Source organism: Helianthus annuus, chromosome 2 (genome assembly GCF_002127325.2).
Source record: "Helianthus annuus cultivar XRQ/B chromosome 2, HanXRQr2.0-SUNRISE, whole genome shotgun sequence".
Lineage (NCBI taxonomy): Eukaryota > Viridiplantae > Streptophyta > Magnoliopsida > Asterales > Asteraceae > Helianthus > Helianthus annuus.
In genome coordinates, this window is record NC_035434.2 from 102,536,857 (window position 1) to 103,113,572 (window position 576,716).

At 39.0% G+C, this 576,716-nt stretch overlaps 3 protein-coding genes across 3 annotated transcripts; 2 read left to right on the forward strand and 1 right to left on the reverse strand.

Moving 5' to 3' along the window:
• Positions 1-108,757: 108,757 nt before the first annotated feature.
• On the reverse strand, positions 108,758-111,683 carry LOC110919056 (ethylene-responsive transcription factor ERF110). Its single transcript, XM_022163335.2, has 2 exons — positions 110,918-111,683; positions 108,758-110,478 (listed from the first exon to the last, which is right to left on the reverse strand). Exons 1-2 carry the CDS (start codon positions 111,324-111,326, stop codon positions 109,715-109,717), a joined length of 1,173 nt encoding a protein of 390 aa, XP_022019027.1. The 5' UTR covers positions 111,327-111,683; the 3' UTR covers positions 108,758-109,714.
• A 116,065-nt stretch (positions 111,684-227,748) lies between these two features.
• Positions 227,749-228,528, forward strand: LOC110893807. The gene has a single exon (XM_022140942.1). It carries the CDS (start codon positions 227,749-227,751, stop codon positions 228,526-228,528), a length of 780 nt encoding a protein of 259 aa, XP_021996634.1.
• Positions 228,529-409,986: 181,458 nt separating this feature from the next.
• Positions 409,987-412,494, forward strand: LOC110893797. The gene is made up of 7 exons (XM_022140932.1): positions 409,987-410,640; positions 410,688-411,176; positions 411,281-411,478; positions 411,656-411,682; positions 411,913-412,051; positions 412,145-412,242; positions 412,336-412,494. Exons 1-7 carry the CDS (start codon positions 409,987-409,989, stop codon positions 412,492-412,494), a joined length of 1,764 nt encoding a protein of 587 aa, XP_021996624.1.
• The last annotated feature ends 164,222 nt before the right edge of the window (positions 412,495-576,716 follow it).

The following is a 576,716-nucleotide window of genomic DNA, read 5'->3' on the forward strand; positions in this document are numbered from 1 at the left end:
CAGCTTGGAAGCTTCGATGTTATTGTGGGAATGGATTGGTTATCTAAGCATCGCGCAGAGATAGTATGTTCTGAGAAGATTGTTCGTATACCGCTGTCGACAGGCGAGATCCTACAAGTTCGTGGTGAGAAGCCTGCCGGTAGTCTCAAACTCATGTCTTGTTTTAAAGCACGGAAGTATCTGCGAAAGCACTATGTGGCTTTCTTAGCACATGTTACAGCAGATAAAGGCAAGGGTAAGTCTATTTCAGATATTCCTGTCGTTCGGGATTATTCCGAAGTATTCCCTGAAGACTTACCTGGTCTACCTCCAGCACGCCAAGTCGAGTTCCGTATTGATCTCGTACCTGGTGCAAATCCCGTTGCCAGAGCTCCATATCGTCTTGCACCGTCCGAGATGCAAGAGTTGTCTAAACAGCTGCAGGAACTCTCCGACAAAGGTTTTATCCGTCCTAGCTTTTCACCTTGGGTGCTCCCGTTCTCTTTGTAAAGAAGAAGGATGGATCTTTTAGGATGTGTATCGATTATCGTGAGCTTAACAAGCTTACCATAAAAAATCGATATCCCCTACCTCGCATTGATGATCTCTTCGATCAATTGCAAGGTGCTTCATACTTTTCAAAGATTGATCTACGATCTGGATATCATCAGCTCCGTGTGCATGAAGAAGATATTCCAAAGACAGCGTTCCGTACTCGTTATGGACATTATGAGTTCACAGTCATGCCATTCGGTTTGACTAATGCTCCTGCTGTTTTCATGGACTTGATGAATAGGGTCTGCAAACCTTACTTGGATAAGTTCATCATTGTTTTCATTGACGACATTTTGATATATTCTAAGACGCGAGCTGATCATGAGCAACATCTCCGTCTTACTTTGGAACTCCTAAAGAAAGAGCAACTTTTCGCCAAATTCTCCAAGTGTGAATTTTGGCTTAAAGAAGTTCAATTCTTAGGACATATTGTCAACGAACAAGGTATTCATGTAGATCCCTCCAAGATCAGTGCGATTAAGGATTGGGATACACCTACTACTCCTACTGAAGTTCGTTCTTTTCTTGGTCTAGCGGGTTATTACCGCCACTTCATAGAAAATTTCTCGAAGATTGCAGTTCCTCTAACTGCTCTAACTCAGAAGAACAAGCCATTTGATTGGGGAGTCAAACAAGAGGAAGCGTTTCAGACCTTGAAACAAAAGCTTTGCGACGCACCTGTCCTAACATTGCCTGAGGGCAATGATGATTTCGTCGTTTATTGTGACGCATCTAAATTAGGTCTCGGCTGCGTCCTAATGCAAAGAAACAAAGTCATAGCATACGCATCAAGGCAGTTGAAGATACATGAGAGGAACTACACCACTCATGATCTTGAGTTGGGTGCAGTTGTCTTCGCTCTCAAAATCTGGAGACACTATTTGTACGGTACAAAATGTGTGGTTTTCACTGACCACAAAAGTCTTCAGCATATCTTCAATCAGAAAGAACTTAACATGAGGCAAAGACGTTGGGTTGAACTTCTAAACGACTACGACTGCGAGATTCGCTACTATCCTGGTAAGGCGAATGTCGTAGCCGATGCATTGAGTCGCAAGGAACGTATTAAGCTTCATTGTGTACGTGTCCAATCTGTTATTCAAACCGATATCCAAGCCCGTATTTCTCAGGCTCAACAAGCTTGTGTTTCACAAGGTTTAATGGATAAGGAATTCCCTTATCACATAACACCTGCTCTTGAACTGAAAGACAATGGATCGTACTATTTCATGGACCGTTTGTGGGTCCCAAGCCAAGATGATCTTCGTACCTTGCTTATGGATGAAGCCCATAAGTCTCGTTATTCCATTCATCCTGGCTCAGATAAGATGTATAAGGATCTTCGTATTCAGTATTGGTGGCCTGGTATGAAGAAAGACATTGCCTTATATGTATCCAAATGCCTTACTTGTCTTAAGGTTAAGGCTGAACATCAGCGTCCTTCCGGATTATTGGAGCAACCAGAGATCCCAGTTTGGAAATGGGAAAACATTACTATGGACCTCATTACTAAACTTCCGCGCACAAAGAAAGGTCACGATGCCATCTGGGTAGTCGTGGATCGTCTTACAAAGTCAGCGCATTTCTTACCAATCCGTGAGGATTTTTCGGCTGACAAACTTGCTCAAATCTACGTAGATGAAATTGTAGCTCGACATGGTGTTCCTTTGAGCATCATTTCTGACAGAGATGCTCGTTTCACTTCTCATTTTTGGAGAACCATGCAATCTGCTATGGGGTCCCAACTTAATTTGAGCACAGCTTATCATCCGCAAACGGATGGTCAATCTGAAAGAACAATCCAGACACTGGAGGATATGCTCAGAGCTTGTGTGATCGACTTTGGTGGTAGTTGGGATTCACATCTTCCGTTGATTGAATTCTCCTACAACAACAGTTATCACTCCAGCATCAACATGGCTCCTTTCGAGGCTCTCTATGGTCGAAAATGTCGTTCACCAGTCTGCTGGAATGAGATTGGCGAGGCTCAACTTACTAGACCTGCCCTCATTTTGGAGACAACAGAAAAGGTGAAGAAAGTTCGTGATAACCTTCAGACAGCTAGAAGCCGTCAGAAGAATTACGCTGACCTAAAACGCAAACCCTTGGATTTTCAATTCGGTGATCGTGTATTACTTAAGGTCTCACCTTGGAAAGGTGTGATCAGATTTGGAAAGAAAGGAAAACTTGCACCTAGATACGTTGGACCATTCAGGATCGTCGAAAGAATCGGTAAGGTAGCCTACAGACTTGAGTTACCTCCTGAACTTGGAAATGTTCATCCAACCTTTCACGTGTCCAATCTCAAGAGGTGTTTAGCTGATGAAAACCTCCACATACCGCTTGACGAAATTCGTGTTGATAAAACACTGAAGTTTGTTGAGAAACCGGTAGAAATCATGGAACGTGAAGTCAAGTGGCTTAAACGCAAGCGCATTCCTTTGGTCAAGGTTCGTTGGGAATCTAAGCGTGGACCCGAATTTACTTGGGAACGTGAAGATCAAATGAAAGCAAAATATCCGCATATTTTTCAATCAGTTTCCTCTAAATAAATTTCGGGACGAAATTTCCACAAGTAGGGGAGACTGTAACATTTGTGCCTGTAATCATCATGAACAGTTCAATTATCAATAAAATAATGTTATTTGGTCCCAATGTTTGTTTCATTGTGTTTTACATTTTTCGTGTTTTGACTTTTATTCAATTTCAAACTCTACATCGCTTTCTGGAAAGTTATACGTTAACTAGTGCGTAAACGTACTCAGTTTAATGCGACAAATACTCCGGAACATCAACATATACTCAACGTACCTTAAATAACCTTTACATAACTTAGAAATAAGTTTTGAAGGCTTTGGTATAGCAAAAACAAATTAATTCGCTTACAGGGACTAAACTTGACAAACTGCGAAAGTATGCCAATTTGAACTGTAACGGACATTCTGGAACATGTCCATAAGTTAAACATACCATAAATATCCTTTACATAGCTTAGAAATAGGCTTTGAGAGGTTTGGTATGCTAAAACAAACTTTTGGATCATTCAGGGACTAAAAGTGTCAAAAAGTGCATAAGTTTGCACTTTTGCGCATAACTTACGTTCTGAATACATCCGGACATCCAAAAATTTATGTAAGCATCCTTATATTATGCCTTAGTGTTTGGCATGAGAAAAATCCATTCGTCGCGTCATTTGGATCGTCTTTCACGCTTATGCGCATTCCGTCGTAATTAAGCGAACATCGCGATCGTACGGCCAAACGAACCGACATCCGACATATTTTTGGGCATGTTTCATGTCCACAATGTTTAGGCATCATTTTAGGGCCTTAAAGATGGCTTTACAGGTCTTAGAAGGGCTGGAAATAGCTTAAACACGCAACAGGGACCAAATGTGTAAATTCTGCAAGTGGTGCAGATCAGAGAGGGCCAGGCGGCCCGCGTGAGTTTTGCCCAAATATGAGGCGGGCCGCGTGGGGATGTCTGACAGAAAGATTTTGCATTTAATGCAGAATCTGGCCTTTCGTTCGATCAAAGGGCGATGCCTTTTCATCCAATGAAGAGCCATGGGCCAAGTTCACTGAACTTATCCACTGGACACATGTACGCACGTGATCAAGGCTCGATATTCGATAAAACGATCCTAACGGCTCCACTTTTCCTATAAATACCCCCCCCCCTTTTGTGTAAAAATCACAAAAATCAGATCCTAAAGCTCTAAGTTGAAACCATTGTTTCATACCTGAGCTATTTGGTCTTGATTTGCACTCGGGGACCCTCCGTAAGTCTTCTTTCGCTCTTTTATTCGCTTTTCGAGTCCGAAAGTCAACGTTTTGTTGACTTTCTGCGTTGACCAGCTTATGGTCGATGCGAAGTTCATGGAACTTCATAACGTGAGCGTGATCACGATGGTCATGGTCCGTAGTGACCATACCTACTGATTACCCCGTTATCTAGGCTTAGTGACGAGTCGTAGTTTCGGCCAAAATGCGCATTCTTGCGTGTTTTGTAACCAAACTACTCGTGGGCATCAAAGCCGTTTGTTTTGATGCCAAACCTGTTTTCAAACTTAGTTAAGCATGTTCTAACATGCTTAGCTCGTCACTTTTAGTTTAGTGCTTATATAGGGTCGTAAGGTAAGCGATCTAAACCATCGCTTATGCTTTCGAACCCGACCCATTTGGTCGGTCATTAGGACCTGACCAAACACATTAGGTGACCATAGCTATAACCTTCCGAGGTTATACCTTGTGGTCACGATGTTAGGCGTTCCAGACGCGTTCTACGCGAGCGACGCGTTAGGGTAGCGTAAGCTACCTAAACGGGTCGTGATGGACCGTAAGCACTTAGGTTAAGTTTCATTTTAGTATGTAGGCTTTGTTAAACCATATTACACGAGTCTCCATACTCGTTTGGTTTTCGAACCCGCGTACTATCCGATCCTTCCGATTTGGTCCGGTATATTAACATAAGCTACCTATTAGGTGCCGTTGATATTCCGTGATCTTTAGCATTATCTGGTTATTATACAAGGAACTCAAAGCAATCTCAGGTGAGTACATAGAACCCCATCTTTTACTGTTTTCCAAACTGTTTTGGGGTGAAACACATGTGCCTATCTGTTACATTCATGCTTTCTATGTTTTCACATCATATGCCTGCTATGTTGTTAGTACATTATAGTACACGATTTCATTACATTTCATGCTATGTATGCCCATTGTGTGCGTACTTAGTACATTGATTTACATTACATTTCTGTTGCATATGTTTACTCAGCATATGGACACATTGATTTACATGAACATTTCAGTTGCATATGTTTACTCAGCATATGGACACATTGATTTACATGAACATTTCTGCTTCGTATGTTTACTCAGCATACTTAGTACAATTGTTTACATCACATGCCTTCATTTTGTTATGACATTTGGTTTGTTTAACATGGGACAATACATTCATTAACATTAGCTACGCCGTTCGTTAGTAGGTAGTGGTACCATAGGAATTGACAACTCCCATTCCTGAAGTCCTGGGTTTGATAGGACTGGAAGGAATGACCGAATTCGATATACATAACTTAGATAAACCTTTAATTTGTTTAAGGGTTTATCGCCACAGTCTCAAGGCTTGGATGTATGCATAGTTTACAATACCACATAAATGTTAATATCAATAGAGCATGCATTTCCCGCAGAACATAACGCTGATTTAAACCACGTTTTACTTCAACGACTTGTTTTGTGCATATGGTTTAAGTTGATACATTTCGCTTACCATACATGATACATTTTGGGATTTCACATTACATGATTTACATTGAACATAAACACGTCGACATTGACATATACGTTTGGTGGTTTACATTTGAACATAAACATTTGACATGGTTTACAATAACACTTGACATTTGGTTTACACATGAACAATTTACATGGTGGATTGGTTTGGGTAAATGATTTAAGTAACGTGGCGTATGTAATATGATACAAACATGGTGGATACGCCGCTGGTACTTCCTATATATAAATGTTTGTATAATGTTACATATCGTGGCGTTATCTAAGTCATTTCAGTTTAGACACATTACATTTTACATAAATAACATATTCTTCACAAGACATTATTTTCACAAACAACTTATCTTATTCAACTCATTTTACTTGGTTATTCGTTTAACCTTGCACTTATCTATACATATCGTTTGATGTTATCGTTTTTCAAATGGTTTACAAAGCAAAACAAATTACAAGGTTCATGACTGACTGTTATTAAACATTTCTTTAAGCTCAAGTCATGAATCCCATTTTCACAAAAACTATGTATCTCACAGGCATTTTTATGCTGACGTACCTACTTTCACATGTGTTTTCAGGAGCTATTCCATAGGACGATGATCATGATTCTAGGGCGGACCTGTGCCTTAGAGCCTAAAAATGAAGTTTGAACTAGTTTAATTATGTTTTGATTTCCGTACTCTCTTTCCAAGACAATGTAACACCTTTGTTTATAAATAAAATACAACTTGTATGCCATGGTTATGAAACAATATTAATTCTGTTCACAACACTCCCCGGCGTTTCCGCCGCGGTTGCATGTTATACGCGGCCGGGGTGTGACACCCTAAGTTTATCAACTTTCCTAACGGTCACGCGTTGCCGCCAACGATTTCCGATCCAAGCAATCTTCCCTAAAGTTTCGAGAACATGTCCTGGACCTGTGATTAGGTTGTCACCCACCTTAATCCAACAAGGAGATTAGTGTTACTGTCCATGCAATGCTTCAAACAGACTAAGTCCATCACCCACGTCCTCTGACCGCTTGTCATACGGTGATATGTAATGCTCGTGTCTAGACGGGGGCCAAGGGTTTTATGTAATACCTGTCATAAACCATGTATAGTTCAAAATCAAACAGAAGTTGGCACCTCGTGCCTAAAAACAGCCCATCACAGGTAGTTACTCAGAGGATGCGAAGACTTGACAATCTTCCTTGTTTGCAAGAAAGTGTACTGATTACATGAGACAATCAACAAGCACCCAAGTGATGTTATTTCCGTTCTGAGTTTCAGGTAGTCCAGTGACAAAATTCGTGGCAGTCTGTTCCCATTTCCATATGGGTGTTTCTGGTTGCTGATACTCCACCTTGACTTTTCCACAAACAAAACATGAAAACTAAAAATGCTGAAAAAAATAATAAAAATAAGACAGATAGACAAGATGAATCACTTGGATCCGACCTGCCTTTAATGTAACCTTTGATGATGTGACAACTCGTATAAATCCCTGTTACGTTTCGCATACTTTGTAATTTCATGTACGATATATGATTTGAATGTGGTGTTTGATTAGTTTCTTTGAATGGATGTGAGCTTGGTAATGTGCAATGTGAATTATGTGAAACCGAAATCCGAAACCGAAATATTATGTTACGCTATTCTGCGAAACGAAACATTGTAATATACTACTTTGAGAAACGAAACATCTTCATTAATTATTTCATGAAACTCATGAAGCCGCTACTTTACAAACCCAAACCGAACCGACCCTTCAGCCCAAGAGCAAACAAACCCAACCCATCATCCTATCCCTTGTGCGACACAAGCCCAACCCGCCACCCCTTCCCTTCTCGACCCACAAGACCAAACACCCCTTTATTTGATAAATACGTTCATTACTTGAAAAAAAAAATAAAAACCAAACCCTACCCCCCCCCCTTGTGTGTGCGACGGCAGGAAGGCACCCCCATCGTGACATCTCCCTCTCGCTAGCTACTCACCCTCGTCTATCTCTCTAAGGTTAGTTGAATTATCATGATTGTTCGGTTTGAAATCGTTATACATGTGGTTGCGTTTGTGTTTGTTCTTGATAACTTTGATGTTTATGATGTTAAACTATAGTTTAGAGTTCATGAAAATCAAGTATAATGAATTGTATTACTACTTATCATATGTATGGGTTCATTAGGGTTTTGATTCTTGAGATAATGTGAAGTATCTAGGCTACGTTTTTGTTATAATTATGATATCTTATATCTAGGGTTGTGTGATTCTTGATGTACTAAAGTGATAATTGATGGTTAATCACTGTTAGTTGTTATTAGGAAGTGTTGTGATCATTTACATGCGGTTTTGGTGTCGTTTAAAATGAAAAACAGAATGCTGATTAACGAAAACAACCAACTTCGGTTTGCTGTAAAAGGGTTGTTCTGTATCGAAAAATGGATTTTCTAAAGTCTAAATCATACGTTTTTGAAAAACGCCTCAATTGGCGCTTGAATCACATTTTTCTTAGGTTGTTTGCTATTTTTAAAGCCCTGTTTTATACAGTAGCAAAAGCTGCGTTTTTTTTGCAGAAAATACGTGTTATGCTTTTTTTGTTATAACTTGTAATCTGGATAGAGTTAGGCTGCGATTTTTGTACAATAGCTGGGCACAGATGTTGTCGTAAATCTGCAACTAGAATTTCACCGAGCGGGCTGACGATGAATTTTTCCGTGGACTGTAGTCAGAAAGTGACGAATCTGACTGCAACCCAATAAATGATTTTTATTAAATAATCGGTATTGAACTAGGTCTTGAGATATTTACATAAGGTGACGTGGACCGTTTGGAATGTTCTGTAGATTATTTAGAATTTTTTGAATAAGATAACTATTTTATAAAAGTACATGAAAACAGCCCATTTTTAGACGTAAAAGCTGAAACGTTATAAGTTGTTATTTGCATATCTTAAGGTTGTTTATGCTATCTGATAATGATCCAATTTGTTTAATGTCAACGAAAGTGTACGTGGAGTATTGTGTGCTAGATCATGAGTAGTTATATATGGAATTTGTATTGTGCATAAATTGTCAAAGTGAGTGCATGGTACGTGTTAGATACGTGTAGGAGCTGTGTGCCTAACTTGAACACATTAATAAACTAAATTGTACTTGTAATAGGACGTGATTGACCTATCGTGACTCCTAACCATTTTTAGAGACCAACCGAGCAGTCGATGGTGAGTTCACACTTTTCATCATTGCATGGGATTCCCGGTGGTTTGGGAATGGGTTAAATAACAACAATCCCCCTTGGGTGGGATGCAACTTGCGTATTCTCCTTAGGTAGAATACGTACCTTCACCCTCCTTGGGAAGGGTGACAACCCTTACAATACATGTCTTAAGCTTGCTAGACAACAACTCTATCTTAAATCCCTCATTTTATATTGACTTAATCGCCGGGCCAATGGCGAACGGGTTATTAGTTAAATAGCGCTATTAGGTTTGACAAGCCTCACACCGTGCCGCAGAGGACGGGCGTGGACTAATATACTTGGGCAGTTAGTCAATGATGATAGACAATGACGCAGGGCACTCAACATAACTTCAGTAGTAGTCGATATGGTAATGGGTCTAGTCGTTTAAAACAGTGGGGTAGCTCCCCATGGCATGTTTTTATAAAGAACAAGAAACTGAATAACTTTTGGGTTTTTGGAACAACGTTAAAATGAACAACCAACTGTGAACTCGCCAACTCTTTGTTGACACCCTACTGCACGCTTTGCAGGTCTTTAGGTATATGGATGGAGCTTGCATGAGGAGTGGACGTTGTGGCAAGGAACCAACTGCTGGGTTCCTCACATTAAGCTTTATGCTTTTAAATTAATGATGGGTTTTAGACTTTATGCTTCCGCTACTCTTAAACTTGGTTTTGGACTTTGGTTTTGTGAACAGTAAACCTTTTGTTTGCGATGATTTTGCTTTAGTTTACTTAATGGTTAGTATGATTGGTGGTATGATCCTGGTCAGTCACACGTCTCGCGGTAATACTTCGCTTGTGGATTTTGGGCTTGTGGATTTTGGGGGTGTGACAGTATGAGGCTGTGACAACTCGAGTTTCCAAGGTTTCTCCTTTATACATTACTTGTTCCATACTGTGTTTTGAAATTCGTTGCGTCGTAAATTGTTCGTGCTTGATTAATGCCTGGTGAATGGTATGATTTGTTTATTTTGGGAATTTGTAAATTTGTTTAAGTGTTTGTGTGTTAAACTAAATGCATGCATGTTTGTGTCACTTAACCCCCTCACGAAAACACCCCATGGCGAAAACATCGGAGTGTTTTCGTCACCCACTCCATGGCGAAAACATGGGAGTGTTTTCGTCACCTACTCCATGGCGAAAACATGGGAGTGTTTTCTTCAACTGGCAGGCCGGCGAAATCGAATGGGCCTTTGGCCCAGTAGCGATCAGTTATAATGTTTTGTTCCCAACCTTTACGTGAAAGTTTCAATCGGCAAAACCCTAACCACCTCTCACCTTCTCTCTCCCTATCCCTTGTGCGACGGCAGCCTTGAAACCCTCGAAGCCTCTTACATCGACTGGTTCATTGTTCCTCCTGTTTGGGTTAGTGATCAACTATTGATAATTATTTGATTAAAATCATTATGGATTATTTGTTTGGTATCATGTATTAACTATTATTGTGAAGTGTTTATGATCATATGATTGGATAATTATTGATGAACAAGTGGTTAGATCTTCGTGATGTTGAATGTTTCTGGTTAATCTTTGTGGTTAAGTGATCGTATATAGTCTGTTGAGAATGATAGATTGTTAGTATTGTCATGATTATATTCTAATGATGCTAATCGTATGATAGAAATGATGATAATCATGTAACTGTTAGTATGTAATTAGGGTTCCGGTATTACGAAACTATTGTTGATGAAAACCCCTAGCTGGAAAAATCACTGCCCTGACGAAAACCCAGGGCCGACGAACTCCCCTTCGACGAAGTCCCTTGTTGATGAAATCCCCTGTTTTCGTCGTGACCAATGTTCGTCGTGGCCCAATGTCGACGAAATCCCAATGTTCGTCGTGAATGCTTATAGGGAAACAGTAAGTTGATATGTTTTAGGATATCGCATGTATGTTATTCATTGTTTATATTACCTTATTAATAATTCTTTATATTATGTTAGCTACTGTTAATGATGCTTACTTATAGGTGGATAACATGATTTAGTTTTTCACATAGTACACTTAACTGATATACTTGGTTATGGAACTTACATGTAAACTTGGGTTCTTGTATGGGTTGATTAATTGGTTATGTGTTACTTGATAATAATTGCCCAAGCACACCTTGTGATGTTAGATTGCATGTGAGTCTTTATGAACATAAACTGATTGTGTATACGTGCATACTATAGGCTTTGACTGAATTGTTTGTGCACAAGTAGTTAAGCATACCGAGCAAACCGAGGTGAGTTCACACTTTCTACAAGGCATGGGATTCCCAGGGGTTGGGAAAGGGTAAAGGATTTGAACTGAAACTGCGTGATCTCCTGGTTTGGAACACGTACACACCCTCTTTATTGAAGGGTGACAACACGTACTAAGAACTTAATCGGAACCTGTATAGTCTCCTGGTTTGGGGATTACGTACACACCCCCTTTATTGAAGGGTGACAACAATGATGCTAGACCAAAAACTCTATCATGAAGTCCCTCATTTTGATATCAACTTAATCGCCGGGCCAATGGCAAGCAGGTCATTAGTTAGATAGCACTATTTAGGTTTGACAAGCCTCACACCGTGCCGCAGAGGACGGGCGTGAACTAATGGATCTGGGTACTAGTCAATGATGATAGACATTGACATCAGGGCACCAACTTACTTTAGTCAGTGGTCGATATGGTAAACGGGTCTAGTGGATCACATGGGGAAGCCCCCACTGATTATGGATATGGATTGGGAAATAAAGATACTGGTTATGGTTTGGGAAAGAAGGAACTGGTTAATCATATTTTCAACTATGGGGTAACCCCTACGGAAAGTAAGCCAGCTAAAGACAAACTATGTTTTCGGAAACAACTTAAAACGAACACCCAACTGTGAACTAACTCAACCTTGTTGTTGATTCGTTGTTACATGCCTTGCAGGCCTCTAGGTGCATATTGTTGGAACTTGCTATTTGGGAAGCTGGAGTGGTCATTGGTCGAGATACATGGAAACACAATACAAGACAAATGGCTTTTACATGTGGCTTATAAATACTAAACGAATGAATTATGCTTCCGCTGTTTATAACGTTGTAACACTTAAGGTCAATAAATGAAAGTTTTATTTAATTATATTACGCGAAGTTCAATGTGATTGGTGGCTTGGATCCTGGTATGTCACACGCCCCGCGGTAATTCCGCATGTGGTATTTTGGGGGTGTGATAGAGGCCGCTAAGACAACTCTTGTCTATGCATTGATATGTTTAGCCTCATCTATGCCAACTTTTTACTTTCGAGACAACTGGAGCACGTGATGAGAAAAGAAAAAGTAATAGTCGTCCTAAAAGAGATACTTGTGGAAGGGCTAGATGTGTCAACGAAACCCTTGCATCTTGGAAGGATAAGTTAGACATCAAGTTTGGTGATGTGGCTCCAAACACTAATGATTCACTTTACGTTCCATGTGTAGCTTGTGATAGGATGGCATAGACTATTGATTTTTAATTATGGGTTAATTTTAATAAATACCAAATAGGGTTGTAAGAGCCAATTTTAGTATATATTTTAGTTGTACATCTTGATGAACCCTTTCATCTCTCAGGACAAGTAGTTTTAAATAACCTAATAAAACAAAGTTTGTCGCGACTTATTTAACCAATTTTAAGTTAACAGATATCTGTTAGGTTAAAAGTTTTTGAAAACTAAATTTACTTTAATTTCCAAAACTTAATTGGTTATTGTTTGTTTTATAACAAAATTTTAACAAGTTGTAAAATCAGTTTAGAACTTGTTTTAATGTGATTATTTAATATTTTAAAATCATGTTGGTATTTAGGTTGGTTATGTTATCAGAAATTATGAGATAAAAAGCAACCGCAATAGCAAGATAAATATGCAAATCTATATGGCCAAAAATTGTTCAATCTTGCTGTTGATACACAATGTCTGCTGCGTATGTCATCGAGTCGTGTCGAATATGTAGTTGGACAAAATGTTAGATTTCATGTTTTGTGTTTGTAATGTACATTCGTACGGATGTAGTCAGAACTACACGGATGAGCACATCCCTACGAAGTTAACCTAGGTCCGCACGAAGGTAGACTAGTGTAGTATAAATAGTCGTGATGACCTAGTGTTTGGTAGATTTTGCTGAACTGACGGTGAAGCTCTGTCGGATTGTCTTCTCGATTGTAACTGTTGACCAATTAATGAAAACATTGAAAAATTAACTAATCTTGTTATGTCGGCTAATCAAAATGGACTCCGCACATATTGACTAGGTTATAGATATTACTTGATCTTAACATCTATGGAAAACGGTCCTCACAAGTGGTATCAGAGCTTGGAGGCTAATATCTGAGACATTCTACAAGATTCAGACATTGAAGACTTCTTTCCACACATTTTCTACTTATTTTTTCATTTCTCGCACTTTCAACCGTCAAAATGACTGATTTTTTTGAGGGTTATAAAAAACATATTTCTAACAAAGGCTCTGTAAATTCAGCTTAAAATTCTATCAGAATCATGTTAAAATTGGCCAAAAAAAAAATGAGAAAATCTGAATTTTTCCACTCGTACAAAGAAACTACGTCCGCATGGAAGTAAATTCGTCCATCTGAAAAGCCTACATTTGTACGAAAGTAAACAAATTTGTTTGCTTTTGAGTTAGTTCGAACAAATCTGCTACATCTGCTCCAAAGGAATCTTTTCAATCAGTTTTCTGTACATTCGGATGAACTACTCTTTTGCACCAATGTTTGTTACATCCGTACGAAACTACTTTCATAGTGGAGAATGAGTTTTACAATGCGTTTGCCATGACTCCAACGATTGTGGTTCAGAATTTCAATTTGGACAGCGAAATGGGAACTATGACCAAGCCACCGAAGTTAATGAGTATGGATGATTATAAAAGCTGGCATGGATGATTTGAAAACTGGGTACATGGCAACTATCTGCATTGTTGGTATTCGATAGAAGAAGAATATACCGTTCCCACCCCGGAGAATGGTCAAAAGATTAGCCTAACCCAGATCACTCAAGTAGAGAAAGAAAAGTTCGTGAGAGGGAAAAATATGTTGAATCTTCTTCAACAAGCGAAAAAGGAAGACACTATCACGTTACTTCAACATCAGGGTACTGCACTGTCCATTTGGATTTCTTTGAAATTGAAGTATAGAAGGAGTTTGTCTATGAAGAAAAGCAAGAAAGCTTTGCTAAAGAAAGAATTCGACAACCTTGTATGGAGAGTCATTAAAGGAACTTGTTGAAAGATATTGCCATCTTGTTGTTGAGATGAAAAGATGGAAAATTGAAAAAGAAAATGAAGAATGGGTGGATAAGTTGGCAGATGCCCTACCACCAGGTGAATGGTCAACGTTGTAACGCCTTGCTTTTTCGCACTTTGCCGAATTAGAAAACTTGTCGTATATTTCTACTTTCGGAAATCCGTCTCCTTTGTAATCGTAATTCATTTCAAGCCGTTGTAAATCCGAGATTTCGATTGTAGTAAAAAATGATCTTTTATATGAAATTCTTGTTGTTTATACTTAATGCATACTTAGGAAGATTAACACGCAAACAACTACCATGTGTTCGTGATTCTTAAATAAACATTTGGTCACATTTTGCAAGATGCAAATTCATGTTCTTTACGCTTATGTGATACCTCAAGTCACATGTCGTACATACTTGTTATATTGGTTTGTTACACATACTTATGCATAACATATTTTTTTACTCTTACTTTAATTCATGTTTAATATACCTTTAGGCATTGATACATGTTCAATACACCCTAGACATTGTAGGACATATTAACCATATATAAAATACATCTTATTTATACATTTTACACCATTTAAACAACAAAAAAACTTTAAAAAAGCTGCCAAACAGCCCTTGAAATTCATCCATATGTTGCTGAATTATTCCTCTTTTTTATTGCTTAAACTCTCACCTACTTGTATTAAATGCCAAACCAACTTAACCCTAATCCTTCCCCCTATAAATACCACTTATAACCAGCCTCACTAACACTTTTGCAACACTAAAACACTCTCAAACTCTCTCCAAATTGCAGCTGATTCTAGAAGTTCGAGCAGATTGATACCTTCACACCAAAGTGAGCATAACTCACTCATTTCTTAATGTTTTTTCTTGATTCTTTTTCCTACTTACTTGGATTAACCTTAGGAACATTTCCATTGGTTTTCCATGGAAACTAGGGCCTGGAACGTCGCCTAGAAGGCTCCAAAGTTGACTGCAACTTTCTGTTTTGAATCAAACTTTGTTAAAACTTGCTTAAACTTGAGTTATCTCGTCTCAAACCTATGTCCTTATGTTCATAACCACATCTACGGTTAGTTAGGCTTAAAAACAAGGTTGAGAAATGTAAAATCTGAGGTGTAAACCTCACAAACTTTCTATTTTGTTTAAGGGTTTAACCCACAATTGATGTTCAAGCCTAAAGCTTGATGATTTTGTGATTTAGGATTAGCTTGGGCTATTCTACTTGAAAATACACACATTGCTTGATATTTTCTCATAGATTAGTTGTTCGTATTCTATTGTTTCTTGTAAGTTCATGACCCTCCTTGAATGTTTATAACATCAAGTGTAGTGGTGAACATTTAGAGGTACCTAAATGGAAGACTTGTTCTTCCTACCTCCTACATGAATTCTATGATACATAAGAGATTCCTAAATGGAGGATTCATCCTCCTACCTCATGCTTCACATATTTGACATATTAACATATTACATAATCTATATATATATTACTTAAGTAATCAGCCTTCGATGATGATATAATGGTCACTTGTCAAGGTGTTTGGTTACATCATCTAAACACTATGTGTTAAAAGATGATTACTTTCATATGATTACTTTTCATACGTTTAATTTCATGTCCACAAACTCCAAATCCTTAGACCATATGTAGACACCTCTTAAACTCCTAATCGAACACATTCAACTTGCTAGTCTCAACAAATTCGTCACATTGGATAATCGGAAGAATTAACAATATTGTGAGTATACTTGACCCATTTTACCGTTTTCACACTTTTGGGTGTAACTTGTTTTTATGTACAAAACACACTTGGTATACATATCTTTAGGCAAATACATAAACAAACAATCCAATACATGCTTACTATTTGTTATGCTTGATTCGTGTTTTCGGGGTGAATCTTATGTGATGAACTTGTCATTAGCTTCGTACAAGCCTCCAATTAACATGTATAGCGCAATAGGAGTAACGCACCACCCGTGAACGAGAGGTCATGTTAGGTTTATTCATTCATACTTGCGTAAACAGAGGGTTGACTTGTAAATCGCGTGCCAGTTTATACGCTAATCTTGATAACTAGGTTTTGCATGTGGATTGTTCCTTATCATTTTTATACTTATAAACTACGCACCAAACTTGTATACTCGCCAATACTTTTGTATTGAACTACACTTTTAAAACATGTTGCAGGTTTAACGATGTTGTTTGTAATGCATGGAATCTAGTAGGATGCTTAGATACAAATTGTTTATCGTTTGTCAAAATCCTTACTTATGCAAATTTCAAAGTGCATTGTTTATTCAAATGCATTCCTTATCCTACAATCTATTTTCACATAACTCACATACACGAAATTCTTAATCATACCTTAAAACGTTTTATTACCCAAATTTTCAAAACCTTACGAAATGCTACCTATCAACTAAATCGGTCTAATAAATCTCTTGCCTAGAAATTTCATACTCGACGTAATCATTAAAACACACTCACATGATATCATTATACTAAAGATTTTCATCCTCAATCGAAAATCGAACCAACCTATCTCACATTCCTATGAAATTTTATAGTTTTATAGGATCGTTTTACTAAAACTATTTTCAAAGTTCATAAACTATTTTGCAAAAACATTTTCAACAATCACTAAGTTCATTATGCTAAATTTATTTTCTAAGGATCAATGTTTCACAAGTGTTAGATTCTATATGCCCAAGACACATATTAAATTGATGTGGCTAGTACGTTATTATCCAAGTCAAGTCATACCCAAATACAAGCTAGACAAACACTTATAATATTTATTTATGATATGATCAAACAAGTAAATATTAACACTTGCAATATTTAGAAATTGGTTTTCTAAATAATTGCACTTGACAAATTAATAAATTATATGGATAATTTATTTTGAGAGAATATTTTATTTTGTTATTTAATGGGTTAAATAACATAATAAAAATAGCATAAGTCTTATAACATATGATGTTATATTTTATAAAAGTTATAATATATATATATATATATATATATATATATATGTGTGTGAGACTTATATTATTTAAAAGAAAAATTGAATTTTTTTAAATAAATAAAGTGGGCCGCCCCCCTCTTCCCAAGACTAGGATGGTCCAATCAAATTGCATGCATTTGCATGGGTCTTGATTGGGTGGTCTTCCCAAGCAATTTTGGTCTAATCAAGTTACATGCAATTGTCATAACTAGATGGCACATGATTGGGCAAATTGGGTGGCCATGTTCTCTCTCATTCTTTTAAGACAAGTTGTTGCAAGAACTAAAGGATGGATGATCATTTTTTAAAAATTATGAACTTGAAAATACTAGAGATTTCTCTCTAGAAATAGGCCAACATATGGTGGATTTTGATTTTTCAAGTTTGTAATTTCTAGTGCAAGAACTCTATAAAATTGTCTCTCATATTTTCGGCCAAGGTGGTGGTTTTATGAGGGATTTTCAAGTGAGTTTATAAGTGTAGAAATCCTAGCTAAAAATAAGGTGTTTGTTGGAAGGCTTGGGGTATACAAGCTTGAGGTCTTCTACACTTGAAGGCAACCATTCAAGAAGCATCATCTTCTTCATATCCTCTACTCCTTGGAAGGTAGTATTCTAAACACTCTATGGTTGTGTTTTATTTTTGATAGCATGCATGTTCGTATATGGATCCGGGATTGGGTTTTACATATAAAATGGGTTTTATATCTTGTAAGTAACATTTTTTTAAATAATATTTTCCGCTGCGTTTTTATTTTATATGGATAAAATACTTTGATAAACATGTGAAAAACCCAACAATGGCATCTAGAGCCGCTTATATGAGTGCATGCTTCATAGGATATGAAATTTTTGGGTTTCGGGTTTGGTTAAACCCTATGGCCGAAATTTTATATATGGTTCTCCTTTTTTTTCAATATTATTTTCTTACATGCATAAAAATATCTTGAAAAAATATGTCATTTGGATGATTGTTTGTTTGGACAAAAACCCACTTTTTCGGTTTTTTCATTCTTGACCGAAAAGTAGGTTGTAAAAAGGAAACCATTTTTGCTTCTTGAATTTTATATATATTTGGATATATATTTTGGTGTTCATAACCTAGCCATGACCTTATGTGAATATATGTTGAATGATTGTGTTGTGTTTTATTTTATTTTTATTTCAATGGGTTGTAATAATTATTATCTTTGTTCTTCCATTTGTAAAATATGTAATTTATTTATTTTCATTTGGTATGTAAAATAAATAGATTAGGTGCATTTTATTTTTTACTAGAAAAATGTATTAGGATACCTTTTGTAAAAGAAGATGCACACAAAAATGCGTTTTTGGTTTTGGCTAATATGGGGCCTAAAGGACTTTATAGTTCTTAACGGGATTTTAGCCCAATAACCAAAACACATATTTGAAGTCCAAAGGAGTTTGGACCTGAATATAAAAGACATTTGGAAGCTCAAAGAATGTGAAGAAATCACAACACAAGAAGAAGACTTGAAGCATTTGGATGCGGGATCAAGTGGGAGTTCAACGACACATTATTTGTGTCAATATTCAACCTTTAGGAAGGACCTTTTGACACACTTGTTTCGGCTAACAAGTGTGGTCAAAATAGTTGGCTATGGTTATGCACCTATTGATATGTTTGTTGTGCTTGTGTGGTTGCTTATTTTATTGTTTGGATGATATTTGGATATGCATGCTTAACAAACTAATAATCAACAACAAGCTTAAAATTGGTTCTTTTAAATCATTAAAATTGGTTAATAAAAGGTTATTAAAAATTAATGATTTTATAATAAAATGAGTTTTATCAAATAGAACCTTGAAAATTTGTTTTCACAAAAAGTACCAAGGATTTGAATGCATGCAAATATATGGTACATAAAGTTTTCTAAACTAGAATTTTGAAAACTCAAAATCCCTTTTATAAGACAAGTTAAACACCATCCTTTTATACAACACTCGAATTACTTGGGAACTCTTTTGTGAGATAAAGGTCACCTAACCACATCTGAGGGAACTTGTATATTTGAGGTGGGTTTACCATGTTTGTGGGATAAAGGTCACCTAGCCACTTATATGTGTAAACTCACATGTGTGTGTAAGTTGGACGACTTGATTTGGAAACCATGAACTTAGGGTCACCGAAGCATGGTGAACAAAAGGTGTTGATGGGATTAAACATGCCAACTAAACATAAAGATGTTTAACTGATCCCATATGGCTAGAAGTTGCAAAGGGTTGCAATTGTCAAACGTTGACTACCTTGTTAATTTAAATATTCGGATAAAGGTCACCTAACCAATATTTAAATGTAACGTTGGATTCTAGATTTTAATTATTAATTGTCTATGAGACATAAAAGGGTATTAATGATTAAAATATAATAATATCGAAAATACTAAAATTGAACTTTGTAAAAAATTTGTAGATGGCCGCTAACACTATTACCCAAACCGTCCGTAACCTATCACTGAAAACGATCCTAATCCCGATGAACATCTTATGGAAGATAAGGATGCCTATAACGATTGGATTAATTATATCGAGGATACTTGCCAACCTCTTGCTTCATGTTAGGAATTAATTTTCCCGAGATTCAAAAGGATTTTGAACATCATGAACATACGACATGATTACCCAATTGTAGGAAATGTTCCTAAGGGAAGAACGCTTCAAAACGGTTCGAGCGCTTCATGCATGTCGAAGGGAGAAAACCCAATCGGTCTCATCCTATGTCTTTAAGATGAAAAGCCACATTGATCGCCTCGAAAGGCTCAATATGGGTAAAATGGTTTTATCCATTCTAACGATCAATGAGGGTAGCAACAAAGAAAGGGCATCACCCTGACACCAAAGCAAATGGTAACGGGAAATTCAAAGGGAAAAAGAAAAGAAAGACTAAAGCAAAACCACCGAAACCAAAATATAAGAAGGCAAAGGTTGCCACGAACGATCCATACTTTGAGTATGGTGAGATAGGACATTTAAATAGGAATTGTCCAACCTATCTCAAAGAGTTAAAACAAAGCAGAATGCAGGGCAAACCTCAGGCACAATCTTTATGATGCATATTGACCTTGATGTTATTTCTTCTAACACATGGGTATTAGATACCGGATGTGGAACTTATGTTTGCAATTTGTTGCAAAAAGGTTCAAAAGAAATAAGCATTACAAGAAAGGAGACTATGTTTTAAACTTCCAAATGGTTTGTTAATAGTTTTAAAAATGTTTTGAATGCTCCTAGTTTGACTAGGAACATTATTCAAGTTTCCCTTATAAGACAATATGGTTCTGATTTAAAGTTTGTAAACAATGACATTTATATTTCGATGAATGACAAGTTTTACTTTAAACCTATGCCTTCAAATGGTATTTATGAATTGGTTCATAATAATGCATCATTTGATAGTTCAATGTACCAATCAATCACCAAGAAACTCAAAATGGATTTGAGTGAGACCTATCTTTGGCATTATCTCCTTGGTCATATAAACAGAAATCGCATGCAAACACTTCAAAAGAATGGTCTTTTGGAAACAAATGAAATTGGTTCATTTGATACATGTGAATCTAGTTTACGAAATAATATGACCAAGAAACCCTTTAGTGGTACCAACTAAAGGGCAAAAGATTCATTAGGTATCATACATTTGGATGTATGTGATCCTTTTAAGCCAATGACTAGGAATGGTGAAAGATACTTCGTTACCTTTTACCAACGACTATAGTAGTTATGGTTATGTGTACTTGCTGAGACACAAAGTTGAAGTTTTGAAATGTTCAAAGCCTTCAAAAGGTAAAATACTAAATTAACTCAATCAAAGTTCTTCATTCCGATAGAGGAGGAATCGAACTCTATTTGGATACGGTTCGATCTATGATGGCTAGGAGCGCATTATCTCTATCATTTTGGGGTTACGCTTTTGCTCTCCGCGACCCGTATGGCTCAAACCAAGAAAGTGGATAAGACACCTTTTGAAATATGGCATGGAAGGGCTCCATCATTATCATATTTGAAGGTATGAGGTGGTGAAGCTTATGTTGAGCTATACACCTCAAACAATTAGAAATACAATCCACTAAGTGTATTTTTGTAGGATATCCTAAAGATGGTATAGGATATTAATTCTATGATCCAACAGAGCAAAAGGTATTTGTTGCTCGAAAAAGGCTGAGTTCTTGGAAGCTAAGTTCCTTATGGAAGGAATTAGTAGAACAGTGGAACTTGATGAGGATCGAGAACCACAAGCCAATACACGTTTGGTTGATACTAGCATTCAACAAGAGGTTGTTGAAAACGATCAAGTGGTTGATCATTACACACAAAACGTTCGCAGATCTGGGAAAATTAGTAGTCCACCTGAAAGATATGGATTTTTCATGGATGGAGGCTACGTGGTAGATTCAGGTGAACCTACCACATACCATGATGCAATGTCAGAATCCGATTTTGACAAATGGCTTGAAGCCATGAATGTAGAGATGCAATCCATGTATGACAACCAAATTTGGGAATTGGTTGTACTACCACTTAACTCCAAAGTGGTTGGAAGTAAGTGAGGTTTTCAGGAAGAAAAACCGATATGCATGGTAACTTGGATACTTATAAAGCGAGACTTATAGTAATAGGTTTCTATCAAACTCAAGGGGTTGATTATGACGAAACCCTTTTCGCCTGTGGCGATGCTAAAGTCAATAAGGATATTATTTGCCATAGCTGCATAATATGATTATGAGATTTTGCAAACGGATGTCAAAACGGCTTTCCTTAATAGATAACTTGAGGAAGATGTCTATATAGTTCAGCCTGAAAGTTTTGTCGATCCAAAACATCCTGACAAAGTATGCAAGTTAAAGAAATCAATCTATGGATTGAAACAAGCATCTAGAAGTTGGAATCATCATTTTGATGAAGAAATTGAGAATTTTGGATTCATCAAGAACGTTGATGAAGCTTGTGTGTATAAGAAAGCTAGTGGAAGCATTATCACTTTCTTAATATTATATGTCGATGACATTCGACTATTTGGAAATGATATTCCAACCATGGAAGGTGTAAAAACATAGCTTGGAAGTTGTTTTTCCAATAAAGGATCTTGATGAAGCCACCTACATTTTGGGAATAAAGATCTATAGGGATAGATCAAGGCGCTTGATAGGTTTAAACCAAAGTGCATACATTGATAAAGTCTTGAAAAGGTTCAAGATAGAGAACTCTATGAAAGGTTTGGTACCTATTCAAAGAGAGGACAATATTGAGTGCGTCTCAATGTCCAAGCTCAAAGGATGAGCAAGAAAGAATGAAAGGAATCCCATATGGGACAGCTATAGGATTCATTATGTATGTAATGATATGCACTAGACCGGATATGTCATGCGCTTTAAGCATGACGAGAAGATACCAATGAGTAACGGTCATTGGGTGACTGCTAAAAATATATTGAAATACCTTAGAAGGACGAAGGATATAATTCTAATATATGGATCTGGTGAAGAAGAACTCGTTGTGGAGGGTTATAGGGATGCAAGTTTCGGAATTCGTTGTAAAGGGTTACAAGGATACGAGTTTCCAAACTGATCGAGATAGTTCTCGATCACAATTAGGGTAGCATTGTCCACTACAGAATCAGAATACATCGCCGCTTCATTGATTGAAATAATTCATATGGATCTGCCACTTGAATTATTGCCGATCTAGGGGTAGTCCCTACCATTCAGGACCCCTAGAAATCTTTGTCATAACGATGGTGTGATTGCTCAAATCAAGGAACCTCGTACACATCAAAAGACTAGGAACATTAAGCGGAGTTTCAACTACATAAGGGATGAAGTTGAAAAGGGGAAAAGATATGTATTCGTAAAGTTCACACTGATCAAAATATTGCGGATCCACTCACGAAGTTCCTTGAACGGCCAAAGCATGAGAGGGTTATATTTGTGCCTTAGGACTTCGATATTCTAGTGATTGGATTTGATCGATTTTGTATTTGGATATTGGAACAATTGTTTTTATAACTCTTTATGGTATATTGAGTTATGTTCCATTTTAGCATGTTTAAATCCATGAATAAGTTACTTATTCTAAATGTCCATAGTCGATCATACTTGTGGGAACAAATATGAATGTAAGACTATTATGAACTTGGATTGGTGGATATTCATTAGGTATGAATATAGAGCAAAGTGTTGCTGCCAAGGTCCATAGATATTTGTGGGATACAAATATTGGACTGACTCGCTCTCAAATATTACTGCATGGAATCATTTGTGATTGATCATAAGTAAATTTGATTAAAGGAGAATATCATAGTATCCTCTGACCTGAGATACATATTGGGTCTTGACATTCACTGAGTATTATACCTTGACCTAGTTCTTCGCTGTCAGTAATATGACAGTACATAAGGCTAAGCTCAGGTGTGGTACAAGGTGATTGTGAGAGACGTATGTAGTCAAGAAGGGATTTGTTCCTCTTATTCGTTGAGAGTAAGATGTCTAAGGCCTGCTAAAGTTAAATCAACAGAGAGTGATCACTCTATGTCTCTGAATTTAACATGACATCTGCAACGAAAGGATAAATGATAGATTCACCTAAATCATTTCAAGTAAGGGACTTGAAGGGGATGATGTTATTGAATGGGAAATATAGTCATACGTATTAGGGGTAGTAAACTGTAGTTAGGTGGTCTTTACTACTTGCATCAATTTTCTATGTATCTTGTGCAAGTGGGAGATTGTTAGATTCTGTATGCCCAAGACACATATTAAATTGATGTGGCTAGTACGTTATGATCCAAGTCGAGTCATACCCAAATACAAGCTAGACAAACACTTATAATATTTATTTATGATATGATCAAACAAGTAAATATTAACACTTACAATATTTAGAAATTGGTTTTCTAAATAATTGCACTTGACAAACTAATAAATGTAGGATCGTATTCTGACCCGAACGAGTCTATCAGAGGAGTTTTGATCAGTTCAGGTGCGGAAAACAAGTAACCAACGTAGAAACAGCTAGAAATCCACTTAAATCACACTTTTGATTGATATAACAGCTTGTACAGTCAAATCTCACATCGGCAGCACCTCGGTATGGAAATCAAGAAGTCGTTACAAATGATTTCGTTCATGGGCTATATATAGTGTCTAGATTTCGCTCATAGTGACATCAGACCATAAAAGCGAAATCAGACAATGTGATTTCCCACATAGTGACATGATGTCCATTGGAGAGAAATCAGCATCCTGATTTCCCACATAGTGACATAACTCTGATTTCCCACGAAATGGCATGTCCATTTATGTGAAATCAACTTTCTGATTTCCCACGAAGTGACATGTCCATATGTGTGAAATCAACTTTCTTGGGAAATCATCAGTACTAATCTATATTCCCGTACAATGTGCCCTGAACTATCATACTAAGACTAAGACTCGATACAAGACAAAGTTGACAGATGCATGCACTAACAGACTCCCCCTCAGATGTTGGCGACTCTTAAGTGTCGAGTCTTCGCATCTTCAGTCTTGATCTGTCTCTGGGCTTCACTCTTTCAATCTTTCCTTGCAGATCTTCAGACTCTTCCTTGCAATATGCTGACACTTTCTCTAAATCATAAGCTTGTCAGAATCAAATGACCTGGCTTTTCAAACTTTCTTTTAGCTTAGAATCATCACCAAGCTCAAACTTAAACCTGCATAAACTCTACCTCACAACAAATTTCTCTCACTTACATTTTTCAAAAAATAAAAACTTGCACTAACTCAGACTCTTCTTCAAAACTCAAATAAAATGATTTTTCGTATCAATCTGATGAACCACTTGAAGGCTTGATAAAAAATAATCAGTTTTAAAACAAACTCCCCCTCAAATTATACTCATCATGTTTAGCACTCAGAATTTTGAAAATCAGCTTTTCAATATATGTTGTCAAAAATCTTTTTGGATTTTTTTAAACTTTATGCTAAAACACACTGAAAATCTTTTTGGATTTTAACATAAAAAAATGTAATGCAGTAAAGAAATATTTACAAACAATATTTTTGTGAGTTCGTGTAAGAGGATCATATCAGTTTTTGAGACAAGTCACCAACACCGTTAAGCTTTATTTCATTTTAAGTTTTAAACAATTCACTTAGATTGTCAGTATACTGGTCCACTTAAATTTTCACACAAATTTCAATTGTTTCGAGATACGATATTAATGTCTTAAACACTTGAACTTATTCGTGTGTCCCACTACTTGAATATACTCCCGTATCCATATTCCAATATTCAGTCTTACAGGTGAGTATACCATAGATGATATCTGTAAAGGGGTTAAATTGCGAGGGCCGTGAGAGCTCAGGCCGATACTTCCGTATACGTAGAGAGATGAGGGCTTCGACTTTTGGTGTGTCCCCTTTAGAGGATCTTTTATTTCAACAGCAGCGACTATCAATTTTATTGTTTCATTAGCTTGCTGAGGGCGAGCTTAGATTTCAAAGCATATGCAGAAAGCATTATCCAGGGACTAGGTCAGTATTTCCATACAGCCGAAGTCCCGGGATAATACCCTAGATATCACTGAGCATAAAGACCTAGTATCTCAGAATAAGGGACCTTTCAAACAAGATTTCAGGGGTTACCTATATATCCAAGAAGTTGTTACCCACAGAATAAGCAAGTTTGAATTTTTAGGCTTATACCTCGTCACAATCTACTAAATGTGCAAAAACCTACTGGCATATCCGCAGTGAGATTGTTTATCACATTTTAACTTTCCAATTCTTTAGCATGTTGTGACAGTCCACTGATGTACTATCACTTCCTCTTTTATACAACAAAACTCATTTTTGAATTTATCATGTTTTTGGCTTTTTCAAATTTTCTAATGTTTTTGGATTTTCTGAAATTTTCTACTCCCCCTAAAATGCAAACACATTAAAGAAATTTGAAAACAAACTGTAAAGAAACATGACAACCGACATCGAATCGCATCAATTCGCCATTCACCAGGCATAAACAATCTATACTCCCTCTTTCACAAACACATTAAGGAAATTTGAAAACAAACTGTACAAAAACATTAAGATTTCAAAACACTTAAGTTTGTTTCAATCAAAATGATTTTCCCGGAAAATGAGTTTGTTTTTTTTACCACTTGTAGGCACTTGTAGGTTAACCACATGTTAAAATTTAGGGATATGGTTCATAATCTTGTTCATTGTGTTATCATGTGTAATAAATCAAGTACAAATTAATGTCCCTGATTTACCGTTTTGCAATTAAGCAACCTCTGTACCACTTGTAAGAATATTCAACCAATACCAATTGTAGGAATGTCACATCTACATAAACCATTTTACCAATCAGAATGCCGATTCCTGCTTCGCACTTACCAACCTGGAAGCTCCGGCGTAGTCCTTTATTCTGTAACAATTTTAACAATTTCAAACATTTTCAAAACAACCTTATTAACCATGAAAGATGTCGATTCCTGATCCACGATTACAAACTTGGGATCTCCGGTAAGTCAGGATTTTACTCAAAGAAAATGTCCACCCAAGCCTGACAAGTCTTGGGTGATTTCAATTCAGATTTTGTTGGGGTGTAAGTTTCTTTCTTTTTAGCGTAAAAGTCTTTTACCCCTTTCACCTTCCCATCGACCATCTTTCCAAAAATCTTCTTTACTTTCCCATTAAATGCTTTCTCAACATCAAAATTATCCTTTTCAGAATAACCCTAATTTGAGATTTCAGTCCTTAATGGTGGAAAGTTCTCATCATCCATTGAAGGAACTGAGTTTTCATCACTCTCATCAAACTGTGGCTCCTCTGATTTTGTGGAATCAGATTCATTGCCAGATTTTACATCAGATTTCTTAACAACCCATTTTTGGTTGTCAAGTTTCACACTTCGCCTGTAAAATCTCTTTGAACACTCACCAACTTCAAATGTTGAATTTTTGAAAACTTTAAATTTTTCAGTTGGTGGTTCGGTTTTATCAACAATAACTTCTTTCAGTTTTCCAGAAACTCCCTGTTTTGTCTTGGTTGATTTAGGACAATTCCATGCAATGTGTCCAACTTCATTGCATCTAAAACAGGTTCTAGTTTCTGTTCTCTGAACTTCATTCTTCTTTTTCTCAGCAAGGAATTCTTGATTTGATTGTCTCCAGAATGAGCTCTTCTTTTCCTCTTCAGCAGATGGACCTGAAACAAATTTTGTATTTTTAGAAAATTTTTCATTTGTATAGTTTTCAGGTGGAATAAAACCTAATCCTTTCTTTTTGAAATTACACTTATGGTTTCATTTCTTTTGAAAATCTGAACTATAACTGTAATTCTTTTTCTTGTTTATCCGCTGTTGAACTCTTGAAGTGTATTTTTTAGGTTTTTCCAGTACGATTCAAATCTTTTATTTCAGAAATATTAATTTCTGTTATTTTAAAAACCTTCTTAATCATGTCAAAACGAACACTTCTTATTGGAAACTCTTTATCAAAATATAATTTGTCAGAATCATTCAAAGTATATACAACTTCAAATGTTTCATCATTCAAATTAGATTTTGACAATAAAAACTCTTTACTGTAAACTCGTTTTTCCGATGATTTTGAACTCTTTTCGGATAAGCTCGAACACCCAACAGACTGACACGAACTTTCGGACTCGGACTTTGACTCTGACTCCTCATCCTTATCCAACACCTGATCGACCACTCGTTTTATCAGTTCTGACTCATGATCTGTGTCGGACGCTGTGAACGTGACGTCAATATTGTCCGATAAAACATCGGTTATCTCGGATTCTAACTTAATATGGACTGCCTGTTCTAGTTCTTCCTCGTTAGGTTTTCTAGGCGAGTACCCTTCCCAAATCGGAGGCGGACACTTATTATAACAGACACCCTGTTTCTTACCAGTATCCTTTTTCTTCTTTGTCTTTGTTTCTTCACCTTTAAATGCTTCAAATCCTTCAACTGTTGGATAAATTCTATCGATTATGTAGTCACAACTTGTGTAACTTCGCAGCAATCTTCTGATTCTTTCATTCTCAGCTGCTTCACTATCCAACACTTTCTTCCACTTTGCACATTCTTCTATGTACAAGTTGATCTCTTTCTGCTTTGTCATCATGGTAGCATTCATCATCTTCAAAGCTTTCTCTCTTTCAGAGTTAGTCTTCTCTAGACTATTCACATTTCTGTTCAATACATCATACGACTTTTTCAAATTCTTTACATCAAACAACAACTGTTCTTTCAACTTTTCTAACTCACTAAACCTCTCATCTTTTTCTGTACATTGTTTACAAGACTCTAAACAAGTAAGACAGGGTTTTGTGACTTCAACAATCTTCTCGACTTCAACTATCTTTTCAACTTCCACAATCTTCTCAATCACTTTGACTTCTTTCAATTCTTTTGCAGCTTTCCTTTCTCTCAGTTTCTTCAATTTTTCTGCAAAATAAAATTCAAAAGTGTCAGAAGATAAATACGTTTTTCCAAGATTTATCTGTTCCATCTCTTCATCATCACTTGTTTCTGATGAACTGTTTTCAGATGAAACAGATCCTTCATCTTCACTTTTCTCTTCATCAGATAACACTTCTATCCATTCCTTCAACATTTCTGGCTTTCGCATAATCTGAGAAATAAAAGCATGAACATTTGAATCAGCTGGGATGTATTTGTCCTAGCTAAATCCTTCAGCCATTTTCTCATCATCTTGATCAACGATGCCAAAATAAGCTTTCCTGTTTGCATCCTCTATCATTTTTCCATGTGCCGTTTGAGGATCCTTTTGTTGATGCGGTTGATGAGTGATTTGCTGATAAATTGACTTCCTATAATAATCATCTTTCCCAGAAGACTCCTTTGCTCCTCTCGGCTCCTGATTCTTGCACTCTCTTTTAAAGTGACCTTTCTCCCTGCAACGAAAACAAACAACTTTAGATTTATCAAATCCTAGATTAGAAAGATTTGCATCCAAGAAATCACTTCTTCCTGTAATCAGTCTAAACTTTTCTGCTCTTCTTAAAACACTCGCTAAAGCCCATTTAATATCCATCAGTTCCAGCTCCTCTGCATCAATTTGGTCATAATCTTCTTTTGTTATCATGGGATTGCCAATTTTTCTGGCAATCAACCCTTCATAAGACTCTAATGCAGTGACCAATAACCCCATATGATTCTTTACAACTTCTTCAGAATAATTTTGTCCATTTTGAAGATGTAAAGCTACATTACACTGAATCAGATGACCATTTCCAGCAGATGCACTTTGAACACTTGGAGGATTCACATTTGAAAATCCACTAGTGTTGACTGAGCTTGGACTAGATGTTCCTGATGAGTTCCCTGCACTAAAAGTTGTTTGAATTTTTGGACTCGCTTCAACTGTTTAAACATTTCCTTTATAGTACAGTTTAATATCTTGTTGATGACTTGAACTGTTCATTCTTGCAATTTTCTGCTGCTCAAGATCCTGTGCTTCCAGCTTCTCAATAAACTGTGCAATTGATAACCTACTAAACTATCCGAAATTCTTCAGTATCATCGGATATGTACCCCATTCCTTTTGTGGTAACACGTCAGCAAGCTTTTCAACCCATTCTGCTGGAGTTTTTGTAATCTTCAACTGTGACATGGTGCGTACAAGATGAAAATATCTCTCAATAAGAGTCTTTGTTGTTTCACCCGGCATGCACGTAAACAATTCAAACTCCTTTTTCAACAAAGCTTCTTTACTTTGTAACATTTCAGTACTTCCTTCAAATTTCTTTTTAAGAGATTCCCAGATAGAATAAGCACTTTCATCATGTTGAAGCAACACAAATATATCCTCTTTAACAGCTTGTTGTAACAAATTGATCATCATTTTTTCTGCTTTATAACTCTCTCTCTCTCTCTTGCTCAGTGAACTCTGAAATGATTTTACCAACTCCAACTGAATTCTGTGGCCTCTCATATTGAGTTTCAATACTTTCCCAAGCCTTTAAATGGTTCGCCTGAACCCAATTCTCGAACCGTTTCTTCCATCCATGATATCTTCAATTCCCATAAGTTTCGGGGGTTTTTGCATTGTTCCGTTTCATTCTCCATGGTCATGGTCTTAGTAATGTCAGATGGATTAGTCGGGGTTGTAGCAAACGTGTTGTAGAACTCAGTATCCATTTTTCAATGCACGTTGTTCAAACACAGGCACTTTGGAGCGAAATCTGATGGACTTTGGGGCGAAATTAGGGTTTGTGGCACCCTGGAGCGAAATCAGGTGTACCTTGGAGCGAAATTATGGTTTTGTTGTATCCTGGAGCGAAATCAGATGTACCTTGGAGCGAAATTAGGGTTTTGTTGTACCCTGGAGCGAAATCAGGTGTACTTTGTGGTGAAATCAGGGTTTTGTTGCACCCTGGAGCGAAATCAAGTGTTCCTTGGGGCGAAATCAGGGTTTTGTTGCACCCTGGAGCGAAATCAAGTGGACCTAGGAGCGAAATCAGGTGGACCTAGGAGTGAAATCAGGGTTTTAGGTGTACTTTGAAGCGAAATTAGGTGATTTTTGGGGCGAAATCAAGAGTTGTCCTTTCGAGCGAAATTAACTCGGGGGGCATTTTGGTCCATTTTTAGTCCGAGTTTAGGTGTGAAACTTTCAGGGGTTTATCTATGATCAATTTCCTACAACTTGTAAAAAATTGAGCAAGTTTTGACCGTAAAATCTCATTCTGTTGATGAAAGAAGGTGTAGAAGTAAGAAATTTAGATGAAATTTAGCTAATCTCTGCAGAACTCTTCCTCCTGAAGCTCTGATACCACTTGTAGGATCGTATGCTGACCCGAACGAGTCTATCAGAGGAGTTTTGATCAGTTAAAGGTGCGGAAAACAAGTAACCAACGTAGAAACAGGTAGAAATCCACTTAAATCACACTTTTGATTGATATAACAGCTTGTACAGTCAAATCTCACACCGGCAGCACCTCGGTATGGAAATCAAGAAGTCGTTACAAATGATTTCGTTCATGGGCTATATAATGTGTCTAGATTTCGCTCATAGTGACATCAGACCTTAAAAGCGAAATCAGACAATGTGATTTCCCACATAGTGACATGATGTCCATTGGAGCGAAATCAGCATCCTGATTTCCCACATAGTGACATAACTCTGATTTCCCACGAAATGGCATATCCATATATGTGAAATCAACTTTCTGATTTCCCACGAAGTGACATGTCCATATGTGTGAAATCAACTTTCTTGGGAAATCACCACAACTACTCTATATTCCCGTACAATGTGCCCTGGTCAAACATACTAAGACTAAGACTCGATACAAGACGAAGTCGACAAATGCATGCACAAACAATAAATTATATGGATAATTTATTTTGAGAGAATATTTTATTTTGTTATTTAATGGGTTAAATAACATAATAAAAATAGCATAAGTCTTATAACATATGATGTTATATTTTATAAAAGTTATAAAATATATATATGTGAGACTTATATTATTTAAAAGAAGAATTGAATTTTTTTAAATAAATAAAGTGGGCCGCCCCCTCTTCCCAAGACTAGGATGGTCCAATCAAATTGCATGCATTTGCATGGGCCTTGATTGGGTGGTCTTCCCAAGCAATTTTGGTCTAATCAAGTTACATGCAATTGTCATAACTAGATGGCACATGATTGGGCAAATTGGGTGGCCATGTTCTCTCTCATTCTTTTAAGACAAGTTGTTGCAAGAACTAAAGGATGGATGATCATTTTTTAAAAGTTATGAACTTGAAAATACTAGAGATTTCTCTCTAGAAATCGGCCAACATATGGTGGATTTAGATTTTTCAAGTTTGTAATTTCTAGTGCAAGAACTCTCTAAAATTGTCTCTCATATTTTCGGCCAAGGTGGTGGTTTTATGAGGGATTTTCAAGTGAGTTTATAAGTGTAGAAATCCTAGCTAAAAATAAGGTGTTTGTTGGAAGGCTTGGGGTATACAAGCTTGAGGTCTTCTACACTTGAAGGCAACCATTCAAGAAGCATCATCTTCTTCATATCCTCTACTCCTTGGAAGGTAGTATTCTAAACACTCTATGGTTGTGTTTTATTTTTGATAGCATGCATGTTCGTATATGGATCCGGGATTGGGTTTTACATATAAAATGGGTTTTATATCTTGTAAGTAACATTTTTTTAAATAATATTTTCCGCTGCGTTTTTATTTTATATGGATAAAATACTTTGATAAACATGTGAAAAACCCAATGCAAGAACCTCCAAAATTCAAAATTTCTTGTTTTAATACAAATGATGCAAACTTATATTTTAAAAAAACCCTTTCATACACCGCTCAATATGTTATTTAAATTCAAAACACGTGGGCAAGAAGACTTCATAGGAACCGAAAATTTTTCAACTTCCGTAAATTCTTTTAAGACAAGAGTTGCATTTCCGTTCTTTTACCAAGTACATCTCACATAATTAATTGATGCTTTACATACTTTTGACATTCACAAACTAGATTCTACATTACAAGCCAAACTCAATCTACTTTGGATTTAATAAACTCAACGTTTTGCTCAAACAACTATACATGCATATCATCGTACACGTTTTAATCGTTAACTCACAACAGTTTCACTGAAACCGTTCGTTTTTACATACTCAACCTTTTGATCATTTTTTTATATGATTAAATTCGTTATGTTTCAATTAATATTATATACGCAATCATTATTATACTTACACTCATACTCATACTCATGCTCATAACGATACGTTTTATGCTTATACTTATATTCATATTCATACCCATACGTTTTATGTTCATACTTTTACTCACATGTGTATTCATACTTAAACTTATACTTATGCTCATACTTTTATTCATACTCATAATTCATATATTCGTACCTGTGCGCGAGCAAAACCCGAGGGATTCGCTTACGTTGGTCTCATACATACTAAAACGTAAATATACATTCTTATACGTAGTCATTTTTATTTTCAAATTATGTATACCCTGATTCATACACAACTAGTACAAGCTATGCAGATCATGCGACGATCAATATAATCACGGGTGCACACGGGATTATAGTGATATGTGTATGAGGACCATAGAGTGTACTACTGTGTATGGTAAGACACGGAACGTAACATGATGCGAATAACGAAACGGACATAACGTGGTTAAAACATGGTGGATACGCCACTAGTACTTCCTATATATAAGTGTTTTCAACGTGTTACCAAACTTTCGTAAAACGTCCCATGAGAAATTCGATGTTTTTGTAGACCTTTTATACCTAATACAAACTTTAACAACTCACAAACACATTATATCCAATTATCCATGACGAGACCTTATTCTCAACACTCATTATCACATTTTATCCAACCTTCAAACCATTCGTGTACTCGCATTCACATACTAGATCGTTCGTTCACTCTCATACCTCCATTGTTCCTAGTTATTCTTTGGTTTTTATACAAACCTCGTTTACAAGAAATTGGTTTAAACGCTCGAAACCTAAAATACTTTTGCTTTTAAAGCTTTCTTACAACCTGCGAAGCGACCACACTTTTCACAAAAATGCATAGCATTTTATATGAAACTTTTATTTCTTAGATTGCATATTTTAAAATACCTCTCCATTTGGATTATTTAAACTTGTTTATGTGACAACTCGAATTTCCAAGATTCCTATTTTGCATTTATTGCACGTTCATTTATTGTTTAGTTGTTTATTTGCACAATTGATTGCTATGGAATTGTATACGTTTTGATTCAATGAAGTGTATTGTGTGTTTGTGCATGGTTATGTGTTAATTGTGATAGACTTGTCAAATGCATAAACTTGGTGGTGAAACTGTGAAACTGTTTGAGATGGTGTACTATTGTAAAATATTATAATTAAGGGTGTGTGGAGTTATTAGTGAAACTTATATGATACTTAACCCTAATCCTTCACTAAACCTCACACAAGAAACCAAAGCACGTACTTCACATTCTCTGGCAATCATCACCATCATCATTGGCAAGATATTCATCACACTTGATTCCTCTCTTTCTCTAGAATCATTCAAGGTAATTGCTTATTGATTATTGTAATACTTGTAAACCCTAATTGATTGCTTGATTATTACCAATTCTTGATTCTTGTAATTCTTGGTAAAACCCTAGTTCTTCATATGATACTCTCTGTGATTATTGATTGGATTCTGATGATAATGATATTGAATGTTAATCGATTGCCTGGTGATTAAGAATACATGATTGATGTGATAACTGAATTGATGCTAGACAGATTCAATGCGATTAGGATTTTCTCTGTCATGAAGTGTGAAAACGTAACTGATTGAATAATAGAACGTAACTGTTACAATTGTGATTGCTTGTAGTCTGAGTTTTATGAAATGCATTAAGGATCTGAATTTTATATGATGTTCATGATAGTCTGAGTTTTGTATGAAGATGTGTCCGATCTTTTGTTGCACATGAATGTTGTCTGAGTTTTATAAAGAAAGCATAAAGGTCCGAATTTTTGACAAGTTATCATGCCATCCGAGTTTCATGAATGCTAAAAGGGTCCGACTTTTGAAACCCTTATAGTCCGAGTTTTGTATAGTTGTTATGTATCCGAGTTTTGCTTGTAACATTGTCTGAGTTTCCATATGTTGAAGAGTCCGAGTTTTTGTAATGATGACTAAGGGTCCGAGTTTTGGCCCATACCTTAGTTCGACTTTTATGAAGCATGATCATGTCCGACCTTTAACCCTTGGAAGGGTGGTCCGACTTTTAAAACAAAGATTAAGGGGTCCGAGTTTTCTTTGCAAAGTGGAGAGGGGTTGTCCGACTTTTAACCCCTTGTCACTTGGTCCGACTTTTGACCCCCACCCCCACATATCCGAGTTTTAATCCCTTGTCTCATGATCCGACTTTTAAACAGGGGAAGCCCCCCCCCCCCCCCCCTTCATCTTTGTCCGAGCTTTTGTATGTTAGGGTTTTATCTGAGTTTTGATTGCCTGTTAAAGGATTAACTGGGTAGGATGTAACTGTGTTACATTTATTAGATATGTACAATTCATGCCAATTGATTAGTCTGGTAAACCGTAAAGGGGTGTTATTGATAAACTACGTTAGATTGTAAATTAAGTTGAACATGTTAACTCCGTTGACTGTAAAGATGATTAACTCAGTAGACGTGTAACATTGCTAGTGTGTAAATCCTGTTAAGTTTGTTAACTTGGTGAAGTATGTTAACTACATGTTCTTTCTATCGAGCATGAATTGTATGAAGACGGTAATTGGTTGTAATGCCTGTTGTTAACTGTTACACACACTTTGTGATGAACTTTGCATGCGAAACCTTACAACATGTACTGACTGTGGACACATGCATACTATAGGACGTGATTGATTATTCGTGAGTAACGGACTTAAACACTAATTAACCCTAGAAGCAATAACATACCGAGCAAATCGAGGTGAGTTCACACTCTTACTAAGGCATGGGATTCCCAAGGGCTTGGGAATGGGATTGAAGGAATGAGATTGACTAGATTCGTACATACACTGTTACTAGACTACCATACCATCGTCCTCGGTTGTGCAGGACACATACGTAAAACCTACGTATACTTATGCTACTCACTGTCCTCAGGTTGCGAAGGACACTCACGTAAAACCTACGTGAACTTATACTCACTACTGCCTCGGTTGTGTCAGGCACTTACATAAAACCTACGTAAACCCCCGCGTACCCCTATCCTCGGTTGTGAAGGATACTTACGTAAAACCTACGTAAACTTGTACGTATTACTGTTCTCGGGATATGTAGAACACTTATGGTTACGAATAGTCTAGTGGTTATACAACATGGGAAGCCCCCACCAATAGAACGTACTATCGGCCCAGTAGAGCCACATGTTACCAACGAACTTAATATTACGCACTTACTTTCTGTGAACTCGCTCAACTAGTTGTTGATCCTCTGTTACATGCCTTGCAGGTCGTTAGATACATGGAGCTTGCATAGGGAGGAGCTGGTCGTTGTGGGCTTGGATCGTGATTGTCTTGTTAAACACTTATGACATTTGATACTTTATTATGATGGGTTTCATTTATTCGCTTCCGCTAAACTGTGATAACATACTTATGTTTTGGAACACCTTTCATATAGATTTGGTTTGGTTTAATGGCAATTACTTTTACTATATATATTGTTCTATATGATTGGTGGCTTGATCCTGGTCAGTCACGCTCCCAAGCGGTGATACTCCGCAGGTGGATTTTGGGGGTGTGACAGAATGGTATCAGAGCCATTGGTTATAGAGAACTTGGTTTTAATACGGAGAAAACGTTTTTATTAAAACCAGACTATAACCAGAACAGTTCTCAACGATCCACAACGACGCTTCGCTCCACGTGCAAGACACATCATCCTAGGTAATAAGGTTTATGTTTATTGCCTACTTGCTAGAATTGCATAGAACTTTGCTCGTAGTATGTTTACATTACTTTGCTCACTACTTGTTATTGCTTGAGAACACCTATGTGCTTACACTCTTCTGTCATCGCACTACTCGCGAACCATTCTCACTTACACTACTTTTACTATGAAGAACAATGGCTGGATGCATTAACATGACTCAAGCCCAGTTGACGGCTCTTATCAATGAACAAGTTGCTGCGGCACTTGCAGCTGCAAACGCAGGAGGTATACCCTGCAGTCGTAACTCATTCTAGGATCTTTAGATCCTACATTCCTAAACCAACTCTTATGTTTAACCTCATTCTGTTCTTACACATTAGGTCAACACGCTCATCAGCCTGTTTGTACTTTCAAGAACTTCATGGATTGTCGTCCTAGCACGTTCAGTGGCACGGAGGGAGCGGTTGGACTCCTCCACTGGTTCGAAAAGCTCGAGTCTGTGTTCGAGATGTGTGAATGCCCTGAGGCTCGCAGGGTGAAATACGCCACTGGTACATTGGAAGGAATCGCGTTAACTTGGTGGAACGCGCAAGTGCAGATCTTAGGGTTGGCAGCTGCTAACGCCACCCCTTGGAATGATTTCAAGGAACTGATCAAGAGGGAATACTGCACTCTGGAAGACATTAATAAGCTGGAAGATGAACTTTATCATTTGAAAATGACTGGGTTAGAAATTGAAGCTTATACCAAAAGGTCAAATGAGCTGGCCGTGCTATGTCCAACTATGGTGGACCCTCCAGTTAAGCGTATTGAGTTGTATCTCAAGGGTTTGGCGCCAGAAATTCAGAGCCATGTGACATCGGCTAATCTTGATAACATCCAAGCTATTCAACGCCTCGCTCATCGCATCACAGATCAGGCAGTGGATCAGAATAGGCTGCCTAAACGTATCAGCGCTACTGCTTCCGCTACTACTTCTGCTACACTTGCTACTCCTAGTGACAACAAGAGAAAATGGGATGGGGATTCCAGTAAGGGATCAGCTTCAGTTCAGTCACAGGTTCAGCAGCGAAAGACTGACAGTTATCAGAGTCCCAGTCAGCACTCTTCAGGTAGCCACAGGCAGGGCGGATATCGAGGGAACCTCCCAAAGTGTAATAACTGCAACAGACACCACAGTGGCCAGTGTAACAAGGGTCGCTATCAAAGATGCCTCAAGATGGGTCATGAGGCCAAGGATTGTAGAAGCCCTCGGCCTGCGAACCAGAATCAGCAGCAGCCATAAGCACAGCAGAATCAGCAACAGGGCAACAAGGGGTGTTTTCATTGCGGCGCAGAAGGGCACTTCAAAAGGCACTGCCCTCAGCTAAACAGGAACCAGAACAACAACAACAATCAGGGAAATGGCAACAACAACAACAATGGTGGGAACAACAACGGCAATGAAGCAAGGGGTCGTGCATTTGTGTTGGGGCAGGGTGATGCCAGAAATGATCCCAACGTAGTTATGGGTAAGTTTCTTCTCGACGATATTTATGTTACTGTTTTGTTTGATTCGGGTGCGGATACGAGTTATATGTCTTTGAAAATGAGTAAATTGTTAAAACGTACACCAACACCCCTAAACACCAAACATGTCGTAGAACTAGCAAATGGTAAAAGTGTAGAAGCCAGGCATGTAGTTCAGGGTTGTTATCTTATCCTCGCTGGTCAAGCTTTCACCATCGATCTCATTCCTATAGTTCTGGGTAGTTTTGACATCGTCGTTGGTATGGATTGGTTATCCAAGCAGCAGGCAGAGATTCTCTCTAAAGAGAAGATCATTCTGTTGGTGCACTACATCTGTTGATTACGTCTAGATGTCTAGGATCAGGTCTTACATTGTATTGTATAGATTAGGGCGTGTTTTACAAGAAAACTGGAGAGTTTAGACGGTTTAAAGTCTTGGACCGCTTATTCGGACATGCCGAATAAGAGGTCCACAACCTAAACTCTGGAACCCCTTTTACGGACATTCTTGGACCGCTTATTCGTCACGTCCGTAAAAGAGGTCCAAGAATCCTATAAATACCGTATGAGAGGCCCCCAAATGTAACTTTAGAAATTCCATACCGAGGTGCTGCCGGTGTGAGATTCATGTGTAATCAGTGTCAAATCAATCAGAAAAGCATATTAAAGAGATTTCTAGCTGTTTCTACATCAGGTACTTATTTTCCGCACCTGTATCTGATCGAATTCCTCTGATTGACTCGTTCGGGTCAGATTCCGATCCTACAAGTGGTATCAGAGCTTCAGGAGGAGGAGTTCTATTGAAATTTGCTGGATTTCGTCACATTTTCTTCTTCTACACCTTCTTTCTTACGTCAGACCAAGATTTCATGGTCCGTTTTGGCTGATTTTTGGATATGTTGTGCGCCTTTACCTGATCTAAAACCCTACCAAGTTTCAGATCGAAACTCCTAGCCGTTTGGGAGAAATCGAGATTTTTAGGTTCGTTTTTCCGTCAAACTGTCAGTACCGCTTTTACGGCATCTTGCATGAACCGCTCATACTGACCATATTTGGGCTCGCTTATTTGGTAAATTGACTTGGACCGCTCCAAATGAATTGTTCTGGCTCGCTCTTTTGAACAATACGAACCGCTTATGTGTCAAAGTTCAGGACCGCTCTTAAGATTTTTTGGACCGCTCATATTACACTTATGAATCGCTTTTATGGTCACATGATGAATCGCTCATAAATCAAATCTTGAACCGCTCATTGGGTAAAATTGTGGTTCGCTCATTATACTTCACCAGGATCGCTCTTAGGGTAACATCTGAATCGCTTATTGGTCAATAAGTTCTGGTTCGCTCATAAAAACAATCGTGGTCCAATGAAACATGTCTAAAAGAAAGTGTCGTCCACTTTATAAAATTGGTTAAATGATAAACTGACAAAATTATCACAGACTAGTGATCGATTCATGTGCTAAATTGTAAGGTCAAATTAGAGGTATTGGTTTTCTCAATGCTACATGCATTTGTCAGTATATTAAAAGCATCACTTGATTACACATAAAAATAAACGGTCAAATGAGAAGTCACATGTTAAAAAGTTGTCGGTTTTTTTTTATTTCACACATTAAAATTGACAGACATACCAACTCAATTCCACCGACCCACTAAATTTTTGGTCCAATCATAGGATTCAAAAAGTCCAATTAAGGCCCACTAACCAGCCGTCATATTCCAGTCGATATATGTGATTTGAAATTGTTGTCATCGTTTGAAAGTTCAGCAGTTCATTTAGTGTGGTTGAGTCGCTTGAAAAGATTCAATTCGGTTGATAGAAATCATTTCACTCAGAAGCTAGTTCTAGTTCGTACAGTTTGGAATTCAAAAGTTTCAAAGGCTCAGTTCATGTGAAAGTTTGTCAGCTTGTACGAAAAAAGTGTTAAGTCATCTGTGTTTGATCCGAGTCATAGCTGTTCGATCAAGTGTGTCAACCGTCAATCTTGCACAGAATATTCATCGGTTCGAGTATCAGTATTATACTGTTAATTGACAAATTTTTAAACTGATTGTGTTGTGTTTGTTTGTTTTACATCAGGAATTTCAAGATCATCAGGTATTTTCCGAAATATCATCTGACTCTTGAAACATGAGTTCTGAATTCTTCAACGCATTTGCTACACCGAGTACTCCAGCCGCGATTGCTCAAGCCATGAATCTTGAAAATGAGACGGGAACCACCCAGAAACCCCCGAAACTTATGAGTATTGAAGAATACTACGGGTGGAAAGATCGTTTTGAAAACTGGGTTCAGGCAAATCATCTCAGATCGTGGGAATGCATTTTGAAGAAGTATTCGTTACCGAGAACAGAGATGAATGTTGTAAAAGAAATATCCGAATTCTCAGATCAAGAACGTGCAATGTACAGAGCAGAGAAAATGATGATCAGTTTATTACAGCAAGCAATCAAAGAAGATATTTTCATCTTGCTACAACACGACAAAACAGCTAAATCGATTTGGGATGCTCTTCAGGTCAAGTTCGAGGGTAGTGCGAGCATGGTTAAAAGCAAAAAGGCTTTGCTTAACAAAGAGTTTGATCTTTTTAGCAGTCTACCAGGAGAAGATACTAAGAAGCTGATTGAGAGATACTGTCACTTAGTGAGATCATTAACAATGATTGGTGTCGATAAAGGTCGTGAAGAATATGTTGATAAGTTGGCTGATGCGTTACCTCAAAAAGAGTGGGGAACATATTTAATGATCTTGAAAAATACGGGCGTTTATGATGGACTGACAATTGGGCAGTTTATTGAAAAATTAGAAGCCCAGAATCTTGAACAGCAAAAGATCGCTAGGATGAACAATCCTAGTGGTCAACAGGATGTTAAAATATACTATAAAGGAAGTGTTCCAGTTACTGAATCTGAAAGAAGTCCGAAAATACAAACTGCATTCAGTGCTGGAGATTCATCAGAAAAAGCTGATCAGGGTTCAAACAAGAGCAGCAGTGGATTTTCATCATTTCCGAGTGTGAATCCGAAAGATACTAACACAAGTTTTCAGTCTCAAAGTACAAAAACCGGAAATGGATATATAATTCAGTGCAACATAGCTCTCAATCTTCCAGAAGGTCAAAGATTTTCTGAAGACACTGCTAAAGATCACATGGCACTTCTGGGTTCTGTTTTGTTATCCTATGAAGGTCTTGTAGCCGGTCGAATCGGAAATCCTATGCTCACCAAAGAGGATTACGATCAGATAGACGCCGAAGAGATGGAACTTATGAGAAATTCAAAACCATTACCGGAATAAATGACTTTCTTGATGCACATGTGTCTACTTTAGGTTTTGATAAATCTAAAGTTACGTGTTTTCGTTGCAGGGAGAAAGGCCATTTCAAGCGGGAATGCAAAGGAAGAGAGGCTAGCGGAGCACAAAATCCATTTGGGAAAGATGACTACTACCGCAAAGCTATCTATCAGCAAGTCGGTCGATCCCAAGAACCTCAAACAGCTCACGGAGGAAAGATAGAAGATCCGAAAAGAGCATGTTTGGTAGATTTCAGCTGGAGTGATTTCATATCATCTGAAGCCACAGCCGCACGCATTGTTGATCAAGATGATGAGAAACTACCAGAAGGTTTTAGTTGGGATATGTTTGTTGATGAGAATGGAGATTATAAAGCTTTCATTGCAAAGATCGTCCGAGAGCCAAATTTGTTTGCTACTTGGATGAGATTTATTGGAGAGAATGTATCAAGTGGAGATGAAAAATCTGTGTCATCTGATGAAAGTTCAGATGGTGTTGATGATAAAATTTCTGAAAGATCTGGAGAAATTTCAACAAATTCAGATGAAAATGTTGAATATGCAGTTAGTTCTGATGAGAGTGTTCAGAATGAGATTGGTTCAGAAAAGGCTGTTGTTTTTGATAAATCACCAACTGTTTCTGATTTATCTGATAATGAGTCTGAAAAATCTGTTCACTTTGATCAATCACCAGTTCACAACAGCAGTGATGATGAGGGAGAAAAACTTATAAATGTTGCTAAAACTCATCTTTCTCCTAAAAGTTTTCATGTTTATTTTGCAGATTGCATGGAGAAACTGAAGGAAAAACGAGCTGCTAAAGAACAACAAACTGAATCTGAAGGCGATGAAACTGAATCTGAAGGCGATGTTCAAAATACTGAGAATGTTGCTGAGAAGATTACTGAGGTTGTTATTGAAGTAGAGAAGGTGGTTGAAGTGGAAAAGGTGATTGAAGTTGTTAAAACAATCGAAGTTGAGAAGATTATTGAAGTCATCAAACCGTGCGAGAAGTGCTTGGAAGATTGCAAGAACTGTGCAGCTAAAGACGACATCATATCTGAGTATGAAAAGAAGAAGGAGCAGTTATTGTTCAACCTCAATTATGTGAAGGAATCGTACGACGTGTTGAACAGAACAGTAACTGGTCTTCAAACAACAAACTCAGAGAGAGAACAAGCGCTTACCATGATGAATGCTACTTTGATGTCGAAACAAAAGGCAATAAATTTTTACATTGAAGAGAGTGCCAAATGGAAGCAGGAGTTGGAAATCGAAAAGATAGAGAATGAGAGAATTAGGAGGTTGTTGTTAAGCTACACTACTTCTGATTATCTTATTGATCGTGTTTATCCAACTGTTGCAGGTTTAGAAGTTTTTCAAGATGAGAAGCAAAAGAAGAAGAATGACTGTGGTAAGAAAACGACTGTTAGCTATAACAAGTGTCCACCTCCAATTTGGGATGGGTATTCTCCTAGGAAACCAAATGAGGAGCAATTGGAGAAAGCAGTCAATATTCAGTTAAAAACCGACACAACTGACGTTTTACCAGACAATATTGATGTCACGTTTACCTCGTCTGATACTGATCATGAGTCTGAGTTAATTAAAAAGGTGGTCGATCAGGTGTTGGATACTGATGAGGAGTCCGAGTCGAAATCTGAGTCTGAAGGGTCAAAGTCGTCAGTCAAAAGTTCAAATTCGTCGGTTAAACGGTCTTATAGTTTAGAATTTTTGCTTTCACAGTCAAATTTGAATGATGAATCATTCGAAGTTGTTTATACTTTGAAAGGTTCGGACAAAGTATATTACAATAAAGAGATCCCTATAATGAGTATTAAAACGGAACTAATAAACAAAACTTTCAAACTAACAGAAATCAATATTTTAGAATTAAAAGGTTTGAAAAGTTTTGAAAAACCTAAAAAATATACTTCTAGAGTTCAGCAACGTTTAAATAAGAAAAAGGGCAACAATTCTGGTTCTGGTTTTCAAAAGAAACCTAACCAAAATCGTAGCTACAAAAAGAAAGGTCTTGGTTTTATTCCACCAGAAAACCATAAAAATGATAAAAATTCTAAAACAAAAACTGAATTTGTGTCAGGTGGAAGTTCGGATGAAGAACAGAAGAAACCGTTCTGGAAACAGTCAAACCAGGAGTTTCTTGCTGAAAGAAAGAGAAATGGAGCTGAAGTGTTTTATCAAAGAGAGACTCGTACCTGTTACAGATGCAATGAAGTCGGTCACATTGCATGGAACTGTACACGGAATGCCAAAGCAAAACAGGGAGTGTCTCAGAAGTTGAAAGAGAAAGTTGTTGATGTTGAACCACCGACTGAAAAACTTAGAATGTTTGAGAATTCAAAATTCGAGGTTGGTGAATGTTCACAAAAGAACAAGTATGAGAAGAAAGGAAAAGACAACCAGGTGTGGGTTGCGAAGAAAGATGATGTGATTGTTGGCGATGAATCTGGTTCCACAAAGCCAGAAGAGCCACAGGTTGAGAAAAAGATTTTAGTGAATGATGAGGAGTTTCCATCATTGAAGTTTGAGGAAGTAAAGAAGAAAGTGGGAAAAACTGAGATTTCGAATCAGTTCTACAAAGAAAAGAATGATTTTGATGTCGAAAAAACATTCAATGGGAATGTTAAAAAGATATTTGGAAAAATGTTGAGTGGAAGAGCAAAGGGGGTCAAAGATTTTTACGCTACGAAAAAGGCTACATACAACCCGACTGCTCAGGAGTTGAAATCCATCAAGTCTGAAAAGACTTGGATGGATGTTTGTTTTCCATGATAGTCTTAGGACTACGCCGGAGATCCCAAGTTTTTATCGTGGATCATGAATCGGCATTTTTCTAGTATTTGATAAGTTTGAATGATTGTGTTTAATGCTTGAATGTTTTGTTTACAGGTTGAAGGACTACGCCGGAGCTTCCAGGTGGGTAATTGCGAAGCAGGAATCGGCATTTTGATTGAAAAATGGTAATGTAGAGGTCACATTCCTACAAGTGGTAACCATTGTATCTACAAGTGGTAATCTTGATCCCACAAGTGGTAATTGTGGTTAAATTTTGAGATGCTTGGATACTTTGAAGTGTTTACATTTACAAGTGGTACAGAAGGTTCTTAGAGGCAAATGGTAAATCAGGGACATTAATTTGTACTTGATTTACTATTCATGACAAAAGATAGACAAGATGATGAACCACATCCCCGTTTTTAAGATTGATAAACCTACAAGTGGTTGTTATCAACACATATTCATTTTCTGGAAAAATTATTTTGATTAAAACAAACTTAAGTGTTTTGAATTCTAAATGAGAAAATGATTTGTGATAGGGGGAGTTCAGATTGTTTATGCCTAGTGAATGGCGATTTGATGTGATTCAGTGTCAGTTGTCAAGTTTCTGTATAGTTTGTTTTACTTTTTATGTTTCTAGTAGGTAAAAATTTAGAAGTTTTCAAATTTTCTTTAAAATGTGTTTGCATTTTAGGGGGAGTAGGGAAATTTCAGAAAATCCAAAAACATTTGAAAATTTGAAAAAGCCAAAAACATGATAAAATTCAAAAATGAGTTTTGTTGCGAAAAAGAGGAAATGATAGTACATCAGTGGACTATCACGGCACGCTAAAGAAATGAAAAGTTAAAAAGTGTTAAACAATCTTACTGCGGATGTGTCAGTAGATTTTCGCACATTTAGTAAATTGAAACGAGATATAAACCTAAATCAAACTTGCTTAATTCGTGGGTAACTATTCTTGAATATATGGGTAACCCCCGAAATCTTGTTTGAAAGGTCCCGTATTCTGAGATACTAGGTCTTTATACTCAGTGATATCTGGGGTATTATCCCGGGACTTCTGCTGTATGGAAGTACTGACCTAGTCCCCGGATAATACTTTCTGCAAATGCTTGAAAAAGCGCCGCCCTCAGCATGCTGATGAAACAATAAAATTGATAGTCGCTGCTGTTGAAATGCAAAAAGATCCTCTAAAGGGGACCCACCAAAAGTCGAGCCGTCATCTCTCTGCTGAACGGAAGTTCTGACCTGAGCTCTCACGGTTTCGCATTTAACCCCTTTACAGATATCATCTGTGGTATACTCACCTGTAAGACTGAATATTTGGGATCTGGATACGGGAGTATATTCAAGTGGAGTGATACACAATTAAGTTTAAGTCTCTAAAACATTAATATCGTATCTCGAATCGATTGAAATTTGTGTTGAAAATTTAAGTGGACAAACATACTGACAATCTAAGTAAATTGTTTAAACCTAAAAATGAAATCAAGCTTAACGGTCTTGGTGATTTGTCTCACAAACTGATATGATCCTCTTGCACGAACTCACAAAAATATTGTGTGTAAATAGTTTATTTCTGCATTTTATTTTCTCACCTTGAAAAAATCCAAAAAGATTTTGTGTGTGTTTTAGCATAATTTTGAAAAAAGTCAAAAAGATTTTCGACAACTGATATTGGAAAACTGATTTTCAAAAAATTCCGTGTGCTAAACATGATGAACAGAATTTGAGGGGGAGTGTTTGTGTAAATCTAACTGTTTTCGTTAAATCTAGCCTTCTTCAAGTGGTTTATCATAGTTTGTTTTGAGGGGGAGTAATATGTTAGTGCAGAGATGTGTGATATGTAATAAAATTAGAGAATTTATTTCTGGGTTAAGATTTTGCAGGTAACCAGGTTTCGATACTGATAGAAGAAAACCAAGTTTCGATCCTGGAAATCAATTCTGAAAATCTGTGAAGAGCAGACAAAGATCCTGAAGATAATGCCAGTAAATCGAGAGGGGGAGTCTGAAGATAGAGAGAAAGAGAAAGCCCAGAGAGTGATCTAGATTAAAGATGTGAAGATATAACTTTGAAGTCAAGGTGTGTTAGCGAGTCCATCAACATCTGAGGGGGAGTCTGTTGGTGCACTACATCTGTTGATTACGTCTAGATGTCTAGGATCAGGTCTTACATTGTATTGTATAGATTAGGGCATGTTTTACAAGAAAACTGGAGAGTTTAGACGGTTTAAAGTCTTGGACCGCTTATTCGGACATGCCGAATAAGAGGTCCACAACCTAAACTCTGGAACCCCTTTTACGGACATTCTTGGACCGCTTATTCGTCACGTCCGTAAAAGAGGTCCAAGAATCCTATAAATACCGTATGAGAGGCCCCCAAATGTAACTTTAGAAATTCCATACCGAGGTGCTGCCGGTGTGAGATTCATGTGTAATCAGTGTCAAATCAATCAGAAAAGCATATTAAAGAGATTTCTAGCTGTTTCTACATCAGGTACTTGTTTTCCGCACCTGTATCTGATCGAATTCCTCTGATTGACTCGTTCGGGTCAGATTCCGATCCTACACATTCGCATTCCTCGTTCGGGTAAGGAACCTCTCGAAGTTCAAGGCGACAAGAGTGGTGCTGTGGTTGGCATCATCTCTTTCTTGAAGGCTCAGAAATGTTTAAGAAAGGGTCATACGGCTATCTTGGCACTAGTTACTGATGCAGCGACGAAAGAGAAAAGAATAGAGGATATTCCAGTTGTACGTGATTTTCCTCAAGTGTTTCCTGTAGATTTACCTGGTCTACCGCCTCATCGTCAAGTCGAGTTTCAAGTCGAGCTAGCTCTAGGAGCAGCACCTATAGCTCGCGCACCGTATCGTTTAGCTCCAACTGAACTGGAAGAACTGTCAAAGCAACTACAAGAGCTCTTGGATAAGGGCTTCATTCGTCCAAGCTCTTCGCCTTGGGGAGCTCCAGTACTATTCGTGAAAAAGAAGGATGGCACTTTCAGGTTGTGCATCGATTACCGCGAACTGAACAAGGTCACAGTGAAGAACCTGTTGGTGCACTACATCTGTTGATTGCGTCTAGGTGTCTAGGATCAGGTCTTACATTGTCACACCCCCAAAAATCCACCTGCGGAGTATCACCGCTTGGGAGCGTGACTGACCAGGATCAAGCCACCAATCATACAGAACATTGTATAAAGTAAAAGTAATCACATTATAATCCAAACCATTTCCATATGAAAGGTGTTTCCAAAACATAAGTAAGTTAACATTGTTTAGCGGAAGCGTATTATTGTAAAACCCATAGCAAATAAGTATCAGACATCAAAAGTGTTTAACAAGGTGATCACGATCCAAGCCCCACAACGACCAGCTCCTCCGTGTGCAAGCTCCAAGTACCTAACGATCTGCAAGGCATGTAACAGAATGATCAACAAACTAGTTGAGCGAGTTCACATAAAGGAAATGCGTAATAGTAAGTTCATTTGTAATAGGTGGCTCTACTGGGCCGTTTGTATATTTTACTGTGGTGGTGTTCCACGTTTTCCTGTGGTGGTGTTCCACGTTTTCCTGTGGTGGTGTTCCACGTTTTCCTGTGGTGGTGTTCCACGTTACTGTGTGGTGGTGTTCCACGTTTTCCTGTGGTGGTGTTCCACGTTTTCCTGTGGTGGTGTTCCACGTTTTCCTGTGGTGGTGTTCCACGTTACTGTGTGGTGGTGTTCCACGTTTTCCTGTGGTGGTGTTCCACGTTTTCCTGTGGTGGTGTTCCACGTTTTCCTGTGGTGGTGTTCCACGTTACTGTGTGGTGGTGTTCCACGTTGTATAACCACTAGACTACTCGTAACTATAGGTATCCTTCACAACCGAGGATAGTAAAGTGGTAGTCTAGGCATAGTGTCAATAATGTATCTAATCAACCTTTCAATCCCATTCCCAACACCCCGGGAACCCCATGCCTTGGTAAGAGTGTGAACTCACCTTGGTTTGCTCGGTATGCTAAATAAGTACACGCGCTCACAGTTAATCAATCACGTCCTATTGTATACACGTATAGCAAATCAGTTCATGGTCGGAATATTACGCATGCAATTAATTGTTCACACAGCAGTTAGTTTGCATATCAGCACAACACGTAGTATTACACAAACATGTTCATCACCAAGCATGGCATGTCAATTAATTCAACATATGTTCAATTGTTCAAGACATTATGCAAAACCCTAGTATCTTTCGATCACAATTATCCTAATTATCTATCGAGTCCAACACTTAACTTTCGGACCGAAATGCTTTGTTTCGAACCATTGTTATCTTTCGACCAAAACCATCTTTCGGTCAAGGGTATGGTTCGGTCAATGCTATCTGTCGGTCAAACATCTGTCGGTCAATCTATCCTTCGGTCACTAACGCTATGGTTCGAAGGATAGGTATCTTTCGGTCCAACAATGGTTCGATCAATAAGTATCCTTCGGCGAATAACAGTTACGTTGATCCGATTAACCATTAACACAATTTTCACAAATCTGTTAACATCAACAAGATCAAACAAGCATGCATCTCATGTTTATCAAGAACCCTAATCTTGAAACAAGGTCATTCAAACTATTCGATTAACACACATAAGCCGATTACATAAGCGTGTCCGATTACAATATCTTAAATCACAAGTTATCATCGAATCGTACCACCAATCATCCATTAAACAACATAAATTTCCTATCCGATCGATCACCCTGACTGGATTAACTAACCGATTAACAACACGATTCGAAATCATGACATCATTTAACCATAATCACAACATATCCAATGTGCATACAAATTCGATTAATACCCATACGCAATCATCATACAAATCAGTTAATATACAACCAGCCTATTTACATACGATTTGATAATTCCAGAAATCATGTATTGTGGACACTAACCGGGGTAGAAAATAAGAGAATCGATCAGCAAAAATCTTCGTATGAGTTGTGGTTGCCGTCACAGATCAAAAGTGTTCTAGGGTTTTTCTTAGAATAATAACTATCAGTTTACATGCATCCTTATATATACGTATCACAGTAATGGGCCAAGCCCAACAGAACAACTGGGCCGAAACATATCGAAGGATATGTTTCGTGATCCTTCGGACCGAAACAAGGTCGAAGGATATGTTTCGGAGTCTTCGAGTCGAAGGTTATCCTTCGAGGTCCTTCAAGTCCTTCGACTGTATTTTATCTTTCGGACAAAATGTTATTATGATATTTATGATAATAACAATAATAATAATTCTAATATTATTATCTATCACAGCAAATAATCACATATAGGCAAAAATGACAATACATTTCAGTAACACACAATTCGTACAATTTAAGTCTACAATCCAAACAACTAAACAGTCAAAGTCAATGCGCATTTAATGTGAAGGTGAAAGTCAAAAACTCGAGTTGTCACATTATCCCCAACTTAAAAGAAATTTCGTCCCGAAATTTGGTACGCACTTACTGAGGAAGCTAGGTATCGTTCACTGGTTTTCCTGGGGTGTCACATCATCCCCCCGTTGATTTGGAATTTCGTCCCGAAATTCAGTAGTAGTAGCTTCAGCCTCAGTAGTGGTTGTATTGGTTTCGAATAACTGGGGTACTTTTCTGTCATCTAATCCTCGCGTTCCCAGGTGTACTCTGGGCCACGTCGGGAGTTCCAACGAACTCGAACAAGAGGGATTCTCTTGTGTTTGAGGACCTTCACATCCCGGTCCGTGATTTCAAGTGGTTCCTCGACGAACTGCAACCGCTCGTCGATAGTGAGTTCCTTAAAAGGAACTATGAGGGTCTCATCTGACAGACACTTCTTCAGATTCGACACGTGGAATACGTTGTGAACTGCACCGAGTTCAGCTGGTAGGTTCAACTTGTAGGCTACCTTGCCAATCTTTTCTGTAATTTCGAATGGTCCGACGTACCGCGGATTTAGTTTGCCCCGTTTGCCAAAACGTACCACACCCTTCCAGGGTGAAACTTTCAATAAAACCCGGTCCCCGACCTCAAATTCCAATGGCTTTCTACGTTTGTCCGCGTAGGCTTTCTGACGGTCGCGTGCTGCCGCCATGCGTTGTCGTATCTGTGCAATCTTTTCTGTGGCGTCCACTACAATCTCTGGACCCGTAATTTGACTATCCCCCACCTCTGCCCAACAGAGAGGTGACCGGCATTTACGTCCTTACAATGCCTCAAATGGAGCGGCTTGAATGCTGGTATGGTAACTGTTATTGTACGAGAACTCCACCAAAGGGAGATGCTTTTCCCAGCCGTTGCCGAAATCAATGACACATGCCCGAAGCATGTCTTCAAGTGTTTGGATCGTACGCTCAGACTGTCCATCCGTCTGAGGGTGATAGGTTGTGCTCATGTCTAGCCGTGAGCCAAAAGATTTATGCATTGCTTGCCATAGTTCCGACGTGAATCGTGCATCGCGATCCGAAATGATAGAATTTGACACTCCGTGCCTTGAAACAACTTCTTTCATGTAGATGTCTGCTAGGGTAGAAAACTTATCCGTTTCTTTGATTGCCAAGAAGTGAGCAGACTTTGTGAGTCGATCAACTATGACCCATATTGTATCGTTTCCATGCTGAGATCTGGGTAAACCCGTGACGAAATCCATGGAAATTTCTTCCCATTTCCATTGAGGTATCTTAGGCTGCTGAAGTAAGCCAGCTGGTTTCTGATATTCAACCTTGACTCTCGCACCGGTCAAGCATTTTCCACGTACGTAGCGATGTGGGCCTTCATGCTAGGCCAGCAATAAGTAGTTCTGATGTAGTGATACATCTTGTCCGACCCTAGATGTACCGAGTAGCGAGACTTGTGAGCTTCATCCGTTACAAGTTCGCGTAGACCGTCGTAAAGTGGGACCCAAATACGCCCCGTTAGATGGTAGGCGCCGTCTGCCTTCTGTTCCATCTGTTGTCGTGAGTCGCGTAAGGCTTCAGCCTTGACGTTTTCAGGCTTCAGTGCTTCTATCTGAGCAGCTCGTATCTGTGCTGGAGGACTAGACTGAATCGTAAGCTGTAGCGCTCGCACGCGCTTAGGTAGAGTGTCCTTCCGACTGAGGGCGTCTGCCACAACATTGACTTTGTCTGGATGGTACATGACGGCGTATTCGTAGTCGCTAAGTAGTTCAACCCATCTTCGTTGACGCATGTTCAAATCCTTCTGCTTAAGGATATGCTCGAGACTCCTGTGATCGGTGTAAATCGTGCACTTGGTACCGTACAGGTAGTGTCGCCATATCTTAAACGCGAAAACAACAGCTCCCAGCTCTAAATCGTGCGTCGTATAGTTCCGTTCATGAACCTTGAGTTGCCGAGAAGCGTAGGCTATCACTTTATCACGTTGCATCAACACACATCCAAGACCCTGGATGGATGCATCACAGTATACCACGAAGTCATCTGTGCCCTCTGGCAATGAGAGAATAGGTGCGCTGCAGAGCCTATCCTTTAAGTACTGAAAAGCGGTTTCCTGAGAATCTCCCCAACGGTAGGTGACACCTTCCTGTGTCAGCATTGTAAGCGGCTGCGCGATCTTGAAGAAGTCTTTGATAAATCACCTGTAGTAACCCGCCAAACCCAAGAATTGGCGTATCTCTGTTGGTGTACGCGGTGCTGGTCTGTTCCTGATCGAATCTATCTTGGATGGATCGACATGGATCGCATCCCTGTTCACTACATGGCCTAAGGAGTGGACTTCACGTATCCAGAAGTCGCATTTAGAAAACTTGGCGTACGTTTGCTCCTTCCGAAAAGTTCCAAGATAAGACGTAAGTGTTGCTCATGTTCTTCCTGACTCTTGGAGTAGATCAGAATGTCGTTGATGGAGTCAAGAACAATTTGCCTAGGTAGAGTTTGCACACTCTGTTCGTAATGTCCATAAATACGGCGGGTATGTTTAATAATATCAAACCATTTACCATACCCAACATAAAATATAATAAGTAAAATGATTCATAAAACCCAAAACATTTGATGTTCAAACCAAACTTTGTTCGAATAGCGGAAACATAATAATGAAAAACCCAAAAAGAAGTCATAAGTTCAATTAGCGTTCATTGCGTCTCCTCCTCCTAACATGAAAACTCGACCTCTTGCCTCGTTGCCATTGTTATTGTTGTTTCCCCCGTTGTTGTCGTTGTTCCCGTTGCCCTGGTTATTGTTGTGGTTCTGATTCTGGTTCAACTGAGGACAATCGCGTTTGTAGTGTCCTTCTGCCCCACACTGGAAACATCCCCGGTTTCCACGCTGTGGTTGCTGCTGCTGGTTCTGTGGAGCTGGCGGTGGGAGTTGCTGGTTCTGATTTGCAGGCCGTGGACTCCTACAGTCTTTGGCCTCATGACCCATCTTGAGGCATCTTTGACAACGAACCTTATTACACTGGCCACTGTGATGTTTGTTGCAGGTGTTACACTTTGGAAGGTTTCCTCGATACCCTCCTTGTTTATGGCTGCTAGAGGAGTGCTGACTTGGACTCTGGTAGCTGTCCGTCTTTCGCTGCTGAGACTGCACCTGCACTGAAACTGACCCCTTGCTAGAATCCCCCTCCCATTTTCTTTTACTTTCACTGGGAGTAGCAAGCGTAGTAGAAGCAGTAGCGGTAGTGGTAGCACTGATACGCTTTGGCAGTTTGCCCTGGTCTACTGCCTGATCTGTGATGCGGTGTGCAAGGCGCTGAATTTCCTGGATGTTGTTGAGGTTAGCCGACGTCACGTGGCTCTGGATTTCTGGCGCCAAACCCTTGAGATACAACTCAATGCGCTTGTATGGTGGGTCTACCATGGTTGGACACAGCACAGCCAACTCATTCGACCTCTTGGTGTAAGCTTCGATTTCTGAACCCACCATCTTCAAATTGTACAACTCATCCTCCAACTTGTGGATGTCTTCTCTTGTGCAATATTCCCTCTTAATCAGTTCTTTGAATTCATTCCAGGGTGTGGCGTTAGCAGCCGCCAACCCTAAGATCTGTACTTGCGCATTCCACCAGGTGAGCGCAATCCCTTCAAGAGTGCCAGTGGCGAACTTCACCCTGCGAGCCTCAGGGCATTCACACATTTCAAAAACCGACTCGAGCTTTTCAAACCAGTGGAGGAGTCCAACTGCCCCCTCCGTGCCACTGAACGAGCTAGGACGACAGTCCATGAAATTCTTGAATGTGCACCCAGGTTGTTGCTGAGCGGGTTGACCTATTGTGTACGAATAGGGCAAAGTTAAGTACGAGAATTAATGTAGGATCTAAAGATCCTAGTGCCTATACTGCAGGGTATACTACCTGCTTGGGCGGCTGCAACTGCCGCAGCAACGAGAGCCTCTAGCTGGGCTTGAGTCATGGTAATTCGTGCGGCCATTGATCTTCAAATCAAAGGCAACGTAAGTAAGAAAAAGGGTTCGCGAGTAGTGCGATGACAGAAGAGTGTAGGCACGTAAGTGTTCTCAAGCAATAACAAGTTGTGAGCAAGGTAATGTAAGCATACTACGAGCAAAGTTCTATGCAAATTCTAGCATGTAGGCAATAAACATAAACCTTATTACCTAGGAAGTTGAGTCTTGCACGTGGAGCGAAGCGTCGTTGTGGATCGTTGAGAGCACTGTTCTGGTTATAGTCTGGTTTTAATAAAAACGTTTTCCCCTTATTAAAACCAAGTTCTCTATAACCAATGGCTCTGATACCAATCTGTCACACCCCCAAAAATCCACCTGCGGAGTATCACCGCTTGGGAGCGTGACTGACCAGGATCAAGCCACCAATCATACAGAACATTGTATAAAGTAAAAGTAATCACATTATAATCCAAACCATTTCCATATGAAAGGTGTTTCCAAAACATAAGTAAGTTAACATTGTTTAGCGGAAGCGTATTATTGTAAAACCCATAGCAAATAAGTATCAGACATCAAAAGTGTTTAACAAGGTGATCACGATCCAAGCCCCACAACGACCAGCTCCTCCGTGTGCAAGCTCCAAGTACCTAACGATCTGCAAGGCATGTAACAGAATGATCAACAAACTAGTTGAGCGAGTTCACATAAAGGAAATGCGTAATAGTAAGTTCATTTGTAATAGGTGGCTCTACTGGGCCGTTTGTATATTTTACTGTGGTGGTGTTCCACGTTTTCCTGTGGTGGTGTTCCACGTTTTCCTGTGGTGGTGTTCCACGTTTTCCTGTGGTGGTGTTCCACGTTACTGTGTGGTGGTGTTCCACGTTTTCCTGTGGTGGTGTTCCACGTTTTCCTGTGGTGGTGTTCCACGTTTTCCTGTGGTGGTGTTCCACGTTACTGTGTGGTGGTGTTCCACGTTTTCCTGTGGTGGTGTTCCACGTTTTCCTGTGGTGGTGTTCCACGTTTTCCTGTGGTGGTGTTCCACGTTACTGTGTGGTGGTGTTCCACGTTGTATAACCACTAGACTACTCGTAACTATAGGTATCCTTCACAACCGAGGATAGTAAAGTGGTAGTCTAGGCATAGTGTCAATAATGTATCTAATCAACCTTTCAATCCCATTCCCAACACCCCGGGAACCCCATGCCTTGGTAAGAGTGTGAACTCACCTTGGTTTGCTCGGTATGCTAAATAAGTACACGCGCTCACAGTTAATCAATCACGTCCTATTGTATACACGTATAGCAAATCAGTTCATGGTCGGAATATTACGCATGCAATTAATTGTTCACACAGCAGTTAGTTTGCATATCAGCACAACACGTAGTATTACACAAACATGTTCATCACCAAGCATGGCATGTCAATTAATTCAACATATGTTCAATTGTTCAAGACATTATGCAAAACCCTAGTATCTTTCGATCACAATTATCCTAATTATCTATCGAGTCCAACACTTAACTTTCGGACCGAAATGCTTTGTTTCGAACCATTGTTATCTTTCGACCAAAACCATCTTTCGGTCAAGGGTATGGTTCGGTCAATGCTATCTGTCGGTCAAACATCTGTCGGTCAATCTATCCTTCGGTCACTAACGCTATGGTTCGAAGGATAGGTATCTTTCGGTCCAACAATGGTTCGATCAATAAGTATCCTTCGGCGAATAACAGTTACGTTGATCCGATTAACCATTAACACAATTTTCACAAATCTGTTAACATCAACAAGATCAAACAAGCATGCATCTCATGTTTATCAAGAACCCTAATCTTGAAACAAGGTCATTCAAACTATTCGATTAACACACATAAGCCGATTACATAAGCGTGTCCGATTACAATATCTTAAATCACAAGTTATCATCGAATCGTACCACCAATCATCCATTAAACAACATAAATTTCCTATCCGATCGATCACCCTGACTGGATTAACTAACCGATTAACAACACGATTCGAAATCATGACATCATTTAACCATAATCACAACATATCCAATGTGCATACAAATTCGATTAATACCCATACGCAATCATCATACAAATCAGTTAATATACAACCAGCCTATTTACATACGATTTGATAATTCCAGAAATCATGTATTGTGGACACTAACCGGGGTAGAAAATAAGAGAATCGATCAGCAAAAATCTTCGTATGAGTTGTGGTTGCCGTCACAGATCAAAAGTGTTCTAGGGTTTTTCTTAGAATAATAACTATCAGTTTACATGCATCCTTATATATACGTATCACAGTAATGGGCCAAGCCCAACAGAACAACTGGGCCGAAACATATCGAAGGATATGTTTCGTGATCCTTCGGACCGAAACAAGGTCGAAGGATATGTTTCGGAGTCTTCGAGTCGAAGGTTATCCTTCGAGGTCCTTCAAGTCCTTCGACTGTATTTTATCTTTCGGACAAAATGTTATTATGATATTTATGATAATAACAATAATAATAATTCTAATATTATTATCTATCACAGCAAATAATCACATATAGGCAAAAATGACAATACATTTCAGTAACACACAATTCGTACAATTTAAGTCTACAATCCAAACAACTAAACAGTCAAAGTCAATGCGCATTTAATGTGAAGGTGAAAGTCAAAAACTCGAGTTGTCACATACATCGTATTGTATAGCATAGGGCACGAAATACGAGAAAACAGGAGTCTGTATAGGTGTTATATGCTAGGACCGCTCTTATGGACATAGGGTGTTAGGACCGCTTATTTGTCAGGTATGGATCGCTTTTGTGAACATGTCTGGTCCGCTCTTATGGACATGTGTCACATGAGCGGACCCAAACCACTATATATAGGTGTCTTTAGGGCGATCCATATAACGTGTATGTGAAATTCCACGCCGAAGCTCTGCCGGTGTGACGATTGAACTGTAAAACGTTTGATATCAATAAAACAAACAGTTAGAAAGGAGAACAAGCTACTTCTACTTGTATTTCTTATTATTTCGCATCTGAAACGCAAGAGATAACCTTTGAACGACTCGTTCGGGTCAGCAATCGATCCTACAAGTGGTATCAGAGCTTGGGAGGAGGTTTTCTGCAGATTGTAGCTGTTTTTCATCGTTTCTTCTCACTTCTTCATCTTATTTTCTTATTTCCGGAAGATTTCACGGTCGAAATTTGTTCAATTTTTCACAGATTGTGCGCAATAGTATCGAGATAAACCCTGGAAAGTTTGAAGCCAAAATTCGAAGTTTTTATGGGTCAAATCATGTTCGTAATGTGGATCGCTCGAAATGACATCAACGTGAACCGCTCTTAGATCACCTTTTGGAACACTCATTCGTACAAATTTGATTCTGGTTCGCTCCAAATTAGTATCTTGGACCGCTCATTCGAACAATTTTGAACCGCTCGAGTGTACATTCTTGGACCGCTCCAAAGACATCTTGGATCGCTCATTTGGATCATCTTGGACCACTCTTAAAACATTTATTTCTCTGGATCGCTCATTCGAACAACTTAGGTCCGCTCGAACGATCTTTAAGTTTGGACCGCTCCAAAGGACATTTCTGGTTCGCTGTTCTGTCATCTTCATTGAAAAACGTGTTAAGATAGTATGGATTCCGAGTTTTACAACGCGTTTGCTACGTCGACTACTCCAGCCGCAATTGCTCAAGCAATGAATTTGGAAAATGAGACGGGAACAACTCAAAAGCCCCCTAGATTGATGAGCATTGAGGAATATTATGGGTGGAAGGATCGGTTTGAAAACTGGGTTCAAGCAAACCATCTCAGATCATGGGAATGCATATTAAAGAAGTATACTTTGCCTCGAACAGAGTTGCAAGTTATTAAAGAGATATCCGAGTTTACTGATCAAGAACGAGCAATGTATAGAGCCGAGAAAATGATGATCAGTTTGTTGCAGCAGGCGATAAAGGAAGATATATTCATCTTGTTACAGGACGACAAAACTGCTAAATCGATATGGGATGCTCTTAAAGTTAAATTCGAGGGAAGCGAAAACATGATCAAGAGCAAGAAAGCACTGTTAAAGAAAGAATTCGATCTGTTTAGTAGTTTGCCGGGAGAGGATACTAAAAAGCTAATCGAGAGATATTGTCATCTAGTGCGTTCACTGTCTATGTTAGGAGTTGAGAAAGGTCGTGAGGAATGGGTGGATAAATTGGCTGACGCGTTACCTCAGAAAGAGTGGGGAACGTATTTGATGATTTTAAAGAATACTGGTGTGTATGATGGGTTAACTATTTCACAGTTCATTGAGAAAATTGAGAGTCAGGATCTTGAACAGCAAAAGATCGCGAGGATGAATAGTCCGAGTGGTCAACAGGATGTTAAGATGTACTACCGGGGTAGTGTTCCAGTTACTGAATTTGAAAGAAGTCCGAAGATACAAACTGCATTCAGTGCTGGTGATTCATCTGAAAAAGCTGATCAGGGTTCGAACAAGAGTAGCAGCGGGTTTTCATCGTTTCCAAGTGTGAATCCGAAAGAGACTAACACGAGTTTTCAGTCTCAGAGTACAAAAACAGGAAATGGATATGTGATTCAGTGCAACATAGCTCTTAACCTTCAAGAAGGCAAAAGTTTCTCTGAAGACACTGCGAAAGACCACATGGCACTTTTAGGTTCAGTTCTGTTATCCTATGAAGGTCTTGTTGCTGGTCGGATCGGAAATCCTATGCTCACCAAAGAGGATTACGATCAAATAGATGCCGAAGAAATGGAACTAATGGATATCAAATGGTGTCTTGCGAGTGTTCTTCGTCGAGCTGAGAAATTCAAAACCATTACCGGGAGAAATGACTTTCTAGATGCTCATGTATCTACTTTAGGTTTTGATAAATCTAAAGTTACTTGTTTTCGATGCAGGGATAAAGGCCATTTCAAGCGGGAGTGCAAAGGAAGAGAAGCTAGCGGAGCACAAAATCCATTCGGGAAAGATGACTACTATCGCAAAGCTATCTATCAGCAAGTCGGCCAGTCCCAAGAACCTCAAACAGCTCATGGGAGAAAGATTGAAGATCCCAAGAGAGCATGTTTGGTAGATTTCAGCTGGAGTGATTACATATCATCTGAAGTCAAAGCAGCACGTATTATCGATCAAGATGATGAGAAACTACCAGAAGGTTTCAGTTGGGATATGTTTGTGGATAAGAAGGGAGAGTTTAAAGCTTTCATTGCCAAGATTGTCCGAGAGCCAGATTTGTTTGCTACTTGGATGAAATCTATTGGAGAGATTGTGAAAAGTGAAGATGAAAAGTCTATGTCATCTGATGAAAGTTCAGACAGTACTGATAAACTTTCAGAACATTCTGGGGGTGTTTCAGAAAGTTCAGATGAAGATTTACAGGGCTCAGATGAAGATATACAGAGTTTTGATGAAAATGTACAAAATGAAAATGTTCCAGAAAAGAATGTTGTTTTTGATAAAACACCGACTGATTCTGATGTATCTGATGGTGATTCTGATAAGTCTGTAAAATTTGATCAATCACCAGATCACAGTAGCAGTGATGATGAGGAAGAAAAACATATAAATATTGCAAAAATTCATCTATCTCCTGAATGTTTTCATTTCTATTTTGCAGAAAGAATGGAGAAACTGAAGGAGAAACGAGCTGCTAAAGAACAACAAGCTGAATCTGAAGGTGATATTCAAAACGCTGAGAATGTTGCTGAGAAGATTAATGAGGTTGTGAAAGAAGAAGAAAAGGTGATTGAAGTTGTTAAAACAATTGAAGTTGAGAAGATTGTTGAAGTTGTCAAGCCGTGTGAGAAGTGCTTGGAAGCTTGCAAGGATTGTGCAGCTAAAGACGACATCATAGCTAAGTATGAGAAGAAGAAGGAGCAGTTACTTTTCAATCTCAACTATGTGAAAGAATCTTACGATGTTTTGAATAAAACAGTAACGGGTCTTCAAAAGACAAACTCAGAGAGAGAACAAGCACTGACGATGTTGAATGCAGTTTTAATGACAAAACAAAAAGCAATAAATTTCTACATAGAAGAGAGTGCTAAGTGGAAGCAAGAGTTGGAGACGGAAAAGATAGAGAATGAGAGAATTAGACGTTTATTGCAAAGTTATTCTAGTTCTGATTATCTCATTGATCGTATTTGCCCAACTGTTGCAGGTATGGAAACTTTCAAAGATGAGAAGCTAAAAGACAAGAAAGACTGTGGTAAGAAATCGACTGTTAGTTACAACAAATGTCCGCCTTCGATTTGGGATGGTTATTCACCTAGAAGACCAAATGAGGAGCAATTGGAAAAAGCAGTCAATATAAAGCTTAAAACCGACACAACTGACGTTTTACCAGATAACATAGATATCACGTATACCTCATCCGATACTGATCATGAGTCTGTTCTAATCAAAAAGGTGGTCGATCAAGTGTTGGATACTGATGAGGAGTCTGAGTTGAAATCTGGGTCTGGAAAGTCAAAGTCGTTAGTCAACAGTCAAAATTCGTCGGAAAAACGGTCTTATAGTAAAGAATTTTTATTGTCAAAGGCAAAGTTGAATGATGAAACATTCGAAGTTGTGTATACTTTGAATGGTTCGGACAAATTATATCACAATAAGGAGTTCCCAATAATGAGTATTAAAACGGAACTAATAAACAAAACTTTCAAACTTATAGAGGTGAATATTCCAGAATTAAAAGTTTTGAAAAGTTTTGAAAAATCTAAAAAATATACTTCTAGAGTTCAGCAACGTTTAAACAAGAAAAAAGGTTATAACTCTGGTCCTGGTTTTCCAAAGAAACCTAATCAGAATCGTAGCTACAAAAAGAAAGGTCTTGGTTTTATTCCACCAGAAAATGATAAAAATATGAAAAATTCTAAAACAAAATCTGAATTTGTGTCAGGTGGAAGTGCTGAGGAGGAACAGCAGAAACCGTTCTGGAGACAGTCTAATAAAGAGTTTCTTGCTGAGAAAAAGAAGAATGGAGCTGATATATGTTATCTAAGAGAGACTAGAACCTGTTATAGATGCAATGAAGCTGGTCACATTGCATGGAATTGCTCAAAAAGTGCACAATCAAAACAGGGAGTTTCTCAGAAGTTGAAAGAGAAAGTTGTTGATATTGACACACCAACCAATGGATCTAAATTTTTTGAAAATTCAAAATTTGAGGTTGGCGAGTGTTCGGAAAAGAATTTTTACTAAAAGAAAGGAAAAGACAACCAGGTATGGGTGGCGAAGAAAGGTGAAGTGAATGTCGGCGATGAATCTGGTTCCACAAAGCCAGAAGAGCCACAGGTGAAGAAGAAGATTTCAGTGAATGATGAGGAATTTCCATCATTGAAGTTTGAGAAAGTAAAGAAGAAAGTGGGAAAAACTGAGATTTCTGATCAGTTTTATAAAGAAAAGAATGAATTTGATGTCGAGAAAACATTCAACGGGAATGTTAAAAAGATTTTTGGGAAAATGTTGAGTGGGAAAGCTAAGGGGGTAACAGATTTTTATGCAACTAAAAAGGCAACATACAACCCTACAGCTCAGGAACTAAAAGCCATCAAGTCTGAAAAGACTTGGTTGGAAGTTTGTTTTCCATGATAGTCTTAGGACTATGCCGGAGATCCCAAGTTTATATCGTGGATCAGGAATCGGCATATTTTTAGTGTTTGAAAAGTTTGTTTGAAAGATTTTGAATAGTGTTTGAATGTTTTGCAGGTTGAAGGACTACGCCGGAGCTTCCAGATTGGTAATTGCGAAGCAGGAATCGGCATCCTGACTGGTAAAATGGTGATGTAGAAGTAACATTCCTACAAGTGGTAACCTTGATCTTACAAGTGGTATTTGTGGTTAAATTTTGAGATGTTTGTATACTTTGAAGTAATTACATTTACAAGTGGTACAGAAGGTTCTTAAATGAAAATGGTAAATCAGGGACATTAAATTGTACTTGATTTACTATTTATGGCAAAAGATAGACAAGATGATGAACCACATCCCCGTTTTTAAAAGATAAGACCTACAAGTGGTTGTTATCAACACAAATTCATTTTCCGGAAAAGTCATTTCGATTAAAACAAACTTAAGTGTTTTGAAATCTAAATGAGAAAATGATTTGTGATAGGGGGAGTTCAGATTGTTTATGCTAAGTGAATGGCGATTTGAGGTGATTCGATATCAGTTGTCAAGTTTCTGTACAGTTTGTATTGTTTTCTATGTTTTTCAAGTGGGTCAAAAGTCTTTTTATTTTTCAAATTTCCTTTTAAATGTGTTTACATTTTAGGGGGAGTAAGAAATTTCAGAAAATCCAAAAACATTTGAAATTTGAAAAAGCCAAAAATATGATAAGATTGAAAAAACAAGTTTTGTTGTGAAAAAGAGGAAATGATAGTACATCAGTGGACTATCACGGCACGCTAAAGAAATGTAAAGTTAAAATATGATAAACAATCTTACTGTGGATATGTCAGTAGATTTTCGCACATTTAGTAAATTGAAACGAGATATAAACCTAAATTCAAACTTGCTTGATTCGTGGGTAACTATTCTAGAATATATGGGTAACCCCCGAAATCTTGTTTGAAAGGTCCCATATTCTGAGATACTAGGTCTTTATGCTCAGTGATATCTGGGGTATTATCACGGGACTTCTGCTGTATGGAAGTACTGACCTAGTCCCCGGATAATACTTTCTGCAAATGCTTGAAAAAGCGCCGCCCTCAGCAATCTGATTAAACAATAAAATTGATAGTCATTGCTGTTGTAAATCAAAAGATCCTCTAAAGGGGACCCACCAAAAGTTGAGCCGTCATCTCTCTGCTGAACGGAAGTTCTGACCTGAGCTCTCACGGTTTCGCACCTAACCCCTTTACATATATCAGTTGTGGTATACTCACCTGTAAGACTGAATATTTGGGATCTGGATACGGGAGTATATTCAAGTGGAGTGATACACAATTAAGTTTAAGTCTCTAAAACATTAATATCGTATCTCGAATCGATTGAAATTTGTGTTGAGAATTTAAGAGGACAAACATACTGACAATCTAGGTAAATTGTTTAAAGCTTAAAATGAAATCAAGCTTAACGGTGTTGATGATTTGTCTCATAAACTGATATGATCCTCTTGCACAAACTCACAAAAATATTGATTGTAAATATTACATTTCTATATGTTTGTATTTTCAAGTGGTGTCAGATAATATCTCTCAGAAAATCCAAAAAAAATTTGTGTGTGTTTTAGCATATTTTTTGAAAAAAGTCAAAAAGATTTTCGACAACTGATGTTGAAAAACTGATTTTCAAAATTCCGAGTGCTAAACATGATGAACAGCATTTGAGGGGGAGTGTTTGTGTAAATCTAACTGTTTTTTGTTAATTCTAACCTTCTTCAAGTGGTTCATCATAGATTGTTGAGAGAGAGTCATGTGTTGGTGCACAGGTTTTGATATGTGATGAAACTAGAAAATTTATTTCTGGGTTAAGAATGTGCAGGTAACCAGGTTTTGATTTTTAAAGATTTCTGTTGAAAGAGAGCCTAGTTTCAATCCTGGAAATCAATTCTGAAAGAATGAGTAGAGTCAGATTCTGATCCTGAAGATCACGTCTGTTGTTGATGCTGATGAACTTAAGGAATCAAGAGATCTGATCAAGGTAATTAGAGTGTTTTTAGAGCCAGGTTATTCGATTCCGAAAGCCTGTGAAGATCAGACAACGATCCTGAAGATGTTACTGAAGAACGAAGAAATACCAGTAAATCGAGAGGGGGAGTCTGAAGATAGAGATAAAGAGAAAACCCAGAGACTGATTAAGACTGAAGATGTGAAGACACGGAGACAGTGCTTGATAGTCGACTCCATCAACATCTGAGGGGGAGTCTGTTGGTGCACTACATCTATTGATTGCGTCTAGGTGTCTAGGATCAAGTCTTACATCGTATTGTATAGCATAGGGCACGAAATACGAGAAAACAGGAGTCTGTATAGGTGTTATATGCTAGGACCGCTCTTATGGACATAGGGTGTTAGGACCGCTTATTTGTCAGGTGTGGATCGCTTTTGTGAACATGTCTGGTCCGCTCTTATGGACATGTGTCACATGAGCGGACCCAAACCACTATATATAGGTGTCTTTAGGGCGATCCATATAACGTGTATGTGAAATTCCACGCCGACGCTCTGCCGGTGTGACAATTGAACTGTAAAACGTTTGATATCAATAAAACAAGCAGTTAGAAAGGAGAACAAGCTACTTCTACTTGTATTTCTTATTATTCCGCATCTGAAACGCAAGAGATAACCTCTGAACGACTCGTTCGGGTCAGCAATCGATCCTACAGAACCGCTATCCTCTTCCACACATTGACGACTTATTCGACCAGTTGCAAGGGTTGAGTTACTACTCCAAGATTGATCTAAGGTCTGGTTATCATCAGCTGAGAGTCCGCAAGGAGGACGTCTCCAAGACAGCATTCAGAACTCGCTACGGTCACTACGAGTTTCTAGTCATGCCATTCGGGCTTACGAACGCGCCTACAGTTTTCATGGATCTTATGAACAGGGTGTGCAAACCTTATCTTGACAAGTTCGTCATTGTCTTCATCGACGACATTCTGATCTACTCCAAGAGTCAGGAGGAACACGAGGAACACGAGCAGCACTTACGACTTATCTTGGAACTCCTTCGGAAGGAACAACTGTACGCCAAGTTTTTAAAATGCGACTTCTGGCTTCGTGAAATCCACTTCTTAGGCCATGTGGTGAACAGGGATGGGATTCATGTCGATCCATCCAAGGTAGATTCGATCAGGAACTGGCCTGCACCGCGTACACCAATGGAAATACGCCAATTCTTGGGTTTGGCGGGGTATTACAGACGGTTCATCAAAGACTTCTCCAAGATCGCACAGCCGCTTACAATGCTGACACAGAAAGGTGTTACCTATCGCTGGGGTAATACACAAGAAACGGCTTTTCAGTACCTGAAGGATAGGCTATGCAGCGCACCTATTCTCTCATTGCCAGAGGGCACGGATGATTTTGTGGTCTATTGTGACGCATCGATACAGGGGCTTGGTTGTGTATTGATGCAGCGGGATAAAGTTATTGCCTACGCTTCTCGCCAACTCAAAGTTCATGAACGGAACTACACGACGCACGATTTAGAGCTGGGAGCTGTTGTTTTGCGCTTAAGATATGGCGACATTACCTGTACGGTACCAAGTGTACTATTTACACCGATCACAGGAGTCTCGAGCATATCTTCAAGCAGAAGGAATTGAACATGCATCAACGACGATGGGTCGAGCTGCTTAATGATTACGAATGCGCCATCAAGTACCATCCAGGCAAGGCCAATGTGGTGTCAGAAACCAGCGGGCCTACTTCAGCAACCCAAGATACCGCAATGGAAATAGGAAGAAATTTCCATGGATTTTGTTACAGGCCTACCCAGATCCCAGCGTGGGAATGATACCATATGGGTGATCGTGGATCGACTCACCAAGTCTGCACACTTCCTGGCTATAAAGGAAACGGATAAGTTCTCCACTCTCGCAGACGTTTACCTTAAAGAAGTTGTTTCGAGGCACGGGGTGCCCACCTCCATCATTTCGGATCGGGATGCACGATTCACGTCAGAGCTATGGCAAGCGATGCACAAATCTTTTGGCTCACGATTAGACATGAGCACAGCATATCATCCTCAGACGGATGGGCAGTCTGAGCGAACGATCCAGATTCTTGAAGACATGCTTCGGGCATGTGTTATTGATTTCGGCAACGGCTGGGAAAAGCATCTCCCTTTGGTGGAGTTTTCGTATAATAACAGTTATCACACCAGCATACAAGCCGCTCCATTCGAGGCATTGTACGGACGTAAATGCCGGTCACCTCTCTGTTGGGCAGAGGTGGGGGATAGTCAGATCACGGGTCCAGAGATTGTAGTGGACGCCACGGAAAAGATTGCACAGATACGACAACGCATGGCGGCAGCACGCGACCGTCAGAAAGCCTACGCGGACAAGCGTAGGAAGCCTTTGGAATTTCAGGACGGTGACCGGGTTTTACTTAAAGTCTCACCCTGGAAGGGTGTGGTTCGTTTTGGCAAAAGGGGCAAACTAAATCCGCGGTATGTCGGACCGTTCGAGATCATTGAGAAAATAGGCAAAGTGGCCTACAAGCTAAACCTACCAGCTGAACTCGGTGCAGTTCACAATGTATTTCACGTGTCGAATCTGAAGAAGTGCCTGTCAGATGAGACCCTCATAGTTCCTTTTAAGGAACTCACTATCGACGAGCGGTTGCAGTTCGTCGAGGAACCAGTTGAAATCACGGACCGGGATGTTAAGGTCCTCAAACACAAGAGAATCCCTCTTGTCCGAGTTCGTTGGAACTCCAAACGTGGCCCAGAGTACACCTGGGAACGCGAAGACCAGATGACAGAAAAGTACCCCCAGTTATTCGGAACCAATGCAACCACTACTGAGGCTGAAGCTACTACTACTGAATTTCGGGACGAAATTCCAAATCAACGGGGGGATGATGTGACACCCCAGGAAAACCAGTAAACGATACAACTTACCTAGCTTCCTCAGTAACCGCATGCTAAATTTCGGGACGAAATTTCTTTTAAGTTGGGGATAATGTGACAACTCGAATTTCCAAGATTCCTATTTCGCATTTATTGCACGTTCATTTATTGTTTAGTTGTTTATTTGCACAATTGATTGCTATGGAATTGTATACGTTTTGATTCAATGAAGTGTATTGTGTGTTTGTGCATGGTTATGTGTTAATTGTGATAGACTTGTCAAATGCATAAACTTGGTGGTGAAACTGTGAAACTGTTTGAGATGGTGTACTATTGTAAAATATTATAATTAAGGGTGTGTGGAGTTATTAGTGAAACTTATATGATACTTAACCCTAATCCTTCACTAAACCTCACACAAGAAACCAAAGCACGTACTTCACATTCTCTTGCAATCATCACCATCATCATTGGCAAGATATTCATCACACTTGATTCCTCTCTTTCTCTAGAATCATTCAAGGTAATTGCTTATTGTTTATTGTAATACTTGTAAACCCTAATTGATTGCTTGATTATTACCAATTCTTGATTCTTGTAATTCTTGGTAAAACCCTAGTTCTTCATATGATACTCTCTGTGATTATTGATTGGATTCTGATGATAATGATATTGAATGTTAATCGATTGCCTGGTGATTAAGAATACATGATTGATGTGATAACTGAATTGATGCTAGACAGATTCAATGCGATTAGGGTTTTCTCCGTCATGAAGTGTGAATACGTAACTGATTGAATAATAGAACGTAATTGTTATAATTGTGATTGCTTGTAGTCTGAGTTTTATGAAATGCATTAAGGATCCGAATTTTATATGATGTTCATGATAGTCTGAGTTTTGTATGAAGATGTGTCCGATCTTTTGTTGCACATGAATGTTGTCTGAGTTTTATAAAGAAAGCATAAAGGTCCGAATTTTTGACAAGTTATCATGCCGTCCGAGTTTCATGAATGCTAAAAGGGTCCGACTTTTGAAACCCTTATAGTCCGAGTTTTGTATAGTTGTTATGTATCCGAGTTTTGCTTGTAACATTGTCTGAGTTTCCATATGTTGAAGAGTCCGAGTTTTTGCAATGATGACTAAGGGTCCAAGTTTTGGCCCATACCCTTGTCCGACTTTTATGAAGCATGATCATGTCCGACCTTTAACCCTTGGAAGGGTGGTCTGACTTTTAAAACAAAGCTTAAGGGGTCCGAGTTTTCTTTGCAAAGTGGAGAGGGGTTGTCCGACTTTTAACCCCTTGTCACTTGGTCCGACTTTTGACCCCCACCCCCACATATCCGAGTTTTAATCCCTTGTCTCATGATCCGACTTTTAAACAGGGGAAGCCCCCCCCCCTTCATCTTTGTCCGAGCTTTTGTATGTTAGGGTTTTATCTGAGTTTTGATTGCCTGTTAAGGGATTAACTGGGTAGGATGTAACTGTGTTACATTTATTAGATATGTACAATTCATGCCAATTGATTAGTCTGGTAAACCGTAAAGGGGTGTTATTGATAAACTACGTTAGATTGTAAATTACGCTGAACATGTTAACTCCGTTATGACTGTAAAGATGATTAACTCAGTAGACGTGTAACATTGCTAGTGTGTAAATCCTGTTAAGTGTGTTAACTTGGTGAAGTATGTTAACTACATGTTCTTTCTATCGAGCATGAATTGTATGAAGACGGTAATTGGTTGTAATGCCTGCTGTTAACTGTTACACACACTTTGTGATGAACTTTGCATGCGAAACCTTACAACATGTACTGACTGTGGACACATGCATACTATAGGACGTGATTGATTATTCGTGAGTAACGGACTTAAACACTAATTAACCCTAGAAGCAATAACATACCGAGCAAATCGAGGTGAGTTCACACTCTTACTAAGGCATGGGATTCCCAAGGGCTTGGGAATGGGATTGAAGGAATGAGATTGACTAGATTCGTACATACACTGTTACTAGACTACCATACCATCCTCCTCGGTTGTGCAGGACACATACGTAAAACCTACGTATACTTATGCTACTCACTGTCCTCAGGTTGCGAAGGACACTCACGTAAAACCTATGTGAACTTATACTCACTACTGCCTCGGTTGTGTAAGGCACTTACGTAAAACCTACGTAAACCCCCGCGTACCCCTATCCTCGGTTGTGAAGGATACTTACATAAAACCTACGTAAACTTGTACGTATTACTGTTCTCGGGATATGTAGAACACTTATGGTTACGAATAGTCTAGTGGTTATACAACATGGGAAGCCCCCACCAATAGAACGTACTATCGGCCCAGTGGAGCCACATGTTACCAACGAACTTAATATTACGCACTTACTTTCTGTGAACTCGCTCCACTAGTTGTTGATCCTCTGTTACATGCCTTGCAGGTCGTTAGATACATGGAGCTTGCACAGGGAGGAGCTAGTCGTTGTGGGCTTGGATCGTGATTGTCTTGTTAAACACTTATGACATTTGATACTTTATTATGATGGGTTTCATTTATTCGCTTCCGCTAAACTGTGATAACATACTTATGTTTTGGAACACCTTTCATATGGATTTGGTTTGGTTTAATGGCAATTACTTTTACTATATATATTGTTCTATATGATTGGTGGCTTGATCCTGGTCAATCACGCTCCCAAGCGGTGATACTCCGCAGGTGGATTTTGGGGGTGTGACAGTTTAAGCCCACTTTACCTATACGCACATACACGTTTTACTTATGATTAATGTCTCAAAACTTATTTTGAACAAACTCTTTTCACACCCCTATCCCTTCGTTCCTCAACGATTTTATATATCCTTCCCAACACGTCTCAAACTTCAAAATCTCAATTTTAGTCAATCATTATTTTTAACCAAAATGCATTTTTTAAAGTCTTCCTCTTGAATAAATTTTTATGGGACGAAATTTCCTAAAGGAGGGGACGTAATTTTGGGACGAAATTCTCCTTTGTAATCGTAATTCATTCCAAGCCATTGTTAATCCGAGACTTTGATTGTAGTAAAAGAAATTGATCTTTTATATGAAATTCATGTTGTTTATACTTAATGCATACTTACGAAGATTAACTCTCAAACAACTACCATGTGGTTTGTTACACATACTTATGCATAACATATTTTTTTTTACTCTTACTTTAATTCATGTTTAATATACCTTTAGGCCTTGATACATGTTTAATACACAATAGACATTGTAGGACATGTTAACCATATAAAAAATACATGTTATTTATACATTTTACATCATTTAAACAATAAAAAAAATATAAAAGCTGCCAAACAACCCTTGCAATTCAGCCATACGTTGTTGAATTATTCCTTTTTTTATTGCTTAAACTCTCACCTACTTGTATTAAATGCCACCCCAACTTAACTATAATCCTTCCCCCTATACATACCACTTATAACCAGCCTCCCTCCCACTTTTGCAACACTAAAACACTTTCAAACTCTCTCCAAATCGCAGCTGATTCCAGAAGTTCAAGCAGATTGATACGTTCACACAAAAGTGAGCATAACTCACTCATTTCTTAACGTTTTTGCTTGATTCTTTTTCCTTCTTACTTGGATTAACCTTAGGAATGTTTCCATTGGTTTTCCATGGAAAACCAGGACTGGAACGTCGCCTAGAAGGCTCCAAAGTTGACTGCAACTTTCTATTTTGAATCAAACTTTGTTAAAACTTGCTTAAACTTGAGTTATCTCATCTCAAACCTATGTCCTTATGCTTATAACCACATCTATGGTTAGTTAGGCTTAAAAACAAGGTTGAGACATGTAAAATCAGAGGTGTAAACCTCACAAACTTTCTATTTTGTTTAAGGGTTTAACCCACAAGTGATGTTCAAGCCTAAAGCTTGATGATTGTGTGATTTAGGATTAGCTTGGGCTATTCTACTTGAAAATCCACACGTTGCTTGATGTTTTCTCATAGATTAGTTGTTCATATTCTATTGTTTCTTGTAAGTTCATGACTCTCCTTGAATGTTCATAACATCAAGTGTAGTGGTGAACATTTAGAGGTACCTAAATGGAAGACTTGTTCTTCCTACTTCCTACATGAATTCTATGATACATAAGCGGTTCCTTAATGGAGGATTCATCCTCCTACCTAATGCTTGACATATTTGACATATTAACATATTACATAATGTATATATATTACTTAAGTAATCAACCTTCGATGATTATATAATGGTCACTTGTCAAGTTGTTTGGTTACATCATCTAAACACTATCTATTAAAAGATGATTACTTTCATATGATTACTTTTCATACGTTTAATTTCATGTCCACGGACTCCAAATCCTTAGACCATATGTAGACATCTCTTAAACTCCTAATCGAACACATTCAACTTGCTAGTCTCAACAAATTCGTCACATTGGATAATTGGAAGAATTAGCAATATTGTGAGTATACTTGACCCATTTTACCATTTTCACACTTTTGGGTGTAACATGTTTTTATACACAAAACACACTTGGTATACATATTCTTATGCAAATACATAAACAAACAATCCAATACATGCTTACTATTTCTTATGCTTGATTCTTGTTTTCTGGGTGATTCTTATGTGATGATCTTGTCATTAGCTTCGTACAAGCCCCCAGTTAACATGTATAGCGCTATAGGAGTAACGCACCACCCGTGAACGAGAGGTCATGTTAGGTTTATTCATTCATACTTGCGTAAACAGAGGGTTGACTTGTAAATCGCATGCCAGTTTATACGTTAATCTTGATAACTAGGTTTGCCATGTGGATTGTTCCTTATCATTTTTATACTTATAAACTACGCACCAAACTTGTATACTCGGCGATACTTTTGTATTGAACTACACTTTTAACGATGATGTTGGTGATGCATGGAATTTAGTAGGATCCTTAGATACACACTTACAAGGGCAGTGGTTTGTCGAACATTCAGAGCCCAAAGATCCAAACAGCTTTTAGCACAGAAACATCATCTGCTACTTCATCTAGTAATTCAAGGAATTCAAGCAGCGTTGGTGGTTTTTCATCTTACCCAAGTTTTGAGCTGAACAATCCGATGCAAAGTCCTCAATCCACGCAAAGCTCAAACAACTACACAAGCTAGAATAATTCAAATCCACATGTCATCCAGTGTAACATTGCTATTAATCTGCAAAACACACAAGGTTTTAATGAAACGACCGCAAAGGAGCACATGACGTTTCTTGCTTCTGTCCTTGAATCATATAAGAGTCTGATAACCGGAAGGATTGGGAGTTCTAATATGACCAAAGAAGATTATGCTAAGATTAATCCTAAAGAGTTGGAACTGATCGACATCAAATGGTGTATGGGGAGTGTGGTTCGTAGAGCACAACGATTCATGGAAATTACTGGAAGAATAGTCTTGGAGGGCCAGACTGGAAGTTAGGGTTCGATAAATCTAAACTGACATGCTTTAAAGGCCACTTCAAGTGGGAATGCACTAATAGAGAATTCAATAACAGCAGTAATCCTTTTGGTGGAGATTACTACAAAAAGGCGATCTATCACAAGAACTCTCAACATCCGCCTAACATATCAAGACCAATTCTGATTGAGGATGGTTCATCGAAGTCAAAAGATAAGGCGTTGGTCGTAACTCAGGAAGATGAAGGATTCAACTGGAATGATTATATTCCCATGACCGACACCCTTGCTCTACTGGCTGAAATTGTTGACATGGGTGAACCAGAACAGAGTGTGGAGGATGTGTTAGTTGAAGAAGTTACTGATGAAGGTTATGCTGAGGCTACTTCTGATAAAAATCTAGAAGATGAAGATTATTATGATTCTGAAGCATCAGAGTTGGATCCTAGAAAATCTAATATACCCACAAAAGAGGTTATTAATAATGCATTCAAGTCTATTATGCCTCCTGATGTATTTAACTCTTTTGCAGGTTTCTTCGGCGAAGAGGGAAACCGTAGTGACCTACATTTTGATGAAAAGGAAAGAGCCTGTAGAAGAGATCATAGATGTGTCGAAGGAAATGAAAGTTGAAAACTTGTCTGAGATTGCTAAAAAAGCCATGATGGCTCAATTGAAATAGGTAGTAAAAACCTTTGAAGATGAATATAAAGTTGAGTCAGTGATAAAAGAGGTTAAAAGTGAAAAAAACACAAACACAATTTCAATGCACGAAATGCATAGAACCGTGCAAATCATGCATCGAAAAAGATGAGAAAAATAAAGAGTTGAAAAAGCACACAGATAATCTGTCGAGTAACTTAAATCGTATGAAGGAACCATATGATAAACTTAACAAATCAATCAACCAAATTCGTGTTTCAAATAATGAAAATGATGCAAAGATTTCTATGCTCAAACACACTATTATGGATAAACAAATGGCAATTAATAATCATATCGACACGATTGCAAAGTTAAAACAAGAGCTATAAACCGCTAACATAGAAACTGAAAGGGTTGATAAAAAGTTGATCAGTTATTCTGCAGCATCCTATGTATTGGATCACATACTTCCCAAACCGATAGGAAAAGACGAATCAGGGGAAGATGTGTATGGCTATCATAACCAAGGTGTGGGTTATCACCGACTTCCACCCCAATGTGGAATAGTTATTCTAAAAAGAAACTAGATGGCGTGGAAAAGGTGTTGAATTTAAAACTGAAAACTGAACAGAAAGACCAGCTGCCTGATAATCTCGATGTGACCTATACCAAATCTGAATCAGAGTGTGAATCGGGAGTGGTAAAGGGTGTTGTTGAGGATGCTTTAGAAAGTGACAACGATAAAACTGAATTTGAAACCGTAAAAACAAATTTTGGTAAAAAAGAGTTCGAGTTCACAATCTGAAAGTGGCGTAAGTTTTTAAAAAAATTACATGCCTAAATCGGGATATAGTTCGAGTGATGATCCAAATGTTATCATATATAAAATGTGTGGATCTGCCAAACTATATTCTGATTCAGAATGTGAATATGAATAAGTAGGCCTCTAAACGAACCGAACGTTCGTGAACTTGTTCGGCGGGAAGTTCATTTATGTTCGTTTATTTAATAAACGAACGAACACAAATAAAAAATTATGTTCGTTTAATTAAATAAACGAACATGAACACTCCTTGTGTTCGTTCATTTATGTTCGTGAACGTTCGTTTATGTTCGTTCATTTATGTTCGATAACGTTCGTGTATGTTCGTTTATTTACGTCTGTTTATGTTCATTTAAATTTTAGTAAATACTTAGTATTTATATAAAAAACTACTTAATTATAGTATCTGTAAACCTTAATTTAGATGTGTTTTTGGATTGAAAAACTGCTATATTAGACTTGTTTGTTTATGTTCACTAATGTTAAATTGTGTTTGTTTATATTTGTTCAATTACGTTCATTTGTGTTCGTTTATGTTTTTTCAATCATGTTAATTTATGTTTGTTTATGTTTATTCAAATATGTTCAGTTATTTTTTTTGTTTATGCTCATTTGTGTTCGTTTATGTTCGTGAACTGTTCATTTAGGCTTTAAACGAACAAACATAAACGAACACGAACATGCCCGATTTCTTAATAAACGAACACGAACAAAAAAATGTGTTCGATTATGTCTTCGTGTTTGGTTAAAGTTAAATGAACGAACACGAACATGCCGATGTTCGTGTTAGTTTGGTTCCTTTACAGGCCTATAAATAAGGTCGAAAAGGGTTTTCAAATAGGTTGAGGTCGAGCTGTCTGAAGTTGATAATTTGTCAAGTAATCAAGATTTTCGAACTTTCAAAAGGAAAAATCTTACTATTCTAAACCAAGAAGTTCCTACTTTAACTATCAACAGAAAATTACTACTATGGGAGGAACGGTTCGGGATATGGTAAGAAAAATTACAACAAGTATGGAAAATCTAAATTTGTAAAGAAAATGACTTTCGCTGAAAACAAGGTTAGAAAGGGAAAAGGAAAGTCAATTTAGCAAACAATACAATGAAGAGTTCTTTGAAGAGAATAGACAACGAGAATAGGTTGAAGGATCTACTATTGTAACAGACAGTAGAACATGCTTTAGGTGCAACCAAGTTGGACATATTGCTAATCGATGTCCACAAAAGCCTAAAGTTGTCATGTTGTCAAGAAAACTTCCGAATATTTGAAACAAAAATCACCAATCTTTGTTCCAACAAAAATTTTGAAAAGAAACAATGAATCTGCATAAGAGGTGAAACCAGCGAACATTAACGTTTCAAGTGTCAAAACTGGTGAAACTTCAACTTCAACTTCAAATGAACAAAAAGATTCTAAATTTTATGCTAAGAAAACATTTTTGAAAAAACAAACATGGGTGATCAAGAAAAAGGAATCTTCTAAAGAGATTAAAAAGTCTGATTCAATAGTGAATGTCAAGAAAGTTGAACAGAAATGTGAAAGTGTGTGTGAAAACAATATTGCTAACCCACCCAAGACCAGAAAGGCTTGGGTCTCTCTCTTCAAGTAATTATTTGAGTGCATGTGCAGGGGCTTCCAAGATCCATCATATCGAAGTGGATTATGGATAGCAGAGCATCCGTGCACATGACGGGGATGTTACCACTCCTATATGATATCAAATCCATAAGAGGAGGCTACGTCGGGTTTGTTGGCAATCAGGGAGGTCGAATAGTAGGTGAAGGAACATTAACCAACGGGGTGGTCTTGTTTGAGAAAGTCAACCACATTACTGAGTTGGAGAATAATCTGCTTAGTATCTCTTAGATTTTTGACAAGAAGTTTATGACGCAATTCACAGACAAAGAATGTTTGATTCTGAAGCCAGGGTTCAAAATACCTGAACAACAGATTCTAATGCGCGTTCCTCACGAGAATGATGTCTATGTGTTAGACATGAGCGTTGCCACTACACCAACGAAAATAGAACAATGTTTTTGGTACACAACCAGCTAGTGGATTGTGTCAACATGAAGAACTTTCACTTGAATGATGACTGCATCAACTGCAAGAAAGGAAAGCAATCAAGGAAGTCGCATCCAAGAAAGCTTCTAAATTCGATAAAGCTTCGACTAGAAAGGCTTCGTATGGATCTCTTCGGACCAGTAAACGTAAAAAGTATTTCAGGGGATCTGTACTGCCTGGTTGTAACCGATGACTATTCGAGGTTCTCTTGGGTGATGTTCCTAGAGAGTAAAGACGAAACGTTTGAAAGTCTGATGATTTTGTTCAAAAAGCTAGAAAATCTGTACCATTTGCCAATCAGACGTATTCGAAGCGATAATGGGACAGAATTCAGGAATAATAAGATGTTAGAGTACTGCAACGAGAAAAGAATTATGCATGAGTTTAGCGCACCGTATACTCCGCAACAAAACGATGTAGCAAAAAGAAAGAATAGAACTTTGATAGAGACTACACGCACCATGCTCGCTGATTCAAAACTGCCTGTAAGTTTCTAGAACGAAGTCATGGCATCTGCGTGTTACACATTAAATAGAGTTCTGACAGTCAAGTTGCATAAGAAGACATGTTTTGATTTGCTAAACCAATAAAAACCGAATCTAAAATGGTTGGAACCATTTGGGTCGCCATGTATAGTAATTTACCTAGACGGAAAATTTGGGGCTTTTAGAAGGGTTCTTTGTGGGGGTATGCTAGCCCGCTAAAGAGAGTCTATCTTCCTAGCATCAACCGGGTAATTCAAGCTAAACATGTAGATTGTCAAAGATACACATCTCCGACATAGAAACCGAGAGATCCTTGGCTGTTTGATCATGAAGGTCTCTGGAATTCGTTCGACTTGCTAAATGAACCATCAGAGGAGGAACTTGCTATGCTCTACCAGCATCAACAATCTTTTTCACAAGATCAAGTTCCAAAACCAATCGTTGTGACAAAGACAGACGTTGGTACACATGATGTTGAAGCTGGTCCATGTACTCAACATCCTGAATCACAGATTACTGGAACAAATGAACCCGAAGCGAACCAGAAATGAATGAACCAGCTCCTAGTTTTAATTTGTCTGATGACTCTGAATCTGAAGCTGAACCGACATACGACGAAGATAGATCTACTTCTGATGAAGGTGAATTTTAGCTTGATAGTCTACCTGGCAATCAAAATGAAGGAATAAGTGCTCATAATGAAACTTCTGCTGTAAACCAAGATGTCCAACAAAATGTTACAAACCTACAACAAGAAGTGAGCGTATCCAAGGAAGTAATGCCTAGAACGTTGTCTTACCATCCACTAGACTTCATTATTGGAGAATTACAAAGTGGTGTTAAAACCCGACATCACTTCAATCAGGGTTTCAGTTGTTTCTATTCGAAAGTGGCTCCGTTGCAAAATAGGTTCTCATTTAAAAGTTTTATTTTGCAGGTAGAACCGAAAACATATAAGGAAGCACTGACGGAGGAAAGCTGGGTAAATGCCGTGCAAGAAGAAGTCTTACAATTTGAAAAGTAGGGTGTGTGGAAACTAGTCGATTTTCCTGAAGATCACAAAAAGATAAACACAAAATGGGTCTTCAAGTCCAAAAAGGATGATCGCGGTGTGATTTTACGCAATAAAGCTCGACTCGTTGTTCAAGGTTTTTGTCAACAAGAGGGAATATATTTTACCGAAGTCTATGCTCCCGCAGCTAGATTAGAAGTGATTTGAATATTTTTGGTGTTTGAATCTTGGAAAGGATTTAAAGTCTATCTGTTATATGTAAAGTCTACCTTCTTGTACGGAAAGGTGAAGGAGGAGGTATACGTCAGCCAACCACTAGGGTTCGTCGATCTGATTCATAAAGACAAAGTATACTTGCTCGATAAGGCATTGTATGGTTTACATCAGGCCCCGAGAGCCTGGTATGAAACGCTTTCACAGCATCTCTCGACAACGGTTTTATCAGAGGCATAGTAGACAGCACTCTCTTCATGCGAGAAGTAGACGGTCACATCCTAATTGTACAAATTTACGTTGATGATATCATATTCGGTTCAAAAAACGATGCATTGTGCAAAGAGTTTGAAAGATTCATGAAGAAAAAGTTTAAAATGAGTTCTATGGGGGAAAATGAAGTTCTTTCTCGGACTTCAAGTAGACCAATTGCCTGACGGGATATTCATCCATCAGACAAAGTATGTGAACTATGTTTTAGAGAAATTCAAGATGTCTGACGCATCCCCGATGTCTACCCCATTAGCTCAGAATCACAGCATTGGACCAGATCCAACCGGAGAGAAGATTGATGAAACTCTCTACCGTTCGATGATTGGCTCTTTAATGTATTTGACAGCATCACGACCGGATACCATGTATCCAACATGCCTCTACGCATGCTACCAGTCGAGTCCTAGAGTATCTCACTTAATGATCGTCAAGAGGATCCTTCGATACCTTAAGGGTTGTCCAAGCACCGGCTTGTGGTACCCTCGCACTGACGACTTCGACCTAGTAGGCTACTCAGACTTTGACTATGGGTGATGCAAAATCAATGCTAAATCTACAACTGTTGATTGCCAGTTCTTTGGCACGCGTTTGGTAATGAGGCATTGTAAGAAGCAAACCACAGTCACTCTCTCGACTTGTGAGGAAAAATACGTTTCTTATTCCAGTTTTTGTTCACAAATCCTTTGGATACAACAACAGATGAGAGACTATGGATTGTAGTTTCTTAACACGCCAATATACATAGAAAACGAGGCTGCGATTAACATAACTAAAAATCTGGTTCAACACTCTAAAACAAAGCATATCGAGATACGACATCACTTTATCCGTGACTGCTACGAGAAAAAATTGATTCGTATTGAGAAAATGTACACTGATGAACAAAAGCTAATTTTTATACTAAATCGTTTGATAGAACAAAGTTTCAATATCTTTTGAAATTAAACGGGATGAAAGATTTGTCATAAGGGGGAACAAAGATTGTGAAGCTTAGATGGATGGCGATTTGAAGTAATCCTCATTGGTTTGTCAAGTTTTTGTTTTCAAGTTCTTTCTTTAGAACCAAAAATCCTAAAATATGTTTTTGATTTTAGTGGGAGAAATATGTTGTGAAAAATACAAAAACATATAAAATTTGAAAAGTACAAAAAACATAGAAAAAGACAAAAATCGAGTTTTCGTGTAAAAAAAGAGGAAATGATACTACATTAGTGGACTATCACAACATGCTAAAGAAATGAAGTGTTAAAAAGTTTTTAAACGGTCTCACTGATGATGTGCCAGTAGACTTCGGACATTTAGTAAAAAAAATTTGAGATATAAACATAACGAAACTTCTTAATTAGTGTTTTAACATCTCTTTGATATATGATCTTAGTAAACCGAAATTTCATTTGAGAGATTGCCGGATTATGAGATACTAAGTCTTTATAACTAGTTGATATCTAGGGTATTATGCAAGTTCTTCTGATTTTGCATCAGCAATGGCCTAGAACTTGTAGAATACTTTGCTTTAAAAACCCTAAACTGTATCAAAATTGAAAGTATCGAAAGATCTGACAAATGCAGTCAAAACATTCCAAGATATGGAACACCACTTTTAAGTCGAGCCTTCATCTCTTTGTACGTACGGTGGTACTAAGCTAAGCTCTCAACGCCTCACATAACCCAATTACAGATATCAATTAGGTGTATTCACCTGTAAGATGAAATCTAGGGAATCTTGATACGGGAGTATATTCTGAGGTGGGGAACACTATTAAGTCATGTTCTAAGACAACTAATTACTGTATCTTGAAACAATTGAACTTTGTATAGAGGTTTATGTTAGGATCGGAGGCTCTCATGATTGTATTTTTTTGTATAATTTGTACATTCAGAGAATATGAAATAATGTAAAGTGCAGCGGAAATGAATACAAACTTTGTAAACACAATCAAAGAAGAGAATAGTTTGATAAATAAATGCTTCATATTAAGTCAAATGATTGAATTACAAAGCAAACGATTACAAGCATGCTTACAATACTAAACTCCCCCTCAGCCTGATGCTCCAAGGTTGGTTGCACAAGATGAAAGGATTAGACATGAGAGGAAGAACTTGCTTAGTTAATCAAATGTAACAGTATAGAGTACTGTTACATTTATAGGCAGTCCAATCCACTGGGTATCTCAGCTGACGTCACCATGAAAGTGACATCTAACAAACTAACAAACCCTATCTACTGATCTATATAACTACTGCTTTACTAACTACTGATGTTGCATTACATTACACAAGATGAATAAAACTGCTGCTGCATCCTTCCACTACTGTGAACCCAGCAGTACTTGTCATGATCAGCAGTGCTTGACTCAAGGCAGTAGATTGGGCAGCAGGGCTTTAGTCTTCATCAGTTTTTTTGATCAGATCAGCAGTTTCCAGTGTCAACAGTTATTGATAAAGGTAGTACTCTGAAGTATATCAGATGTTGGAGTCACAATCAAGGGGAAAGCTTATAGTAAACAGCTGCTTATTGTGAATCCATTTCTGTGATCTGGTTTTGGCTTTCATTATCTGTTCCTCTGGTAGGGTTCAATCCCAACAATCTCCCCCTGGAACAGATAATGCCAAAACCCTTCATTATTCAGGATTTTTTATTTCTCATCAAAACTTCCCTAGCTTGTCTTTTAAATTCTTCTTCAAAGGCCTTGGAACTTGAGTCATCCTCATCCCTGCACAGTGAAAGCTCAAGGAGATCCTGCAAATCTTCAACACTAAGGCCTAGTGCTTCTTTCCTTGATATATACTTCACTTCACCATTGGATCTGACCAAGGTCAATACGTGGGTCTTTTGATCAGACATCCACTTTAGTACTTTTAATCCTAATGGGTTTATTGGGAGATACTTATTTCCTGATGAGTTTGGAAATGTTGGCCTTGTGAAAAGCTGTAAGCTATCAGACATTTGTTTGAGGGCCTTCTCAATGACATCATTTGCTGCAGCTACATCTTCTTCAGTTTCCTTTTCAATTTGCTCTTGTCTCTTTTGTTGATTTGGCTCAATGTCTGATATTTCTGAAGTGTTTGGTGATGTAGGCTTGGTTAATACCTTTTTGAAAAGGTTTTGAAGTTTTACTGAGCTCTCTTCTTTTAGACCCATTTTCTTGATGGTTTCTATGAAGTACTCAGCTTCCTTTTCCTTTACTTCTTCACTAGACAATTGTTTTCCTTCTTCTTGGTTTGACACAAGAATAGGATTATTTGCTGATGTGAGCAGTGTTTTGAGATTTTCAATCTGTTGTTCAAGCTTTTTGTAGTCAGGCTTCTTTGAAGTGTCTGAGACAGTTATCCTTCTTTTCTTAAGCCTTTCATAAGCTTCATCAGTATGCTGCTTTGACCATTTTGCTATGGCAGTGGCAGTGTCCACCTTTGCATCCACCAGCTCCTGATTCTTTCTCTTGTACTCAGATGTTAGGTCAGCAATGAGCTTTTTGTATTTGCTCCAATTTGGAGCAGTCTTCTTCTTTCTAGGATCGTTTTTGATTCTATCAATCCTATCTGCATCATGCTTTAAAGCAACTATTGGCCATTCTTCAAACTGTTTTTCTTCAGCATGATAGAATTTTTCTTTCATGATATAAGCAAGATATTCTTTTCTTAATTTATTTCGTTGATCAGCCTTTTCTTTGCTTAGTTCTTGTGTAAAATCTTCCATCTGCTTAACTTTTGAGAGCAAGAATTTCAGTTTTTCAGAGATGGCTTCATCACTTTGACCTTCACATTCAATCTTGGCTCTTATCTTAGCCTGCCTTGCTTTAAGCTCAAGATATTCATCTATATCTTCTGGGACTATGAAGCCTATGAGTGAAGGGAATCTTCTGTTTGAAGGATCATCTTCAGTGTAAAATTGTGTCATCTCATTTTTCACAGCTTCTAGTTCCATCGGATATTTTGCAGCATTTGGATCATATTTGTCCTCATTTGCCTGAGTAATTTTTCTCTTTCTGGTGTAAAGCTTTGTGGATGAAATGGATTTTGGTTGTGATGTAGGAATGGTGAGAGCAGTGGTGGATGGTTGACTAACAGTGGTTGAAACAACTGGTGTTCCAACTGCTGTTGTCATTACAACTACTGATATGTTAGTAGATGTCTTCTGCTTTTGAGCAGGGGTTGTAATGGCAGTGGTTTGAGTGGTGATGAGTGATTGACTAACAGCAGTTGAAACAACTGGTGTTTCAACCACTGTTTTTATTACAACAGATGTTGTAACATCTGCTGTCTTCTGCTTTTTGGCAGGAGGTGATGGTGGGGTGGCTGTTTTTGATTGTGAATTTGGTTTTGGTGCTGTAATCACAGATGATGATGATGGTGTAGCAGTGGTTATGGTGGTGTGTGGTGATGTAGTGTGTGTTGATACTGCAGCTTTAGTTTGGCTATTCTTTTCTGGCTCAATGTAAATGCCATCATCAATTCCTTTCTTCTTCCACTTGATCTTCTCCCCCTTTTTGGCATTATCTAGGAAGGGTTCATTCATGAAGAGGACAGTGGGAGGAATTTTTCCAGAGGCACTTTGGATATGAGCTTTGATAGCTTTGATGTCTGCCTGAGTATCTTTGAACCTTGATTCCACCATGTTTGTCAGCTTTTGTACATGTATAGCATGCTGTTGATCAGCCATCAGTTTTTGTCTTTCCAGCAGTGGTTGGAACATGTTCCATAGCTCATTTGCAGCAGGTGCAGGTTGTGCAGGTGCTTGAGCTGGAGCAGCAGTGGATTGTGCTTTTTGAGCTTTTAATAGCTGTTGCACCATATCCTTTATCTCAGAAACTGAGTTTTACAGATTTTCAACTCTCCCCGTCAATTCCTGATATTTTAAATCATCACCCGAGTTACTGGGATCATCTGAATCCCCACCAGCAGTGGTTTTACCAATGTATGACTTAGGAACTGAATCCCAAAATTCATTCATTGATGCCCCTTGTTCTTGGTACTGGGGACTTCTTCCTTCAGCACTTGTTAACCTTGTAAAGGTACCAGTGGGCATAACAAACTCACTGGTGGTTCTCAGAGGTGCTATTGAAGAAACTGCCTTCAAGGGAGTCTTATGAATGTAACCACTGTCCAAATCTAAACCAGTGGGTTCAACATTTGTAGTGGCTGCTCCACTTGAACTACTGACAGGAATTACTTGTAACTCCTGCACTGTAACCTCCTCCGTTGTTGCTGGGATAGCAGAGATATCAGCATCAAACCCAGTCACTTGTGGGAGTATACTCTCAATGGTAGGTGTTTGAGAGGAACTGGTTTGTGTCTGAGTGATACCAACTGCATGCAACAAAGGTATAATGGATGGTGGTAATGTGGGGGTGAAGGTAAGGGAGTTGAAAGAGACATGTCCTTGGGATCAGGACTGTGGAAGATGGATCCGAGTGGGTCCAGAGCTTCATATTGTGGGGTCCCTGTGTTTACAACCTGATCCTTTTGTGAGGAGGCAGGAGGAGTTTGAGGCAAGGGTGGAGATCTTTCTTCCATCTGTTGTGAGGAAGTAGCAGCAGTGGTTATTAGTGACATTTGTGTTGTCACTGGCAGTGACTTTGGGATCTCATCTTCCAGAGGTGCCTTTGTTTTGGGTTTGGGGGGCTTTCTGGATGTTTTCTTTTTTGTCTTTTTGGTGGTGGCAGGTGTGGGTTTCAAAACAGTGGGTGTGCTGTTTTGATCACCTGGAGCAGTGGGCTCAGCAGCCGATACCTGATGAGCAGTTTCATCTGTTAAATTCTGCTCAGGTACCTCTGCTTTTGTTTTTATAGGTGCCAACATTCTAGAGAATGTTTCAGGCGTTAAACCATTTATTTTAAACTAAGTACCTTGTTTGGGCAATTCAGCATCTCCTTTTTCAAATTTTTGTTCAAAATAATAGCTTAGAAACCTTGGGAAGAGTAAAAATGCTTTGCTATCAACGTTTTTTACCAAATCATCAAAAATCTCGTGGGAATAATTAAAATTTTCATTATTTAAAATAGCATATCCCATGCATTGAATCTTTGATGGTATTTCGTTAAAAGCAGTTGTTTTATTAGAAACACACATCAAAAGAGTGTGAAATAAAAACCTGGGTGCAGAGGGATAATAACCTTTTTGTAAGGTATCTCTTTTCGATTAGTCTGCATACCATCTATTCACGAAATCATTTTTCAACTCGGTTTTAGAGAATGAAGTTTTACCTTTCAGATCATCGAGTTTAAAGACTTCTGAAATGGATTGTGGAGAAATTTGAATCTTTTTACCCTGTATTGAGGAGTTGATGGCTGTGATAGTGTCTCCTTGTTTTTCAAGGGTAGCATTGTTCCAGAACTCTCTCTGGGTTTGTAGATAAATGGGAGCGTCTGCTGTCAACAAAGTTTTGTACTTTGACGCAGATAAAGTGTCAATGATGGAGTCGAAGGTATTGGTTGTTGTGGGTTTTGTGAGTATACCCAAATAGTTGTGAGGGGATTTGTAGTGAATTTCTCTGGTTTCAGCGGCCATTTGACTGGCGTCTGTGGGAGCAGAGGAAGAAGATGATTTTGATTTTGATTTCGATTTTGATTTCGTCATTTTTGATGAAGAAGATCGAAGAATGTTTTGGAGTTATGAGTGGGAAACTGCTTTGTGAAAAGAATGTTTGGAATTCAATTCGACAATGAAACCCTGTTTGGGGTTTTAATCAGGGTTTTATTTAGGAAAAAAGTAATACTGACGTGGCAGCGGTTATAATGATCTGACGACTAAAAAACTAACCACGTGTCAACCCCTGATGAAAGAGTAAATAATGGAGGACAGTTGTTTTGAGAGCCACTGATGGATCAACCATCAGTAGTTACAACGGTAACAAATGAAACAGTGGATGATTTTTCCTATCAGTGGATAGCATATCAGTGGATAGAATACTGATGTTATACAGCAGTACTTTATTAAGAAATTAAAGGAGCAGGGGTTTACTTTCAGCAGTGGACAGACTTTAGAAAGCAGATGTTTGAGGCACAACAGTAGTTAAGGAAAAACAGTGGTAGAAAACAAAATGAAGACCATTAGTATAACAACTGTTAGTGCAGTAGTGTTTGAACTTTTGACAGATAAAATTTGAGCATCTGCTTGTTCAGATGTGGGGATTGATTTGTCTTGTGTAAACTCAATGTCATGTCCAACATCTGTTATTCTGCAGAAATTCTATACTCAACAATTTACATTTTGGATGCAAATTATGAAGATTAATTTGTCAGCAGTTTTTCTAGGAGATTATGTTCTAGGTTTACCACATGTTCACTATTTCCAGACAGTGGTTTAGCATCCCAGATGTTAAAAACTTCTTTTCTAAGGCAACTCATTTTGTGTCTAATTATTTGAACTAGAACATGAGTGTCTCAATAGTTTTAAAATCAATTTGCAATCAAGTTTTCTGTGATAAACAAACTTGAGCTTAATGTGATCTTGACATGTACACCATTTCCTTTTGATCAGCTTTAGGAATAGTAATTTCACACAAAAATAAGGAAATTACATCCTGACCAGAGATGAACTTTTTACTATCAAAAATGAGTAAAAGTACAAAATATATTACATAAAAAAATAATATATCTGGTTTTATCTGAGAAAAACACCTTTAAAAAAATAAAGGTTATTTTGGAAAAAAAAATCAAAAAGATCTGGTAACTTTCCAAATAAGCTCATGATCACATCATTCTCAAGTTATATGACCACTGTTTAGGATCATTTTCTTGTCAATTGATTGTAAATTCTTCTATTAAGGTCAATCACTGGAGATACCTTTGTTACCTGAACTTTTCCTGAATTAATGAATGCACACAGTTGCGTGATGACCATTGTTTACCCAACTTTGGACTCATAAGTGTTTTATGTTTATACTCTTTTCTTTTGGCTTCAAAAGTTTTGAGATAAACATACTTTTGAGTTTTGTTCATTTTCTTCTTCCCTTTTTACCCTTCCCATTCATAAGTACAGAAATACTCACTGGGAGATTTTATTGAGGAAAAGCTTAATCCAGAATCATTTTGTAGTAATGTTTTGAGAGATCTGGCCATATTTGTACATGTTTTATTACCAATTCTCACAATACGTATGATTTGGACTGTTTAGACCCCTGATTTTCTTAATGTGTTTTGACAGGGTTGATTTGGTCCTTTTGAGGATTCTCAATCTGCCTTTTAACACATAAGATTTCGTGACTAAAGTTTTATTTCCCTTTTTCTACGTTAGCAAAACACTAATGTTTCTATGAACATAGGTTTCGTTAATCTGAGGTTTATACATTAGTATAAAATATGATGAAATCATCACTAATTTCATATCAACAGTTGAGATCAATTTTGAAATGAAGATAGTCATACCATAGTTACCAGACGTGTTTTCAGATCTGAAAACTATGGGTGATTTGTGCATGACATCACTTGTTGTTTGAAATTTGTGAATCTTAAGACATCTTGGTTGTTTTACAGAGCTTTAGAATAGTCACTTTGAACATGATTTCTTATTGCTCTGTTTTTCAACTAACTACGACCAACCTTAGTATCAATGAATTGTGAGCTGAACTGTTATGTCAAATTGATTGTTAGATCGAATTTGACTGTCCTTGCTCTGATACCAATTGTTAGGATCGGAGGCTCTCATGATTGTGTTTGTTTGTATAATTTGTACATTCAGAGAATATGAAATAATGTAAAGTGCAGCGGAAATGAATACAAACTTTGTAAACACAATCAAAGAAGAGAATAGTTTGATAAACAAATGCTTCATATTAAGTCAAATGATTGAATTACAAAGCAAATGATTACAAGCATGCTTACAATACTAAACTCCCCCTCAGCCTGATGCTCCAAGGTTGGTTGCACAAGATGAAAGGATTAGACATGAGAAGAAGAACTTGCTCAGTCAATCAAATGTAACAGTACAAAGTACTGGTACATTTATAGGCAGTCCAATCCACTGGGCATCTCAGCTGGCGTCACCATGAAAGTGACATCTAACAAACTAACGAACCCTATCTACTGATCTATATAACTACTGCTTTACTAACTACTGATGTTGCATTACATTACACAAGATGAATAAAATTGCTGCTGCATCTTTCCACTGCTGTGAACCCAGCAGTACTTGTCATGATCAGCAGTGCTTGACTCAAGGCAGTAGATTGGGCAGCAGGGCTTTAGTCTTCATCAGTTTTTTTGATCAGATCAGCAGTTTCCAGTGTCAACAGTTGTTGATAAAGGTAGTACTTTGGAGTATATCAGATGTTGGAGTCACAGTCAAAGGGAAAGGTTATAGTAAACAGCTGCTTATTGTGAATCCATTTTTGTGATCCGGTTTTGGCTTTCATTATCTGTTCCTCTGGTAGGGTTCAATCCCGACGGTTTAAGAGGACAAACATATTCACAATCTAAGTGAACTTGTTTAAGACTTAAAGTTTAATCAGATCAACGGTGTTGATTATAAGTCTCAAAAACTGGTATGATCCTCTTACACAAACTTGGAAAAATATGTTTGTAAATATGTTTGTAAGTTGTTATTTCATTTCAGAAAACCAAAAAGATTTTCAGTGTGTTTTAGCATAAACTTTGGAAAATTCAAAAAGATTTTATTTCATCTAATTTTCGACTACCAATGATGGAATGCTGATTATCAAAATCCAAAGTTGCTGAACAGAATCTGAAGAAGAACGGGTTGGGATCTAATCTAGAATGAGAAAATGTTTTGAAAAGAATACAAGTTCATTAGTTTGAACTTAACATTGACAGAAAAACATCAGTTTGTTCATAAAGTGTTCAACCAAGGTCATTAACTTGGACTTGGTAGAAAATCAGGTAACCAGGGTCGTTAACCTGGACTTGGTTAACTGAATGGGTTGTTAAAACTAGAAAATGTTGGAAATTTTGAATTTCATGCGAATGAATACATCCGCACGAAGGTACTTTTCGCATGATTGTAAACATTCGTTTGAAAATATCTATATTCGCACGAAAGTAGTTACCTTCGCACAGATGTAGTACAGTGGCACTATATATAGTTCCTTCACAGGAAGGAACTTCATTCGTTCCAAAAGCATCTTCTGCACAAAAAGACTGTTAAGAGAAAAATTGTGATTAAGTGTCCAAACTCTGCCCAAATCTAACCCTGGGGTGTTGATTAACACAACACTCACAATGGGAAAGGTTGACTTGACATAATACATGAACAAATTGGACAATTTTGAAGATTTGGACATAAAAATGAGAAAAACCTTAGATCTAGGATGTTTGAATGGACAAAATATAAAATTGAACTTGTATTAATGCTTATCAGCGTTTTCTGGACCTAATAAAATCATTAATTTGAACAAAACTTGTCAAAATATTCAAAATTTAAAATTAGGGTCAAGAGTGTTTGGAACGGATGAACCACATCTGCACGGAGGTAATTCATTTGCCCAAAAAAGGTTACCTTCGCACGGAAGTAACAAGTCCGTTCCAAATGGGTACATCAGGTCGAAGTTTGTGTTTATGAATAATTGGTACATCTGTCCTAAATGATTCATCTGCACCAAATTGTTTCAAGTTTTGAAAAAAAATTAAGCGTTGGATTTTGATGTTCTTTCAGCCAAAAGCGACCAATTTTGATCCCAGGCAAAGTATTTGTTGTGTGCTTAATGAAAATCTATCAAAGATGGAACCATTCAAGCCTATATTACCATTTTTTGATCGTGCTTGGATAAGGAAGGTTGTCACTTATCAGCATAAAGCGTATAGATCACATGTTGAAAGATTCTGGAAGCATTCCAAATTCGTTGCAGATCCACAGGCTATTCATTCTGTTGCTATGGTCAAAAATGAAGACAATGAGGTCGTTATTACTGAGGATCTTATTCGAAGGTGGTTAGCATTTGGTGATAGAACTGAAGATCCAACTGGATACCCTGAAAGAATGGTGAAAGGGTGTTTCTTTCGTATGGGTTATACAGGGCATGTTAACGAAGCAACTTTTGCTAAGGCTAATATTTCTCGCTCGTACAAGTTTTTTATGCATTCAGTGATTCATGCTCTAGGGGGCAGGAAGGGAGGCTAGGATGTTGTTGTAGACTATATAATGTGTATGATCATTGCACTTACGTTAAATCTTCCATATAATTTTTCAAAGCTCATATTCGAACAGATGAAAGGGAACTTGGTACCGGGAAGATTTATGCAGTATCCAAGGTTCTTACAGATGCTGCTGGATGATCTTATTCCAAATCTTGTTTAAGATGAATCTGATTTGCTGCCATTGTAGCATATGACAAATCTGTCATTGGATCGTATTCAATAATACAAAAATCAAGCAGATGAAGACATTCCAAAATTGAAAAAGTTGATTGGTTCTCTTGGTGATAAAGATTATGTTGCACCACCTAAAGGAAAACGGAGAATAGACGAGAGTAATTCTGATAACAAAGAGAAAAAATTAGAAGGTTTCGAACCTAAGAGAAGTAAGTGGTTTGAGAAAGAGAACACAAAGAAAAGAAGGACAAAGAAGCAGACAAAACGTAAAATAACTCCACAGACGATGCTTCGCGATGAAAGTGAAGATGATGTGAGTTCTGCCATATCTGATAGAGAAAGAGCTGAGAAAAATACTGATGATACTGCTAAAATAACACATGATATAGAGAGAGAAGCATTTGAAGAATAATCAGGTGGTGAAGTAGGTGGTGAAACAGCAGAAAGAGAAGAAATAAATGTTTTCAATGTAAAGAAATATCACAAGTCACGTGATTTGAGAGTAAGGGCTGAGAAAAAGACTAGTAAAAGGAAGAAAAAGTCAACAGATAGTGAAGATGAACCATATGAGACTAACATGGATGAAACAACACCAGTAAAGAAAGGTGCTTAGAGACAAAAGAGTAAAGTTAGAAAGATGCTTAGAGACAAAAGAGTAAAGTTAGAAAGATGCTTAGAGACAAAAGAGTAAAGTTGGTTCTAATGTGAAGAAGATTGGTTCACCATTGACTAAGAAGGCTAGAAAGAGAATTGAAGAGCCTGTGATTGAGAAAATAACTATTGGAGCTGGACCAGAAGTTACTGACAAGAGTGCACCATCTGTGGAAGTTGAAGTTGAACATGTTATTCACAACAAGTTCCTACAACACCAATTCCACCAATCTCTCCACAACCTCGACTACAAACTTAAGCACAACCACAATATTCACAACGGAAACAATCTCATCCAACTGGTCTGTCTTTCAGAGATACTGGTTATCTATTTTATGATGATCTTCAATTTCCAAATATTGATACGTTGAATTTGGATTTTCTCAATGATCCTAATGATAAAATGATTAAGTAATTGGAAGGCGATGTAAAGAAATTGGAAAGTGAAGCAAAGCATATGGAAGCTATTATAGCAAGTCTTGTTTCTGAGAACGAACGATTACGAAAGAGATCTAGTGATTTGGAAGCCGAGAAAAAGTTGAAAGATTGAAAGCTTGAAATTCTGTACAAGGTGTTAGAAAAAAAAATGGGGATTGATTTTGAAGCATAATTCAATCAGATTGAGATAGAAGAGGCTGAAGTTAGAAATGCTGAAAGAGCACGAAAAGCTGTCGCAGAATCAGAGGTTGCTAGTACTGATAAAGGCAAAGGAAACTTGCACAAATTTTTTTTGGACTGAAGTGTCATTTTCCACCAAACTACAGGGACGAAAATGGCAGTTAACTCATAAATTATAGTCAACTAATTAAGCGAGTTAATCAATAAAACACAACGGAAAGATAATCGAGTGATCAACAATAAACGAAACCTGACAGGATCCGGTTACATACAGATACGAGCACAGTGGTAAGATTATGTAACTAATGATGAGAAAGACATACCTCAATTAATAACTAACTGGTTGAGACATCGTGGTTCAACAAACGCGTGCTAGTGACACGAACTGACGGAACGCGGGTATAGCCCTGGGTAGCGGCGACAATGTAGGTGGCCGATGGCGGTGGTTGCGAGGGTTTTAGAGTTGTAAAAATATCTAACCCATAATTCAACCCCACGCATCCATTTATATAGAGTATAGAGATGCATGCATGCTTGCCAAGTGGCGGACATGCATGCACAAGTTGGACAGGTGGCAAGAAGACCATGCATACGAGATAAGTGGCGATGCAAGAGTGCATAGGCGACAAGTGGTGAGATGAGCATGCATGTCTGACAAGTGGTGATGCAAGTGTGCATGCGCGACAAGTGACGAAGCAAGTGTGCATGCGGGACAAGTGGCGAGGTGAGTGTACCTGTATCACCTGCTCCATGTATCCGTCTCTTAGTTAATCCCCGCAACAAGTTTATGAATTAAGATAAACAATTATATTGATATTAATTATATAAACCTGCTCACGGTCATAAATATAATTTTGATCCGCTTCGCACATAATTCGTAATTACCAGTTAAGTGGATTTTAGTTCGTTGACCACGGTGTAATTCTTACGAGTCATAACTTGGTCGGCCACGTTAATTAATCGAATAGGTCTATTTGTTTTTCAAAAGAAGTGTGATTGATTTGAGAGCGTATTGTTCTTCTATTTTGATCTAAAAATGAATGATGGTGTTTGCAAGAGTCTACAAACGGCTGGCCCATTGTAGTATCCTTCCATGATTAGCGATAGATTACTGATGAAGTCTAAGATACCAACGCTTTTGAGCCTTGCCACTTGTTTATGGGTTTTCTTTTTTACACATATCAACATTGGGTTATAAAAAGTTATTTTGGGACTTTGTATATATGTGTAAGAGTACTTGTACACTATATGTCGTAACAGTTCTAGCAATGTGTTGATAGGTAAGGCTTAGTTACACAAAGAGTAGAAGAAACATGACGGACTATTTTTCACTTTTTGTCTTGGATAAAGCCTAGTAGATGTCAATCTAAGAATTTTGCCTTGGACATTATGTAACTAGAAGCCCACCCACCGACGCCCCACCTTTAGGATACTTAATCGGTAGACCACCACAAATATTTTAACATATGTGGTCTACCATACATTACTTGTGTCACATAAAAGGATGACACCACAGTCGTATCTTAATTCCGAGACTACCTTCCAACATTGGTGGTTTCCACCAGAGAGGATCTAAAATGGGATGTTTGGACAGGGGACGAAAAAAAAAAACAGTTTTAGTTATAGGTGTTTAACAGAAAAGAAGAGACCCATTTTGGTTACCATGATGTCACGCATATTGCCATTTATGGTATGTTTGCCTTGCTCTTATAGAGAATTTAAGACGACATTAGAGACCGAATTCCCGCTGCCAATGGCCATTTACTTAAAAATGACTAGAAAATCAAGGCATAAATCTTATCTTCAAATTGCTGACGGATTACAAATGGATCTTCTTTCGCAAACGAGCTTCATTGACAAACGACTGTAAATTCTGGGTTAATCTTATTCGAAATCTCATCTTTATATCAGTGACTAACTGATTATGGACCCACAAAAGGCGACATGATCCTGACTTACCTGCGGTGGTTTCCCGTCGAACATCCGTTGGTTATAAGGGGCTTTTTCTCATATTATGATACCCGCTAGTAATCTATTGATAACCGGCAATGAATTACCGACAGTTTGTTTAATTTTAGTTTTCATTTGTGTTTTGATGTAACTTAACAAGTTTTCTGGTTATATCAATTGTTTGTTAAATGAAAATATATATATATATTTGTGTTTTGCTTTTCCTAATTACGTTGGTATTTTGTCAGTGTGTATTGTCGGATGTCACGTGTCCATAAGGGCCAACAATAATACTCATTCTTCTAGCGGATTTGATCTAAATTATTATATATTTAACTCTCCATTCGCCAATGAGGTAGTGATGGAGTGGTTATGGAAAGACTTGGTGTTCCTTGTGACCCAGGTTTGACTCCAACTCTCCCCCATTATTTTTTGCGGCATCCAAGTGAAGGGCGAATACGGGTGGCGCCGGTTCGTCTTGGATGGGAGGCGAGGTTTTACCGATTATTCCACTGTCGTGCCTTCGGGCAGGTGGAGGTTGGGTTTCCGCGCATCTAGGAGAGCCAAGGAGTTGACGGCGGTCGAGTAGTCGACCTTGGCCATATCATCCGGTGTCACGATGGTTGACACGTCGTCCTTACAGTTAGAAAAAAATAACTCTCCATTCCACATTTGTTATTTCATTTAAGTAAACATCATTTCTGACATAAAGCTATGGTCATTTTTTGCACATTCCATTTGGCAAGATGGACATGGAAGACTTTGATACATTGATGATTCTTTTGATATCTTTAGCGGTTGAGGTTGACTTCTACTTTTTTACTTAAAAGATCATCGAAGTTTGGTGGCAGGCGAATGGATAGTAACATGATGAGAATTTTCCAAGATTTGATTTATTAAACTTTTATTGACCATTTCCTGCATGTTGTTGTCTCAAACACAATCTCTAATTTAATATTATGATGACATTCACATCATCACATATCACCATCTCTAGATCCTAAACCCTTTAAATTATTATACAACCCTTGGATTTTATTTTCAATCACGATTACTTTTCAGAATCTCTAAATTTAATATAGAACTTGATAGATTGGCATGCCACCTATGAATATATCAACATTGCATAAAAAATAATTAGTATTTTTAGATTAAACTACTGAGTTTCACACGTGAGATGCTTTGTAAAAAATATAGCATAAAATAAAAAAAATTATCTATAGCAATATTAGATGATTTGATTACATATCTGAACTCCTGTGTAATCATAAGATAAAATGTAAGATTAAATATATTATTATTGTAATATTTAAGCTCGTAGCCATTATAATCATTTATATTATATAGATTAAAATATATTAATAACCTCTTAGTAATTAGTTGGTAAGTGTTGATGGACCATATTACCCTTATTAACTAATTGGGTTTCCTCTTGGGTGTATATATAAGGAGATTATTAAAGAGTTTAAGGGTTACACAATTACACAAACCTAATAACCATCTAACATCAATCGGCTCTCTCTCCATAACCGAAACTTCCCCTTGTTTCAGTTTCATGACCATCATAATCTTACACCCTAAGGAGGAACCAGATCATACTGACAAGAATGTCAAACTCAATGGCTGCATCTCTGACTGGATTCTCTGCTGGACTGTCTGTTGTAACAGGTATGTTATTCATGTTTTCCATTATGTTTAAACACAACTGATCAACATGTGGTAGCAGAGCATATGTTGATAAATCAGTTCTCTTTTCATGTCCATTATTCTGGAGTTGAAATCTGGAAAACAGAATTTTTTGAAAGTCTTATAACAGCCGGTTTCGAGTCCCTCTATAATGTCCCGACCTACTGTTTTCGGAAAAGAATGTTTAACAATTGACTCAAGATCATAATGGGTAAAACTTGTTCTAAAATCCGTTTAAAGCCATTAAAATTCAGGTTTCGGATCCCAAAATTATGTTTTAAATTTTTTAGGGTTTATCACATGTTCTTAGGAAAATTCGAAAATTCCTTAAGTTTTGGAATGTAATTTGGATTTGTGGGTTTTTTTACTGTTTTGATCTGAATTATATCTCTTAAAACTTCGAAAACTGTTAAAAGATAATCAAGTTATAATTTTCGAAGTCTTTTGATAAGTTTAGATCAACACTAAAATAGGAAACACTATCCCACAATCCCTAAAATTTTAAGTTTTCAGTTATTTTTCACATTAACAGCTATTGATAGTAGGTTTCTTAACGAGTCGAAAGCATAAGATTCTGACTCGAAACCATAAGATTGCCACTCGAAATCATAAAATTTTCAGTCTTCATGACTCGAGACCAAGATTTCGACTCGAAATCATAAAGGTTTTAATCTTCATAACTTGAGACCAAGGTTCCGACTCGAAATCTCACTAAAATACGAGGACATCTGAGATTGCGACTGAGATTGCGACTCTTAACCAGGTGGTTGCGGCTCGAAACCTCATTATGGAGTTGAAATCTCATAAATATTCATTACTCAAAACCTCGAGATTTCGACTGAGGTTTCAACTAACATTAGTGACTTGTAACCAGGTGGTTGCGACTCGCAACCAGGTGATTGCGACTCAAAACCTTAATAAAACCTCATAATGATTCATTATTGAGTCGAAACCTTAACTCAAGACCTCACTCGAAACCTCATTACTTTATTAGATTGTTAATGTGAACTAAAAATTTGGCTCGGGGCTCCACACTAACATGTGGTTTGCTATTAAATTCTTGGTTTTGTAAACACTTAATTACTTAATCAGAATCATATAATTTTTCACAAAAACAAAATAGCTTAACTTGAATGAGCTTCTGATGTATCATTTCTGTCCAAAGCTGATTTGATGCATCTATTTATTTTTTAAGTATTATAAAAGCTATGTTGAGTATGCATTACAAACGTGAAATGTCTTAATTTATGGCCAAAGCTGATTTAATTCATTTATGTCTAGCATACTTAACGAGTGCATAACTAGAGTGATTGTCTCATTTCACGATTACTTTGCACACATACTTGAATGATTACACTTCTGGCCGAAGCTGATTTGTCTTCGTTTAAGTAGAATTTTAACTAAGTCAATTATTTTGATGTTAGTAATACACAATATCACAGCTTCATAATTAAAATGGTCATTATTTATGCCTGCATTAGTATAACAGGCCCTTAGATCACATTAGGACTTCTTGATTAGTATCATAATTCGCTCATCTTATTTCCACTATCAGCACCCAATTGCGGAATTCCACCTTTGACTGGTGATAACTTTCCTGCATGGAAGGATGCCCTCATGCTTACGCTTGGATTGCAGGACTTCGATTATGCTCTAAGAGAGAATAAGTGTAACACCCATTCTTATAAATCAAGGGTTAACGTATATTTTGCGAAAATAATCATGTAATTAATGATTACATATACATCGGAAATACGGTTTGTTAAAAACTTTTACAATTTAAGTGATATACATAATGTGATTTAACTCGCCGTTTAGAATAACGACCAAACAACATTGCGGAAGCTTTGTTTAACGTGTGTTCGGTTCTTGCTCGATGCTCGATCTTCATCCGGGACTTTCGACATTCACCTATGATCAAAACCAACTTAAAGGTCAGTTTTGATAATTAAACAACTAATACAACGAGAAAATAAGGAATTTCCAACATTTACATCTGGATCCCAAAACAATAACACAATTCTGACCTCCACCGTAACTTACGGTGGCACCGTAAGTTACGGTGGCCCCTGTGTTAACATTTCCCTACCGTACTTCAGTAGTCTAGCACCGTAACTAAATCAGCTCCACCGTAACTTACGGTGGCACCATAAGTTACGGTGGCCCCTGCATCATTCCTGTCCTTTTTGCCGTTATTGACACGAAAACTTTCGTATCTTTCAATTCGCTTGACCGTTTAACCTACCGTTTCTTCCTACATGTTTATAATTTGATTCTCCATCATATGGAGTTAAAATCCTACATCCAACATAAGAAATTTTGAGATTTCTAAGCCTTCGACTCGTTACCTTTTTACCGAAATTTTAACCCGTTTATACATTTTTATCAAGCAAATGTATTTATTTGATTCCTATATATCATACACTTCTTCAAATTAATGTTACCTACTATATTAGGTTCTAATCATAGATTTATTACACAAATTAAACCCGTTTTCGCTCGTATGCTTATTTTGACCCGTTAAGGGTATTTTAGCACTTTAAAACTTGAACTCGCTTTCATTCATTTCTTGCATCTTATTCCTATATTTCTTATCAAGTTATCTTCCACCACATTTCTTTGTGTGTTGGATTTAATATGGATATCTATATGTTCCGAGTTTCTACCCCTCGGATTATCATTATACGGCAAAGACTCATATAAAGTCTTTCGACCCAAGGATTTACATCCTTCACTACCTATACTCATTCTAAGCATATATTTACTCATAAAACTTATTTCTGAACCAACTTTGTGGGCCGTTTGTTCAAATTAGGTTACAAGGGCAATTTGGTCAATTTTCATCCTTCCTTTACTACAAGGACCTTTAAATACTTGTTTGTAAACTCATGTGCTTCTAAAACACCATAAACATAATTCAACTTATTCGGTTTACCTAAAGATAACCGAATATCTATACTTTAACCTTGTCTAACTCTTATAGAACTTCAAATTCTACGAGATGAGTTGTGTTATTATACATACCTGGCTCGGATCAATATATTGACCCGTTTCAATACCTTGCCTTAGTGGATGTTAAGTAATAGCGCTGTAAACATCCAAATGATATTCATTCCTATAATCATATAACTCAACGAACCATTAGTCAATATTGTCAAAGGGTGATAATTTCACCTTTTGACCCGTTTATCTACTTAGTGATCTTCGTCACTTTGACTAAATACCAATTTCATCTATTATGATAATTTAAAGTCTAGTAGCAAAAATACGTAATCGAGCGTATCGTAACGAAACCGTAGTTACGTACCTTTTAAGCATCCTTTCCAAACGCGTATTTCCACCGGCTTGTCCATTTGACGATCCGGATTCCTCGCCTAAAGAGTTCAAATCGAAATCCTTTTAGAACCCTTTTTCAATCATGTATCGAATAATTCGCTAAATCGTTACAATCATGCGTTTTAACTTTAAATTTCAGTTTCTAAGCCTTCTTTGAGGCATTTTCACAAACACCTTAAGGGCATAATTTCTCAAAGCTTATAATCATGTTCATGGCTTGTTATTTAGCCAATATTAGCATCTACTAAGCATGCTCATATCACTTTTTCCACATTATCAATATCTGAATTTACTTCCTAGAATTCAAATTATACTAGAAAAACAATCAAATTCTACTGTTTTACATGCTCCTACAAAACCCACTTATCACCTTCAATGGTGATTATGGAATTTACTAGAATTAAGCAAAATTTCAACAAGTAATTAACTAGGGTTTGTCCCTAGTCACTATGTCTTTCAAAACAACTAACATGCAACATCAATTCTTGAATTCCATGAATTCACTCAGAGATTTGGGTGAAGATTTTGCATTGAAATTACATACCTTATGATCCCTTTTTAGAGGAGATCACAATTTCATGCTTGGAAATCGATTTGGAACTGATTTGAAGCCCCAATTTAATCAATTTGCACAAGTTAGGGTTTGGTGGGGAAGCTCCTGTTCGCCCCTGATGTTTTGATCGTCCAGACACACTTCTTTTAGTGTGTTCGGTGTTTAAACCTTGTTTTTATTATTATTAGTTTTAGTTTTAACACCTTTAGTCCCTCCATTATCATTAAGTTATTTATTTAAGGTGTTTTAACCTTCTAGTAAGTAATTTACAAGTCTCATGACTAACTGGGTTATTTTGTCCTAGTTAGTTTGTCCTTGTTTATTTAAAACTTTATAATTTTAATATAAAGTTTTATATTTTCCTAGTTATAAGGTTTTAACCCACTAGTATGTCACTACAAGACTTCTCTTCTAACTAGGTTATTATTATTCCTAGTTAACTTATTGGATTCCGGGAGTTATAACCTGTCTCTTAGTATTAACCGGGTTTGATTACCAAACCCGTTTTCGGGGTGTTACAAGTCTACCCCCCTTAAAGAGGTTTCGTCCTCGAAACCTTTCTTACATAGTTCATCGAGTTCTAAACTCAATGCGTTTGACCTGAGTAATCTTTTAACCATTACTCATACATTAACCAATTGTTAGTATTACCAGAAAAATTATGGTAATATCTTTTTGGTTACATAACATCTACGTACCTCATACGACGTAATGTAACTTGAAATAACATAATTCCATTATTTCTACTAGTTAGTTAACTTAGCGATATCCATCGCTTTTATATATTATCGAACTCTTTGTGAATCCGTTACCTTGACCCGTTTAAAGGTCTTTAGTGAAATCTTTCTCTTTTAGCAACTATTTCTTTTGTTTCCAAATTCATTTATTCGGTTTAGTTGTTCCGAATCCTCCGCTTACGAGCAAACCAAATTTCTCAATTTGAATTGCTGACCTTCACCGGTCTCACTAACTAGACTTATTAGTCCAGTTACTTTTTACCGCTCGCTTGGTTATAATGCGATTCTACTTCACATTACATTTCTTAACCGGGATCGTGTCGCATCATGTTTAATTTATATATATCTACCTTTCATTTTCGAAAAGATCACTTTTCGAATATATCGTCTTGCGCCTATCAGCGTCAAGACTTGAATCTTTCATGCTTACTATTCAACTTCCTATCAAAATTTATATTTGTAAAAATGTTATTTCTTACTAAAACTGAATTTTAGTCTAACGTTTTTCTCTTTAACTATGTCAATTACTCATATCAAGGAAATTGACAACTCATAATTTATTGTTTTCCGTTCTCGTTTTACGCGGGGAATCGTAACAAGTTCCCTCACCTTACTCAATTGACCCGTAGGTTCCTTCACTTAACCTCGTAGGCTATTTCCTTAAGCTTTTATCTCTTTAAGACGAGGCCTTTATGATCCCTTTGCTTCAATTCATGACCCGTGGGTTATTTTGGCCCCGTAGACCTTTACACTAATTAATATCCCGTAGTTTATGATGATCCCGTAGATCATCTTTTATTCTAGTCTTTATTCAATTGTCTATTTATACATATATAGCTTTAAAGCATCCTTTGTTATGTTTGGAATCATTTAATTTTGCTTTTGAACTTTAGTTGACCTTGACCGTAGTCTAAGGTTTCATTTGTTTACTTTTGAACTATCTTTTCCGACTTTACGACTTCTAACGTCATTTACACGTCGGTTTGTCCTACGCTTACCGTTACCCAGTTCATACTTATACTCCTTTACAACCGATTACTCGGGTCCTTCTATCTATTTTTTTTAGCTTTCCGGTTTCACCGGTTTGCGTTTTCGTATTATATTAAGCGTTATTCCTTAATTGACTCGTTTGACTCATTTTGGGTGAATTTTCATCACTTATGAATGTCAAACTTCATTCTTTATTTGACCCGTCCAACTGTGAAATGGTTGAACGTAATTACCAAAATTTATGTTTACGAAAATTCTTGTCATCTTTTAGTCACATGACTCATATTCCGAGTCTTTTGACTTTCTATTTCGCGTTCCTGTTCCTCAGTCTACGCATGCGTTTAAATCCTTACCCACCAACTGGGTGTTTTATCAAAGTCGTTATTATTGCAACCCTTACGGTATGCATTATGACTTCGTTTCACTTTTATATTCCCACTTTGTTCTCAAATTTTGGTGTTTTACAAAATCGGCCCGTTAAGAGTCATATTTGCATTATCCGGGTTCGAGTGTAAGCACACCCCTCCCAATTGCATACCTTAATCGTTTTACATTAATCTTTGTCCCTTCACTCGGGCTCATCATCCTAATGTAATACGCCCCCGTCACCCGACTGTGCGTTTACATTATTATCAAATATTTTGCTCATTTGATTCATTTGGGTACTTTTTAAGTTAGTCCCATTCACCCTGCCCTTACTACATCGGATGTAAATGTGTCCGCTATAAGAAGTTAGTGGTATCATATGCCACTACTTACTTGGCCAGAGTAAGCGATTAACACATGACACGCATGACCTTTTTATAGTTTTCACATCACGCCCCATGTATGTAATGCCTCTATTTGTTTCTCTTGGAAACAATATCCCGAATACATTTTCTATTCGGGTTTTTCCAAGTTTTTAATCTACATATGCAACCTTCAATTTCTACATATTTGTTGCATATTACTATTTGTGCATTTATATTTAAATGTGCACCTGGTAATGCTTGCCCTAACGGGCTTCTCTTCCCATTAGCCTTATTCGCGACCGCCACGCGATTTAGGTCCTTGAGGAGCATACACTTTGGACCGTTCCTCTGTCAAATCTGTGATTTGTTAAACTCTCGTTATCTTCATATGCGAGTGTCCTTCAACTAAAACATATACAACAGTTAGTAATTTCGACATTAAGGGATGCCTGTATTATAATACAAGGCTTTTCTACTATACGCATCAACGCGTGTAATTTCGTTGACTATATCTATTCTATATCATTTTTATTGGTGTGACGTGTATTACACGATAACCATATGTGTTGTTCTCAACACTTTAATCATACTAAACCATTGATATACATGTACTTACTGGATTTGCGATCAAGCCTCGAACCGAACACCAATCTTTATTAAGAGCATAAGGTTTAAGTCCAAGCATAGTTTTCCCACCCTACTTGAATCTCTTAAACCAAGGCTCTGATACCAACTTGTAACACCCGTTCTTATAAATCAAGGTTTAACGTATATTTTGCGAAAATAATCATGTAATTAATGATTACATATACATCAGAAATACGGTTTGTTAAAAACTTTTACAATTTAAGTGATATACATAATGTGATTTAACTCGCCGTTTAGAATAACGACCAAACAACGTTGCGGAAGCTTTGTTTAACGTGTGTTCGGTTCTTGCTCGATGCTCGATCTTCATCCGGGACTTTCAACATTCACCTATGATCAAAATCAACTTAAAGGTCAGTTTTGATAATTAAATAACTAATACAATGAGAAAATTAGGAAAGTCCAACATTTACATCTGGATCCCAAAACAATAACTCAATTCTGACCTCCACCGTAACTTACGGTGGCACCGTAAGTTACGGTGGCCCCTGTGTTAACATTTCCCTACCCTACATCAGTAGTCTAGCACCGTAACCAAATCAGCTCCACCTTAACTTACGGTGGCACCGTAAGTTACGGTGGCCCCTGCATCATTCCTTTCCTTTTTGCCGTTATTGACACGAAAACTTTCGTATCTTTCAATCCGCTTGTCCGTTTAACCTACCGTTTCTTCCTACGTGTTTATAATTTGATTCTCCATCATATGGAGTTAAAATCCTACATCCAACATAAGAAATTTTGAGATTTCTAAGCCTTCGACTCGTTACCTTTTTACCGAAATTTTAACCCGTTTATACATTTTTATCAAGCAAACGTATTTATTTGATTCCTATATATCATACACTTCTTCAAATTAATGTTACCTACTATATTAGGTTCTAATCATAGATTTATTACACAAATTAAACCCGTTTTCGCTCGTATGCTTATTTTGACCCGTTAAGGGTATTTTAGCACTTTAAAACTTGAACTCGCTTTCATTCATTTCTTGCATCTTATTCCTACATTTCTTATCAAGTTATCTTCCACCACATTTCTATGTGTGTTGGATTTAATATGGATATCTATATGTTCCGAGTTTCTACCCCTCGGATTATCATTATACGGCAAAGACTCATATAAAGTCTTTCGACCCAAGGATTTACATCATTCACTACCTATACTCATTCTAAGCATATAGTTACTCATAAAATTATTTTTGAACCACCTTTATGGGTTGTTCGTTCAAATTAGCTTACAAGGGCAATTTGGTCAATTTTCATCCTTCCTTTACTACAAGGACGTTTAAATACTTGTTTGTAAACTCATGTGCTTCTAAAACACCATAAACGTAATTCAACTTATTCGGTTTACCTAAAGATAACCGAATATCTATACTTTAACCTTGTCTAACTCTTATAGAACTTCAAATTCTACGAGATGAGTTGTGTTATTATACATACCTGGCTCGGATCAATATATTGACCCGTTTCAATACCTTGCCTTAGTGGATGTTAAGTGATAGCGCTGTAAACATCCAAATGATATTCATTCCTATAATCATATAACTCAACGAACCATTAGTCGATATTGTCAAAGGGTGATAATTTCACCTTTTGACCCGTTTATCTACTTAGTGATCTTCTTCACTTTGACTAAATACCAATTTCATCTATTATGATAATTTAAAGTCTATTAGCAAAAATACGTAATCGAGCGTATCGTAACGAAACCGTAGTTACGTACCTTTTAAGCATCCTTTCCAAACGCGTATTTCCACCGGCTTGTCCATTTGACGATCCGGATTCCTCGTCTAAAGAGTTCAATTCGAAATCCTTTTAGAACCCTTTTTCAATCATGTATCGCATAATTCGCTAAATCGTTACAATCATGCGTTTTAACTTTAAATTTCAGTTTCTAAGCCTTCTTTGAGGCATTTTCACAAACACCTTAAGGGCATAATTTCTCAAAGCTTATAATCATATTCATGGCTTGTTATTTAGCCAATATTAGCATCTACTAAGCATGCTCATATCACTTTTTCCACATTATCAATATCTGAATTTACTTCCTAGAATTCAAATTATACTAGAAAAACAATCAAATTCTAGTGTTTTACATGCTCCTACAAAACCCACTTATCACCTTCAATGGTGATTATGGAATTTACTAAAATTAAGCAAAATTTCAACAAGTAATTAACTAGGGTTTGTCCCTAGTCACTATGTCTTTCAAAACAACTAACATGCAACATCAATTCTTGAATTCCATGAATTCACTCAGAGATTTGGGTGAAGATTTTGCATTGAAATTACATACCTTATGATCCCTTTTTAGAGGAGATCACAATTTCATGCTTGGAAATCGATTTGGAACTGATTTGAAGCCCCAATTTGATCAATTTGCACAAGTTAGGGTTTGGTGGGGAAGCTCCTGTTCGGCCCTGATGTTTTGATCGTCCAGACACACTTCTTTTAGTGTGTTTGGTGTTTAAACCTTGTTTTTATTATTATTAGTTTTAGTTTTAACACCTTTAGTCCCTCCATTATCATTAAGTTATTTATTTAAGGTGTTTTAACCTTCTAGTAAGTAATTTACAAGTCTCATGACTAACTGGGTTATTTTGTCCTAGTTAGTTTTTCCTTGTTTATTTAAAAATTTATAATTTTAATATAAAGTTTTATATTTTCCTAGTTATAAGGTTTTAACCCACTAGTATGTCACTACAAGACTTCTCTTCTAACTAGGTTATTATTATTCCTAGTTAACTTATTGGATTCCGGGAGTTATAACCCGTCTCTTAGTATTAACCGGGTTTGATTACCAAACCCGTTTTCGGGGTGTTACAATAAGCCAGCGGACCTTACTCCTCAAAGTACTGCTGCTAAGCAGATAGTTCATAAAAAATGGACTAGGTGTAACCGCATGTCTCTCAAGTTTATGAAGCAGTCCATACACAATGCAATTAGAGGAGCTATTCCTGATTCTGAAGATGCGAAAACGTACCTGGCTTCTGTGGAGGCAAAATTCAAGGGGACATCTAAAGCACACGCTAGTACTCTTATTCTCAAGCTGGTGACAACTAAGTATGATGGGAGGAGCGGCATTCGCGAACACATCATGATGATGCATGACATGGCCAATAAGCTGAAAGGGCTAGAGATGGAAATCAGTGATGGTTTTCTTGTTCACTTCATCATTACTTCGCTTCCTTTGTCCTATGAAGCATTCAAGATCAATTACAACACTCAGAAGGATAAATGGACGATGAGTGAGCTGATCGCTATGTGCGTGTAGGAGGAAGAGCGTACGAAGATGGATCGCACTACTAATGTTGCAAACTTCACCACCTCCAACTCTAAGAAGAGGAAGAACAATTACCAAAGAAAGGATGCTTCCAAGGTCCAAAGGCCCAATCCTAATACAAGTGCATCTTCTAGCTCTAAGAACTCCTTAGGAAAACCCTACTTCAAGTTTTGTAAGAAGACATGACATAAGAAAAAGGAATGCCCTGACTTCAAGGAGTGGCTGGCTAAGAAAGGTAATGATTTTTTCATGATACTTGATTCCTTTAATTTAAATGTTCCTACTAATTCTTGGTGGTTTGATTCTGGTTCTATGGTTCATGTAACCAACTCTACTCAGGGATTCCTTTCCAACTGGAAGCTGGGAAGAAACCAATGAACACTTAAAGTTGGGGATGATCGGGAATTAGAAGTGAAGGCCATAGGAACATTACAATTATTTTTGAAAACTGGTTTATGTATTAAACTTTATGATACCTTATATGTTCCTGAGGTACCTCGGAACCTTGTATCAGGACCAAAGTTAGTCATGGACAGTTTTGTTGTTTCCCATGGTCATCGCAAACTCTCTGTTCTCTATGATTCCGTTGTTTATGGTACTGGCATTCTGGATGGTGGTCTCTATAGATTAGAACTAGATGATGATTTTTCCAAATCTTTGTTGTCATATAATATTAATGAATCAATCACATAGATGAAACAAAATCGAGACTTAGAGACTTCATCCATGTTGTGGCATCAACGTTTAGGCCACATCTTAAGAGAATGATTAAATCGTCTCGTAAAGGATGAAGTCTTACCTCCTCTCGATTTCACTAATTTTAGAACATGTGTCAAATGTCTTAAAGGAAAAATGATATTAGCGAATAAGAAAGGCACCACTAGGGCCTCTAATTTATTAGAACTCCTTCATACTGACATTAGTGGTCCTTACCAAATCGCTGGCATAACTGGACATACTTTATTTATCAATTTCATTAATGATTATTCTTGTTACATGTACTTGTATCTGATTAAGGAAAAATCTGAATCTCTTACAACTTTTAAAGATTATAAAGCTGAAGTTGAAAAGCAATTAGATCGTCAGATTAAAGTTGTGAGATCAGATAGAGGCGGTGAATATTCTGGAAGACATACTGATGTGGGTCAAGCTCCTAGTCCATTTTATGAGTTTTGTAAAGGCCATTGGATTGTAAACCAATACACCATGCCTGGTACACCTCAGCAAAACGGTGTCACTGAACGAAGAAACTGTACCCTTATGAACATGGTGCGCAGTATGTTAGCTAACACTAATTTACCATTATTCCTCTGACTGAAGCGTTAAAAGCAGCTGTTCATATACTCAATAGAGTTCCTTCTAAGTCTGTCCCTAAAACTCCTTGTGAACTTTGGACAGGAAGGAAACCGAGTCTTAAATATATGAAAGTATGGGGCTGCATTGCTGAAGCAAAACATTATAATCCTTTCCTAAGGAAACTTGACCCTAGAACAGTTACTTGTTTCTTTATCGGGTATCCTGATCATTCAAAGGGTAATCATTTCTATTGTCATTCCCATGCCACCCGTATTGTTGAAACCAAGCGTGTTGCGTTCCTTGAGGATTTCAAGGTCAGTGGGAGCAGTACCAACCCTTACAAAGAATTGCAAGAAGTACAAGACGCGGGGGGAGAGACTCGTCGCTTACCATTACTCTGTTTACTCCTCTTGTACCCAATGCAACAACTGCAGCTGAAGCTACTGCACCAATTCCATCTCCACAATTAGAACCCATTATACCTTATAACGAAGGCACATTAAACGCTCAAAACCAAGACAACGCTGAACCCGATAATCAACTCAGGAGGTCATCTAGGCAGAGAAGACCTACTATTGGGATGATTATGTTACCTACCTGACTGAAATGGATGCTGGAAAGCTCAATGATCCTATCTCTTATAATGAAGCCATTAGCAGTGATCAGTCTTTTGAATGGAACAAAGCAATGATTGATGAGCTTGAATCCGTGAAGAAAAATGACGTCTGGGATTTGGTAGAATTACCCAACGGTGTCAAACCCGTAGGATGTAAATGGGTGTTCAAAACAAAATTGGATCCAAATGTGAACGTTGAACGCTACAAAGAGAGATTGGTTGCAAAGGGCTACACTCAGAAAGAGGGAATTGACTATCAAGAGACGTTTTCACCTGTCTCTCGTAAAGATTCATTAAGGATCGGTATGGCTCTAGTAGCTCATTTTTATTTAGAGCTGCATCAGATGGACGTCAAAACCACTTTCCTTAAAGGAGACTTTTCCTTAACGGAGACTTAGATGAAGATGTTTACATGAAACAACCTGAAGGCTTTAAACCTGAAGGTCAGGTATCTCAAGTTTGATGAAGTTATGAAGAGACAACGTTTTATGAAGAATCAAGTGGATCAATGCACATACCTCAAGATGAGTGGGAGTAACTTTACTATACTTGTCTTTTACGTAGATGATATTCTATTGGCAAGTAATAGTTTAGACATGTTGCATGAGTCGAATCGGTTACTCTCGTATAACTTTGACATGAAGGATCTCGGAGATGCTTCTTACGTTATTGGCATCGAAATTCATCGAGATAGACACAAAGGGATCTTAGGATTGTCTTAAAATACTTACATAGATCTTGTCCTTACACGTTACAACATACAACAGTGCAAACCCTCCGTCGCTTCAGTAGTTAAGGGAGATGTTTTCAGTTCATTCTAGTGTCCGACAACAGAGGTAGAAAGGGTGCAAATGAGCCAGATACCTTACCCTTCAGTAGTCGGGAGCCTGATGTATGCTCAAGTCTGTACTCGCCCAGATATCGCTTATATTGCTGGATTGCTAGGCCGTTATCAGACTATTCCTGGCCTAGATCACTGGAAAGTAGCTAAGAAGGTCCTTAGATATCTACAAGGGACAAAAGACTATAAACTGACTTATAGAAGAAATGATCATTTAGAAGTGGTAGGTTATTCTAATTCTGACTTTGCTAAATGCAAAGATGACAAGAAATCCACTTCGGGCTACATTTTATGTTAGCAGGCGAACCTATCTCATGGATGAATCATAAACAACAGTTAACCACAACTTCCACAATGATGGCAGAATACATTGCTGTTTATAATGCAACCTGTCATGGAATGTTGCTCAGAAATCTGATTACTGGACTCAAAATCGTTAATTCCATTTTTAGACCATTGAAGCTTTACTGTGATAACTCAACTGCCGTTAGTTTTTCAAACAGTAACAGTTCGACTGGAGCTGGTTTATATCTCGATACAAAATATTTGTTCGTACGTGAACGAGTTGAGGAAAATAATCTTTGTATTGAATATATTAGTACTAAAGATATGCTTGCGGATCCAATGACTAAAGGTCTCCCACCTAAAGCTTTCGAAGAACATGTGTCGAATATGGGACTTACTAAAGACCTTATTTAATGGCATATTGTACTAGCTTATGTTTTAGTTAATGAAATTTCATCAGTTTGATTTTGTATGTCTCTGATATATGTTCTACCAGTGTAATGACATATAGACAAATATAAATACAAATCAGACGCTAAAGGGCGTATGCGTATTTTGATCATAACTGTTAAGTTTTAAATTGAGGCTATAGTATGACTAATGGGGGTCCTGAGTCGAATGATGATTCAACGGTTGTATTTCTCTACTATAGTTCTTGGTTTAAAGCTAAAATGAGTGTTAACTCCTGGTCAGGCTTACCTAATACTCATGATACATGATTACTCGGCTATGTGGGAGAATGTAAGATTAAATATATTATTATTGTAATATTTAATCTTGTAGCCATTATAATCATTTATATTATATAGATCAAAATATATTAATAACCTATTAATAATTAGTTGGTAATTGTTGATGAACCATATTACCCTTATTAACTAATTGAGTTTCCTCTTGGGTGTATATATAAAGAGATTATTAGAGTTTAAGGGTTACACAATTACACAAACCTAATAACCATCTAACATCAATCGGCTCTCTCTCCATAACCGAAACCTCCCCTTGTTTCGGTTTCATCACGATCATAATCTTACACCCTAAGTAGGAACCAGATCATCCTGACAAGAATGTCGAACTCAATGCTGCATCTCTGACTGGATTCTCTGCTGCCTGTCTGCTGTAACAGATATGTTATTCATGTTTTCTATTATGTTTAAACAGAACTGATCAACAAAAACCAAAAAAATAAAGTCGTAATATAGCTAAAAGAAGATTAACACATATCTTATATCAATAAAAAACCGTAAAAATGAATACCGATACCAATATTGTCTAGTTGGTATCGGTTCGTTTCGTTACGGTCCCGATATTTGGTATAGTTTACGATATCATAAAGTATTTTATGTTAAATACAACTGCATTTTCAACAAAATTTATATCGCCGTGTTGAGAAAAATATATTAAACACAATAACGCATTTAAGTTAGCAAATGCAAGTTCTTAGAAAAAATGAAACTAGAAAATAAATAAAAGAGTAAAAGTGTACATCATTTATAGCATAATGAAAGGAATTGGAAATGTATAAAAGAACTAAAAGAGGGCGTGTTCACAGTGGGGCTTGAATTTCAAGTCCTTTTATTGGTATTATCCGACATGTGACTTCTAGTAAGCAAATGAGTTTAAAGTTAAAAAGAGGTGTAGTGAGGGCCTAAACCTCAAGCCTACTTCTAATGATTAGATATTATAACTGAATTAAATAAAAAATAGAACTTTCAAAAACACTCTATTGGTCATTCACTTTTGATCAGACGTTTTTTGGAAACGCCCCAACCCAAATTGCCCAAACAAAACATATTTATAATGAAAAATTCATCGATAAATATCCAACAAATCGCCTATACTACACTACTAGAAAACAACCTTTAGTAATATAATTCGTAGATATAATTAACCAACAGATTTTATAAAAGAAAAACAAATCCTAATTGTCGTTTGATACATTACCGCAAGAACATCACCAACAGATTAGGACGGATCTCTCGGTAAGTGAAAGTTATCCATTTTGTAATAACGATAAGTAACTAAAATCTAAACTGCATGTCAATTTATACCAAACTGAAACTATTGAAACCATCGAAACACAAGAAAGGACACACGCTCATACCGAACTCAACCTAAATTCCAAATAAAATCCTTATTTGTTGTATTCTCAAGATTATTGGTTTCGATTTACATATACTTTAACATAATGCAAATAAACAAAATAAACCTCAACCAAACAAAAGAAAGTAAATAAAAAAGGAGTTAAATACTATTTTAGTCCGTGTGGTTTGTGCCATTTTGTCAGTTTAGTATAAAGATTTCATTTTTCGCCTGTGGATCCAAAAAGGTTTTATCGTTGCCATTTTATTCCACTAGGTTAACTTCATCCATTTTTTCTGTTAACGAGAAGGGCAATTCAGTTATTTTATATGTAATTCTGTGAACTAAAATGGCAATTCGGCCATATAAAATTGCCGAATTGCCTTTCTCGTTAACAGAAATAATAGATGAAGTTAACACAGTGGACTAAATTGGCAACGATGAAACCTTTTTGAACCCACAGGTGAAAATAAAACATTTAGACTAAACGGGCAAAATCGAGCAAACCATAGGGAATAAAATAACATTTAACTCTAAAAAAACCATGACAAAATAAATATAAACTATGGTTAATTGAATACATATAAATTTTAAGATAGAAAACCATGTTTTGTACATATTTTATGGCCTGTTGCCCATTGTTTAAATAGAAAAGTAAGCTAATATCCTTTCACAAATTCTCATAATATTCTTAAAAATACACCTGACAATATATATATTTTTTTAATACGAAAATTGTCAAATGCTTTAAAAATAATATTTCTCAAGAATTTGTGAGAAAAGACTATGGTACAAATTCCAAATCGGTATGTACAACTGGGACCCATAAAATATGTATAATCTGTAATACCATGCAAAAAAAAAAAAAAAAAAAAAGGAAAAAAAAAACAAATTAATCAATTTGGAGGAGGAGGTCGGAACTGATCGGAGTCCGGCCATGTTGACGGTACAAACGGGAAATCAGTTTGATCGTCTCGAGTTTGGCCACCCGGCTGCCGGAAATCCAAATAACCCGACGGCTGGTTCGGAAAAAACAGGGGATAGTTGGTTGTAGATGAAGATGAAGATATATTTGATGCTTGTGTATTTAATGATCCCATTGTAGATGTATTGAACATTTGAGGTAATAAGTTATGTTGCTGTTGCGGTTGCGGTTGACGGAAATCCATATTGCTTTGTAGTAACTGAGAGTATTGCCAGTAATCATGGGCTGTGGTGGCATCCGGGAGCTGAAACCGGTGGGGTGGCATTGGTGGTTGTTGGCGGATGCTGAATTGTGTCGTTGGAGGGTTCGAGATCACGAGTTGGGTAGTTGGCCGAATTTGTTGTTGTGGTAATAATCTGACGTTTTCGGGGAAATTCAGTTTTGCTCGGTTTCCTCGGAATCTAAGAGCGGCTTCATCGTATGCACGGGCCGCAGCCTCTGCTGTGTCGAATGTGCCTAACCATACGCGAGCCGCTTTATGCGGATCGCGTATCTCCGCGGCCCATTTGCCCCATGGTCGTTGTCTTACTCCTCTGTATTTTCTTGCTCTTATTTCCCCTGTTTGTTCGGGTTGATTTGCTTCGACAGCCGGATTACGCCCTGTTGTGGTGGAGGCGGCAGCGGCACCTTCGGCCACTGTGGTGCTCGGCGGTATGGATGTTGGCTCTTCTTTAACTGTTGAATGAAAATAATCTATGTAAGAAATAAATTGATAGATGCATGCATAATGTGATTGAAATATAATTAGTTAATTAATTCATATTTCCACCTTTTCACACTTTTTTTTTCAAAGTAATGTTTTAACACATTTAAAATGAGTTTTTAAAAATACCTGAGTAAATAAATATATTATTTGAAGTAGGAGAACTTAACAAGCTTTTAATGTGATATAACTTTATGAAAATAACAAAATATAAAAAAAAATAATTAATGATTTACAAAGACGATGACTAAATTAGCATAAATGCGTTGCTAAATGCAACGCATTCATCTACTTAATAAAGTAGAATGACGTGATTATTAGGTATGCTTTCAAAAGAAAAAAAAATATAAACGGGTATGTTTAGCGTCAACCTTTCTAAAAATTAAATAGCAAAAATTGAATAAGACCAACCTCTAGAAGATGACGACTCTCCACCTCTAAAATCAGCAAGACCACCATAAAATCCCTGATGAAATTGTTCCGGAAATTGATTAACACTTTCTTCTTGATGATCACGAACCCTTTTTTGTCCGGCCAAAGAGCCCGAACTCGAAGACGAATAAGCGGAAGACGGCGAATCCAAACCTCTAAAAGAGGGTGAAACATTAAAACCACCACTGCCACCACCACCGTGTCCAGAAACAACATGAGTCAAAGCACTAACCATAGCAGACAACTCCCCAGACATACTATACTCGGTCGAAAACATATCCGGTGGCGATTGTGGTGGCGGCGATCCCCCTTCCCCTTCATCCGTCACGCGATCAAAACTGGCATAATCGCCCGAATCCCTCGAGTTCGCCACCTTTATAAAGCACATATACTATCAAACAACTTCAAATTTCGCTATCTTCAGCGGACCCTTTATATGGTTGCTATCAAACAAACGATTGAAATAACAAAATTCTTCTTTATAGCACGTAAGCAGACGCCAATGCTACAGTGTCCTCCGTACGACCACCACCGCCACCTTTTCTAAGCAAGCAAAAACCCTTTTGTGTTTGAGTTTCTTTACCTAACATTAACATATAAAAAACAAATAAAAATATTCAAGAATTTATTCCGATCACACCATGAGTTCTTTAAATGTGTTCCAAACTGGTTTACTCTCGATCGTCAACTTCAAGGGACAAATGTCGGTCGTGAAAGAGTGGGTTCTAGAGAGAGAAGCAGAGAGTTTTAGAAAGAGAAAATAAGAAGATCATCTTTGAATTGTGTTCCTTTTTTAACTTTTTGTGAGCATATTTAAAAAGAATTGGATCTTACCGACATAAAATTTAGATTGATGACTTCAAAGGTAGGAATTAGGAAGGAAGGTAAGAATAGCAAACAAATAATAATTATCATAAACATGTACATCGCTAAAAATATACACGTGTTACATGGTTCAACCATAAATTCACATATATACATGTGTATTTTGATTTGTCATTTAGAGATAAAGTTTGTATATTTTCATCAAAATCTATGTTATAAGATTTATTTATGTATACAGTATATTTACCCGTTTGACTCAAAGATCCAAAATTTTAAATAAAACAAAACGAAATCGTTAATACTATTTTTATAAAATTTTATCGAAATAGTTATTTTGTGGAAACCACATAAAGGAAATTATTAATGTACTCCAAATTTTATTGAATTAAGTTTTCTCTAATAAATTTTGTTCTGAGCCTTTTTTAAAATTTTTAAATAAAACGAAATGAAATCGTTAATACTATTTTTATAAAATTTCACCGAAATAGTTATTTTGTGGAAACCACATAGAGGAAATTATTAATGTACTCCAAATTTTGTTGAAACTTGAATTATGTTAATAATCAAGTATATTTAGTTATCGTAAACGACATAAACACATGCATGAATCAATATCTTTGTCGGGATATAATTACACACTCTGACTGTCTGAGAAGGTTAAAGACTAGATATTTATTTATTTATTCTAAATTTTATGTTAATGTGATCAGCAAGTTCAGTGAATATAATTGTACACTTCGACTAACCGAGAGTATGAATACTAGATTTTTCTCTTTTAACTTTTGTTCTTTCACTTTTATCAAATTCTAAAGACACATTTATGTTTATTTTTTTATATCAACATTACAATATAAATTTTTTTTTGAAAATAAAATTGTATTCAAAATAACTTTTTTTGGGTATGGAAAACGGCTTGAGTCGGTAATTTCAGCGGAATATAACTATGCACTTTGACTATCTGATAATGAAAAAAACCAGATATTTATGTTTTGTATTTTACGTTTATGTGATTGGTAACTTTGGTAAAATATAATTATGTAAAACCCAAACACTCATACGGCCAAAACAACACTTGCAACAACAACTAAAATGGGTAAATTTTTAGCACTTTTCAAACGCTACTTACAAAATTTCTAAAGAAACCAAGTTTAACATTCCCAAGTTAAAAATACATAGTTGTACTAACAAACTACCATAACTTGCATACAAAACAAGAGTTTAAAAAAAGCATTTAACACAAACTAGACTTTGACCGTAAAAGTTTACTACAAAAGTTTTGACACGTTTGGCCTTTAGTCATATCGGAAGCGCTTGAGAGCGGTGTGTTCATTCCAAGCTCGCAGTGAACCTACTTGGATGATTTACCTACAACCATAATCATACAAATTAATCACCACAATGAGGATAAACATGGATTCAAAACCTGCTTATTCAACATGGAAATCATACTTTTCAAATCTTTCATACTTGTGAACATATCACAACCTAATTCTCATTCCACCCAAATTTCCTTCTTTTCATTCTAAAAACCCTTTCTAAACATTCTTGGTGTCAAAATTATTTAACCATTCATACCCAATTCCATGTCTTGGTTTTTCTTTCATACAGCCATTTTTTATCCATTTGGCCCATTTCAATGGGTCAACTTCATACATACCTTTAGTTTACCAACTAAAACTGTGTATTCCACCTAAACCTTAACTTGATTAACACTACCAACAACTATTAAACGAACTTGTAAGATAAAAGAAACTTACTCGATCTTGCGTTCCTTGTTGCCTTAAGTCCCATGTTGTTTGGTGTAGAGGTGGAAGATGATGAGAGTGAGGATGTGTTGTTTTGGGAGGGAGAGCTTGCTGGAGAGTTAGAGGGTTTACCAGAGTATGAAGAAGTATTAGAGCTTGGTACTATAGGTGATCTAGATTATTTAGAGGCCCTACTAGAAGATGGACCGACGAGGGTGATCGAACCTACACCAGATGAAAAAATCCAGTGCGGGGATCAACCTGTGAAAGTGGAAGAGGAATCACATGACAGCTGGCCAGTTGTATTTATAATAAAGACAACTAAATAACTGAGACCACGTGAGAAGGCAAAGAAAAGAGCACATGGGAACTGGAACTGGTTGCGGTTCAAAAGATGGTCTATAGAAGAGCAACGGAAGTCTTTGTAGTTCAGATACAACCAATCTTCTCACTACATGCCACACATCATATTTGGTCTAGGTAAGTATAAATGTAGGTGGTCTGACCCGTTTCAGTTTTTTAAAAAATTTTATAATTCCACTAATGAACTTTTAACTGTTTATGAGGATAGGGTGGAATTGAACGGGTTAGATAGGGTCCAAGTCAAAGAAAAATCTACCGGTTAACTTTTAGTGTGGGGAGGTTTCGTAGAGTTGTATATGTGTAAATTATTTATTTGTTTGTAGTTTTTCGGTTTTTGTTTTTGTTTTTGAGTCATTTTTCAGGGATTAGTAATCAATTTGGAGTGGAGAACATGAAGAAACAAAGTTCTAAGTGAAGTCCAACGAAAATTGTGCTTAAAATGGGTTCTAAACGAATTTTGTTTGAATCAAGCAAAGATTCTAAGGCATGTGAACCAAAAAAATAAGAAACTTTCTATAAAAACCAGCTTGCGTCGCGTGAGAGGTACATGGTTACGTTAGGCCTGTAAGTCAATGCCTGTCAAATGTCCTCCTCATGCTACACGAGGCGAAGAGAAGGATCCTGCCACGCGACGTGACAGGGTGCCTGGTGAGCCCAGTTTGTTCGTTTGTCAGGTCTGATCAATTCTTCGAACCCGGAACATTTGCGATGTGTGTTTCCTTGTGTATTGAGTCGTACTTTATGTACCATGAGTCTAAGTTAGTAGTTTTGAGTCGGTATTGCTTGGGTTTTCCTTATTTGCTTTGTTTATGCAGGTTTGATTATTTATGTCTATACTCAATCTCCATTCGAATGGGAGTTTTCGAGGCGATATATTTATGCAACCCAAGTTACCTGTCAACGATTGCAAATGGAATGCTATACGATCGTTCGTTGGATTAAAGACAAGCCCAACTGCCACTATTGTTCATCCGAACCAGCTAAGTCTTTTCCAACCCTCTTTGTATATTAGTTTTAGATTTTTTTCTCTTATTTCTTTTTAGTTGGTTTCCATCCACATTGAAGACAATGTGTGATTTAAGTGTGGGGATGGAATTGAGTTTTCTTAGGTTAGTTTGAGTTGAAATTTGAAGAATAAAAAATAAAAAATGAGAAAATTTCCCTGATTTTAAGGTTTGCAATATAAAATATGAAAAATGATAGGTAAAGTCAGGTGTTTGGTTTTAAAATATTATATATATATATATATATATATATATATATATATATTAGAACATAATTGGTTGAAAATATGTCTGACTTGGGATTTGTGGGTAGGCCCAGCCGGTAGATAGGTTTCCATAGAGCTAATACACTTAGATAATGTTAGCATACCTTGTGTGTTCTCATATAAGAGAAATAGGGAAACCAAAACCGCCAATAATAGTATAAAAAATATCATTATAAGTTAAAACCGTTAGAGTATTTTATCAAAAGAAAAGTCTAGTGCTCATTGTTCATTTGAAAAAAACGAGCTAAAAAGTTAAGGAAACAAGCACACGGGAGAATGCTTGGGCTTAGTGAAGCATTCTCATTGAATGGTAATGGATATTTAAGAATATGAGATGATAGAGAGTTGAATTATGAAGATGTAGGCAAAAACGGTGAAGAAAATGGAGTTGAAACGAAGAAGTTATGATGAAACCATTTTCGTGTTACTGATGCACGTCGCGTCACGCGAGAGCAAGGCCATAAAGCCCTCACGTGACGCGAGGGAAGGCCTGATCAGCGCGAATTACGTAAGTTTAACCCTATTTTAAGGCCACAATTAACCCTAATACGAATAGGACTTAACACAGACGAATTTTAGATGTTCCATAGGTGATATTGGGTGGAAAGAAGGTGCCGGGATCGATTTTGACATTGTGGGTTCGTGATTTTCACTCTAGCAAACAGTTGGTTCGTTATTTATCTTTAACTTTGTATTTTTGAATCGTTTGGACATGTTTTGCTTTATTTTGATGAACTTGTTACTATTTTGGATGCTGATTCTAGGCTAAATTCTTATTACTACCTAGGTTTAAGATGATTATTTGTTGATGATTGCTCTTCTTTCGGTTTTTGGTAATGAAGTTGATGGAGTAATACTTTAGTAACGTGTCTTGTTCATAAAGTCAAATGTTATGCATGCTTATTACTTATTTAAACTCTTTCATACGTTCCACTTACGTTTTTGTGATGGTCTGTCATGTATGGATCTTAGTTAGGTCGCATATTGTGTGTTTGAGATTAGTTTACGGTTAATTGTATATGTTTCCCATGGGGACTATGATTGAGGTTTTAGAGGTTTTAAGTGTTCTTCCTAGTCTAATAGTCATGAGGTGAGGATTAGTTAGGTTTGTCTTTGTCACTAGGTAGTTTAGGGTCTTATTACGTGTAAGCGGGTCTTTCTTAATTGTCTTTTGATAGTTGCTTATCTATGACGGATGAATTGTTCATAGATTACCCCTTTACACTTTAGGGTGCATTGAGATTGTCGCGCTGTGAGGTAGACTTTCTTTAGGGTACTTCAGTATTGTTGGATTCACTGTGAGGCTATTCAACTAAAGGGTGTGTTTAAAGCTTTTAGTGTTCTCTAGTTGAATCCTTGAGAAGGGTCGAGGATACTCTAGGATTTCCTATCAATTTAGTACCATAGATCCCGATTCCATCTAGTTACCAATTTCGTTAGAAAACCATGATTCATATATTGGATTCCAAACGTAGGTAGTGCTTTATCATCATCTGATAGTTCGTGTCTGTGTTAGCTTACGTTAATCTTTTAATTAAGTTCATTAGATTGTTCCTTTAATCGAGTCAGAATAGATAGTAATCGAGTCTAGTAATCGTTTTCAGTAGAGTCTCGTGGGTTCGATACTCGGTCTTACTTTAGTTGTACTGCATTGACCGGTACACTTTTCGGTTGGGTGGTTTACGTTTAAAGAGTCTTAGATTACGTTTAAAGACTTACTTTAGCTGTACTGCATTGACCGGTACACATTGATTTTCTCCAATCTCTGCCCAACATACTGGTGTTCGGCATTTCCGTCCATAGAGTACTTCAAATGGTACAGCATTGATGCTGGTATGATAGCTATTGTTGTAAGAAAATTTTATTAAGGTAAGTGGTCATCCCAATTTCCTCCGAAATCTATCACACAAGCTCTAAGCATATCCTCCATTGTTTGGATTGTCCTTCCACTTTGTCCATCTGTTTGAGGATGATAAGTTGTACTTAAATTTAATCTGGTTCCCATTGCTTTTTGGAAACTTGTCCAGAAATGAGAAGTAAAACGAGTATCTCTATCAGACAATATAGATAAAGGAATCCCATGTAATGAAACTATTTCATTCACATATAACTTAGCTAATTGTTCCATACTGAAAGTTTCTTTCATTGGTAAGAAATGCGCAGATTTAGTCAATCTGTCCACAATTACCCAAATTGTGTCATTACCTTGTCGTGTCTTGGGTAATTTGGTAACTAAATTCATTGTTATCAATTCCCATTTCCAAATTGGCATTTCCAATTGCTGAAGTAATCCTGAAGGTTTCTAATGTTCAGCTTAAACCTGTGAACAAGTTAAACAATTAGCAACATAATTTGCTATATCTTTTTTCAATCCTATCCACCAGAAGTTTTTCCTTAAATCTTGATACATCTTGTCGCTTCCAGGATGCATCGTATACTTAGATTTATGAGCTTCTTCTAGAATTTGGCTTCGTAGGTTCCCTTGGATCGATATCCAAATTCCATCTGCTCCTTTTTCTAATTCTTGAATCATTCCTTTCAAACCTTCAGCATCATCCTTGATTGTTGTTTCCTGTATCTTTTTAATTTGTTCCTTTAAATCTACTTGCAGGTTTAATATGAGAGCACGTACCCTTTTTGGCTTCCCATGGTACATTCGACTTAAGGCATCAGCTACTACATTAGCTTATCCTGCATGATACTGGATATCACAATCATAATCACTAAGGATTTCCATCCAACGTCTTTGCCTCATGTTTAATTATTTTTTCCCGAAAACATATCTTAAACTCTTATGATCTATGAAGACAATAAACTTACTACCATAAAGATAGTGTCTCCAAATCTTAAGGGCAAAAATTATTGCTCCTAACTCTAGATCATGGTTGTATAATTTTCTTCATGCTTGTTAAGTTGTTTAGAGGCATAAGCAATTACCTTTTGACGTTGCATCAACACACATCCAAATCCTAATTTAGATGCATCACAATTGACTATAAAGTCTTCAGTTCCTTCTAGTAAAGCAAGTATTGGTGCGTTCGTTAACCTTTGCTTCAAAACCTTGAATGCTTCCTCTTATTTTGGTCCCTATTCAAACTTAACTGAGTTGCAAGTTAGTTTGGTTAATGGAATGGCTATTCTAGAAAAATCTTGAATAAAGCATCTATAATATCCTACCAATCCAAGAAAACTTCTTACTTTTGTTGGTGATTCAGGGACTTCCCATTTAGTAATAGCTTCGATCTTTGTAGGGTCCACATGAATTCTTTCATGATTAACTAAGTGTCCAAGAAATTGCACTTCTTGCAACCAGAATTCACATTTTGAGAATTTAGCATAAAGCTTCTCTTTTCTCACCAATGTCAGAAGTATGTGTAAATGTTCCTCATGCTCTTCCTTACTTCTGGAGTAAATTAGTATATCATCTATAAATACAATTATGAATTTATTCAGGTATGGTTTGCATATCCTGTTCATCATCTCCATAAATGCGGCTGGGGCATTGGTTAAACCGAATGGCATGACTGTAAATTCATAATGACCGTACCTTGTTCTGAAAGTAGTTTTAGGAATGTCCTCTTCCTAACTTTCAATTGATGATATCCTGAGCGTAAACCGATCTTAGAAAAGAATCGGGCTCTTTGAAGTTGATCGAATAGATCATCGATTCTCGGTAGTGGGTACCGATTTTTAATCGTAACCTTATTCAATTCTCTGTAATCAATGCACATATGCATCGATCCATCTTTCTTCTTGACAAATAACACCGGTGCTCCCCATAGGGATGAGCTAGGTTTGTAGGATCGGTTTTGACACCGTTCGATTGCGTAACGAATGTTCGATGTGCGGAATCAATGAACGTGCGTGACCGAACACACAATAACATACTAGAACCGTGAATCTATTGAAAGATATGACGTGTACAAGCAACGAGAATCACGTAGAGAGTACTTTCTCTCTCTAGACTTTCTCTCTCTAAGATTAGATCTCCTAAATCACCAAATGAGCAAAAGTCTTACAACTTATGACATAAAGCTCCTATTTATAGCCCTTGGAATTAATGAGATTTCTCATTAATTACCAAAATGCCACCTTGCTAATTCTATCTAAATATTACAATATAAGCTTGATTTCTTCGGTTTCTCGCTACGGCTCGAATTGACGAAGGCGATACACATTAATGCACTAACAATCTCCCCCTTGGATATTGCCGCAGTCAATCTCGTAGCGTCTTGTCTTTCTCTTTTTCGAACAGAATCCCCGTGGATCTGTATTCGAGCTTCAGTTGCTCCCCTCCTTGGTAGTCTATTTCTTCAGGCTCCCCCTTTCGTCAAGCTTCCGTGCTTTTGGGATCGACGCCTGGCTTTCCGTAGCGACAGATTCAGAAACCTACACATCTCAACCTCTTGTAAGACAAAATAATTTTGACTCTAAAAGAATTCACTCAAAATTCTCAAACATATAACACACAATATTGTGATTCAAATTAATGAATCATCTAAACATTTGAGGATTATCTTCCAACTTCTCATCATCTTAACCAAACCAATTGTTCATCTTGTTTAGCCTTTGAGATTTTGAATATCAGCTTTTCAACATCAGTTGTCGAAAATCTTTTTGGATTTTTCAAAATATGAAACATAAATGCAAAAACTGAAATTAAATGCAGAAATGAAATATGTACAAACATATTTTTGTGAGTTTGCGAAAGAGAATCATATCAGATTTTAGACACATCACAAGCACCGTTAAGCTTTTAATCGTTTTAAGTTCTAAACGATTCACGCTGATTGACGATATAGTTGTCCGTTTAAACTCAATCTAAAAACTTTCGAAATGCTTACCGATACGTTAAAGTATATTAATTATGCACTAAGTTCTTATGGGCCCCACAATCTCAGCATATCCCCTCATCATGTAATACACTAACTCAAGTAATGCCTTTAAACTTTCATCAACTGTGATTAGTGCGAAAACAAAGCAGAATGTTTAAACATTAACAATCAGGTCGATACTTTCGTATACGCAGAGAAAGTCCAATGTTTAAACAAAATAAGAAAATAAAACAAATTGAAATTATTTAGGCTTTAACCACCAGGTCGATACTTCCGTATACGCAGAGGAGGTCCAAAGCTTAAACGAAACACCAAAGAAAATAAAGCAGAACGTTTAGGCAATAACATCCAGGTCGATATTCACGTATACGCAGAGGATGTCCAATGCTTAAACAAAATAAAGAAATAAAACAAGTTTAAATCTTTGCAAAATGAAATGCACAATCACAGCGATTTTTCAGCAAAGTAGTGAAAGTTCACAAACTTAACCAGTTTTATGCTTTTTGGCATTCAGCGATTACTGAGTAGGTACACAATCACGAAGGACAAAACTAAGTACTATGCTTTCAACCATGTTTCCCACTAGAACTAGGCTTTTTCATTTAAGTTTGTATCGTTATCGCAAATCTACTAGTCTAGCTGAGCCTATCGTCACATCTTTAGTGAGATCGTTTATCACATTTGACATTTCATTTCTTTAGCATGCTGTGATAGTCCACTGATTTACTATCATTTCCTCTTGTCTCAACAAAACTCGTTTTTGATTTTTTTCAATGTTTTTGACTTTTTCAAATTTTCTAATTTTTTTTAAAAATTTTTCTCCCCCTAAAATCAAAATATGTTTCAATTTTGATTTTCCGGGAAATTTTGAAAACAAACTGTACAAGAACGTGACAAACTGATATCAAATCGCTTCAATTCGCCATTCACTTGGCGTAAACAATCAGAACTCCCCCTGACAACAAACTATTTTCCCATTATGATTTCAAAACACTTAAGTTTGTTTTAATCAAAATGGTTTTTCCGGAAAATTAGTTTTGTTGATTTTCACAAACCATTTGTAGGTTAGGGGTTTACTTCATCACTTTGTTTTCCTTTAATCACTTGTCGAAAAGATAAATCAAGTACAACTTAATGTCCTTGATTAGTCTTTTGTAATTCGAAATATCACAGTTACCAACCTGTGAATTTCTCAAGAAAGATTCTGATACCTGTTCCACACTTACCAACCTGGGAACTCCGGCAAGTCAGGTTTTTCATTTAAACAGTTTCACCCAAGCCTGACGGTCCTTGGGTGCTTTTGAATTCTCGTTCAACAATGGTGGAAAATTTGCATCATCCATTGTTAAAAGCAGAATTCTCTACTTTTACCTCATCAACTGGCTCCTCTGGCTTTGATGAACAAGAATCATTGCCTGAACGTGGCTTGTCTGACTTTAAGGAGCCAGATTCATTGCCGACATGTGGCTCCTTTGTTTCCGAAGAAACAGATTCATCGCCAGAAGGTGGCTTGTCTGACTTCGACACGTCAGATTCATCGCCAACCATTTTCTCTTTCTTTTTTAACATGTCTGTCCTCAGATTTGTATCTGATGAACTTAGTTTGCTTGATTTGTTAGTCTTTGAAGAGCAAATTGGTTTATCAGAACTTTTATCTGATTTTCCTTTTGTATCCGAGGACAAAATCCTTTCGAGATACTCTCGTGCTTTCTTCCTCTTCTTCCTCAGTCTGTCTTTCTGCCCCTGAGAAAGCTTCACTTTCTTTTCTAGAACTTTAGGTTCTTGAACCTTCTGTTCTTTGGGCTTGACATTGACTGGTTTCTTTTTCATCTGCTTCTGAGATTCAGCTCTCGATCTTCTCATTGATCTCATTGAGCAATCTCTAGCAATGTGACCTCTGATTTGACAGTTATAGCATCTTCTCATCTAATAGCTCCAACTCTGGTAGTTAACAGCAATGTGTCCTTGATGACCGCATTGGTAACACACTCTGTTATCATACCAATCACCACTTTCACACCAGATGCTCAGATCATAGCATTGTTTGGCTTGGTGATATTCCTTCCTCATGTTTGCTGGATTTGGCTTTTGAGCACTGTGGTCCGACCTGCACCACTTATTGCCAACAATTTTTGAGTTTTCATTTTTCAATTTTTGCGAATTTTGATTTTGATTGGATGATCGATCTGATGAGCTTTTATTATCTTTTTTAACATTTTTCTCATTTTTAATTTTTTTGTTTCTGTTCCATTTTCTTCTTCAAAGGTTTTTGCGTAGAGCATTCTCCCTTTTCAGTCGATTGTAGAACAGTTTTCTGAAAATTTTCTTTTAATTTCAAAAATAATTTTTGTTTTTCAATTTTTTCATTTTCGTCATCAGATTTATCATCACAATCCTCAATTTTGACTTTGTCAAAGGTTATGACATTGTCACTTATTGGAACAACATTGATCGGTTCTGGACACACATATGGTGTAGAAGTCACAAAACCTTTCAACTTATTTTCTAACTCAGCAATTTTATTCCGATCACTTTCAGCTTCTTTTTCAAGCTGAATGATTTTAGCAAGATGAGAATTTATTGCAATTTGTTTTTCAAGATTATTTTTACCAAAAATATCTTTCTCATCTTCTAAAATCTTTATTTGAGTTTGAAAATCTTTCTCAATTTTTACTTTTTCATTTTCTAAATTTTGTTTTTGATTTTTCAAAACATTTTCTGATTTTTTAAGATTTTCATTTTCTAATGAAAAACTCTCTAAATCCCTCAAGAGTTTGGCATTTTCATATTTTAGATCTTCATAATTTGAACACTTCCCAGACATCATTCCAGCTTCAGCTTTCTTCTTAGTCTTGATAGCTGAAATTTCTTTAACCTGCTCCTCTACCTCTTAAACAATTTCCTCAGATTTGACTTTTACTTCATCAGTTGCTGCTTCATGATTCTTCTCTCCTGAATCGGTCTTCAATTTTCTAATCTTTTGGAACTCAAGTTCTTGAGCTTGAATTTTCTCGACGAACGTGCTCTAATTGAATCCAAAATATCCCAAGCTATTTTTCCAAGCCGACAAATATGTACCCCACTCATCACGCGGTAAAGCATTTGCCAACTTATCAACCCATGTCTCATCCATTTTCCTAATGTTCAAACGCTCCATCTCTAAATATAACTTGACATACCTTTCGATCAACTCTTCAGTTGATTCTCCCTTGATACCTGTTAAATTATCAAATTTGTTCATTGCAATATAAATCTCAGTACCCATGCTTTGGTAATGAAAAGATTCACAACAACAGATTTTCAAACACTACAAAAATTCGCATAATCTAAAACCAATTCAATCACTTTTAGTCACAAGTGGTCGACAAAATCTAGAACAAATAACATGCACACTCAATTCAAAAATTGCTGACAACTATCAAAAACTCACATGCAATATGATAATGTTTATCCTTTACATGATTGGGCCGAAATTTTTTTATATCCAAAGCTGATTGGGCCGAGAATAAGACCAATGAATGTTACTGAAATCCTCTCAACTCTTATTTAATCTTGTTGACAACTTTGTTTAATGGTTCACACGGATTAATGCATTTTCTCATGAAATGAAAATAATACACAACTAATGTTGACCAACAAACACTGACTTGTTTTAATCAAATGCACATGGACCGATTCAATGTGATTTGGCCAAGAACTTTGAATTATCCACACTCAATTCTATTTGACCTCTATGTTCACTAAATCAAGAATATCAATTGTTATGGAATTCCTGATTGGGCCGATGTCTTTATATCTCTGATTGGGCCGTCATTAACACCTATTAATTGTTTAGGTAACTTCAAACAATCTAAACGATTTTCAATCAATGCACATTCAAACTGACATTATCACATGCTTTGTAGTTTCGAGACAACTGCTTTACTTAGTCAACATAATCAAATTTTAACTGCCGACAAATTTTAATACACATCACAAACTATTGGACCGATGATCTTTAATCACGTGAACTGACACACGCAATTATGATTTCACACAAGATACGTATGTTCAAGCGAAATCACGACGTTCAAGACACTCAGGCGAAATCAGTCTTTTGCTCAGAAGAGCGAAATCAGGTAATGACCGAATAAGCGAAATCACGAAATGGCCATATGAGCGAAATCAGGGTGTCATACGAGCGAAATCAACTTTTGAAACCACAAGATCGAAATCACTGGAACACAATGAGCGAAACCTAGTTCACAAAAGCAAAACCCCTCTGATAACGTGAAATCGGAACAAAAAACTGAAATTTCTCCTAGACGGCTAGGAGTTTGAATCTGAAATTTGGTAGGATTGTAAATGAAGTATTTTCGCACAACATATCAAAAAATCAGCCGATTCGGACTGTAAAATCCCGTTCAATTTGACGAAAAACAGTGAAAAACGTGAAAGAATGAGTAGAAGATGAAGAAATGATGAAATTCGGATCTGAAAATGCTGAAAACTGGTACGAATCAATGTGTTTGATCAGTGCAATCGAGCTCCTGCTCTGATACCAATTGTAGGATCGGTTTTTATGCCGTTCGATTGCGTAACGAACGTTCGACGTGCGGAATCCGTGAACGTGCGTGACCGAACACACAATAACGTACTAGAACCGTGAATCTATTGAAAGATATGACATCTACAAGCAACGAGAATTACGTAAAGAGTACTTTCTCTCTCTAGACTTTCTCTCTCTAAGATTAGATCTCCTAAATCACCAAATGAGCAAAAGTCTTACAACTTATGAGATAAAGCTCCTATTTATAGCCCTTGGAATTAATGAGATTTCTCATTAATTACCAAAATGCCACCTTGCTAATTCTATCTAAATATTACAATATAAGCTTGATTTCTTCGGTTTCTCGCTACGGCTCGAATTGACGAAGGCGATAGACATTAATGCACTAACAAGGTTGTATAAACCTTTTTCGAGTAATCCGTCTGACTGTTTCTTCAATTCTTGCATCTCCATTGGTGCTAGACGATAGGGTTCTTTGGCAATCGGTGTCGTTCCTGGAATCAGGTGAATTCTAAATTCAACCTCGCGATCTGGCGGTAGTCCATGTAATTCTTCTGGAAAGACATATGAGAATTTAGATACTACGGGGATATCTTTTAATTCTTTTCCTTTAGTATTAATGATTACTGAAACCATATACACCAGTTCTCCTTTTCGTGAGTAGCTTGCAGCTTTCATCACAGAGATGAACTTTGTTAACCTTGTCGGCTTGTCTCCCTTAATTGTGATCCTTTCGCCAATTGGCGTGGATACTTCTACAGACTTTTGATCACACAAAATTTGTGCACGATTGGCTACCAACCAATCCATTCCTAATACCACATCGAATCCGGCTAGATTCATTGGTAAGAAGTTAGCAATAAACTTATGACTTAAAATTTCTATCTTTCCTTCCTGAAGGATTTTGCTTATTTTGATAGAATTTCCATTTGCCGTCTCCACTAGACAGTCTTGGTGAAATTTAGTTAATGGTTGATTGAGAAGTTTGCAGAAAGAATTATTTATAAAACTTTGGTTTGCACCAGAGTCAAATAATACTTTAGCATAAACATCATTAACTAAAAACGTATCGACAATCACATCAGGGATTATCTTAGCTTCTTCTGCTGTCAGTACGAATGCTCTGGCATTCTTCTTGGGTCCTTCTATTGCATTTGCTTTGTTGTCTGCTGTTGGAGCTAGTTTTGGACAATTTGGTCGGATGTGACTTGTCTCTCCTCAGTTGTAGCATATTCTTGTACTAGCTTTGGTTCTACATTCTTCTTCCTTATGTCCTGATTTCTTACAGAAGTGGCAGTGCCATGCGCATTTTCCTGAATGCTTTTTCTTACAAGACTTGCAGTAAGGTGAAGAAGATGAACCTGTTCCTTTCCCGCGATAGGAATTACCATAACATAGTTCCTGGGTAATCTTTTGAGCTAGATTCTTTTTCTGGTTTTCCTTTTCCGTACGTCCCATTCCATCTGTCAAAGTATTTGCCAGTTCCACTGCTTCTTCTATTGTTTGCGATCTAGCTGCCTTGACTATATCTCTAATTTCACTGATTAATCCCCAGATATAACGGGAGATGAATACTGGTTCTGGTGAGGCTAATGTTGGTACTATTCTAGCATATTCAAAGAATATAGTAGTATATTCTCTGCAATTTACCCCAATCATTCTATGATTTAGGAATTTATTAGCAATCTGTTCCTTTGGAGGACAAAATTTTCTTTAAACTATTTCCTTACAGTTGTTCCATTCCATATTGTAAACCATGTCACTTCCTCTTGACTGGAGAATGGTATTCCACCACTCTAATGCTTCATTCTTGAAAAGATTATTTTTTAAAACCGCTCCAGTCTTTTCCATCTAGCGTAAAGCTGAAATGTCTCCTTCATTACCTGAGAATTCTTTTGGTTTGCATAATAAGAATTCCTTGTAAGAACAACCATATGAGATGGTTCCCTTTCTTTTTGGAATTGGAGCTTTAATAAGAAGTTTGTGGTTTCCATTCACACTGTGACTTGGTTCGTCGTGAGTACGTTTACTACCGATTATGGTATTATTATTTTATGTCTTTTTATTAAGAGTATCAATAATAAATGGCATGGCATCTATGATTCCTTGAGCTACTATGTGTTCTATAGCACTCTTATCCACTTGGTTCCCGTTATCATTATGTGACAACCGGTAATTTACGGATCTTAATTACGTGATTAATAGATAATTAACGCGATAATAAATAGTGTTTACAGAGCGAATTAACTTAATTAGGCCTTTGGAGTGCCTAGGAACGTCTATCCGACTTTACAGTGCGCGAATGGTGATTTGCGGAGAAACACGCTAAACGTTAAGCGATAACGAATCGAAACCGTAAGAAACACTGACAATGCCGACAAATGTTAAATTTTTTTACGATATATTTTATTCGTAATTAAAACTTAAATACCATAGCCAAAACCGGATCCAAAAACGGTCAAATACGAATTTTCTACGAGTATTTTATACTTGTAAATTTAGTTTTCGAATTTTTCGTACTTTCAAAACATCACAGACGCATGACGATCGAAAAACGTGACTTTAACCGTGATTGACGAACAAACGCGAAAAAGCGATTACCGACACTAAATTACATCTTTTGATTTTGTAACAATAATTTACGACGTTCATGTTTGATAACGGGTCTTGTAAGAATTACGGGCCACCAAAACACGAGTATTGGGCTTGTGGGCCTTGGGCCCAAGCCCAAAGCCAACTAACTAAAATCTAGTATAAATAACTAGCAACCCTAATGTCACAACCCCAAAATCCACACGAGGAGTACCACCGCTTGGAGGCGTGATATGACCAGGATCAAGCCACCAATCATATTGAACATGTAAGTAATAAGTAATCATAAATGTAATTCAACCAAACCAATATGAAAGGTGTTCAAAACATAAGTATAATATCAACTTTTAGCGGAAGTATAAAAGTAAACTCAACATAATTATAACTATGAAATGTCATAATGTTTAACAAAACATTCACGATCCTTGTCCACAACGACCGCGCCTCCCTGTGCAAGCTCTATGTACCTAACGACATGCAAGGCATGTAACAGAGAGTCAACAACTAGTTGAGCGAGTTCACAGTGGGTTGTTTAGTAATAATGTTCATTTCGTAAACTGTTTGTTTGTTTAGTAACCCATGTATCGTTTATAATTACATCGCGGCCCTCCAGGCATGTTTGCGAAGATTAGTGGGAGTTTCCCATGTGCTGTAGACTAGTTATGTTTGTATCGCGGCCCTCCAGGCATGTGTGCGAAGTTTAGTATCAGTATCGCGGCCATTCCAGGCATGTGTGCGAAGATCAGTATTAGTTTCGCAGCCATTACAGGCATGTGTGCGAAGAGTAGTATCAGTATCACTAGTCTAGCGGTATCTATAAGTGACCTTCCCCAAATGAGGCCAGTAGTACGTAATTCCCATAACCATGTAAGTACAAGAAATCAACCAATCCCATTCCCTACCCCGGGAATCCCATGCCTTGGTAAGAGTGTGAACTCACCTTGGTTTGCTCGACAGATACACGAAAAAGGTACTTGAGTTATAGGTGGTCAACCACGTCCTAACATGGTTACCATACAAGTCAGGTTTTGGTTTCAAGTATTGCACATAGGATTACACATAGTGTAGCATGTTATGTACACGTAATGATCATGGCAAACATGTATTGACACGTTAACAGTCCTAACATGGCATTTTCATACTTGTGCGATCCGAATGATAAGCCCAATGAACAGGCGGCCCAACCTATTGTGCGATCAGCATAACTTGTGCGATCCACAATGGGTTGTGCGACTCAATCATACCCGGCCCAAATAACATAAACAGTCCAAACATATACACAGCCCAACAGTTAACCGAAAAGTAAATTGTGCGATCCAATTAGTCTTGTACGATCTGGACGACTTGTGCGATCCGGATGACTTGTGCGATTGGGATTGGGCTTTGAGGCCCAATCAACATAATAAGGTCCAACAGTATGTGTGTGGCCCAAGCCTTGTGCGGTCGGCACTGTCTTGTGCGACCCACAAGGTCTTGTGCGATCATGCATCATTAAACAGTACCTAGTTTATCATCAGTTGTACCTTAGCATATTCTAACTTGTGCGATTCACTTGTGTAATTGGGCTCTTGTGCGATTAGAGCCCTTGTGCGATCAGATCAGATCTTATGTGATCTGATCTTGTGCGATTGGTTGTAAATTCCGAATATTATGGCAATCAGTTACATAACTTTTATCTTGCAAATCAATTACAAAGTTCCCATTTATTCGATCAATCAAACACAATCAACAGTTTCAAACTTAATCAATATTCGATCAAACAAAGGTTTTTATCAAAAAATTCATATGAACCCTAATTAGTCTTTATCATGAACAACTTATCAAACCTTCAATCGTGTTTTAAAATCAATGATTCCTATTTCTAGCATACACGCACATGCTATCTTAACAAATCATTCGAACATAGATTTTAACAGCCGACTACTTGCATCCAATCGGTTCTTGGATTAACATCATGACATCCGATTCACATAAACATCATCATACGGTACATCATTGTTCATCATACATACAACCCTAATCGTTTAATCAAAACATGAAATCATAACACCATTTACAAACACATATCATGAAGCACTAACCGATCAAAAGAGCGTGCTGAGAATTGATCCGAACCAAGCTTCGATGGAGAGGGGATGTTTGCCGCCGGCTTCAAGAGAGAGGAAGAGAGTAGGGTTTTGTGTGTGTTCTTGATTAGCAAGTTATGAGAAACAACCCCCAATGATGGGTGTTTGTTTGCGTATAAGAGGAGTGGGCCGAACCCTTCCCTTGGGTTGCCCTTGATTGGGTTTCAAGTACGAAAAGGTGGAACCCAAATGGACTTGTGCGATTGGGTTGAGTGTTGTGCGATCAGTTCGAATACATAATAACACATAACATAACATACATTCATTCAATTAATAAAGTTCACATAATCACATAATGTTACACAAAGATAGGTTCGAAATACGAGTTGTCACATTATCCCCAAGTTGAAAGAAATTTCATCCCGAAATTTGGTACGTACTCACTGAGGTAGCTAGTTAAGTTGCATGGTTTTCCTGGGGTGTCACATCCTCCCCCCCGTTGATCTGAAATTTCGTCCCGAAATTCCGTGGTAGCTTCAGGCTCAGTAGTGGTTGTACTGTTTGCTAACAATTGGGGATACTTTTGCTTCATTTGGTCTTCGCGTTCCCAGGTGAACTCTGGGCCACGACGGGAGTTCCAACGAACTTGAACAAGAGGTATTCTGGTGTGCTTGAGGACCTTAACATCCCAGTCCGTGATTTCGACTGGTTCCTCGACGAATCGCAACTGTTCGTCGATAGTGAGCTCCTTCAAAGGAACTATGAGGGTCTCATCTGACAGGCACTTCTTCAGATTCGACACGTGAAAGACGTTGTGAACTGCACCGAGTTCTGCTGGTAGGTTTAGTCTGTAGGCCACTTTGCCTATTCTTTCAATAATTTCGAACGGTCCGACATACCGCGGATTGAGCTTGCCTCGTTTACCAAAACGAACTACACCCTTCCAGGGTGAGACTTTGAGCAGCACTCGATCCCCAACCTGGAACTCGAGTGGTTTCCTGCGCTTGTCAGCGTAGCTTTTCTGACGGTCACGAGCCCCCGCCATGCGTTGCCGTATCTGTGCAATTCTTTCCGTTGCGTCTACTACCATTTCTGGACCCATGATCTGACTATCACCCACCTCTGTCCAACAAAGAGGTGATCGGCATTTACGTCCGTACAATGCCTCGAATGGAGCGGTTTGAATGCTAGTATGGTAACTGTTATTGTACGAAAACTCCACTAACGGGAGATGCTTTTCCCAGCTGTTGCCGAAATCAATAACACACGCCCGAAGCATGTCTTCTAGAGTCTGGATAGTGCGCTCAGACTGCCCATCCGTCTGAGGGTGGTAAGCTGTGCTCATGTCTAATCGAGAGCCAAAAGATTTGTGCATTGCTTGCCACAGTTCTGAAGTAAATCGTGCATCTCGATCAGAGATAATGGAGGTCGGCACTCCATACCTTGAGACAACTTCCTTAAGATATACGTCTGCTAGAGTGGAGAACTTATCCGTTTCCTTAATAGCCAGGAAGTGTGCAGACTTTGTGAGTCGATCCACGATCACCCAAATGGTATCGTTCCCACGCTGAGATCTAGGTAGGCTAGTAACAAAATCCATGGAAATTTCCTCCCATTTCCATTGTGGTATCTTTGGTTGCTGAAGTAGGCCTGATGGCTTCTGGTATTCCGACTTGACCCTCGCACAAGTCAAACACTTGCCGACGTAAGTTGCTATGTGGGCCTTCATGCTAGGCCACCAATACGTAGTTCTGAGATCGTGGTACATTTTATCCGAACCTGGATGTACCGAGTAGCGAGACTTATGTGCTTCGTCCATTACAAGCTCGCGTAAGTTGCCATATAGTGGGATCTAAATACGCCCCGTTACGTAATAGGCGCCGTCTTCCTTCTGTTCTAATCGTTGCCTTGAACCGCATAGTGCTTCAGCCCTGATGTTTTCTGGTTTCAATGCTTCTACCTGAGCATCTCGTATCTGGGCAGGAAGACCAGACTGAATAGTAAGTTGTAGTGCTCTTACGCGCCTAGGCGTGGTATCCTTTCGACTGAGGGAGTCAGCCACAACATTGGCTTTGCCTGGATGGTACTTGATGGCACATTCGTAATCATTGAGTAGCTCAACCCATCGACGTTGACGCTTGTTCAATTCCTTTTGCTTGAAGATATGCTCGAGACTCCTGTGATCTGTGTAGATAGTGCACTTCATACCGTACAGGTAATGTCGCCATATCTTAAGTGCGAAAACAACAGCTCCCAGCTCTAAATCGTGCGTAGTATAGTTCCGTTCATGAACCTTGAGTTGGCGCGAAGCATAAGCAATGACCTTGTCGCGCTGCATTAACACACATCCAAGACCCTGAATGGATACGTCGCAATAAACCACGAAATCGTCCGTGCCCTCTGGCAATGAAAGAATAGGTGCGCTGCAGAGCCTGTCTTTTAGGTGCTGAAAAGCAGTTTCCTGTGTACTACCCCAACGGTAGGTGACACCCTTCTGTGTCAGTAGTTTAAGCGGCTGCGCAATTTTTAAGAAGTCTTTAATGAACCTTCTGTAATAACCTGCCAAACCCAAGAATTGGCGTATTTCCGTTGGTGTACGTGGTGCAGGCCAGTTCCTAATCGAGTCTACCTTGGATGGATCCACATGAATCCCGTCCTTGTTTACCACGTTGCCTAGAAAGTGGACTTCGCGAAGCCAGAAGTCGCATTTCGAAAACTTGGCGTATAACTGTTCTGTTCGAAGGAGCTTCAAAATAAGTCGCAAATGCTGCTCGTGTTCATCCTGACTCTTGGAGTAGATCAGGATGTCGTCAATGAAGATAATCACAAACTTGTCTAGGTAAGGTTTGCACACCCTGTTCATAAGATCTATAAAGACTACCGGTGCGTTCGTTAGCCCGAATGGCATGACAAGAAACTCGTAGTGGCCGTACGAGTTCTAAATGCTGTTTTGGAGACGTCCTCATCCCGGACTCTCAGCTGATGGTAGCCTGACCTCAGATCTATCTTTGAGTAGTAGCTCGATCCTTGTAACTGATCGAACAAATCATCAATACGTGGAAGAGGATAGCGGTTCTTCACTGTCACCTTGTTCAGTTCGCGGTAATCTATGCACATCCTGAAGGTACCGTCCTTCTTTTTCACGAATAATACTGGAGCTCCCCAAGGCGAAGAGCTAGGACGAATAAAACCCTTATCCAAGAGTTCTTGCAGTTGCTTAGACAGTTCCTCCAGCTCAGTTGGAGCTAAGCGGTATGGTGCGCGAGCTATTGGTGCTGCTCCTGGAGCTAGTTCAATCTGGAATTCGACCTGGCGATGAGGCGGTAGCCCGGGTAAATCTTCAGGAAACACCTGAGGAAAGTCGCGTACTACTGGAATGTCCTCCAATCTCTTCTCTTTCGTAGATGCGTCAGTAACAAGTGCCAAGATGGTAGTGTGGCCCTTTCGCAAACACTTCTGGGCCTTTAGGAAAGAGATGATGCCCACCACGGCACCACTCTTGTCGCCTTGAATCACGAGAGGTTCCCGACCGGAACGAGGGATACGAACAATCTTCTCTTTGCATAGGATCTCTGCTTGCAGTTGGGATAACCAATCCATACCAATGACGATGTCGAAACTACCCAGAGTTATAGGAATGAGGTCGATAGAGAAAGTCTGACCAGCGAGGATAAGATTACAACCCTGAACTATGTGTGTGGCCTCTAGACTTTTACCTTTAGCTAACTCTACGACATGCTTAGTGTTCAGAAGTGTGGGTGTACGTTTGAGCATTTGACTAACTTTCAGGGACATATAACTGGTATCCGCACCCGAATCAAACAATACAGTGACATAAAAGTCGTCGAGAAGAAACTTACTCATCACTACGTTGGGATCATTCCTGGCATCGCCCTGCCCCAGCACAAATGCACGACCCCTAGCGCCGTTGTTCCCATCATTGTTATTTCCCCCGTTGTTATTCCCATTGCCTTGATTGTTGTTGTTGTTCTGGTTTCGGTTTAGCTGGGGGCAGTGTCTCTTGAAGTGACCTTCGGCGCCACAATGAAAACATCCCTTGTTGCCCTGTTGCTGATTCTGCGGTGTCTGTTGCTGCTGCTGGTTCTGAGTTACAGGCCGTGGGCTCCTACAATCCTTGGCCTCATGACCCATCTTGAGACACCTCTGACAACGACCCTTGTTACACTGGCCGCTGTGGTGTCTGTTACAATTGTTGCACCTTGGGTGATTTCCTCGATATCCACCCTGCCTTTGACCACCAGAAGATTGTTGACCAGGGCTCTGGTAATTATCAGTCTTTCGCTGCTGAACTTGGGACTGAACTGTGGCTGAACCCTTGCTGGAATCCCCATCCCATTTCCGCTTGTTATTACTAGGAGTAGTAGGAGTAGCATAGGTGGTAGCGGTAGTAGTACTGATACGTTTAGGCAGCCTGTTCTGTTCCACCGCCTGATCTGTGAGGCGATGAGCAAGACGTTGAATGTCCTGGATATTACCAAGGTTGGCCGATGTCACATGGCTTTGAATTTCTGGTGCCAGCCCTTTGAGATACAACTCAATACGTCTAATAGGAGGGTCCACCATAGTTGGACACAGGACGGCCAGCTCGTTTGACCGTTTAGTATATGCCTCGATTTCTGACCCCGTCATCTTCAAATTAAAGAACTCCACTTCTAACTTGTGGATGTCATCACGTGAGCAGTATTCCCGTTTGATCAGTTCTTTGAAATCATTCCAAGGGGTGGCGTTAGCAGCTGCCAACCCTAAAAGTTGAACTTGCGCATTCCACCAAGTCAGCGCAATTCCTTCCAGTGTGCCAGTGGCGTACTTCACCCTGCGAGCCTCAGGGCATTCACACATCTCAAACACAGACTCGAGCTTTTCAAACAAATGGAGGAGTCCAACTGCTCCTTCAGTGCCACTGAACGTGCTAGGACGATAGTCCATGAAATTCTTGAAAGTGCAAACAGGTGGCTGAGCGTGTTGACCTATTGTGTATAAGAATAGGACAAGGTTAAACACAAGAGTTGGTTTAGGAGTGTAGGATCTAGAGATTCTAGTATGAGTTACGACTGCATGGTATACCTCCTGCTTGTGCGGCTGCAAGTGCCGCAGCAACTTGTTCGTTAATCAGAGCCGTCAACTGGGCTTGAGTCATGTTAACGCGTCCACTCATGATCTTCATATCAAAGGGAACATAAGTGAGAGAGGTTCGCGAAAAGTACGATGACAGAAGAGAGTAAGCACACAAGTGTTCTCAAGCAATAGTGGTTATGTGTATCTAAGCATACCATGAGCAAAGTTCTACGTAATCTAGCAAGTACGCAATAAAACATTACCATATTACCTAGAATGTTGGGTCTTGCACGTGGAGCGAAGCGTCGTTGTGGATCGTTGAGCACTGTACAGGTTATAGTCTGGTTTTAATAAAAACGTTTTCCCCTTTTTAAAACCAAGTTCTCTATAACCAATGGCTCTGATACCAACCTATCACACCCCCAAAATCCACACGCGAAGTACCACCGCTTGGAGGCGTGACATGACCAGGATCAAGCCACCAATCATATTGAACATGTAAGTAATAAATAATCATAAATGTAATTCAACCAAACCAATATGAAAGGTGTTCAAAACATAAGCATAATATCAACGTTTAGCGGAAGCATAAAAGTAAACTCAACATAATTATAAGTATGAAATGTCATAATGTTTAGCAAAACATTCACGATCCTTGTCCACAACGACCGCGCCTCCCTGTGCAAGCTCTATGTACCTAACGACCTGCAAGGCATGTAACAGAGAATCAACAACTAGTTGAGCGAGTTCACAGTGGGTTGTTTAGTAATAATGTTCATTTCGTAAACTGTTTGTTTGTTTAGTAACCCATGTATCGTTTATAATTACATCGCGGCCCTCCAGGCATGTTTGCGAAGATTAGTGGGAGTTTCCCATGTATTGTAGACTAGTTATGTTTGTATCGCGGCCCTCCAGGCATGTGTGCGAAGTTTAGTATCAGTATCGCGGCCATTCCAGGCATGTGTGCGAAGATCAGTATTAGTATCGTGGCCATTACAGGCGTGTGTGCGAAGAGTAGTATCAGTATCACTAGTCTAGCGGTATCTATAAGTGACCTTCCCCAAATGAGGTCAGTAGTACGTAATTCCCATAACCATGTAAGTACAAGAAACCAACCAATCCGATTCCCTACCCCGTGAATCCCATGCCTTGGTAAGAGTGTGAACTCACCTTGGTTTGCTCGGCAGATACACGAAAAGGGTACTTGAGTTATAAGTGGTCAACCACATCCTAACATGGTTACCATACAAGTTAGGTTTTGGTTTCAAGTATTGCACATAGGTTTACACATAGTCTAACAGGTTATGCACACGTAATGATCATGGCAAACACGTATTGACACGTTAACAGTCCTAACATGGCGTTTTCATACTTGTGCGATCCGAATGATAAGCCCAATGAATAGGCGGCCCAACCTATTGTGCGATCAGCATAACTTGTGCGATCCACAATGGGTTGTGCGACTCAATCATACCCGGCCCAAATGACATAAACAGTCCAAACATATACACGGCCCAACAGTTAACCGAAAAGTAAATTGTGCGATCCAATTAGTCTTGTACGATCCGGACGACTTGTGCGATCCAGATGACTTGTGCGATCCGGATGACTTGTGCGATTGGGATTGGGCTTTGAGGCCCAATCAATATAATAAGGTCCAACAGTATGTGTGTGGCCCAAGCCTTGTGCGATCGGCACTGTCTTGTGCGACCCACAAGGTCTTGTGCGATCATACATCATTAAACAGTACCTAGTGTATCATCAGTTGTACCTTAGCATATTCTAACTTGTGCGATTCACTTGTGTAATTGGGCTCTTGTGCGATCAGAGCCCTTGTGCGATCAGATAAGATCTTGTATGATCTGATCTTGTGCGATTGGTTGTAAATTCTGAATATTATGGCAATCAGTTACATAACATTTATCTTGCAAATCAATTACAAAGTTTCCATTTATTCGATCAATCAAACACAATCAACAGTTTCAAACTTAATCAATATTCGATAAAACAAGGGTTTTTATCACAAAATTCATATGAACCCTAATTAGTCTTTATCATGAACAACTTATCAAACCTTCAATCGTGTTATCAAATCAATGATTCCTATTTCTAGCATACACGCACATGCTATCTTAACAAATCATTCGAACATAGATTTTAACAGCCGACTACTTGCATCCAATCGGTTCTTGGATTAACATCATGACATCCGATTCACATAAACATCATCATACGATACATCATTGTTCATCATACATACAACCCTAATCGTTTAATCAAAACATAAAATCATAACACCATTTACGAACACATATCATGAAGCACTAACCGATCAAAAGAGTGTGATGGGAATTGATCCGAACCAAGCTTCGATGGAGATGGGATGTTTGCCGCCGGCTTCGAGAGAGAGGAAGAGAGTAGGGTTTTGTGTGTGTTCTTGATTAGCAAGTTATGAGAAACAACCCCCAATGATGGGTGTTTGTTTGCGTATAAGAGGAGTGGGCCGAACCCTTCCCTTGGGTTGCCCTGATTGGGTTTCAAGTACGAAAAGGTGGAGCCCAAATGGACTTGTGCGATCGGGTTGAGTGTTGTGCGATCGGTTCGAATACATAATAACACATAACATAACATACATTCATTCAATTAATAAAGTTCACGTAATCACATAATGTTACACAAAGATAGGTTCGAAATACGAGTTGTCACATTATCCCCAAGTTGAAAGAAATTTCGTCCCGAAATTTGGTACCTACTCACTGAGGTAGCTAGTTAAGTTGAAAGAAAACTTTAACGTAAAACGTAAAAAGTTCAACGTAAAACGTAAAACATAAAAAGTTTAACGTAAAACGTAAAAATATTAAAAAATCTGTATATATAGGGGATGGTTCAAATGAAAAACACTTTTATCCCGAAAACTCGAAAACTAACTAAAAAGCCTAAAAAACACACAATTTTTTATTATTTTTTCAAATTTTTTATTAAAAATCGCTACTTTTTTATATAAAAAAATTAAAAAAAAGTTGTGGTGCACATGTGTAATAATTCACATGTGTAGTACACATACTCATGTGTACTATTACACATGTGCTATACAATTTTTTTTTTTTTTGAGAAAAAGTTTTTTTTATATACCTAAAATAGCTAAAGTTGGTATGGAAAAAAAATTTTGGTATGTTTTTTTGGCTTTTTTAGTTAGTTTTCGAGTTTTCCTGAGTTGTGAGAATTTAGAGAACTCGATCTTCTCGTGCAAGTTTTGCCCCCATCTTTTTCACACCCATATATTAAGATGTTACAAAGACATCCGTCAAAGGAACAAAAAAAATGAAGTGGTATGGCTCCTTATAGGAGGTCTAGGGGTGTGCACGGTTCGGTTCGGTTTTTTTGGTTTCGGTTTCGGTTATTTCGGTTTTAGCAATGATTCGGTTCGGTTTTTTCGGGTTTTGAAACAAATTATGTAAGATTCAAAACTTAAAAGGATAATTCAAAGTTTAAGAATCTTTCTTAAATGTTTACATTTAAGTTAATATATTTAGTCTTTTAAATTAACTAGTGGTATAAAACGCGGTGCGTTACACCGGGATTCCCCTGCTCTACGCTTTGGGCATTTGGCCGGTATCAATCCGTTTAGTTACAGTACTAACATAAGAGGAAAAATAAATAAAAAATCGAGATATGACCAAATTAAGGAATATCAAAACGTGCTTTACATCGATTGAAAACTATTGTTCTGATAGGAAAATACTCGTTTACTCAGGACACCACGCCACGTGTTACAATACGTTAAACATCATAGGCTAAACATCATGGGCTAAACGACCTTGAAACTGATAAATAATAAACTTTGTAGGCTAGATTAGCTTTAAAACTATTATCAAGTAAAAGAAAAGAAAGAAACTAAATCATTTAAAAATCAAAATTTTCCAACGGATGTCCTACACGAAAACATGATAGAATTAAGGTGATCGAATTAGAGCCTTGCTTTGTTATAATTTGGTAAACGAACCCAAATAAAAGCAGATCATGTCTTTTATTTGGCTTTCTTAGCAATTTTCATATTGTTTTTTAAAGATTCAAAATTTTAAAATAAGAATTATTTTACTTTTAAAGTCCTAAGTCCTAACGTCACATAAATATTATACAATCAGAAGCTTGATCAAAATTAGGTGTGAGCTCATGTAGTGTTTTTCATAACAAAAATGCTCAAAGCTAGAGCAATGTACACACTAAAACATAAGGTACATGTAGCTACAACATAACTATCACAATTGCCAATTATTTCAATAAATCTAATCTTCGTAAAAAAAAAATTATCCTAGAGCTTAAAGAATGCAGATTTAAAAGATTTAAAAAATGGATACAAAGTAAAATAAAGAGTAACAGACGAAATCTTATTTGTTCATCAACTAAATTACAAATACCTAAAAAAAAAGCTCATTGATAACAGAAAACCCTTGAAACAAAACAAAAGACCTCTTTCTCTCTCAAACAAGAAGGTTTACTCTCCATTAAAAACCAACAATCACATGTGGAGAGAGATGTGTTGAAAATATCAAGAGAACGTAGGTGATTTCCTGCCCGTCGACGACAGCGGAAACCATCACATCACCGACGCCGTCTCAGATTCAGAAACCGTTTGAAGCTCAGATCTGAAACTTGTTCAGATCATCACCGTCTCTGTCAGGCCGACCCAACCGTCGCACCACCATCACAAAACTGCATGGCCGCCTCTCTAGATCTCTCTCTCCGTTTTCGGCGACGGTGGCAACAATGGTCGCCACCGCCCGATGTCAGATGTCTGCGCCGCTGCCGGTTTTACTTTCTGGTCCTACAAATCCATCGTTTGCTTGTTTTCAAACAACCACCACTATATGTAGCAGTCGCCAGCCGGTGTTGTCACGAACCCCGACCCACCCTGGACGGAATCGGGAGTCGCGAACAGCCCAGTGGTACCAGTGATTATTTTGAAAAATATTGCAGCGGAAATTTAATCAGGACCGTGAGTTAGGAAAAATATCATAGTTTAGAAACACCGGATTTTTATTTATTAAATAGATGGAATAAATCCATGTTTTACAAAGGTAGTTTTAATAAAGATAAATTTTATTACATAAAACAATATTTCTTAATTTGATTTTAATTAATAAAATAAGCCACTTCTTGATGCCTCTCAGTGTCGTATCCATCTTTTACTCCAATCTACTGTAATTACCTGATACGCGTTTTAAAAAGGTTTTGTCAGCGGAAAATACTGAGTGAATCATTCATTTTACTGAAAACGACACATTTGTTATAATTTTACAGTATTAAGAGCGATTACAATGTTTCTGATATCAAACCAACTACCCACGGTACTTTGTCACTCGACCCATTGGCCCTCTAATTGTCCAATGGTGTTTGTGATTATGGTCATATCACCCATTTGCTGCCCCAATGGTGAAGATTATCAAGTAATGTATACAAAACCCCACATACCGGCTGTAACTTGGTGATTACAAAGACTTAATCCCTGTAATTATAACTTCGAAAATAATTTGGAGTTTTGTAAAATAGTTGATAAAAAGAGAATGACTCACATTATAAGCATGCAGATTCATATGACCAAAGTTTAGTCTACAGATAATCCTTGATATATTGCAGATTTATACAGGCAGAGCTTAGCCTATTGATTTAACCTTGTAACCTAGTGCATACGAACTAGGTAGGTAACTTAATACAGCAATTACGATAACTCACGAGATTAAAACCCTCACAACGAATGACAAAGTGCAATCACTTTAACATCCATCGGATTCACAACGAATGACAAAGTATTCCCCGAATTCGGGTGGTACTAAAACATCCTGTCGGAATCACATCAAATGACAAAGGATAATACTAAAACATCCATTGGATAGTTTCAATCGATCGGACATTGAATCGTAGGAGCGATTGAGTTAATACCCGGTATCGCAGCAGCACCCCGCTATACTAATTAGTGATTTTGATAGTAAACAGAACGTAACTCAGTGTGTATTACGAGTTTTTACGTCGTTCAATCGCCCAAATTCCAGTCCCAAAGTCTGCTATTTATATACGAATTTTGAAATGCTTACGGACCGTAAGCATTTTTTTCCCTTACGGTCCGTAAGGGTTGCATTTTCACTATAGGGTAGCCACGTGTGGGTGTAGGCTTGCTGAGTCGACATTTTCATAAATTTCAATTTTGACAACGTTTTATAAGGATAATCGTTAAGTAGGGAATACCCCCCCTGAGTTTTAGGGGCCCTAATCCTGATTCTGATTGTTCTGAAATTTTTAGGGTTTGTGCAGAATCACTTGGGTGTCTCAATTAGGGTTTCCTATTGGATGAAATAATACAATAAATATTAGTTTTGATGAGGGTTGTTACATTCTCCCCACCTTAATAAAAATCTCGTCCTCGAGATTTGGTTTATGATATTTCTTTTAGACTTATGTTATATTTTAGTCAATAAAACAATATTAAGATAGATGTCACAGAATCAAAATATCTAATTTTGTGAATACGAGTTGTACCATAAGTAGGATTCAAAGATTCAACTGAATTAGTTCAAGAAATTGATGACAAACGAATGAGATGAAATGATATAATTTCTAAGGTGACTAGGTTCAATCCAAAAGATATATGATTAATAGATATTTAGAATGAATGTGAAGGACTTTTTAGAATCAATAAAAATTCTTTGTCAAAAGAAAGCTTACTTATATTGGCAACTGAGTAAGACTTTTAGAATTGACAGGTTCCAATTGAAATAAAGGCATGAAAAATGATTTGTCAAATATTAAATTATGATATGAGAAAATCAATGTGTTGACATGAGTGAATTGTAAGGATATACGGAAAGAAAATAGAGTTAGTGTATCATTGTTTAAAGTTCCAAGTTGTTTAAATTATGAAACAATGTGATAGTACACTATTAGTGACCATATTTTTTCATACTATGTCCTATAGATCGAAATATAATAAGAACAAGTTGTTTTGGCATGACCAATTTATATTATATTTGTAAAGCAAATGTAATATATATTATTTATTACACATTTTTACTATATGTAAATGGTCACTACTTTTAAATAAATATTATAGTATTTTACTATATTGTGTAAAATAACTTATATTTATTATGTAATACACATTACAAAACACTGCAATGAAGTTATTACTGTTAGGACCGGTTTCGATACCGTTCGATTGCGTAACGTACGTTCGACGTGCGGAATCCGTGAACGTATGTGATCGAACACTCAATAACGTACAAGAAAACGTGATTAGATTAAGATGACGTCGTGTACAATGCCGAGAATCACTTGGAGAGACTTTCTCTCTCTAGACTTCCTCTCTCTACAACTAGATCTCTAATTTTCCAAATGAGCTCCAAGTCTTCCAAAAGTCTTAATCTTTACAACTAAATGAGCTATTTATAGACACAAGGATTATAAGGATTTCTCCTTATTTACAAGTTTGCCACCTTGCCCTTTTTTAACTAATTGTAACCTAAAAGCTTAAAAACCTTCGGTTTCTTTGATTTCTGCTACGGAATAGATTGACGGAGGCGATAGACAGATATTGCACTAACAATTACATTACAAAATATTTTAGTATTATTATTTTGTAAAAGAATTCACTTTTATTTATAACGTTAAATGAAAGTGGTAAATAAAGGTGTAAAAATATTTATTTTATAAAAGTATTTGTGAAATATTTTGTAAATATATATAATACTTAATGGGTTGATTCAATGTGATTACTTATTTTCATTTTGAAATCATATAACGTTGTGAATGTATTTACAAATGTTGTAAATAAGTGAAAACGGGGACTATTACCATGTTCCCCTAACCCAACATAGTTGATGACTACCATATTATTCTTATGTAGTTATTTTCTTGCCAGAGCGTTACTGTACATAGTTACCACAAAACATGTGATAGACTATTATTTATATAGTTTTATTTGTCCCTCTAATTCTTATATTATTTTATGAAAATATGTCTTCTCTTTACAATACAAAGTAAAATATTTTTATATATAATTAAGATTTACTAAATAAGTATGATGACTTAATTAACTAGTCATCATCATGGCGGATATTGGTTAGTGCTGCCTTGTTTAAGCATAGGTGGCCGGTCCATGCCTAACTAAGGCTAGGCTATTTAATACTTGCCCCTGACAATAACCCTAGTATTTTAAAATAATACTAACACTATTACTATTAATAGTTTATTACTAATAATAAAACTGATATTAGTAATAATTATCTAAACATACACTTAAATGAGAGTATAATTCAAATTTTTTTTATTAAATATATATAAAAATATAAATTCTTTACCTCAATGGTTTAATAAAAATATAGTAATACTATTTTGTAAATTAGGTAATCACTTACGTAAGTTTCCATATATAATTAATTTTATATAATGTTTTTCGATTGAAGATGTTAAAGCAATAATTATCTAAAAAGGCTAGATTGATGTTGTAAGAATCATTAAGAGATACACTAAAATATGACAAAAATTTGGGTATCATTATCTTAGCGCACGATTTGTGTTAAGATGACTTATATAAATAATTAAATCCGTATATGACATATATAAATGAGATTAGTGCAAGTTTTAAATTTTTGTGAAAACGTCAGTACAAGGTGATCGTGATCAAAGAAATGATTTAATGAAGTCGAATACTAAACAAGCCTATTATGGTTCAAAACAAATGAAATGCTTGTTGGGACTATTTTGAATATGATAGCTTCCATCCATCATACGGAATCTTGAAATGAATATGTAATGTGAGCAAGTCAAATAATTTGAACTTGATTTAATAAGAAAGTTCGGACATGGTCACAATAGAAACTATGTATGTCAAAGAAAATTAAATTTTTCAAGAAATTCATTGACTCGATATCAAGGAGTTATTGTTTTGCAATAATGCGGTTCATAGTACAAAAAGCAGAATGATATTTGAGTTTGGATAAAATAACAAATCGGAATGAAGTCCTCCAGTGGTCTTCATAAATCAAATGAATCACGTGCATAATGAATAGTGCATGTGTGGATTTACTAAAAAATGAAATAGATCAATATTTGCTACTTTGAAAGAAATCCTCATGGTATGATGACTATTAGAGGAAATAGAAACACGAAAGTCAACTCTTTATATGCAGAAGTCAGAATTTTAATGAAGAAATATAAGAACTTCTATCTGAAATTTCGTGTGATAACCGTTGTTAAGTGAAATTACCAGGGAATGTCGAAAAAAATAAAATAGGGAATTTGCAAAGGTATGTGACTCCTTTTTCAGTGATAATAATTATAACTCTGATTAGACTGTGCACTGATAATTGTGAAATCTTATTACAACGTACCTTATCGAGATTCATGTCGTTTATAGAATTTACGTGGCAAAGTGCTTCTTTTTTATTAGTAATTCTTCTACTGAAGGAATTAACATTGGTGTTATCGTGACCAATTTATATTTTCCAAAGGTCTTGCTTCAAAAGTTGTGTGTGATATATTTCATCGTCTGTGTATAATTTAAATTTTATGTGTTTTCTTATGTACTAGCACAACTTTACATATTTCTTATTTGCATTAACAGTTTATGGTAACGCGTTAGAAATTCTTTTGATGGCGTTTTAAAGGGTTTCCATTGTTTATTTTATCATACGAGCTACAAGACAGATGATCAAACAAAATAATGTTTGATATCGGAAAAGAGATTCCTAATAAAGAAATCTAGACACATATGCTTGTGCTTTATTCCTAATTGACTTTTTGGAATTTCTTATAGATATACATATCTATATAATCACATATTTCACATGCTGTAATATACATACCTGTAGTAAGGTCAATGTATTTAACCGATTCATATTTCCAAAAATAAGTCAGATATGAGGTCATGATATTATTTAGGGGAAATCTTGTCACTGATTTGACATATTATTTACCCCGTCTTATCCGGTTCGCGCCGGAGGGGTAACCTTAGTATATCCGGACAAGCTGGAGAGTCTGCTACACCATACCCAGTCTTACCGGAGAAAATTTTCTATTTCCCATAAATAGTATCTTTTCAAGATTTTAAAAGTGCCTCTTTTATTAGGACTTTTATCCATAATCAAGGAAATTTGTATTTCCATAACATATTTTATTCTAGACCAGGTAATATCAATAAGCAATAATTACTATTAATTCTTGCTTATTTATCATATCTTGCAATATTCTAATTACCATTCTTATGGCATACAAAAATCCATCATAATTTATTCACATAAGTACTTAGCTTATTTTGAAGTTTATACTAAGGCATCTTTTCTTAAGTTCAAGTCTAAATGCTATAATGTGTGCTACTAGTTAATAGCAATCTCCTAACTCTTTTAGGTATTATTGTCACAACACCTAAAGACTTAAAGCAGTGGCTCTGATACCACCTTCTGTCACGACCCCCGACCCACCCTGGACGGAATCGGGAGTCGCGAACAGCCCAGTGGTACCGGTGATTATTTTGAAAAATATTGCGGCGGAAATTTATCAGGACCGTGAGTTAGGAAAAATATCACAGTTTAGAAACACCGGATTTTTATTTATTAAATAGATGGAATAAATCCATGTTTTACAAAGGTAGTTTTAATAAAGATAAATTTTATTACATAAAACAATATTTCTTAATTTGATTTTAATCAATAAAATAAGCCACTTCTTGATGCCTTTCAGTGCCGTATCCATCTTTTACTCCAATCTACTGTAATTACCTGAAACGCGTTTTAAAAAGGTTTTGTCAGCGGAAAATACTGAGTGAATCATTCAGTTTACTGAAAACGACACATTTGTTATAATTTACAGTATTAAGAACGATTACAATGTTTCTGATATCAAACCAACTACCCACGGTACTTTGTCACTCGACCCATTGGCCCTCTAATTGTCCAATGGTGTCTGTGATTATGGTCATATCACCCATTGGCTGCCCCAATGGTGAAGATTATCAAGTAATGTATACAAAACCCCACATACCGGTTGTAACTTGGTGATTACAAAGACTTAATCCCGGTAATTATAACTTTGAAAATAATTTGGAGTTTTGTAAAATAGTTGATAAAAAGAGAATGACTCACATTATAAGCATGCAGATTCATATGGCCAAAGTTTAGTCTACAGATAATCCTTGATCTATTGCAGATTTATACAGGCAGAGCTTAGCCTATTGATTTAACCTTGTAACCTAGTGCATACGAACTAGGTAGGTAACTTAATACAACAATTACGATAACTCACGAGATTAAAACCCTCACAACGAATGACAAAGTGCAATCACTTAAACATCCATCGGATTCACAACGAATGACAAAGTATTCCCCGAATTCGGGTGGTACTCAAACATCCTGTCGGAATCACATCAAATGACAAAGGATAATACTAAAACATCCATTGGATGGTTTCAATCGATCGGACATTGAATCGTAGCAGTGATTGAGTTAATACCCGGTATCACAGCAGCACCCCGCTATACTAATTAGTGATTTTGATAGTAAACAGAACGTAACTTAGTGTGTATTACGAGTTTTTACGTCGTTCAATCGCCCAAATTCCAGTCCCAAAGTCTGTTATTTATATACGAATTTTGAAATGCTTACAGACCGTAAGCATTTTTTCCCTTACAGTCATTAAGGGTTGCATTTTCACTATAGGGTGGCCACGTGTGGGTGTAGGCTTGATGAGTCGACATTTTCGTAAATTTCAATTTTGACAACGTTTTATAAGGATAATCGTTAAGTAGGGAATACCCCCCCTGAGTTTTAGGGGCCCTGATCCTGATTCTGATTGTTCTGAAATTTTTAGGGTTTGTGCAGAATCACTTGGGTGTCTCAATTAAGGTTTCCTATTGGATGAAATAATACAATAAATAATAGTTTTGATGAGGGTTGTTACAGGTGTGATGCGGAAGTCCCATTGTGGAATGTTGTTGGCGTTGTCATCGCAGGCCGAGAGCTCGCCGAAAGGGATTCGACGTCCCCTCTCTTTCTCACTCTCCCTTTCTTTCTCTCTCTCTTTCTTTCTCAAATCTGTCTTTCTATTTTCTTTTTAAAGGAGTTATATTTGAACCTTGATGTGTAAATATCATATGAAACGTGGCAATAAATTTGACAGCTGTTTGAAGACCAAGAATTCATAAAGTTGGTCAAATGACCAAGCTCCACCAAACACCCATAGATATTATTAATAGCATATTATAATGGATGGCTGTGATTAATAGCAGACAATAATGGATGGCTATGATTTGCAAAATCACTATTCATTTCCATTAGCTATTAATAGATTTAGATTAGATATTTCACATAAACCTAACAATGTAATCTATTTTAATGTTTCTCTAAAGTTTTTGTTAAGACGTTTTCTTTTAAAATACTTTGAAAACCATTTAATTTTTATATTAAACTTTGTTAGTTTTTGTAAAAATGGATAAGTTTAATGATAAATAAACATGACAATGTTCTTATTATAAATATTTAACAAACAAGAATAAAATTAATAATTCTTAGTACCATGGGTAAACACTTAAATAACTTAAACATAAAAATATATAGAGTTGGTATACTATTAAAACTTATCGGTTCGGTCTGGTTATTTTCGGTTATTGAAAATGATTATCCAAAACCGAACCGAAATTTTCGGTTATTAAAAATCTGAAAACCGAACCGTCAGTTTTTTATTCGGTTCGGTTTTTCAGTCCGGATTTTTTGGTTATTTCGGTTACGGTTCGGTTATTTCGGTTTTCTGCTCACCCCTAAGGACATCATCTTTTTACAGCATTTACTGATGATGTAAATAAAAAACTAGGTCTTTTTTAAAAAGTTGATTTTTTTTTTTGAATTTTTGGAAAAATTTTTTTTTTTGAAAAACCTTTCGTAAAGCCAAATTTTCTAAGTTCTCAGAATTCCTATAAATTTTCATTTTAACTTGACCCTATCTATATATATATGTTTGTCCAAATTTGCGAAAACACAACACATGACAAGATAAGGTGGTGGTACATAACCAAGGTATTTAAAAATTTGGGTAACATATTTTTAAGGCGACGTCTTTCACTTAACCATATTTTACATATTTTGTATAAACCAAATTTTACAAAAGAACGTGAAATAATCACATGATCATTTAAAGTCCTTCAATGGCTTGAATCAACTTGGTTGTGAGTGGTGAGAATAGTGTTTTTTAAAGAAATGAAACTAGTTTTAATAATGAGGGGAAAAGAATCATAAGTCGGCTGTGGATTTTAACCAAAAGTCGGCTAAGATGGAAGCTTATAGACTGTAGAGAGACTTGTAAAAGCCGACAAAGATTTTCTTTGTACTTTTGGGTCCTCCCAAATGTGGAGTTTTCCGAAAGGTGATCCTTTTTAGTTTTATTTTTGTCACAAAAAGAAACAAAATAGAATTAAGAGTTTTGTAAAATGTTGGTTTATACTAGAGCGTATAGTTTTGAATTGTAAAGTTTTTTTTACTTTTATTTATAGAAGACATGGATTGCATGAAAACAAAGTATTTGGCGTAAACGCTTATGTGATATGTGTAAAATGGAATACTTTGACGGAATACTTTGACAGAGACAAGTGAGTTGCAATAAACCTAATTTTTCGAAACCTTATACTTATAAAAGTAATTTTTTTAACAGGCAAATAATATTAATGGTAAGGGGATGGTTATTGTATAGGAGATCCACTTCATAGGAAGTGTATGAGACATTTAAAACAAGGATATTATAAAAAGATATAATATTTTTTACTTATAAATTCACTTCTCTTACCTTATTATTTTTAAATAGTAATAATTTTTTCATACGATAATATTATTTTAAAGAAATATTACACGTATTAACGGACATTTCATTCTCTTTAATTTGAGTACTTTATTGCTATAGTTTTCTAAATTTTTAATTTCTTAACAAGATACATGATTACACATCTAATATGCTTTGTTATAATTGATGTTATTACAGTTATGTTTATTATGTACATTCAATAATGAGAACTTAATTGTTTATGTTTTATTACATGATTAAATCTGTAATATAATATAAGGTATTACGTGATTATTATAGGTTGATTGATTAGTGTTTTGTATTACGTTTATATTTAATACATGATTAGACCTGACACATTAGGCGTTCCGTGAAATATTATGTCTTATATGTTTCGTTTTCTATTACAATTATGGTTAGTACACAATTATGTAATCACCTAGAGGGTTTTCACATAAATACTATAACGAAATCTCGTAATAGGTATTCAAAATCACGTAATCATGTAATAATACATAGTCAACTATTGTTACATAGTTACGTATTGATACATAATCACGTAACGTTTTTCAAGAATAAAATGCATATTACATAGGGTAAATTACACTTTTCGTCCTTTATGTTTTTAGCGGGTTGCAATGGATAGTTTTTAACTTTAATAATTACAATCACAGTCCTTTATTTGGAAAAACCATTACACACTACGTCCTTTGGTTCAAACCTAGTTAAAATTTTCAGTTAAAGTATAACATGTGCCTTACACATAAGGGTAGATTTGTAATTTTACTATATATTTAAAATATATCTTATTTTTATTTTCATTTTCACAACCACAGGTCACAAACCCTTATCCCATTTCTATTCTCTCTCATGTCTCTCTCCCACCCTCTTATCTCTGCAACTCCATCTCTCTATACCTTTTCCTCACCACCACCCAACTACTACCATCAGACCAAATTCACCACCCAACCACCACAATCACAGCTAACCTAACTATCATATTATTCATTTTCCCCAAATTCATTTTTTTTGAAAACTCAGTTCATGAATCCTCATCCTAACCTCTTAAACCTCTTAATTTTCATCTCAAACCCCAAATTCACTCTTTTACAAAAACCCATATCATGAATCCTCCACTTCCTAACCCCTTAAACCTTCAAAAATTCATCATAATCCAAACCCAAATTCACTCTTTTGCAAACCCAGATCTCGATTCTGATAAATCGACGCTTTTGGAGTACAAATCCTCCTATTCGGACCCTGCATGAATGTTATCAGGTTGGAATTCAAGCGGGATTGATGTGGTTGGCGTTGATGTAGACCGATGACGGTGATTCAAGCGGGTGTGGTATGTTGTGGTGAGGCCGATGATGTAGATCGACGATGGTGGCCAAGGGTTAGGGGCGGTGGGTGTGACATGGCGGTGCCCCAACTGGTGGAGCGTAAAGGAGACAGTGATGTTGATGGGACGATGATGTTGATGGGGACGGGGACGGGCACGGTGGTGGCGGTAGTCGAGTGGTGACATGGTCAGGATGTTGTGAACGGTGGTCTAGGGATAGAGTTTCCAAACTAACAGAAATCAAAATTGGGGATAATTGATAATCGAAAGTGGAGAAGGAGAAACTTCGATTGGGGATAATTGAAAGTGGCGAAAGAGGAACCAAAGTAACAGCTTCACCATCGCAAGAGAAAGAGTGTATAGGGTGGTGGGTGGTTGATGGTGGCGGTAGGTGTTAGAGAGAGGGGGAAGAGTGAGAGAGAGATGGGTGACAGAGAGAGTTCTAAAAGGGGGGGGGATATGTTTAAAAAAATAATCCTTTTTTATTTACTGTATTAGAATGAGAAAAGACAATATTGCCTTCAGGTGCAAGGCACGTGTCACATTTAACTGAAAATTTTAATGAGGTAAGGGTCAAAGGACGTATTGTGTAATGGCTTTTCCAAATAAAGGATGTGACTGTAAGTATTAAAGTTAAAGGCTATCTGAATGGTATGATCCCAGATCTCGCGTTAGGACGACTGCGAGTGACCATTACCCTTATAAAAAACCCCCACCAGCAAGAACTTATCTGTGTCCGTGCGGGCATGCGCGAACACAGATGTCGAATCCAATCTGTCAAAAAGATGGGAAAGTAAAGATAGGCATAAGCGATGCGGCCTGGCAACGCATCCTATGAATATTTCTTTACCTGGTGTATGAAAATGGGTGTACGCATAGCGATGAGGCCTCGCACCGCATTCTGTGAACGTTTTCATGAATACAAGGGATCTGGACAACAGCAACAGTAACCACAAGTGGCGATGCGGCCTGGCACCGCATCCCGCAATCTTAGCCAGAGTGAGAACGCGGAAACAACAGTATTACCGCAGGCAGCGAGGCGGCGCGGCACCGTATCCTGCCCACGAGGCAAATGGGACTGACATCACAGAACAAGTGGCACCAGTGACAGTCAACTGTCAGCCCATACGTAAGCAACAGACTGACATCGCAGTAGGACGTGGCTTCACTTCCACAGCCGACACGCCTGACACACCTGCATAAGGGCGGCGCGTCGTCAGTCTGTCAACTCAACCACGTCCTTCACTCCTCGGCTATAAATACCCATCCCAAACCAGGTTTGAGGTATCTCTTCACAACTCTCTCACTACTACTACTATCACACTTTGCTTCCCAAGAAAACTACTGATTCTCACGCCGGAGAGTGGTAACAAGGAGCACCCCCACCCCATTCTCCTTGTTACGAGTCACGGCTTGTTTCCTTGTGCAGGAGATCAACCAGCGGACGATCCAGCCAACGATCCTCGGAAAGAAGGGATTAACCCTACTTGACGAGACCAGTGAGTTAACCACTTCGGTTAACCACTGTTTCATCATTGGCGCCCACCGCTACTCTTAGCACTTTTTTCCACATTCCCTTTTCTTTCCCAAGATCATGTCTGATCGTCTAAACAACACTACTGGGGATAGCCTAAACCCTGCAAACCCAGGGCCTGCGGAGACCATTCCTCCACCCCCAAATACTGGCCATATTGGCACATCAACGCAAGGGGGTGCATCCCTTACGTTCGCACAAGATTTGTCACAGTATGCTTCTGTGATACCTCCAGGCACGGATCTCCATGCCTGGTATGACCAACAACAAGCCATGCTGGCCGCAACATACAACAGAGCTTGCGCAGAAGCGCAAGTACCTTTCGGGCCTACCCTGGCTCCACATACACCTGCTGGTCGTATTTTACAATACGATGACAGGACCCCCACGCACCCAGCCTCCCGAAATAGGCGAGAAGACCGCGGCAATCCATAGCCGTCTGGGCCCTCAGGGCGAAAACAGGCGGCAATCCACAGCCCATCGCGGCTCCTGCATCCATAGCCGGCTGGGACCTCAGTCCCACCATAAAGGATATGGCCGTACCGATCTGGACGACCATACATACTTCGGGGAGTCCCATGCTACTAGCAGTAGACCAGGAGGACGCAATTATGTTCCTCCCACTCAACCCCAGACCACATACCTCCGCGCTGCAAAGCGCCACCAGAGCCAACCCTACAGGTCAAAATCTGCGGCCGAAAACTCCAAGTTCGCCCCGGAGGTTGCCCACGCCGATGTCACCGCCACTAAATTCCCATTAAACATTGGGAAATACAATGGTTCGTCCGACCCGGACGATCACATGAACATCTTCACTGGCGCAGGGTGCAACGGCAGGTGGGACGAGCCCACCTAGTGTCATTTTTTCCCCTAGACCCTCACGGGGCTGGCGAGGGCTTGGTTCGATTCTTTGCCAGTGGGATCACTGGCCTCATTTGAGGACTTGCAAGCAAAGTTCCTCGCACATTTTAGCCAGCAGTGACGTGACGAATGTGATTCTATGGACGTCATAAACATCTGGCGCGGAGATACGAATCTCTCGAGTCGTTTGTCGTCCGTTACAACAAAGAGTGCCTGGAGATAGGCGGCGTTGCAGACCAAATGGCATGCAACCATTTCATTCGAGCCGTTAAGGACGAAGAAATGGTTATGACCATCTCCGGCAAGGAAGGCTTGCCAAAGAAATGGGAAGACGTCATGGTTGTAGTCAAGACCTACGCCCAGACTCAGCGGTCCCTCAAGCCGCATGTCAAAAAGGCACAACCCCAAGCGGAAGGCCAGTCCTCCCGCCAAGAACCCAAGCGCAACAACAAGCGCAACCGGGACACATGGAATCGCGGCAACGACCCCAAACCATATGTCCCGCGTAATAACCAGCCCAACGCAAGGGCAACAATCAACGCCCAACGTGAAAACCGGGCGTCGAAGAAGGAATCTCGGGACCGTAACTGGACCGAGATCAACCAGTCGCTAAGCGACGTCCTCCTTATGGACGCGCAATTCCTGCGACCGGCCCAACCGATGAAGTCCAAGAAGAACCAGGATCTCACACTCTATTGTGAGTATCACAAGGACTCGGGCCACACAACAAACAACTGCATCAGTCTCCGGCTAGAGATTGAGCAAGCCCTAAAGGAGGGGAAGCTGCAACATCTGTTGCCATCCGCGCAAAAGCAAACTAAGCGCATCACCCCCCACAACGAGGGCACCTCCACGGGTAAGAGGACCATGTATGTGGCCTCAACCCACATGATCAATGGAGGAAAAGGAAAGCCACGCAAGGCGGCAAGAAGACCGGACAATAACTGGAAAGACGAGCAAGTTGTCTTTCCAAAAGTCCGAGGCGGACTGCGTGATAGGCGCGCCGTCGTTATTACAGGCTACCTGGCTCACTACTGCACCGAGCGACTATTCATCGACCCGGGCAGTACATCTGACATCATATACGAGCAGTGCTTCAACCAACTCGATCAAGAGGACAAGGATCGGTTGCAACCGGTAGACTACCCTTTGGCCGGGTTTGCAGGGGAAACCGTATTCCCCCTGGGCCAAATCACTTTTCCTGTGCACCTCACCAACAGAAGGCACACACGAACGAAGGAGGTAAACTTCATGGTTTTACCTCACACCTCCAAATACGACGTGCTTCTTGGGAGGGAGTCCCAAGGCGACTTCAACATGATTACGTCCGTACCCCACTCTGCTGTCGGTTTCCCAACCGAAATGGGGGTCGCGATAATCTACGCACGCAGAGAGGTCATGTCATCGGACGACCTACGTCCGACCAAGATAGCAAGGCCTACACCCAACACCCAACCAGAAAAATGGGTTCTTAACGCAAGACACCCAGAGCAAAAGGTCACGTTGGGCCTCACCTTGTCCCACAACATCAAAGCGCGCCTGAAGCAGCTCCTCTTCAGGAACCAGGATATTTTTGCGTGGACACCCGCATACATGACAGGGGTGCCACGCGAAATTGTGCAACATTTCTTGAATACCTTGCCAGGTATCAAGCCGGTGATCCAAGGCCAACGCCACCTTGGATTCGCAAAGAACGAGGCGATGCATGAGCAGGACCAAGAACTGCTCTCCGCAGGCATCCTGCGGGAAGTCAAGTACCAGACTTGGTTATCCAACCCAGTCATGGTATAAAAACCAACCGGGGGCTGGCGCATGTGCGTCGATTATAAAGATCTCAACAAAGCTTGCCCCCAAGGATTGTTACGCACTTCTGGAGATCGACGAGAAAGTCGATAACCTCGCACCATTTCTATGGAAGTGCTTCCTCGATTCTTCCAAAGGCTATCACCAAGTACAGATGGCAATCGAGGACGAAGATAAAACGGCATTCCGCACACCTACCGGTAATTACTGTTACACAAAAATGCCGTTCGAGTTGCGCAACGCGGGCGCAACCTATCAAAAGTTGATGAACAACACTTTTCGCGGTCAAATTAGCAAAAGTGTCGAAATCTACATGGACGATCTGGTCGTCATGAGCATGGAGGAGGATACCATGCTCACCGATATTGAAAGAATGTTCCAAACTCTGTGAAGCGTCAATATGAAGCTCAATCCAGGGAAATGCTCGTTTGGAATGGAGGAAGGCAAGTTCCTTGGATTCATCGTCACCAAAGATGGATTCAAGGTGAACCCGAAAAGAGTTCAGGCGATCGAGCGCATGCCATCGCCTTCCACTGAATAGATTCTTTACCAACCATGTAGCTAAGTCTTATCCTTTCATCAAGACCCTGTGGAACTGCTTAAAAAAGGAGCAATTCCAATGGACCGCAGAGGCCGAAAACGCTTTCCGGGAGATGAAAGAGTGTTTGATATAACTCCCAACTCTAACCGCACCACGCAAGAAAGAACCACTTATCTTGTACCTATCTGCCGCAGACAACGCGGTAGGCGCGGTACTCATAGTGGAGCGGGAGGGAGTTTAAACACCCATCTACTATATCAGCAAAATGCTCAACGACCCAGAGACAAGATACTCCATCATGGAGAAGTTGGTACTGGCACTAGTGCACGCATCGAGACGGTTACGACGTTACTTTGCAAACCATGTCATCACGGTGCTAACCAACTATAGGATCGGCCCGATCCTTTCAAAACCCGACATCTCTAGGAGATTAGCAAAATGGGCAATTGAGCTGGGCGCACACACACTGAACTATAAGCCGCGCCCCACAATCAAAGGCCAGGTTCTAGCTGATTTCGTTGCCGAAGTACCGGCAAATTGCATTCAGGAATGCGAAGAAGAACAAAACCCTGCACCACCACCATCCTCCTCAGAAACCTGGGCACTATATACCGATGGGGCATCCAACGAGGATGGTGCAGGTGCGGGTCTGCGACTCGTCAGCCCCGATGGCCAAGAGCTAACCTATGCAATCCGCCTCGATTTCAAAAGCACAAATAACGAGGCAGAGTATGAGGCTCTACTGGCAGGGCTACGTCTGGCAGTCAACCTCAGTGTCCAACATTTGGAAGCACACGTCGACTCGTTATTAGTTGCAGGGCAAGTACGCGGCGACTACGCCACAAAAGGGGATATCATGATACTCTACCTCGAACAAGCCTTACAACTGAAATCAAAATTCAATTCCTTCAATATTCGCCATATCAACAGAAGTGAAAACAAACCTGCGGATGCCCTCTCAAAACTCGCATCCACCAGCTTCCAACACATGGCAAAGGAGATACGCATTGAGATTCTGCAAAATCCCTCAGTACCCCTGCGCCAAGTCAATGTCATCCAGTATGGTACAACATCCTGAATGAAACCAATCATTGCATACTTGCAATCAGGTGTTACTCCCGAAAGTAAGGCAGAGGCACGTAAGTTGCAATACAAAGCGTGTCATTATCAAATGGGAGACGGTATCTTATACCGTAAATCATACCTGGGGCCACTCCTACGATGCGTCGACCCCCAAGATGCCGCATACCTTATCAGAGAGATACACGAGTGAATATGTGGCATACACGCGGGCCCACGCATGGTGGTGTCCAAGATTATGAACGCCGGGTACTACTGGCCCGGTATGCACCTGGATGCGGTCAAAGTCTTGCGCAAGTGTTTTAAATGTCAGCGACAGGCTCCCAAAACCTTGCGCCCCAAGAACAACTTGATCCCCGTCACTACTGCATTGCCATTCCAAAAATGGGCAATCGATGTGGTGGGACCATTTCCAGGCGCACCAGGTGCGGTGAAATTTGTCATAGTGGCTGTTGATTACTTCACAAAATGGGTAGAGGCAAAACCACTCACCTCAACCACCGCTATGATAACAAGGAAATTCGTCTGGGAACATATCATCTGCCGTTTCGGTCTACCGATGTGCATCGTTACCGACAACGGCACCAACTTCGCTGCCGACGACTTTCAAGAATGGATAAAGGAACTACACATTGAAAGCATATTCTCCTCAGTGGCACATCCGCAAGGCATCAAAGCACGGTTGGGAACAGCCAGGCGTGGCTGGGTCGATGAACTCCCAAGTATCTTATGGGCCCACAGGACAAGCCCAAAAACAAGTCACGGTGAGACACCCTTCAGCCTTGTCTACGGCTCAGAAGCAGTGATCCCCGCGGAAGTAGGTCTCCCCTCACCCCGAATGTTGGCTATTGAAAAAATAGACAACAGTGAGGAGCGCAGGCTTAATTTGGACCTCCTGGAAGAAAGGCGTGAAAACGCTGCCATCAACGAGGCCAAGTACAAGACCAAGCTTGAAAAGTACTACAATTCACGCGTCCGCGTTTGTACTTTTAACCCAGGAGACTACGTCCTTCGCGATAACGAAGCATCTAACGCTGAGCGCCCAGGGAAACTTGCCCCCAAGTGGGAAGGACCCTACCTCATCCAGGAGGTCCTGGGCAAATGCGCATACAAACTACAAACGTTAGAGGGCGAAACTATCGCACGCACATGGAATGCACAACAGCTTCGACGTTGTTACATGTAAGCCATGTATTTACATTTACCATGTAACCTATCGGGCCGCAGGCCATTTGCAAATAAATAAATGAATGATTCAATGCAATATTGTTTATTTCCTTCTATTACAAATGCGTGTTCCACCTTGCGGTATTTGCAAAAACAGATTCGCAAAATCTTGATTCGCGATACCCACACAAAGTGGTGACCACACACAAATATTGTAATAGGCCAGCAAAGGCAAAACAGCAAATGTCTATCCGGCTGGATATGCACATACGGGTTTCGCAAAGCCTACACAATTCCTAAACCCTAAAGGGATAAAAACAGGAATTGACTAATGCTCATACGACAAAAGTATAGAGTATACTCAACCGCGCTTTACAGCCGGTAGAATTCTTCATACTTGCATATCACCTAGATATGCAAAAGGAAAATTTAGACTTAGTGAAATTCACAAATAACATTAACTCATACAAGTTCAAACATGCAAGTAGTAAAAACACTCGTACAACTTGAACAAAACAGTTAAAACTTTATATTCAGAAAATTTCTACACCTACGCGGTGTACAAGAGATTTACATAAAGCTTTTAACATTTACATCGAGGAAACAAAAAAGGGCACCCAGGCCAACCTAGTCCTTCTTTGTACCGCTGGGACCCGCACCACCCTTGCCATAACCAGCGGTCTCTTCCTCCTCTTCCTACTCTTCCTCATCACCATACAACAACCGCAAGCGGTCCACATAGTCTTCCGCGTCCAAGCATTTATTAACTTCCTCAAGGGCGGAAATGGACATGTCGTTGTACGCTGCAAGAGCGGCAGCAAGACGCGCTTCAGTATCCACACCATGGAACCCAGACCTTTCATCGGTAAATTTGCCTTGGGATAAAAGGTTCATATGATTGATGCATCGGTTGTAGCCAGCTTTAAAACCAGCCTCCCGCACGCGCAGCCTAATCTCCTCCACAGTAGCTGCGTTCTCAGGTGCGTCGAGGATAGAACTAACAATCTGCAAAGTACAAAAAAATAGGTTAGCAAAGGCAAACCTAAAAAGATAGCAAAGACAACGGGTACTTACATGCCCGATACCGTGATAACGCATCCAATCACGATCAACCTTTAACTGCTCAAAGGAAGAAGTCAGGCTGTCTCTAGCCTCAGTAGCCTCCCTTGCCCACACTTCAGCTTCAGCAGCGCGGGCAGTGACCTCCTCAATAATGGTCACCTGGCCCTACACTTCAGCCTTTCAACAAGGAAAACACAAGTATACAAAGATAATCAATCATACTTGTGAAACAAAGGCACAAAGTCAGAAAAAAGCAACTCATACCTGGAGGCCTTCAACAGTCTTGTTGAGGTTGGTGTGGTTAGCATTTGCCTCTTCAAGAGCCTTGGTAGCGCGGGCCTCCGCCTCCTTGGCCTCTTTGGCAACCCCCTCAGCTTCCGTCTTCTCCTTCATCAAAGCAGCGTTCGCTGCTTTGAGATTAGTGACCTCCTGACGAACATGAAACAACTTTTCATTCTGTTTTGCCCAAGATTCTTTCCAGCTCTTGCGCTCATTAGAAAGTGATTCTTTCCAACTCTTGCGCTCATCAGAAAGCAACTTGGCAAGAGTACGAACCTGTTTAAGGCCAGCAGTTGCAGCCCACTCCTCAGTCTGCTTATACTGCTCAAAAGCAGCCTTCTCCCTTTTAAGCTGCTCCGCACCCTCACGAGCAGCTTTCACCAACTCTTCCGCCTCAGCCTGCAAGCGAGCGGTTTCCTCATCCTTGCGTCCCAGCACCTTGTAGTCTTCCTTAATGGCATTCGCCATTATGGAACTCCCAACAAGCATGGACGAGAGTTGGTTGATCCGTTGCTCACGAGACAGGCCACGGGCATGAAAGACCTCAAAAGGAGTGCCCAAACCACTCAAAATATCCCGGCACGCGGAGGGATCAGCGGAAATATCATCCCCTTGTATAACATTCCAAGGGGGTCGGTGATAGTTCATACTCCGGTCTTCCGTGTAGGTGCAGAAGTAGAACTCCAATTCAGACTCTTCAGGCTGAATAGGAGGCCCTTTAAAACCCGTACCCCCAGAAGCGGAACCGGAAGCCTTCTCGGCAGCAGGAGATTTTTTCTTTTCAACATCAGCAAACTTTAGGTTCAGATCACTAGTATCCTGCGGGGAGATCAGATTATCATGGGAATCCACCGTATCAAAGATCTGAGCCGCGGTTTTCTTCTCAGTATCCCCTGCCTGCACAGAGGGCTCAGTCACCACTTTGATGGAAGGGCTCCTTGTAAATTCCTTATTAACCCCCGCATCCGCAGCCGTATCATGCGTGGGGGAAAGAGGAGCATCAAACAAAAAGAAACCTTCATCTTGCGGTTCTGCTAACAAAGCAAAAATAGCTATCAATTACAAGTTATAACAACAAAACACTTGTAAGGTTATGATTCACTTACCAGCCACAACCGCAGGCTTCGTCTGCGACACAGCAGTTGTCCGTTTCGTTTGCAACCGCAGTCGCTTCTTCTCACCGGCACCAGCAGCCTTCTCCTCCGTTTTTCTCTTCCTCTACTCATCAGCAGGCTTGGAACCCGCAGAGGACCCACCTGCAATCGCACCACCACCTGGAACACCCAAACCCTCAAGGGTGTCAGACACTACCACGTAATCGGTGTACCTGCGGAAACGAGAACAAGATATACCTGCCGCGTGCGGCACCAAAGGAGGAACAACTGCAGGTTTAGGTTTTTTCCTCTGGCGAGCCCGCACAGTTTTCTCCACATGCTTCTTGGGAGTGGCCTTCGCGCCAAACTCTCTCAAAGCCCCAAGATTACCTGCGTTAAATCATCAAACAAGCAAGTCAGAAGGTGAACTTCTTTACAAAGCCAGTAAGAAGATTATAGACAATACCTTTGCCTTGCGGCAAGGGTGCCTTCAGCCCCTCGCGATCAGGAATGTGGAGTTGCCGCGATGGTCAAGTTAAAACCTTCTTCACCGTCCGCACACCGAAGTATCTCAACCTTGCCCTTGAAGTTCGGATCAAATATCCTCCATAGGGCAGCGTCCTCTGATAGTACGCTTACAAGTCAGTAACACACAAAGAAGTAAGGAAACCGTACAAGAGTAAAAATGCTTACCACCACTCTTCTCCCGCACAATGGGCCTTGCTTTCCTATCAGGCCTGGTCAACATCATCCGCAGCACCCACAACTGCGAGTTGTCCAGCTTCTTAAACTCAATGGTCTTCAACTTTGGGAACCACTCCATTGTCTTCGCACTAGGAACCTCAATGATTTCCGCTAATATCGTCTCGTTCACATTGCGAAAAGTCATCCTGGCAACGATCGCGGCAGCCTTAACGTAAAAGAATCTGGTTTTCCACTTCGTGATACCCTTGGGAGGGGTCATCAGCTTAGGGCTACCATAACGCTGACCAAAAGAAAAGAAACCAGTATTCACTGTCAACTGGTAAAACCGCCGGAAGTTTTCAACAGTTGGCTCTATTCCGAGAGCACGAAAGGTATACTCAAAATTCCGAATCCGGATCATGCCAAACGGACTCAGTTGGGAGATATGGAGCTTGTAATACTCCAAAATCTCAGCAACAAACAAAGTCAATGGTAACCGGAGGTTACCATCACCGAAGAAATCAGCCCACATGGTGACGTAACCGGCCGGAGCATCGGCACCAGTCTCACCTTCATGTGGGTGGATAGCCTCATACTCTTGGGGCATTTGAATACTGGTCATCAGGGTATCAAACTGACCCTTTGACCACTTCAAGACTGGTAGGCCCCCGTCGGGGCCACCACCACCTTCTTCTTCCTCTTCCGCTGCCGCCGACGAAGAAGGATCTGGGTTTTCACCCTCAGCATTGTGTGGATTAGATGGTTCAGCCATCAGGGAATGTAATGAAGAAGACAGAAGAGGAGTTCACAAGAAACTCAGAAACCTCACCGGAAAATCAAACAAATGATCGGAGAAGACGAAGGACACTCTCTTTCTCTCACCGGAAATTTTTTGAAATTTTGAACAAATGAGGGGAAACCACAAACGGTTTCCCCTTATATACTCATCGAAATTAATGCGAGGCACTAACCGAATTATCAGGTTTGAAAAGGGCGAGTTATGCGACGCCACGTGTTCAGTGACGGTTCCGCTGACGGTTACCACGCGCGAGTGTCCGCCCACGCGGCTGACAAAAGAGACTTTTACACTCCTGCTACAGTGCATTTATGACCTTGAGCAGTGCAAACGTCCTTTCGTTTCAGCACATGCCAGGAAATCCTACCAACTTTCACCAACTCACACACGCGTTCAGCCACGTATGCAACAAAAAAGCGACAACATTATCCAAATATAAGCGGCATGCGGTTTCTCTGGTATACCGCACCATAACCCATACCGCATGTCGTTTTTTACATACCCCTCAAAAAAGGCAAAAATATATATCTCTACATTATGTAAAGGGGTATAACTAATATCCTCATATACCCACGAGCACACGTGGAATATGCGGAGATGACACACATGAGCCCGCACAGGTGTGTCAGATGCTCAGAACCAGCGTTGCTCTTGGACTGCGAAAACCGCTTCTCAGGATGAAGCCAACCGCACTCTTTCAAACGTCTTCAAGCTTCAAATCCCTCGTATCCGGTTCACAACCACAGAGGGTGCGCAAACAGCTTCTCGTTAGGGAAAAGGATAAGTATGATGAGCGACCGCACATCAGTAACCCTGACTCCTGATCCTTCAAGAGCCGCATCCAAGCAAAACACTCTTTTAAAGCGAGTCTTTTGTTAGCAAGCCGCAAACACTCATGAGTCACTGCGGTCACACCTCCAGCTCCACGATCGGTAGCTACGGAAGAGCCACGACTAAGTCATCACACAGATGAACAAAGCTACCTCCAGGAAAACTGAGCTGCTTCCCATTGAAGCGTGAAGGAAATTGGCTACAGAACAAATGCAGACGAGATTCCCAATCATCTAAAGGGATCTCCTTGAGCAACAAGCCAAGGAACAGTGGTAATAAGTATACTTATGACTTTGTTTACCCACTTATGAGTTGGATAGAATAAATAATGGTGGGCACAACCATGCCTATGACCATGTTTATTTGACCATTATCCAGATTCACTTTGTCCGACCAAACACGGCCAACAATGACGCAAGTACCTCAGATTGTTCGGCCAAACATGGCCAACAACGTAAAGGAACGAGGTAACCGCAAAGGACGTGCGGTTACTTGAGAGCTAATTGGAAGAACATGAACACCCCACAAAGTAGGGATCATCATTACATGTCCAATTGCTGAACATAGAGCTTGAGCAAAGGCACTTACAGCATTCCATCAGCTACCACAGAGGTTACAACTAGATTTGCGACCACAGACGTCTTTCGTCACCGTCACAAAGGTTGGTTCGAAGCCTGCTGGCATCTTCAGTCACAATCTCAGAGGTTGGTTCGACACACCAACAGGTGGCAACCAACCCTGATGACATCAGGAAAAGGTAGACCATACTACTAGATCAAAACCCTAGGCTGAGAATTTCGCATAAGATGAAACTTGCTCACCGGTACGGAAGAGACGTCACATGACTCTACCGGATCCCCGGCTTGATTTTCTAGAAGCAGGAGCCATCTACATGGCCTAGAATCTTCTCCAAACTATGAACTACCTTCTTGACACCATAGTCAGTACTCCTCCCATATGCAACTTGCATAAGGGGGCAACACTAGACTGGGGGGGACTTGAAGGGGTATGGTCCCAGATCTCGCGTCAGCACGACCGCGAGTGACCATTACCCTTATCAAAAACCCCCACCAGCAAGAACTTATCTGTGTCCGTGCAGGCATGTGCGAACACAGATGTCGAATCTGTGACAACTCGAAATCTAGAACCTTTCGTTGTGTCTTGATGTAACTTGCTTGTACATTATGTTACTAGTTAACTGATCAAACTTAATGATAAACGTGAACCTTTATGTGATATGTGCTTTATTATGTGTGCATTGTATGTATATATGTACGTGTTTTATGCGAGCCGAGAACCCAACACGAAACAACAAGGACCCGACTCGAGACCATGTGGTCTCGAGTGAACCGTAACCATTAGGCCGGTTTGGGCCTTTGGCCGGTTGGGCCATTGGGCCGAAAACCCTTAGCCGAAACCCATGAAGGGTGCAACATTTGGAGCTAATATATATACCACACCATTAGTTAAACCTTGTCATTTGTTGAAACATCACACACACACACTCTCATATCTTCTCTCTCACTAGAACTCTAGAACACAAACACACTCCTCATTCTCGGATTTGGACTTGGATCGGCTCACACACACACACGGTTGGAAGCTTCACACACACCCTCGAAACCCATCAACCGGTTAGTGTTTCTTGATGATTATGGTTGAATGCTTAGTGTTAATATGTTCATGTTGTGTTTGTATGATGAGATTATGTGATAATATGGTAGTTGATTTAGTTATGCATGATGTTTTGGAAAGAAATCGGTTCATGAATGTTCTTGTTATGTGTTGAACTATGCATAAATGCTTGATGTTGAAAATGGGTTCATTGTATGTTAAAAAGGTAAATGATGATATTGGTTGCACTTGGATTTGAATCCGAAAAGTTGGGTGTTTATACTAAACAAATCGGCTAATGAATACGTTTGTCATGATAGGATGCATGGTAGTGAATGATAGTTCATAAATTGGTTAAACAAAGGTTGAATACTTGATGAATATATGTTTGAATATTTGAAGAACACTTTGAATGATAGTTGAAGATATGAAAAACCCTTGTGATTTTGATCCATTTTGACTAATAGCCTGATTAGGAAAACTGTTAGTGGAATTCTATTGGTTGTTTCCTGATTTGGGCCTGATTACATTGTACCATTAAACTGACTACATCTGCAGCAACACGTGAACATGAAAACGACAGCTTACGACTCGCAATCACCCAGTTGCGACTCGCAACCACAGCGTGACAACTCGAGACCACACGGTTGCGACTCGCAACCATAACAGGACAAGCCGAGACCACAGGTTACGAGTCCCGTTGCGACTCGAGACCTTAGCATGATGAACCGAAACCATGGTTGCGACACCGGTTGCGACTCGCAACCATTTATGATCAAACAGCATGACTCGAGACCATGCTTGCGAGTCCGGTTGCGACTCGAGACCACACTTATGGGCCTTAGTTAATGGGCCGGCCTTGTGGACTTCTGTGTTAACTGATTAATACCTGTACTGGGCTTAGGTAGAACTTGTGGGCCAAATGTGATACTGTGCACTGTTGTTAAACTGCCATGATAGAAACTGTATGCCGTAACTGCTACTTGTACGCACACTGCTTGGTTTGAATCTGATTATAAGTGATATCCGTGTTAGGACGTAACTGACTACTTGCGACTTGATTGATCTTTCTGTGATTAACTGCCGAGCAAACCAAGGTGAGTTCACACCCTCTACAAAGCATGGGATTCCCTGGGTTGGGAACGGGGTTAAGGAACGTGGATTCCTCGTCCTCCTTGGGTGGGACGTCAGTGGTTCAGGAATGTGATTCCTCGTCCAGATGGACGGATAAACGTACTAGACTAAAACTCTATCACGAAGTCCCTCCTTTTTGTATCGACTAATCGCCGGGCCAATGGCGAGCGGGTCATTAGTTAGATAGCGCTATTTAGGTCTGACAAGCCTCACACCGTGCCGCAGAGGACGGGCGTGAACTAATGGATCTGGGGCACGTCAATGATGATAGACATTGATGTTTTCAGGGCACATAAACATGACTACAGTCAGCAGTCGATATGGTAACGAGTCTAGTGTACGCATGGGGTAGCCCCCACGGCCGAAATGCCTGATAACTAACATGGGGTAGCCCCCACGGCCGGAGTGCCGGAGTAACTGGGAATGAACATGTCACGTTTTAAACTATGGGGTAACCCCCACGGCAGGATGCCAGTTAAAGTAAACTGTTTTCGAAACAACTAAAACGAACACCCAACCGTGAACTCACTCAACTAGTTGTTGACTCGTTACTACATGCTTTGCAGGACCATAGGTACTCAGCTGGAGCTTGCATGGAGGAGGATCGTTGTGGGACACGGATTGCTGCGTACTATGTTAAACTTGAAACTTTTGAACTTATGTTGTAACTTTAAACTTATGCTTCCGCTTGCAACTTAACTTGTTTGTTTTGAAACACCAATCGTGATGGTTAAACTTTTATAACTGCTTATATGCTTGTTCAGTATGATTGGTGGCTGGATCCTGGTCAGTCACGCCTCCAAGCGGTAGTACTCCGCAGGTGGGATTTTGGGGGTGTGACAGATTGGTATCAGAGCCATTGGTTATAGTGAACTCGGTTTTAATAAAGGAGAAACATTTTTGTTAAAACCAGACTATAACCGGTTTAGTGCTCAACGGTCCACAACGACACATCGCTCCTCATGCAAGGCTCGACGTTCTAGGTAATATGATGTATGTATATTGCCTACTTGTTAGATACGTAGTACATTGCTCGTGGTATGCTTGATTAGTATAACTACTATTGTTTGAACACGTGTGTGCTTACTCTGTCCTACTATCGTACTTTCGCGAACCTCTCTTACACGTATTACTCTTATTATGAAGAACCATGTCTGGACGCGTTAACATGACACAAGCCCAGTTGACGGCTTTGATCAACGAACGAGTTGCCGCAGCGCTCGCAGCTGCACACGCAGGAGGTATATCCTGCAGTCCGAAATTGTTCTAGGATCATTTGGATCCTACTCTCGTGAACCAACCTTTGTGTTAAACTCTGTCTTTCTTTCACCTACCTTAGGTCAGTATGCTCAGGCACCGGTGTGCACTTTTAAGACCTTTATGGACTGTCGACCCACAACTTTTAGCGGCACTGAAGGAGCAGTAGGTCTCCTACACTGGTTTGAGAAACTGGAGTCTGTGTTCGAAATGTGCGAATGCCCTGAAGCGCGCAGGGTGAAGTATGCTACTGGTACTCTCGAGGGTTTGGCCCTCACGTGGTGGAATGCTCAGGTGCAGATGTTAGGGTTGGTTGCTGCCAACGCCACCCCATGGGAAAATTTCAAGGAAATGATCAGGGAGGAATACTGCAGTCGTGACGACATTCATAAGCTGGAAGATGAGTTCTACAACCTCAAGATGTCGGGGTCAGAGATTGAGGCATACACTAAGAGATCGCATGAGCTTGCCTTGTTGTGTCCTACTATGGTGGATCCTCCGTATAAGCGAATTGAACTCTATCTCAAGGGCTTGGTGCCAGAGATCCAAAGTCATGTGACTTCAGCAAACTTGACTACTATCCAGCAGGTTGTACAGTTGGCTCACCGTCTCACTGACCAAGCGGTGGAGCAGAACAAGTTACCGAAGCGTATAGGTGCTGCAACTACTTCTGGTGCTTCTAGTGGGGATAAACGGAAATGGGATGGAACTTCAAGCAGGGGTTCAACTTCGGTGCAAACTCAGTCTCAGCAGAGAAAGATGGACGATCACAAGAGCCCCAGTCAGCAATCGTCTGGTGGTCAAAGTCATGGTGGATACAAGGGGAATCACCCCAAGTGCAATCGTTGCAACCTACATCACAGTGGGCCATGCACCAGGGGCAACTGTCATCGGTGCAACAAGCCTGGTCATGTTGCAAAGGATTGCAGGAGCGCATACCCCGCCAATCAGAATCGTCAGCAACCTCAACAGAACCAGCGACAGCAGCAGGGTAACAACAAAGGGTGCTTTCAGTGTGGAGCTGAAGGCCACTTCAAGAAAGATTGTCCCCAACTGAACCAGAACAACAACAACAACAATCAGGGGAATGGTAACAATGGGAACAACAACAACAACAACGGTGCAAGGGGACGAGTGTTCGTGATTGGTCAAGGAGAAGCAAGGAATGATCCCAACGTGGTGACGGGTAAGTTCCTTCTCGACGACTTTTATGTTACAGTCTTATTTGATTCGGGTGCCGATACTAGCTATGTGTCACTAGAAGTTAGTAAGATGCTTAAGCGTATTCCTACACCCCTGAGCGACAAGCACACTGTAGAGCTAGCTAATGGTAAGAGTTTGGAAGCCTCACACGTAGTCAAGGGTTGCCAGCTTATTCTCGCTAATCAGACCTTCTCTGTTGATCTTATTCCTATTGTCTTGGGTAGTTTCGACGTTGTCATTGGGATGGATTGGTTATCCCAACACCGAGCAGAGATTCTTTGCAACGAGAAGATCGTTCGTATTCCTGGTTTTGGTAGTGAACCTCTCATGATTCATGGCGACAAGAGAAGTGCTGTTGAGAACATCATCTCTCTTCTTAAGGCCCAGAAATGCTTACGAAAGGGCCACACTGCGATTTTGGCTCTAGTTACTGATACCACAGAGAAGGAGAAGAAGCTAGAGGATTTTCCGATTGTACGCGACTATCCTGAGGTATTCCCTGAGGAATTACCTGGTCTTCCGCCCCATCGCCAAGTCGAGTTTCAGATTGATTTAGCTCCTGGAGCCGCGCCTGTAGCCCGTGCACCTTATCGTTTAGCGCCATCAGAGTTGGAAGAACTCTCCACGCAACTACAAGAACTCCTGAATAAAGGTTTTATTCGTCCTAGCTCATCGCCCTGGGGAGCTCCGGTGTTATTTGTGAAGAAGAAGGACGGTACCTTCAGAATGTGTATCGACTATCGCGAACTTAACAAGGTGACTGTGAAGAATCGTTATCCTCTACCGCGCATTGACGACTTGTTCGACCAGTTGCAGGGGTCGAGCTACTATTCAAAGATCGATCTGAGATCGGGATATCACCAGCTGAGAGTTCGAGAAGAGGATGTCTCTAAGACGGCCTTTAGGACTCGATATGGGCACTATGAGTTTCTGGTCATGCCGTTTGGGATGACGAACGCACCGGCAGTTTTTATGGATTTGATGAATCGAGTGTGCAAGCCGTACCTGGACAAGTTTGTTATAGTCTTTATCGACGACATCCTGATCTATTCTAAGAGCAAAGAGGAACACGAACAACATCTACGACTTATTCTGGAACTCCTTCGGAAGGAACAGCTTTACGCGAAATTCTCGAAATGCGACTTCTGGCTTCGAGAGGTCCATTTCCTAGGGCATGTGGTGAACAAGGATGGGATTCACGTTGATCCATCCAAAGTGGACTCTATTAAGAACTGGCCTGCGCCTCGCACACCAAAGGAAATTCGCCAATTCTTGGGATTGGCAGGTTACTACAGGAGATTCATTAAGGATTTTTCTAAGATCGCGCAGCCTCTCACCCTACTAACGCAGAAAGGCGTTGTTTATCATTGGGGAAGTGCACAAGAGTTAGCTTTTCAGCATCTAAAGGATAGACTTTGTAGTGCACCTATCCTTTCACTGCCAGAGGGCACAGAAGATTTTGTGGTTTACTGTGATGCATCAATTCAAGGTCTTGGTTGTGTATTGATGCAACGAGATAAAGTCATAGCCTACGCCTCACGACAACTCAAAGTTCACGAGAAGAACTACACTACGCATGATTTAGAGCTGGGAGCCGTTGTTTTCGCACTTAAGCTATGGCGGCATTACCTATACGGAACCAAGTGCGCCATCTACACCGACCACAGGAGTCTAGAGCACATATTCAAGCAGAAGGAACTGAATATGCGGCAGCGACGATGGGTCGAACTGCTGAATGACTACGAGTGCTCTATCAGGTATCACCCGGGCAAGGCCAATGTTGTGGCCGACGCCCTGAGTCGGAAGGACACTACGCCTAAGCGCGTAAGAGCTTTACAACTCACGATCCATTCTAGTCTACCTTCGCAGATACGAGCTGCTCAGATAGAAGCACTGAAACCAGAGAACGTTAGAGCCGAAGCCCTACGCGGGTCAAGGCAACGCTTAGAACAGAAGGAAGACGGTGCTTATTATGTAACAGGACGCATTTGGGTCCCACTCTATGGCGACTTACGAGAACTTGTGATGGATGAAGCGCACAAATCTCGCTACTCGGTACACCCTGGTTCGGATAAGATGTACCACGATATTAAAACTACGTATTGGTGGCCTAGCATGAAGGCCCACATAGCAACTTATGTCAGCAAGTGTTTGACTTGTGCGCGAGTCAAGACGGAATATCAGAAACCCTCAGGCCTACTTCAGCAACCAGAGATACCACAATGGAAATGGGAGCAAATTTCCATGGATTTCGTTACTGGCCTACCTAGATCACAGCGCGGAAACGATACTATCTGGGTGATCGTGGATCGACTTACAAAATCCGCACACTTTTTGGCAATCAAGGAGACGGATAAATTCTCCACTCTAGCGGAGATATACCTCAAGGAAGTTGTTTCGAGGCACGGGGTGCCCACCTCTATTATCTCTGATCGAGATGCACGTTTTACTTCGGAACTGTGGCAGGCAATGCACAAGTCTTTTGGCTCACGTCTTGATATGAGCACAGCGTATCACCCACAGACGGACGGGCAGTCCGAGCGCACTATTCAAACATTAGAAGACATGCTTCGCGCTTGTGTAATCGACTTTGGCAACAGCTGGGAAAGGCATCTGCCACTCGTGGAATTCTCGTATAATAACAGCTACCACACCAGCATTAAAGCTGCTCCGTTCGAGGCATTGTACGGACGTAAATGCCGGTCACCTCTTTGTTGGGCAGAGGTGGGGGATAGTCAGATCACTGGTCCAGAACATGTGGTAGACACTACTGAGCGGATTGCTCAAATACGACAACGCATGGCGGCCGCTCGTGACCGTCAGAAGGCCTACGCCGATAAGGGCAGGAAACCACTTGAGCTCCAGGTTGGGGAGCGGGTTCTACTCAAAGTTTCACCCTGGAAGGGTGTGGTTCGTTTTGGTAAACGAGGCAAACTCAACCCACGATACGTTGGACCTTTCGAAATCCTTGAGAAAATAGGCAAGGTGGCCTACAGACTGAACTTACCAGCAGAACTCGGTGCAGTTCACAACGTTTTCCATGTGTCGAATCTGAAGAAGTGTCTGTCAGATGAGACGCACGTAGTTCCTCTGAAGGAACTCACGATCGACGAACAGTTGAAATTCGTCGAAGAACCAGTCGAAATCACGGACCGGGATGTTAAGGTCCTCAAGAGCACTAGAATACCTCTTGTTCGAGTTCGTTGGAACTCACGTCGCGGCACAGAGTTTACCTGGGAGCGCGAAGATCGGATGAAACAAAAGTATCCCCAACTGTTTAAGAACAGTACAAACGCTACTGAGGCTGAAGCTACGGAATTTCGGGACGAAATTCCAGATCAACGGGGGGTGGATGTGACACCCCAGGATAACCGGGAAAACATTACAACTTGACTAGCTTCCTCAGTGAGTGCCATCAAATTTCGGGACGAAATTTCTTTCAACTTGGGGATGATGTGACAACTCGAAATCTAGAACCTTTCGTTGTGTCTTGATGTAACTTGCTTGTACATTATGTTACTAGTTAACTGATCAAACTTAATGATAAACGTGAACCTTTATGTGATATGTGCTTTATTATGTGTGCATTGTATGTATATATGTACGTGTTTTATGCGAGCCGAGAACCCAACACGAAACAACAAGGACCCGACTCGAGACCATGTGGTCTCGAGTGAACCGTAACCATTAGGCCGGTTTGGGCCTTTGGCCGGTTGGGCCATTGGGCCGAAAACCCTTAGCCGAAACCCATGAAGGGTGCAACATTTGGAGCTAATATATATACCACACCATTAGTTAAACCTTGTCATTTGTTGAAACATCACACACACACACTCTCATATCTTCTCTCTCACTAGAACTCTAGAACACAAACACACTCCTCATTCTCGGATTTGGACTTGGATCGGCTCACACACACACACGGTTGGAAGCTTCACACACACCCTCGAAACCCATCAACCGGTTAGTGTTTCTTGATGATTATGGTTGAATGCTTAGTGTTAATATGTTCATGTTGTGTTTGTATGATGAGATTATGTGATAATATGGTAGTTGATTTAGTTATGCATGATGTGTTGGAAAGAAATCGGTTCATGAATGTTCTTGTTATGTGTTGAACTATGCATAAATGCTTGATGTTGAAAATGGGTTCATTGTATGTTAAAAAGGTAAATTATGATATTGGTTGCACTTGGATTTGAATCCGAAAAGTTGGGTGTTTATACTAAACAAATCGGCTAATGAATACGTTTGTCATGATAGGATGCATGGTAGTGAATGATAGTTCATAAATTGGTTAAACAAAGGTTGAATACTTGATGAATATATGTTTGAATATTTGAAGAACACTTTGAATGATAGTTGAAGATATGAAAAACCCTTGTGATTTTGATCCATTTTGACTAATAGCCTGATTAGGAAAACTGTTAGTGGAATTCTATTGGTTGTTTCCTGATTTGGGCCTGATTACATTGTACCATTAAACTGACTACATCTGCAGCAACACGTGAACATGAAAACGACAGCTTACGACTCGCAATCACCCAGTTGCGACTCGCAACCACAGCGTGACAACTCGAGACCACGCGGTTGCGACTCGCAACCATAACAGGACAAGCCGAGACCACAGGTTACGAGTCCCGTTGCGACTCGAGACCTTAGCATGATGAACCGAAACCATGGTTGCGACACCGGTTGCGACTCGCAACCATTTATGATCAAACAGCATGACTCGAGACCATGCTTGCGAGTCCGGTTGCGACTCGAGACCACACTTATGGGCCTTAGTTAATGGGCCGGCCTTGTGGACTTCTGTGTTAACTGATTAATACCTGTACTGGGCTTAGGTAGAACTTGTGGGCCAAATGTGATACTGTGCACTGTTGTTAAACTGCCATGATAGAAACTGTATGCCGTAACTGCTACTTGTACGCACACTGCTTGGTTTGAATCTGATTATAAGTGATATCCGTGTTAGGACGTAACTGACTACTTGCGACTTGATTGATCTTTCTGTGATTAACTGCCGAGCAAACCAAGGTGAGTTCACACCCTCTACAAAGCATGGGATTCCCTGGGTTGGGAACGGGGTTAAGGAACGTGGATTCCTTGTCCTCCTTGGGTGGGACGTCAGTGGTTCAGGAATGTGATTCCTCGTCCAGATGGACGGATAAACGTACTAGACTAAAACTCTATCACGAAGTCCCTCCTTTTTGTATCGACTAATCGCCGGGCCAATGGCGAGCGGGTCATTAGTTAGATAGCGCTATTTAGGTCTGACAAGCCTCACACCGTGCCGCAGAGGACGGGCGTGAACTAATGGATCTGGGGCACGTCAATGATGATAGACATTGATGTTTTCAGGGCACATAAACATGACTACAGTCAGCAGTCGATATGGTAACGAGTCTAGTGTACGCATGGGGTAGCCCCCACGGCCGAAATGCCTGATAACTAACATGGGGTAGCCCCCACGGCCGGAGTGCCGGAGTAACTGGGAATGAACATGTCACGTTTTAAACTATGGGGTAACCCCCACGGCAGGATGCCAGTTAAAGTAAACTGTTTTCGAAACAACTAAAACGAACACCCAACCGTGAACTCACTCAACTAGTTGTTGACTCGTTACTACATGCTTTGCAGGACCATAGGTACTCAGCTGGAGCTTGCATGGAGGAGGATCGTTGTGGGACACGGATTGCTGCGTACTATGTTAAACTTGAAACTTTTGAACTTATGTTGTAACTTTAAACTTATGCTTCCGCTTGCAACTTAACTTGTTTGTTTTGAAACACCAATCGTGATGGTTAAACTTTTATAACTGCTTATATGCTTGTTCAGTATGATTGGTGGCTGGATCCTGGTCAGTCACGCCTCCAAGCGGTAGTACTCCGCAGGTGGGATTTTGGGGGTGTGACAGAATCCAATCTGTCAAAAGATGGGAAAGTAAAGATAGGCGTAAGCGATGCGGCCTGGCACCGCATCCTATGAATATCTCCTTACCTGGTGTATGAAAATAGGTGTACGCATAGCGATGCGGCCTCGCACCACATCCTGTGAACGTTTTCATCAATACAAGGGATCTGGACAACAGCAACAGACACCACAAGTGGTGATGCGGTCTGGCACCGCATCCCGCAATCTTAGCCAGAGTGAGAACGAGGAAACAACAGTAGTTACTGCAGGCAGCGAGGCGGCGCGGCACCGCATCCTGCCCACGAGGCAAGTGGGACTGATATCACAAAACAAGTGGCACCAGTGACAGTCACCTGTCAGCCCATACGTAAGCAACAGACTAACATCGCAGTAGGACGTGGCTTCACCTCCACAGCCGACAAGCCTGACAAACCTGCATAAGGGCGGCGCGTCGTCAGTCTGTCAACTCAACCACCTCCTTCACTCCTCAGCTATAAATACCCATCCCAAACCAGGTTTGAGGTATCTCTTCACAACTCTCTCACTACTACTACTATCACACTTTGCTTCCCAAGCAAACTACTGATTCTCACGCCGGAGAGTGGTAACAAGGAGCACCCCCACCCCATTCTCCTTGTTACGAGTCACGGCTTGTTTCCTTGTGCAGGAGATCAACCAGCGGACGATCCAGCCAGCGATCCTCGGAAAGAAGGGATTAACCCTACTTGATGAGACCAGTGAGTTAACCACCTCGGTTAACCACTGTTTCATCACTATCTATTGTAACCCGCTTCAAACATAAAGGACGACAACTGTAATTTACCTTATTACATAATTACTGTGACAACCGGTAATTAACGGCTTCTAATTATGCGATTAACAAACGTTTAAGTCGATAATAAATAGTGTTTAAGGCATGAATAATCGTGATTAGGCTATTGGAATGCCTAGAAACGCTTATCAGACGTTACAATGCGCATATGGTGATTTCTAGAGACATCCGCGGAACGGTAAGCGAAAACGAACTGATACCGTATAAGATACCGACAACGCCGACATACAAAGTTTGTTTTTCATATATTTTATATATAAGGATTTCGTTTTGCGAAATTTTCATGCTTTCGAACGACACAAACAGTAAACGCGAACGAAAAACACGGAAACCGTAACGCACCGACAATCAACAACGAAACGGAAGCATCGGAGATGCGCATTACCTTTAAAACTTAAGTTTTACGATATATTTGGTTTTGTAATTCAATCTTAACTACCATAGTCGAAAACGGATCGGAAAAACGGTTAAAACGACAAATAACGTGACTTTACGCGAATATTAGTAACCAGCAACCAAACGCGCAAACAACGACAACTGACTGTATCTTACGTGTTTTAATACCAAAATTTTAATTTATGACGATTTGAGAGCTCGGGTTTTTATAACGGGTCTCGTAGGAATTACGGGCCACCTAAACACGCGATGTTGGGCTTGTGGGCCTTGGGCCCAAGCCCAAAGCCCATTTGACAAACCCTATGTATAAATAGCATTGCAAAGTGACAAACCCTCATATTCTTTGAGATGTTTCAGCCGACACCTTTGTTTCCCTTCATCTTCTCATCTATAACACAAAACCCTTGTCCCCTCTACCTCTCGATTACTACCAGTAGACACAAAGAAAAAGCATAACACAACTTCATCCCCTGGAACCCCATTGCTCTCTCTCCCTCGTGATCTCTTTGTCGGCCACAGGAGTCGCCGACCGGACCATCACCGGCGCCGGTTAACCGGCCGACGACAGCCGCACCCTCACTTCACCTCTACCTCTCACACCTGGTATACACCTCCCCTCGATTGAGCAGAAATGACCACCACCACCACAGTCAGGTGGTGGTGAGCGACGGTTGAAGACAGAAGCGGAAGGGAGAGAGAGAGACGAGACGGAGAGAGAGAGAAAGGCGGTGATAGAGCAGCGCCGCCGCTCACGGCGGCGGCAGTAACAGCGACGGTGGTTGAGGCAACAGCGGTGGTTGAGGTGGAGTTCCGGTTCGGGTGGTCTCGGTCAGATCTGGGTTACATTTAAGCAGGTCAGTTTTGGATTTCGGGTTCGAGTGGAAGTGTCACAGAAATATGGTTCAGATTCGGGGGTGGGTCTCCGATGAACCTACGGTGCCGGCAACAGTGTTACAGGCAACTGAAGTGGAAGTTGACTCGGGTTCAAGTTGTTATGTTTCACTTTCGGGTCAGATTCGTGAATTAGGCCAACTATGTTTCGTATTGGTCAGATTTGGTTTGACTCGAGATGGTCAGACCTGGTCAAATAAAAATTTGGTTCAAGTCAGGTTTCGTTTCGGTTAACAATCAACTAGTGGTTGGTTCAGATTACGGCTCGGATCAGTTTTGGGTGGTTCGGGTTCGCGACACGGTCAATGTCAGTCAACGAAAGTCAACTAGTCAAACCCAGTCAACGACAGTCAACTGTCGGGTCATCTTGGTCAACAGTAGTCAGTCAAGACCCGGTAAAGTTTTAACGATACGTTAAACTTTATATATAGATTTGTTAGTTTTTTTTTTAGTTTACGCGACCGAGCTCGACCATCTTCGATTATCTATTAGTTTACATTCTCATATACTTGACGAAAAGTTTATATATATTGTGATATTGTTTTTGGTTGAGTTTTGAAAGAAAATATGACAACTTTACTTGGCGGGTTATTCCACAAACAGAGGAAACTCTGTCCGATTTTCGTAAAATCTATTATACGAAAAAAAAAATTATAATTCCTAAACGGCTTTCATCAGATGTCAAAGTATACTTTTCAAAATAAATATAAGGTGTATTATTATTTATTTTGACGACAAGTTACGATTTACCAAACAAAGTATTATGATCGATAAAAACGAGTTATAAGGAAACGAAAACGTATACTTGTATAAATAAATACAATTATTTATATATACTACAAACTTTTGATAAATCGCATAACTTCTGATGCTCATCTAAAGTAAGTATAATGTATATACTTTACTTCGAACGTCGGGAATTCCGAATATATTTTTTTTATATAACGGTTTATACTTGTTTCAAAACGCCGACTTTAAACTTTCTTACAAACTAAATATAGTTTCTTCTTGATTATTTCAAACGCCTATTATTCGGAAATCATATAAATAAATATGATTGTTTATATTTACTTCAATTATTTCGGATCCGAATATTCTTATAAAATGAATATATTTGTTATATTCGTTTCAAATGTCAAGTTTTCGAATATATATAAGTATATATGTCTATTTGTTTCCATCCTACGAAAACTACAACGGTATATTACTGAATCATATATGATGTTTCAGATACGTACAATATTTCATCTACGTATTTCTATTTGCGACAACTAACACGACTTTGTAAAAGTATTTATATTTATATATATATATATATATATATATATATATATATATATATATATATAAATATATATCCTAAATCCTTCAGAAAACTAAGTTGTTTCCACGACTTAGTATTATCCCGATTATAAACGGGATCAAATAACCATAAACTGGTTATTCTAAATCAAAATAAGAACACCTTCGTAGAGTCGTTTATTAACGACTCGGTAGAGCTCGGACACGTAGTTTAACTACGTCGTTAAACTAGAAACTGATAAGTTATTCCCTGTTAGGAATACTATAGATGCACGCTAGCTACATCACATTCGTGGAATGACACTACGGAAACACACTAAGCTAGCTTTGCACAGGAATGTCAAGGTGAGTTCATAACCCCCACTTTTTACTGATTTACATTTTTATAAAATGTTTTCGGGGGTGGAAAGACATGCAAGTTTTGCAAAATCACACATGGTTTCGATAAATGAATATCGCATATTTATAAACCATTTTGCGACAGGATTTCAACAAACTCAAATGGTTTACGAAAAGATTATGTTAAACATACCGGTTTTATAAAAACATAAGCGTTTTTCGAAACATGCATGAGTTTTAATAACACGAATGACGTGGGCAGAGGCCCAAGGACATGGGCAGAGGCCCAAGGACATGAATAACTCTCACATTATACGTTAACTAGGGTATGGTTAAGCTAGGGAATGAACTGTTAGATCAGGTGAGCGAATAGTAATCTCTCTTAAGTGCCATTAATCTTGTATAAGACCGAGGGCAAAAGTGGTAGATCTATCGGGTGTAGCGAGCCCCACTCTTGGGTCCTTGTGTGGCTCATGTAGTGCTTTTGTTGTTCTAACCGGGTGGACCGGGGGAAATCCGCTAGGGTTGAGTGCTTCCTATGTCGCCACACATATTAATGTCCTTGCAAAACATTAATGATCTGTTCATAGACGCTTACATACCAGTTTTAATACTCAGATTTTCAAATGTTTTTAAGATTCATTTGAAGTAAACTCACAAATACATGGATTTACAAACTTTGGTAACGTTTTTCAAACTATACCTAAGTAAGAGGACACGCTGATCTTGCTTACAAAGGTTCGTTTGGGCTCGGCCCATTCTCTTTCGTGCAATGCACAAAGACTCTCGTGGGCTAGACTCACAGTTTTCATATATCATGCCAAGAAAATGATTTTACTATATTTTCTCAGCAACTTTAAAACCGGTTATCAAAAAGATTTATTTTAAATCTTTTCAAAACAAATTATGAACTCGCTCAACTTTATGTTGACTTTTTCGCATGTTCTTTCTCAGGTTGCATTTTCAAAACTACGGAACGGTTGGAATAGGAGAACCCATGGAAATTCGAGTACCTAGCAGGCGTTCACTGTTTAGAAGTCTTAACCTTTTGCTTCCGCTGTGCAATGAAGATACCGGTCCAGTCACGCCAAGCTCTGATATTTCGGGGTGTGACAGATTGGTATCAGAGCATTAGGTTTCAGCGAATTAGGTTTCTGTAGAGATACCTAGGCTTTAACCTTACTTCCTCTGGGAACTTAGATTATTAAGACTTGGACACATACAGAACGCCTAGGACTGAACATGGGTTTCCAACCGTTGCCGAAAACAATGAGTCAACACTTTTGGTTTTAAACATACACAAGTGTTGTGTTGGATACACGGTACATGAAACGATTACATATAGTAAGCAAAACTTTGAGAGTTTTGGATAACATGCATTTAGGACCTTTGGAAAACTTACGCCGAAACTAATTAGAGGTCCTCACTTAGAAACTGCGACTATTAACTCGCGCAAACGCCATTATATTATGTCGTCTATGCTATCTTACTTACCAGAGCAGGTAACCTACGCGGAACGAAATGCTAGTGCGCACGAGTATACATGAAACTTAAATTATACATCAACGGATGTCGGAGCACGTCATATTCTACGCAGAACGAAATGCTAGTGAACAGGTATACATGAAACTTAAACTATACGTCAGTGGACGTCGAGGTACATCACACACGATTTTCGAGGCAAGGCCTTGGGGAAACCACAAATGGTCACGACAACAACGATGCTAATCCCGTCAGCGGGAGAACAACAACAAAAATGCGGTACTTTGCCATGTGACCCTGCAAATGACAGGAGTCACGCTAAGGTACGCTAAAACAAGATTTCACAACAGTCGATACTTAGTCCGAAGAGACTTACAATGGTTGGCGCTGCAAAAGAAGTCACACGTCTTCGCATCTCCCCTATTTCATGAATGGCAAATACGCAATGTTCGGCATTCCATGGTAATCTCATCTAGCAACCGATCATCACGTGAACTTCCAGGTAAAGTCCTTAAATTTCTTTTGTTGAAATTTCGACTTCTTGCATATAGTGAGTAGATTTTTGCATTTCTACTCCCCCTTAATGATCGTTGCACCACAAAGATTTTCTTCCATGATAGCAAACACTCAATTGTTTTATTTTTGGTGAATTCATATGTACGCATGCATTGTTTATCGCGCATGTGGTTCGTTGATTCGTGAAGACCATTGGAGGGCTTCACTCCAAATTGTCGTTTTATCAAAGCTCATATCGTTCGCTATACTTGATCTTTGCATTGTGATCTAGATGACCCGCATTGTTGCAAAGTGTTGACTTTTTGATATCGAGTCAACGAACTAGTTGAAACTCTTTTCTTTTGAATACATTACATGGTTTGTTCATTGTAACCATGTCGAAATCTCTTGTTAACACATGCATTTATCGTTGGAATGTGACTAAACCAAGTTTAATTGTTGAACTTGCTCATGATATATATTCAATTCAAGGTCTAATATGATGAATTGAAGTCATCATATTCTACATAATCCCAACAAGCACTTCATTTGCTTTGAACCATAACATGCTTGTTTGGTCTTCGACTTCATTGAGTCGTTTCTTTGATCACGATCACCTTGTGGTGGCGTCTCACATATTTGAAGCTTGCGCTAATCCCGTTTGCACACATCATGTACGGATTTAATTGCTTATTTATTTGATTATTGATATTAAATCCGTTTGTTCGATTTATTATATTAAATCAGTCTTAATGCAATTGTGTTAAGATGATGGTACACAAGTTCGTGTTAAATATTTCAGTGTACCTCTTAACGATTCTTTCAGCATCGATCGAACATTTTGTGATATTTATTGCTCTTCCATTTTCGATCGAAAAACATTATTTATTTGTTTCATTTTCAATTGAAAATCCTATGGGATTTGTTTGGAACACCCACATTTATTTCGTTCAGCCTTCATTTGATTTAAAACACGGTGATACTTGTTCGATCACCGCTATTATTGAGTTGTTTTATTCACTTTGACACCTCGTGGTGTCAGTATAAACTTGTAGCTTGGGCTAATCATGATCGAGCGTTTCATGCAATACACGGTGATACTTGTTCGGTCACCGCTATCATCGAGTTATTTCATTCACTACGACACCTTGTGGCGTCGGTATAAACTTGTAGCTTGTGCTAATCACGATCAGCCGTCTCATGCGAAGCTATATATTCTTTTCGTTTGACATATCATTTAAGTAGTCTTAATTCAACTATGTATTAAGACGATGATACACCTGTTTCTGTTGTATTTTCCTTTCGGTGTATCCTTGCAACACGTTGATTTTATTCATTCAATGGTTCGATAGCTGATAAATCATTTTCATGATTCTATTTATTTGAGTTTATTGAATCCGAGTTTCATTTATACAACCAACGCAAGTTTCCGTTGGTAGTGAACTCTATTGTTTCAAAATTGAGTTGCATATTGTGAACGTTCATTTGGAATTCTCTTGGTCGAAATTCCTCTTTTATTGACCCCGTAAACATAGTCATATTGGTGATAGTATCACAACACTTCATTCACTTGACGTCGATTTCTGGAACAAACTCAGTTGAACCATTGGGTTCTTATTGATGCAAAATGTCTTTACACTCAAGTAATCCGAATAAGTCCTGATTCGATTGTGCGGTCTTTCACTTGTTATTATTTGGACTTACCTGCGAAACGATACAACTCTCAGGAGATAACATAGTCTAAATTTCGAGGACGAAATTTCTGTAACAGGGGGAGAATGTGACAACCGGTAATTAACGGCTTCTAATTATGCGATTAACAAACGTTTAAGTCGATAATAAATAGTGTTTAAGGCATGAATAATCGTGATTAGGCTATTGGAATGCCTAGAAACGCTTCTCAGACGTTACAGTGCGCGTATGGTGATTTCTAGAGACATCCGCGGAACGGTAAGCGAAAACGAACTGATACCGTATAAGATACCGACAACGCCGACATACAAAGTTTGTTTTTCATATATTTTATATATAAGGATTTCGTTTTGCGAAATTTTCATGCTTTCGAACGACACAAACAGTAAACGCGAACGAAAAACACGGAAACCGTAACGCACCGACAATCAACAACGAAACGGAAGCATCGGAGATGCGCATTACCTTTAAAACTTAAGTTTTACGATATATTTGGTTTTGTAATTCAATCTTAACTACCATAGTCGAAAACGGATCGGAAAAACGGTTAAAACGACAAATAACGTGACTTTACGCGAATATTAGTAACCAGCAACCAAACGCGCAAACAACGACAACTGACCGTATCTTACGTGTTTTAATACCAAAATTTTAATTTATGACGATTTGAGAGCTCGGGTTTTTATAACGGGTCTCGTAGGAATTACGGGCCACCTAAACACGCGATGTTGGGCTTGTGGGCCTTGGGCCCAAGCCCAAAGCCCATTTGACAAACCCTATGTATAAATAGCATTGCAAAGTGACAAACCCTCATATTCTTTGAGATGTTTCAGCCGACACCTTTGTTTCCCTTCATCTTCTCATCTATAACACAAAACCCTTGTCCCCTCTACCTCTCGATTACTACCAGTAGACACAAAGAAAAAGCATAACACAACTTCATCCCCTGGAACCCCATTGCTCTCTCTCCCTCGTGATCTCTTTGTCGGCCATAGGAGTCGCCGACCGGACCATCACCGGCGCCGGTTAACCGGCCGACGACAGCCGCACCCTCACTTCACATCCACTTCTCACACCTGGTATACACCCCCCTCGATTGAGCAGAAATGACCACCACCACCACAGTCAGGTGGTGGTGAGCGACGGTTGAAGACAGAAGCGGAAGGGAGAGAGAGAGACGAGACGGAGAGAGAGAGAAAGGCGGTGATAGAGCAGCGCCGCCGCTCACGGCGGGGGCAGTAACGGCGACGGTGGTTGAGGCAACAGCGGTGGTTGAGGTGGAGTTCCGGTTCGGGTGGTCTCGGTCAGATCTGGGTCACATTTAAGCAGGTCAGTTTTGGATTTCGGGTTCGAGTGGAAGTGTCACAGAAATATGGTTCAGATTCGGGGGTGGGTCTCCGACGAACCTACGGTGCCGGCAACAGTGTTACAGGCAACTGAAGTGGAAGTTGACTCGGGTTCAAGTTTTTATGTTTCACTTTCGGGTCAGATTCGTGAATTAGGCCAACTATGTTTCGTATTGGTCAGATTTGGTTTGACTCGAGATGGTCAGACCTGGTCAAATAAAAATTTGGTTCAAGTCAGGTTTCGTTTCGGTTAACAATCAACTGGTGGTTGGTTCAGATTACGGCTCGGATCAGTTTTGGGTGGTTCGGGTTCGCGACACGGTCAATGTCAGTCAACGAAAGTCAACTGGTCAAACCCAGTCAACGACAGTCAACTGTCGGGTCATCTTGGTCAACAGTAGTCAGTCAAGACCCGGTAAAGTTTTAACGATACGTTAAACTTTATATATAGATTTGTTAGTTTTTTTTAGTTTACGCGACCGAGCTCGACCATCTTCGATTATCTATTAGTTTACATTCTCATATACTTGACGAAAAGTTTATATGTATTGTGATATTGTTTTTGGTTGAGTTTTGAAAGAAAATATGACAACTTTACTTGGCGGGTTATTCCACAAACAGAGGAAACTCTGTCCGATTTTCGTAAAATCTATTATACGAAAAAAAAAATTATAATTCCTAAACGGCTTTCATCAGATGTCAAAGTATACTTTTCAAAATAAATATAAGGTGTATTATTATTTATTTTGACGACAAGTTACGATTTACCAAACAAAGTATTATGATCGATAAAAACGAGTTATAAGGAAACGAAAACGTATACTTGTATAAATAAATACAATTATTTATATATACTACAAACTTTTGATAAATCGCATAACTTCTGATGCTCATCTAAAGTAAGTATAATGTATACACTTTACTTCGAACGTCGGGAATTCCGAATATATTTTTTTTATATAACGGTTTATACTTGTTTCAAAACGCCGACTTTAAACTTTCTTACAAACTAAATATAGTTTCTTCTAGATTATTTCAAACGCCTATTATTCGGAAATCATATAAATAAATATGATTGTTTATATTTACTTCAATTATTTCGGATCCGAATATTCTTATAAAATGAATATATTTGTTATATTCGTTTCAAATGTCAAGTTTTCGAATATATATAAGTATATATGTCTATTTGTTTCCATCCTACGAAAACTACAACGGTATATTACTGAATCATATACGATGTTTCGGATACGTACAATATTTCATCTACGTATTTCTATTTGCGACAACTAACACGACTTTGTAAAAGTATTTATATTTATATATATATATATATATATATATATAAATATATATCCTAAATCCTTCGGAAAACTAAGTTGTTTCCACGACTTAGTATTATCCCGATTATAAACGGGATCAAATAACCATAAACTGGTTATTCTAAATCAAAATAAGAACACCTTCGTAGAGTCGTTTATTAACGACTCGGTAGAGCTCGGACACGTAGTTTAACTACGTCGTTAAACTAGAAACTGATAAGTTATTCCCTGTTAGGAATACTATAGATGCACGCTAGCTACATCACATTCGTGGAACGACACTACGGAAACACACTAAGCTAGCTTTGCACAGGAATGTCAAGGTGAGTTCATAACCCCCACTTTTTACTGTTTTACATTTTTATAAAATGTTTTCGGGGGTGGAAAGACATGAAAGTTTGCAAAATCACACATGGTTTCGATAAATGAATATCGCATATTTATAAACCATTTTGCGACAGGATTTCAACAAACTCAAATGGTTTACGAAAAGATTATGTTAAACATACCGGTTTTATAAAAACATAAGCGTTTTTCGAAACATGCATGAGTTTTAATAACACGAATGACGTGGGCAAAGGCCCAAGGACATGGGCAGGGGCCCAAGGACATGAATAACTCTCACATTATACGTTAACTAGGGTATGGTTAAGCTAGGGAATGAACTGTTAGATCAGGTGAGCGAATAGTAATCTCTCTTAAGTGCCATTAATCTTGTATAAGACCGAGGGCAAAAGTGGTAGATCTATCGGCTGTAGCGAGCCCCACTCTTGGGTCCTTGTGTGGCTCATGTAGTGCTTTTGTTGTTCTAACCGGGTGGACCGGGGGAAATCCGCTAGGGTTGAGTGCTTCCTATGTCGCCACACATATTAATGTCCTTGCAAAACATTAATGATCTGTTCATAGACGCTTACATACCAGTTTTAATACTCAGATTTTCAAATGTTTTTAAGATTCATTTGAAGTAAAGTCACAAATACATGGATTTACAAACTTTGGTAACGTTTTTCAAACTATACCTAAGTAAGAGGACACGCTGATCTTGCTTACAAAGGTTCGTTTGGGCTCGGCCCATTCTCTCTCGTGCAATGCACAAAGACTCTCGTGGGCTAGACTCACAGTTTTCATATATCATGCCAAGAAAATGATTTTACTATATTTTCTCAGCAACTTTAAAACCGGTTATCAAAAAGATTTATTTTAAATCTTTTCAAAACAAACTATGAACTCGCTCAACTTTATGTTGACTTTTTCGCATGTTCTTTCTCAGGTTGCATTTTCAAAACTACGGAACGGTTGGAATAGGAGAACCCATGGAAATTCGAGTACCTAGCAGGCGTTCACTGTTAAGAAGTCTTAACCATTTGCTTCCGCTGTGCAATGAAGATACCGGTCCAGTCACGCCAAGCTCTGATATTTCGGGGTGTGACAATTACGTACTGGAACATAATCACGTAACGTTAACAAATCATTAACGTTATAGCTTGTAAAATATTTTTTTAAATAAGAAAACTATTGCAATAGCCTACTCAAATTAAAGAGAATGAAATCTTCATGTCACGCCCTGATATCCGGTGGGCCCGGTTGGTGGGTTTATATGTGACGATTGATAACAGTTTCAGAAATATGTAGCGAAAGATAGGATGATAAAGTAATAACATGAAAGTTCAAATCTATTAAATAAAATATATAACCATTCGATACATTGTCCCACAAGTAGAATCCGATATAAAAGCGAGATTTAGGATATCATAGGTCTTTAAGTAGTGGAGTCGCAAATTCCTAGGCTTTTTCTTTGACCAAGCAATTCCACCTTATATTCAGGGTTCGTAACCTGCGGTTTAGTCTTTTGAAAATACGTCAGCTTTCGCTGGTAAATACAATTAACTGACTCATTTTTAAAATCATTTTCATAAATAATATGATACATATTTAATAACCCATAGGTTAGTCATTTAATATTTCTTGGGATAGATTTCTGGTCACCAGTTTTACATGTTTGTCAATATAGCTGGGTACCAGAAATCTATATCGCTATGTGATGATGGTACACATCACCTTTAATCTAACAGGTCTAATGGGTCACAGGCTCACCTTGTCTACTTATTAAGTTACATACAGTAAATAAAAATTTCGGTACCAAAATAGAAGTTTAACTAACAAATTTTGTATTAAATGTACCGAAAGACTTAAAGGAATAAGTTAAGAGGTCTAAATAAGGGACATGTTAAAGAGGTTATTACCTATCAACCGATTTTGTGACACATCCCCCGATAAAAATTGATTTATAACACAGTTGATACAAAAAATACTTATTTTATTCATAACAACTCACTGTACAAGGTCTAAAAACTGAAACACATCATCTAATCAAACTAAGCCTAGTATGATATTACAAAACTTCCACCAGATTACACAATCTTGGATACGGTTCTATCCACTATTAAGAGTCTGAGGTATACTATTCCATCACACCATTACAAGCCTGTAATATAACTCACAATCATGCCTTATTAGCTGTGACACATGCTTAAAAGAAGCCAGCTATTGCTGGTGAGTTCATGAATAAACATAATTTATAAATCACATTATTACATCATGACTTTGTACTAGCCCATATTATCATAACCTAATGTCAAAACCTGACATACATCAACATACAGTTAATGTCCCTACACCACCGGTGTAGTACCTGAGAAATACCGTCACAATGGCACATATAAGGACCATAAATATTGTGTGTATGTGCGCATAGGTTATAAATATGTATACAACAGTTATGCCATATTATTACACTTTGGGACAAGCATGTTCACATATTAAAAGGCATTCGTAAACTCATCTCTTGCTAGTTGTGTAAGTGTTCATACAGTTGCTAGAATAATTGGGTACTATCTCAAGGTACTGACACAAATTACATAATCCTAAGTTAGGTAACGGTACACCTAACTAGTTTTTATCATCGTTGAATATTGGTTACGACTTCCTTGTTTAAGCATGGTTGATCAGTCCATGCCTAACTACCTGATACCCACCCCTGCTACTGCCACTGCCACTGCCACTGCCACTGCCACTGCCACTGCCACTGCCACTCCCACTCCCACTGCCACTGCCACTGCCACTGCCACTGCCACTGCCACTGCCACTGCCACTGCCACTGCCACTGCCACTGCCACTGCCACTGCCACTGCCACTGCCACTACCACTACCACTACCACTACCACTACCACTACCACTACCACTACCACTACCACTACCACTACCACTACTACTAATAATAATAATAATAATAATAATAATAATAATAATAATAATAATAATAATAATAATAATAATAATAATAATAATAATAATAATAACAATAATAATAATAATAATAATAATAATAATAATAATAATAATAATAATAATAATGCTGCTGCTGCTGCTGTTGCTGCTCCTACTACTGCTACTACTGCTACTACTACTATAATAATAATAAACTACTACCACCACCACCACCACCACCAACAATAATAACAACAACAATAATAATAATAATAATATATGTAATAACTATACATAAACTTAAACGAGAATGTAACTTAAAACTACCTACAAAAAGTTGATGTAGAGTCGTCCTGCTCGTGCTCCAAAAACGACTACTAATAACACCCAACGGGGTATTGTGGGCTCAGAATTCTCTATACTAGAGCATTTTCGTTAAAGAAACTGATATTCTAAATTCATAGTATATGCATCTATTTAAGCTAAAGAATGAGAAACTCTTCATTCATTTTCGATGTGGGACTCTAAAGTATACACATATACACCACTATTTACCCTGAATCAAACTGATTCGATGTGGGACTAAAAATACACTTAGCCTTTACTTCATTTGAATATTATGGTTTTAATTTATATTATTATAATTAATCCAGTTGTTTCACTCATTTTGCTCATACAACTTCTAAAATATAACGTTTTCTAACATTATGAATCTACTATTAAGACGAACATATTTTTCTCTACGTTTTAACCTAAGTTTCATAAAAAAATGGAGTAGGGTTAATTATAATATATTTTATTATTATTATTATTTAACGATATCTTATAACACAAAATGTCCGTCTAGCTATCTCACATTTAAATTAACCATCTTACTCGTTACTTACTCGTTCAACAATATACGAAATATAAACTTCATACATAATCTTATTGGTTCACATAACAGGATGTTAAAACTCTCCCCACTTTATAGAACTTTTGTCCGCGAAATTTAGGCAACGAGGTGCGGATATTTCTGTTTCATCCTTTTTTTTTTCCCATGTCTCCTCATGTCCTCTCCTTGCATCCCATTTAACTTGAACTAGAGGAAACTCTCTGTTTCTCAATTTCCTTGCTCGTTGATCTGAATGGGACGTTCTGGAAAGTTCAACTTGTCGTTGATCTGGACTTCCTGCCAAGGCGTCTAAAGTGAGTCGTCAGCCAGATATTTTCTTAAGTTAGACACGCAAACATGTCAAGAATTCCTTATAACTCTTCTAGTAGTTTTAACTTATATGATATCGGACCAACTCTTCCAGTCATCTCAAGTGCTCCAATATAGCGTGGACTTAGTTTCCCCCTTTTATCGAAATGAATAATTCCTTTACAGAGCGAGACCTTTAGTAATACTTTATCATCAACCTGATACTCTAAAGGTCTCCTATGTTTGTCACTATAACTTTTCAGTCTGTCTCTAGCAGCTTTCATTGTTATTTGATTTGTATAATCTTATTTGTTGTTTCTTCAATAATCTCGGGTCCAACTAATGGGTTTCTACCAGCTTCAGTCTGTTAAGTCCAACAGACTGGTGAATGACATTTCCTTCCATATAGTGCTTCAAATGGAGTGGCTTTAATACTTGAGTGGTAGTTGTTAATATAGGCAAACTCTATCAGAGGTAAATGATCTTCTCAATTTCCTCCGAAATCAAGTACACACTCTCTAAGCATATCATCTAGTGTTGTATGGTTCTTTCACTTTTTTCGTCTGTTTGCGGATGGTATGTCGTGCTTAGGTTTACATGGGTTCCTAATTCTTGTTGGAAACTCTGCCAAAATCATGGGGTGAAACGCATATCTCTGAAAGAGATAATGGAGATAGGTACCCCGTGACGGGTAACAATTTCTTTAACATAGATTCTTGCAAATTTTCCATCTTATAATCTTCTCGAATTAGCAAGAAATGGGCAGACTTAGTTAATCGATCTACTATCACCCAAATGGTATCATGCCCGTTCTTGGTTTGTGGGAGTTTTGTTATAATATCCATAATTATCATCCCCCATTTCCATTCTGGGATTTTAGGTTGTTGTAAACATCCTACAGGTTTCTAGTGCTCAGTTTTGACTTGTAAACATGTTAGACACTTATCCACATAATTGTTTATGGACTCTTTCCTTCTTGTCCACCAATACTCACTTCGACTATTTTTATACATTTTTGTACTGCCAGGATGCATGGTATATCTAGATTTGTGTGCTTCGTCCATAATTCTATCTCTTAGTCCACTTATAATATGTAAAAATTCTATTGTTATATCTTAGTATTTCATCTTCCCTTTGGTGAGAAAGATCTGCTTCCTACCATCTTTTCTTCTTTAATTTCGTCCTTGGACAATCCTTGCATTTGTGTGTCTTTAATTTGTTCCAACAAGTTCACTCTTACTTCTATCCTTGATGTACATATTCTTAAAGGTTTATTTGGTTCTTTGAGACTAAGAGCATTTGCAACTACATTCGCTTTTCCTGAATGGTAGCAAATTTCAGAATCACAATCATTCATCAATTCTATCCATCTTCTCTATCTCATATTTAACATCTTTTGCTCAAAGATATACTTGAGACTCTGGTGATCCGTATAGATTATACACTTGGCGCCATATAAATAATGTCTCCAAGTTATAAGGGCAAACACTACTGCTCTTAATTCTAAATCGTGAGTGGTGTAGTTCTTTTCATGAGTTTTTAATTGTATGGATGCATAGGCTATGACCTTGCCTAATTACATCAACATACACCCTAATCCGTAGTAGGATGCATCAGTGTAATTTACCCTTTTACTACAAGATAGACCATAACGTAAATATAACAAAATACTCAGCATTTCTTATTCAAAATACATTATATAATCTTATCCCTTCCGATCCAAACTCCCATCATCATTATAAAAATAAAATTACAATACACCACAAAGTCTTCTGTGCCCTTTGGTAAAGCAAGTATAGGAGCACTAGATAACTTCTCCTTTAAAAGGTTAAAAGACTCTTCTTGTTTGTTAGTCCAGAAAAATGAGGTACTTTTCTATGTTAAGGTTGTTAAAGGCATAACTATCTTAGAAAAGTTTTGGATAAACCTTCTGTGGTATCCTACTAATCCCAAGAATCTTCTAGTCTTATTGGGATTTCTGGGTGTTTCCCAGTTCTTAATTACATCAACTTTGATAGGATCTACTTGTATATCTTTCTCATTCACATTGTGTCCTAAAAATTTGACTTATCTAGTCCAGAATTCACATTTACTAAGCATAAAGTTTCTCTTCCTTCAGCAACTTGAGGATGGCACGAATATGTTCTTCATGTGCTTCTTTACTCTTAGCATAAATGAGGATATCATCTATAAAAATAATCATGAACTGATCCAACAAGGGTTGGCATACTTGGCTTATGAGGTCCATGAAAGCAGTTGATGCATTTGTGATGGCGAATGGCATCACTAGGAACTCATAGTGACCATGCCTTGTTCTAAAAATAGTTTTCGGTATGTCCACTTCTCTTACCTTCAGTTGATTATATCCAAATGTTAAGTCTATCTTCGAGAAGTAACTGACACCTGGTAGTTGATAAAAAGATCATCAATTCTTGATAGTGCGTATCGATTCTTTACGGTAATTTTATTTAGATCTCTATAATTGATACACATTCTCATTGAGTCGTCTTTCTTTTTGACAAAAAGGATAGGTGCTCCCCATGGTGATGTGCTCAAACATTTGAACCCTTTACTCAGTAATTCCTTGAGTTGATTTCTTAACTCTTCCATTTTAGTTGAGGTGATGCAATATAGGGCTTTGGCAATCACTAACGTCCAGAATGGCTTCTACCTCACTTAGCCATTCATGTGTATCAATAACACCTTTCTTCCCATCGAATTAAAGTGGGTTACAAGAAATGAAGGTCATGTAACTGCATTCTCTAGAGATTTATTTTTCTATAGCTTTAGTTAGTTTAATATCCTCCGTCTTCTTTTATTGTCGAGGATCCTCTCGTGGAGTTAGTGTAGATGTGGTGTTTCCCTCGGATTGCACTGGTTGTTCTGTATTCTAACATTCGCATCCCTGTGCATTGCCAAGGGTTTCTGTGACTCAGGTGGCTATCCGATAATCACGTCATCTCCTAAGTTTACGAATTCGCCATGATGAGCAGAGTCAATATGCGATCAATTGGTGGGTTAGGTTGAAGATTATTGTTAATTAAAGGTTCTGCCGACATTTTCTAAATCTCCGTGAAAACACTACTTTAAAATCTTATTTATTAGCAGGCAGTTACAATAACTATTTCTCATAGTACCCATAATACAACAAATTTTCAAATTTATCACATTGAAACAAGCATCTATTGCTTTTTTAAGTCTCTTAACGAGTAATGGGACATGATTCATGGGTAACTGTTGTTGAGGGCAATGGGTACAAAGTGGTAACAAAATAAGGGTTTATAAGCTGTAGTTATTACTATCGGTATCTTCTAATAACTCTACATCCTCAGTAAGTTCAAACTCATATTCCTCCATTATTTGTATATCAAAATCATCTAGAGCATGCTTACTTATGAAGGCAATTCCTTTGCCTCCCATGGCATCCTTATTTGCGAACTTAACTTAAGTAAGCTTGTTTTCTTAGGTTAAAGCCTAGGTATCCCTACTAAATACCTAATTCGCTAAAACCTTTGGCTTTGATACCAACTATGACACCTCACTCGATAAGGATACTTTATAACACAGTTGATAGAAAAAGTATTTATTTTAATTGATAACAACTTACTATACAGGGTCTAAAAACTAAAATACAACATCTAATCAGACCAAGCCTAGTATGATACTACAAAATTTCAACCAGATTACACAATATGGGATACACAGTTCGATCCACTATTAAGAGTCCGAGGTATGCTATTCCATCACACCATTACCAGCCTGGACTATTGTAACACCCCAAAAACGGGTTTGGTAATTAAACCAAGTTCATTGGGATGAACAGGTAAAATACTATACTTGCTAAAAGTTAACCCGATAAACATTAGGATTTAATTATGTTAGGAAACTTTTGAAAGTATTGAAGAAAAAGATGATAAATCTGATCATATACTGAAGATAAAGTCAAGAAGATCAATAACAAGGTAAATACAAGATAACAGGACAAGAGAAGAAATAAAGATATATCTTCCACAAAGATCAGAATATGATCCAAGACAAAGAAAGACGATCAGAAGAGACCATTATGATAAGTCTGATGATGAATCTGGTATTTATCATCAGAATCTGGTATCTCAACAGAATTCTGGTAAGAAGGCCATCAGAAATTTTGATAAGCCAACTTGTCTAAAGAGATAAGGCTCTGACATATTTGGTAAAAGTAGCAAGTTGACTTTTGTGGATTCAATGAATATGCCAAGAAACTACTTAATGCAGAGCAAGTGCATGAATAAACAAATGTGTATTAATGACAAAGACTCTATATAAATAGAGATGTCACCACCGGAGGTTAAATGAGTTAAGCCAATCATTCAATATATATAATAAAAACTCCATTACCCTTCATTACGAAATTCGTTGAGCATTCATTTGTAACAGTCACTAACCTCACAATCACCTTGTAAACTTTGTTTTTCCAAAGTGATATATATACTTGAAAATTCTGTAAGTTGTGTTTCTTAAAATGAGTTAAGCCAATCATTCAATATATATAATAAAAACTCCATTACCCTTCATTACGAAATTCGTTGAGCATTCATTTGTAACAGTCACTAACCTCACAATCACCTTGTAAACTTTGTTTTTCCAAAGTGATATATATACTTGAAAATTCTGTAAGTTGTGTTTCTTAAAAGTTTGATTTCTAGTTTCACTTAATATCTCCATACTTGTTGAAATCTATTGCCATAATTAGTCAAAGAGCATCTTATCTGGGATCAACAATTGGTATCAGAGCAGATTTAATAAACTATTTTCAAAAGATCATTTGCTCATTTTTTATAACAATCTTTTTAACTAAATGTGGCAAAATTCCAAAATGGAACAATGCTTTCAATATTGAATCTATGTCAGAGCCTCCGACTTTGGTCAGTGAGGAATTCCCCCAATGGAGAATCAGGATGATTAATTTCCTTAATGGACATGATCGAGCTCTACTTCAATCTATTGAGAGAGGCCCACATACACCCACTATTGAAATTCATGTTGTTCCAGCAACTGAGCACACACCTGAAATTCCTATCTCTTTTGCTCCAAAACAAGAAATACATTGGAGCAAAGAAGATAAGGATAAGGTGGAGGCTGATGAAAGGGCCAAATCACTTTTGATTATGGCACTTTCTAATGACATATTTTCCCAAGGAGATGCTTGTGCACCTACTAAGGAAATGTGGGATCAACTGGAAAATCTTTGTGAAGGAGGAGAAAGAATGGAGAGAAACAAACAAACAAACCGTGTCTCTTCTTATGAAAGATTCAAAAGTCTTCAAAATGAGAGTCTTTCTGAAACTTGCAATAGGTTCACAAAACTTTTAAATGATCTTAAAAAGTTCGGTATTGAGAAATCAAATGATGAAAGAAATGTAAAATTTCTGGATGCCTTGTCGAGAGAATGGAGAAGTCTAACAATGACTTTGGCATCAACCCTAGAACTAAGGAACATGAATTTACATGATCTTTATAGCATCCTTGCTCCAAGAGAGGAAGAAATTTACTAGAACTAGAAACCAAAAGGGAGGACCTATTACTCTTTTTTTATATCTCACAAAGAGCAAACGTTTGTGATCCACAAACCTCAAATTGTCAAGGCTAAGAAAATTCTAATACCTCAACAGATTTTTCAGCCTTTGCTGAGGAAATTACCCTTTTCAAGTGCTAGAAGAGTGACAGAGGGAGGATGGGAGGTAGATTCAAAGACAAGGTAAAGACTGAGATAGTTTGCTACAAGTGCAAACAAAAGGGATACTATGCATCAGAGTGCAAAAATAAGAAGCTTAAAGATGTAGCTTGTTATACGAAGAAGCTAGAAGAAGCCAAACGACAACAGAAGATTAGCCTTATTGCGGGAACAAATACCTGTCTGACTGATGACTCTTCTGATGAAGAAGAAATGGCTAGTTTCTGTTTAATGTCTACAATTTCTTTTGGAAGCTCCAGCTCATCAGAACACAAAGTAAGGTCAAGTAACATTGATTTGGAACATCAATTGAACAAGCTTATGAAAGATTTTGTGCTTTAACAAAATATACAAATATCAGAAAAAACAAAATCTGATGATTTGCAAAAATTACTAAATAAAGTCAAAATTGAAAATCAATTACTAATTGAAGAAAATCTAACAAAAGAAGCTAAAATTGAATTTTGTGAAAGAGAAAGAAAAGATTTATACAAGAAAACTCATGATAATGAAATCAATATAAAGGGTTTTCAACAAGCAAAAGATTTCATACACTTTATTGAAGCAACACCAAAGAACAAAGGTGAAGGATTCGGTTATGTAAAAACAATACTAGAAATCCTACCACCTTTGTGAAAGCATCTGACATCAATTCTGATAAAATAACATCAGATGTAGAATCTTGCAAATCAAGAAGTTCTAACAGTTTCTCTTTGCCATCCAAGAGCAGTTTAAAAGGAAAAAGGGATGAGGTTAAACAAAATTTTTCTGATAACTCAAAAAGAATTCATCCCAAGTTCCAAAGAAACAACAATCTTCCGTCACAATCAAATTTGTCTAAAAATGTAAACAAAAAAATTGTATGTGTGTTGAAATACTAAAGCTAATTCAACACCGTCTCTCAAAAGAAAACCATTCTGTTAATGGCTCAGCATTTAATAGAAATTCTGATGAGAATTATTCGTCTGAAGAAGAAATCTCAAGTGTATTTTCATCAGAAAAAGTACCCAACAGGGTTTGGTATCAAAAAATCTCTAACTTTACCATTTCAGGACCATCATGTGCGGTAGATCTGGTACTGCGATTCAAGAAGCTCCAAGCACATGACTGGGGATAGGAGGTTACTCAGTAATTTTTAGGGAAAACTAGGTAAATTAGTAAACTTTGGAAATGGAGTTAAGGGGAGAACTATGGGTTATAGTACCATTCAGTATGAATCTTTAACCATTGAGAAATTTGCCTATGTAGAAGATTTGAAATATAATCTACTAAGTTGTGGGCAATTCTGTGACAAAGGCTTCTAGGTAGCTTTCTTACCGGAAAAATGTTTACTAACTGGTTTAGATGACAACAAAGTTTATTTAAATGGGAAAAAAATAAGAAAATCCATCTATTACTTTGATTTTAAGGAAGAAATTGAGCATCCTCAATTATGTCTATTTTCAAGAGAAAATAAGGGTAATAGTTGGCTATGGCACAAACGACTGGCCCACTTCATTTTAAAAACTCTAAACCAATTGGCTAATAAAAATCTGGATAAAAGGCTTACCTTTTATCTCATCCAAAAAGGATAAGATATGTGAAACATGTGAGCAAGGAAAGTCAAAAAGAGGCTCACGTAAAACAATTTTGGAATCATCAATTTCTCAAAATCTAGAACTTTTACACATGGACCTTTGTGGACCTGTAAAAACAAGTTTTTCTAGGAAGATATACATTTTAGTCATTGTAGATGACTACTCCAGGTACACTTGGGTTGAGTTTCTCAGAAAGAAAAGTGAAACTCCAGATCTGATCATAAATTTCATCAGAAAAAAACAGAAAATCTGTTAAAATTACCTATTAGAAGGATCATATCTAACAATAGAACAGGATTCAAAAACTCAAAACTTGAGACTTTCCTTATAAGCAAAGGAATTTCTCATGACTTTTCTGCTCCAAGAACTCCATAATAGTATGGAGTTGTAGAAAGAAGAGATAAGACCTTGGTTAAAGGAGCAAGAACCATGCTTGCTTATGCCAAGTTGCAAATGCCTGTTTTACACAAAACAGATCTATCATTAACAAAAGACACTAGAAATCTCCCTATAACATCATCAATGAAAGGGTTCCTAACATCAAATTTGGATGTAGATGTTTTGTGTTTAATGATTTTGATAGTCTTGAAAAGTTCAACAGAAAAGCTGAAAAGGGAATCTTTCTTGTTTACTCATTGTCCTTAAAAGCTTATAGAGTTTTTCTTTTAAATTCAAGAACAATAAGAGAGAGTTTATATGTATCATTTGATGACTTATCAGAAACAATATTTTCTGATGAAATTTTACAAGATTTAAACTCATCAAACCAACAAAAAAATTCTGAGTATCTTCTTAACAAACTTGTAGAAGAATTTCTAGAACATGACTACATGCAAAATGCATCAAACAAAAACATGTCATATACTAACTCTGCAGATAAGTGAAACCTTCATTAGAAACTATACAAAATGATCAGAATTCTGGCAATTCATTTGAAAATCCAATTGTACAAAAGAATTCTGACCCTTTTTACCAAACAGAGGCCATAGAACAGGGGAAGCTTCAAATCCATCCAAAATCACAGGTTCACACAATAACATAAGATGGATCAAGGGACATTCCCAATTAGACATAATTGGGAACCCAGAAGAGGGTGTTAAGACAAGATTAGCAACGGCACATGAATGTCTACATGCTGGATTATTAAGCATAATAGAACCAAAATATGTCAAAGAAGCACTACATGACTTAGATTGGGTAAAAGCATTGCAAGAAGAGCTTGACCAATTTGAAAAGAGTCGAGTGTGGAATCTGGTACCTAGACCAACTGACAAATTTGTCATTGGATCAAAATGGGTATTCAGAAACAAATCTGATGAACAAGGCATCATAATAAGGAACAAAGTAAGACTTGTGGTAAAGGGTTATTGTCAACACGGCGACATAGATTATGATGAGACCTTTGCACTAGTTGAAAGATTTGAAGCAGTCAGAATCTTCCTTGCTTATGCTGCATCCAAAAATTTCAAGAATTATCAGATGGATGTAAAATCAGCATTTCTAAATGGAAGATTGAAGAAGAAGTATATGTGCAACAACCAGAAGGCTTTGCTGATTCTCAATTTCCAAAACATGTTTATAAACTAAACAAAGTCTTGTATGGGTTGAAGCAAGCACCAAGAGCATGGTATGAAACTCTCTCAAACTTCTTAATCAATTCAGGCATCACAAAAGGTACAATTAAGACAACACTATTTCTTAAAACTCACAAAGGGGATAGTTTGTTGGTTCAAATCTATGTTGATGACATTATATTTGGATCAACCAATGAGAAATTTTGCAAAAAGATTGAGAAATTAATGAATAGCCATTTTGAAATGAGCATGATGGGTGGGTTAAGCTTTTTTCTTGGATTATAAGTAAAACAAAAAGGTGATGGCATATTCTTGTGTCAATCAAAATATGCCAGAACTATTTTAATAAAACACTCACTTGAAAACTGCTCATCTTCAAGAACTCCCATGGCAACAGGAAACAAACTTGATTCTGGTTTTGAAGGAAAATCTGTTGATATAAAAACTTATAGGGGAATGATAGGTTCATTGTTATATTTAACAGCCAGGAGACCAGATATAATGTTTTCCTCTTGTTTTCTAGCAAGATATCAATGTAATCCTAAAGAGTCCTACTTGAAAGCTGTCAAAAGAGTTTTTAAATATCTAAAAGGCACATCAAATCTTGGATTGTGGTATCCTAAAAGTACAAATTTGGAACTAATAGCATACACAGATGCAGATCATGGAGGATGCAAACTTGACAGAAAAAGCACATCTGGTGCCTATCAGATGCTAGGTGAAAAATTAGTATGTTAGGCAAGTAAGAAACAAAACTGTGTATCCACCTCAACAGCTGAATCAGAATATGTGGCAGCAACAAGTTGTTGTTCACAAGTTTTATGGATGCAAACTCGGCTCAGATATTATGGAGTAAATCTGACAAAAATTCCAATTTTATATGATTCAATGAGTGCAATTTCAATAACATCCAATCCAGTGCATCACTCAAGAACAAAGCACATTGATGTCAGATATCACTTCATAAAAGATCACGTGGAGAAAGGTAATATTAAAATGTATTTTGTTCCAACAGAAAATCAATTTGCTGACATTTTCACTAAACCTTTAGATGAAAATAGACACAATTTTTTAATTAGAAGGTTGGCATGGTCAACATGAAATTTGAGGAAGCAATAGAAATTAATATGTCACAAAAGGAAGAAAATTATGATATACAAGCCTCTGATTAGATTTCTGGTAAGATTTCTGGTAATTCATCATAATACTCATAAACTTACCAGAAAATTTGATAAATCATTAGATTTTTGACCCAGTCAATAATATTTGATGAAACTTAATATCAATTTTTTTCCTCTCTCATTTGCATAAACATATTCCATGTGTAGTTATCATATCCTCAATCATGTAAATTTTTCTGTTTGTTCATATCTCCTTTGTTTCTTTTATTTTCTATAATTTTATTTAAACAAAAATAAAAGATTATCTCTTTAGCTTAGGGTAGTTTAAGTCACAAAGAAAAATTTCTTGGAAAACTTCAATGCATGTTAGCTTACTCTCCCATTACTCATCAATATTTATAGAGAAAGAGGTGACACCTGGGCAGTTCATGATTAAAATTTATCAGAACTCGGCCGCCTAGATCCTAACTGTAAAGAAAATTCAGAAAGAAAATCTGAGTTAGGTAGATGCCATTTATGGCAAAGCATCTTCACTTATAAATAACTACCACTTGTAGATTTTCTTCACCAGTCACTTTCATCTTTAGAAACCCTAAAAGCAAACATCTCTTCATCTTCCACAACCCAAAAATGTCTCATATCAATGCTGCTCTCTTCCCACTTCCACTTCACCCCACTCACAACCGCAAGGTCTGTATGGACCTAACCGAACAAGCATTGTCGCAACCCCCGTCCCCTTAACAAACCCAGGAACGGGCGGCCGTGACCAGTTTGGGTGGTATCTGTATTTTATCCATTTTGGCAGCGGAATTTACATCAGGACCGTAGTTAGGAAATATTTTATCAGAGTAAAATACCACATTTTAAATACATAGGAAAATCCCAAGTTTCAGGTACACACATTTTTATAGGGGTAAACCCTATTTTATTTAATAAAACATCTCTTTATTTTAGGTAACTTTATTGCCACTTTTCCAAGCCTTCAGTGCTGTCCAGCTGGCTTCTATTTGGCTTTCACATTTTGTTACCTGAAACGCGTTTAAAAACATTTTGTCAGTGGAAAATACTGGTGAGTGAATCTCAGTTTAATCAAGTTTAATAAAGACCATTGTACAGTATTGAGGTCGGTCGCGCAATTACATTTGTTTCCATCTATTCAATTACCACCCACGGTACTGTCAATCCGACTTGTGGAAATGTTACTCCTCGCAAGGTAGTAACAAATTTTGTATACAAAACCCCAACATAACGACGATAATTGTAGAATACAAATACTCAATAACTGTTTAATATATTATTAATTGTGTGAGGTTTTGTAAAAACAATTTGCAAAAAGGAGATTACCCACATTGCTGTCTTAGGTTTTCTGTAAGGGTTTCCTGGTGATGATCTATAAATTACACAAATGCACACGCGTTAGTATAATAACCCATTTTAACATTAGTAATACCCTCCCCGAGACGACATTCCAACGACTACGTCGGGCAGAACCTCGACATCCGTTATGGAACCCTAGATCAATCGGGAAGCGTATCTAATACGTATCCAGGGGTTATGATACTTACAACGGAGCAGAACTTCGTTATTTAGAGGGGTATAATGCCCGAGAATAGCTGATACTACTTAGAAATTCGAGAGAGAAAGTGTGTGTGAGCATCGGAAAATGAAAGCCAATAGCCCCTATTTATAGTTCTGGTAGACCAGCGGGTCGCGGCCCGCGACAGCCACAGCTGTCTTTCTCACGGCCCGCGAGCTAGGTGTGTAGGGCCTAGGTTTGATCCGTCACCCGGTATAGCCTCAACACGTAGGTGACACGTGGCGGCACCGGGCTGCGCCATCCGTTCCATTGCTCGCGCCCCGCGACAGACTTAGGGGAGTCTGTCGCGCCCCGCCAGAGCCAACATATTTTTGTTTTTATTTATTTTTTTATAAAAATTAAGGTATTCGGGGTCTGTTTTCGCGTATGGGGTGTATTTTAGGACATATTGGGGTATCTTAAATATATTAGAGGTGTCAAAAAATATATAGGAGGGTTGTTATAAGTATGGGCTGAGTGTAACTTCATAATCGCCATGCTGATGCAAAGCCCACTTGCCTACGCCTTAATTGCCCACATCTGGGTCCATCCAGACCTTCTACAGGAGTTTTGGCTCCATGCAAAGCTTCTCCTCCATGAAGGAAGGCTCACCAGCATCGGGAGCTAGGTGATGGGGAAGCCAATAATTCTCAATGAGGATGTCATTAGATAGGTGTTACACCTTAATGAGGACAACAATGTCATCACCTTCACAAGGCAGCAACTCAACAACACCCTGACCCAGATGGGATACAACGAGGAGAACCATGTTAGAGGCATCACCAAGTCTGGCTTTATAAAACCATGGCAATTTCTGGTCACACAGCTCGGGATATATTTCTCGAAAAAGATTATGAACTTCCATGAAGTCTCCTATAGGTTGATGGAACCCGCGCATGCTATTGTGCAAGAGGTTCCATATAATTTCTCTTATTATTTAATGAAAGATTTTACAAGCAACCTGTGGTCTAGCAAACCATTCCAGCTCTACCCTCGTTTTCTAATGAGGGTAATCATTCACCAGCTAGACTTTGGAGGTGTTCCAATCTGGTATCCCAAAGCTGAGATGTTGTTACAAGAAAGTTTTCACAACACTCTTCTTATGCGAACTACCAACAACACAGGACTTGTGACATACCTCTAGGTGTTTGCCGAGCTAATCTTTGGTGTAGATTAGTTTGTTTGTTTTGTTTGTTTTATTGTTTATTAGGTTATGGATGTATAATCTTTGATCTATACTACTTTAATAAGCATATAGGAAGGGCAAGAATGGTCATTTGCCATTGTACAACCATTTTAAGCACATTATACAACCTTTAAAGCATAAAGGTGTTGAAAAATCCTTCAACACGCGGAGTAGCTCATGGATCCTAACCAGATCGCTTTGACCCGTTTTACTCAAATGGATCCAATATAAACTTTCTTTCACTCAATCTAAACCCTAAATTCATTTAATTCTCACATCCGCCCCCATTCTTCTTCTTCTCTCTCTCTCTCTCTCACCAGACGCGGTGTCTACATGCGATGGATTTCACCGGCGATTTCACAAGATCCGCCCCCATCCTTCTTCTCAGGTACCGTCCTTTTATCGTTATCAGCATTTTTTGTGTGTTATTTGACTTAGATCTGTGAAATTTTAGGGTGTCACACCCCGGCCGCGTATAACATGCAACCGCGGTGGATAAGCCGGGGAGTGTTGGGACAGAATTAATTGTTTCATAACCATGGAAATTAAAGTTACATTTTATTTATCAACCAAGAGTGTAATATTGTCTTAAACAGGAAACAAGGAGTTCATAACATAATTTTAAACTTGTCTATCTTCATTTTTAGTCTCTAAGGCACAGGTCCGCCCTAGTGTCACCATTGTCATCCTACACGATAGCTCCTGAAAACACATGTGAAAGTAGGTACGTCAGCATAAAAATGCCTGTGAGATACATAGGTTTTGTGAAAATGGGATTCATGACTTGAGTTTAAAGGAGACGTTTAATAACAGTCAGTCATGAATCTTGTAAATTGTTTTGTTTTGTAAATCGTTTGAAAAACGATAAGTTCAAATGATACGTATAAATAAAGTGTAAGGTTAAATGTATAACCTAGTAAAAATGAATTTGTATAAGATAAGTTGTTTGTAAAAATAGTATCTTGTGAAGAATATGTTATTTGTGTAAAACGTAATATGTCTAAACAGAAATGCTTTAGATATCGCCACGGTATGTAATATCATACAAACACTTATATATAGGAAGTACCAGCGGCGTATCCACCATGTTTGTATCATATTACATATGCCACGTTACTCAAACCATTTACCCAAACCAACCACCATGTAAATTGTTCATGTATAAATCAGTTGTCAAGTTTATTGTGTAAACCATATCGTAATGTCTATGTTCAATGTAAACCACCAAGTATGTATATCAATGTCAAAGTGTTTATGTTTAATGTAGATCATGTAATGTGTACCCAAAATATATCTTGTATGGTAAGTGAGATGTATCAACTAAACCATATGTAAAATGCACAAAACAAGGTATTGAAGTAAAACATGGTTTAAATCAATGTTATGTTTTGTGGCACAATGCATGCTATACTGATACAGACATTTATGCGGTATTGTGAAAATGCATACATCCAAGCCTTGAGACTGTGGCGATAAACCCTTAAACAAATTAAAGGTTATCTAAGTTATGTATATCGAATTCGGTCATTCCTTTCATCCAAACCAACCTAGGATGTCCGGAACGGGAGTTGTCAATTCCTATGGTACCACTACCTACTAACGAATGGCGTGATCAATGTTAATGAATGTATTGTTCCATGTTAAACAAACCAAATGTCATACCAAAATGAAAGCATGTGATGTGAACAATTGTACTAAGTATGCACACCATGGGCATAAATAGCATGAAATGTAATGTGAAACAATGTACTAAGTACGAACACAATGGGCATACATAGCATGAAGTGTAATGTAAAACAATGTACTAAGTACGCACATAATGGGCATACATAGCATGAAATGTAATGTAAAACAATGTACTAAGTACGCACACAATGGGCATACATAATATGAAATGTAATGTGAAACAATGTACTAAGTACGCACACAATGGGCATACATAGCATGAAATGTGATGTAATCATGTACTATAATGTACTAACGAACATAGCAGGTATATGATGTGAAAACATGGAAAGCATGAAAGTAACAAGTAGGCACATGTGTTTCACCCCAAAATAGTTTGGAAAACAGTAAAAGAGGGGTTCAATGTACTCACCTGAGATTGCTTTGAATTCCTTGTGTAATAATCACACAATGCTAGAGATCACGGGATATCAAACGACACATAATAGGTAGCTATATTAATATACCGGACCAAAATAAGAAGGATCGGATAGTATGCGGGTTCGTAAACCAAACGAGTATGGAGACTCGTGTAATATGGTTTAACAAAGCCTACATACTAAAATGAAACCTAACCTAAGTGCTTACGACCCATTACGACCCGTTTAGGTAGCTTATGCTACCTTAGCGCGTCGCTCGCGTAGAACGCGTTTGGAACGCCTAACATCGTGGCCATAAGGTATAACCTCGGAAGGTTATAGCTATGGTCACCTAAGGTGTTTGGTCGGATCCTAATGATCGACCAAATGGGTCGGGTTCGAAAGTATAAGCGATGGTTTAGATCGCTTACCTTACGACCCTATATAAGCACTAAACTAGTGACGAGCTAAGCATGTTAGAACATGCTTAACTAAGTTTAGAAACAGGTTTGGCATCAAAACAAACGGCTTTGATGCTCACGAGTAGTTTGGTTACAAAATACGCAAGAATGCGCATTTTGGCCGAAACTACGACTCGTCACGGAGCCTAGATAACGTGGTAATCAGTAGGTATAGTCACTACGGACTATAACCATCGTGATCACGCTCACGTTATGAAGTTCCAATGAACTTCGTGTTGACCATAGGCTGGTCACACAGAAAGTCAAACAAAACGTTGACTTTCGGACTCGAAAATCGAATAAAAGAACGAAAGAACACTTACGAAGGGTCCCCGAAAGCTAAACTTGATCCTGGAGCTTAGGTATGAAGCAATGGCATCAACTTAGAGCTCTTTGATCAGTTTTGTGGGTTTTAACACAAACGGGGGGGGGGGGGTATTTATAGGAAAAGTAAAGTCGTTAGGATCATTTCTTGAATATCGTGCCACGATCTTATGCGTACACTTGTCAAGATGTTGTGGTGGCTTATAATGACCTTAACTCTACAGATTGTGAAAGGGCATTGCCCTTTGGAGTGTTTGAAAGGCCAAGTTTTACAAGAAAAACAACTTTCTGCATCTGCAGGGGCCACGCGGCCTGCGTCAGCATATAGACAAAACTCAGGCGGGCCGCCTGGGCATGTCTGATCTGCACAAACTTTCAAAAATGGCAGTTTTGGTCCCTGTTGCATGTTTAAGCCATTTCCGACACTTCTAAGTCCCGTAAACCCGACTTTAAGGCCCTAAAATGATGCCTAAACATTGTGGACATGAAACATGCTCAAAAATATGCCGGATGTTGGTTCGTTTGGCCGTACGATCTCGATGTTCGGTTAATTACGACGGAATGCGCATAAGCGCGAAAAATGATCCAAATTGCACGACGAGTGGATTTTTCTCATGCCAAGCACTAAGGCATAATATTATAATGCTTACATAAATTTTTGGATGTCCGGATGTATTCAGAACGTAAGTTATGCGCGAAAGTGCAAACTTGTGCACTTTTTGACACTTTTAGCCCCTGAATGATCCAAAAGTTTGTTTTAGCATACCAAACCCCTCAAGGCCTATTTCTAAGCTATGTAAAGGATATTTATGGTATGTTTAACTTATGGACATGTTCCGGAATGTTCGTTACAGTTCGGATTGGCATACTTTCGCAGTTTGTCAAATTTAGTCCCTGTAAGCGAATTAACTTGTTTTTGCCATACCAAGGCCTTCAAAACTTATTTCTAAGTTATGTAAAGGTTATTTAAGGTATGTTGAGTATATGTTGATGTTCCGGAGTATTTGTCGCATTAAACTGGGTACGTTTACGCACTAGTTTGCGTATAATTCTCCAGAAAGCGATGTAGAGTTTGAAATTGAACAAAAGTCAAAACATGAAAAATGTAAAACACAACCAAACAAACATTGGGATCAAATAACATTGTTTTATTGATAATTGAACTGTTCACAATGATTACATGCACAAATGTTACAGTCTCCCCTACTTGTGGAAATTTCGTCCCGAAATTTTTTTAGAGGGAACTCGTGGAAAAAGATGTGGATATTTCTGATATGTGGTTAAAAACCGGTGCTTGTAATTGTTTAATTTGATGTTTTTACACAAGTTTTAGTTTCGAATTGCCTACTCTTGATTAGATTTGTGTTTCACAGGTTTATTGGAGTTTAAGGAGCTTTTCGGGAGCTTTACAGGTCACCGGGTCGAAAACCGGAGTACCGGGATGCATCACGGATCAAGCGGGAGTGTGAGGAATGAAAAATGGGGGACTGGTGTTCAAGAGGCCGTCAGCGACGGGGTATAGCCCGTCCCGGACGGGTTCCAGATAAGCCCGTATGCCAGTTTTACCCGTAACCAGAACATTAGGCCGTCGGCCAGATTTTATCTTTTTGGGAGCCGTCGGCGACGGGGCCCTACCCGTCGGCGACGGGTTGGGAAAACATGAAACGCGAAATATGTTGGTTTAAGGGTTAAGCTCGATGGTGATTGGATATTCCTCATTCAATTCGTAAGTTACACATTTTTTGGAGATTTGAACTTAATCTTGGAGCCATCTTTCATCATCTCTTCATCTCTATTCCATCTACCATCCATCCTACAACCCGAATTCTCATTCGAATCAAAACCCTAGTTTCGTCACCATTACAATTTCTTCAACCTTCCATCCATTCAATTTCTCCACCACAAACCCTAACCATTCCTTCACCTTAAAGCTTCATGATGATCCAAGTCAAGTCTACAACATCCGGTGATCAAGTTTCTTCGATCATGCGCGGCTAATTCCTCGGAGGTTTCACCCCGGTGTAGGTTAATTGTAAGTCTAGGGTTAAAACATTGTTCTTGGATTGATTTTGTGACAAATTGCTTCTTGATTTGAAACTTATGATAATTGTCTTGCATTTGTATTGAATTCGTAAACCGTCGAGTGAAGATTAAACTTGACTTTATGAAATGTTTATGTGCAATTATGCCTTGTCTAGGTTAGAGTTTACATGTTCTTGGTAACGAAGTGCATTGTGGTCCGTTCTTTATAACGTTGATAGCTCTTGGCACCTAAGCCGTGTAACACTAAACTCGTTAATCGTTTTAGCAATTGAATCAATCTTAAAACGTGTAGGAACCCTAGGAATGCAATTACCGAACCGGGTGTGAACCTTGTTTTCTTATTTTTGTTCAAACAATCATTTCCACTTCTTGCGTTTAGTAATCGTGAGTAATTAATTTAGTTAATCATTTTAGTTATTCTAATTCACAACTTCTAATCAAACAAAAACATACAAAAACAATATAGCAAGCTTCATAAAAGTGACATTTTCTACATTTCATTCAAAGTCCATTCGCAAACCACATACTCTTCGTGGTTCGACCCCTCACTACCACTAGCTATTTGTTAAGGGTAATTAGGGTATATAAATATTATCTTTGACTGGAGCGCGACACTCCGATCAATTTCGCCTTCATTTGATCTTCACCTTCCCAAGTAAACTCGGGTCCACGTTTAGATTCCCAGCGAACCTTGACCAAAGGAATGCGCTTGCGTTTAAGCCACTTGACTTCACGTTCCATGATTTCCACCGGTTTCTCAACAAATTTTAGTGTTTTATCAACACGAATTTCGTCAAGCGGTATATGGAGGTTCTCATCAGCTAAACACCTCTTGAGATTGGACACGTGAAAGGTTGGATGAACATTTCCAAGTTCAGGAGGTAACTCAAGTCTGTAGGCTACCTTACCGATTCTTTCGACGATCTTGAATGGTCCAACGTATCTAGGTGCAAGTTTTCCTTTCTTTCCAAATCTGATCACACCTTTCCAAGGTGAGACCTTAAGTAATACACGATCACCGACTTGAAAATCCAAGGGCTTGCGTTTTAGGTCCGCGTAACTCTTTTGACGGCTTCTAGCTGTCTGAAGGTTATAACGAACTTTCTTAACCTTATCTGTTGTCTCTAAAATGAGGGTATGTCCAGTAAGCTGAGCCTCGCCGATCTCATTCCAGCAGACTGGTGAACGACATTTTCGACCATAGAGAGCCTCAAAAGGAGCCTTGTTGATGCTGGAGTGATAACTGTTGTTGTAGGAGAATTCAATCAATGGAAGATGTGAATCCCAACTACCACCAAAATCGATCACACAAGCTCTAAGCATATCCTCCAGTGTCTGGATTGTTCTTTCAGATTGGCCATCCGTTTGCAGATGATAAGCTGTGCTCAGATTAAGTTGGGACCCCATAGCAGATTGCATGGTTCTCCAAAAATGAGAAGTGAAACGAGCATCTCTGTCAGAAATGATGTTCAAAGGAACACCATGTCGAGCTACAATTTCATCCACGTAGATTTGAGCAAGTTTGTCAGCCGAAAAATCCTCACGGATTGGCAAGAAATGCGCTGATTCGGTAAGACGATCAACAACTACCCAGATGGCATCGTGACCTTTCTTTGTGCGTGGGAGTTTAGTAATGAGATCCATAGTAATGTTTTCCCATTTCCAAACTGGGATCTCTGGTTGCTCCAATAATCCGGAAGGACGCTGATGTTCAGCCTTAACCTTAAGACAAGTAAGGCATTTGGATACGTATAAGGCAATGTCTTTCTTCATACCAGGCCACCAATACTGAATACGAAGATCCTTATACATCTTATCTGAGCCAGGATGAATAGAATAACGAGACTTATGGGCTTCATCCATAAGCAGGGTATGAAGATTATCTTGGCTCGGGACCCACAAACGGTCCATGAAGTAATACGATCCATTGTCCTTTAGTTCTAGAGCAGGAGTTATGTGATAAGGAAATTCCTTATCCATTAAACCTTGTGAAACACAAGATTGTTGAGCCTGAGAAATACGGGCTTGGATATCGGTTTGAATAACAGATTGGACACGAACACAATGAAGCTTAGTACGTTCCTTGCGACTCAAAGCATCGGCTACGACATTCGCCTTACCTGGATGGTAGCGAATTTCGCAGTCATAGTCGTTTAGAAGTTCAACCCAACGTCGCTGTCTCATGTTGAGTTCTTTCTGACTGAAGATATGCTGGAGAGTTTTGTGGTCAGTGAAAACCACACATTTTGTACCGTACAAATAGTGTCTCCATATCTTAAGAGCGAAGACAACTGCACCCAACTCAAGGTCATGAGTGGTGTAGTTCTTCTCATGTATCTTCAACTGCCTTGATGCGTATGCTATGACTTTGTTTCTTTGCATCAGGACGCAGCCAAGACCTAATTTAGATTCGTCGCAATAAACGACGAAATCATCATTGCCCTCAGGCAATGTTAGGACAGGCGCGTCGCAAAGCTTTTGTTTCAAAGTCAGGAACGCTTCCTTTTGTTTGAATCCCCAATCAAATGGCTTGTTCTTCTGGGTTAGAGCAGTTAGAGGAACTGCAATCTTTGAGAAATTCTCTATGAAGCGGCGATAATAACCCGCTAGACCAAGAAAAGAACGAACTTCGGTAGGAGTAGTAGGTGTATCCCAATCCTTAATCACACTGATCTTGGAGGGATCTACATGAATACCTTGTTTGTTGACAATATGTCCTAAGAATTGAACCTCTTTAAGCCAGAATTCACACTTGGAGAATTTGGCGAAAAGTTGCTCTTTCTTTAGGAGTTCCAAAGTAAGACGGAGATGTTGCTCATGGTCGGCTCGCATCTTAGAATATATCAAGATGTCATCAATGAAAACGATGATGAACTTATCTAAATAAGGCTTGCAGACCCTATTCATCAAGTCCATGAAAGCAGCAGGAGCATTAGCAAAACCGAATGGCATGACTGCTAATATTTTGAAGTCTTGTAACATGTCGAGATCTTTAATCAAAGAATTAGAAGCTTGATATTTTTCTTTCTCGGTCTTCATAGTTTCTGGGACGGTTCGTCGGTCGCTTCGTGTTGACGAAATTATTTATAAGTAACTTAAACTATTTTTAACAACAAATACAATAAAGTTTCCTAACAGTCACCCTCTATTTGTTGTTAAAAATACAAACAATGCATTTATACTTAGAAATAACAAATAAACTTTCTGAAGATGTATCTTTCTTTTCCTCTTGGCACGTTATCATGTAGGCATTTTTTTTTTGATATTCGTTGACTGTATCTTCATTGGCATGAAAGTTTATTTGTCAAACGTCCGATTTTTTATGGATGATCATCTGAATATATTTCATTTGTCGTTATAATTCTTCACCTCGATTTATACTTCCACCTAAATGTAAGCATTATATATCTTGTATCCCTACCAGCTAGGATATAAGTATCTTCTATATCCAATATAGGATAAGTGTTTAGGCTGTCGATTGATGAGGCTTCAAAAATAACGAATCATTTAAGGCTATAACAAATGATCTTGAACCGTCGAGTTTTTTTTTTCGGATCAGAATTTCTGATGAATCTGATGAAATTTCTAATAAAACCGAAAAAATACGGTTTTTTTTTACAGAATTTCTGATATTTTCTGATCAATCTGATCACATTTCTGATAAAATAATCAGAAAATCTGATAAAAGTTTTTTTTAACAGAATTTCTGATGGAATCTGATAATTTTGATGAAATTTCTGATAAAAAAATCAGAAAATCTTAGGGTGTTTTTTTTTAATAGAAAATCTGATGACATCATCACAGTCTGGTGACATCATCATAAATTCGGGTGACATCATATCTGGTTACATCATCAGAAATGCTGATGACATCATCAGAAACCCCTTTTTTTCACCAGAAATTCTTATAAATTCATTAGAATTCACTAGAAAATCTTAGTAAACTCATTTTTTTATGAGATGAGAGGAAATAAGTAGAAAAAAAATATATTACTTACGCATATTTTTCTGGTGGAAGTCTAAGTACTTGTTCTTTTCTTTAAGGAATATTTTGTGAAAACTTTTTAAAAGATAATAATTATGAGTATATTTTCTAAAGTTTCACACAGTTTTTTTTAATCTCTTTTTATCATTATCATTCCTTTTTTTTTGAAGATTAACTAACCAGAATTTGGAGTTATTTCATTAAATAAGATACGAACAAACTTTCTTTTATCCGAAACATTCTTTTTAGATGTCAAAATTTTTCTTTCTGATAAACTAAAGTTCATTTATGGTGGTTTAATTCATTTTTTTGTGTTTTTTTTATATCCTTTTTCTACACCTCTTTTTATACAAAAAAAATACTAATAGAGATAATAATAATAATAGTAATAAAAGCAATAGTAATGAAAATAACAGAAAAAAAAATAATAGCTCTACTACATGCTTTATTTATTTATTTATTTATTTTTGGATCTGCAAAAAAATTTCTTTTTTACCTTTAACAGATCAAGAATATACGTCTCTCTTACAGGAGCAAGGGATCTTGGAAATAATTTATCCAATCTGCTCTGATACCACTTGTTGGTCCCCTACGACGGCCCTGTTAGAACGGTGCAACTTTCTTCGCTCGTTGAGACGGGTGTTTGTAAAGTATATAAATATTCAAAAGAGTAAAAAATATAGAGAGTGAGAGTGATTTATCTTCAATAATTAATTATTATTAATCAAAGAAAAAGGGGTCGATCTGAGAATAAACTCGAATCTAAATGTCACCCCCGGGCCAAACCAGGGGGTAAACTCTCATGAAAAACTCTATATGAAATATTACAATGTGAGACACACATAATTCCTACGAAGGAATTACGTATATATAGAGATTTCTATGATTCTATCTCAAATGTGATTGGTTGATATAAAGTTGGTATGTGTGCCAAAGCCTTATCTTTCTTTTTGAACCAACTTGTTTCTTTACTGTTGAAACCTTCCACTTGAAATAATATATCTTTCTTTATGAAAAGATTCCTTTTCATCAGAAAAGGTTTTCTTGTATTATTTAATTTAGAAATGCTTTTCCTTTTCTTTTCTTTTCTTTATGAAGGCTTTTTCATAAGGAAAGATATTTAATGTGTTAATAAGATATATTATCTTATTAACACAATTCTTTGACTTTATATCTTGTAAACTCCATAATGTCCTGCTAATATTTTGAAGTCTTGTAACCTGTCGAGATCTTTAATCAAAGAATTAGAAGCTTGATATTTTTCTTTCTCGGTCTTCATAGCTTCTGGGACGGTTCGTCGGTCGCTTCGTGTTGGCGGAATTATTTCTAAGTAACTTAAACTATTTTTAACAACAAATACAATAAAGTTTCCTAACACCGAGTGGCTGGCAAATTGAAGCTATTCACAACAGTTGTCAATTTATTTGTACAGTTTCTTTTCAAATTTCCTTAAATGTTTCTGAATTTTAGGGGGAGTAAGAAATTTCAGAAAATCCAAAAACATTAGAAAAATTGAAAAAGCCAAAAACATGAGAAAATAAAAAATGAGTTTTGGTGTATAAAAGAGGAAATGATAGTACATCAGTGGACTATCACAACATGCTAAAGAAATGGAAAGAAAAATGTAATAAACGGTCTCACTGATGATGTGTCAGTAGGTTTTTGCACATTTAGTAGATTGTGACGAGATATAAACCTAAATTCAAACTTGCTTATATCGTGGGGAAACATCTCTCGAATATATGGGTAACCCCCGAAATCTTGTTTGAAAGGTCCCTCTTTCTGAGATACTAGGTCTTTATACTCAGTGATATCTGGGGTATTTTCCCGGGACTTCTGATTTTGCAGAAGCAATGGCCTAGTCCCCGAAGAATACTTTACGCTTGCTTGAAATATAACCTACCCTCAGCAAAAATGATGAAACAATAAAATTGATAATCATTGTTGTTGAAGAAAAGATCCTCTAAAGGGGACACACCTAAAGTCGAGCCGTCATCTCTCTGCTGAACGGAAGTTATGACCTGAGCTCTCACGGTTTCGCATCTAACCCCTTACAGATATCATCTAGGTATACTCACCTGTAAGACTGAATATTGGGATCTGGATACGGGAGTATATTCAAGTGGTGGGACATACGAATAAGTTTAAGTTCTTAAAACATTAATCTCGTATCTCGAAACTTTTGAACTTTGTGTGAAAATTTAAAGTGGATCAGTATACTGACAATCTAGGTGAATTGTTTAGAACTTAAAATGAAATCAAGGTTAACGGTGTTGGTGATTTGTCTCATAAACTAATATGATCCTCTTACACAAACTCACAAAAATATTGTCTGTAAATATTTCTTTACCGCATTTCATATTATTCAAAAATCCAAAAAGATTTTCTGTGTGTTTTAGCATAAAATTTTGAAAAATTCACAAAGATTTTTGACAACTGATGTTGGAGAGCTAATATTCAAAATCCCAAGTGCTAAACAGGATGAACATTATTTTGGGGGGAAGATTGTGTTTAAAAGGTTTTAAAATCTATTCTTCAAGTGGTTCGTCAGAGATCTGCAAGTAGTGTCTAAGACAGTCAAATCTTTATCATAAAAAGCTTATGTTTGTGGTAGAAAATGTGCAGGTTTGAGTAAGAGCTGGGTTAGTCGATCCTGAAAAGCTTGTGATTGAAGAGAGCTAGGTTTCGATTCTGAGCAGAGTATAAGCCATGCAACGATCTTGAACTTGTGAAAGCCAGACTGCGATCCCAGTTGATTGAAAGGGGGAGTCTAAAGATACATTTGAGGGGGAGTGCATTTGTTCGAGGGGAGTCTGATGGTGCTGATAGAGAAGAGAAGAGAGAGAGATTTGAGGATGCTTTACAGTGTCAGATACTTCAAAAAGAAGCCCGAAGACTGATAAAGATTGAAGATGCAAAGACTCGACACTGAAGACTCGTCAACATTCGAGGGGGAGTTTGTTGGTGCATGCGTCTGTCGACTTCGTCTTGTATCGAGTCTTGTATAGAACTAGTTAGATCAGGGCACGAAAAACAAGAAAGTGGAAATTAGAGGTGATTCCGCTTGAAATGACACCAGGTCATTTCAAGCGAAATCAAAAATGTTCCTAATTCCGCTTGAGATTAAGATGCTGATTTCGCTTGAGACTTTTATGTTAATTCCGCTTGAAATGAACATGGTCATGTTCAAGCGAAATCTGATGCCTATATATAGGCCTTTCGAGCGAAATCAGGTAAGTTTTTCCGGTTTGTGCAACGAAGTGCTGCCGAAGTGTCGACGCCCTGTAAATCATTATGAAATCAATATAACGACAATTTAAAGTGATATTCTTGCTGAATTGACCTCAATACGTCTGTTTCCGCCTTTCGTATTGAGTAAAACTCTTCTGATCGACTCGTTCGGGTCCGCATACGATCCTACAAATATCAAATTTGGTATACAATACATCGCGAGAGAATTGATAAAAACTAACAAATAACGATTATTGCATTAAAAATTGGTCCCGTCCGTTCATATTTTGTTGTTTTCGGGTCCCAATCGAATAATGAGTTGTTTAGAACACGATAATTAACTGATGATCCGAACTGCCATTTCTTTTGGTAAAAAAAATATAAATCCAATAAACATTTGAGTTAACTTTGATGTTAAAAATGTTACAATAAAAATTGTATTTTTCAGTTTATACAATCCTTATGTTTGAGTTTACTTTGATGTTAATTTTTAACATGGTAAGAAAATTGATCTTTATATCCAATAAAAAATGTATGTTTCAGTTTAAACAATCCTTTTTTTATATTTAACCAAACTATTTTTATTTCCTTTAAAATTGATCTTTATATCCAATCAAAATTGTATTTTTCAGTTTACAAATCACTCCAAACACATATCAATTGAGAGGTACGGTGGTGGTTATCCAATTCCCGTTGAACCACTAGGATCAAAAAACCATGGACGATCATCCCGTCACCATTTAAACCTTCTTGATTCAAACCCTCTAACTTCAAACCCTGAAGTTAGAAACCCTTTTCGTCCGGTGGCAAACCCACCTTTGGTGTCAACCCCACCTCCGGTGGCAAACCCTCATCCGGTTACAAACCCTGAACATGATGATCCATTTGGTTGGACGGATGAAGAGTTGAATTGGGCGTATGACTATACCTTCGCTCAACTACAATTTGGTGGACTACAAATTGAGGAGGGACGTCATCGTCCGGTGGCAAACACTCCTATACTGCCTATGCATCCTCCACCTTCAAACCCCCCTTATTTGGAAAACCACAGTCAAACACAAGAACTACCGAGGTGGGCTGAAGGGTACGAAACTGACCCGGGGGCGGTTTACGAACCACCATTGGATGAAGAAATGGTTTGGGAACCTTAGAACAACTTTGATGATGACTGTAGTTTTTTTTTCTCGAATTAGTTTGAATCTTAATTATGTAACTTCTAATTATGTATTAGTTTAAATTTAAATTTGTTCTTAATTTTAATCATGTTTTAGTTTAAATTTAAGTTTCTGGAGTTTTTATTTTTTTAGTTAACTAACATTGAACACTTAATAGGATATGTCTGTTCATTTTTCCGTTGAAGAATTTTAATCATTGAGAAATGATAGAGCATGGTATAATATAATCTTTGTTAAGGGGGAGTTTATTTGGCATGACGTCGATGAAAAGAGATTAGTGGTTATTTTTCTTGATCAACACGTAAGAACATTATTTTAATTTACTTTGTGTTATACGAGTAAGCGTTTTTCCACCACTAAATTTCTTTTCTTTTTAGAGACAAAAAATTGTTGCGTTCGTCCCACAACATTTGATACACATATATAATGACGCGACATTGATGGGTGGTTTTTTTTCCTTGAATCATTTCCAAATTTAGAATCTCAACTATCATGAGTACCCAAAGTACCAGAATTACGTGTTAGTTTGGTCCGAGAAAAAAATTGTCATCAACGAATATACAAAGCTTTCTTCACTTATTCTTACTATTCCAAGGGTTGCTTCTTTATATCCATTAGTCCATTTCATTATAGAATTGAAGTATGACAGGAGACCTCAAAAAATTATTGTTGGTACATATAAATTCTCTATCTATATTTTTTATTAAATATATAAAAGTTTATATATGTATGTATAATATGGTGTATACGATTTGACTGATTTTGTTATAGATGTGGTTGGGAGAATAATAGAAGGCAAACGTGATCGATGTTGTTTTGAACTTTCTCTTCAAGATAAGACGTAAGTTATTATTTATTATTAACATATTACAAACATAATATTTAAATTATATGTAACAAAATATTATTATTAGAAGAACTTTAACCCAAAATCGTAATATACAGTGGTCACACAACACAAATGTTTTTGTCTGCCCTGAAGCCTTCCGATGTTATACATTCCATTCGATCCGTGCAACAAAAGTCTATCATATATGTATCACGTGTCAAGTTGGTTCATCTACCAGATAGTATGTTATGCTTTACGCATGAACATTCTAAAAATTAGTTAGATTTAATGGCTCATGTAATTTGATAAAATTTATATTTTATTTGTTTTTTCAGTTAATATTTTGAAGTCTATGGAGTTGAGTACGATTACGTACGAACCAGATATGGTCGTGGCACGGGATATTTAAATTATGGATCGTTATCCGAGTTTGTATTTAAGTTAGAAACATTCGATGTTGTTATATGTTTAGTTGTTAAATATTAAAGTCTCTCTTGGTGTTTCTTGTTTTGCTTTTTGTTTCCCTCATATTGAAGTAATTGTAGAAGTATACTTTACTTTGTCTAATCTTATAATATGTTATTACAAGTATGTTATATTACTTGATTTACAAGTAATGGTTACAACTATTTTTCACCAAACTATTATCTTCTTAGATTGGACAACTAAATAATCATTATCTGTGTTAAACGAAGGTATAACCATGGCTGACCTTCCTGTTCATACAATCGTGTTTGAGATATTAACGAGGGTGCCAGCGAAGGATGTAGGTCGTTCTAAGAGTGTATGTAAGCAATGGTATGCGTTACTGTCAACACAAGATTTCGTAAGGATACATTGTTCTCGCTCATTAGTTTCATCTAACAAGAGAGTTCTACTAATTGACGACCTAACATGCTCTGTTCATCCGATCATCTTTAAATCCAATGATTATGGGCCAAGCTCCATAGTTACATTTCCATTCCATCACCAAAATAATGATGTCGTGATACTTTCACATTTGAATGGATTGTTGTGTGTTTGCTTGAATCATACATACGAGCTGCTTCTTTGGAATCCAACAACTATTGCTTTCAAACGTTTGTGAACCCCTGATTCTCATGGATTCTATATAAATAACCTTGATGCCGTTGGTTTGTATGTTGACGCTGACGATGATTACAAGGTCTTGCATATAAAGCGTAGGAGTGGTGTACTTGGTGTCTATGTTTATTCTAGGGAAGTAGACTCTTGGAGGAATATTCCTTTCATAACAAGACAAGAGTACCTAAGCCCACATTTCAATTAGTCAGCTGGCACATTTTGTGGTGGTACTCTGTGACAACCCGTACTCTAGACTTATCTTGTGTAACGTTATATGCTCACGTGAACTATGTTACTTGAACGAATACATGATATGTTATGTGTTACACGGTTGTGTGATTTCGTGATTATATTGAATGTTGCATGTTACGTGATTTAATGTGATTGCATATGTTATTATTTGAACCGATTAGTGAAACATTTACAAGAACCCACTCGGTCCATATGGTTGGACTCGAGACCATGAGAAAACCCATGTGGGGGTTTCGGCCCACATCCCTTGTACGTACATATATACACACATTACCTCTAGGGTTTTAGTTTTACAAAACTTAGCAATCAAGAACACACACACACACACCAAACGCTCTCTCTCTCTCTCTCGATCGGAACACAAGGCAGCCGACTCTCTCAAGTCTTGAAGTTTCTTGTAATCGGATCATCCCTCGTGCACGCTCTTTAATCGGTTAGTGTCTATGGTTGGTTGTTTATACTTGTTGATGATGTTTCTTGCATGATAATCTAGGGCTATTGTATGTGATTAATGATGTTCATGTAATCGGCTCATGTATAAATCGGATAGTGTTGGTATAGCTCGAACGGATTGATAATCATATTAGCAGATTTATTTACACAAAGGCTAGGGTGCATGCTAGATAAAATCGGCTGGTTTGATAAATCCGATTGCATGTTTGTTCGATTTAATTGCTATTGTTCTTGATGATAATATGAATGTATGATGGATCGGTTGTTATGCATTGTTTGATCGGATATGTTTATGTATTGTTTTAGACAAGTGTTCTTGATATGTTTGGTATTAGGGTTTATAAGAATTAATGTTGCATTTCCCTGTTTGATCGATGAATTCTTGAATGGCAAACTGTTAGTTGATAATTGATTTTCGGAAACTGTTAACGATGATTGAATTGCCTAAATGAATTGCATAAAATCAGGAAAGTCGTTACACACACGGTTGCGACTCGGTAATGCTCGTTGCGAGTCGGAACCCCACTCGAGACCAAACAGCACAAGCCGCAATCATGGTTGCGAGTCAGATTGCGACTCGTAACCAAACCAGGATGAACCGAGACCATCTATTGCGACTCGTATCCAGCCGTTACGACTCGTAACCCCGTTGCGACTCGAGACCTGACTCGAGACCACCTAGTCTCGAAGGATATGCATCTGTCGAGATCTCCCTTGTTGCGACTCGAGATCTCTAGCCTCGAGTCGAGACCATGCACGTGCACATGATTGGACTTACACACTGACACGAGCCCAAATGATTGGGCCGGATAATTGGACTGCTTATCTGGTTGGGCTAATATTGTCATTGGGCCGGGTTATGGTTGGGCCGAACACTTGGATTGTTTATCGGATTGATGTTACGTGTACATGTTTACCATGATCCTTGCATGCTTGCAACGTGTTAGCTTATGTGATACATACGTGCAATACTTGAACCAAACCTGACTTATGTAATAACCCTGTTAGGACGTGGTTGACCACTGTTAGTTCAAGAACTCTCTTTTTCTCTTTGTGTATCTGCCGAGCAACCCAAGGTGAGTTCACACAGCCAAGGCATGGGGTTCCCAGGGTGGGAATGGGATTGGATGATTATATGTGCATACTTAGTAAATGGAACTTAATGAGATAGGCCTCAGGGTGAGGTTGGTAAATGATGAGATACAGCTAGACTAGTATACCTACTTGAACTGATCTTCGCACACACGCCAGGGGTTGGCTGCGATATTATGACTGATCTTCGCACACATGCCTTGGAAAGGCCGCGAACTATATACTAAAACTTCGCACACATGCCAGGGTGGCTGCGATACAAATATACATAGTCTAGAATACTTGAGAACTTTCCCTAATCTTCGCATACATGCCGAAAGGGCCCGCGATACGAACCAATGCTATACATGAACAATGAACGAACTAGTACGATGCATGATTAGATAAACGAACGCAATGCTTGCTATACTACTCCATTACTGAACTTACTTACTGTGAACTCGCTCAACTAGTTTGTTGATTACTTGCTGCATGCCTTGCAGGACCTTAGGTACATTATGGAGCTTGCACAGGGAGGAGCAGGTCGTTGTGGGCAAAGGATCATGAATGATGTTTCAACACTTATGTTAAATCATACATACTATTGTTTGGGTTACTTAAATGCTTCCGCTATACTTAACTACTTTATACGTTCTATATGATTGGTGGTTAGGATCCTGGTCATGTCACGCCTCCAAGCGGTAATACTCCGCGTGTGGATTTTGGGGGTGTGACAGATTGGTATCAGAGCCATTGGTTATAGGGAACTAGGTTTTAATATGGGGAAAACGTTTTATTAAAACCAGACTATAACCAGAACAGTGCTCTCAACGATCCACAACGACGCTTCGCTCCACGTGCAAGACTCGACATCCTAGGTAATAAGGTTTGTGTTTATTGCCTGTTTGCTAGAACTGCTTAGAACTTGCTCGCATTACACTTAGATACACATGATGCTATTACATGAGAATACCTACGTGCTTACACTTTTCTGTCATCGCCCTACTCGCGAACCACTCTCATTTACGTTACTTTTACCATGAAGATCATGTCTGGACGAATCAACATGACTCAAGCCCAGCTAGAGGCTCTCGTTCAAGCTCAGGTTGCTGCGGCACTTGCAGCTGCTCAAGCAGGTCAACACGCGCAGCAGCCTGTCTGCACGTTCAAGAACTTCATGGACTGTCGTCCAAACTCTTTCAGCGGCACAGAGGGGGCAGTGGGACTCCTCCACTGGTTTGAGAAGCTAGAATCCGTATTCGAAATGTGCGAGTGCCCTGAGGCTCGCAAGGTCAAGTTTGCCACCGGCACCTTGGAGGGAATAGCACTGACTTGGTGGAACGCCCAAGTTCAAATCTTAGGGTTGGCAGCTGCTAACGCCACACCCTGGAACGACTTTAAGGAACTCATTAAGAGGGAGTATTGCACGCGGGAAGACATACACAAGCTGGAAGACGAGCTGTACAATCTGAAAATGATTGGGTCAGAGATCGAAGCGTATACGAAACGGTCAAACGAGCTGGCAGTTCTGTGTCCAACTATGGTGGACCCTCCATACAAGCGCATTGAGTTGTATCTCAAGGGATTGGCGCCAGAGATTCAGAGCCACGTGACGTCGGCTAACCTTGAAAACATTCAGGAAATTCAGCGCCTCGCTCATCGCATTACTGACCAGGCAGTGGATCAGAATAAGCTGCCAAAGCGTGTCAACGCTACTGCTACAGTCACTCCAACTGCTACTTCTGCTACACCCAGCGACAACAAACGGAAATGGGATGGAGATTCCGAACAGTCTCAAGCACAGCAGCGCAGGACGAATGACTACCAGAATCCGAGTCAGCAATCATCTGGCAGTCAGGAACAGGGTGGATACAGGGGAGTACACCCACTATGTAATAAGTGTAACAAGCACCACAGTGGAAGGTGTCGCAAGGAACGTTGCCAGAGATGTTTTAAGATAGGGCACGAAGCCAAAGATTGCAGGAGCTCACGACCTGCAAACCAGAATCAGCAACTTCCACCACCAGTTCCTCAGAACCCACAGCAGCAGCAGCCACAGCGTGGAAATCGGGGATGTTTCCAGTGTGGGGCAGAAGGTCATTACAAGCGCGATTGCCCACAGTTGAACCAGAATCAGAACAACAACAATAACCAGGGCAATGGGAACAACAACAACAACAATGGCAACGAGGCAAGGGGTCGAGCTTTCATGCTAGGACAAGGAGACGCTGTTTGAACTTATAACTCGTTTTGGGATTTCCTTTGTTATGTCTCTGTTACTCAAACAAAGTTTGGTTTGAACATGAATCGTACTGGGTTTTATGGACTATTTTAATTACTATACTTTATGTTTGATATGATGGATGGTTTGATATTATTTGAACGCTCCTGCCGTATTTAAGGACCTTATGAACAGGGTGTGCAAACCCTACTTAGACAAGTTCGTCATAGTATTTGTGAAGTCCACTTCTTAGGCCGTGTAGTGAACAAGGATGGGATCCGTGTCGATCCATCCAAGGTAACCTCAACCAGAAACTGGCCTGCACCACGAACTACAGACGGTTTACCAAGGATTTCTCGAAGATTGCTCAGCCACTTACGCTACTGACACAGAAGGGTGTCACCTATTGCTGGGAGAGCCCCAGGAGACTGCTTTTCAGCGCGACAAGGTTATCACTTTCGCTTCACGTCAACTTAAGATTCATGAACGCAACTACACGACGCACGATTCAGAGCTGGGAGCTGTTGTTTTTGCGCTTAAGATATGGCGACACTACCTGTACGGTACCAGGTGCACGATTTACACCGATCACAGGAGACTCGAGCATATCCTTAAGTAGGAGGACTCGAACCATGCGTCAACGGCAATGGGTTGAACTACTTAGCAACTACGAATGCGCCATCAAGAACCATCCAGGCAAGGCCAATGTTGTGGCGGACGCCCTCAGTCGGAAGGACACTCTACCTCAGCGCTTGCGAGCGCTACAGCTCACGATCCAGACTAGTCTTCCAGCACAGATACGAACTGCTCAGATAGAAGCACAGAAGCCCGAAAACGTCAAGGCTGAATGCCTTACGCGGCTCACGACAACGATTAGGACAGAAGGCAGACGGCGCCTACTATGTAACGGGGCGTAATTGGGTCCCACTTTGTGGCGGTCTACGCGAACTTGTGATGGATGAAGCTCACAAGTCTCACTACTCAGTACATCCAGGGTCGGATAAAACGTACTACGACATCAGCACTACTTGTTGGTGGCCTAGCAGGAAGGCCCACATTGCTACATACGTCGGAAAATGCTTGACCTGTGTGAGAGTCAAGGTTGAATACCAGAAACCAACGGGCCTACTTCAACAGCCTAAGATACCTCAGTGGAAATGGGAAGAAATTTCCATGGATTTCGTTACAGGCCTACCTAGACCACAGCGTGGGAACGATACCATGTGGGTGATCGTGGATCGACTCACCAAGGCTGCACACTTCCTACCTATAAAGGAAACGGACAAGTTCTCCACTCTCGCAGACGTTTATCTTAAAGAAGTTGTCTCGAGGCACGGGGTGCCCACATCTATCATTTCGGATCGCGATGCACGATTCACGTCAGAACTTTGGCAAGCAATGCACAAACCATTCGACTCACGATTTAACATGAGCACAGTAGCATACAAGCCGCTCCATTCGAGGCATTGTACGGGCGTAAATGCCGGTCACCTCTCTGTTGGGCAGAGGTGGGGGATAGTCAGATTACGGGTCCAGAGATTGTAATGGACGCCACGGAAAAAGATTGCACAAATACGACAACGCATGGCGGCAGCACGCGACCGTCAGAAAGCCTACGCGGACAAGCGTAGAAAGCCATTGGAAATTTCAGGTCGGGGACCATTCGAAGTCATAGAACGCATAGGCAGGGTAGCCTATAGATTGAACCTACCAGCTGAACTCGGGGCAGTTCACAATGTCTTTCAGGTATCGAACTATCGACGAGCGGTTGCAGTTCGTCGGGAAACCAGTTGAAATCACGGACCGGGATGTGAAGGTCCTCAAACACAAGAGAATCCCTCTTGTTCGAGTTCGTTGGAACTCCAACGTGGCCCAGAGTACACCTGGGAACGCGAAGACAGGATGACAGAAAAGTACCCCAGTTATTCGAAACCAATACAACCACTACTGAGGCTGAAGCTACTACTTCGGAATTTCGGGACGAAATTCCAGATCAACGGGGGGAGGATGTGACACCCCAGGAAAACCAGTGAACGATTGAACTTACCTAGCTTCCTCAGTGAGTGCATACCAAATTTCGGGACGAAATTTCCAATTAGTTGGGGATAATGTGACAACCCGTACTCTAGACTTATCTTGTGTAACGTTATATGCTCACGTGAACTATGTTACTTGAACGAATACATGATATGTTATGTGTTACACGGTTGTGTGATTTCGTGATTATATTGAATGTTGCATGTTACGTGATTTAATGTGATTGCATATGTTATTATTTGAACCGATTAGTGAAACATTTACAAGAACCCACTCGGTCCATATGGTTGGACTCGAGACCATGAGAAAACCCATGTGGGGGTTTCGGCCCACATCCCTTGTACGTACATATATACACACATTACCTCTAGGGTTTTAGTTTTACAAAACTTAGCAATCAAGAACACACACACACACACCAAACGCTCTCTCTCTCTCTCTCGATCGGAACACAAGGCAGCCGACTCTCTCAAGTCTTGAAGTTTCTTGTAATCGGATCATCCCTCGTGCACGCTCTTTAATCGGTTAGTGTCTATGGTTGGTTGTTTATACTTGTTGATGATGTTTCTTGCATGATAATCTAGGGCTATTGTATGTGATTAATGATGTTCATGTAATCGGCTCATGTATAAATCGGATAGTGTTGGTATAGCTCGAACGGATTGATAATCATATTAGCAGATTTATTTACACAAAGGCTAGGGTGCATGCTAGATAAAATCGGCTGGTTTGATAAATCCGATTGCATGTTTATTCGATTTAATTGCTATTGTTCTTGATGATAATATGAATGTATGATGGATCGGTTGTTATGCATTGTTTGATCGGATATGTTTATGTATTGTTTTAGACAAGTGTTCTTGATATGTTTGGTATTAGGGTTTATAAGAATTAATGTTGCATTTCCCTGTTTGATCGATGAATTCTTGAATGGCAAACTGTTAGTTGATAATTGATTTTCGGAAACTGTTAACGATGATTGAATTGCCTAAATGAATTGCATAAAATCAGGAAAGTCGTTACACACACGGTTGCGACTCGGTAATGCTCGTTGCGAGTCGGAACCCCACTCGAGACCAAACAGCACAAGCCGCAATCATGGTTGCGAGTCAGATTGCGACTCGTAACCAAACCAGGATGAACCGAGACCATCTATTGCGACTCGTATCCAGCCGTTACGACTCGTAACCCCGTTGCGACTCGAGACCTGACTCGAGACCACCTAGTCTCGAAGGATATGCATCTGTCGAGATCTCCCTTGTTGCGACTCGAGATCTCTAGCCTCGAGTCGAGACCATGCACGTGCACATGATTGGACTTACACACTGACACGAGCCCAAATGATTGGGCCGGATAATTGGACTGCTTATCTGGTTGGGCTAATATTGTCATTGGGCCGGGTTATGGTTGGGCCGAACACTTGGATTGTTTATCGGATTGATGTTACGTGTACATGTTTACCATGATCCTTGCATGCTTGCAACGTGTTAGCTTATGTGATACATACGTGCAATACTTGAACCAAACCTGACTTATGTAATAACCCTGTTAGGACGTGGTTGACCACTGTTAGTTCAAGAACTCTCTTTTTCTCTTTGTGTATCTGCCGAGCAACCCAAGGTGAGTTCACACAGCCAAGGCATGGGGTTCCCAGGGTGGGAATGGGATTGGATGATTATATGTGCATACTTAGTAAATGGAACTTAATGAGATAGGCCTCAGGGTGAGGTTGGTAAATGATGAGATACAGCTAGACTAGTATACCTACTTGAACTGATCTTCGCACACACGCCAGGGGTTGGCTGCGATATTATGACTGATCTTCGCACACATGCCTTGGAAAGGCCGCGAACTATATACTAAAACTTCGCACACATGCCAGGGTGGCTGCGATACAAATATACATAGTCTAGAATACTTGAGAACTTTCCCTAATCTTCGCATACATGCCGAAAGGGCCCGCGATACGAACCAATGCTATACATGAACAATGAACGAACTAGTACGATGCATGATTAGATAAACGAACGCAATGCTTGCTATACTACTCCATTACTGAACTTACTTACTGTGAACTCGCTCAACTAGTTTGTTGATTACTTGCTGCATGCCTTGCAGGACCTTAGGTACATTATGGAGCTTGCACAGGGAGGAGCAGGTCGTTGTGGGCAAAGGATCATGAATGATGTTTCAACACTTATGTTAAATCATACATACTATTGTTTGGGTTACTTAAATGCTTCCGCTATACTTAACTACTTTATACGTTCTATATGATTGGTGGTTAGGATCCTGGTCATGTCACGCCTCCAAGCGGTAATACTCCGCGTGTGGATTTTGGGGGTGTGACATACTCTATATTTCACTGTTTGCGAATGTTGGCATGGAGGTACGAATGTGGTGATTTGTTTTGATGTTAATTCGGAGCAGTTCAAGGAGATAAGCTTTCCACCCATTCCTTCTATTGGAATGGTTCAAGGTGTTTTAGTGAATGTAAAAAATGAGCTTCACATATTTGCTAGCACTGGCATGTTTGAGATGACAATTGACCAATGGACGCTACAAGGGGATTACTGGATTAAGGTCTTATCATGTCCTCCGATCCCCATGATATCATTGTCATTGTGGTGCGATATAACACATTATGTGACAAATGGTAATTGGTTTATGATGACTAAATTAGGGAAGTTGTTTACAATTGAAATGGATATGAAGCCCTTCGAATGTTTTTATCCCGTTACTTGGTTTTGAGGTTTTAAGGGTGTGGTGTTTGTGGAGACCATTGTTTCACCAAGTATTTAGTTTGGCTTTCACTTAATGTTATCATTATGTATGTCAATGTTATAAGGATTTGTGTTTTTTTTCTCTAAGTCACGATATTCGGTTTAAGTCATGTATTTTAATGTTATCATTATGTATTTCAATGTTATCATTCAGTTTGTTTTTCTCTAAGTCATGTGTTTGAATGTTGTAATGATTTGAGAATTTCATCATCTATGATAACTCTCTTTTATTTAATTTGCAAGGTATTTGTCACTTTATCGATTTACAATGACTAATGGACAACCAAACCATCGTAATCATGCTTCTAGCTCGAGTGCATATACTAAAGCTGAAAAACGAAAAGAGTATCACAAAAGATACTATGCTGCACGCAAAGAAAATAACAAAGTATATAAATTTGGGAGTGGTGATGCCTCCCAAAGTGCTTCATCAATATCTTTAATGAGTAATAGGTCAACAGAAAGGACACCCTTAAAAAGTTTGCAAACTAATATTACTCAAATTACACAAACAACAAATGAGAACGCCTCAAGTGTTTCTACTATAAAACGCAAGGAGTACAATAAAGGATGTTCTAATACATGAAATGATAATGGAATGTGTATTTCAAATGGCAGTCAAGTCAACCAAACCCCGATAGATGATGTTACGCCGACAACCACATTCCCCTCTGAAATTGACGTAGTCAGGCATAGAACATCATGAGGTTTCTATTTATTTAACAATGATTTGTTTTTCGAACTTGACATCTTTTACAACCTTCATTACTTAATACAACAATTTTTTTTAGGTATTTGAATTCATCCGCGTACTTTATTACCCCAATTTGCTGAAGTAGTTGATCAACCTTCCTTCCAAGATGGGAGCGTAGAAGATGATCCTTATAATTTTGTTTACAATGGTGTACCGGGAGAGCATTGTGTTTTAAAAGAACGAGGTGCATGTCCTAATTGTGGAGCAAAACAATTTCAATTTGATTTTGATACCTTTTGTTGTATTAGTGGGAAAACTGTGTTAGCAAACTTAGAAATTCTAGAGGAATTGTACCGACTTTTCACGTCGCAAGATAAAATTGGAGATATGTTTAGGCAAAACATCCGTGCTTATAACACCGATTTTTCTTTTGCCTTAATGGGTGTGACATTGGATGATACATTGAAAAATATGAGAGACGGCGTATATACTTTTCGTGCACATAAAGGTATATATCACATAATCGACCAATTAGTTCCGAGGGATGGGACCCCTAGGTACTTGCACTTGTATTTCTACGATCCTGATACTGAGTTAGATTACAGACTCCGATGGCCAAATCTTGATCGGCGTATTACTCAGATTTTAACACGTGTTCTTTCTATAAACCCATATGTCGATACATTTAGAAGACTTGCGGAACTAGGACCTCTGGACAACTATAGAGTCACTTTGAACACTTCGGTTGAACTTGACCAAAGGGTGTACAACCGACCAACAACATCGGAGGTATATATAATATTATATTAATTGCAATTATTTAATAGTATTGCTTATTTTATTTACTTATAGTTCACAATTATATAGGTTGCTGGCATTTGGGTTGAAGGTAATGAAAATATCACTTCGTATAAATGAAGTATTATTGTGTACGGTAGGTCAGAATATAGACAAACTATTCAGCCGTACTTCAGTTGTTACGATCCATTGTCGTATCCTCTATTTTTTCCTAATGGTGAGTCGGGTTGGCATGCTAACATACTACGTCACGGAGTATCAATTAATAGGATCGCAACAATGACAACATCGAAGGAGAAATGGAAGGTACCAACAATTTGTTATCCTTTTTAAGTGAAGATCATAAAAATAGCGTAATGCGTTTTATTTTTATTAACTGTTTGTTTTTAATACATCTTCATCGTTCAGAGGCTAACACACGAAGTGGTAGAACAACCGTAGCTATGCGAGAGTACTACTGTTACAAGTTCTAGATTCGATCTACCGAAAATGTGCTTTAGTTCGGTGGTAGGCTACTACAGCAGTTTGTGGTTGATGTTTACATAAAAATTGAGACGTCACGCTTAGAATTTTGTGAGAGAAACCAGGCTAAGATTCGGGCCGAATTGTACCAAGGTATTGTGGATTGCGTCAATACTGGTGAGGTTCATGCAAACAGAGTCGGGAAAAGAATTGTGTTGCCTGCATCTTTCATCGAGGGGCCTCGCGACACGCGACGTTGGTTTCTAGATGCGATGACTTTAGTTCAAGATGACGGCAAGCCTGATGTATACCTTACAATGACATGTAATCCTAAGTGGCCTGAGATATGTGATAATTTACATGTTGGTCAAACCGCACAAGATCGTCTAGACCTTGTTTCAAGAGTGTTCCGGGCTAAATTAGAAGATCTTAAGGATCAACTCTTCAAGAAACATGTCCTCGGGGAAGTTAAGGCATACGTCTGTGTCATTGAATTTCAAAAGCTGGGTTTTCCGCACACACATTTTTTCCTAATCATGTACCCGCAACACAAGATCAATAACACGGACAATTAGGATAAGGTTGTGTGTGCTGAAATTCCTAACAAACTAAGACATCCCAGATTGCATGAGATGGTTGTCAAGCACATGATTCACGGTCCTTGCGGCAATTTACGATCAAGCAGTCCTTGTATGCAGGGTGATCCTAAAATTTGTCGTTTTCGCTATCCTATACAATTTAACGAACAGACGACACAAGGAGAAGATTCGTATCCGTTGTATCGAAGGAGAGACACCGGGATAGAAGTAGACATACGAGGATAAACACTTGATAATAGATGGGTGGTCCCATATAACCCAAGGCTTTTGATGATGTTTAACTGCCACATGAATGTTGAAGTTTGCTCAAGTATAAAATCTGTGAAATATCTTTTTAAATATGTTTATAAAGGACATGACAAACAGGTTATTCAAGTCGATCAAAGTGAGTCAGGGGTTGTTATTAATGAGATAAAAAGATTTCAAGATGCACGCTACATATCGCCCCAAGAGGCTATGTGGCGCATTTTTTCCTTCTCTCTTTCTCAAATCTTTCCTGCTGTTCTAGCCTTACAACTTTATCTCCCAAATAATTAGATGGTTATATTTAGAGATGATGACATAATGCCTAATATTGTTGATAGGGAAAGGGATAAGAGAACCATGCTAACAACATTTTTTTGAGATAAATAGAAACGATGAAACAGCAAGGGTACATTTGTATAAAGATTTTCCAAAATACTTTACGTGGAATGGAAGCACACGCCGTTGGAGTCGTCGTTTTGGTAAAAAACAAAGAGGTCGTATCGTTTTCGCTAATCCAGCCGAAGGAGAAAGGTACTACTTACGCCTACTTTTGTCAAATGTCAGAGGGCCAACTTCTTTTGAACATCTTTGCACAGTTAATGGTCAACAGTGTGAGACATTTCGGAAAGTAGCTCTTGAGTTAGTCTTAATAGAAGACGATGAATATCTATCACAATGTCTCGAAGAAGCCTCTATGTTTCAGTTTCCCAATGCTCTTAGAAGGTTATTTGCAACCATAATGATTTTTTGCCAACCTGGAGATATTTGAAAGTTATGGAATGACCACTTTGATTCACTCTCTGAAGATCATCGGTTACACTGTCAAAGTATAGAACGAGTTCAAAATATGGTTCTTACCGAAATTAGTGTCTTGGTACAATCCATGGGTAGAAAGATCAATGAATTCAACCTTCCTAAGATAACAGACGATGTTAACTTACAAGATGCAGGTTATCGTGAGTTACAAGAAGAGTATGGGATTGTTTTGGAACCTGAACACTTGAGTGCCAAAGATTCACTTAATCCGGACAAAAAAACGTGTTTGATGAGATCATGATGCATGTTGATAATGATCTTCCAGGCGTGTTCTTTATTGATGGTCCAGGTGGAACTGGAAAAAAACATTTTTGTACATTGCCTTGCTTGCTGAAATTCGGTCACGTGGTCTTATTGCTCTCGCAACAGCTTCAGCAGGTGCATCGGCTAATAATATGCCAGGAGGTAGAACGGCTCACTTGAGATTCAAGATTATTCTTAATCTTGAAAATAATTCAATGTGCAATATCAAAAAATAGAGTGGGGCCGCTAAACTGATTCGGTTTGCCAAAATAATCATATGGGATGAAGCGTCGATGGCTAAACGACAGGCGATAGAGGCAGTCGATCGTACATTCCAAGACATTATAGGTGTTAGTCTCCCATTTGGTGGGAAGATAATGGTTATGGGAGGTGACTTCAGACAGGTGTTGCCGGTTATTAAACGTGGCACTCGAGCACAGATTGTAGACTCCAGCGTACGAATGTCACCTCTTTGGTCTTTGACTAAGAAGATGCGGTTGACCATAAATATGAGAGCGCTGAAAGATCCATGGTTTTCTAAATTTCTTCTAAGAGTCGGTGATGGAACTGAAGAACCAATCGAAGGAAACTATATCCGCATACCTGATGACATGACAATTCAGTGCAACAACAGAGAAAACGCTATAAAAGAATTGATCCATGCCATCTTTCCATCAATTGAAGATAATGTATATTCTTCAGATTATATAATCTCTAGAGCAATATTGTCCACTAAAAATGAGAGTGTTGACGAGATTAATAATCAAATGATTGAAATTTTTCAAGGGGAGGAAAAAATTTATTACAGTTTTGATGAAGCTGAAGACGATCAGTGCAACTTCTATCCAGTCGAGTTCTTAAACTCGCTAAATGTTAGTGGTTTGCCGCCTCATAAGCTTCGTTTAAAAATTGGATGCCCAATAATAGTGTTACGTAATATCGATCCATCACATGGCCTGTCTAATGGCACGCGGTTGATATGTAAGGGTTTCATGCGAAATGTTATTGATGCGGAAATTGCAGTCAGTCAACATGCCGGAAAAAGAGTTTTTTTTTGCCAAGAATCCCTCTAACCATTTCTGAAGATGACATGTTCCCATTCAAGCTGAAAAGAAAACAATTTCCAATTCGACTTAGCTTTTCCATGACGATTAATAAAGCTCATGGTCAAACAATTCCGAACGTTGGTATTTATCTACCGGATTCTGTATTTTCACATGGACAACTTTATGACGCATTATCAAGAGGGATTTCAAGACAAAGTACGAAGGTGTTGGTACATCTCGTCAAAGAATTCAAACAACGCGGAGTTTACACCTCAAATGTTGTCTACCAGGAAGTGTTGCGTGATTAATTAATCGCATCCGTATCAAAACAAAGGTAAGTTAGTAGATTTTGTGCCTTATTTGCTTCCAGAAATTACCTTTTAATTACTATTTTAAAGCACCTGTAAGCGTCTAACATTTTTTTTATGTGTCGAAATCTAGTACATTAGAGGAGAAGATACAAGAAAGTCATAAGCGAACGGATGTATTGTTAAAACAGGAAGAGATACAAGAGACTCCCCGCATTTTGTTTTTTTTTTGTTTTGTCCAGCTACTTGACTGTTTTGAACTCTTCTTGTTTTTAATTACATCTACTTCCTTGTTTTGTACTCTTCTTGTAGAAGATCACGCTGAATCTACACCTAAAAAAAATTATTCGAGTATATCACCAAAGAATCGATAAACTAACAGAAAAACCAGTGCCATCATTTCACGAATAAAAAAACTAACTTAAGTACTATACAATATATCACGAGACGACGTACAAACTAACATTAAACGAGTATCCTGTTGTAAATCGCCACTCCCGCCGCATCGCACGGGTAAGTGACTAGTATATATATATATATATATATAATATATATATATATATATATATATATATATATATATATATATATATATATATATATATATATATATATATATGAATTTTTGGTTTTCAAAAGGGGAAGGAGTAGGAAATAATAACACAAAAAAGGGGTTAAACCAAAGATAAAGGAACTTAAGTTTATTAGAAAAAAATCATTTGACATTTAAAAAGTTTCTGATAAAACAAAGTCCTTTTCTGATAGATTCTGATGAAATAATTCCCAAATCTGGTAAAACATTTTTTTTTTAAAATGAAAAGCAAACAAAATCTAGTTAGTTACTCTTCAAAAAGGGATGATAATGATAAAAACAGAAAAAAATTGTGTGAAAACTAAGGGAACATTACTCTTAACTATCATCCTTCAAAAATTTTTCACAAAATATCCTTTGAAGAAAAAAACAAGGACTTCCACCAGAAGAGCATGTGTTAGTAATATCTGTTAAACTCTACTTTCCCTCTCATCTTAAAGAAAAAAAAAGAAGAACACTCTATTCAGGGGGAACATTCACTTATAATGATTTTTCGATGAAAGATAGAATCTGAAAATCATGTTTAAATACATCAGAAAATTGGACACATTTTCTTATGATGTCATCAGAAGGAATTTTAACTTTTTAAAAAGGGGGAAGGATGTATGTCAGATTCTAGAAGAATTATTCCAGGACATTTTCTATGAAAAAGGGTCCCACAGGAGGTAAAAGGTACAACATGGCCGTTAGTATTCACCAATCTCAGTTCATCTTATGATGAAAATTGGGAATTTATCAATACAAGAATTTGGGATATATCAAAAGTTCAAAAAACGGTTTGGATAAAGTGAAAACACCATTAACTTATCATTAACCAACTTAAATACTAACCAACAACCCGTGATCTTTGTCCCTAAAAAGCTTATAAATACTGAATCCAAAAGGCGGGACTCTCACCTTCAACCTTGGAACTCACAAGCCCTAAAACCCTTTCAGTTTTTGAAAAGCAAAATTCACCTCCAAAATCACTACGGCCACATCAAACATTGATGATCTCAGCATTCCAGTAGTTGAACATGAAGTTGCCTTCATCAAAGATGATGAATTTCTACCAACGAAAGATAACAATCTTTTGATGAATGTTGAGCACTCGGAATATGATGAAAAATGTCAACTCTTAGTTGAATTTCTGCTAAGATGTCCGATTTCTCAAGCCATGACAAAGACCAGAGAAGTACCAGAGAAAATTCTACAACAACTTGTTAATACATTCAAGGACACCAGAAGAGACCAAGTGACGAATCATCTTGGGGGAAATATTTCTGTTACCATCACTCCAGGAAGAATCAAGGAATGGTTGGAACTTCCCATTCTTGATGGCTACATTGAAGCTCCGAAGAAAGAGGATCTGATGAAACAATTAATACAAGAAGAGAATCACAAAAATTGGAGAATTCAAGAGGAACGAGCTACCTGCCTTTTGGCAAGTCATGATGGAAACCCTAAACAAATGTCTAACTTCAAAAATAGGGGCTGCTGATCAAATAAACCAATCAATCCTTACCATTATGTATGGACTCGTCACTAGGTTCAACATTGAATATGGAACAGAAATCTTCAATTTGATTAAGAGACCTGTTCTCACTAAGTCTGGTAAAATTACTTCTCATCTATCTTACCCCAGATTTTTGTCAATTATCGTTGTTGAGAAATTTGAATAAAGGAACATGGAATTACCTGCATTAGAAAGTATCTAAAAATCATCTATTATGAAGCCCTGGTGTGCAACACAGTGGTGGACATCTAACAGGGATGTACCAATTCTGCCTGTAAGCATGATGTGTCTAATAGCAGTAAGCTCACCATACAGGAAATTGCATGAGGAGATTCTGAATAGAGAAAAAGTATATGAAGCATCAGAAAATATAGAAGTGTTTGACAGTACCACTTCACCAGATGATAAAGATCAAGGGTCAGTGGCACCAGAAAATGATGAAACATAGGAGGTTCAACAACAAAACATCAACATTTCACCAGAACCAATGGAATTAGATGATCAAGTACAACAGAATCAAGAAACAGAAGTATATCATGAAGCAGAATCCCATATAGTAGAAATCGGTGCTCAATACAATCCTTCTTTACTTTTTGCAATAAATTCAACAGATTCTAATTTTGAAGAATCTGTTGAAGTAAGTTATAGAATGGCATTTAGAAAACTTGCTGCTATTAATGAAGAAATTACAAGATACGTCTTAACTCCAAATCAATTGGTGAGGAGGAGACTGAGACAACAACAGATAAAGATCAGGAAACTGATCAAGGAAATTTGGAAAAGGAAAATCTGTTTTTCCCATCAACTTGTGGAGAATCATTTTCAGTTATGATTCGAGGAAGTAAGGAAATCAAGGATGTGAAGGATTTCACATTCTTGGTGAAGGTACTTCTGGTTGATTTAAGGATCAACCAGAACCCTTTACAAAAGCAGTGAGTATGTCTTCTACTGGCGGGTTAGAAGAAACATCCGTTGTTCCAAATTTACCTAAAACAACACTTATTTCAAAAGAACAACTTGACCATGCTAGACAATGTTATGAAAGTGTGTGTAGACACTACAACCAAGGAAACAAGGTCACCAGTTGAAGCAAAGCTGGATATGCTTCTAGAAGAGATAAGGAGTCAGAAATCTAACATGAAAGTTTTGTCAGAACTAGTGGAAGCCATTAGAATCCAAATAGAGAAAAACACTGAATCTCTGAAAAACCTACAACAGCCACTAGAAAGTTCACCAGAAAGCAGCAGACGTCAAAAGAATGTATGAAGATATGGAGAATATAAAGTCACAGTTGAAAGAAGTTGTTGATGCAAGAGAAACAACAAATTCTGGTAAGATTCTGGAAGAAATCAACAGGTTAAGGGCAATCAACAACAGTCTGACAGATTCCCTTGAAACGTTGGTAAAAGAATGGGCAGTACAGAAAGAGCAAAACAAAGTTGAATTTGATAGGGTGCATGAAGAAGAGATGAAGAATGCTCATCTCATGAGTGATGTACAATTACTCATGAAAAGGATGCGCTACATTGTTGCCAGACTGACAAACGAAGACATTCATGAGCAAAAGACCCCCATTCGCAAAGAAGCTTCAAATCTGGAATTACCAAAGATCATCAAACCAGCACAACCAAAACCAGCCACACCAAATCAATCATGACCTACACCATTGGGGCCCCCACCACCTGTATCAAGATCTGAAATGCTGAAAAGGTATGAAGCCACACCTATTGTCATATCCGACTTAAGAATTGTTTCCCAAAAGGATAAACAATAGACACAACCAAGAAGGACTTCATCAGGAGAAACAACTTTTATTGAATCCCTAAATTTAGCAGAGAAAAGGAAGTGGCTGCAAGTTCTTTAAAGATGCCAAAAATTGTACAAAGAAAAGACTCTGAAGGAAAGACAATTCTGGTGCAAGAAATTGAAAAAGATATCATGATGTTTCCAGAATATCATCTCAAAGAGTTCTACTAGTCTGAAGAAGACAAAATAGACAGACCACTCAGTCCTATAAGCAGGGATTGGCGACTAGAGAGATTTCAAAGAGGGGCATTCACAGAGTTCGTACAAATCCAATAGTGAGAGTACTTAATGTGGATCCCCATGCCACACCAGATCGAGTGGGTGGAATTCATGAGCAAATTAAATACACCCTACTCAGAAAAGATGGCTTTGAATAGAAATCACAGATGGTGACGTAGTAGACATACTTCATCCATTGGACATAAACATGCTGATAAAGACTTATGATCAAGATAAGGGAAATACAAGATTCATCAGAAGAGCCCTTCACAGTCTGACAAAAGCTAGAGTAAAATTATTTGAATGGGTAGCTTTATCAGATTTTGATCTTTGTATCAACTTTGATTACGTGCATAGCAAGAAAGTAAATCTGCCTCCTCCAAATACATCTAGCCCAGCTGAGTTTGAAGAAGATGCCAGCACAGGTGTTATCTTTGAAAAACCAGAATTATTTGTTGTTTTCAGGGATATTGAAGAAAAGAAGGCTCTCTTCAGAGTTGTTGATATATGCAAAGACTCGAATCAGAATCTCAAATACATAAAGGAGTACATGAACAAGAAACAACAACTCAAAGCAATGGGACGTGATAAAGAGATGCTAAGGAAAGCAATAGAAGAAATCATCAATGAATGGATCACAATAAAAGGATGGTACAAAGAGTCTCACAAGATAATTGACCACAAGAAGAAGCTGAAGAATGATGATTTCTACAGAATTAACATTGCTTGATAAACAATTGCTTTATGTTATTCCTTTATTTTATTTTTTTTGAACAATATTTATGTTTTGCAAATTGAATTTCCTTTGTTTGGAACTTTCATTATGTTCGTTGTTATGAGTTAGTATTTTTCTTACAATACTTAGGGGGAAATTGTTAGGAAACTTTTGTAAGTATTGAAGAAAAAGATGATCAATCTGATCATATGTTAAAGATATGTTGGCCTATGTGATCAAACCTTGAAGAACAGATGATACTCAAAGCTAAAACTGGTTCTGAAACAGTTGATCCACAATAAGTCGTGCATGTTCTATGTTCCCTCCAATGGCAGTTCTTCTATCAGCTGATCATCCTAAAGACTGATCTTCTCAACAACTGTTCCTTTAAAAGACTGCCAGTTATAAAGACTGAGAAGACCTAACAACTGTTGATTGTCAAAGCCCTGACGAAGACTAAAGCACTGCTGATTCAAAGGCCTGATCAACCTATGAAGAAAGCACTGATCTGCAACATCAGTGCTTGGGCATCAACAGCGGATAGGAGTATCAGTGTTTTACATATCAGTGTATTCAATGTAACAGTATTTGTTTAGCATCAGTGTTTAGAGGTTGTTAGTCTGTTAGATGTCACTGTCTAGGTGACATCAGCTTAGATCTTCAGTGGTTAGATTTATACTATAAATAGAACAGTACCTGTACTGTTCTATTAGCTCTTTTGCACCTATCATCTTGCAAGAACAAACTAGTGAGCTCAGGCTGAGGGGGAGTTTAGTGTACATGCATGCATAGTTGAATCTTTGTAATTCATACAATCTTTTGACTAATGAAATCGTGTATGATGAAAACTATCTCTCTTTGATTGTGTTATAAAGTTTACTTTCATTTCCGCTGCAACTCATCTCTATTTTACCTTCTTTCATTAATCACTTGTTAAACAAACATAATCAGGACAAACTCAGATCCTAACAATTGGTATCATAGCATAGGACAGTCAAATTCGATCTAACAATCAATTTGACATAAAAGTTCAGCTCAAATCCATTGATACTAATGTTGTTCATATCAGTTAAAAAACAGAGTAAAGTGTAATCACGTATAAAAGTTAATTATTCAAAAACTTCTGTAAAACAACCAAGATGACATCACACTCACAGGACCCTCACAACACCGGAACACTATTAAAGCCACCTATGCTTGTCAGATCCGAGTACAGTATCTTGCAACGTAGGATGGGCCATGTGTTAGCTCAGCAAAACACCGGCTCCTGGAAGTCAGTTGTTGGTGCATTTGTATGTCGACTTCATCTTCGTTCGAGTCGTAGGTTAGAACTGATTGTATAGTGCACGAAAAACGAGAAAGTAGAAATTAGAGGTAATTCCGCTTGAAATGACACTAGGTCATGTTCAAGCGAAATCATATGAGCTTCTGATTCCGCTCCAAATGTTCATGTTTGATTCCGCTTGAAGTATTGTTGGTGATTCCGCTTGAACCATGTTCAAGCGAAATCAGCCTGCCTATATATAGGCCATTCAAGCGAAATCTCAGAGTTAGTCAGTTCAGTTGTGATTTCCGACAGCGAAGCTCCGTCGAAGTGTCTCCGTGTCTGTAATAGCATTCTGATCAATACAAGAGACAGTTAATAGTGAATTCAAGCTAAACAAAGACAGAATCAATGAATTCCACCTCTGATTCTGTCTGAGCACTCTTTTGATCGACTCGTTAGGTCGTTTCACGATCCTACAAGTGGTATCAGAGCTCAGGAGGAAGAGTTCTTACCGTTTAACTTGTTTTCGTTGGAAAATTCTGATTTCTACACCTTCTTTTCACAATTAATCATGTTTTCGCGGATAAAATTGGCCAATTTCCTCACATTTTGTGCGAAATTACATTTTAACAAACCCTTGAAAGTTTCAGGACAAAATTCGCAGTAAAAATGGTAAAAATGAACCTAAGAAGTGATTTCGCTCGAACGAACAGTATCTGATTCCGCTTCAAACTTGTTATCCCACTTGAAAATTTCAAGCGAAATCAGTGTTTTCGTTTGAAAGATTGCTTGTTATTCCGCTTGAGACTGTTTGTTAGTTATTTCGCTTGAATATTGGTCTGATTCCACTTGAAACCAACTGATTACGCTTTAGGTTGTTATTTCGCTTGAATTACATTGGTTGAAAACTAATTCCGCTTGAGACATTTCAAGCGAAATCAGTTGTTCTGCTTTAAAGTGTGATTCCGCTCTAAAGGGTATTCCGCTTGAAAACCCTTATTTCGCTTGAAAGTGTGTTTTGTGTAAAAAATTTGTCGGGATTGTTTGAAATATGGACAAGATGGTTGATGAAAAAGAAAATGATTATCTTGAAAGTTTAAATTGTTGGTATATGAGAACTGTGGATAGTAGTTATAGAAATGTAAACGTGGATACTTGGGTTAAAAGTTTTGATCATTTCATGTGCCAAAAAGAAGAAACGCTGGATGAGTTGGAGAGACGTTTTGAAATTTTAAGAGACAATTTGAGGAAAAATGATATTAGAATTTCAAATGAAGAATTGATATCGAAATTGGAAAAGGCATTACCTGCTAAATGGGATGAATTCTTGATTGAACTAAAAAAGAGAGATTTTTTTCAAGAACTTTATCCAAAACAGTTCTTTAATGAGGTTAATGCAGAGTATCGTAAGGAATATAGGAAAAAGAAAGAATTGATGAATGAAATGGAAAAGAATTTACAAAAATTGGAATTGAATGTACTTGCTAAAATAGATAGAAGAATTCGTGTGTGTCTTGCTACAAAGAGTATTTTGAAATATGATATTAAAAGGAAATGTTATATTGATTAAAGCATGAATCCTTTTGATTTCGTTAAACTCTTTTAGTGCAGGAGCATACAAGGTGGAAACAAAGGAAATCACAAAGAAAGAAGAATCTGTGAAGATTGGATCTTCAAATTCTGAATCAGTATGCTCTAAATATGATAAACTTGAGCTGACAATATCAAACTCTTGAAGGATGCGGAAAGTTTGACATTGGAAGTCAAAAAGTTGAAGGATGAGAAACAAGCTAATGATAAATAGATTCTTTTTTTGCAGGGAAATTGTGAGAAGCTGAAATCTGAAAATGGCAAACTGTTGAGTGATTTGAACAGTTTGACATTAGAAAACAAGGTTTTGTAAGAGAAAGAAAAAGAGTTTGAAAGCAAAAAGAAATCCTCAGAAAGTGAAGATTTCTGGATAAAGCTTGAAAACAAAAATTTGAAAGCAAATGAAACAAAATTTCAAGAACAGATAAAAGTTTTGGAAAATGAAAAGTCTGTTCTTGAAAACATGAAGATTGAAAATGAAAAGTCAATCAAGTCTCATTTTGAAAGAATATATTCAAGAGCTAAAATTAATGAGCTTGAAAAGAAATTGAATGGTTTTGTGACTTCATCATAATTTTTGAAGCATCCTTGTCCAAAACCAATCAATTCTGTTCCAATAAGTGAAAATGTCACAAATTTTGACAAAGTCAAAATTAAAGATTGTGACGAGAAATCTGATGATGAAAATGAAAAAAATTGAGAAAAAGAAATTATTTTTGAATTTAAAAGAAAAGTTTCAGAAAACAAATTTGCATTCTACAGAAAAAGGTGAATGTTCAAAGAAGAAACCTTTGGAAAAGAATGCAAATCAAAAACAAAAAGAGAAAAATTTGAAAAATGTTCAAAAAGAAAATAAAAGTTCATCAGATCAATCATCCAATCGTAAACAAAAACCACAAAAATTGAAAAATGAAAATTCAAAAATAGTTGGTAATGAGTGGTGCAGGTTTGACCACAGTGCTTCAAAGCCAAATCCAGTTTTCAGGAGGAGTGATGACTACCACAGAGTCAAACAATGCTATGATCTGAGTATTTGGTGTGAAAGTGGTAAATGGTACGATAACAGAGTGTGTTACACTTGTGGTGTTCAAGGACACATTGCAGTTAACTGCAAGGTTTGGAATTTTGAAAAGAGAAGATGCTTTAACTGCAATATCATAGGTCACATTGCCAGAGATTGCCCAATGAGATCAAAGGGAAGATCGAGGGCTGAATCTCAGAAAATGGCAAAGAAATCAGTCAGTGTCAAGCCCAAAGAACAGAAAGGTCAAGAAAAGAAAGTTAAGCTTTTACAAGGGCAGAAAGACAGACTGAGAAGAAGAGAAAGAAAGCGAGAGAGTATCTCGAAAGGATTTTGTCCTCGGATACAACTGGTAAAACAGATAAAAGTTCTGATAAATCGTCTTGCTCTCCAAAGATTGACAAATCAAGCCAAACGAATTCATCAGATACAAATCTGAGGATAGAAGAGAGAAAGAAGAAAAGGAAAGTTGTTGGCAATGAATCTGTTTCTTCGGAAACAAAGGAGCCACATGTCGGCGATGAATCTGGCCCATCAAAGTCAGACAAGCCACATTCAGGCAATGATTCTAGTTCATCAAAGCCAGAGGAGCCATCTGTTGAGGTAAAAATGGAGAATTCTGGTTTAACAATGGATGATGAAAATTTTCCACCATTGTTGAGCAAGAATTCAAAATCACCCAAGGACAGTCAGGCTTGGGTGAAACTTTTCAAATAGAAAAACCTGACTTGCCGGAGTTCCCAGGTTGGTAAGCGTGGAACATGAATCGGCATTTTTCTGGAGAAATATCACCGAAGTGGATGTTGGTATGATCATTGATATTTCAATCGACAAGTGGTTAATCAAGGACATTAAATTGTACTTGATTTTCTACAAATGGTGTTGAGGTTTAAAACTGGTAAATGATAAATCTACATGTGGATGAAGAAAACAAAGTGATGAAGTAACCCTGAACCTACAAATGATTGGTTAACAAACTAATTTTTCGGAAAAACCATTTTGATTAAAACAAACTTAAGTGTTTTGAAATCACAATGGGAAAATAGTTTGTTGTAAGGGGGAGTTCTGATTGTTTACGCCAGATAGATGGAGAATTGAAGCGATTCTCATCACGTTGTCAAGTTTGTACAGGTTGTTTCAAATTTTCCCAGAAAGTCAAAATTGAAAAATATTTTGATTTTAAGGGGAGTAAATATTTAAAAAAATTAGAAAATTTGGAAAAGTCAAAAACATTGAAAAATTCAAAAATGAGTTTTGTTGACACAAGAGGAAATGATAGTAAATCAGTAGACTATCACAGCATGCTAAAGATATGTAATGCCAAAAGTGATAAATGATCTCACTAAAGATGTGACGATAGGCTCAGCTAGACTAGTAGATTTGCGATAACGATACAAACATAAATGATAAAGCCTAGTTCTAGTGGGAAACATGATTGAAAGCATAGTACTTAGTTTTGTCCTTCTTGATTGTGTGCCTGCTCAGTAATCGCTGAATGCCAAAAAGCATAAAAACTGGTTAAGTTTGGGAGCTTTCACAACTTTGCTGAAAATGACACTGTGATTGTGTATTTCTTTTTGCAAAGACTTAAACTTGTTTTATTTCTTTATTTTCTTTAAGCTTTGGACATCCTCTACGTATACGTGAGTATCGACCTGGTTGTTAGTGCCTAAACGTTCGGCGTTATTTTCTTTGGTGTTTCGTTTAAGCTTTGGATCACCTCTGCGTTTACGTGAGTATCGAAATGTTGGTTAAAGCCTAAACAATTTCAACTTGTTTTTAGTTTTTTAATTTTGTTTAAACATTGGACTTTCTTTGCGTATACAGAAGTATCGACCTGATTGTTAATGTTTAAACATTCTGCGTTGTTTTCACACTAATCACAGTTGATCAAAGTTTAAAGGCATTGCTTGAGTTAGTGTATTACATGATGAGGGGATATGCTGAGATTGTGGGGTCCATAAGAACTTAGTGCATAATTAATATACCTTAACGTATCGGTAAACATTTCGAAAATTTTTAGATTGAGCTTAAGAGGACAAATATATCGTCAATCTATGTGAATCGTTTAAAACTTAAAGAGATTAAAAGCTTAATGGTGCTTGTGATGTGTCTCAAATCTGATATGATCCTCTTTCACAAACTCACAAAAATAGTGTTTGTACATATTTCATTTATGCATTTAAATTTCTATTTAGTCTACATATTTTGAAAAAGTCCAAAAAGATTTTTGACGACTGATGTTGATGAGCTAATTTTCAAAATCTCAACTGCTAAACAAGATGAACTGCTTTGGGAATCTGTGTGCTAAATTGAAAATTTTGTTTAGAAAAAAAATTAGATTAGTTAATCAAGGTCATTAATTTGAACTTGATGTAACTATCATGATTGAATGATTTATACCTATAAGTTTTTCTTGTTGAGTTAAGTAAAAACTTATGGTTTGTTGAGATATGTGTAGGTGAAAGAAAGGTTTCCGATCCTGTTGCTACGGAAAGCCAGGATGAAATTCAGAACCTGTAGAGAGCCTGAACAGAGAAGAAGCCAGGAATTGATCTCAAGGTGATAGCTAATTCCAGACAGCGATCCCAGCATGGTGAAAGGGGGAGTCTGACGAGGTTAGAGCCAAAGAGATAAATCCTGGAACATCTTTCAAACAGACCGATCAAGATTGAAGAATCGTCATGTTGACGACTTTCACTGAAGATTCCGTCAACATTCAAGGGGGAGTCTATTGGTGCAGTTGTCTGTCGACTTCATCTTCATTCGAGTCTTAGGTTAGAACTGATTGTATAGTGCACGAAAAACGAGAAAGTAGAAATTAGAGGTAATTCCGCTTGAAATGACACTAGGTCATGTTCAAGCGAAATCACATAAGCTTCTGATTCCGCTCCAAATGTTCATGTTTGATTCCGCTTGAAGTATTGTTGGTGATTCCGCTTGAACCGTGTTTAAGCGAAATCAGCCTGCCTATATATAGGCCATTCAAGCGAAATCTCAGAGTTAGTCAGTTCAGTTGTGATTTCCGACGGCGAAGCTCCGTCGAAGTTTCTCCGTGTCTGTAATAGCATTCTGATCAATACAAGAGACAGTTAATAGTGAATTCAAGCTAAACAAAGACAGAATCAATGAATTCCGCCTCTGATTCTGTCTGAGCACTCTTCTGATCGACTCGTTAGGTCGTTTCACGATCCTACATCAGTCATCTTTGGACCACATGTTCCAATGGTGCCTAGCACAGAAGATCCCAAGGCCCAAGTGCCTAAAATCCTTGAAAATTACTCAGATCAAGATTTTCAAAAAATTGATTAGATGCAAAGGCTTTTAGCATTGTGGCTTCAGCTCTCCCAAATGACATATATGTTGGACTGTTACACTGTAACAGTGCCAAAGAGCTGTGGGATGCACTGAAAGAGCAGTTCGGTGGAACAGAAGAGGTTATAGAAAATAACAGGGAGGTTTTGAATCAACAGTATGAAACGTCATGTCATGTCAAAGGAGAGTCTCTAACCCAACAGTTTGAAAGATTTAGCTGTCTCATTAGTGAACTTAAACTGGTTAATGTCGAATTTGCAAAGTCCACTTTAAATAGTAGGTTTCTAAGGTCATTACCAGACAAATGGGATACTATAGCTTTCGTAACTAGAAATTTTCTGGGTTTTAAAGAGCTAAGTTTGACCCAACTTCATGGTCGGCTCCTCACCTATGAGAGAGAGCTGAACCAGAAAAAGAAGTTGGAGCAATTTGGGAAGGTTGCTGATGATTGCACCTTTGGTAACACTGCACTTCTGGGTCAAGAAGAATCTGGTGGTAGTAAGGACCAGAGTTATGATCATTACATTGACATAACTGCAGGTGGAGCCTTTAACAAATCTGAGCCTTACACACCCAACTATGCTTTTACAGCATGTGGGGAAAACCAGAATTCTGACAACTTATCCTTTGAGCTCAATGACCTCCAACACTTTGATCCCACTGATCTGGAGGAAATGGACATTTTGCACCAATTTGCTTTGCTTAGTGTAAGAACTAGCAAATTTTACAAGAGAACAGGTAGAAAATTTCCAGGGTTGCATGGGGACTTAAAAGTGGGGTTGGATAAGTCCAAAATAAAGTGTTACAAGTGTAACAGGCTAGGACATTTTGCTAGAGAATCTAGGAGTCAAAACAATGGTCGAATCATTACACATCGTAGCCCTAGACCTCAAAATACACAAAACACTGTGCACTATTCCCAATATACCCCTACACCATATATGCAAAACACTGCCCATTTTGCACACCCTGTAAACACTGTTCCAGTGCAATATGTTCAAACCGTTGTTCCACAAATACAGTATGTCTAAGCCCCTGTCTCTCAGGTCTAAGTGCAACAACCTGCACCACAACATGCTGCACAAACATCTGCTCCAACAGAGGCCAGTCAGCAAAGCTTCTTTACTCAAGGCTTTGTTGATTGGAGTATCATATCTGATGATTTGAATGATGATAATTTTGCTCTATTTGCTAAGAATGATATCCCTTGTGATGAATTTTGTTTTGCAACATTAGAGTTAATTCCAGAAGGGTTGGAAATTGAAGAAGTGGAACCCAGTGCTGAAACAGTGGATGAAGTTGCTGAAGCAGTGGTTACTGCTGTTGTTGGTGAACAACTATTAGAGAAAGAACTTGAACCAATGCTGGAACCTCTAGCTGACCCATGGTGTGCTGATAAAGTGGAAAAGGATACCAGTGCTTGTGAAAATGATTGTGACTGTGCCATGATGGCTGCAGCTAAGGTATCACCTCAGGTCTTGAAAAACCTATGTTCAGACAAATGCATCATAACATTTGCTAATATTAAAGAGGTGAATGAAAACCTTAGGGATAAGATTTTGAAAGATGAGGTACAATTTGAAAAATCTGTAAAAGAATTGAGAAACAAATTGTATGAAAAAGATAATAAAATATGCAGTCTGAAACATGAACACAACATAACCAAGGTTCAACTCCAAGCTATGATAGAAAAATATCAAGCTTGTAAATCGGAGTTGGAATCCACCCAAATCACTTGTGAAAGATGGGTGGAGTCCTGCAAAGGTTATGAGCTGATGTTAGAGAAACAGATCAAAAGCAATGTAAAGTTTGGCATAGGTTTCAAGAAAAATGAACAAATTGAAAACACTGTTGTAAATGATTCTGGTTCAGTTGAGATAATATCAATAAATAAGGATGGTCAAGAAATTAAAATCACTGATAAAAATGGTAATAAAATCATTTTGGAAAGGCCAGAGGGGTCATCAACCTTTGAGGAGATTGAAAAATATCAATTCAAACCCACCTGGTCAGATGAATGTGACATCCTTGAGAATTTCAAACCAATGGATTTTTCCACAGTTGAGGGTGTTAAAGCACCTAAGGCTAAGATCATTCCTCTTAAAGACATCCCAACAGATGTTCAAAACTCTATTGCAAAGGAAGTTGAAAAGAGAAAGAAAGGAGAAAAGGTTAAAAATATGTTTTGTGACTTTTGTGAAAACAGAAACCATTCCACAAAGGATTATTTTCATTTAAAAGCTTTTGACATTAACAAAACAAGTATCATTGAGCCTGCACCAAGTTGCACCATCTATGGAAAAACCAATCATCTCACTCAAGAGTGTGTGTACCTCAAAACTTTTTAGGTTAAAAGAAAATAGAAAACTTCAAAAACACTTGAGAGTTCATCAAAATCATCCATTAAGAAACAACAACCATTTATGTCTGTCCAAATAGCTGTTACAAAACAGTTGAACAAAACATCTGCTCCCAGAGATGTGCAACTGACAGATGTGTGACAACTCGAGTTTCCAAGATTCCAATTTCGCATTTATTGCACATTCACTGTTTGTTTAATCGTTTACTTGCACAATCAATTTGCTGTGAAACTGTAACGTTTTGATTCAGTTAAGTATATTTTGTGATTGTGCATGGTTATGTGTTAATTGTGAAGGATTTGTCAAATAATGGAATGTAGGGATGAAACTGTGATTAATAACTCTTAGGGGTGCTTAGTGCTAACAGTGAAACTTAAATTATACTTAACCCTAATCCCTTTTAACTAATCATTACACAAAAACCAAAGCACGTACTTTCACTTCTCTGATCTTCTCTGGCAATCATTTGCTTCATCTTTGGCACAAGACTTTTACTTCAATCTTGGTCTTTCAATCCATCTAGAATCAATCCAAGGTAATAGTTAATCATTGTTTATTGTTAATTGGTGATTGATTGATTCATGCTAAACCCTAGTTCTTCATATGATATTTTGTGATTTTTGATTTGATTCTGAATTATTGTGATGATGATGATTAGTTGTATGCTTGATAGATTGTTCATGTAATGATTGTTGTTGTTAAGCATCGGTCGATTGATTATGATTCTGCCGTCTATATGAATGAAATTAGGGTTCCTTATTCGTATGCGTAACTGTTTCATTGTGTTGAACGTTTGCACGACTGATGCTAATCCTTGATTTCACCTTGTCCGACCTTTATGTTATGCAATATAGTCCGACCTTTGATGAACATTATATCTTGTCCGAGTTTTATGCTTTGTAACCTAGTCAGACTTTTGTGTTAGATAAGTGTTCGATATTTATGTATATATAACATGCTTGTCCGAGTTTTTATATGTCACACATGAGGTCCGGTCTTTACAAAGCTCTAAGGGGGTCCGAATTTAATTGAGAGGAGGGGTGTCCGAGTTTTAGGGTAAGGAAACCCCACCTTCTGTCCGACTTTTACACTTGTTGTCCGAGTTTTAACCCCCCAACCCTAAGTCCGACTATTGTGTTGCACATAAGAGGTCCGACTTTTTGTTAATTGACATGCTGTTCGAATTTTAACCGCTTACCCCTTGGTCCGACTTTTAACCCCCCCACACCCCATGTCCGACTTTTAAACAGGGGAAGCCCCCCCCTCACTTCTTTGTCCGAGTTTTAGGGGCATACCTTGTCCGATCTTTGAGTGTTGATAACCTGGTTCGAACTTTCAAATGCTTGTTGTTGCCTGTTAAGTTGTTTAGTGAGTAACACTATCAGTTTCTTATTTATGTGTAGCCTAATATTAATACTAGAGGGGATATTGTCTCTGTCACGTATGTTAACTGAGTTAGACTATGAATGGAACTTTGTTGAAATGTAACTCCGTCACATATGATGATCCAATTGAGCTTATTAACTTGGTTATGCATACTGGTGGATAAAAGTATTAGAATAAACTGTAAATGACACTTACATGAAACATGAATTGCACGACTTTGTTTATCTGCTTACGTGATACATGATAATGGCTTAAGTACATGTTATGACATAGATTGCATGCGTACCATTACGAACATGAACTGATTTATTACACGTGCATGCAATAGGACTTGACTGATTACTTGTGAATACATAACATAGCATATCGAGCAAACCAAGGTGAGTTCACACAGCCAAGGCATGGGATTCCCGGGTTGGGAATTGGGTTGGAAAGATTTGAATTGGATAATTACTCGTACTTACACTATTGCTAGACTATATACCATCGTCCTCAGGTTAGTCAGGACAATTACGTAAAACCTACGTAAACTAGTATCAACCACTGTCTCCCGGGTCGGGAGGACACTTACGTAAAACCTACGTAAACTCATGCCTACTACTGTCTTCCGGGTCGGAAGGACACTTACGTAAAACCTACGTAAACCCCACGCGTACCACTATCCTCGGGGAAGGGCACTCATGTAAAACCTACGTGACCTTGTACGTATTCCTGTTCTCGGATTAAGAAGAACACATGGTTACAATAGTCTAGTAAGGATAAACATGGGAAGCCCCCATTAGTAATAAATATAATCATGGGAAACCCCCACTATTAGTACATACATACGTGGGAAGCCCTCGCTAAATGAACATATGAATTACTGCTACGAACTTACTTTCTGTGAACTCCCTCAACTAGTTGTTGACTCTCTGCTGCATGCCTTGCAGGACCTTAGGTACATATGGAGCTTGCACAGGGAGGAGCAAGTCGTTGTGGACAAGGATCGTGAATGCTATGATTGAACGTTATGACATTACATACTTATTTATGATTGGGCTTTTACTTATTTGCTTCCGCTAAACGTTGAACTATTACTTATGTTTTGAACATCTTTCATATGGATGGGTTTGGTTTAATGACATTTACTTTTACTATATATGTTGTTCTATATGATTGGTGGCTTGATCCTTGTCATGTCACGCCTCCAAGCGGTGATACTCCGCGGGTGGATTTTGGGGGTGTGACAAGATGCACCACCTTCAAACCCATTCCAAAGAGGAAAAAGTCAACCTCTATACCAAAGGGTCCCACATGTTTAATTGTTTATGAGGTTTACAAAAGGCCTTCTAAACCAAAAGTGAACAGACATCTTTTTTACTTCAACATCTGACAGGAAATGGTCGACAACAGTGGTTAGAGAAAAATGTTTCAAAACTGTTCAAAACCCTGAGCTAACCACTGTCCATGTTCCTGGACTTAAGACTGATCTTGTTGTGACCCCATCCAAAGCCTTATTGGCTTTAGAGACCCTCCTGAACTAATTGTTTACTTGATGTGCAGGGAGCTTCTGCATGCTTAGATAGTTTATAGAGCACATGACTGGATGTAGAGCCCTACTTAAAGATTTCAAAAAAATGGAGGGGGGTGATATATCCTTTGGTAACAATTCTAAGGGAAAGGTGTTGGGGTCAAGAACAATTCAGATTGGGAATCTCAAGTTTGAAAATGTCAATCTTATTGATAATCTAAAGTTAACCTCCTTGTGTCTCACAAATGAGTGACTGAAATGTAGATAGTGGAGGCTCCAGGCACATGACTGGATGTAGAGCCCTACTTAAAGATTTCAAAAAAATGGAGGGGGTGATATATCCTTTGGTAACAATTCTAAGGGAAAGGTGTTGGGGTCAAGAACAATTCAGATTGGGAATCTCAAGTTTGAAAATGTCAATCTTATTGATAATCTAAAGTTAACCTCCTTGTGTCTCACAAATGACTGACTGAAATGGTGAAAAAGATTGAATTTGTCATAGCCGGGGGTAAAACACATCTTGTTGCTCAAAGGAGTGGCAATGTGTATGTAGTTGATATGTCAAAAGATAACCCAATGAGTGATTCTTATCTGTTCTCAGCTGCCTCTAACAAAGAGACAGAATTATGGCACAGAAGACTTGGGCACACAAATCTCAAGACTATCACTACACTCTCAAAACAAGGCCTTGTAAGAGGTGTTCCCCAAAAACTGTTCACTTGTTCTGAGCATTGTGTTTCATGTCTAAAAGGTAAACAACATAAAAGCTCATACAAGTCCATTGAAGAGTCCAAAACAACCAAGTGTTTGCAAATGCTGCACATGGATTTCTTTGGCCCAGTAAAAATCATGTGTTTGAAAAAGAAAAGATATTGTTTGGTTATTGTAGATAATTTTTCTAGGTTTACATGGACTTACTTTTTACATTCTAAAGATGAGACTGCAGGTATTTTGCAAGACTTTGTCAAACAGGTTGAAAAGCAATTTGACTTGCTAGTAAAAACCTTTAGAAGTGACAATGGAACAGAGTTTAGAAACAAGGAGTTGGATGATTTCTGTGTATCAAAAGGGATTATAAGGCATTACAGCATCCCAAGAACACCAGAACAAAATGGGATGGTTGAAAGGAAAAATGGAACTTTGATTGAAGCTACCAGAACAATGCTTGCAGACTCAGGTTTACCCTTAACTTTTTGGGTAGAGGCTGTAAACACTGCTTGTTATGTGCAGAACAGAGTTTTGATCAACCCCAGGCATCAAAGAACTGCCTATGAAACTCTGTTCAAAATCAAACCACTGATCTCATATTTTAAAGTCTTTGGCTGCGCATGCTTTATTTTAAACTTAAAACCCTCAATTTCAAAATTTGCAGCCAAACTAGACTGTGGTTATCATTTGGGATACTCAACCACTGCCAAGGCCTACAAAGTGTTTAACATAAAGACTAGGTGTGTGGAAGAGACTTTGAACGTAAAGTTCAATGAAGTTTCTTCACTGAAAATCCCTGCTGAATAATTTGATCTTGATAAATTTACATTTGAAGATGTGTCTGTCAAGACTAACCCTGCAGGTATTCAACAACCTCCTCCACATGATTATGGAAATGATGTTGTGATCCCACAATATAAAATTACATCCACCACCAGAGCAGCAGATGTTCAAAACAGCTGTCAAAGCTCATTCGCTCCTGCATTAACAGTTGTTGATCAAAGTAGCCCTTTAACCTTTGCCACCACATCATCCCTAACCACTGATGATAAAAACCCATCAACAGTGGATAAAAATCAACTTTGTGCCACACCAATTCCTCCTATTCCTCCACCTCCATTTCAGAAAGATGTTGGATCATCAAAGTCACCAACAGATGTTAGCTCAGATGATTCACATCTGCAGCCTTCACCTTTAAATGCCATTGTTCCATACAAGGGAGATCTGATTTTCCTTAAATCTCATCCACCAGATCAAGTTATTGGCAAAATAAATGAAGGGGTTCTTGTAACACTCCAATCGCGTAATATAACAATACGCGGCGGAAATATCGGGGAGTCACGTTACAAATTGCTCACAACTACTGGTACTAAATTGTTTCAATATCATTAACATAGTTTTATTAACAAAGAATACATGTAATTGTTCTTTTGTTTTAGAAGTCTAAGGCCCGTATGCAGTCCTATGCATTGCATGCTTGAACAGTCGAAAACCTGAAACATATGCGAAAACAGTCAGCATAAAAATGCCGGCGAATACATAGGTTTTATTAGCCAAATAAATGGCAAAATATTTGGTATTAATCTTAATTGTAAAAACTCGTGACAAAATGGGTTTGTATATGGCAATATCATATTTACTAAGTCGTTTATGCCTTATATTGAAATCTCGATTAAACCATCGTAAAAACTTGTTGATATGTTATTAGGAATCCAATCAAGGATTAATATAAATTGTTTTTAAATAAATCAAAACTTATATAAGTATTATATAAATAAAATCAATGAGTAATGATAATACTTCAGATATCTTTCTAAGAATCTAAAATATAAAAATATGGGATATTCTACAAAGATTTTGATAATCAAACATTGAAACAATTGTACACAAAATCCTAAAGTAGTCCAGATAACGCTACACGAATAATAAAATAAGAACACTTATAGATAGGAAGTACCAGCGGCGTATCCACCATGTTTTTATTTTATTACACCCGTTTCGTTATCTAAATCACAACTACCACATAAACACATAATCGTCAACTTGTTCTATATCGTAAACACGCATTAAAGTACATAATGAATCCAAACAAGGACTCCAATATCAGTACTCTAAACATCCCATATATGCCTAACTATGAAGATAGATAAATACTACAAGGATCAGGTTCTTGTAACATCGCCTAACTTAACACGCATTAAAGTACATAATGAATCCAAACAAGGACTCCAATATCAATACTCTAAACATCCCATATACGCCTAACTATGAAGATTGTAGGATCGTTAGACGACCTGATGAGTCGATCAGAAGAGTGCTAAGACTGAATCAGAGGCGGAATTCATTGATTCAGTCTTTGTTTAGCTTGATTTCACACTTTAACATCTCTTTTATTAATCTGCTAGGAGTTTACATGCTCTAGAGACAAACTAGCAGGGCTTCGCCGTTACACCACACAACTGCTACCTGGTTCCGCTTATAAGACCACCTATATATAGGCATGGGGTTTCGCTTATATGGACATGTCCATATAAGCGAACCTACATGACAGATAAGCGGAACTATGTGATGACATCCAAGCAGAACCTCTACCTATGACACATAAGCGGAACCATGTCTAAAACATGATTTCTCGATTTCCGTGCATAATACAAACAGCCCTAACCTAAGACTCGAACTAAGATGTAGTCGACAGACAACTGCACCAACAGACTCCCCCTTGAATGTTGACGGAATCTTCAGTGAGAGTCTTCAATCATGACACTCTTCACTCTTAATCGGTCTCTTCAGGAACTCTTCCTGGAATTTAGTACCCGGATCTTTCTCTGGCTCTAACTTTCATCAGACGCCCCCTATCATCATGCTGGGATCGCCGGCTGGAAATCGTTATCACCATTGAAATCAACTCCTGGCTTTATCAGTTTAAACTTCTTCTCAGGTTCTGATGTATCTCCTGGCTTTCCGTAGCAACAGGATCAGAAACCTACACAACTCAAACACTCTATCACAAACAAACACAATTGTGATTCAACTTAATGAATTAACTAATCATTTAAGAATATTCAAGAATTTTTCTCATTTAAAACCTATTCAACTTTCCAAAATTTAATTAACCATTTCAAACCAATTTAATCAGACCTCTGTTCATCATGTTTAATCTTTGAAGTTTTGAATATCAGCTCTCCAACATCAGTTGTCGAAAATCTTTTTGGATTTTCAAAATATAAATGCAAAAAGTAAATGCAGAAATGAACTATGAACAAACATATTTTTGTGGGTTCGTGCAAGAGGATCATATCAGCTGCTGACTAAACACAAGTACCGTTAAGCTAAAAATTCATTTTAAGCTTTTAAACAATTCGCATAGATTGCCGATATTCTTATCCACTTAAATTCTCACCAAATGTTCAACCTGTTTGGGATACAAATTTAGTGTTTTAAAACTTAAACCTCTACATGTGTCTCACCTCAGAATATACTCCCGTATCCAGACCCCAGTATTCAGTCTTACAGGTGAGTATACCACAGCTGATATCTGTTAAGGGGTTAAATGCGAGGGCCGTGAGAGCTCAGGTCGATACTTCCGTATACGCAGAGAGATGACGGCTTCAACTTTAAGGTGTGTCCCCTTTAGAGGATCTTTTATTTTCAACAGCAGCGACTATCAATTTTATTGTTTCATCAGCATGCTGAGGGTGAGCTTATATTTCAAAGCTTTTTGCAGAAAGTATTATCCGAGGACTAGGTCAGTACTTCCATACAGCAGAAGTCCCGGGATAATACCCCAGATATCACTGAGCATAAAGACCTAGTATCTCAGAATACGGGACCCTTCAAATAGGATTTCAGGGGTTACCTATATATCCTGGAGGTGTTCCCCTCGTAGACGCAAGTGAAATTTATGTTTATATCCCAAACTGATCTACTAATTCTTTGAAAACCTATCGGCACATCTTTAGCGAGACTGCTTAAATGCATTTTAATCACTATAAATCTTTAGCGTACTGTGCCAGTCTAGCTGATGTACTATCATTTCCCCTATTCGCACCAAAACTGATTTTTAATTTTTCAAAGTTTTTGACATTTTCAATTTTTTTAATTTTTTAAATTTTTACTCCCCCTAAGTTGACAACATGATATCGAATCACTTCAATTCGCCATCCACTTGACGTAAACAATCAGAACTCCCCCTCTCAACAAACTATTTTCCCATTATGATCTCAAAACACTTAAGTTTTTTTTAATCAAAATGGTTTTTTCCGGAAAAATTAGTTTGTTTACCAAACATTTGTAGGTTCGGGGTTACTTCATCACATTGTTTTCTTCAAACATTTGAAAGATTTATCATTTCCAGATTTACCATAAACCATATGTAGAAAATCAAGTACAATTTAATGTCCCTGATTTACCACATTTAAAGAGAAAAATCACCAGAGTAAAATTTCTCAAGAAATGTGCCGATTCATGTTCCACGCTTACCAACCTGGGAACTCCGGCAAGTCAGGTTTTTCATTTAAACAGATTCACCCAAGCCTGACGGTCCTTGGGTGATTTCGAATTCTTGTTCAACAATGGTGGAAAGTTTGCATCATCCATTGTTAAACCTGAACTCTCCTTTATTACCTCAACCAATGGCTCCTCTGGCTTTGACGAACCAGAATTATTGCCTGAGTGTGGCTTATCTGGCTTAGATGAGCCGGATTCATCGCCGACACCTTTCTTCTTCTTCTTCTTCTTCTTCTTCTTCTTCTTCTTCTTCTTCTCCTCTTTCGTCCTCAGAGTTGTATCTGATGAATTCGTCTTGCTTGGCTTTGCAATCGAGGAAGTTGATTCATCAGAACTCTTATTTTTACCAACAGATGAACCCGAGGACAAAATTTTCTCGAGATACTCTCTCGCCTTCTTCCTCTTCTTCCTCAGTCTGTCTTTCTGCCCATGTGAAAGTTTAACTTTCTTTTCTTGAATTGTCTGTTCTTGAACTTTAGGTTTTAGAACCTTCTGTTCATGGGGCTTGACTTTGACTGGAATTTTTTCCACTTTCTGAGAATTAACCCTCAATCTGTCATTCGATTTCCTTAGGCATTCTCTCGCAATGTGACCTTTGATTTGGCAGTTATAGCATCTTCTCGTCTCATAGCTCCAACCTTGGCAGTTAACAGCAATGTGTCCTTGATAACCGCATCGGTAACACACTTTGTTATCATACCGTGTACCACCTTTACACCAAACGCTCAGATCATAGCATTGTCTGGCTTGGTGATATTCCTTCCTTATGTTTGCTGGATTTGGCTTTTGAGTACTATGGTCCGACCTGCACCACTTATTACCAACAATTTTTGAGTTTTCATTTTTTACTTTTTGTAATTTTTCATTGCGATTGGATGATTGATCTGATGAACTTTTATTATCTTTTTGAACATTTTTCAAATTTTTAATTTTTTGTTTCTGTTCCACTTTCTTCTTCAAAGGTTTTTGCTTAGAGCATTCTCCCTTTTCAGTTGATTGTAGAACAGTTTTCTGAAATTTTTCTTTTAGATCATCAGATTTCTCATCACAATCATTAACTTTGACATTGTCAAAGTTTGTGACATTGTCACTTATTGGAACTGAATTGATTGGTTTTGGACAGGGAAAATTCAAACTGTCTGATGCAGTCACAAAACCTATCAATTTCTTCTCAAGTTCACCGATCTTGTTTCTTGAATTTTCAGCTTCATTTCAAGCTGAGACATTTCTTTCAAGATGAGACTTGAGTGATTTTTCATTCTCATTTTTCATGTTTTCAAGAATAGACTTTTCATTTTCTAGAACTTTTATCTGTTCTTGAAATTTTGTCTCATTAGCTTTCAGATTTTTGTTCTCCAATTTTATCCAGAAATCTTCATTTTCTGAGGATTTCTTGTTACTTTCAAGGTCTTTTTCTAACTCTTTAATTTTCTTTTGAGCATTTTCACCTTCTTTTTCAAGTTTTATAATTTTCTGAAGATGGGATTTATCATTTTTTGCTTTTCAATGTTGTTTTGACGAAAAACATTTCTCCCATCTTCAAGAATTTTCATTTGATTTTGAAATTCTTTTTCAATTCTTGATTTTTCAATTTCAAAATTTTTAATCTTCTCTTCAAAAACTTTTGCCTTTTCTTTCTCACTTTTGTTTTCAGATTTCAAACTGTTCAAACCATCCAACAGTTTGTCAGTTTCAGCTTTCAGTTTCTCACAATTTCCCTGCAACATAAGAATCTGTTTAATATCAGTTTGCTTCTCGTCTTCCAACTTCTTGACTTCCGATGTCAAACTTTCCGCATCTTTCAAGAGTTTGTCATTCTCAGTCTTGAAGCTGTCACATTTGGAGCACACTGTTTCAGAATTTGAAGTTTCATACTTCATAGATTCTTCAACCTTTTTGCACTTTTTCTTTCTCTATCTTATATGTACCTGCACCAAAGATTGTAACAAAATCAATAGGATTTTCATTATCATCAATATAACAACCTCGTTTCATATCATATATCAAATTTCTTTTTGCTGCCCAACAAACATTGATTCTTTTGTTTATTTCTTTTATCACATCTAGATTCAAATCTTCCAAATTCATTTTTATCTAATCCAACACATCTCTCTTCTTTTGATAATTTTCATAATCGTGATTTTTAAGGTTTCTAATGAATTTATTCAGAGATAATTATGAAAAAAATATAATTTTCTCTCAAATTTTTCAAGCAATCATCCCATTCAGCTGATAATCCATTAGCGAACTTTGATATCTTATCAACTTCTGTTATTAATATTTGATTTTCCTTCAAATAGTCAATCAAACGATCAAAACGTTTCTCCAAATCATCCAATTTTTCATCTTTCTTACTCAGAAAACATTCGAAACGTTTACACCAAACCTCTTTGGGCAATTTCTGATAAGAACTACTAAGATATCCTCGATACCAATCATTCAACCTTTTAAGATCATTGTTTTCCTGCTCATCAAACCTTATTGTCATTTTTCAAATAATCCCGACAAGTTTTTGTTGTTCACAAAAGCGAAACAAGTAGTGTCTGAATAAGCGAAATCAGTCAAGTCCAAATAAGCGAAACCTTATAATGGACGATTAAGCGAAATCACTTATGTTCAAACAAGCGGAACTACTTGACTGTCAACCAAGCGGAACTGATTTTTTTACAAAAGCGGAACTATCACAACTATCCCTTGAAGCGGAACCTTTCAAGCGGAACCTTTCACGCGGAACTATGGATGTTCACAAGAGCGGAACTACTGATGTTCTTTGAAGCGGAACTATCAAAATATGTCCCTTGAAGCGAAACCTCTGGATTTTGTTGACACAAATGCGAAACTATGTTACTTTTGAAGCGAAACCACCTGATTTTGTTGACGTACAAGCGGAACTAGGTGGTCATATAAGCGAGACTATACACTGTCCGAATAAGCGAAACCTAGTCCAAAGGTAGTTTGACCCATTTTTATTCCATATTTTGGTCCGAAACTTTCCAGGGTTTGTTAATGTTTAGTAATACACAATCTGTGAAATTTTGATCCAATTTTGACCAGTAAAACTCCCTGAACTGATGAAAGAAGGTGTAGAAATCAGAATTTTTGAGCGAAAACGAACTAAACGGTAAGAACTCTTCCTCCTAAGCTCTGATACCACATGTAGGATCGTTAGACGACCTGATGAGTCGATCAGAAGTGTGCTCAGACTGAATCAGAGGCGGAATTCATTGATTCAGTCTTTGTTTAGCTTCATTTCACACATTAACGTCTCTTTTATTAATCTGCTAACAGTTTACAAGCTCTGGAGACAAACTGGCAGGGCTTCGCCGTTACACCACACAACTGCTACCTGGTTCCGCTTATAAGACCACCTATATATAGGCATGGGGTTTCGCTTATATGGACATGTCCATATAAGCGAACCTACATGACAGATAAGCGGAACTATGTGATGACATCCAAGCGGAACCTCTACCTATGACACATAAGCGGAACCATGTCTAAAACATGATTTCTCGATTTCCGTGCATAATACAAACAGCCCTAACCTAAGACTCGAACTAAGATGTAGTCGACAAACAACTGCACCAACAAAGATAGATAGATACTACAGGGATCAGGTTCTTGTAACATCGTCTAACTTAACACGCATTAAAGTACATAATGAGTCCAACAAGGACTCCAATATCAGTACTCTAAACATCCTACAAGCATCAACCTATAAAGATATATAGATGCTATAAGGATTCTGGGTTCTGTCACATTGAATCGAAACAATCCTAAATCCTAATGGTGATTCGGGATAACACCACGAAGGGTAATACAAAAGCACACTTATATATAGGAAGTACCAGCGGTGTATCCACCATGTGCTTATTCTATTATCTAGTTTCGTTATCTAAATCACCAACTGTTGGACCGTTGTTTGACCCGAAAAATCAGTCAGAGTAGCTCATCCTCACATATAAAGGCAGAATCAGAATATGCAAGGTTACAACAGCTTGTCCTATTAATTTCCTTTGCTTTTATTGCTTTTCTACTGAAAATTTGACAGAGTTTCGCTCCAGCATACAAACACCACTAATGATCCGCTCTAATGAACATCCCCTATATATAGACATTACGGTTTGCTTATGTGACAGGTCAAATAAGCGGACCTGTTACAAAGTGACATAAAGGCGGACCAGCTAAGACCCTATGAGCGGACCACTATGCAACATGTACATAAAAGCGAACCTATATACAAATGTTACATATTTTACATTTTGACCCCCTGTTGACTAATCTTGACTTCAGACTTCTTGTAGATGCAGTCAACAGACATTCCGTGCATCAACAGACTCCCCCTTGGATGTTGACGTAGTCTTTATTAGTCTTCAGTTCCATAGTCTTCAGTCTTAGTCTTTTCCTCAACTCTGTCTATTCTCACAAGCATTCTTCACAGGTTTCAGGATTAACACCTGGCTCTAACTTCAACTTTCCAATAGTTGTTGATCCAGACTCCCCCTTTCACAAACTCCCCCTCTCAGTATGCTGAGATCTTGAGATATCTGGTTCAAGCTTTGACAGTTTGCCTCCGTGGAAATAATGAAGTCTCCAAACCTGTTACTCAACCAATAGTATTAAAATTCATCTTTTTCAACCAATAAAAACAAACTTAATCAGCTCTAGCAATCCACTCAAGTATTCAAGTTCAATTTAATGACCTTGATTACTCGATTAATCTACCAAGTTCAATTTAATGACCATGGTTGATCTTTTGACGAATTCAACTGATTTAGTAAAATCATTTTTAACTTTTTTCTGAAAATAACAAGTATCAAATTAATGAACTTGCTTGTGACTTTGAAAACAATCAAACTTCCAACAATGTAAGCTCTCCTCATTCTTCAGCTCAGAATCTCCTGCATCTGCTTCATCTTTCTAGAATCCGACAATCAACTTTCCACTCTGGTTTGTCTAAAATAAAGCAGAAATGTAAAATCTTTTTGGATTTTTAATGTGATCTAAACTAAGAAATGAAATACAGAAAACTTAAATTGCGGAAAGTAAACTATTTACAAGTTTATTTTTGGTGAGCATGTCAGGGAATCATATCAGCTTTTCAGACAGATTACAAGTACCGTTAAGCTACATTTCATACTCAGACTTAAACAATTCAACTCGATTATCGATATACTGATCCATCTTAAATTCTCACACAAACTTCAATCTATTCAGGATATCGTTTAAGTGTCTTAAGAACTTAGATCAATTCATGTGTCCCACCTCTTGAATATACTCCCGTATCCAGAATCCCAATATTCAGTCTTACAGGCAAGAATGCTACAATGATGTCTGTACATAAATTAGGGGTTAAATGCGAGAACTGAGGGATCTCAGGTCAGAACATCCGTTCAGCAAAGAGATATCAGCTTCGACTTTGCAGTGTGTCCCCTTTAGAGGATCTTTTCAGCTACAACATATGATTATCAATTTTATTATCTAATCAGCTGAGGGCTTTATGCTATATTTCAAGCATTTTGGATAAAGTATTAGCCAAGGACTAGGTCAGAACTACCGTTCAGCAGAAGTCCCGGAATAATACCCCAGACATCATAGAGTACAAACACCTAGTATATCAGAATACGAGACCTTTCAAACGAGATTTCAGGGGTTACCTATATATCCAAGTAGTGTTCCCCACGAATTTCACCAGTTTGAAATTTTAGGTTTATATCCCGAATAAATCTACTAAATGTGCGAAAACCTATCGACACATCATTAGTGAGACTGTTTAACTCATTTTGTCTTTCCAAATCTTTAGCATACTGTAATTGTCTAGCCGATGTACAATCATTTTCCCTATATACACAAGCTCTTTTTCAATTTTTATCATGTTTTTGAATTTTTGCATTTTTTACTGTTTTTGTATTTTTCTGAAAATAAACTATGTACAACTATCTATCTCCCCCTAAATACCAAAACACGTAAAAAACCGACAAACCATCGCAGATTGTTTCTCATCTTCATCCGCAACAGTACTCTCATCAACGCTCACAACCCCATCCGACACCGAAAGCAATTTCATACCATTAAGTTTTAACAAATATTGAAACCGATTTTTATCAAAAGCTTTGGTATGCAAATCAGCTTTTTGTTCGTCAGTGTGGATTTTCTCAATTCGTATCAACTTTTTCTCGAAGCAATCGCGAATAAAGTGATGACGAATCTCGATATGTTTAGTTTTAGCGTGATGTACTGGATTTTTAGTTATATTAATTGTGGCCTCATTATCAACAAACACAGGTGTGTTAAGAAACTGCAAACCATAGTCGCGCATCTGTTGCTGTATCCACAGGATCTGAGAGCAGCAACTGCCAGTAGAAACACACTCCGCTTCACATGTGGATAGCGCCACAGATGTTTGTTTCTTACACTGCCAGGTAACCAATCTCGGTCCAAAGAACTGGCATCCTGCAGTTGTTGATTTCGCGTTGACTTTGCAGCATCCGAAATCTGAATCGGAATACCCTTCGAGCGTAAAATCGCCTTTTCTAGGATACCATAACCCCAATGACGGAGTACCTTTCAGGTAACGTAATATCCTCTTGACAATAATCATGTGCGATGCTCTCGGGTTAGACTGAAATCTTGCTGCGAGGTACGTTGGGTACATGATGTCAGGACGTGAAGCAGTTAGATACATCAAAGAACCTATCATGGAACGGTAAAACGTTTCATCAGCCCTGTCTCCGGTGAGATCTGGGTGAATCCCATGATTAGTCGCAAGTGGGGTAGCAGCTGGAGTAGAACTTGAGATCCCAAATTTCTCTAGAATATCATGCACGTACTTCGTTTGATGAATGAAAATTCCTTCAGGAAGTTGTTCAACTTGTAAACCCAAAAAGAATTTCATCTCCCCCATTGATGACATTTCGAATTTCTGCTTCATCACCTCTTCGAAGTCTTTGCACAATTTCTCATTCGTTGACCCAAAAATTATATCGTACACATAAATTTGTACTACCAGAAGATGACCATCAACGACTTTAGTGAAGAGAGTGGCATCCACTTTTCCACGTATAAACTGGTTAGCGAGTAGGTGTTGAGACAAAGTCTCGTACCAGGCCCTCGACGCCTGATGTAAACCATACAACGCTTTGTCCAGCAAATAAACTTTGTTCTTGTGGATTGGGTCAGTAAATCCCGACGGCTGACCAACATAAACCTCCTCTTTGACCTTCCCATAAAGAAACGCTGATATAACATCTAACTGATAAACTTTGAAATTCTTCCAAGACGCAAATGCTAGGAAAATTCTGATAGCCTCTAGTCGTGCGACAGGAGCATAGACTTCGGTAAAATCAATCCCCTCCTGTTGACTAAAGCCCTGAACAACGAGTCGAGCTTTGTTCCTTACAACCACTCCCCTGTCGTCCCTCTTACATTTGAAAACCCATTTTGTATTGATTTTCCTTTGACCATCCGACAAATCAACTAACTTCCACACCCCCAACTTTTCAAACTGACTTAATTCTTCTTGCATTGCTATGACCCAAGAGTCTTCAGTAAGCGCCTCTTTGTAAGTTCTCGGTTCAACCTGCGAGATAAAACAGCTTAATGAAAATTCAGTTTGTAAAGGTGCTACTGTAGAATAAAAACATGTTAAGCCCTGGTCAATTTGACGTCTCGTGCGAAAGCCCGATTGCAATTCTCCTATTATCAACTCCTCTGGATGATAAGAAAGAGTTCGCGGCATCACTTCGCTTGGAACTTCTACATTTCCCTCCAGATTAGTAACATTCTGTTCTGCATCTTGGTCACCAACTTGGTTTGTTTGACTTGACAACTGGATCTGCTCCCCCTCAAGGTCTGAATCACCATGGTAAAAAACTGGCATATTTTCAGCTTCTTGATCATCATTCACCTCCGACTGATTACCAGGAGCAACTTTATCATCATGATCACCAGCATTACTAGGACCTGCTTCATCGTCATTTGAAGTTTCCCGAGGTCTTCTAGAATACTCCGCTGGAAACCTGAGCTGCGACTCATACTCTCGCAAAATATCCAGCTCATCAAAGAAATCTTCTTCTTCCTCTGATTCTTCTCTCATGTCAAACGAATCCCAAAGTTTGTCATAATTATAACGCTATGAATCACCAGGATTCTGTGGCGGCATAGTGTAACCTTGACATTCAACATTTGCTGCCTCAATAATCTACTTGTCGCTTGGAATGAAAACGCGTCGCAAAGGACTTGAATAACCCACAAAGATTCCCTCAACGCTCTTTGGACCAAACTTTCCTTTAGGCTCTATCACCGTACAGGGTGACCCAAACGGTTCTAGATACTTCAAATTCGGCTTGCGTTTATTGAGTAGCTCAGAACACGTCTTATTGAACTTCTTTAAAGTAAGAACTCTATTGAGAGTATAACATGCAGCAGAAACAGCTTCAGCCCATAAATTTATTGGTAACTTAGAGTCTGCAAGCATCGTTCTGGCTGTTTCTATTAGCGTCCGGTTTTTACGTTCTGCAACTCCATTCTGCTGCGGAGTGTACAGAGCACTAAACTCATGCAGTATACCTCTTTCGTCACAAAATTCTTCCATCTTACTGTTTTTGAACTCAGTACCATTATCACTACAAATTCTACAGATCGGCCTCTGATACAGATTCTCAATTCTTTTAAACAATGCCATCAAACTATCAAAAGTATCATCTTTTGATTTCAAAAACATCACCCAAGAAAATCTGGAGTAATCATCAGTCACGACCAAACAGTAGGAATCTCCTGTTATACTCTTGACATTCACTGGACTGAACAAATCCATGTGAAGTCTTTCCAAAGGTCTTGAAACTGAATTGACTTGCTTTGTAGGGTGTGACTTTTTCTTCTGTTTGCCTTTGACACAACTTATGCACTCCCCTTCCAGATGAAAACCTTTAACATGCACTCCTGTAACCAAGTCGTTATGCACTAAGTGATTCATTTTCCTTAGGTGAATATGCCCCATCTTTCGGTGCCATAACCTTGACTCTTTCTCCGTTGCCCTGGACACAAAACAATGAGCCTGACCCGTGGTTGTAGTAGCAACACTCATGTCCAACACGTACAGATCGTTGACTCTTGGTGCCCTCCTGATGATTCACTCTTCAGGTATCACAAATCCCGGTTTCAAGATCAAACATTCTTTGTCGGTGAAATGAGTAGTATACATCCTGTCACAGATCTGGGAGATACTCAGCAGGTTGTTCTCCAGCTCAGCGATGTAGTTAACTCTCTCAAACGTTATAATGCCATTTGACAATGTTCCTTCACCTATGATCCTTCCTCCTTGATTACCCGCAAAACCCACATAACCACCGTTAATGTTATTCACATCATACAGCAATGCGGTCTTCCCTGTCATATGCCTTGACGCTCCACTATCCATTATCCACCTGGATACAAGTTTTGGAAGATCCTGGACATAACAAATCATCATTTAAACAACTTCAAGAAAGATGCCGATTCATGCTTCGCTAACCAGGAAGCTCCGACAACTCAAACTGTTTAGTCAAACATTGAGTCCACCCAGGCCTCATCAGCCTTAGGTGCAACCTTGACTCTCGCAATTTGAATTTTGAAATTTTCAGCCTTGAGAGGCGGAAAATTTGCATCATAATCAACAATAATTGGCTCTTCAGCCTTTTTCTCATTAGAATTTGAAACTTTCTTCTCAACATTTGATTTAATTTTAGGTTTCCACACCTGTTGAGTTACTGCAACCCTTTTGTAAAATTTGTCATTTTTAGTTACCGACTTTTCTACGGGTTCAGTTTTTACTTTTACGTTGTCGATTTTAACGTTTTTCTTTTCAACAACTTTCTTCTCAACATACATCGGTGCTTTACCCTTCACATCAACCTTCTTTTGTTGAGTCTTCACAGCTTCAGTCTTAGGCTTCACATATGTACACTTTCGTGCAATATGACCAACCTGTTCACATCTAAAACAAGTACGAGTATCAGCTACCCGACTCGTGCCTTCAGACTGAGCCTGTGAAGCCCTTTTCTCAAAAAATTCTTTGTTTGATTTTGAAAAAATTTCTTTTTCTTCATCAGCAAGTGAACTTGAACTGTTCACAAATTTTTTCTTTTCGACAAACCTCTTTTGTGAAACATTCTTTTTCTGAAACGGTTTACCCCCCTGATAACCACCCGACCAGTTGTTTCTGTTATTATTGTAAAAACGCGGTGGATAACCAGTTTTCTTGTTGTAAACCCTGTCTTTCTTTCGACTCAGAGTATTCACTGCTGACAACTCGACTTCAACAAGTTTGAAAACATTTGTCAATTTGTTCATGTTAACATTCTCGATCGGAAACTCTAAATCCGAAAACAACTTATCCGAACCCATCATCTTGTACATGACAAGGTTTGATTCTTCATCTAAGTTGTTCTTGGACTTTTGTTTCGGAATGTATTTATCCAAGAAACACCCATCCTCCGCAGAAGTGTCACAATCCTGTTTAAGCACTTTGTCTACCACACTTTTCACCACATCATTTTGGACACTTTCGTCATTGGAAGACGTGAACATGACATCAATATTCTCCGGAAGTTGCACTACACTTCCTTCCTCAAGTTCAACCAACCCAGATTCCTTTTTAGTGTAATTGTGCAAAATAGGCGGTGGAACTTTGTGAAACCCTACACCGGTACCATCTGAAAACACATCCTCGCCAGCTTTGTTTTTCCCTATAGGTTTAGGAACAATATGCTGCAACACAAAGCTTGCGGAGCTATAACTGTTAAGTTTCAACTGAATTCGCTCATTCTCTATTTCAGCTTCTTGAACTTTAAGTTTCAATTTAACGATCTCATCCAGTTGTTTATTAATTGATTCTTCTTTTATTCTCACCACAGCTCGCAGATGTTCATTTTCTTTAAACGTTTTACCATTTCGTTCATCACTTTCTTTAATTGTAGTTTTGAGTTTTTCAATTTTTTCAGAAATTTTACGGTTTTCAAGAATTAACTTTTCATTTTCAGTTTTAACCTTTTCATGATCAATTTTATCTTTTTCCATTTGAGAAATTAACTCTTTGATCCGTTCAGTTGAAGCTCTCACAGTTTTGTCAAGACCGAGTATTTGATCCTCAACACTGCTGACCTTAGCTGTCAGGTTTTTAATTTTCTCATTGTTGAGGTACGTGACAGTACTACAGAAATTGCATTCTTTTGTGCAATTTTTGCAGTCAATGTTTCCATCAATCTTCTTACCTGACGCATTAGCTGATACATTTGGACTGACCTGATCCTTAGACTCAGAAACACAATTAGGATCTACCTCAAGTGCTTTCGCAGCTAGCACTTTGTCAGCCATCTTTCCCAGATTTTCATCTGTCAACTCCTGCGTAACATCGATCAAGCCCGTATCAATCTTTTTCACTTCATCAATCTCTTATTTTTCTTTCTTTTCTTTCTCCTCTTTCTCCTTTCTCTCTTTCTCTTTCTCTTCTTCAATCATCTTTGACGTTGGTGTTCCCCACCACTTGTGCTGCCAATATTCATCTTCTTCTTTATACTCCTTGATGATGGCTTCGATATCAATCGTTTTGTCATCAATCGCGATGTTGCCATACTTATCAAGGTAGCACTCTCTGTCTGGATCCCATCTATTCGCTCTTTTTGCCTCTAGATATACACCAGAAAGTCTGATAATCTTGTTTTCAGCAACCATCTTCCGGTATCTATACTTCTGATCCTCTGTTCGATTATCTTTCCACGGAATAGGCTCATTCTTTGCCATGAAAGCATAACCAACAGCATCTTCTTCCGTCAAAACCTCTTTGCTCCAATCGTAACCCTCATCATCATAAATCACAGCTAAATCCCTCGATTTGTCTCTGTTCTCTTCCTGCTGCTTCAATCTGGGCGGCTCAGATTTATTCTGATGGTAGATTGCCTTCTTGTAATAGTCGTCTCGAAACGGATTCTCTGATTCATCTGCATACGCATTTCTGCATTCCCGCTTGAAATGACCCTTCTGTTTACACTTAAAACATGTCACCTTTGACTTATCGAACCCCAGCTTTGTAGACGGACCTCTGATTGTCTTCCTCCCGGTAATTTCCATGAAACGCTGAGCACGTCGAACAACACTTGCCATCGCCCAACGAATATCGATCATTTCCATTTCCTCCGGGTCTATCTGATTGTAGTCTTCTTTTGTCAGATTTGTGTTCCCGATCTTTCCGGCCACCAAACCTTCGTAAGACTCCAACACAGACGCCAGAAAAACCATTTGTTGCTTTGCCGACTCCTCATCAAAATTCTGTGCATTCTTCAGATCTATTGCGATATTGCAAGAAAACTTTGCATCAGAACGTTTTTCAGAAGACGAAGATCCACCGTGATAACCACTGTGGCTTCCACTGCTTGGACTGCTTTGATTTTCTTTACTTGCTGGAGATACATTCTCAGCTGAAAATGCAGTCTTTGGAGAAGTAGTTTTCGGCATCAAGCTTTTCGGATAGTAAAGATCCAAGTTTTGCTGATAGGATGAGTGATTGACTTTGTATGTTTTCTTCAATTCAAGCTCATGACTTTCAAGTCTCTCAATCACAACATCTGGAGTCAAATCTTTAGGAGCAATAGTGTTCTTCAACATCAGCGCGTAGTATCTCCAATCCACTTCGTCTGGTAATGAATCAAACAGCTTGTCAACCAGTTCTTCATCAGAATACGTGATCTTGTGTCGTGCAAGCTCCAACTTCAGATGACCGAATCTTTCAATCATTTTACACACCGATTCATTTTTAAGACAACCAAACATGTCAAACTCTTTTCTAAGAAGTTTCTTTTTATTCTTTACAATCTCTTTGCTACCAAGACACTTCTTTTCAAGTTTTTCCCACAAATCTTTAGCATTGGAGTAATCTATCAGCGAAATGATATCTTCTCGCACCGATTGAAACAATAATGCCACACACTTTTGCTCTGCCACAAAGGATTCAATTTCGTCAGCTGATGATAAAGTTTCTCCACTTTTGTCTCCATGAACATATCCATTTTTCAAACTCTTCCAACTTGCAAACGCGAAAGCCATCAACCAATCCTCAAATTTTCTCGACCAACGGCTATATTCCTCGATTGCCATAAGCTTCGGAGGTTTGTTGAATGTACCGAATGCACACTCAGACTCCCAAGCTTCCTTCTTTTTGTCCTTTGATTTATTCTTATTTGTATTGTTCGAAGATGTATCGTTGTTTCCGGAACTACCCGTGAAAGCATACATGTCGCTGAAGGGATTCATGAAAATATCATCCATTTTGATTATTCCTGCAAAAACAACCAACACTTAGAAAAAATTTCAAATTTTTGAAAAACAGGACACAAAAGCGAACCAATCTGTACACGTGACAGATAAGCGGATCTGATAAGTTCAGATAAGCAAACCAGCAATGTCCGTTCGAGCGGACCAGACAAATACCAGTTCAAGCAAACCAGAAACTGTACTAAAAAACGAACCCAACTATGTCCGTTCGAGCGGACCAGTCAATGTCAGTATGAGCGAACCAGAATTGTACGTTCGAGTGGACCTGTATGTGTCCGTTCGAGCGAACCTGACAGTAAGATTGTCTGAAAGAGCGAACCACACAGGTATTTCGAGCGAACCTATTCACTAATGTACGAAAAAGCGGACCTGTTTGTTCGAAAACGCGAACCACTGTTTTTAACCTGTTTTTACCATTTTTAGTCCGAATTTCACTCTAAAACTTTCTAGGGTTTGTTATTAGTGTGTTTTACACGTTATACTCAAATTTCAGACAATTTCAACCGTAGGAACCACTGAAAACCGAAAAAGTATGAGAGAAAGTGAGTAGAAAAGAGAGATTTCTGCAGATATAAGTTGTAGTAGTATGAACTCCTCGTCCTGCGCTCTGATACCACTTGTTGGACCGTTGTTTGACCCGAAAAATCAGCCAGAGTAGCTCATCCTCACATATAAAGGCGGAATCAGAATATGCAAGGTTACAACAGCTTGTCCTATTAATTTCCTTTGCTTTTATTGCTTTTCTACTAAAAATTTGACAGAGTTTCGCTCCAGCATACAAACACCACTAATGATCCGCTCTAATGAACATCCCCTATATATAGACATTACGGTTCGCTTATGTGACAGGTCAAATAAGCGGACCTGTTACAAAGTGACATAAAGGCGGACCAGCTAAGACCCTATGAGCGGACCACTATGCAACATGTACATAAAAGTGAACCTATATACAAATGTTACATATTTTACATTTTGACCCCCAGTTGACTAATCTTGACTTCAGATTTCTTGTAGACGCAGTCAACAGACATTCCGTGCATCAACACCAACAAACTACACAAAAACTAACCATCGAGTCGCAGAGTACTTCTTAAAAACCTTACTATGAAGATAGAAAGATCTAAGACTGTACTTCAAATATCCTACATGAATCTAACTATGAAGATAGGTAGATCACTTAAGGATAAAACATTACATTTGCATAATTGGAATAATACACATAAAAGCACTTAGTGAACACACATATGCCATAAATTTTGAAAACAAATCGATTACACATATGAATCACCCCAAAACATTTGAAAACGGTAAAAGAGGGGAACTATGTAATCACCTGGGGTTGCGTATAGTCCTGGTTCAAAGGATATAACAAAGCTCAAAAGACCAAGACTTCAAGTGTTGAAGCGGTTCCTAGGGTAACAGATACTATGTTAGGGAATAGACACCTAAATCGGAAGATCGGGTAGAATGAGGTCTTGTAAACCAAAGGAGTGTTGGAACTCATGTGATATGGTTTAACAAAGCCTACATTCTAAATTGGAACGCTATCCTAAGTGTTTACGACCCATTACGACTCATTAAGGTAGCTTACGCCACTTTAACGCGTCGTCCACGCAAAAGCGCGTTCGAGACGCCTAACATACAACTAACTAAATGAAGTGACCATAAGGTATAACCTCGAAAGATTATTCCCTATACAACTATGGTCACATTATATGTTTGGTCGGATCCTAATGATCGACCAAACGGGTCGGGTTCGAAAGTCTAAGCGGTTGTCAAGACCGCTTGACTTACGACTCTACACAAGCACTATCCTAAAAGCGATGAACTAAACATGTTTAATAAGGTTTGAAAACAATTTAGATATTGAAACAAACGGTTTTGATACCCAAGAATAGTTTGGTTACAAAATACGCTTAAATACGCATTTTGGCCGAAACTATGACTCGTCACTACGCCTAAACAACGTGGGAATCAGTAGGTATAGTCACAAAGGACTATGACCATCGTGATTACGCTCATGCTGCGAAGTTCAAACAAACTTCGTGTTGACCATAGACTGGTCAAAGCAGAAAGTCAAACACTATTTGAGTTTCATGCTTAAAAACGCATAAAAGAACGAAAAAAGCTTACAAAGGGTCCAAGCTAGGAAGTTTGATTCAAGTGTGCTCAGGTATGAAGTGTTTAAACCTCAACTTAGAGCAAAATGAATCAACTGTGAGTTGAAGTGAATGAATGCATGGGTATTTATAGATTTTGGAGAATCGTTAGGATCGTTCCTCGCAAAACGTGCCTTGATCTAGAACTTACATGTGGGCACAAGGTATTTCTAAACCATGGGAATACCTAAAACCATCAAATTCCAGCCCATAGAGTGCAAAACCTTGGACTAAAACCATCAAATCCTCAAAAATGGTCCAAGTTCAATGTATCTGCCAGAAATTTAAAAAATGGTCCCTGCACTTGAAAAACTTGATTTTTTGGCACTTTTAAGCCCCGTTAACCCCATTTCAAGGCTCTAAAATAAAGTTAAAGTATAGGAACTTAAAATGTGCTCAAAAATGTCTCGGATGTCGGTTCATTTGGTGGTACGGTTGCGTTGTTCGGTTAATTACGACGGAAGTCGTAACGAACGCAAAAACGATCCAAATTAAGCGACGAATGGAATTTTATCATGCCAATCACCAAAATAAAATATTTTAATGATTACATAAATTTTTGGATGTCCGGATATATTCAGAACGTAAGATGTGCGCGAAAATGCAAACTTGTGCACTTTTTGACGCTTTTAGTCCATATTGATCAATAAAGTTTGTTTTAGCATACTGAACCCCTCAAAGCTTATTTCTAAGCTATGTAAAGGATATTTAGGGTATTTTTAACTTATGATCAAGTTCCAGAATGTTCAATACTATGTGAATCAGCAGACTTTCGCAGTTTGACGCAAAAAGTCCCTGAATGTGAATAAACTTGTTTTTGACACACCTTGCTTTCAAAACTTATTTCTAAGTTATATAAAAGTTATTTATGGTATGTTAAGCCTATGTCACTGTTCTGGAGTGTTTGCTGCATTAAACTGATTACGTTTACACATCAGTTCGCGTTTAACTTTCAAGAAAGCGTTTTAAAGCTTGAAAATGAACTAAAATCAAAATGTGAAAGTGTAAAACCAAAATAAATAAATTTTTGAGACCAAAACACATTGTTTCTTTGATAAAAGATAGTGTCCTGCATTGTGTGTGGTTACGGAGCACAAATGTCACAGTCTCCCCTACTTCAAGAAATTTCGTCCCGAAATTTATTCGAAGGAGACCGTAGAGTGGAATTGAAACAACTGATGGATAAGCAGATTGCTAGATCCCAAAGATGCGGAGCATCATTTGGAAATTTTTAGGGAATTCAAAATGTGATTTGGGATATTCAAAGTGTCTCAAGGCATTCAATCCTTTGAAACTTGTGATAGTCGACTAGTGTTCAAAAATCATTTAAGTATGGCACTATGTTATACTAAGCTCCTTGTGTAATTCCTAGCAAATAAAGGGGTGTACATTCAAGCCCTTCGCGTACACGATTTCTAACGTCGCACGAGGTACCTCCAATGCACCATGAGCATCTCATGCATAGGAGACGGGTCCACATACCTATGGTATCAAGATCATCACCTTTAACACCATAATATACTCCCTGTTGGGTCGATTAGAGTTAATGAATGTACTCGCTGTCGTCTATCAGAAATAACCACATAATAACACCTAAACACATAATCACATAATGGTCCAAGATAACATAAAATCACTAAGTGATCTTAGTAACGTTCTGAAGAATAACACAATAAGAACACTTATATATAGGAAGTACCATCGGCGTATCCACCGTGTTCTTATCGCATCATACTTCTCCTGTTACCTTAATCGCTCTAGATTTTATGCCACCATACTTAACAAGGCTTACTATGATTCTCATGCGTCAAAACTCATAATTAAGTGTGCACCCATAATTACTCGTTTCGTTACATGGTCCACATAGCTCCTCTTGTTAAGCAAGGGTAAACAAATAATAAGGTCGAACTATCGTCTAAATCAAATAAACATCGTTACATCATAACATCTGTCAAATCGAATTGTATTCTATACTAGCAATGATAACACTACTTATTTGGCATACAACAAATTTAGTAGTAGGTATTTTATTCTAGTACAAATATTTATATATGTTTCATACTTAACCAAACAGGTAAAATGCAACATATACAAATCATACATTGTCATCATAATAGAAGCATATCGAGGAAAATATTTGCAAATCATGCGCTAGGTATGCTAAGTTAGCACACTAGTCAAAATGCATTTGAAAATTAGTGTACTAAGTACGTTAAATCAACATACGAAATAAATTGTATTTATAATCATGTACTATACATATTAGATAAACAAATCATGCACGTAATGTTATGATCATTAAATAGTATTAACTTATTCATAGTATTCGTATCGATCGTGTCACCACGTTCGTACGAAGGCACCGGAGTGCAATTTATATTATGCTAATATTATAAGATTTAGTTCCTAAAGAACGGAATCCTCAAAATCAGCATGAAATTTGAAATCACACATAGTGCAATCACATTAGAGTTTGAAATTGGAAATTGAATAACAGAGATAAAGATAAACTTCTTGAAATTTATATCATCATTACAAACATAGTTAAAAATATGTACATTGATCTTGAAAATAAATAGGAAATTTAGAGGTTCAAATGATTATAAGCGCTTGATCATTAGCTTGAGCCTCGATGATGTTGAATACTCGTCCATTAGCATTGGCATGCTTGGGGCAGTTTCGCTTGAAATGATTTAAGTCACCACAATTGAAACATGCTCTTAGGCGAGTCTGAGTAGGGGCTGCTCGGTTCTGGATGTGACAGGTCACAACTAGATGTCCAAATAGACCACAAATTGTACACTGGTGACAAGGGGAATTTGATGCATGATGATAATTGCAAAGATTGCGCCGAGGTTGCTTCCCATGATAAACTCCTTTAAAGGGTACTGAATTTAGGGGAACAGGTGCAGGAATTGCAAAACTCTTTGAAGTCTTGCGCTTCCTAGAATTTTTAGAAGATTTGGCCTTTGTTCTTTTCGAGTTCTCATTGGTAGTTTTGGCGTTTCGTTTATTGTACTTAGAAAATTTAGCGTTAACTTTGATTTAGTCAAATCTTGTTTATAAGTCTCGTTTTTGTATTTAGAATATACAGTATTGTGGATTTTGTTTTGAAATAAGAGATATTTGAAAATAAACTTTTGTAGTATTTTTGGATGAGAGAATACAAACCGAGTTAATGGTTTGTATTATAAACTCTTTACCTGTTAAAAAATTTATTACTTTTAAGACAAAAATGTTTTTAAATTAAAATTTTAAAATAAAGAAACATTGGGTTGAAATTTTGAAAATTCTCATCCAAATGGTAAAAATTTGAAATTTTAAAAGACAAAGGTAGTATTTTGAAAATAAAATAGGATCTCGTAGAGTCGTGAAATGAAATGAGGTTCATTTCAACTGCATTGAATCAAACATATCACCGAAGGTAATATGATGAAATGGTATTGGGAAAGGAAAGTTGTTTCGGTTGTCGCAAAGAGCAAACACATTACCGAGGGTAACATGAATGAGTAGGGTTACAAAGGTCGTTTAGAAATCGATCGGTAGGATCAAGATGGATAGGTTTTTATAATTCTTCACGAAGACATGTTTTAGCCTATAAGTGGAAACTCACCCTAAGAGTTCCCAGGTAAGAGTGACTGGTCCGAAGATGCGGATTTGTACAAGCATCCACCCTTCCAGATTGTATGTGTTCACATTATTAAAACCCAAGATTTCGATGAAAAACGTTTGAAGAAAACATTTAAGAAATCTTTTGATACAAATCGTTTGAGATAAAACATGTTGTGAAATATTTTGACAAAAACTTTTAAGAAAACATTTTGAGAAAATATTTTAATGAAAACGTTTTGAGAAAAACATTTTGAGGAATATCTTAAGGCATAAAGCCTAAGGGTTTTAGGATAAATCATCTAAGGTTAGAGGATTCGTAAATCATAGAGTAGTTGTGGCACGAATAAGGATGAGGATTAGGAGAGAAGTCCTAAGTCTACTCATGCTCGGGTCCTAGGAAGGTCATAGACTAGGTTTAAGGCATGTTAATAACCTAATTCCCTATAACCAGTGCTCTGATACCAATCTGTAACACCCCAATCGCGTAATATAACAATACGCGGCAGAAATATCGGGGAGTCACGTTACAAATTGCTCACAACTACTGTTACTAAATTGTTTCAATATCATTAACCTTGTTTTACAAACAAAGAATACATGTAATTGTTCTTTTGTTTTAGAAGTCTAAGGCCCGTATGCAGTCCTATGCGTTGCATGCTTGAACAGTTGAAAACTTGAAACATATGCGAAAACAGTCAGCATAAAAATGCCGGTGAATACATAGGTTTTATTAGCCAAATAAATGGCAAAATATTTGGTATTAATCTTAATTGTAAAAACTCGTGACAAAATAGGTTTGTATATGGCAATATGATATTTACTAAGTCAATTTATGCCTTATATTGAAATATCGATTAAACCATCGTAAAAACATGTTAATATGTTATTAGGAATCCAATCAAGGATTAATAATAACTGTTTTGAAATAAATCAAAACTTGTATAAATATTAAATAAATCAAATCAATGAGTCATGATAGTACTTCAGATATCTTTCTAAGAATCTAACATATAAAAATATGGGATATTCTACAAAGATTTTGATAATCAAACATTGAAACAATTGTACACAAAATCCTAAAGTAATCCAGATAACGCTACAAGAATAATGAAATAAGAACACTTATATATAGGAAGTACGAGCGGCATATCCACCATGATCTTATTTTATTACACCCGTTTCGTTATCTAAATCACAACTACCACATAAACACATAATCCTCAACTTGTTCTATCTCGTAAACAAGCATTAAAGTACATAATGAATCCAAACAAGGACTCCAATATCAGTACTCTAAACATTCCATATATGCTTAACTGTGAAGATAGATAGATACTACAGGGATCAGGTTCTCGTAACATCGTCTAACTTAACACGCATTAAAGTACATAATGAATCCAAACAAGGACTCCAATATCAGTACTCTAAACATCCCATATACGCCTAACTATGAAGATAGATATATACTACAGGGATCAGGTTCTCGTAACATCGTCTAACTTAACACGCATTAAAGTACATAATGAGTCCAACAAGGACTCCAATATCAGTACTCTAAACATCCTACAAGAATCAACCTATAAAGATAGATATATGCTATAAGGATTCTGGGTTCTGTCACATTGAATCGAAACAATCCTAAATCCTGATGGTGATTCGGGATAACGCCACGAAGGGTAATACAATAAGCACACTTATATATAGGAAGTACCAGCAGCGTATCCACCATGTGCTTATTGTATTATCTAGTTTTGTTATCTAAATCACCAACAAACTACACAAAAACCAACCATCGAGTCGCAGAGTACTTCTTAAAAACCTTACTATGAAGATAGAAAGATCTAAGACTGTACTTCAAATATCCTACATGAATCTAACTATGAAGATAGGTAGATCACTTAAGGATAAAACATTACATTTGCATAATCGGAATAATACACATAAAAGCACTTAGTGAACACACATATGCCATACATTTTGAAAACAAATCGATTACACATATGAATCACCCCAAAACATTTGAAAACGGTAAAAGAGGGGAACTATATACTCGCCTGTGGTTGAGTATAGTCCCGGTTCATAGGGTATAACAAAGCTCAAAAGACCAAGAATTCAAGTGTTGAAGCGGTTCCTAGGGTAACAGATACTATGTTAGGGAATCGACACCTAAATTGGAAGATCGGGTAGTTTGGAACTCATGTGATATGGTTTAACAAAGCCTACATTCTAAATCGGAACCCAATCCTAAGTGTTTACGACCCATTACGACTCATTAAGGCAGCTTACGCCACTTTAACGCGTCATCCGCGCAAAAGCGCGTTCGAGACGCCTAACTAGTCCTATGACAAGTATTATATGCCTTAACATATCTAATTATGTTATTTAATCAGTTTAGATGTCAAAACATGTGTTACATATGCTTAAAATGAGATTATGCGAAAAAGGGCATTTTGGCCATTTTCCTATGCATATAAACTACCTAACGTACAACTAACTAAATGAAGTGACCATAAGGTATAACCTCGAAAGATTATTCCCTATACAAGTATGGTCACATTATATGTTTGGTCGGATCCTAATGATCGACCAAACGGGTCGGGTTCGAAAGTCTAAGCGGTTGTCAAGACCGCTTGACTTACGACTCTACACAAGCACTATCTTAAAAGCGACGAACTAAACATGTTTAACAAGGTTTGAAAACAAGTTAGATATTGAAACAAACGGTTTTGATACCCAAGAATAGTTTGGTTACAAAATACGCTTAAATACGCATTTTGGCCGAAACTATGACTCGTCACTATGCCTAAACAACGTGGTAATCTGTAGGTATAGTCACAAAGGACTATGACCACCGTGATTACGCTCACGTTGCGAAGTTCAAATGAACTTCGTGTTGACCATAGACTGGTCAAAGCAGAAAGTCAAACACTATTTGCCTTTCATGCTTTAAAACGAATAAAAGAACGAAAGAAGCTTACAAAGGGTCCAAGCTTGGAAGTTTGATTCAAGTTTGCTCAGGTATGAAGTGTTTAAACCTCAACTTTCAGCAAAATGAATCAAGTGTGAGTTGAAGTGAATGAAAGCATGGGTATTTATAGATTTTGGAGAACCGTTAGGATCGTTCCTCGCAAAACGTGTCTTGATCTAGACCTTACATGTGGGCATAAGGTATTTCTAAACCATGGGAATACTTAAAACCATCAAATTCCAGCCCGTAGAGTGCAAAACCTTGCGCTAAAACCATCAAATCCTCAAAAATGGACCAAGTTCAATGTATCTACCAGAAATTTCAAAAATGGTCCCTGCACTTGTAAAACTTGATTTTTTTGGCACTTTTAAGTCCCGTTAACCCCATTTCAAGGCTCTAAAATAGAGTTAAAGTATAGGGAACTTGAAATGTGCTCAAAAATATCTCGGATGTCGGTTTGTTTGGTCGTACGGTTGCGTTGTTCGGTTAATTACGACGGAAGTCGTAATGAACGCAAAAACGATCCAAATTAAGCGACGAATGGAATTTTACCATGCCAATCACTAAAATAAAATATTTTAATGATTACATAAATTTTTGGATGTCTGGATATATTCAGAACATAAGATATGCGCGAAAATCCAAACTTGTGCACTTTTTGACGCTTTTAGTCCATATTGATCAATAAAGTTTGTTTTAGCATACCGAACCCCTCAAAGCTTATTTCTAAGCTATGTAAAGGATATTTAGGGTATGTGTTAGACCGGTTTCGACCCTAAATAGTCAGTAGACTGATTTCGCTCATAAGGCTGCTTATGAGCGAAACCCCATGTGTCCAAAACAGCGAAACCCCCTGATAACCTCAAGAGCGAAACCCTAATGACCCTATAAGCGAAATCCCCTATGCTAATTGTACATATGAGAGAAACCTCTAACATTAAACCCTAATTTGATTTCCAAGCTCTAATCTAACTTATCTTGACCTAAGACTCAATGCATACGTAGTCAACAGACATCTCATGCACCAACAGACTCCCCCTTGGATGTTGACGAAGTCTTCAGCTCCGAGCCTTCAGTCTTGGTCTTTTCTCCAACTCTCTATCTTTCCATCATAAGCATTATATCTTCACAAGTTCACTATCTTGTCCTGGCTTCATCTTCAGACTTCCCTTTGACCGTTAATCCAGACTCCCCCTTTCACATACTCCCCCTCTCAGTATGCTAGAATCTGAGGTCTTGATCTGGTTCAAACTCTGACAATTAGCTCCTGTGGGAATGATGAAGTCCAAAACCTGTGTCTCAAACATCAAACATTAAAAACTTATCTTTTCACAAAACACACAATCCATCAGCACTAGAAATCCACTCAAGTATTCAGGTCCAAGTTAATGACCCTGATTACTCAATTAATCTACCAAGTCCAACTTAATGACCTTGGTTGATCTTTTGACAAAAACAGACTGATTTTGTGAAGCATTTTCAAACATTTTCTGAAAAAATATAACAAGCATCAAATTAATGAATTTGTTTTAACTTTCTTAGCAATCCAATTTCTATCAAAGTAAGCTCTCCTCATTCTTCAGCTCAGAACTTTTCCTGCATCTACTTCAATCTTCGAGAATCCAATAATTAACTCTCCACTTTGGTTTGTCAAAAATAAAGCAGAAATAAAATCTTTTTGGATTTTTAACAAAGTGTTCTAAACTAAGAAATGAAATACAGAAAACTTAAATTGCAAAAAGTAAACAAAGTAAACTATTTACAAACTTATTTTTGGCGGGCGTGTCAGGGAATCATATCAGCTTTTCAGACAGATTACAAGTACCATTAAGCTTCATTTCATACTCAGACTTAAACAATTCACCTCGATTGTCGATATACTGATCCATCTTAAATTTCCACACAAATTTCAAATTACTCAGGATACGATTTAGATGTCTGATGAACTTAGCTCATTCATGTGTCCCACCTCTTGAATATACTCCCGTATCCAGAATCCCAATATTCAGTCTTACAGGTGAGTATACTACAATGATATCTGTACATAAATTTGGTAATGCGAGGGCCGAGGGATCTCAGGTCGATACTCCCGTATGCGCAGAGAGATATCAGCTTTGACTTTACGGTATGTCCCCTTTAGAGGATCTTTTAGCTACAACAGCAATGATTATCAATCTTGTTGTTTAATCAGCTGAGGGCTTATCTATGTTTCAAGCATATGCAGAAAGTATTATCCAAGGACTAGGTCAGAACTTCCATTCAGCAGAAGTCCCGGAATAATACCCCATACATTATTGAGTATAAAATCCTAGTATATCAGAATAAGAGACCTTTTAAACGAGATTTCAGGGGTTACCTATATATCCAATTAGTGTTCCCCATGAATTTTGCAAGTTTGAAATTTTTAGGTTTATATCCCGAATAAATCTATTAAATGTGCGAAAACCTATCGACACATCATTAGTGAGACTGTTTAACTCATTTAAACTTTACAATTCTTTAGCATACTGTAATTGTCTAGCCGATGTACTATCATTTTCCCTTTTTACACAGGTTCTTTTTCAGATTTTATATTGTTTTTGGATTTAAAATTTTATCATGTTTTTGTATTTTTGCATTTTTTACTGTTTTTGTATTTTCTGAAAATATACTATTTACATCTATCTAATCCCCCTAAATACCAAAATAGGTAAAAAATCGACAAACCATTGCAGATTGTTTCTCATCTTCATCCGCAACAGTACTCTCATCAACGCCAATTATGCCATCCGACACCAAAAGAAGCTTCATACCATTCAGTTTTAACAAATATTTAAACCGATTTTTATCAAACGCTTTGGTATGTAAATCAGCTTTCTGTTCGTCAGTGTGGATTTTCTCAATTCGTATCAACTTTTTCTAGAAACAATCGCGAATAAAGTGATGACGAATTTCTATGTGTTTAGTTTTAGCGTGATGTACTGGATTCTTTGTTATATTTATAGCGGCCTCATTATCAACAAAAAGAGGTGTGTTAAGAAACTGCAAACCGTAGTCGCGCATCTGTTGCTGTTTCCACAGGATCTGTGAGCAGCAACTGCTAGCAGAAACGTACTCCGCTTCACATGTAGATTGCAAAGATTGCGCCGAGGTTGCTTCCCATGATAAACTCCTTTAAAGGGTACTGAATTTAGGGGAACAGGTGCAGGAATTGCAAAACTCTTTGAAGTCTTGCGCTTCCTAGAAATTTTAGAAGATTCGGCCTTTGTTCTTTTCGAGTTCTCATTAGTAGTTTTGGCGTTTCGTTTATTGTACTTAGAAAATTTAGCGTTAACTTTGATTTAGTCAAATCTTGTTTATAAGTCTCGTTTTTGTATTTAGATTATACAGTATTGTGGATTTTGTTTTGAAATAAGAGATATTTGAAAATAAACTTTTGTAGTATTTTTGGATGAGAGAATACAAACCGAGTTAATGGTTTGTATTATAAACTCTTTACCTGTTAAAAATTTATTACTTTTAAGACAAAAATGTTTTTAAATGAAGACACACATTAGGGTATTTAGAGTTAGACTGATTTCGCTCATAAGGCTGCCTTATGAGCGAAACCCCATGTGTCCAAAACAGCGAAACCCCCTGATAACCTCAAGAGCGAAACCCTAATGACCCTATAAGCGAAATCCCCTATGCTAATTGTACATATGAGAGAAACCTCTAACATTAAACCCTAATTTGATTTCCAAGCTCTAATCTAACTTATCTTGACCTAAGACTCAATGCATACGTAGTCAACGGACATCTCATGCACCAACAGACTCCCCCTTGGATGTTGACGAAGTCTTCAGCTCCGAGCCTTCAGTCTTGGTCTTTTCTCCAACTCTCTATCTTTCCATCATAAGCATTATATCTTCACAAGTTCACTATCTTGTCCTGGCTTCATCTTCAGACTTCCCTTTGACCGTTGATCCAGACTCCCCCTTTCACATACTCCCCCTCTCAGTATGCTAGAATGTGACAACTCGAATTTCCCAGATTCATTGCACGTTCATTTATTATTTAGTTGTTTACTTGCACAATTGATTTGCTTTTGAATTGTATACGTTTGATGCAATGAAACGGTATTATGTGATTATACATGGTTATGTGTTAATTGTGAAAGAATTGCCAAATGCATAAACTTGGTGGTGAAATTGTGAAATTGTTAGGAGATGGTGTACTTGTGTAAAATATAGTAATTCAGGGTGTATAGTGTAATTAGTGAAAATTAAACCATACTTAACCCTAATCTCTTTCACTAATCATTCACTAATCATCACAAGAATCAAAACACGTACACCCACATTCCCTAATCCTCTCTACAACCACCTTCTCATCATTCTTGGATTCACAAGTCTTTTGCAACAAGTCTAATCTTCCAATCCATTTAGAATCAATCAAGGTATTTGTTTAATCATCGCTTGTTGTTAATTATTGAGTGATTAATGGATTCATGATAAAACCCTAGTGCTTCATATAATATTCTGTGAATTGATTGATGTTTGATTATTGTGAAATGGTAAATGTTTTGTTGCGTAATCATTTGCTAATCGTTAAGTGACTATTTTGTTAGAATACTGATCTTGATTGGGATTACTGCATCGCATGTAAAGGAAATTAGGGTTACTTGAACAATAGAAACGTAACTGCTTTGATCTCAAAGAACGAATGAGTGAATTGTTCTCAGAGTTTATGAAGAACACATGAAGTCCGAGTTTGATATAAGGACTCAAGGTCCGAACTTTGTAAGAAAATTGTTGTCCGACTTTTATTTGGACTTAATGTGTCCCGAGTTTTAATATATGTTGAAGTCCGAATAATATATATGGGACATAGAGTCCGACTTTTATTATATCAGGACACTAGGTCCGAGTTTCATGAGTTAGTGCCTTAGTCCGAGTTTGTACATGGTAAACACTTGGTCCGACTTTTATTAATCTAAATAGTCTGAGTTTTAGAAATAGTTGTCACTTAGTCCGAGTTTTGAGATGATGCTAGTCCGACTTCCTGGAATGAATAAGGATCCGAGCTTTATAAAGATTAGATAGTCCGAATTTTAGAATAACACAAGGTCCGATCTTTTATGTCATGAGTATTGGTCCGAGCTTTGTATAACATCATATCCGACCTTTAACACATTTGTGCAGTCCGAGTTTATTGCAATGAATGTTGTCCGATCTTTTTGATACACAACACAATGGTCCGAGTTTTGCATTGTAAATTGTTGTCCGAGTTTCATGTCCCCCTCTCATGGTCCGACTTTTAAACCTTGCCCCACTGTCCGAGCTTTAACACCCCCAACACGTTGGTTCGAGTTTCATAAGGGGGTGGGTTATTGTCCGAGTTTTGTGACTTGTTTCTCATGTACTATCCGACTTTCAAACAGGGGAAACCCCCCCCCCCCACACTTGTCTGAGTTTTAAGAAGGGCAAGGCCCTGTCAATTTTGCGTATGATTAATATGAGGCCATGCATTGTATGTTAACTCATGATTTCATCTGTTAAGATATGCCTGTAACCCTGTTTAATGTGTTTACCTGGTAGAGCATGTTAACTGCCTGATTATCCTGTCAAGTATGAAACTATATGGATTTGACTGACTACTTAAATGCCGCATGATGAATAATTGCCAAACACAATGTGACATTAGATTTGTGTGCAAGATTTGTTACGAACGAAAAACTGATTTATTACACGTGCATACAATAGGACTTGACTGATTACTTGTGAGTGCATAACCTAGCATACCGAGCAAACCAAGGTGAGTTCACACAGCCAAGGCATGGGGTTCCCAGGGTGGGAATGGGGATTGGATTACTTTATTGTACATACTCAGTTGATAGAACCTAACGATAAGAATACGACTAGACTAGTAACACTTATTGAACTGATCTTCGCACACCTGCCAAGGGTTGGCCGCGATATTATGACTGACTTCGCACACCTGCCTTTGGAAGGCCGCGAACTGAAATTTACTAATCTTCGCACACCTGCCTGGTAGGCCGTGATACAGATAAACCTAGTCTAGAATACTCGGGATGAACATCCCCTAATATCTTCGCACACCTGCCTGGGAGGCCGCGATGGAAACTAATACGATACATGACATAACGAACGAACATACTACTATACCATTACTGAACTGTTAACTGTGAACTCGCTCAACTAGTTGTTGACTCGTTGCTGCATGCCTTGCAGGACCTTAGGTACTTATGGAGCTTGCACTGGAGGCGCGGTCGTTGTGGACAAGGATCGTGATTACTATGTTGAACTGTTATGACATTTAAAACTATTAACTATGTTGGGTTACTTACATGCTTCCGCTACTTAAACTATGTTTGGTTTTGAACATCAATCATGTCGTGTTGAATTACATTATCTACTTTTATTATTAAATGTTGTGTTCGATATGATTGGTGGCTTGATCCTGGTCATGTCACGCTCCCTAGCGGTGGTACTCCGCGTGTGGATTTTGGGGGTGTGACATAGAATCTGAGGTCTTGATCTGGTTCAAACTCTGACAATTAGCTCCCGTGGGAATGATGAAGTCCAAAACCTGTGTCTCAAACATCAAACATTAAAAACTTATCTTTTCACAAAACACACAATCCATCAGCACTAGAAATCCACTCAAGTATTCAGGTCCAAGTTAATGACCCTGATTACTCAATTAATCTACCAAGTCCAACTTAATGACCTTGGTTGATCTTTTGACAAAAACAGACTGATTTTGTGAAGCATTTTCAAACATTTTCTGAAAAAATATAACAAGCATCAAATTAATGAATTTGTTTTAACTTTCTTAGCAATCCAATTTCTATCAAAGTAAGCTCTCCTCATTCTTCAGCTCAGAACTTTTCCTGCATCTACTTCAATCTTCGAGAATCCAATAGTTAACTCTCCACTTTGGTTTGTCAAAAATAAAGCAGAAATAAAATCTTTTTGGATTTTTAACAAAGTGTTCTAAACTAAGAAATGAAATACAGAAAACTTAAATTGTAGAAAGTAAACAAAGTAAACTATTTACAAACTTATTTTTGGCGGGCGTGTCAGGGAATCATATCAGCTTTTCAGACAGATTACAAGTACCATTAAGCTTCATTTCATACTCAGACTTAAACAATTCACCTCGATTGTCGATATACTGATCCATATTAAATTTCCACACAAATTTCAACTTACTCAGGATACGATTTAGATGTCTTATGAACTTAGCTCATTCATGTGTCCCACCTCTTGAATATACTCCCGTATCCAGAATCCCAATATTCAGTCTTACAGGTGAGTATACTACAATGATATCTGTACATAAATTTGGTAATGCGAGGGCCGAGGGATCTCAGGTCGATACTCCCGTATGCGCAGAGAGATATCAGCTTCGACTTTACGGTATGTCCCCTTTAGAGGATCTTTTAGCTACAACAGCAATGATTATCAATCTTGTTGTTTAATCAGCTAAGGGCTTATCTATGTTTCAAGCATTTGCAGAAAGTATTATCCAAGGACTAGGTCAGAACTTCCATTCAGCAGAAGTCCCGGAATAATACCCCAGACATTATTGAGTATAAAAACCTAGTATATCAGAATAAGAGACCTTTCAAACGAGATTTCAGGGGTTACCTATATATCCAATTAGTGTTCCCCATGAATTTGCAAGTTTGAAATTTTTAGGTTTATATCCCGAATAAATCTACTAAATGTGCGAAAACCTATCGACACATCATTAGTGAGACTGTTTAACTCATTAAAACTTTACAATTCTTTAGCATACTGTAATTGTCTAGCCGATGTACTATCATTTTCCCTTTTTACACAGGCTCTTTTTCAGATTTTATATTGTTTTTGGATTTAAAATTTTATCATGTTTTTGTATTTTTGCATTTTTTACTTTTTTGTATTTTCTGAAAATATACTATTTACATCTATCTACTCCCCCTAAATACCAAAACAGGTAAAAAATCGACAAACCATTGCAGATTGTTTCTCATCTTCATCCGCAATAGTACTCTCATCAACGCCAATTATGCCATCCGACACCAAAAGAAGCTTCATACCATTCAGTTTTAACAAATATTTAAACCAATTTTTATCAAAAGCTTTGGTATGTAAATCAGCTTTCTGTTCGTCAGTGTGGATTTTCTCAATTCGTATCAACTTTTTCTCGAAACAATCGCGAATAAAGTGATGACGAATTTCTATGTGTTTAGTTTTAGCGTGATGTACTGGATTCTTTGTTATATTTATAGCGGCCTCATTATCAACAAAAAGAGGTGTGTAAAGAAACTGCAAACCGTAGTCGCGCATCTGTTGTTGTATCCACAGGATCTGTGAGCAGCAACTGCTAGCAGAAACGTACTCCGCTTCACATGTAGATAACGCCACAGACGTTTGTTTCTTACACTGCCAGGTAACCAATCTAGGTCCAAAGAACTGGCATCCTGCAGTCGTTGATTTTGTATTGACTTTGCAGCATCCGAAATCCGAATCGGAATACCCTTCGAGCGTAAAGTTGCCTTTCCTAGGATACCACAACCCCAATGAAGGAGTTCCTTTCAGGTAGCGTAATATCCTCTTCACAATAATGATGGGCGAAGCTCTCGGGTTAGATTGATATCTTGCTGCGAGGCACGTTGGGTACATGATATCAGGACGTGAAGCTGTTAAGTACATCAAAGAACCTATCATGGATCGGTAGAACATTTCATCAGCCCTATCTCTGGTGAGATCTGGGTGAATCCCATGATTTGTTGCAAGTGGGGTAGCAGCTGGAGTAGAACTTGACATCCCAAATTTCTCTAGAATATCACGAACTTACTTCGTCTGGTGAATGAAAATTCCCTCAGGTAGTTGTTCAACTTGAAGACCCAGAAAGAATTTCATTTCCCCCATTGTTGACATTTCGAATTTTTGCTTCATCACTGATTCAAAGTCTTTGCACAGACTCTCATTTGTTGACCCAAAAATTATATCGTCCACGTAAATCTGAACTATCAGAAGATGACCATCGACCTCTTTAGTGAAGAGAGTGGCATCCACTTTTCCACGAATGAACTTGTGGCTAGTAGGTGTTGAGACAAAGTCTCGTACCAAGCTCTCGGGGCCTGGTGTAAACCATACAGCGCTTTGTCCAATAAGTAAACCTTGTTTTCGTGGATTGGATCGGTGAAGCCCGGCGGCTGTCCGATATAAACCTCCTCTTTGACCTTCTCATAAAGAAACGCCGATTTTACATCTAGCTGATATACTTTGAAGTTCTTCCAAGACGCAAATGCAAGGAAAATTCTAATTGCCTCTAGTCGTGCCACAGGAGCATAGACTTCTGTAAAATCAATCCCCTCCTGTTGACTAAAGCCCTGGACAACAAGTCGACCTTTGTTCCTTACAACAACTCCTCTATCGTCTCTCTTACACGTAAATACCCATTTCGTATTGATTTTTCTATGACCATCCGGCAAATCCACTAGCTTCCATACTCCCAACTTTTCAAACTGACTTAACTCTTCTTGCATCGCAATGACCCAAAAGTCTTCAGTAAGCGCCTCTTTGTAAGTTCGCGGTTCGATCTGCGAAATAAAACAACTTAATGAAAATTCAATTTGTAAAGGTGCTACTGTAGAATAAAAACATGTAAGGCCCTGATCTATTTGACGTCTCGTGCGAACGCCTGCTTGCAATTCTCCTATGATCAACTCCTCTGGATGATATGAAAGAGTTCGCGACATTACTTCGCTTGGAACATCCACATTGCCCTCCAGATTAGTAACATTCTGATCTGCAACTTGTTCACCAACTTGGTTTGTTTGACTTGAAATCTGGATCAGCTCCCCCTCAGAATCTGAATCACCATGATCAAATACTGGCGTGTTCTCAGCTTCTTGATCATCATTCACATCCGACTGATTACCAGGAACACATTCATCATCATGTTCACCAGCATTGCTAGGACCTGCTTCATCATCATTTGAAGTTTCCCGTGGTCTTCTAGAATACTCAGCTGGGAACCTTTGCTGCGACTCATACTCTAGCAAAATATCCAGCTCATCAAAGAAATCTTCATCATCCTCTGATTCTTCTCTCATGTCAAACGAATCCCACAGTTTGTCATAATGATAACGCCATGAATCTCAAGGATTCTGCGTCGGCATAGTATAGCCTTGACATTCAATATTTGCAGCTTCAATAATCGCTTCTCACTTGGAACGAAGACACGTCGCATCGGATTTGCATAACCAACAAAATTCCCTCAATGCACTTCGGACTAAACTTTCCATGAGGCTCTATAACTGTACAGGGTGACCCGAACGGTTCTAGATACTTCAATTTCGGTTAACGGTTATTGATTAACTCAAAGCATGTTTTGTTGAACTTCTTGACAATGAGAACCCTGTTGAGCGTATAGCATGCGGCGGAAACAACTTCAGCCCAAAACTTAATCGGTAACTTTGAATCTGCGAGCATAGTTCTAGCCGTCTCGATTAGTGTCCGGTTTTTGCGTTCTGCGACTCCATTCTGCTGTGGAGTGTGTCACACCCTGGCTTTGCGGAAGCGTGGTTAGTTTGGTGTGACTTCTCAATACCATAGCTTAATAATAACAAAGCTATATGAATTAAAAACATGCAAGATCATCCATTAAGTTGTAAAAACCGAATACAATACCATTGTCTTAACGGGAAAATACCCTAACAACCATAACATTGTTCAACAAACAAACAAAACATAAACACAGTTTAAGGACTGTGACTTTTCTAGGTAAGAGTCACATTCCCTAAACCCCGGATGACCTCGGAAACTAGTGCAGCGGGAAAACATGCCATACCGTGCCAGACCCTTTTAATTCCCTGAAATACATGTAAGTTGAAAAATCAACAATAATGTTGAGCGAGTTCATGCGAAAGTGAGTAAATAAACCTTTGTAGTTATCAAAATCCTGGTATGTAGCAAATAAGGAAAAAGAGATCACCAATGGTTTGCAAGGCCATTGATACGTGTGAAGTGCAAGTAGGAAGACTCAACCCTTGCGATTTTGCGTCGGGGCACAAAGTCACCCCAAGGTCCGTTATGCTGGGCCTGGGGTTGGGCTCGCTACACCCAGATAGATCTACCGCTTACGTCCCTCGGTCCTACAATGAGGATTAATGGCCTCCAGTTCCCGCCTACCCACTCACATGATCTAAGTAGTAACCCTCCTTACGCTAACCATACCATGTAAAAAGTACTCATAATCATAGTAACATGTATTTCACCCCCGCAGTTTAGAAAACTGAAAACAGTTAAGAGAAAAGGGGGACATGAACTCACAGTTGGTGCGTCTCTACCAAGTACTCCAAATCAGGCAGCTGTGCAACGACCTACATGTGCTAATTCTATTAGACGGACGGCCGTGCCTTAGCTTTATAGTTTAAGTTTTTGGGAAATAGTTAGACAACTATTTCGGGTTTACTTTTCGTATATACTTGGTAGTTAATCTCCTTCCCAAGGATGGGGGATTTAATACATGTGCGTTCGAATTATATCATTAAGTCTCACTTAATATATATTTATTTCTAATTCCAAAATATGAATATTTTTCTCAAAAATATTATATTTTCATTTCACATAATATTCCCCAAAAATAATACGTTGATAAAATACGCGTTCATAAATATTTCCGTATAATGCGTAAGTTACGTTTTATCATCCGAGTGGTAATAAATATTACCAGGGTAACTTATATAATTATCGTAGAGGCGTTCGTATTATTTTGGATCTGTTAACGTTCGAAAATATTATTTTTACTCTAAAAATAATATTTATGTATTTTTCACAAAATAATCATAAACAATGTTGTGAAAATATATATTTACCAAATATATATTTATCGCGTTTAAATTTGTGAAAATCCCACCTCCGAATATTTGTAAATAAAGTCGTGGCGAAATCTATTTTGAAAACATGTCGAAAAGATATTTCTAACACTTATAGTGCAAATAATTCTAAGTGTTAGGTTTTTGGAAAATTTCGCCAGAGTTTCCCCTGTAACTGGAGGTGGCCAAGCTTTCAAGCGTATCATTTTCTTTTACTAAATCAATTTCAACAACTTCTTTATTCAATCAAACAATTTCCGACACATCAAACTAGTCGACAAGTATGTAAATCGCATAAATCACATGAATTTGTAGTTTTTCCGAAACTATAGTGTAAATCCCATTATATTTTAGGGATCTTTTTATAAAGTAATTTGATCTCGTAAAAACGTCGTTTTTAGAGTAAATCCATCTTTACAACTTCTCGTCATCTTTTACAAAGATTGTTATTTTGTCGAAACTTTTCATTTCACAAGTGTTTACACACTTGTGGTTTATAAAAAATCATGCTTGTTAATGTAAGATCTATTTTTAGAAAACATGATTTTCTTTGACACTTGGTCCTTTGAAAATACCACTTGCAGATACGTAGATCTGCTAGTTTTAAACACTAGTTCATAAGTAAAATACTTTTACACAAGTTCATGGTTCGCGTGTGGTAAAGTTTCACCTTTTAACCCTTGTCTCATTCCAAACAAGCTTATGTCAAGATCCATGACCTTAACCAAACCGGGTTAAATGATGATCCGAGCTACCACAACATAGATCGGGTCTAAACAACCACAAATTTCAATTACTACAACATTTACACAACTAGTGATCTTTTAACCAACAATACTTGCATTTTTAGTAAACTTTAATGCATGATTTTGTAAGATTCTGAGTTTTAATCATTACACATCGTATTAACCACTTTAGATTAGTTCAAGAGAGTGTTTTAAGCATTATACCTCTAGCTCGAGGCTAGGGAAGAATCTATGCGAAAAATGCATGGATAAAAGCTAGAGAGTGAGGTCCTTCATCTTCCGTTTGCACCAAGACTCCTCGTATGTGACCCGTAACACTTGTATAACTTGGAACTTGCAAGGTGGAAATCGAAAATGGATGGATGGGGGTGGGGTGCTCTCGTCCGAGACCTCCAAGAGAGGGAGAGAAAGTGTGGGTGGTGAAATGTGTGTTATGTTCTAATGTGCACTAACTTGTTCTTATAGACAAATTGTGAATCAAGGACCAATGGATTTTGTGTCTAATTGATATTAGACACACTTATTATAATATTCAACAAATAGGACAAGTATGTCCCCCCTTAGTTGGGGACGGTTAGGATGGGGGGGGGGGTACTAGTTCAATTCCAAGTGTTAGTTAATGTTTAGTTAGGTTAACTAAGTTAGATTTAGGGATTAACTTGGTTAGTTGAGTGTTGTGCTTTATGGCGAGTGTTAGGGTGTTCAGGGACCCTAACTGGCTCAGAAAAAGATCAATATTGTTAATGTCAATATTTTTATGTTCCGGGTATAGTCCGGTTGTTCAGTTGGATAGTAATCCGTTAAAGCGCTTAACAAAGCTTTTAAGTGTCGTAAATACCATTTTTAGTGACACAACTTATTCCTGACACTTTGGAAAGTGTCTAATAATATTTTTCTCATGTTTTGGCACTTTATTAGTTAGCCAGAAGCTGAAATGTTAATTAAAGTGCTGTGTTTTGTGCTCAGTGTATGTTTTAGGCACATCCAGTCATCGTAACTTATTCCTAGAGACGCAGTTCTACAACCCTTGTATCCCTACACTCACTATGGGTGTAGTAAAATAATTTTGGCTCATACAGGCCTTAGAGGCAGTATCTGCCTGATGCTGGCTTTGTCAGCATGTTCACTAGGTTATCCGTTCATAGTGCTACTGTGCTTTTGTGCATCATGTTTGTCACTAGAGTTCAACATGTAAATAATATAGTGACAGCAAATAGAGTATGATGCAAGTATGTACCAGTATCAACAGTCAAGTAGCAGTTCATCAGTAATTTCAAGTAAGCACAGTAATTAAGCAGCAATTAATTATTAATTAAATCGTACGGATACCTGGTTTAGTGAGGGTTGTCACATTCTCCCCCCCTTAGAAAAATTTCGTCCCGAAATTTTAAGTTCTGCTTGTAGAAGCAGGGTTCTTGGGAAATAGATGGGGGTATTTCTCTTTCATTCGGTCCTCACGCTCCCAGGTGAATTCAGGACCATGGCGGGCATTCCAACGAACTTTGATGAGCTTGACACTGCTCCGGCGGGTCTTGTTCACTTTCCAATCCGTGACCTCAACGGGTTCTTCAATGAAGTGGAGCGTGTTGTCAACATGAATTTCGTCGGTAGGAATGACAACGGTATCTTGTGTTGGACTTTTCTTCAGATTGGATACATGAAATGTATCGTGAACACCATTCAGTTCGTCAGGTAGGTCCAACTTGTATGCTACGGTCCCAATTCTTTCCAAAATCCTGAACGGACCAATATATCGCGGATTCAACTTTCCACGCTTCCCAAAGCGTGCCACACCCTTCCAGGGTGATACCTTCAACAAAACCATATCGCCTACCTCAAACTCTAGAGGTTTCCTGCTTCGATCCGCGTAGGCTTTCTGCCGGTCACGAGCCGCACTGATGCGATCTCGTATCTGTGCAATCTTGTCGGTGGTTTCCTGGACTACATCAGGACCAACCAACTGTCTATCACCGGCGTCAGACCAACAGAGCGGTGATCTGCACTTGCGGCCATATAGAGCTTCGAATGGTGCAGCACCAATACTGGTGTGGTAGCTGTTGTTGTAGGAAAACTTAACCAGGGGTAAATGCTTATCCCAGCTACCGCCCAAATCCATAACACATGCTCTCAGCATGTCCTCCAACGTCTGAATCGTCCGTTCGCTTTGACCGTCGGTCTGCGGGTGAAACGCGGTGCTCATATTCAACTTCGAGCCAAAAGCTTCTTGAAAGGATTGCCAAATCCTTGATACGAATCTTCCATCTCTATCGGAGATAATCGAGAGAGGTACTCCATGGCGTGTAACAATCTCTCTCATGTATATTTCAGCCAATTTGCTTGTATTATCCTTTTCTCGGATAGGTAAGAAGTGTGCTGACTTCGTTAATCGGTCCACTATCACCCAGATAGTGTCATGGCCTTTTGGCGTTCTTGGCAACTTCGTAATAAAATCCATGGAGATTTGTTCCCACTTCCACTTGGGAATCTCTGGTTGTTGCAGAAGTCCTGAAGGCTTCTGGTATTCCGCTTTAACCTTAGCGCAAGTTAAACATTTGCTCACATAAACAGCCACATCGCCTTTCATCCTAGGCCACCAATAATAATCCTTAAGATCCTGGTACATCTTATCCGCTCCAGGGTGGATAGAGTACCGCGACTTGTGAGCTTCATCGAAATTAACCTTTCTTAAACCTCCAAACAAAGGAACCCAAATCCTTTTCTCAAAACACAACGTTCCTTCCTTGTTTGGTATCAATAACTTCTCCATCCCACGGAGATACTCTTCTTCAAGGTTTCTCTCCTTGAGAGCTTCTCTCTGCGCGACACGAATGCGCAGAGGAAAATCGGTTCGAATAACCATTTCCAAAGCCCTAACCCTTATGGGCTTGATCCTCTCTTTTCGACTTAGGGCATCGGCGACCACATTCGCCTTCCCTGGATGATACTTTATCTCGCAGTCGTAGTCATTCAACAGCTCTACCCATCGTCTTTGCCTCATATTCAACTCCTTCTGGTTGAATATATGCTGCAGGCTCTTGTGATCTGTGAAGATTGTGCACTTCGTACCATAAAGGTAGTGCCTCCAGATCTTTAAAGCAAAAACCACTGCGCCTAGTTCCAAATCATGTGTGGTATAGTTCTTTTCATGTACCTTCAACTGACGCGATGCGTAGGCAATAACCTTTTGGCGTTGCATCAACACACAACCCAATCCTTGACGCGAAGCGTCGCAGTATACCACAAAATCATCTGTACCTTCCGGTAGGGCTAAGATTGGCGCGTTGCAAAGCTTATCTTTCAATATCTGAAACGCTTCTTCCTGTTTGATTCCCCAATCAAACTTCTTGTCCTTCTGAGCGAGGAGCGTCAATGGTTGAGCGATCTTTGAAAAGTTCTCGATGAATCTTCGGTAATAGCCAGCCAAACCCAAGAATTTCCGAATCTCGGTTGGCGTCTTTGGCGTTTCCCAATCCGTGATCGCCTCGATCTTGGTGGGATCCACGTGGATTCCATCTCCATTCACCACGTTTCCAAGGAATTGCACTTCTCGTAGCCAAAACTCGCACTTAGAGAACTTGGCATACAACTGTTCTTTCTTTAGCAGCTCCAGAATGGCTCTTAAGTGCTGCTCGTGCTCAGCCTTCGTCTTTGAATAAATCAAAATATCATCGATGAATACAATCACGAACTTATCCAAGTACGGCTTGCAAACTCTGTTCATCAAATCCATGAACACTGCAGGTGCGTTTGTCAGACCAAACGACATAACCAAAAACTCGTAGTGCCCATAACGAGTTCTGAAGGCTATCTTTGGGATACTATCCTCCTGTATCCTTAGCTGATGGTATCCAGATCGCAAATCGATCTTTGAGTAAAAGCTTGAACCTTGAAGTTGGTCGAACAGATCATCAATCCTTGGCAGAGGATACCTATTCTTGATCGTCAGCTTGTTCAACTCCCGGTAGTCGATGCACATACGGAAACTACCATCCTTTTTCTTGACAAACAAAACTGGAGCTCCCCAAGGCGAGAAGCTCGGTCGGATGAATCCCTTGTCTAACAACTCTTGAAGTTGTGTCGACAGTTCCTGCATCTCAGATGGAGCAAGTCTGTATGGTGCCTTAGCCACAGGCCCGGCGCCTGGAACTAAGTCAATGCAGAACTCCACTTGCCTTTGAGGCGGCAAGCCAGGCAAATCTTCTGGGAAGACTTCTGGGTACTCCCTTACGACAGGGATGTCTTCGATCTTCGGTTGTTCAGCTTTCTTATCTACAATGTGTGCTAGAAAGGCAACACATCCTTTCTGCAAACACTTTCTTGCTTTCAGGCAGCTAATAATCCTCAACGGCGTCTCACGCTTCTCTCCGTGAACAACAATGGTCTCACCATCTTCGGTCGGGATACGAACGACCTTCTCATGACAAACTATCTCGGCCTTGTTACTTGATAACCAATCCATTCCTACTACCACGTCGAAGCTTCCCAACTGGACTTGTAATAGATCTAGAGCGAACTCACGCTCTCCCAATTCGATTACGCAGCCTCGAATCACTTCGTTAGCTTCTACTAACTTCCCATTCGCCAATTCGATCGAGTACGGAACATCTAATTTACTAGCGGCTAAACTAAGCATATTCTTAAATTCTAACGACACGAAGCTATAATCGGCGCCAGTATCAAATAAAACAGATGCATAGCGTTGGTTTACAGGGAACGTACCAGTGACAACATTGGGATCCTGGCGTGCTTCCCTTGCTTCTATGTTGAAGACCCTTCCGCGGGCTTGGTTTAATTCCGGGCAATTCCTCTTGTAGTGCCCAAGATCACCACAGTTGAAACATCCGGGTCTCTGCCCATTTCCACCACCGTTTCCAGCTTGATTGTTCCTCTGATTACGATTCATGGCGCCCGCTTGGTTTGCATTATTGACCCGATTCCCATCACCTCCATTGTTCCCTTGGGGGCGATTCCCATTACCACCACGATTATTTCTATTCCCGAATCCTCCTTGGCCTCCCCGGCCAGCACTAGCCCAACAGGAATCCTTCAAGTGACCAGTCTTTCCACAAGCTTCACATACTTTTGGCCCGCATCGACCAGAGTGATGGCGTTGGCAAGAGTTACACTTGGGATGTGCACCCATATATCCCTTACCTTTCCTCCTACCACCAGCTGTATCCTGAGCTGGCGTGTTTTGCTCTCCTTTCTTAACAATCACACTGGCTCCCTGCTTGAAGTTCGAAAACTTCCGCTTGTTCCCTCCTGATGACTCCACATGAGTCTCTTTCTTCTTAGGCTCAACTTCATCAAACTTGTTCAAACGAATTGCCTCCTCTGTGAGAGCCACACTCAAATCAATGGCTTCAGTGATAGTCGCAGGTTTGGAGGAGGTCACCATGCTTATGATTTGAGGAGCTAATCCCCAAATGAAACGTTCAATCCTCTTGAACTCAGGAGTGACCATGTAGGGTACCACATGCGACAAGTCGTGGAACCTCTGAACGTACTCTGCTATCTTTGGGCCTTCCATTTTCAAATGCCAGAACTCGGTCTCCAATCTCTGGATTTCTGCGCGGGAACAGTACTTTTTGCGCATGAGTTCCTTCAGTTTGGTCCAGGTCAGCGCGTAGGCAGCAGCTTCGCCAAGTGTTTGTACTTGCAAATTCCACCAGGATAGGGCTCCATCCAAAAATAGCCCAGAGATATAGGTGACTTGCTGATCCAGTGCGCATTTGCTCATGCGAAGAACAGATTCAGTTTTCTCAGCCCAGCGGACAAAGGCGACAGCACCTCCTGTGCCATCAAAGTTTACGGGCTTGCAGTCCAAGAACTGTTTGTAGGTGCACCCTGCACATACATTATAACATACATTTGGCATTAGCATTCTTGCTAAGGAAATCCATTTAGGTCATGGTATGTCTTAATGACTTAGGGTTACCATGAGGTGGATTGTTGTTGTTGCCGGTGTTGCCAGAGTTGCTTCCACTCATTCCTCCTTGAGAGGCAGCATATTGAGCAATGGCAGCAGCATTGACTTGCTGTAGTTCTTCCTGAGTGGTAGGCATTTGCTGTTGTTGATGTCTTGGCGGCATCTTCTAAAGATTTGTTTACGTCGGTCAGGCCATAGTAAAGCGTACGTATATAGTGATTGTCATAGCACATAACATCTCATGTTATCATGTTGGTGCATGTTTGTGACAACAGCTTAGATTTGGTCTTTGGATATCTTGTAATTAGTTAAACGATAAACGGTTAGCGGGTTTAGCTTTGTAATAGTTAGTTGTTATGTTTGGGCTAACTAAACCCAAGGAATTGGGTGATGGGGGCGAATTGGGCCTGTCCAATTCGCAGCCCAGGAGTCCTTAACCTAGCCCACTTGTAAACCTTGTGTTATATAAACAAGGTTAGACATTAGGGTTAAGGTTAATCAGCCAAACCAGAGTTTGAGTGACCTTGAAATTCGTGAGAGTTAGCTTGGACGAATTTAGGGTTTGTGGTTAGGGTTTGATTGATTGTAATCAGTCTTGATAGATAATCAATAAAACCCGGTTTGATTGGAATTGCTGTTTCTGTGTTCTACACGTTTTCTGCTACAATCTGATCTAGAGGATTCCGCACTCTAGGTTAGATAGACGATTCTGTGACGATCCATAACATCAAGGGGACCTACAATTGGTATCAGAGCCAGGTTCTTGATTGCTCGGTTCAGAATTGTTTGCTGCAGAAACAGGAAGTGATTTCGATTTTTAGTTAAACCTGAAAATTAGGGTTTAAAAATTTTCGAAATTTCTTGTGTTTGGTTGATAAAATTTTCGAAAATTTTGGGTATTTTGATCTTTTGTTTGTTTGATTTTGCTGAATTGCAGGTTTTCAGGATTGTTCGGGTTGTTTGGTTGAAAAATTCGGCTGAACAGATTTGAAGATTGGAAGATTGTTCTTCGTGTTCTTCATAATTTTCAAAAAAATTGGACTGATTTGCTGTTTCGATTTTGCAGGAAATTGTTACGAAATCCTGGAAAATCTCAGAAATTTGAAACAGATTAAGTTTCCATTTTTTTCTGACCAGCGAATTTAAAACATCAGCAAATTTAATAAATTTGCTGACTGATCAGCGAATTTGAGACCCTATATCTCGGTGACCGGAGAACTTAAATCCAAAGGCGACTTTGGTAATCGTGAAATTTTCCACAGCGAAATTATCACGGTTTCAGCGAACTGGTTAACCGGCGAAATAAATCTGAGCGAAATTGTTCAGCGAATTTACCAGCAAATTTAAACTGATCAGCGAATTTAACAACTGGCCAGCGAAATTAAGCCATACCAGCGAAATTATCAGCAAAATTAAGAGGTGGAATTTCAGTCGGCAAGCGTCGGAAATTTTTCGGTGTTTTGAAAATAGAAATTGATCCGTAACTCGTTAGACAGAACCGTTTGGACCGTTGAACTCGTGTGACTCTGGAAAATCCCGAATTCAGTTTTTGACATTATATATCATTGGATTCGTCTTTTCGAGACGATTCCAACGGTATAATTTGGTAACCACTGTTTTCGGACAACTTTTGTACGGTTTTATCAGTACGGTTACGGTAAAACGTGTTTAAAGATGATTAAAGTGGACAATGTCGAGAAGTGGCCAAAGCTTACAAATGTTAACGAATATGCTGTCTGGAAAGAGGAGTTTGAATTGGTTGTGAAGAGCGAAGATACCAGAATGTGGTATTGTATTATAGATGGATACATGGCTCCTACACGTCGTGTTGAAGGAAGGACAAAAGTGATTTCTTATGACAAGATGGATGAATCTGAGAAACTGATGGTTGATGCTGAGAAGAAAGCTTTAGCAGTGATAAAGATGTCCCTGCCTGAGGGAATTAAACATACCATCAAGCACTATGGGACTTCTTATGATCTGTGGGAAGCTTTACGAAAACGCTATCAGAATCCATCAAGACAGAGTGTAGGAGATCGTGCATTTGAGGAAGAAATAGTTGCTGTGAAAGAAGAGAAGAAGAAAGCTCTTGAGCAGAAGGTTGAGAAGAAGGCTGCAGAGGTTTCAAAGTGCATGAATGGTGTGAATGAACTTACAACAGAGGTGAAGGTAACACCAGAACCTGTAAGTCATACGTGTCATAATTGCACTGAACTACAGGGTGAAGTTGACAGACTATCGGAACAAAACAAAATTTTGTTGGATGATTTGGAAAACCGAAAAGAGTTAAACGTTCTTTTGATTAAACGAGAGTCAAACTGTTTGGAAAAACTCAAATCAAATGAACAGGAAATTAGCAGTTTAACAAGCAAAGTCAATGAACTGTTACAAGTCATTGATTTGGCTCGTGAAACTGTGAAAGAAACGAATAACGAGCTTTCAGACAAGTGCACAGAATTGGCTGATGCACAAGCCAAAATTGTAGAACTTCAGGGGAAGTTACATAATTTTGGGAATTCTTCGTTAGTCAGAACTCAAATTCAAAAAGGTTTAAAAAGAAGTAATGATAAAACAGGGGTGGGGTTTACTAAAGCTTCATCTTCTGACTACTCATTTTTACCAACTGAAGATGAGCTAACTGATTTTGTAACCACTGCACATGTAGTGGATCCGATAGCTGTGGACTTGCCAAGTAGTCCAGTTTCTTTGAAAGAATCTGTTGGGTCTAACAGTACACCTCATAAAGTGGATGAGGATACTGAAGACAACAAGACCAACACATTTAAAAAGGGATCAAACAAAGAGAAAATATCCTGTTTTAAATGTCACAACAAAGGGCACGTGGCGAGTTGTTGTCCTTTAAAGAAAGGTAAGCAAAAAGTTGACGAAGTTATGGACGGGAACCAGGTTGGGTCAAGCAATAATGTGAAATCTGAATCTAGTTCAAAAACTTCCAATAAGAAGTTTTCGAAAAAGAGATCGTGCTTCAAATGTCACACCAAGGGACATGTAGCTAGCTGCTGTCCTAACAAAAAGAATGAAGCACAGGTGAGTGAGGAGAAAGGTTCAAATTCTCCAAAGAAATCTGCTCCCAAGCAACCACAGAATGTTGCTGTTGGTGTAGATAAGGCTGAAAAAGGAACTCCTCAAGTTCCTCGTTTTCAAAGAAATCAACACAGATTTCAGCCTAGATCTCCATCAAGCAGATGTCAGAGACCTAGAAGCAGTTCACCTAAAATGAACAATTTTAATTCAAATAATTTCAGAGGTCAAAGTCAATATCAAAATCGATACCAGAATAATGGTGGTCGAAATTCTTATAACAATGGCTTTAGAAATTATAACAATAATGCTTCTTGGAATCAAAATCAAAATTTCCAAAGGTCAAATTGTCCAAATGTATATAGGAACCCTCAGGACCAAAGGCCTAGTGGAAATCAAAATCAAATTCCAACAGGTCTACGATCCAAGACTCCAGTTAGGAGTAATGGATATTGGATAGATGTTCCGGTGGTTGGTGAATTTGGACGACCCAAGACCTTTAAGGCTTGGGTCCCCCAATCTAACTAATTTTTAAAGTTAGTGTGTGCAGGAGCTGCTAAGGAGGAATATCAACTTATGTTGATATTGGCTGCTTCAGGCACATGAAGGGGGGTGTGAGATTGTTGATATATTTTTTTTAAAATGATTTAAATTGAAGTTCTAAGTGCTGAGTCGACACAGAGGATAACCTGGCAGATCTTTATACTAAAGCATTTGACAGGGCTCGCTTTGAACATTTAGTCGAACTCAACGGGATGAGGAATCCTGAATAACTGGTTTTTCATAAGAATTTTTGTAAATAGTTTACTGTTTTCTTAAAAATCAAAAACACAAAAAAAAAAAAAAAATTGAAAAATCAAAAACATAAAAAAAATAGAAAATCAAAAATGAGATATCACTGTGTGAAAAAGAAGAAATGATAGTACATCAGCAAGTTAGACTGTCACACTGAAATTGAACCTAAATCGCTTAAGTGTGATAGCAGCTTCATCATATGATGTACCAGTAGGCAAAAGCATGAAATAATCAACTTACCAATGTGATATAAACTTAAATGAATTGAATATGAGTGGGGAACACATTAGTGGTGTATGGTTTAATGACCTTAATTCTTGCGTTGATAGATTGCCAAAATCTGAAGTTTTGGGTCTTTATACTGTTGTTTCAACTAGGGATATCTTGGCTGTATGTCTGTTAGAACTAAAAATGTACATGACCCCAGGAAAGATAGTCACTTGGAATTAGCTCATTTCTATTTGAATGTCTGTATATTTCCCGATACACACAATTTTGATCTGATTCTGAAATCTTCTCTGAAAAAAGTCGTGTACCTCCTCTGCTGCATCCAGATATATGCTGACCTGGAGGTGCTAGGCAACGACAGCTTCTGCTGCATCCAGATACATGCTGACCTAGCTGTACGTTGTCGCGCTATAGATCTAATACACCCGAAAGAGGCCCTCCAGTGCCCAAAAGAAACCCAATAAACCTATATCAAACTGAGAAAATCTCATTTGATTTGTATATTATACCATCTCTACTAAGATCTATTCTTTTCTCTTCTCAACCTAATCCCAGTTAAGATTTCAGAAATCTGGATTGGACTTGTGAAATATGTGGTAGGGAAGATACTTGCATGATAGAGTGTGCTATTTATATTTCCAGGATTTGATTAATATTTATTTGGGTGTTCGTTGTTAAGCAATTAAAACATGATAAAACAGATTTTATGCAGATCTAGACACAGTCATGATATCTTAAAAGATGCCATCAGTATACTCACCTACTACGATGAATCTTTGTGCATACCTTGATCGTGGGGGTATATCCTATTGTGGGACACGCTCGTTTCAGCATTATAAAATTACCTTAACGTATCATATGGTAATGGTACTTGAAATGTTCATGCATTTTGTTTAAGTGGACAAACATACTGGTAATCGTCTTGAACTGGTTTTTCACGAGAAATTAAATAAAGAATTATCTAATAGTGTGAAACAGTTTGATTGTGCTGATATGATCTTCTTACCAGTGATTCTCGCAAAAATAGAGTGTTTATTGCTTTTGTATTTACTTGCTTTCAGAAAAATATAAAAATCCAAAAATAGTGTCATTTTTTGTTTAAAATTCTTAACGTACGGAAAACTGTTATTCTTGGAGGAATTGTTACTGATAGGGGGAGACGGTGTTAGAAAGTGAGTTCAAAATTTTAAAATCAGGCAGGTTCTTCAGTGTTGGACAAAAAGTTTTGCGTGTTGGTGATGAATTTGAAAAAGCTTAATCTGTTATACAGTTTAACTAATCTCTTGAAAAATAATAATTTATTTAACTTATGTTGAAAAATTCTTATGGTTTCTCGAGATGTTTGTTTTATAGTATACAGATTGAAGCAGTTTGTTGCTGAGAAGTTGCTGTGAGGTGTGAAGATGAGAGTTTGATTGGCTGCATGGTAGAACCTCCTTTCTATATTGCAGACAAGATTGAAGAGTTTGAAGATTGCTGTGCAAATGCTGAACTGGAGTTTACTCAAGTGCTAACGTTTTGAAGATTTGGTGATTGGATGCATCAGCTTAGGGGGAGTCTGTTGCTGACAGTCTGTTGCTGACAGAAGCTATTGAAGCTGAAGCTATCCAAAGACCAAAGACAGTGCAAGATTACTTGAAGATTGCAAGAAGACTAAAGACAAAGTTTTGACTCAAGACAAAGTTTTTATGAAGCTATTGTCAAGGGGGAGTTTGTTGGTGCATGTTTGTGACAACAGCTTAGATTTGGTCTTTGGATATCTTGTAATTAGTTAAACGATAAACGGTTAGCGGGTTTAGCTTTGTAATAGTTAGTTGTTATGTTTGGGCTAACTAAACCCAAGGAATTGGGTGATGGGGGCGAATTGGGCCTGTCCAATTCGCAGCCCAGGAGTCCTTAACCTAGCCCACTTGTAAACCTTGTGTTATATAAACAAGGTTAGACATTAGGGTTAAGGTTAATCAGCCAAAACAGAGTTTGAGTGACCTTGAAATTCGTGAGAGTTAGCTTGGACGAATTTAGGGTTTGTGGTTAGGGTTTGATTGATTGTAATCAGTCTTGATAGATAATCAATAAAACCCGGTTTGATTGGAATTGCTGTTTCTGTGTTCTACACGTTTTCTGCTACAATCTGATCTAGAGGATTCCGCACTCTAGGTTAGATAGACGATTCTGTGACGATCCATAACATACATATCAATATATCACAAATACCAATCACACAACATCCCATGTCATAAAAATATAAATAAACAATCAAGCGAATCGAATATGATGAGAATACTGCGATTGCTATATATCGAGACCACGTAGTAAGTGTATCAGTACATCACTGTGTCATACAATCATCAATCAACTAGGGGCTACATCACCCCTGTCCAAAAACTATATCAAGTCAGTGTCAAATACATCAAATACATCAAATACATGTCAACAAAAGTCAGAATCATCATGTAGTCTCCAAAAATGCTGTGCAGTCAAAAGCAATCGCGGTCCTCTCACCAACGTCTACCCAAACAGTACTGATGAGTTCTATACAGATGGCGGTGGAGGAGGGGGAAAGTGAGTGTAAAACAAACGACGTAACTGGAACCAGTCCTCCTCCATGGCTCTCTGAGTACGGATGAAAGAAACGACCTGCTTCTCTAAAGCAAAAAGACGTGCAGCATAATCTGGGGGTACAGGTCGAAGTGGCTGCAAAGGAGTGTATGTCTGACCATGGCACTGGCATGGTGGCAACTGAGCTCTCTCAAGCTCCTGGATGCGCTGCGTGTGTGACTCGTGCTGAAAAACGAAAGACATCAAAACGTCCTCTATAGTGTGTCCCACATGGAATGGATGGTAAGGATCAATAGGTGGCATGACAGACGGTGAGGGCCAGAGTAAAGGCTCACTGGTGGGGTCAAAAGGTGCCACGTGAAACGGTGAAGCGGATGGTATAACAGGAGGAAACTGTGGCCTGAAAGGAACAGACATTGGCACATGCCCAAAAGGATGGGCCGAAGAACCCTCTCCAGGTCTCGCTGGAGGTACAAACTGAGGAACCTGAAAAGAGAAATCAATATGTCGTGTATCAGTGTGGTGTGGGGGAATAGGTGGAACATCCTCATCAGCAGGGATCCACCCGTGCTGTGCGTGCTCGTCCGGTGGATCCATGTGTGCCGCGAACAGTGCATGCTCGGGCTCTAGTGGAACGGGATCAGGTGGGGGAGCAACAAAAGGATCAACGCGTGCAATGTGATCAACAGGATGGTCAACAGGTATATCAACAACAGGTGGGGGGAACAACAGGATCGGCAGCAACGACGTGATCACCCTCCAGCAATGGAGCATCCATAAGGTGATCATCGATAGGCGAGTCAGCTATAATAGGCTCAACAGGGATGCAAGCATGTACGGGGTCATGCTCAGGCATAGGGTCTAGAGCGGCTGCCTGCTCAGGGGCGATGGCAGGCTCGGGATCATCAAAAGCCATCTCGAAGTCAAACTCGGGGTCTATAGGATCGACTGGGTCAGCTGGATCCTCCATGGGCTGATCCATCGGTATGAACTCTATATCATGATCCGGGTCGAATCCCGGAGGAAAGATAGGATCAGAATCCTCTATGTCATCATGGTCAAACGCAAAGCTAGGAATAGGAGCAACAGAGGATGCCTGGTCGGGGTCTGAACCATGCGAAAAGTGATGTGCGCTCAAAGTGTGGGAAGGTGCGGATGCCACAGACTCAAAGGAGTCTGGGACCGGAGAATGCGCAGGCGAATCCTCGGCGGGAGCATCAGCGATCATCAGAAGATCGCCGGCAGGAAGTAGGGCCTCGCCATGGATCTCATCCTCGATCGGCTCGTCCTCAAACAGATGAATATCACCGTCAGCCTCGGCGTCAAGAAGTAAGTCATACGCAGGATAAACGGCTAAGGGTATAGGTGCCGGAATCTCTACCAACGATAGGTACTCAACAGGAGCGCCATCTGCAGGCTCATCAGCACCCTCAGGTAGTGCGAAGGGCTGAAAATCGTCCTCGTCAGTGCTGGTATAATCAGAAGTGTGCACCTCGTGCTCTGAGGATGTGAGGTCATCAGATACTACAGGTATGGGTCCAGTGGTGTCCGAATCGCCTGTACCGGGCGAGTCCATGAGTCTGTAACATAAACACAAATATGCACAAATAATCTGTCATGCAATCAAGTAATCACATAAGCCACCAAGTAAGAAATCACGTAGTTCTCCTAGTCCCACTAGCCTCCCAGTCTCCTAGACTGACATTCCTAGTCCCACTAGCCAAATTCTTCCCAGTCTCTAAGACTGACATTCCTAGTCCCACTAGCTAAATTCCTCCCAGTCTCTAAGACTACTCTATCATCCACCTCGACCTCCTAGATCGAGCCTCGGCCTCCATGACCGAGCCTCAGCCTTCATGACTGAGCCTACTCTTCCTAGTCTCACTAGCCATCTACCTCGATCTCTAAGACCGAGCCTCAGCCTCCAAGACCGAGCCTCAGCCTCCAAGACTGAGCCTAAAACGATAAACATCTACCTCGATCTCTAAGATCGAGCCTCGGCCTCCAAGGCCGAGCCTCAGCCTCCAAGACTGAGCCTAAAAATAATAAATGAAATGTGTTCAACATTTGTATATAAAAAGGTTTTGGATCTGGACTTAAGTGGTATGCAGTAGAAATGTTTTCGTGAGAGCCCTAGTGATCATAGTCTAGACTCGAGAAAGAATCCTAGTTCGCTATGATCAGAGCTCTGATACCAAGCTGTCACACCCTGGCTTTGCGGAAGCGTGGTTAGTTTGGTGTGACTTCTCAATACCATAGCTTAATCATAACAAAGCTATATGAATTAAAAACATGCAAGATCATCCATTAAGTTGTAAAAACCGAATACAATACCATTGTCTTAACGGGAAAATACCCTAACAACCATAACATTGTTCAACAAACAAACAAAACATAAACACAGTTTAAGGACTGTGACTTGTCCAGGTAAGAGTCACATTCCCTAAACCCCGGATGACCTCGGAAACTAGTGCAGCGGGAAAACGTGCCATACCGTGCCAGACCCTTTTAATTCCCTGAAATACATGTAAGTTGAAAAATCAACAATAATGTTGAGCGAGTTCATGCGAAAGTGAGTAAATAAACCTTTGTAGTTATCAAAATCCTGGTATGTAGCAAATAAGGAAAAAGAGATCACCAATGGTTTGCAAGGCCATTGATACGTGTGAAGTGCAAGTAGGAAGACTCAACCCTTGCGATTTTGCGTCGGGGCACAAAGTCACCCCAAGGTCCGTTATGCTGGGCCTGGGGTTGGGCTCGCTACACCCAGATAGATCTACCGCTTACGTCCCTCGGTCCTACAATGAGGATTAATGGCCTCCAGTTCCCGCCTACCCACTCACATGATCTAAGTAGTAACCCTCCTTACGCTAACCATACCATGTAAAAAGTACTCATAATCATAGTAACATGTATTTCACCCCCGCAGTTTAGAAAACTGAAAACAGTTAAGAGAAAAGGGGGACATGAACTCACAGTTGGTGCGTCTCTACCAAGTACTCCAAATCAGGCAGCTGTGCAACGACCTACATGTGCTAATTCTATTAGACGGACGGCCGTGCCTTAGCTTTATAGTTTAAGTTTTTGGGAAATAGTTAGACAACTATTTCGGGTTTACTTTTCGTATATACTTGGTAGTTAATCTCCTTCCCAAGGATGGGGGATTTAATACATGTGCGTTCGAATTATATCATTAAGTCTCACTTAATATATATTTATTTCTAATTCCAAAATATGAATATTTTTCTCAAAAATATTATATTTTCATTTCACATAATATTCCCCAAAAATAATACGTTGATAAAATACGCGTTCATAAATATTTCCGTATAATGCGTAAGTTACGTTTTATCATCCGAGTGGTAATAAATATTACCAGGGTAACTTATATAATTATCGTAGAGGCGTTCGTATTATTTTGGATCTGTTAACGTTCGAAAATATTATTTTTACTCTAAAAATAATACTTATGTATTTTTCACAAAATAATCATAAACAATGTTGTGAAAATATATATTTACCAAATATATATTTATCGCGTTTAATTTTGTGAAAATCCCACCTCCGAATATTTGTAAATAAAGTCGTGGCGAAATCTATTTTGAAAACATGTCGAAAAGATATTTCTAACACTTATAGTGCAAATAATTCTAAGTGTTAGGTTTTTGGAAAATTTCGCCAGAGTTTCCCCTGTAACTGGAGGTGGCCACGCTTTCAAGCGTATCATTTTCTTTTACTAAATCAATTTCAACAACTTCTTTATTCAATCAAACAATTTCCGACACATCAAACTAGTCGACAAGTATGTAAATCGCATAAATCACATGAACTTGTAGTTTTTCCGAAACTATAGTGTAAATCCCATTATATTTTGGGGATCTTTTTATAAAGTAATTTGATCTCGTAAATACCTCGTTTTTAGAGTAAATCCATCTTTACAACTTCTCGTCATCTTTTACAAAGATTGTTATATTGTCGAAACTTTTCATTTCACAAGTGTTTACACACTTGTGGTTTATAAAAATCATGCTTGTTAATGTAAGATCTATTTTTAGAAAACATGATTTTCTTTGACACTTGGTCCTTTGAAAATACCACTTGCAGATACGTAGATCTTCTAGTTTTAAACACTATTTCATAAGTAAAATACTTTTACACAAGTTCATGGTTCGCGTGTGGTAGAGTTTCACCTTTTAACCCTTGTCTCATTCCAAACAAGCTTATGTCAAGATCCATGACCTTAACCAAACCGGGTTAAATGATGATCCGAGCTACCACAACATAGATCGGGTCTAAACAACCACAAATTTCAATTACTACAACATTTACACAACTAGTGATCTTTTAACCAACAATACTTGCATTTTTAGTAAACTTTAATGCATGATTTTGTAAGATTCCGAGTTTTAATCATTACACATCGTATTAACCACTTTAGATTAGTTCAAGAGAGTGTTTTAAGCACTATACCTCTAGCTCGAGGCTAGGGAAGAATCTATGCGAAAAATGCGTGGATAAAAGCTAGAGAGTGAGGTCCTTCGTCTTCCGTTTGCACCAAGACTCCTCGTATGTGACCCGTAACACTTGTATAACTTGGAACTTGCAAGGTGGAAATCGAAAATGGATGGATGGGGGTGGGGTGCTCTCGGCCGAGACTTCCAAGAGAGGGAGAGAAAGTGTGGGTGGTGAAATGTGTGTTATGTTCTAATGTGCACTAACTTGTTCTTATAGACAAATTGTGAATCAAGGACCAATGGATTTTGTGTCTAATTGATATTAGACACACTTATTATAATATTCAACAAATAGGACAAGTGTGTCCCCCCTTAGTTGGGGACGGTTAGGATGGGGGGGGGGGGTACTAGTTCAATTCCAAGTGTTAGTTGATGTTTAGTTAGGTTAACTAAGTTAGATTTAGGGATTAACTTGGTTAGTTGAGTGTTGTGCTTTATGGCGAGTGTTAGGGTGTTCAGGGACCCTAACTGGCTCAGAAAAAGATCAATATTGTTAATGTCAATATTTTTATGTTCCGGGTATAGTCCGGTTGTTCAGTTGGATAGTAATCCGTTAAAGCGCTTAATAAAGCTTTTAAGTGTCGTAAATACCATTTTTAGTGACACAACTTATTCCTGACACTTTGGAAAGTGTCTAATAATATTTTTCTCATGTTTTGGCACTTTATTAGTTAGCCAGAAGCTGAAATGTTAATTAAAGTGCTGTGTTTTATGCTCAGTGTATGTTTTAGGCACATCCAGTCATCGTAACTTATTCTTAGAGACGCAGTTCTACAACCCTTGTATCCCTACAGTCACTATGGGTGTAGTAAAATAATTTTGGCTCATACAGGCCTTAGAGGCAGTATCTGCCTGATGCTGGCTTTGTCAGCATGTTCACTAGGTTATCCGTTCATAGTGCTACTGTGCTTTTGTGCATCATGTTTGTCACTAGAGTTCAGCATGTAAATAATGTAGTGACAGCAAATAGAGTATGATGCAAGTATGTACCAGTATCAACAGTCAAGTAGCAGTTCATCAGTAATTTCAAGTAAGCACAGTAATTAAGCAGCAATTATTTATTATTAATTAAATCGTACAGATACCTGGTTTAGTGAGGGTTGTCACAGAGTGTACGGAGCACTAAACTCATGCAATATACCTCTTTCATCACAAAATTCTTCCATCTTGCTGTTCTTGAATTCAGTACCATTATCACTTCGAATTCTTTTGATACTCCTTTGGTACAGATTCTCAATCTTCTTGAACAATGCCATCAAACTGTCAAATGTTTCGTCTTTCGTCTTCAAGAAAGAAACCCACGAAAATCTGGAATAATCATTAGTAACCACAAGACAATATTTGTCTCCCGTAATACTCTTGACATTCACCGGACCAAACAAATCCATGTGAAGTCTCTCCAAGGGTCTTGAGACTGAATTGACTTGCTTTGTAGGGTGTGACTTTTTCTTCTGCTTACCTTTAACACAACTAATGCACTCCCCTTCCAGATGAAAACCTTTGACATGAACTCCAAGAACTAAATCATTGTGCACCAAGTGATTCATCTTCCTTAGGTGAATATGCCCCATCTTGCGGTGCCACAATCTTGATTCTTTCTCAGTTTCTCTGGACACAAAACAATGAGCTTGCCTAGTGGTTGTAGTAGCTACGCTCATATCCAACACGTACAGATCATTAACTCTCGGTGCCCTCATGATAATCCATTCCTCAGGGATTACAAATCCTGGTTTCAAGATGAAACATTCTTTATCAGTGAAATGAGTGGTATACATCCTGTCACAAATCTACGAGATACTCAGCAGATTATTCTCCAGCTCGGCAATGTAGTTAACTCTTTCAAACGTCACAATCCCATTGGATAACGTTCCTTCACCAATAATCCTTCCGCCTTGATTACCCGCAAAACCTACGTAACCACCATTGATATTTCTCACATCATACAACAACGCAGTCTTCCCTATCATATGTCTTGAAGCTCCACTATCCATGATCCATCTGGATACAGGTTTTGGAAGATCCTACACAAAACAAACTTTGATTTAAACTTTAATAAAGATGCCGATTCATGCCCGCGATCTAGGAAGCTCCGGCAATGCAAACTGTTTAGTCAAACATTGTGTCCACCCAGGCCTCATCAGCCTTGGGTGTAACCTTGAGCCTTTTTCACCTCAGAAGTTGAAATTTTTGTCTCTGTTTTAGGTTTCCAAATTTGTTGAGATAATGCCACCCGTTTGTAAAACTTGTCATTTTTAGTTACCACTTTCTTTACAGGTTCATTTTTCACTTTGGTGTTGTCATTTTTCACAATCTTTTTCTCAACAACCATTTGTGCTTTACCCTTCACATCAACTTTCTACTGTTGAGTCTTCACAGTTTCAGTCTTAGAATTCACGTTGGTACACTTTCGTGCAATGTGACCAACTTGATTGCATCAGAAACATGTTCGAGTATCAACAACTCGACTTGTGCCTTCAGACTGAGACTGTGAAGCTCTCTTCTCAAAGAACTCTTCATTCGATTTTGAAAAAATCTCTTTCTCTTCATCAGCAAGTGAACTCGAACTGTTCACAAACTTTTTCTTCTCTTGTTTTGAACATTTCTCTTCTGATAAGACTTACCCCCTGATAACCACCCGACCAGTTGTTTCGATTGTTTTTGTTATTATAAAAACGCGGTGGAACTACAGGTTTCTTGTAGTAAGTTTTATCTCTCGCAAAATTCATTTTTCTTTTTTTTTGACTCAGCTCGTTCACTTCTGACAACTCAACTTCGACCAACTTGAAAACATTTGTCAATTTGTTCATATTTACATTCTCAATCGGAAACTCAGAATCCGAAAACAACTTATCCGAACCCAACATCTTGTACATGACAAGATTTGATTCTTCATTTAAGTTGTTCTTGGACTTTTGTTTCGGAATGTATTTGTCCAAGAAACATCCATCTTCCTCAGTAGTATCATTATCCGTTTTTAGAACATTTTCAACAACACTTTTTACAACATCATTTTGGACACTATCGTCATTGGAAGATGTAAACGTGACATCGATTGAATCCGGAAGATTCATTTCACTTTCTTCTCCGATTTCAACCAATCCAAATTGCTTTTTCGTGTAATTATCCAAAATCAGCAGTAGAACTCTATGAAAACCTACCCCGGTTCCATCAAAATAAACATCTTCGCCAGCTTTGTTTTTCCCGATGGGTTTGGGAACAATGTGTTGCAAAACAAAGCTTGCGGAGCTGTAACTGTTAAGCTTCAACTGGATTCGCACGTTTTTAATTTCAGCCTCTTGAAAGTTAAGTTTCAGTTTAGCAATTTCATCCAGTTGTTGGTTGATTGATTCTTCTTTTACTCTAAGCACTGCTTTTAGTTGAACGTTTTCTTTATAAGTTTTACCATTTCGATCATCATTATCTTTCATTGTGGTTTTGAGTTTTTCAAACTTCTCAGAAATCTGACGGTTTTCAAGAATTAACTTTTCATTTTCTTTTTTAACTTTTTCATGATCAATTTTATCACTTTCAATTTTGTTAGTTAACTCTTTAATCCGTTCAGTTGAAGCTTTAATCATCTTGTCACGATCAAGAATTTGATCCTCAACGCTTCTGACATTTGCTGTCAGATCTTCAACTTTCTTACCGTTGAGATACATGACTGTGTTACAAAATTTGCATTCTTTGATGCAATTTTTGCAATCAACATTTCCATCAATTTTCTTACCTGACGCATTTGTTGACAAGTTTGAACTGACCTGGCTTTTTGACTCGGATACGGAGTTAGAGTCTACCTCAATCGCCTTAGCTGCCAGCACCTTATCAGCCATCTTTCCAAGATTTTCAGCAGTCAACTCCTGAGTAGTGTCAATGATTCCAGTATCAACTTTCTTTGACTTCTCTATCTCTTCTTTCTCCTTCTTCTCTTTCTCTTCTCCAGTTCCCCACCATTTATTCTGCCAATAATCATCCTCATCTTTGAACTCCTTGATTATGGCTTCCAGATCAAGAGTTTTGTCATCTATCGCAATATTTCCATCTTGATCAAGATAACACTCCCTGTCCGGATCCCATCTTCTTGCTCTCTTCGCTTCTAGATAGATACCAGATATTCTAATTATTCTGTTTTCAGCCAACATTTTTCTGTATTTGTACTTTTGTTCTTCAGTTCTGTTGTCTTTCCACGGAATAGGTTCATTCTTTGCCATAAAAGCGTAGCCAACCGCATCTTCTTCCGGTAGAACTCCTTCACTCCAATCATACCCTTCTTCATCGTAAATTACCGCAAGAGCTCTAGGTTTCTCTTTGTTGTCTTCAACCTGCTTCAATCTAGGCGGCTCCGATTTATTTTGATGATATATCGTCTTCTTGTAATAGTCTTCTCTGAACGGGTTCTCTTGTAACACCCCAAAAATGGGTTTGGTAATCAAACCACGTTAATAGTGATAACGGGTAAAACACCGTTAGTGGTAAAAAAATTAACGTGGTAAATATTAGAATTTAAATAAATAAACTTGATGTTAATTAAAAGAGGATAAATACTTTGAGAAAACAAAAGTATATAGAAGGCCCGAGTTAACGGGACTTAAAATAAAACGGGTTATGACTTCCCGAACCCATTAAGTTAACTAGGAATGTTTAACCTAGTTAATAAGGGAAATATTACTAGAAATAGGTGGGTTATGTTCTACTTATTGACTAACTAAACCAGAGGGACCTAAGTTGCCAAAAAGGAGACTTGAATTATAAAAACTAAAAATTAAAACACAACACACATTGTGTGTGTGTGTGCGTGCGTACGCCCAGGAGCAAGAACAAGGGGCTCCAAACCCTAGTTCAACAAATTGATCAAATTGAAGCCCAAATCAAGAGCCAAATCAATGCATGAACACAAATTAGTGATCACCTAAGTGAAATGATCATAAGGTATGTGAAATTTCGTTGAATGATTCCAATTGAAATTCTGAATCAATACTTGAAACTCGAAATTTATGATGCATGATAGTTGCTTGGATGAAATAAGAATGAGATAGTAATTAGGGATAAACCCTAGCCAATTACTTGTTGAAATTTTGCTTAATTCTTGTTAATTCACAATCACTATTGAAGGTGATAAGTGGGTTTTGTAAGAATATGTTAAACACTAGAATTTTGATTGTTGTTCTAGTGTAATTTGAGCTCTAGGAAGTGAATTCAGATTTTGTTAATGTGAAAATTGATATGAACATGCTTACTTGGTGTTAAGCTTGGCTAAATAACTAGTTATGAAAATTGATTGTTGATTTTATAGAATATGCCCACAAGGTGTTTGTTAAAATGCCTAAGTGAATATCCAAATTTTGAATTTACGAATGAAACGCGTAATTGCCTTGTTTGACTAATTACGTCAAAGATGGGGTAAAGCGGGTTCTAATCATAATGTTGATTCGACTTAATTGCGTAAACCATGTGATCAAAAATTAGTTAACTTTTGATAAGCAAAATTAACTAACCATGAAGTCGAATAGTAGCTTCGGCACAGAAAATAAGTGAGGTGGAATAGTCGTGATTTTTATGACTAATTTAACCGCCTCGTAAATGATTTAAAATAGTTTGACGCCTAACGAGCTAGGTGGAGGCTTGGGAAAGGAAGCGGGTCAAACAAATCAAGAATAGAGGAAAAGCATAATTCGGATGCAAGGTAAGTATAGCTTACACTAGTCATATATTTTGGAATATTCTTTGTCGTATTGATTAAGAATAAGACTAATACCTAATTGAGTTATGGTGTTCCGACGTGTAGTCGTACGGAATAAGGAAATCAAATATGATAAGAAACCATAGTGATGGCTAAAAAAGAAGTTAAATCGGTAATTTGATCATATTATGATGAATGAAACATGTACTTTTAAGGGTTACCATATAAGGTAAATCATAATAACCAATAATGGTAAAATTGGAATTTGGACACTCGTTGACAATAACTGTTGGTTTTGAAAGGTACTTTATTTTGAAAGCGTTGATAGGCCAAAAAGCGTTAAGAAGTGATTTATAATTAAAATGACCGTGCAATGTAAACTGGAGCGAGTCGTGTAGGTGAGATGGCAATAAGCTTCATCTCGCCAATATAATCGGTCAATTATAACAAACGGGTCAAAAGGGTGAAAATATCACCTTTTGACAATATCGACTAATGACTTGTCGAGTTGTATGATTTCAGGAATAAATATCAAATGGATACTTACATCGCTATTACTTAGCGGGTACTAAGGCAAGGTATCGAAACGGGTCAATATATATACTGATCCGAGCCAGGTATGTATAATATAGATTAACTACTCAATAGGAATTAGAGGCTCCTTGATAGTTAAATGCAGTCATAAAGACATTTGGTTTCTTTACTAAGCAAACCGAATGATTCATATGATGATCGTTGTGTTTTGAAAACATAATGACTTTTCGAATCAAATGCATAGTTTAAAACAGGGCTTTTGGGTCGAAAATGCTTTTAAAAGCCCCTTGTATCAATTAAAGGACTAAATGGACCAAAATGCCCTTGTAAGCTAAATCAAGAGAACGACCCATAAGGGTGCTTCGGAAAAGAGTAGTATGCATAATTAAATACTTAGGACGAGTATAGAAGTTGAAAGATGTGATACGTTAGTCAAATGGCTCTATTTGAGTCCTTGCCGTAAAAATAATGAGTCGAGGGGAAAACTCGGTTTATATAAATTACCATAGTAAACCCACCATATATGTTATATGATAAGAAATGTGGTAACGAATGCTAGAAGCAATCGAAAGCGATTTTATGCTAGAAGGTGCTTAAATACTCTTAACGGTCAAAATAAGAACTTGAGCGTAAACGGGTTTTATTATGTAAGAAACCCGTGATTTGAGATTAATATGATAGGAGGTATGGAAATTATGAATTTCATGAGTTAAGGATCATATAAACATGTTTTTGTTTGACTTATGCATGAACGTGTCAAAACAGCAAAGCATGAGAACATACAGCAGCTACCGTAAGTTACGGTAGCCACCGTAACTTACGGTAGCAACTAAAGTTGTTACGGTGGTCTTCTACTGCCTTACGGCAGACCTGTGTTGCTCAGTGGCTACCGTAACTTACGGTAGAGCCCAGTTATTTTTGTTAAGTTTGTTTCGCGAATCCTTTTCAACAAGCTTTAAACCGCGTATGACTAAAATCATTTCATGTTTTATGAAATGTAGGTTGCTTAGTAGTACCGGATGATGATCGAGCCCAATGAAGAACCAAACACGAGATCAAAGCTTCCGCGAATAGTTTCGTCGTCACGTTTCAAACGGCGAATTAAATTACAAAATGTTGGAACGTTTTAATTAGTGAAACATTTTAACAAACTCGTATTTTTAAGTGTATGTTTAATCTTGATACAATATTATAATTGAAAATTTTTGGATAATTGGTTAAAAATGGACTTTGGACGTTACAAGTTGGTAATCAGAGCTCAAGGTTAAAAGAATAAACTGTTCGGTTCGAGGCTTGATCGCAAATCCGGTAGGTACATGTATGTTAATAGCTTAGCATGCTAAAGTGTTGTAAACAACACATAGGACTATCGTGTGATACACGTTACCCCAATTAAAATGGTTAATATGGTTGATGAAAATACGCGCGTTGACGCGTATAGTAGAAAAAGCCTTGTATTATAATACGGGCGATTATTGAAGTTGACATTACTAACTCTTGTGAATGTTTTAATTGAAGGACACTCGCGTCTGAAGATGACGAGAGTTGAACGAATTGTGGGTATGATGATGGAACGGTCCGAGATATGATAAGAAGAGCATACTCATCAAGGACCTAAATCGCGTAACAATGGCAAATAAGTAATGGCAAGAAAGCCCGTTAGGGCAAGCATTTACCAGGTGCACATTTTAAATTTAATTGCACAAATAGAAATATGCAACAAATACGTAGAAACTGATAGTTGCATATGTAGATTAAAAACTTGGAAAAACGTGAATGGAATACCTATCTAGGATATTGTTTCCAAGAGATATAAATAGAGGTGTTACTTACATGAGGTGTGATGTGAACGTTATAAAAGGGTGATGTATGTCATGTGTTGATTGCCTACTTTGGCCAAGTAGGTAGTGAACATAGGATACCATGAACTTTTTATGATGGACACGCTTACACCCGATGTAGTAAGGACGGGGTGAGTGAGACAAATTAAAAAGTACCCAAATGAATTAGATAAGCAAAAAATTTGATCATAATGTAAACGCACAGCCGAGAGACGGAAGTGTATTATATTAGGATAATGAGCCCGAGAGAAGGGACAAAGAAACATGTAAAATGATGTAGACATGTATTGGGAGGGGGTGTACATACACTCGAACCCGAAGAATATAAACATGTAGACATGGAAACATGTAAAATGATGTAGACATGTATTGGGAAGGGGTGTACTTACACTCGACCCCGAAGAATATAAACATGTAGACATGGAAACATGTAAAATGATGTAGACATGTATGGGGAGGGGGGTGTATTTACACTCAAACCCGAAGAATATAGACATGTAGACATGGCAACATGTAAAATGATTTAGACAAACATGTAAAATGATTTAGACAAGTATTGGGAGGGAGTGTACTTACACTCGAACCCGGACAACGCAAACATGTAAAATGATTTAGACAAGTATCGGGAGGGAGTGTACTTACACCCGAACCCGGAGAATGGAAAACATGTGAAATGATTAAGATATGCACTGGGAGGCGGTGTACTTATACTCGAACCCGGAAAATGCAAATATGTCCCTTAACGGGTCGTTTTTGTTGTTAAACGTCAAACTTAAGGACAAAGTCTGAATATAAAAATGAAGCGAGGTCTTAATGCATACCAGGAGGGTTGCAATAATAACGACTTCGATAAAACACCCGGTTGATGGGTAAGAATTAAACACATGCTTAAACCGAAAAACGGGAACTCGGATGGAAAGTTAAAAGACTTGGGTTTTGGGTCATAACTAAAAGATGACAAGATAATGTAAATAGAAATTGTGAATAAATTATGTTAAACTATTTTAAAGTTGAACGAGTCGAATATAATATCATGCCGGACGGCATGAGTAAACGCAAGAGGGATAATAGTAGCGTTAAAAGCAAAAGAATAATGAGTCCGGTAATGGGACATAATCAAATACGAATGTATGTAAACTGGATAATGGTGAGCATAAGATAAACCGACGCATAAATGACGTGAGTAGTCATAAAGTCGGAAAAATTTGTCCGAAAGGAAACGAATGTAGCCTTAGACTACGGTCAAGGTCAAAGGAAATACCAAGGCGAAAATAAATGATTTTAAACAAAAACAGGATGCCTTGACACCAAACATGTATTTTAAGAATGACATAAGTAAGGAATGATCTACAGGATTAACTTAACCTTTGAGGTTATAAACAATGGAAAGGTCTACGAGACTAAAGCGACCCTTGAGTCATGACTAGAACGAAATAGATTATAAGGACCTCGCTTTAAAGAGGTGAAGGTCTAATAAAATAGCCCATAGACTAAGTGATAAAACCTACGGGTTAATAAGACAAAGCGAGGGAATAAATGGATAATCCTCGCATAAGTCAAAGAAAAAAAAGGAATAAATTTTGGACTGTCAATATTCTGGTATGGATAATTGACAAAGGTTAAAGATAAGACGCTAAACTAAAACTTCGGTTTTGGTAAGAAATAACGTTTCTACAAAAAAATGAATTATGATAGATGTAAAAACAGTAAACATGAAAAATATAAGTCTTGACACTGATAGGTGCAAGACGATATATTCGAAAAGTGATAATTCTGAAAATAGAAAGTTGATGTAAAATTTGGCATGATGTGACATGATCACGGTCAAGAATGTGTAATGTGAAGTATAATCACATTAGAGCCGAGTGACGAATATTAGAGCCAAGTGATGAATATTGCTAAGTTAATTAAACTAGTGGAAATAACGAGATTACGTTATTTCAAGTTGCATTATGTCATATAAGATACGTAGATGATTAATAACCAAAAAGATATTACCATACTTTTCTGGTAATACTAACAATCAGTTAAAATATGAGCAATGCTCAATTGATTAACGAGATCAAATGCATGGAGTTAAACTAGATAAATCATGTAAGAAAAAGGTTTCGAGGACGAAACCTCTTTAAGGGGGGTAGACTTGTAACACCCCAAAAATGGGTTTGGTAATCAAACCACGTTAATAGTGATAACGGGTAAAACACCGTTAGTGGTAAAAAAATTAACGTGGTAAATATTAGAATTTAAATAAATAAACTTGATGTTAATTAAAAGAGGATAAATACTTTGAGAAAACAAAAGTATATAGAAGGCCCGAGTTAACGGGACTTAAAATAAAAAGGGTTATGACTTCCCGAACCCATTAAGTTAACTAGGAATGTTTAACCTAGTTAATAAGGGAAATATTACTAGAAATAGGTGGGTTATGGTCTACTTAATGACTAACTAAACTAGAGGGACCTAAGTTGCCAAAAAGGATACTTGAATTATGAAAACTAAAAATTAAAACACAACACACATTGTGTGTGTGTGTGCGTACGCCCAGGAGCAAGAACAAGGGGCTCCAAACCATAGTTCAACAAATTTATCAAATTGAAGCCCAAATCAAGAGCCAAATCAATGCATGAACACAAATTAGTGATCACCTCAATGAAATGATCATAAGGTATGTGAAATTTCGTTGAATGATTCCAATTGAAATTCTGAATCAATACTTGAAACTCGAAATTTATGATGCATGATAGTTGCTTGGATGAAATAAGAATGAGATAGTAATTAGGGATAAACCCTAGCCAATTACTTGTTGAAATTTTGCTTAATTCTTGTTAATTCACAATCACTATTGAAGGTGATAAGTGGGTTTTGTAAGAATATGTTAAACACTAGAATTTTGATTGTTGTTCTAGTGTAATTTGAGCTCTAGGAAGTGAATTCAGATTTTGTTAATGTGAAAATTGATATGAACATGCTTACTTGGTGTTAAGCTTGGCTAAATAACTAGTTATGAAAATTGATTGTTGATTTTATAGAATATGCCCACAAGGTGTTTGTTAAAATGCCTAAGTGAATATCCATATTTTGAATTTACGAATGAAACGCGTAATTGCCTTGTTTGACTAATTACGTCAAAGATGGGGTAAAGCGAGTTCTAATCATAATGTTGATTCGACTTAATTGCGTAAACCATGTGATCAAAAATTAGTTAACTTTTGAAAAGCTAAGTTAACTAACCATGAAGTCGAATAGTAGCTACGGCATAGAAAATAAGTGAGGTGGAATAGTCGTGATTTTTATGACTAATTTAACCGCCTCGTAAATGATTTAAAATAGTTTGACGCCTAACGAGCTAGGTGGAGGCTTGGGAAAGGAAGCGGGTCAAACAAATCAAGAATGGAGGAAAAGCATAATTCGGATGCAAGGTAAGTATAGCTTACACTAGCTATATATTTTGGAATATTCTTTTTCGTATTGATTAAGAATAAGACTAATACCTAATTGAGTTATGGTGTTCCGGCGTGTAGTCTTATGGAATAAAGAAATCAAATATGATAAGAAACCATAGTGATGGCTAAAAATGAGTTAAATCGGTAATTCGATCATATTATGACGAATGAAACATGTACTTTTAAGGGTTACCATATAAGGTAAATCATAATAACCAATAATGGTAAAATTGTAATTTTGTCACTCGTTGACAATAACTGTTGGTTTTGAAAGGTACTTTATTTCGAAAGCCTTGATAGGCCAAAAAGTGTTAAGAAGTGATTTATAATTAAAATGACCGCGCAATGTAAACTGGAGCGAGTCGTGTAGGCGAGATGGCAATAAGCTTCATCTCGCCAATATAATCGGTCAATTAAAACAAACGGGTCAAAAGGGTGAAAATATCACCTTTTGACAATATCGACTAATGGCTTGTCGAGTTGTATGATTTCAGGAATAAATATCAAATGGATACTTACATCGCTATTACTTAGCGGGTACTAAGGCAAGGTATCGAAACGGGTCAATATATATATTGATCCGAGCCAGGTATGTATAATATAGATTAACTACTCAATAGGAATTAGAGGCTCCTTGATAGTTAAATGCAGTCATAAAGACATTTGGTTTCTTTACTAAGCAAACCGAATGATTCATATGATGATCGTTGTGTTTTGAAAACATAATGACTTTTCGAATCAAATGCATAGTTTAAAACAGGGCTTTTGGGTCGAAAATGCTTTTAAAAGCCCCTTGTATCAATTAAAGGACTAATGTGACAACCCTCACCAAATTAGGTATCCGTACGACTTAATTAATATTTAATTACTGCTTAATTACTGTGCTTGCTTAAAATTATGGATAAACTGCTACCTGAATACTGATACATGAACATACTTGCATCATACTTTATTTGTTGTCACTCCATTATTTACATACAGAACTTTAGTGACAACCTTGATGCACAAAAGCACAGTAGCACAATGAACGGATAACCCATTTAACATGCTAATATAGCCAGCACCAGGCAGGCACTGCCTCTAAGGCCTGTATGAGCCAGAGATAGTTTACTACACTAGTAGAGAGTGTATGGATAAGAGGGTTGTAGAACTGCGTCACTAAGTGATAGTTATAGTGACCGGATGTGCCTAAAACGTACATTATATACAAAATTCAGCACTTTAAATAAAAATTCAGCATTTAGCCAACTAATAAAGTGCCAAAACATGAGAAAAACATTACTAGACACTTTCCAAAGTGTCGGTAATAAGTTGTGTCACTAAAAATAGTATTAACGACACTTTAAAGCTTAGTTAAGTACTTTAACGGATCACTATCCAACCGAACAACCGGACTATACCCGGAACATAAAAATATTGCCATCAACATTGTTTTTCTTTTTCTGAGCCAGTTAGGGTCCCCGAATACCCTAACACCCGTTATGATTCACAACACACTAGAATTGGTTAATCACCTAACTAAGTAACCTATATCCTAACTATCTAGTTGGAAATGAACCATAACCCCCCCCCCCCATTAACCGAAATCGTCCCCAAGGGGACACCCCTTGTCCTTTATAGATTAAAATAATCCTAATTGTCTAAAATCAAGTTGACATAAGAACCTTTGGGTAATTAGTGAACAATGGCCTACAAGTATATGCTTATGTCCATCATAACCTTCACCACACATCAAGAAATCACAACTCTACTCTCTCCCTCTCTTGCTCCATTCGGCCGAGAACCACCCACCTCCCATCCATCATTTTCGATTTCATTCAATCCATTCCAAGCATCTACAAGGGTTAAGGATCGCATATAAGGAACCTCGGTGCACTCGGATTGCGAAGGACCTCACTACATTGCTTTTATCCACTCGATTTCCGACTAGTTTCTTCCCTAGCCTCGAGCTAGTAGTAAGTGACTCTAAACGCCTTCTGGATCTATTCTAAGGTGCTTAAAATGAACTTTGTCGGTTAAAAATCATGAACATACAAGATGACATACTAAAAGTTTACAAAGATGATAAACATGTTGGATAAAAGCAATAGAGTTGTGTAAAACTTGCAAGGCTTGTTTTATTATGATTATTTAGTGTTGATCTATGCTAGTAGTAGCTCGGATCGTCATCTAACCTGGTTAAGTCATGTTCATGTAACATGACCTAGATTATGTTAAAGTATGAAAGGGGTTAAATGATGAACACTACTACATATCAAGCATGGACTTGTGTAAAGACGATCTTTCTTATGAAATAGACTTGTAAACTAGTAGATCTACGGATCTACAAGTGGTATTTTCAAAGGACCAAGTGTCAAAAGAAATCATGTCTTTAAAGTCGGATCTTTCTTAACAAAGGTGATTTTTATGAACACACAAGTGTGTAGACACTTGTGTAACACAAAGTTTTGACAAAAGAACTATTTTTGTAAATTTTTGACAAGAAGTTGTGAAAATTTGTTTTCTTTAAAGACGAGACTCAAAAGAAACCGAGTTGATTTATACAAAGATCCACTAAAAGTAATGGAATGTTACTACCTATTTTAGATAAACCACAAGTTCATGTATTTTTGCGATTTATATCTATTTTGACTAGTTTGATGATTGAAATATTGTTTATTGTTGATTGAGAAAATTGTTGTTTGAAATTTTAAAAGAAAATGATACGCTTGAAAGCGTGGCCACCTCCAGTTACAGGGGAAACTCTGGCGAAATTTTTCCAAAAACCTAACACTTGGAAATATTTTCACCACAAGTGTTATAAATATATTTCTAACTTGTTTTCAAAAATGTAAATTTCGCCACGATTTTATTAACAACATTTCTAAGTGTCGGAGGTGGGATTTTCACAAAATAAAACTTGATAAATATATATATATTTTTCATAACAACACTTGTGAGATTTTTATGGTTATTTTGTGAACTACGTAAATATTATTTTTAGGGTAAAAATAATATTACCGAATGTTAATGATTCCAAAATAAGACGAATGCCTTCACAATAAATATTAAGTTACAACGGTATTATTAATACCACCCGATCTTTAAACGTAACTTACGCATTTTCGGAAAAATACTAGTGAACGCATATTTTGACAAAGGTATTATTTTGGGAAAAATATTTATATTTTTGGAGAAGGGATTAACATATATTTTTAAGTGAGACTTAATAATATATCTCGAAAATTTACAAACGCACATGTATTAAAACCCCCATCCTTGGGAAGGAAAATATTTACCAAATATTTGCAAAGTGTAAACATGAAATAGTTGTCTAACTATTTCCCAAAGACATTAAACCTTAAGCTAAGGCACGGCCGTCCGTCTAATAGAAGTTAGTACGTGTAGGTTGTCGCACAGCAGATTGACCAGGAGATTTTCTTGTTAGAGACGCACCACTGTGAGTTTATGTCCCCCTTTTCTCTTAACTGTTTTCAGTTTTCTAAACTGCAGGGGTGAAATACATGTTACTATATATACGAGTACTTTATACATGTGAGTGGGTAGGCGCAACTTGAGGCCATTAATCCTCATTGTAGGACCGAGGGACAGTAGCGTTAGATCTATCTGGGTGTAGCGAGCCCAGCCCCAGGCCCAGCGTAACGGACCTCGGGTTGACTTTGTACCCAACGCAAAATCCGCTAGGTTTGAGTCTTCCTACTTGCACTTCACACATATCAATGGCCTTGCAAACCATTGGTGATCTCTTTTTCCTTAGTTGCTACATACCAGGATTTTATACATACAAAGGTTTTATTACTCACTTACACATGAACTCGCTCAACAATTTTTGTTGATTTTTCCAACTTACATGTATTTCAGGGAACTAAAGATCTGGGGTGGTATGCTACGTTTTCCCGCTGCATAAGAGTTATGAGGTCATCCAAGTTTAATGGATGTGACTTTTTCCTGGACGAGTCACAGTTCTTAAACTGCGTTTATTTCAAGTTGGTGTTGTGTCTTTCAAACAATGTTTTTATGTTATCAGGTTGTAGTGTCCGTTGCATGAGTTGTAAAACTTATGTTGTGTTACTTATGTTAAGACAATGTTGTGTTACTTATGTTGTAAAACTTAATTCAATGGATAATCTTGCATGGTTTTATTTTCAAATAGCTTTGTTATGATTAAGCTATGGTATTAAGAAGTCACACCAAATTAACCACGCTTCCGCAAAGCCAGGGTGTGACAGCTTGGTATCAGAGCGCTGATCATAGCGAACTAGCATTCCTTCTCGAGTCTAGACTATGATCACTAGATCTTTCACGAAAACATTTTTACACTGCATACCACTTAAGTCCAGATCCAAAACATTTTTACAAACAAATGTTGAGCACATTTTCTTTATTAGTTATAGGCTCAGTCTGGGAGGCTGAGGCTCGGTCTGGGAGGCCGAGGCTCGGTCTGGGAGGCCGAGGTAGTTGTCTAGTGGGACTAGGGAGTCAGTCTGAGAGGCTGGGAGAATTGGCTAGTGGGACTAGGAAGAGCAGTCTGGGAGGCTGGGAGGCTAGTGGGACTAGGAGAATTATCTGATTGCTTATTGGACTAATGTGCTTATCTGACTATATGATTGATTATTTGTGCATATTTGTGTTTGTATTACAGACACCATGGATTCATCAGGCACTGGTAAGTCGGACACTACGGGCCCTATGCCCATCGTCTCAGACGACCGAGAGTCATCGGAGCATGAGGTACACACTTCAGATGTTACCAGCACGGATGAGGATGATTTTCAGCCCTTCGCGCTACCCGATGTTGTCGCCGAGCCCGCTGATGGCCCTTTTGCCGGGGATTTGCCGCTCGTGGAGATCCCTGCCCCTATACCTCTTGCCGGTTATCCTGTTCTTGATATGCTCCTCGACGCCGACGCTGATGACGACGTCGATTTGTTTGATGACTAGCCCCTAGAGGATGATATTGAGGGCGAGGCCCTTATAGCCGACGGCGGTCTTTTGCTGCTCGCAGATGCTCCTACTAAGGAGTCACCTGCTCATTCACCCATCCCAGACTCTTTCGAGTCTGTGGCCTCTGCACCGTCGCACACTCAGGGTGCGCAGCACTATTCTCATGCCTCAGATCCCGATAGAGCATCATCTGCTGCCCCTGCCCCGAGCTACGCCTTTGATCACGACCTTGATGAGGATTCCGACCCTGTCTTTCCACCTGGGTTTGATCCGGACCAGGACATTGAATTTATACACCTGGATCAGCCTATGGGGGACCCGATTGCCCCAGTTGACCCTGCTGACCCTGCGTTTGCTGACCACGCAGATTTTGAGATGGAGTTCGATGACCCAGAGCCTGCCATGGCCCCCGAGCCGGTAGCTGCTCCTGACCCTGTGTTTGAGCATGACCTTATTCATGCTGGCGTACCCATTGTTGACCCTGTGATTGCTGATCTACCCGTTGATGATCACCCAGTTGATGCTCCACTATTGGACGGTGATCATGTTGTTGCTGCTGCTCAGGTTGATGCCCCTCTCATCGCTGATGTACCCGCTGAGCCTTTTGTTGTCGCTCCTCTTCCTGACCCTGTTCCTTTGGAGCCCGACCATGCCCTCTTTGCTACTCATATTGATCCCCGTTATGCGCACACCCAGAATGGGTGGATTGATGCTGATGATGAGCTCCCATCTTTTCCCCCAGATACCACTGATGCACGTCACATGGATTTCCCTTTTTCGTTCGCTCAGTACACACCTCCAGGACGACCTGGGGAGGGTTCCTCGACTCATCCCTTCGGCCACGTGCCGACATTTGTCCCAGTTATACCACAGTTTTCTTCTGCTATTCCCCCTGTTCCACCATTTTCTGTGCCACCATCCGACCCCTACCATCCTTTTCATATGGGGTATTCTATTGAGGACATTCTTATGTCATTTGTTGTCCAACAGGAGGCACTCACGCGGCGTATACAAGAGCTCGAGAGAGCACCGCCACCGCCATGCTAGTGTCAGGGCCAGACCCACCCTGCTATTTCGCAGCCCCCTCGACCGTTGTCACCAGACTCTGCTGCATGTCTTTGGGCACTGGAGCAGCAGATGGCTTCCTGGTTGCGTTCCCAGCGAGCCATGGAGGAGGATTGGCTCCATTTGCGTCGTTTGTTCTATTCCTATTTAACCCCTCCTCCACCGCCATCAGTGTAGGGCTATTTAGTACAGCACGGGTGGACTTTGGTGAGAAGACGGCGATTGCTCTGACTGCACAGCTTTTTGGAGACTACATTCTGATCCTGACTTTTGTTGATATGTATATGGATGTATTGACACTGATTTGATATATTTTTCGACTAGGGTGATGTAGCCTTTAGTCGTTGATGTTGTATGTTACAGTTATATACTTGTACACTTTACCATGTGGTCTCGATTTATGGCAATGCAATCGCAGTATTCTCATCATATATGATGTTTGATTGATTTTTTATGTTTTATAACATGGGATGTTGTGTGATTGATATAATTGTAACATGCGATGTTATGTGATTGGTCTATTTATAACATGATATGTTATGTACTATTACTATCATTATATACGTACGCTTTACTATGGCCTGACCCACGTGAACACATCGTTTAGAAGATGCCGCCGAGACGTCAAACGCAAATGCCTACCAATGAGGCAAAGCTTCAGCAAGTCATCGCTGCTGCCATCGCACAGTACGCCGCCTCTCAAGGAGGAACTAGTGGAAGTAATTCTGGCAATACTGGCAACAACAATCCACCTCATGGTAATACTAAGTCATTGAGACATACCATGATACAATTGGATATCTCTAGCAAGGTTGCTAATGACATTCATATGTTGTAACGTATGTGCAGGGTGCACCTACAAGCAGTTCCTAGACTGCAAACCTATCAACTTTGATGGCACCGGAGGTGCTGTCGCTTTTGTTCGTTGGGCCGAGAAGACGGACTCAGTTCTCCGCATGAGCAAGTGTGCTCCAGACCAGCAAGTTACCTACATTTCGGGACTATTCTTGGACGGAGCCCTGTCCTGGTGGAATTTACAAGTCCAAACACTTGGTGAAGCCGCTGCATACGCAATGACATGGAACGAGCTGAAGGAGCTCATGCGCTGAAAGTATTGCTCTCGTGCAGAAATTCAGAAGTTGGAAACTGAATTTTGGCACCTGAAGATGGAAGGTCCAAAAATCGCAGAGTATGTTCAAAGGTTTCATGACTTATCTCATGTGGTACCTTATATGGTGACGCCAGAATTCAAGCAGATTGAGCGTTTCATTTGGGGTTTAGCTCCTCAAATCATAAGTATGGTGACTTCTTCAAAGCCGGTAACAATCACTGAGGCAATTGATCTGAGCGTGGCTCTCACAGAGGAGGCTATACGCCTAAACAAGTTTTCTGATGATGAGCCAAAGAAGAAGGAGACTCACGTCGAGTCTCTGGGGGTAAGAAATGAAAGTTCTCGAACTTCAAACAAGGCACCAGTGGGGTTGTTAAGAAAGGAGAGTCAAGCACGCCAGCTCAAGTTACAGCTGGTACTGGAAGGAAAGGAAAGGGATATATGGGTACCCATCCCAAGTGCAACACCTGCCAGCGTCACCACTCAGGCCGATGTGGTTTAAAAGTATGTGAAGCATGTGGGAAAACTGGTCACTCGAAGGATTCTTGTTGGGCTAATGTGGGCCGGGGAGGCCAAGGAGGATTTGGAAATAGAAACAATAGTCGTGGTGGTATTGGGAATCGCCCACAAGGAAACAATGGAGGAAATGGGAATCGTGGCAACAACGCAAATCAAGTTGGTATTGGTAATGCGAACCGAAACAACAATAATCAAGCTGGAAATGGAGGAGGAAACGGGCAAAGACCAGGATGTTTTAACTGTGGTGACATTGGGCACTATAAGAGGAACTGCCCAGAATTAAACCAAGCCCGTGGAAAAGTGTTTAATATCGAAGCAAGGGAAGCGCGCCAGGATCCCAATATCGTTACTGGTACGTTCCCTGTAAACCAATGCTTTGCATCCGTTTTATTTGATACTGGTGCCGGTTATAGCTTCGTATCGTTAGAGTTTAAGAATATGCTTGGGTTACTCGCTAGTAAGTTAGATATTCCCTACTCAATCGAATTGGCTAATGGAAAGCTAGTAGAAGCTAATGAAGTGATCAGAGGTTGTGTAATCGAGTTGGGAGAGCATGAGTTTGCTTTGGATCTACTACCAGTCCAGTTGGGAAGTTTCGACGTGGTGGTAGGAATGGATTGGTTATCAGGCAACAAGGCAGAAATTGTTTGTCACGAAAAGGTCGTTCGTATTCCAACCGAAGATGGTGAAACAATTGTGGTTCATGGAGAAAAGCGAGATACGCCTTTAAGATTTATCAGCTGCCTGAAAGCGCGAAAGTGTTTACAAAAGGGATGTGCTGCTTTCCTGGCACACAGCGTGGACAAGAAAGCTGCTAAGCCGAAAATCGAAGACATCCCTGTCGTGAGGGAATATCAAGAAGTCTTCCCAGAGGACTTGCCTGGATTGCCACCTCAGAGGCAAGTGGAGTTCCGCATCGACTTAGTTCCAGGCGCTACGCCTGTGGCTAAGGCACCATATCGACTTGCCCTATCTGAGATGCAAGAACTGTCGACACAACTTCAGGAGTTGTTAGACAAGGGATTTATCAGACCAAGCTTCTCGCCTTGGGGAGCTCCGGTCCTGTTTGTAAAGAAGAAGGACGGTAGTTTTCGAATGTGTATCGACTACCGGGAGTTGAATAAGTTGACGATCAAGAATAGGTATCCCCTGCCAAGAATTGATGATTTATTCGATCAGCTGCAAGGTTCAAGCTTTTATTCAAAGATCGATTTGCGATCTGGATACCATCAGTTAAGGATACAAGAGGAAAGTATCCCGAAGACAGCCTTCAGAACTCGTTATGGACACTACGAGTTCCTAGTTATGCCGTTTGTGTTGACAAATGCGCCTGCAGTTTTCATGGATCTAATGAACAGAGTTTGCAAGCCGTATTTGGATAAGTTCGTGATTGTATTTATCGACGACATTTTGATTTACTCAAAGACAAAGGCTGAGCACGAACAGCATCTAAGAGCTATTTTGGAGCTGCTGAAGAAAGAACAGTTGTATGCCAAATTCTCTAAGTGCGAGTTTTGGCTACGTGAAGTCCAATTCCTTGGACATGTAGTAAATGGAGATGGAATTCATGTGGATCCCACCAAGATCGAAGCGATCAAGAATTGGGAGACGCCAAAGACGCCAACCGAGATTCGACAATTCTTGGGTTTGGCTGGCTACTATCGAAGATTCATTGAGGATTTTTCAAAGATGGCTCAACCATTGACGCTCCTCACACAAAAAGATAAGAAGTTTGATTGGGGAATCAAACAGGAAGAAGCGTTCCAGCTATTGAAAGATAAGCTCTGCAATGCGCCAATCTTAGCACTACCAGAAGGTACCGAGGATTTCGTGGTATACTGTGACGCCTCGCGTCAAGGATTGGGTTGCGTGTTGATGCAACGCCAAAAGGTTATAGCTTACGCATCGCGTCAACTGAAGGTACACGAAAATAATTATACCACGCATGATTTGGAACTAGGCGAAGTGACATTTGCATTAAAGATCTGGAGACACTACCTATATGGTACGAAGTGTACAATCTTCACAGATCATAAGAGCCTACAACACATATTCGACCAGAAGGAGTTGAATATGAGACAGAGATGATGGGTTGATTTGTTGAACGATTACGACTGCGAGATAAAGTATCATCCAGGGAAGGCGAATGTGGTCGCCGATGCCCTAAGTCGAAAAGAAAGGATCAAGCCCATAAGGGTTAGGGCTTTACAGATGATTATCCAAACCGACCTTTCCTTGCGCATTCGTGCCGCGCAGAAAGAAGCTCTTAAGGAAAGAAACCTTGAAGAAGAATATCTCCGTGGGATGGAGAAGCAATTGGTGCCAAACGAGGAAGAAACGTTATGTTTCATGAAAAGGATTTGGGTTCCTCTGTTTGGAGGTTTGAGGAAAGTTATTTTTGATGAGGCATACAAATAACGGTACTCTATCCATCCAGGAGCGGATAAGATGTACCAAGATCTTAAAGATTATTATTGGTGGCCTAGGATGAAAGGCGATGTTGCTGTTTATGTGAGCAAATGTTTAATGTGCGCTAAAGTGAAAGCGGAATACCAGAAGCCTTCAGGACTTCTGCAACAACCTGAGATTCCCAAGTGGAAATGGGAACAAATCTCCATGGATTTTATTACAAAGTTGCCAAGAATACCAAGAGGTTATGACACTATTTGGGTAATAGTGGACCGATTAATGAAGTCTGCGCACTTCTTACCTATCAGGGAGAAGGATAATACGAGCAAGTTCGCTGAAATTTACATGAGAGAAATCGTTACGCGCCATGGAGTACCTCTCTCGATCATCTCTGATATAGACGGAAGGTTCGTATCAAGGATTTGGCAATCCTTCCAAGAATCTTTTGGCTCGCAATTGCATCTGAGCACTGCATTTCACCCACAGACCGACGGACAAAGCGAACGAACGATACACACATTGGAAGATATACTGAGAGCGTGTGTTATGGATTTGGGCGGTAGCTGGGATAAGCATTTGCCATTGGTCGAATTTTCATACAACAACAGCTACCACACCAGTATTGGTGCCGCGCCATTTGAAGCTCTATATGGCCGCAAGTGCAGATCACCGCTTTGTTGGTCTGATGCAGGTGATAGACAAGCGGTTGGTCCTGATGTGGTCCAGGAAACCACAGATAAGATCGCACAGATCCGAGATCGCATCAAGGCGGCCCGTGATCGTCAGAAATGTTACGCGGATCGAAGAAGGAAACCTCTAGAGTTTGAGGTAGGTGATATGGTTTTATTGAAAGTATCACCCTGGAAGGGTGTGGCACGCTTCGGAAAGCGTGGAAAGTTGAATCCGCGATATATTGGTCCGTTCAGAATTTTGGAAAGAATTGGGTTAGTAGCGTACAAGTTGGATTTACCTGCCGAACTGAATGGTGTTCACGATACATTTCATGTATCAAACTTGAAGAAGAGTCCAACACAAGATACTGTTGTCATTCCCACAGACGAGATTCATGTTGACGACACGCTCCATTTTGTGGAAGAACCGGTTGAGGTTACGGATTGGAAGGTAAACAAAACCCGCCGGAGCAGTGTCAAGCTCGTCAAAGTCCGTTGGAACGCAAGACATGGTCCTGAATACACCTGGGAGCGTGAGGACCGAATGAAAGAGAAATACCCCCACTTATTTCCCACTCACCAAATCAGGTATCCGTACGACTTAATTAATATTTAATTACTGCTTAATTACTGTGCTTGCTTGAAATTATGGATAAACTGCTACCTGAATACTTATACATGAACATACTTGCATCATACTTTATTTGCTTTCACTCCATTATTTACATACAGAACTTTAGTGACAACCTTGATGCACAAAAGCACAGTAGCACAATGAACGGATAACCCATTTAACTTGCTAATATAGACAGCACTAGGCAGGCACTGCCTCTAAGGCCTGTATGAGCCAGAGATAGTTTACTACACTAGTAGAGAGTGTAGGGATAAGAGGGTTGTAGAACTGCGTCACTAAGTGATAGTTATAGTGACCGGATGTGCCTAAAACGTACTTTATATACAAAATTCAGCACTTTAAATAAAAATTCAGCATTTAGCCAACTAATAAAGTGCCAAAACATGACAAAAACATTACTAGATGTCACACCCCGACCACGTAAAACATCAAATCGTGGCGGAAACATCGGGGAGTGTTGTAACAGAATTATTGTTCCACAACCAAGGTAATTAAAATATTATTTTATTCATCACCCAGGGGTGGAATACATTGTTTCAAACAAGAACCAACAAGTTACATTGTCTTAAAACTACAGAAATAAAGAGCACATGACGAAATTAAACTACGTCTAGTTCTGTTTTATGTCTTTAAGGCCCAAGTCCACCCTAGCGTGTCACGATCATCCTACGCATTTGCTCCTGAAACACATGTGAAAATAGGTACGTCAGCATAAAATGCCTGTGAGTAACATAGGTTTTGTGAAAATAGGATTCATGACTTATAAGTTTAAGAAAAGTGTTTAATAAAAGTTAGTCATGAACCTTGTAAAATGTTTTGTTTTGTAAATCATTTGGAAAGCGATAAAGTTTGATGATATGTATAAATAAAAGAATTATGTATGGTTAAAGAATAACCAAGCAAAGTAAGTTGTATAAAGCAAGCTGTTTTTGTAAAACGAAGTCTTGTGAAAAATGCATTATTTGTGTAAAAATATATATAAGTCCAAACCAAATGATTTAAATAACGCTATGACATGTAGTACAATACAAGCACTTATATATAGGAAGTACCAGCGGCGTATCCACCATGCTTGTAGCATACTACACACATATCATTACTTAAGTCACTTAAACAAACCATCAAAGCATATAGTTCATGTTCAAACCAATCATCAAATGTTCTTGTCTAAACCATTGTCAATGTTTTAAAACCCAAAATGTAGTTATGTAGTTATATGTAAACAAAAGTTATGTATGGTAAGTAACAAAATGAGAATACTTAACCATAAGTAAAAAGGAACAAAACAAAGTATTTTGAATAAATCAAAAAGTTATGTTTTGCCAAGTAGAAAACTTGTTTTATTGATACAAACATTTATGTGGTAAGTTAACGCATTACATTCAAGCCTTGAGACAGCAGGATAACCTTAGAGTAAAGGTTATCAAAGTAAAATGTTCACGGATTCAGTCATTCCTTACATCCACACCAACCCAGGATGTCGGGAACGGGATTTGTCAAGTCCTATGGTACCATTACTTACTACCGAGCGGCGTAGCTAATGTTAATGAATGTAGTAAAGAACCGTTATGCATACCAAATGTCATACCAAATGTAAACCAGTTACGTGAAAACAATGTGCTAAGTATGCTAAGTAACTTACAAAGCAGAAAAGTTATGTAAATCAATGTGCTAGCATGTTAAATGAACATACATAGCAAGTGAGGTGAAATGAAATCATGTACTAGTAGTGTACTAATGTATATAGTAAGTATATGATAGGAAGGCATGAAAGTAACAAGTAGGCACATGTGTTTCACCCCAAAACGTTTGGAAAACAGTAATAGAGGGGTCTATGTACTCACTCGTGATTTGCTTAGAAGTCGTAGAACAACCACCAAGCAATGCTAGAAGATCACGGAATCAAACGGCACCTATAAAGGCATCTATATTAATAAACGGACCTATCGGAGGATCGGGTAGTACGAGGGTTCGTAAACCAAATAAGTGTGGGAACTTATGTAATATGGTTTGACAAAGCCTTCATACTAAAACGAAACCTAACCTAAGTGCTTTTGACCCGTTACGACCCGCTTAGGTAGCTTATGCTACTTTAACGCGTCGTTTGCGTAAAACGCGCTTGAAACGCCTAACTAGCCCTATGATAAGCAAGATATGCCTTAACACATTTAATATTGTTGCTAAATCAGTTTAGGTGTCAAAAATTATGTTACATAAGTTTAAAATGAATTTTCGTGTAAAAAGGGCATTTTGGTAATTTACCTAAAGCATAAGAACCACTTGTCATACAACTACTTATACGGCGTGACCATAAGGCGTAACCTTGAAAGGTTATTCCCTATACACTATGGTCACCTAATGTGTTTGGTCGGATCCTAAAGATCGACCAAATGGGTCGGGTTCGTAAGCATAAGCGATTGTTTAGATCGCTTACCTTTACGACCCTAGACAAGCACAAAAACTAAAAGCGACGAGCTAAACATGCTAGAACATGTTTAGTAATGTTAGAAAACAGGTTTGGTATTAAAACAAACGGTTTTAATACCCTAGAGTAGTTTGGTTACAAAATGCGCTAGAAAACGCATTTTGACCGAAACTACGACTCGTCACTAAGCCTAGATAACGTGGTAATCAGTAGGTATAGTCGCTAGGGACTATAAGCATCGTGATTACGCTCACGTTATGAAGTTCAAACGAACTTCGCATTGACCATAAACTGGTCAATGCAGAAAGTCAAACAAAGTTTGACTTTCGGACTCGAAAAGCAATAAAAGAACGAAAGAATACTTACAACGGGTCCCCGCAAGATTGAATTCCGAGTACTCTCAGGTATGAAGTGTCAAAGCACCCCAACTTAGAGAGCAACCTCAGAAATCAAGTGAGTTTTGCAATGGGGGTGGATAGGCATTTATAGGAAAACCAAGACCGTTAGGATCGTTCCTCGATAAACGTGCTTCGATCTTGGCCATACAACTCACACCCACTGAAAATATAACCCATGGGAGCCCCTAGTATTGATAAAAACCATTTGCAAGTGGTTTGGAGGTGCAAGACAGCTGCAACCAGCTGTTAAAAACATTTTTGCAGAACTGGGAGTCTGACTCGCCCCGCGTAAGGATTACATGAATCCTTACGCGCCCCGCCTAAGGGTCAAAGTTCAGAAATTGCAGTTTTAGTCCCTGCACTTCAGAAACATGCATTTTGGCCCATTTTTGGCACGTTTAAGCCCCGTTAACCTCATTTCAAGGCTCTAAAATGATGTTAAAGTATAGGGAACTCAAAACATGCTCAAAAATATCTCGGATGTCGGTTCGTTTGGTCGTACGATCGCGATGTTCGCTTAATTACGACGGAATGCGCATAAGCACGAAAAACGATCCAAATTGCGCGACGAATGGATTTTTCTCATGCCAAACATTAAGACATAATATTTTAATGCTTACATAAATTTTTGGATGTCCGGAAGTATTCAGAACGTAAGATATGCGCGAAAGTGCAAACTTATGCACTTTTTGACACTTTTAGTCCCTGAATGAGCATAAAGTTTATTTTAGCACACCAAACCCCTCAAAGCCTATTTCTAAGCTATGTAAAGGATATTTAAGGTGTGTTTAACTTATGATCATGTTCCGGAATGTTCGTTACAGTTCAGATTGGCATACTTTCGCAGATTGTCAATTTTAGTCCCTATAAGCGAATAAACTAGATTTTGCCATACCAAAGCCTTCAAAACTTATTTCTAAGTTATGTAAAGGTTATTTAAGGTATGTTAAGCATAAATTGATGTTCCGGAGCATTTTTCGCATTTAACTGAATACGCTTACGCACCAGTTTGCGTATAATTCTCCAGAAAGCGATATAGAGTTTGAAATCGAATAAAAGCCAAAACATGAAAAACATTAAACATAAATAAACAAACATTGGGATCAAATAACTTTATTTCATTGATAACCGAATAGTTTACAATGACTACTAGCACAAATGTCACAGTCTCCCCTACTTGTGGGAATTTCGTCCCGAAATTCGTTTAGAGGAAACTCGTGGGAATAGATGTGGATACTTCGCCTTCATTTGATCTTCACGATCCCAAGTAAACTCAGGTCCACGTTTAGATTCCCAGCGAACTTTAACCAACGGAATGCGCTTGCGTTTAAGCCATTTGACTTCACGATCCATAATTTCCACAGGTTTCTCAACAAAATGTAGTGTTTTATCAACACGAATTTCGTCAAGTGGTATGTGGAGGTTCTCATCAGCTAAGCACCTTTTGAGGTTGGATACGTGGAAGGTTGGATGAACATTTCCAAGTTCAGGAGGCAATTGAAGTCTGTAGGCTACCTTACCGATTCTTTCAACGATCTGGAATGGTCCAACGTATCTAGGTGCAAGTTTCCTTTCTTTCCGAATCGGATCACACCTTTCCAAGGTGAGACCTTAAGTAATACACGATCACCGACTTGAAAATCCAAGGGCTTGCGTTTTAGGTCCGCGTAACTCTTTTGACGGCTTCGAGCTGCCTGTAAGTTATCACGAACTTTCTTTACCTTGTTAGTTGTCTCCAGAATGAGGTCAGGTCCAGTAATCTGAGCCTCACCTATCTCATTCCAGCAGACTTGTGAACGACATTTTCGACCATAGAGAGCCTCGAAAGGAGCCATGTTGATGCTGGAGTGATAATTGTTGTTGTAGGAGAATTCAATCAATGGAAGATGTGAATCCCAACTACCACCGAAGTCGATCACACAAGCTCTAAGCATATCCTCCAAAGTCTGGATTGTTCTTTCAGTTTGGCCATCAGTTTGTGGATGATAGGCCGTGCTCAGATTGAGTTGGGTCCCCATAGCGGATTGCATGGTTCTCCAAAATCGAGAAGAAAAGCGAGCATCCCTATCAGAAATAATGTTCAAAGGAACACCATGTCGAGATACAATTTCATCCACATAGATTTTAGCCAACTTTTCAGCAGAAAAATCCTCACGGATTGGCAAGAAATGCGCTGATTTAGTAAGGCGATCCACAATTACCCAGATGGCATCATGACCTTTCTTAGTGCGCGGAAGTTTGTTAATGAGATCCATAGCAATGTTTTCCCATTTCCAAACTGGGATCTCAGGTTGCTCCAAAAGACCATAAGGATGTTGGTGTTCAGCCTTGACCTTGAGACAAGTAAGGCATTTTGAAACGTATAAGGCAATGTCTTTCTTCATACCAGGCCACCAATACCGAGTACGAAGATCCTTATACATCTTGTCTGAGCCAGGATGGATAGAATAACGAGACTTATGGGCCTCATCCATAAGCAAAGCACGAAGATCATCTTGGCTTGGGACCCACAAACGATCCATGAAATAATACGATCCATCTTCCTTCAGAACAAGATCAGGCTTAATGTGATAGGGTAATTCCTTACCCATCAAGTCTTGTGAAACACATGCATGCTGAGCCTGAGAAATGCGGGCTTGAATATCGGATCGAGCTTGGATAGCAGATTGATCACGAACACAATGAAGCATAGTACGTTCCTTTCGACTTAATGCGTCAGCCACAACATTCGCTTTACCAGGATGGTAGCGAATTTCGCAATCATAGTCGTTTAGGAGTTCGACCCAACGTCTTTGCCTCATGTTGAGTTCCTTCTGGTTGAAGATGTGCTGGAGACTTTTGTGGTCAGTGAAAACCACGCATTTTGTACCGTACAAATAATGTCTCCAGATTTTGAGAGCGAAAACAACTGCACCTAACTCAAGATCATGAGTGGTGTAGTTTCTCTCATGTACCTTCAATTGTCTAGATGCGTAGGCTATGACTTTGTTCCTTTGCATCAGAACACAGCCAAGACCCAATTTTGATGCATCGCAGTAGACGACAAAATCATCATTGCCCTCAGGCAAAGTTAAAATAGGTGCATCGCAAAGCTTCTGCTTCAAGGTCTGAAACGCTTCTTCTTGCTTATAACCCCATTCAAAGGGTTTGTTCTTCTGAGTTAGAGCAGTTAGAGGAACCGCAATCTTCGAGAAGTTTTCAATGAAGCGGCGGTAATAACCCGCAAGACCAAGGAATGAACGAACCTCAGTAGGAGTAGTTGGCGTATCCCAATCCTTAATCGCACTGTTCTTGGAGGGATCTACATGAATGCCTTGTTCGTTGACAATATGACCCAAAAATTGAACTTCCTTAAGCCAAAATTCGCACTTGGGGAATTTGGCAAAAAGTTGCTCTTTCTTTAGGAGTTCCAGAGTAAGACGAAGATGTTGCTCGTGATCAGCTCGCGTCTTAGAATAAATTAAGATATCATCAATGAAAACGATGATGAACTTATCCAAATAAGGCTTGCAAACCCTATTCATCAAGTCCATGAAAACGGCAGGAGCATTGGTCAAACCGAATGGCATGACTGTGAACTCATAATGCCCATATCGAGTGCGAAATGCTGTTTTGGGAATATCCTCTTCATGTACACGAAGTTGATGATACCCAGAACGAAGATCAATCTTCGAAAAGCAAGTAGCACCCTGTAACTGGTCAAAGAGATCATCAATGCGAGGTAGGGGATATCGATTCTTGATGGTAAGCTTATTCAGCTCACGATAATCGATACACATTCTGAAGGATCCATCCTTCTTCTTGACAAAAAGAACGGGAGCACCCTAAGGAGAAAAGCTAGGACGGATAAAACCTTTGTCAGAAAGCTCCTGAAGCTGCTTAGATAGCTCTTGCATCTCAGACGGTGCAAGGCGATACGGAGCTCTAGCAATAGGATTTGCACCAGGTACGAGATCGATATGGAACTCGACTTGGCGTGCTGGGGGTAGACCAGGCAACTCTTCAGGAAACAGCTCCTGATAATCCCGAACAACAGGGATATCTTGAATAGGCTTGCCTTGGTCTTTATCTGCCGTAACATGTGCCAAGAAGGCCACATAGTTCTTTCGCAGATACTTCCGAGCTTGAAAACAAGACATAAGCTTGAGGCTACTAACAGGTTTCTCACCTCGAACCTGAAGGATCTCACCTGACGGGAGCGGTACACGAACGATCTTCTCGAAGCAAACTACCTCTGCGCGATGCTTGGCTAACCAATCCATACCCACAATAATGTCGAAGCTTCCAAGATGCATAGGGGTAAGGTCAATAGGAAAGAGATGGTTGCTAAGGTTCAATTGACAGTTGCGAAGAACAGAATTAAGAACAACGGGTTCACCATTCGCAACTTCGACAGTTAAAGGCTTACCTAGTTTCGTTCTAGACACACGAAGCAAAGGCTCAAAAGATAACGACACAAAACTCTTATCGGCCCCTGAATCAAAAAGAACTGACGCAGGTTGATTATTAACAAAGAACGTACCGTTCACCACTTCGTTGTCGGCTTGTGCCTCAACAGCATTCATGTTAAAAGCTCGTCCACGAGCCTGAGCTTGAACTGGGTTCGCATTTATCAACCTTGGACACTGGTTGCGGAAGTGGGTCAGATCCCCACAGTTGTAACAAGCGCCTGGGGGAAAGTGAGGTCGTGCTGCTTGACCTTGTTGCTGAGCAAGAGGCTGGGCAACTTGTTGAGCCGGGTTTTGAGCTGCCCGATTCTGATTGACAGGAATGCGGCATGTAGCAGCGAGATGACCAGGTCTTCCGCAGTTGGTGCATTGACGGCATTGATGGTGTGGTTGATGATGTCCGTTACACCTGTTGCACAGAGGTGCATTGCCAAAGTACGGTTTCTCGGCAGGAGGTTGCGCAGGCTGATTTTGAGCAGCTTGAGCCTGAGTAGTAACGGCATAGTTCTGGGAAGCCTTCCGCTTCCTCGAACCCCTCGAAGAACCCGCATCACTCCCCTTCTTGTTCTTTCCTTTCTTGCTATCCTTCTTATCAGAATCCTGCTTCTTACCCTTCTTGTCACCCTTCCGATGCAACTTACCCTTTCGAATCTGAGATTCAGTCAACGTTGCAGATAGCTCGATTGCCTGACGAACAGTGGTAGGCTTACTACCAGTAACGATGTCTTGCACAGAGTCAGGTAGACCATCGATGTATCTCTCGATAGCTTTATCAAGTGGGGTAACCATTGTTGGGCATAACAAGCTCAACTCTTCGAACCTGTCAGTATATGCCCGGTGCTCACCACTAAACTGCTTTAGATCATCAAACTCCCTTTCCAGCGCTCGCAATTCATGACGAGGACAAAACTCACTCATCATGAGAGTCCTTAACTCAGCCCATGTTTGTGCTAAAGCGACTTCAGCACCCCGATCTCTCATAACCCCGTTCCACCATGTCAACGCCCTCTTCTAAAAAACACTAGAAGCAAACTCGACCTTGCGATTATCAGGACACTGAACATGACGAAAAGTATTCTCAATGCTCTCAAACCATTGAAGGAGCCCAGTTGCCCCCTCAGTACCACTGAACTTGAGTGGTTTAGCCGAATTGAAGCTCTTGAAGTTACAAGGAGCGTTCTGATTGATGTTGGCTTGGTTAAGCTGAGCAATAAGATTCGGGAACGCAGCAGCCATATGCTGTGCGATGATTTCTGCCAGCTCGGCATTTGGTAGCTGATTTTCGTGTCGAGGAGGCATGCTAGAAAGAGGAAAACACGAGAGGAAACGAGTGAGATGATTAGATGAAAAGAACGAGATGAAACAAAATCAACAAAGCAAGGATGGTGGTCATTTGTCCGTATCACAAAGCAAACAAATGACACACAGCGACTAATCAAAGTAAATGGGTCCATAAACAATGCTTAGCGAAGACATGCTCGCCTATAAGTGAACACTCACCCCAAGAGTTCCCAGGTAAGAGTGACTGGTCCGATTATGTGGATTTGTACGAACACTCTAGCCTTAGACAGAAAACTCAGGGTACAGGCATTCACTCTTCCAGTTTGCACGTGTTCACATCATTTAGACCCAAACTTTGACGGGATTTTGAAAACTCGAAAGGCACTAAGCCAAATATGAGTTAAACTGGAAGGGTTCAAAATAATAAAATAAATCATTTGAAAAATAGAGGATTGTTTTTCAAAAATCTTTTTAGAAATCTGGGTTCTTGTTTTGATGATCACCTAAGGATAGGTGAAGTGCATGTTTTAAAATGTAAACACAAGACAACTTGTGTTGGGGTCCTAGAAAGGTTATACTCTAGGTCAATGCATTACTAATAACCTAATTCCCTATAACCATTGGCTCTGATACCAACTCTTCTGTCACACCCCGACCACGTAAAACATCAAATCGTGGCGGAAACATCGGGGAGTGTTGTAACAGAATTATTGTTCCACAACCAAGGTAATTAAAATATTATTTTATTCATCACCCAGGGGTGGAATACATTGTTTCAAACAAGAAACAACAAGTTACATTGTCTTAAAACTACAGAAATAAAGAGCACATGACGAAATTAAACTACGTCTAGTTCTGTTTTATGTCACTAAGGCCCAAGTCCACCCTAGCGTGTCACGATCATCCTACGCATTTGCTCCTGAAACACATGTGAAAATAGGTACGTCAGCATAAAATGCCTGTGAGTAACATAGGTTTTGTGAAAATAGGATTCATGACTTATAAGTTTAAGAAAAGTGTTTAATAAAAGTTAGTCATGAACCTTGTAAAATGTTTTGTTTTGTAAATCATTTGGAAAGCGATAAAGTTTGATGATATGTATAAATAAAAGAATTATGTATGGTTAAAGAATAACCAAGCAAAGTAAGTTGTATAAAGCAAGCTGTTTTTGTAAAACGAAGTCTTGTGAAAAATGCATTATTTGTGTAAAAATATATATAAGTCCAAACCAAATGATTTAAATAACGCTATGACATGTAGTACAATACAAGCACTTATATATAGGAAGTACCAGCGGCGTATCCACCATGCTTGTAGCATACTACACACATATCATTACTTAAGTCACTTAAACAAACCACCAAAGCATATAGTTCATGTTCAAACCAATCATCAAATGTTCTTGTCTAAACCATTGTCAATGTTTTAAAACCCAAAATGTAGTTATGTAGTTATATGTAAACAAAAGTTATGTATGGTAAGTAACAAAATGAGAATACTTAACCATAAGTAAAAAGGAACAAAACAAAGTATTTTGAATAAATCAAAAAGTTATGTTTTGCCAAGTAGAAAACTTGTTTTATTGATACAAACATTTATGTGGTAAGTTAACGCATTACATTCAAGCCTTGAGACAGCAGGATAACCTTAGAGTAAAGGTTATCAAAGTAAAATGTTCACGGATTCAGTCATTCCTTACATCCACACCAACCTAGGATGTCGGGAACGGGATTTGTCAAGTCCTATGGTACCATTACTTACTACCGAGCGGCGTAGCTAATGTTAATGAATGTAGTAAAGAACCGTTATGCATACCAAATGTCATACCAAATGTAAACCAGTTACGTGAAAACAATGTGCTAAGTATGCTAAGTAACTTACAAAGCAGAAAAGTTATGTAAATCAATGTGCTAGCATGTTAAATGAACATACATAGCAAGTGAGGTGAAATGAAATCATGTACTAATAGTGTACTAATGTATATAGTAAGTATATGATAGGAAGGCATGAAAGTAACAAGTAGGCACATGTGTTTCACCCCAAAATGTTTGGAAAACAGTAAAAGAGGGGTCTATGTACTCACTCGTGATTTGCTTAGAAGTCGTAGAACAACCACCAAGTAATGCTAGAAGATCACGGAATCAAACGGCACCTAAAAAGGCATCTATATTAATAAACGGACCTATCGGAGGATCGGGTAGTACGAGGGTTCGTAAACCAAATAAGTGTGGGAACTTATGTAATATGGTTTGACAAAGCCTTCATACTAAAACGAAACCTAACCAAAGTGCTTTTGACCCGTTACGACCCGCTTAGGTAGCTTATGCTACTTTAACGCGTCGTTTGTGTAAAACGCGCTTGAAACGCCTAACTAGCCCTATGACAAGCAAGATATGCCTTAACACATTTAATATTGTTGCTAAATCAGTTAAGTGTCAAAAATTATGTTACATAAGTTTAAAATGAATTTTAGTGTAAAAAGGGCATTTTGGTAATTTACCTAAAGCATAAGAACCACTTGTCATACAACTACTTATACGGCGTGACCATAAGGCGTAACCTTGAAAGGTTATTCCCTATACACTATGGTCACCTAATGTGTTTGGTCGGATCCTAAAGATCAACCAAATGGGTCGGGTTCGTAAGCATAAGCGATTGTTTAGATCGCTTACCTTTACGACCCTAGACAAGCACAAAAACTAAAAGCGACGAGCTAAACATGCTAGAACATGTTTAGTAATGTTAGAAAACAGGTTTGGTATTAAAACAAACGGTTTTAATACCCTAGAGTAGTTTGTTTACAAAATGCGCAAGAAAACGCATTTTGACCGAAACTACGACTCGTCACTAAGCCTAGATAACGTGGTAATCAGTAGGTATAGTCGCTAGGGACTATAACCATCGTGATTACGCTCACGTTATGAAGTTCAAACGAACTTCGCATTGACCATAAACTGGTCAATGCAGAAAGTCAAACAAAGTTTGACTTTCGGACTCGAAAAGCAATAAAAGAACGAAAGAATACTTACAACGGGTCCCCGCAAGATTGAATTCCGAGTACTCTCAGGTATGAAGTGTCAAAGCACCCCAACTTAGAGAGCAACCTCAGAATTCAAGTGAGTTTTGCAATGGGGGTGGATGGGTATTTATAGGAAAACCAAGACCGTTAGGATCGTTCCTCGATAAACGTGCTTCGATCTTGGCCATACAACTCACACCCACTGAAAATATAACCCATGGGAGCCCCTAGTATTGATAAAAACCATTTGCAAGTGGTTTGGAGGTGCAAGACAGCTGCAACCAGCTGTTAAAAACATTTTTGCAGAACTGGGAGTCTGACGCGCCCCGCGTAAGGATTACATGAATCCTTACGCGCCCCGCCTAAGGGTCAAAGTTCAGAAATTGCAGTTTTAGTCCCTGCACTTCAGAAACATGCATTTTGGCCCATTTTTGGCACGTTTAAGCCCCGTTAACCTCATTTCAAGGCTCTAAAATGATGTTAAAGTATAGGGAACTCAAAACATGCTCAAAAATATCTCGGATGTCGGTTCGTTTGGTCGTACGATCGCGATGTTCGCTTAATTACGACGGAATGCGCATAAGCGCGAAAAACGATCCAAATTGCGCGACGAATGGATTTTTCTCATGCCAAACATTAAGACATAATATTTTAATGCTTACATAAATTTTTGGATGTCCGGAAGTATTCAGAACGTAAGATATGCGCGAAAGTGCAAACTTATGCACTTTTTGACACTTTTAGTCCCTGAATGAGCATAAAGTTTATTTTAGCACACCAAACCCCTCAAAGCCTATTTCTAAGCTATGTAAAGGATATTTAAGGTGTGTTTAACTTATGATCATGTTCCGGAATGTTTGTTACAGTTCAGATTGGCATACTTTCGCAGATTGTCAATTTTAGTCCCTATAAGCGAATAAACTAGATTTTGCCATACCAAAGCCTTCAAAACTTATTTCTAAGTTATGTAAAGGTTATTTAAGGTATGTTAAGCATAAATTGATGTTCCGGAGCATTTGTCGCATTTAACTGAATACGCTTACGCACCAGTTTGCGTATAATTCTCCAGAAAGCGATATAGAGTTTGAAATCGAATAAAAGCCAAAACATGAAAAACATTAAACATAAATAAACAAACATTGGGATCAAATAACTTTATTTCATTGATAACCGAATAGTTTACAATGACTACAAGCACAAATGTCACACTAGACACTTTCCAAAGTGTCGGGAATAAGTTGTGTCACTAAAAATAGTATTAAGGACACTTTAAAGCTTAGTTTAGTACTTTAACGGATCACTATCCAACCGAACAACCGGACTATACCTGGAACATAAAAATATTGCCATCAACATTGTTTTTCTTTTTCTGAGTGAGTTAGGGTCCCCGAATACCCTAACACCCGTTATGATTCACAACACACTAGAATTGGTTAATCACCTAACTAAGTAACCTATATCCTAACTATCTAGTTGGAAATGAACCATAACCCCCCCCCCCCTTAACCGAAATCGTCCCCAAGGGGACACCCCTTGTCCTTTATAGATTCAAATAATCCTAATTGTCTAAAATCAAGTTGACATAAGAACCTTTGGGTAATTAGTGAACAATGGCCTATAAGTATATGCTTATGTCCATCATAACCTTCACCACACATCAAGACATCACAACTCTACTCTCTCCCTCTCTTGGTCCATTCGGCCGAGAACCACCCACCCCCCATCCATCATTTTCGATTTCATTCAATCCATTCCAAGCATCTACAAGGGTTAAGGATCGCGTATAAGGAACCTCGGTGCACTCAGATTGCGAAGGACCTCACTACATTGCTTTTATCCACTCGATTTCCGACTAGTTTCTTCCCTAGCCTCGAGCTAGTAGTAAGTGACTCTAAACGCCTTCTTGATCTATTCTAAGGTGGTTAAAATGAACTTTGTCGGTTAAAAATCATGAACATACAAGATGACATACTAAAAGTTTACAAAGATGATAAACATGTTGGATAAAAGCAATAGAGTTGTGTAAAACTTGTAAGGCTTGTTTTATTATGATTATTTAGTGTTGATCTATAGCTCGGATCGTCATCTAACCCGGTTAAGTCATGTTCATGTAACATGACCTAGATTATGTTAAAGTATGAAAGGGGTTAAATGATGAACACTACTACATATCAAGCATGAACTTGTGTAAAGACGATCTTTCTTATGAAATAGACTTGTAAACTAGTAGATCTACGGATCTACAAGTGGTATTTTCAAAGGACCAAGTGTCAAAAGAAATCATGTCTTTAAAGTCGGATCTTTCTTAACAAAGGTGATTTTTATGAACACACAAGTGTGTAGACACTTGTGTAACACAAAGTTTTGACAAAAGAACTATTTTTGTAAATTTTTGACAAGAAGTTGTGGAAATTTGTTTTCTTTAAAGACGAGACTCTCAAGAAACCGAGTTGATTTATACAAAGATCCACTAAAAGTAATGGAAAGTTACTACCTATTTTAGATAAACCACAAGTTCATGTATTTTTGCGATTTATATCTATTTTGACTAGTTTGATGATTGAAATATTGTTTATTGTTGATTGAGAAAATTGTTGTTTGAAATTTTAAAAGAAAATGATACGCTTGAAAGCGTGGCCACCTCCAGTTACAGGGGAAACTCTGACGAAATTTTTCCAAAAACCTAACACTTGGAAATATTTTCACCACAAGTGTTATAAATATATTTCTAACTTGTTTTCAAAAATGTAAATTTCGCCACGATTTTATTTACAACATTATATATATATATATATATATATATATATATATATATATATATATATATATATATATATATTTCATAACAACACTTGTGAGATTTTTATGATTATTTTGTGAACTACGTTAATATTATTTTTAGGGTAAAAATAATATTACCGAATGTTAACGATTCCAAAATAAGATGAACGCCTTCATAATAAATATTAAGTTACAACGGTATTATTAATACCACCCGATCTTTAAACGTAACTTACGCATTTTCGGAAAAATACTAGTGAACGCATATTTTGACAAAGGTATTATTTTGGGAAAAATATTTATATTTTTGGAGATGGGATTAACATATATTTTTAAGTGAGACTTAATAATATATCTCGAAAATTTACAAACGCACATGTATTAAAACCCCCATCCTTGGGAAGGAAACTATTTACCAAATATTTGCAAAGTGTAAACACGAAATAGTTGTCTAACTATTTCCCAAAGACATTAAACCTTAAGCTAAGGCACGGCCGTCCGTCTAATAGAAGTTAGTACGTGTAGGTCGTCGCACAGCAGATTGACCAGGAGATTTTCTTGTTAGAGACGCACCACTATGAGTTCATGTCCCCCTTTTCTCTTAACTGTTTTCAGTTTTCTAAACTGCAGGGGTGAAATACATGTTACTATATCTACGAGTACTTTATACATGGTATGGTTAGCGTAGGGAGGGTTACTAGTTAGATCATGTGAGTAGGTAGGCGCAACTTGAGGCCATTAATCCTCATTGTAGGACCGAGGGACAGTAGCGGTAGATCTATCTGGATGTAGCGAGCCCAGCCCCAGGCCCAGCGTAACGGACCTCGGGGTGACTTTGTACCCGACGCAAAATCCGCTAAGTTTGAGTCTTCCTACTTGCACTTCACACATATCAATGGCCTTGCAAACCATTGGTGATCTCTTTTTCCTTATTTGCTACATACCAGGATTTTATACATACAAAGGTTTTATTACTCACTTACACATGAACTCGCTCAACAATTTTTTGTTGATTTTTCCAACTTACATGTATTTCAGGGAACTAAAGATCTGGCGCTGTATGCTACATTTTCCCGCTGCATAAGAGTTATGAGGTCATCCAAGTTTAAGGGATGTGACTTTTTCCCGGATGAGTCACAGTTCTTAAACTGCGTTTATTTCATGTTGGTGTTGTGTCTTTCAAACAATGTTTTTATGTTATCAGGTTGTAGTGTCCGTTGCATGAGTCAACGCCTTAAGACAACGTTGTGTTACTTATGTTGTAAAACTTAATTCAATGGATGATCTTGCATGGTTTTATTTTCATATAGCTTTGTTATGATTAAGCTATGGTATTAAGAAGTCACACCAAATTAACCACACTTCCGCAAAGCCAGGGTGTGACAACTAAATGGACCAAAATGCCCTTGTAAGCTAAATCGAGCGAACGACCCATAAGGGTGGTTCGGAAAAGAGTAGTATGCATAATTAAATACTTAGGACGAGTATAGAAGTTGAAAGATGTGATACGTTAGTCAAATGGCTCTATTTGAGTCCTTGCCGTGAAAATAATGAGTCGAGGGGTAAAACTCGGTTTATATAGATTACCATAGTAAACCCACCATATATACAGTTGTGGTGGGAAATTATATGATAAGAAATGTGGTAACGTAATGCTAGAAGCAATCGAAAGCGATTTTAAGCTCGAAGGTGCTTAAATATTCATAACGGGTCAAAATAAGAACTTGAGCGTAAACGGGTTTTATTATGTAAGAAACCCATGATTTGAGATTAATATGATAGGAGGTATGGAAATTATGAATTTCATGAGTTAAGGATCATATAAACATGTTTTTGTTTGACTTATGCATGAACGGGTCAAAACAGCAAAGCATGAGGAACATACAGCAGCTACCGTAAGTTACGGTAGCCACCGTAACTTACGGTAGCAACTAAAGTTGTTACGGTGGTCTTCTACTGCCTTACGGCAGACCTGTGTTGCTCAGTGGCTACCGTAACTTACGGTGGCTACCGTAAGTTACGGTAGAGCCTAGTTATTTTTGTTAAGTTTGTATCGCGAATCCTTTTCAACAAGCTTTAAACCGCGTATGACTAAAATCATTTCATGTTTTATGAAATGTAGTTTGCTTAGTAGTACCGGATGATGATCGAGCCCAATGAAGAACCGAACACGAGATCAAAGCTTCCGCGAATAGTTTCGTTGTCACGTTTTAAACGGCGAATTAAATTACAAAATGTTGGAACGTTTTAATTAGTGAAATGTTTTAACAAACTCGTATTTTTAAGTGTATTTTTAATCTTGATACAGAACTATAATCGAAAATTTTTGGATAATTGGTTAAAAATGGACTTTGGACGTTACATCTCTGACTCATCAGCATATGCGTTTCTGCATTCTCGCTTGAAGTGACCTTTCTGCTTACACTTGAAGCATGTCACCTTGGACTTATCAAACCCCAGCTTGGTAGATGGACCACCTATTGTCTTCCTGCCGGTTATTTCCGTGAAACGCTGTGCTCGACGAACAGCACTGGCCATGCACCAACGAATGTCGATTAATTCCATTTCTTCAGATCTATTTGATCATAGTCCTCTTTCGTTAGGTTGGTGTTGCCTATCTTCCCTGCTACTAACCCTTCATACGATTCCAACACAGATGCTAGGAAAATCATCTGTTGTTTAGCAGACTCTTCGTCAAAATTCTGAGCATTCTTTAAGTCTATTGCGATGTTACATTGAAAACAATTCTTTGCATCAGAATGACTTGCAGATGATGAAGATCCACTGTGATAACCACTGTGATTTCCACTGCTTTGACCACTTTGACTTTCTTTGCTTGCTGTGGACACATTCTCAGCAGAAAACGCAGTCTTGGGAGAAGTTGCTTTTGGCATCATGCTTTTTGGATAATACAAATCCAAATTCTGCTGGTAGGATCAGTGATTGACTTTAAATGTCTTCTTTAGTTCCAGCTCGTGACTTTCAAGTCTCTCAATCAACAAATCCACAATAAGATCTGTTGGCAAGATAGTGTTTCTTAGCATGAGAGCATAATATCTCCAATCCATCTCGTCTGGCAATGAATCGAACAACTTGTCTACTAGCTCATCGTTAGAATACGTAATTTCATGTCTAGCTAGCTCTAGTTTCAAATGCCCAAACCTCTCGATCATCTTTGACACTGATTCATTCTTTAAACAGCCAAACATATCAAACTCTTTCCTAAGAAGTTTCTTTTTACTTTTCACAATTTCAGCACTTCTTAGACATTTTGTTTCTAGCTTTTTCCAGAGATCTTTTGCATTTGAATAATCGATCAATGAGATTATGTCTTCCCGGACAGACTGAAATAACAATGCCACACATTTTTGCTCAGCCACAAATGATTCAATCTCCTCGGCTGATGTTAAAGTTTCACCATTTTTGTTTCCATTGTGATAACCGTTTTTTAGACTCTTCCAGCTAGGAAATGCAAATGCCATCAACCAATCTTCAAACTTTCTTGACCACTGACTATATTCCTCGATAGCTATTAGCTTTTGAGGTTTATTGAAGGTTCCAAAGGCACTTTCAGATTCCCAAGCTCCCGTTAACTTTTTCTTCGAATTCGACGGATTCTCATTCTCATTGCTTGACGAAGTATCATCGTTTCCAGAATTTCCAGAGAATTGGTACATGTCGCTAAACGGGTTCAAGAATATATGTCATCCATCTTGAATGTACCTGAAAGATCAGCAAACACTTAGAAAAATTTTCGAAATTTTGAAAAATTGTGACTAATAAGCGAAATCAGCTTTGATGACACAAAAACGAAATCAGTAACTGACTGATAAGCGAAATCAGTACAATGACAAATAAGCGAAATAAGTATATGTCTGTATAAGCGAAATCAGGTGTATGTGTGACTGATAAGCGAAATAGCAATATGTCACAATGAGCGAAACCAGATGAATGTCACAAGAGCGAAATCAACAGTGTCCCTATGAGCGAAATCAGGGATGTTCTAAGAGCGAAATAGGCAATTACAAGTCCGTATGAGCGAAATCAAACACAATCCTTCAATGTCCGAATAAGCGAAATCAGGTTTTTAGTATATTTTCACCATTTTTAAGCCGTATTTTAACCTGATTCTTTCTAGGGTTTGTTATTACTATGTTTTACACGTTATATTCAAAATTCAAGCCATTTCAACCGTAGGAACTAGTTCAAATCAGAAAAGTATAAGAAGAAGTGAGTAGAAATGAGAGAATTCGGTAGAATCAAGCTATAGTAGTATGAACTCCTCGTCCTGAGCTCTGATACCACTTGTTGGACCGGTTTCGACCCTAAATAGTCAGTAGAGATCGTTCATCTTTGCGTATAAAGGCGGAATCAATGTACACAAAGTAACAAAGCTTTTCCTCTTTAATTCCTTTACTATTGATGCTTTCTGATTTGATTTTGACAGAGTTTCGTTACCACAAGCATGACCAGGTTTCGCTCCAAGTTACAAATGAAGACACACATCAGGGTATTTATAGTTAGACTGATTTCGCTCATAAGGCTGCCTTATGAGCGAAACCCCATGTGTCCAAAACAGCGAAACCCCCTGATAACCTCAAGAGCGAAACCCTAATGACCCTATAAGCGAAATCCCCTATGCTAATTGTAAATATGAGCGAAACCTCTAACATTAAACCCTAATTTGATTTCCAAGCTCTAATCTAACTTATCTTGACCTAAGACTCAATGCATACGTAGTCAACAGACATCTCATGCACCAACAGTATGTTTAACTTATGATCAAGTTCCGGAATGTTCGATACTATGTGAATCAGCAGACTTTCGCAGTTTGACGCAAAAAGTCCCTGAATGTGAATAAACTTGTTTTTGACACACCTTGCTTTCAAAACTTATTTCTAAGTTATATAAAAGTTATTTAAGGTATGTTAAGCTTATGTCACTGTTCCGGAGTGTTTGCCGCATTAAACTGATTACGTTTACGCATCAGTTCGCGTTTAACTTTCTAGAAAGCGATTTTAAGCTTGAAAATGAACTAAAATCAAAATGTGAAATTGTAAAACCAAAATAAATAAATTTTGGAGACCAAAACACATTGTTTCTTTGATAAAAGATAGTGTCCTACATTGTGTGTGGTTACGGAGCACAAGTGTCACAGTTTTCACAAGAAGTCAATCCCAAAACATTTGTGTTTTTGCTGGGTTTCTATCACTTCATCAACCAGTCAAGTACCAAGAGCCACTAAAAGACAACAGTTGGGTAGAAGCTATGCAAGAAGAGCTTCAACAGTTCAAGAGAAAACAAGTGTGGGAACTTGTACCACTGCCAAAGGAAGTTAGTCTTATTGGCACATAGTGGGTCTTCAAGAACAAAACAGATGAAAGGGGCATTGTTGTCAAGAACAAAGCCAGGCTTATGGTTCAAGGATTTAGACAGGAAGAGGGCATTGATTATGATGAAACTTTTGCCCCTGTAGCAAGACTTAAAGCTATCAGACTGTTCTTAGCCTTTGCTGTCAACCACAATATCAAGTTGTATCAAATGGATATCAAATATGCATTCCTCTATGGTAAGATTCAAGAAGAGGTATATGTTTGTCAACCTCCTAGTTTTGAGGATCCATTTCATCCAGATCATGTCTACAAGCTAAACAAAGCTTTGTATGGCCTGAAACAAGCACCTAGAGCCTGGTATGAAACTCTTTCCACTTTTCTCATCTCTATTGGTTTCACAAGAGGTAAAATTAATAAAACCTTGTTTTTAAAATGGAGAGGAAAATATTTGATGATTGTCCAAATTTATGTGGATGACATCATATTTGGAAGCACATGCAAGGCAATGTGTGAAGAGTTTAGACAACTCATGACAGCTAAGTTTGAAATGAGTGCAATGGGTGAACTACAATGCTTTCTTGGTCTCCAAGTTAAGCAATTACAAAATGGCACTTTCATTCATCAAAGCAAATATGTAAAAGATCTTTTAAACATATTTGAGATGAATGATTGTAAACCATGTAGTACACCCATGCCAACCACAAAGCTTGTCATGTCTGATGAGAAAGATGATTTGGTTGATCAAACATTATATAGAAGCATGATTCGGTCTTTATTGTACTTAACTGCATCTAGACCAGACATCATGTTTGCAACTTGTGTTTGTGCTAGATCCCAATCAGCACCTAGGAAGTCTAATCTCATTGTTGTGAAAAGGATATTCAGATACATAAAGGGTGCTCCCACACTTGGTATCTGGTACCCTGCTAATGGGAATGTTAAGCTTTAAGGTTTCTCAGACAGTGATTTTGCTGGATGCAACACAACCAAGAAGTCTACATGAGGAGGATGTCAATTCCTAGGCAATTGCTTAGTGTCTTGGCAAAGCAAAAAAGCAAGCAGCTATTTCCACATCCACTTCTGAAGCAGAATACATTGTCGCTGCAAGCTGGACAGCCCAACTGTTGTGGCTTCAAAATCAATTGCTGGATTTTGGTATCACTGCTTTAAAGACAACTCTTACGTTGGATAGTTAAGCAGCTGAAAATATCATCAAAAGTCCAGTATCTCATTCAACCACCAAGCACATTGACATCAGACATCACTTTGTGAGGGATTGCTATGAAAAAGGTTTGATTTCTCTGCATCATTTTCCGACTAAGGATCAGTTGGCATATGTGCTAATAAAAGCATCAGACACATCCACCTTTGAAAGCTTGATCTCTAGAATTGGCACGCTTAACATGGACTAACAAGCAAAAATCTTGTTTTTACATGAATAAAAAGCATTAAAAATGTTTTCAGAAAATCAAAAATACATCCTTAAAAATAGTTAAAATGAAATTTTTCATTAATCCTTAAAAGTTTGTCCATACCCACTGTTGAAAGACAACCTTTGTTTATCCATTTCCTTGTTGGCCATTGTTGCTTAAACATCAGTGTTTCAACCACTGATGTCTATCCACTGATAGTTAAAATCAGCCACTGTTATTACCATTCACTGTTCTCAACCACTGATATTGACCATTAGTGGTTTCCAAACAACTGTCTTCCACTTTGTCCATCAGAGGTTGCCACGTGGGCAGATGTTAACCATCCGATCTTTGAAACCAATGCCACATCAGCATTCACTTTTTCCCTTTAATAAAACTCTAATAAAACCCCCAAACAGAGTTTTCACTTCTGTATCGAATTCAAAAAATTCTTCAAAGCGGTTACCATCTTCCATTCATTTCTTTCTCCTTCATTCGCGATTTCCTACTTCGATCATGGCTCTCATCATCAAACATCCACACAACTATTTCTGTACCTTCGAAAAGACGAACAAACTTAAAATTTTCATTCCATCATTGATGCCCTATCCTCCTCAAAGTATAAAACTTTGCTCACCTGTAATGCACCTATTTATCAAGATACCCTACGGGATTTCTGGGCTAATGCTGAACTTCAAGTTCAAAATAAAAAGCCATGGGGAATTTCCTCAAAAGTAGGAGGTATTTTGGTTCCATTAACTCCACAAACCATCTCAGAGGTTTTTCGGATGAACGACTTAGCAGGTAAAACTTCTTTCCCTAAGGATCAGTATCAAACTGATTTGATCGAAAGAGGGTATGCAGGACAGTTGTCAAAGCAACTATGCAAAAGGGAGAATTTCCACCTCCTATGAAATTCCTGTTTCATACCCTGCTCACCTGTGTTTCAAACAAAACAACTACTTTTAACGAAATTCCTTTGAAAATCCAATACTTGAGGTATGTTATTATGTCAAAAACTGATTTCAATTACTCCCAAGCATTGTTCACTGATTTGGTTAATAATCTAAAAAACGTTAAAAAAAAAGAAGCCACAAGCTTTCTTGTTGTTTCCAAGATTTTTAAGTTATTATTTACAACAGAAAATTCCAAAAGAAAGTGCACAAGTTCTTGTACAAGGTGCACCTTTTCAAATAAATAGTCTATCCTCTGAAACATTTACTCGCCTTATGGCTAAAGAGTCAAAAGTTTCTCAAACACAAGCAGGGGAGTCTGAGCAAAATTTGGATGAGTCCACATCTGCTCCTTAGAGTTCAGCTACTGAGCCCACTACTCATGGTGACCACAGCAGCACAACCACTGCTGTGCAACCCCCACCAAAAACCACCAAAAAGACCAAAAAGAAATCCACCAAGCCCACCAAACCCACCAAAAAGGGTTTTCTGGAAGATGAGATCCCAGATGTTAACCCAACGACAACACAAAAGTCACTTGAAACCACTGTTGCTCCTTCCTCACAACAGTTGTAAAGATCTCCAACCAAAACCTCAACTCCTCATGATTCCTCACAAAAGGAACATGTTGTAAGCACAGGGATACCTCAATATGAAGTATTATCACTTGAGAGTATGCTTAACAGCCCTTCTCCCTGGGCAAATTCTCTTTCAACACCACTCTCCACATCTTAAATTCCACCATCCATCATACCTTTGTTTGATGCCATTGAAATTCAGACACAAAGCAGCCCCTCTCACCAAACATTACTGAGAGTACAACTTCTCAATTGGATGTGTCTGAACCAATTCAATTGGTTAACCCACAAACAACTAAGGAGGCTACACCACTAGAATTTCACAAAATTCTTGCTGGTAGTTCAAGTGGAGCAGCTACTATAGATGTTGGATCCACTGACCTACATCTGGGCAGTAGTTTCATCAATAAGACTCCCTTGAAGGCAACCACTGCTGATGCTACCAAGGTATCCACTGGTGTGTTCAAGCTAACCACTGGTGAGATTTCTAAGGTAACCACTATAGAGGGAAGTCCCCAGTACCGAGAAAAAGGGGCATCAGTTGATGAAAATATGGAGAATCCTCCTATTTAAACAGCTGATACAACCACCACTGGTGGGAAATCAGATGATCCTATTAAGTTGGGTGATGGTTTAAAATATCAATATTTGATGGAGAGGCTTTCAACAATTGAAAACACTATTGCTACAATTGTAGGATCGAGATTCGATAATACGATTCGTTCTGAGTCAAATCCAGGTCGCTAGAAAGGCGGAAACAATCTAGTAACCTTGAATCGGTGTTAGAATGTGAGTAGAAGCAGAGAAATACACTTTAAACTGGTTTTCCATTGATATAAAACGTTTTTACATGCAGAGAATCCGGCAGCACTCCGTGTCAGACTTCACCAGAATGTTTCAAATGGAAAACACAACACACCTATTTATAGGCCAGCCAGTTCGCTTGAGTTAACCTGACCACTTCGTATGAAATGGAAACGTCCATTTCGTGCGACCTGACATACACTTCTCAATTCGTGCGAACTGGCAACAAAAGTTATAAAATTACATTTTAAACCCTATTACACGTACACGAAACGACCTAGACTGATGACGTAGGCGATAGATATTGTGTACCAACAAACTCCCCCTTGGATATTGCCGCAGTCTTCAGTCAGCCTGTCTTCAAAAACTTTTTCACAGAGACTTGAACTTTTCCTCTCTTTGCTTCGGTTTCTTCAGTAACAACTTTCTGAGCTTTTCATTCGGTTCAACAGCTCTCTTTTCCTCTTCAGCTAATCTTTGCACAACTGTAGATCTTGCAATCTTGTCTTTCTCTTCACATTCCTTTCTCTCCTTTTCAGCTTTCAGATCCTCTTCTTTTTCAATCTTTCTCCACTTTGACGACCATGCATTTTTAGAATTTATTCCTTTCTGAAAACATATCATTGCAACTTTCTGAAATTGTAGCGCTTGATCTTTGTCTTCAGCTTTGTAACCAATCTTGTTCACAAATAAACATTCAATATCCTTCGCCGAGCAGTTCACAATCCACATTGGATCATACAAGTGAATGTATCTGACTTCATTCTCCACTTTATATGTAATCACTGCTTCAGTCGACGTACAACTGTAAACCCAACATAAGAACCTATTATGAAAATCCTGTTCCATTTTCGGCAAAGGAATATTCTTTATCACCCTGGGCTTCGTGATCTGCAAGATTGTTTCTTCAATGCCTGTTACTGGATCTATCTTCTTGACCTTCTTTGGATAGTGTGGCTTCCAGTGTTTAAAATCTTTGAATGCTTCAAACTTCATTAAACCCCACGTAGGCATATCGCGTTCCCTGACAGGATAAGACAATGTTCTGACCTTGGGCAGTTCTTCTACATCCCACCATGGCAGAGACATTATGTCTTGAATATACTCGAAGTACTGAATGCCAAACTCTCTTCTGATTGCATACGCATTCACTTATGGCAAATACCCCCAACTGATTATATCTCCCAAGGAAACTTCTCTGTCTCTCTTGTAATACTTCAGTGGTCTCTTGAATTTCCTTTCAGTATCTTTCCTGAACCATTTCTTACTTTCTTCGCGTCGTTCATCTTTTGACATTTCTTGAAAAATTTTATTCTTCACACTTTCTGCAACTTTCCTTCTTAACTCAACTTTATTTGCTTGACTGAAGAATTCAGCAAGCGTCGACAAACTAGAAGTATCAACATGAACGTTCTCAGACTGATCTTCATCACTACAGTCTTCCACTTCAACCTTGTCGTAGTTATCAGCATCTTCTACGTATTTGTACTGATACTCAGGCTGCTGATTAATATCAAAATTGTTCAACTCTTCTTCAAAATCAAACTTGAATTCATTTTCATCAACATGTGACATCTTTACGATCTCAGCTAAAGTGTAAGTTTGTAGAATTTCACCTTCCTCTACACCATGTTCAAGTTGTAAAATCAATCTTGTAACGTGATCATCACTTTCATCAACATTCTTAGCATCATCATGCTCCCCTTCTCCACTTGCATTCTCTGATTCTTCGTTGGCATCATCATGATGATATTCATCAATCTTTTCTTCATTAGACGTTTTAGTGACATTTATGCCTGTAGAACATTGATCATCGTCATCATTGCCATTATCATCATCATGACTATTTGCAGAATAAACATCATCTGCATCATCTTTCAAAACATCTTCATCATTTTCTTCATCATCTTCATCATCATCAATCTCACCAGATACTGAAGATATTGGACAAGGATTAAGAATAGATGTTTCTGGATCTATTGTTGGCTCAGACACAACAATTTCCCTTTCAGTCACTTGAGAAACACCTTCAACTTGAACATCTTTACCTTTGTTTTTCATTTCAGCTTTAATTTCAGCTTTATGTCGAGCTCTGACTTCTTCAAGCTCGATCTCTTCAAATCTTTGTTCAACTAGCTTTCCGATCAAGTTTTCCAACACTTTCATCATCATGTACGATTCATGTTCTTTCTTTGCATTGTTGGCTTCTAATTCTTTGTTCTTCTGCTTGAAGTATTCATTTTGCTCATCTCTTCAAGCTTTTTCTTCTTCTAACTCTGCTATACGAACTTTCAAAATATCAATATCAGCTTGATCGGCTTCAACTTTTTTCAACAAAGATGAATTTTCAGCTTCAATAGTCTTTACATGCTTTTCTAACTTCTTTTTCACAACTAACACCTCTTCCACCTTCTTTTGTAGCTTCTTCACAAGCTCATCATTCACGAAGCTAAAATCATCAATCTGTTCAAGACCTATATTCTCTGGAACATGTGGAAAATCTTTAAATCCAGACGCGTAGTTTGTACTGGTGGTTGTGAAGTTGGTGGTGTTTGTAGAATGTGTGGGGAAGTTATGATAAGTTGTGGTGATGATTGTGGTGATGATTGTTGTTATGGTGGTGGTGATGGTTGTTTTGGTGGTGATGATTTATGTGGTGGTGATTGATGTGGTGGATTCTGTGGTGGAGGTAATTTTGGTTTAGATTGAGGTTCAGTTGGTGGACATTTTTTCAGCGTGATTTTTAACTTTCGTGCTGTAGGAGTCGACACGTTTCCTTGAGGTAGATTTCTTCCTTCCTTCAGAAGGTGGTGTTTGAACATCCTGAACATGTTCTGGTGATGGAACATACGTTTCATTTTTATCGTCATCCGCACTCCTTTTTCTTTTCTTTTGAATCAATCTTTCTCTTGATCGAAGTTTACTTTGATCCATCGATTAGTTTCAGTATCAATATCACTTTCTTCAGGATCAGAAGAACTCTTTTCTTTATCATCAACTACCTTCTCACCAGCTTCTTTCTCAGCTTCAAGATTGTAATCAATACTTTTCAACACTTGTTCTGTTTCAGGAGATAACTGATTTTGATTTCCTTCAACATTTGTTTCTGTTTCATCTTCCTCTGGTTCATCGACCAATAAAGTTTCGACAACTTTCTTCTTACGCTTTTTCTGCGGTTGTGAATACGAACCTTCTTCAGCTTGAACTTTAGGAGTTCTCTTTCTACTCCTTTTCTTCTTATCTTCTTTTGTAAACCATTCATTTCGTGTTTCCTTGAATTCTGCTAACTTTGTTAATTCATCAGCTGCACTTTTCTCTTTCATCTCTTCATCATTCCTCCACTTCAGATGATTGACAGGATCTGGATCTTCATAGTTAGCACTCTTGATAAATCCGAAAAATTATGTCTTTGTCTTTGGTTCTGGTCAATTCTTGTGATACTTGGATAAGTCGTTATCCATGTGATTCAATACCAATAGATCATTATCTTTATCTTTTACAAGATCCGGATAAGCATGATCAAGCATCATTTGTACAAATCTCGGATACATCCAGGTTCGACTTGTCACACCCCGGCCGCGTATAACATGCAACCGCGGCGGAAACGCCGGGGAGTATTGTGGACATAATTAAATTGTTTCATGACCATGGCATACAAAGCTGTATTTTATTTATAAACATGAGTGCTACATCGTTTCAAATAGGAAAACAAAGAGTTCAGAACATAATTAAACTAATTCTATCTTCATTTTTATTCTCTAAGGCACAGGTCCGCCCTAGTGTCATGATCATCATCCTATGGAATAGCTCCTGAAAACACATGTGAAAGTAGGTACGTCAGCATAAAAATGCCTGTGAGATACATAGTTTTTGTGAAAATGGGATTCATGACTTGAGTTTAAAGAAATGTTTAATAACAGTCAGTCATGAACCTTGTAATTTGTTTTGCTTTGTAAACCATTTGAAAAACGATAACATCAAATGATATATATAGATAAGTGCAAGGTTAAACGAGTAACCAAGTAAAATGAGTTGAATAAGATAAGTTGTTTGTGAAAATAATGTCTTGTGGAAAGCGTGTTATCTGTATAAAATGTTCTATGTCTCAAAATGAAATGATTCAAATAACGCTATGATGTGTAATACCATACAAACACTTATATATAGGAAGTACCAGCGGCGTATCCACCATGCTTGTATCATATTACACACGCTTCGTTACTTAATCACTTACTCAAACCAAACCATCAATGTAAACATGTTAATGTATAAGCCAAATGTCAAGTGTTATTGTGTAAACCATGTCAAATGTTTATGTTCAATGTAAACCATGTAATGTGTATCCCAAAACGTATCATGTATGGTAAGCGAAATGTATCAACTTAAACCATATGTAAAATGCACAAAACAAGTCGTTGAAGTAACACGTGGTTTAAATCAATGTTATGTTCTATGGAAAAATGCATGCTCTATTGATATTAACATTTATGCGGTATTGTAAACTATGCATACATCCAAGCCTTGAGACTGCGGCGATAAACCCTCAAACAAATTAAAGGTTCATCTAAGTTATGTATATCGAATTCGGTCACTCCTTCCAGTCCTATCAAACCCAGGACTTCAAGAATGGGAGTTGTCAATTCCTATGGTACCACTACCTACTAACGAACGGCGTAGCTAATGTTAATGAATGTATTGTCCCATGTTAAACAAACCAAATGTCATAACAAAATGAAGGCATGTGATGTAAACAATTGTACTAAGTATGCTGAGTAAACATACCAAGCAGAAGTGCTCATGTAAATCAATGTGCCCATATGCTGAGTAAACATATGCAGCAGAAATGTTCATGTAAATCAATGTGTCCATATGCTGAGTAAACATATGCAACAGAAATGTTCATGTAAATCAATGTGTCCATATGCTGAGTAAACATATGCAACAGAAATGTTCTGTAAATCAATGTACTAAGTACGCACACAATGGGCATACATAGCATAAAATGTAATGAAATCATGTACTATAATGTACTAATGAGCATAGCAGGCATATGATGTGAAAACATGGAAAGCATGAAAGTAACAGATAGGCACATGTGTTTCACCCCAAAACAGTTTGGAAAACAGTAAAAGAGGGGTTCAATGTACTCACCTGAGATTGCTTTGTAGTTCTTGTATAATAACCAAATAATGCTAGAGATCACGGAATATCAAACGGCACCTAATAGGTAGCTATGTTAATATACCGGACCAAATCGGAAGGATCGGATAGTACGCGGGTTCGTAAACCAAACGAGTATGGAGACTCGTGTAATATGGTTTAACAAAGCCTACATACTAAAATGAAACTTAACCTAGGTGCTTGCGACCCATCACGACCCGTTTAGGTAGCTTATGCTACCTTACGCGTTGTTCGCGTAGAACGCGTCTGGAACGCCTAACATCGTGACCACAAGGCATAACCTCGGGAGGTTATAGCTATGGTCACCTAATGTGTTTGGTCGGATCCTAATGATCGACCAAATGGGTCGGGTTCGAAAGTATAAGCGATGGTTTAGATCGCTTACCTTACGGCCCTATATAAGCACTAAACTAAAAGTGACGAGCTAAGCATGTTAGAACATGCTTAACTAAGTTTGAAAACAGGTTTGACATCAAAACAAACGGCTTTGATGCCTACGAGTAGTTTGGTTATAAAATATGCAAGAATGCACATTTTGGCTGAAACTACGGCTCGTCACTGAGCCTAGATAACGTGGTGATCAGTAGGTATAGTCACTACGGACTATAAGCATCGTGATCACGCTCACGTTATGAAGTTCTAATGAACTTCGCATCGACCATAAGCTGGTCAATGCAGAAAGTCAACAAAACGTCGACTTTCGGACTTGAAAAGCGAATAAAAGAACGAAAGAATACTTACGGAGGGTCTCCAAATGCTAATCTAGATCAGAGAAACTCAGGTATGAAGCAATACTTCAACTTAGAGCTTTTTAGATCTGATTCTTGTGATTTTTACACAAAGGGGGGGGGGTATTTATAGGAAAAGTGGAACCGTTAGGATCGTTTTATCGAATATCGTGCCACGATCTTGTGCGTACATGTGTTACCTAACTAGATTCACTGAATATGCCCCTTGGCCTTTGGTTGGGTGAAAAGGCAATCGGACCTTTCGCCATTTGAAGAGCCAATCAGCATTAAATGTAGCTTCTGCTGTACTGGGGACTCCTTATGGACCGTATGGGTTATGGCTTACGGTCCGTAAGCCCCTATTTTGGCAGAATTACAGTTTTGGTCCCTGCAGCACCACAACTTGGTTTTTGGTGCGTTTTTGGTACTTTTAAGCCCCGTTAACCCCATTTCAAAGCTCTAAAATGAAGTTAAAGTATAGGGGACCTAAAATGTGCTCAAAAATATGTCGGATGTCGGTTCGTTTGGCCGTACGGTCGCGATGTTCGGTTAATTACGACGAAATGCGCATAAGCGCGAAAGACGATCCAAATTGCGCGACGAATGGATTTTTCTCATGCCATACACTAAGGCATAATATAAGGATGCTTACATAAATTTTTGGGTGTCCGGATGTATTCAGAACGTAAGTTATGCGCGAAAATGCAAACTTGTGCACTTTTTGACATTTTTAGCCCCTGAATGATCCAAAAGTTTGTTTTAGCATACCAAACCCCTCAAAGCCTATTTCTAAGCTATGTAAAGGATATTTATGGTATGTTTAACTTATGGACATGTTCCGAAATGTTCGTTACAGTTCGAATTGGCATACTTTCGTAGTTTGTCAAGTTTAGTCCCTATAAGCGAAATAACTTGTTTTTGCCATACCAAAGCCTTCAAAACTTATTTCTAAGTTATGTAAAGGTTATTTAAGGTATGTTGAGTATATGTTGATGTTCCGGAGTATTTGTCGCATTAAACTGAGTACGTTTACGCACCAGTTCGCGTATAACTCTCTAGAAAGCGATGTAGAGTTTGAATTTGAACAAAAGTCAAAACACGAAAATGTAAAACACAACCAAACAAACATTGGGATCAAATAACATTATTTTATTGATAATTGAACTGTTCACAATGATTACAGGCACAGATGTTACAGTCTCCCCTACTTGTGGAAATTTCGTCCCGAAATTTAATTAGAGGAAACTCGTGGAAAAAAGATGTGAATATTTTGCCTTCATTTGATCTTCACGTTCCCAAGTAAACTCGGGCCCACGTTTAGATTCCCATCGAACCTTGACCAAAGGAATGCGCTTGCGTTTAAGCCACTTGACTTCACGTTCCATGATTTCTACCGGTTTCTCAACAAATTTCAGTGTTTTGTCAACACGAATTTCGTCAAGCGGTATGTGGAGGTTTTCATCAGCTAAACACCTCTTGAGATTGGACACGTGAAAAGTTGGATGAACATTTCCAAGTTCAGGAGGTAACTTAAGTCTGTAGGCTACCTTACCGATTCTTTCGACGATCTTGAACGGTCCAATGTATCTAGGTGCAAGTTTTCCTTTCTTTCCAAATCTGATCACACCTTTCCAAGGTGAGACCTTAAGTAATACACGATCACCGACTTGAAAATCCAAGGGTTTGCGTTTTAGGTCCGCGTAACTCTTTTGACGGCTTCTAGCTGTCTGAAGGTTATCACGAACTTTCTTTACCTTATCTGTTGTCTCTAAAATGAGGGCAGGTCCAGTAAGTTGAGCCTCGCCAATCTCATTCCAGCAGACTGGTGAACGACATTTTTGACCATAGAGAGCCTCGAAAGGAGCCATGTTGATGCTGGAGTGATAACTGTTGTTGTAGGAGAATTCAATCAATGGAAGATGCGAATCCCAACTACCACCAAAATCGATCACACAAGCTCTAAGCATATCCTCCAGTGTCTGGATTGTTCTTTCAGATTGACCATCCGTTTGCGGATGATAAGCTGTGCTCAAATTGAGTTGAGACCCCATAGCAGATTGCATGGTTCTCCAAAAATGAGAAGTGAAACGAGCATCTCTGTCAGAAATGATGTTCAAAGGAACTCCATGTCTTGCTACAATTTCATCCACGTAGATTTGAGCAAGTTTTTCAGCCGAAAAATCCTCACGGATTGGCAAGAAATGCGCTGACTTTGTAAGACGATCAACGACTACCCAGATGGCATCGTGACCCTTCTTTGTGCGCGGGAGTTTAGTAATGAGATCCATAGTAATGTTTTCCCATTTCCAAACTGGGATCTCTGGTTGCTCCAATAATCCAGAAGGACGCTGATGTTCAGCCTTAACCTTAAGACAAGTAAGGCATTTTGATACGTATAAGGCAATGTCTTTCTTCATACCAGGCCACCAATACTGTATACGAAGATCCTTATACATCTTATCTGAGCCAGGATGAATAGAATAACGAGACTTATGGGCTTCATCCATAAGCAAGGTACGAAGATTATCTTGGCTTGGGACCCACAAACGGTCCATGAAGTAATACGATCCATTGTCCTTCAGCTCTAGGGCAGGAGTTATGTGATAAGGAAATTCCTTATCCATTAAACCTTGTGAAACACAAGCTTGTTGAGCCTGAGAAATACGGGCTTGGATATCGGTTTGAATAACAGATTGGACACGTACACAGTGAAGCTTAGTACATTCCTTGCGACTTAATGCATCGGCTACAACATTCGCCTTACCGGGATGGTAGCGAATTTCGCAGTCATAGTCGTTTAGAAGTTCAACCCAACGTCTTTGCCTCATGTTGAGTTCCTTTTGATTGAAGATATGTTGAAGACTTTTGTGGTCAGTGAAAACCACACATTTTGTACCATACAAATAGTGTCTCCAGATCTTAAGAGCGAAGACAACTGCACCCAACTCAAATCATGAGTGGTGTAGTTTTTCTCATGTATCTTCAACTGCCTTGATGCGTATGCTATGACTTTGTTTCTTTGCATCAGGACGCAGCCAAGACCCAATTTAGATGCATCACAATAAACGACGAAATCATCATTGCCCTCAGGCAATGTTAGGACAGGCGCGTCGCAAAGCTTTTGTTTCGAAGTCAGAAACGCTTCCTCTTGTTTGACTCCCCAATCAAATGGCTTGTTCTTCTGAGTTAGAGCAGTTAGAGGAACTGCAATCTTCGAGAAATTCTCAATGAAGCGGCGGTAATAACCCGCTAGACCAAGAAAAGAGCGAACCTCAGTAGGGGTAGTAGGCGTATCCCAATCCTTAATCGCACTGATCTTGGAGGGATCTACATGAATACCTTGTTCGTTGACAATATGTCCTAAGTATTGAACTTCTTTAAGCCAAAATTCACATTTGGAGAATTTGGCGAAAAGTTGCTCTTTCTTTAGGAGTTCCAAAGTAAGACGGAGATGTTGTTCATGGTCAGCTCGTGTCTTAGAATATATTAATATGTCATCAATGAACACGATGATGAACTTATCCAAATAAGGTTTGCAGACCCTATTCATTAAGTCCATGAAAACAGCAGGAGCATTAGTGAAACCGAACGGCATGACTGTGAACTCATAATGTCCATAGCGAGTACGGAACGCTGTCTTGGGAATGTCTTCTTCATGCACACGAAGCTGATGATATCCAGATCGTAGATCAATCTTTGAAAAATAAGAAGCGCCTTGCAATTGATCAAAGAGGTCATCAATGCGAGGTAGGGGATATCGATTCTTGATGGTGAGCTTGTTAAGCTCACGATAATCGATACACATCCTGAAAGATCCATCCTTCTTCTTTACAAAAAGAACGGGAGCACCCCAAGGTGAAAAGCTAAGACGGATAAAACCTTTGTCGGAGAGCTCCTGAAGCTGCTTAGACAACTCTTGCATCTCGGACGGTGCAAGACGGTATGGAGCTCTGGCAATGGGATTTGCACTAGGTACGAGATCAATACGGAACTCGACTTGGCGTGCTGGGGGTAGACCAGGTAACTCTTCAGGAAAAACTTCAGAATAATCCCGAACGACAGGAATATCTGAAATAGTCTTACCCTTGCCTTTATCTGCTGTGACATGTGCTAAGAAAGCCACATAGTGCTTTCGCAGATATTTCCGTGCTTTAAAACAAGACATGAGTTTGAGACCACCGGCAGGCTTCTCACCACGAACCTGTAGGATCTCGCCTGTCGACAGCGGCACACGAATAATCTTCTCAGAACAAACTATCTCTGCGCGATGCTTAGATAACCAATCCATGCCCACTATAACATCGAAGCTTCCAAGTTGCATTGGCGTGAGGTCAATCGGAAAAATATGGTCGTTAAGGTTCAACTGGCAGTTGCGTAGAACAGAATATAGAACAATGGGTTCACCACTGGCAACCTCTACTGTCAAAGGTTTACCTAGTTTCGTTCTAGACACGCGAAGCATGGTCTCAAAAGACAATGACACAAAGCTCTTGTCGGCACCCGAATCAAAAAGAACAGATGCTGGCTGATTATTAATAAAGAACGTACCGTTCACCACCTCGTTGTCTGCTTGTGCTTCTTGTGCATTCATGTTAAAGACTCGACCTTGAGCCTGTGCCTGATTCTGGTTTGCATTCTGGTTCTAGTTGACTAGTCTTGGACACCGATTTCTGTAGTGGGTCAGATCCCCACAGTTATAACAAGCACCTGGTGGGTAGTTTGGTCGTGCAGCCTGACCCTGTTGCTGAGCAACTTGTTGAGCAGGGTTCTGAACTGCGCGATTCTGAGCAAACCGACAAACATCGGCAAGATGACCCGACTTCCCACAGTTAGTACAGAAACGGCACTGATATTGCGGCTGATGGTGACTGTTGCATTGATTGCACAAAGGTGCACTTCCTGAATAGGGCTTCTTTGCTGGAGGCTGGTTGGGAGCTGCCTGGTTAGCTTGGGCAGTGACAGCATAGTTTTGGGAAGCCTTACGCTTCCTTGACCCCCTTGAGGAACCAGAATCCTTTCCCTTCTTGTTTTGACCTTTCTTGCTATCTTCCTTGTCAGCCGACTGTTTCTTGCCCTTGTCGCCCTTCCTGTGTAGCTTATTCTTCCGAATCTGCGACTCAGTCAGTGTCGCTGATAACTCGATTGCCTGACGGAGTGTGGTAGGGTTGCTACCAGTGAGGATGTCTTGTACTGAGTCAGGTAGGCCGTCGATATACCTTTCGATGGCCTTATCGAGTGGGGTAACCATAGTTGGGCAAAGCAGACTCAACTCCTCAAACCTATCAGTATAAGCCCTGTGCTCGCCACTATCTTGCTTCAAAACATCAAATTCTTTCTCCAACGCTCGTTGTTCATGACGAGGACAAAACTCCCTCATCATAAGAGCTCTCAGTTCAGCCCATGTCTAAGCTAGAGCAACTTCTGCACCTTGATCTCTCATAACTGTCACACCCCCAACATCCACCTGCGGAGTATCACCGCTTGGGAGCGTGACTGACCAGGATCAAGCCACCAATCATATAGAACAATATATATAATAAAAGTAATTGCCATTAAACCAAACCAAATCCATATGAATGGTGTTCCAAAACATAAGTAAGTCATCGTTGTTTAGCGGAAGCATATAATCAAAACCCATCGTAATATAGTATCAAATGTTATAAGTGTTTAAAGAAACAATCACGATCCAAGCCCACAACGACCTGCTCCTCCCTGTGCAAGCTCCATATACCTAACGACCTGCAAGGCATGTAACAGAGGATCAACAACTAGTTGAGCGAGTTCACAGAAAGTATATGTGTAATAGTAAGATCGTTTGTAACAGGTGGCTCTACTGGGCCGTTAGTATGTTCTATTGGTGGGGGCTTCCCATGTTGTATAACCACTAGACTACTCGTAACCATATGTGTTCTTCACAATCCGAGAACAGTAGTAAGTACAAGTTCACGTAGGTCTTACGTGAGTATCCTTCACATCCGAGGATAGTAATTAAGTATAAGTATCCTTCACAACCGAGGATAGTAATATGTATAAGTATCCTTCACAACCGAGGATAGTAGTATGTATAAGTATCCTTCACAACCGAGGATAGTAATATGTATAAGTATCCTTCACAACCGAGGATAGTAGTAAGCATAAGTATCCTTCACAACCGAGGATAGTAGTAAGTATATGTGTACGTAGATTGCACGTATGTGTCCTGCACAACCGAGGACGATGGTATGGTAGTCTAGTAATAGTGTCAGTACGAATCTATTCAACCTTATTCCTTTAAAACCCATTCCCAAGCCCCGGGAATCCCATGCCTTAGTAAGGGTGTGAACTCACCTTGGTTTGCTCGGTATGTTATTGCTTCCAGGGTTTATTAATCTCTAAGTCCGTTACACACGACCTAGTATATATTGCACATGATTCGTTCCATTAGGGTTTACAAATCCTCGATATTCAAACAACGGTGCTTTGTGTGTTTATTGTGTACACGATGATATTACATATAATGTTCACACATGCAGAATCATACCGTTGCATTCAATATCACACAATTATTCACATAGAATCATACATCATGTAAGCAGTCAATCCTACTCACGTAATTCATGCGTAGCGTCCCTGATTTCACGGTTTAACCTTACGTGTACATTATTCTAGTGGCCACTGTTAACACGCTTTATACATTTAACAGTGTAAATACTTCACACGTTTAACGAAGTCAGGGAATCAAAGTGTCATGCACAGCTTAACAGAATTAACATAATACATCATGCAGCTACTTGTTTCAAATTGACAATTACACAGCATCATACAGTTACACAATATCAGACAAGTGTGGGGGGGGGGGGGGGGGGGTTTCCCCTGTTTGAAAGTCGGACCACATGAGGATCCAAACTCGGACCTTCTTCACTTGATAAGAAGTTCGGACACTTGTTTTGTGCTTATAAAATTCGGACCAAGGGAGGCTCACCAAACTCGGACATCACTTAACAAGTAAACTCGGTCATCACTTAACAATAAACTCGGACCTTCAATCATTCAAGGAACTCGGACAAGCATTTAAGGGATTAAACTCGGACTACATGTAATAAAGAAGGTCGGACACTACATGATCATGCCAAACTCGGACCCTATACCCTTTCATAAACTCGGATCATCAACATATCACACAAACTCGGACCACATAACACTATAATAATCTCGGACTTACATGAAGTAAAGAACCTCGGACCCCTTTTTACTTGGCAAAACTCGGACCACACAATTGTGTTAAAGGTCGGGCAACATTTATAACAACAAACTCGAGCATAATCATCAACTAAGGTCGGCATATATCACTTTCTTTGCAAAAACTCAGACAACAATCATATATATATTAAACCTCGGATCATGCTTGATGAATTAAACTCAGACAACTATCATCCAATAAACTTCTGACTAACGAATAATCATGCGTTCATTGCGATCAAAGCAGTTACGTTTCTATTGTTCAAGCGATCTCAAAACCCTAACTTTATACATTTGTACAGTGCAATAATCAATCATCAATCGATCATTCAACATATCTTGCATCTAAATCATCAAGCAATGATTCCACAACAACTCAAATCATTTTCATGAATCAGAATCAATCAAACATGCAGAGATTATCATATGAGAAACTAGGGTTTTAACATCAATCAATCAATCAACAATTAACATCACACAATGATTAAACAATTACCTTGATTCGATTCTAGATGGATTGGCAATCAACCTTGATGCAAAAGACTTGTGAATCCAAGAATGATAAGAAGATGGTTGTAGAGAGGATTAGGGAATGTGGGTACGTGTTTTGATTCTTGTGATGATTAGTGAATGATTAGTAAAAGAGATTTGGGTTAAGTATGGTTTAATTTTCACTAATTACACAATACATCCTGAATTTCTATATTTTACACAAGTACACCATCCCCTAACAATTTCACAATTCCACCACCATGTTCATATATTTACTAATTTCATAATTAACAAACAATCATGCACAATCACACAATTAAACATATATAATTCCATGGCAATCAATTGTGCAAGTAAACAACTAAATCATACAAGAACGTGCAATAAATGCGAAATAGAATCTTGGAAATTCGAGTTGTCACATTATCCCCAACTTAAAAGAAATTTCGTCCCGAAATTTGGTACGCATTCACTGAGGAAGCTAGGTAAGCTGTATCGTTCACTGGTTTTCCTGGGGTGTCACATCATCCCCCCGTTGATTTGGAATTTCGTCCCGAAATTCCGAAGTAGTAGCTTCAGTCTCAGCAGTGGTTGCGCGGTTTTCGAATAACTGGGGGTACTTTTCTTTCATATGGTCTTCGCGTTCCCAAGTGTACTCTGGGCCACGTCGGGAGTTCCAACAAACTCGAACAAGAGGGATTCTCTTGTGTTTGAGGACCTTAACATCCCGGTCCGTGATTTCAACTGGTTCCTCGACGAACTGCAACCGCTCGTCGATAGTGAGTTCCTTAAAAGGAACTATGAGGGTCTCATCTGACAGGCACTTCTTCAGATTCGACACGTGAAATACATTGTGAACTGCACCGAGTTCAGCTGGTAGGTTCAGTCTGTAGGCTACTGAGCCTATTCTTTCAGTGATTTCGAACGGTCCAACATACCGTGGATTGAGTTTGCCTCGTTTACCAAATCGAACCACACCCTTCCAGGGTGAGACTTTAAGTAAAACCCGGTCCCCGACCTGAAATTCCAACGGTTTCCTTACGCTTATCCGCGTAGGCTTTCTGACGGTCGCGTGCTGCCGCCATGCGTTGTCGTATCTGTGCAATCTTTTCCGTGGCGTCCACTACAATCTCTGGACCCGTAATCTGACTATCGCCCACCTCTGCCCAACAGAGAGGTGACCGACATTCGCGTCCGTACAATGCCTCGAATGGAGCGGCTTGTATGCTGGTGTGATAACTGTTATTGTATGGGAACTCCACCAAAGGGAGATGTTTTTCCTAGCCGTTACCGAAATCAATAACGCATGCCCGAAGCATGTCTTCAAGAGTTTGAATCGTTCGCTCAGACTGCCCATCCGTCTGAGGATGATATGCTGTGCTCACGTCTAATCGTGAGCCGAAAGATTTGTGCATCGTTTGCCATAGTTCTGACGTGAATCGTGCATCGCGATCCGAAATGATGGAGGTGGGCACCCCGTGCCTCGAAACAACTTCTTTGAGATAGATGTCTGCGAGAGTGGAGAACTTATCCGTTTCCTTTATAGCTAGGAAGTGTGCAGACTTGGTGAGTCGATCCACGATCACCCATATGGTATCATTCCCACGCTGGGATCTGGGTAAGCCTGTAACGAAATCCATGGAAATTTCTTCCCATTTCCATTGCGGTATCTTGGGTTGCTGAAGTAGACCTGCTGGTTTCTGGTATTCTACCTTGACTCTCGCACAGGTCAAGCACTTGCCAACGTAAGTAGCGATGTGGGCCTTCATGCTAGGCCACCAGTATGTTGTTCTGATGTCGTGGTACATTTTGTCCGATCCTGGATGTACCGAGTAGCGAGACTTGTGAGCTTCGTCCATTACAAGCTCTCGTAAGCTGCCATAGAGTGGGACCCAAATACGCCCCGTTACATAGTAGGCGCCGTCTGCCTTCTGTTCTAATCGTTGCCTTGAGCCGCGTAGGGCTTCAGCCTTGACGTTTTCGGGTTTCAATGCTTCTATCTGAGCAGCTCGTATCTGTGCAGGAAGACTGGACTGAATAGTAAGCTGTAGCGCTCGCACGCGCTTAGGTAGGGTGTCCTTACGACTGAGGGCGTCGGCCACAACATTGGCCTTGCCTGGATGATACTTGATGGTGCATTCGTAGTCGTTCAGTAGTTCAACCCATCTCCGTTGACGCATGTTCAAATCCTTCTGCTTGAAGATATGCTCGAGACTCCTGTGATCGGTGTAAATAGTGCACTTGGTACCGTACAGGTAGTGTCGCCATATCTTGAGCACGAAAACAACAGCTCCCAGCTCTAAATCTTACGTCGTGTAATTCCGTTCGTGAACCTTGAGTTGCCGAGAAGCGTAAGCAATAACTTTATCCCGCTGCATCAATACACAACCAAGCCCCTGTATCGATGCGTCACAATAGACTACAAAATCGTCCGTGCCCTCTAGCAATGAGAGAATAGGTGCGCTACAAAGCCTATCCTTTAAGTACTGAAAAGCCGTTTCCTGGGAGTCTCCCCAACGGTAGGTGACACCTTTCTGTATTAGCAGTGTAAGCGGCTGAGCAATCTTTGAGAAATCTTTGATAAACCGTCTGTAGTAACCCGCCAAACCCAAGAATTGGCGTATTTCCATTGGTGTACGCGGTGCAGGCCAGTTCCTGATCGAACTTGTCTAGATAGGGTTTGCACACCCTGTTCATAAAATCCATGAAAACTGCAGGTGCGTTCGTAAGCCCGAATGGTATGACAAGAAACTCGTAATGGCCGCAGCGAGTTCTGAATGCTGTCTTGGAGACGTCCTCATCCTGGACTCTCAGCTGATGATAACCAGACCTTAGATCAACCTTGGAGTAGTAACTCGACCTTTGCAACTGGTCGAATAAGTCGTCAATGCGTGAAAGAGGATAACGGTTCTTCACTTTGACCTTGTTCAGTTCACGGTAATCAATTTCACATCCTGAAGGTGCCATCCTTCTTTTTCACCGATAATTGGTATCTAATAGTTCTTGTAGCTCCCCAAGGCGAAGAGATAGGTCGGATAAATCCCTTATCCAAGATTCCTGGTAGCTGCGTCGATAGTTCTTCCGATTCTGGTGGAGCTAAGCGATACGGTGCTCGAGCTATGGGTGCTGCTCCTGGAGCGAGCTCGATTTGAAATTCGTCCTGACGATGCGGCGGTAGACCAGGTAAATCTTTGCGAGACACCTGAGGAAAGTCGCGTACAACTGAATGGTCTTCCAACTTCTTTTCTTTCGCTGATGTGTCAGTAACGAGAGCCAAAATTGCGGTGTGGCCCTTCTGCAAACATTTCTGAGCCTTCAAGAAAGAGGTGATGCCAACCACGGCACCACTCTTGTCGCCTTGAACTTCGAGAGGTTCTTGACCAGAACGAGGAATGCGAACAATCTTCTCTTTGCATAGGATTTCTGCTTGCTGTTGCTGCTGGCGATTCCGATTTGCAAGCCGTGGGCTCCTGAATCCTTAGCTTCTGCTGTGCTCTGGCGATCACTATTCTTGTGCTGCTGCTGTGCTTGAGACCGAACGGTAGCTGAACCCTTGCTGGAATACCCATCCCATTTCCGCTTGTTGTCACTAGGAGTAGCGGGAGTAGCAGAAGTGGTAGCGGTAGTAATAGCGCTGATACAACTAGGCAGCCTGTTCTGTTCCACTGCCTGATCCGTGAGACGATAAGCAAGACACTGAATGTCTTGAATATTGTCGAGGTTAGCCGATGTAGCATGGCTCTAAATTTCTGAGGCTAGACCCTTGAGGTACAATTCGATATGCTTGCTTGGAGGGTCCACCATGGTTGGACACAAGATGGCCAGTTCGTTTGACCGTTTCGTATAAGCATCAATTCCCTGACCCCGTCATTTTCAAATGGTAAAGCTCCACTTCCAACTTGTGGATGTCATCACGCGTGCAATATTCCCTTTTAATGCGTTCTTTGAATTCGTTTCAGGGGTGGCGTTAGCAGCTGCCAACCCGAGAATCTGTACTTGCGCGTTCCACCAGGTTAGCGCGATTCCTTCCAACGTACTAGTGGCGTACTTGACCCTGCGAGCCTCAGGGCATTCACACATCTCGAATACCGACTCGAGCTTCTCAAACCAATGGAGTAGTCCCACTACTCCTTCCGTGCCACTGAATGTGCTTGGACGACTGTCCATGAAGTTCTTGAATGTGCAGACAGGTTGCTATGCGTTCTGACCCGTTGCGCGAGAAAGATAGATCAAGGTTAGGCGCGAGAGTTGGGTCACGAGAGTAGGATCTAACATCCTAGAATAGGTCTGGAATAGCAGGTTATACCTCCTGCTTGTGCGGCTGCAAGCGCCGTAGAAACTTGTTCGTTAATGAGAGCCGTCAACCGAGCTTGAGTCATGTTAACACGTCCAGACATGATCGAGCAGTAAAGGTAGCATAAGTATGAATGGTTCGCGAGTAGTGCGATGACAGAAAAGTGTAGGCACATAGGTGTTCTTAAGCAGTAACAAGTAGTGAGCAAAGTAATGTAAGCATACTACGAGCAAAGTTCTATGCAATTCTAGCATGTAGGCAATAAACATAAACCTTATTACCTAGAATGTCGAGTCTTGCACGTGGAGCGAAGCGTCGCTGTGGATCGTTGAGAGCTCTGTTCTGGTTATAGTCTGGTTTTAATAAAAACGTTTTCCCATATTAAAACCTAGTTCTCTATAACCAATGGCTCTGATACCAATCTGTCACACCCCCAAAATCCACCTGCGGAGTATCACCGCTTGGGAGCGTGACTGACCAGGATCAAGCCACCAATCATATAGAACAATATATATAATAAAAGTAATTGCCATTAAACCAAACCAAATCCATATGAATGGTGTTCCAAAACATAAGTAAGTCATCGTTGTTTAGCGGAAGCATATAATCAAAACCCATCGTAATATAGTATCAAATGTTATAAGTGTTTAAAGAAACAATCACGATCCAAGCCCACAACGACCTGCTCCTCCCTGTGCAAGCTCCATATACCTAACGACCTGCAAGGCATGTAACAGAGGATCAACAACTAGTTGAGCGAGTTCACAGAAAGTATATGCGTAATAGTAAGATCGTTTGTAACAGGTGGCTCTACTGGGCCGTTAGTATGTTCTATTGGTGGGGGCTTCCCATGTTGTATAACCACTAGACTACTCGTAACCATATGTGTTCTTCACAATCCGAGAACAGTAGTAAGTACAAGTTCACGTAGGTCTTACGTGAGTATCCTTCACATCCGAGGATAGTAATTAAGTATAAGTATCCTTCACAACCGAGGATAGTAATATGTATAAGTATCCTTCACAACCGAGGATAGTAGTATGTATAAGTATCCTTCACAACCGAGGATAGTAATATGTATAAGTATCCTTCACAACCGAGGATAGTAGTATGTATAAGTATCCTTCACAACCGAGGATAGTAATATGTATAAGTATCCTTCACAACCGAGGATATTAGTAAGCATAAGTATCCTTCACAACCGAGGATAGTAGTAAGTATATGTGTACGTAGATTGCACGTATGTGTCCTGCACAACCGAGGACGATGGTATGGTAGTCTAGTAATAGTGTCAGTACGAATCTATTCAACCTTATTCCTTTAAAACCCATTCCCAAGCCCCGGGAATCCCATGCCTTAGTAAGGGTGTGAACTCACCTTGGTTTGCTCGGTATGTTATTGCTTCCAGGGTTTATTAATCTCTAAGTCCGTTACACACGACCTAGGATATATTGCACATGATTCGTTCCATTAGGGTTTACAAATCCTCGATATTCAAACAACGGTGCTTTGTGTGTTTATTGTGTACACGATGATATTACATATAATGTTCACACATGCAGAATCATACCGTTGCATTCAATATCACACAATTATTCACATAGAATCATACATCATGTAAGCAGTCAATCCTACTCACGTAATTCATGCGTAGCGTCCCTGATTTCACGGTTTAACCTTACGTGTACATTATTCTAGTGGCCACTGTTAACACGCTTTATACATTTAACAGTGTAAATACTTCACATGTTTAACGAAGTCAGGGAATCAAAGTGTCATGCACAGCTTAACAGAATTAACATAATACATCATGCAGCTACTTGTTTCAAATTGACAATTACACAGCATCATACAGTTACACAATATCAGACAAGTGTGGGGGGGGGGGTTTCCCCTGTTTGAAAGTCGGACCACATGAGGATCCAAACTCGGACCTTCTTCACTTGATAAGAAGTTCGGACACTTGTTTTGTGCTTATAAAATTCGGACCAAGGGAGGCTCACCAAACTCGGACATCACTTAACAAGTAAACTCGGTCATCACTTAACAATAAACTCGGACCTTCAATCATTCAAGGAACTCGGACAAGCATTTAAGGGATTAAACTCGGACTACATGTAATAAAGAAGGTCGGACACTACATGATCATGCCAAACTCGGACCCTATACCCTTTCATAAACTCGGATCATCAACATATCACACAAACTCGGACCACATAACACTATAATAATCTCGGACTTACATGAAGTAAAGAACCTCGGACCCCTTTTTACTTGGCAAAACTCGGACCACACAATTGTGTTAAAGGTCGGGCAACATTTATAACAACAAACTCGGGCATAATCATCAACTAAGGTCGGCATATATCACTTTCTTTGCAAAAACTCAGACAACAATCATATATATATTAAACCTCGGATCATGCTTGATGAATTAAACTCAGACAACTATCATCCAATAAACTTCTGACTAACGAATAATCATGCGTTCATTGCGATCAAAGCAGTTACGTTTCTATTGTTCAAGCGATCTCAAAACCCTAACTTTATACATTTGTACAGTGCAATAATCAATCATCAATCGATCATTCAACATATCTTGCATCTAAATCATCAAGCAATGATTCCACAACAACTCAAATCATTTTCATGAATCAATCAAACATGCAGAGATTATCATATGAGAAACTAGGGTTTTAACATCAATCAATCAATCAACAATTAACATCACACAATGATTAAACAATTACCTTGATTCGATTCTAGATGGATTGGCAATCAACCTTGATGCAAAAGACTTGTGAATCCAAGAATGATAAGAAGATGGTTGTAGAGAGGATTAGGGAATGTGGGTACGTGTTTTGATTCTTGTGATGATTAGTGAATGATTAGTAAAAGAGATTAGGGTTAAGTATGGTTTAATTTTCACTAATTACACTATACATCCTGAATTTCTATATTTTACACAAGTACACCATCCCCTAACAATTTCACAATTCCACCACCATGTTCATATATTTACTAATTTCATAATTAACAAACAATCATGCACAATCACACAATTAAACATATATAATTCCATGGCAATCAATTGTGCAAGTAAACAACTAAATCATACAAGAACGTGCAATAAATGCGAAATAGAATCTTGGAAATTCGAGTTGTCACAATAACCCCATTCCACCATGTAAGAGCCCTCTTCTGAAACACGCTTGAAGAAAACTCGACCTTGCGATTATCCGGACACTGCACGTGGCGAAAAGTGTTCTCGATGCTCTCGAACCACTGAAGAAGCCCAGTTGCTCCCTCAGAACCACTAAACTTGAGTGGCTTAGCCGAATTAAAATCCTTGTATTTGCATGTACCATTGTTGTTGTTGTTGGCTTGGTTCCATTGAGCGAAGAGATTTGGGAATTGAGCAGCCATCTGCTGCGCAATAATCTCTGCCAGCTCGGCAGTAGCTATCTGGTTGTCGCGTCGAGGATGCATTCTAGAAGAGAAAAACATGAAATGAAACGAGTGAGATGATTGGATGAAGAGAATGAGATGAAGCAAAATCAACAAAAGCAAAGATGGCGGTTATGCATCGCAAAGCAAACAAGCGACATGAAATGTCTAGTCAAAGTAAATGGGTCAGAATTAGTGTATCGCGAAGACATGCTCGCCTATAAGTGAACACTCACCCCAAGAGTTCCCAGGTAAGAGTGACTGGTCCGATTATGTGGATTTGTACGAACACTCTAGCCTTAGACGGAAAACCCAGGGTACAGGCATTCACTCTTCCAGTTCGCACGTGTTCACACTATTAACCCAAAACTTTGACGGGATTTTTGAAATCCAAAGAGGTTCAAAACCATATAACAGAGGGTTCAAAACCTTATAACAGAGGGTTCAAAACCTTACAACAGAGGGTTCAAAACCTAGTAATCAATCATCCTAGAACAGATGATTAATTTTCAAAGCGGATTCGGAACCGAAGTTCCCGTTGTGGTTATCACCTAAGGATAGGTGATGTGCATGTTTTAAACTCTAAACACAAGATAACTTGTGTTAGGGTCCTAGAAGTTATAGTCTAGGTCAAAGCATTACTAATAACCTAATTCCCTATAACCAATGGCTCTGATACCAACTCTTCTGTCACACCCCGGCCGCGTATAACATGCAACCGCGGCGGAAACGCCGGGGAGTGTTGTGGACAGAATTAAATTTTTTCATGACCATGGCATACAAAGCTGTATTTTGTTTATAAACATGAGTGCTACATCGTTTCAAACAGGAAAACAAAGAGTTCAGAACATAATTAAACTAATTCTATCTTCATTTTTATTCTCTAAGGCACAGGTCCGCCCTAGTGTCATGATGATCATCCTATGGAATAGCTCCTGAAAACACATGTGAAAGTAGGTACGTCAGCATAAAAATGCCTGTGAGATACATAGTTTTTGTGAAAATGGGATTCATGACTTGAGTTTAAAGAAATGTTTAATAACAGTCAGTCATGAACCTTGTAATTTGTTTTGCTTTGTAAACCATTTGAAAAACGATAACATCAAATGATATATATAGATAAGTGCAAGGTTAAACGAGTAACCAAGTAAAATGAGTTGAATAAGATAAGTTGTTTGTGAAAATAATGTCTTGTGGAAAGCTTGTTATCTGTATAAAATGTTCTATGTCTCAAAATGAAATGATTCAAATAACGCTATGATGTGTAATACCATACAAACACTTATATATAGGAAGTACCAGCGGCGTATCCACCATGCTTGTATCATATTACACACGCTGCGTTACTTAATCACTTACTCAAACCAAACTATCAATGTAAACATGTTAATGTATAAGCCAAATGTCAAGTGTTATTGTGTAAACCATGTCAAATGTTTATGTTCAATGTAAACCATGTAATGTGTTGTCACACCCCCAAAATCCACACGCGGAGTATCACCGCTTGGGAGCGTGACTGACCAGGATCAAGCCACCAATCATACAGAACAATACATATAATAAAAGCAATTGTCATTTAAACCAAACCCCATCCATATGAAAGGTGTTCCAAACCATACGAAAGTTAACATTGTTTAGCGGAAGCGTATTGTTAAAAACCCATTGTAAATAAGTATCAAATATCAAAAGTGTTTAACAGGATAATCACGATCCAAGCCCACAACGACCCGCTCCTCCATGTGCAAGCTCCATATACCTAACGACCTGCAAGGCATGTAACAGAGGATCAACAACTAGTTGAGCGAGTTCACAGAAAGTAAATGCATAATAGTAAGTTCGTAGGTAACAGGTGGCTCTACTGGGCCGTTAGCACGTTCTATCGGTGGGGGTTTCCCATGTTGTATAACCACTAGACTACTCGTAACCATGAGTATCCTTCACATCCGAGGATAGTAGTGAGTATAAGTACACGTAGGTTTTACGTGTGTATCCTTCACAACCGAGGATAGTAGTGAGTATAATTGCACGTAGGTTTTACGTGCGTATCCTTCACAACCGAGGATAGTAGTAAGTATGAGTCTACGCAGATTTTAAGTATGCGTCCTGCACAACCGAGGACAGTAGTATGGTAGTCTACTATTAGTGTCAGTGCAAATCTATTCCATCTTATTCCTTCAATCCCATTCCCAAGCCCTTGGGGATCCCATGCCTTAGTAAGGGTGTGAACTCACCTTGGTTTGCTCGGTATGCTAAAAAAATACACACGCTCACAGTTAATCAATCACGACCTATAGTACGCACGTATGTATAATCAGTTTCGAACTCGAAATGTTTCACAGGCAAATCTATGTCATAAGGTGCCTAGCAATTAATATCATATGTCACGTAAGCAGTTAAATCAATTAACAGGTTTAACAGAGTTAACATACCACATAATTAACATATCAACAGAGTTATCTTTCTAACAGGGTTATACAACTTAACCGAGTTTAACCGAGTTACTAAACTAGAAATGTTATGTACCTCATAGTGTTAACATGTTTGTCAAAATCAAATAACCTAACCGGAGTTCACAAGTTAACAAGATTAATGACTTAACAGAGTTTGTACAATTAACAAGGTCGACAACTAACAGAATTAAAACTAAATGAGTTAAATAGATTTACGTAGAGACTACCTACATTAGATCGAAAACACTTTTGGGCCGAAACACTTGGGCCACGAATTCGTCTGGCCCTTGTTTTCGTCTACATCACAGCAAAAACATACATACATTTCCTAATTAATTCTGTTGGCACCCTCTTACTAGTGGGCGGTTAAAATCAACCAATGACCATTAGGTGACCGCCCATGGCCACCAATCATACAAGTTAGAGGTTTGACTTTAGCAACCTAATTCACAGCCGCCACATATGCAAAAATCATATACTCACATGCAAATTCACAAGATCAAAAATATATTAATGAAATAAGGGGCGGTGGTCTCGTGCAAGTTAGCCACCATTTAGTTCCCTTGTACTACTGGGCCGAAGCCCACAACCAATAGCTTTGGTTGACCGCCCAAGTCACATGATTTCTTACAAATGTCTGACAATTGGCTTTGACTCTACACCACCAAATAATTACCAGCCGACATTCATGTGCATATTCAAATAATCACAAGCAACTTCAAACACATGTTGGGTGACATTGCAACTCACCTCAAAATCTCATTGGACCAACCTATGGTCATATAATATTTAAAACAATTTCTGTTATCATCATAGTAAAAATGGCGGCACATGTGTAGCATCACATATTCAAGCATAATATTCATATATTGGCCGACAAGCATCATTCTAGATCTAATACTATAGGACCGAATCATCATGACCATTATGAGGATTCCCTAACTTACAAAATCAATAACCATGGCCGACCATTATTACAAGAATTATCATAACAGAATACATGCGAGCATAATATTCAAATAATCATAGTGAAACACAGAATCGACAAGACACAAAATCGACAAAGAAGACTTGCACTAACCACGATGAATCAAAGAATGTCTTGATCGATTCTTTGGGGTTCACGAAGGCTGCCGTCAATAGGGAAGGTGTCACACCCCCAAAATCCACCTGCGGAGTATCACCGCTTGGGAGCGTGACTGACCAGGATCAAGCCATCAATCATATTGAACATAGCATAATATAAATAAAGTAATTCGTAAAACCCCATTCAATACAATTGACGTTTCAAAACAATCATAGTATCAGTAGCGGAAGCATAAGTAAATAACCCAAGTAAACCATAAGTTCAATTATTCGAAATGTTTAAACATAGCGTTCTTAACCCACTGCCCACAACGTCCCGCTCCTCCAGTGCAAGCTCCATAAGTACCTAAGGTCCTGCAAGGCATGCAGCAGATAGTCAACAAACTAGTTGAGCGAGTTCACAGTTTATTGTTTAGTTTGGGTAATTGTGCGTTTGTTCAATTAAGTTTCGTATCGTATCAGTTCCATCGCGGCCTCACAGGCATGTGTGCGAAGATTATGTTCGTTAGTTCGCGACCGTAGTCTTTACCGACCAGGGTGTGTGCGAAGGCAATTGATCAGTTCGTTCGCGACCATAGTCTTTACCGACCAGGGTGGGTGCGAAGGCAGTTGAGTAGTTCGTAAGCATCAACAGTTTAATCGTTCGTTACAGTATCAAAGTATGCACAAGTAATCATCCAACCCATTCCCACCCTGGGAACCCATGCCTTGGCTGTGTGAACTCACCTTGGTTTGCTCGGTATGCTAGGTTATGCACTCACAAGTAATTTATTCACGTCCTATCGTATGCACGTATAACAAATCAGTTCATGTTCACAACGATACGCATGCAATTTAATGTTCACATAACAGTCAGTTTGCATATCGACACAACACGTATTATTTCACAGTAGCACATCAGCTATCATTCGATTCATGGTCATCTTTCGACACATTAGAGATCTTTCGACTAACAGGTACCATAGCTATCTTTCGAACAGAATGTTATGTTTCGAACTTAATGTTATCATTCGGTCATTGCTATCCTTCGGTCAACACTATGTTTCGAACATCTAGTATCTTTCGGTATCTTACGGTTACTACCATGTTTCGAGTAACTGATATCTTTCGATGGATATCAGTTACGTTACAAGTTTCCAAGTTTTGCTGTGATTATCAATTATCAGTTTCCAACTAACATTCCGTAATATCAGCAAATAGATCAAACAGTTTCGGAAACAGATCAATTAACATAATTTCCAACTTTTAGTTTAGCATGCAATCGATCAAACAGTCAATTATCCATCGGTTTTCTCATGAACCCTAATCAAATCAAAGCATGATCAATATTCAAACATTTGAGCATATAACGGCCGATCACGGGTTGTTCGGTTTTAGCTCTAAGCCGTGCAATCCGACTGTGTATTTACCAACCATCATGAACCCTATGACTCGCTTATCAATTACGACATAATCAATTACATTTATTCGAAACCCTAGATCATCATACAACAAGTCCGGTTATATGGTGGCCGATTAACTAACCTGTTCGGCCGATTACAAAACTAACCGATACACAATAACATCTTAACAATCATTCAAATCAGTTCGATTAAACACATAACATACTCGGTTAATCACAGGCACATATAACATCATTAAACTACTAAGACACGATATCCGGCCGGTTAACACACCAACTAACATAAAACTTCAAGCAGTCCGATAATCAATTTATCAAGCAATTCGATATCAAGCACTAACCGATAAAAGGGAAACAAGGATGATCCGATCAAGAAGGCGGTCTCCGGTTGCTTTGCCGTCCGGTTTGAACGAAAGAGCGAGAGAGGGAGAGATGGCCGTCTAGGGTTTGTAAAAATGACTGCCAACTACATGCATTCACGTCTAAATACTTATCACAGTTATGGCCAAGCCCATAGAAAGACTGGGCCGAAAGATGTCGAAGGATTCCTTCATGGCCCGAATGATATGTTTCGAGACTTATCAATCCGAAGGATGATCTTCTGGATCGAAGGATGTGTTTCGTCATCCTTCGATTCATGCACCATGTTTCGTGGACATCCTTCGAAGGTTGCTTGTGTAATGTAATGTGTTTCATGCTAACTAGTTTACAAGTTTCACAATGTAGCAAACAACTATGCACGATCAAACAATCAAAACGTATATATATTTTCATTAACACACAACTCGTATAATTCAAGTCCACAATCCAACAACTAAGCAGTCAAAGTCAAAGTCAACGCGCATTAAATGCGAAAGTGAAAGTCAAAAACTCGAGTTGTCACATTATCCCCAACTTAAAAGAAATTTCGTCCCGAAATTTGGTACGCACTTACTGAGGAAGCTAGGTAAGTTACATCGTTCACTGATTTTCCTGGGGTGTCACATCATCCCCCCGTTGATTTGGAATTTCGTCCCGAAATTCGGTAGTAGTAGCTTCAGCCTCAGAAGTGGATGCATTGGTTTCGAATAACTGGGGATACTTTTCTTTCATCTGGTCTTCGCGTTCCCATGTATACTCCGGGCCACGCTGGGAGTTCCAACGAACTCGAACAAGAGGGATTCTCTTGTGTTTGAGGACCTTAACATCCCGGTCCGTGATTTGAACTGGCTCCTCGACGAACTGCAACCGCTCGTCGATAGTGAGTTCCTTAAAAGAAACTATGAGGGTCTCATCTGATAGGCATTTCTTCAGATTCGACACGTGAAATACATTGTGAACTGCACCGAGTTCAGCTGGTAGGTTCAACTTGTAGGCTACCTTGCCAACCTTTTCTGTAATTTCGAATGGTCCGACGTACCGCGGATTTAGTTTGCCCCGTTTGCCAAAACGTACCACACCCTTCCAGGGTGAAACTTTCAATAAAACCCGGTCCCCGACCTCAAATTCCAATGGTTTTCTACGCTTATCCGCGTAGGCTTTCTGACGGTCGCGTGCTGCCGCCATGCGTTGACGTATCTGTGCTATCTTTTCTGTGGCGTCCACAACAATATCTGGACCCGTAATCTGACTATCCCCCACCTCTGCCCAACAGAGAGGTGACCGGCATTTACGTCCGTACAATGCCTCGAATGGAGCGGCTTGAATGCTGGTATGATAACTGTTATTGTACGAGAACTCCACCAGAGGGAGATGTTTTTCCCAGCCGTTGCCGAAGTCTATGACACACGCTCGAAGCATGTCTTCTAGAGTTTGGATAGTTCGCTCAGACTGCCCATCCGTCTGAGGATGATATGCTGTGCTCATGTCTAATCGTGAGCCGAAGGATTTATGCATCGCTTGCCAAAGCTCTGACGTGAATCGTGCATCGCGATCCGAAATAATAGAGGTGGGCACTCCGTGCCTCGAAACAACTTCTTTCATGTAGATGTCTGCTAGGGTAGAAAACTTATCTTTTTCTTTGATAGCCAAGAAGTGAGCAGACTTTGTGAGCCGATCAACGACCACCCAGATAGTGTCATTCCCACGCTGGGATCTAGGCAGGCCAGTAACAAAATCCATGGAAATTTGCTCCCAATTCCATTGTGGTATTTCTGGTTGCTGAAGTAGGCCTGATGGTTTCTGGTACTCGATTTTAACCCTTGCACAAGTTAGACACTTGCCGACGTAAGTTGCGATAAGAGCTTTCATGTTTGGCCACCAGTAAGTTGTTCTGATATCGTGGTACATCTTATCCGACCCTGGATGTACCGAGTAGCGAGACTTGTGCGCTTCATCCATCACAAGTTCGCGTAAGCCGCCATAAAGTGGGACCCAAATACGCCCCGTTACATAGTAGGCGCCGTCTTCCTTTTGTTCCATTTGTTGCCTTGAACCGCGCAAGGCTTCGGCCTTGACGTTTTCGGGTTTTAGTGCTTCTATCTGAGCAGCTCGTATCTGTGCAGGAAGGCTGGACTGAATAGTAAGCTGTAGCGCTCGCACGCGCTTAGATAGAGTGTCTTTCCGACTGAGGGCATCAGCCACAACATTGGCCTTGCCTGGATGATACTTGATGGCGCATTCTTAGTCGTTTAGAAGTTCAACCCATCTCCGTTGACGCATATTCAAATCCTTTTGCTTAAGAATATGCTCGAGACTCCTGTGATCGGTGTAAATCGTGCACCTGGTACCGTACAGGTAGTGTCGCCATATCTTAGGCGCGAAAACAACAGCTCCCAGCTCTAAATCGTGCGTCGTGTAGTTCCGTTCATGAACCTTGAGTTGCCGAGAAGCGTAGGCTATCACTTTATCCCGCTGCATCAATACGCAACCCAGACCCTGTATTGATGCGTCACAATATACTACGAAGTCATCTGTGCCTTCTGGCAAAGAGAGAATAGGTGCGCTGCAAAGCCTATCCTTTAGATACTGAAAAGCAGTTTCCTGCGTGTTGCCCCAACGGTAGGTGACACCCTTCTGTGTCAGTAGTGTAAGTGGTTACGCGATCTTCGAGAAATCCTTGATAAACCGTCTGTAGTAACCTGCCAAACCCAAGAATTGGCGTATTTCTGTCGGTGTACGCGGTGCAGGCTAATTTCTGATCGAATCTACCTTGGATGGGTCGACGTGAATCCCATCCTTGTTTACCACGTGGCCTAGGAAGTGGACTTCACGAAGCCAGAAGTCGCATTTTGAAAACTTTGCGTACGATTGCTCTTTTCGAAGAAGTTCCAAGATAAGACGTAGGTGTCGCTCGTGCTCTTCCTGACTCTTGGAGTAAATCAGGATGTCGTCGATGAAAACAATGACGAACTTGTCGAGATAGGGTTTGCACACCCTGTTCATAAGATCCATAAATACTGCAGGTGCGTTCGTAAGCCCGAACGGCATAACCAAGAACTCGTAGGGACCATAGCGAGTTCTGAATGCTGTCTTAGAGACGTCCTCATCCCGGACTCTCAGCTGATGATAACCTGACCGTAGGTCGATCTTGGAATAGTAACACGACCCTTGCAATTGGTCAAATAAGTCGTCTATGCGCGGAAGAGGATAACGGTTCTTCACCGTCACCTTGTTGTGTTCACGGTAGTCGATGCACATTCTAACTTACCGTCTTTCTTCTTCACTAACAACACTGGAGCTCCCCAAGGCGAAGAGCTAGGTCGGATAAATCCCTTATCCAAGATTCCTGGTAGTTGCGTCGATAGTTCTTCCGATTCTGGTGGAGTTAAGCGATACGGTGCTCGAGCTATGGGTGCTGCTCCTGGAGCGAGCTCGATTTGAAATTCGTCCTGATGATGCGGCGGTAGACCAGGTAAATCCTTGCGAGACACCTGAGGAAAGTCGTGTACAACTGAATGGTCTTCCAACTTCTTTTCTTTCGCTGATGAGTCAGTAACGAGAGCCAAAGTTGCGGTGTGGCCCTTCCGCAAACATTTCTGAGCCTTCAAGAAAGAGGTGATGCCAACCACGGCACCACTCTTGTCGCCTTGAGCTTCGAGAGGTTCTTGACCAGAACGAGGAATGCGAACAATCTTTTCTTTGTATAGGATTCCTGCTTGCTGTTGCTGCTGGCGATTCCGGTGTGCAAGCCGTGGGCTCCTGAATTCCTTAGCTTCTGCTGTGCTCAGGCGATCACTATTCTTGTGCTGCTGTTGTGCTTGAGACCGAGCGGTAGCTGAACCCTTGCTGGAATACCCATCCCATTTCCGCTTGTTGTCACTAGGAGTAGCGGGAGTAGCAGAAGTGGTAGCGGTAGTAATAGCGCTGATACAACTAGGTAGCCTGTTCTGTTCCACTGCCTGATCCGTGAGGCGATGAGCAAGACACTGAATGTCTTGGATTTTGTCGAGGTTAGCCGATGTAGCTTGGCTCTGAATCTCTGAGGCTAGACCCTTGAGGTACAATTTGATACGCTTGTTTGGAGGGTCCACCATGGTTGGACACAAGATGGCCAGTCCGTTCTATCGTTTCGTATGAGCTTCAATTTCTGACCCCATCATTTTCAAATGGTAAGGCTCCACTTCCAACTTGTGGATGTCATCACGCGTGTAGTATTCCCTTTTAATGTGTTCTTTGAATTCGTTCCAGGGGGTGGCGTTAGCAGCTGCCAACCCTAGTATCTGTACTTGCGCGTTCCACCTGGTTAGCGCGATTCCTACCAAAGTACCAGTGGCGTACTTGACCCCTGCGAGCCTCAGGGCGTTCACACATGAAGTTCTTGAATGTGCCACTGAATGTGCTTGGGCGACAGTCCATGATGTTCTGGAATGTGTGCGTTCTGACCCGTTGCGCGAGAAAGATAGATCAAGGTTAAGCGCGAAAGTTGGGTCACGAGAGTAGGATCTAACATCCTAGAATAGGTCTGGGATAGCAGGTTATACCTCCTGCTTGTGCGGCTGCAAGTGCCGCAGCAACTTGTTCGTTAATGAGAGCCGTCAACTGGGCTTGAGTCATGTCAACACGTCCAGACATGATCGAATAGTAAAGGTAGCATAAGTAAGAATGGTTCACGAATAGTGCGATGACAGAAGAGTGTAAGCACGTATGTGTTCTCAAGCAATAACAAGTTGTGAGCAAAGTAATGTAAGCATACTACGAGCAAAGTTCTATGCAGTTCTAGCAAGCAGGTAATAAACATAAACCTTATTACCTAGGATGTCGAGTCTTGCACGTGGAGCGAAGCGTCGTTGTGGATCGTTGAGAGCACTGTTCTGGTTATAGTCTGGTTTTAATAAAAACGTTTTCCCATATTAAAACCAAGTTCTCTATAACCAATGGCTCTGATACCAATCTGTCACACCCCCAAAATCCACCTGCGGAGTATCACCGCTTGGGAGCGTGACTGACCAGGATCAAGCCATCAATCATATTGAACATAGCATAATATAAATAAAGTAATTCGTAAAACCCCATTCAATACAATTGACGTTTCAAAACAATCATAGTATCAGTAGCGGAAGCATAAGTAAATAACCCAAGTAAACCATAAGTTCAATTATTCGAAATGTTTAAACATAGCGTTCTTAACCCACTGCCCACAACGTCCCGCTCCTCCAGTGCAAGCTCCATAAGTACCTAAGGTCCTGCAAGGCATGCAGCAGATAGTCAACAAACTAGTTGAGCGAGTTCACAGTTTATTGTTTAGTTTGGGTAATTGTGCGTTTGTTCAATTAAGTTTCGTATCGTATCAGTTCCATCGCGGCCTCACAGGCATGTGTGCGAAGATTATGTTCGTTAGTTCGCGACCGTAGTCTTTACCGACCAGGGTGTGTGCGAAGGCAATTGATCAGTTCGTTCGCGACCATAGTCTTTACCGACCAGGGTGGGTGCGAAGGCAGTTGAGTAGTTCGTAAGCATCAACAGTTTAATCGTTCGTTACAGTATCAAAGTATGCACAAGTAATCATCCAACCCATTCCCACCCTGGGAACCCATGCCTTGGCTGTGTGAACTCACCTTGGTTTGCTCGGTATGCTAGGTTATGCACTCACAAGTAATTTATTCACGTCCTATCGTATGCACGTATAACAAATCAGTTCATGTTCACAACGATACGCATGCAATTTAATGTTCACATAACAGTCAGTTTGCATATCGACACAACACGTATTATTTCACAGTAGCACATCAGCTATCATTCGATTCATGGTCATCTTTCGACACATTAGAGATCTTTCGACTAACAGGTACCATAGCTATCTTTCGAACAGAATGTTATGTTTCGAACTTAATGTTATCATTCGGTCATTGCTATCCTTCGGTCAACACTATGTTTCGAACATCTAGTATCTTTCGGTATCTTACGGTTACTACCATGTTTCGAGTAACTGATATCTTTCGATGGATATCAGTTACGTTACAAGTTTCCAAGTTTTGCTGTGATTATCAATTATCAGTTTCCAACTAACATTCCGTAATATCAGCAAATAGATCAAACAGTTTCGGAAACAGATCAATTAACATAATTTCCAACTTTTAGTTTAGCATGCAATCGATCAAACAGTCAATTATCCATCGGTTTTCTCATGAACCCTAATCAAATCAAAGCATGATCAATATTCAAACATTTGAGCATATAACGGCCGATCACGGGTTGTTCGGTTTTAGCTCTAAGCCGTGCAATCCGACTGTGTATTTACCAACCATCATGAACCCTATGACTCGCTTATCAATTACGACATAATCAATTACATTTATTCGAAACCCTAGATCATCATACAACAAGTCCGGTTATATGGTGGCCGATTAACTAACCTGTTCGGCCGATTACAAAACTAACCGATACACAATAACATCTTAACAATCATTCAAATCAGTTCGATTAAACACATAACATACTCGGTTAATCACAGGCACATATAACATCATTAAACTACTAAGACACGATATCCGGCCGGTTAACACACCAACTAACATAAAACTTCAAGCAGTCCGATAATCAATTTATCAAGCAATTCGATATCAAGCACTAACCGATAAAAGGGAAACAAGGATGATCCGATCAAGAAGGCGGTCTCCGGTTGCTTTGCCGTCCGGTTTGAACGAAAGAGCGAGAGAGGGAGAGATGGCCGTCTAGGGTTTGTAAAAATGACTGCCAACTACATGCATTCACGTCTAAATACTTATCACAGTTATGGCCAAGCCCATAGAAAGACTGGGCCGAAAGATGTCGAAGGATTCCTTCATGGCCCGAATGATATGTTTCGAGACTTATCAATCCGAAGGATGATCTTCTGGATCGAAGGATGTGTTTCGTCATCCTTCGATTCATGCACCATGTTTCGTGGACATCCTTCGAAGGTTGCTTGTGTAATGTAATGTGTTTCATGCTAACTAGTTTACAAGTTTCACAATGTAGCAAACAACTATGCACGATCAAACAATCAAAACGTATATATATTTTCATTAACACACAACTCGTATAATTCAAGTCCACAATCCAACAACTAAGCAGTCAAAGTCAAAGTCAACGCGCATTAAATGCGAAAGTGAAAGTCAAAAACTCGAGTTGTCACAGAAGGGCTCTAGGGTTTTTGTATTTGATAACTGATCCCCTAATCTAATATATATATTTTTACGCACACCAGTTTGGGCCGTAACTGGGCCTCAACAAATTGACGGGTCGACGAAACACTTGTGTTTCGTCGGGCCTATTCATGTGCAAACCGTTAATGGTTTTCTACTAAGTCTCATTTTAATACATAATCACATACAAGCAATAACTACAACGCGTTTCATTATCATATAACATATACAGTTACAAGTCAACCAATTTAAGCGGTCAAATTCAGCGTGCAATAAGTGTGAAAGTGAAAGTCAGAAATTCGGGTTGTCACATTATCCCCAACTTAAAAGAAATTTCGTCCCGAAATTTGGTACGTACCTACTGAGGAAGCTAGATAGGTTGCATCGATCACTGGTTTTCCTGGGGTGTCACATCCTCCCCCCGTTGATCTGGAATTTCGTCCCGAAATTCCGTGGTAGTAGCTTCAGCCTCAGCAGTGGTTGTATTGGTTTCGAATAACTGGGGATACTTTTCTTTCATTTGGTCTTCGCGTTCCCAGGTGTACTCTGGGCCACGTCGGGAGTTCCAACGAACTCGAACAAGAGGGATTCTCTTGTGTTTGAGGACCTTCACATCCCGGTCCGTAATTTCAACAGGTTCCTCGACAAACTGCAAAGCGATAGTAAGTTCTTTGAAAGGAATGATAAGGGTCTCATCTGATAGGCACTTCTTCAGATTCGACACGTGAAAGACATTGTGAACTGCCCCAAGTTCAGCTGGTAGGTTCAATCGGTAGGCTACTGGGCCCATTCTTTCTATAATCTCGAATGGTCCGACATATCGCGGATTTAGTTTACCCCGTTTGCCAAAACGAACCACACCCTTCCAGGGTGAGACTTTAAGTAAAACCCGGTCCCCGACCTGAAATTCCAACGGTTTCTTACGCTTATCTGCATATGCTTTCTGACGGTCCCGTGCTGCCGCCATGCGTTGTCGTATCTGCGCGATCTTTTCTGTGGCGTCCACTACAATCTCTGGACCCGTAATCTGACTATCCCCCACCTCTGCCCAACAGAGAGGTGATCGGCATTTACGCCCATACAATGCCTCAAATGGAGCGGCTTGAATGCTGGTGTGATAACTGTTATTGTAAGAGAACTCCACCAAAGGGAGGTGCTTTTCCCAGCCGTTGCCGAAATCAATCACACATGCCCGAAGCATGTCTTCAAGAGTTTGAATCGTTCGCTCAGACTGCCCATCCGTCTGAGGGTGATAAGCTGTGCTCATGTCTAACCTTGAGCCGAAAGATTTATGCATCGCTTGCCATAGCTCTGACGTAAATCGTGCGTCGCGATCCGAAATGATTGAGATGGGCACCCCGTGCCTTGATACAACTTCTTTGAGGTAGATGTCTGCGAGAGTGGAGAACTTATCCGTTTCCTTTATTGCTAGGAAATGTGCAGACTTGGTGAGTCGATCCACGATCACCCATATCGTATCGTTCCCCCGCTGAGATCTTGGTAGGCCTGTAACGAAATCCATGGAAATTTCTTCCCATTTCCATTGAGGTATTCTAGGCTGCTGAAGTAGGCCAGCTGGTTTCTGATATTCAACCTTGACCCTTGCACAGGTCAAACACTTGCCGACATAGGTCGCGATAAGAGCTTTCATACTTGGCCACCAGTATGTTGTTTTGATATCGTGGTACATTTTATCCGACCCTGGATGTACCGAATAGCGAGACTTGTGAGCTTCATCCATTACAAGTTCGCGTAGACCGCCATAGAGTGGGACCAAAATACGCCCTGTTACATAGTAGGCGCCGTCTTCCTTTAGTTCCATACGTTGCCTTGAACCGCGTAAGGCTTCAGCCTTAACGTTTTCGGGCTTCAGTGCTTCTATCTGAGCAGCTCGTATCTGAGCAGGAAGACTAGACTGAATGGTAAGCTGTAGCGCTCGCACGCGCTTTGGTAAGGTGTCCTTTCGACTAAGAGCGTCAGCCACAACATTGGCTTTGCCTGGATGATACTTGATAGCGCATTCGTAATCGTTGAGCAACTCGACCCATCGTCGTTGACGCATATTCAGTTCCTTTTGCTTGAAAATATGCTCGAGACTCCTGTGATCGGTGTAAATCGTGCACTTGGTACCGTACAGGTAGTGTCGCCATATCTTAAGCGCGAAAACAACAGCTCCCAGCTCTAAATCATGCGTCGTGTAGTTCCGCTCATGAACCTTTAGTTGACGAGAGGCGTAGGCAATAACTTTATCCCGCTGCATCAATACACAACCAAGCCCCTGTATCGATGCGTCACAATAAACCACGAAGTCATCCGTGCCCTCTGGCAGTGAGAGAATAGGTGCGCTGCAAAGCCTATCCTTTAGGTACTGAAAAGCAGTTTCCTGCGTATTACCCCATCTGTAAACGACACCTTTCTGTGTCAGCATAGTAAGCGGCTGCGCGATCTTGGAGAAGTCTTTGATAAACCGCCTGTAGTATCCCGCCAAACCCAAGAATTGGCGTATTTCTGTTGGTGTACGCGGTGCTGGCCAATTTCTGATCGAATCTACCTTGGATGGATCGACATGAATCCCATCCTTGTTCACCACATGGCCTAGGAAGTGGACTTCACGAAGCCAGAAGTCGCATTTAGAAAACTTGGCGTACAATTGTTCCTTTCGAAGAAGTTCCAAGATAAGACATAAGTGCTGCTCGTGCTCCTCCTGACTCTTGGAGTAGATCAGAATGTCGTCGATGAAGACAATGACGAACTTGTCAAGATAAGGTTTGCACACCCTGTTCATAAGATCCATGAAGACTGCAGGCGCGTTCGTAAGCCCGAATGGCATGACAAGAAACTCGTAGTGGCCGTAGCGAGTTCTGAATGCGGTTTTGGAGACGTCCTCATCCCGGACTCTCAGCTGATGATACCCTGACCTTAGATCAATCTTGGAGTAGTAACTCGACCCTTGCAACTGGTCGAATAAATCGTCAATACGAGGAAGAGGATAGCGGTTCTTCACCGTGACCTTGTTCAGTTTGCGATAATCAATGCACATTCTGAAAGTGCCATCCTTCTTTTTCACGAATAGTACTGGAGCTCCCCAAGGCGAAGAGCTTGGACGAATGAAGCCCTTATCCAAGAGCTCTTGTAGTTGCTTTGATAGTTCTTCCAATTCCGTTGGAGCTAGACGATACGGTGCGCGGGCTATTGGTGCTGCTCCTGGGGCTAGCTCGACTTGAAACTCGACCTGGCGATGATGCGGTAGGCCAGGTAAATCTTCTGGAAACACTTGAGGAAATTCTCGTACAACTGGAATATCCTCTATTCTTTTCTCTTTCGAAGCTGCATCAGTAACCAGTGCCAAGATAGCAGTATGACCCTTTCGTAAACATTTCTGAGCCTTCAGGAAAGAGATGATACCAACCACTGCACCACTCTTGTCGCCTTGAAATTCAAGAGCTTCCTTACCCGAACGAGGAATACGAATGATCTTCTCCTTACATAGAATCTCTGCCTGCTGCTTAGATAACCAATCCATGCCGATGACAATGTCGAAACTACCCAGAACTATAGGAATAAGGTCGATGGAGAAAGTCTGACCAGCTAAGACAATGTTACAACCCTTAACTATCTGTGTGGCCTCTACACTTTTACCGTTTGCTAGTTCTACGACATGTTTGGTGTTTAGGGATGTTGGTGCACGTTTTAACAATTTACTCATTTTCAAAGACATATAACTCGTATCCGCACCCGAATCAAATAAAACAGTAACATACATGTCGTCGAGAAGAAACTTACCCATAACGACGTTGGGATCATTTCTGGCATCACCCTGCCCCAACACAAACACACGGCCCCTCGCTTCATTGCCATTGTTGTTCCCACCGTTGTTGTTGTTGTTGTTGCCATTTCCCTGATTGTTGTTAGGGTTGTTGTTGTTGTTCTGGTTCCTGTTCAGCTGAGGGCAGTGCCTTTTGAAGTGACCCTCTGCGCCGCAATGAAAACACCCTTTGTTGCCCTGCTGCTGATTCTGCTGTGCTTGGGGCTGCTGCTGATTCTGGTTCGCAGGTCGAGAGCTTCTACAATCTTTGGCCTCATGACCCATCTTGAGGCATCTTTGACAACGACCCTTGTTACACTGGCCACTGTGGTGCCTGTTGCAGGTGTTACACTTCGGGAGGTTTCCTCGATATCCTCCCTGTCTGTGGCTGCCTGAGGAGTGCTGGCTGGGACTCTGGTAACTGTCTGTCTTTCGTTGCTGAACTTGTGACTGCACTGAAGCTGATCCCTTGCTAGAATCCCCATCCCATTTTCTCTTGTTTTCACTAGGAGTAGCAGGTGTAGTAGAAGCAGTAGCGGTGGTAGTAGCGCTGATACGCTTTAGCAGTCTGTTCTGATCCACTGCCTAATCTGTGATGCGGTGAGCGAGGCGCTGAATAGCCTGAATGTTGTCAAGATTAGCCGATGTTATGTGGCTCTGGATTTCTGGCGCCAAACCCTTGAGATACAACTCAATACGCTTGTACGGAGGGTCCACCATGGTTGGACACAGCACAGCCAACTCGTTCGACCTCTTGGTATAAGCCTCGATTTCTGACCCAGTCATCTTCAAATGATAAAACTCATCCTCCAGCTTGTGGATGTCTTCCCGAGTACAGTACTCACGTTTAATCAGTTCCTTGAAGTCATTCCAAGGGGTGGCGTTAGCAGCTGCCAACCCTAGAATCTGCACCTGCGCGTTCCACCAAGTCAACGCGATCCCTTCCAAAGTACCCGTGGCAAACTTAACCCTGCGTGCCTCAGGGCATTCACACATCTCGAACACAGACTCGAGCTTTTCAAACTAGTGGAGGAGTCCAACCGCTCCTTCAGTGCCACTGAACGTGCTAGGGCGACAATCCATGAAATTCTTGAAAGTGCAGACAGGCTGCTGCGCGTGTTGACCTATTGTGTACGAGTAAGACGAAGTTAAATACGAGGGTTAATGTAGGATCTAAAGATCCTAGTGTGTGCCTAAACTGCAGGATATACTACCTGCTTGAGCGGCTGCAACTGCCGCAGCGACTTGGGCTTGAACGAGAGCCTCTAGCTGGGCTTGAGTTATGTTGATTCGTCCGGCCATTGATCTTCACATCAAAGGCAACATAAGTGAGAAAGGTTCGCGAATAGTGCGATGACAGAAGAGTGTAAGCACATAGGTGTTCTCAAGCAATAACAAGTAGTGAGCAAAGTAATGTAAGCATACTACGAGCAAAGTTCTATGCAATTCTAGCATGTAGGCAATAAACATAAACCTTATTACCTAGTATGTTGAGTCTTGCACGTGGAGCGTAGCGTCGTTGTGGATCGTTGAGAGCACTGTTCTGGTTATAGTCTGGTTTTAATAAAAACGTTTTCCATATTAAAACCAAGTTCTCTATAACCAATGGCTCTGATACCAATCTGTCACACCCCTAAAATCCACACGCGGAGTATCACCGCTTGGGAGCGTGACTGACCAGGATCAAGCCACCAATCATACAGAACAATACATATAATAAAAGCAATTGTCATTTAAACCAAACCCCATCCATATGAAAGGTGTTCCAAACCATACGAAAGTTAACATTGTTTAGCGGAAGCGTATTGTTAAAAACCCATCGTAAATAAGTATCAAATATCAAAAGTGTTTAACAGGATAATCACGATCCAAGCCCACAACGACCCGCTCCTCCATGTGCAAGCTCCATATACCTAACGACCTGCAAGGCATGTAACAGAGGATCAACAACTAGTTGAGCGAGTTCACAGAAAGTAAATGCATAATAGTAAGTTCGTAGGTAACAGGTGGCTCTACTGGGCCGTTAGCACGTTCTATCGGTGGGGGTTTCCCATGTTGTATAACCACTAGACTACTCGTAACCATGAGTATCCTTCACATCCGAGGATAGTAGTGAGTATAAGTACACGTAGGTTTTACGTGTGTATCCTTCACAACCGAGGATAGTAGTGAGTATAATTGCACGTAGGTTTTACGTGCGTATCCTTCACAACCGAGGATAGTAGTAAGTATGAGTCTACGCAGATTTTAAGTATGCGTCCTGCACAACCGAGGACAGTAGTATGGTAGTCTAGTATTAGTGTCAGTGCAAATCTATTCCATCTTATTCCTTCAATCCCATTCCCAAGCCCTTGGGGATCCCATGCCTTAGTAAGGGTGTGAACTCACCTTGGTTTGCTCGGTATGCTAAAAAAATACACACGCTCACAGTTAATCAATCACGACCTATAGTACGCACGTATGTATAATCAGTTTCGAACTCGAAATGTTTCACAGGCAAATCTATGTCATAAGGTGCCTAGCAATTAATATCATATGTCACGTAAGCAGTTAAATCAATTAACAGGTTTAACAGAGTTAACATACCACATAATTAACATATCAACAGAGTTATCTTTCTAACAGGGTTATACAACTTAACCGAGTTTAACCGAGTTACTAAACTAGAAATGTTATGTACCTAATAGTGTTAACATGTTTGTCAAAATCAAATAACCTAACCGGAGTTCACAAGTTAACAAGATTAATGACTTAACAGAGTTTGTACAATTAACAAGGTCGACAACTAACATAATTAAAACTAAATGAGTTAAATAGATTTACGTAGAGACTACCTACATTAGATCGAAAACACTTTTGGGCCGAAACACTTGGGCCACGAATTCGTCTGGCCCTTGTTTTCGTTTACATCACAGCAAAAACATACATACATTTCCTAATTAATTCTGTTGGCACCCTCTTACTAGTGGGCGGTTAAAATCAACCAATGACCATTAGGTGACCGCCCATGGCCACCAATCATACAAGTTAGAGGTTTGACTTTAGCAACCTAATTCACAGCCGCCACATATGCAAAAATCATATACTCACATGCAAATTCACAAGATCAAAAATATATTAATGAAATAAGGGGCGGTGGTCTCGTGCAAGTTAGCCACCATTTAGTTCCCTTGTACTACTGGGCCGAAGCCCACAACCAATAGCTTTGGTTGACCGGCCAAGTCACATGATTTCTTGCAAATGTCTGATAATTGGCTTTGACTCTACCCCACCAAATAATTACCAGCCGACATTCATGTGCATATTCAAATAATCACAAGCAACTTCAAACACATGTTGGGTGACATTGCAACTCACCTCAAAATCTCATTGGACCAACCTATGGTCATATAATATTTAAAACAATTTCTGTTATCATCATAGTAAAAATGGCGGCACATGTGTAGCATCACATATTCAAGCATAATATTCATATATTGGCCGACAAGCATCATTCTAGATCTAATACTATAGGACCGAATCATCATGACCATTATGAGGATTCCCTAACTTACAAAATCAATAACCATGGCCGACCATTATTACAAGAATTATCATAACAGAATACATGCGAGCATAATATTCAAATAATCATAGTGAAACACAGAATCGACAAGACACAAAATCGACAAAGAAGACTTGCACTAACCACGATGAATCAAAGAATGTCTTGATCGATTCTTTGGGGTTCACGAAGGCTGCCGTCAATAGGGAAGGGCTCTAGGGTTTTTGTATTTGATAACTGATCCCCTAATCTAATATATATATTTTTACGCACACCAGTTTGGGTCGTAACTGGGCCTCAACAAATTGACGGGTCGACGAAACACTTTTGTTTCGTCGAGGTATTATTGGCGAAACACTTTTGTGTTTCGTCGGGCCTATTCATGTGCAAACCGTTAATAGTTTTCTACTAAGTCTCATTTTAATACATAATCACATACAAGCAATAACTACAACGCGTTTCATTATCATATAACATATACAGTTACAAGTCAACCAATTTAAGCGGTCAAATTCAGCGTGCAATAAGTGTGAAAGTGAAAGTCAGAAATTCGGGTTGTCACATTATCCCCAACTTAAAAGAAATTTCATCCCGAAATTTGGTACGTACCTACTGAGGAAGCTAGATAGGTTGCATCGATCACTGGTTTTCCTGGGGTGTCACATGTGTATCCCAAAACGTATCATGTATGGTAAGCGAAATGTATCAACTTAAACCATATGTAAAATGCACAAAACAAGTCGTTGAAGTAACACGTGGTTTAAATCAACGTTATGTTCTATGGAAAAATGCATGCTCTATTGATATTAACATTTATGCGGTATTGTAAACTATGCATACATCCAAGCCTTGAGACTGCGGCGATAAACCCTCAAACAAATTAAAGGTTCATCTAAGTTATGTATATCGAATTCGGTCACTCCTTCCAGTCCTATCAAACCCAGGACTTCAGGAATGGGAGTTGTCAATTCCTATGGTACCACTACCTACTAACGAATGGCGTAGCTAATGTTAATGAATGTATTGTCCCATGTTAAACAAACCAAATGTCATAACAAAATGAAGGCATGTGATGTAAACAATTGTACTAAGTATGCTGAGTAAACATACGAAGCAGAAGTGCTCATGTAAATCAATGTGCCCATATGCTGACTAAACATATGCAGCAGAAATGTTCATGTAAATCAATGTGTCCATATGCTGAGTAAACATATGCAACAGAAATGTTCACGTAAATCAATGTGTCCATATGCTGAGTAAACATATGCAACAGAAATGTTCTGTAAATCAATGTACTAAGTACGCACACAATGGGCATACATAGCATAAAATGTAATGAAATCATGTACTATAATGTACTAATGAGCATAGCAGGCATATGATGTGAAAACATGGAAAGCATGAAAGTAACTGATAGGCACATGTGTTTCACCCCAAAACAGTTTGGAAAACAGTAAAAGAGGGGTTCAATGTACTCACCTGAGATTGCTTTGTAGTTCTTGTATAATAACCAAATAATGCTAGAGATCACGGAATATCAAACGGCACCTAATAGGTAGCTATGTTAATATACCGGACCAAATCGGAAGGATCGGATAGTACGTGGGTTCGTAAACCAAACGAGTATGGAGACTCGTGTAATATGGTTTAACAAACCCTACATACTAAAATGAAACTTAACCTAGGTGCTTGCGACCCATCACGACCCGTTTAGGTAGCTTATGCTACCTTACGCGTCGTTCGCGTAGAACGCGTCTGGAACGCCTAACATCGTGACCACAAGGCATAACCTCGGGAGGTTATAGCTATGGTCACCTAATGTGTTTGGTCGGATCCTAATGATCGACCAAATGGGTCAGGTTCGAAAGTATAAGCGATGGTTTAGATCGCTTACCTTACGGCCCTATATAAGCACTAAACTAAAAGTGACGAGCTAAGCATGTTAGAACATGCTTAACTAAGTTTGAAAACAGGTTTGACATCAAAACAAACGGCTTTGATGCCTACGAGTAGTTTGGTTACAAAATATGCAAGAATGCACATTTTGGCCGAAACTACGGCTCGTCACTGAGCCTAGATAACGTGGTGATCAGTAGGTATAGTCACTACGGACTATAACCATCGTGATCACGCTCACGTTATGAAGTTCTAATGAACTTCGCATCGACCATAAGCTGGTCAATGCAAAAATTCAACAAAACGTCGACTTTCGGACTCGAAAAGCGAATAAAAGAATGAAAGAATACTTACGGAGGGTCCCCGAATGCTAATCTAGATCAGAGAAACTCAGGTATGAAGCAATACTTCAACTTAGAGCTTTTTAGATCTGATTCTTGTGATTTTTACACAAAAGGGGGGGGGGTATTTATAGGAAAAGTGGAACCGTTGGGATCATTTTATCGAATATCGTGCCACGATCTTGTGCGTACATGTGTTACCTAACTAGATTCACTGAATATGCCCCTTGGCCTTTGGTTGGGTGAAAAGGCAATCGGACCTTTCGCCATTTGAAGAGCCAATCAGCATTAAATGTAGCTTCTGCTGTACTGGGGACTCCTTACGGACCGTATGGGTTATGGCTTACGGTCCGTAAGCCCCTATTTTGGCAGAATTACAGTTTTGGTCCCTGCAGCACCACAACTTGGTTTTTGGTGCGTTTTTGGTACTTTTAAGCCCCGTTAACCCCATTTCAAAGCTCTAAAATGAAGTTAAAGTATAGGGGACCTAAAATGTGCTCAAAAATATGTCGGATGTCGGTTCGTTTGGCCGTACGGTCGCGATGTTCGGTTAATTACGATGAAATGCGCATAAGCGCGAAAGACGATCCAAATTGCGCTACGAATGGATTTTTCTCATGCCATACACTAAGGCATAATATAAGGATGCTTACATAAATTTTTGGGTGTCCGGATGTATTCAGAACATAAGTTATGCGCGAAAATGCAAACTTGTGCACTTTTTGACATTTTTAGCCCCTGAATGATCCAAAAGTTTGTTTTAGCATACCAAACCCCTCAAAGCCTATTTCTAAGCTATGTAAAGGATATTTATGGTATGTTTAACTTATGGACATGTTCCGGAATGTTCGTTACAGTTCGAATTGGCATACTTTCGTAGTTTGTCAAGTTTAGTCCCTGTAAGCGAAATAACTTGTTTTTGCCATACAAAGCCTTCAAAACTTAATTCTAAGTTATGTAAAGGTTATTTAAGGTATGTTGAGTATATGTTGATGTTCCGGAGTATTTGTCGCATTAAACTGAGTACGTTTACGCACCAGTTCGCGTATAACTCTCTAGAAAGCGATGTAGAGTTTGAATTTGAACAAAAGTCAAAACACGAAAAATGTAAAACACAACCAAACAAACATTGGGATTAAATAACATTATTTTATTGATAATTGAATTGTTCACAATGATTACAGGCACAGATGTTACACGACTTTTAGAAGTAATGTTCTCTTTCATTTAGTGGAAAATGATTCTTGAAAAGTTATACTTTTTGTTCAATACTGACGCAGTTACCATACACATCTGGTAATCTTTCATCACGTCATAACCACCCTTCATGTGACTAAGTGCATGAACAACTGAATGAATGACGAACTTGTATGGCTTTGTGAAACATGCTTTTGTTCAACGGACCAGTGTATCCCATTTTCAACATGCAACCTTTTACCATTCTCTCTGGAAATCCCGTAGGTGAGTTTTCATCATCTGGAAAGTCTAGCACTTCACGGATAAGCTATTCTGTGATGATTATTTCTTTATCTTCACCATTAAGACTAACAATTGAAGTTATCACATCATTCGCTTCATCATACTGAGCATTCTTCCAGAAATAAGCAATATGGGATCTGAAAACACTATGCTGATTTGTCAATGCCTTCTGAATCGGTAAACGCTTCATAAACTCCAAAATATCCTTGAATACATCCATCTTTGGAAGCTTTTCATCATAAACACAACAAATTTTGTGTGACGGATCAAATTCAACAATCAAAGCCTGAAACATACAACAGAAACACAAGTTAAACACTTTTGAACAGTTTTCAAAACATAACATCATTCACACAAAATGGTTTCATGCGAATTGACCATTTCATGCGATTTGGTATTTAAAGCGATGTGGCCCTTCTCAAACGATGTGAACCTCCAAATGATGTGACCTTCATACGAAATGGCCATTCAAATGAATTGGTGTTTCAAACGAAATGGACAGTTTCAAACGAATTGGTGTTTGAAACGAAATGGACAGTTTCAAACGAATTGGTGTTTGAAATGAAATGGACCGTTTCAAATGAATTAGTGTTTGAAACGAAATGGCGAACTCATATGAAATGGTGGTCATCACTTCGCTTGAAATTACAATGATGAACATTGATTGGCATGTTGATTAAAACATGTTTTGATGGTGAAATTGAAACCGTATCTCTGTTTTACAATGAATTCCGAACACACTGATGTGATTATCGTTCATTTTAGTCCACAAAAAAACCCTAGATCTAAGTTCAAAGATCTTGTTCTTCCGAGTTCAAGCGATTCAGTTCAAATCAATAACAATCAATACCTCAAACATGTAATTTGAAACCTTAGATATGATCTATATCAAAATCCGAACACACTGATATGTTTTTTATCCGATTTAAACCATTATACAACCCTAGATCTAAGATCAAAGTTCTGTTCATCGAAGTTCAAGTGATTTCAGTTAGGTCTGGTTCAAATCGACATCAATCCTTACCTTTCCCATGTTCTAAGTTGAGCCAACCAACTTATACAGGGATTACGAGCGTCAAGCAACAAAACAACAAGATTCAGGCTTGAATCTCAAGAAATCGACAAAATCGCTTCAGATCGCTTGAATGATTCTGTTTGGTGCGAAATGGAGAAAATGATGGTTTCAAGTGATTTGGAGTCCTTTATATAGACGAATCCATTTTGTACGAAATGAACATTTGAGGCCGTGTGACCATTTCACACGAATTAGACATTTGAAACGATCTGGCCAATTGTAAAAACTTTCTGACCACTTCATGCGAAATGGTCATTTCGTGTGAACTTTTGATATTTTCAAGTTTTTTTTTTCTAATTTATATCTTTTTGATTATTTTTAACTATTTACCACACACACAGTTAATCAGGTCCAAGCTAATGACCCTGGTCAAGTGTTTAGCCTGCCAAGTCCATGTTAATGACCTTGGCTGACCAATTTCTGATCTCGCTGACTTTTTGAAACAGATTTAAGTTCAAATTAATGAACTTCTAAACATTTCGAGCAATTACTAACACTTTTTCCAAACTTTTTCTTTACCAACCCACATGATCCAACTTGTTTAGCACTGTGAGACTTTGATCATCAGATCCCCAACGTCTGTTGTCAAAAATAAGATGAAAAATCAAATCTTTTTGGATTTTATAACATTTTGCTAAACAAACAGTAGATCTATTTGGATTTTAAGAAACTGTAAACTGTACGAACATATTTATAGACATCTTTTTGTGAGTTCGTGTAAGAGAATCATATCAGCTGCTGACAAGATACAAGTACCGTTAAGCTTTGATTTCATACTAAGCATTAAAAATTCACAGTAATTGCCGATATACTGATCCAATTTAAATTTTCACACAAATTTCAATCTGTTTAGGATACGAATTATTGTTTTAAAGGCTTAACTTATACGCGTATACCACCTCAGAATATAGACCACTATATTCAGTCTTACAGGTGAGTGCACACTAATGATATCTGTAATGGGTGAATGCGAGGCCATGAGAGCTCATGCTAGAACTTCCGTTCAACCAGAGATATGATGGCTCGACTTTAGGTGGGTCCCCTTTGGGGATCTTCTTTTCAACAACACATGATTAGCATTTTTCAATGTTTCATCATTTTTTATGCTGAGGGTGAGCTTTTTAGAATAAAGCAGTGCAGAGTATTATACGAGGACTAGGCTATTGCTTCCGCAAAATCAGAAGTCCTGGTATAATACCCCAGATATCATCATGTACAAAGACCTAGTATCTCAGAAATAGAGTCTTTCAAACAGGATTTCAGGGGTTACCTGTATATCCGAGAGATGTTCCCCACGTAATAAGCAAGAAAAGATTTAGGTTTATATCCCGAACAAACTTACTAATTGTGTAAAAACCTAACGGCATATCATCAGGGAAACTGCTTAACACAATTAAACTATACATTTCTTTAGTGTTCTGCAACTGTCTAGCTGATGTACTATCATTTCCCCTTTTCTTAACAAAACTCTTTTTTGTCTTTTTCAATGTTTTTGGATTTTGAAATTTTTCATGTTTTTGTATTTTCTATAAACTTTCTCCCCCTAAAATCAAAAACATATTTTTGTGTTTTTGGTTTTATCAAAAGCAGAAAATAAAACTGTACAGAAATTTGACAACAAGACGCAGATCACTTCTGATCGCCGTCCTCCTCGGCTTCACACTCTATCACCCTCCTAGAAAACAAATTTTTCAACCCATTCAATTTTAAAAGATAATTAAATCTTGTTTTATCAAAGGGTTTTGTGTAAAAATCAGCTCTCTGATCATCGGTGTGTATATGATCAATTCGAATCAATTTTTTCTCGTAACAATCGCGAATAAAATGATGTCGAATCTCAATATGTTTTGTTTTAGAGTGATGCACCGGATTTTTAGTTATATTAATTGCTGCCTCATTGTCCACAAAGATTTGAGTATCCAAGAACTGCAAACCATAGTCCCTTATTTGCTGTTGGATCTAAAGGATCTGAGAGCAACAGCTGGAAGCTGAAACGTATTCAACCTCACATGTTGAGAGAGCGACTGTGGTTTGTTTCTTGCACTGCCAAGTAACAATTCGAGTTCTGAAGAACTGACACCCAGCAGTTGTGGACTTTGCATTTAGCTTACAGCTCCCGAAGTCAGAGTCAGCATAACCAGTAAGAGAAAAGTAACTAGATTTAGGATACCACAAGCCGGTGCTTGGGCAACCTTTAAGATACCGTAAAATTCTCTTCACAATCGTCATGTGTGACTGTCTCGGACTTGACTGATATCAGGCGCAGAGGTAAGTTGGATACATGATGTCCGGTCTTGACGCTGTCAGATACATTAGTGATCCAATGAACGACCGATAGTGCGTCTCATCCACCTTTTCACCGCTTTCATCCGGACATATCCCATGATTTTGAGCCAAGGGGGTTGATGTTGGAGTTGATTCGGACATGTTGAACTTTTCCAACACATCGTTCACATATTTGGTTTGGTGTATGAAGATTCCATCGGGCATTTGCTCAACCTGAAGCTCTAGGAAGAACTTCATCTCCCCATTGAACTCATTTCAAACTTTTTCTTCATAACCTTTTCGAACTCTTGCATAATTCATCGTTCGTTGATCCGAAGATTATGTCATCAACGTAAATCTGCACAATGAGTAGATGTCCAGCAACCTCTTTTGTGAACAAAGTCCTATCGACAGTCCCTCTGATGAACCCGTTGGCCAGCAGATGGTGGGAAAACGTCTCGTACCAGGCTCTCGGGGCTTGGTGTAGTCCGTATAACGCTTTGTCGAGTAAATACACCTTGGTTTTGTGCACTGGATCTGTAAACCCCGGTGGTTGTCCGACGTACACTTCTTCTTTGATCTTTCCGTAAAGGAATGCAGATTTGACATCTAGTTGGTAGACCTTGAATCCCTTCCAAGACGCGAATGCCAGGAAGATTCTAATTGCCTCGAGTCGAGCAACAGGCGCATATACTTAAGTAAAGTCGATGCCTTCTTGCTGACTAAAACCTTGGACTACCAAACGTGCTTTGTGTGACAACCCTCATAATTACAGGTATCCGTATAATTAATTAATATTGATTTGTGCTTAATGACAGTGCTAAATTACAACTGGTGATATAAACTGCTTTATGATTTCTGCATCATACATACATGTGCATCACATTTCATACTATCACACCATTTATTACATACAAACTTTAGTGACATACATGATGCACAAAACACAGTTAGCACAGTGAGCGGATAACTCAGAAATATACTGACAGTGTCAGTACATAGACAGACAATGTTTTGAGGCCTAGTGTGAGCCAGAGACAAGGTACTACACTAGTATGGAGTGTAGGGAAGTAAGGACCATAAAACTACATCACTAGGTGATAGTTTAAGTGCTAGAAAGTGCCTAAAACCCACTCAAAGTGCAGAATTCTGCATTATTCATCAATATTCAGCATTTTAACACGCTAGTAATGTGCAAAAATATGGCAAAATGGTCCTGTATGCTTTCCTAAGTGTCGGGAATTGAAAGTGTCATAAAAAGTTACATAAAGGACACTATACGGAATAACTTAGCACTTTAATGGAACGGTATCTAACCGAACAACCGGACATTACCCGGAACACTAAAATATTGCAAGAAACATTGTTTTTATTTTTCTGAGCTAGTTATGGTTCCCGAACACCCTAACATTCTATATAAAGCATCCTACACTTAAAACACTAACTTTTACATTTTACCTTCTATTAATTTCCCCCTTTACCATTTAATTTACAACTTACCCCCCCCCCCTTTGATGTCTACGGTCAAGAGCAAGGCCCCACCCCCCCCCCAAGATTTGTTAAATCTTCTCTAAATCTTCTATAATATCTTACTTGGATTTCATGTGGATTATGTTGTTTACTTTACCAACACTTTAACCTTTGGACAATTAGAACTTTGTGATTATAAGATAACTCTAGAGCATCATCTTCACCACACCACACTTTCTGTTGCCCTCCCCTTGTTCTCGGCCGACCTCACCCACACACACCACCATATTTTTGTTTCAAGTTCAAGCAATCCAAGTGTACTTCAAGGTGATAGAAGGTCATCAACGAGGCTCGGTGCTCACGGAACTTGAAGGACCACCTTCGTTTGCTTTTATCCGCCACATTTTCATCTTGTTTTTCCCTAGCTTTAAGCTAGTTGTAAGCTTCTTGAACACCCTTGTTTACTTCATATTTTAGTGGTTAAAAGTTGTTGTTTAATGATTAACACAAGAACACTAATGAACATGCACATAAATCATAAACTTGAATCATGAACATAAAGTTTACATAAAAATGAAATATGATGAAATAATGCTAGTATGATGTTGTTTTGTATATGTTGATGATTGCTTGTTGATTTATTGGTAATATGATGTTGATCATCATGTGAAACTTGTTAGATTATGATTAAAAACATGATCTAACAAGATAAGAGGTGATTATGTGTTTACATGAAATAATCATCTCCTTGATTAAACATTAACTTGAAAGTAAAATGATTTCTTGAAAAGTAAACAAAGTGAGTGGATGATCATATGGATCCGAGATTTACAAATGATGTTTCCAAACAAACCATGTTCTAAAGACGATTTTTTGAAAGATCATGACTTTTCTTACACATACACCATTTTTGGAAATGAAATAAGTATGGAGACACTAGAAAAACAAGAAGATGTTATAGATAAATATTTTTGTAAATTAAGTTTACAAGTTGTAAACACCAAATCTTTTCACGAATGAGATTTTAAATGAAGTAAACACACTTTGGAGGGTAACTAAACCCACTAAGCACTTCACCAAGTTACTAAGCGTTTTTGTGAAAGATCAAGTTCATGTTGCGTTGTAAAATATATAGTTTTTGCACTTGGTAAGTGTAATATTGTTTAGTGATTGTTGATGATTGTTTGAATGATTTTTGAAAAGAAAATGATATGCTAAATAGCATGAACACCTCCATTTACAAAGGAAACTATGGCAAAATTTTCTAAAATTCCAACACTTAGAAAATATTTTCTAACAAGTGTTTACGAGTGTGTTTATAACTTTGTTTTTCAAAATAAACTTCGCCATAGGCTTTGCTACAAAAATACAAAGTATTGGAGGTTGGTTTTTTTAAATAAAATGAGTAAATATATATTTAGAATATATATTTTATACTAAGACACTTGTGTGAATATTTGTTTACTTTGTGAACTAGTTATATTATTTTAGGGTAAAATAATATAACTTACAAATTACCAGGACATTTACAACTCCAAAATAATACCAAAAATCACAAGGAATAAATATCTAAGTTACACACTTGATATTGTGAAACCGAACGCAAAAACGTAACTTATGAAATATTCCGGAAAATACTTTTACAAATATATTTTTGGTAAATATTGTTTTGGATACAAGAAGTGAAAATATATTATTTTTGGGAAAATATATATATTTTGTAATACATTATTTTTGACAAATAAGTTATATATATTTTCTAAGTGGGACTTAAAAATATATTATTTCGGAACTACAAAATACATGTATAAATTACCCCCATCATTGGGAAGGAAATACGGAGTTAAAATACTCGTGAAGTATTAATACGAAAATATTGATTAAACAATTATTCCAAAATTAAATATAATTTAAAGTTAAAATAATTATTATTTTAACAAATAATTATAAATTGGAATAATATTGGAATAATATAAGAGACGCAACTCAAAACGTTAAACTCTAAGCCAAGACACGACCCGTTCGTCTAATAGACGTTAGTACCCTATAGGTAGTCCTGATTAGCTGCGGAGATTTGAGTTGATGGTACAGAAGACGCACTACTGTGAGTTCATGTCCCCCTTTTCTTTTAACTATTTTCAGTTTTATACTTCGGGGGTGAAATACATGTTTCAATTATGACGAACGTTTATTACGTGGTATGATTAGCTTAAGGAGGGTTTACTACTAGATCATGTGAAGGGTGGGTACAACACTTAAGGCCATTAATCCTCGTCATAGGACCGAGGGACATGAGTGATAGATCTATTTGGGTGTAGCGAGCCCACACCCATGGGGACCAGAGTGGCCCATAGTGGTGACTATGTCTTCCAACTGGAGGCCCGGTACAAATTTGCTAGGTCTGAGTCTTCCTGCACCATTTCACACATACCATTGGCTTTGCAACCTATTGGTGATCTCTTTTTCCTTAATTGCTACATACCAGGGACTTTTATACATACAGACATACTTTAATGGTTTATACACACAGACATACACATGAACTCGCTCAACTTTTGTTGATTTTTCAAACTACATGTATTTCAGGGAACTAGTGGGTCTGGAAGGGTATGCATGTGTCGTTAAGCTACGTCTGAATAAAAGATGTTATCCAGGGTTGTTGAGTTTAGAGGGTGTATTCCTTTCCTGGACGGGATACATAATTCTAAACTCAGGTTTTCTTTAAGTACTTTTGTTGAGTCTTGTGAACTCGTTTAAACACGTCATGGGTTGTAACTTAATTTGGTATTGATGTTTTCAGACAATGTTGTTGTGGTATTTTCTAAACTCATTTAATGGATAAACATCTCGTGTTTTTATCATACAACATTGTTGGGATTGATTGCTATGGTATTAAGAAGTAACACCAAATAACCACGCTTCACCAAAAGTCAGGGTGTGACAGCTTGGTATCAGAGGCAGAGTCATAGCGAACTAGGATTCTTTCTCGAGTCTAGACTATGATCATCAGGGCTCTCACGAAAACATTTTTACAATGCATACACAAAACGTCCAGATCCAGGGAACAAACATTTTTACAAACAAAAGTCACAAATACACATTTCAAAACTTATATTTATAATTCAGTGTTAGAGGCTGGGGATGGTTCAGTCTTAGAGACTTAGGGAGGTTCATCCTTAGAGGCGGGGGATGGTTCAGTTTTAAAGACTGAGGGAGGTTCAGCCTTAGAGGTTGGGGATGGTTCAGTCTTAGAGACTGAGGGAGGTTTAGTCTTAGAGACTGAGGGAGGTTCGGTCTTAGAGACCAGGGAGTTAGTCTTAGAGGCTGGGAGGTTTGGTGTTAGAGACCAGGGAGTTAGTCTTAGAGACTGGGAGGTTTGGTCTTAGAGACAAGGGAGTTAGTCTTAGAGACTGGGAGGTTTGGTCTTAGAGACCAGGGAGTTAGTCTTAGTGTAGGATCGTGTAGTTGACCTGAACGAGTCGTTCAGAGGAGTTTTACTTTGTTTCAGAGGCGGAAACTAAGAAACAAAGGTAGAAACAGCTAAATCTTCACTTTAAACACTGATTAGATTGAAATAACAACAATTACAATCAGTCTTCACACAGGTAGCACCTTGGTATGGAATAATCACAAAATGTCACACCTCTTATGGAGATTTCGCTCGAGATGGTTATTTATAGGCCAAGGGGTTTCGCTTGGAATGGTTCAAGCGGAATCATAATGATGTTGATTCCGCTCCAAACTGTTTCAAGCGGAATCTCTCTCATTCTCACTTTCAAGCGAAATCAGCTATAAACAATCCTATTTTCTCGATCTACGTGACCTGATCTATACAATCTAATGTAAGACTCGATACAAGACGAAGTCGACAGATGCATGCACTGACAGACTCCCCCTCAGATGTTGACGAGTCGTACGGTGTCGAGTCTTTGCAACTTCAGTCTTGATCCGTCTATGGGCTTCACTCTTTCAATTTTCATCAACCGACTCCCCTTAATGATATGCTGGCATTCCTTAAGTTCATCAGCATCATCAGCTTCAGGATCATAATCTGGCTTTCACAGGTTCAAGATCGTCGCCTAACTCAAACTTTGTCCACAGAGTTGAAACCTGGCTCATGCTCTATTCACAGCAACTTCAGGTATCGGAACCTGTCTCATTAAACATAAGCTTCCCAGGATCGATCAACCTGGCTTTACTAATGTTGTTCCAAGATCGTGACCTGGCTCTCATCCAGCTCAGGTTATCTGCACAATCTCTTCCTCAAAGTAAATTTCTCAAATTTAAACATTTCAAATATAGAGGTACGCACTAACTCAGACTTCCCCTCACTACACACACGATGAACCACTTGTAAATTTGATCACACCACATTTTCTTAAGCACACAGACTCCCCCTCAAATTATGCTCATCATGTTTAGCACTTGGAACTTTGAAAATCAGCTTTTCAACACCAGTTGTCAAAAATCTTTTTGGATTTTTCAAAAGTACAATGAAGATTAGTAAATAAATATTTACAAACACTATTTTTGTGAGTTTGTGTAAGAGGATCATATCAGTTTATGAGACATATCACCAACACCGTTAAACTTCAATTCATTTTAAGTTCTAAACAATTCACCTAGATCGTCAGAATATTGGTCCACTTAAATTTTCACACAAAGTTCAATTGTTTCGAGATATGATATTAATGTCCTAAGAACTTAAACTTAATCGCGTGTCCCACTATTTGAATATACTCCTGTATCAAGATCCCAATATTCAGTCTTACAGGTGAGTATACCACAGATGATATCTGTAAAGGGGTTAGATGCGAAACCGTGAGAGCTCAGGTCAGAACTTCCGTTCAGCAGAGAGATAACGGCTAGACTTTAGGTGTGTCCCCTTTAGAGGATCTTTTCTTCAACAGCAATGACTATCAATTTTATTGTTTCATCATTTTGCTGAGGGTGAGCTTATATTTCAAAGCATTTTGCAGAAAGTATTATACGGGGACTAGGTCAGAATTTCCATTCAGCAGAAGTCCCGGGATAATACCCCAGATATCACTGAGTATAAAGACCTAGTATCTCAGAAATATGGACCTTTCAAACAAGATTTTGCGGGTTACCTATATATCCAAGAAATGTTACCCACGAAATAAGTAAGTTTGAAATTTAGGTTTATATCTCGTTACAATTTACTAAATGTGCAAAAACCTACTGACACATCCATAGTGAGATTGTTTATCACATTTTTTACTTTTCATTTCTTTAGCATGTTGTGACAGTCTACTGATGTACTATCATTTCCTCTTTTTGACAACAAAACTCATTTTTGAATTTTATCATGTTTTTGGCTTTTTCAAATTTTCTAATGTTTTTGGATTTTTTGAAATTTCTTACTCCCCCTAAAATGCAAACACATTAAAGAAAAATTGAAAACAGACTATACAGAAAAATGACAACCGATATCGAATTGCTTCAATTCGCCATCCACTTGGCATAAACAATCAGAACTTCCTCTTTCAACAAACTATTTTTTCATTAAGATTTCAAAACACTTAAGTTTGTTTTAATCAAAATGATTTTTCCAGAAAATAAGTTTGTTTTTACCATTTGTAGGGATTGGTTCATCATTTTGTTCAATTTTAACCATTTGTAGTAAATCAAGTACAATTTAATGTCCCTGATTTACCACTTGAAAGTATGCACAAGCAAACCTCTGGAAGCTCCGGCATAGTCCATCACCTGTAAAAATTTCAACATTTTTAAAATCTTTCACAAAATCTGCCATAACAAGAATGATGCCGATTCATAATCCACGATTACAAACTTGGGATCTCCGGCATAGTCCAGATTTTTCAAGGGAAAAGAATTTCCACCCAAGTTTTACCAAGCTTGGGTGTTTTCAACTCTTGTTTAGTAGGGTTATATGTTGCTTTCTTTGTTGCATAAAAATCTTTAACCCCTTTTACTTTCCCATCAAGCATTTTCCCAAAAATCTTTTTCACATTACCATTAAAAGCTTTCTCAACATCAAATTCCTTCTGATCAGAATAGAATTGATTTGAGATTTCAACTTTACCAACTTTTTGCTTAATATTTTCAAACTTCAAAGATGGAATTTTAACATCATCTTCTAAAGACACAGATTTTTCTTCTTTTACTTCAACCTGTGGCTCCTCTGATTTTGTGGAATCAGGTTCATCGCCGACTTTCTCATCAATCTTTTTAACAACCCACACTTGGTTGTCTTTTGCTTTCTTTTTGTAAAATATTTCTTTGAACACTCACCAACTTCATGAATAGAATTTTCAAAAATTTTGAAGTTTTCAGTTGGTGGTTCAACATTGACAACTTTTTCTTTCAATTTTTCAGAAACTCCCTGTTTTGTCTTAGTAACTATTGGACAATTTGATGCAATGTGACCAGCTTCACTGCATTTAAAACAGGTTCGAGTCTCTTTTGGGTGAAACACTCCAGTTCCTTTCTTTTTGTTCTCAGCAAGAAACTCCTGGTTTGATTGTTTCCTGAAAGATTTCTTCTGTTCATCCTCAGCACTTCCACCTGAAACAAGTTCTGTTTTTGTTTTAGAATTTTTCTCATTTTTATAGTTTTCTGGTGGAACAAAACCTAATCCTTTCTTTTTGTAGCTACCATTATGATTTGGTTTTTTTGAAAACCAGAACTAGAATTGTAACCCTTTTTCTTGTTTAAACGTTGTTGAACTCTTGAAGGTATTTTTTAGGTTTTCAAGTAAGATTTAAATCTTTTATTTCAAAAATATTAATTTCTGTCATTTTGAAAACCTTTTTGATCATTTCAAATCTAACACTTCTTATTGGAAACTCTTTGTCAGAATATAATTTGTCAGAATCATTCAAAGTGTATGCTACTTCGAATGTTTCATCATCTAAATTTGATTTTGATAACAAAAATTCTTTACTGTATGCCTGTTTAACCGTCGGTTTAGAACTGTTAACTGACGAACTTGACCCTCCAGACTCCTCATCAGTATCCAACACCTGATCGACCACCTTTTTGATTAACTCATACTCATGATCAGTGTCAGACGATGTGAAAGTGACGTCAATGTTTTCTTGTAATTCATCAGTTGTGTCGGTTTTTAACTTTATATTGACTGGTTTTTCGACTTGCTCCTCATTTGGTTTTCTAGGAGAATAACCTTCCCAGATCGGAGGCGGACACTTGTTATAGCTAACAGTCGGTTTCTTACCAGTATCTTTCTTCTTTGGCTTGTCGTCTTTGAATGCTTCAAAACCTGCAACAGTCGGATAAATTCGATCAATAAGATAATCAGAACTAGAATAACTCTGTAATAAGCGTCTGATTCTCTCATTCTCAATTTTCTCCATCTCCAACTGTTGTTTTAGTGTAGCACATTCTTCAATATAATGATTTATAGCTTTTTGCTTCGACATCATCGTAGCATTCATCATTGTCAAAGAGTTTTCTCTTTCAAAATTTGTCTTTTAAAGACCAGTTACTGTTCTGTTCAAAACGTCATAAGATTCCTTTACGTAATTTAGATTAAACAGTAATTGTTCTTTCATTTTCTCAAACTCTGTCAGCTTTTCATCTTTTGCTCCACATTCTTTGCATGGTTCTAGACACTTTGTGCAAGGTTTGATGATTTCCACAATCTTTTCAACTTCGATGATCTTCTCAACTTCAACAACTTTCTCATTTTCTTCAACTACTCTTTTGATTGTTTGAAACACTTCTTTAGCAAATTGAACTTTATCATTAAAATCAGAATCTTCTTCTTGATTCATACTCATATTTCTTCTTTGTTTCAACAATCTCCTCAGCAACACTTTTAACTTCTTCATTTTGAACAATCTCCTTCTTTTCAGCAACACTTTCAGACTTCATTTCTTTTTGTTCTTTTGCAGCTCGTTTCTCTTTCAGTTTCTCTAAGCGATCTGCAAAATAAAAATGAAAACTTTCAGGAGATAGATGAGATTTTACAATATTAATATGTTTTTCTTCTTCATCATCACTGCTGTCATCAGTTGGAGATTGATCAAACTCTACTGGTTTGGATGACATGTCATCCGAAGAACCAGAATCAGATGGTGTTTGATCAAAGACAACTTCTCTTTCTGAACTTTCGCCACTCTGTAAACTTTCATTTGAACTCGTTAAGCTTTCTTCTGATGAAACAGACTTTTCATCTTCATTCTTCACAGTCTCACCAATAGATTTCATCCACTCGGTGAACATATCTGGTTCTTTCACAATCTTGGCAATAAAAGCTTTGAAATCTCCTTTCTCATCAGTAAACATATCCCAGCTAAAACCTTCTGGTAGCCTTTCATCATCTTGAAAGTTCCAGTTAAAGTTTTCTTGATTCCCCAGACATGCTCTCTTTGAATCCTCAATCACTTTTCTACCATGAGCCACTTGCGGTTCTTGCTGTTGCTGTTGACCGACTTGTTGATAAATGGCTTTCCGGTAGTAGTCATCTTTTCCAAACGGATTCTTCACATCACTAGCTTCTCTGTTCTTGCATTCCCTCTTGAAATGACCTTCTCCCTGCATCGAAAACAAGTAACTTTAGATTTATCAAAACCTAAAGTAGACACATGTGCATCAAGAAATTCATTTCTTCCAATAATCAACTTGAATTTTTCAGCTCTTCTTAGGACACTAGCTAGACACCATTTGATGTCCATGAGCTCCATCTCTTCAGCGTCTATCTGATCGTAATCCTCCTTTGTTTGCATAGGATTCCCGATCCTCCCTGCAACCAACCCTTCATAAGATAGTAGCACGGAACCAAGTAGAGCCATGTGGTCTTTTGCAACCTCTTCAAAAAAACTTTGACCATCTGGAAGATTCAAGGCAATGTTGCACTGTATCACATAACTATTTCCACTTTTGGTACTTTAAGAACTTAAACTTGAAGTTGTATCTTTCGGGTTCACACTCGGATATGAAGAAAAACCACTGCTGCTTTTGTTTGAACTTCGATCAACTTTTTCAGATGAATCACCGGCACTAAATGCAATTTGGATTTTCGGGCTTCTTTCAACTTCTGTAATGTTGCCTTTGTAATATATCTTAACATCTTGTTGACCACTCAGACTGTTCATTCTGGCAATCTTTAGCTGTTCCAGATCCTAACCCTCTATCTTCTCAATAAACTGAGAAATTTTCAACCCATCATACACCCCAGTATTCTTTAGAATCATCAAGTAAGTTCCCCAATCCTTTTGTGGTATAGCATCAGCTAACTTGTCGACCCACTATTCATGATCTTTTGTTATACTAAGCATCGACATGGATCGTACAAAGTGGCAATATCTTTTGATAAGCTTCTTTGTATCTTCCCCTGGCAAACTTGTAAAAAGATCAAATTCTTTCTTGAGCAATGCCTTCTTGCTTTTAATCATGTGTTCACTACCCTCAAACTTGACTCTAAGAGCATCCAAGATTGATTTTGAAGTTTTGTAGTGCTGAAGCAGTATGAAGATGTCTTCTTTGATAGCTTGCTGAAGTAGACTGATCATCATTTTTTCAGCTCTATACATTTCTCTTTCTTTGTCATTGAACTCAGATATTTCTTTTTCAGTTTGCAATTCAGTACGAGGTAGCACATATCTCTTCAAAATACACTCCCATGATCTTAGATGATTAGCTTGTACCCAGTTTTCGAACCTATCTTTCCATCCGTAGTACTCCTAAATGCTCATTAGCTTCGGGGTTTTTTGCGTAGTTCCCGTTTCGTTTTCCAAATTCATGTTTTAAGCAATGACAGCCGGAGTAGTCAGAGTAGCAAACGCGTTGTAGAAATCGTTATCCATGATTATTGTTCAAGCGAGATAACCCAATAAAAACTTTTCGAGCGGAATAACAAACTTCAGATTCAAGCGGAATAGTAATGTACAGTTTCGAGCGAAATAACGACACTTCTGTTTGAAGCGAAATAACCAACAACCCTTTTTGAACGGAATCACCAGGAACTTCTCAATCGGAATCTGATAATATCTGATTTTGCTTGAAATGATTCAAGCAAAATAGTATCTTTGAAACGGAATAAGTCAATTTCGAGCAAAATCAGAAAAGGTTCTTTCGAGCGGAATCACTTCTCGAGTTCATTTTGGTCATTTTTACTGCGAATTTAGGTTTCAAACTTTCAAGGATTTGTAATATGTCCTTTTACACAATCTGTGAAAAATTGATCCGATTTTGACCGTTAAAACTTCCTGAATTGATGAAAGAAGGTGTAGAAGATAGAAAATGCAATCAATTTCAGCTGTAATCTGCAGAACTCCTCCTGCTGAGCTCTGATACCACTTATAGGATCGTGTAGTTGACCCGAACGAGTCGTTCAGAGGAGTTTTACTTTGTTTCAGAGGCGGAAACTAAGAAACAAAGGTAGAAACAGCTAAATCTTCACTTTAAACACTGATTAGATTGAAATAACAACAATTACAATCAGTCTTCACACCGGCAGCACCTCGGTATGGAATAATCACAAAATGTCACATCTCTTATGGAGATTTTGGTCGAGATGGCTATTTATAGGCCAAGGGGTTTCGCTTGGAATGGCTCAAGCGGAATCATAATGATGTTGATTCCGCTCCAAACTGTTTCAAGCGGAATCGCTCTCATTCTCACTTTCAAGCGAAATCAGCTATAAACAATCCTATTTTCTCGATCTACATGCCCTGATCTATACAATCTCATGTAAGACTCAATACAAGACGAAGTCGACAGATGCATGCACTAACACTTAGAGACTGGGAAGGTTTGGTCTTAGAGACCAGGGAGTTAGTCTTAGAGACTGGGAAGCTTTGGTCTTAGAGACCAGGGAGTTAGTCTGAGAGACTAGGGAGTTCAGTCTAAGAGGCTGGGTGGGATAGTCTAGGGAAGACTAGGATGATTGCTTGCTTTCATTGTTACTTACATGCTTATTTGCTGATTGTTGATGCATATGCATATGTTGTGGTTGTGTTACAGACACCATGTCATCTTCCTCCGAGAGTGGAGTGTCAGACACACTGGATCCTGTAGCCATAGTATCAGATGACGAGATTCTTCCAGAGGACGAGGTTTTCACTTCAGATACGACGAGTAGTGACGACGATGACTTCCAGCCCTTCGCCTTACCGGACTTCGAAGATGATTTACCTTTAGCTGATGGCTTTCTTGTCGGGGATCTACCTCTTGCTCAGATCCGTGCACCTATCCCTCTTGCTGCTCTTCCTGTTGAGGATCTACCTCTCGACGATATGTCGGACGACGACATCGATCTGTTCATCGAGGGTCCCCCTGAGGACGATCAGGATGGCGGGGCTCCGATTGATGATGATGTTGCTATTCCTTTCGAGGCTCCAGTTGTTGATGCCAGTGTTTTTCCTGTCGAGGCTCCTGTTGTGGAGGCTTTATCAGACCAGTCTGGTCCCGATTCGTTTGAGTCCTTGTCATCTTCTACACTTCATGCACTGGGATTACAGCGGTATCCCACAGACACTGATTCTGACACCGCCATGTCTGCAGCGCCTGATTCGCCGCAGGATTTCGAGTTCGGAGATGAGTTCGACCCTGACCTTTCGGACGATTTCGATCCAGACCATGAGATTGAGTTTATCCCAGAGGAGCAGCCTGATGAGGCACCTGTTTTCCGGATGATCAGCTTCTTGATATACCTGCTAATCATGATCAGCTTCCTCACGACCCTTTACCCGTGCACAGCCCTATCCTTGTTGATGTGCCAGTTGTTGCACCACCAGTTGTTGGTGTTCCAGTTGTTGCACCACCAGTTGTTGATGTCCCAGTTGTTGCACCTCTGCCTAACCCTATACCTGTCTTTATTGACCGTGCACCTTTTGCTACACACGTTGACCCTATATATGCTCACACCCGCAATGGGTGGATTGAGGATGACGACGACTATTCTCCTTTTGTTCGACCAGTCACTCCCCGTCTTGTCCCTGTTCAGTTACCCGTTGATGTCCCACAGTTTCACCCTCATGTGTCAGACGTTCACCGCATGGATTTACCTGTCACATTTCTTCAGGACATTCCTCCTCCCCGTCCAGGGGAAGGACCTTCTAGTCAGCAGCACGATCACATACCACCTGTGTCAACAGCCTATCCATTTATGCCCCCATTTGCACCTGCTACACACACTGCTTTTCCCCTGCACCCATGGGCGAGCCATTTATGTGGTCTTTGCCCAACGTCATTCCCTTATCAGATCCATATCATCCCTTCCACGTTGGGTACTCTATGGATGATATACTTTTATCCCTGCAGCTCCAACAGGATATGTTGAGTCGTAGAGTCACAGAGCTCGAGAGGATCCCACATCCTCTACCTTTTGCTGATCTATCACAGCCTGCTTTCCCACATGCTTCACTGTTTCCTTACCCGGATTTTGGTATCCGTTTTCTCACCATGGAGCAGAAGATCGCCTGTTTGTTGCGTATTGTGCATGCACTCGAGGAGGATTTGGTGCATCTGTGCCATTTGCTTTTCATTCCTACACCTCCTCCTCCTCCCCCATCAGCTTGAGGTTTTTGGTTTGTTGCAGATATCATGCTTTTGATGAGAGTTCAGCTATTAAGCCTGATTGTACAACTTTTGAAGACCACATTATGACTTTTGACATTTGACTTTTGGTTGTTATAGATTGTAGACGATTCAGACAAGGGTGAGGTGAGCTTTAGTCTCTTTTGGTGTATGATAAAATTATGAAACTTGTAAACGGTACTTGTGGTCTTGTTATATGATAGCTCAATCGCAGCATTCTCATTACATGCGTTGTTGGATTATTTGTTTGGTGTTATGACATGGGAGGTTATGTGTTATTGTGTTGATTACTGTTATTACATACGCGTAACACATACTTATATGCATAAGACCTGACCTATACAATCTTCTTATAGAAGATGCCACCACGAAGGGAAAACCGTTTGCCCACTACTGAGGCCGAATTACAAGCAAGGATCTCCCAAGCAATAGCAGATTACGAGGCCTCACGCGCCGAAACTAGCGGGAATACCTCGAGGAACAACCCACCAAATGGTAATGTTTAATTCGCTTGAGACACATTACATTACATTTGGACATTCCATGTGCAATTGCTAATACTTCCTGTGAATGACGTTACTTGTACAGGCTGTACTTTTAAGCAATTTTTAGACTGTAAACCGCTAAACTTTGACGGCACCGGGGGTGCTGTGGCTTATGTTCGATGGACGGAGAAGACGGATTCCGTATTAAGGATGAGCAGATACGCACCAGAACAACAAGTCACCTACATTTCTGGATTGTTCACTGATGGAGCACTTTAATGGTGGAATCTCCAGGTCCAAACTCTGGGAGAGGCCGCAACATACGCTTTGACTTGGACCGAGCTGAATGAGCTCATGCGTAAAAAGTATTGCTCCAGGGCCGAGATTCAGAAGCTGGAAACGGAATTTTGGAACCTAAAGATGGACAGCCCGAAGATCGCCGAGTATGTATAGAGGTGTCATGATCTGTCTCACGTGGTACCATACATGGTTACTCCTAAATTCAAACGGGTGGAGTGTTTCATCTGGGGGTTGGCACCTTAGATTATGAGCATGGTAACATCTTCAAAGCCTGCAAAAATTACTGAGGCTATCGACCTGAGCGTGTCACTGACTGAAGAAGCCATTAGACAAAACAAGTGTTCGAATTCCGACCAGAAAAAGAAAGAAACTCATGTTGAATCCTTAGGAGAAAACAAAAGGAAGTTCTCCAATTTTAAAAAGGGTACCAGCAGCGCCAGCAGGAAGAAGGAGGTGAACCCACCAGTTGAAGCTAAAACTGGTGCTGAAGTCAAGGGAAAGGGATATATGGGCGCTCTGCCCAAGTGTGATGTATGCCAGTATCATTATTCCGGCCAGTGTAGATTAAGGAAATGTGAGTCTTGTGGGAAGACTGGCCACTCAAAAGAAACATGCTGGGCTGGTACTGGGAATGGTCGTGGTAATCAAGGGGGTTATGGAAGTGGGAATGGAAACCGCCAATAGGGAGGAAATGGCGGGAATGGAAATCGTGGAAACGCTGGGAATCAAGCTAGTAACCGGGGAGCGAACATCAATCGAGGTGGTAATGGTAATAGGAATGGTCGAGGACCAGGGTGTTTCAATTGTGGAGACATGGGGCATTTCAAGCGGGAGTGCCCAAAGCTCAACCAAGCACAAGGAAGAGTTTTCAATATCGGTGCGAGGGAGGCACGCCAAGATCCTAATGTCGTTACTGGTACGTTCCCTATTAATCAATGCTATGCATCTGTACTAATTGACACTAGTGCCGACTATAGTTTTGTATCGCTAGAATTTAAGAAAATGCTTGGGTTAACTGCTAGTAAATTAGACATTCCATACTCTATTGAACTGGCTAATGGAAAGCTAGTTGAAACGAATGAAGTCATCAGAGGATGTGTAATAGAACTGGGAGAGCACGAGTTTTCACTGGATCTACTGCGAGTCGAGTTGGGAAGCTTCGACGTGGTAGTAGGGATGGATTGGTTGTCAAGTAACAGAGCCGAGATTGTATGTCACAAGAAAACCATTCGCATCCCAATGGCGGGTGGAGAAACGATTGTGGTACATAGGGAGAAGCGCGATACGCCCTTAAGGATCATTAGCTGTTTGAAGGCTAGAAAATGTTTGAAGAAGGGATGTGTTGCCTTCTTGGCACACATTGTTGATAAAGAAGCCGCTGAGCTGAAACTAGAAGACATTCCGGTCGTGAAAGAGTATCCTGAAGTCTTTCCAGAAGACTTGCCCGGATTGCCGCCACAAAGACAAGTCGAGTTTCATATTGACTTAGTTCCAGGCGCCGCACCTGTGGCTAAGGCACCTTATCGACTTGCGCCTTCGGAAATGCAGGAGTTGTCGACACAACTCCAGGAGCTATTGGATAAAGGATTTATCAGACCAAGCTTCTCGCCTTGGGGAGCTCCAGTTTTGTATGTTAAGAAGGATGGTAGTTTTCACTTGTGTATTGACTACCGGGAACTGAACAAGTTGACTATCAAGAACAGATATCCTTTGCCAAGAATTGATGACCTCTTTGATCAGTTACAAGGTTCAAGTTTTTACTCAAAGATCGATCTACGATCAGGTTACCACCAGTTAAGAATTCAAGAGGAAAGTATTCCTAAGACTGCTTTCAGAACTCGATATGGACATTACGAGTTCCTGGTTATGCCGTTTGGTTTAACGAACGCGCCAGCAGTATTCATGGATCTGATGAACAGAGGTTGTAAGCCGTACCTCGATAAGTTTGTGATTGTGTTTATTGATGACATTTTGATCTACTCGAAGACGAAAGAAGAACATGAGCAACACCTAAGAGCTATTCTTGAGCTGCTTAAGAAGGAGATGTTGTACGTCAAGTTCTCAAAGTGCGAGTTCTGGTTACGGGAAGTCCAGTTTCTTGGTTATGTAGTTAATGGAAATGGAATTCATGTGGATCCCACAAAGATCGAAGCAATCAAGAACTGGGAAACTCCGAAGACGCCAACCAAGATTCGACAGTTCCTAGGTTTGGCTGGTTATTATCACAGGTTTATTGAGGATTTTTCGAAAATCGCTCAACCTTTGACTTCCCTCACGCAAAAAGACAAGAAATACGAATGGGGAGACAAGCAAGAAGAAGCATTTCAGTTGTTGAAAAACAAGCTTTGTGATGCACCGATTTTGTCCCTACCCAAAGGCACTGATGCCTTCGTGGTATATTGCGACGCCTCGCTTCAAGGTTTAGGCTGCGTGCTAATGCAGCGTCAGAAGGTTATAGCATGTTTCTCACCAATTGAAGGTCCACGAGAAGAATTACACCACGCATGATTTGGAATTGGGCGCAGTGGTGTTTTCTTTGAAGATCTGGCGACATTACTTATATGGCACGCGATGCATAATCTATACTGATCACAAGAGCCTGCAGCACATCTTTGATCAAAAGAGCTTAACATGAGACAAAGACGCTGGGTTGAACTAGTGAATGATTATGACTGTGAGATCAAGTATCACCCAGGGAAGGCGAATGTAGTCACAGATGCCCTGAGTCGAAAGGAAATGATCAAGCCCATAAGGGTTAGGGCTTTGGAAATGATCATACAAACGGACCTCTCGTTGCGCATTCGTGTCGCGCAGAGAGAAGCCCTCAAGGAAAGAAATATTGAGAATGAATATCTCCGTGGGATGGAGAAGCAGTTGGTACCAAACAGGGAAGGAACGTTGTGCTTCATGAAACGAATTAGGGTTCCCTTGTTTGGTACTTTGAGAAATGTTATTTTTGATGAAGCTCACAAGTCACGGTACTCGATCCATCCAGGATCGGATAAAATGTACCAAGATCTAAAGGATTTCTATTGGTGGCCAAGGATGAAGGCTACGTTGCGATATATGTTGGCAAATGTTTAAGCTGCGCCAAGGTAAAGGTCGAATACCAGAATCCTTCAGGTCTCGTGCAATAACCTGAAATACCCCAATGGAAATGGGAGCAGATTTCGATGGACTTTATAATGAAATTGCCAAGGATGCCCAAAGGCCATGATACGATTTGGGTAATTGTAGATCATTTAACGAAATCTGCACACTTTTTGGCAATCAAGGAAAAAGACAACACGAGTAAGCTAGCTGAGCTATACCTGAGAGAGATTGTTGCACAGCATGGAGTGCCTCTCTCAATTATTTCCGATAGAGACGAAAGGTTCGTGTCAAGGATTGACAGTCCTTCCAAGAAGCATTTGGTTCTCAGTTGAATCTGAGCACTACCTTTCACCCGCAAACAGACGGACAGAGTGAACGAATGATTCAAACATTGGAAGACATGTTGCGAGCTTGCGTAATGGATTTAGGTGGAAGTTGGGACACACACCTACCATTGGTCAAATTCTCATACAATAACAGTTACCATGCAAGCATTCAAGCCGCACCGTTCGAAGCTCTCTATGGACGTAAGTGTCGATCACCATTATGCTGGGCTGACGCGGGTTATAGACAGCTTGTTGGCCCGGAATTGGTTCAAGAGACAACAGACAAGATTTTCCAGATCCGAGAGCGCATTAAAGTGGCTCGTGATCGGCAAAAGAGTTATGCGGACAGAAGAAGGAAACCTCTGGAATTTGAGGTGGGAGATATGGTTTTGCTGAAGGTTTCACCCTAGAAGGGTGTGGCACGCTTTGGGAAGCGTGGGAAGTTGAACCCCATATACATTGGTCCATTTAAAATCCTAAAAAGGATTGGTCTTGTAGCATACAAGTTGGATTTACCTGCTGAACTGAATAGCGTCCATGATACATTTCGTGTATCTAACCTGAAAAAGAGTCCAACTCAAGAAACAGTGGTCATTCCTGCTGACGAAGTTCATATTGACGACACAGTGCACTTTACTGAAGAACCGGTTGAGGTCACTGATTGGAAGGTTAACAAAACACGCAGGAGTAGTGTGAAACATACATGATGCACAAAGCACAACTAGCACAGTGAGCGGATAACTCAAAAATATATTGACAGTGCCAGTACATAGACAGACAATGTTTCGACGCCCAGTGTAAGCCAGAGACAAGGTACTACACTAGTATGGAGTGTAGGGAAGTAAGGACCATAAAACGGCGTCACTAGGTGATAGTTTAAGTGCCGGAAAGTGCCTAAAACCCACTCAAAGTTCAGAATTCTGCATTATTCATCAAAATTCAGCATTTTAACATGCTAGTAATGTGCAAAAATATGGCAAAATGGTCGTGTATGCTTTCCTAAGTGTCGGGAATTGTAAGTGTCACAAAAAGTTACATAAAGGACACTATACGAAATAACTTAGCACTTTAACGGAACGATATCAAATCGAACAACCGGACATTACCCGGAACACTAAAATATTGCATGAAACATTGTTTTTATTTTTCTGAGCTAGTTATGGTTCCCGAACACCCTAACATTCTATATAAAGCATCCTACACTTAAAACACTATCTTTTACATTTTACCTTCCACTAATTACCCCTTTACCATTTAATTTACAACTTACCCCCCCCCCCTTTGATGTCTACGGTAAAGAGCATGCCCCCCCCCCCAAGATTTGTTAAATCTTCTCTAAATCTTCTATAATATCTTACTTGGATTTCATGTGGATTATGTTGTGTACTTTACCAACACTTTAACCTTTGGACAATTAGAACTTTGTGAGTATAAGATAACTCTAGAGCATCATCTTCACCACACCACACTTTCTCTTGCCCTCCCCTTGTTCTCGGCCGACCTCACCCACACACACCACCATATTTTTGTTTCAAGTTCAAGCAATCCAAGTGTACTTCAAGGTGATAGAAGGTCATCAACGAGGCTCGGTGCTCACGGAACTTGCTTTTATCCACCACATTTTCATCTTGTTCTTCCCTAGCTTTAAGCTAGTTGTAAGCTTCTTGAACACCCTTGTTTACTTCATATTTTAGTGGTTAAAAGTTGTTGTTTAATGATTAACACAAGAACACTAATGAGCATACACATAAATCATAAACTTGAATCATGAACATAAAGTTTACATAAAAATGCTAGTATGATGTTGTTTTGTATATGTTGATGATTGCTTGTTGATTTCTTGGTAATTTGATGTTGATCATCATGTGAAACTTGTTAGATTATGATTAAAAACATGATCTAACAAGATAAGAGGTGATTAGGTGTTTACATGAAATAATCATCTCCTTGATTAAACATGAACTTGAAAGTAAAATGATTTTTCTTGAAAAGTAAACAAAGTGAGTGGATAATAATATGGATCCGAGATTTACAAATGATGTTTCCAAACAAATCAAGTTCAAAAGACGATTTTTGAAACATCATGACTTTTCTTACACTTACACCATTTTTGGAAATGAAATAAGTATGGAGACACTAGAAAAACAAGAAGATGATATAGATAAATATTTTTGTAAATTAAGTTTACAAGTTGTAAACACCAAATCTTTTCAAGAATGAGATTTTAAATGAAGTAAACACACTTTGGAGGGTAACTAAACCCACTAAGCACTTCACCAAGTTACTACGCGTTTTTGTGAAAGATCAAGTTCATGTTGCGTTGTAAAACATATAGTTTTTGCACTTGGTAAGTGTAATATTGTTTAGTGATTGTTGATGATTGTTTGAATCATTTTTGAAAATAAAATGATATGCTAAATAGCATGGACACCTCTATTTACAAAGGAAACTATGGAAAATTTTCTAAAAATTCCAACACTTAGAAAATATTTTCTAACAAGTGTTTACGAGTGTGTTTTTAACTTTGTTTTTCAAAATAAACTTCGTCATAGGCTTTGCTACAAAAATACAAAGTATTAGAGGTTGGTTTTGTAAATAAAATGAATAAATATATATTTAGAATATATATTTTATACTAAGACACTTGTGTGAATATTTGTTTACTTTGTGAACTAGTTATATTATTTTAGAGTAAAATAATATAACTTACAAATTACCATGACATTTACAACTCTAAAATAATACCAAAAATCACAAGGAATAAATATCTAAGTTACACACTTGATATTGTGAAACCGAACGCAAAAACGTAACTTATGAAATATTCCGGAAAATACTTTTACAAATATATTTTTGGTAAATATTGTTTTGGATACAAGAAGTGAAAATATATTATTTTTGGAAAAAATATATATATTTTGGAATACATTATTTTTGACAAATAAGTTAAATATATTTTCTAAGTGGGACTTAAAAATTTATTATTTCGGAACTACAAAATACGTGTATAAATTACCCACATCCTTGGGAAGGAAATACGGAGTTAAAATACTCGTGAAGTATTAATATGAAAATATTGATTAAACAATTATTCCAAAATTAAATATAAATTAAAGTTAAAATAATTATTATTTTAACAAATAATTATAACTTGGAATAATATTGGAATAATATAAGAGACGCAACTCAAAACGTTAAACTCTAAGCCAAGGCACGGCCCGTTCGTCTAATAGACGTTAGTACCCTGTAGGTAGTCGTGATTAGCTGCGGAGATTTGAGTTGAGGGTACAGAAGATGTAACATTTGTGCCTGTAATCATCATGAACAGTTCAATTATCAATAAAATAATGTTACTTGATCCCAATGGTTGTTTCATTGTGTTTTACATTTTTCGTGTTTTGACTTTCGTTCAATTTCAAACTCTACATCGCTTTCTGGAGCATTATACGCAAACTGGTGCGTAAACGTACTCAGTTTAATGCGACAAATACTCCGGAACATCAACATATACTCAACATACCTTAAATAACCTTTACATAACTTAGAAATAAGTTTTGAAGGCTTTGGTATAGCAAAAACAAGTTAATTCGCTTACAGGGACTAAACTTGACAAACTGCGAAAGTATGCCAATTTGAACTGTAACGAACATTCCGGAACATGTCCATAAGTTAAACATACCATAAATATCCTTTACATAGCTTAGAAATAGGCTTTGAGGGGTTTGGTATGCTAAAACAAACTTTTGGATCATTCAGGGGCTAAAAGTGTCAAAAAGTGCACAAGTTTGCACTTTCGCGCATAACTTACGTTCTGAATACATCCGGACATCCAAAAATTTATGTAAGCATCCTTATATTATGCCTTAGTGATTGGCATGAGAAAAATCCATTCGTCGCGTCATTTGGATCGTCTTTCACGCTTATGCGCATTTCATCGTAATTAAGCGAACATCGCGATCGTACGGCCAAACGAACCGACATCCGACATATTTTTGGGCATGTTTCATGTCCACAATGTTTAGGCATCATTTTTGGGCCTTAAAGGTGACTTTACAGGTCTTAAAGGGGCTGGAAATAGCTTAAAAAACGCAACAGGGGCTGAATACGTAAATTCTGCAAGTGGTGCAGATCAGACGGGGCTAGGCGACCCGCGTAAGACCTGCACCCACTTTCACGCGGGCCGCGTGAACATGTCTGACAGCAGATTCTGCATTTAATGCAGAATCTGGCCTTTCGTTCGATCAAAGGGCGATGCCTTTTCACCCAAATGAAGGGCCAAGGGTCAAGTACACTGAATCTAACCCCTGGACACGTGTACGCACGAGATCAAAGCACGTTATTCGATAAAACGATCCTAACGGTTCCACCTTTCCTATAAATACCCCCCCCCCTTTTTGTGTAAAAACCCACAAATCAGATCTAAATGCTCTAAGTTGATGCTTTTGCTTCATACCTGAGCTATTGGATCTTGATTAGCACTCGGGGACCCTCCGTAAGTCTTCTTTCGCTCTTTTATTCGCTTTTCGAGTCCGAAAGTCAACGTTTTGTTGACTTTCTGCATTGACCAGCTTATGGTCGATGCGAAGTTCATGGAACTTCATAACGTGAGCGTGATCACGATGGTTATGGTCCATAGTGACCATACCTACTGATCACCACGTTATCTAGGCTCGGTGACGAGTCGTAGTTTCGGCCAAAATGTGCATTCTTGCATATTTTGTAACCAAACTACTCGTGGGCATCAAAGCCGTTTGTTTTGATGTCAAACCTGTTTCTAAACTTAGTTAAGCATGTTCTAACATGCTTAGCTCGTCACTTTTAGTTTAGTGCTTATATAGGGTCGTAAGGTAAGCGATCTAAACCATCGCTTATGCTTTCGAACCCGACCCATTTGGTCGGTCATTAGGACCTGACCAAACACATTAGGTGACCATAGCTATAACCTTCCGAGGTTATACCTTGTGGTCACGATGTTAGGCGTTCCGAGCGCGTTCTACGCGAACGACGCGTTAGGGTAGCATAAGCTACCTAAACGGGTCGTGATGGACCGTAAGCACTTAGGTTAAGTTTCATTTTAGTATGTAGGCTTTGTTAAACCATATTACACGAGTCTCCATACTCGTTTGGTTTACGAACCCGCGTACTGTCCGATCCTTCCGATTTGGTCCGGTATATTAACATAGCTACCAATTAGGTGCCGTTGATATTCCGTGACCTCTCGCATTTCCTGGTTATTTCACAAGAACAACAAAGCAACCTCAGGTGAGTACATAGAACCCCTCTTTTACCGTTTTCCAAACTGTTTTGGGGTGAAACACATGTGCCTATCTGTTACTTTCATGCTTTCCATGTTTTCACATCGTATATCTGCTATGCTCATTAGTACATTATAGTACATGATTTCATTACATTTTATGCTACGTATGCCCATTGTGTGCGTACTTAGTACATTTGATTTACATTACATTTCTGTTGCATATGTTTACTCAGCATATGGACACATTGATTTACATGAACATTTCTGTTGCATATGTTTACTCAGCATATGGACACATTGATTTACATGAACATTTCTGCTTCGTATGTTTACTTAGCATACTTAGTACAATTGTTTACATCACATGCCTTCATTTTGTTTTGACATTTGGTTTGTTTAACATGGGACAATACATTCATTAACATTGATCACGCCGTTCGTTAGTAGGTAGTGGTACCATAGGAATTGACAACTCCCATTCCTGAAGTCCTGGGTTTGATAGGACTGGAAGGAATGACCGAATTCGATATACATAACTTAGATAAACCTTTAATTTGTTTAAGGGTTTATCGCCGCAGTCTCAAGGCTTGGATGTATGCATAGTTTACAATACCGCATAAATGTTAATATCAATAGAGCATGCATTTTCCGCAGAACATAACGTTGATTTAAACCACGTTTTACTTCAACGGCTTGTTTTGTGCATATGGTTTAAGTTGATACATTTCGCTTACCATACATGATACATTTTGGGATTACACATTACATGACTTACATTGAACATAAACACGTCGACATTGACATATACATTTGGTGGTTTACACTTGAACATAAACGCTTGACATGGATACAATAACACTTGACATTTGGTTTACACATGAACAATTTACATGGTGGATCGGTTTGGGTAAATGATTCAAGTAACGGGGCGTATGTAATATGATACAAGCATGGTGGATACGCCGCTGGTACTTCCTATATATAAATGTTTGTATAATATCACATATCGTGGCGTTATCTAAGTCATTTCAGTTTAGACACATTACACTTTACATAAGTAACATATTCTTCACAAGACATTATTTTCACAAACAACTTATCTTATTCAACTCATTTTACTTGGTTATTCGTTTAACCTTGCACTTATCTATACTTATCGTTTGATGTTATCGTTTTTCAAATGATTTACAAAGCAAAACAAATTACAAGGTTCATGACTGACTGTTATTAAACATTCTTTAAAACTCAAGTCATGAATCCCATTTTCACAAAACCTATGTATCTCACAGGCATTTTTATGCTGACGTACCTACTTTCACATGTGTTTTCAGGAGCTATTCCATAGGACGATGATCATGATTCTAGGGCGGACCTGTGCCTTAGAGCCTAAAAATGAAGTTGAACTAGCTTAAATTATGTTTTGCTTTCCGTACTCTATTTCCAAAACAATGTAACACCTTTGTTTATAAATAAAATACAACTTGTATGCCATGGTTATGAAACAATTTAATTCTGTCCACGACACTCCCCGGCGTTTCCGCCGCGGTTGCATGTTATACGCGGCCGGGGTGTGACAGAAGAGTTGGTATCAGAGCCATTGGTTATAGGGAATTAGGTTATTAGTAATGCTTTGACCTAGACTATAACTTTCTAGGACCCTAACACAAGTTATCTTGTGTTTAGAGTTTAAAACATGCACATCACCTATCCTTAGGTGATAACCACAACGGGAACTTCGGTTCCGAATCCGCTTTGAAAATTAATCATCTGTTCTAGGATGATTGATTACTAGGTTTTGAACCCTCTATTATAAGGTTTTGAACCCCTTTGGATTTTCAAAAATCCCGTCAAAGTGTTGGGTTAATAGTGTGAACACGTGCGAACTGGAAGGGTGAATGCCTGTACCCTGAGTTTTCTGTCTAAGGCTAGAGTGTTCGTACAAATCCACATAATCGGACCAGTCACTCTTACCTGGGAACTCTTGGGGTGAGTGTTCACTTATAGGCGAGCATGTCTTCGCGATACACTAATTCTGACCCATTTACTTTGACTAAACATTTCATGTCGCTTATTTGCTTTGCGATGCATAACCGCCATCTTTGCTTTTGATTGCTTTTGCTTCATCTCATTCTCTTCATCCAAACATCTCACTCGTTTCATTTCATGTTTTTCTCTTCTAGAATGCCTCCTCGACGCGACAACCAGATAGCTACTGCCGAGCTGGCGGAGATCATTGCGCAGCAGATGGCTGCTCAATTTCCGAATCTCTTTGCTCAATGGAACCAGGCCAACAACAACAATGGTACATGCAAATACAAGGATTTTAACCAGGCTAAGCCACTCAAGTTTAGTGGTTCTGAAGGAGCAACTGGGCTTCTTCAGTGGTTCGAGAGCATCGAGAACACTTTCCGTCATGTGCAGTGTCCTGACAATCGCAAAGTCGAGTTTTCTTCAAGCGTGTTTCAGAAGAGGGCTCTTACATGGTGGAATGGGGTTATGAGAGATCAAGGTGCAGAAGTTGCTCTAGCTCAGACATGGGCTCAACTGAGAGCTCTTATGATGAGGGAGTTTTGTCCTCGTCATGAGCAACGAGCGTTGGAGAAAGAATTTGATGTGTTGAAGCAAGATAGTGGCGAGCACAGGGCTTATACAGATAGGTTTGAGGAGCTGAGTCTTCTTTGCCCGAATATGGTTACCCCACTCGATAAGGCCATCGAAAGATACATCGACGGCCAACCTGACTCAGTACAAGACATTCTTACTGGTAGCAACCCTACCACACTACGTCAGGCGATCGAGTTATCAGCGACGTTGACTGAGTCGCAGATTCGAAAGAACAAGTTACACAGGAAGAGTGACAAGGGCAAAAAGCAGTCGGCTGACAAGGAAGATAACAAGAAAGGTCAGAACAAGAAGGGAAAGGACTCTGGTTCCTCAAGGGGGTCAAGGAAGCGTAAGGCTTCCCAAAATTTTGCTGTCACTGCCCAAGCAAACCAGGCAGCTCCCAACCAGCCTCCAGCAAAGAAACCCTACTCAGGAAGTGCACCTTTGTGCAATCGATGCAACAGTCACCACCAGCCACAATATCAGTGCCGTTTCTGTACTAACTGTGGGAAATCGGGTCATCTTGCCGATGTTTGTCGGTTTGCTCAGAATCACGCAGTCCAGAACCCTGCTCAACAGGTTGCTCAACAACAGGGTCAGGCTGCACGACCAAACTACCCACCAGGTGCATGTTATAATTGTGGGGATCTGACCCACTACAGAAATCGGTGTCCAAGACTAGTCAACCAGAACCAGAATGCAAACCAGAATCCGGCACCAGCTCGAGGTCGAGTCTTTAACATGAACGCACAAGAAGCACAAGCAGACAACGAGGTGGTGAACGGTACGTTCTTTATTAATAATCAGCCAGCATCTGTTCTTTTTGATTCGGGTGCCGACAAGAGTTTTGTGTCATTGTCTTTTGAGACAATGCTTCGCGTGTCTAGAACGAAACTAGGTAAACCTTTGACAGTAGAGGTTGCCAGTGGTGAACCCATTGTTCTTAATTCTGTTCTACGCAACTGCCAGTTAAACCTTAACGACCACATTTTTCCTATTGACCTCACGCCAATGCAACTTGGAAGCTTCGACGTTATTGTGGGAATGGATTGGTTATCTAAGCATTGCGCAGAGATAGTATGTTCTGAGAAGATTGTTCGTATACCGCTGTCGACAGGCGAGATCCTACAAGTTCGTGGTGAGAAGCCTGCCGGTGGTCTCAAAATCATGTCTTGTTTTAAAGCACGGAAGTATCTGCGAAAGCACTATGTGGCGTTCGTAGCACATGTTACAGCAGATAAAGGCAAGGGTAAGTCTATTTCAGATATTCCTGTCGTTCGGGATTATTCCGAAGTATTCCCTGAAGAATTACCTGGTCTACCTCCAGCACGCCAAGTCGAGTTCCGTATTGATCTCGTACCTGGTGCAAACCCCATTGCCAGAGCTCCATACCGTCTTGCACCATCAGAGATGCAAGAGTTATCTAAGCAGCTTCAGGAGCTCTCCGACAAAGGTTTTATCCGTCCTAGCTTTTCACCTTGGGGTGCTCCCGTTCTTTTTGTAAAGAAGAAGGATGGATCTTTTAGAATGTGTATCGATTATCGTGAGCTTAACAAGCTTACCATCAAGAATCGATATCCCCTACCTCGCATTGATGATCTTTTTGACCAATTGCAAGGCGCTTCTTATTTCTCAAAGATCGATCTACGATCTGGATATCATCAGCTTCGGGTACATGAAGAAGACATACCCAAGACAGCGTTCCGTACTCGTTATGGACATTATGAGTTCACAGTCATGCCATTCGGCTTGACTAATGCTCCTGCTGTTTTCATGGACTTGATGAATAGGGTCTGCAAACCTTACTTGGATAAGTTCATCATTGTTTTCATTGACGACATTTTGATATATTCTAAGACGCGAGCTGATCATGAACAACATCTCCGTCTTACTTTGGAACTCCTAAAGAAAGAACAACTTTTCGCCAAATTCTCCAAGTGTGAATTCTGGCTTAAAGAAGTTCAATTCTTAGGACATATTGTCAACGAACAAGGTATTCATGTAGATCCCTCCAAGATCAGTGCGATTAAGGATTGGGATACACCTACTACCCCTACTGAAGTTCGTTCTTTTCTTGGTCTGGCGGGTTATTACCGCCGCTTCATTGAAAACTTCTCAAAGATTGCAGTTCCTCTAACTGCTCTAACTCAGAAGAGCAAGCCATTTGAATGGGGAGTCAAACAAGAGGAAGCGTTTCAGACTTTGAAACAAAAGCTTTGCGACGCGCCTGTCCTAACATTGCCTGAGGGCAACGATGATTTCGTCGTTTATTGCGACGCATCTAAATTAGGACTTGGCTGAGTCCTGATGCAAAGAAACAAAGTCATAACATACGCATCAAGGCAGTTGAAGATACATGAGAAGAACTACACCACTCATGATCTTGAGTTGGGTGCAGTTGTCTTCGCTCTCAAAATCTGGAGACACTACTTGTATGGTACAAAATGTGTGGTTTTCACAGACCACAAAAGTCTTCAGCATATCTTCAATCAAAAAGAGCTCAACATGAGACAACGACGTTGGGTTGAACTTCTAAACGACTACGACTGCGAGATTCGCTACCATCCTGGTAAGGCGAATGTCGTAGCTGATGCATTGAGTCGCAAGGAACGTATTAAGCTTCATTGTGTACGTGTCCAATCTGTTGTTCAAACCGATATCCAAGCCCGTATTTCTCAGGCTCAACAAGCTTGTGTTTCACAAGGTTTAATGGATAAGGAATTTCCTTATCACATAACACCTGCTCTTGAACTGAAAGACAATGGATCGTACTATTTCATGGACCGTTTGTGGGTCCCAAGCCAAGATGATCTTCGTACCTTGCTTATGGATGAAGCCCATAAGTCTCGTTATTCCATTCATCCTGGCTCAGATAAGATGTATAAGGATCTTCGTATTCAGTATTGGTGGCCTGGTATGAAGAAAGACATTGCCTTATACGTATCCAAATGCCTTACTTGTCTTAAGGTTAAGGCTGAACATCAGCGTCCTTCCGGATTATTAGAGCAACCAGAGATCCCAGTTTGGAAATGGGAAAACATTACTATGGATCTCATTACTAAACTCCCGCGCACAAAGAAAGGTCACGATGCCATCTGGGTAATCGTGGATCGTCTTACCAAGTCAGCGCATTTCTTGCCAATCCGTGAGGATTTTTCGGCTGACAAACTTGCTCAAATTTACGTGAATGAAATTGTAGCTAGACATGGTGTTCCTTTGAGCATCATTTCTGACAGAGATGCTCGTTTCACTTCTCATTTTTGGAGAACCATGCAATCCGCTATGGGGTCTCAACTTAATCTGAGCACAGCTTATCATCCGCAAACGGATGGTCAATCTGAAAGAACAATCCAGACACTGGAGGATATGCTTAGAGCTTGTGTGATAGACTTTGGTGGTAGTTGGGATTCACATCTTCCATTGATTGAATTCTCCTACAACAACAGTTATCACTCCAGCATCAACATGGCTCCTTTCGAGGCTCTCTATGGTCGAAAATGTCGTTCACCAGTCTGCTGGAATGAGATTGGCGAGGCTCAACTTACTGGACCTGCCCTCATTTTAGAGACAACAGAAAAGGTAAAGAAGGTTCGTGATAACCTTCAGACAGCTAGAAGCCGTCAAAAGAGTTACGCGGACCTAAAACGCAAACCCTTGGATTTTCAAGTCGGTGATCGTGTATTACTTAAGGTCTCACCTTGGAAAGGTGTGATCAGATTCGGAAAGAAAGGAAAACTTGCACCTAGATATGTTGGACCATTCAAGATCGTCGAAAGAATCGGTAAGGTAGCCTACAGACTTGAATTACCTCTTGAACTTGGAAATGTTCATCCAACCTTTCACGTGTCCAATCTCAAGAGGTGTTTAGCTGATGAAAACCTCCACATACCGCTTGACGAAATTCGTGTTGATAGAACACTGAAGTTTGTTGAGAAACCGGTAGAAATCATGGAACGTGAAGTCAAGTGGCTCAAACGCAAGCGCATTCCTTTGGTCAAGGTTCGTTGGGAATCTAAGCGTGGACCCGAGTTTACTTGGGAACGTGAAGACCAAATGAAGGCAAAATATCCGCATCTTTTTCAATCAGTTTCCTCTAAATAAATTTCGGGACGAAATTTCCACAAGTAGGGGAGACTGTAACATTTGTGCCTGTAATCATCATGAACAGTTCAATTATCAATAAAATAATGTTACTTGATCCCAATGGTTGTTTCATTGTGTTTTACATTTTTCGTGTTTTGACTTTCGTTCAATTTCAAACTCTACATCGCTTTCTGGAGCATTATACGCAAACTGGTGCGTAAACATACTCAGTTTAATGCGACAAATACTCCGGAACATCAACATATACTCAACATACCTTAAATAACCTTTACATAACTTAGAAATAAGTTTTGAAGGCTTTGGTATAGCAAAAACAAGTTAATTCGCTTACAGGGACTAAACTTGACAAACTGCGAAAGTATGCCAATTTGAACTGTAACGAACATTCCGGAACATGTCCATAAGTTAAACATACCATAAATATCCTTTACATAGCTTAGAAATAGGCTTTGAGGGGTTTGGTATGCTAAAACAAACTTTTGGATCATTCAGGGGCTAAAAGTGTCAAAAAGTGCACAAGTTTGCACTTTCGCGCATAACTTACGTTCTGAATACATCCGGACATCCAAAAGTTTATGTAAGCATCCTTATATTATGCCTTAGTGATTGGCATGAGAAAAATCCATTCGTCGCGTCATTTGGATCGTCTTTCACGCTTATGCGCATTTCGTCGTAATTAAGCAAACATCGCGATCGTACGGCCAAACGAACCGACATCCGACATATTTTTGGGCATGTTTCATGTCCACAATGTTTAGGCATCATTTTTGGGCCTTAAAGGTGACTTTACAGGTCTTAAAGGGGCTGGAAATAGCTTAAAAAACGCAACAGGGGCTGAATACGTAAATTCTGCAAGTGGTGCAGATCAGACGGGGCTAGGCGACCCGCGTAAGACCTGCACCCACTTTCACGCGGGCCGCGTGAACATGTCTGACAGCAGATTCTGCATTTAATGCAGAATCTGGCCTTTCGTTCGATCAAAGGGCGATGCCTTTTCACCCAAATGAAGGGCCAAGGGTCAAGTACACTGAATCTAACCCCTGGACACGTGTACGCACGAGATCAAAGCACGTTATTCGATAAAACGATCCTAACGGTTCCACCTTTCCTATAAATACCCCCCCCCCTTTTTGTGTAAAAACCCACAAATCAGATCTAAATGCTCTAAGTTGATGCTTTTGCTTCATACCTGAGCTATTGGATCTTGATTAGCACTCGGGGACCCTCCGTAAGTCTTCTTTCGCTCTTTTATTCGCTTTTCGAGTCCGAAAGTCAACGTTTTGTTGACTTTCTGCATTGACCAGCTTATGGTCGATGCGAAGTTCATGGAACTTCATAACGTGAGCGTGATCACGATGGTTATGGTCCATAGTGACCATACCTACTGATCACCACGTTATCTAGGCTCGGTGACGAGTCGTAGTTTCGGCCAAAATGTGCATTCTTGCATATTTTGTAACCAAACTACTCGTGGGCATCAAAGCCGTTTGTTTTGATGTCAAACCTGTTTCTAAACTTAGTTAAGCATGTTCTAACATGCTTAGCTCGTCACTTTTAGTTTAGTGCTTATATAGGGTCGTAAGGTAAGCGATCTAAACCATCGCTTATGCTTTCGAACCCGACCCGTTTGGTCGGTCATTAGGACCTGACCAAACACATTAGGTGACCATAGCTATAACCTTCCGAGGTTATACCTTGTGGTCACGATGTTAGGCGTTCCGAGCGCGTTCTACGCGAACGACGCGTTAGGGTAGCATAAGCTACCTAAACGGGTCGTGATGGACCGTAAGCACTTAGGTTAAGTTTCATTTTAGTATGTAGGCTTTGTTGAACCATATTACACGAGTCTCCATACTCGTTTGGTTTACGAACCCGCGTACTGTCCGATCCTTCCGATTTGGTCCGGTATATTAACATAGCTACCAATTAGGTGCCGTTGATATTCCGTGACCTCTCGCATTTCCTGGTTATTTCACAAGAACAACAAAGCAACCTCAGGTGAGTACATAGAACCCCTCTTTTACCGTTTTCCAAACTGTTTTGGGGTGAAACACATGTGCCTATCTGTTACTTTCATGCTTTCCATGTTTTCACATCGTATATCTGCTATGCTCATTAGTACATTATAGTACATGATTTCATTACATTTTATGCTACGTATGCCCATTGTGTGCGTACTTAGTACATTTGATTTACATTACATTTCTGTTGCATATGTTTACTCAGCATATGGACACATTGATTTACATGAACATTTCTGTTGCATATGTTTACTCAGCATATGGACACATTGATTTACATGAACATTTCTGCTTCGTATGTTTACTTAGCATACTTAGTACAATTGTTTACATCACATGCCTTCATTTTGTTTTGACATTTGGTTTGTTTAACATGGGACAATACATTCATTAACATTGATCACGCCGTTCGTTAGTAGGTAGTGGTACCATAGGAATTGACAACTCCCATTCCTGAAGTCCTGGGTTTGATAGGACTGGAAGGAATGACCGAATTCGATATACATAACTTAGATAAACCTTTAATTTGTTTAAGGGTTTATCGCCGCAGTCTCAAGGCTTGGATGTATGCATAGTTTACAATACCGCATAAATGTTAATATCAATAGAGCATGCATTTTCCGCAGAACATAACGTTGATTTAAACCACGTTTTACTTCAACGGCTTGTTTTGTGCATATGGTTTAAGTTGATACATTTCGCTTACCATACATGATACATTTTGGGATTACACATTACATGACTTACATTGAACATAAACACGTCGACATTGACATATACATTTGGTGGTTTACACTTGAACATAAACGCTTGACATGGATACAATAACACTTGACATTTGGTTTACACATGAACAATTTACATGGTGGATCGGTTTGGGTAAATGATTCAAGTAACGGGGCGTATGTAATATGATACAAGCATGGTGGATACGCCGCTGGTACTTCCTATATATAAATGTTTGTATAATATCACATATCGTGGCGTTATCTAAGTCATTTCAGTTTAGACACATTACACTTTACATAAGTAACATATTCTTCACAAGACATTATTTTCACAAACAACTTATCTTATTCAACTCATTTTACTTGGTTATTCGTTTAACCTTGCACTTATCTATACTTATCGTTTGATGTTATCGTTTTTCAAATGATTTACAAAGCAAAACAAATTACAAGGTTCATGACTGACTGTTATTAAACATTCTTTAAAACTCAAGTCATGAATCCCATTTTCACAAAACCTATGTATCTCACAGGCATTTTTATGCTGACGTACCTACTTTCACATGTGTTTTCAGGAGCTATTCCATAGGACGATGATCATGATTCTAGGGCGGACCTGTGCCTTAGAGCCTAAAAATGAAGTTGAACTAGCTTAAATTATGTTTTGCTTTCCGTACTCTATTTCCAAAACAATGTAACACCTTTGTTTATAAATAAAATACAACTTGTATGCCATGGTTATGAAACAATTTAATTCTGTCCACGACACTCCCCGGCGTTTCCGCCGCGGTTGCATGTTATACGCGGCCGGGGTGTGACAGAAGACGCACTACTGTGAGTTCATGTCCCCCTTTTCTTTTAACTGTTTTCAGTTTTATACTTCGGGGGTGAAATACATGTTACAATTATTACGAACGTTTATTACATGGTATGATTATCTTAAGGAGGGTTTAGTACTAGATCATGTGAAGGGTGGGTACGACACTTAAGGCCATTAATCATCGTTATAGGACCGAGAGACATGAGAGATAGATCTATTTGGGTGTAGCGAGCCCACACCCATGGGGACCAGGGTGGCCCATGGTGGTGACTATGTCTTCCAGCCGGAGGCCTGGTACAAATTTGCTAGGTTTGAGTCTTCCTGCACCATTTCACATATACCATTGGCTTTGCAACCCTTTGGTGATCTCTTTTTCCTTAATTGCTACATACCAGGGACTTTCATACATACTGACATACTTTAACGGTTTATACACACAGACATACACATGAACTCGCTCAACTTTTGTTAATTTTTCAAACTACATGTATTTCAGGGAACTAGTGGATCTGGAAGTGTATGCATGTGTCGTCAAGCTACGTCTGAATAAAAGATGTTATCTAGGGTTGTTGAGTTTAGAGGGTGTATTCCTTTCCTGGACGAGATACATAATTCTAAACTCAGGTTTTCTTTAAGTACTTTTGTTGAGTCTTGTGAACTCGTTTAAACACATCATGGGTTGTAACTTAATTTGGTATTGATGTTTTCAGACAATGTTGTTGTGGTATTTTCTAAACTCTTTTAATGGATAAACATCTCGTGTTTTTATCATATAGCATTGTTGTGATTGATTGCTATGGTATTAAGAAGTCACACCAAATAACCACGCTTCCGCAAAAGTCAGGGCGTGACACTTTGTTCCTTACAATGACCCCTCTATCATCCCGTTTACACTTGAAGACCCACTTGGTCTTGATTAGCTTCTGATCTTTTGGGAGATCAACCAACTTCCACACTCCAAGTTTTTCAAACTGAAGTAGCTCTTCCTGCATTGCATTTACCCAGCTTTCCTCGGTCAATGCTTCTTTATATGTTCTCGGCTCTACCTGCGAGATAAAACATTTCAATGAGAAATCAACTTGTAAAGAAGATACGGAAGAGTAAAAACATGCAAGCGCTTTGTTTATTTTATCACGCGTTTTCACGCCGCTGTGAAGGTCACCAATGATTTGTTCTGATGGATGGTAAGACAAAGTTCTCGGCATGACTGTATCAGGTACGCTCACTTCCGATTGCAAATTGGTTATATCCTGATCACCCGTGTGTTCAACAGCTTCTGGAGTCGCAATATTTGGTTCCTCATCAAAAATCGGATCGGCTTCCGATTCTGAATCGTTAGATTGGTCAAATATTGGAGCTGGTTCTTCTAGGGGTTCGTGTGCAGTTCCACTTGGACCAGCCTCATGATCATTTGCACCCACAGTGGGCGAGGAAACTACCAACGGTCTCGGCATTTGATTTTGCAAAAGAGACTGCTGTTGTTGGTATAAGTATGCTAGTTCCTCCTCACATGGCTCAGTCGGCAACTGGAATGACTCCTAGAGTTTTTCGTAATCAAAAAGTAATCTGTGTCCGGGAAGTTGACTCGGAGCTGTATACCGTTGACAGTCGACATGTTGAACTTGTATTATCTTTCCCAAACACGGAACAAATACTCTCTTCAGCGGACTTGCATAACCTACAAAAAAACCTTCTTTAACTTTTGCACGAAATTTACCATATGGATCAATAAATGTGCATAGTGATCTAAAAGGTTCTAAGAATCTCAGATTTGGTTTATAGCAATGAAGTAATTCGAAGCAGGTTTTCTTTTACTTCTTTACTGTAAGAACACGATTTAGCGTGTAACATGCTGCAGCAACTGCTTCACTCCAAAAGAATATCGGCAATTTGGAATCAGCTAGCATAGTACGAGCTGTTTCGATCAGTGTGCGATTCTTTCGTTCTGCGACACCGTTTTGTTGTGGAGTATATGGTGCACTGAATTCATGAAGAATGCCTTTGTCATTGCAGAATTCAAGCATACGGTTGTTTTTGAACTCTGTTCCGTTGTCGCTTCGAATTCGTCTGATCAGCAGTTTGTACAACGTCTCCATCTTTTTGAATAAAATCATTAACGAATCAAACGTTTCATCTTTTCAATCTAGACACATCACCCATGAAAATCTTGTATAGTCGTCAGTGACCACTAGACAATACAGATCTCCACTTACGCTCTTCACATTTACTGGTCTGAAAAGATCCATATGGAGTCTTTCGAGAGGTAGTCTGATGGAGTTCAAGAGCTTCTTTGGGTGTGACTTCTTTGTTTGCTTACCCTTTTTGCATTCTACACAATCATCATTCAGATGGAAATTTTTCAAATTAACACCTTCAACAAGATCATTGTGAACTAAGAAATTCATTTTTCTCACATGAATGTGACCCATCTTATGATGCCACATTATTGATTCTTTTTCAGTTGCTTTTGTTTTAGTTACAAAACATTGTGCCTTTTTGTCTGATGTTGTTATGACGCTCATGTCTAGGACATACAAATCGTTTTCACGAGGAGCGCGCATCAACACCATATCTTCTGGAATTTTAAAACCTAGTTTAATGATCAAACACTCATTTTTTGTAAAATGAACTGTGAACGACTTGTCTCAAATCTGCGATATGCTCAACAGATTGTTTCTAGTTCAGCGATGTAGTTCACTTTATCAAAAGTTACAACTCCAATGGTAAGAATTCCTTCACCAACCATTCTTCCTCCCTGTGTTCCCGCAAAACCTACATATCCTCCATTGATTGATTTGACATCATAGAGTAGTGCTAACATCCCCGTCATGTGCCTTGAGGCGCCGCTATCCATGATCCACTTGGAGATGATCGACCTCGGAAGCCCCTGCACACATCAAAGACATTCACTTAAACAACGATGCCCAAGATTTTTCAGTATTTGGAACAGTACCAAACATAATATCATGAGCCACATCAACTTTTGGAATGTTGAAAACAACGTTTGGAACAACAGGTTTTGACTTTGATTTTAGATCTCCTTCCTTGATTAGTGGGAACACTTTAATCAATTTGTCCAATTAAAACTCAAGTTCTTCAACATCGGTTGCGAAAACTTTTGATTCAGATTTTAAAACCTTTTCCATTTTCTTTTCATCAAAAGATTGCTTAGGTTTTTCCACCCATGATTGATTTTGGAAAATCTTTCTTTTAGAATAAACTTTTGAAGTCTTTTGTGTTTTCGAAGATTCACCAATTTCAAAAGTTGATTTTGGTTTGTCCTCGGACTTCAAAGATTCACCGCGTTTCAGAATACGCACTGGGGATACCATCGGTGATTTTCCCTTAACATCTTTTGAAACTTTTGATTTTGGTTTTTGGAAAACTGGTTTTATGATCTTTTTAACACATTGCTTTGCCATGTGACCAATTTCATTGCAGCGATAACAGATTCTTTTGTCATACTCAACAAAAGTGGCTCTGTTGGTCTCATCTTTCAACTTTTTGGCTGCATGGAAATCGTCAACTGCTTTCTGACTAAAGATATAATCTTTTTCAGCAACTGTGTTCTTACCCACAACAAATACATCACTCAACTTTTCTTTTGGCTTAACCTCTTTTTTATCCATTTTCTTCTCAAAACCGACACCTTTCTTTTTGAAATTGTTACCATGTCTTTTGTTATGACCATTGTTACCCACCCACTATTTCTTTCTCGGGTTGTTTGGTTGTTGTTTCACAAAGGATTTTTTCGTTTTGATAGAAACGCGTTGTTGTTGACTTCTGAAATATCAATTTCCACAAGCTTATAAACCTTTTCAACATTTTCTAGTTTTGCATTCTGAATCGGATACTCAAAATCAGTATATAGTTTGTCAGTACCTGTCATCGTGTAAGCCACAATGATCGAATCGTCATCCATAACATTATCTGATTTTGGTATGAACTTATCAAGAAAGTTTCTGTCATCTTCAGAATCAGAATTGGAATTCTCCAAATGAGTTTTAACCGTTCCGAAATCAGAGTTATCACTTTCTTCATCCAACACTTGGTCAACAACAGTTTTAATCACTTTTGACTCGTTATCTGTGTCAGATGGAGAAAATGTAACATCAATGTTTTCCGGTAACTCATTCTCTACAGGTCTCAACTTGAGATTCAAAGTTGCTTCCACCCCATCTGGGTATTTCTTTGTATAATGATTCCACATTGGGGGTGGAACATTGTTGAAAGCAGGTTTAGCATTAGGTTGTTGGGGAACAATCTGATCAATCACATAAGATGAAGAAATATAACTGATCAATTTCTTATCAACTCTTTCTGTTTCAATACGCATCAATTCAAGTTCCTTTTTCAAAGATGCGATTGTGTCCAGATGTATGTTAATTTCCATCTGCTTTTCCATGACCGTTCCTTTGAGCAAATTAACAACTTTATCATTTTTATACTTCCATTTTGAATCATTTTAATTGAATGTGATAAATTATCATAAGCTTCTTTCACATCATTAAGATCGAATTTTACTTTGTCGGTATATTTTTTCAATTCTTGAAACTGTTTGTCTTTATCAAGACAATCCATGCAGGGTTTTAAAAAGTTTTCGCATGGTGTTTCAGGAATTTGATCAACTTTTTCAAAAGCCTTTTCTTCTTTATCAGTTTTAATTTCCGGTTTACCAAACCCTTCAGACTCAGACTCTGATTTTTCTCCTGATTTGATATCCACATTTTCTGATTTGAACTGAAACTCCTTTTTGACTGACTCCTTATCAAATGACTCCTTTTCGACTAACTCCTTTTCTACAGACATTGACTCTTGAGTTTTGTCTACCTCTTGCAACTTGACCATCAGTGCTTTGTCAGCTATATCTTTCAGAGTTTCTTCAGTCATTTCTTTTGAGACATCGATTATCTCTGGTGTCAAACCCCGGCCGCGTAAAACAACAAAACCGCGGCGGAAACGCCGGGGAGGTGAGTGGCGACAGAATTATTGTTTCAACAACCATGGTAAATAAAGTTATGTATTATTAAAATTTAAAGTTACATTGTCTTTGAGTTCAAACTAAACTAACATAATAACTGTCTTTTAAGTCACTAAGGCCCGAGTCCGCCTAAGTGAAGCACAAGCATCATCATGCATTAGCACCTGAAACACATGTAAAAATAGGTACGTCAGCATAAAAATGCCTGTGAGATACATAGGTTTTGTTTATGCAGATTCATGACTTGTATTTGAAAGGAGAGTTTAATAAAATGTAGTCATGAACCTTGTAAAATGTTTTCCTTTGTAAAACCATGTGAAAATCAATGAAAATCAAATGATGATGAAATGATAATGCATGGTTAAATGAATAACCAAGTAAAAGTAAATTTGTATAAACTATGTAATTTGTAAAACAATGTCATGTTTTTGTATAAAATGTTTCATGTCTTGTCCAAGTGGTTTATATAACGCAACGGTGTATGATGCGTGTCAGTGTCTATATGTTTTTAGATATATATTTAAGCCCTTTTTACACTTTTAGCCAAGTTTTAAATTTATAAAACACGATATTCACTAACACTAAACACACATATGGGCAAGTGCACCCATCGTGGACGTAGTATAGTGTTGGTAAGATACCGAGGTCGTCCAAGGACACAAGAGCTTTTAATACCGGTTTATCCTCAACGTCTAATCAAATCAAAAAAGTTAGAAAAATGTTTTAAACTAATAAAAATAAAAATTAACTAAATGATGAAAACAAAAATAAAATAAAAACAGATAGACAAGATGAATCACTTGGATCCGACTCGTGTATTAGTATAACCTTTGATTATTTTCGCACTTTTGCACTTGTTTAAGAGATTATCTTAGTTATTGTAGTAGGCCCCTCTTTTGAAGGCGACGTTACCCTCAACCCAGTAGTTTGAGTCAGCAAGGATACAATCCTAAAGGGTCGGATTATTGAAAGATAATGAATTAAGTTATTAATGCAAATTATGGTAGGCCCCGTTTTCGGCGGTGACGTTACCCTCGACTAAGTAGTCTGAGTCAGCAGGGATACAGTCCTAAATAGCCGGGTTATAGTATTAATAGTAGTTAGCTTATGAGGGGGTCAAAGAGTTTGGATCCCCGCCATCCAATACCCATGGGCATTGAAGGCGGTCCTATTAAATTTGACCCAGGTCCCAAGCAGGACCTCTAAACGCTGAACAAGGGCAAGACCTTTACCAAACCGTTCCCTTAACCCCCGACCGGGTAGCCAACATACCTCCATATAGACCGTGGAGATATGAATGGTGAAAATCTTTTATTTTATATAGACAGTAAAATAATGCCAAGACACCACGGACAAACGATAAGGAAAGATCACCTTCAACATAAGTAACTAGTTATTAAAGTCATTAATACAAAACCAAATAAAAAGTGCAAAAGATTAAAAATAAAAAGTATTATACTAAACACTTGTCTTCATCAAGTGATGTAAGAGACTTAGGCAAACATGGCCTTGATTGTCAAGAACTCTTACGATCAATCTTGGATCCCGAGACGACTCACACACTCTATGATGGACAATGGATGATGGTGGTGGATGATGGTGTTATGGTGGTGATGGGTGGTGGATGAAGTGTGAGAGAGGTGGTGTGCCAAGGGATGAGTTGAAATGAAGCCAAGCACTCCTATTTATAGGCTGAACAGAAGCCTGGGCACGGCCCCGTGTCCGCTGGACACGGCCCCGTGCCCGTCTGACACTCTCTCTCTTCATTAATTGTAATTCGCAATTACAATAAATGCACCTGCAGCACTCTGACCACGCCCCCGTGTCCGCTGGGCACGGCCCCGTGGTGGGCAATAGAAGCTTCTACCACTTTGTCTTTTGTGCCAGGGCTGGCCATCCTGGACACTGCCCCGTGCTCGCTGAGCACGGCCCCGTGTTGAGCTGGACACGCCCCGTGTCCGCTGGACACTGCCCCGTGTTCAGCTGGGCACAGCCCCATGCTCAGCTGGGCACAGCCCCATGCTCAGCTTTCTTCTTGCTTTTGCTTTGGGAGATGCTGTCGAGGAGTCGGGCATGCCACGTTTCTTCCTTTTCTTTGTATTTATGTTGGATTTGGCTGCATTTTTGCTTCTTTTGTTCATTTAAGCTCTTTTAACCCTGAAAATACAAAAGGAAGACAAAAGCACACTTTTTCCAACATTAGTACTTAAAAAGGGTTAGTTTTATGCCTCATTTGATGTAATTTATATGTTGCATTTTACACACATCAAATACCCCCACACTTGAATCTTTGCTTGTCCTCAAGCAAAACTCTTTAATATGTGGCTTACACTCCCAAATGGAATGGGTAGAAGAGAAGGTTTTGGGCTTGTCTTGAGTGTCGGGAATCCAAGATCTTTATTGGGTTTTATTTTTATACTATTTACAATCCTATTCGTTATGATTTATTTAGAACGTTTCATAAGAGAAATTACTTATTTGGGCATAACATGCCTTTTTTAAAATTTCATTTATATACAAGTTCACATATCTCACGGGGGATCACTCAACACTCGGCCGAAGGTGTATTTTTAGTGAATCACTCGAGAGCGGCATGGAACTTATTCCTACCATAAGCTTGCCAAGCAATCAATCCTCCTCCTTTTTAACTTTATACCTTTGTAAATATCAAGAGGACTTTTTGGGTGAAGGGTTAGGCTTGGGCTAAAGGTGGGTGGTTGGGTTAGTGGTTAGTAAAAGGGCGAAAAGCGTAAAAAGCGTCGGTTTTCGTAAAACACTTTGTTTTTTTTTTTTTTTTCTTCTTTTTTTTTCTTCACTTTTTTTTATTCTAATGAAGCATTTTTCAAACAAGGTTTCTTTTGATGAGCTTGTTTGTTTATTGCTAACTTCATCTCTTTTTTTTTTTTTTTTTTTTTTTTTTTTTTTTGTCACAAGAAAACCGAGCTTTGTTACTAAAATAAAGGGTTTAAAATGAAAAAGGTTTTGGTGGGTAAAGGGTGTTTGTTTTGGGGAAAGAAACGAAAAGGTTTAGGCTCAAAGGGGTTAACTAGGGGGATTTTGGGTAGGTGGTAAAAAAAAAGAAAAATAATGGTGTTGAAAGAAAAATGGTTAGTCCTAATGCCTCCATCACTTACTTACTCGGGTTTAAGTTGGTAAGGACCGGGAATGTATCGTCGTGGCAAGTTCTAGAGTTGTAAGAAACCAAGCGGCTATTCACACAAGAAACGAAAAATGAGCATTTAATCTAAAGATGTGTATTTGTATGCTCAATAAAGGCTCAAAACTCACTTTTGTGGGAATGGGTTTTTTATGTGATCCAGTATATATAATCAAATTTTAACTAAGCTTGTCATGCCGTTTCATTATTTTCTTATGTTGGTTCTTTTTATCACGACGTTATCGGTTGTAAATTTGTAAAAATATAACCTTTTTAGAATTTTGAAATTCCCAAATTAAACCAAGACAAGTAAAAAAAATGAAAAGTTTTTGAAAAAAAAAATTTGGGGTGATTAGCGGTTCCAATAGAGTTTTGTGTAAGGCTTGTAATTAGGACTTGCAAAATTCAAGGTTTTAGCATCCCCCCACACTTAAATTACACATTGTCCTCAATGTGTCCCAAAAATAAGATTTTCGGTTGATTAGAATGTGAAAAAGTGGGTTAAAAACAAGATTTTATGGTACTGGGTAGCTGAACACGGGGTGGTGTTGGCTGAGCACGGCCCCATGTCCAGACTGCCAGTACCAAAAGTTAACAGAAGGCTGGGCACGGGGGCGTGTTCAGTGAGCACGGCCCCGTGTCCAGATACCTGAACTGGGCATTTCTGCAGAGTTTTGGGCACGGGGGCGTGTTGGGTGAGCACGACCCCGTGCTGAACTTGCAGTAATGAAGAAAAATTGTCGAGAGGCTCTGTTTTTGCGCATGGGGTGTTGGTTCAAGCTTCCCTTAGTATCCTTCACCATCCCGAGTGTGTTTTATTCCTGCAAATTAAAACTAAACTAGAAAGCATAAAAGTTAAACTAATCTAAAACTAAGGATAGTTCCGCGGAATGCCTCCGTGGTGCGCCACGTTTATAAGGGTCCTTGGCTAGACCCTCCTTATCGGGTGGTTCAGGCTCATCTTCAATTAGGGGGTCATTATTGCCAAAAGGATATTTCATTGAGCGCTCAAGATCTATGCTCCTTTTGAATGCCCCTAATTGAAGAGTTAGATTGTTGAATTTCCGGTTTTTCAAAGCTTTGTGAGTTTGTACAAAAGGTTTTCCCAAGACTAGGGGGCATCATCTAAGATGACGAAGTCGGTTGGGATTACCATTTGATTTGTTTGAACCAAAATATCTTCGACTACACCGATTGATTTCATTACTTTTCGGTCGGATAGAAAAATGGGTATTTGAAGTGGAGTAAAATCACTAATACCTAACTTTTCAAAAATGTAGTTGGGCATTATGTTAACACAAAGATCTTTATCAATAGTGACATTACTAATAAACGAATTTTGAAAGAAACATGGAACCGGTGTGATGTTAATTTCAAAAGGATCTTCCTTTATTAGTGAGGTTTGATCATTAGTTAACTTAACACTTACTATTTCTTTGATTTTAGCACTAGTGTTTAACTCTTTTAAAAACTTGGCATGAGGGGTTATTAAACAATGATTTTCGAAAGTGGGTGACAAGAGATTAATTTCTTCTAAATTAGACTCTTCTTGAATTTTAACATTATCGGACTCACCATTTTCGTTGTTTAACTCATGTGTCGGTTTTTCACTTTCTTGTTCTTCCATTTTTACACTTTCAACTATCTCTACGTTTTTATCATTTTTTAGCTCTTCTCTTGCACGGGATTCCTCTTCCCTTGCGCGAGATTCTTTCATGCAACGTTCGATAGTTTTAATGTGTTCTAATATCCTATTGGTCACTTCGGTGAGATTAAAAGAATTTGGATCCTCTAAGCTTGAATCCGGTTGTTCGATCCTTGGCTCCTCATAATTCTCATATGAAGTAGATGGTTCACACCATTGTTCTTCATTGTAAGTATATGATGGATAAGGGTCGAAACTTTGTTCTTCATAGTACTCATATGAGGTGGGTTGTTCACGCCATGGTTCCTCATAATAAGTGTATGAAGGTGGTGGCTCATATGTTGAATCTTCAAAGTATGAGTATGAAGGCTCATACCTTGGTTCATCAAAATATGAGTATGAGGAAGGAGGTTCATACCTTTGGTCTTCATAGGATGTGTATGAAGTTGATGGCTCGTACCTGGGCTCCTCATAATGGTTGTATGAATTGGATGGTTGATATGAGTTATTATATTGAACCGAGCGTGCATTACGACAATTAGTGCAATAATTACCTCTATAATCATCCTCATCATAGGTGTAGTTGTAATCTCTTGAGTATTGATCCATAGGAATCACTCAACAGACTACAACTGAGTCTCGGGACCAGAAAACAAAAATAAGACGGAAACAGAAGCTGGACACGGCCCCGTGTTGGGTGAACACGGCCCCGTGTTCAGGGACTGTATCTGGGCGTTTTAATTAAATTAACTGGTCACGTTGAGCACGGGGGCGTGTTGAGTGAACACGGCCCCGTGGTCAGACTCTGTATCTGGGTATCTACTCTAAAAATATGCAGCACGGGGGCGTGTTGAGTGAACACGGCCCCGTGTTCAAGCTACTGTAAATGCAAAACTAAGCTAAAATGCAGAAAAAAATTGCGCGCGTTTTGAAAAGGTTTTGAAAAACTGATTAGGCCGTCGATTTTAAGCTTTCTTAAAATCCTTGTGTCCCCGGCAGCGGCGCCAAAAACTTGATGTGCGTAAGTGTGTATATGTTTTTAGATATATATTTAAGCCCTTTTTACACTTTTAGCCAAGTTTTAAATTTATAAAACACGATATTCACTAACACTAAACACACATATGGGCAAGTGCACCCATCGTGGACGTAGTATAGTGTTGGTAAGATACCGAGGTCGTCCAAGGACACAAGAGCTTTTAATACCGGTTTATCCTCAACGTCTAATCAAATCAAAAAAGTTAGAAAAATGTTTTAAACTAATAAAAATAAAAATTAACTAAATGATGAAAACAAAAATAAAATAAAAACAGATAGACAAGATGAATCACTTGGATCCGACTCGTGTATTAGTATAACCTTTGATTATTTTCGCACTTTTGCACTTGTTTAAGAGATTATCTTAGTTATTGTAGTAGGCCCCTCTTTTGAAGGCGACGTTACCCTCAACCCAGTAGTTTGAGTCAGCAAGGATACAATCCTAAAGGGTCGGATTATTGAAAGATAATGAATTAAGTTATTAATGCAAATTATGGTAGGCCCCGTTTTCGGCGGTGACGTTACCCTCGACTAAGTAGTCTGAGTCAGCAGGGATACAGTCCTAAATAGCCGGGTTATAGTATTAATAGTAGTTAGCTTATGAGGGGGTCAAAGAGTTTGGATCCCCGCCATCCAATACCCATGGGCATTGAAGGCGGTCCTATTAAATTTGACCCAGGTCCCAAGCAGGACCTCTAAACGCTGAACAAGGGCAAGACCTTTACCAAACCGTTCCCTTAACCCCCGACTGGGTAGCCAACATACCTCCATATAGACCGTGGAGATATGAATGGTGAAAATCTTTTATTTTATATAGACAGTAAAATAATGCCAAGACACCACGGACAAACGATAAGGAAAGATCACCTTCAACATAAGTAACTAGTTATTAAAGTCATTAATACAAAACCAAATAAAAAGTGCAAAAGATTAAAAATAAAAAGTATTATACTAAACACTTGTCTTCACCAAGTGATGTAAGAGACTTAGGCAAACATGGCCTTGATTGTCAAGAACTCTTACGATCAATCTTGGATCCCGAGACGACTCACACACTCTATGATGGACAATGGATGATGGTGGTGGATGATGGTGTTATGGTGGTGATGGGTGGTGGATGAAGTGTGAGAGAGGTGGTGTGCCAAGGGATGAGTTGAAATGAAGCCAAGCACTCCTATTTATAGGCTGAACAGAAGCCTGGGCACGGCCCCGTGTCCGCTGGACACGGCCCCGTGCCCGTCTGACACTCTCTCTCTTCATTAATTGTAATTCGCAATTACAATAAATGCACCTGCAGCACTCTGACCACGCCCCCGTGTCCGCTGGGCACGGCCCCGTGGTGGGCAATAGAAGCTTCTACCACTTTGTCTTTTGTGCCAGGGCTGGCCATCCTGGACACTGCCCCGTGCTCGCTGAGCACGGCCCCGTGTTGAGCTGGACACGCCCCGTGTCCGCTGGACACTGCCCCGTGTTCAGCTGGGCACAGCCCCATGCTCAGCTGGGCACAGCCCCATGCTCAGCTTTCTTCTTGCTTTTGCTTTGGGAGATGCTGTCGAGGAGTCGGGCATGCCACGTTTCTTCCTTTTCTTTGTATTTATGTTGGATTTGGCTGCATTTTTGCTTCTTTTGTTCATTTAAGCTCTTTTAACCCTGAAAATACAAAAGGAAGACAAAAGCACACTTTTTCCAACATTAGTACTTAAAAAGGGTTAGTTTTATGCCTCATTTGATGTAATTTATATGTTGCATTTTACACACATCAGTGTATAATACGATAAAAGCACTTATATATAGGAAGTACCAGCGGCGTATCCACCATGCTTTTATCATATAACACATAGCCAGGTTACATAAGTCACTTATCAATAACCAACCAAAATGTCTTGTTCCATGTCAATATGTGTATGTGTAAACCATGTACAATGTCATGTGTATCATGTAAACCAATGAAATGCATAGCAAGTAGGCAATCATCTGCTTAACTATGTAATGATGTCTAATGTGAAAACACATGTCATGTATGGTGAATAACTAGAAGTTACTCAACCCCATAGAAAATGTACAAAACATGTTTTTGAATAAACCTAAGTTTAAATCAAATGTTATGCTTTGCAGAAAAACAATGCTTTATGATTACAAACATTTATGCAGTAATGTTAATCGCATACATTCAAGCCTTGAGACTGTGGCGACAAACCCTTAAACGAATTAAAGGTTCATCTAAAGTTATGTAGTCGGATTCTGTCATCCCCAACTTCCAAACAAACCCAGGAAGTCGGAAACGGGAGTTGTCAATTCCTATGGTACCATTACATAAGTCCGAGCGGCGTAGCTAATGTTAATGAATGTATTATTGTCCCGATTGAACATACCAAATGTCATAACCAATGTAGCATGTGAAAACCATGTACTAGGAATGCTAAGTAAACATGCCTAGTAGAAATGTTCATGTAAAAGCAATGTGCTAGCATGCTCAGTAAACATACATAGCAGAAACGTCATGTAAAACAATGTGTTACATATGCTAAGTAAACATATGCAACAAATGTGTAACAAATCAATGTGCTAGCATGCTTGACATACATAGCAAAACACAATGGAAAGCATGTACTATATATGTACTAGGTGAAAGTAGCATGTTTATGTCATAAAAGCATGAAATACACAAAAGTAACATGTATGTACATGTGTATCACCCCAAAGTATTTGAAAACGGTAAAAGAGGGGAACTATGTACTCACTTGGGATTGCTAATTAGTCTTGAGAATAAGACCAATTTAAGCTCCAAGGGTCACGGAATCAACCGGCACCTAGTATAGGTAACTATGTTAATAATCGGCTCCTAAATCGGGAGATAGGATAGAATGAGGTTCTATAAATCAAATGAGTAATTGAACTCATATGGTATGATTTATTAGTCCCAACATTCTGATTGGAAGGCCTACCTAAGTGCTTTTGACCCGTTTCGACACATTATGGTAACATAAGTCACTATAAGGCGTCGTTTGCGTAAAACTATGTTCGGATGGTTAACTATGTGCTATGTCAAGTCTTACATGCCCAATTATGCCTAAACATGTTACTAAATCAGATTATATGTCAAAATTATGTTCACATAGTCAAAATACGGATTTATGCTTCAAAAGGGCATTTTGGTCATTTCCTATGGGCATACAAGCTAACTAGCAAATGACTAACCAATCCTATGTGATCATATGGTATAACCTCAGTGGTTATTCCCTATGAAACTATGATCACTAACTAAGCTTGGTCGGATCCTAAAGATCGACCAAACGGGTCGGGTTCGAAAGTCTAAGCGGTTGTTTAGACCGCTTACCATACGACCCTAAACAAGCACAAACTAATAGTGTCGAGTTAGACATGTCAAAACATGTCTAACCTACTGATTTGGTATCAAAACAAAGTGTTTTGATACCCTAAAGTAGTTTCGAGGCAAAATGCGTGCTAAAACGCATTTTGACCGAAACTTTGACTCGACACTACAACTAGCTAACGTGGTAATCAGCAGCCATAACCGCGAAGGATTATAACTATCGTGATTACAATCACGTTTCAAAGTTCAATTGAACTTTGACTTGACCAATTGATGGTCAAAACCGAAAGTCAAACTGTTGGCCAAACGTTTGACTTTCTGCACTACATAAGGAAAAAGGAAATAAAAAGAATGAAAGAAGCTCACTTAAGGTCCTTGCTATCTTTTCTACAAGAAGACAAAGTCCCAAATGCTTGAGAGAGAGCTCCAAAGCAGATGTGAAGAGAGGAATGAGTGAATGAGCAAAGAAATGAGTTGATGGAGCATGGTATTTATAGTTGGACATGAAGAACAAGATCACTCCAAGTGTTTTTCTTAGTCATTAAGCATGAAATCACAACCATACATTTGTTAGGAGCAGGTGCAAAGCCTTGGAGAGGTGGTAACTTGGTTACCACACAAAGAAATTGCAAGATTGGCCCCTGAATTTACAAACTGTTGCTGAAAACACACTTTCTGCCCAGATGTGATGCTCGCGTAGCGCTACGGCATAGGAAGGAGGTGCTCGCGCTACGCTACCATGTATCAGATTCAGCAAAGTTTCAAAAATGACAGAAATGGTCCCTGCACGTGTTTAAGCTTGTTTTTGACGTTTTTAACCTCCGTAAAGTCATTTTCAAGGCTCCACAAGGTCGTTAAAGTGTAGGGGACCTGAAATATGCTCGAAAACATCTCGGATGTCGGTTCGTTTGGTCGTACGGTCACGTTGTTCGGTTATTTACGACGAAATTCGAACGGACGCGAAAACGATCCAAATTAAGCGACGAATGGAATTTTTGCATGCCGATCACTAAAATAAAAATATTTTAGTGTGTACAAAAATTTTGGATGTCCAGATGTGTTCAGAACGTAAGATATGCGCGAAAATGCAAACTTACGTCGTTTTTGACACTTTTAGTCCCTGTAAGATCATGTAAGCATGTTTTTGCACACCGACCCTATCAAAGCTTATTTCTAAGCCATGTTTAGGTTATTTATGGTATGTTTAACTTATGATCAAGTTCCGGACTGTACGTTGCCTTACGAAATGGCAGACTTTCGCAAGTTGATGCAAATAGTCCCTGAGAGCGAATAAACTTGTTTTTGCCATACCAAAGCCTTTAAAACTTATTTCTAAGTTATGTAAAGGTTATTTAAGGTATGTTAAGTTTATGATGATGTTCCGGAGTGTTTGTCGCGTTAAACTGATCGTGTTTACGCATCAGTTTGCGTATAACTTTCCAGAAAACGATATAGAGTTCAAAATCGATCAAAAATCAACATGGGCACAAAACCAATCATAAATGACAAACATTGGGATCAAAACACACTGTTTTATTAATATTGTATTGTTCAGAGTTTGTAAAATGATATCACAAGCACAGATGTCACATCTGGAATAGGAGTTTTTTCAACTTCATATTGTGGACAGAAACCTGTAGTTGGTTTGCTGAAGAAACCTGCAAAAAGAATCAAACATGTTAGGAGGCATTATAGATTTAAAAGAATTAGCAATAACCTCCTGTTCTGATTGATAATAATAATAAACTTCTGCTGCTGCCTCTTCAAGCTCTGCCAGACTCTCATCACTCATCACTTCACCGACTTCCTCAACTTCAACAACACATTCTTGCTCTTCAATAATCTCCGCCATCATAGCAAGACCCTCACCAGGAACATATTTATCCCAACTAAAACCTTCCGGAGTCTTCTCATCATCCTGATTAACCAAAAGAGCCTTTTCTGCTTTGTTTTCAATTTGAGGTCTTGGATTGAATGGTTGTTGACTATTTTTGTGATAGATTGCTTGTCGGTAGTAGTCATTTGCGAATGGATTCTGATGATTGTTTACTTCCCTATTTGGACACTCGCGTTTGAAATGCCCTTTTTCTTTGCATTTGAAGCAAGTAACCTTCGCTTTGTCAAATCCAAGCTTACAATCAGGTCTTGCGAGACTGTTTCGTCTGGTTATTTCCATGAACCTTTGTGCTCTTCTTACAAGACTTGCCATACACCATTTGATGTCTATGAGTTCTAGCTCCTCTGGGTCAATCTGATCGTAGTCTTCTTTTGTCATGTCAGGATTACCAATTCTCCCGGCAACAAGACTTTCATAGGACTCAAGTACTGAAGCAAGTAGTGCTATATGCTGTTTTGCTGCTGATTCTGTAAAATCTTGACCATTCTTGATGTTCACAGCTATATTGCACTGAATCCCTTGACCGTAACTTTGATTGTTTGACCCTGAAGAGCTTTGAGTATAAGCTTGTTCTTGTAAACTCTGAACCTTAGGATTTGGTTCGTAGCTTTTTAACGGTGAATGGTTGTTGCTTGGTGTGCTTTGAGAAACTCCGGATGTAGAATCAGCACTAAATGCTGTCTAAATTTTTGTACATTAGCAGATTTCAATTTTCTAATGTTTTTAAGATCAAGCTCATGCGATTCAATTTTCTCGATGAATGTGCTTAGATTGAAACCAACATATTCCAACTTATTTTTCAAAACCAACAAATATGTGCCCCACTCATCATGCGGTAAAGCATCTGCCAACTTGTCAACCCACTCTTCATCTGTTTTGGTAATGTTCAAACGCTTCATATCTACAACCAAATGACAATACCTCTCGATCAACTCTTTTGTTGACTCACCCCTGATACCCGTAAAAATATCAAATTCCTTTTTCAGCAATGTCGTTTTGCTCTTTATCATCGAAACACTTCCAAGAAACTTGATTTTTAGTGCATTCCATATAGACTGCGAGTCATTCTGATGTTGTAGCAAAACCAAAATATCTTCTTTGATTGCTTGCTGCAAGATACTCATCATTTTCTTCTCGGCTTTAAAACTATCCTGTTCAGCCGGAGTTAAGTTGCCAATTGTTTTCTCAATACCCACTCCATTCGTCGGAGGTACATACTTCGTCTCAATTTTCATACAACACTCAAGATGATTTCCCTGTACACATTTTTTAAACCTATATTGCCATCCCGAATAATCTTCGATATTGAGAAGCTTTGGTGGCTTTTGCATTGTACAAAGCTCATTCTCCATGTTTACGTTTTGTGCAATACTCACTGGAGTTTGAGCTGCTATCATTCCCCCTGCGAAAAACGTGTTATAAAATTCTTGGTTATCCATTTTAAACTATGAAAACAGTTTCGAAAAATTTTCTAAGTTTTTGAAAAATTAGTTTTCAAGCGAACTAACTTCTACACAATCTGAATTCTCAAACGAACTGAACTTCAAACGATTTGAAGTTTCAAACGACCTGACAGTTTCAAACGAACTGGTATATCAATTCGTGCGAGGTGAGTAAAAAGTTTCCAATTCGTGCGAAATGAAGCAATTTCACACGACCTGGACCTCAATTCGTGCGAGGTGATCAGACAATTTGAATTTTCAAGCGAACTGGTCCAACTCGTGGGAATTGGACAAGTTTTTCAAGCGACTTGGTAAAAATTCACACGATCTAGAGCATTTCGTACGAGCTGAGCATCGTGTTTACACGAAGTGAAGTTTTTTTACACTTTTTGATCAGTTTTAGTGAGAATTATGGTCTGTAACTTTGAAGGATTGATTAAAATGGTGTTTTACACATTATGTCCAAAATTCAGTCCATTTTTTCCGTGAATTTGTCCAAATTTCCAAGAAAGAGTAGAAGTAGAGAGTTCTAAACCATTCAAAACACTGATTCAACTGATTTGACTCATCCTGAGCTCTGATACCACTTGTAGGATCGAGATTCAATCAATACGAGTCGTTCTGAGTCAAATCTAGGTCGCTAGAAAGGCGGAAACAGGTTTTCAATTGATATAAAACGTTTTTACATGCAGAGAATCCGGCAGCACTTCGTGTCAGACTTCACCAGAATGTTTCAAATGGAAAACACAACACACCTATTTATAGGCCAGCCAGTTCGCTTGAGTTAATCTGACCACTTCGTACGAAATGGCAACGTCCATTTCGTGCGACCTGACATACACTTCTCAATTTGTGCGAACTGGCAACAAAACTTATAAAATTACATTTTAAACCCTATTACACATACACGACACGACCTAGACTGATGACGTAGGCGATAGACATTATGTACCAACAACAATGAATGAATCACTCAAGTTTTTGGTAGAAGCTTCCAAAAGTTAGCCAACACCTCAAAAGTACTCCCAAGAGCTTTGGAATGCAGTCCAACCTATTCTCTCTACTCAAAGGGAACTGCTTGCTGCTCAAACTAAAACATAAATGGAATTTGTAAGAATTATGGTTGAGGCAAGATATAAGGATACTCAGGCTGATAATAGGGGCATCAAAGAAGCCCTAGTAAAATAAAAAGACCATACAGAATCAGAATGAAACAAAGGAGAGGATTTGGAAAAACAAACAAAAGGAGTTGAAAGATTGGGAAATCAAGACAAAAGATCTTGGCATTTCAACCGAAAGAAATCATTCAAACACAACAAACCACCGCATGCCATATTTTTGAAACCACAACCACAAAAATAAACACCTGAAAACCCAACCACTGTTGGTCCCAAAACCACTGCTGATACCAAAAGGCCACCCACTGCTACACCTAAACTAACACCCTAACCACAAAAACCACCTGCCAAAAAGCAGAAAACTAAACCATCTTCACCATTACTGTGACAACCCGGACAATTAAGATTAGCATTGCTTGAAATCCCACAACTTTTAGTGTGTATCTCTATGCTTATCTGCCTATCTCGTGCACCACTATACGATTGCGTGTGTTTATCTGATTAAGTATACATGAAATTGTTAAACGCTTTTGTGTGTCGTCCAATTAATTTAGAGAACCAAATTGGTTGGGCCGCGAACTAGTTTACATAAGTGGGCCGCAAAACTCACTTAACACACACTTTGGGCCGGAGGCCACACCCAACTTATTCCACCCTAGCCCTATGTATTGAGAGCCAACCCGAACTTACACCCGTACTCTACCTTAATGGAAATAAGAGATTTGGGCCGACCATTGTGCGTACTCATAATAAGTTGATTGTGGCTCCTTGTATTATCTCAGGCCCAAACCGAGCCCAGCCCCTTCCTATTATTTGCATGCATTATGTTTTAGATGTCACAGCCCTTCTTGCAAACCCTACTCTTTTCTCAACCCTCTATCATTGGACGACAATCTCTTCACATCGAAACCCTACCCCCCTCGACGTCGGCATTCTTATAGTTCACAATCAGGTTAGTGAATGTTATGATTTAGGAATAAATGTTGTTGTGTTTAGACTAATCGCATGATCCTAGGAATTTTGTAAGTTGTATAAATTCTAGGCATAATAATTGTAACTACTAATTGAACATGATTGTGATCTAAGGTTTTCATGAGAATTGTTTTGAAAATGCAACCAAACTGAATAAAGATCATGTTGGCCTAGGAATTGGCAGATGACATGTGATGGTTATTATGTGTGCCACTAACTAATGCATATATATCTTTGATATGATGACAACTAGTGCTCTCGAAAATGGGAATTAGGCTCTCCTCATTGATTGATAACCGATGACTTGCTTTGATTGGTCTGATATAAATTCAGAGTTTTGCATGTGATTTGTCATGAATTGTAATGATTAACTATTGAGGTGAGAATGTGGGCTGATTGTTAACATTAATTGTATGTCAGATTCCTTTTAGTATTGAAAGAATGAAAATGCTTTTGTTTGTTATTGAACCGACCATAATATGATAATGATGATGTTATGTTGGGTTTATGTTGTTCATTCACGAATCAGGAATGGGGGTTTGGGCCGCACAAAATTGTTTAACACACACATTTAAATTAGTCTATTAGATGTTGGGCTGCACACGGTATGTTTGGGCCAAGTTATAGAATGGAGTATACTATATCGCACGCTTATGTAAATATGAATGTTATTTGTGTATTATGTGAACTCCATGTTTATATACACTCACACATTAGAGGCTCAGTCGCACAAATCACCTTGGGCCTTAAATTGATTTGGGCTGTCCACCGTTATGTTGCTAGATGGAACTTGAAGTGAATATGAACTTGCATGGTTAGACTGAATGTAGTATCTTATGTGATGCTATGCGTTGTTTGTGCATACTATGTGATGGTAACAAACTGTTATGTACATAATTAATTGTTTTGAGTAGGTGCTATGTGTATTCTTGATACACCACTAGTGTAATATGTGCAACGAGTATGAGATCTATGTGCTACGAAACTGACCATTATCGATAACCATATTAGGATTTGGTTGACCGACTGTAAACGAGTAACTAATCATACCAAGCAATCTCAGGTGAGTTCACACTCTTACCAAGGCATGGGATTCCCGGGGCAGGGAATGGGATTGGATGATTATCTGTACTTACGTTGTGATTGGGAATTATGAGTTACTGACTTCGATTGGGAAAGGTCACTTATAGATACTGCTAGACTAGTGATACATGGGGAAGCCCCCACTACTCTTCGCACACATTCCTGTAATGGCCGCGATACTGATTCTGATCTTCGCACACATGCCTGGAATGGCCACGATACTGATACTAAACTTCGCACACATGCCTGGAGGGCCGCGATACAAATAAAACTAGTCTACAATACATGGGAAACCCCCACTAATCTTCGCAAACATGCCTGGAGGGCCGCGATGTAATTATAAACGATATATGGGTTACTAAACAAGCAAACGTTTTACGAAATGAACACTATTACTAAACAACCCACTGTGAACTCGCTCAACTAGTTGTTGACTCTCTGCTACATGCCTTGCAGGTCGTTAGGTATACATGGAGCTTGCACTGAGAGGCGGGGTCGTTGTGGAAAAGGATTGTGAATGCTTTGATCAAACATTTTGACATTACATATTCATACTTATGTTTGGTTTATTTTTATGCTTCCGCTAAACATTGATGTTGCACTTATGTTTTGAACACCTTTCATATTGGTTTGATTGAAATACATTTACTCTTAATTATTAATTACATGTTCAATATGATTGGTGGCTTGATCCTGGTCAGTCACGCCTCCAAGCGGTGGTACTCCGCGGGTGGATTTTGGGGGTGTGACAATTACCATCTTCAACTACAATAGATGTTGATACTACAAAAGGGTCAATATATGTTAAGACAATAGTGGTTAAGACACTAGTTTTTTCAACAGATGTTAGTCAATCCACCACTTCCACAACATTTCAATTCCCATCACAATCAATTTTGACTCCTATAACCTAAACTCCTACAAAAAGTCCTTCACCAAAATCAGTCTATACAAGAAAAAGGAAGTTCACAGTGAATGATGATGATATAGTTGCACCTACTCCTCTATCATCTTCACCATTTATCTAAACAAACCCTAAACCATTCATCCCTCCTCCATCACCAACATCAAATCCAGTTACTCAACCACTCACTGATCACAATCCTGGACGAGACATACCATTCGTAGTAACTTATCATCTGTAACTGCATGCAGTTAAAGATGAAATGCTACAATTTTACACAGAGGATGATCCATCCAAGAGAACCTTCATATCTCTTCATGGCTTCAGAAATCCAAGAAACATGGATGAGTATATGAAACTAAAAGCCAAGCAAGCTGAATACATTGCTAAGCAAGAGAGTAAAGGGAAAGGTGACACCAACTTGTCAAGTCGAATGCAACATGGGTTAAGTAAAGTCAGGAAACTGGAAGACTTTGCAAGAGACTTGAGCAAAAAGATATCAAACCTGCCACCCAATGCTGATCTTCAAAAGGAGCTTAGGAAAAATCTCATATAACTTATCATGAGAGATAAACCATACCCAGCCAAAGAACATCAGTTCAAAGACTTGCCTCTCACAGCTCTCAAAGAAGAAGCAAACATATGTTAAAGGATGAAGAATGATCCTCAGATGAAGAAGACTGCACCAAACTAGAACAAGTTCAAGAAATCCAGTGCAGATCTTGCTTTAGAATACAAGAGGAATAGAGCTGAGCTGGTTGCAGCCAAGTATGGGAATGCAAGGACCATTTCAAGATGGTCCAGGCAGTATGTTGATCAGATATATGATAAGTTGGAAAAACTAAGAGAAACAGATCCTATAGCTCCCAAGAAACCAGTTTACAAAGACCAAACCACTAATCAGTCTCAGCAACAGACCCTCTCTCTTACAATGTTGTTCACATCCTCTGATGCATCCATCCAAGTCTTGAATCAAAGAAAAAGATAGAAACAGATGGATGAGGAAGATGAAAAGAGAGAAGCTGACATCCTGAAATTGGCTGTCAAGAATCAGATCGTGTATGGCTTGGATGATGCTTCATTAAAGCTTCAAGCTCAACTTGCTGAAACTGTGAAAAAGTTGACAAGTAGACCTCCATCTCCAAACTCATCACAAATAAAACTTCTCCCAAGAAACCCATTGGACTCAAAAATACTAAAGCGGAAGTCTGATAAAAAGACCTACGTATTGACTCTGCTCAAGTCCAATGGTAGAGTTGAACACATATCAAGGGAGGATGCACTAGGTCTGGGTGCAGCTGACCTCCAAGATCTTTTGGAACTTCAACTTCATATGGATGAAGATAATGAAGATTCCCTGAACTTTGAACTGCAATTCAAAGGGCAAATTAGAGAAAGGCTGATGAGAAAATAAAGATCAAGAATAAAGAAGTGTTTTGGCATCATCTGTTCTAGGGGGAGATTGTCGGCCTATGTGATCAAACCTTGAAGAACGGATGATATTCAAAGCCAAAACTGGTTCTCAAACAGTTGATCCAAAATAAGCAGTGCATGTTCTAAGTTCCCTCCAATGGCAGTGCTTCTATCAGCTGATCATCCTAAAGACTGGTCTTCTCAACAACTATTCCTTTAAAAGACTGCTGGTTATAAAGACTGAGAAGACCTAACAACTGTTTATTGTCAAAGCCCTGACAAAGACTAAAGCACTGCTGATTCAAATGCATGATCAACCTATGAAGAAAGCACTGATCTGCAACATCAGTGTTTGGGCATCAACAGCGAATAGGAGTATCAGTGTATTTAATGTAACAGTACTTGTTTAGCATCAGTGTTAGAGTTTGTTAGTCTGTTAAATGTCACTGTCTAGGTGACGTCAGCTTAGATGCTCAATGGTTAGATTTGTACTATAAATAGATCAGTACCTATACTATTCTATTAGCTCTTTTGCACCTTTCATCTTGTACGAACAAACTAGTGAACTCAGGCTGAGGGGGAGTTTAGTATACATGCATGCATAGTTGAATCTTTTTAATTAATATAATCTTTTGACTAATGTAATCGTGTATGATGAAAACTATCTCTCTTTGATTGTGTTATAAAGTTTACTTTCATTTCCGCTGCAATTCATCTCTGTTTTACCTTCTTTCATTAATCACTTGTTAAATCCTAATAAGATAAATTCAAGAAGATCAATAAAAAGGTAAATACAAGATAACAGGACAAGAAAAGAAAGAAAGATATGTCTTCAACAAAGATCAGAATATGATCCAAGACAAAAAAAAAGACGATCAGAAGAGACCATCTGATAAGTCTGATGATGAATCTGGTATTTATCATCAGAATCTGGTAAACTCTGGTCATCAGAATTTTGATGATCATCTCAACAGAATTGTGGTAAGAAGGCCATCAGAAATTCTGATAAGCCAACTTGTCTAAAGAGATAAGGCTCTAGCGTATTTTGTAAAAGTAGCAAGTTGACCTCTGTGGATTCAATGAATATGCCAAGAAGCTACTTTATGTAGAGCAAGTGCATGAATAAACAAATGTTTATTCATGACCAAGACTCTCTTTAAATAGAGATGTCACCACCGAAGGTTAAATGAGTTAAGCCAAGCATTCAATACATACAATAAAAACTCCATTACCCTTCATTATAGAATTCTTTGAGCATTCATTTGTAATAGTCAATAACCTCACAATCACCTTGTAAAATTTGTTTTTCCAAAATGATATATATACTTGAAAATTCTGTAAGTTGTGTTTCTTGAAAGTTTGATTTCTAGTTCCGCACAATATTTCCATACTTGTTGAAATCTATTGACATATTAGTCAAACAGCATCTTATCTTGGATCAACAAATTAAATAATTCTAATGACTAAATAAAAGGCCCGGGTTATCGGGACCTAAAATAAAATGGGTTATTAATGTAGTGAATAAGACATAATATTTGTGTAAATAAGTTGGTTGTGACCTACTTAATAACTATCAAAACATGGAGGGACTGTTATTGGACATCTTAGGATGTTAAAAATATAAAAAAGGAAAGAAATTAAAACACACACACATGTATGTGTGTTTGTCGTTCATAGAGAGAGAGAGAGAGAGAGAGAGAGAGAGGGGAAGAAGACTCCTAAAAAACCTAAATCATTAGATGCATCAAATTGAAGATGAAAACTTAGACGAATTCCTTGCATGATTGAGGATTAATTATCTAACCCTAACAAACATAAGGTATGTGGTGAATTAGATTATGATGCAATTTGATGTAAATGATTTTGATGATTTGATGGAACTGATAATGAAAGTATGTGTAGGATAATCATACTTGCTAGTATATGTGGAATACTTGACCAATTGAGAGGTTCATGTATATATTCATACATGACATGAAATGGTTTTGTATGATGAAATTAAATTGATGTTAAGTTGATGTTGAACTGTGCTTAAAATCATCATGTATACATGAAGGTGTGAGGTCTTTAACTAAATTAGATGTTTGGATGAATCTTATATATACATACACATATATATATATATATATATATATATATATATATATATATATATATATATATATATATATATATATATATATATATATATATATATATATATATATATATATATATATATATATATATATATATATATATATATATATAGGGGGCCGCTAGAATTAGAACCACCTCGAGTTGTAAGAACCGCGAGAACTACTTGATCCGGGGCGGGGTGGACCAATTTTTTTTTCAAAAACGTAGATGCATGTATTATAAACACATTCGTAAAAAATTTTTTTTTAAAAAAATGCCGTGCTTGTAGTTTTTTACACCACAAGTTTGTGGTTTACGAGTTCCGTAAGTTTGTGGTTTACGAGTTCCGTAAATTTACGGAACTCGTAAACCACAAACTTATGGTGTAAAAAACTACACGCACGGCATTTTTTTAAATTTTTTTTTTTACGAATGTGTTTATAATACATGCATCTACGTTTTTGAAAAACAAAATTGGTCCACCTCGCCCCGTACGGTGTGGTTCTCGCGGTTCTTACAACTCGAGGTGGTTCTCATTCTAGCGGTCCCCTATATATATATATATATATATATATATATATATATATATATATATATATATATATATATATATATATATATATATATATATATATATATGGTGAAATGGGTTTTCACTTAATGATGAAAACCCCAAATCCTTGCATGACAGTTTAATAAATTAGTTTATGATGATTGGAAGTTATGTTGACTTGATGCTATTAAGTGTATGAAGAAATGCCAAAATGAGTTTTGTTGAAATTGTTAATCCATTTATAAGTGTTAATTGGTAGTTTGACTTTAAAAAAAGTCAAACTGACCTATAATGGAATTGAATGAGAAAAATACTATAATGGATATGATGTTATAGTTTGACTCTTGACATGCTAGGTGGGAGCTTGGAAAGGAATGGGTCAAACGGGTCAAGACGTGAGAAAGCATGATCAGACGTAAGGTAAGTAAACATTAGAACTCCTAGAATATAATTACAACTTACGTGATGGAAAGTATTTTGGTGATTAATGAGAAAATGTGAAAAGGTGACCCTATCGTGTCAACCATAACGAGTCAAACGAGTAAAATGGTGAGTAACCACATATCGTGTTTTTTCAATAAAATAGTTATTGACAACAAGTAGGTCCGCTACTTGCAAGCTGTTTCGAGGTCTTAACCATTGCGTTTTGATATGATATTTGGTTAGAAGTTATTTAAGATGTTTGGTGATTTTATATATTTTTAAAGTTGTTTGATGTGGTTTTCGCGGGTGTTTTGTCAATAAAATAGTTGTTGACATCAAACAGGTCCTCTACTAGCAGAAGTTGTTTCGAGGTCTTAACCATTGAGTTTTGACACAATGTTAGAAGTTATTTAACAACATAAAGGATGTTTGATAATTTTTATAGATTTTTCTAAAGTTGTTTGACGTGATTTTCGCAGGTATTTTGTCAATAAAATAGTTGTTGACATCAAACAGGTCCGCTGCTTGAAGAAGTTGTTTCGAGGTCTTAACCTTTGAGTTTTGACACGATATTTGTTCAGAAGTTGTTTAACAACATAAACGATGTTTGGTAATATTTATAGATTTTTCTAAAGTTTTTTAATGTGGTTTTCATGGGTGTTTTATCAATTAAATAGTTGTTGACAGCAACAGGTCCACTACTTGCAGAAGTTGTTTTGAGGCCTTAACCATTGAGTTTTGACACGATATTTGGTTAGAAGTTATAAAGGATGTTTGGTAATTTTTATAGATTTACCTATAGTTGTTATATATATATATATATATAGGGTCAGGATTTAGAGAGAACGACTAAAAGTGTGAGAACGGTGAGAACGATTATGGACCGTCAGATCAGAACAATCTATGGACTACATGACGTAGTGGCATTTTCGTAAATAACATCACTTTTATTAGTGTGGCGCGCTTCCATAAGGGTAAAAAGGTAAATGTTCATATACAAAACACATCAAAGCCTAACCGAAACATATATACTTCCCAGAGAAACCTCCCCAAAACCAACGTAAAACGCGAAAACCCTAGAAAACGCGAAACAACAAAAACTATGGCGTCGAAAGATCAAACCAGATCTAGAGGAAAAAAACATCGTGAGTTAACTTCGATTTACACTGTGCTAGTTTATGCTGCTTTTGGCGTTCTAATTTTAACAAAAAATTGCAGTTTCTACAAGGGGGGAAGGGGAAGGGTCATCTGCTCCAAAACGCCAAAAAATGAACGAACAACGAAAGAAGACAACAAGAGGACATGGTACACAAATGTTACTTTTCGTGATGTAAAAATACACTTTCATACTTTGTTGCCAAAACGCCAAAACATGTATCGTTTATTTCACAATGTATGAGAACCAAATTTTACATATCGCTCATGTGTTACTAAAGGCCACAACACTTGTATCCTATCATAGCTTTGTTACTAAAGGCCAAAAAATGTATGATTTCTGTTATAAACGCCATTTAACTGTTATTGACTTATTCAACATCTATAATCTCTTATTGATTTATAAAACGCTATAAATGTATCATAGTTATGTTAAATTATACTATTAAAACGCCATAAAATAAAACGCCATGAAATCATTTTTATAGGCAAAGAGAGGTTAAGATTGAGAATAAATGTCCATACTGGAAAGGCCCAAAACGCCAATAAGAGGAAGGCATTAAGTCAGAATGTTGAGGTTGAGGAAGAACCATATCATGTTTCAGTGGGGCTAGGATCTTGTCAAGAGTAAAACCTACAAACTTGACTGGTTGGTTTATGAATCTAAATGAAAATCAAAGAAAGACAGTACACCATAAAAACTGCAGGTGCGTTTGTCAACCCAAACGACATAACTAGGAACTCGTAATGTCCATAGCGAGCCCTAAAGGCTGTTTTCGGAATGCTTTCCTCTTGTATCCTTAGCTGATGGTAACCTGATCGTAAATCGATCTTCGAGTAATAGCTTGAACCTTGCAGGTAGTCAAATAGATCATCAATCCTTGGCAGAGGATACCTATTCTTGATCGTCAACTTATTCAACTCCCGGTAGTCAATACACATACGTAAACTACCGTCTTTCTTCTTGACAAACATGACCGGAGCTCCTCAAGGTGAGAAGCTTGGTCTGATGAATCCCTTGTCTAACAACTCTTGAAGTTGTGTCGACAATTCTTGCATTTCAGACGGGGCAAGTCGATATGGTGCCTTAGCCACAGGCGCGGAGCCTGGAACTAAGTCGATGCGGAACTCCACTTGCCTTTGGGGTGGCAATCCTGGCAAGTCCTCTGGAAAGACTTCAGGATATTCCCTCACGATAGGGATGTCTACGATCTTTGGCTCAGCAGCTCTCGTTTCCACAATGTGTGACAGGAAGGCAGCACATCCCTTTTGTAAACACTTACGAGCTTTCAGGCAGCTGATGATTCTTAAAGGCGTATCTTGCTTCTCCCCATGAACCACAATTGTTTCACCATCTTCGGTTGGGATGCGAATGATCTTTTCGTGGCAGACAATCTCAGCCTTGTTGCTTGACAACCAATCCATTCCTACTACCACGTCGAAGCTTCCCAGGGTGACTGGTAGTAGATCCAAAGCAAACTCATGCTCTCCCAACTCGATTACACATCCTCTGACAACTTCATTGCCTTCTAATAACTTTCCATTAGCCAATTCAATCGAGTACGGGATATCTAATTTACTAGCGGCTAACCCAAGCATATTTTTAAATTCTAATGACACGAAGCTATAATCGGCACCAGTATCAAACAAAACGGATGCAAAGCGTTGGTTTATAAGGAATATACCAGTAACAACATTGGGATCCTGGCGTGCTTCCCTCACTTCGATGTTAAAGACTCTTCCACGTGCTTGGTTCAATTCCGGGCAGTTCCTCTTAATATGCCCAATGTCACCACAGTTAAAACAACCCATTCTTTGACCATTTCCTCCTCCATTCCCAGCTCAGCTTGATTGTTGTTGTCTCGGTTCGCATTACCAGCTTGATTTGCGTTGTTCCCTCGATTTCCATTTCCTCCGTTATTTCCTTGTGCACGATTTCCATTGCCACCACGATTATTGTTTCTATATACAAAACCTCCTTGGCCTCCCCGGCCAGCAATAGCCCAACAGGAATCCTTCGAGTGGCCAACCTTCCCACATGCTTCACATACCTTTGACCCACACCGGCCAGAATGGTGACGCTGGCAGGTGTTACACTTGGGATGTGTACCCATATAACCTTTTCCTTTCTTCCCAGCACCGGTTGCAGCTTGGACCAGTGTGCTTGACTCTCCTTTCTTACCAACACCGCTTGTTCCTTGTTTAAAGTTCGAGAACTTCCTTTTGTTCTCGCCAGATGACTCTACGTGACTCTCTTTCTTTTTTGGTTCGACATTCGAAAACTTGTTCAAACGGATGGCCTCCTCAGCAAGAGCTACGCTCAGATCGATTGCCTCGGTGATTGTCGTAGGCTTTGAAGTAGTGACCATACTCATGATCTGTGGAGCTAAACCCCAAATAAAGCGCTCGATTCGCTTGAATTCTGGTGTAACCATATAGGGTACCACATGAGACAGGTCGTGAAACCTTTGAACATACTCCGCGATTTTGGGTCCTTCCATCTTCAGATGCCAAAACTCAGTTTCCAACTTTTGAATTTCAGCACGAGAGCAATACTTTCTTCGCATAAGCTCTTTCAACTCGTTCCATGTCATTGCATATGCAGCGGCTTCACCAAGAGTTTGCACTTGTAAGTTACACCAGGTCAGGGCTCCGTCTAGGAATAGCCCAGAAATGTAATTCACTTGTTGGTCTGGAGCGCACTTGCTCATTCAAAGAACAGATTCCGTCTTCTCGGCCCATCTGACAAAAGCAACAGCACCTCCGGTGCCGTCAAAGTTCACAGGCTTGCAATCTAGGAACTGCTTGTAAGTGCACCCTGCACATACGTTAGAATATACAAATGGTATTAGCGAACATGCTATAAATATCCAAATGTATCGTAGTATGTCTCAATGACTTAACATTACCATGAGGCGGATTGTTAATGTCATTGTTGTTGTTCGAATTGCTTCCACTGGTTCCTCCTTGTGAGGCTGCATACTGTGCAATGGCGGCAACGATGACCTGTTGAAGTTCTGCCTCGTTGGTAGGCATGCGTGTCTGGCGTCTTGGAGGCATCTTCTAAAAGATGTGTTCACGTTGGTCAGGTCATAATAGGTAAAAGGATCATATGTGCGTAACAATAATATCAACACATAACATCTCATGTTATAAATAAATCAACCACATAACATCTCATGTTATATAACATAAACAATCAATCAAACATCACATATGATAAGAATACTGTGATTGCACTGCCATAAATCGAGACCACAATGTAAGTTTTACAAGTACATAACTGTATCGTACGACATCCATGACTAAGGGCCACATCACCCTAGTCTAAAACTATCACATCAATGTCAATAACAACCAATATACAAATCATCAAAAATCAAGATCATCCAAAACGCGGTCTCCAAAAAGGCTATAAAGTCTGCACAATTACCGTCCTCTCATCAAATGTCTACCCGAGTCATACAAAATGGCCCTAAGCTGGTGGCGGTGGAGGAGGGGGAAAACGAGAAAAGAGCAAATGTCGCATGTGAAGCCAATCCTTCTCCATAGCACGATGAGAGCGCAACAGGAATGCTATCTGCTGCTGCGGAGTCCAAAAAACGAGCAGCAGAATCAGGAGATAACAGACGAGGAGGGTGTGATACTGCAGGTGGAGTCTCGCACTGACACGGGAGTCGCTGAGCTCTCTCCAGCTCCTGCACGCGACAAGTCACCGCCTCCTGCTGTATCATGAAAGATCTGAGAATATCCTCTGTAGAATAACCCATGTGGTAAGGATGATAAGGATCAGATGGTGGCATAATGGGTGGCGAAGTCAAGAGGAATGGCTCACTAGATGGAGCGAAGGATGGCACAGCAGACGATGCAACAGGGGGAACAAAAGTATGATGAGAAGTCGGAGGTACAGACTGATCTCCTCCTATCAAGAAAGGTGTATGACCAAATGGCTGACGAGATGAGCCCTCTCCAGGACGTGGCGGAGGGATGTCCTAGAGAAATGTTACAGGAAGGTCTGCGCGATGCGCATCTGTGACGTGTGCAGGAAATAAAGGTGCATCAATAGGAGCTGAAGCAAGGGCTGAAACAGGTGTAACAGGTACCACGAAAGGTGGGAAATCATCATCATCGTCTATCCACCCATTGTGGGTGTGCGCATATCGAGGATCAACATGGGTCGCAAAAGGTGCATGATCGAACTGCACAGGCACTGGGTCAGGAAGAGGGGCAACAACAGGGTCAGCAGGAATGTCAGCAACATGAGGAGCATCAACATGAGTGTCACACCCCCAAAAAATCCACACGCGGAGTACCACCGCTTGGAGGCGTGACTGACCAGGATCAAGCCACCAATCATATTGAACATGTAACTATTAAGTAAAAGTAAATGTTATTCAACCAACCAATATGAAAGGTGTTTAAAACATAATTTCAATATCACTGTTTAGCGGAAGCATAAAAATAAACCCAACATAAGTATGCATATGAAATGTCATAATGTTTAATCAACGCATTCACGATCCTTGTCCACAACGCCCGCGCCTCCCAGTGCAAGCTCCATGTCTACCTAACGACCTGCAAGGCATGTAATAGAGAGTCAACAACTAGTTGAGCGAGTTCACAGTGGATTGTTTAGTAACAGTGTTCATTTCGTAAAAACGTTTGTTTTTTAGAAATCCATGTATCGTATATAATTACATCGCAGCCCTCCAGGCATGTTTACGAAGATTAGTGGGGTTTTCCCATGTATTGTAGACTAGTTTTATTTGTATCGCGGCCCTCCAGGCATGTGTGCGAAGTTTAGTATCAGTATCGCGGACAATCCAGGCATGTGTTCGAAGATTAGATTCAGTATCGCGGCCATTACAGGCATGTGTGCGAAGAGTAGTGGGGGCTTCCCCATGTATCACTAGTCTAGCAGTATCTATAAGTGACCTTTCCCAACCGAGGTCAGTATTTCATAATTCCCGACCACAACACAAATACAGATAATCATCCAATCCCATTCCCTACCCCGGGAATCCCATGCCTTCGTAAGAGTGTGAACTCACCTTGATTTGCTCGGTTTGTTATTGCTTCTAGTGTTAATTAATGATTAGGTCCGTTACACACGACCTAGGGTACATTGCACATAAACTCGATGTAAGTGTTTACGTTCAATTAGTGTTTACAATTCCTTGATGTCCAAACAACTGTGATTCGTGTGATAATTGTGTACAGAATGACATGACATAGATTGTTATACATACAGTATCATCCAGTAACATACAGTAACATACAGTTATATACAGTAATATACAGTAACATACAGTAGCATGCAAAGTGTTCCTCATACAGGGTTTGAACTTAGCATTATAAGTAAACTCGGACCTTACATCAATCAGAAATTCGGACCAGACATCACCACAAAACTCGGACAAGGCATATCAATGAAACTCAGACCTTAATGGTATCAACAAAAGTCGGATCTTGCTTACCCTTCACAAGTTCGGACCAAGTACCCCCCCACAAACTCGGACCAAACTCCACCCCTTAAAAATCGGACCATACACACTTATAAAATTCGGACCATGTTTCAAGCATTCAAAACTCAGACTAGACAACCAACTAAAAATTCGGACCATTCATGCTCATATAACTCGGAACCCATGTATTTATACAAAACTCGGACCCCCTTAGCACTTACAAAGTTCGGACATACAAGCATTACAAAGTTCGGACCTATACTAGCATTACAAAGTTCGGATCAATACTAGCATTACAAAGTTCAGATTAAACACCACCTTTTAAAACTCAGACCAAGCAATCCACTAATGCTCGGACTTTGTGACTTCACAAAACCCTAACACTTAGCTCCGATGTATCAACATGCGTGATTTCCAAGACCAATATACAGTTTTCATGGAACAGTTATGTTTACGATCAAAAACCCTAATTTTCATACATTGGCAATGTTGTAATCTAAACAACAATCACACAATTCTAACATATCAGGCATCTTAACATCAGGCAAGTGATTACACAACTGTTCAGAAACTATTTCACAACAATCAGAAGGATCAATAAACACAGAACCATTGTTTGGAGAGCTAGGGTTTGCATGAATCAATAACCAATGATTAACAACAAATAACCAATAAACGTTTACCTTAGATTGATTCTAGATGGATTGAAAGATCAAGATTGATGCAAGAGAACTGGTGTAGCCAAGAATGATGAGAGAAATGTTTGTAGAGAGAATGATTTGAAGTGCCGTATGATTGAAATTGGTGAGAATGATTAGGGTTAAGGGGTTTTGTTTTATTTTCACTATTACCACTAAACACCCCTAAGTATCATCCTTTACACAAAACACACACACCACATATAATTTACAGTTTCATCACCAAGTTCATGTATTTGTCAAATCATTCGTAGAATAACACATAACCATGCAACAATCACAATACACTTTATCAAATCACAACGTATACAGTTACAACGCAAAAAAATTGTGTAAGTAAGGAACTAAACAAACAGTGAACATGCAATAAATGAAGAAGTGGAATCTCGGAAACTCGAGTGGGGATATTTGAGTTCCATTTGGTCTTTTCGTTCCAGGTGAACTCTGGGCCACGACGGTAGTTCCAACGAACTCGTACAAGAGGTATTCTGGTGTTCTTGAGGACCTTAACATCCCGGTCCGTGATTTCAATAGGTTCCTCGATGAAATGCAACTGTTCGTCGATAGTGTGTTCCTTCAAAGGAACTATGAGGGTCACTTTGTAGGTAGGTTCACTTTGTAGGCCACCTTGCCTATTCTTTCAAGTTCTGCTGGTAGGTTCACTTTGTAGGCCACCTTGCCTATTCTTTCAATGATTTCGAACGGTCCTACATACCGCGGATTGAGCTTGCCCCGTTTACCAAAACGAACTACACCCTTCCAGGGTGAGACTTTGAGTAGCACTCGATCCCCAACTTGGAACTCGAGCGGTTTTCTGCGTTTATCAGCGTAGCTTTTCTGACGGTCACGAGCTGCCGCCATGTGTTGTCGTATCTGTGCAATCCTTTCAGTAGCATCAACTACCATTTCTGGACCTGTGATCTGACTATTACCTACCTCTGCCCAACAAAGCGGTGATCGACATTTACGTCCGTATATTGCCTCGAATGGAGCGGCTTGAATGCTGGTGTGGTAACTGTTATTGTACGAAAACTCCACTAACGGGAGATGTTTTTCCCACCTGTTGTCGAGATCGATAACAAACGCCCGAAGCATGTCTTCTAAAGTCTGGATAGTGCGCTCAGACTGCCCATCCGTCTGAGGGTGGTAAGCTGTGCTCATGTCTAACCGAGAGCCAAAAGATTTGTGCATTGCTTGCCACAGTTCTGAAGTAAATCGTGCATCACGATCTGAGATAATAGAGATTGGCACTCCGTGTGTCGAAACAACTTCTTTCAAGTATACGTCTGCTAATGTAGAGAACTTGTCAGTTTCCTTGATAGCCAAGAAGTGAGCAGACTTTGTGAGTCGATCCACGATTACCCAGATAGTATCGTTCCCACGCTGGGATCTAGGCAGGCTGTGACATCCCCGGAAAACCAGTAAACGATACAACTTACCTAGCTTCCTCAGTAACCGCATGCTAAATTTCGGGACGAAATTTCTTTCAAGTTGGGGATAATGTGACAACTCGAGTTTCCGAGATTCCACTTTCGCATTTATTGCACGTTCACTGTCTGTTTAGTTGCTTACTTACACAATTGGTTTGCTTTGTAACTGTCTACGTTGTGATTTGATAAAGTGTATTGTGATTATTGCATGATTATATGTTATCTTTCGAATGATTTGGCAAATACATGAACTTGGTGATGAAACTGTAAATTATATTGTTATGGGTGTGCTTTATGTAAAAGATGATACTTAGGGGTGAGTAGAGTAGTTAGTGAAATGATAAGTAACTCTTAACCCTAACCTCCCTCACAAATCATTACACAAATCATCATACGTACTTCAAGATTTCTCTACAACCCTCTCCTTCAATAATCTTCTTCCTCATTGGCACAAGTTCTCTTGCATCAACCTTGATCTTCCTATCCATCTAGAATCAATCTAAGGTAAACGTTTAATGATTTCTTGTTGTTAATCTTTGATTATGTGATTCATGCAAAACCCTAGTTCTACATATAATAGTTCTGTGTTTATTGATTGATTCTGATTATGGTGAAATGGATATGATTAGTGTGTAATCACTTGCCTGACACTAAGATGCCTGTTATGATGTTTGATTGATGATTAGATTACTGCAATGCAAATGTATGAAATTAGGGTTTCTTGATCGTAAGTGTAACTGTTCCATTGATTCTGTGAATTGGTTTTGGAAATCACGTATGTTGTAACTCGGAGTTAAGCGTCCGAGTTTTGTTATACTTGTGTGATCCGAGTTTTGATTAAACACCACAAGGTCCGAACTTTATGTAATTGAATGGTCCGAACTTTATGTATAAATAATGATGTCCGAACTTTATACATGATCAAGGTCCGAATTATGTATGTAACATTAGGTCCGAGTTTTGTGAATGCACCTAAGGTCGGAATTATGTATGTAACTTATGGGCCGAGTTTCATTTATGATATGTAAGTCTGAGTTTTTGCTTGGATGAATAAAGAGTCCGACTTTTGAAAGAACAAAGGGTTAGACTTTTATAATGTTATATATGGTCCGACTTTGTAAAAGGGGGGGGGGACTAGATCCGAATTTTTATGATATGAAGGTCAGAATTATTGAGATATGAAGGTCCGACCTTTGCGAAGTCTATATGGTCCGAATTTGTCAAAGTAACATATATATAGTCCGAATTTCTTCACAAGGGTGGTTGGTCCGAATTTCTTGTAAAGGGAATGGTTGGTCCGAGTTTTTTTAAAGGGAATGGTTGTCTGAGTTTTTTTTATGAGTATATTAGGTGAGATGTCTTGAAAGTGCAGCCCAAACTAAATAAAGATCACCTCATCTTTGTCGTCTAGTTTTTCATGTGGGCATGGGAAGTTGTCAGAGGATATGTGATGGGTTATATGTGTGTAATTAATTAATGTTTTGCATGATTAGTTAAGTTTGATAAGGATGACTGCTAGTGCTCTCGTGAAAAGGGATTAGGCTCCCATTATAAAGTGATAACCGATTGCTTGCCTTTGACTTGGTCCGAGTAAATGAGATTAATGCATGATGATATGCATACGTATGGTTGCAACGTGTGGCTCATGGTATAAAAATCATGTACTATTAATGAATGTAGCTTTATTGTGATATGTGATACTCAGTGGTTGAAATCATGACCTAGAATCCTAGTAGGTATCATGTGCAAAGTGATGACGGGAATTTGATAATTGCTAATAGTAATAGACTGATGACATGATAGGGTAGCATAGGGTAGCATGTGTACACAATTCTTGATGAAGAATATTATGATTCACTAATACAATATGATTGTTAATAGTGTGGGATGTTTTGTGTAATCCGAATTGGATGTTTCTGATTGATAGTTATGTGATAACTCGCTGTGATGATTGAATCACTAGATTCACGTTTATGACTTGAGTGTTATGTCAACTGCATGAAGGATAGTACCTGGTTATGTTAATAAGATCGTGATATTTACTGTTCACATAGCACAACTTGGTTCCTTGAAAGGCACACTTAACTGTTTAAGCATTGATATGAGTCGTGCATGGGAATTACACTTTACACTCTATGACTTTTTATGATACGGAGACATTGTGAATAAAGAGTCGGACTTTTGAAAGAACAAAGGGTCAGACTTTTATAATGTTATATATGGTCCGACTTTGTAAAAGGGGGGGGGGACTAGATCCAAATTTTTATGATATGAAGGTCCAAATTATTGAGATATGAAGGTCCGACCTTTGGGAAGTCTATATGGTCCGAATTTGTCAAAGTAACATATATATAGTCCGAATTTCTTCACAAGGGTGGTTGGACCGAATTTCTTGTAAAGGGAATGGTTAGTCCGAGTTTTTTAAAGGGAATGGTTGTCTGAGTTTTTTTTATGTGTATATTAGGTGAGATGTCTTGAAAGTGCAGCTCAAACTAAATAAAGATCACCTCATCTTTGTCGTCTAGTTTTTCATGTGGGCATGGGAAGTTGTCTCAGGATATGTGATGGGTTATATGTTTGTAATTAATTAATGTTTTGCATGATTAGTTAAGTTTGATAAGGATGACTGCTAGTGCTCTCGTGAAAAGGGATTAGGCTCCCATTATAAAGTGATAACCGATTGCTTGCCTTTGACTTGGTCCGAGTAAATGAGATTGATGCATGATGATATGCATACGTATGGTTGCAACGTGTGGCTCATGGTATAAAAATCATGTACTATTAATGAGTGTAACTTTATTGTGATATGTGATACTCAGTGGTTGAAATCATGACCTAGAATCCTAGTAGGTATCATGTGCAAAGTGATGATGGGAATTTGATAATTGCTAATAGTAATAGACTGATGACATGATAGGGTAGCATAGGGTAGCATGTGTACACAATTCTTGATGAAGAATATTATGATTCACTAATACAATATGATTGTTAATAGTGTGGGATGTTTTGTGTAATCCGAATTGGATGTTTCTGATTGATAGTTATGTGATAACTCGCTGTGATGATTAAATCACTAGATTCACGTTTATGACTTGAGTGTTATGTCAACTGCATGAAGGATAGTACCTGGTTATGTTAATAAGATCGTGATATTTACTGTTCACATAGCACAACTTGGTTCCTTGAAAGGCACACTTAACTGTTTAAGCATTGATATGAGTCGTGCATGGGAATTACACTTTACACTCTATGACTTTTTATGATACGGAGACATTGTGAATAAAACTGATTTCGTATGTATGAACACAATAGGACTTGACTGATTTCTTGTGAGTACATAGCATAGCATGTGACAACTCGAATTTCTAAGATTTTATTTCGTATTTATTGCACGTTCATGTAATTGCACAATTGATTTCCATGAAATTATATATGTTTTGATTGTTTGATTGTGTATAGTTGTTGGTTATTTGTGAAACTTGTCAAATGTGTGAACTTGGTGGTGGAACTATGAAACGGTAAACTTGTCAAATATGAAATGGTGTGCAATTGTAAATTATAATACTTAGGGATGTAGATGGTAATTAGGGAAATCCTAGATACTTAACCCTAATCTCATTTCTCTAATCATTTGCACACAAAACAAAAACATGTACTTTCACCTCTCTAATCCTCTAGCAAGCATCATCACCAAATCATTTGGCACAAGATAATCATCACACTTGATTCCTATTTCTCTAGAATCATCTAAGGTAATTGTTTAATCATTGTTGTGATTAATTGTTGATTGATTGATTGTTTTCAATTCTTGATTCTTGTGAATTCTTGTAAACCCTAGCTTTGATTTGATGGTTCTGTACTTTGAATTGATCATGATTATTCTGATTGTGATAATGTGTTAATCGTATAACCGATTCTCTTGATGATTTAAGATGTTGGATATGATGAATGGATGATTGTTGATTGAACAATTCGAGTGAAAATGCATGAGTTAGAGTTTCACGTTCGTATGTTAACAAAACGTAACTGATATGATTCTCTCCTGTATTTGGAATTCATGTTATTAGTTGCCTGAGTTTATCATGCTTGTAAATGGTCCGAATATAAGGTATAGTTGGTCCGAGTTTAATAGGAATCACATGATCCGAGTTTAAATGGCTTATAATGGACCGAGTTTAGTCTCTTATATGTCCGAGTATAATCCTTGCAAGTTGCCCGAGTTTAATTGGACCACCATGGTCCGAGTTTAAGCAATTGATCTTGTCCGAGTTTATTGATGTGTGAGTGGGCCGAGTTTATTGTTAATCATTTGGTCCGAGTTTAATCAAATCAACCTTGGTCCGAGTTTAATCAAATTAGTCTTGGTCCGAGTTTAATCCTCAATGTTGGTCCGAATATATGTATTGATTGTGGTCCGAGTATAATTAAATGAATGGTCCGAGTATAAATAAGGGTTATGGTCCGAGTTTAATATCTTGACATTGGACCGAGTTTAATGAATGTATCAAGGGTCCGAACTTGTGTGTGTAGCATGATAGTCTGAGTTTATTGTATGATTACATGTGCTATCTTAGTTTCAAACAGGGGAACCCCCCCACACACACACTGTCTGATATTGTGTAACTGTTTGATGCTGTATAATTGTCCAATTGAAACAAGTAGCTGCATGATATATTATGTTAGTCCTGCCTGTATGACGTATGATTCTATGTGAACAATTGCGTGCAACGGTATGATTCTACATGTGTGAACAGTATATGTAATATCGTTGTGTACACAATAAACACACAAAGCACCGTTGTTTGAATATCGAGGATTTGTAAACCCTAATGGAACGAATCATGTGCAACATATCCTAGGTCGTGTGTAACGGACTTAGAGACTTATAAACCCTAGAAGCAATAACATACCGAGCAAACCAAGGTGAGTTCACACTCCTACTAAGGCATGGGATTCCCGGGTCGTGGGAATGGGTTAAAGGTTTCAATTGACTAATAACGTACAAAAGCTTTTCCTAGACTATCACCTATCATAGTCCTCGGATGTCAGGACGGTTCCGTAGGTTGGGATAACACCTACGTGGTTCCGTAGGTTGGATAACACCTACGTGGTCATATGCCAATTACTATCCTCGATACAAAGGATACGCACGTAAAACCTACGTGTACGCATTACTTACTTCTTCCGTAGGTTGGGATAACACCTACGTGGTCATATGCCATTACTATCCTCGATACAAAGGATACGCACGTAAAACCTACGTGTACGCATTACTTACTTCTTCCGTAGGTTGGGATAACACCTACGTGGTCATATGCCATTACTATCCTCGATACAAAGGATACGCACGTAAAACCTACGTGTACGCATTACTTACTTCTTCCGTAGGTTGGGATAACACCTACGTGGTCATATTTTCAATTACCTCATACGCGCTACTGTTCTCGGACGAAGAACAGGGATAATACGAATAGTCTAGTGGTCACATAACATGGGAAGCCCCCACCTGTATAACTTACTATTGGCCCTGTAGAGCCACCCGTTACTTACTGTTACGCATTTACTTACTGTGAACTCGCTCAACTAGTTTGTTGATCATTCTGTTACATGCCTTGCAGATCGTTAGGTACTTGGAGCTTGCACTGGAGAAGCGGGTCGTTGTGGGCAAGGATCGTGGTTTCTACGTTGAACTATTATAACATTTAAAACTATTAACTATTGTTGGTTTATTTACTATGCTTCCGCTACACTTTGAAACTATGGTTATGTTTTGAACACCTATCGTATTGAATGGATGGTTTACATTTATTTTACTTAATATTAATTACATGTTCAATATGATTGGTGGCTTGATCCTGGTCAGTCACGCTCCCAAGCGGTGATACTCCGCGGGTGGATTTTGGGGGTGTGATAGATTGGTATCAGAGCCATTGGTTATAGAGAACTTGGTTTTAATATGGAAAAACGTTTTTATTAAAACCAGACTATAACCAGAACAGTGCTCTCAACGATCCGCAACGACGCTTCGCTTCACGTGCAAGACTCAACATCTTAGGTAATAAGGTTTATGTTTATTGCCTACATGCTAGAACTGCATAGAACTTTGCTCGTAGTATGCTTACATTACTTTGCTCACTACTTGTTATTGCTTGAGAACACTTACGTGCTTACACTCTCCTGTCATTGCACTATTCGCGAACCTTTCTCACTTATGTTGCCTTTGATGTGAAGATCAATGGCCGGACATATCAACATGACACAAGCCCAGTTGACGGCTCTCATTAACGAACGAATTGCTGCGGCACTGGCAGCCATACAAGCAGGAGGTCAACACGTTCAGTCACCTGCTTGCACCTTCAAAAATCTCAAGGATTGTCAACCTAGTACCTTCAGTGGAACTGAAGGGGTTGAAGGTCTCCTTCATTGGTTCGAGAGACTCGAAACTGACTTCGAGGTGCATGATTGCCCTGAGTCACGTAGGGTAAAGTTTGCTACTAGAACACTCGAAGGTGCTGCATTAACCTGGTGGAAAGCACAGGTTCAGATGTTAGGGCTGGCAGCTGCTAATGCCACCCCCTGGAACGAGTTCAAGGAACTGATTAAGGAAGAGTTTTGTAGTCGTGAAGACATCCACAAGCTAGAGGTAGAGTTCCTCAACCTACAGATGGTGGGGTCTGAAATTAAAGCTTATACGAGGAGATCGAATGAATTAGCCACATTTTGTCCTACTATGGTAGACCCTCCCACCAAACGCATCGAACTGTATCTCAAGGGTCTGGTGCCCGAAATTCAGAATCATATGACCACAGCTAACCTTGGCACTATCCAGCAAGCCACTCGATTGGCTCATCGTCTCACAGACCAGGCTGTAGAACAGAACAAACTACCGAAACGAGCTAAGACTGATACTGCATGTGCTTCTAGAGATAACAAACGCAAGTGGGATGGAAACCTGAGCACGGGATTAATTTTGGTCCAGCCTCTGACGCAGCAGCAAGAGATGGATGACTACCAGAGCCCCAAACAGCAGTTTTCTAGTGGTCATGGGCAGAAAAGATATCGAGGAATTCACCCATGGTGCAACAAATGTAACAGACACCACGGTGGCCAGTGCAACAGGGGTCGTTGCCAGCGGTGTCTCAAGATTGGTCATGAAGCAAAGGATTGTCGAAACTCACGTCCTGTAACCCAAGAACAACAACGACTGCCTCAACCTTCACAGAACCAGCAACTGCAACTACCAGCTCCACAGAACACACCGCAGCAGCCACAGCGTGGGAACGGGGGATGTTTCCAGTGTGGGGCTGAAGGTCATTTTAAACGCGATTGCCCTCAATTAAACCAGGATCAGACTCAAAACCACGACCATGGAAACAGGGATGACAACGGGGAAAGTGTTGGGGGAAGCAATGGAAACCATGACGCCGGGGCAGCGTGTACATAATTGGTCAGGGAGATGCAATGAACGATATTTGAACTTATAACTTATCTTGGGTTTTCATTATTATGTTTACGCTACTCAAACAAAGTTTGGCTCGAACATTAATCGTATTGAGTTTTATGAATTATTTTACCTACTATATTTATGTTTGATATAATGGATGGTTTGATATTATTGAACGCACCTGCCATAATTATGGGCCTTACGAACAGGGTGTGCAAACCCTATCTTGACAAGTTCGTCATCGTCTTCATCGATGACACTTTGATCTACTCCAAGAGTCGGTAGGAGCACGAGCAGCACTTACGTCTTATCTTGGAACTTCTTCGAAACGAGCAACTGTACGCAAAGTTTCCAACATGCGACTCCTGGCTTCGTAAAGTCCACTTCTTAGGCCACGTAGTGAACGAGGACGGGATCCATGTTGATCCATCCAAGGTAGATTCGATCAGGAACTGGCCTGCACCGCGCACACCGACAGAAATACGCCAATTATTGGGTTTGGCGGGGTACTACAGACGATTTATTAAAGACTTTTCGAAGATCGCGCAGCCACTTACACTACTGACACAGAAGGGTGCCACCTACCGTTGGGGAGATCCCCAGGAAACCGCTTTCCAGTACCTAAAGGATAGGCTTTACAGTGCACCTATTCTCTCATTGCCAGAGGGCACGGACGATTTTGTAGTCTATTGTGACGCATCGATACAAGGGCTTGGTTGCGTATTGATGCAGCGGGATAAAGTGATAGCCTACGCTTCTCGGCAACTCAAGGTTCACAAACGAAACTACACGACGCACGATCTAGAGCTGGGAGCTGTTGTTTTCGCGCTTAAGATATGGCGACACTACCTGTACGGTACCAGGTGCACGATTTACACCGATCACAGGAGTCTCGAGCATATTCTTAAGCAGAAGGATTTGAACATGCGTCAACGACGATGGGTCGAGTTACTTAACGACTACGAAGGCGCCATCAAGTACCATCCAGGCAAAGCCAATGTTGTGGCTGATGCCCTCAGTCGAAAGGACACTTTACCTCGGCGCGTGCGAGCGCTACAGCTTACGATTCAGTCTAGCCTTCCTGCAAAGATACGAGCTGCTCAGACAGAAGCACTGAAACCCGAAAACGTCAAGGCTGAAGCCTTACGTGGTTCAAGGCAACAAATGGAACAAAAGGAAGACGGCGCCTACTATGTAACGGGGCGTATTTGGGTCCCACTTTATGGCGGTCTACGAGAACTTGTAATGGATGAAGCTCACAAGTCTCGCTATTCGGTACATCCAGGGTCGGATAAAATGTACCACGACATCAGCACTACTTATTGGTGGCCTAGTATGAAGGCCCACATCGCTACGTACGTTGGAAAATGCTTAACCTGTGCGAGAGTCAAGGTTGAATATCAGAAACCAGCTGGTCTACTTCAGCAGCCTAAGATACCACAATGGAAATGGGAGCAAATTTCCATGGATTTTGTTACTGGCCTTCCTAGATCCCAGCGTGGGAATGACACTATCTGGGCGATCGTTGATCGACTCACAAAGTCTGCTCACTTCTTGGCTATCAAAGAAACGGATAAGTTTTCTACCCTAGCAGACATCTACATGAAAGAAGTTGTTTCGAGGCACGGAGTGCCAATCTCTATCATTTCGGATCGGGATGCACGATTCACGTCAGAGCTATGGCAAGCAATGCATAAATCCTTTGGCTCACGATTAGACATGAGCACGGCATATCACCCTCAGACGGATGGGCAGTCTGAGCGAACGATTCAAACACTTGAAGACATGCTTCGGGCATGTGTTATCGATTTCGGCAACGGCTGGGAAAAGCATCTTCCTTTAGTGGAGTTTTCATACAATAACAGTTACCATACCAGCATTCAAGCCGCTCCATTCGAGGCATTGTGCGGACGTAAATGCCGGTCACCTCTCTGTTGGGCAGAGGTGGGGGATAGTCAAATTACGGGTCCAGAGATTGTAGTGGACGCCACAGAAAAGATTGCGCAGATACGGCAACGCATGGCAGCAGCACGCGACCGTCAGAAAGTCTACGCGGATAAGTGTAAGAGACCATTGGAATTTCAGGTCGGGGACCGGGTTTTATTAAAAGCCTCACCCTGGAAGGGTGTGATTCGATTTGGTAAACGAGGCAAATTCAATCCACGGTATGTTGGACCGTTCGAAATCACTGAAAGAACAGGCCAAGTAGCCTACAGACTAAACCTAACAGCTGAACTCGGTGCAGTTCACAATGTATTTCACGTGTCAAAACTGAAGAAGTGCCTGTCAGATGAGACCCTCACAGTTCCTTTTAAGGAACTCACTATCGACGAGCGGTTGCAGTTCGTCGAGGAGCCAGTTGAAATCACGGACCGGGATGTTAAGGTCCTCAAACACAAGAGAATCCCTCTTGTTCGAGTTCGTTGGAACTCCCAACGTGGCCCAGAGTACACCTGGGAACGCAAAGACCAGATGACAGAAAAGTACCCCCAATTATTCGAAACCAATGCATCCACTACTGAGGCTGAAGCTACTACTACTGAATTTCGGGACGAAATTCCAAATCAACGGGGGGATGATGTGACACCCCAGGAAAACCAGTGAACAGTACAGCTTACCTAGCTTCCTCAGTGAGTGCGTACCAAATTTCGGGACGAAATTTCTTTTAAGTTGGGGATAATGTGACAACTCGAATTTCTAAGATTTTATTTCGTATTTATTGCACGTTCATGTAATTGCACAATTGATTTCCATGAAATTATATATGTTTTGATTGTTTGATTGTGTATAGTTGTTGGTTATTTGTGAAACTTGTCAAATGTGTGAACTTGGTGGTGGAACTATGAAACGGTAAACTTGTCAAATATGAAATGGTGTGCAATTGTAAATTATAATACTTAGGGATGTAGATGGTAATTAGGGAAATCCTAGATACTTAACCCTAATCTCATTTCTCTAATCATTTGCACACAAAACAAAAACACGTACTTTCACCTCTCTAATCCTCTAGCAAGCATCATCACCAAATCATTTGGCACAAGATAATCATCACACTTGATTCCTATTTCTCTAGAATCATCTAAGGTAATTGTTTAATCATTGTTGTGATTAATTGTTGATTGATTGATTGTTTTCAATTCTTGATTCTTGTGAATTCTTGTAAACCCTAGCTTTGATTTGATGGTTCTGTACTTTGAATTGATCATGATTATTCTGATTGTGATAATGTGTTAATCGTATAACCGATTCTCTTGATGATTTAAGATGTTGGATATGATGAATGGATGATTGTTGATTGAACAATTCGAGTGAAAATGCATGAGTTAGAGTTTCACGTTCGTATGTTAACAAAACGTAACTGATATGATTCTCTCCTGTATTTGGAATTCATGTTATTAGTTGCCTGAGTTTATCATGCTTGTAAATGGTCCGAATATAAGGTATAGTTGGTCCGAGTTTAATAGGAATCACATGATCCGAGTTTAAATGGCTTATAATGGACCGAGTTTAGTCTCTTATATGTCCGAGTATAATCCTTGCAAGTTGCCCGAGTTTAATTGGACCACCATGGTCCGAGTTTAAGCAATTGATCTTGTCCGAGTTTATTGATGTGTGAGTGGGCCGAGTTTATTGTTAATCATTTGGTCCGAGTTTAATCAAATCAACCTTGGTCCGAGTTTAATCAAATTAGTCTTGGTCCGAGTTTAATCCTCAATGTTGGTCCGAATATATGTATTGATTGTGGTCCGAGTATAATTAAATGAATGGTCCGAGTATAAATAAGGGTTATGGTCCGAGTTTAATATCTTGACATTGGACCGAGTTTAATGAATGTATCAAGGGTCCGAACTTGTGTGTGTAGCATGATAGTCTGAGTTTATTGTATGATTACATGTGCTATCTTAGTTTCAAACAGGGGAACCCCCCCACACACACACTGTCTGATATTGTGTAACTGTTTGATGCTGTATAATTGTCCAATTGAAACAAGTAGCTGCATGATATATTATGTTAGTCCTGCCTGTATGACGTATGATTCTATGTGAACAATTGCGTGCAACGGTATGATTCTACATGTGTGAACAGTATATGTAATATCGTTGTGTACACAATAAACACACAAAGCACCGTTGTTTGAATATCGAGGATTTGTAAACCCTAATGGAACGAATCATGTGCAACATATCCTAGGTCGTGTGTAACGGACTTAGAGACTTATAAACCCTAGAAGCAATAACATACCGAGCAAACCAAGGTGAGTTCACACTCCTACTAAGGCATGGGATTCCCGGGTCGTGGGAATGGGTTAAAGGTTTCAATTGACTAATAACGTACAAAAGCTTTTCCTAGACTATCACCTATCATAGTCCTCGGATGTCAGGACGGTTCCGTAGGTTGGGATAACACCTACGTGGTTCCGTAGGTTGGATAACACCTACGTGGTCATATGCCAATTACTATCCTCGATACAAAGGATACGCACGTAAAACCTACGTGTACGCATTACTTACTTCTTCCGTAGGTTGGGATAACACCTACGTGGTCATATGCCATTACTATCCTCGATACAAAGGATACGCACGTAAAACCTACGTGTACGCATTACTTACTTCTTCCGTAGGTTGGGATAACACCTACGTGGTCATATGCCATTACTATCCTCGATACAAAGGATACGCACGTAAAACCTACGTGTACGCATTACTTACTTCTTCCGTAGGTTGGGATAACACCTACGTGGTCATATTTTCAATTACCTCATACGCGCTACTGTTCTCGGACGAAGAACAGGGATAATACGAATAGTCTAGTGGTCACATAACATGGGAAGCCCCCACCTGTATAACTTACTATTGGCCCTGTAGAGCCACCCGTTACTTACTGTTACGCATTTACTTACTGTGAACTCGCTCAACTAGTTTGTTGATCATTCTGTTACATGCCTTGCAGATCGTTAGGTACTTGGAGCTTGCACTGGAGAAGCGGGTCGTTGTGGGCAAGGATCGTGGTTTCTACGTTGAACTATTATAACATTTAAAACTATTAACTATTGTTGGTTTATTTACTATGCTTCCGCTACACTTTGAAACTATGGTTATGTTTTGAACACCTATCGTATTGAATGGATGGTTTACATTTATTTTACTTAATATTAATTACATGTTCAATATGATTGGTGGCTTGATCCTGGTCAGTCACGCTCCCAAGCGGTGATACTCCGCGGGTGGATTTTGGGGGTGTGACATAGCATACCGAGCAAACCAAGGTGAGTTCACACTCTTTACCAAGGCATGGGATTCCCGGGGATTGGGAATGGGTTGAATGATGGGATTGAACAATTTCTCGTACTTACACGGTTACTAGACTATCTACCACGGTCCTCGGGTTAAGCAGGACACTTTCGTAAAACCTACGTAAACAAGTACGTACTACTGTCTTCCGGAGTCAGGAAGGACACTTACGTAAAACCTACGTAAACTCACACATGCTACTGTCTTCCGAAGTCAGGAAGGACACTTACGTAAAACCTACGTAAACCCCACGCGTACCACTGTCCTCGGGTAAAGAAGGACACTTACGTAAAAACTACGTAAAGCTTGTACGTACTACTGTTCTCGGGTTAAGAAGAACACTTATGGTTACAAATAGTCTAGTGTATATGCAAACATGGCAAGCCCCCACTAATAGAACATACTATCGGCCTAGTAGAGCCACATGTTATGAAACAAACTTACTATTACGAACTTACTTACTGTGAACTCGCTCAACTATTTGTTGACTCTCTGTTACATGCCTTGCAGGTCGTTAGGTATACATGGAGCTTGCACAGGGAGGCGCGGTCGTTGTGGATAAGGATCGTGAATGCTTTGATTTGACCTTATGATATTACATATTTTGTTTATGTTGGGCTTTTACTCATATGCTTTCGCTAAACGTTGAATTTATACTTATGGTTTGAACACCTTTCATATGGATTGGCTTGGTTAATTTACATTTACTTTTACTATATACATTGTTCTATATGATTGGTGGCTTGATCCTGGTCAGTCACGCTCCCAAGCGGTGATACTCCGCGTGTGGATTTTGGGGGTGTGACAGATTGGTATCAGAGCCATTGGTTATAGAGAAATTGGTTTTAATATGGGGAAAACGTTTTTATTAAAACCAGAGTATAACCAGTACAGTGCTCAACGATCCACAACGATGCCTCGCTCCACGTGCAAGACTCAACATCCTAGGTAATAAGGTTTATGTTTATTGCCTGCATGCTAGAATTACATAGAACTTTGCTCGTGGTATGCTTAGATTACATTGCTTACTATTTGTTATTGCTTGAGAACACTTGTGTGCTTACTCTCTTCTGTCATCGCACTATTCGCGAACCTCTCTCACTTATGTTACATTTGCTATGAAGATCATGGCTGGACGAATTAACTTGACTCAAGCCTAGTTGACGGCTCTCATTAACGAACGAATTGCTGCGGCACTTGCAGCCATACAAGCAGGAGGTATACCGTGCAGTCGTAACTAGGATCTTTAGATCCTACACTCCTAAACCAACTCTTGTGTTTAACCTTGTCCTATTCTTATACACAACAGGTCAACACGCTCAGCCACCTGTTTACACCTTCAAAAATCTCAAGGATTGCCGACCTAGTACTTTCAGTGGTACTGAGGGAGTTGTAGGCCTCCTCCATTGGTTCGAGAGACTCGAAACTGACTTTGAGGTGTGTGATTGCCCTGAGTCTCGTAGGGTAAAGTTTGCTACTGGAACACTCGAAGGTGCTGCATTAACCTGGTGGGAAGCGCAGGTTCAAATGCTAGGGCTGGCAGCTGCTAATGCCACCCCCTGGAACGAGTTCAAGGACCTAATTAAGGAAGAGTTTTGCAGTCGGGAAGACATCCACAAACTGGAGGTAGAGTTCCTCAACTTGTAGATGACGGGGTCTGAAATTGAGGCTTACACGAAGAGATCAAATGAATTAGCCACATTTTGTCCCACTATGGTAGACCCTCCCACCAAACGCATCGAGCTGTACCTCTAGGGTTTGGTGCCAGAAATTCAGAGTCATGTGGCTGCGGCTAATCTTGGCACTATCCAGCAAGTCACTCGGCTTGCTCATCGTCTCACAGACCAGGCAGTAGAACAAAACAAACTACCGAAACGTGTTAAAGCTGCTACTACATGTGCTTCTAGTGACAACAAACGCAAGTGGGATGGAAACCTGAGCAAGGGATTAATTCCGGTTCAGCCTCTGGCGCAGCAGCAAAAGATAGATGACTACCAGAGTCCCAGTCAGCAGTTTTCTGGTAGTCGTGGGCAGAGTGGATATCGAGGAAATCATCCAAAGTGTAACAGATGCAATAGGCACCACAACGGTCAGTGCAACAAGGGTCGTTGTCAGAGGTGTCTCAAGATAGGTCATGAAGCTAAGGATTGTTGAAGCTCACGTCCTGTAACTCAAGAACAGCAACGGTCGCCTCAATCTTCACCGAATCAGCAGCAACAACAGAGTTTTAAAGGATGTTTTCAGTGTGATGCTAAAGATCACTACAAGAGACATTGTCCACAAATAAACTAGGACCAGACTCAGAACCACGACCATGGAAGCAGGGACGGCAATGGAGATAGCGTTGGGGGAAACAATGGAAACAATGACGCCGGGGCCGCATGTACGTGATTGGTCAGGGTGACGCAAGGAACGATCCTAACGTAATAATGGGTAAGTTTCTTCTCGACGATTTTTTTATGTTACTGTCTTGTTTGATTCGGGTGTGGATACCAATTATATGTCCTTGAAAGTTAGTCAAACGTTAAAACGTGCCCAACTCCCTTGAACACCAAACATGTCGTAGTTTTAGCTAATGGTAAAAGTCTAGAGGCCACTCACAGTTCAGGGTTGTAATCTTATCCTCGCTGGTCAGACGTTCTCTATCGACCTCATTCCTATAGTTCTGGGCAGCACCTATAGCCCGCGCACCGTATCGATTAGCTCCAACCGAACTGGAAGAACTGTCAAAACAACTACAAGGTAGACTCGATCAGGAACTGGCCTGCACCATGTACACCAACGGAAATACGCCAATTCTTGGGTTTGGCGGGTTATTACAGACGGTTCATCAAAGACTTCTCAAAGATTGCGCAGCCGCTTACTCTACTGACACAGAAAGGTGTTACTTATCGCTGGGGTAATACGAAGGAAACCGCTTTTCAGCACTTAAAGGATAAGCTCTGCAGCGCACCTATTCTCTCATTGCCAGAGGGCACAGATGATTTTGTGGTCTATTGTGACGCATCTATATAGGGTCTTGGTTGTGTATTGATGCAACGGGATAAAGTCATTGCTTACGCTTCGCGTCAACTTAAGGTACACGAACGGAACTACACGACGCACGATTTAGAGCTGGGAGCTGTTGTATTCGCGCTTAAGATATGGCGACACTACTTGTACGGTACCAAATGCACTATCTACACCGATCACAGGAGTCTCGAGCATATCTTCAAGCAGAAGGAATTGAACATGCGTCAACGTCGATGGGTTGAACTACTAAACGATTACGAATGTGCCATCAAGTACCATCCAAGAAAAGCTAATGTTGTGGCTGACGCCCTCAGTCGAAAAGATACTACACCTAGGCGTGTACGAGCATTGCAGCTCACAATCCAGTCTAGTCTTCCTGCACAGATACGAGATGCTCAGGTGGAAGCATTGAAACCAAAAAATGTCAAGGCTGAAGCCTTACGCGGTTCAAGGCAACGATTAGAACAAAAGGAAGACGGCGCCTACTATGTAACGGGGCGAATTTGGGTCCCACTATATGGCGGTTTACGAGCACTTATGATGGATGAAGCGCACAAGTCTCGCTACTCGATACATTCAGGTTCGGATAAGATGTACCACGATCTTAAGACTAAGTATTGGTGGCCAAGCATGAAAGCCTTCATCGCAACGTACGTCAGCAAATGTTTGACCTGTGCAAGGGTCAAAGTTGAATTTCAGAGACCATCAGGCCTACTTCAGCAACCAAAGATACCACAGTGGAAATGGGAAGAAATTTCCATGGATTTTGTTACTGGCCTGCCTAAATCCCAGCGTGGGAATGATACTATTTGGGTGATCGTAGACTGACTCACAAAGTCTGCTTATTTTTTTTTTTTTGGCTATCAAGGAAACGGATAAGTTCTCTATCTTAGCAGACGTCTACTTGAAGGAAGTTGTTTCGAGGCACGGAGTGCCAACCTCTATTATTTCGGATTGGGATGCACGATTCACTTCAGAACTATGGCAAACAATGCACAAATCTTTTGGCTCTCGATTAGACATGAGCACAGCTTATCACCCTCAGACGGATGGGCAGTCTGAGCGCACGATTCAAACTCTAGAAGACATGCTTCGGGCGTGTGTTATCGATTTTGGCAGCAGCTGGAAAAAAAACATCTCCCGCTAGTGGAGTTTTCGTATAATAACAGTTACCACACCAGCATAAAAGCCGCTCCATTCGAGGCATTGTACGGACGTAAATGCCGGTCACCTCTCTGTTGGGCAGAGGTGGGGGATAGTCAAATCACAGGTCCAGAACTTGTAGTTGATGCTACTGAACGAATTGCACCGATGCGACAACGCATGGCGGCAGCTCGCGACCGTCAGAAAAGTTACGCTGATAAGCGCAGGAAACCGCTCGAGTTCCAAGTTGGGGATCGAGTGCTACTCAAAGTCTCACCCTGGAAGGGTGTGGTTCGTTTTGGTAAACGAGGTAAACTCAATCCGCGGTATGTTGGACCGTTCGAAATCATCGAGAAAATAGGCAAGGTGGCCTACAAACTGAACCTACCAGCTGAACTCGGTGCAGTTCACAATGTTTTCCACGTGTCGAATCTGAAGAAGTGTCTGTCAGATGAGACCCTCATAGTTCCTTTGAAGGAACTCACTATCGACGAGCGGTTGCAGTTCGTCGAGGAACTAATTGAAATCACGGACCGAGATGTTAAGGTCCTCAAGAACACTAGAATACCTCTTGTACGAGTTCGTTGGAACTCCCGTCGTGGCCCAGAGTTCACCTGGGAACGAGAAGACCAAATGAAACTCAAGTATCCCTAGTTATTCGAAAACCGTGCAACCACTACTGAGGCTGAAGCTACTGCAGAATTTCGGGACGAAATTCCAAATCAACGGGGGGATGATGTGACACCCCCGGAAAACCAGTAAACGATACAACTTACCTAGCTTCCTTAGTAACCGCATGCTAAATTTCGGGACGAAGTTTCTTTCAAGTTGGGGATAATGTGACAACTCGAGTTTTCGAGATTCCACGTTCGCATTTATTGCACGTTCACTGTCTGTTTAGTTGCTTACTTACACAATTGGTTTGCTTTGTAACTGTATACGTTGTGATTTGATAAAGTGTATTGTGATTATTGCATGATTATATGTTATCTTTCGAATGATTTGGCAAATACATGAACTTGGTGATGAAACTGTAAATTATATTGTGATGGGTGTGCTTTATGTAAAAGATGATACTTAGGGGTGAGTAGAGTAGTTAGTGAAATGATTAGTAACTCTTAACCCTAACCTCCCTCAAAAATCATTACACAAATCATCATACGTACTTCAAGATTTCTCTACAACCCTCTCCTTCAATAATGATTTGGCAAATACATGAACTTGGTGATGAAACTGTAATTTATATTGTGATGGGTGTGCTTTATGTAAAACATGATACTTAGGGGTGAGTAGAGTAGTTAGTGAAATGATTAGTAACTCTTAACCCTAACCTCCCTCACAAATCATTACACAAATCATCATACGTACTTCAAGATTTCTCTACAACCCTCTCCTTCAATAATCTTCTTCCTCATTGGCACAAGTTCTCTTGCATCAACCTTGATCTTCCTATCCATCTAGAATCAATCTAAGGTAAACGTTTAATGATTTCTTGTTGTTAATCTTTGATTATATGATTCATGCAAAACCCTAGTTATACATATAATAGTTCTGTGTTTATTGATTGATTCTGATTATGGTGAAATGGATATGATTAGTGTGTAATCACTTGCCTGACACTAAGATGCCTGTTATGATAGAGATGTTTGATTGATGATTAGATTACTGCAATGCAAATGTATGAAATTAGGGTTTCTTGATCGTAAGTGTAACTGTTCCATTGATTCTGTGAATTGGTTTTGGAAATCACGTATGTTGTAACTCGGAGTTAAGCGTCTGAGTTTTGTTATACTTGTGTGCTCCGAGTGTTGATTAAACACCACAAGGTCCGAACTTTATGTAATTGAATGGTCCGAACTTTATGTATAAATAATGATGTCCGAACTTTATACCTGATCAAGGTCCGAATTATGTATGTAACATTAGGTCCGAGTTTTGTGAATGCACCTAAGGTCCGAATTATGTATGTAACTTATGGTCCGAGTTTCATTTATGAGTTTTTGCTTGGATGAATAAAGAGTCGGACTTTTGAAAGAACAAAGGGTCAGACTTTTATAATGTTATATATTGTCCGACTTTGTAAAAGGGGGGGGGACTAGATCCAAATTTTTATGATATGAAGGTCCAAATTATTGAGATATGAAGGTCCGACCTTTGGGAAGTCTATATGGTCCGAATTTGTCAAAGTAACATATATATAGTCCGAATTTCTTCACAAGGGTGGTTGGTCCGAATTTCTTGTAAAGGGAATGGTTAGTCCGAGTTTTTTAAAGGGAATGGTTGTCTGAGTTTTTTTTTATGTGTATATTAGGTGAGATGTCTTGAAAGTGCAGCTCAAACTAAATAAAGATCACCTCATCTTTGTCGTCTAGTTTTTCATGTGGGCATGGGAAGTTGTCTCAGGATATGTGATGGGTTATATGTGTGTAATTAATTAATGTTTTGCATGATTAGTTAAGTTTGATAAGGATGACTGCTAGTGCTCTCGTGAAAAGGGATTAGGCTCCCATTATAAAGTGATAACCGATTACTTGCCTTTGACTTGGTCCGAGTAAATGAGATTGATGCATGATGATATGCATACGTATGGTTGCAACGTGTGGCTCATGGTATAAAAATCATGTACTATTAATGAGTGTAACTTTATTGTGATATGTGATACTCAGTGGTTGAAATCATGACCTAGAATCCTAGTAGGTATCATGTGCAAAGTGATGATGGGAATTTGATAATTGCTAATAGTAATAGACTGATGACATGATAGGGTAGCATAGGGTAGCATGTGTACACAATTCTTGATGAAGAATATTATGATTCACTAATACAATATGATTGTTAATAGTGTGGGATGTTTTGTGTAATCCGAATTGGATGTTTCTGATTGATAGTTATGTGATAACTCGCTGTGATGATTGAATCACTAGATTCACGTTTATGACTTGAGTGTTATGTCAACTGCATGAAGGATAGTACCTGGTTATGTTAATAAGATCGTGATATTTACTGTTCACATAGCACAACTTGGTTCCTTGAAAGGCACACTTAACTGTTTAAGCATTGATATGAGTCGTGCATGGGAATTACACTTTACACTCTATGACTTTTTATGATACGGAGACATTGTGAACAAAACTGATTTCGTATGTATGAACACAATAGGACTTGACTGATTTCTTGTGAGCACATAGCATAGCATACCGAGCAAACCAAGGTGAGTTCACACTCTTTACCAAGGAATGGGATTCCCGGGGATTGGGAATGGGTTGAATGATGGGATTGAACAATTTCTCGTACTTACAGGGTTACTAGACTATCTACCATGGTCCTCGGGTTAAGCAGGACACATATGTAAAACCTACGTAAACAAGTACATACTACTGTCTTCCAGAGTCAGGAAGGACACTTACGTAAAACCTACGTAAACTCACACATGCTACTGTCTTCCGGAGTCAGGAAGGACACTTACGTAAAACCTACGTAAACCCCACGCGTACCACTGTCCTCGGGAAAAGAAGGACACTTACGTAAAACCTACGTAAAGCTTGTACGTACTACTGTTCTCGGGTTAAGAAGAACATTTATGGTTACAAATAGTCTAGTGTATATGCAAACATGGGAAGCCCCCACTAATAGAACATACTATCGGCCTAGTAGAGCCACATGTTACGAAACAAACTTACTATTACGAACTTACTTACTGTGAACTCGCTCAACTAGTTGTTGACTCTCTGTTACATGCCTTGCAGGTCGTTAGGTATACATGGAGCTTGCACAGGGAGGCGCGGTCGTTGTGGACAAGGATCGTGAATGCTTTGATTTGACCTTATGACATTACATACTTTGTTTATGTTGGGCTTTTACTCATATGCTTCCGCTAAACGTTGAATTTATACTTATGGTTTGAACACCTTTCATATGGATTGGCTTGGTTAATTTACATTTACTTTTACTATATACATTGTTCTATATGATTGGTGCCTTGATCCTGGTCAGTCACGCTCCCAAGCGGTGATACTCAACGTGTGGATTTTGGGGGTGTGACACAGGCCAGTAACAAAATCCAAGGAAATTTCCTCCCATTTCCATTGTGGTATCTTTGGTTGTTGGAGTAGGCCTGATGGTTTCTAGTATTCCGTCTTGACCCTCGCACAGGTCAAACACTTGCCGACATAAGTTCCTATGTGGGCCTTCATGCTAGGCCACCAGTACGTAGTTCTAAGATCGTGGTACATTTTATCCGAACCTGGATGTACCGAGTAGCGGGACTTATGAGCTTCATCCATTACCAGCTCGCGTAAGTTGCCATAATGTGGAACCCAAATGCGTCCTGTTACATAGTAGGCGCCGTCTTCCCTTTGTTCTAATCGTTGCCTTGAGCCGCGTAGGGCTTCAGCCCTGACGTTTTATGGTTTCAATGCTTCTACCTGAGCATCTGGTATCTGTGCAGGAAGACTAGACTGAATAGTGAGCTGCAAGGCTCGTACACGCCTAGGTGTAGTATCTTTTCGACTAAGGGCATCAGCCACAACATTGGCTTTGCCTGGATGGTACTTGATGGCACATTCATAATCGTTCAGTAGTTCAACCCATCGACGTTGCCGCATGTTCAATTCCTTCTGCTTGAAAATATGCTCAAGACTCCTGTGATCGGTGTTGATAGTGCACTTGGTACCGTACAGGTAGTGTCGCCATATCTTAAGCGCGAAAACAACAGCTCCAAGTTCTAAATTGTGTGTTGTATAGTTCTGTTCGTGAACTTTAAGTTGGCGCGAAGCGTAGGCAATGACTTTATCCCGTTGCATCAATACACAACCAAGCCCCTGTTTCGATGCGTCACAATAGACCACAAAATCGTTTGTGCCCTTTGGCAATGAGAGGATAGGTGCACTGCAAAGTCTATCCTTTAAGTGCTGAAAAGCGGTCTCCTGAGTATTACCCCAACGATAAGTAACACCTTTCTGTGTCAGTAGAGTAAGCGGCTGTGCAATCTTTGAGAAGTCTTTAATGAATCGTCTGTAGTAACCCACTAAATCCAAGAATTGGCGTATTTCTGTTGGCTTATGCGGTGCAGGCCAGTTCCTGATCGAGTCTACCTTGGTTGGATCAACATGAATCCCATCCTTGTTAACCACATGGCCCAAAAAGTGAACTTAATGAAGCCAGAAGTCGCATTTTGAAAACTTGGCGTACAGTTGTTCCTTTCGAAGAAGTTCCAAGATAAGTCGTAAATGCTGCTCGTGTTCCTCCTGACTCTTGGAGTAGATCAGGATGTCGTCGATGAAAACAATCACAAACTTGTCTAAATAGGGCTTGCACACCTTGTTCATAAGATCCATGAAAACTACAGGCGCGTTTGTTAGCCCGAATGGCATGACTAGAAACTCGTAGTGGCCGTAGCGAGTTCTGAATGCTGTCTTAGAGACGTCCTCATCCCGGACTCTCAGCTGATGGTAACCTGACCTCAGGTCAATCTTGGAGTAGTAGCTCGACCCTTGCAGTTGGTCGAACAAGTCGTCAATACGTGGCCGAGGATAGCGGTTCTTCACTGTCACCTTGTTTAGTTCGCGGTAATCTATGCACATCCTGAAAGTTCCATCTTTCTTCTTCACAAATAGTACTGGAGCTCCCCAGGGCGAAGAGCTAGGACGAATAAAACCCTTATCCAAGAGTTCTTGCAATTGCTTAGACAGTTCTTCCAGTTCGGTTGGAGCTAATCGATACGGTGCGCGAGCTATAGGTGCTGCTCCAGGAGCTAATTCGATTTGAAATTTGACCTGGCGATGAGGCGGTAGACCAGGTAAGTCTTCAGGAAATACTTGAGGAAAGTCGCGTTCAACAGGGATATCCTCTAATCTCTTCTCTTTCGTTGACGCATCTGTAACAAGTGCCAGAATGGTAGTGTGACCCTTTCGTAAACATTTCTGAGCCTTCAAAAAGGAGATGATGCCAACCACGGCACCACTCTTGTCGCCTTGAACTTCGAGGGGTTCTTTACCCGAACGGGGAATACGAACGATCTTCTCCTTGCATAAGATCTCTGCTTGCTGCTGGGATAACCAATCCATCCCAATAACGATGTCGAAACTACCCAGAACTATAGGAATGAGGTCGATGGAGAAAGTCTGTCCGGCTAAGACAATGTTACAACCCTTGACTACGTGTGTGGCCTCTAAACTTTTACCATTGGCTATCTCTACGACATGTTTGGTGTTTAAGGTTGTTGGTGTACGTTTTAACATTTGACTAACTTTTAGAGATACATAACTGGTATCCGCACCCAAATCAAACAATACAGAAACATAAAAGTCGTCGAGAAGAAACTTACCCATAACCACATTAGGATCATTCCTTGCATCACCCTGCCCCAGCACGAACACGCGACCCCTAGCATCATTGCCATTATTGTTTCCCCTGTTGTTATTGTTGCCATTGCCCTGATTGTTGTTATTGTTGTTGTTCTGGTTCTGGTTTAACTGGGGGCAATCACGTTTGAAGTGGCCTTCAGCACCACATTGATAGCATCCTCTGTTGCCTCGCTGCTATTGCTGCTGCTGGTTTCGTGGAGCAGGTGGTTGTTGTTGCTGATTCTGGTTCGCAGGTCATGAGCTTCTGCAATCTTTAGCCTCATGACCCATCTTGAGGCACCGCTGACAACGACCATTGTTGCACTGGCCGTTGTGGTGCTTGTTGCAAGTATTGCACCTTGGGAGATTTCCTCGATATCCACCCTGTCTTTGATTGCCCGAAGATTGCTGACCAGGGCTCTGGTAGTTATCTGTCTTGCGCTGCTGAACCTGAGACTGAGTTGTGGCTGAACCTTTGCTGGAATCTCCATCCCATTTCTGTTTGTTATCACTGAGAGTAGCAGAAGTAGTAGCACCGGTAGCACTGATACGTTTAGGCAGCCTGTTCTGTTCCACTGCCTGATCTGTGAGGCGATGAGCAAGACGCTGGATATCCTGGATGTTAGCAAGGTTGGCCGATCTCACGTGGCTTTGAATTTCTGGTGCCAACCCTTTGAGATACAACTCAATACGTCTGATAGGAGGGTCCACCATAGTTGGACACCGAACGGCCAGCTCATTTGACCTTTTAGTATAAGCTTCGATCTCCGACCCTGTCATTTTCAAATGAAAGAACTCCACTTCTAACTTGTGGATGTCGTCACGTGTGCAGTATTCCCGTTTAATCAACTCCTTGAAATCGTTCCAAGGAGTAGCGTTAGCAGCTGCCAATCCTAAAAGTTGGACATGCGCATTCCACCAAGTCAGCGCGATTCCTTCCTATGTGCCAGTGGCATACTTCACCCTGCGAGCCTCAGGGCATTCACACATTTCAAACACAGACTTGAGCTTTCCAAACCAATGGAGGAGTCCCACTGCTCCCTCCGTGCCACTGAATGTGCTAGGACGACAGTCCATGAAATTCTAGAACGTGCAAACAGGTCGCTGAGCGTGCTGACCTGTTGTGTATATAAGGACAGGACAAGGTTAAACACAAGAGTTGGTTTAGGAATGTAGGATCTAAAGATCCTAGTGTGAGTTACGACTGCAGGGTATATCTCCTGCTTGTGCGGCTGCAAGTGCCGCATCAACTTGTTCGTTGATGAGAGCCGTCAACTGGGCTTGTGTCAAGTTAATGCGTCCAACCATGATCTTCATAGCAAAGGTAACATACATGAGAGAGTGTTCGCAAATAGTGCGATGCCAGAAGAGAGTAAGCACACAAGTGTTCTCAAGCAATAACAAATAGTAGGCAATGTAATCTAAGCATACCACGAGCAAAGTTCTATGTAATTCTAGCAAGTAGGTAAAGTAACATGAATAGTAGTACCTATGATGTTGAGCCTTGCACGTGGAGTGAAGCGTCGTTGTGGATCGTTGAGCACTGTACTAGTTATAGTCTAGTTTTAATAAAAACGTTTTCCCCATATTAAAACCAAGTTCTCTATAACCAATGGCTCTGATACCAATCCGTCACACCCCCAAAAAATCCACACGCGGAGTACCACCGCTTGGAGGCGTGACTGACCAGGATCAAGCCACCAATCATATTGAACATGTAACTATTAAGTAAAAGTAAATGTTATTCAACCCAACCAATATGAAAGGTGTTTAAAACATAATCGCAATATCACTGTTTAGCGGAAGCATAAAAATAAACCCAACATAAGTATGAATATGAAATGTTCATAATATTTAATCAACGCATTCACGATCCTTGTCCACAACACCCGCGCCTCCCAGTGCAAGCTCCATGTCTACCTAACGACCTGCAAGGCATGTAACAGAGAGTCAACAACTAGTTGAGCAAGTTCACAGTGGATTGTTTAGTAATAGTATTCATTTCGTAAAAACGTTTGTTTGTTTAGAAATCCATGTATCGTATATAATTACATCGCGGCCCTCCAGGCATGTTTGCGAAGATTAGTGGGGTTTTCCCTTGTATTGTAGACTAGTTTTATTTGTATCGCGGCCCTCCAGGCATGTGTGCGAAGTTTAGTATCAGTATCGCGGCCATTCCAGGCATGTGTGCGAAGATCAGTTTCAGTATCGCGGCCATTACAGGCATGTGTGCGAAGAGTAGTGGGGGCTTCCCCATGTATCACTAGTCTAGCAGTATCTATAAGTGACCTTTCCCAACCGAGGTCAGTATTTCATAATTCCCGACCACAACACAAATACAGATAATCATCTAATCCCATTCCCTACCCCGGGAATCCCATGCCTTGGTAAGAGTGTGAACTCACCTTGATTTGCTCGGTTTGTTATTGCTTCTAGTGTTAATTAATGATTAGGTCCGTTACACATGACCTAGGGTACATTGCACATAAACTCGATGTAAGTGTTTACGTTCAATTAGTGTTTACAATTCCTTGATGTCCAAACAACTGTGATTCGTGTGATAATTGTGTACAGAATGACATGACATAGATTGTTATACATACAGTATCATCCAGTAACATACAGTAACATACAGTTATATACAGTAATATACAGTAACATACAGTAGCATGCAAAGTGTTCCTCATACAGGGTTTGAACTTAGCATTATAAGTAAACTCGGACCTTACATCAATCAGAAATTCGGACCAGACATCACCACAAAACTCGGACAAGGCATATCAATGAAACTCAGACCTTAATGGCATCAACAAAAGTCGGATCATGCTTACCCTTCACAAGTTCGGACCAAGCACCCCCCCACAAACTCGGACCAAACTCCACCCCTTAAAAATCGGACCGTACACACTTATAAAATTCGGACCATGTTTCAAGCATTCAAAACTCAGACTAGACAACCAACTAAAAATTCGGACCATTCATGCTCATAAAACTCGGACCCCATGTATTTATACAAAACTCGGACCCCCTTAGCACTTACAAAGTTCGGACATACAAGCATTACAAAGTTCGGACCTATACTAACATTACAAAGTTCGGATCAATACTAGCATTACAAAGTTCGGATCGAACACCACCTTTTAAAATTCAGACCAAGCAATCCACTAATGCTCGGACTTTGTGACTTCACAAAACCCTGACACTTAGCTCCGAGGTATCAACATGCATGATTTCCAAGACCAATATACAGTTTTCAATGGAACAGTTACGTTTACGATCAAAAACCCTAATTTTCATACATTGGCAATGCTGTAACCTAATAAACAATCACACAATTCTAACATATCAGGCATCTTAACATCAGGCAAGTGATTAAACAACTGTTCATAAACTATTTCACAACAATCAGAAGGATCAATAAACACAGAACCATTGTTTGGAGAGCTAGGGTTTGCATGAATCAATAACCAATGATTAACAACAAATAACCAATAAACGTTTACCTTAGATTGATTCTAGATGGATTGAAAGATCAAGATTGATGCAAGAGAACTGGTGTAGCCAAGAATGATGAGAGAAATGGTTGTAGAGAGAATGATTTGAAGTGTCGTATGATTGAAATTGGTGAGAATGATTAGGGTTAAGGGGTTTTGTTTTATTTTCACTATTACCACTAAACACCCCTAAGTATCATCCTTTACACAAAACACACACACCACATATAATTTACAGTTTCATCACCAAGTTCATGTATTTGTCAAATCATTCGTAGAATAACACATAACCATGCAACAATCACAATACACTTTATCAAATCACAACGTATACAGTTACAACGCAAACAAATTGTGTAAGTAAGCAACTAAACAAACAGTGAACGTGCAATAAATGCGGAAGTGGAATCTCGGAAACTCGAGTTGTCACAATGAGCAGCATGATCATCCTCCAACAGTGGAGCAACAACAGGATGATCATCAACAGGAAAATCATCAACGATAGGAGCAACAGCAGGTGCATCGGCATGATCAGGGTCATGCTCAAATGCGGGGTCAGGAGCAACAACTGGCTCAAGGCCCACAGCAGGCTCCGGATCAACAAACTCCATGTCAAAGTCAGTGGGATCAGCAAACACAGGATCGACATGGGCTACGGGATCCTCCATGGGCTGATCTAAATGAATAAACTCAATGTCATGATCGGGATCAAAGCCAGGTGGGAAAACAGGATCCGAATCATAATCAACATCATGATCGAACTTACAGCTAGGGGCAGGGGCAGGTGCAGCGGACGATGTCATATCAGGGTCTGTGTCATGCGAATGGTGCTGCACTCCCTGCGCGTGTGAAGGTGCAGATGCCACAAACTCAAAGGAGGCTGGGACAGGTGAATGGACGGGTGCCTCCTCAGCAGGAGCATCAACAAGAAGTAGGAGATCACTAGCAGCAATATGGGCCTCGCCCTCAAAGTCATCCTCGAGTGGGTCCTCATCAAACAAGTTGACGTCGTCGTCAGCGACTACGTCGAGGGGCATCTCAACAATGGGATAAGCTGCAAGAGGTACAGGAGCAGGGATCACCGCGAGCGGCAAATCCCCAACAAGATGTCCATCAGCAGGCTCTGCTATGACATCGGGCAGCGCAAAGGGCTGGAAGTCGTCATCGTCCGTGCTGGTAGTATCTGAAGTATACACCTCGTGCTCTCATGAAACTATGTCGTCTGCTACTATAGGCATGGGGTCTGTAGTGTCCGACTCTCCAGCACCAGATGAAGGCATGTCGTCTGTAACACATATGCACAAATAATCAATCACATAGTCAAATAAACATGTTAGTCACCAATAAGTAATCAAGTAATCCTACTAGTCCCACTAGACTACCTCCCAGCCTCTCCGACTGAATCTCCTAGTCTCTCCGACTAATTCCCTCAGTCTCCCCGGCTGAATCTCCTAGTCTCCCAGACTATTTCCCTCAGTCTCCCCGACTGAATCTCCTAGTCTCCCCGACTAATTCCCTCAGTTTCCCCGACTGAATCTCCTAGTCTCCCCGACTAATTCCCTCAGTCTCCCCGACTGAATTCCTCAGTCTCCCCGACTGAATCCCTCAATCTCCCCGACTGAATCATAAATTTTAAGAAGGAAAAGTGCTCAACTTTTGTTTGTAAAAACGTCTTGTGACCTGGATCTGGACGTAAGGGGTATGCAATGTAAAAATGTTTTCGTGAGAGCCCTAGTGATCATAGTCTAGACTCGAGAAGGAATCCTAGTTCGCTATGATCAAAGCTCTGATACCAAGCTGTCACACCCTGGCTTTGCGGAAGCGTGGGTTAATTTGGTGTGACTTCTTAATACCATAGCTTAATCACAACAAAGCTATATGAAAGTAAAACCATGCAGATCATCCATTGATTCATGTTTTAATTTAAAAGTACCACAACATAGTTTTAAAATGTCAACACATGCAACGAAATTACAACATAACAAAATAAAAACATTGTTCAGAAGACATAACCACAAACATAAAACAGACACAGTTTAAGAACTGTGACTCGTCCACGTAAAAGCCACAACCCCTAAACTTCGATGATCCCATAACTCTTACGCAGCGTGAAAACGTAGCATACCGTGCCAGATCCTTAATTCCCTGAAATACATCTAAGTTGGAAAAATCAACAAAAATGTTGAGCGAGTTCATGTGTAGTGAGTATGTAAAACCTTTGTAAGTATAAAAATTCCTGGTATGTAGCAAATAAGGAAATAAAGAGATCACCAATGGTTTGCAAGGCCATTGATATGTGTGAAGTGTAGTACGAAGACTCAAACCTAGCAGATTTTTGCGTCAGGCTCAAAGTCACCCCGAGGTCTGTTCTGTTGGGCCTGGGGCTGGGCTCGCTACTGACCCTCGGTCCTACACTGAGGATTAGTGGCCTTAAGTTCCCGCCTACTCACTCACATGATCTAAGTAGTAACCCTCCTTACGCTAACCATACCATGTAAAAAGTATTCATAATCATAGTAATATGTATTTCACCCCCGAAGTATAAAAACTGAAAACAGTTAAGAGAAAAGGGGACATGAACTCACTGAAGTGCGTCTCGAAATAGTATATCCCAGTCAACCTGCTGCGTAACGACCTACACGTACTAACTTCTATGTGACACCTGTGTCACTTCAACCATCAAACAAATGCCAAACCAATGAAATATTGTATTTCATACTTTGGACTTGTATAAATATGTGTATCGTTCGCACATATCAACTCTTGTTCGATTTCAAGCTCTACATCGCTTTCTAGGGAATTATACGCAAACTGGTGCGTAAACGTACTCAGTTTAATGCGACAAATACTCCGGAACATCAACATATACTCAACATACCTCAAATACCCTTTACATAACTTAGAAATAAGTTTTGAAGGCTTTGGTATGGCAAAAACAAGTTAATTCGCTTACAGGGACTAAACTTGACAAACTGCCAAAGTATGCCAATTTGAACTGTAACAAACATTCCGGAACATGACCATAAGTTAAACATACCATAAATATCCTTTACATAGCTTAGAAATAGGCTTTGAGGTGTTCGGTGTGCTAAAATAAACTTTTGGGTCATTCAGGGACTAAAAGTGTCAAAAAGTGCATAAGTTTGCACTTTCGCGCATAACTTACGTTCTGAATACATCCGGACGTCCAAAAATTTATGTAAGCATCCTTATATTATGCCTTAATGTTTGGCATGAGAAAAATCCATTCGTCGCGTAATTTGGATCATTTTTCGTGCTTATGCGCATTCCGTCGTAATTAACCGAACATCGCGATCGTACGGTCAAACGAACCAACATCCGACATATTTTTGAGCATGTTTCATGTCCACAATGTTTAGGCATCATTTTAGGGCCTTAAAGTTGGCTTTACGGGCCTTAGAAGTGTCGGAAATGGCTTAAATACGCAACAGGGACCAAAACTGCCATTTTTGAAAGTATGTGCAGATCAGACAGGCCCAGGCGGCCCGCCTGAGTTTTCTCAGATCCTGATGCGGGCCGCCTGGCCCCTTCAGTAACAAAATTTTTGTCTTTCTTGCAAATCTGGCCTTTCAAACACACCAAAGGGCAATGCCCTTTCACCATTTCAGGAGCTACGGGTCATTTTGAGCCACCACAACTTTGTGACAAGTGTACGCTTAAGATCGTGGCACGATATTCACGAAACGATCCTAACGGCTCTACTTTTCCTATAAATACCCCCCCCCCTTTGTTGTAAAACCCACAAAAATCTGATCAAAATACTCTAAGTTGATGCCATTGCTTCATACCTGAGCTCTTTGATCTAGATTAGCATTCGGGGACCCTCCGTAAGTATATTAATATAGCTACCTATTAGGTGCCGTTTGATATCCCGTGATCTCTAGCACTGTGTGATTATTACACAAGGAATTCAAAGCAATCTCAGGTGAGTACATAGAACCCCATCTTTTACGGTTTTCCAAACTGTTTTGGGGTGAAACACATGTGCCTATCTGTTACTTTCATGCTTTCCATGTTTTCACGTCATATGCTTGCTATGTTCGCTAGTACATTATAGTACATGATTTCATTACATTTCATGTTATGTATGCCTATTGTGTGCGTACTTAGTACATTGTTTTACATTACATTTCATGCTATGTATGCCCATTGTGTGCGTACTTAGTACATTGCTTTACATTACATTTCATGCTATGTATGCCCATTGTGTGCATACTTAGCACATTGTTTTACATTACATTTCATGCTATGTATGCCCATTGAGTGCGTACTTAGTACATTGTTTCACATCACATTTCGTGCTATGTATGCCCATTGTGTGCGTACTTAGTACATTGGTTTACATCACATTTCATGCTATGTATGCCCATTGTGTGCGTACTTAGTACATTGGTTCACATTACAGTTCATGCTATTTATGCCCATTGTGTGCATACTTAGTACAATTGCTTACATCACATGCCTTCATTTTGTTATGACATTTGGTTTGTTTAACATGGAACAATACATTCATTAACATTAGCTACGCCGTTCGTTAGTAGGTAGTGGTACCATAGGAATTGACAACTCCCGTTCCTGAAATCCTGGGTTTGTTTGGATTGGAAGGAATGACCGAATTCGATATACATAACTTAGATAAACCATTAATTTGTTTAAGGGTTTATCGCCAAAGTCTCAAGGCTTGGATGTATGCATATTTCACAATACCGCACAAATGTTTATATCAGTAGAGCATGCATTATTCCACGAAACATAACGTTGATTTAAACCATGTTTTACTTCAACACCTTGTTTTGTGCATTTTACATATGGTTGAGTTGATACATCTCGCTTACCATACAAGATATATTTTGGGTACACATTACATTATCTACATTAAACATAAACATTTCGACGTTGATATACATACTTGGTGGTTTACATTGAACATAGACATTTCGATATGGTTTACGCAATAACACTTGACAATTGATTTATACATGAAAAATTTACATGGTGGTTGGTTTGGGAAAATGGTTGGAGTAACGTGGCGTATGTAATATGATACAAACATGGTGGATACGCCGCTGGTACTTCCTATATATAAATGCTTGTATGGTATTACATATCGTAATGTTATTTGAATCATTTCAATTTGAAACATATGACATTTTATACAAATAACACACTTTTCACGAGACATTGTTTTACAAACGACTTATCTTATACAAACACATTTTACATGGTTATCCGTTTAGCCATACAGTGTTCTCTTATTTATACATATCATCTGATCTTATCGTTCTTCAAATGATTTACAAGACAAAGCAAATTACAGGGTTCATGACTAAACATTTTCTCAAACATAAGTCATGAATTCCGTTTTCACAAAACCAATGTATCTCACAGGCATTTTATGCTGACGTACCTATTTTCACATGTGTTTTCAGGAAATGATGCATAGGACTTATCAAGATACTTAGGCGGACCTGTGCCTTAGTGACTTAAAACGAGACAAGAACTAGTTAATTTATGTTATGTACTCTTTGGTTCTTGTTTAAACAATGTATACTTTCATATTTGATTAATAAAACGAAACTTCATTTGCCATGGATTTAAAACAAATGATTCCGTTACAACACTCCCCGACGTTTCCGCCACGTTTTGTATGTTCTACGTGGTCGGGGTGTGACAGAAAAGTTGGTATCAGAGCCAATGGTTATAGGGAATTAGGTTATTAGTAATGCTTTGACTTAGTCTATAACCTTCCTAGGACCCTAACGCGAGTTCACTTGCGTTTAGTCATAAAACAATACCGTCACCTATCCATAGGCGACGATCACAACAAGAACATAAATTTCAAAACCGCTTTGAAAACTAATCATCTGTTCTAGGATGATTTATTACTAGGTTTTGAACCCTCTGTTATAAGGTTTTGAACCCCTTTGAATTTTCAAAACTCTCGTCAAAGTTTTGGGTCCTAAATAGTGTGAACACGTGCAAACTGGAAGAGTGAATGCCTATACCCTGGGATTTCTGTCTAAGGTTAGAGTGTTCGTACAAATCCACATAATCGGACTAGTCACTCTTACCTGGGAACTCTTGGGGTGAGTGTCCACTTATAGGCGAGCATGTCTTCGCGATACACTATGAGGATCTATTTGCTTTGATTCAGCCTTGGTGTTGTTTGTTTACTTCGTGGATTCAAACAAATGACCATCAACCATGATTATGGCCGGTAATTGTAACATCCTATTCTTACCCAATGCCATTTCATTTGTTTTCCTTCTTGTTTCTCTTTTAGAATGCCTCCTCGACGCGAAAACCAGATAGCGACTACAGAACTGGCAGAGATCATTGCGCAGCAAATGGCTGCTCAATTCCCAAACCTCTTTGCTCAATGGAACCAAGCCAACAACAACCATAATGCCCCCTGCAATTTCAAGACGTTCAACTCGGCTAAGCCATCAAAGTTTTCTGGGTCTCAAGGAGCGACTGCACTTCTTCAATGGTTCGAGAGTTTAGAGAACACCTTCAGACATGTCCAATGTCCAAACGAGCGAAAGGTAGAATTCGCATCTAGCGTCTTTGAGAAACGAGCTTTGACATGGTGGAATGGTGTGATGAGAGATAGGGGTGCCGATGTGGCACTGGCTCAAACATGGCAAGAGCTTCGAGCTCTGATGATGAAGGAGTTCTATCCTCGTCATGAACTTAGGGCTTTGGAAAGGGAATTCGACGATCTTAAGCAAGATAGCGGTGAACATCGAGCCTACACTGATCGATATGAGGAGCTGAGCCTATTGTGTCCTACCATGGTTACGCCTTTGGATAAGGTGATCGAGAAATACATTGATGGTCTCCCTGACTCAGTTCAGGACATTGTTACTGGTAGTAACCCCACTACGGTTAGGCAGGCCATTGAGCTATCTGCAACCTTGACTGAATCGCAGATCAGAAAGCATAAACTTTTTCGAAAGGGTGACGAGAAGCCAATCGAGGAATCAAAGATCATGGATGAACAGACAGGATCCCCTGAGAAGTCTAAGAAGCGTAAGGCTTCGCAGAATTGTGCGATTGCTGCTCAACCCAACCAAAACACCCGCAACCAACCAACTCAACCCCCTGCAAAGAAACCTTATGCCGGTACTGCACCGATATGCGACAAATGTAATGCACGCCACTTAGCTCACCTACAGTGTCGTTTATGTGCATCATGTGGGTGACTCGGTCACCTGGCAAATGCTTGTCGATTTACCCCAAACCAAGGTGGTCCAAACCAACCTCAAGTAAATCCTGCTCAAGCTCGTCTTCCACTAGGTCCTTGCTTTAACTGTGACAAAATGGGCCATTTCCGGAGAAATTGCCCAAAGATTGCTAATGCGAATCCAGCGCAAGGATGAGCATCGGACCAACTAGAAGACAATGTTGTTTAGAGATAATCAAGCCTTATGTATTATTTTCTTTTGTAGTCAAGGCCCATGAAACAGTTGTTGTTGTTTATAAATAAATCTTTTTTTATTTTACATTGCAATGTACAAATGTGATGTCATGTATAAACAACGTATCCTCTACCATACCGACAATCAAGGAACCGTATTCCTTGAAGAACAGACTACCCCGTAATTTCTTCCGTTTTATTATCTCTTGTGTTTTCCACGAATACCCAAAGTACCACTATAAATTCTTAATCGGGTACCTAAGGGTATTTCCGTATATTCAGAAATTATTGTACCTTAATTCGAAAATTGCATTTTCTTGAAAACGAAATCGAATTTATAGGAGATCTTTCTATCTTCATAGTTAGATTCTTGCTAATGTTTAAAGTACCGAATGAAATCCATGAAATGGATTCCTAGTGTGCTTTAAATGCATGTACGTAATCAACAAAACAAATTAACAAATTAAAGATCTAGATAAACAATTTTGTGGTTATGTGACTATGTGTTTATGCATCTTGTCTTTCCATTTATGCATTTTGTGTTTTTTGTATACTCTGGATATTCGCTATCCAAATCCTCGTAGAATCTTTCATACCTTCATATGAGGGATTCGTAGTAGGATATTCAAAAAGGTACTATCTTAAATCCTTAATGGACTTCTACGTTGTAGTTAAGTCCCTTGGATTATAAAGTACTATTCCAAAGTTTAAGGACAATATGTGTTGATATAGTTGAAGAGATTGGTTTGACAATCTAGTTAAAGACATCCTACATCGATGTAGTTAAATATTCCACGTGGGTAGTTTAGTTAAATATTCCCCATGGGTAGTTTAGTGATGTGCGTAAGTGTGTATATGTTTTTAGATGTTTATTTAAGCCCTTTTTACACTTTTAGCCAAGTTTTAAATTTATAAAACACGATATTTACTAACACTAAACACACATATGGGCAAGTGCACCCATCGTGGACGTAGTATAGTGTTGGTAAGATACCGAGGTCGTCCAAGGACACAAGAGCTTTTAATACCGGTTTATCCTCAACGTCTAATCAAATCAAAAAGTTAGAAAAATATTTTAAACTAAGAAAAATAAAAACTAACTAAATGCTGAAAAATAAAATAAAATAAAAAACAGATAGGCAAGATGAATCACTTGGATCCGACTCGTGTATTAGTATAACCTTTGATTATTTTCGCACTTTTGCACTTGTTTAAGAGATTATCTTAGTTATTGTAGTAGGCCCCTCTTTTGAAGGCGACGTTACCCTCAACCCAGTAGTTTGAGTCAGCAAGGATACAATCCTAAAGGGTCGGATTATTGAAAGATAATGAATTAAGTTATTAATGCAAATTATGGTAGGCCCCGTTTTCGGCGGTGACGTTACCCTCGACTAAGTAGTCTGAGTCAGCAGGGATACAGTCCTAAATAGCCGGGTTATAGTATTAATAGTAGTTAGCTTATGAGGGGGTCAAAGAGTTTGGATCCCCGCCATCCAATACCCATGGGCATTGAAGGCGGTCCTATTAAATTTGACCCAGGTCCCAAGCAGGACCTCTAAACGCTGAACAAGGGCAAGACCTTTACCAAACCGTTCCCTTAACCCCCGACCGGGTAGCCAACATACCTCCATATAGACCGTGGAGATATGAATGGTGAAAATCTTTTATTTTATATAGACAGTAAAATAATGCCAAGACACCACGGACAAACGATAAGGAAAGATCACCTTCAACATAAGTAACTAGTTATTAAAGTCATTAATACAAAACCAAATAAAAAGTGCAAAAGATTAAAAATAAAAAGTATTATACTAAACACTTGTCTTCACCAAGTGATGTAAGAGACTTAGGCAAACATGGCCTTGATTGTCAAGAACTCTTACGATCAATCTTGGATCCCGAGACGACTCACACACTCTATGATGGACAATGGATGATGGTGGTGGATGATGGTGTTATGGTGGTGATGGGTGGTGGATGAAGTGTGAGAGAGGTGGTGTGCCAAGGGATGAGAGAGAATGGAACCAAGCTCCTCTATTTATAGGCTGAACAGAACGCTGGACACGGCCCCGTGTCCGCTGGACACGGCCCCGTGCCCGTCTGACATTCTCTCTCTTCATTAATTGTAATTGCGAATTACAATTAATGCGCCTGCTGTACTTTCAACACGCCCCCGTGTCCGCTGGGCACGGCCCCGTGGTGAGCAATGGAAGCTTCTACTGGTTTGTCTTTTCTGCTGCTTCCTGGGCACGCCCCCGTGTTCACTGGACACGGGGCGTGTTCAGACTCTGTTCTCTTCTTCTTTGTCTTGGGAGGTGCCGTTGAGGGTCCGGGCAGTTTATTTTTGTTCCTTTTCTTGTATTTATGATAGAATTAGGGGTCTTTTTGCTTCTTTTGTGATTTTGAGCTCATTTCATCCTGAAAATACAAAAGGAAGACAAAAACACTCTTTTTCCAACATTAGTACTTAAAAAGGGTTAGTTTTATGCCTTAATTGATGTGTTTTATATGTTGCATTTTACACACATCAAATACCCCCACACTTGAACTTTTGCTTGTCCTCAAGCAAAACTCTTTTAATGTGGCTTACACTCCCAAATGGAATAGGTAGAAGAGAAGTTTTTTAACTTGTCCTAGAGTGTCGGGAATCCAAGGTTTGTATAGGTTCTATTTTTATTTTATTTACAATCTTATTCGTCATGGTTTATTTTGAACTTTTCATAAGATAAACTACTTAATTGGGCATAGCATGCCTTATTAAAATTCCATTTATATACAAGTTCACATACCTCACGGGAGATCACTCAATCACTCGGCCGAAGGTGTATATTTAAGTGAATCGCTCGAGAGCGGCACGGATTTACATTCTCCATATGCTTGCCAAGCGATCAATCCTCCTCCTTTTTAACTTTTTACCTTTGTAAATATCAAGAGGTCTTTTGGGGTGAAGGCTTGGGTTTAAAGGTGGGTGGTTGGTTAGTGGTTAGTAAAAAGGGCGAAAATCGTAACAAGTGTCGGTTTTCGTGAAATACCTTATTTTTGGTGACATTTATTTTTGAAGTATTTCTCCAAACAAGCTTTTTGTAGCTTATGTTTGTTTTTGACTTCATCATTTTTTTTTTTTTTTTTTTTTTTTGATCACCTTAAATGGTATGTTTATGAAGAACCGAGTTTGTTACTAAAATAAAGGTAAAAAAAAATGAAAAAGGTTTTTGATGGGTAAAAAAAATTTGTTTTGGGGGTAATGAAATGAAAGGTTTAGGCTCAAAGGGGTTTTCTAGGGGGATTTTGGGTAGGTAAAAAAAATGAAAAATAATGGTTTTGAAAGAAAAATAGTTAGTCCTAATGCCTCCATCATTTACTTACTTGGGTTTAAGTTGGTAAGGACCGGGAATGTATCGTCGTGGCAAGTTCTGGATTTGTAAAGACCGAGCGGCTATTCACACAAGAAACGAAAAATGAGCATTTAATCTAAATATGTGTATTTTTATGCTCAATAAGGGCTCAAAACTCACTTTTTGTGGGAATGGGTTTTTTAATGTGATCAAGCATATATAATCGAATTTTAGCTAGACTTGTTATACCGGTTCATAATTTTCTTATGTTAGTTCTTTTTATCATGACGCTATCGGTTGTAAGTTTGTAAAAATATAACCCTTTTATAATTTGTTATTCCCAACTTAAACTAAGACAAGTAAATAATAAAAATGAAAAAGTTTTTGAAAAAAATTTGGGGTGTTTAGCGGTTCCAATAGAGTTTTGTGTAAGGCTTGTTTTAGGATTTTGCAAAATTCCAAGGTTTTAGCATCCCCCCCCCCCACACTTAAATTACACATTGTCCTCAATGTGTCCAAAAATAGAGTTTTTGGTTGATTAGAATATGTAAAAGTGTGTTTAAAAACAAAGATTTGTGTTACTGGCACTCTGGACACGGCCCCGTGTTGACCGGGCACGGCCCCGTGGTCAAGTGCCAGTAACAAAAATTATAGAATTGAAACAGAAGCCTGGACACGGGGGCGTGTTCGCTGAACACGGCCCGTGTCCAGTTACCTGAACTGGGTGATTTCCTGCAGGGGGCTCAGCACGGGGCCGTGTTGGTTGGGCACGGCCCGTGTTGAGCCTTCTGTTGGGGAGATTTTTGTCGGTTTGTTCTGTTCTTCTGCATGGTTCCATTTTTTTCTCATTCCCTTTTTTCATCCATTACCACCATGAGTCCATAAATCATAAAAACCATCATAACATTGCTAATAGAGAGATAATACATAAAAAGGTTACATAGATAGTAAGCTTATGGAGTTCTAGCCCTATGTTTTATTTTAATGTTAGCAAAATTTCCAAGAATCTACTGATCTTGGTTAGATAAGGCTTTGTAGAGCTCCATCTTTCGGACACGTTTCTCCTCATATGTCGGCAAGCCACTCCTCTACCTCCCTTGGAAGGAGGAAGGAAGGCTCGTTTGCATTTGTTTGAGGAGTTTCAACTTCCGCCGGGACTTCTTGTGGGATTTCCATAGGAGGTTCCGCGGGGATGTCTCCCCACCCGGTAGGGTTGTTAATACCTAGTGCTAAGTTCCAGTCTTGTTGTGGAAGGACTGGTTCCATAGGAGGTGCCACCAAAATGTTTAACCTTTGGTGCAAAAGGTTAATCTCTTGGAAGCTGCTTTCCAATCCTATCGTAAGATCGTTGATACGGTCAATGAGGACCTCCTCTACGGACGTCATTTCGTCGAGAGCTTCCCTTAGTGCTATCACGTAGTGCACAAGTGTAGCTTCAACGGAGGGCCTCCTTCCCCTTCGGCTGTTTGAGGAATGAACGGATGATGTTTCGCTGTTTTCACTCGCCATTCTACGAAAAATAAACCAAAAATAGTTTATAAGACGAAACAGCTTCTGGACACGGCCCCGTGCTCACTGAGCACGGCCCCGTGTTCATCTTTCTGCAGAATTTTGGAGCAAGGAATTTTGGTTTTTTAAGTTATTTTCTGAGTTTATGCAAGCTTTTTGACAGTAAATAACTCTAAACAATGTTACATAACATGTTTTTACCAAGATTCCATGACCAAAACTCCTTGTTTCCTACCATAAAGATTGAGAATTCAAACTTTTCATGGTGGCTTTTGGAGAAAGATGAAGAAGAAGGAAATGTCTAGAAGAGGAAAGGACAAGATGAGTTGTTGGAAACTTCTTTTAGACTTACCTAGGATTGTTTGAGAGAAGATTCCTTCAAATCTCTGTCCCCAAGTTGGTCCAAATGTGCAGGATTTTTGGCTGCATTTATAGAAAATGACAGCCCGCTGAACACGGCCCCGTGTCCGCTGGACACGGCCCCGTGTGCAGAGAAAATTCTGACACAGTTTGTCCGTATTCTGACGTCATGATCAGAAGGGAATCTTTTGATGGACACGGGGGCGTGTTGGCCGAGCACGGCCCCGTGTCGGAAAGCTGACTTATGAAGTTTTGTCTTTTCTAAGGCGCTAACTTATATCGGGTGGCTCCTGACTTGTTGGAACAACCCCAAAGTGCCTAAGATACCTTAATTGTCCTATACTAAGGCGAGAACGCAAGAGGTTGTCGGTGAGGGTAATTCCTATTTTCATTCTAGGTGGACAAGTCCAACCCTTTCCCGGGCTCTCGTTAAAGAAGGTGTATGCCGAATCGCTCAGGTCTATGTATGCACCGAACGAGGTCGATGGGGAGTCCTTCACGGCACAATCGGCACAGGGACGACTATCGTCCACGTCTTGTCTAGGAGGAAAGGTATTTTCGGGAGCAACGAGGTTGTCAGAATGCGGTTCCAACATTTCCTCATGGTCATCATCTTGGGATGGATCTAAGAAATCCTTCCTAAGTTCTTTTGACCAATTCAGAAGTAGTTCTTCTAGTTGAAATAGCTCGTCAAGGAGCATATCTCCTAGAATATCCGGTTGGGCGCATTCGAGGGAGAAATAATGTTTATTTTTACTTTCGCCCCTCTTAAGGCTACAAGGAATTGGTGGGTCTATATAGTGTGGCCTATAAGTGAGGAAGAAACATTTTAATTCCTCGTGTTCGCCTCCACATATTTGACACCACAAACCATAAGAGTGCCGAAAGTAAAAAGAATCATCATTACTCATGTTTGTATCAGAAGTTACCAACCGTCGGGATCAAACGGTTCTGTTTTCAGCAACTGAATCTTGGGCACGGGGGCGTGTTGAGTGGACACGGCCCCGTGTTCAGCCTACTGTCTGATATAAAACAGGATTGCCAGTTCCAATGATTGGGCACGGGGGCGTGTTCAGCGGGCACGGCCCCGTGCTGAGCTCTGCAGAAGCTGAAAAATCTAAAAAAAATCCTAAAAATTAAAGAAAAATAAAAAGATGATTAGGCCGTTGATTCCTAACTTTCTTAAAATCCTTGTGTCCCCGGCAACGGCGCCAAAAACTTGATGTGCGTAAGTGTGTATATGTTTTTAGATGTTTATTTAAGCCCTTTTTACACTTTTAGCCAAGTTTTAAATTTATAAAACACGATATTTACTAACACTAAACACACATATGGGCAAGTGCACCCATCGTGGACGTAGTATAGTGTTGGTAAGATACCGAGGTCGTCCAAGGACACAAGAGCTTTTAATACCGGTTTATCCTCAACGTCTAATCAAATCAAAAAGTTAGAAAAATATTTTAAACTAAGAAAAATAAAAACTAACTAAATGCTGAAAAATAAAATAAAATAAAAAACAGATAGGCAAGATGAATCACTTGGATCCGACTCGTGTATTAGTATAACCTTTGATTATTTTCGCACTTTTGCACTTGTTTAAGAGATTATCTTAGTTATTGTAGTAGGCCCCTCTTTTGAAGGCGACGTTACCCTCAACCCAGTAGTTTGAGTCAGCAAGGATACAATCCTAAAGGGTCGGATTATTGAAAGATAATGAATTAAGTTATTAATGCAAATTATGGTAGGCCCCGTTTTCGGCGGTGACGTTACCCTCGACTAAGTAGTCTGAGTCAGCAGGGATACAGTCCTAAATAGCCGGGTTATAGTATTAATAGTAGTTAGCTTATGAGGGGGTCAAAGAGTTTGGATCCCCGCCATCCAATACCCATGGGCATTGAAGGCGGTCCTATTAAATTTGACCCAGGTCCCAAGCAGGACCTCTAAACGCTGAACAAGGGCAAGACCTTTACCAAACCGTTCCCTTAACCCCCGACCGGGTAGCCAACATACCTCCATATAGACCGTGGAGATATGAATGGTGAAAATCTTTTATTTTATATAGACAGTAAAATAATGCCAAGACACCACGGACAAACGATAAGGAAAGATCACCTTCAACATAAGTAACTAGTTATTAAAGTCATTAATACAAAACCAAATAAAAAGTGCAAAAGATTAAAAATAAAAAGTATTATACTAAACACTTGTTTTCACCAAGTGATGTAAGAGACTTAGGCAAACATGGCCTTGATTGTCAAGAACTCTTACGATCAATCTTGGATCCCGAGACGACTCACACACTCTATGATGGACAATGGATGATGGTGGTGGATGATGGTGTTATGGTGGTGATGGGTGGTGGATGAAGTGTGAGAGAGGTGGTGTGCCAAGGGATGAGAGAGAATGGAACCAAGCTCCTCTATTTATAGGCTGAACAGAACGCTGGACACGGCCCCGTGTCCGCTGGACACGGCCCCGTGCCCGTCTGACATTCTCTCTCTTCATTAATTGTAATTGCGAATTACAATTAATGCGCCTGCTGTACTTTCAACACGCCCCCGTGTCCGCTGGGCACGGCCCCGTGGTGAGCAATGGAAGCTTCTACTGGTTTGTCTTTTCTGCTGCTTCCTGGGCACGCCCCCGTGTTCACTGGACACGGGGCGTGTTCAGACTCTGTTCTCTTCTTCTTTGTCTTGGGAGGTGCCGTTGAGGGTCCGGGCAGTTTATTTTTGTTCCTTTTCTTGTATTTATGATAGAATTAGGGGTCTTTTTGCTTCTTTTGTGATTTTGAGCTCATTTCATCCTGAAAATACAAAAGGAAGACAAAAACACTCTTTTTCCAACATTAGTACTTAAAAAGGGTTAGTTTTATGCCTTAATTGATGTGTTTTATATGTTGCATTTTACACACATCATTTAGTTAAATATTCCCCGTGGGTAGTTTAGTTAAATAGATCATTCGTTGATCTAAGTTAAAGAGATTGGTTCGACAATCTAGTTGAATATATCATGCGTTGATATAGTTAAAAAGGCCCTCGGGTGGTCTAGTTAAAGAGATCCTACGTCGATCTAAGTTAAATAGATAGGTTCGACAATCTAGTTAAAGACATCCTTTGTTGATGTAGTTAAATATTTCTCTTGGGTAGTTTAGCTGAAGAGATTATTCGTTTGATTTTTTTTCCCATACGCATTATGAAATGAACTGTGCGGACTGTGCAAGGAAGTACGTAATTATGGAGGCCTACATAATTATGGAATTCAGTGCACAGAAACCACATGAAGTTTTGTCATGTGTTAAGACCTACGGTGACAAGAGTAATGATACGGGAGAAGTCTTGGATTTTGACCAATGTCATTTATCCTTACACTCCCCAATTCTGATTTCAAGTACACACAAGTTTCCTATGATAACTCTTCACGGGAAACGTTGTCCTGCCCGTAGTTCGAAACTCCGTGTTTTGTTACTACAAGGACTTCACTTTGTGGGTTGAAATTTTCGCTAAGGATCCTAACATGGCCTAGAGTTTTACCTAAGGGTTCAATGGATTTGTCTGAAAACGAAACCGTCACAGCTGTCTTCACAAGTTTCCTCTAAAACTAAATTTCGGGATGAAATTTCCTAAAGTAGGGGAGACTGTGAGACCTGTGTCACTTCAACCATCAAACAAATGCCAAACCAGTGAAATATTGTATTTCATACTTTGGACTTGTATAAATATGTGTATCGTTTGCACATATAAACTCTTGTTCGATTTCAAGCTCTACATCGCTTTCTGGGGAATTATACGCAAACTGGTGCGTAAACGTACTCAGTTTAATGCGAAAAATACTCCGGAACATCAACATATACTCAACATACCTTAAATAACCTTTACATAACTTGGAAATAAGTTTTGAAGGCTTTGGTATGGCAAAAACAAGTTAATTCGCTTACAGGGACTAAACTTGACAAACTGCGAAAGTATGCCAATTTGAACTGTAACAAACATTCCGGAACATGACCATAAGTTAAACATACCATAAATATCCTTTACATAGCTTAGAAATAGGCTTTAAGGTGTTCGGTGTGCTAAAATAAACTTTTGGGTCATTCAGGGACTAAAAGTGTCAAAAAGTGCATAAGTTTGCACTTTCGCGCATAACTTACGTTCTGAATACATTCGGACGTCCAACAATTTATGTAAGCATCCTTATATTATGCCTTAATGTTTGGCATGAGAAAAATCCATTCGTCGCGTCATTTGGATCATTTTTTCGCGCTTATGCGCATTCCGTCGTAATTAACCGAACATCGCGATCGTACGGCCAAACGAACCAACATCCGACATATTTTTGAGCATGTTTCATGTCCACAATGTTTAGGCAACATTTTAGGGCCTTAAAGTTGGCTTTACGTGTCACACCCCGACCACGTAGAACATACAAAACGTGGCGGAAACGTCGGGGAGTGTTGTAACAGAATCAATTGTTTCAAATCCATGGCAATTGAAGTTTCGTTTTATTAATCGAACATGAGTGCTTACATTGTTTAAACAAGAACCAAAGAGTATATAACATAAATTAACTAGTTCTTGTCTCGTTTTAAGTCACTAAGGCACAGGTCCGCCTAAGTATGTCTTGATAAGTACTACGCATCGTCTCCTGAAAACACATGTGAAAATAGGTACGTCAGCATAAAAATGCCTGTGAGATACATTGGTTTTGTGAAAACGGGATTCATGACTTATGTTTGAGAAAATGTTTAGTCATGAACCTCGTATTTTGCTTTGTCTTGTAAATCATTTGAAAAACGGTAAGATCAAATGATATGTATAAATAAGAGAACACTGTATAGTTTAAACGGATAACCATAAAAATGAGTTTGTATAAGATGAGTCGTTTGTAAAACAATGTCTTGTGAAAAGTGCGTTATTTGTAGAAAATGTCACATGTCTCAAATGAAAATGATTCAAATAACGTTACGATATGTAATACTATACAAACACTTATATATAGGAAGTACCAGCGGCGTATCCACCATGCTTGTATCATATTACACATGCCTCGTTACTTAATCACTTACTCAAACCAAACCATCAAGTTGAAATGTTTAACAACGGTAGAAATGTTCACGTATAGTCAAATGTCTATTGTCAAATGTAAATCATGTCAACGGATACAACTGGTTCATACGGTTCAATGGTTACAAACGGTTCATATAATCAAATGGTCACGACGGTTCAAAATGTAGCATAATGTGTTCATATGCTGGATGAGCATATGCAACAGAAATGCAATGTGAAACAATGTACTACGTATGCACACAATGGGCGTACGTAGCATGAAATGTATTGTAGAGTACAACGGCTCAAAATGTAGTGTAATGTGTTCATATGCTGGATGAGCATATGCAACAGAAATGCAATGTGTAACAATGTACTACGTATGCACACAATGGGCATACATAGCATGTAATGTAAAGCAATGCACTAAGTACGCACACAATGGGCATACATAGCATAAACGCAATGAAATCATGTACTATATATGTACTATCGAACATAGCAAGTATATGATGTGAAAAACGGGAAAGCATGAAAGTAACAGATAGGCACATGTGTTTCACCCCAAAACAGTTTGGAAAACAGTAAAAGAGGGGTTCAATGTACTCACATTGACTCCTCAAAAACATGTAAAAGATGGGGTTCAATGTACTCACCTGAGATTGCTTTGTTGTTCTTGTGTAATAACCAGGTAATGCGAGAGGTCACGGGATATCAACGGCCCCTAATAGGTAGCTATGTTAATATACCGGACCAAATCGGAAGGATCGGACAGTATGCGGGTTCGTAAACCAGACGAGTATGGAGACTCGTGTAATATGGCTTAACAAAGCCTACATACTAAAATGAAACTTAACCTAAGTGCTTACGGTCCATCACGACCCGTTTAGGTAGCTTATGCTACCCTAACGCGTCGTTCGCGCAGAACGCGTTCGGAACGCCTAACATTGCGACCACACGGTATAACCTCGGAAGGTTATAGCTATGGTCACCTAATGTGTTTGGTCGGGTCCTAATGACCGACCAAATGGGTCGGGTTCGAAAGTATAAGCGATGGTTTAAATCGCTTACCTTACGACCCTATATAAGCACTAAACTAAAAGTGACGAGCTAAGCATGTTAGAACATGCTTAACTAAGTTTAGAAAATAGGTTTGGCATCAAAACAAACGGCTTTGATGCCCACGAGTAGTTTGGTTACAAAATATGCAAGAATGCACATTTTGGCCGAAACTACGACTCGTCACCGAGCCTAGATAGCGTGGTGATCAGTAGGTATGGTCATTATGGACCATAACCATCGTGATCACGCTCACGTTATGAAGTTCCATGAACTTCGCATCGACCGTAGGCTGGTCAATGCAGAAAGTCAACAAAACGTTGACTTTCGGACTCGAAAAGCGAATAAAAGAGCGAAAGAAGACTTACGGAGGGTCCCCGAGTGCTAATCAAGATCCAATAGCTCAGGTATGAAGCATAAGCATCAACTTAGAGCATTTAGATCTGATTTGTGGGTTTTTACACAAAAAGGGGGGGGTATTTATAGGAAAGGTGGAACCGTTAGGATCGTTTTATCGAATAACGTGCTTTGATCTCGTGCGTACACGTGTCCAGGGGTTAGATTCAGTGTATTTGACCCTTGGCCCTTCATTTGGGTGAAAAGGCATCGCCCTTTGATCGATCGAAAGGCCAGATTCTGCATTAAATGCAAAATCTTCTGTCTGACAGTCTCACGCGCCCCGCCTCAAGTTTGGGCAATCCTTACGCGGGCCGCCTGAAGTCCTCTGATCTGCCCACTTGCAGAATTTACACTTTTGGCCCCTGTTGCGTTTTTAAGCCATTTCCAGCCCTTTTAAGACCTGAAAAGTCATCTTTAAGGCCCTAAAATGATGCCTAAACATTGTGGACATGAAACATGCCCAAAAATATGTCGGATGTCGGTTCGTTTGGCCGTACGATCGCGATGTTCGCTTAATTACGACGGAATGCGCATAAGCGCGAAAGACGATCCAAATGACGCGACGAATGGATTTTTCTCATGCCAAACATTAAGGCATAATATAAGGATGCTTACATAAATTTTTGGATGTCCGGATGTATTCAGAACGTAAGTTATGCGCGAAAGTGCAAACTTAGGCACTTTTTGACACTTTTAGTCCCTGAATTGATCCAAAAGTTTGTTTTAGCATACCAAACCTCTCAAAGCCTATTTCTAAGCTATGTAAAGGATATTTATGGTATGTTTAACTTATGGACATGTCCCGGAATGTTCGTTACAGTTCAAATTGGCATACTTTCGCAGTTTGTCAAGTTTAGTCCCTGTAAGCGAATTAACTTGTTTTTGCTATACCAAAGCCTTCAAAACTTATTTCTAAGTTATGTAAAGGTTATTTAAGGTATGTTGAGTATATGTTGATGTTCCGGAGTATTTGTCGCATTAAACTGAGTACGTTTACGCACTAGTTTGCGTATAATGCTCCAGAAAGTGATGTAGAGTTTGAAATTGAACAATAATTGATATGTGCAAAACATACACATATTTATACAAGATCCCAAGTATGAAATACAATATTTCATCGGCTTGGTATTTGTTTGATGGTCGCGGTGACACAGGTGTCACAGTCTCCCCTACTTTAGGAAATTTCGTCCCGAAATTTATTCGTAGGAGTCTATTTGTGAATTTGCCAAATAACAACCAATGATATGTAAGGCAATATCTTGTCATTTCCTTAACGGTCATTCTTCCGAAACGAAAATGAACAGACGGGTCATTTTCAATGGTTGCTTCATCAGAATTGGAAATGAGGGATTACACAACGGATATTCATTTCCTCAACGGATAATCTTCAGAAACGAAAATGAACAAACGGGGTCATCTTCAACGGTTGCTTCCTCAGAGTTGGAAATGAAGTATTACACAACGGATATTCATTTCCTCAACGGATAATCTTCAGAAACGAAAATGAACAAACGGGGTCATCTTCAACGGTTGCTTCCTCAGAGTTGGAAATGAAGTATTACACAACGGATATTCATTTCCTCAACGGATAATCTTCAGAAACGAAAATGAACTAACGGAGTCATCTTCAACGGTTGCTTCCTCGGAGTTGGAAATGAAGGATTTCACAACGGATATTCATTTCCTCAACGGATAATCTTCAGAAACGAAAATGAACAAACGGGGTCATCTTCAACGGTTGCTTCCTCAGAGTTGGAAATGAAGGATTACACAACGGATATTCATTTCCTCAACGGATAATCTTCAGAAACGAAAATGAACAAACGGGGTCATCTTCAACGGTTGCTTCCTCAGAGTTGGAAATGAAGGATTACACAACGGATATTCATTTCCTCAACGGAAAATCTTCAGAAACGAAAATGAACTAACGGATTCATCTTCAACGGTTGCTTCCTCAGAGTTGGAAATGAAGGATTACACAACGGATATTCATTTCCTCAACGGATAATCTTCAGAAACGAAAATGAACAAACGGGGTCATCTTCAACGGTTGCTTCCTCAGAGTTGGAAATGAAGTATTACACAACGGATATTCATTTCCTCAACGGATAAATCTTCAGAACGAAAATGAACAAACGGAGTCATTTTCCTCGACGGGTATTCTTCAGATTTGGAAATGAAGGATAAACGGATATTCATTTCCTCAACGGATATTCTTCAGAAGTGAAAAATGAATAGCTAGTTCATTTTTCCTCAACGGATGCTTCATCAAAATTGGAAATGAATAGGGTTAACTCTAGACACATGACAGAACTTGCTGTGATTTCTGTGCACTAAATTCCATAATTATGTATGCATCCATAATTACGTAATCCCTTGCACAGTCCGCACAGTTTGTTTTGTAATGTTTTGGGGAGAGATATCAAACCTGTGATGAGGGTGAATAGACTTCCATCGGTTCCCTTTTAATTAGATCGACAGGGGATCTTCTTATTCAGGCCGCCAAGGAGTCCCTTCAGCTATATCATCACATGATATCCCTAGCCAGATTTTTGGATGAATCTGTTTAGCTAGACCACTCAAGGGGTCTAATTATGAAGTAGTACTTTATAATCCGAGGGACTTAACTATAACATAGAAGTCCATTGAGGATTTTAAGTAATACCTTTGGGCATCCTACTATGAATCTCTTGTACACGGATATGTAAGATTCTACGAAGATTTGGATAACATAATTTGGATCACACAACAATACATAAGGAAACACATAAGCACATAGTCACATAATTGTTTAATTTGATCATAATTTGTTATTAACTTGTTATCGATTGAATACGGATATGGAAACCTGTCGACGGATCTCAATGTTCACTGGAATCTATCTGAGAAGATAGAAAGATCTCCCAAAATTCGATTTTTGATTACAAGGAATCACCACATTCGAATGAAGGTATACAACAATTAAAGACTTACGGGAAATTCCTAGGTACCCTATTAAGGATTTATAGTGGTACCTTGGGTATTCGTCTTGTGTTGTAACCTGCGCCTTGTACTTCGTTTCCTTAGAATAAACGGGTACTTAGGAATTCCGTGGAAGACGCAAGCGATTATAGAATGGGAGAATTTTGGGGGTAGTTTGTTCTTCAAGGAATACGGTTCCTTGATTGTCGGTATTGCAAGGGATATGTCGTTTATACATGCAACCATCGAAATACATTGCAATGTAAATGAAAGATTTATTTATAAACAACGATATCAACTGTTCCTTGGATCTTGACAACAAAAGAAACTTAATACATAAGACATGATTATTTCTAAACGATGTTGTCTTCTAGTCAGTCGGGTGATCATCCTTGTGCTGGATTTGCATTAGCAAGCTTTGGGCAATTTCTTCGGAAATGACCCATCTCGCCACAGTTGAAACAAGAACCTGGTAGGAAACGACCTTGAGCGGGATTGTTGCCAGCTTGGTTTGGTGCAGCTGCAGCTGGGCAGATTCTTGTTGTATGGCCTATGAGTCCACAAGTTTGGCATTTGCGGCACTGTACATTGGCGTGATGATGGAGGCTACATTGGTTGCACAAGGGTGCAGTTCCATTGTATGGTTTTCTAGCAGGGGGTTGAGCTGGTTGGTTGGGGACGGCTTGACCATTGTGAGCGACCACGGCGAAGTTCTGAGAAGCCTTCCGCTTCCTTGACTTCTTAGGAGATTCAGTCTGTTCATCCATGGTCTTTGATTCCTCGATTGGGTTCGATTCCCCGGCTGGTTTCTTGTCACCTTTTCGAAAAAGTTTATGCTTTCTGATCTGCGATTCAGTCAAGGTTGCAGATAGCTCAATGGCCTGACGGAGTGTGGTAGGGTTGCTACCAGTGACAATGTCTTGTACCGAGTCAGGCAGGCCGTCGATGTACCTTTCGATAGCCTTGTCGAGTGGGGCGACCATAGTCGGGCAAAGTAGACTCAACTCCTCAAACCTATCAGTATATGCCCTGTGTTCGCCACTATCTTGTTTCAAATCATCAAACTCCTTCTCCAACGCTCGTTGTTCATGACGAGGACAAAACTCTCTCATCATAAGTGCTCTCAGTTCGGCCCATGTTTGTGCTAGAGCAACATCTGCACCACGGTCTCTCATTACCCCGTTCCACCATGTAAGAGCCCTCTTCTGAAACACACTCGAAGAAAACTCGACCTTGCGATTTTCCGGACACTGCACGTGGCGAAAGGTGTTCTCGATGCTCTCGAACCATTGGAGAAGCCCAGTTGCTCCCTCAGAACCACTAAACTTGAGTGGTTTAGCCGAGTTAAAGTTCTTGAAATTGCATGTACCATTGTTGTTGTTGTTGGCTTGGTTCCATTGAGCAAAGAGATTTGGGAATTGAGCAGCCATCTGCTGCGCAATAATTTCTGCCAGCTCGGCAGTTGCTATCTGGTGTTCGCGTCGAGGAGGCATTCTAAAGAGGAAAACATGAAAGGAAACAAATAAAATGGTATTGGGTAAGAATAGGATGTTACAATCACTGACCATAATCACGGTTGATGGTCACTTGTTTGAATCATGAAGCAAATAAACAACACCAGGGCTGAATCAAAGCAAATAGATCCTCATAGTGTATCGCGAAGACATGCTCGCCTATAAGTGGACACTCACCCCAAGAGTTCCCAGGTAAGAGTGACTGGTCCGATTATGCGGATTTGTACGAACACTCTAACCTTAGACAGAAAACCCAGGGTACAGGCATTCACCCTTCCAGTTCGCACGTGTTCACACTATTTAGGACCCAAAACTTTGACGGGAGTTTTGAAAATTCAAAGGGGTTCAAAACCTTATAACAAAGGGTTCAAAACCTTACAATAGAGGGTTCAAAACCTAGTAATCAATCATCCTAGAACAGATGATTAGCTTTCAAGGCGGTTTTGAAATTTATGTTCTTGTTGTGGTCGTCGCCTAAGGGTAGGTGACGGTATTGTTTTGTGACTAAACGCAAGTAAACTCGCGTTAGGTTCCTAGGAAGGTTATAGACTAGGTCAAAGTATTACTAATAACCTAATTCCCTATAACCATTGGCTCTGATACCATCTTTTCTGTCACACCCCGACCACGTAGAACATACAAAACGTGGCGGAAACGTCGGGGAGTGTTGTAACAGAATCAATTGTTTCAAATCCATGGCAATTGAAGTTTCGTTTTATTAATCGAACATGAGTGCTTACATTGTTTAAACAAGAACCAAAGAGTATATAACATAAATTAACTAGTTCTTGTCTCGTTTTAAGTCACTAAGGCACAAGTCCGCCTAAGTATGTCTTGATAAGTACTACGCATCGTCTCCTGAAAACACATGTGAAAATAGGTACGTCAGCATAAAAATGCCTGTGAGATACATTGGTTTTGTGAAAACGGGATTCATGACTTATGTTTGAGAAAATGTTTAGTCATGAACCTCGTATTTTGCTTTGTCTTGTAAATCATTTGAAAAACGGTAAGATCAAATGATATGTATAAATAAGAGAACACTGTATAGTTTAAACGGATAACCATAAAAATGAGTTTGTATAAGATGAGTCGTTTGTAAAACAATGTCTTGTGAAAAGTGCGTTATTTGTAGAAAATGTCACATGTCTCAAATGAAAATGATTCAAATAACGTTACGATATGTAATACTATACAAACACTTATATATAGGAAGTACCAGCGGCGTATCCACCATGCTTGTATCATATTACACATGCCTCGTTACTTAATCACTTACTCAAACCAAACCATCAAGTTGAAATGTTTAACAACGGTAGAAATGTTCACGTATAGTCAAATGTCTATTGTCAAATGTAAATCATGTCAACGGATACAACTGGTTCATACGGTTCAATGGTTACAAACGGTTCATATAATCAAATGGTCACGACGGTTCAAAATGTAGCATAATGTGTTCATATGCTGGATGAGCATATGCAACAGAAATGCAATGTGAAACAATGTACTACGTATGCACACAATGGGCGTACGTAGCATGAAATGTATTGTAGAGTACAACGGCTCAAAATGTAGTGTAATGTGTTCATATGCTGGATGAGCATATGCAACAGAAATGCAATGTGTAACAATGTACTACGTATGCACACAATGGGCATACATAGCATGTAATGTAAAGCAATGCACTAAGTACGCACACAATGGGCATACATAGCATAAACGCAATGAAATCATGTACTATATATGTACTATCGAACATAGCAAGTATATGATGTGAAAAACGGGAAAGCATGAAAGTAACAGATAGGCACATGTGTTTCACCCCAAAACAGTTTGGAAAACAGTAAAAGAGGGGTTCAATGTACTCACATTGACTCCTCAAAAACATGTAAAAGATGGGGTTCAATGTACTCACCTGAGATTGCTTTGTTGTTCTTGTGTAATAACCAGGTAATGCGAGAGGTCACGGGATATCAACGGCCCCTAATAGGTAGCTATGTTAATATACCGGACCAAATCGGAAGGATCGGACAGTATGCGGGTTCGTAAACCAGACGAGTATGGAGACTCGTGTAATATGGCTTAACAAAGCCTACATACTAAAATGAAACTTAACCTAAGTGCTTACGGTCCATCACGACCCGTTTAGGTAGCTTATGCTACCCTAACGCGTCGTTCGCGCAGAACGCGTTCGGAACGCCTAACATTGCGACCACACGGTATAACCTCGGAAGGTTATAGCTATGGTCACCTAATGTGTTTGGTCGGGTCCTAATGACCGACCAAATGGGTCGGGTTCGAAAGTATAAGCGATGGTTTAAATCGCTTACCTTACGACCCTATATAAGCACTAAACTAAAAGTGACGAGCTAAGCATGTTAGAACATGCTTAACTAAGTTTAGAAAATAGGTTTGGCATCAAAACAAACGGCTTTGATGCCCACGAGTAGTTTGGTTACAAAATATGCAAGAATGCACATTTTGGCCGAAACTACGACTCGTCACCGAGCCTAGATAGCGTGGTGATCAGTAGGTATGGTCATTATGGACCATAACCATCGTGATCACGCTCACGTTATGAAGTTCCATGAACTTCGCATCGACCGTAGGCTGGTCAATGCAGAAAGTCAACAAAACGTTGACTTTCGGACTCGAAAAGCGAATAAAAGAGCGAAAGAAGACTTACGGAGGGTCCCCGAGTGCTAATCAAGATCCAATAGCTCAGGTATGAAGCATAAGCATCAACTTAGAGCATTTAGATCTGATTTGTGGGTTTTTACACAAAAAGGGGGGGGGGGTATTTATAGGAAAGGTGGAACCGTTAGGATCGTTTTATCGAATAACGTGCTTTGATCTCGTGCGTACACGTGTCCAGGGGTTAGATTCAGTGTATTTGACCCTTGGCCCTTCATTTGGGTGAAAAGGCATCGCCCTTTGATCGATCGAAAGGCCAGATTCTGCATTAAATGCAAAATCTTCTGTCTGACAGTCTCACGCGCCCCGCCTCAAGTTTGGGCAATCCTTACGCGGGCCGCCTGAAGTCCTCTGATCTGCCCACTTGCAGAATTTACACTTTTGGCCCCTGTTGCGTTTTTAAGCCATTTCCAGCCCTTTTAAGACCTGAAAAGTCATCTTTAAGGCCCTAAAATGATGCCTAAACATTGTGGACATGAAACATGCCCAAAAATATGTCGGATGTCGGTTCGTTTGGCCGTACGATCGCGATGTTCGCTTAATTACGACGGAATGCGCATAAGCGCGAAAGACGATCCAAATGACGCGACGAATGGATTTTTCTCATGCCAAACATTAAGGCATAATATAAGGATGCTTACATAAATTTTTGGATGTCCGGATGTATTCAGAACGTAAGTTATGCGCGAAAGTGCAAACTTAGGCACTTTTTGACACTTTTAGTCCCTGAATTGATCCAAAAGTTTGTTTTAGCATACCAAACCTCTCAAAGCCTATTTCTAAGCTATGTAAAGGATATTTATGGTATGTTTAACTTATGGACATGTCCCGGAATGTTCGTTACAGTTCAAATTGGCATACTTTCGCAGTTTGTCAAGTTTAGTCCCTGTAAGCGAATTAACTTGTTTTTGCTATACCAAAGCCTTCAAAACTTATTTCTAAGTTATGTAAAGGTTATTTAAGGTATGTTGAGTATATGTTGATGTTCCGGAGTATTTGTCGCATTAAACTGAGTACGTTTACGCACTAGTTTGCGTATAATGCTCCAGAAAGTGATGTAGAGTTTGAAATTGAACAATAATTGATATGTGCAAAACATACACATATTTATACAAGATCCCAAGTATGAAATACAATATTTCATCGGCTTGGTATTTGTTTGATGGTCGCGGTGACACAGGTGTCACATTACGGGCCTTAGAAGTGTCGGAAATGGCTTAAATACGCAACAGGGACCAAAACTGCCATTTTTGAAAGTATGTGCAGATCAGACAGGCCCAGGCGGCCCGCCTGAGTTTTGTCAGATCCTGATGCGGGCCGCATGGCCTCTTCAGTAACAAAATTTTTGTCTTTCTTGCAAATCTGGCCTTTCAAACACACCAAAGGGCAATGCCCTTTCACCACTTCAGGAGCTAAGGGTCATTTTGAGCCACCACAACTTTGTGACAAGTGTACGCTTAAGATCGTGGCACGATATTCAAGAAACGATCCTAACGGCTCTACTTTTCCTATAAATACCCCCCCCCCTTTGTTGTAAAACCCACAAAAATCTGATCAAAATGCTCTAAGTTGATGCCATTGCTTCATACCTGAGCTCTTTGATCTAGATTAGCATTCGGGGACCCTCCGTAAGTATTCTTTCGTTCTTTTATTCGCTTTTCGAGTCCGAAAGTCAACGTTTTGTTGACTTTCTGCATTGACCAGCCTATGGTCAACACGAAGTTCATTAGAACTTCATAACGTGAGCATGATCACGATGGTTATAGTCCGTAGTGACTATACCTACTGATTACCACGGTATCTAGGCTCAGTGACGAGTCGTAGTTTCGGCCAAAATGCGCATTCTTGCGTATTTTGTAACCAAACTACTTGTGAGCATCAAGGCCGTTTGTTTTGATGCCAAACCTGTTTTCTAAACTTAGTTAAGCATGTTCTAACGTGCTTAGCTCGTCACTTTTAGTATAGTGCTTATATAGGGTCGTAAGGTAAGCGATCTAAACCATCGCTTATACTTTCGAACCCGACCCATTTGGTCAATCATTAGGATCCGACCAAACACATTAGGTGACCATAGCTATAACCTTCCGAGGTTATACCTTGTGGTCACAATGTTAGGCGTTCCAAACGGGTTCTACGCGAACGACGCGTTAAGATAGCATAAGCTACCTAAACGGGTCGTAATGGGTCGCAAGCACTTAGGTTAGGTTTCATTTTAGTATGTAGGCTTTGTTAAACCATATTACACGAGTCTCCATACTCGTTTGGTTTACAAACCCGCATACTATCCGATCCTTCCGATTTTGGTCCGGTATATTAATATAGCTACCTATTAGGTGCCGTTTGATATCCCGTGATCTCTAGCATTGTGTGATTATTACACAAGGAATTCAAAGCAATCTCAGGTGAGTACATAGAACCCCATCTTTTACGGTTTTCCAAACTGTTTTGCGGTGAAACACATGTGCCTATCTGTTACTTTCATGCTTTCCATGTTTTCACGTCATATGCTTGCTATGTTCGCTAGTACATTATAGTACATGATTTCATTACATTTCATGCTATGTATGCCTATTGTGTGCGTACTTAGTACATTGTTTTACATTACATTTCATGCTATGTATGCCCATTGTGTCCGTACTTAGTACATTGCTTTACATTACATTTCGTGCTACGTATGCCCATTGTGTGCATACTTAGTACATTGTTTTACATTACATTTCATGCTATGTATGCCCATTGTGTGCGTACTTAGTACATTGTATCACATCATATTTCATGCTATGTATGCCCATTATGTGTGTACTTAGTACATTGGTTTACATCACATTTCATGCTATGTATGCCCATTGTGTGCGTACTTAGTACATTGGTTCACATTACATTTCATGCTATTTATGCCCATTGTGTGCATACATAGTACAATTGCTTACATCACATGCCTTCATTTTGTTATGACATTTGGTTTGTTTAACATGGAACAATACATTCATTAATATTAGCTACGCCGTTCGTTAGTAGGTAGTGGTACCATAGGAATTGACAACTCCCGTTCCTGAAATCCTGGGTTTGTTTGGATTGGAAGGAATGACTGAATTCGATATACATAACTTAGATAAACCATTAATTTGTTTAAGGGTTTATCGCCACAGTCTCAAGGCTTGGATGTATGCATATTTCACAATACCGCACAAATGTTTATATCAGTAGAGCATGCATTATTCCACGAAACATAACGTTGATTTAAACCATGTTTTATTTCAACACCTTGTTTTGTGCATTTTACATATGGTTGAGTTGATACATCTCGCTTACCATACAAGATATATTTTGGGTACACATTACATTATCTACATTAAAAATAAACATTTCGACATTGATATACATACTTGGTGGTTTACATTGAACATAGACATTTCGATATGGTTTACGCAATAACACTTGACAATTGATTTATACATGAAAAATTTACATGGTGGTTGGTTTGGGAAAATGGTTGGAGTAACGTGGGGTATGTAATATGATACAAACATGGTGGATACGCCGCTGGTACTTCCTATATATAAATGCTTGTATGGTATTACATATCGTAATGTTATTTGAATCATTTCAATTTGAAACATATGACATTTTATACAAATAACACACTTTTCACGAGACATTGTTTTACAAACGACTTATCTTATCCAAACACATTTTACATGGTTATCTGTTAAGCCATACAGTGTTCTCTTATTTATATATATCATCTGATCTTATCGTTCTTCAAATGATTTACAAGACAAAGCAAATTACAGGGTTCATGACTAAACATTTTCTCAAACATAAGTCATGAATTCCGTTTTCACAAAACCAATGTATCTCACAGGCATTTTATGCTGACGTACCTATTTTTACATGTGTTTTCAGGAGATGATGCATAGGACTTATCAAGATATACTTAGGCGGACCTGTGCCTTAGTGACTTAAAACGAGACAAGAACTAGTTAATTTATGTTATGTACTCTTTGGTTCTTGTTTAAACAATGTATACTTTCATATTTGATTAATAAAACGAAACTTCGTTTGCCATGGATTTGAAACAATTGATTCTGTTACAACACTCCCCGATGTTTCCGCCACGTTTTGTATGTTCTACATGGTCGGGGTGTGACATTCTATTAGACGGACAATCGTGTCTTAGCTTAAGGTTTAAGTTTTTTGGAAATAGTTAGGCAACTATTTCGTGTTTACACTTCTTAACTACGTATTAATTATATTCCTTCCCAAGGATGGGGGTTTTAATACATGTGCGTTTATATAATTCCAAAACTTCATTATTAAGTCCCACTTAATAAAATATACTTTAATTCATTCGTCTAAAACATTCTATTTCCAAAATATAAATATTTTTCCCAAAAATATTATATTTTATTCCATACAATTTTTCAAAATAATACTTCTATCAAAATACACACTTCCGAGTATTTCTGGAAATACATAAGTTACATCTTAAGGTTCGGGTGGTAATAATAATAATACCGGTGTAACTTAAATATTTATTTGTGAGGGCGTTGGTATTATTTTGGAAGTCATAACTTCATGATATTTCCAGTAATATTATCTTTACTCTAAAAATAATATTTATGTAGTTCACAAAATAATCATAAAATCGCACAAGCATTTTTCTATGAAATATATATATTAAATATATAATTAACAAGATTTATTTACGAAAATCCACCTCCGAATACTTGGTTATTTTATAATAAAAATCATGGTGAATTTTATTTGGGTAAACAAGTTAAAAATATATTCACAACACTTGTTACAAAAATATTTCCAAGCGTTATATTTTTGGAAACATTTCGCCAGAGTTTCCTCTGTAACTGGAGGTGACCACGCTTATAAGCATATCATTTTCTTTTAAAAAATTCAACCAACAATTTTCCATCCATTAACATACATCATTCAAACTTCACACTAGTAAAAAAATAAGTATAAATCGCAAACACATGAACTTGTAAGTTGTGTAAAAATACGTAGTAATCTTCCAACATTTTTAGTAGATCTTTCCATCTTTAAAAGTAAAATCAGTTTCTTGGAAATCTTATTTTTAAAGAAAATACAAGTTTACAACTTCTAGTCCAAGGATTACGAAAATATTTCTTTGTTAAAACCTTTTGTCACACAAGTGTTAACACACTTGTTTGTTCACAAAAATGCTTTTAGTCATGAAAGATCCGGCTTTTAAACATGATTTGCATCATACACTTGGTTCTTCGAAAATACCACTTGTGGATCTTTAGATCTACTAGTTTAGAACTCCATTTTACAAGAAAAACTATTTTTACACAAGTTCATGTTCAAGTATGAAAGGGTTCGTCATCTTGTAACTTTCCTACTTAACATAATGCTAGTTCATGTTTCATGAACATGATCTAGCGTGGTTAGATGACGATCCGTTCCACTATTAGCAACCAACAACATAAAATAACCATAACTAAACAAGATTCATGAGTTTTACACCATTATTTACCCTTTAACCATCAAGTTTATCATTTTTGTAAGACTTTTAGTTTTGTTTTCGCAAGTTCTTGATTTTTATCTGTTAAACTTCTTATTAACCACTTTAGACAAGATCAAGAGGGTGTTTAGAATTGTTAGGATCGGTTCGGCTGACCCAAATGAGTCGTTCAGAGAGGTTCTGATCTATTTCAGGTGCGGAAAACAAGAAATAGAATTTGTAACAGCTTGAATTTCACTTGAACTACTGATTGTATTGATTTGACAGTAATTACACTGAGTCTTCACACCGGCAGCACTTCGGTATGGAATACAAGGGAATGACTACTGATTTCGCTCCTGAGGAAGATATATATAGTGCTTCTGATGTCGCCCGAAATGACATGAAGTCATTTGGAGCGAAATCAGCATTTTAATTCCGAGCGAAATCACCAACTTATGATTTCGGGCGAAATCACATTCATATGCATTAGGAGCGAAATCAGCATTTAACACATATACATTTTCCTTTTTTCTCGTAAAACGTGCCCTGATCTATACAAAGAAATCTAAAACTCGATACAAGACGAAGTCGACAGATGTATGCACCAACAGACTCCCCTCAGATGTTGACGAGTCGCACGTGTCGAGTCTTCTCAAACTTCAGCCTTGATCAGTCTCTGGGCTTCACTATCTCTATCTTCATCATCAACAGACTCCCCTTAACAATGTGCTGGCATTCCTCTAGTTCTTCAGCATCATCTGCTTCAGGATTGTTGTCTAGTTTTCACACTTTGTCCATGATCGAATCCTGGCTCAAGCTCTATCCACAGAGTCCTCAGGTGTCGAAATCTGGCTCTCAAAAGCTTCCTAGAATCGAATGACCTGGCTCTTCTGAAGATTGTTCCAAGATTGAAACTTGGCTCTAGATCTGCTCAGGATCGATAATCCAGCTCATATTTAACCTGCATAAACTCTACCTCACAGTAAATTTCTAATGATTTAACTATAGAAACATGCATCAACACAGACTCTCCCTCAGATCAAACAAAAATTTTGATGAACCAATTGAAGGATTAGATTTTGAAAACATTTAATTTTCAAGTATACACTCCCCCTCAAATTTTGCTAATTATGTTTAGCACTCGGAATTTTGCAAAATCAGCTTTTCAATACCAGTTGTCGAAAATCTTTTTGTATTTTCAAAAGTTTATGCTAAAACACACTAAATTTTTTTTTGATTTTGAAATAAGAAAAATCCAGTATAGAAATATTATAGACAATATTTTTGTGAGCTTGTGTAAGAGAATCATATCAGTTTTTGAGACATGTCATCAACACCGTTAAGCTTGACTTCATTTTAAGTTCTAAACAATTCACCTAGATTGTAAGTATATTTGTCCACTTAAATTTTCACACAAAGTTCAACTGATCCGAGATACAATATTAATATCTTAATTACTTGAACTTATCCGTATCACACCCCGACCACGTGGAACATACAAAACGTGGCGGAAACGTCGGGGAGTGTTGTAACAGAATCAATTGTTTCAAATCCATGGCAAATGAAGTTTCGTTTTATTAATCAAATATGAAAGTATACATTGTTTAAACAAGAACCAAAGAGTACATAACATAAATTAACTAGTTCTTGTCTCGTTTTAAGTCACTAAGGCACAGGTCCGCCTAAGTATGTCTTGATAAGTCCTATGCATCATTTCCTGAAAACACATGTGAAAATAGGTACGTCAGCATAAAAATGCCTGTGAGATACATTGGTTTGAGAAAATGTTTAGTCATGAACCTTGTAATTTGCTTTGTCTTGTAAATCATTTGAAAAACGATAAGATCAGATGATATGTATAATTAAGAGAACACTGTATGGTTAAATGAATAACCAAGTAAAATGAGTTTGTATAAGATAAGTCGTTTGTAAAACAATGTCTTGTGAAGAATATGTTATTTGTGTAAAATGTAATGTATCTAAACTGAAATGACTTGGATAACGCTACGATATGTAATACTATGCAAGCATTTATATATAGGAAGTACCAGCGGCGTATCCATCATGTTTGTATCATATTACATACGCCACGTTACACCAACCATTTACCCAAACCATCCACCATGTAAATTGTTCATGTATAAACCAAATGTCAAGTGTTATTGTGTAAACCATGTCGAATTGTCTATGTTCAATGTAAACCACCAAGTATGTGTATCAATGTCAAAATGTTTATGTTCAATGTAGATAATGTAATGTGTACCCAAAGTATATCTTGTATGGTAAGCGAGATGTATCAACTCAACCATATGTAAAATGCACAAAACAAGGTCTTGAAGTAAAACATGGTTTAAATCAACGTTATGTTTCGTGGAACAATGCATGCTCTACTGATATAAACATTTGTATGGTATTGTGAAATATGCATACATCCAAGCCTTGAGACTGTGGCGATAAACCCTTAAACAAATTAAAGGTTTATCTTAGTTATGTATATCGAATTCGGTCATTCCTTCCAATCCAAACAAACCCAGGATTTCAGGAACGGGAGTTGTTAATTCCTATGGTACCACTACCTACTAACGAACGGCGTAGCTAATGTTAATGAATGTATTGTTCCATGTTAAACAAACCAAATGTCATACCAAAATGAAGGCATGTGATGTAAACAATTGTACTAAGTATGCATACAATGGGCATAAATAGCATGAAATGTAATGTGAACCAATGTACTAAGTACGCACACAATGGGCATGCATAGCATGAAATGTAATTGTAAAGCAATGTACTAAGTACGCACACCATGGGCATACATAGCATGAAATGTAATGTAAAACAATGTACTAAGTACGCACACAATGGGCATACATAGCATGAAATGTAATTGTAAAGCAATGTACTAAGTACGCACACCATGGGCATACATAGCATGAAATGTAATGTAAAACAATGTACTAAGTACGCACACAATGGGCATACATAGCATGAGATGTAATGTAAAGCAATGTACTAAGTACGCACACAATGGGCATACATAGCATGAAATGTAATGTAAAGCAATGCACTAAGTACGCACACAATGGGCATACATAGCATGAAATGTAATGAAATCATGTACTATAATGTACTAACGAACATAGCAGGTATATGATGTGAAAACATGGAAAGCATGAAAGTAACAAGTAGGCACATGTGTTTCACCCCAAAACAGTTTGGAAAATAGTAAAAGAGGGGTTCTATGTACTCACCTGAGATTGCTTTGAATTCCTTGTGTAATAATCACACAATGCTAGAGATCACGGGATATCAAACGGCACCTAATAGGTAGCTATATTAATATACCAGACCAAAATCGGAAGGATCGGATAGTATGCGGGTTCGTAAACCAAACGAGTATGGAGACTCGTGTAATATGGTTTAATAAAGCCTACATACTAAAATGAAACCTAACCTAAGTGCTTGCGACCCATTACGACCCGTTTAGGTAGCTTATGCTATCTTAACGCGTCGTTCCCGTAGAACGCGTTTGGAACGCCTAACATCGTGACCACAAGGTATAACCTCGGAAGGTTATAGCTATGGTCACCTAATGTGTTTGGTCGGATCCTAATGATCGACTAAATAGGTCGGGTTCGAAAGTATAAGCGATGGTTTAGATCGCTTACCTTACGACCGTATATATGCACTATACTGAAAATGACGAGCTAAGCATGTTAGAACATGCTTAACTAAGTTTAGAAAACAGGTTTGGCACAAAAACAAACGGCCTTGATGCTCACGAGTAGTTTGGTTACAAAATACGCAAGAATCCGCATTTTGGCCGAAACTACGACTCGTCACTAAGCCTAGATAACGTGGTAATCAGTAGGTATAGTCACTACGGACTATAACCATCGTGATCACGCTCACGTTATGAAGTTCTAATGAACTTCGTGTTGACCATAGGCTGGTCAATGCAGAAAGTCAACAAAACGTTGACTTTCTGACTCGAAAGGCGAATAAAAGAACGAAAGAATACTTACGGAGGGTCCCCGAATGCTAATCTAGATCAAAGAGCTCAGGTATGAAGCAATGGCAACAACTTAGAGCATTTTGATCAGATTTTTATGGGTTTTACATCAAGGGGGGGGGGTATTTATAGGAAAGGTAGAGTCGTTAGGATCGTTTCTTGAATATCGTGCCACGATCTTAAGCGTACACTTGTCAAAATGTTGTGGTGCCTTATCTTGACCCTTAGCTCCTGAGATTGTGAAAGGACATTGCCCTTTGGTGGGTTTGAAAGGCCAATCTTTGCAAGAAAACAAAATTTTTGTTACTGAAAGTGCCATGCAGCCCGCATCAGGATATGCACAAACTCAGGCGGGCCGCCTGGGCCTGTCTGATCTGCATATACTTTCAAAAATGGCAGTTTTGGTCCCTGTTGCGTATTTAAGCCATTTCCGACACTTCTAAGGCCCGTAAAGCCAACTTTAAGGCCCTAAAATGATGCCTAACCATTGTGGACATGAAACATGCTCAGAAATATGTCGGATGTTGGTTCGTTTGGCCGTACGATCGCGATGTTCGGTTAATTACGACGGAATGCGCATAAGCGCGAAAAATGATCCAAATGACGCGACGAATGGATTTTTCTCATGCCAAACACTAAGGCATAATATTAAGATGCTTACATAAATTTTTGGATGTCCGGATGTATTCAGAACGTAAGTTATGCGCGAAAGTGCAAACTTGTGCACTTTTTGACACTTTTAGTCCCTGAATGACCCAAAAGTTTATTTTAGCACACCAAACACCTCAAAGCCTATTTCTAAGCTATGTAAAGGATATTTATGGTATGTTTAACTTATGGTCAAGTTCCGGAATGTCTGTTACAGTTCAAATTGGCATACTTTCGCAGTTTGTCAACTTTAGTCCCTATAAGCGATATAACTTGATTTTGCCATACCAAAGCCATCAAAACTTATTTCTAAGTTATGTAAAGGTTATTTAAGGTATGTTAAGCCTATTTCACTATGACGGAGTGTTCGTTGCATTAAACTGATTATATTTACGCATCAGTGCGTGTATAACCTTCCAGAAAGCGATTTAGAGCTTAAAATCGAACAAGAGTTGATATGTGCAAACGATACACATATTTATACATGTCCAAAGTATGAAATACAATATTTCATTGGTTTGGCGTTTGTTTGATGGTTGAAGTGACACAGGTGTCGCAGTCTCCCTTACTTTAGGAAATTTCGTCCTGAAATTTAGTTTTAGAGGAAACTTGTGAAGACAGCTGTGACGGTTTCGCTTTCAGACAAATCCATTGAACCCTTAGGTAAAACTCTGGGCCATGTTAGGATCCATAGCGAAAACTTCAACCCACAAAGTGAAGTCCTTGTAGTAACAAAACATGGAGTTTCGAACTACGGGCAGGAGAACGTTTCCCGTGAAGAGTTATCATAGGAAACTTGTGTGTGCTTGAAATCAGAATTGGGGAGTGTAAGGATAAATGACATTGGTCAAAATCCAAGACTTCTCCCGTATCACTACTCTTGTCACTGTAGGTCTTAACACATGACAAAACTTCCTGTGGTTTTTGTGCACTGAATTCCATAATTATGTAGGCCTCCATAATTACGTACTTCCTTGCACAGTCCGCACAGTTCATTTCATAATGCGTATGGGAAAAAAATCAAACGAATAATCTCTTCAGCTAAACTACCCAAGAGAAATATTTAACTACATCAACGTAGGACGTCTTTAACTAGATTGTCGAACCAATCTATTTAACTTAGATCGACATAGGATCTCTTTAACTAGACCACCCGAGGGCCTTTTTAACTATATCAACGCATGATATATTCAACTAGATTGTCGAACCAATCTCTTTAACTTAGATCAACGAATGATCTATTTAACTAAACTACCCACGAGGAATATTTAACTAAACTACCCACGGGGAATATTTAACTACATCGATGTAGGATGTCTTTAACTAGATTGTCGAACCAATCTCTTCAACTATATCAACACATATTGTCCTTAAACTTTGGAATAGTACTTAATAATCCAAGGGACTTAACTACAACGTAGAAGTCCATTAAGGATTTAAGATAGTACCTTTTTGAATATCCTACTACGAATCCCTCATATGAAGGTATGAAAGATTCTACGAGGATTTGGATAGCGAATATCCAGAGTATACAAAAACACAAAATGCATAAATGGAAAGACAAGATGCATAAACACATAGTCACATAACCACAAAATTATTTATCTAGATCTTTAATTTGTTAATTTGTTTTGTTGATTACGTACATGCATTTAAAGCACACTAGGAATCCATTTCATGGATTTCATTCGGTACTTTAAACATTAGCAAGAATCTAACTATGAAGATAGAAAGATCTCCTATAAATTCGATTTCGTTTTCAAGAAAACGCAATTTTCGAATTAAGGTACAATAATTTTTGAATATACGGAAATACCCTCAGGTACCCTATTAAGAATTTATAGTGGTACTTTGGGTATTCGTGGAAAACACAAGAGATAATAAAATGGAAGAAATTACGGGGTAGTCTGTTCGTCAAGGAATACGGTTCCTTGATTGTCGGTATTGTAGAGGATACGTTGTTTATACATGACATCACATTTGTACATTGCAATGTAAAATAAAAAAAAATTATTTATAAACAACAACAACTGTTTCATGGGCCTTGACTACAAATGAAAATAATACATAAGGCTTGATTATCTCTAAACAACATTGTCTTCTAGTTGGTCCGATGCTCATCCTTGCGCTGGATTCGCATTAGCAATCTTTGGGCAATTTCTCCGGAAATGGCCCATTTCGTCATAGTTGAAGCAAGGACCTAGTGGAAGACGAGCTTGAGCAGGATTTACTTGAGGTTGGTTTGGACCACCTTGGTTTGGGGTAAATCGACAAGCATTTGCCAGGTGACCGAGTCGCCCACATGATGCACATAAACGACACTGTAGGTGAGCTAAGTGGTGTGCATTACATTTGTCGCATATCGGTGCAGTACCGACATAAGGTTTCTTTGCAGGAGGTTGAGTTGGTTGGTTGCGGGTGTTTTAGTTGGGTTGAGCAGCAATCGCACAATTCTGCAAAGCCTTACGCTTCTTAGACTTCTCAGGGGATCCATTCTGTTCATCCATGGTCTTTGATTCCTCGATTGGCTTCTTGTCACCCTTTCGAAAAAGTTTATGCTTTCTGATCTGCGATTCAGTCAAGGTTGCAGATAGCTCAATGGCCTGCCTAACCGTAGTGGGGTTACTACCAGTAACAATGTCTTGAACTGAGTCAGGGAGACCATCAATGTATTTCTCAATCGCCTTATCCAAAGGCGTAACCATGGTAGGACACAACAGGCTCAGCTCCTCATATCGATCAGTGTAGGCTCGATGTTCACCGCTGTCTTGCTTAAGATCGTCGAATTCCCTTTCCAAAGCCCTAAGTTCATGACGAGGACAGAACTCCTTCATCATCACAGCTAGAAGCTCTTCCCATGTTTGAGCCAATGCCACATCGGCACCCCTATCTCTCATCACACCATTCCACCATGTCAAAGCTCGTTTCTCAAAGACGCTAGATGCGAATTCTACCTTTCGCTCGTTTGGACATTGGACATGTCTGAAGGTGTTCTCTACACTCTCGAACCATTGCAGAAGTGCAGTCGCTCCTTGAGACCCAGAAAACTTTGATGGCTTAGCCGAGTTGAACGTCTTGAAATTGCAGGGGGCATTATGGTTGTTGTTGGCTTGGTTCCATTGAGCAAAGAGGTTTGGGAATTGATCAGCCATTTGCTGCGCAATGATCTCTGCCAGTTCTGCAGTCGCTATCTGGTTTTCGCGTCGAGGAAGCATTCTAAAAGAGAAACAAGAAGGAAAATAAATGAAATGGCATTGGGTAAGAATAAGATGTTACAATTACCGGCCATAATCATGGTTGATGGTCATTTGTTTGAATCCACGAAGCAAACAAACAACACCAAGGCTGAATCAAAGCAAATAGATCCTCATAGTGTATCGCGAAGACATGCTCACCTATAAGTGGACACTCACCCCAAGAGTTCCCAGGTAAGAGTGACTGGTCCGATTATGTGGATTTGTACGAACACTCTAACCTTAGACAGAAATCCCAGGGTACATGCATTCACTCTTCCAGTTTGCATGTGTTCACAGTATTTAGGACCCAAAACTTTGACGAGAGTTTTAAAAATTCAAAGGGGTTCAAAACCTTATAACAGAGGGTTCAAATCCTAGTAATCAATCATCCTAGAACAGATGATTAGTTTTCAAAGCGGTTTTGAAATTTATGTTCTTGTTGTGGTCGTCGCCTAAGGATAGGTGACAGTATTGTTTTATGACTAAACGCAAGTAAACTCGCGTTAGGATCCTAGGAAGGTTATAGATTAGGTCAAAGCATTACTAATAACCTAATTCCCTATAACCATTGGCTCTGATACCAACTTTTTCTGTCACACCCCGACCACGTGGAACATACAAAACGTGGCGGAAACGTCGGGGGTGTTGTAACAGAATCAATTGTTTCAAATCCATGGCAAATGAAGTTTCGTTTTATTAATCAAATATGAAAGTATACATTGTTTAAACAAGAACCAAAGAGTACATAACATAAATTAACTAGTTCTTGTCTCGTTTTAAGTCACTAAGGCACAGGTCCGCCTAAGTATGTCTTGATAAGTCCTATGCATCATTTCCTGAAAACACATGTGAAAATAGGTACGTCAGCATAAAAATGCCTGTGAGATACATTGGTTTTGTGAAAACGGAATTCATGACTTATGTTTGAGAAAATGTTTAGTCATGAACCCTGTAATTTGCTTTGTCTTGTAAATCATTTGAAAAACGATAAGATTAGATGATATGTATAATTAAGAGAACATTGTATGGTTAAATGAATAACCAAGTAAAATGAGTTTGTATAAGATAAGTCGTTTGTAAAACAATGTCTTGTGAAGAATATGTTATTTGTGTAAAATGTAATGTATCTAAACTGAAATGACTTGGATAACGCTACGATATGTAATACTATACAAGCATTTATATATAGGAAGTACCAGCGGCGTATCCACCATGTTTGCAGCATATTACATACGCCACGTTACACCAACCATTTACCCAAACCATCCACCATGTAAATTGTTCATGTATAAACCAAATGTCAAGTGTTATTGTGTAAACCATGTCGAATTGTCTATGTTCAATGTAAACCACCAAGTATGTGTATCAATGTCAAAATGTTTATGTTCAATGTAGATAATGTAATGTGTACCCAAAGTATATCTTGTATGGTAAGCGAGATGTATCAACTCAACCATATGTAAAATGCACAAAACAAGGTGTTGAAGTAAAACATGGTTTAAATCAACGTTATGTTTCGTGGAACAATGCATGCTCTACTGATATAAACATTTGTACGGTATTGTGAAATATGCATACATCCAAGCCTTGAGACTGTGGCGATAAACCCTTAAACAAATTAAAGGTTTATCTTAGTTATGTATACCGAATTCGGTCATTCCTTCCAATCCAAACAAACCCAGGATTTCAGGAGCGGGAGTTGTCAATTCCTATGGTACCACTACCTACTAACGAACGGCGTAGCTAATGTTAATGAATGTATTGTTCAATGTTAAACAAACCAAATGTCATACCAAAATGAAGGCATGTGATGTAAACAATTGTACTAAGTATGCACACAATGGGCATAAATAGCATGAAATGTAATGTGAACCAATGTACTAAGTACGCACACAATGGGCATACATAGCATGAAATGTAATTGTAAAGCAATGTACTAAGTACGCACACCATGGGCATACATAGCATGAAATGTAATGTAAAACAATGTACTAAGTACGCACACAATGGGCATACATAGCATGAAATGTAATTGTAAAGCAATGTACTAAGTACGCACACCATGGGCATACATAGCATGAAATGTAATGTAAAACAATGTACTAACTACGCACACAATGGGCATACATAGCATGGGATGTAATGTAAAGCAATGTACTAAGTACGCACACAATGGGCATACATAGCATGAAAAGTAATGTAAAGCAATGTACTAAGTACGCACACAATGGGCATACATAGCATGAAATGTAATGAAATCATGTACTATAATGTACTAACGAACATAGCAGGTATATGATGTGAAAACATGGAAAGCATGAAAGTAACAAGTAGGCACATGTGTTTCACCCCAAAACTGTTTGGAAAATAGTAAAACAGGGGTTCTATGTACTCACCTGAGACTGCTTTGAATTCCTTGTGTAATAATCACACAATGCTAGAGATCACGGGATATCAAACGGCACCTAATAAGTAGCTATATTAATACACCGGACCAAAATCGGAAGGATCGGATAGTATGCGGGTTCCTAAACTAAACGAGTATGGAGACTCGTGTAATATGGTTTAATAAAGCCTACATACTAAAATGAAACCTAACCTAAGTGCTTGCGACCCATTACGACCAGTTTAGGTAGCTTATGCTATCTTAACGCGTCGTTCGCGTAGAACGCGTTTGGAACGCCTAACATCGTGACCACAAGGTATAACCTCGGAAGGTTATAGCTATGGTCACCTAATGTGTTTGGTCGGATCCTAATGATCGACCAAATGGGTCGGGTTCGAAAGTATAAGCGATGGTTTAGATCGCTTACCTTACGACCCTATATAAGCACTATACTAAAAGTGACGAGCTAAGCATGTTAGAACATGCTTAACTAAGTTTAGAAAACAGGTTTGGCACCAAAACAAACGGCCTTGATGCTCACGAGTAGTTTGGTTACAAAATAGGCAAGAATGCGCATTTTGGCCGAAACTACGACTCGTCACTAAGCCTAGATAACGTGGTAATCAGTAGGTATAGTCACTACGGACTATAACCATCGTGATCATGCTCACGTTATGAAGTTCTAATGAACTTCGTGTTGACTATAGGCTGGTCAATGCAGAAAGTCAACAAAACGTTGACTTTCGGACTCGAAAAGTGAATAAAAGAACGAAAGAATACTTACGGAGGGTCCCCGAATGCTAATCTAGATCAAAGAGCTCAGGTATGAAGCAATGGCATCAACTTAGAGCATTTTGATCAGATTTTTGTGGGTTTTACATCAAGGGGGGGTATTTATAGGAAAGGTAGAGCCGTTAGGATCGTTTCTTGAATATCGTGCCACGATCTTAAGCGTACACTTGTCAAAATGTTGTGGTGCCTTATCTTGACCGTTAGCTCCTGAGATTGTGAAAGGGCATTGCCCTTTGGTGGGTTTGAAAGGCCAATCTTTGCAAGAAAACAAAATTTTTGTTACTGAAAGTGACATGCGGCCCGCATCAGGATATGCACAAACTTAGGCGGGCCGCCTGGGCCTGTCTGATCTGCACATACTTTCAAAAATGATAGTTTTGGTCCCTGTTGCGTATTTAAGCCATTTTCGACACTTCTAAGGCCCGTAAAGCCAACTTTAAGGCCCTAAGATGATGCCTAAACATTGTGGACATGAAACATGCACAGAAACATGTCGGATGTTGGTTCGTTTGGCCGTACGATCGCGATGTTTGGTTAATTACGACGGAATGCGCATAAGCGCGAAAAATGATCCAAATGACGCGACGAATGGATTTTTCTCCTGCCAAACACTAAGGCATAATATTAGGATGCTTACATAAATTTTTTGGATGTCCGGATGTATTCGGAACATAAGTTATGCGCGAAAGTGCAAACTTGTGCACTTTTTGACACTTTTAGTCCCTGAATGACCCAAAAGTTTAGTTTAGCACACCAAACACCTCAAAGCCTATTTCTAAGCTATGTAAAGGATATTTATGTTATGTTTAACTTATGGTCATGTTCCGGAATGTCTGTTACAGTTCAAATTGGCATACTTTCGCAGTTTGTCAACTTTAGTCCCTGTAAGCGATTTAACTTGATTTTGCCATACCAAAGCCTTCAAAACTTATTTCTAAGTTATGTAAAGGTTATTTAAGGTATGTTAAGCCTATTTCACTATTACGGAGTGTTCGTTGCATTAAACTGATTATATTTACGCATTAGTGCGTGTATAACCTTCCAGAAAGCGATTTAGAGCTTGAAATCGAACAAGAGTTGATATGTACAAACGCTACACATATTTATACATGTCCAAAGTATGAAATACAATATTTCATTGGTTTGGCGTTTGTTTGATGGTTGAAGTGACACAGGTGTCACAATCCGTGTGTCCCACTACTTGAATATACTCCCGTATCTAGATCCCAATATTCAGTCTTACAGGTGAATATACCACAGATGATATCTGTAAAGGGGTTAGACGCGAGGGCCATGAGAGCTCAGGTCTATACTTTCGTATACGCAGAGAGATGATGGCTTCGACTTTTGGTGTGTCCCCTTTAGAGGATCTTTTGTTACAACAACAGTGACTATCAATTTTATTGTTTCATCAACTTGCTGAGGGCGGTGTTGTATTTCAAGCATTTGCAGAAAGCATTATCCGGGGACTAGGTCAGTATTTCCATACAGCAGAAGTCCCGGGATAATACCCCAGATATCACTGAGTATAAAGACCTAGTATCTCAGAACAAGGGACCTTTCAAACAAGATTTCACGGGTTACCTATATATCCAAGAAGTTGTACCCACAGAATAAGCAAGTTTGAATTTTTAGATTTATATCTCGTCACAATTTACTAAATGTGCAAAAACCTACTGGCATATCCGCAGTGAGATTGTTTATCACATTTTTCATTCTAATTCTTTAGCATGTTGTGACAGCCCATTGATTTACTATCATTTCCTCTTTTCTCAACAAAACTCATTTTTTATTTTTATCATGTTTTTGTCTTTTTCAAATTTTCTAATGTTTTTGAATTTTCTGAAATTTTCTACTCCCCCTAAAATGCAAACACATTTCAAAGGAAATTTGAAAACTATCTAAACTCTTCACCCAATTAAGGAAAATTCAACACAAACTGTAAAAAAAATGACAACCGATATCGAATCGCATCAAATCGCCACTCACTTGGCATAAACAATCAGAACTCCCCCTCTCAACAAATTATTTTCTCATTATGATTTCAAAACACTTAAGTTTGTTTTAATCAAAATGATTTTTCCGGAAAATAAATTTGTTTTTACCACTTGTATGTTCACTTTGGAAGTTAGGGGTATGGTTCATCATATTGTTCATCAACCACTTGTATAAAGATTTTATCAAGTTCAACTCAATGACCTTGACGAATTCTTTGTACCACTTGTAAAAACATCCATAATATCTAACCATATATAGGAATTAACCTCTACATAAACCAGTTTACCAACCAAGATGCTGATTCCTGCTTCTCACTTACCAACCTGGAAGCTCCGGCGTAGTCCTTTAACCTGTAAAAATTTAAACTATTTTTCAAATCCTTCACAAAAACATTTTACAAGAATGATGCCGATTCCTGATCCACGATTACAGACTTGGGATCTCCGGCAAAGTCCTAAGACTTTAAGGGAAAAGAATTTCCACCCAAGTCTTTTCAGACTTGAGGGTTTTCAATTCTTGCTCAGTAGGGTTATAAGTTGCCTTTTAGTTGCGTAAAAATTTTTAACCCCTTTAGCTTTCCCATTAAGCATTTTCCCCAAAATTTTCTTAACATTCCCATTGAATGTTTTCTCGACATCAAACTCATTTTTCTCGGAGTAAAACTGACTCGATATCTCAACTTTACCAACTTTTTGTTTAATTTCTTCAAACTTCAGTGATGGAAAATCATCATCATTCACTGAATCTTTTACCTCAACCTGTGGCTCATCTGGCTTTGTGGAACCAGATTCATCACCGACTTTCACATCAACCTTTTTAACAACCCACACTTGGTTGTCTTTGGCTTTCTTTTTGTAAGCATTTTTCTTTGAACACTCACCAACTTCATGAATGGAATTTTAAAAAATTTTGAAGTTTTCAGTTGGTGGTTCAACATCAACAACTTTTTCTTTCAATTTATCAGAAACTCCCTGTTTTGGCTTGACATTCTTCGGGCAGTTCCATGCAATGTGACCAGCTTTATTGCATTTGAAACAGGGGCGAGTCTCTCTTGGATGAAACACTCCAGTTCCATTCCTTTTCTTTTCAGCAATAAACTCCTGATTTGATTGTTTCCAGAATGGTTTCTTCTGTTCATCCTCAGCAATTCCACCTGAAACAAATTCTGTTTTCGTTTAAGAATTTTTCTCATTTTTAGAATATTCTGGTGGAATAAAACCAAGACCTTTCTTTTTGTAGCTACGATTTTGGTTTGATTTCTTTTGAAAACCAGGACCAGAATTGTAACCCTTTTTCTTGTTTAAACATTGTTGAACTCTTGAAGTGTATTTTTTAGGTTTTTCATGATTTTTCAAAACTTTCAATTCTGGAATATTAATTTCTACTAATTTGAAAGTCTTGTTAATCAATTCTGTTTTAACACTCATTATAGAAAACTCTTTGTTGTAATATAATTTGTCAGAATCATTCAAAGTATAAACTACTTCGAATGTTTCATCATTCAAATTTGATTTGGATATCAAAAACTCTTTACTATAAGTCTTTTTGACCAACGATTATGGACCATTGACTGACAAACTTGACCCTCCAGATTCAGACTTTGACTCAGACTCCTCATCCGTATCCAACAGCTGATCGACCACCTTTTTGATTAACTCAGACTCATGATCAGTGTCAGACGAGGTGAACGTGACATCAATGTTTTCTGGTAATTCATCAGTTGTGTTGGTTTTTAACTTTATATTGACTGCTTTTTCAAGTTGCTCCTCGTTTGGTTTCCTAGGAGAATAACCTTCCCAGATCGGAGGCGGACACTTGTTATAGCTAACAGTCGGTTTCTTACCAGTATCCTGTTTCTTTGACTTCTCATCTTGAAAAGCTTCCATACCTGCAACAGTCGGGTAAATTCGATCAATAAGATAATCAGAACTAGAATAACTCTGCAATAATCTTCTGATTCTCTCATTTTCAATCTTTTCAGCTTCCAACTCTTGCTTCCATTTTGCACTTTCTTCGATGTAGAAGTTGATAGCTTTCTGGTTTGTCATCATAACAACATTCATCATTGTTAATGCTCGTTCTCTTTCAGAATTTGTCTTTTGAAGACCTGTTACGGTTTTGTTCAAGACATCATAAGATTCTTTTACATAGTTGAGGTTGAACAACAACTGCTCTTTCTTCTTCTCATATTCAGCTATCATTTCGTCTTTGGCTGCACATTCTTTGCATGATTCCAAACACTTTGTGCAAGGCTTGGTGACTTCTACAATCTTTTCAACTTCAATGATCTTCTCAACTTCAATCACTTTCTTAGTTTCATTCACCTTTTCTGCTTCATTAACCTGCTCAGTCTCTTCAATCTCGCCAGCAACACTTCCAACTTTCTCATTTTGAACAACATTTACATATTTCATTTGTTGTTGTTTTTTTGCAGCTCGTTTCTCTTTCAGTTTCTCCAAGCGATCTGCAAAATAGAAATGAAAACTTTCAGGAGAAAGATGAGATTTTGCAACATTAATATGTTTTTCTTCTTCATCGTCACTACTATCATCAGTTGGTGACTGATCAGACTGTACAGATTTTCCAGAACTATCTTCCGATGAACCAGAATCAGATGGTGTTTGATCAAAAACAACTTCTTTTTCTGAACTAGCATCACTTTGTGAACTCTCATCTGCACTCTGTGAGATTTCATCAGCACTTCCTGAGCTTTCATCAGATGCAACAGACACTTTCTCCACATTCTTCACAGTCTCACAAATAGACTTCATCCATGTGGCAAACATATCTGGTTCTTTAACAATCTTAGCAATGAATGCTTTGAATTCTCCTTTTTCATCAACAAACATATCCCAGATGAATCCTTTAGGTGATCTTTCATCATCCTGATTGACTAAACAGACTTTACTTTCTGGTGATATGTAATTGTTCCAGTTAAAATCCACCAAACATGCTCTCTTAGAATCCTCAATTTTTCTACCATGAGCCACCTGTGGTTCTTGTAGTTGTTGCTGACCCACTTGCTGATAAATGGCTTTCCGATAGTAATCATCTTTTCCGAATGGATTCTGAGCTCCACTAGCTTCCCTGTTCTTGCATTCTCGTTTGAAATGGCCTTTCTCCCTGCATCAAAAACAAGTAACCTCAGATTTATCAAAACCTAATGTAGAAATATGTGCATCAAGAAAGTCATTGCTCCCGGTAATCAGCTTGAACTTCTCAGCTCGTCTAAGAACACTAGCTAGACACCATTTGATATCCATTAATTCCATCTCTTCGGCATCTATCTGATCGTAATCCTCCTTTGTGAGCATAGGATTCCCGATCCGTCCTGCAACTAGACCTTCATATGAGAGAAGCACAGAACCAAGTAAAGCCATGTGGTCTTTAGCAGTTTCTTCAGAAAAACTTTGACCCTCTGGAAGATTCAAAGCGATGTTGCACTGGATCACATAACCATTTCCTGCCTTTGTGCTCTGAGAATTGAAACTTGTAGTTGACTCTTTCGGATTGACACTCGGAAATGAAGAGAATCCACTGCTGCTCTTAGTTGTACTCTGATCAATCTTTTCTGTAGAATCCCCAGCACTGAATGCAGTCTGTATTTTCGGACTTCTCTCAGCTTCCGGAACCGGAACACTACCTTTGTAATACATTTTTACATCCTGTTGACCACTTGGACTGTTCATCCTCGCGTTCTTCAGTTGTTCCAAATCCTGACTTTCAATCTTGTCAATAAACTGAGAAATAGTCAATCCATCATAAACACTCGTATTCTTTATAATCATCAAATAAGTTCCCCACTCTTTTTACGGTAACGCATCCGCTAACTTGTCTACCCACTCTTCATGATCTTTAGTAATACTCAGCATCGACATAGATCGCACTAAGTGGCAGTATCGTTCAATCAGCTTCTTTGTGTCTTCACCTGGTAAACTGCTGAACAGATCAAACTCTTTCTTGAGCAACGCTTTCTTGCTCTTAATCATGTTCTCACTACCTTCAAACTTGACTTTTAGTGCATCCCAAATCGATTTTGAAGTTTTGTCGTGCGGAAGCAATATGAAGATGTCTTCTTTAATGGCTTGTTGAAGCAGACTGATCATCATCTTCTCGGCTTTGTACGTAATTCGTTCTTGATCTGTAAATTCCGATAGCTCTTTGATAACCTGCAAATCCGTACGTGGTAACACATATTTCTTCAAGATACATTCCCAAGACCTAAGATGATTTGCCTGGACCTAGTTTTCGAAACTGTCTTTCCACCCGTAATATTCTTCGATACTTATCAGTTTCAGGGGCTTTTGTGTAGTTCCTGTTTCATTTTCCAAATTCATTGCTTGAGCAATGGAAGCCGGAGCAGTCGAGGATGAAGCGAACGTGTTATAGAACTCTTCACTCATGATGACGAATCACGTTTTTCAAAAACAATCTGTTGGTGCACTACGTCTATTGACTTCGTCTTGTATCATGTATTAGATTAGGATAGGATAGAATATTGTGTGCACGAGGTTCGAGAAACAAGTAATGGTGATTTAGCATTGAGGTCCGCTTATATGGACATTGTCCATATAAGCGAACCACACTAATCAACCAGGTCCGCTTTTATGTACATGACCACAAAAGCGAACCACTTTCAATCAAGCAGGTCTGCTTATTTGGTCGTTCACATAAGCGAACCCTCCACTCTATATATAGGTGCACATGTTAGTTCATTGGTAACGGTTCTGAATTTGTAACGAAGTGCTGCCGAATTGCTTCCAGGTTGTAAACTTTGTCAAAATCAATAAAGTGAAGCATTATATTTAGTTTGAGCGTCTGATTCATCGATTCCGCCTTTGAATTAGATAAACGACTCTTCTGATCAACTCATTCAGGGTCAACGACGATCCAACAAGTGGTATCAGAGCGCAGGAGGAAGAGTTCAGCTCAAATTTGATCCGTTTTCTATCTTCTACACCTTCTTTTTCGAATTGGACAAGTTTCCACGGTTAAAATCGGAGAATTTTTCACAGGACGTGTATTAGTGGACAATAACAAACCCTTGAAAAAATCAGAACAAAATTCGGCCTAAAAGTGATCAAAAACCCTTCGTGAAGTATGTCCGCGTATTCGACAGTTTCCCAGTTCGCTTTTCTGGTCCGCTCCAAAGTGCAGTTTAAACCGGTTCGCTTTGCTGGTTCGCTCATTCGGTTCTCTTTTAGGGCATTTTACGTCCGCTCGAACGAACATTAACTGGTCCGCTCGAACGAACATCTGGTCCGCTTTTACGAACATTAACTGGTCCGCTCGATTGAACTTGTTTGGTCCGCTTATTCATACATTGATGGGTTCGCGTATTCGGTCGATTTGATTGGTTCGCTTATTTGTCAATTCATTTGATCCGCTTATTTGTCAACGTGGTCCGCTTATTTGACCAATCTGGTTTCGCTCATTTGTTCAATCTGATTTCGTCCAAGTGTCAAGATTATTTCACGACAATCGAGTATTAGTGTATTTCAAAATTACTTGAGATCGTTTTAACTGATTCAGTTTGTTTGTTTGCTTCTAGGTCATTGATTTCCAGGTGAGTAAAGATGTCGGACTATGGTGAAGAGTTTTACAACACGTTCTATAACGCGTTTACTTCAGAAGATACACCAATTACACCAAAGAATGCTACGAAAGTGATATCGGAAAGTTTGAGTTACGATAACGTGTACGGAAATCACCAAAGACCACCTAAGCTCATGAATATCGAAGACTATCATTGGTGGTTTGAAAGATTTGAAAATTGGGTGCAAGCATATGCGTACGATAGCTGGATTTGTTTAACTTTGGGATATGTAAAACCAAGAAATGAAAGACGTGAGTTGATCACACTAAAAGATTTCACAGCAGATGATAAGAAAGAGCATTCAGCAGAACTAAGAATGAAAACTTTACTTCAACAATCTATTAGAGAGGATATTTTCTCACTGCTTCAGTATGGTGAAACATCTAAGTCAATCTGGGAAGCATTAAAAGTGAAAGCTGAAGGAGGGAAAGATATCAAGAAAAACAAAATTTCGTTGTTGAAAAAGGAGTTTGACATGTTTAGTTGCATGAAGAATGAAACAGTTCGTCAAATGATTGAACGTTTTTGTCACTTAATGATTGAGTTGGAGAGATTCGAAATTAACAAAGAAAGAGAAGAGATGGTAGATAAACTGGTTGAAGCTTTACCTCATGAAGATGATTGGAAAACATATGTGATTGTGTTGAAAAATGATGTTAATTTTGATAAACTGACATTAGATCAATGGATAGAGAAGATAGAGGGGCATGATCTGTTGATTCAAAAACAAAACAAGATGTCAAGTTCTAACTATCAACAAAATGTTGGTTTGTACTATCGAAGAGGGTTGTTACAAAACAATGAGTCTTCAAGAATAAATGAGTCTCCAAGAATCAAAACGGGTTTTACGGCAGAAAAGACCAGTGACACATTAAAGAATACCTCTTCAAGTTATGATCCAGGATATCATGCATCATCTGCATCTGGATCATCAACTGCAAACTCCAACTCTGATTGGAAAAATTCTCCATTGCTAAACAATGAATTTGCTCAACAGCATATGAGTTTCTTAGCCTCCATTCTGGTATCTTACGAAGGATTAATCGCAGGAAAGATCGGAAATCCTAACATGACAAAAGAGGATTACGATCAGGTGGATCCAGAAGAAATGGAACTCATGGATATTCGTTGGTGCATGGCAAGTGTCATTCGAAGAGCAAAACGATTCATGAAGATCACTGGTAGAAGTTGTTTGGAAGGACCTGAAACGAAGATGGGTTTTGACAAGAACAAAGTAACTTGTTTCAAATGTAAGGAAAGAGGTCACTTTAAAAGAGAATGTCCAAACAACAGAGCTGATGAAAGTGTAAATCCGTTTCGTGAGGATTATTACAAAAAGGCAATATATCACAAGAATACTGATCAGCCAATCAGAAAGCAATTGATGGAGTATCATCCAAAGAAAAGAGAGCTGCTTTGTCATTTTGTGATCAAAATGTGAATAATATAGATGGTGATTATGAATCTATGGTTCAAAATCTTGATTGGAAAGAGGGGTTGGTAGAGGTAAAATCACCTGGTTTAATCATCTATGATGATGAAGGTTATGATTGGAGTCAACATGACGAAGAGGTTGCTGAAGTAGAAGCTAAAGCAATGGTGGCTGAAGTAACACTGACTCGATAAGAAAGACATGCTCATATGAGATTGGATGATGTGTATAATGCTTACAGAGAAGCAACATGGGCAGGCAGGTGGAGCAAAGATAAAGGATGCTATGATGATCCTCAAGGAAACCCAACTGTTGATCCAAAGACAGTTGACCTTGATGCACTAGTTGCTGCTATTCCTACTGTGGATGTTTGGTGCAAAGGCCTTAGAGAGAATCCAAGGTACAAACAGCAAGTTGAAGAGGACATTCAGAAAGTAATTTTTGCTAGTCTGGAGAAGAAAAAGAAGATGACAGTCGAAGAGGTTGTGAATGAAGTGAACAAGATTGAAAAGAAAGCCGAGGAAGGTGTTGAAGACAAAGTGCAAGTCGCTGAAGAAGATCAGATTCAGAAGACTGAGGAAACCAAAGTACCAGTCATTGAGGTAATTATTCAAACTGATACTTCTGATAAAATTGATAATGAAGCTGAACAGCAATGCAAGAAATGCATGGAAACGTGCAGTGCTTGTATTGAGAAAGATGAAAAACTCAACAAAAGAGACATTGAATTTACTAAAATAAATAAAATTTTCAAAGAAAAATGTCATGAAATGAGTGAAATTGAAAAGTTTTTGAAACAAGAAAATGAAAAATTGAAACAAAAATGTGATGATCTTGAAATAGAAAACAACGTTTTAAAAGAAAAGTGTTCAGCTGTTTGCAACGAATGTGTTCCAAAAGACATCAAAATTCAAGAGTTGCAAAAAGAATATGATGTAATGAAATTGTCATATGAAACTGTAAAAGAAGCATATGAAACTTTAAAAAGTAAAGTCAAAAGTCTAGATGATAGATTGTGTGCTTGTCAAAGAAACACTAAATTTCTTGAAGCTAGGTTTGAAGATAAACAAAGAGTGTTAAACCAATATATTGATGATGTTGCTAAGCTTAAATAAGAATTGGCAGACAAAGAAAAGTTGGTCAATAAATTGCAAAGCTATCATTCATCTTCATATATTCTAGAACGAATTTTCAACATCACACCCGATGAGAAAGTGTCTGAAAAGAACAAAAAGGGAAAAGGGTCTGAATACCATCAAGTTCCACCACCGTTGGAGAATAAGTATACATTCTATGATGGCGAAAAAGTGGAAAAAGTAATCAACATGGTTGACCAGTTACCCGACAACATCGATGTGACTTACACCAAATCTGATGATATCAGTGATTCAGAGGTGGTAGGTAAGGTTGTTGAAAGCGTTTTTCAAGAAAATCAGGTGATACAGGTAAAACTGAATCACAGGATGAAGATGAGGGAAACTTTCATGATGGATATCTGAAGAACACAAAATCCGAGAAAAATTTGAATGACGATTCAAAGGGATTGGTTTATACCATGATTGGATCAGACAAATTGTTCTTAGATGTTGTATTCCCGATTCAGAATGTGATGTCAGAAAAGGTTGATCAGGTTTTCAAAATGGTTGAGATTGAAAAATCTGAGATTTCAAAATTTGCTGGTAAAGGTCACAACACTTTTTATAACAAACCGGGTGTCAAAAAGAAGAACATGAAGGCTGGGTTGGGTTATAAAAGGAAACAAAATTAGAAGAAAAATGTGACGCCAAATTATCAAGAAAAAATGAGTTTTGTTCAAGGAGATAGGTTAGCAAAAGAAAAAGAACTCAAAATGAGACAGTCTAATGCTGAATTTGAAGCACAAAAGAGAAAGCAACAACCACAGGTCAAAGATGTGTCCATGAGAATATGTTTCAAATGTGATAAAAAAGGACATGTTGCACGCAAGTGTCCAAATCTAAAACCTGTGGATGTTAATCAAACAAAGATTGATGCTGGGAAACAAAAATCTGAGAATGTGAGACAAAGGTTAACCAGATTTGATTCAAAACAAACTTGGAGGTACAACACAAACAAGTTTGCTACGAATCAAAATTGGAAATCTAACCAGAACAGGTTCGATTCAAGACAAATCTGGAATTCTCACACACCTAGGTTCAGAACAACACAAAGTTGGAAAACATCAGTTGATATGACAAAACCCCAAGAGATTTGGAAACCAAAAGTTGTTGTTCAAAACCAAAGTGTTCAAAAAGATTCACATTTTTACAAACGTGGAACACCAAATGGTCAAGCATGGAGTGTTAAGAAACATGTTGATTTGGTTAAAAATGAGAAACAAAAACAAATCTGGAAATCGAAAACAGAAATAGAAAGTTCATTTTCTACGGTGAAGAAAGCTGAGGATTCAATTTCGATTGCCTATGATGAAAATTTTACACCACTCAAGGCTGAAAACTTTAAGATTCAGGTTGCTAGAGTCAAGGTTACACCCAAGGCTGATGAGGCTTGGGTGGACACAATGTTTGATTAAGCAATTGGAATTGCCGGAGCTTCCTTTATCACAAAGCATGAATCGGCATCTATCTTTATTGATTGAAATTTTGTATCTATCTTTATTGTTTGCGTATTTGATAAAGCTTGAATGTGTAGGTACTCAATGGTGCAGAAGATTGTCAGAATGCAAATAGGAGTAGCCTGGCACTAGAGTAGGACAAAGATGAACTCTGGTTTGATCAGACAGGGAGTTTGTGTGTTGTTTTGTGGAAATTGAACAATATGAGTTGTTTGTTGTTTGTTTGTTTGTTGTTTGTTTGTTTGTTGTTTGTTCGTTTGGTTGGTGTTTGTGATGGTTGTGGTTAATTTTGTTAGAATAAGTGCTGATGGACTATACCGAAGCCCTCACGGCTGAACAAGCATGATTACTGTCACAGATTGAAGCACGGTTTTCTATCGGGCAAAATCAATGGGTTGTAAATCATGGGGGTACTTGATAATAGTTTTTCTGCAAATCAGAGCACTCTAAGCAGAAAATGGATGGCGAGACAAAGCTATCAGTATCGGTTTGTCAAATTTCTTTAATGGTTTTGCATTTTAGGGGGAGAAGTATTGTCAGAAAACACAAAAACATTAGAAAATTTGAAAAAGCCAAAAACATGATAAAATTCAAAAATTTGAGTTGTTGCGTAAAAAGAGGAAATGATAGTACATCAGTAGACAGTTACGGTATGCTAAAGAAATGTAATGATTAAATAGCGTTAAACAGTCTCACTGATGATATGTCGATAGGTTTTTATACACTTAGTAAACTTTTTCGGGATATAAACCTAAATTCAAACACTTGCTTATTTCATGGGGAACACTACTTGGATATATAGGTAACCCCTGAAATCTCGTTTGAAAGGTCTCGTATTCTGATATACTAGGTTTTCATACTGAATGATGTCTGGGGTATTATTCTGGGACTTCTGCTGAATGGAAGTTCTGACCTAGTCCTTGGATAATACTTTCACCGAATGCTTGAAACCCAGCATAAACCCTCAGCATGCAGATGAAACAATAAAATTGATAGTCGCTGCTGTTGTAACTAAAAGATCCTCTAAAGGGGACATACCAAAAAGTCGAAACTGATATCTCTCTGCGCATACGGAAGTATCGACCTGAGATCCCTCAGTCCTCGCATACCTAATTTATGTACATATATCATTGTAGTATAATTACCTGTAAGACTGAATATTGAGATTCTGGATACGGGAGTATATTCAAGAGGTGGGACACATGATTGAGTTAAGTTCTTAAAACATCTAATTCGTATCCTGAATCAGTTGAAATTTGTATGAAAATTTAAGTGGATCAATATATCGACAATCTAAGTGAATTGTTTAATTCTTAATGTGAATTTAAGCTCAATGGTACTTGTGACTTGTCAAAAACTGATATGATCCTCTGACGCATACTCAAACAAAAATATTGTCTGTAAATATGTTTGTATATATTTCTTTACTGCTTTATATTTTCAGAAAATACAAAAAGATTTTGATTTCTGTTTTATTTTCGATAAACCGATATCTGAATTGCTGAGTTTTAAAATCTAGGTAAGCTGATTGTGTTTCTGAAAATAAAACAAGTTCATTAATTTGAAACTTGAAATTTCTAGAAAACTTCAAAAACAAGTTTGTGATACGTTCAAGGTTATTAACTTGAACTTGAATGATAATCTGTGGGGGTGTTGGAATTTTTTAACAATGTCAAAATCAGAAATATTGTTGATAGGGGGAGTGTTTTAGAAAATTGTGTAGTGCCAGATTACGGTTACTTATTGATGATTTTAAAATGATGTTACTTATTATTTGTATGAGTGATTACAGGAAAAATCCAGACTACGATCCCGAAAGCCGAGTCTTAGGGGGAGTCTGAAAACAAGCTCAATGAAAACGAAAGCATACAAAGAGTCAGGTATCGTTCCTGGAAGAGCTTGTATCTGTAAAGCTAGGTGTCGATCCTAAAAGCACGGAAGCTTGACGAGAGGGGGAGCCAGCTGACAAGATTGAAAGGTGCTTACATTGTTACAATCTGAGCAAGATGGCAAGATGATCAAGACTGAAGAGGTGGCATAACAGAGAATGGTCACTGAAGACTTCGTCAATATCCGAGGGGGAGTCTGTTGGTGCACTACGTCTATTAACTTCGTCTTGTATCATGTATTAGATTAGGATAGGATAGAATATTGTGTGCACGAGGTTCGAGAAACAAGTAATGGTGATTTAGCATTGAGGTCCGCTTATATGGACATTGTCCATATAAGCGAACCACACTAATCAACCAGGTCCGCTTTTATGTACATGACCACAAAAGCGAACCACTTTCAATCAAGCAGGTCCGCTTATTTGGTCGTTTACATAAGCGAACCCTCCACTCTATATATAGGTGCACATGTTAGTTCATTGGTAACGGTTCTGAATTTGTAACGAAGTGCTGCCGAATTGCTTCCAGGTTGTAAACTTTGTCAAAATCAATAAAGTGAAGCATTATATTTAGTTTGAGCGTCTAATTCATCGATTCCGCCTTTGAATTAGATAAACGACTCTTCTGATCGACTCATTCAGGGTCAACGACGATCCAACACAATCACTTTCGAGCGAAATTATCAAATAGCAGCTTTGGAGCAAAATAACAATCCACACACTTAGGAGCGAAATCACCAGGTTGTTCATTGGAGCGAAATCACCCTGATCACTGAAGCAAAATCAGATGTTTACTCAGGAGCGAAATCAGAAGGAAACTTAGGAGCGAAATCTGAAATTAAACACCCTTGGAGCGAAAATAGCTAGAACCCTAGAGCGAAATCAGAAAATTTTACAAATTGGAGCGAAATCAGGATGATAATTCGAGCAAAATCAGAAGGATCCATTTCGAGCAAAATCAACTCGAGGTCCATTTTGGTCCATTTTTAATCCGATTTTAGCAATGAAACTTTCAGGGATTTGTCTAAGTCCAATTATACACAGTCTGTGAAATTTTGAACTGATTTTGACCGTTAAAACTTCCTGAAATGATGAAAGAAGGAGTAGAAGCTAGAAATTTTGATAAAATTCAGCTGTAAACTGCAGAACTCCTCCAACTGGCTGTGATACCACTTGTTAGGATCGGTTCGGCTGACCCAAATGAGTCGTTCAGAGAGGTTCTGATCTATTTCAGGTGCGGAAAACAAGAAATAGAATTAGTAACCGCTTGAATTTCACTTTAACTACTGATTGTATTGATTTGACAGTAATTACACTGAGTCTTCACACCGGAAGCACTTCGGTATGGAATACAAGAGAATGACTACTGATTTCGCTCCTGAGGAAGCTATATATAGTGCTTCTGATTTCGCCCGAAATGACATGAAGTCATTTGGAGCGAAATCAGCATTTTAATTCCGAGCGAAATCACCAACTTATGATCTCGGGCGAAATCACATTCATATGCATTAGGAGCGAAATCAGCATTTAACACATATACACTTTCCTTTTTTCTCGTAAAACATGCCCTGATCTATACAAAGAAATCTAAGACTCGATACAAGACGAAGTCGACAGATGTATGCACCAACAAGAATCACTTACAACTAGCTCAAGGCTATGGAAGAAATCAAGCGAAAACAAGGTGGACAATAGCGTTGTAGAGAGGTCCTTGTGATTCCGTAAGCACCAGGTCTCCTCGTATGAACTCTAGCACACTTGTAAGTATGTGGTTTAGCAAGATCAAGATTGAATGATGGTGGTGGGTGTGTGGATGCTCTTGGCCGAGAGTGATGAGAGGGAGAGAGAGATGAGATCAATTTTGAAGTGTTGGTGAATGAAATGTGATTACCCCTTAAACATACTTATAGTCCACAACTTCTAATTATCCATGGTGTAATATGTTTGTTAGATATGGGACATAAACAATTAAAATAATCAAACTTTGTGGTGTGTGTTCCCTAGGGGAACCGAATCGGTCAAGGGGGGGAGGGGGGGTGTTGGTTTGTTTTGAACTTGATAGTTAGTAACTAGTTAGTTTAGTTAGGTGATTAAACTAGTTACTAGTGTGTAGTGTTTTGTGATGGGTGTTAGGGTGTTCGGGGACTCTAACTGGCTCAGAAAAGGAAAAACAATGTCATTGACAATATTTTCATGTCCCAGGTAAAGTCCGGTTATTCGGTTGGATACTGATCTGTTACAGTGCTTAATAAGCATTTAAAGTGTCTTCGATATTATTTTTAGTGACACAAAGAGTTCCAGACACTTTGGAAAGTGTCTAGTATTATTTTCTCATGTTTTTGCACTTTACTAGTTAGCTTAATTGCTGAATTTTGTATTAAAGTGCAGAATTTTGTGTTTAAAACATGTTTTAGGCACATCCGGTCACTATAACTATCACCTAGTGACGCAGTTCTACAATCCTCACCTCCCTACACTCCCTACTAGTGTAGTAATCTATTCCCGACTCATACTGGCCTTAGAGACAGTGTCTGTCTGGTGCTGGCTATGTCAGCATGTTTACTGGGTTATCCGTTCATTGTGTTACTGTGCTTTTGTGCATCAAGTTTGTCACTATAGTTCTGTGTAAATAAATGGAGTGACAGTTAATAAAGTATGATGCATGTATATGTATGTATCAGAATTCAAGTAGCAGTTTAGCCACAATTGTAAGCAAGTACAGTAATTAAGCATTAATTAGATATTAATTAATTCGTACGGATACCTGGTTTGGTGAGGGTTGTCACAAAATACATCATGTATTCCTGCCATTTCTTCTGGCAGTTGTAGCTGATAGGCTACAGGTCCTATTCTTCAAACAATTTCAAAATGTCCAATATACCTGGGACTTAGCTTTCCCCGTTTGATGAACCTTACCACTCCTTTCCAAGGAGAGACTTTTAACAATACCTTGTCACCTACCTGGAATTCTAACGGCTTACGTCTGTTATCAGTGTAGCTCTTATGTCGATCACGTGCTGCTTTTAGTCGTTCCTTGACTTGAATGATTTTGTCGGTTGTTTCTTGCACTATCTCAGGTCCAGATAGTTGCTTTTCCCCAATTTCTGCCCAACAGACTGGGGTTCTACACTTTTGTCCATAAAGTGCTTCGAATGGTGCAGCATTGATACTTGTGTGACAACCGTTATTATAAGAAAATTCTATTAAAGGTAAGTGATCGTCCCAATTACCTCCGAAATCAATTACACAAGCTCTAAGAATGTCCTCCATTGTCTGAATTGTCCTTTCGCTTTGTCCTGTCCGTTTGAGGATGATAAGCTGTGCTTAGATTCAGCTTGGTTCCCATTGCTTTTTGGAAACTTGCCCAAAAATGAGAGGTAAAACGGCTATCCCTATCAGAAACAATTGATAAAGGAATCCCATATAATGAAACAATTTCATTTACATACAATTTGGCTAATTGTTCCATACTAAAAGTTTCTTTCATTGTAGGAAATGAGTTGACTTAGTTAGCCTATCTACAATCACTCAGATTGTATTATTACCTTTTCTTGTTTTGGATAATTTGGTAACAAAATCCATTGTTATCAATTTCTATTTCCAAACTGCCATTTCTAATTGCTATAACAAACCTGAGGGTTTCTGATGTTCAGCTTTAACTTGTGAGCAAGTTAAACACTTAGAAACATAAGCTGCTATGTCCTTTTTCATTCCTATCCACCAGAAATTTTTCCATAAATCCTAGTACATCTTATCACTTCCTGGATGCATCGTATATTTAGACTTGTGGGCTTCTTCCAATATACGGTGACGTAAATTTCCTAATTTAGATATCCACATTCTCTTTATATGGAATCTCCAAATTCCATCTGTTCCTTGTTCTAATTCCTTAGTCATTCCTTTTAATTTTTCAGTATCATCCTTGATTACTGGTTCTTGTGCTTTTCTAGTCTGATCGTTTAAATCTACATGTAGATTTAATTTAAGAGAACGTACCCTTTTTGGCTTTTCGTGATACTTTCGACTTAAAGCATCTGCCACCACATTTTCCTTTCATTCATGATATTGGATATCACAATCGTAATCACTGAGCAATTCCATCCAACGTCTTTGTCTCATATTCAACTCTTTTTGCCCGAAAACATACCTTAAACTTTTATGATCTGTATAAATGGTGAACTTACTACCATAGAGATAATGTCTCCAAATCTTAAGAGCAAAAATTATGGCTCCTAATTCCAAATCATGAGTTGAATAATTCTCTTCATGATTCTTAAGTTGTCTAGAGGCGTAAGCTATAACCTTTTGACGTTGCATCAACACACATCCATAACCTAACTTAGAAGCGTCACAATAGACTACAAAGTCTTCAGTTCCTTCTGGTAACGCTAGTATAGGTGCATGGGTCAATCTTTGCTTAAGGATTCTAAAGACTTCTTCTTGTTTTGGTCCCCATTCAAACTTAATGGATTTACAAGTTAACTTAGTTAAGGGAATGGCTATTCTAGAAAAATCTCGAATAAATCTTCTATGAAAACCGGCCAATCCTAAGAAACTTCTAACCTCGGTTGGTGACTCAGGGGTTTTCCATTTGGTAATCGCCTCGATCTTTGTTGGATCCACAAGAATTCCTTCATGATTAACTAAATGTCCAAGAAACTGTATCTGCTCTAACCAAAACTCGCACTTTGAAAAGTTAGCGTAAAGCTTTTCCTTTCTTAATAAACTTAAGAGTAAGTGCAAGTGCTGTGCATGCTCCTCTTTACTTTTAGAGTAAATTAAAATATCATCTATGAAGACAATTATGAATTTATCCAAATATGGCTTACATATTCGGTTCATCATGTCCATAAATGCAGCTGGGGCATAGGTTAAACCAAATGGCATGACAGTAAATTCATAATCACCATACCTTGTTCTGAATGCAGTTTTATGAATATCCTCTTCCTGTACCTTTAATTGATGATATCCTGATCTTAAATCGATTTTAGAGAAAAATTGAGCTCCTTGAAGTTGATCGAACAGATCATCGATCCTTAGTAATGGATACCGATTCTTAATCGTGACCTTGTTCAATTCACGGTAGTCAATGCACATACGCATTGATCCGTCCTTCTTTTTGACAAATAGAATCGGCGCTCCCCATGGCAATGAGCTTGGCTGTATGAATCCTTTCTCCAACAATTCGTTTAATTGTTTCTTCGAGTTCTTGCATTTCAGCGGGTGCCAAACGGTAAGGTGCTTTGGCAATTGGGGGTGTCCCTGGTAGCAGATGGATTATAAATTCGACTTCCGTGTCTGGCGGCAGTCCTGGCAATTCCTCTGGAAAGACATCTGAAAACTGGGACACTACTGGAATGTCCTTTAGTTCTTTTCCTTTAGTGTTAGTGATTACAGAAATCAAATACACTATAGACTCTTTTCTTATACAACTTGCAGTTTTCATCACAGAGATGAATTTTGTGGATCTAGATGGTTTATCTCCTTTAATGGTGATCTTTTCACCCCTTAGTGAATTTATTTGAATTGACTTTTGATCACACAGAATACTGGCTTTATTAGCTATTAACCAATCCATTCCTAAGACAACATCAAATCCTACCAGATTCATTGGGTAAAGGTTTGCAATAAATTTTTGATTAAAAATTTCTATTCTTGCTCCCTACAAGATTTCAGAAATCCTAGTGGTTTCTCCATTTGATGTCTCTACTAGACATTCTTGTGGTAGTTTAGTTAATGATTGATTCAGAAGTTTGCAAAACGAAGTAATAATAAAAATTTGGTTTGCACCAGAGTCAAATAATACTTTAGCAAAAATATCATTAACTAAAAATGTACCAGCTATGACGTCTGGGATCATCTTTGCTTCATCTGCAGTTAGAACAAATGCTCTAGCATTTTTAGGGTTCTTGTTGTTTTCAGCTGGAGCCAATTTCGGACAGTTTGGCTTGATATGACCTTTTTCTCCATAGTTGAAGCACAATCCATTGGTTGGTTTCCTTCTGCAGGTTTCTTCCTTATGTCCTGGTGCTTTGCAGAAATTGTAGTAAGTGGAGCATCTTCCAAAATGCTTCTTTCTGCAGGTTTTACAGTATGGTGCAGAGGTAGAACCTATATTCCTACGGTTGGAATTCCCAGAACGGAATTCTTGAGTAAGCCTTTGGGTTAAATTTCTCCTTTGGTCTTTTACTCTAGTTCGCACCAGTTCATCAGTCAAGGTATTGGCTAGTTCTACAGCTTCTTCTATGGTTTGGGGTCTAGCTGCCTTGACTACATGCCTAATCTCCCCGATTAATCCCCAGATGTATCGGGAGATTAATACCGGTTCAGGTGATGCAAGGGTCGTTACTATTCTAGCATATTCAAAGAATGTAGTAGTATACCCCTTATATCTGCTCCGGTCATTCTAAGGTTCAGAAAAATATTCGCTATCTGTTCCTTTTCATTGGGAGGGCAGAATTTCCTTTCTACCATGTTTTTAAACTCCTCCCATTCCATGTTATAAACCCTATCACTTCCTCTTGACTGGAGGATAGTGTTCCACCATTCTAGGGCTGAGTTTTTTAAAGAGATTAGAAGCAAACATTATCTTGTCTTCTTGAGCACACTTCCTTATTTTCAGAACCGCCTCAGTTTACTCTATCCAGTGTAGAGCTGCAATGGGTCCTTCATTGCCCGAGAATTCTATTGGTTTGCAGGACCAGAATTCTTTATAAGAACAACCATATGGCATGGTTCTTCTTCTTTTGGGAATGGGCGCTTGAAGTACGGGTCCATTGTTCACGCTGTGTTCAGGTTCAGTTAGTCGCTTACTGCTATGCTTACTTTTATTATCAAATTCTTTAATAGTTATGTTGGATAGCAGTATTATCCACTTGATTTCCATTGTTATTGTTGTTCTGATTCTCATTATTCACATTATCATTATTCGAGTGGTTGTTGTTCTGGATATTATCATTCTGGTTTTCCTGATTCACTTCGTTGTCCATCTGAATTTTAAACATTTACCACATATTAATATCACAAATAATATTTGAACATAGTCAATCACATATCACACACTTTTAGTCAAAAGCGTCGAGCATTGCCACTTTTACTCTTTCTTATAGTATGCGTCTATTACACACCAGTACTGAAATTAAAATTACAATACCGACTGAAACTTAAAACTACACTACTAGTAATATGCATCCGTAGTTTTTTTCAAACACATACACACATATTTTATTATATTATTATTATTACTATTACTACTACCGTTTCCACCGTCACATTCATGGATATGGATTCATCCAAAAATCCATATTGCGCTCATCGTATTTCCATACGAGACGCTCACCCACCTGTCTCATTCTCTCACTGCTTTCTAAAATTTCCTCACCGAAAGTCCTAAGTTCTTGTACGTTTTCTGCACTCATTGGGGGTGCAGGTTCTAGGACTGGGTTTGGAATCTGGGGTGCAGGGTCCTGGTACGAGGCCTGGTATGGGTAGGGATTGTCTAAGATCTCCCTAATGTATGCATCATTATTGAAATAGGTATCTTGAGGATCTAACCCTGGGTAGGCTCCTAGGTTGGGCATTGGCACCCTTTCGGGTATCGGATAGCGTTGCACATAGTCCCTAACATCATCCCACCAGGGGTCGTAATTGTTTGGGTCTAGGGGATTTGGTGCAGGTACCCTAGGTATCTCCTCCGGGTTGAAATCATGCATTTCTATTTGGTTTTCAGGGTTTTCTATTTCCATGGGTTGGTCAGGAATTGGTGGTTGTGGTTGGGGTGCTAGCATTTGCTCCAGGTTTGGGTCAGCTGCAGTGGTTGCTAAGATATGGATATCAGTTGTTCCCCTATTAAGCATATCCTGAGCATATGCATCGGTTTCTCTTTTGGCTGCGGCTAACACTCGTTGCTCCTGTAACTTTTTCATACGCTTTCTACGCTCGTGTGCTCCCCTACTGAACCATCCCCTCTTTTTATAAGGAATGGCTCTTCAGACTAAGCCTTAAACACAAATATTCCTTCTTCCGTATCAGCAGAGTACCCCGAGAGGGCAGGCTGAGAAGAGGCACCTTCGCTTCTAGGCGAACCAGACAATTGACGGTACACGTCAGATGGTCCTTGGTCGCTCATACTGTAAACTAGCAGATAGTCAGATAACACATAACAAGAAAATATAATTATGCACGTATTTTCGTAATTTATTTCCTAACCTTCGAATTTTGATGTCAGCAGAACACTTATGTGGCTGAATCAGTGGCATAGCTCTGATACCACCTTCTGTCACAGCCCCCGATCCCTAATTCCTGGGGACGGGCGGCCGTGAGCCAGTTCTGGTGGTATCTCGTTATTATCAAATTTGGCAGCGGAAATTTGATCAGGACCGTAGTTAGGAAATATTTAATCAGAGTAAAATACCACATTTTCCATAACATTAAACACATGGGTAAAACCCAAGTTTTCAGTACACACTTTTCATAGGAATAAATCCTATTTTTATTTAAGAAAAACATCTATTTCTTTTAGGTAACTTTATTGCCACTTTTCCCAGCCTTCAGTGCTGTCCAACTGGCTTCCATTTGGCTTTCACATTTTGTTACCTGAAACGCGTTTTAAAAAAATTTTGTCAGTGGGAAATACTGGTGAGTGAATCCCAGTTTAATCAAGTTTAAATAAAAAGTCACAGTGAACAGTATTGAGGGCGCATCCGCAATTACATTTGTTTCCAAGTTATATCAATTACCACCACACGGTAATGTCGTTCCGACTTATGGTCATGTTACTCCTTTACCAGGTGGTAACAAATTTTGTATATAAAACCCCAAATTTACCGATTGTAATTGTATTCTTACAAATACTCAATAACTGCTATTCGCGTGGAAAAGTATTTAAGGTTTTGTAAAAGCAGTTAACAAAAAGAGGATTACTCACATTGCTGTTTTAGGGTTTTCAGTAAGGATTTCCTGGGAATAATCTATAAATTACACAAATGCACGTGTGTTAGTATAATAACCCATTTTAACATTAGTAATACCCTCCCCGAGACGGCATTCCAACGACTACGTCGGGCAGAACCACGACAGCCGTTACGGAACCCTAGATCAATCAGGCAGAGTATCTAATACGTCTCTAGGGGTTATGATACTTACATCGTAGCAGAACCTCGCTATTTAGGGGGTATTAGACCCGCGTATAATGCCCGCTATGTAAAATTGAGAGAAAGAAAGAAAGATTTGGACGAAACAGACTGAAGACCCGAGCTCCCATTATATAGGGGCTGAAACTGACTCTCACGCGGCCCGCGTAAGAGTAGCCTTAGGGCTACGCGACCCGCGTTGACTCCGGGTCAACGTGTAGCTCGTCCGGATCATCCCCTAGACTTGACACGATGATGACACGTGTCATCACCGGGCTGCGCCACATTTTGGGGCTCTCGCGGCCCGCGTAAACTGATAGTGGGTCTTACGTGGCCCGCCTGAACTAAAGAAATCAACGAAATCAGGTTCCAACCTAGAAACCGCCTGTGTAAGGTTGGGGTGGGGTCCTACGCGGCCCGCCTCAGCTTAATTAACTTGTTTTTAATTTATGTTTAATGTTATAATGTATTTCGGGCTCGGTTTTCACATATGGGGTGTATTCAAAGACATATTGGGACATTTTAAAATATAATAGGGTGTCGGAAATATTATAAGGGTGTCGGTTCACGTTAGGGTTGTTATAGAAAGAGAAAGAGGAGATTGAAGATTAGATCAGCATTCAAGAGGGAAATTAGCTGCTGCTGGGAAAGAAGAAGAGAAAGAGATTGAATGATGATAACATTGTCAGATACTTTGGAAAGAGCGAGAAGACTGATAAAGACTGAAGATTGTGAAGACTCGACACTGAACACTTCGTCAACATCCAAGGGGGAGTCTGTTAGTGCATATGTCTGCCGACTTCGTCTTGTAACGAGTCTCGTGTCTAGATTAGATAGAATGGAGCTCGGTAGGCTAGATAGTAGGATTTTGGAGTTGTGAAACCATTTCGCACGAAATGGAAAAGACCATTTCGTACGAAATGACCATTGCCCATTTCGTACGAAATGGAACCTAGCCATTCCGTGCGAAATGCCTTGTCTATATATACCTAGCTTGTCCATTCATTTGTAGGAGTTCCGGATTCAGAGCCGAAGTGCTGCCGAAGAGTCTACTGCCTGCAAAACTTTGTTATATCAATTTACAAGACAATTTAAAGTGATTCTGTGTGCAAATCAAGCTAATTCCAAGTCGATGCGTTTGTTTCCGCCTCTCATATTGATTAGAACTCTTCCGAACGACTTGTTTTGGTCGTGCAAACGATCCTACATACTGGTTGGTTGAAAATTACAGTGAAAAGACAAACACCCTAAACGTTGGCAACCATACCATACATATAAATGAAGAATTGGTAAACTCTTTAACGGGTAGACCAAATGGAAGGGTGCCCATGAACATGAAAAAAAGACCAACAGCTAAAGACCACGTGGTGGCTGAGTGGAAAGCCCAGTTCCAAGGGTTGGGCTGGGTTAACAGACCAAGTGTGAAGATATACTTTGATAACGTTTTGCCTATGATAGATGGCTTTGGGAGAGACTTCTGCCTAAATTTACTTGTAGCATTCTTCACTATAATGGGGCATGCAACTGACAAGGCAGTCATCAACAAACAATTCTTGCACAGCGTTACACCAAACGTTCAAATAAACCAAATGAACTGGTGTAGTTATATCATCCAATGCTTACAACACGCCAAAACCGCATGGGCTCCCAAAAAGCATTACACAGGGCCACTGATCATACTTGCGGTAAGAATAAAATTTCACTATTCATTTGTGTGTCATTAAAATGCCAAAAAAATATCTGTCATTTGAAAAAATATATTTTGTTACAGCTTGCCTTGGTGAACGATGCTTGCAATAGGAAAAAATGGGACCGAAAAGAAGGATACCCAATTGAGTGGGTTACAATAGAAACTCTTGACTTATTTCAGAGTGCAATGGCAAAACACCTTGTGGGCAATGAAGTAAAAAGGAAAACAGTCAAAAAAGGTAAGGGAAGCAAGCCCCAAAAAACAAGAAAAATGCAGGTTGTTGTTCATGATGAAGATGATGGTGATGATGTTGAGAATGAAGATGAAGATGAAGATGATGTTCACAAGGTCGATGAGCATGCTGATAAAAATGATGATGAGTTTGATGATGATGATGATGGTTTTGATCATGATGATCATTATAACTATGAGGTGCAAAACGCCATGCCCTTCAATGATGATGAAGAGGCTTCACTTCAAAGGATGGTGAATGAGGATAGAGAAAGCCGGGAAATGATGTTTGAAGTTTCTGCATCAGGAAACCATGCTCTTATCAGAGGAGTAACATAGTATGACAACATTTTTGCTGATGAAGAAGAACAAAACAAAGAACCTGAAGAGGTATGTTGTTCAAATAATAAATTTAAAAAAAAAACAAAAAAACACCATGATAAACAAAATCCATTTATTTAATATAACAGGAAATGGCTGATAAATTGGATGGAGCATACAAAGAATTAGAAGACTGTTACTATAAAATGAACGCATTGTTAAAACAGTCAAAGTCTGAATACCCAAATAGCCTCCTAGTACACATTAAATACTCACAATGTATGACATTGTTGAAGAACATCTCAAAATTTGTTAATGAAAACGCCAAATAAATGCCAGCGGAAAGAGAAGAAGATACACAAGAAACTGAGGTGGAAAATGAGGTGGTACTAGGAGATGAAAATGTAGATGAAAGGGGAAAAGAGATGGCTGAAAAGAAAATGCCATTGAATAGCAAACAATTCATCAAAACGCCAAAGAATATGAAAATGAAGAACAAGGAGAAGAAGGATTTGAAAATGAAGAAGAAAGGGAGAAGGAGATGGCTGGAATTTAAAATGTCATTGATGTGGAAACAGTTGATGAAAACGCCATGGAAGTGGAAAGTTCATGAAAACGCCATTGAAGTTGAAAATGAAGGAAAAGGAAAAGGAGAAGGAAAAGGAAAACGGGAAGGAGAAGAAGAAGAGGAAGGGGAGTCGGAAGGGAATGGTGAAGAGGATGGAGAAAGAGAAGGAAAAGGAGAAAGAGAAGGGGAAGGAGAAGGGGATACAAGGGATGTGGGAATAGAACAAAACGCCGAACCCTCAACTGCTACAACAGCCCCCATATATGATGATGATGAGGATACTATATCATCAGATGAAGATGTAAACGAAAACGATATTGAGAGATGGAGTTGTGATTTCAAGACACTTGAATATCACATTTTGAGATACAATGGGGAAAAATAATTAAAAGGAATATTGCTGAGATTTTGGAGCTACCAGGACAGGATCTAAAACAAATGATTGATATAAAATAAGGTCTTGATAATTCAAGGATGGTGGATGAAGTGATTAAAGCAATAAAAAAACATCTGCAACCTGCTGAAGAGACCCCAAAAATGCCTGTATTTGATAAGACACCAAACATCGCCACGACAAAAACACAAGACAGTTAGGCATTCAACACTGAAGAAGAAAAAACTGAAGGGGAGCTGGTGAAGAAAAGTGTTGACCAACAAGGGGTAGTGTTTGATAAAACGCCATATGAACAGCCACCAACTACATCTGGGAAAATCCTGTTGAAAAGTTTTGAAGAGGAATAGACACCCAATAAACCCCAGGATGAAGACGTCATCAACACATCACCACTAAAAACGCCAAACAGGTCAGGTGTGCATGAGAAAGGTGACGAGGACGACACTCCAGACATCACAAAGTTGATGCAAGAAAATACAATTTTAAACCCTGAAGAGTTGCCTACTGATGAAAAAGCTGATAAAGATGATGAAGAAGATAAAAATATAAAAAAAAAAGAATGTGGCTGAAGAGCAGAAGAGAGATAAAAAATGAGCAGGGCATGTTTGTCACCTTATCTAAGGAGGCAAGTGGTTATACATGAAAAAGGACAAACCCTGAAAATAACCTTTCCACATACATCTTCACTGGAATCGGCGATTATGAGTATGTACACTTCTCTCAAAATAAAATGCCAAACTTTCCATTCATAATGTATAACTAAAACGCCAAATGATGTTTTTTTTAGAACTGAGTTGTTCAAGATGGGAGAAAAGTTTCTCATGAGGGTGATCTGTGAGAGCATGAAACCAGGATTTCAAGCACACGTCTCAATTATTCTATGTTGGACACATATCCTGAACTATGAAGAAAGATACAAGGCTCTAGAATCACCCTCAAGGTTATTCCGCATAGAATTACTGCTGGTAACTCTTTTGCTATATTTAATTGATAAAATTATAATAGGACATTGTGTTGTTGTTTAAAATGTGGTACTCAATATTATAGAATACTCCGGCATACAAGAAAACGACAGAAGAAAATATACGAAACAAAGAATTCAACAGCAACATGGAAACTGTTCTGAAAAATACACGTTTCAAAGGAGACAAGAAACATAAAACCATCAAGGATTATGAACTGGTCTTGTCACACCCCAATATTTCCACATATTACCGGTGGTCCCGGCGGGGAGTATCGTGACGTAGTTGATATCATCATTGTCAATACACACAATATAATAGCACAGCAGAAGGCTTGGTAAATAAGCTATTACAAACCATAATGTCTGAGTGTCCAAATGAAAGAATATACAGACTGGATTGTAATAAGATCCACAGGCGGATCATAAATAAATACAAAGAAACAAAATGACAGACTTCGGGTATCTTAGGGATTTGCAAAATCCTCATATACGACAAATATTGTTCTAGCCTATTTACGAGAGGTACCTGTCAATCAGTCTTTAGAAAAACACGTCAGTTTACACTGGTAAATACAATTAACTGACTCTTTTGAAAACATTTATGAAAATTGATTTAAGTGCACATGGCACGAATCATTTATAACTTGGGACAACTATTTAAAGATAATCTTGTACATAGATTTACATGTTTGTCATACAATTGGGGCCGGTTGCAAGCCAGTCATGAATAACCAACTCACCACTTATAGAACCCACAAAGGAGTTATCCCCAACATGTGGGTTTATATTTTAGCATTTGCATCTGTCAGGTGTATGCCTACACCACGTGCATAGGTCGTGGCCATTTTCAAATGAAATGAGCCGAGGATATCCAGGACACGGTCGAATTAACCGCCAATGTTTATGTTATCAAGCAAGACAGATTAAAACGGTTTATGTAAATTTATTAATCACAATCCGATTAAATGATCTCATACCCGACCAAGTGGTATTATTATAATACCATATCCCAAGCCCGTATAAGGAAAAATAAGTTAAAAGTATTTACCTGAGCTAATGTGAAAGGTAACTCAGCCGTATAATCCTAAAGCTTTATGATGATACCTTCTACTGGATGCTACTTAATCTGTATAGAAGGTTTAATAACCTATTAGGATGTTAACGGGTCTTTAGTTAAGTCAAAGACTTAGACCGGCTAGCTAGAAAGAAACTTTACGGTTCTAAATGCTAGATTAAGCGAAGTCCGGAATAGAATGTGGTTTAGACCCGACAAGCTTGGATACTTGTATAATATGGGTAAACTAAACACATTCTGGAATTTGAGGATTTAATGATAAGGTTAAACCCGTTTCGGCTATTTTACGTAAACTAGTCATGTAAATCGATCCGAACGCGTAAACGCGTAACGGGTAACCAAATGAATTATATACAGGTCTCAAATGTTATTATGCTTAAGATATGTTAATACATCAGTATAATGTTAACATATATGCCCAAAAAGTATTTAAAACCATCCCGTAAGGGCATTTTGGTAATTTTAATGATTATAAAAGAGATTTTATAACAAACTGAAGTTTTGGTCTTTTCTACTCTGTAAAAATATTTAATTTATCTCATTACATCAGTAAGATATTACATATATGTGAGGTTTACCATCTAAGGCCAAACTATGCCCTGAAAGGGCATTTTGGTCATTTCACATTGGCTTTTAAGGACATTTTTGGTAATCTGAGTTAATAACTTATACCTACTGTAATAATATTTAAATTTGTTTAAAAACTCAGTAGGTAACAAGTCTTAGGTGTTAAATATGGTTTTAAACCATATTATGCACCTAATTAGTGTAAAACTCGCTAATTGACACGATAATCAAGATGTTTATGTAAATATGAGATTTCGATCAGTTTTAAATGCTCAAAATAATTTATTTAATATATGAAATCATTAGGAAAAGGTTTGGCATTCAAATCATTTGTTAATCTCATTTTATGCCTAAAAGGGTATCATTGTCATTAACCGAATTACACAAGAACTCTGTGTTTTAAACAGGTTATAATCTGACCAAAAATCTTAAAATTCCTTACAAATAATATCTTAAGAGTAGGTTATGAGTTTTGGTTCAAAATCCAAGTTTAAACATGTATTATGCAAGATATCGCAAATTAATTAATAAAAAGCTTCTAACTACGATATCGAGCATAACTCCTATTTGAAACCAAGAAATGATGTCAAATTTTCGGAACAAGCTTATATATCAATAGCAAAGTTTTTCGTCATCTCATATTTCTAAAAATCTCATTTATATGTCAAAAGGGCATTTACGGCATTTATAAGCATATTAACAAACGAGTGCATATAATTCAAACTATTAAGGACCAAGCAATATCACTCTAATGGGTTATACTACTGAATAATGTGGTCCTAATGGAAGCTTAAAACATGGGAGAATTAAGCTTGAACGGGTCAGAACTGAAAGTCAAAGCAAAAGTCAAGCTTTTGCGACTTTCGGTTATAAACTGACCTTAGACTGATAATTGTCGGGTTAGGCCTGATTAAACATGTTCTAATATTAATTACCAAGTCATTAGAATGTTAAAATATAATTTAGAATCTCTGTTTTATTAATTTAAGTCATTTTTAAACTTTCTGTCCAGTTTGACTTTTTGTCAAACTAGTTTGACCGGACAATTAACTAGTCAAACGAAATAATTAGGTGGTGCCCTTTTAAGGGTTAATCACCTACCTTAATATGGTTCCATAAACACTTTCGTTTCGGTCAGTGGCTGGACCATTTGTGATTAAGCCGAAAGTCAAAGCTTAATTACGATATGTTTGACTTTTCGTTTTTAAGTTAATTAAAAGGGGTAAGCAGGGATTAAAACTCTTACTAATGGTCTGTGCTATCTTTTCTACACTTGAACGTCTTCTCCTAATGCTTGCAAGCTCCAGAAGTATGTGTTTTTGAAAGTTGTTGCAAATGTGTGCATATGAACTATGAACTAGTGCTCCTTATATACTAATTTCCAAGTGTTTAGATCATTTGCAGCTGTAATGGAGGCTCCTAGGATCACCCCAGTTAAAGTCGGTTCTGCATTTGAAACTTGCACCTGTAATCTTTTTTCTACGCTGGGGACTTCTACACGGCCCGCGTAGGTTTAGAAAGGGGCTTACGCGCCCCGCGTAAACATGTTGTTCAGGTTAAAGTTGTTTCAAACATGGGAGAATCAGTCCCTGGCCAATTAAAACCTTTTTCAACTTTATTTTGACATATAAGGCCCTTGTAGTTAGTTTGTAGAGGCTTAAGGAAGTATGATCGAACTTCGTTAGGCTCGGTTTCGTTAAATATCACTATAAATGAGAGTTTCATCAAATTGACACTTTTCACCCAAAGTCTTGAAAACTTGCTTAACGATCTCGAAACCACGTGAAATTTATACCGCTTATTCTTGAGAGTATATTTGAATATTTCAAAGCCTCGGGTTCGTTAAAAGGTCACTCAGAGGTAAGAATTAACATGTTGACACGTTTAACCCCTGTAGTTTTATAATCTTATGATTATTTTCACAAACGGCTTCTTATATCCAATTAATTACTCGTTTAAGAATATATTCTTCGCGTATGGTCATTCAGAGGCTCAAGTTTGGCATGTTGACACTTTTAGTCCCTTCGCATACATATTTTCACCATTTGTTAACTTTAGTCCTTCAAACTAAATCTTTCATATGTTTAGAGTTTAGGACACGTGTCCTTATATAATTGGACACGTTTTTACGTGGTGTTACATCCTCACCCCCTTAAAAGAAATCTCGACCCTGAGATTTACTGGAAGAAGTGAGGGTACTTCTGTCGCATAGTGGACTCAACTTCCCACGTATATTCGGGACCTCTACGGGCATCCCAATTGACCTTTACTATAGTCACATGCTTCCTTTGGAGCTTTTTAACCTGACGATCCTCGATCGATATTGGTCTTTCAAAAAATCTCAGGCTTTCATCAATCTGTACGTCTTTATGAGACATAGCTAGCGATTCATCAGCTAGACATTTCTTGAGATTACAAATGTGGAACACATTATGAATTCCACTCGGCTCTTCAGGCAATTTTAGCTAATAAGCTACACCGCCGACACATTCGATAATCTCAAATGGTCCGATATATCTAGGGCTTAACTTGCCCTTCTTACCAAAACGCATCACACCTTTCCAAGGTGATACTTTTAGTAAGACTTTGTCACCAACCTCGAACTTTAGAGGTTTTCGCCTTTTATCAGCATAACTTTTCTGCCTATCCCTGGCAGCTTTCAGGCGGTCACGAATCTGGACAATCTAGTCTGTCATTTCAAAGACTATATCAGGTCCTGATAACTGAGCTTCTCCTACTTCTGCCCAACAAACAGGCGTTCTGCATTTCCTACCATATAATGCCTCAAAAGGCGCAGCCTGAATGCTAGTATGGTAGCTATTGTAATAGGAAAACTCGATCAAGGGTAGGTGGTCATCCCAACTACCTCCAAAATAAATAACACATGCACGAAGCATGTCTTCCAATGTTTGTATCGTACGCTCACTCTGTCCATCTATCTGAGGATGGTAAGCAGTACTAAAATTCAAACGAGTGCCCGAAGATTGTTGGAAACTTTTCCAAAAGTGTGAGGTGTATCTAGTATCTCTATCAGAGATAATAGACACCGGCATTCCGTGAAGGGATACAATCTTATCCACGTACAACTGGGCTAACTTGTCAGAGCTATGAGTCTCCTTGATGGGTAAGAAGTGTGCTGACTTAGTCAGTCTATCAACTATAACCCATATGGTATCATTTCCGTGCCTTGTTTTAGGTAACTTGGTTATAAAATCCATGGTTACCATCTCCCACTTCCATGTGGGAAGTTCTGGCTGTTGTAGCAGACCTGGTGGCTTTTGATGTTCAGCTTTAATCTGAGCACAAGTCAGGCACTTAGCTATATGTGTGGCAATAGATTTCTTCAAACCTATCCACCAATAATTAGCTTTCAAATCTTGATACATTTTCTCACCTCCAGGGTGAACTGAGTATTTGGAATTGTGAGCTTCTTGGAGGATTACATCTCGAAGTCCTCCATCAATAGGAACCCAAATTCTTCCATTCAGTCTGAGGACTCCATCCTTACCAGGTGCTAACTGTTCAACAGTTACACCTAACTTTTCATTTGGAAGGTTGGCTTCTGAAATAGATTCTTTTTGTGCAGTTAATAGCCTTTCATTCAGGCTATTCATCAGCTCAATGCTCTTGGCATTGATCTAGATTGGTTTGACTCTTTCCTTTTGGCTTAGAGCATCGGCGACCACATTCGCTTTACCTGGATGGTAGCGAATTTCACAATCATAATCATTTAGAGTCTCCATCCAACGGCGCTGTCTCATGTTGAGCTCTTTTTTATTGAACAAGTGTTGGAGACTTTTGTGATCCGAATAGATCACATATTTAGTTCCATATAAAGAATGTCTCCACAACTTTAGTGCGAATACAACGACACCCAATTCCAAATCGTGGGTGGTGTAATTCTTTTCATGCACCTTTAGTTGTCGTGATGCATAGGCAATCACCTTGCCTCGCTGCATAAGTACATAACCCATACCGGTGTGTGAAGCGTCACAATATACGACAAAGTCTTCTATTCCTTCAGGTAAAGATAATACCGGAGCATTACTCAACTTCTGCTTAAGAATCTTAAAGGATTCTTGTTGTTTTGGACCCCAATTAAGTTTCACATTCTTACGGGTCAAAGAAGTTAATGGTGCAGCTATCTTCGAGAAGTTCTCAATGAATCTTCTATAATATCCAGCTAATCCCAGAAAGCTGCGAATTTCTGTTGGTGTCTTCGGTGCTTCCCAATTCATAATGGCTTCTATCTTGGCGGGGTCAACTTGGATGCCACGCTCACTAACAACATGTCCAAGGAATTGGACTTCGCGAAGCCAGAACTCGCATTTGGAGAATTTAGCATACAACTTCTCGTGTTGAAGCACTCCTAAGATACATCGAATGTGCTTCTCATGATTAACTTGATAACGAGAGTAAATAAGTATGTCGTCTATAAAGACAATGACAAACTTATCTAAGTATGGCTTGCAGACTCTATTCATGAGGTCCATGAATGCTGCTGGTGCATTAGTGAGCCCGAAAGGCATCACTAAAAACTCGAAATGCCCAAACCTTGTTCTGAACGCTGTGTTGGGCACATCTTCGGTTTTAACCTTGAGTTGATGATACCCAGATCTCAAATCAATCTTCGAGAAATAGCTCGCTCCTTGGAGTTGATCAAATAAGTCGTCGATCCTGGGTAAAGGATAACGATTCTTGATCGTTACCTTGTTTAGCTCATGGTAGTCAATGCATAATTGCATTGATCCATCCTTCTTTTTCACAAACAATATTTGAGCTCCCCAAGGCGAAGAGCTAGGTTGTATGAACTTTTTTCCAATAAGTCATCTAATTGAATCCTGAGCTCTTTCATCTAAGTATGCGCTAGACGATAAGGAGCTCGTGCAATAAGTGCAAATCCTGGCAGAATGTCTATCCTGAACTCTACTTGCCTCTCTGGAGGTAATCCAGGTAATTTATCAAGAAAAACATTCGGATACTCTGAAATAATTAGAATGACTTCGATCTTAGGCTTCGGTTGATTCACAGAGACTTGTGCCATGTAGATGACACATCCGCCCTTCAAACACTACGATACCTTGAGAATAGACACATTGTTGAGCAACCCATATTGTGTATCTCCCTGAATAGTGACAAATTCACCAGAAGGGGTTTTGATAATAACTAGCTTTTTACCACAGGCAATTTGGGCTTGGTTATGCGACAACTAATCCATTCCTAAAACTATATCAAACCTAGCCAATTTCATTGGCAAGAGGGATAACAGGATAGAATGATTCTTAATGGATATGAAGCATCCATCAAGAAGAGTTGAAGCTGTTTCTAAGGTACCATCGGCAAGCTCTACCTCATATTTTATGTCTAGAGTCTTACTAGGCAAATTCAGTAACTCACAAAACTTATGGTCTACAAAGGACTTATCAGCACCTGAATCAAATAAGACTCTAGCATAGTTATTATTAATGAGTAAGGTACCTGTTAAGACGTTCTCGTCGTTCACCGCTTCCCTCGCGTTCATCTGAAAAAGTCTCGCATTCGTTTTCTTCTCCTCCTCGGGCTTCTTAGCATTCTTGGGGCAATTTGTCTTGATGTGCCGCTTTTCATTGCAACCGTAACAGGTTGCATCTTTGATATTCTGGCAATCCACAGACTTATGCCCTTTCTTTTTGAAAATCCCACAGGTTTTTGCTTGTGGGTATTCGTTGCACTTTCCAAAGTGCCTTTTGTTGCAGGTTTTGCACCTAGGCTGGTCACTTGACTGCCCCTTCTTGGAACCAAAGTTCCATTTGCCCTTCTTGTTTGATTGAGGAGACTTGTCTTCCTCCCTCTTCCTTTTCCCATCATCGGTAGCTTTCTTTGCCCTACTCCTCACAACATCAAGTGTGAGGGACAAAAATAGATCCACAGCAGATCTATAAGTGGCTGGCTTAGAAGCCTTAACATTCCCTTTCACTACGCCAAGCCACCGATGAAACGCACAATGCGTTTGGGTTCAGGGGTGACCAAGTATGGTACAAGCCTTGACATCGAGTTGAAACTGGTCACATAGGACCTACAATCCAGATCCTTCATTACCAAAGTGAGGAAGTCAGTCTCTATCCTCTCGACTTCATGGACAGTAAGTGTCCTTTACCAGATCAACAAATTTGTTCCAGGAGAGGTTATATAAAGGGACCTTTCCGGTGGATTGCAATAATGCTTTCCACCAAGTGAGGGCATCGCCCTTGAATGATTGTGACATAAACTTCACTATGTCTTCCTTAGCACATCCACTGATGTCTATCACAGTCTCCATTTCATCTAACCATTTCATGCAATCGATTGCTCCCTTTTCTCTTGTGAAATCCCTCGGTTTACAGGAGACAAAGTATTTATAGGTACACCCCTTGGTGTACCTGGGAGTCGGTTCAAGGACAATCTGCTTCTGAGGTTCACTTCTTTGATTAGACGAGTGTTGAGACTCATCTTTCTTTAGTGTATATGAATGAGATAGGGACTTTGAATGAGTTTTGGACCGAACAATACTCGGTTCCTTGAATTTATTATCCACAGCTTGAGCATCTGCTGCGGTTATCATCGCTTGCAATTCAGCACCAGTGATATTGATCCTGGTATTGTTGTTGTCTTCCACGGGATGATTGTTTGCTTCGTCAGAGCCAGCCATGATTCGTGTACTATATCAAACAATAATGATATATTTAAATTATATATTGAATCATCACATTGATGATTAGATGGTCATGGTATTATTAAACCATATAGACCATTTTAGATAAAAATTAATTTAATCATGATTTGCCTAGGCTACAATAGAACCATAAAGCAATTAATAGGATATAATCCTTTATATTTATTAGACAGGGGATCTAAAACGCAACTGTCAATGTCATGAAAGACATTTTCTTTTAGCACAAGGCTCGTCTCGAAGGACATTTAGATGGCACAAAAGGCCTTGTCACAAGGAAGATTAAGATATAATCATTGATTTCTTGGATCAGTGATCTCTTAAGGGTCGAACATAGTTCATCGCCTTTTTGACAAGAAGTTTATAAAATAAAACTTTCATTGTCAATATTACACCTTTGCTTATAAGCGTACATCTCAAATGGATGTTTTGGTGTATACATCATATTGATGTTTATTACCCATGATTCACATTGATCATATGGGATATATAAGTGACTGGGAAAAATCCAAGTACATTTGGAAGCTTGTGTGGTTTTTCGTACCGCACGGCCAGGAATGTTAACATGTTTTCAGATGTTAACAGGAATTTATTGTCTTAAAAAGGTTGTACCATCATAGCCATTTAATATTTTGGCTAGGTTATACCTCTAAGAATTTATTTGGCAGATTAATTAAAAGTTGAAATGATAAAGCTTGATGATGTAAAAAAGCACATAATTAAAATCCAAAGATATTCCATTAAACATTAAACTATTACAAAGGTGCCCTAAACGGGTCTTGAACAAACACACTGCCCAAGCAGGGGCTACAGAAATAGAAATAAGTCCTCGTAGGGACTAGGTACTGAAAATAAAATGTCCTCACAGGGACTTGATTGAAAAATACAGGGACTTGATTGAAAAATACAATACAAATAAAGTAAACAACTTTATATTTCTTTTTGCCTTTAATGAGACTAGCAAGGCCCTTGAGAAAGCTGTTATGCTTCTTGTTGGTTTCATCTGCTTTACGCTCAACCCTGTCCAACCTTTCCATAATTTCTACAGTTTGCACCTGTTGGGGAGGAGGAGGTTGCTAGTAAGGTGGGTATTGATACCCTTGCACTGGATATCCAGTTGGATAAACTGGAAGGTAAGAAGAAGGATAAAGTGCATTGTATTGTGCAGCTATAAGATATGGATCATGAGTTCCATAACCCGCAGAAGTAGGGTATTCAAAAGTCTTGTACCCAAAAGAACCTGGGTAAGTCGGTATCGGGTTGTCGAAACCCATTGGCGGTGGTGGTGGTGCATAAGAAACTGGCGGAGGATTGTCTTCCGGCACCACGTGCGAGGGTCCACCCATTTGTGGGTCCTCAGGAATAGGAGGGTAAGAGCTTGAACCTTGAGGAGAACTGAACCGAGGTCCTTCTCGCATGGATATTCGTGCAGTCCTCCTTCGCCTAGGCCGCTCGGGAGGTGGCTGAGGTGGATGTTGAGGCGGCTCCTCAACAGGAAGAGGTGGTGGAGAAACTGCTTGAAGATGCGGCTCATCCAAAGGAGGTTGAGCCAGGGAGTTGTGATATGAAGGGGTAAATGCCCATTCATGTTGGTTCCACCTTTCTTGAAATGAATCGGGCCCTTGGTATGGCGATCCTTGATATGGAGAACCGCTCGAGATGCTGATAGGGTGGCCCGGTGTTCCGGTTTGCATTTCTGGGTCCGGGTCGTCACCCATTTCCATTTCCTAGGATAAGTGATCCTCGGGTCCTAGAGGATTGAAACCCAGAAAGTCATTGACATAGTCATTAGGATTAAACTGGGCTGGAGAGTAGGTAGAATCCGAGTGATGAAAAGAATGAGAATGCAAGGAATGGTAGGATTGATGGGAATGGTGGGAATCATGTGAATGATGTGATTCATGGGAGTGATGAGAATGCTGGGGCTCGTCTGGAATAGGCGGCCCAAACGATGGATGAAAAGAAGGTGATGAGCTCAACGAGACAGAGTGTCTCGCTGGTTCGTAAGAATGACCCCAATGTTCACGGGAATCAGAACTAGAAAATGTCGCAGACGGGGTGCGCCTATGGGAAGGCCCTGCGTGTGCTGATGGTCCACCTCGCATTGGACCCTTTCATTTGCCTCTCACTCTTGGCGGCATTGTTGATGATTAATCCTGTCAAAACAAGTAAAACAAAAATAAAATATAAACAGCAAAGGAAAGTTAAGAATAAATCCTAGGTCATTAGCCTAGACTCAGAAGTCTAAGGAATGTGCTTATTGTGTCATTGAGATCAAACACAAAAAGGTTAGTGTTTAATTCACTCAACGTTGGCTCTGATACCAACCTGTCACACCCTAATATTTCCACATATTACCGGTGGGCCCGGCGGGGAGTATCGTGACGTAGTTGATATCATCATTGTCAATAAACACAATATAATAGCACAGCGGAAGGCTTGGTAAATAAGCTATTACAAACCATAATGTCTGAGTGTCCGAATGAAAGAATATACAGGCTGGATTGTAATAAGATCCACAGGCGGATCATATGTTGGTGCATGCGTCTGTCGACTTCGTCTTTGTATCGAGTCTTGTACTAAGAATGTTAGATCAGGGCACGTAGTTCAAGAAAATAGGATGTTTGGGTAATTTCGCATGAATGTGTTCATGGGGTAATTCCGCACGGAATTAGATTCCGTATGAATCTAATTTTGTTTGTGTCTGTTTCGTGCGGAATTAGAATTCTATAAATAGGGTCCATGCGAAATCATTTGTAACTTTTGTAATTCCAGTACCGAAGTACTGCCGATGTGTCTACTGATCTGAAAAGCCGTGAAATCAATAAAACAAGACAATTAAGTGTGAAACAAGCTGTTTTCCAAGTCAATTCATCTTTTCCGCCTTTTGAGTTGACTAGAGCTCTTCTGATTGACTCGTTTGGGTCACAGAACGATCCTACAAGTGGTATCAGAGCTCAGGAAGAAGAGTTCTTGCCAAAACAGCCATAATTTCTGACTTCTACACCTTCTTTTCAAAATTGAACTAGTTTTCACGGTCAAAATGTCTTGAATTTCACATATTAAGTGCGAAACAGTGTTTTAATGGATCCTTGAGAAAACTGGCCCTTAATTCGACATAAAATTGATAAATTTGTTAATTTCGTTTGAACAACAGATCGAAAATGATGACGTCAGCACTATTTCGCACGGAATTACGAGCTTGATTTCATACGAAATTACATAATTTCGCTTGAAATATATAATTTCGTTTCATTAGTGTAATTTCGCTTGAAAGTTCACACGAAATTAGCTAATTCCGCACGAAATTAGCCCTAATTTCACGCTAGTGTGTAATTTCGTTTGAGAGCCACACGAAATTACATAATTCCGCACGAAATTAAAATTTCGCTTGAAAATTTATTTCGTGTGAAGATCTAATTTCGTTTGTAGTAGCAATTCCGTTTGAAACTTATAATTCCGTTTGAAATTGTTGTGCTGGTAATTTCGATTGAAGAGTAATTTCGCTTGGATTGATATTTCGTTTGAACTTGTGACTTTGTGAAAAAATTGCCGAAACATGGAAGAGGAATTTTACAATGCGTTTGCGACACCGATTACTCCTGTTACTGCTGCTGAAACATTGTACAGTGAGAATGAGAGAGGAACATACCAAAAACCACCTAAGCTAATGTTCATTGAAGATTTTAAAGGTTGGCAAAATCGATTTGACAACTGGGTGCAAGGATATAAGTTTGACGCATGGCCTTAGACAAAGATTACGAGAAACCGAAAAATGAGCGTGGGCTTGAAAAAGCTTTTTGTGATTTTTCAGAGAGTGATAAATTGAAGTATACAAGTGAGAAAATGATGATTAGTCTTCTACAACAAGCGATAAAGGAAGATATCTTTGTTTTGCTTCAACATGAGGGTACTGCTAGGTCGATTTGGAATGCATTGATTCAAAAATTCAAAGGAAGTGCACATATGATTAAAAACAGAAATGCGTTATTGAAGAAATCATTTGATATGTTTGTAGCTTTCGAAGGTGAATCAACAAAAACAACCATCGACAGATATTGTCATCTTGTTTTGGAAATAGGAAGATTAGATATAAAGAAAGATGATGAGGAGTGGGTTGATAAACTAGCTGAAGCACTACCACAGCATAAGTGGGGAACTTATTTGATGATTTTGAAACACATGAGGAAGTCTGAGAATATGAATTTGGCACAGTTCATTCAGAAAATTGAAGAGCATGAATTGGATATTCAGAAAACTGCTATCATGACGAATCCAAATGCTCAACAAGATGTCAGTCTGTATTATAGTGGAAACAAATTTGAGGCTACTCCAAGTCCTAAGATTCAGACTGGTTTCAGTGCTGATAGTTCGTCTGGAACAAAGGGTGGTAATGTGACTCAAAGTGATGGAAATTTGTCTTCGTTTTCAAGTTTTGATCCGAATTTTACAACTTCAAGTTCTCAGTCAAAAACTTCAACAAATTTCAAAGGTCAAAATTTGCAATGCAATGTCACTTTGAATTTTCAAAATAGTCACAATCTTTCTCCTGAAGTTGCAAAACAATATATGGCATCACTTGCTACTATGTTAGAGTCATATGAAAGTTTGATTACAGGAAGAATTGGAAATCCAATGCTTACCAAAGAGGATTATGACCAAATTGATGCAGAAGAGCTTGATTTGATGGATATCAAGTGGTGTTTAGCCAGTGCAGTTAGAAGAGCAGAAAAGTTTACATAAGTTACTGGTAGAGATGATCTTCGTGATGTTGGTAAATCTCCATTAGGATTTAATAAATCAAAAGTTACGTGTTTCCGATGCAGAGAAAAAGGACATTTTAAGCGGGAATGCAATAATGAAGCAGGAAGACAAGATCAGAGTGAAAAGAACAATTATTATCAAAAGTCAACTTATCCTCAACTTGTTCAACATCCACAAACTGCACATGCTCGGGGCATTGATGATGGAAAAAAGAAAATGATCGAAGATGCAAATAAGAAAGCTTATTTTGGTATCATTGATCAAGATGATGAGAAAATGGCTGCAGGTTTTAGCTGGGATAAATACGTTCAAGAAAACCTACACTTAAGCTCAGCTTTTGTTGCTCGAATCTTGAAGGAAACATCTGTCAAATCTAAATCGAAAAGAATACCGATTTTTCCAGAATTGGGACTTGATGCAGATACCAATGATGAAGAAGAATATATTGAAAAAGCTAGAAGAGGTTTAGATACTGATAGTTTTAATTTGTTTTTTGCAGAAAAGATCGAGATGCTGAAAGAAAAAAGTGCTGCTCGATTGAAAATAGAATGGGAAGAGACAGAAGCAAGAAAAGCTGCAGAAGAAAAAGTAAAAGTAGAAGCTGAGAAAGCAGAAGTTGAAGAAAGTTCAACAAAGGAAGCTGAGGGACAGAAAGCTGAAATAGAATCTGAAGAACCAGTGGTTGAAAACATTATAGAGAAAATCATTGAAGTTGAGAAAATCATCGAGGTTGAGAAGATAATTGAAAAAGTAGTTGAAGTTGAAAAACCATGTTTGAACTGTTTAGAATCTTGCAAAGCTTGTGAGGAGAAAGATAAGAAGATTGCTGAATTAGAGAAGATTAAAGAAGATTTACTGTCTGATGTGAAGTATGTGAAGGAATCATATGATGTGCTGAACAAAACAGTTGATAGTCTAAAAAAGACGAATTCAGAAATTGAAAATGCAATGACAAAAATGAATTCAACATTAATGATGAAGCAGAAGGTCATCAATGAGTATATTGAAGATTGTGCTAAGCTGAAGCAGGATTTAGAGCTTGAGAAGATTGAGAGTGAAAGGATTAAACGATTACTGTTGAGCTATACAACATGTGAT

Bases quoted from the DNA above. Each gene is read 5' to 3' on its own strand.
- LOC110919056 (XM_022163335.2), bottom strand. From the start codon at position 111,326: ATGTGCTTTATAAAGGTGGCGAACTCGAGGGATTCGGGCGATTATGCC. The intron at 110,479-110,917 runs GTTGGTCTTATT...TTCATTCAACAG, and splicing joins AGAGTCGTCATCTTCTAGAG to TTAAAGAAGAGCCAACATCC.
- LOC110893807 (XM_022140942.1), top strand. From the start codon at position 227,749: ATGGCTAAACGACAGGCGATAGAGGCAGTCGATCGTACATTCCAAGAC.
- LOC110893797 (XM_022140932.1), top strand. From the start codon at position 409,987: ATGTCATCTTCCTCCGAGAGTGGAGTGTCAGACACACTGGATCCTGTA. The intron at 411,683-411,912 runs GTGAGCTTTAGT...ATCTTCTTATAG, and splicing joins ACGATTCAGACAAGGGTGAG to AAGATGCCACCACGAAGGGA. The intron at 412,243-412,335 runs GTATTAAGGATG...TGGAATCTCCAG, and splicing joins GGACGGAGAAGACGGATTCC to GTCCAAACTCTGGGAGAGGC.